This window comes from Hypomesus nipponensis, chromosome 11 (genome assembly GCF_054491055.1).
Source record: "Hypomesus nipponensis isolate SF chromosome 11, ASM5449105v1, whole genome shotgun sequence".
Lineage (NCBI taxonomy): Eukaryota > Metazoa > Chordata > Actinopteri > Osmeriformes > Osmeridae > Hypomesus > Hypomesus nipponensis.
The window spans coordinates 8,653,506-9,230,221 of NC_140371.1; the positions used below are offsets into that span (position 1 = coordinate 8,653,506).

General features: G+C 41.6%; 9 protein-coding genes, 2 long non-coding RNA genes and 3 pseudogenes across 31 annotated transcripts in view; 4 read left to right on the top strand and 10 right to left on the bottom strand.

Moving 5' to 3' along the window:
• Positions 1-379: 379 nt before the first annotated feature.
• On the bottom strand, positions 380-11,278 carry LOC146267972 (CUB and sushi domain-containing protein 1-like). The gene is made up of 7 exons (XM_084709425.1): positions 11,150-11,278; positions 8,188-8,300; positions 7,149-7,226; positions 4,207-4,288; positions 3,286-3,410; positions 1,368-1,489; positions 380-388 (listed from the first exon to the last, which is right to left on the bottom strand). The coding sequence occupies exons 2-7, from the start codon at positions 8,288-8,290 to the stop codon at positions 380-382; spliced, it is 519 nt and encodes a 172-aa protein (XP_084565551.1). The 5' UTR covers positions 8,291-8,300; positions 11,150-11,278.
• Positions 11,146-280,022, bottom strand: LOC146267973 (CUB and sushi domain-containing protein 1-like). Its single transcript, XM_084708968.1, has 5 exons — positions 279,634-280,022; positions 151,614-151,830; positions 111,719-111,831; positions 11,533-11,727; positions 11,146-11,357 (listed from the first exon to the last, which is right to left on the bottom strand). Exons 1-5 carry the CDS (start codon positions 279,698-279,700, stop codon positions 11,146-11,148), a joined length of 804 nt encoding a protein of 267 aa, XP_084565094.1. The 5' UTR covers positions 279,701-280,022.
• Positions 75,784-77,114, bottom strand: LOC146267974 (uncharacterized). Its single transcript, XR_014768800.1, has 2 exons — positions 76,267-77,114; positions 75,784-75,907 (listed from the first exon to the last, which is right to left on the bottom strand). It is a non-coding gene; the product is annotated as an uncharacterized LOC146267974 (long non-coding RNA).
• An 18,685-nt stretch (positions 280,023-298,707) lies between the features above and the next one.
• Positions 298,708-322,139, bottom strand: slc29a3 (solute carrier family 29 member 3). Of its 3 annotated transcripts, none has more exons than XM_084709733.1 (7): positions 321,946-322,139; positions 319,230-319,356; positions 318,666-319,121; positions 318,290-318,372; positions 300,798-301,024; positions 300,515-300,677; positions 298,708-299,934 (listed from the first exon to the last, which is right to left on the bottom strand). In XM_084709733.1, exons 3-7 carry the CDS (start codon positions 318,990-318,992, stop codon positions 299,289-299,291), a joined length of 1,446 nt encoding a protein of 481 aa, XP_084565859.1. In that variant the 5' UTR covers positions 318,993-319,121; positions 319,230-319,356; positions 321,946-322,139; the 3' UTR covers positions 298,708-299,288. The 3 variants fall into 3 exon arrangements, with proteins under 3 accessions (XP_084565859.1, XP_084565860.1, XP_084565861.1); XM_084709734.1 differs by having other exon boundaries at positions 319,226-319,356; XM_084709735.1 differs by having other exon boundaries at positions 319,230-319,382.
• Positions 322,140-335,296: 13,157 nt separating this feature from the next.
• LOC146267976 (non-selective voltage-gated ion channel VDAC2) lies at positions 335,297-367,589 on the top strand. Of its 2 annotated transcripts, none has more exons than XM_084708851.1 (9): positions 335,297-335,454; positions 341,753-341,824; positions 361,931-361,980; positions 363,284-363,436; positions 363,528-363,580; positions 365,245-365,472; positions 365,728-365,878; positions 365,979-366,036; positions 366,631-367,589. In XM_084708851.1, the coding sequence occupies exons 2-9, from the start codon at positions 341,758-341,760 to the stop codon at positions 366,720-366,722; spliced, it is 852 nt and encodes a 283-aa protein (XP_084564977.1). In that variant the 5' UTR covers positions 335,297-335,454; positions 341,753-341,757; the 3' UTR covers positions 366,723-367,589. The 2 variants fall into 2 exon arrangements, with proteins under 2 accessions (XP_084564977.1, XP_084564978.1); XM_084708852.1 differs by lacking the exon at positions 335,297-335,454 and adding an exon at positions 335,539-335,565.
• On the bottom strand, positions 346,605-347,559 carry LOC146267977 (E3 SUMO-protein ligase ZBED1-like; annotated as a pseudogene).
• Positions 367,590-368,075: 486 nt separating the features above from the next.
• LOC146267978 (vimentin-like) lies at positions 368,076-370,571 on the bottom strand (annotated as a pseudogene).
• Positions 370,572-378,786: 8,215 nt separating this feature from the next.
• Positions 378,787-382,295, top strand: nsmce4a (NSE4A component of SMC5/6 complex). Its single transcript, XM_084709793.1, has 11 exons — positions 378,787-378,920; positions 379,271-379,567; positions 379,675-379,755; positions 379,843-379,973; positions 380,261-380,412; positions 380,556-380,655; positions 380,780-380,870; positions 380,944-381,038; positions 381,183-381,231; positions 381,328-381,413; positions 382,102-382,295. The coding sequence occupies exons 2-11, from the start codon at positions 379,363-379,365 to the stop codon at positions 382,165-382,167; spliced, it is 1,056 nt and encodes a 351-aa protein (XP_084565919.1). The 5' UTR covers positions 378,787-378,920; positions 379,271-379,362; the 3' UTR covers positions 382,168-382,295.
• A 9,295-nt stretch (positions 382,296-391,590) lies between these two features.
• Positions 391,591-454,728, top strand: tacc2 (transforming, acidic coiled-coil containing protein 2). Of its 11 annotated transcripts, none has more exons than XM_084710061.1 (23): positions 391,591-391,727; positions 394,064-394,140; positions 413,743-413,999; positions 414,665-414,772; positions 416,689-422,622; positions 423,485-423,634; positions 429,487-430,002; positions 439,243-439,367; positions 440,012-441,437; positions 442,195-442,255; positions 442,339-442,546; positions 443,056-443,105; positions 443,238-443,344; positions 443,509-443,650; positions 444,047-444,187; positions 444,548-444,640; positions 450,370-450,513; positions 450,613-450,689; positions 451,690-451,733; positions 452,981-453,141; positions 453,234-453,340; positions 453,527-453,647; positions 453,795-454,728. In XM_084710061.1, exons 2-23 carry the CDS (start codon positions 394,108-394,110, stop codon positions 453,858-453,860), a joined length of 10,071 nt encoding a protein of 3,356 aa, XP_084566187.1. In that variant the 5' UTR covers positions 391,591-391,727; positions 394,064-394,107; the 3' UTR covers positions 453,861-454,728. The 11 variants fall into 11 exon arrangements, 10 of the variants coding, with proteins under 10 accessions (XP_084566187.1, XP_084566188.1, XP_084566190.1 ...); XM_084710062.1 differs by having other exon boundaries at positions 450,373-450,513; XM_084710064.1 differs by lacking the exon at positions 444,548-444,640.
• Positions 436,804-437,671, bottom strand: LOC146267981 (uncharacterized). The gene is made up of 3 exons (XR_014768896.1): positions 437,557-437,671; positions 437,197-437,270; positions 436,804-436,925 (listed from the first exon to the last, which is right to left on the bottom strand). It is a non-coding gene; the product is annotated as an uncharacterized LOC146267981 (long non-coding RNA).
• Positions 454,729-464,231: 9,503 nt separating the features above from the next.
• Positions 464,232-467,163, top strand: ly6pge (lymphocyte antigen 6 family member pge). Its single transcript, XM_084667277.1, has 3 exons — positions 464,232-464,289; positions 466,533-466,649; positions 466,967-467,163. Exons 1-3 carry the CDS (start codon positions 464,232-464,234, stop codon positions 467,161-467,163), a joined length of 372 nt encoding a protein of 123 aa, XP_084523403.1.
• A 51,228-nt stretch (positions 467,164-518,391) lies between these two features.
• On the bottom strand, positions 518,392-519,105 carry LOC146267983 (uncharacterized). The gene has a single exon (XM_084709427.1). The coding sequence runs from the start codon at positions 518,992-518,994 to the stop codon at positions 518,392-518,394; it is 603 nt and encodes a 200-aa protein (XP_084565553.1). The 5' UTR covers positions 518,995-519,105.
• A 15-nt stretch (positions 519,106-519,120) lies between these two features.
• On the bottom strand, positions 519,121-520,052 carry LOC146267984 (uncharacterized; annotated as a pseudogene).
• A 48,976-nt stretch (positions 520,053-569,028) lies between these two features.
• Positions 569,029-576,716, bottom strand: part of LOC146267985 (uncharacterized) — an 8,320-nt gene continuing 632 nt past the window's right edge. The window contains exons 2-7 of one of the 8 annotated variants that reach the window (XM_084710255.1): positions 570,952-571,181; positions 570,647-570,863; positions 570,402-570,477; positions 569,542-570,021; positions 569,185-569,275; positions 569,029-569,047 (exon numbers count right to left, since the gene is read on the bottom strand). In XM_084710255.1, coding sequence (XP_084566381.1) covers positions 569,672-570,021; positions 570,402-570,477; positions 570,647-570,863; positions 570,952-571,181 — 873 coding nt within the window. In that variant the 3' untranslated portion in view covers positions 569,029-569,047; positions 569,185-569,275; positions 569,542-569,671. Of the gene's footprint in view, positions 569,293-569,541; positions 570,478-570,646; positions 570,864-570,951 lie in introns of all 8 variants that reach the window. The other 7 variants (XM_084710257.1, XM_084710258.1, XR_014768925.1 and 4 more) reach the window with 7 other exon arrangements.

Below are 576,716 nucleotides of genomic sequence, written 5' to 3' on the forward strand. Positions count from 1 at the left end.
CCTACCAAGAGAACATGGGTGTCCCCCTGAGTGACTCTGTGAAGCAGAACATAGAGGAGCACATGTCTGGCCTACAGAAGAACTTTAAGCAATAATTCCCAGACTCACAGGAATCTCAAAACCTTCAGTGGGTGAAGTGTCCCTTCCAAGCTTCCAAGCTGTGCCATCACTAGAGTTGGGTCTAAGTCAGACAGAGTTAGAAGCATTGGTCACACTGCAGGTCAACAATGGCAGTAAGATGCTATTTGAGACAATCACTCTCTCTCAGTTTTGGATTGCTCATCTGAAGCAGTAGGAGTTCTCTTGCTTAGCTAGGAAAGCTGTAAATGTGTTGATTCAGTTTGGTACCACATACTTATGTGAATCTGGGTTTTCTACTCTAGTATAGCTGAAAAACAAATACAGAAACAGACTCAATCCCCAGCATGACCTCAGAATAGCACTTTCACAAACCAAGCCCAGAATAAATCTTCTGGTTGAAAACTTCAACCAGCCACATACTTCTCCTTAAATTTATTTGTGCCTTAGATGACATATCATACCCCTTCTGACATGTCAGGCCAGTAGTATCATTTTAAAAATGTATCTGTTTCTGCCAGTAAAAATTTATCTGAATGTTGCTCATTGTTGGTGTTTAAAGTTGAGGGATGTTGGGAGGGGGAGTTGAGAAAGGGGTGACAAATAGAAAGAGTAGAAAATGTTTGTTCATTTAAAAGTGGTACAACATTGTATGTACATATGAGGTGGAGATATTTTTTTATTGCACTCAAGACATTTGATTATTGCTGTCATGTGCTTTTATGATTAAATAAATACATTTCATATCCATTATAAATTCATAGTTTGTTGTGTTCTGTATCAGTAGTTACAGATGTATAAAAAATGTAGATGTTATGGAAATGTATGTAGTATTTTTATGTTTGGGTCCCAGGGAAACACCATATTTCTCTTTTGGGTCTCGAGCAAAAAATGTTTGGGAACATTCAGCAACTTCACCCGATCCGACTGAACATGTCGAACTCTTCCGACAGTACCCGACAATGACCACTAAACACAAACTGCTGGCCCACACTGACCCAACTGTTGGTGTTTGTTGAAGAATGTTGGCATTTGTCGGGGCAGTGTGCAAGCTGCTTTACACAACGGCATGCTGTAAGATCGCCTATACTCGTGTATTGCTTGGTAGGCTATCATTGTTCCCATATCAAGTGCGGCATATATTCCAGTGCGGTTTATACTCAGATTTACAAACACAAAGCTTCCATTTTGGTGGGGTGCAGTTTAGAGAAAATGTGGCTTATTTTCTGAAAAATACGGTATACAATTCCAAAATCAAGAAAGGGAAATCAAACAAAATGGGTACTCACCTTCCCAGAGTCCAGTGCAGTGATGACCCAGACACAGTGTGCATTGTTCTCATACTGGACTGGGTAGTTAGGAGATGTGATGAATCCCCTTGGTCCCCGTAGGTTAGAACCACAAGTTCTTGCTAAGAAAGAGAACACAAGTGTTTTTGCTAGTGAAGAACACTGACTGGTGAGAACAACACATTGTCACTCGAATACTCCAGAGCCAGGCTCCTCTGTTTACTAAACAGTAAATGAAGCCTTCAGAGCATCTTATTAATCTGTGTTAGTCTTATGTACTAACTGTTGAAATACAGTGAGAGGAATCAATGGTGAGATCAGCAGAGTTGAGCGTGACCCTTTGCCCCAGAGAAATTAGCAAAAATTATGAATTATGAAATCTCTGAAGACTGTACTGCAAGTTTGTTAATTACCAGTCAGAGGGCTCTGATGAACACAGGAGAATCAACCCATCCTTAATTACAGGTTGGAAAAGTTCTATAATTAACTCTACATAATCACCTTGGATAAAAAAAAAAACTATGATCTCAGACCTCTGCACTGGAAGGCTTTTAACTCAACACGCTTCTGCCTGTTTGGAGTCAGCCCTATACACTGCAGTGTGAGTCTTATTGAGTGATACTCGTGTGCGTTTACTAGTGATGCTGAGGCTAGAGGTGTCCAAGACAATCAGGAACTTGTTGAAGTTCTGCTGAAGAATTGTCAAACATGGTTACTGTGGTTCCTCTGCCTTGACAACCCTTGTTCTATCTCCATTTGACTAATGTCATCTGGAGGACAGTGTCCTCTAAAATTTTCTTCAACTTTGCCTCTCTTCTCATCCTTCTCAAACATTTCCTCATCCGTTTCTCACTCTCCTCTACTCCAATTCATCTGGCCTGGCCTCAGAACCCTATTCTTTATTTTCATTTCTCTTCCCTCCCATGTCTGGCCATTACCTCCCATCCCCTCAGGTGTGGATGTAAGCTGGCTTTATCCTCTGTCCCTGCAGTAGAGAGCGTATCTATGCATCCATACCTTTCATCACAGCAAGCTTAATTCCATTTGCCATCAGGGTCACTCCATCATATGCTTTCATTCTGTTCTGTTTGAAATGATCTTTAATTGAGTTTTTTGCAGAACTACTTTGCTCTATGCATCTCTGTTTGGTTCTTTTGTTGGGTTGATCGGTTGTTGTGACAGCTGCAGCGTTCTATCTGTGTGCTACTGGTGTGGACAGGGGTTGGTAGGTAGCTGTTATCCTATATCTGTGATGCTTCTGTTGCATATTGCTCCCAGTAGGCGCTGGCATAAATGTGCAATGCAGAGCTGACAGGTTGGGAGCTCACTCCTCGGGTATTGATCACAGCTATTAACACTTCAAAGCCAACAGCTTGCAGTTACTGCCTCTCACAGATGGCAAACAGGCACAAACAAGACTACACAGAAGAAGAAAAAAAGAAGTACTAATGACTTTAGATCATTAGGTCTGGAGATCTTCAACAGAGCCATGGATGGTCTAGCACTAGCATGCAGGAACTCAGAGGCTTTGATCTGGCAGTTACAACAGATGACAGTAGGCAGCAGTCACAGCAAACCACTGTCTGCCTAATCGCCCAGCTACCCTCCCCAAACTGACTAACCCTACCCCCTCCACAGAGCCCTTCTAAACTCAGAGCCTGTGGCGTGGTCCGTCTGCTGTAACGCGATGTGACAGCATCCCTACAACAACCGTCTGGCTGGGAAACAGGCCTGACTCACACTGACTGGTGCAATAAAGACTGTCTGCTGCTAACTGTTTGTGCTCTGTTACTGACTGTTAATGCTCTGTTACTGATTATTTACATAACTTTATTTACTGACTGTTTAAGATCTCTTACTATTAGTCTATGAGTGAGAACATGTGTACGTGTGTGTTTGTGTGTGCATGTTTACTCACTACGGCAAATGGGTCTATGGTCGCTCCAGGCTGCTAGTGTCTCGGTCACCCTCTGGCAGGTAATGCTCTTAGACCCCTGCAGTACATAACTGTCATCACAGGAGAACTGGATACTGGCTCCAACCCTGCAACACATATACAAATATGTTGTGTAGTGCTATCCTTGCGGGGGGAATTCAGTCACATTCCAAATCCTTAATGTAAACTTAACCTTAACCCTAATCCTCACCTAAACCCAAAAACCTAACCTGAACCTTAAACTAAAGCCTATCCCAAGCTCCTAACCATAAAACTATCCCCAACTCCTAACCCCAACCCTTAATGTAACCCTAACAGTAATTATACCCTACCCTTAAACCTCCTAAAAACCCATAGAAATAGCACCTGAAGTTGTGGGGACAAATGCATACACTCCTTGCTCAGTTTGAATGGACTGATATGGTGAATTTTGAGAGGGGTTTTACTCACAATGCAGGATAACTGCAAGGGCAATCTATTTTACACTTGTCACTCATTCTAGCCATAACCAGTTAATGCATATGAACATAATTGTGTCATACTTTGAACAGGGGCATATAACCCTTTATAAATAAACCTCTGCTCAACTACTTCCCCCCATTTGTAGTTTTGAAGTCGTTTTTCCCCTGTGTCAATTCTATTCAGCTCCGTGGTGTTTAATGGTGATGACAAACTGTGCCTTCTTATCTCTCAGCTAATGACCCAACCACCTTATCCTACACTGTCCGATCACCTAATGAGCAAAAATGTTAGAAGTTATTAATGGGGATGTTGAAGCTGCAGGAGTTGAAGAATCTTCTGCTGGTTCTCCAGAAGAACCCCTACTCCAATCAGTGCACCTGATAGGGCCACTAAACCTTTCAAACGGAAACTGATTGAAGGAAAATACTTTCTGGAACTTACTGGAAGTCGGACCCCATCCTCCTGCCGTTTTCTGGAATCCCCGGGTCAGGACACACATCCCCAGCCAGCCCTGATTGGCTCACTGCAGACAGAGAATGTAGGTTGCCAGCAGGAAAACAACATCCAGGATCCAATGAACAGGGGGGACACATCATCTTGGTGAAAGTATTGACAAAGTACTGCTGATGCTGAACTAGATGGGTTATCAAACTGAAACGGAAGCATCATTAACAATTCTAGTGCTGGCCTGAGGACAAAGTGTATTTGCCTGTAGTGTGTGTATGTGTGTGGTCAGTGCAGTGTGGCAAGGCTGTGTTTGGTTGTTTGATCAGCTGTCATGTCCTTCTGTTTGATCTGCTCTTCAAATGACAGCCCTCTCTTTGGGCATCTCACTGTGAGAAGTTATACCATGTGATCAAAGCATCCATCCAGCCTTCTGAAGCACTTTTTGCCCCATTGTTTTCTTCCCATGTGCTGACCTGCATTGTCCACTGGTCGAAACCAGATCCAAAGAATGACCTTCAAATACTACTTTGCTCCACATCCAGGAATGAACCTATCCCTGACATAAGATGGCAAATGCTGGCACCTCAAGTCTCGTAAATGCCCCTCACACACAAAGTTTAAAAAAATACATTGGTATTAAGTTAAGTCCAGTTAGTATTTGGGCAAGTAAACGTTTTGCACAGAATTACAGCAAATGTAATAACTACAATTATAGCGACATCAAAAAGCTGTGGGTTATATAGGGTGCATTATCTAGTAAGTCGCAAAATGTTTTACCTTAAATGATCCTACTTAGACCTACATTTATTCAATAAATGAACAGGCTCAAATTAGTTTACAAATGTGACTACTTCATTGGCTCACCTACATAAATGGATAGAAAGTTTAAATTCACTGCTTGGTATACCCTTACTGTAGGTCCAGGGGACCATCCACAGGAAACATTTCATTTCCCTGGCTGGATATAACAATTGAAATCTAGTTAACAAACTGGTATGTGGAGGGAGGGGCCCAATTTTAGCCAATTAAATCAAGTTGTTTTTGGTCCTTCACTTTTGCCATATCGAACCAGAAAAAAAGAAAAGAAAGTGAACAGATGTCTAAATGTCTGAGCACGTTACAGTTATGATGGCCAGTAACCAGGGTCTTTATGTCTATAAGTTTATGTTCAGCAGTGTCCAGGGTCCTATAGTCTGTAAGATGCAAGGCCATCATCTACATATCACTGCATCAATATCCACAACTCCCTTTCCACCTAAGGTTTTATAAGATTTACACACTATGTTAAAGCTGGAGTTATGCAACCTTTATGATTCCCCTCGCTACTGCTTCCTTTGCGTCTTCCACATGCCGTGATATTGAAATCAAATTGTTTATTTGACATCAGCGTCACAAAATCATGTACTTATAATTGCCGTTTGTGCATCCATACAGGATTTTCTATCTCCATAAATCACAGGCATAGTTCCATATTAGGCACGGGGCCCTAGTAGGCTACTGCACACTTAGCCACTCTCAGATGCTAATTGCTACTGCAACATGCTTGGTGAAGCATAGCATTGCACAAATTATTAATGCAGTTTAATGTGCTGTTAACCTGTGGATTATTTCCTCATAGCATAATAGATCCCATCAAGGGTTTCCTTTCTGAAAACACATTATGGAAATGCATAGGGTTGCCAACTTTCTCAACCCCAAATGAGGGACAATTTATTCCAGGTGCGCACACACACATGCGCACCAACAGATGACCAACAATAACGGAAATCACGAGCTTTCATTAGCCATAAACCTACTAATTTCAGTGCAATTTTGGCAAACCACTAATAGCTACTTCTTGGATGTATTGTTCATAGTAGGCTGATAAGCTAGGAGGCTTGGTGGTCCCACCGCTCAAGACCGCCCGGTCCCAACACAAGCTCTTCTCCTGCCTGGCCCCCCAGTGGTGGAATCAACTCCCGACCTCCATCAGAGACACAGACTGCCTCTCCACCTTCAAGAGAAGGCTTAAGACGCATTTGTTCTGGGAGTACAACGATACTTAGGAATGGTTTGCTGAACCCATTGCTAGTTTCCTCAAGGATCACAATGACTCTTGCTTAGAGACTTGTTGCTCTTGTTGGTTAGTGGCAACTGATTTAAACTGTTATATTCGCTGCAAAATATTCTATTTTAGTTAATCTTATTTTTATTTTTACTGCTGCTGCTTTTCTACAGGTACACTTGCACTTAGAGATTCATGTTGTTTAAATTGTAACTTGCTTAACTACATGCTCGTATGGTTCTTCCCTTTGGCACTTATTTTTGGGTTGTTCACAATGTGTGCTTCTTGTTTTGGCTACCCACACGATGCTTTGGGGCTATCTTGTTGTTAGTATCAGTGACCTAAGCACTTTGTAAAGCTCTCTCTTGGAAGTCGCTTTGGATAAAAGCGTCTGCTAAATGAATAAATATAAATGTAATGTAAATGTAATAGTCAAGACAATTATTACAAGTTTCTCCTTTTGACACACAATAACGCTCACCTCACCAGTTCACACACACTCTCAACAAGCAACAACCGTGTCCCATAGCAACGTATGCGTGAGTTTTTGCACGTTTACAGTAGCCTATTAGCCTATCATAATAATTGTCCACTGAGGTTGTGATTGGAATACGGGACTGGAGCTGTCCCTGACGGGACAAATCAAAATCACCCATAATTTGGGATGTCCCGGACAATTCAGGACAGTTGGCAACCCTAGAAATGCAGCAAATAGCCAGGCCAACTCTGAAGGCTTACTACAAAGGTAAACAACTGATTGGGCTGTGAGATATTCAGCACACAAGTTAGCGTGTGTATGTTTGCTGGATCCTGTATGCCAGTGTGTGTGTATGTGTCTGTGTGTGTGCAAAATAGTTCTGCCTGGGAACATACAAGTATGTATGCTACTTACACACTGCGTTCTTATGGTTTGTATCTTTGCTTGGAAGCATTTTCACCCCTCTGGACTTGAGCTCGATGGCCTTCTTCACTGCAGCCAAAGAAAGCGGAACACATTAGAATCCATTAATGTAATTAATAAAACAGCCTAAAAGCAAAAGCTAAGAGGATCTGTGTCACACCACACAAACCGCTCCAAGAAGAGCATTTGCAGCAAGAGCACTCGCCATTTTGCTTATTTTTCTCCCTCCCAAGTCATTGAAGCTTGTGGTGCTGGAGGCACTCTAAGTGATACAGAGCATGTCCTCCAGGTCATTACAGAGACACCCCATCCTACACACTGAGGCTGGGGGCAGCAGCCATCACTTAGGATGACATTTTACTCTTGCAATAAATACTGCAATTACCCCTCAACAGTCACAACTCTAGTGGTGGGGCAAGGTGAGAGAGGGGGAGTCTGGAGGTAGAGTGGAATGTGTACATGCGTCAGAGGTGGGTGTAGTAGAGATGTGTATGGTGCATGCGCGTGTGTGTGTGTGGGGGGGGTAGTGGGGATAGGGGGGGTAGGACCGGGCGGGAGGGCGGAGTGCATTGCACTGGTCCCATAGCTTTTGGATAGTGCCAGGGAGAGCCAATTAAAGTAGATATATGACGGAAAATCGAATCTGGTAATTATCTCATGCAGGCAGCCAATTACAGCGTGAGAAAACGGTAATGGGTTCAGCTGCTTAATGGCTTTTCCCAAGAAGTAAGTCCAATCAACAGGTAGTAATACTTGAACAATTAACATAACTTTACATAACAACATAACAGAAAGAGAATTTGAACAAAGAAGCCAGCTATATAAAATTATGCTGGGTGGTTTTCAGGATTTTTGTTATTTTGGTGGCTGTAACAAAAGTACCATAGCATTTCAGATTTTGGGGAAATACTTATAAATAACAGTTTATTGTGCATGTACACTAGATTCTGTAACTCTGGTACTTGAACTATTAGTTTGTACTAGACTATTACCATGGTACCTGACTATTTCCTTGGTACTGGACTATTACCTTGGTATTGGGCGCTGAAGCCTTTCCTGCGGTGGTTGCTGTCTGAGGTGAAGTGCAGCCGTAGCCAGTTCTTACTGCTGATGACAGGGGATGGCAAATTCATGCCTGTCAGCCTGTGGGACACACACATGCAAACACACACACGCACACAGCTGAGTGAGACCACACGTCCATCAAAACAACAATAACAACAAGGTCTTAGCGTTTAGGGATTGGAATATCTGTATTGCTATGTATTTCCTACTTCAGCCAGCACCAAAATCAAATCAAATCAATCGTTCAGTAAACTGTCCCCTGAAACTACACCTATTCTATTCACTTCCTTGTTCTCGTCTGTGGTCCAGTACCCTGCCAACAGAGCAATAGCCCTTTAAATCTGCTGGGTAGGCACAGTGGCTTCAGTCCTGTTGATGACATTTGTGTTACTTAGGTAGAAGCTTGTACAGGAAACTCTGTTCTAGCACCCTCACATGCACACAGACACATGCAAACACACACAGTGCTGCTTCTCTTCCAGTCTGGCCTCTTTGCTTATTTGAGCAGTAATCAAAGAGGAATGAAGAAAAGACCTGTGTGTCTGCTGTGTTAATTACTGTTTACTCCTTTAGTAGGCCTGTTTTCACCTACCTTTGACAGACCACATACCCTACTGCAGCCTGTAGTTAGAACAACACAGACATGTACACCTCCACTGCAGACTGCCTAAGGCCGAATCCCAATACTCTGTCTTACCCCTACCCCTTACCCCTACCCCTTAGCTTACCCCTAGCCCTTGTCCCTCGAAACTGAGGGGTAAGGGCTACATAGCCCTATGAAATGAGACACTCCTTGGTTACAGTTACATATATTGATGTCTCCAAAGCAAGTAGTGTTATGCACTGATATCAAACAAAATTCGCTGCTAATGGAGTTTAGATAAAACTGTAGACATGCATCGAGTTCATTCAAGGCAATTTAACTTTAGTGTAGCAAACTATCGATTTTTTAAAACACTTCAATTAAGAACAAGGTTGCCAATACATATGTACAGGACCTGGTAGAGCACAAAACAAGACGGTCGTAATTTTTTAATCAAATATTTAAGCCGAAAATATTATATTTAGAGTCCCACATTTATGCGACTCTTTGAATGATCTGGCCGCCATTGTTGCAGGTTGCGCAGTACTCACAAACCCCTAGGTTTAAAGTAAGCTCCCGAAAAAACACTTGGTTTTAAGGGGTGTATACCCCTTCGTCTTAGACCTACCCCTCGATCAAAAAGAGTAGTAATCCTGCAAAGACAAGGGGCCTTGCCGCAGCCCATAGCCCTCATCTGCAAGTTATTCAAACACTCATCTCTACCTCATGATCATTGCAGCTATGTTAGCTGCATGTCTAATACATTGTAGGGAGCTGCTTCAGAGATAGCATTATGATGAGGGGACAGTGATATACACATACCCTGCCACATTACTGAATAAATGTATTGGTTGAATGTATACAGTATGACGAGAGAGAGAGAGAGAGAGAGAGAGAGAGAGAGTGAGAGAGAGAGAGAGAGAGAGAGAGAGAGAGAGAGAGAGAGAGAGAGAGAGAGAGAGAGAGAGAGAGAGAGAGAGAGAGACATGTTCCTCCAGGGTGACAGGAGAAACATGACAAGTTGGCAAGTAACGGACTGCAGGGGGACAAGAGGAGGAAATTGCTTTAGGAGAGCCAATCAGGAGGCTCAGTGATAACAGGAAAAGCCTATCACACATCACTGCAGCTGTTTGTCCAGCTGTCAGTTGACAATCTAGCTCTAAAAGCCCTGCAAACTGTACTATCCATCAATTTTTTTTTTCACCCCACCATTAATCTTTCTTTGTCCTGATTATCTTCCTTAAATATATAACAGGCAAAACAAACTGTCATAACATATTGTCAAATGTTGTAATCAACAACATGATTCTGAGTCTATGGATGGAGTAGTTACCTACAGACCAGGTGTGCTTCACCAGAATACCAAATAGGCCGCCTCTATTCCTCTGGGTATATTTATACCTGGATATACTGAGCCACATGCTATAGTGACACACAAACACACACACAATATCTATCTGCAATGCAGAGACACCTTGAACATTATTTTGTCAAGGAGAAGACAAATGAAGCGATACTCAAAGTGTCAGGATCCCACTTAAGGCTCTGAAATGGTTTGTGTCACACTTCTGGTACTGACAAGACTTAAAACAGGCTTATTCCCCTCCATGCTCCCCCCCCCACCCCTTTGCTCCATTCTCTGCACTCTTCTATTCAATTCCCTTCTCTCCTCTGCTTTCCACTCATCTTCTCTCCTACCCTCTTTTCTACTTACCTTATGGAAGGAGTCTTCACAACAATGCAGAATAGGATGTATCATACATAGGGGATTTCAGAGAAGTTGGAATATAATGAGTTGTACCTTTAGGAGGCGATTACAGGAACAGTGCATTATAAAGGCCGAAATATACTTCACGCTATGTATGAGTTTACATATGCTGAATGGTTGCCGAACGTATCCTGAATTTGTTTGGTGTGTACTTTGTGCATGTCTCCCTGGCCCTTAAATGTAAATAAATACGCAAGGTGCAATACCAACAGAAATCGTGGGGCAGTATATCAAAGATCCTCTGACGTGCGGCAAGACAAAAACAGAAAACGAAGTAGTGGTAATACACAAAGGCAGTATATTTTAAAGAGCAGATGTGTAAGCTAGCTTGCAATTAGACATAAATTAACAATATCTCCTCCTATGTCACCAAAATCTGAAGTAGTTGTTGACATATTAGTCATAGTCACAAAATGTTTTGTTGCTGACCTGCCTCCTAGTGGACATCTTTAAAACCTCCATGTTTACATAAAGAACACAGTGGAGTATGTAAACAGTACTGCACACGTAGCTTTTGCGTACGTACATACGTACATGTACGAAACTGAAGTATACCGATGCCTTAATGAGTCTTACCATATGGAGGGGGCTTCAGTTCCACTGATTTCAAGGAAGTCGTATCGGTCTTCGAGCTGGAAGTCTGAAAATACCAGGGCGATGGTGTCTCCGGGTTCCGCCAGGACACTCCAAGTACAGTCAGCATTGTTCTCGTACTCTGCGGGATAGTGGGGGGTGGATATGGTCCCAGTTGTCCCTCTTAGAGTCCCACCACAGGAGCCCTCGGCTTATAGATTAAATCAAAAGTGTTTTAGAAAACACATTGAGTACAGAACACAATGTGTAGGTTGAACAATTTCCACTTGATAACAGCTGAAGTCTACAACATATTTAATTAATCATTCATATATGATTAATCCTGCACTTAAACAACTGCTGAGAGATTGGTATAGTGGTCTTACCTCGACAGAAGGGTGCTGGAAAGTCCCAGGATGCCCCAGTTCCGGGACTGACGAGGCATGTGAGCACAGCGTGGCCCTCGAGCAGGAAGCCCAAGTCACAGCTATAGCGAATCTTGTCCCCAATGTTGTACCTGGATCCCTGGATCACCCCATTAGGGATCAACCCTGGGTTCCCACACATGTGGCTCGGGAGCACTTCCCGTTTGAACACACACACAGACACACACACACACAGAAAAGAAAAAAATCAGGTATTCTCTATCAGAATGGAGTACTTCCAGTACATCCTCCATCAACAAGAGTATCTAACCCCTTCTACCCTTCTCTTAGCCATGCAAAACAGAACAAAACAGAGGGGAAAAGAACAGTCTTCATCCATCTTGTCATCTCCGCTTTTATCTGACAAATGCAGTTGAGTTTTTGTCTTCCTACACAGATGAGAATAGAACAACTACACTGTAATTTTTTTTTTTTTATTAACGCACTTTTTCTGTAAATTGTACATGTTTTTTCTGTATATCTGAATTACAGGAAATACAGATAGAAAAACAATGGCAAACTGTAAATTTATAATTTTACATAAGAATTACAGCCAAATGTTGTTACTTAAAAATACACTAAAAGGTCCGGTTTTTTTTTACAAATATGAATAACATTTTCACCAAAATGTTCTGTTAAAACTATTGCTGTCAAACGATTAAAATATTTGATTGTGAATAATCGCATTAATGTCATAGTTAACTCGCGATTAATCGCACATTTTTATCTATTCTAAATGTCCCTTGATTTCTTTTGGTCCTATTCTTTTTCCAAATTTTAATGCTCTTAACAACATGGAAAAGTGGTTCGGATTGCTTCTGCAAATATTTTTTTATTGAAAACAACATTGCAATCGCCTGGCATTGACGAGGGGGCGGAGAATTTCGCATCAGCTGTGTGCTTGGCCATCAAGTTGTATTTCAGACTGGACGTGCTCAGTTTACAACGCCAAAACACACAGATCACTTTGGTCTTGTCAATGGAACCATTTAGCAACTTTTTAAAACCATTCAGAATCTTATTGGCATCCATTTTGGCGTCTCGCGCTCGCCATCCACTCAAAACGATAACCTACTACCAAAGAATGTCTAATATCCGTAAACGGGCTCTGCTACTACTCTTAAGCCGGCTCGCAAGCCAAACAAGTGTGTGTGGCGTTCCTGTTGTTTTGTTTCCGGTCTAACTAGATCCGGTGTGGTGTTGTAGTTTTTCTAACGTCGGCAGTTGTTGCAACAGCATGTGAACGAAACTACAAAGTTTGCTTGGCCTAAAAGAGCGTTAATCGCACGATAAAAAAATTGACGCTGTTAATTTGGGTTTGCGTTAACGCCGTTAATAACGTGTTAAACTGACAGCACTAGTTAAAACACATAACTTCACTTTATCAAAACTAGCTATTTTATCAGTTATTTTGCAGATATTTACTTTCATCCCACGGACAAATAACTTAATAACATTTTTGGTTTAGACATAGGATCCTTGAATGGTGAACTGAGCTCGGGTAGTCGACGTCATGCAAGCCCAGCATGCACCAGTCAATATCATTAGGTGTGTTCGACATGGACTGCGGCTGCATGGAACGACCGGCGAGAGTAGCCGCTTGCAGTTGGGAGGGAGAAAAACCATAGACATAACTAGAGAGGGTCCAATTTCTGGGGAAATTGTTGGGTGTGCTTGTTTGCGTCGGTTGCAAGTGGGTCTGTTTTCCCTTCTAGTGATATTTTCAAGCATTTAGCCAACTCATATTGCATAATTCATTAAGAACACCCTTTGAAACAAGCAAACAACCATTGAAACAAGCTACTGCAACAACGTCACTGGCAGTATTTCAGATTGAATTGAGATTCATACAGTACCGTCTGCTAACTGAAAATAAGCCCCCCAAAACATAAATAAGTTTGATATTAATTTAGGGGGACATGGCTAAGTCAAAAGCAGTTTGCAAGAGGCAAGCTAGCTGCTGTTGCTAGCCACACTTCACTGATTGTTTGAAAGCGCCGGAAATTAGAACGTTTCTTTTGACATAATAATAGCTGTGGCATTGAAGACAGTACTGTAGCCTACTACTACACACTGCCAGTAGGCGAGCCGAGTCTGTGACTATGAGGCTAACGTCAAAACAAGACGCGGTCTCACTCAAATTCCAAGTTTTACACAAATCACAAAAATATGCTGACCCGCTGGCTGTCTTTGCAATCGCCATATCTTTAAAACACTGCTCTCCATTTTGATTTAGAATTGACCCTGGTACGAAATTAAGAAAATACTCATCAGACGCTGATCGACAACAGCTGCCGCAATCGTCCATGGAGGCTGACGGGGCTCTCACGTAGCAAACAAATCAAAGTTTTTATTGCAACCTACATTAAAATCGCACCATCTGGCTGTCTTCACAATAGTCATATCGTCATAACATTTCCCTCTTTCTGTTTTTTTGTGTAAAATTAAACTCTAAAATTACGAAAATACTACTGTGACGCTTTCTAGCATGGCTGCCGCATAAAAGACTAGGCAGTCTCACAGTCGACACCCACTCGTTCAATTTACAAAGACTTTCACAACCTAAATAAAAAATCAGAGATTGCAGTTCCACTCGAAATCGCTTTCTCAACAAAGGAATTTTTTGGGGTGGTATTTTTCATTCATAATCCAAGCTCCAACTTGCGTGCTAGAACGTCTCTATCACCTTGTATCCATGCGTTGTTGCTAACGTGTGCTGACGTAGTGACGTAGGTTAGTGAGTACCCTTCGTTGACAGAATGCACTTTTTTGCCACAAAAACTTTAACTCCTAAACTGTGCAACGGAACGTAAATCCGAATAGAAGCAACGCAATTGTGACCAAGACGAACCTTTTGACATCGACGTTGTCTATGTAGTCCAAATATTGACTGAGCCTTAGGGGCGCAAAAATAAACAATAATAATAAATATATATGTGAGATAACAATGGTTGTGCCCTTGCCGAAGGCAAAGCACACCTAAATATATGTGTGAGATAATAATGGTTTGTGCTCGCCGAAGGCAAGCACACCCCAATAAAAAGTAGATGCATTGGCTGTTGGGCGTGAGAAATGCGGCCGCCATCTTGGAAAGGTCAAATTCCTAGTTGCGTAAGCAGCAGAAAAAACAAGATGCCACACTACTCTGCAGCATATTCATGCTCTAATCGGCGATCTATCTCAAATAGGGCTCAGGGGATTACTTTTCACAAGTAATATTTAACATTACAGAACTATTTGTTGCATTTTGTGAATACAATCTTACCAGAGTTGAGAAATTAGGAGCAAGAAATTGTAGCTAGCAATCTAGCCTAGCCCTATGTTTACTGCACCGGCCGGTGTACACCCGGCTATGAACTGAGACTTGATAAGTTATACTCCATAACACTGACTTAGATGACACAACTGACACAAGAATGCTATTGTAGAAATAAAACAAATAACTGGTATAACATTGGCCAGCGAATTTTACACAAGTGGCACCGATTGTAGGTATTAGGGCAGTCGATATTTGTACTCTCATTTTATCATCTTATAATTTAATCTGAAACGGATCCGCTTTGTTATCATTTTTAATGCATCACTTAATGATTATATCTGTTGTCTAGAGAGCTGTGTTTGCACTATCCTTTGTTGTATAGAAGTCTAGATATCGCTGTGTAATCGCTCCCCTATGCACACTTTTCTAATTGGCTCTCTAGGTGGCATACCTTCTGGATATAGTTTTTCGTGTTGAAACATTTGCAAAATGTTATAGCTCTTGGCTAGTAGTGTGCATTCCATACATTATGTAATTTGTATATATTTTAAGAATGTGTATGGTTACTAGTAAATTTTGTAATGTTGAGGGAAACTGTGGTCCAAAAGAAAAGAAAAAGGCAATTTGTTGTTCCATTGTTTTTTTCAGGAGCGAAAGAAATGACAAAACCCAATGAGTTGTGCCTGTTCATGCCTTGAACACATCTGTTACATGTGTGTGACGGACAAAAACAAATATAAAAAGCTTCAAGTAGACTCTAATATAATGTTATAATAATGATAATAATCATATATTAACATTTAGTCATTTAGCAGACGCTCTTATCCATAACGATTTACATTAGGTACAGGGACATTCCCAGGGACATTCCCCCCGAGGCAAGTAGGGCCTTGTCCAAGGACACAACGTCATTTTGCACTGCAGGGAATCGATCCAGCAACCTTCTGATTAATAGCCCGATCCCCTAACGGCTTAGCCACCTGACTCCCTATTTTGTTTCTTCAACTTATTAAAATATTTGACTTAACTGCAACTATCTGTTTCTGCTTCTCTATCATGCGTGATTTGCAAATACCTATATTTAGGTATACCTATATTAGGGTAAGGTGACCAGATGTCCCCAGTTTTATGGGACAGTCCCTGTTTTTGGTTGCCTGTCCCTGGCTAAATACAGAAAAAAACTACCTCTGTCCCCGATTTGTTTTTGAAGACACAACATTAGGTTTTTCAATAAGATTGATAGTCAAACTGGAAATGTCTTCATTATCCCCCCCCCTTTCCCCCTCCCCCCTTTTCTGGGATTATGTTCCCAGTTTTGATCTCAGACGCCACTTTATATCATAACCTATATCAGAATATGATATTACTGTTAAGCCCAGTATAAATATTAAAATACGCCGAAACATGTGACCTGTATCATAGCTACATGTATGACCTTTGCAGCAAAAAAAACTTGTGAAAATCAGTTTGGTATTCAGTGCGGTATGATTAATTAAATGCGCTGACAGCTCATTGCCCCAACCAAACAGATTACACCTGAGTGGAGCGAGTGACCTTTCCAAGATGGCGGCCCCACGGCTCATCAGCGCCAATAGGCAGTAGCGTTCGATGAGGCGTCTATTCTTTATTATGTCTATGTTAAAAACGCCTCCTTAAAGTCGGACATTCCTGCTTCTCGTGGTTTGCTGCGTTGACGTCAGTCATGGCCGATCAAGCGCTGTTTGCTTACTTTCCTTTATTTATAATTAAACGTAGTCTTTCCCTTTCTTCAACACATTTTTTATTTAATTAAACAGTTTGGTCCGGATTTGAGCATTGGCGAAATTGAAGGTGTCAGAATAATGAATCAGAATGGGATTTATTTATATTAAATAAATAATAGTGTTTTTACTGAATGTACGTCGTGACTGCCTCCTGACCAAGTAAGTGACTTTAACTTGAAGTTTTTGTGTTGTGTTGTTGCTAATTCTTGTGTCTGGGGAGGGCTGTTAGACAGCAGCTATCCAGGCCGTTAAGTTAAGTAGCTAGCTAGAGATCTGTTCAGGGTACTTGCCGCCGCGTGAGACCCTGACCTTTGTTTACATAATTAGGGTCATTGTCAGCTGCGCCTTGCATATTTAAGGCGGTTAGCACTACAGAGGCAGCCTCGTCGCACGAAGACTCAGTCGAACAAAGACAAACGAGTCCACCTAGGAAGTCCAACGAGGAGGATCACCTCTTCTGATAAGTATCAACCTATTTATATTCATAATTAGATCATATTCTACCTAGAACTTATTCTTAGCTAGCATGTGTTTCTTTAGCATTCCTGTTCATTACACTACCCGTAGACGTAGATATGTCACAAAGTATATACGGTCAACTTCTAACCTTCACTACCTATCCAGATCTTCTCCACCTGCCCTTTCTCTTTCTTTAGGGCTCTGGAACTGCCAGTCTGCTGTGAACAAGGCAGACTTCATCCCGGCGTTTGCATCCCATGCTTCTCTTCATGCCCTTGCGCTGACAGAGACATGGATCCGCCCAGAGAACACTGCAACTCCAGCTGCTCTCTCCGTCAACCACTCCTTCACTCACTCACCCCGCTCAACCGGGGGGGGGGTGGTGGGACAGGTTTGCTTCTTTCCCCTCATATTAAATACACATCCACACCACTCTCCTTTACTGCCAAATCATTTGAACACCATTATGTGATGATAACTAATCCTATCAAAGCATGCTTAATTGTTCTTTATCGCCCACCAGGACCGCTTGCTGACTTTGTGGAGGAGCTGGACATGCTCCTCAGCGTCCACCCGGATGATGGAACCCCCCTGATAGTCCTTGGGGACTTTCCGGCGTAACCTCCGCTCCCTATCCCCCTCCCATTTCTCCTCTGTTGTAACATCCTTCCTCCCTCCCATTGACGAGTTCTCGTCCCACCCCACTAACACTGCCACTGACACCCTGTTAACCACTTTAACTGCATCACTTGACTCTCTGTCCCCTGTCAACCAGGCCTGCGCGATCTTCTCCCTCCTGCCCGTGGCTTACGGATGTTATTCGTGAAGAGCGGTCCACCCTTCGAGCAGCTGAGAGGAGATGGCGCAAGTCCAAAGACGGTCTGGACCTTGATAAGTATCATTCCCTCCTTAAATCCTTCTCTTCTCACATAACTGGTGCTAAATCCCTCTACTTTCTTAACAAAATTAACTCTGCTTCAAACCCCCACAAACTTTTCTCTACCTTCTCCACCCCTTCTTAACCCACCACCCCCACCCCCCCCACCCCCCCACCCCTCCACCCTGACAGCAGACGACTTCTCCTCCTTCTTTGAGGAAAAAGTCTCCAACATTAGCAGTCGGTTCCCTAAACCCACCTTTCTTACCCCCTCACCATTCATGACTGACCCAACTAAATGTCTAAACTCTTTCTCTCCCCTGTCCGAGTCAGAGCTCTCTGACCTAATTCTCTCTCATCGTCCCACCTCCTGCCCCCTTGATCCTGTCCCCTCCCCTCTCTTTCAAACCATCTCCCCCTCTATCATAATTTTTCTGCTCCTTGTCCTAAACTCCTCTCTTACCTCTGGCACCATCCCCTCTGCCTTCAAACAGGCCAGAGTTACCCCTCTACTCAAAAAACCCTCCCTTAACCCTGCTGTCCTCCAGAACTATAGACCGGTATCACTGCTACCATTCTTTTCTAAAACAATTGAACGTGCTGTATCTAACCAACTGTCTAACTTTCTCTCTCAGAACAACCTGCTTGACCCCAACCAATCGGGCTTCAAGACCGGCCACTCCACAGAGACTGCCCTCCTTTCGGTCACCACTGCCCTCCAGTCTGCCAGAGCGGCTTCAAGGTCATCCGTCATCATTCTGCTGGACCTTTCTGCAGCATTTGACACGGTTAACCACCAGATCCTGCTCTACAGACTTTTTTAGATTGGGCATCACTGGCACTGCACTCCAGTGGATCTCATCCTACCTCTCGGGAAGATCCTACCAGGTCTCCTGGGGAGGCAAACTGTCTGACCCTCACCAGCTCTCCACCCACAGGGCTCCGTCCTTGGACCCCTCCTCTTCTCTCTGTACACCACCTCACTTGGACCAATCATCACCTCCCATGGCTTCTCCTACCACTGCTACGCTGACGACATGCAGCTGTACCTGTTGTTCCCCCCGACCGATCCGGGGATTTCAGCTAGGATTGAAGCCTGCCTCGCAGACATCTCCGCCTGGATGACCGAGCACCACCTCCGGCTGAACCTCGCCAAAACTGAACTTCTCATCATCTCGGCTAAACCCTCCATCTCCCGCGATCTGTCAATCACCCTGGGATCTGCGACGGTGACCCCCTCATCCTCTGCCAGGAACCTTGGGGTTACCATGGATGACGAGCTCTCCCTCACGGCCCACATCGCCGCAGTCTCCCGGTCTTGTAGATTTACCCTCTACAACATCCGGAAGATCAGGAGATACCTGTCTGAGCACTCCACCCAGCTGCTAGTCCAACACTGGTCCTCTCCAAGTTGGACTACTGCAACTCGCTGCTCGCTGGTCTCCCAGCATGTGCGACCCACCCTCTTCAGAGGATTCAGAACGCGGCGGCCCGCCTGGTCTACACTCTACCCAGACGCTCCCATGTTACCCCGCTCCTCATCTCTCTCCACTGGCTACCCATCAACGCCCGTATCAGATTCAAGACCCTGGTACTGACCTTCCGAGCAGTGAACGGGACTGCACCCGTCTACATCAAGTCTCTCCTGCAACCTTACACCCCCACCCGTCACCTACGGTCTTCTTCAGACAACCGCCTGGTGGTCCCACCGCTCAAGACTGCCCGGTCCCAACACAAGCTCTTCTCCTGCCTGGCCCCCCAATGGTGGAACCAGCTCCCCACCTCCATCAGGGACACTGACTGTCTCCCCACCTTCAAGAAAAGGCTCAAGACGCACTTTTTCTGGGAGTACAACGGCACTTAAGAATGCTTGGCTGGACTTGTTAGTTAGTTTCCTCCAGGATCACAATGACTCTTATTAAGTGACTCGTTGCTCTTTTAGGTTAGATATAACAAAGCTAAGTCTGAAATATTTTACTGTTGATTGTTCTTCTACAGGTACAGTCCTGCACTTTTGTGGTTCATGTTGTTTTAATTTGTAACTTGTATAACTGCATGCTCTTATGGGGCTTCCCTTTTGGCACTTGTTTAGTTTTTTCACAATGTATGCTTCATGTTTTGGCTACTTGCAATGTTTGGGACTATCTCGTTGTTATGATCAGTGACCTATTCTCTTTTGTAAAGCTCTCTCTTGGAAGTCGCTTTGGATAAAAGCGTCTGCTAAATGAATAAATGTAAATCTATTCGCCATGAAAGTTTGCACAGACAAGGAATTTGCTTTGGCAGGAAGGTGCATACAGTAAACATATAGGAATCTTAAATTTAAATATGTGGTCTAACTATACTAAGGATACATAAACTAGCAATACTAAGTGGAATACAATTAAAATAAAATATACAATAAAGTAGAATAATATAGCTGCAAGCAGCAATGTGGTGGCCAAGCAGGTCAGATGACCCAGAAGAAACTTTCGACATCTAGTGACTGAGGTGCACCTGGCTTCCTTTGCAGTGGCTTACAGTCTCGCTAAACAGAGAATCAGAGACATGACAAGCTTGTCAGCTTTGGCTGGATTCAAACCTCTGACGTTGGCATTGCCAGGACACCAACTAATCCTAGTGAGCTATTCTCAGTGCTGGAAATCACAGATTTCAGTTACTGGGTAAAAATTTGATTTGTCCAAAGTTTAAACAGCTGTAATTCAGTTCTATTTTGACATGTAAAGGTGATTGTGGTCTGAAGATAATCTGTGCCAAATGAGGTGAATATTTGATATTGACCAAAAACAGATCATTCATTTAAAATGGCGGCCACATCAATTCAGCTGGTATCACAATTTAACATCTCAGACACAGGATCGCCCCCTATCAGTTAGATGACACAACCTTTTGTGGACCTCTTTGGAACACGGTCCTGAGTACCTGTACCAAGTTTGATGTCGTTTCAGCAAATATTTCCTGAGATATGATCTCACGTCCTGTTTTGGCGGCTTCATCGCCGAATTTGATCAGCTTTACCGAAATGTGAAAGGGTTTGTGAGGCTTGATCTGAAGATAAATGACAATTTTTTGCTTATTGCAGCGCCACCTAGAGGTGAAATGGCATGACCTATTTGGACCTCTTTAGAACAGTGTCCCTAGTCCCTATACCAAATTTGGTGTCAATGCAGTAAAGAGGTGCTGAGATATGACCTCACTTCTTTTATGGTGGCTTGGTTGACGACTTTGATTGGCTGACGACTTTGATTGGCTGTTCCAGTCAAAAGTGTAGAAAATAAAAAAAACGTGATGTCTTTTGTGAGGCTTGAAGATAAATGGTGCCACATTTTTACTTATTGCAGCGCCACCTAGAGGTGAAATGGCATGAACTATTTTGGACCTCTTTAGAACAGTACAAAACACACGTCAAAGTTGTCGTGTGTGAGTCTGGCCAAACATGAAATAGCTGTGTCGTCATTAGAACCTGTGGAAGAAATTGTGATTTCCTGTGAGCTTACATTAGTCACTAATCAATAGAACTAGTCATTGGATACTAGTTAGTATGTTCTCATGTAAGCTTGCTATGAATAAGAGTAGATTGTGTCTGTGTCAGGGTTAATAGATGTTCGGGATCAGGAGAAAGTACTGGGTAAGCGTTCCTTGTCATGACTACAAGGAGAGCTTCAACTATGAACTCTCTAGCCGGAGAGTGGTCATGTGTTGAGAGCTGCGAATCTCTTTCTCTGAGACTGTTGTAACGTCATTATTGCCTGACTGTCACTATCTATGTTTGCATTCTTGTGCCCTATAAAAGATGGTCCTCCAGCCTTCAGGGCGGAGAGAGACTTGATTGAGACCTAAGCCTGGTGTTGTGTTGTCATTTATTGTCAGAGGTCTGGTTTTCTCTCCCAATCTGCAGATTGATAAATACTTATTAAAATCCAGAACTCAACTGAACTTAGTCACTCCGTTTATGAAGAGACGGACAAAACACTTTCTTCATCAAACCCCTGCAGTTGCTCTTGAGAAAATGCGCTCGGCTACACAGCCGGCAGTTCTCGTATCGATCTCATGGTACTTTGATGGCTACGTCACAGTGACCTAGCCTCGTTGCCATCTCAAGTCAGACAAAAAGTCTAACCAGAATCTACTGTTTCAAGTCAGCCGCCTGCAGCCGGCTGCAGCGCTGCGTGAAGTCAGTCTATGTCGAACGCACCTAAAGACTAAAAAAGCCTGCAAAAGCCTTTTTAAGGCTACCTTGTTGTGTATGATCATTGACCAATGCACTTTTAGTAAACCCTATATTAGAAGTCGCTTTTGATAAAAGCGTCTGCTAAATGAATGAATGTAAAGACGCCAGAGTAGGACAAAGGAAAGTTAATCAGATAGTTGTGTAGCGGCAGCGCTGCTGTTACCTAGAATGGCCTCCATTCTTTACCCCCAAAGAACAGCCTGTAATGTGGTATTACAGATATATCTCATATATTTGGTACTGGGAAATTAAAATTATTTACGGTCAATTCATGTTAATGAAAACATTTTTTTACTGTAATTTAATGGGTGCCAGCTGCCAGATTTTTTTACACTTTTTTTTTTACAATGTATGTAATACATTTGATTAATTGGGGTGTGCTTACCTTCGGCGAGCACAAACCATTGTTATCTCACATATATATATATATATATATTCTTTCTTTTTTTTGCACCCCTAAGGCTCAGTCAATATCTGTACTACACTGACAATGGCTGTCATAGTAGTATTTTCATAAAACATTTTCTATTGTACACATGCAATTTACTTGTGTAATAAACACTGTGTTTAAATGTAACCAATTAAATAACTGTCTTCTGATTTTTTTTGGTGGGGCGTTTAATCGAGGGCAGCGTTTATAACACAATGTTCATTTTTGGTGCAGTGTTTATTCTAGGGCGGAGTTTATTTGAGGATGGCGTTTAATTGAAGAAATATGGTTGCAAAACTAACTGTAACATGTATTGTTACTTTATCATGCTTACGTGGTAAGTTATTACACAAGTAAAACTTGCCATGCGGGAGGGGTGGCTCTCCAGTGGGCAATAATATTGAACTAATATTGATTGTGATAACACAATCTTCAACTTCCCCATTGTGTGTGAAAATGAGTTTACTTATAATAATTAGTTATCATAGTCTAACAAACGGTCACTAGAGTGAGAATCTTTTTTTAGTATGTATGTGTCAATATATCTTAATATACATATTCTATATATATATATTGTATTACAGTATACTCTGGGAGAAATCCAATTGGTGTAAATTGTATAATATTGTTATCTCCATCCTGACAGTTGTGTTTCTATTTACCGTTCTATTTAATTTGCATGTTAATTAGACAAAGCTTTAGCCTTGTGGGAAGTGTCTGTTCCAGAGAACTAGGCCAGAGAAGAAAGCTGTGAACTCATTACTGAAGCTTTTAAACGTCTATAATTTAATCATTCATTTGTTGAATGAGAGAATTCAAATCAACTGAGTGCAAGAACATTTGCATGTAGAAGTGTCTTTTTTATGGGACATACACTAACACATGTCAAACAAAAAGCACTAATTAGGTACAAGTGTGATACAGAGAACTACTTAGACGAAGATGACAAGTACACGTACAATTCTCAACAACCTTAACTTCTTTTCCTTCATTTGTTCTCAGCCTGTGGCAATACTAGCATTCTGTGTTTTGAGTGTGTTCTGAAAATGTCCTAGTTGTGCTGTGAGTTTGGAGCTGCTGTTTGGACCCTCTGTGTTGCTGTTGGGGTGGTTGTATCCAGGTGCAAACCATCCATCCACACTGAGCTAGGATGACACATGTAAATGTGACTGGAGGGCAGCCTGCTAAATGAAGATGCATTAAGTTTCTGTGTGTCTGTGTGTATGTGTTTATTTTTGTGTTTTTGTGTGTCCTGTGTGTGTGTCAGTCATCTCCACTTAGGCAATGGCTCATCAGTTCCTGCCCATCCAGTCCTTCGTAAATAAACTATATTTGGAACCATATATCATGTCTACATCATGTGACTTCCTGTTAAATCTCTGAACTAGAAATCAGTCACAAACAGTATCTTAGACCAGAAAATGATTAGATAATTAGAAGACATTAGGGAGGCGAAACAGTATGTCTGCAAGGCTAAAAAACGATATTATAGTATTCTTTTTCTTAAGAAATGGTACAAATATATTTGCTTGTTGCAAAGAAATCAATTTTTTTATTGCTTGGTCTATATCTAGCAAGCCTGAAATTGTGCTACTATTTATCTTTTGTCTGCTTCTTCTTGGTAGTTAGCTTCCTCTGCTAAAATGTTCGAAAGAGACCTGACCAAAGCCCTTATGGCCCAACACAGCAGTATTCCCACCTACAGCTAAACTATTTATGCCCAAAATGTGTGTGAGTGCATGTGTGTGTTCATGTAGAGGAATGCTACCCCTTTTGTGGTACATGTTTTAGGGAATTGTTGACACATTGGAGTGTTTGGAACAGATTCTGAGGCAGATATTGTGTCTGGCTGTATTCTCAGCATGGAGACATGCTGTTAGCTTAGCCAGCTGGAAAGGCGCTTCTGGGAAAGCTGAAGCATTTCATGCATATATATAGGAGGGAAAGACATCTGCATATAAAATACAAGACCCCTCGTCCCAGGCACAAAGCCTTAGCTTAGCTGCCACCAGCCCACAGCCTCTTCAGCACAATCACATTTGTCTTGTGAAGATTACTGGGCTCTTGAGCAGAGGGCTTATCCAACCAGTGGAGGCATGCATGGCTACGCAACAGACAGCCTTATAGAGCCTGTTTACTCCTACAACAACAGGAGATATTGATCCCCCCCATTTTCATCACCACCCTCCTCCAAATGAGAGTGGGATGAAAGAAATATGTGTGGGACTTACAAGGGCTGTGTTGGTTTTTTGGCCAGCCCATATCGTATTGGGAGAGGGTGCAGGATGCAACCTGTCTTTTGGAGTTCCTCTGGAGTCTGTATAATTACTATTTGAGCAATATAATTACCATTGTCTAACCACATAGCTATCTCATCACCTGTGTAGTACCAACACCAGTCCTTCTCCCTGTGTCACAGGTCCAACATTGTGACTAATATGGAACAAATTCAGGAGGCTTATTTATCCCCATGTGGGCAGAAAAGGATGTGGATATCCTTAGTGGGGATGTTGTAATTAAATGTTCTCTTTGAGCCTGTTTTACCACCTGAAATGCTCCCGTGATTATAGTTAGAGGGGGCAATGCTATGAACCAGTTTGAGCACTAAGGACATATTGGCCTATGCTGCTGTATCATACTGTAGGGATCAAGGAAAAAACGAAACACAGTATCCCAATCAACCCAAGTCCAGGTGTCGGCATGCAAGTCAGAATTGAGGTAGTGAGAAAATGTCTAAATAATAGGCCTACCAATCATATTATTTGAACTCAAACATAATAACAACATTAGTCCAAAGTTTTATATTACATGAAGCTCAAAAAACAGTATTTGCGGTCAAATTTTTGTTGAATAAATTGGCTCGCTCACATTAACTATTGATGTCCCTACCAAAGCTGATATTAAACTTACGTCCCTGAACTATAGTGTTTTTAAACGAGGGAAGTTACTATAGTGCTGTGTTGCACGCTTCTTGAACACAGCAAGCTTGGAATAAGAAAAAAAGTGATATGAGTAATGAGGGGCCTGTGCCCCAGTAGAGCTTTATGTCAAGCAATGCTCCTGCAGCAAATCTGTTGCTGTCTTATGATCAAAAGTTCAGTATTTGACACAGTGATGTGTGGACTTCAGCTTTGGATTCCAAAACAAACCCTAAAATCACTCTGGTGAACTGGCAGACTTAAGTGATGAACTGCTGGGCAGTTTTAATGAACTGGCACGCTGTTTTAAACTGAAAGGCTATTTTAGTGTAATGAAAGGCTGTTTTAAACTGAAAGGCTATTTTAGTGAAGTGAAAGGCTGTTTTAAACCGAAAAGCTATTTTAGTGAACTGAAAGGTTGTTTTAATAAACTAGCATGCTATTTTAGTGAACTGTCAGGCTGTATAAATGAAGTAACAGAATGTTTTAGTGAAATGGGAGGCTGTTTTAATGAACTAGCCATCTCAATTAATGAACTGACAAGCTTCTCTTTTCTAGTGATAGTATTTTCTAAACAAGCTATCTGTTTGGAGAGGCTCATCTGACAAGCTCTGGTACTGTATAAGCCAATGTACAGTAGGAAGAACACTAACTCTCAGATAAATAAACAACAAAAACAACCATATATGCCACCTCTCCAAGTTAATAAACTCTGTTTCAGATGGTGGATAGACTGGTTAAATTTAATTTGATTGATAATGCTCCAAGGTGTTGTTTAATTTTGTTTTCCTTTCACAAGTTACCGATTTAAGTCATCCGTTTAAAAAGAACAATTGTAAAGCCTGAAACTATTTACCCAGTGCAGAACCAATCAGAGCTCACAGCGGGCTAATGCTGTGCCAATCACAGCCTCACTGAGAAAGCTATAGAATGTTTCAAGTCAGAAACAACACTCAAAGCTGTATTTCCCCTTCAATATACACAGACTGATGGTGTGCCTTCCACAAGAATGTGGAGAACACATGAACTCTCAACATTCCGTAGAGTTTACGTGTTTTTCTCGACCAGTATAAGAATATGGATGTAATAATTCAGTGAGGTATTCCTGCCTCTGGCTGTTTTCCCCACACCCTGATAGTTTTAAGAACTTATTTACAGAGAAATCATGAGATGAGAAAAAACTACTCATATGGGGATGTCTAGACTGTGACTACCAGTCAATACTATTGATCTTCTCAGTGGAGGATCCATAGTTTTTTTCTGTTATCGTACCTCTCTAAACTCATCCTGCCCTGAACCCTGATTGGACATTATTCCCTCTGTATAATCTGTTCATTGGCTGGTCTAAGAGTCCGTGAAGATTGGTAGTGCGCATTTTAATATGGCTTGTATTCCGTGCCTTGGTTTATATGCATAGGGCTCACTAGTATGGAAGGCCCAGTGGGCAAGTATTAAGACGCCCTCGTGTGTCGTCTTTTGCAGACTTGAAGGCTATGGAATATGGAAGGCCCAGTGGACAAATATTACGGGTGTCCCCTCGTCTTAACCACATGTAAAAAAAATATATATATATACTGTATATTATTTTGCACGTCACTTGAAAAACACAGACTTGCATGCAAAGTCGCCGTCTTTTGCCTGCTCGGTTTGAACCGTGTCACACGTTGGCAATTACACACGTTATTGTGTGTTTGACTTCATGCAGCGCCAGCGGCGCCGACAGCCGGCTGCAGCTGTCGATGCTGGTTAGACTTTTTGTCCGACTTGAGACGGAGCAGAGGCTAGGTCACTGATATGCAGATTTTCTGTATACACAAGCTTATGTCTCTGTGAGAAAGAGGTTGCTCCAGGTGCCCCTAGAAGGACTTGTATAGATCTAAGAATGCACTTTGTGTAACCTCTGGAGAGCGAGGAAGTAGATAATAGTCTCCAAACTTAGTTAAGACCGCATCACCTGTGTGCCGTTTCCCCTGTGCATCATTTGTGGAATGTGTACTGTTTAAAGGCATGTTTTGGTGGTTACTATATCTGTACTGTCCAGCTAATGTATATAATTGTTATCTGAGAGACATTATTCACTCATGCTAGCCTGTAGTGGATTGGTGGCATGATCCAATGTCGTTGCTAATAAAACTAAGTCAACACTTCTATATTGTTGTGCATCCTTGGCCTGCCTTGACAGACATCTCATCCTTACGGTGCGTTCACACTGCAGACTTTTTTACCGCTCTGCACCGCCGGCCTTCCCACAGTGCATCACGCTTGGGGGCGTGTCAGACAGATTAATTCAGAGCTGTAGTTCTCTTAAATCACTGTTGTAGTTTGTATAATGTCATGGCAAATGTGCAGACAAAATACAACTTTTACACACATTAAGCAAAAATCCAATACGCATTCTGGATCTGACATGATCTTATCTACAGCACACAATAGGTTATCTTTTTCCACACTTTTTTTAGGCCGAGTGAAAGATTAAATGCCAACCGCACTCTATGTACAGTAATGGGTCTTGTTCCGGCTGGAAAAAAAGATGCATCAGACATAAACGTTGACATAACCTTTTATTATATTACCCGAAATCTCTACAAATCAATCGCTAGATTATGACTTGCCACTACACATTCACTGTATGGATAGCGAGTGGCTGCCAGCCAGCATTTCAGCATTGAATGTCAATTGTGTGCCGGGTGAGCTAGCTAGACTATGCAGCTAGCACAGAAGAAAGTTACGTGATGTGAAAAACGGAATTAAAGTACAAAATACAACACACCAGGGACTCCGACAACCTCAGCAACCCTGCGCCAGGCATAATTCTTTTTGTTTACATCTGTATTTTTGTTTACATTTTTGTTTACATCTGTAATTGAACATAGACATATCATACAATACTGGGTATGAAGACACACATACGATAAGTTGATCTTCCATCTTGAAATTGTCAAACCTAGAAATGTTTACCATGACCAACAGTTGCTACATTACAAGAAACGCTCGTTTTCACGCTCCTCATTTACATAAAGTTGAGAAAATCCAACTTTCGCCGCCCCGCTCGCCTTCCCACAATGCCCTACGCGGGCGTCAACGCCTGGTTTCATTGAAAATGAATGGGAAGCCGACGCCCCGCTCTGCCCGCCCCGCTGCAGTGTGAACGCACCGTTACACACACGTTATTGTGTGTTTGACTTCATGCAGCGCCAGCATCGCCGACAGCCGGCTGCAGTTGTCGATGCTGAATAGACTTTTTGTCCGACTTGAGACGGCGCAGAGGCTAGGTCACTGTGACGTATGCCATCAAAGTAGCGTGAGATAGATTCAAGGACTGCCGGCTGGGTAGCCGAGCGCATTTTCTCGAAAGCAACTGCACGGCTTCTAATGACGACACAGCTATTTCATGATTGTCCAGACTCACACGGGACAACTGTGACGCGTGTTTGTTTGTTTTGTTTTTAAATTTGGTGTTAATGTAGTACTACCTATTACTTCCTGCATAACTACTCGTTTACAACAGACTATTATTCTAAAGTGTTACCAGTGTTCCCTTCTCTGGGCATTTGTTGAATTGTCTGTATTTGGAGAGTTCTTGAGTGAGATTGTCTTTGTTAAAGTCGCCTATTCGTTACCTCTTCAATCAGCTCCTACAGACAGAGCAGCATGAAAATTGGCATATAACAAATTGACAACAGGCTCACTGGTAAAAGGTTGATCATTATAACACAATTAATTCAACAGTTATTCCCCCACAGTGTGTTGGTGATTGAATCCAATGTTGTTCAAGACAAGACCTGACCTTTCTGAAATGATTGGCTGTGCTGTGGCCTTTCAGAACCCACGCTCAATTAGACACTTTTAGAAGGAAGGAGTGGTTTAAGAGTTTGTAATTACATTTGCAATATTTACAGTTTGAATACAGCAAGAGTCAACAGGATCTCTCGAATAATGTACTCAAAACATACTTTTATTGTAAACAAACTGGATCTCTTTGATTCACAAAATGCCAAACATACCAAACAAATATAATGTGTGTATACAGTTAGTTCAGGGGCGTTGATAGACAAAAAACTGTACTGGGGCACAGGCCCCTTTTCATATCCCTTTTTATCAAGCTTACTGGGCACAATGCACTACTAGGCTATAGAAACTCCCCTTGCTTAACCCACTATACAACAGTTCAGGGACTCAAGTTTGATATGAGCTTTGGCAGGGACATCAATAGTTAATGCAAGCACGCACATTAATTTCCGCATTCATTTGAGAGCAAATGCAGTTTTTTTGAGCTTCATGTAATATTGTTTTTAGAGTCAAAATAAGATGATCGGTAGGCCTATCATTTAGAAACTTTCTTTAGCTTTGTAATGTTTTCTTCAATTTGAGGGTATTCACATCCAAATTAAAGGGAGGGTTTAGGAATTGCAGCTCTACAATATGTAGCCCCCTTTTTTCAAGGGACCAAAAGTAATTAGACAATTGACTCAAAAGATGTTTTGTGGACATGTGTGGGCTATTTTTCGTTGTTTCTTCATCAATTAAGCAGGTCTGGAGTTGAGTCCAGGGGGTATTCCAAGTAGCGGGTTTAGTGAAAACCTTGAGTTGTTTAACCCTGAAAAGAGGCATACTCAGAGTTCCACGTTCCAGAAAGAGAGGTAACGAAACCTTTTGGTAAGTTTCCATGGTAACTTACTCCTTGAAACTAACCTACTCGCTAGCAGGTTTTCCATGCCTTAGTCTGGTTTCTACAGATCCCCTCCCACTTTCTTAGCCTGATAGCGTTGGCAGACACAGCATATCATTTCCTGGTTCAGTCGAGCGATCTCGAACAACATTTAATTCGCTTAGTTATACGCCGGGAGACGATTTTAAGATTGCGGTTTGATGTAGGGCCTACTTTAATTCCCTGATGAATACCTAAGTTTACGTTACCGTTTCCTGTCACGATCTGTAATTTATTTTAGCAACATTCTCAGCCCCTGGGTCTTCATCGATAGTGTTTCTCGCCGTGGATTTGCACTCAGAATTGACCAAATGCCTTTTGGCACTGAAATAAATACAAATAATTGAAATTGTATTTGGTTTTCTTTATTGCCTACAAATAGAAATCTAACAATGAGTAGCTTATTTCTATCGGCTATCGTTCCTACAATTTACATGGTTCATATAATTCCTACAATTTACATGATGTAGGCTACCGTCCTGTAACTGTTGTTTCAGCAAATCTATTTCAACATTGTTGGGGGTCAATATATTGGCCGAACAACCTAAACGAATTCCCCTATGGTTTGAAGGAAGATGGGAAACTGAACAGTGTATTAACATTAACCAAATAATGCCAATACCAATGGAATTACAGTTATTTGACTCTTTGGGTTAAATCAGAGCAGGAATGGTCAAATTAAGGTTAAATAATATAATCATTTTATCATATTGCAAATGAATGCAATCAATGAAGTTAACTCTTATGCCTACTCTACCATGATTATTGTAAACCAGAGATAGAAAGCATGAGGTGAGGAAGAAGGAGTAGGCTTAGGACAAGCCAGAGCTGAGGAGAAGGTCTCAGGAGATCAAGAATCCACAGAACAATGCTTCACAATTCAAGACCAACTACAATCACACCAGAATCTTGACCCTTACTTATCAACATGTCTAGCAATGCTACAGTAAGTTACAAAGATGTGACAGCCATCAAGTTGAGACTCCATCCAGTAACTCCATATTTTACCATAAGCGAGCTGGGGGCAGGTGGATAGCCTTACAAGATCAGCCTTTATTCTTCTGCCCTATGTACAACATCTCTTGGTCAAAATAGAAATTCAGAAAATTCAACAATTAATATTAATGTAGGTTATTGTTCCTACAATTAACATCACCTGTGACCATGCATCCTCTCGTAACTGGTGTTCCAGTAAATCTTTTTCGAGATTAGCCTTTATTCTTCTACCCTAAGTAGGCCTACACCATCTCTTGGTCAGTTTTTGGCACTTTCTTCACGAGGTGCAGTTTGTACAACTAATTTACTTGTAACATGAGATTACATTAGCTACATTTCACTGTTCCACATGCAAAATGCACCTGCCATTAAATGAACATCTCACTATATACAGCATTCCCTGTTGTCAGAATGTGCAAATCTTTTTTATATTCAATATTCTCTTAATGTCAGTGTAACTGACAAATACAAAAAAAGCCTGTAAATAAAAGTACATGAAGAGCGAACTACCAGTAGGCCCTAGCTACCATACATAGTAATTCTCTGCATCCATTTCTGCGGCAGCAGTCATTAATGTCTCTTCGCCATCTTAATCATCATCATCATCCTTTGATAAAAAGCATTCTGTTGAGGGAAACTGCTACTACAAGTTGAAATAGCCACATAAATTGTTATTTAAACTTTGTATCATGTCGAATATGATTAAACCCATGGTGACGTCGAGGCTACAATCACAAGCGTAGCCTATAAGCAAAATATGCATTACCTGTTCATAGTATCTTTTTATATGTAATATAACATTGAACATGCTATTTTATTAAGTCCACCACTTTTTCTCCTGTAATATTAACGGACAGTGGGGTTAAATGTTCAATGTACGGACTGGCTATTGCATTCAAATAGTAAATGCATTGACTCGGCAGCAATTGTCTCCCACGCCAATTGTAGCTAAAGGCTATACAGCCGTGTTGCTTTTTTCCGGAATATGTGCTCAGATTGATGCATGAGCACAAAATAAAACTTATATCTAAAGTGTGGTGAAGTAGGACAAGTTTTTTGTTGTCGGTTGCCATGGTGAATCCTAGTATCGGAGCTCCATAGATGTTGGCTTTTGGTAGTATTCATGCACGCGCTAAACTCAGAGTTGATGTACTCCGAGTCGAATTAACTAATGCATATCAGGTGTTCTGGAACCGAATTTTCGGAGTTTCCCATGTTAGACTAACTCAACTCTGAATTCAGGGTTAATCTCAGAGTTTGTTGAACCTGCTACCTGGAATATCCCCCAGGTGTGGCATTTGCATTTGGAAGCTGTTGCTGTGAACACATAATATGCGTTTGAAAAAATCCATCCGATAGATAGCAGGAACACTAGCAATGGCCAACAGTTTTGTACCTTCTGAGGAAAAAAGAACGCACTGGTAAGCTTGGCAACACAAAAAGACCTGTGGCCTCATGTATGAAGGATTGCGCAGCTTTCACACCAGAAGATGGCGTACGGCCAAAACTCGAAAAGTACTTATGCACAGAAATATTCACATGTATAAAATCAATCGTACGCCAGGTCCTGCGCACCTTTCCTTTATAAATCACAATCAATGTGAGATTGACCACACGTGAACGAGCCACTGACCCCGCCTTGCTGTAAATGCACTCCTGTGGTCATTTCTTTGTCTGAATTACCGTATTTCTTCAAATAAACGCCGCCCTCAAATAAACGCCTCACCAAAAATGAACGTTAAACTCTGCTGCGTTTATTCAAAGAAATACGGTGACTGTGAGATTGAGGTTCTGACAACTGAGTGTGGAGGCGAGAAAATGTGTCCTGTTTGGCGGCCTGTCATCAGGTATTAGCGACAAAAGAAAGTCGGCGGAGTGGAAAACTGTCACTATTTGCACCCTTTCTTGTTTAACCTGTATCACTTTGAGATTTAGCTAAATGTAAAGTGCATTACAAATAAAATCATTATTATTATTATAGGGCCATAAATGCTGTGGGTTCAGTGAACCGGACCATGGCAGAAATTAAGAAAAAATGGTCCGATGTAAAACTTTATGAAGAAAGGAAGAAATGAGTGGTGGCACATCGTAACAGCATGGCAGCTATAGGGTTAGCGTGACATGCATTTCCTGAGTGATTTTGTTGTTTGTTTGACACCCTCAAGTTTAACAGAAGTTATTAAGTGGTGGCGGATTAAACAGAAGGCTATATAGCATTTCCCGTTTTGAGTTTTGGCAATTTGATGTGATCATCAACATTAATAATCAATCTTTTATTTCTTTGTTTTTTGAATAGTCAATGTCATAACCGTAGTAGTGAAAACTTTATTCTGTAATATTTGGTGAGTTTCGGCACTTTTCAGTTCGAATTTGCCACGTTACAGAGCCAGACAAGACTTTACGGACGGTCCGCACATTCTCACATCTGCTCAAAAGTTTCTGTGACGGCCCGCACATTCTCACGTCAAGTAAATCTTTATACATCACAAAGCGTGCATGAAAGCAGCGTATGCAAGCTTTTTGTGCGTACGCAACGTTTATACATGAGGCCCCGGGACGTCCGAGGAAGACAACAGTGGTGGATGATCGCTGGATCCTTTCCATTGTGAAGAAAAACCCCTTCACAGCATCCAGCCAAGTGAAGAACTCTCAAAGAGTTGAGTTGGCATATCATCATCCAAGTCAACCATAAAGAGAAGACTTCACAAGAACAAATAGAGACGGTTTACCACAAGGTGAAAAACATTCATATGTCTCAAGAAAATAAAGGCCAGATTAAGCTTTTCCAAAAAATTACGAAAGCAACCCAGGAGTATTTTGAAGGCAAAGAAGTGGAATTTTTTGCAATGGCTAAGTCAATCACCTGATCTCAACCTGATCAAGCATGCATTTCACTTGCTGAAGAAAAAACTTAAAGCAGAAAGACCCACGAACAAACAACTACTGAAGACGGCTGCAGTAAAGGCCTGGCAAAGCATCACAAAGGAGTAAACTCAACATTTGGTGATGTCTATGGGTTTTGTGAAAGAGTTGTTGGGCCTATGTACAATGAATGTGTTTTAAGAGAAGTTTACAGTTGGTTAAAAATCTTGATTCAATGAATGTTGATTCAACTCCATTTGGCAGAGAGGCCACCTGTAGTTTTTATGACACCTAACTAGGAGACGTGAAGTCTAGAGATGGGAAGTCTGAGTGACCTGGGAGCAGGGGCGGCGCCAAATAATTTTTAATGCAGGTGCTGAGGGGGTGCCAGATCACAGTTAGGGATGGGCAAACAATGCCTTGTGAAGCTTTGGTGGTTTCTTCCAGATTGTGCCGGCCCCATTTTCTCACAGTAAAAGTTAAAGAATATCTTCCGAGGTTCCTTGCACTGGGGCGCGAACTCGGGTATTCAGACTCGCAATAACAATATGTTGTCAAACAACGCCTTAACCAGCAACACCACCGGAAAGGCTGTAACGTATTGATGCGGGTGGACGGTGTTAATACGATATAGTCTTTATATCAATTAAACTAGATTACACAGATTTTTTCCTATTCTTCACATTTGTGATATGTAGGCCTATGTGAACTGGGGGGACTTTATTTTACTCGTCATTATTACTGTTCCTCAACATTTGTTTTCTGGGCACTGTATAGACCTACCTAGTCCCATGTTATGTTTCATTTAATAAAATAACACAACACTCAAGTGCACAGATTTATAATTATTACAATACGGATTTGGCTAAATAATAATGACTAATGGAAGAAACTCAAGCAATTCCTGGTGCTGCTTCTCTGGCAATGTGTGATTTGTCTTTAACAAGAAGCGGTGGCTTCGTTCCTTCTATGGCTCTGGTTCAGAAGAGCGACAAAACTTCGAACCAGTTTGTGACGTTTGAAGCATTGAACGTCAATCTATCACGTGGTTTCGTAATTTGATACAAGCTCCAAAACATTTTTTCGAAACGTATTGCGTATTGGTTTTGCGACACAAGCATCGATGCGTCAGTGCCATACGTCCCATCCCTAATTACAGCATCCGAATGCTGTGTGTTGGGCACACAAGTTGCTTTGAATGAAATTTCAAATTATAACTTAATTAGGCTTTATTCATTATTTTTATTTATTAAAAATGCAGTTTTTTTACAGAGAAGTTATATATTAATAAAAGTCATGTTTACCGGCAAAGAACAGCCTGTAATGTGATATTACATATATATCTCAAACATTTGGTACTGGGAAATTACAATTACTTTACGGTTAATTGATGTTAATGAAAAATATTTTTTTTACCATCATTTAATGGGTTTAATCTGGCGTCCCAGCCACCAGATTGTTCCTTTTTTTACAGTGTTGATAATATTATTATGTTTACATCATACATCAAATAAACATTAACTCTGTACTTCACCCGACTTCAGCTTAAACGATTCATTCTCAAAAAAAATTGCCACGACAGTTTCAGACGTCAAGCAGTTGTTACCTGCTATGGATTCTCAAAAAAATATTCAAAATTAACATTCTATTTATGTTTATTAGGGCTGTGAAAAAAAAAATTGTAATCAAATTAATCACAGGTTTCTGTGGATGAATCATGATTGATTACATATTACCAATTTTCAGATTTTTTGTCATTAGTGTGCGTCTTTGATTTTGCGGTACCTTGATGCTCAAGTCACCCGTTGCCACTCGCAAAACGTTGGTGAACCCCTCGTCCTCAACAATATCAATCGGTCTACAGTTTTTTTGCAATACATTTGGCAACTGTGCTAGTCACCTTGTCACAGGCAGACTTAGTGAGGGCCCTATATACACTGTTCAGTGAGGGTGGTTTGGCACATTTTACTTGAACTCCCCTCGCCGACCAACGCATGCTTCGCGTTGAGGTGGTATAGGTTACTTTAGGCTGGTATTGCTTCTGTGAAACGATAGCATTCAGTCATTTAGCAGACGCTTGATAACGTCTTCCCGCAGTGTGCATATCACTTTGGTTTTATTGGATGTTCCATCGTAGTTTTTTTGGAACAAAACTTCTCATCCAGAAGTTGCAGATTGGGTGGAATTGTGGGTATATTACATTAAATGTGTTAAACAAAAATAACAAATTAATCCTGTAATTTAATCATAACGCGTTAACGCATTATTTTTCACAGCCCTAATGGTTATGTTAATTTGTCCAATATTTTTGAGTCCCTGAAATAAAGGAACTGTGTATTAAAATGTTTGCAATTCCCAAACGTTTCATTCAATATTTGCATCTCGGTTGTTTCATTTCAAAGCTATGGTGGCGTATAGATAGCCTGGTCCTACCAGACTCTCATACATTTCATTTGCACAGAGAGTCTGGGATTGCTCCATTGACAATCGTTAACTTCCTTGAAGGCGGGTACTCTGTTGAAGTTTAAAACTATTGGATCTGCCGTAACCAATCGCTAGAGTTCGCCTTAGCCAACTCCTTCACCACTAACGGAGCTAGCTGTAAAATCAAACGTATCCCGAACCCTGTGGGGAGGAGGGCCACAACATCATGGCCACCAACAAAAATCAGGAAGGATTGCTCTTGCTCCGGCTTCAACTTCTGGATATTCAGCAGCGTTGCCACAGCTGACCGAATAGCTTTGTTTGCATCTTTCCCCGCTGCCATTACTGAACCACAAATCAAACTAGCGCACAACATCAACGTCATTGTTCTCAGCCACTCCCTCTGTTCGCTGATTGGACCTACAAAAATGTTGTTTCCAAAAACCAAGTAATACACCGAAATGCCAGACCTTGTACAGAAGCAAAATGAAAATTGAGCGGAAGTACGTAGGAGGGCAGAGCCAGGCTAGCATATGGAGCCCAAATCAATTGCCTTAAATTGTGTCACGATCCAAATATTTATGGACCTAACTTATGGACCTGTATACATACAGCATCCACCATGGGTAATATTAGGTACAAATAGGTAATAATATATATTATTACATGGCAACGACGGTACGAGCGTTCTGATTGGCTAATGGGTAGTCATGCCAGCCGCGTATTGCCCTCCTCGCCGGTCAATACGGATCCGTATTGCCCTCTGGCGTCAGCTTCAAAAGGAGCGATATCGACGAGTCAGCTGCTGAGTTTTACTATCCAGATGATGCTGAAAAGATTTGTCATCAAAAGTGAGGATGAAGACTAGACTCTTTGAATCACTTGTGTCATTATTTTGTGTTGAAATTGAAGCCATTTTAGCAGAACCATGTTGTCCGCTTTCTATCAAAAGTAATGAGTTGCTAGGCAACACATAAAACACAGCGTGAGAAGACTTGAGAGCTAGCTACAATTATCCTAGAGGTACCATTTATTTTTGTTTACAAAATGAAAAGAAGCTAAAAATGCCATATAATAAACTACTTACTAACCTCGACCGTTCGGTCATGCTGGGAAATATCAAACCTCGGCTTTGCCGTATCAACCTTGCTATAGCTCGGTCGATACGTTCCAGCCTCAGTTTGATATTTCCCGGCATGACCTCACTCTCGGCTAGTAAGTAGTTAATAAAAAAAGCATGGGTCCAACATGGATGATATTATATTTAACATGGCTTTATCACATGACTTAGACAACCCCATCCCTCCTTTTAAAATTATGGATGTGTTTGTATGGAGTGTGTCTGTCAGACAGACAGACAATTGTATTTAAATAGATGTTATGAACGATGGTGGACCAACACATTATCAGACTAGATTTATTGCAATCTTGCCAGCATTTACATGTAAATACTTGGAGCAGAGAAAGCCATTTCTCCCATCACTGGGTTTGATATTCTTCTGTGCTCCAACTTTTTTACGGATGGATGTGCACCTGCTCAATCTAATCCTGGAGACGCAGCCTGACAAGCCATGCTAAAGGAAATCACAATATCAAGGGGCCATCATTTTTCACTCTGCAAGTTATGTCAACACATGGCCATATCCTATTGGCTAGGATTCCCTCAGTTAGCCTGTGGGTGACAGAAACGGTTTCTTACAATAATTTTACATGATAAATCAGTAGAGTGGTTAGGGTGGGAGGTGACAACAATGTTGTGCTTTCAAATAAATAGTTTTTTTTCTCTCACAATATTCTAAATTCTTGGGCTCTGTTCTTAAACAGTTACCATGGCCTGGTGAGTGTGGCCTGCCAATTGGACTGCTTAGTCAAAATAGGTTATTATACATTTGCTACCAGTGGATGGTGGTCAGCAACATGTACTTTCATCTACAACATTCAGGAGATATGTTGAAACATGAGTTTTCTATGTAAGTTCATGTTTGGCACCCATATACACATTTTAAATACAGATATCACATTATCCTTGTTTAAAAACCCAGTTATAGCAATCAAGCATATTGCCCCCTACTAAATAGATTTTGAATTTTGCTGTATTTACATGATCCTGTCACCAAACAGGGTCTAGGAGGGCAGCACGTTCAATGATGTTCATGATAATTTTGTTTAATTGTAATTTGTTTAACTACATGGTGTTCTGGTTATATTCATTGGAACTTATTTGCTTTTTCACAATTTGTGCGTCATGTTTTGGCTACCCGCAATGTTTGGGGCGATCGTTGTTTACGATCATTGACCTGTGCACTTTTTGTAAAGCTCTCTTTTGGCAGTCGCTTTGGATAAAAACAAAATGAATAATTGTAAATGTAACCAATAAAACCACAGAGAATACACAAGTGCACCCACACATACACACTTACAAGCACACACACGATGCAGTGTTGGACAATGGTAGACATCCTACAATCTGATTGCATCCAGCAAGCTGATCACTGATCACAATCACATGCCATATACAGCGGCAAATAATGAAGGCAAATTAAACAGTCTAACACAAAACTAGAGTTTCTTTGAAGAATATAGATCGATTATAGTAGATTGCATGTGTGTTTGTGTGTGTGCACGTTTGTGCATGCATGTGTACACATCAAAAAAACTATATCCAGATAGATATTTAAATTTGATTTACTGATTATTGACACAACAATAAAAAAAACTCCTGACCAGGGGCCTGTACTACGAATCAAGATTTGGCGTTTGCGAGGTAATTTCAGCTTTAACCCAGGGTTTTCTGTACTTCGACGGTGGATCACTTGTTACCGGGGTAGATCGTCATGGTAACACATGAACGGCTAACCTGGTCGGGAGCAGGTTAAGTTGGAGATCATAGATCAACCGGACCGGTATAAAAACCCTGCCCACTAACTCATTCTTGACGATAATGTCATCACCGTTCATAGAAGAACCTGTGGAGCTTGGTGCGTGGATAGTGAGAGGTGCGCTCAGAAGAGCCAGAACATTTAGAGACAGACAAAACTCTTTCGCATTCCCTCATGAGTATCTTTTTGGAAGATATAGATTCTTAGCAGAGGGAATTACGTATATTGGCAGCTTCTTGAGCTGTATGTTGCCAATGCGACATATTGAAGCTGTGCACTCACAGTCCCACATCCTGTATGCATAGCATTTCGTTATGAGTACTTTGTGTGGGTGATGCGGAGAACCTGAACAAGAACATGGTCTGCTGTGCAATTTGCAACAGATTTTCTTTAATGGCTGTTGCCACCATATTCTGATTAATGGAGTGATGAAAAAGCAGGGCTGCCAACAGGGGTGGTGCGTCCCATTGGGCAAGTCGGGCAGTTGCCCGGGGCCTGGGCCACCAGGGGGGCCTCGTCGTATAGTATTTTTTTTTAATATATATACATTTTTTATAATATTTTATAATTAAAATAAATCACTTGTTATTGCAAACAAATGACAATTCAAATCAAGCATGAAAACACAATTCTTTAATTCTATTCTTTACAGCTACATTTTATCTTAAATCCAGTATGGAACTGATGATTCAGGTCATGATGTTTCTGTCAGGAGAATTTGTCGTGTGGTGGAGTGTGTATGATTGAGCGGATCTATGATTGAACGGTGTTGGGAAAATTGAAGATGTAACACATTTATCCTGTATAAGAATGATTGTGTGTTCAGCATTCCTTGTGTGTAGAGAGAGGCCTACCCCCAAATCTGAACTTTGGGTAACACTAGGCATATGTAAACAAGGAGACCTGGGCTGCCAATTCGCTCTTACTGGAGAGGCCATAAAAGATGTCTGGCTTTATCTGTGTTGGGTGAATCATGTGGTCAACCTTACAGGGGTCAAAAGGCACACACACACTCAAACACGCAAACTAAGGAGCCAATGAAGAAGAGCCATGGAACATTTGCATGCTTTTGTCTTAACCAATGACTGTAAAGAGTGCTTGTGCAATAGTTAACTAGCACAACATGCTAGCAGACAAACTTTGTAGCACAATGGCGTGTGATGTTTTTGTCTCCTTGTGGGCCGGCCGCAAGCAATAAACTTTCTTAAACTTGTTCACTGACTGACTGTGCAATGCTTGATAGATTAATATTTCTGACACAATGGTCCTTCGAGCCAGATTCCAATATCCATTTCACCATCCAGAACCCAAGAATTAAAATTGTGCAGACGTGCATGACAGTGGAGAACCTCGCAGGAAATATGGCTGTTTAAAAAGAGGCCAGTTTATTTTTTTTTGGGGGGGGGGGGGGGGGGTGGAAAGGTGATGGAATTCTTGACTAGCTAAGAGGCATAGCTTTCAATGGACAAGGTAAGAATAAAATTGTATATATATAGTTAATTTTTTTGTTCCAAATTGATTTTATTTTATTTTTTTACTCCAAAGTGTAATCGTTAAAGGTGCACTCTGGTCCCTATCAGCTAAGACTTGGTGGAAACTGTGGAAGAAATTTAGATTTCCTGTGTGCTTACATTATTCACTAATCAAGAGAACTAGTCATTGGATACTAGTTAGTATGTTCTCATGTAAGCTTGCTATTAATAAGAGTAGATTGTGTCTATGTGTCAGGGTTAATAGATGTGTGAGATCAGGAGAAAGTCCTGGCTGAATGGTCCTTGTCATGACTACAAGGAGAGCTCCAACTATGAACTCTTTAGTCTGACTGGTCATGTGTTGGGAGCTGTGAATCTCTTTCTCTGAGACTGGTGTAACGTCATTACTGCCTGACTGTCACTATCTATGTTTACATTCTTGTGCCCTATAAAAGATGGCCCTCCGGCCTTCAGAGCGGAGAGAGACTTGATTGAGACCTAAGCCTGGTGTTGTGTTGTCATTTATTGTCAGACGTCTGGTTTTTCTCTCCCAATCTGCAGATTGATAAATACTTACTAAAATCCAGAACTCAACTGAACTTAGTCACTCCGTTTATGAAGAGATGGACAAAACACTTTCTTCATCAAAACCCAGTGCAGCGAGTAGGGCGTCATATTTACTGAGACCCGTGATCTGTGACGCATTGGGAGCAGAAAGATCGGTGAAGTAAATAGACTATGTTTTGCTAAGAAATGGTGCCGGAGTTTGGTGGTAGTTAAATACCTAACCAAATGGAAAGATTATTGCTGATTTCTGTAGGAATGCCATTGCAGTAAAGCAGAGTTGGATGAAATACTCCGCTGTGAAGTTGTGCACTAAACTCACAATGGATTTTGACCTGTAAATGTATATTGGTTGAAATTGACATAACTGATTGGTATTGCTGATGAATTAGGAATTGTAATTTACACATGTTAAAAAGGTTTGAATGCCATTAGAGGGTAGAGTTCTGCATTTGTGCGTTTATTGTTGCTGAAATGTGTTTGTTTTGATAGATCCGGGTCTGGTGGTAGACACGTGCCTTACAAACATGTGTTATTAAATCCTAGCCAAACGAACAGGGAGATAAGGCCTGGGCGACCAGGACTCAGATATATGTGTGAACATAAGATAGAACTTTTCAGTGTACAATTCAGAATTTGGACTCTCGATTTTTAAGTTAAAGATAAATTACATGTGCAGCTCTATCATTTACATTTGCTTAATTCAGATCCAGTTGTGAGATGGTGCAGGCTAATCACAGGAGCCACGTTTACTAACATATGGCGCCGGGGGTACTGGGAAGCAGCTAGTAACCTATTTTGCTAAGTTCTGTAGAAAGCCATTGAGGTAAATGGGCCGGTTCACAGTCGTTGTGAGAAGACTACAGGATTAAATGACTCCGTGCGCAAGTAAAAGATGGTACTAAATTAGTCGATGAGGACTAATTGTTGTGGTGTTGTTCAATGTTACTCATAATAGTTGATTGACATGTAGGTTTAACCAATAGGGAGCCCTTTGTTGGTAGACTGGGGACCAATAGGATGAGGGAGTGAATGTGGGGTGCGGGGGTCAGTTACAAAGTGAGCAGGGAAATAAACATGCCAAGCACGCATTATTAAGCAAACTTGACATGGTGTCAGAAGTGCTGTGTAGCTAAAGCAGGATATGTAAAAGTTGTGTAACTGTAGGGACAAAGGAAATAGTTCGTTAGAAGTGTTCTGTGAAGTTAGATGAGCGATAACGAGCAAGACCGGGAAGCAGCTAGCATGGCGGCTAACACTCCCAGCGCTACGTTTAACATCCAGCCGCCGGAGCCCTTTGATTTTTCCAAGCCGAACGACTGGACAAAATGGATTCGGAGGTTTGAGAGATTCCGTCGGGCAAGTAACCTGTCTGCAAGCTCCGAAGTCCACCAGTTGAATACCTTGATATACTGCATGGGAGACAACGCAGATGACGTCTTAAGAGGCTTAAAACTAAGTGCTGCAGACCAGCAGATATACGCAGAAGTGAGAGACAGATGAGTCTCTCTTAATTGTTAGAAAGAACATCGTATATGAGCGTGCGCATTTTAACATGCGCAAACAGGAGGCAACTGAAACAGTTGACGTTTTTGTAACTGCCCTACATGCATTAGCAGTGCACTGCAATTATGGGACATTGCATGACAAGCTAATCAGAGATAGGATCGTAGTGGGACTTTCTGATACAAAGTTCTCCGAACGTATGCAAATGGAGAAGGATTTAAACCTGGAAAAATCCATTAACATGGCAAGACAATCAGAGGAGATGAAAAGGCAACAAAACACCCTGAGAGGTGATGCCAGTAGTGTAGTGCAGATGGATGCTGCCACTGTGGACAGTGTTTGAAGGCAGAAGGCAAACAGAGACGCACAAATTCAACAAATACCAAAGTGATGGAGCAAAGCCACAATTCAGCCGCCAGAGTAGACATCCACACAGCTCCCAGTGCTACAAATGTGGTGGCCCACCTCATCCACATGAGTGCCCTGCCAACGATGCCAAGTGTCATTCATGTGGGAAAAAAGGTCATTTTCAGCGTGTCTGTCGTGCAGGCGAACACGTGGACGGTATTGAGACAGAGGAGGATGAAAGTTTCTTCCTGGGTTCTGTGACATGTAATGGAAGAATTCGAGTGTCACTGTGTAGATCTGAATAGTCAAGGGATATGGTTTTAATACAATTTATTTAGACTATACAATTACATATGATTAAACAAAGCTTTGCTGATCAGTCATTAACGAAGGAGGTGCCATCCACACAGGTCGTTCGTAAGAGTGATAGAGAACTATCACACATGCACTGCCTTATATAAACTTTAGATCAAATGGTATTCTATAAGGTCAATCAATCAATGTAGCAAACTCTGTGATTGGCCAACTCAACTTAGTGACAGCTTGAAACAATACATCTCCATACCAAGTGTCCCAAAGTTCTTTGATGTAGCATATCTCCCCAAACCAATAGATAACAAAACCACGGGCGTTGACCAGTCAAATGGTCAACTGTCCTTTGTGTGACCATCTACAAACAATAATTTAATTAACATAAACAATGAAACAGAACCCAGACCTTCTAGCCAAAGTTCAGCACCCATCCCCCGGACCCAACTAAGACCCTCTGGATCTTAGTTAGGCATCTTAAAACAACACCATAAATACCTTAAGACAATCTGAGTGTCCCTTTTACGGAGTAAACCACATCACAGAACCTCAGTTTCTGTCTATAACAAAGGAACTTACTTTTCACCGCTTAAAGAAACAGATATTGTAACTATATCAAAAATTGCCATTACAGACGTCCGACAGAGCTGCATGGACCACTAACATGAGAATAATGAACACCACAATCAGGTTCAAACTCGACACTGGATATATGATATAAACAGCATATTTTCCGATACACAGCAGCCTGTTCTCCAGAAGGCAGAGAGACCCTTGCTCGGTCCGGGACGGATTCCGCTGGATGTGTCAGGGTTCGCCAGACTGCAACTGAGGAGTGGAGGTAAGCAGACCATGCAGAAGGTTTATGTGGTCAAAAATCTGACCACGCCCTTGCTTGGATTTCCAGCCATTACAGCCCTTGGCCTGCTCAAACGTGTTGACAGTGTAGATTTGGACTTTCTCAAGTCGGCATACCCTAGACTATGCAGTGGGCTAGGTGAGGTGAAACGCTTGGAGCTCGACGCTACTGTTCCTGTTGAACTAGCCAACTCAACGCTTTTGACGGATTATCCTGGTTGGCATAAACTATTCACGTAAGTTAACTATAATGTCTCACGACCACTCACTTTGTCCTACATGTGCCATTTTGTTCGATAAGTTGACTCTGTTAGAGAGTTGCGTTCAGTCGCTTGAGGAAGAACGTATGCTAATAGCTTTAGACGCGACTGGCGCAACATCACAGACAGGGAGTCCTAGCGTGAGGGAGAACTCAAGTTTAGCCCCACCGGTTTCACCTTTGCAGCATGGTGGGAGTGGGACTCCTCAGACGTTAGAGATCGGTGGCTCCATCACTCGTAACATTAGATTAGAGCAACCAGCGACAGTTTACTGTGTACCAGGCGCCAGAGCTACCGACATAGAAGCTAATCTTAGGGTGCTGGCTAGCAGTAGGGCTAAGGCAAATGCCCAAGCTAAGGCACATGGCGCACGCACTGATGATAGGTATGAGAATATTGTCATTTCATGTCGGCACCAATGATGTAAGTCTGAGGCAGTCAGAGGTCACGAAGGTTAATATAGCTCGGGCATGTGACCTTGCTCAAAAGATGAGTCAGCATCGAGTAATAGTCTCTGGCCCACTACCTGTTAGGGGGACTGACGAGATCTACAGCAGGCTTGTCTCTCTCAACCGCTGGTTGGCTCGCTTTTGCTCAGAACAGGGTTTAGGATTTGTAGATAATTGGTCTCGTTTCTGGGCTAAACCTGGCTTGTTGAAAAGTGAGGGCTCCATCCTAGCTGGAGAGGTGCTTTTCTTTTGTCTAGGAATATTGAAGCTATTTTAGAGCAGGCCTGACACTCACTAGAACAAGCCGGGCCACAGTCTCTTAGAGAGTCTGATAGGTATGTTGATAGGCATGTTGTGAGCTGTTGGGGGCCCAATAGCTCAGCTTGTAGTGTAGCCAGCGTGGATGCTGATGTTGTTTCTCCCATTGAGACGGTGTTTGTCCCCCGCCATTTTTCCAAATTACGGCCCTCGATTATTAGGAATTATACCAATTTAATATGTATTCAGCCTTGCTCCCCCGTTGCTCTTCCTACTAAGTTTTCTGATAGCAGTGCCACCTTTTCAGAAGGATTACCTACGTCTAAAGCTGCCAAAAACCCATACTGGAATGTTGGGCTCCTAAACAGCAGATCTCTATCCCCAAAGGCCGTTTTGATTAATGATCTGATGTCTGAATGCAGCCTGGACCTGATTGGACTCACCGAAACCTGGTTAAAACCTGAAGAATATTCCTCCTTGAAATGAAGCATCGCCTCCGGATTTTGCGTACTCACACATCCCTCGTGCCTCAAAGAAAGGTGGCGGTGTTGCTATGATATATAAAGCTAGCTTCAACCTTAGCCTAAAATCTGTAAATACCTTTAAATCATTTGAGATAATTTGCATGAAACCACCAACTACTTTAAAAAGGACTAATTCTTCTACTATTGCCCCCCCTCCCTCACTTTGTTTAGTTACTCTATACCGGCCCCCCGGCCCGTATTCCCTCTTCCTAGAGGAATTTGCATATTTTAGTGCTGATCTTGTGACATATACTGATAATATCTTAATTATGGGCGATTTTAACATCCATGTGGATGACCCAAAAGATCCTCTAAGTAAGGCCTTTACTGCTCTAATGGATTCCACAGGTCTCACTCTGGTGGTTTTTCTAAACCTACCCATCTTCACTCGCATACATTGGATTTAGTTCTCACACGGGGAATCAAGATTAGTGACATCATTGTCCACCCCCACAATCCTATATTATCAGACAACTGCCTGGTTACCTTTAAAATGGATCTCTGCCAGATCCCTGGAGGCATCCAGAATATCTCTACTAGCCGCTGCATAACCCCAAACACAGCTATGGAACTGGCCAGTATTCTACCTGCTGCACTTGAAGCACTAGACGTCCCAAATAAATCATTAAATGCTAAAACAAGGGATCTGAATTTGGTTCTTCAGCTATCCCTAGATTCTGTTGCCCCACTCAAACCAAGGAAAAGAAAAGACAAGAAAATGGCTCCATGGTATTCAGAAGAAAGCCGCACTTGAAAATTAGAGCATAAGTGGCGTACCACTAAATTGGAGGTTTTCCGCCTGGCGTGGAAGGACAGCCAAATGGAGTACAGGCAAGTCCTCATCAGGTCCAGATCAGAATATTTCTCTAAATTGATTAGTGAGAACAAACACAACACAAAGTTCCTATTTGATACTGTTGCAAAACTCACAAAGAAAAGTACACTCTGTGTTAGTTAAGATCTCTCTCCCGATGATTTCTTAGATTTCTTCGACCAAAAAATCTATGCAATAAGGGACAAACTACAGACTAGTCCTGTAGGAGTGGCCATCAACACTGAATTTGACTCTATACCCAGCATGCTGCATGTTGAGGCTCTTACTCCCTTTAACCCTATTTCTAGGGAAGCGTTCATCGAGCTGGTAGATTCCTCGAAACCCATCAGCTGCCTTCTTGATCCCCTCCTTGCCAAACTTTGTAGGGAACTTCTCCCTATTATTGGACCACCCATGCTGAGTATTATTAATGAATCTATTGTAACTGGACGTATTATTAATGAATCTATTGTAACTGAACTGAAAGTCCCTGATGATTTCAAACAAGCTATTATTAAGCCCCTTCTTAAAAAACCAAACCTGGATCCAGGTTGTCTTAGCAACTACAGGCCAATTTCAAATTTGCCATTTCTCTCCAAAGTCTTAGAAAAAGCTGTGGCACAACAGCTCACTGAGCACCTCTCCTCAAATCAACTTTATGAACCTCTCCAGTCTGGATTTCGACTTCACCACAGCACTGAAACTGCATTAGCTAAGGTAGTCAATGATCTATTATTAGCCTCTGACGCGGGCTCTATCTCTGTTCTGGTTCTTCTAGACCTTAGTGCAGCATTTGACACTGTGGATCATGAGATTCTCCTGGAGCGTATGGAGAACGATGTTGGGATCTCTGGTACTTCACTTCAGTGGTTTAGATCGTATCTATCTGATAGATCACAATATGTCCACTATGATGGTTGCTCATCCAGGAGCACTACTGTAAAATACGGAGTACCACAGGGTTCAGTTCTAGGCCCTCTGTTATTTTCGCTCTATATGTTGCCTTTAGGAAACATAATTAGAAGCTCTGGGGTAAATTTTTCACTGTTATGCAGATGATACTCAGCTATACATGTCCATAAAGCCTGGAGAATTTCCACATGCTATGGAAAAATGTGTTTCCGGGTTGAGAACTTGGATGACATCAAATTTCCTTCTTCTTAATTCGGATAAAACCGAGGTTAAAATTTTCGGCCCTAAAAAATACAGAAATTATTTATCCAGTCTGACCTTAAACTTAGATGGCGTCAAAGTATCTCAGAGCCAGTTGGTAAAAAATTTAAGAGTCACGTTGGACCCAGACCTTTCGTTTGAGTACCATATTAAACAAATCACCAGAAATGCATTTTTCCATCTACGTAATATTGCCAAAATACAAAAATTCCTCTCAAAGGATGATGCTCAAAAACTAATACATGCTTTTCTTACGTCCCGATTGGACTACTGCAATGTGTTGTTTTCTGGCCTCCCAAGTACCTACTTGAAAAATGTACAGCGGGTACAAAATGCTGCTGCTACACTATTGACAAAAACAAGAAAGTTTGATCATATAACCTCTACTCTTATCTCTTTACACTGGCTCCCTATCCAAGCCAGAGCCGATTTTAAAGTTTTACTACTAACTTACAAATCTCTACATGGATTGGCACCACTGTACCTCTCCGGTCTCCTTGCACCCTATTGCCCCGCAAGGACTTTAAGATCTCAAGATGCCGGCTATCTGGTAATACCCAAAATTAAGAAAAAAACTGAAAACTGAAAACTCTTCTCTGGAACAAATTATCTGTCTCAATTAAGGAGGCTGATACTGTTTCGACATTTAAAACTAGATTAAAAACGTTCTTGTTTAGTCAATTCTATGATTGTTAAAGGTAAGTATGTGTGTACTTTCTATGTAAACCTGGGGTGTGCGTTTGCCTGTGCGTTTGCCTATGTGTGTTCACATGTAACTTTTAAATTGTAATTTTAGCTTATGTTCACACTGCCCATTTAGATGTTACAAATAAAGTAAACCTGTTACTGTATATTGTTACTGCAAAAGTTCCGTTGCTGTATATTGTAATTGTTATAGTTTACTAGTTGGAGACGACGGGGGACTGGTTGTTTTCACCCTTATTCATATAAATATAACCTATTTTAGAGTTGTTTCCCCCGGAATAGATTTCATGTTCCAACCAAGGGGGGCTGTCGCTGTCTTGGTGTGTGGGGCTGCATCAAATACCCTCTTAGCTTTGTTAAATTGCTACACTAGTCCACACTTAACCGGTGGGGATCTCATTCTATTATGACTGTAACTGTTAGCTGCTCATGGCATTCTCTAATCCTTGTTCTCCTCTCTGTCCCCCCCACACATCCCTTGTGGTGTGGGGGGTGTGAGCTGTCAGGACTTGCCTGGGTGTCGGTCTACCAACGCTGGACCAGGTCGTCAACCGGAAACCAGTCTCCATGACGGCCAACAGCGAGTTTCCAGGTCCCATCCAACGTCTATAAAGCCGAACATTGGATTTTGTGTTTCAAAACCCATTGACATTGTATGACTATGTTTAGCTTGTGTTCTGCTCCTCTCTCTTACCAACCGTCTCTGGAGGAGGGGATCCCTCTCTGAAATGCTCCTCCCAAGGTTTCTTCCATTTTTTCTCCCGTTGGGAGTTTTTCTGGGAGTTTTTCCTTGTCTTCCTTGAGGGTTTAGGTTGGTTGAGGGGCAGTTCTATGGGCATCCACGCCTGAGACTGTGTGTGGACTATACTGGCTTAAATGAGTTTGTGTGCCAGGGAAAGTATATTCTGCCGTCTGTGGATCAGTCCCTCAGAATACTTGCCGGAGCAAAAGTGTTCAGTAAATTGGATGCTAACATGGGGTTCTGGCAGATCCCCTTAGCTAAAGAGTCAGCCATGTACACCACATTCATAACACCCTTCTGGCGGTTCCACTATAATCGCCTTCCCTTCGGCATCAACTCTGCACCGGAACACTTTCAGTGCATGATGGCGGAAGTCATAGAGGGGTTGGAGGGTGTGGTCTGCCACATCGATAACTTACTAGTGTGGGGGCGGGACCAAGACGAGCATGACACTCGACTCCATGCTGTGCTGCAAAGAGTGGAGAAAGCAGGCATCACCCTGAATGTGGAAAAGTGTGAACTCTCCAAGAGTGAGATTACCTTTTTGGGCCACATCATCTCAGTCACGGGCATCCGGCCTGATCCGAAGAAGACGGAGGCTATCACGGAGATGACGGAGCCCACAAATGTGACGGATATGAGGAGCTTTCTCGGCATGGTTAACCAGCTGGGAAAATTCATTCCTCAGCTGGCTGAAAAGGACAAAGCACTCCGTGATCTCCTCTCGAAAAAGAACTGCTGGGTGTGGGACACGGACCAGGTAATAGCGTTTAAGGAGCTGAAGGAAGCGCTTGCTTCTCCTCCAGTGCTCGCAATGTATGACCCAAACAGAGACACTTAAGTATCAGCCGATGCATCGCGTCCTGTGGCTTATGCATCACGGTCACTGTCGGTTCCGGGATTTCCTCCTGGGAAAGCATTTCATCCTGGAGACCGACCATAAACCTCTTCTGAGCCTACTGGGAGCCCAAGCACTCAATCTTCTGCCACCAAGAATTCAGCGCTACAGAATGAGGCTCATGCGCTACTCATATACAATCATACATGTGCCAGGGAAGTCACTCTGGACAGCTGACACAGCATGTACCCAGATGAAAACGAACTGATGGAGAGCACAAACATATACGTGGACTGTATCATGGAAAATCGGCCTGCCAGTCCCTCATACATAGAACATCTGAAAGAGCAGCTTAAAGCTGACCGTGTCTGCTCACGGGTCATGATGCTGTGCTGTACACGAGTGCTTGCAGAAAACAACTATTTTGTATTAGCTATATCAACAGTAAGTTTCCTTGCTGTACCAGTTAACAGAAACAACACTATGGTATTCACTTTAAAAGCTGCTACTTTAGCTTATTCAGAAAGCTAGTCAGCAGATGGCGTTTGGTTTGAGGGAGTTTTGTCTGAGAACGATGGCGTTTGGTTTGAGGGCATTTTGTCTGAGAACGATGGCGTTTGGTTTGAGGGCGTTTTGTCTGAGAACGATGGCGTTTGGTTTGAGAGCATTTTGTCTGAGAACGATGGCGTTTGATTTGAGAGCGTTTTGTCTGAGAATGATGGCGTTTGGTTTGAGAGCGTTTGGTCTGAGAATGACAGAGGTTTTTCTGACAGCGTTTAGTTTGAGGACGTTTTGTCTGAGAAGGACAGAGGTTTTTCTGAGACTGAAGCCATTTTGCTTGAGTCTGACAATTGAGTCTGAGATCTGACGATGTCCTAAAATGAACACCGTAGTGCAGTGAAGGATGGCCAAGGATGTCAAACAGGAATCAGTGCTGAAAAACTACTGGCTAGAGCGAGCCACACTCACAGTGGAAGACGGGTTGCTCCTAAAAGACTAACGGCTAGTAATACCTGCAACACTGTTGAACGATGTGCTAGCCAGGCTGCATGCAGGACACCAAGGTGTTGTGAAATGTAAAGCACGTGCACGCCAGTCTGTATGGTGGCCGGGACTTGGTCAGCAGATAAACGACATGGTACTCAAATGCAGAACATGCATACAAGAGAGACACAATCACAATGAGCCGCTCATGCCCTCAGAGCACCCTGATCGACCGTGGCAAAGGTTGGGAGCGGACCTCTTTGAACTGTTAGGTAAGACGTACTTACTTCTTGAGATATATTGAGATTGCACTCTTATCTCACACCAGGTCCACCGACATCATCACTCATCTAAAGTCGATCTTCGCTCGCCATGGCATCCCGGAGGTGATGATGTCAGATAACAGACCTCAGTTTTCTGGACAGGCCTTCGCCTTGTTTGCAGATGCATACGGATTCAGACTTGTCACCAGCAGCCTGAGGTTCCCGCAAAGTAACGGTAAAGCAGAACGGGCGGTCCAGACGGTGAAAAATCTTTTAAAGAAGGCAGATGACCCCTACCTGGCTCTACTCGCATATAGAGCCACTCCTCTTCAGAATGGATACAGCCCGGCTCAGCTTCTCATGGGCCGACGTTTACGCACGACAGTGGCAACTGTTTACTCTCATCTGGACCCTACACTGCCTAACAGCCACGCACTGGCTCAGAAGGAAAAGGAGAAGAGGATGTCAGATGCTGCACACTACAACAGGCGTCACTGTGCAAAAACGCACAGTGTCTTATCACCAGGAGAACCTGTATGGGTCACCGACGCTAAGACGTCTAGAACTGTGATTCAGGACCACCCTACTCCGAGATCTTATTTGGTGGATTTACCTCACGGGGTGGTGAGACGCAACCGCCTACACAAGAGAGGACACCACCACAGCAGCACATGTCAGAGCAGGCTCCCAGGTCATCTGCCTCGACACCTCCAGTCTTACTTGCAGAGACTCCCAATCTCAGAACTAGGTCTGAGAGAGCCATCATTGAGCCCACTCGGCTTAACTTGTGAACTAAATGAAATGAAAGAAATCTCTGAAAAATATGTTGAGTTATTGTTGTGTTATAGTGTCATGGTTATGTGAAACTTAGTTGAAGTTAATAAGGATTTGAATGGTTCGATAAACAACAGTGTACTCTTTGTTATCTTAAAAGGGAAGATGTGGTGTTGTTCAATGTTACTCATAACAGTTTATTGACATGTAGGTTTAACCAATAGGGAGCCCTATGTTGGTAGATTGGGGACCAATAGGATGAGGGAGTGAATGTGGGGGGCAGGGTTCAGTTACGAAGTGAGCAGGGGAATAAACATGCCAAGCTTAGTACACAGTCTATCTCACGCGCATTATTAAGCAAACTTGACAATTGTATAGTTGTTAAAATTGCGGTTTTATTGTGTGTATTACATTTGTGTAATTGTTTTACATGTTGTAAGAGGGTAGAATTGTCCCTAGAAATAAATCAGAAGGCTGATATGATTCTAGGGAATTTGCCAGTCCACAGTCTGTTGAACAAAGTCTTCAGCAAATTGTTAGGATAGCTTTGGGATCTGACAGGAAAAGATCCAGGCTGTGACTTTGTTAGCTAATAGCTAATGGCTAACGGTGAAAAGTGGAGAAAGTGCATTTTGCTGTCCTGAGACCGAGGAGAGTCCAGGAAGTTGAATTTGCAACTATGGCAACGACATTTGTAGCTAACAAACTTATACACGTAGACAGTCTCAACAGCGATGACAACGGGTACAGGCAAGTAAAGGAATTGCAGCTTGACATTTGAGATCCAGGCAAACTAATTCAAATGAGATCTAATGAGAAATTGAGAGATTGAAAAGACGCAAATTTAGAGAAATAATCGAATTTGATATTAATTTGGTTACTTTTGAAAAATGTTAAGTGATGAGTATTTTAAAACATTAGCTGACAAGGTTTTTTGGTTGTTTGAGTACATTTTACATGAGTTTCAGAAATTCAGAGGAAAGGTGGGGGCTAAAAGAGTCCCGTAACGTTGAAGTTTTAAAAAGGTGATCCCAGAGGAAAATTCTGCATAATTGTGCGAGTATTAATGCTGAAAGATGTGTCCGTTTGGATGAATTTGAAGTTTGGTGGTTAACAAATGCGTGATCAACATTTGTTGTAATTCCTAGTCAACAGGGAGGTTTTTTTAAGCCTTTCCGACCAGAACTTGTATTTATAGGCTACATATTTGTGATGTGTGATGGTATTCAATAAAAATGCAGAAATTGAACCCCTGGTTTATAAATTGGTTCTAATACAATCAGAAGAGTTATACTAGAGCAAAATTAAGTGAATAGAAGGTAACCACCTGTGTTGTTCAAAGAGAAAAAAAAAAGTTTTGAGTTTTTGCTTTGTTCCAGAGCGCGCTGTCAGTTTGATTCGAGTTTGAAGCGGGCGCTGATGGAAACAATGTGATAGATTTGAGTTATTCTAGTAAAAACTAGTAATTAAGTAACAAGAGTGTTACATTAAATCATAATACAAACTGCAAAATATTCCAATTAAATATTTTCATTTAGGGTTTTTGGTCCGCAAAATTGAGATTTGAAGAATTGTCCATGCATTACGCATGTTGAGAGCATAAGATCGCCTATGCTCATGCGTTGCTCTTGGTACCCAGAATGCCCTGCGGCAAGCTGAAAAGCTACTAAGTTAAGGGCATTAGTTTAATTAAATAAGCGTTGTTTGGAGTTTTATTGTTGTGTTTTTTCTGTTTTGATATGTGTAGTGCTATGGTCTAAAGTTTAAATAATTGGAGTGTTCACCTTGATTGCAAATGATGTCTAGTTAGATCGGTATCCAAGCTGTCCGCCACGTAAGTGCATCTGTGCAAGTGCAACGGCTTATGGGGGGGCTCAAATTGTTCTTTGCCCAGGGCCTCCAATCAGCTGAAACCGCCCCTGGCCGCCAAGTCTCACGCATTGGCCGTGAGACACACGCATTTCACATGCTCTCACTCCACACCTTTTATATCTCACGCTGAAAAGGCAATGCCAACCAAGTAGCCCTATTAATGTTGTAAACAGGGCCGGGGTGTGTAATCGGGAGAGTTCCCGGTGGGCCACTTCACTTTTGGGCCGGTCAAAGATTTTTTGTTGTTGATTTGTCACGTTAGTATTATCTTACCACTGCTACGCTGACGACACGCAGCTGTACCTGTCGTTCCCCCCGACCGATCCGGGGATCTCAGCTAGGATTGAGGCCTGCCTTGCATGCATCTCCGCCTGGATGACCGAGCACCACCTCCAGCTGAACCTCGCCAAAACAGAACTTCTCATCATCCTGGCCAAACCCTCCATCTCCCACGATCTCTCAATCACCCTGGGATCTGCGACGATGACCCCTTCATCCTCTGCCAGGAACCTTGGGGTTACCATGGATGATGAGCTCTCCCTCACGGCCCACATTGCTGCGGTCTCCCGGTCGTGTAGATTCACCCTCTACAACATCCGGAAAATTAGGAGATACTTGTCTGAGCACTCCACCAAGCTGCTTGTCCAAGCACTTGTCATCTCCAAGTTCGACTACTGCAACTCGCTGCTTGCCGGTCTCCCAGCATGCGCAACCCGCCCTTCTTCAGAGGATTCAGAACGCAGCGGCATACCTGGTCTACAATCTACCTAGACGCTCCCACGTTACCCCGCTCCTCATCTCCCTCCACTGGTTACCCATTACGGCCCGCATCAGATTCAAGACCCTAGTACTGACCTTCCGAGCAGTGAACGGGACTGCACCCAACTACATCCATGGCCGGATGAACCATATGGGCAACTGCCCAGGGGCACCAAGACTCCAGGGGCACCAAGTAAATAAAATCGGTTGTATATATATTTGCTTGGTGCCCCTGGAGTTTTGGTGCCCCTGGGCAGTTGCCCAGTTGCCCAAATGGTTAATCTGGCCATGTGTGCATGTCATTGTTCATAAGCTAATGTGGTCTTATATGTTCTCGTTGTACTGTGAGTTTAGTTTTCACGGTGGATTTGGAGAAGAAGCTTCAAATAAACTTGTAGCAAGAAAGCCACTTATGTCTGCCAGTGCTTTGAGTAAATTATAGTATATACACTTGTGATTTACTTCTGTAATAAATACTGCGTTTTAATTTCACCAATTAAATTACTGTTTTCTGATTTTTTTTGGTGTGGCACCAAAGGACCAACAAGGACGGCGTTTACTACACAATGTTCATTTGTGGTGCAGAGTTTATTTGAGGGTGGCATTTATTTGAGGGCGGCGTTTAATTGAAGAAAAACGGTATGTGTTCTTTATTACCAGGTGTATTGAGGTAGCCTGCCCTTCGTACTTCCACTAAATTTTCATTTTGATGCTGTACTGCGTTTCTGTTTAAACTTTTTACTGGTCCATTCAGCGAACAGAGGTAGTGGCTGAGAACGATGACGTTGATGTTTTGCGCTAATTGTAGTTCCTTAATGGCGGCGGAGAAAGATGTGAGCGAAGCCATTCGGTCCGTTGTGGCAACGCTGCCGAATATCCAGAAGTTAAAGCTGGAGCAAGAACAAACTTTGATCCCCACGGTGTTCGTTTGATTTTCCAGCTAGCTCCGTTAGTGGTGAAGGAGTTGGCTAAGGCGAACGCTAGCGATTGGTCATGCCAGATCCAGAGTGGCTCTGGGTAGATCCTATAGTTTTAAACTTCAACAGAGTACCCGCCTTCAAGGAAGTTAACACTTGTCAATGGATCGATCCCAGACTCTCTGTACAAATGAAATGTACGACAGTCTGGTTAGGACCAGGCCAGTATTGAGGTGCATTGAGTGCTAATCTGTATGTGTGAGTGCGTGACTGACAGTCTCATGTGCAGCAGCTGATTTATGACTGGTCATTCAGGGTTAAGAGTACTGGCTGAATGCTACAGTAGGAGGAACCTAGCGGGATTTGAACCATCAACTTTCAGCTCAGGTCAGACAGACACTGCCACATACGCTCACTCTGAAGAAGCATCATGAGACCTCAGAGACTTGCATAATGCACAACTTGCAATTTCAATTAATATTCTACAAAAATCTCTATGTACCTAAACATATGCTTGTGTATGAATGTCAATTTAATGGGTCTTTGATCGTAGCTTAATGTCAAGATCACTTCTCAATTCATGAATCATGTGACAAAATGTTGTTCTCTCCATAATGAGAAAAACACAGACACTGTCAACTTCTCATTAGATGCCCAATCATCGCAATGCCAACACACTGAAGACAATGGATCACAAAAACAGACATGCACTCACACTGTGATCAGAGGTACTGCAAATGATAAGCATACAAGGTCTCTCCCATTACCTCTCTGTCTAGTTTAATTTACCTGTCACGCTTACAGAATTGCATATTCATTAACTAACTGGAAACAGGTTTCAAAAGTGAAGGGGGGTGGTGGTAATTCAAAATCAGATCAAGGAGGATACCTCGATGTTCTAACAGGTTTCCAGGACCCCACCATTATTATGGAGCTAAAATGTTATTCACTTTGAGTTTAGCACTGGGCGTCCTGCATTCTGGGATGTTAGGAATTTTGACCAAGAAGTCCCTACAATTCACAATGAGAAGAAATTATGAAGCACCAGAATGCTTTCAAGAATGCTGTTTGAAAACATACAACCATGGTTACCTGGGGGGTATTCCAGGTAGTGGGTTTAGTGAAAACTTTGAGTTGGTTAACCCTGAAAAGAGGCATACTCCGGGTTTTCCGTTCCAGAAAGAGAGATAACGAAAAACTTTTGGTCAGTGTCCATGGTAACTTACTCTGTGAACCTAACCTGCTCGATAGCAGGTTTACATGACAAACTCTGCGTTTCTACCTATCCCCTCCCACTTTCTGAGCCTGATAGCGTCGGTAGACATGGGATATCCTTTCCTGGTTCAGCCAACCGATCTCAAACAAAATTGTATTCCCTTATGCTGGGTACACACCACAAGATAATCGGGTGGATTTTGGTTCGATTTACCCTTCCAACAATCCGAGGTAATGTCCCGATTATCTAAAGATATATAACATTTTCCCTTGGTGTGAGGTGTGTTGAGTGACCGAACTTGCTTGGAAGAACGTTGTTCACAAATATTTACGATCAGAAATCCTGATGTGTGGGGGGAACCCCAAGGAAAAACAGCACTCACAATAGTAGAAAAACAGTTAAATCTAGGATTTGTTTGTCCTCATGTTTTTGGTCTCTCACATTTTGAAAATCTTAAAAGATTTTAGTGTGTACCCAGCATTAGTTATATGCCGGGAGAGGATTTTAGGACTATGATTCGATGTGCTTTAATTCCCTGATGAATACCTAACGTTACTGTTTCCTGTCACAATCTGTCATTTATTTTCGCAACATTCTCAACCCTTACATTGCTAACTCACACATCGCACTCAGATCCGGCCAAATGCTTTTTGGCACTAAAATAAAGACAAATAATTGAAATTGTATTTGGTCTTCTTCATTGCCTACAAAAAGAAATCCAACAATTAGTATTTTATCGGCTATTGTTCCTACAATTTACATGATTCTCCTGTGACCATGTACCCCCCTGTAACTGGTGTTCAAGTAAATCTTTTTCAAGATTTACTCAAGCGTTTATTCTTCTACCCTAAGTAGGCCTACACCATCTCTGTCAGTTTTTGGCACTTAGATGCAGTTTTATTTACTTAAGTAATTTACTTAATTCACGATATTACTTAAATTTCACAGTTCTACATGCAGAATTCACTTGCCATTAAATGAACATCTAACTGTATACAGCATCTATGCTCAGTTCAACAGGATCAGAATGTGCAAATCGTTTTTTCATTATTCTCAATGTCAGTGTAACTGACAATTCCACACAAGCCTGTAAATAAAAGTACTTGGAGAGAGAACAACCAGTAGCTACATAATTCTCAGCATCCATTTCAGCGGCAGCAGTCAATGTCTCTTCGTCATCGTAATCATCATCATCATCATTCTGTGATGAAAAGCATTCTGTTGGGGGTAACAGCTACTACAACCTGAAATAGGCTGATATTTACTTTGTATCATGTCGAATATGATTCAAAACAAGGTGACGTAGAGGCTAAAATCACAAGCTTATAGGCCTGTTTGTAGTATGTTTTTGTTTTTATATTTAATATATCATTGAACATGCTATTTTATTAAGTCCAACACTTTCTCCTGTAATATTAACAGACAGTGGGGTTAAATGTTCAATGTATGAACTGGCTATTGCATTCAAATGTATGCGTTGCTTCAGCAGCAATTGTCTCCCATGCCAATTGTATACTGTGATAAATGGGGTCTATCGGCCCAGCAAAGACAATTAAACACTGATTGGCGTACCTGGGGGTGATTTGAGGAGCGTGTATATAAAGAGCGTGAGGAAGGGAGAGAGGGACGGGACTGTGTGGAGGCCAGAGAAAGAGCAGGCTGTGTGTGGCCGAGCGGGGTGACAGTACAGTCAGTATAGTGACAGTCAGAACCAGACACTGATGCGAGCAGGAGCCAGGGCTGCGCGGAGTCGGGGTGACCAGAACCAGACACTGATGCGAGCGGGAGCCAGGGGGGTGCGGAGTCGGAGAATGTGGATCCAGGGACGAATGGTGGCCAACGACGGGACCAGTTTCACCTTACCTCGACGGGCGGAGTGGAATACCGAGTACGGCGTACCCTAGTGCGACGCTACTTGTGCACGCCGCTCTTTCGGACCTTCCTGTTGCTCGCTGCAAGTTAAGTGGTCACCAGTACGCACTACTACTCCATGTTTGGAGCCAGCAACTCTGGGGACTGGGTTCATTGGGCTGTGGACATTATTTTAATACGGGGCTGGGCGCATAGGGCGTCGGATTCTTAGAGGGACAGCGCTAGGCTGCCGGGTTGGTGTTTAATACAATCCTTTATTACTTACAGTAATAAATATATATTTCTTACAAGCCAGTGTGTGCATTGTCCGATTCACCTCTCCCCCATCCTGTACAAAAGTACGGTCCGCTACACTGGTGGCAGCGGTGGGATCGTGGCTGTTGGTAAATTGTTAAAATGCAAGGTGGAAATTTGTTAGAGGCAGGACAAGCAGCCCTTGCCGGTGGCATGGCGTGCCCGGTGTATATGCCTGAGAATTTCTCCGGAGCAGGTAGAGCGTGGGCTGATTAGTCAGAAGTGAGGTCAATGGATGGGATAACGCAATGAAGCTTAAAATGATGTCTCTCTTACTTATTGGGAAAGCCAGGGGCCCGTTCGTCGTAAAGGTTGAAGCTAAGTTAATCATTGTCTCTTTAGCCCGTTAACATTAGCGAGCTAACTTAGAACCGCAAATATCGCTTCGTCGACGGCTGATCCGCATCCAAATCATATGGTTAATTTCAATCAGGATAAACTTATCAGGGCAAGTGCACGAGCACGTCCTACTTCCAAAGGCAGGAAAGGTCGATCACCAAAACCGTGATTTTGTAACGGTATGATGGCGGAAAAGACTAAAGAGAGAGCGGTGATATTCTCGCCATCTGAGCAAACTATTATAATGAGTCTACGAAGACAATAAGCATATTATTATGGCTAAATCATACATCGCCACCGCTGCCAGAGCAAGCTTGGCAAAAAAATTGCAGATAATCTAAATGCGTATTTTGGTAAATGCTCATCTTTAGTGCCTTACCCCGATCAATCAGATCACATTTCTTTACATGTGCCTGCTGGCAGTAGGCTTAATGGAAATTAATCATCGAATGAGATCTTGCTAGCGAAAATAATTATATCAACTCTTTCAGAATAAGTATAAAAACAAGGCCAAAGAGTATCTAATTGAAAAAAATTCATAGACACTTATGAGGATATATGTAGCCCTACTGAAAGCACATGTACTAGGGTGATATCAGGTAAAATGGGCCACTTAAATCGTTTGGGACAATAATAGGCTACACACCATGCCTTTTCCATGTGTTTTTATGATTACTAATGACTGTTTTTTATTTTTATGATGTAATAAAATTATTTAGGCCCTACAGTTCTTGAAACATCAGCTGTGCCAACTTTTTTTGCACAAGCAGTGTCAGGTAAAATGGACCCGCTGTTCAGGTAAAATGGGCGAGTGAAACTGCAAAGGGAAATAGTAATTTACCATCAATTTTAATTTTAAAACACAGTTGCTTATACAGCCACATTACATTTAAACTGCATTAAACAAACATATTCATATGTGCCATAATACATTTTTTTATCCTGAAGCCAAGACTCGTCACAGTTCCATATATATGTGACGATGTGCCCTCAATACCCAGCTTGACCAAAAGGCTCTCATACTGGTTAAACCACTGGCTAACCACCTCTTTGTTGAGTCCAGCAGCCCATGCTGCAGACAGGACCTCTGGCTTGCACATCCCAACCTCTGGGTTGCGCTTTAGAAAGTTCATAAACCAGTAATATCCGGCCCTCCCTGCTGTCTTGGAGAAACCAGATATGTTGTTCTTGGCTGCAAAATCAAAGGCCACTTGCTGGACATCACGTTTTGTGAAGGGAAACCCCCTCTGCGCCAATGTCTTGAGGGTGGCAGCAAGCTCCCTTTCCGCCTCCTGTGGAAGGTAGGGCTTCTGCCCTGACACATGTTCACTGCCAGTCACCTTTCCACTGATGCGTCTTTGCAGTGTGGATCGCGGCACACCCCATGCTCTTGATAAGAGGTGCACACTCACTGTAATTCCTTTCTTCTCTCCCTCCATGTATTCATCTAAGGCCCCCTTCATCATCTCCTCTTTCCACAGATTGTAATTGTTTGGCCTTCCTTTCCATCCCTGTTTTATCTTTGTATCCTTTCCTTTCTGGTCCTTGCTCATCTTCTCTTTTCTCTCTTTCCTTCTCCCTCTCTCCTCTCCTCTCGCTTCCTTCTCGTTCGCCATACTCACTGTACATAAAATATCTACTACCATTATTACTGTTGGGGGGGTCATGGTGTGACACACACACACACACACATACTCCAACACATATGTATGTGTGTTTGTGAGGGACACAGATGATGGCCCATTTTAGCTGAAACCATGTTGCCCATTTTACCTCAGTGGGTTAAGGTAAATTGGGCCACCAAGACAGATATTATGCATTGTTGTTTTATGCGCATGTTAAAAAAAAATAGATTTATCATCCTTATAATAGTTTAGTTAGATTTGGTATGCCAGGCTACTTACCATGCAGCATTCTGGTGCAGTGTTGTTTGAATTATTGGCCCGCCCACCATTGTAACCATAAAGCAATCAAATCCCCTGTTACTTGTCAGGGCTTGGACCCCCAAACCTTAAATGGCCCATTTTACCTGATTGCCCATTTTACCTGATATCACCCTATATATATGTATATGCATGTAGGCCTATGTGTAAATCCGTCTTTGATTTCATTGACTGGGACATGCCAGGGAATACCAAGGAATCAAAATGACGTTTAATTCCCACTCTCCCACAATGAAACATAAAAAGCACAGGCACAACAGATAAGACATTTCTTAAAACATAGCGTTACATATTCACATACAGCAGCATAAGCTCATGCATAGCTTGCTGCGGCGTGTGATATTTGCAATGTACGGCCCGACAAGGTCTTGCAAATAAATGAGTCCTTGTCGGCTGAATCGATATTGCTCAAACAAAAACTCATCCGTGTGAAATAAAGGATCTTGGCGATCGCGAAGAACTCTATTGGTATGGAAAGCTAATCGAACTATATATCTCCTTGGTCAGCTGGGTCTCTAAAAAAGGGAGCTGCCAATTATTTTCCGGGGGGGTGGCAAGCTTATCCAGCTACACTTACGTTAGCCTGCTCTCGAGCAGGTTAGTGCTGATTGATATGTTACTATGGTGATTTATCTAAACGTCCTTCCACTAACCAAAAAGAGGGGCGTGTTTTATCTTAGCCTGAAAATTACCTCGCTAAACTGCTTAGCGAGCTACGACGAATACCCCCCAGGGAGGTGTACTGGGGATTAGCTCCGGAGGCTCGTATCAGCTATGCTAGCCTTAAAGCAGCAATGGGGATTCATCTGGGGCCTGAATCACAAGTTGACTGGAACAGAGCCCTGCTGCAGGATAGGGGTAGGAAAGCTGGAGAAACTGCCAGCAACTGCCAGAAACTGACACAGCCTACCCTACTGTTGACATTGCTACCCGAGATACGTTGGCCAAAGATTAGTATGTTGCTAAAATTGGTAGTGGGGATGTAAGGGTGCAACTGCAGAGTAGTAAACCAGCCAATCTAAAGGCTGCTATTAATTTGGCAGCTGAATTGGAGCATATAAAAGCTTTGGAGAAGAAAGAAACTGTAGTTGCCGTACAGATGCTCTCAGAAGGGTCTGAAGGGAGAGGAGTCACTCATCAGGAGATGCAATTAGAATTGCAAAAGTTACAGAACGAGATTCGTGAACTCAGAGTTCATCAGGATAAACCTGACTTGGGAGCATCTAGTGCTCATATGCCAGGGAGACCTTTACGGTCTGGCTGTTCGGCAAGCAATTCCACTTCTCAGAGAACAGCAGATGCAAGCTCAAGGGCTTGTTGGGAGTGTGGATGTAATAGACACCTCTGCAGGGATTGCCCTTATGTATCGGGAAACGCCAGCGGGTGGTCATGAAGGGCCGGGTGGCCACCCCAGGTGAATCAAGGTCCAAGGTAAAGAGTACTCTTTTGAACGGTGATTCAGGACTGTATTTGGAGGGGAAAATATGTGGATTGTAAACTGTTAGTTGATCCTGGCGCGCAAGTGTCCATCTTAAGTAGATCTCAATGGTAGAGATGAGTCCACATAGCCAACTTAAACCCTACGTCGGTCAGGTGAGAGCGGCTAATGGGGGAGTGCTTACGGTATTAGGTGCATGGACTACCATTTGTGAAGTGGACAATTTGGTCCTGGGGTGTGACTTTCTTGTGGTAGACTCTCCCTCCAGACAAATTATACTAGGTATAGACTTCCTCGGCAGATATGAGGCTGTGGTGGATATTGTTAAGCGTCAATGTCAGTTGATGGGGCAAGAACTCCCTCTCGTACGTTATTGGGGTGAAGAAAGCTTTTGCCAAGTTATGCTGAGAAGAGATTATGTACATCCCCCTCGGTCCGAGATGGTGATGAAGGCTAAACTTCAGGGTCTCTGTGAGGCACCACATTACCGGGCTTTTTGAGCCAGTTGAGACATTTTCGGATAAATACAATCTGTTGATTGTGAAAGTAGTCAGCATCCCCCAGGGGGATCATATCCCTGTGTGTGCGGTGAATGTCTCCTCTGAACCAGTAGTTGTCTATGAAGGGACCAAGATTGGGCACTTTGATTTGAGGGTGGAGGTTGTGGAAGCTGGGCTCCAAAGTAACCCAGCAGGTCGGGTTAAGGAAAGGACAGTAGATAAGCTGATGTCTTCTTTAGGGTTAAGCAATAAAGGGTTGTCGGTAGAACAATGGGCTACAGCTAGGGACATGTTGGGATGCACTCTCCCTGCATTTAGTTTCAGAGAGTTTGACGTTGGTCAAACCCCCCGGGGAAACCACGGCATTGATACTGCAGCCAGCCGTCCTGTTAAGATGCACATACGTAAGGTACCAGTACACTATGAGAAGGAAGTAGGAGACCTCTTGGAGAACATGCAGACTAATGGGATTATTAGACCCTCCCAAGGCCCATGGGCGGCCCCTATAGTTATTGTGAGGAAGAAGGATGGTGGTATCTGATTTGTGTCGATTATAGGAACTTAATGAATTAACTGTAAAGGATGCCTACCCACTCCCAAGAATTGATGACACCCTTGATGAATTGGGAGGGGCAAAATGGTTCTCTACCCTTGACTTGGCCAGTGGATACTTGCAAGTTCTGATAGACCCTCGTCACAGAGAAAAACTGCTTTTGTCACTAAACAGGGACTGTTTAAATTTAATGGGCTTCTGTTTGGCCTGTGTAATGCCCCAAGTACCTTTCAGAGACTTATGGCACTGGTCTTGGCTGATTTACAATGGATAACCTGTCTTGTTTATCTAGATGATCTTATAGTGTTTGGAAGGTCTTTTGAGGAACATGTACAGCGGCTAAGGGTATATTTAAACAGACTGGCAGCTGCACAACTGAAGGTTAAACCATTAAAGTGTGACCTGTTTGCAAAAAGGGTGACCTATTTGGGCCATGTCATTTCAGCTGAGGGTGTTGGCACTGACCCTGGAAAAGTAGAAATGGTAAGGGAGTGGCCCACAACAGTGACGGAAGTGAGGAGCTTTCTGGGGTTAGCTTCATATTACAGGCGATTTGTGGAAGGGTTCAGTTCGGTTGCGCACCCACTTCCCTGTTTCAGTGAGAAAAAGAGACTTTCAGTGGGACGAGGCATGCCAGGTCGCTTTTGACACTCTGAAAAAGAAATTGATTACAGCGCCTATTTTGGGTTTTCCTGACACCACAAAGCAATTTATCCTTGATACCGATGCAAGCGATACGGGTATAGGAGCTGTGCTCTCCCAAGTCCAGGAAGGTGAAGAGAGGGTGGTGGCTTATGCTAGTCGGGCCCTCAATAAAGCAGAGAGTAATTACGCAACCACTCAAAAGGAGCTTCTTGCTGTGGTGGCATTTGCACATTATTTTCGTCACTATCTGTTGGGGCGGGAATTTCTATTGCGGACTGACCACAACTCACTGAAGTGGTTGCATACTTTTAAGGAACCTGAGGGCCAGGTAGCGGGGAGGCTAGAAAAGTTAGCGTCCTTCCAGTATATCATCCAGCATAGACCGGGGAAACAGCATGGTAATGCGGACGCCATATTGCGCCGAATTAAGAGGGTGTCATCACTACATATCAATGAGGGTCAGAGGTTGGAGTGGGACCTAAAGCGAAAACAACAAGAGGACAATGTTCTACGGTAAGTGATCTCACTCAAGTCCCGGGGCCAGGATCAGGCTCCTTCGTTGCCGACTACAGCTGAATCAAGACCATTCTGGCTTGTATGGCAGTCACTATGCTTGCAAGGAGGGGTGCTGGTTTATGTGGATCCAAGGGGTGGAGGGGGCCCACAACAGGTTTTGCCTAGGTCATTGGTACCGCTAGTCCTCCACAGCCTACATAACTGCAAAACAGGGGGGCATTTGGGGGTTGGGAAGTTATCTGATAAAGTGTGCACTCTGTATTTTTGGCCAGGGTGGAGCCAAGATGTTAAAGAGTGGTGTAGAGCATGCCCAAGATTGTGGGCCCAACACCAAGAGCGCCCTTGAGAGGGTGGCGTTAGATATTGTAGGGACCCTTGCCAGTGACTAACCATGGCAACCGATATATACTGGTTCTGGCTGATTACAAAGTGGGCAGAGGCTCTTCCCATGCCAAACCAGGAGGCGGGCACAGTCGCTAATTTACTGGTGAACGAGATTATTTTTAAGTTCAGAGCCCCACGCTCCATTCATACGGATCAAGGGACCAATTTTGAGTCTAAGCTTTTTCGGGAGGTCTGTGAGCTACTTGAAATCCATAAGACACGTAGTACCCTCTACCACCCCCAGTCTGATGGGTTGGTGGAGCGCCCAAACAGGACATTAACCACCATGTTGTCAAGTTTTGTAAATTCTAACCAGACTGACTGGAATGCGTTGTTACCCTTCGTCATGATGGCATATCGTAGTAGTGTGCAGGCCAGTAAGAAGCACACCCCGTATTAGGCAGTGTTTGGTCGGGACATTACATTACCTGTGGACATCCTGCTGAATAGGGGTGATGAAACGTATCCAGATGTAGGGGATTATGTGCACACGTTAAGAGAGCGGTTGCGCTCGGTTGGGGGGGCTATTCAAAGGCATCTAGCGGCAGCAGCCGAGTCTCAGAAAGCTTTTTACGACTTGAAGGTGTCTCATCAGTATTACGAACCAGGGGAAAAGGTTTGGGTAACGGACAAAAGGAGAAGAAGAGGCCAGTGCCCTAAACTGAGACGTCGATATGCCGGGCCATTCCTAATTATTGAAAGAATATCTAATGTGCTTTATGAATTGAAGAGTAATGGGGAGAATGTTGTACATTTTAACCGTCTTAAGCCCTGCTATGGTTGTAATTCTAGATTGGCTCCTGTCCAGCCCTAACCAGAGTTGGCAGTACCCTGTCCCCAGCCTCGACCAGACACAGCCCAATTACCCCTGTTGTGGAGACCGCTGCCTCACCAGCAGGCCCCTGAAGCCATGCCTGGAGCAGCTGATGGAGACCAACCCCTGGGCCAGGCCCTAGAGGGAGAGGCTGTGCTGGAGCCGGCATTCCCGCGTTCATTGAACACGTTCATTTTTATGAGAACGAGGAACTGAACGAAATTTTATGACATATAATAAATTGAACGGTGAACACGTTCATATTGTCAGAGGTCTAGCTAAAACGTTACGGAATGTTTTCCTTCTCCTGAGGAAAGACGCTGTCTAAATCGAATGCTTGCACCATGTCGTTGCTCAGTGCCCGTAATAGTATGAACCTGCACACCTGGAGACCCGGAGAGCTGCAGTTTCAGGACCGCAGTTGCAAGACCAGTTCCAGGACCCTCGTTATGACGTGTCACTATAATCAAATACAATAAAAAATGTAGAATAAGTAATGCTTTTACTGTCCATTCATTGCGGACAAAAAGCGAAAAAAATCCTGTATTCTTCAACATGGACTTCGAAAGGCACAACTCTTCTGTGCCTTTGCACGTTAATATGTTATGCCAGCAATCATCTACGTTACGTATCAAACATGGACCAATTAAAATTGAGATATTACAGGACATTTGCACAGCTAACGTCATTATACTGGCTATGTTGTAAGCGTTGTAAACCCCGCAAAATTCAAGTCAAAATGACAGCAGTGGTGTCTGCCGATATCACAGAGTTGAGGAATTTCTCCAAGCTCGATTTTATTCAAAAAAGGAGTTAATAACAAGAGGGAGGTCTACACCAGACTTAGATGGACTACTGCAGCAAAAGGGACATGTTTTCGATCATTTCAAACAGACTGGTATGAGGAAATTAAAGATTGGCTATGTGGCTGTGCTAACATTCAGCGGCTGTAGGCTACTGTTTGTACTGTTTACTGCGTTTACTGTTTTGACATATTAGCCTAACAATAAATTAAGTAATATGGATTTCATAACTCAGTGCCTAGCCTCTTACTGACGTCACTGACTATGGCAACTAGTGATGTGTCTTTCGTGAACGATTCGTTCAAAATGAAGAGTAACGAGTAGTCTCAGAGAGCAATTCGTTCATTTTCTCATGGCCGAGAAAGAAAAAAATGAACGAATGATGAACAAATCATTGATCCGAAGACCCGGTTGTCAGAAGAACGAAACATTGATCCAAAGACACGGTTGGGAGGTGAACGATTCGTTCATCTGCGGGGTACGAGTCTTTGGATCGTTTTTCACGTGACCTGCATAGGCTTAGTACTGGTAGCTAGCAAAAACAGAAACGATTCGTTCATTTTGACTGGGTCTCCGGATACGGATAATTTTTCACGTGACCTGCATAGGCTCAGATTTATTTAGTTCACTTTCGCGTGACTAGGTTTAGTAACACGTGAATGATATTCGTTCACAAGTAATAATGACAGGTTTTGTTATTGTCACTTTTTTTGTACTTTACTTATAGTTCAGTGCAGGGTAATTGTTTACCGTGATAATTAAATGCTAGTGTGATAATAAATGACCATTTCAAATCTACAAACTGTCATGACTTTTAAAAACGAGATTCAAAGAACCGAATCAATAAAATGATCTGAACTTCCCATCACTAATGGCAACTTAGGCTGCGAAACTAGTGTGGTCAGGGTCAGGCTAACTATCAAGGCCGATATATGCTTCTGTGTTTTTCGAAAAACTGACACATGGGAACGCCCTCCACGAGCTCTCCGTCAGCCCTCGGAGAGCCTCGGAGAGCTTGACGTGCACCTCCTGAATTTTCTATTATCCGTCGTAGCAACGGAGAGCTACAGAGACCCCGTTGGCTGTGATTGGTCAGTATTAAGAACCGCAGCTTGCGTCAGGGGCGGGGTTGCCTTGATGGCAGGACGAACAGAATCATTTGAACGCCATTACTTGTAAAGTTTTTACAATTCATATTTCAGCTAAACAGTACTTGTAAATCAGCATCTGAATTAAAATGTGACGAGAAATGGGAAGTGTAGTTGCTGAAAATGTGCGTATTTTATTGATGAAACGGCTAATTTGTACATTTGCTCCGACTTCTCGGTAACCTAGGTAAATAAACACTCGTACTGACGTCTAAACAACGTTTCGACGTCTAAACAAAAAAACGTTGCGCCACCTACTCTTCTGGCGGTGAATTATTTTCAGTACCCACAGCCTACGGAGAACCATAAATGCAGTCTATCCGTCCGCATCCGTGCGCCCGCCCATCCGTAAACGGAGACGCATAAGCACATTTTGGCCTTCAAGCTTAAGGCCGATTTATAATTCTCCAACTCCGTTACGGACAGACGCACGGAGTCGGACGGATTGGTTGAATTTATACTACTTCGAAGGCTCTGCGTGCTGAAAACAATTCACCACCAGAACAGTAGGTGGCGCTGCACTGCGATGCTAGCTAAGTTATCAAAAAGTCGGAGCAAATGTACAAATTAGCCGTTTCATCAATAAAATAAGCACATTTTCAGCAACTACACTGCTAATTTCTCGTCACATTTCAATTCAGATGCTGATTTACATGTACTGTTTAGCTGAAATATGAATTGTAAAAACTTACAACAATGGCGGTCAAAGGATTCTGTTCTCTTGTTGGTCACTCGCCCCTGCCCTTGACGCAAGCGGTTCTTGATACGGACCCATCACAGCCAAGGGGTATCCGTAAAATGACAGAGGGGCTCGGAGAGGGCACAGAGAGGGTGTTCCTCGTCAGAGAGGGCGTTCCCTGTGTGCGTGTCCGTAGAAATGCAGAAGTATAAATTGACCTTTACGGTGCGTTCAGACAGCAGCGTTTTTTAACGCTCTGCACCGCTGGCCTTCCCACAGTGCACCACAAACGGAGGCATGTTAGATACAGAGTTGTTGTTCTCTAAGGTCACTGTTGTAGTTTGTGTAAAACGGTGTCATGGACAAGTGTGCAGACTTGGGTTCATGTACTTACAATATCGATCATTATTGATATAAATATAGGTGCTCCTGTCTTGATCAAATACATCTTTTACACGGCATGATGCAAGGAATCAGATACGCTGACTAGATGTTGCATGATCTTGTCAACTAGGCTAGTACAGCACTTCATACATTTTTCCAGTAACATTCGCTAGGTTATGGCCACTACACATGGCTAGCGAGTGACTGCCAACCAGCATTTCAACGTTGAATGTCAATCGTGTCCCGAGTGAACTAGACTAACTAGACTACTGTAGTATGCAGCTAGCAAAGACAAAAAGTTAGAGCTACGTAGGTAGCTAATGTGACAAGAGTTTAACAAACCACGACAAACCCTGGTTTACAGCTAAACTCAGAAGGCTGAGGCTGGACAAAGAGGCCGCGTTTAGAAGTGGGGACAGGGACAGTTTCAAGGAGTCGAAGAACAGATTTAGCAAGGCGGTGAGAGAGGCTAAACGACTGTACTCAGAGAGGCTGAAGCGCCAGTTCTCTGCTAACGACTCTGCTTCTGTCTGGAGTGGGCTCAGGCAGATTACCAACTTCAAGCCCAGAGCCAAGTCCACTAACGACTCTTGTCTGGCCAACGACCTGAACGAGTTCTTCTGTCGTTTTGAAAGACAATTGGACAGTCCTGTACAACTCCTTTCCACCCGTGAGGCCTCCCCCCCCCCCCCTACAGTGACGACCCTCTCCATTCAGGAGAGAGAAGTGAACAAACTGTTCAAGAGACAGAACCCCCGCAAAGCAGCTGGGCCGGACTCTGTCTCTCCAGCCACCCTCAAGAACTGTGCTGACCAGCTGTCTCCGGTGTTTACCTACATCTTCAACACCTCCCTGGAGACATGCCACGTGCCAGCCTGTCTCAAGTCCTCCACCATCATCCCTGTGCCCAAAAAGACCCGTCGCCCTGAGGTGCTGGCACACCTCAAAGCCATCACAGACTCTCTACTGGACCCCCTGCAGTTTGCCTATAGAACCAACAGGTCTGTGGACGATGCAGTTAATATGGCCCTCCACTTCACCCTACAGCACCTGGACTCCCCAGCATCCTACGCCAGGATCCTGTTTGTGGACTTCAGCTCTGCCTTTAATACCATCATCCCTGCTCTGCTTCAGGACAAGCTCTCCCAGCTGAACGTGCCTGATTCCACCTGCAGGTGGATCACAGACTTCCTGTCTGACAGGAAGCAGTGCGTTAAGCTGGGAACACAAGTCTCTGATTCCCGGTCCATCAGCACTGGATCTCCCCAGGGCTGCATCCCTTCTCCTCTACTCTTCTCCCTGTACACCAACAGCTGCACCTCCAGTCATCCGTCCGTGAAACTCCTGAAGTTTGCGGACGACACCACCCTCATTGGGCTCATCTCTGGTGGAGATGAGTCTGACTATAGGTGGGAAGCTGACAACCTGGTGACCTGGTGCAGCCAGAACAACCTAGAGCTCAATGCTCTCAAGACAGTGGAGATGGTTGTGGACTTCAGGAAGAACACAGCCCCACTCACCCCCATCAGCCTGTGTGACTCCCCAGTCAACACTGTGGAGTCCTTCCGCTTCCTGGGCACTATCCTCTCCCAGGACCTCAAGTGGGAACTGAACATAAGCTCCCTCACCAAGAAAGCACAACAGAGGATGTACTTCCTGCGGCAGCTGAAGAAATTCAACCTGCCAAAGACAATGATGGTGCACTTCTACACAGCCATCATTGAGTCCATCCTCACCTCCTCCATCACCACCTGGTACGCTGCTGCCACTGCCAAGGACAAGAGCAGGCTGCAGCCTATCATCCGCACTGCAGAGAAGGTGATAGGCTGCAATCTGCCTTCCCTCGAAGACCTGCACACCTCGAGGACCGTGAGACGGGCGAAGAAGATTGTGGCTGACTCCTCCCACCCTGGACATTCCCTGTTTCAGTCCCTCCCCTCTGGCAGAAGGCTGCGGTCCATCAGGACCAAAACCTCACGCCATACAAACAGTTTCTTCCCTTCCGCTGTTGGCCTCCTCAACAAGGCCAAAGCTCACACTGACTGAATGTCCTTAAAAACTTTTTACTTTTTGCACTACACTCAACTCCTGTAATATTTGTATTTTATATTGTATTTTATATTGTAAATTGGCAACTTATATTCTACTTTATTGTATATTTTATTTTAATTGTATTCCACCTAGTATTGCTAGTTTATTTATCCTTAGTATAGTTAGACCACACATTTAAATGTAAGATTCCTATATGTTTACTGTATGCACCTTCCTGCCAAAGCAAATTCCTTGTCTGTGCAAACTTTCATGGCGAATAAATCCCATTCTGATTCTGATTCTGACACCGACAACCTCGGCAACCCTGCGCAAGGTATATATTTTTTGTTAACGTCTCTTAAATCATACAAAGGCGTATAAAACAAGACTGGGTGTGTAGACACATACGATAGGTTTCTCCTACATTTTGAAACCTAGAAAATCTTTACCATTACCTAAGGTCGCTACGTTACAAGTAGTGTTGTTTTTGGTGGCCTGTTTTAATTTTAGTTTTAGTCTAGTCTTTGTGTAAAGCTGTCACTTTAGTTTTTATTAGTTTTAGTCACATTCATACTCTAAAAGTCTAGTCAAGTTTCAGTCGAATAAAAGTCTGAGCATTTTAGTCTTATTTTAGTCAGACTTATCCATGACTATTTTTGTCTAGTCTTAGTCGATGAAAACTGATTAAATTTAGTCTATTCTAAGTCAATGAAAGGCAGTCTAAGCAGTAGTCTCGAGAGGCATGGTAATGCACTCCAGTGGATCTCATCCTACCTGTTGGGAAGATCCTACCAGGTCTCCTGGGGAGGCAAACTGTCAGGCCCTCGCCAGCTCTCCACTGGTGTCCCACAGGGCTCCGTTCTTGGACCCCTCCTCTTCTCTCTGTACACCACCTCACTTGGACCAATCATCACCTCCCATGGCTTCTCCAACCAGCTGCGTGTCATCAGCGTACCTGTCATTCCCCCCGACTGATCCGGGGATCTCAGCTAGGATTGAGGCCTGCCTCACAGACATCTCCGCCTGGATGACCGAGCACCACCTCCAGCTGAACCTCGCCAAAACAGACTTTCTCATCATCCCGGCTAAAGCCTCCATCTCCCACGATCTGTCAATCACCCTGGGATTTGCGACGGTGACCCCTTCATCCTCTGCCAGGAACCTTGGGGTTACCATGGATGACGAGCTCTCCCTCACGGCCCACATTGCTGCAGTCTCCCGGTCGTGTAGATACACCCTCTACAACATCCGGAAAATCAGGAGTTACCTGTATGAGCACTCCACCCAGCTGCTAGTCCAAGCACTGGTCCTCTCCAAGTTGGACTACTGCAACTCGCTGCTCGCTGGTCTCCCAGCATGTGCAACCCGCCCTCTTCAGAGAATACAGAACACAGCGGTCCGCCTGGTCTACAATCTACCCAGACACTTCCATGTTACCCCGTTCCTCATCTCTCTCCACTGGCTACCCATCAACACCCGTATCAGATTCAAGACCCTGGTACTGACCTTCCGAGCAGTAAACGGGACTGCACCCGACTACATCAAGTCTCTCCTGCAGCCTTACACCCCCACCCGTCACCTGCGGTCTTCTTCAGACAACCGCCTGGTGGTCCCACCGCTCAAGACCGCCCGGTCCCAACACAAGCTCTTCTCCTGCCTGGCCCCCCAATGGTGGAACCAGCTCCCCACCTCCATCAGGGACACTGACTGTCTCCCCACCTTCAAGAAAAGGCTCAAGACGCACTTGTTCCGGGAGTACAACGGCACTTAGGAATGCTTGCTTGATTGGACCAGGGGCCGGTATTTCAAAATGATCCCACAGGATTAATCCTCCTGGATTGGATTAAATCCTGATCAGATCCTAAAAACCGGTATTTCAAAGCAAATCTGATCCTGAAGATTCAGATTCAGATTCGGGAATCCAATCCTGCCTTTGATCCGGATAAAAGACTGCTGTTAAGTATTTCAAAATTTTAGTGGGAAATCTGGATCAGTTTGATCCTAAAAATCAGGATTACCTTGATCCCACCTCAGAGGTGAGTTTGAGGGAGATTACATGTAACGGTTTGAACAGCCTGAGTGTAACTTCTCCCAAACGTTCTTTGTTTGATACAGATATAGCTCAGTTTCACTGCTGTTTGATCAATATTTATTGGGGTGTGCTTGCCTTCGGCGAGCACAAACCATTGTTATCTCACATATATATTATTTATTATTTATTGTTTCTTTTCGCCCCCCTAAGGATGCCTCAATATTTGGACTACATAGACAACGGCGATGTCAAAAGGTTTGTCTCGGTAGCGATTGCGTTGGTTGTATTGGGATTTACGTTCAATTGCACGGTTTAAGTAGAAATTACGTTTTTGTGGCGAAAAGTGAAGCTAACGGTGGCTAACTTGCTAGCCACAGTCACTGACGCCACTAACGTCACTAACGTCACAAAACTCGCGTGACTATCTCTAGCAGAACATTAGTTTCGCATCTGTTAACTTGGGGGATACTAGTCTGCAAGGCAGCTGCAGAAACGCCACAAACAAAGAGGCCAGGGTGATATTTAATCATTTTACTTTGTGATGTGAAACATAATTGTGAAATGTAATGTACAATATTAGCTGATATTTATTAAGTAAGTAGGCCCACATCTACTTTCGGAAACGGTAGTCTACTATTTCACTGAAGCATTAGCATCATGACATTAGCCTCTGTTGCTTGGGCAACACATACTACAGTGGTCATGATGCATCTGTTTTTAATCGTTGAAATAAACATTCCTCACAAATACGTTTTTGTTGTAGGATTTATTTTGACATTAATAAACGATTTGTTGGTGAAATGACCATTACCTGTGGTTTCATATCAGTGTGGCGGCTCACTGCAACGCTGTAGCCTACCCGAGACACTAATGAGTAGCTAACAAAAACATCTCCACAGCTGTTTAGGAAGTCAAACGGCGACGGAACATGTTCGGCTTTCCCCTTACTCAAAAGTTTTTCAATAGGTGAAAGTATCTGACTACTAACCTGAACTTTATTGCCACAGCCTAAACTTTGTAAATGTCAAAACTTTGTCTGTTCATGAAAATAATTAATGTCAGCCTGCTTCAGCCTTGCTTTGCTGTAGGATATACATTTCACTAGGTCTTGCAGCGCTGCTTGATTTACTGAAATTATTATGAAATGTTATGTTTTACTAGCCATTTGCCTTCTTAAGCAAATCACAGTATTTCCCACCCCTCATAGTGTAACTGAGACGACCGTAAATAGCCTAAGTCATCTTTCAAGTAATAAGCCCCCCTTTGAAGTGTTGAGCAGGAAATTAGCTGGTCTGTAGAGATCTTGGGTTGGTGGTTTTACTGATGCAGAATTCGCTCAAATAAAATCGATAGACGTAATGAGTGGCACATAACGTGAAGTAGGCCTAACATTGCATTTTATTTTGTTTGAGTTTTAATAACTTGTCCAGTGCATTGGGGCAAGTAGCACTAGCCTAAATTGATCTTCCAGACTTGCCGTACAAAAAAAATCCACTCTTCCCGGACAAGCCTTAGCTACATGGCTAGACTGTTGACACAGATCAGAATCCATCATATCTTGGACACTCAAAATCAGCAAATCTTGCAGCCAAATCAAGTAGCCTATATATATTGGCCTTTATATGGCTACAAACTTCTGGTCGGTTTCTAGCTGGCTACTTGTTACCAAGTTACAACTTTGTTGCAGGGGCATTCTTTGTCCACATTGCGAGCTAACAGTGTCCGGTAATGATGTTGCTATAATCAATGATGTTAAACCGAGACCACTAAGCTCTCAAAGAAAATGTAAGGTCAAAGAAACAAAAGAAAGGTTTGAGGTTACTCTGAAAATTATTAATAAAATAGGCTTCTAATAATAAAACTGCTAAATCCTTCTCTAACTAGGCTCCTCTATCATGCATAATGAAACTTAACGTTTTTTAAGTAATCAATAAGCCTGCGCTGCCCTCATTACTCAAATGATGCCGTTCAGGGCGTTCAAATTACATAATAGGACGATAATAGGAGGATAATAGGACATAATAGGGCAACCAACAAGTTGTTTATATCTGATTACAATTTAATAAGTTATCTAGCGCTGCATCTTCATGAGCTACATTTGGCCTCCTTCTCTTCCAACCAACCAGTATCACCTCTCCTCCATCTGAGTGATGCATGTCATTTTTACAAACTTATTATCAAGGGAACACAATGGTCAGAACTGTAGTCATACACTTAAATGCTTTTTGAAATATGTAAACACCAGGAGAGTATGGGCAGCTGGGGCAGCCGCAAGCACACCCTCACGATTTCCCCAGAACTTGTATGCTCTCTAGTTTTCTTTGCATGTTCCTTTCTTTTTCAGCAAACACCGTGAAAATGAATGCCTTATTTAATTTAACAGTTTTTTGTTCAATTACACCCACTGATAAAGGCCTCCACTGAAAATCAGTCAAATGTATTTATTAACATGCATTCAGTACACACTTAATTTTCATGGCCAAAGCTCAAAAGGTTATGCCATTTGGAGCAGGTCTGTGTTAACTGGCTGTCTTCTCTTTCCACAAACATCTGTAAAGAAAAACAAATATCAAGGTTTTAGGGCTGTCCCTTTTGTTGACAACTGTTTCCTAAAAAGATATGTACAACACATTTTAAAATCTACAAACAATGCCTTGTGAGTAAATGCATTAAAATGTGAACTGTGGACCGCGACCTACCGACGCTAGCCTATTTACTAACTTGTTAGCTCCTTAACACTGAAGTCAATGGAGCAGGGTTAGCTCGCATTAGCGTGAACTCGGCTTTAATTGACTTCGCCGAGCTCTTCTTTCAACTTTGCGATAATTTACGTAATTTGTTAACTCAATATAATGATTGCCTTTCATCTAGTCTTACGACGCATTAACACTGACCAAGATTATACTTACATTTGGAGACAATTACTTATGCCAACTTCACCTTTTTTTTTGTAAAATGTTCGCTCCATTTCCTGTTTCCTATCTGTGATCCAAGGGGCGTGACGGATTTGGACATCCCAATCTGCCGGTATCAGGATCACTCTGATCCAATCCGGCAAAGTTTTGAAATACCGTGATGGATCAGGTTGATCCGTGGTTGACGGCAGGGGGATTTGGTTACAAGTTTTGAAATACTGGCCCCTGATGTTAGTTTCCACCAGGATCACAATGACTCTTACTGAGAGACTTGTTGCTCTTGTAGGTTAGTTATAACGAAGTTAACTCTTGTACTCGCCGTGAAATATTTTACTGTTGATTGTTCTTCTACAGGTACAGTCTTGCACTTTTTGGGGTTCATGTTGTTTTAATTTGTAACTTGTATAACTGCATGCTCTTATGGGTCTTCCCTTTGGCACTTGTTTAGTTTTTCACAATGTATGCTTCATGTTTTGGCTGCTTGAAGTGTTTGGGACTACCTCGTTGTTATGATCAGTGACCTATGCTCTTTTGTAAAGCTCTCTCTTGGAAGTCACTTTGGATAAAAGTGTCTGCTAAAATGCATAAATGTAATACCAAAGCCATTTGTTTAATGTAGGCCTATTCTAGAATAAGGTATTCAAAGTAATGTTGTTGATGCCAAATTCAGTTCAGTGTGAGGTGAATGACAAAACTAGCTACAGTATTTGGCCAACAAGGGATGCTTAGTACACATGCAGTCAGTCATGTAGGAACTAAGAACCCAGTTTACACTCTCTCATACAAACAAATACACACGCACACACACAGTAGCTAAACACACTAGTCATACATGGTAACCCACTTTACACTCTCACAAACAAACACACACACGCTAGTCACACACGTTTGTCTTAGACTCTCAATCGGTTTCAGCTCCAGTGGCTAATGTTTAAAGCTAACGTTAAAATGAGACACATTAAGCACAGCCTCATGAGTTAGCTAACAATAATACGCAATGGACGGGGGGTAGGAACAGTGTTTAGCAGCTGGTCAATGGTGGAGAAAAGAACTCTGGAATTTATGGCATTTTCGTAATAGTGTTGGAGAAATATTCTCTCCTTGCTTGACGGATGGTTTTGTTATAGGTGGTTAGTGTATCTTTGTAGATATTGTAGTGGATAGTGATCTTTGTTTTCCTCCATTTTCTCTGCTGCACGGCATTTTCTTTTCGTTTCACTAACATTTTAATTTCTCAGCCATGGGGAGGTTCTGCTTGTGCACTTCTTTTGGGTTTTCAGTGGTGCAACAGAGTCTAACACAGATAATAGTGCAACATTGAGGTTCTATACCATTTCATTTAGAGAGCAATCATGATTAGTTGGCTCAAATAGAGCAAATTGTTTTTGAAAATGTCATCATAGCTGTATCGTCTAAATATCTTTGTACTAAGAATTCTTTTGTGGTTTTTGTTAGGATGATTTCCACATAAAAAAAGTACACAATGATGGTCTGAGAGGGGTAGATCAGTTATTTAGATATTATTGATATTTAGTCCAGTTGTTATCACTACATCTAGTGTGTTTCCATGCTTGTGTGTTGGGTCTGTTATGTGTTGAGTTAGATTGAAACTGAGACTTAAGAGCTCAGTAGTTCTTGGGTCAGATTTTTTATTTACTTGGATATTTAAGTCTCGGTTTAAAACTACTTTGTCATATCTAGTGACAGACAGTGATAATAGTTCAGAGAATTCTTGTATGAAAATTGTCGAGTGCTTGGGTGGCTGATATATAATAACAAAAAGTTATGATTCGGTTTTGAGCTCTATAGCAAGATATTCATATGATGGGAATTCACCTAGCTCAGTGATTTTAAACAACAGTTTAGAGGAGAAAAAAGCTGCCAGTCCTCCACCTTTTTTTGTTTTCCTAGAAACTTGGTGAAAGCTGTAATCGGGCGGACACTCTTCTATCAAAGTTGCTGTGGCCGTGTCATTGTTTAGCTAGGTTTCTGTTCGACTGATGCAGTCTAAGTGGTTTTCTCTGACCAGATCATTAACTAGAAATGTTTTGTTATTTAGTGATCTAACATTTAGAAGGGCCAGTTTCATCTGTGGGGTATTAACAGATAAAACAGGGGTTGATAAATCTGTTGGAAGAATATGGATAGTTCTGTGACTTCTAACACTAGTTTCAGGTTTGTAACCATGCATTTTACCATGGCATTTTCTGTTTGTGATGATGACCGGTATGTCTAATGAAATAGCATGGTGGCTGTCCTAGCGTAGTTTTTGTTTGGGAAGGTCTATGTCACTGAGCTGTTCCATCACAAGGGAATTCATCAGGGGGGTGCAGATCTGTGCAGGACCCATGTCCTTGCAGGAGGCTGTTTGAATGTTCTGATCCATGGGAGGTTGTTTGGGATGCGTCAGTCAGCTTAGACACAACAGAGATAGGGAGAGAAACTTGATTTGTGGTCAGGAGCACATGACTGATGTTTGCTGTTACTAGTAAAGATCCTCTACGGTTTGGGTGGAGTCCGTCAGCTTGAGAACAGTCTGCACAGTTCCAGGACACATTGAAATTATCGATACATCTCAGTTTGTATGCCAGACAGACAGATGCCAACAATGTGTTGAAAGATAGTAGTCGACTTAAGGCTTATTTTACTCTGCGAAAGCATGCAATTGGTCCACTGGTGAATACATCTTGATACCTTTTGAGTAGGGCTGCATGAATATGGACAAAATGATAATTCTGATTATTTTGATCAATATTGAGATCACGATTAATTATCACGATTATTTGTTGATTTTAACCTAATCAAATTGTATGGTCACAATGCATTGTACCTGCAAAATGGATGTGAATAAAACTCAAAATATAAAAACTAATATTCCATAATGTAACCAAATGAGAACCATGCAGAAAAGACTAGTTTACAGGTTTGTCTGTCAAGAAACAGTAGCCTGTCAACACTTTCTGGCTTGAGGGATGATCAAAGGCAGGTCACAGGTATGTTTTTTTGTTTTCTTTGTTAAGATAGTACCTCACCAACTGCTATTGTGGAATTTTCCTCACGTTACTCTGGCCCCGTCCACACTAGCCCGGGTAAATACAAATACGCGAAATCGAATTGAAAACGATCTCCGTCCACACTAGCGTTTTCATATTGTTTTCCAAATGTTTGCCGTCCACACTAACACATGACAATCGTTGTCATGGTTACGCCACTCCTGCCCCTCCCGCCCGGTGCCCTGTTTACATAGCCTACTCCTCTGGCAATACTATTTGGTGTTTTAAAATGGTCCCACCAGCTAGCTGTTTAGCCAGGTCTCACCCAGAATCGCCGCTCTGTTTGGTTTAAACCGTCTTCTCTGCCTTCCCCCTATCGTTCAGGCACACCGAGTACAACGCTCGCCTTCTGCGTAGGAGTAACGCGTATCTAGCCTATTAAGTGATAATACTTGTACCTGGAGTATACTAACTAAACTGGTAAATAAATTATAGAGGTGAAGCCGCATTTTTCTTTCACCTTCCATGTTCATCTTGAAATTTTAGCTATAGAGCGAAAGCTACCCCCAATGCCATGGCAACTGAACGTCATCGTATCTGAAAAGCTCCGTGGACCCCGTCGCAGAGCCTTTTTCTATGGCTCTGCCCCGTCCACGATACTACGCGAACCTGGCGCTTCCAAATGTCTCCGGCGAAAGGTCATGTTACTTCTCCACACAATCTATTCAGACATTAGTTGGACTGCTTTAGAACTAAAGCTTTGAAGAAGCCATTAAAATTTGTGTTGTGACCAGGGGCCTCATGTGTAAAAGATTGCGCAGCTTTCATATAGAAATATTTACATGCATTAAACTGGTCGTACGCCAGGTCCTGCGAACCTTTCCTTTATAAATCACAATCAACATGAGATTGACCGCACATGATTGAGCCACTGACCCTGCCTTGCCTCCTCCCATAAATGAATATGCAGATGGACTATATCAGTGTTTCTCAAACATTTTCAGACCAAGGACCATTTGGCCAATAAATAATAACTTGCGGACCATCTAACCAAATAGTAGGGTATATCCCCGGAACAACAGGCCTCCAGACCTGGCCCCATACAATTGTTAGCGGCACATGATTTTCTAATGGATAATGTAGGCTATTCCGCAAATTATAATTTCTGCTAAGAAAAAAAAGTTTTGAGACTGCTTAACGATACCAGTGTTAATCAAGCACAGAGCCAGAGGTTGTAAATATTTTAGCACAAACCCTTGGACATATGGGTTTGATGTGATGCAGATAAGGATTTCCACACAAAATGTTTGGCCATTATTTGAACGCCAAATCGTTTTTTTTGTTTATGTAAAATAAACAAAACATTTCAATTGGTAAAACCTTGTCTAGTGATGCCATCACTCCGGCCCTGCTCCCATCCATCCTGCCTGACGCGTAATGATACGGTATCGGAATCGGTAGCCTATCTGAGAAAACGTTTTAGAAAAGACGGGCTATGGACCCAACCAACTCTATTTGGGAGGGGAAAACTCCCTCACATGGTACAACCAGAGAGGCTCTGGTACAACCCATGCAGAGGCTGCGATGTCAGAATGCGGAACGTGTGTAGCCCATTTTAATAGGCTACTACTGACTATGTTTTCTTCGTTCTGAGTTGTATGTTAGAAATGTCGCAATAATTTGCTTGTGGCCGTCGCGGACCTCTACGGGGGCAGTAGCGGACCACCAGTGGTCCGCGGACCACACTTTGAGAACGACTGGACTATATAAATGCGCTCCTGGGGTAATTTCTTTGTCTGAATTACCATATATCTTTGAATAAACTCCGCCGTTGAATAAACACTGCACCAAAAATGAATTTTATTTAATAAACAACAGCATTAATTCTAAGAAATACGGTAACATGGCTAAACACCAGGGGCATAACTATATGGGGTGAAGCAGGTGCGGCTGCACCTGGGCCCGTGGGGTGTCGGGGGCCACACCCGGGCCGAAAGACATACACGTGTCACTCGACGGGTGTATGTCTCCAAGTACTGTCGCTCGATGGACCCTCCCTCAGTGCAGCGCTGTACTCCCTCTCGGATATGCTTATGTTCAAATATGCGCTGTTATTACTCTAACCGGAGTGTCAAATGCTATTGATACACCTAAAAAGGCAAACTTATCTCAGTCATGGTTGTTGTTATTTTTTGGGAAAAAGTAGCAATTTATACCAAAATTATATGCTTATCCTACATGTAATATAGAAACTAATTAGCTACTTACACTATTTAATGAAATGAATAAGTTCTTATTAGGGTTCCCCCAGTAGGAGGACCCTATTGTAATTGTTGGTGTTATTAGGGTTCCTCCGGTAGGAGGGAACCTATTATTAGGGTTCTTCCGTAAGGAGGACCCTATTGTAATTGTTGGTATTATTATTAGGGTTCCTCCGGTAGGAGGGAACCTATTGTTATTTTTGGTATTCTTGTTGTAATTTTTTTTCTCCTTACGCCCTAATAACTCAAAAAGTCCCTGGTCATAAATATTCTAATTTGGCACATTGATACTACACCCAAGTGGTTACACCCACACCAAATATGGGCCACACCGGACCATAGGGGGCGCCACAGGCCACGCCCAAAAGTCAACTTTTCAAAGTGATGGCATTTCCACCCCATTGCTCCAATTCTTCTGAAACTTGGTGTGCATGCCTCATTTTTCATGAGGAACAAAAAAGCCTCAAGGACTCATAAGGTCCGCCATGATGGATTTTCCTGTACAGAGATAATGTTGGAAAACATTCAAAATTCCTCTTCTCTTGAACCAAAGGTCTAATTGACTTGGAATTTGGTACATATATGTATCATTGACGTGTTGAAAAATGTTACTTAAGGCAATTGAATCAAGTACAAAATGGCTGAAAGGGGTGTATTTATGTAAATTTCCACATTAACTCAATATGTTTGTGTCACTAAATCAAATGTCATTTTCAATGATGGTTTTTCAAACCTAATAGGCTTTAAGGTGACATCACTCTGACGTACCGTACACAATTTCACCTTGGTATGTCAAAATATGACTGAATTACGGCTGTTTGAGCTTGGACCAAATCTGACAATGCTCACCATTGGAGAAACAGCTTTTTTTTGTACAGTAACTGAACATGCCAATCATCAACACTGAGAATAGCTCAACGAGCTGCAACGGTGACCTGTAAAGTATAAGGAAGTAGGTTCAAATCCAGCCAAACTGAGTCTGTCTTAAATTTGAATATGTGTTTAGTTAAACAGGATGACATCGTTCTGAAGTACCATGCGCAATTTCACCTTGATATGTCAAAAGATCATTGAATTACAGCTGTTTAAGCTTTGGCCGAATCGAACAAGCCATGCTACAGGAGAAACAGCTTTCTCTTTGCATACAAAAACTGACCACATATCCTCATCCTTGCAGCTCAATGGGTTGAAACAGTGTCCTACAAAGTGCAAGGTCACAAGTTCGAATCCAGGCACAGTCTTCTGGCCTGACATAATTTTGATAACTTGTTTAGTTAAACAGGGAGACATCCTTCTGAAATACCATGCGCAAATACCAGCACAACTGAACATGTAGCAATGCCATTTAAGCATAAGAGTGGAAGCAGAAAAAGGCAAGACAAAAAATACGAAAATGAGAAGGCGGCAAAGCTGCCGAAATTAGATTATTTTTTTAACTAGACCATCAACTAGTTGCCAGCCCACAAAGTCTGCCACGGACCAACCCCCCACAGACGACCTCAACACGGACGTCCCCCCTGCTAGCAGCAGTGCAGCAGTTCAGCTGGGATCAGTATCGCTGCCCTCAGACAGGTAACCTACGGCTATTGTGATAGATATACATTTCAAGCCAAGTTATAGCCTACATACATTATGGTCGGGCAGGATAACTAGGATACAAGTTGAGTAAATAGTGGTCACTACTAGGTGGATAGCAAATTATTATGTTAAGCTAGCCAATAGCCTCGCAGGGTGGCTGGGAGGCTATTCCAAGGAGGGGGAGGGGATCCAAAGTGTTTCCTCATGTATTCCAATGTAAAACATTTTATTTTGTGTTAACTAGGTGGTGGGGGGGGGGCTCATAATATCTTGCACATGGGACCGTCGTTACTACATTACGCCACTGCTAAAAACGCAAAAAAGAAAACATTCACAGACTGAGATCGAGGTTCTGACAACAGAGGTGGAGGCGAGATAATGTGTCCTGTTTGGTGGCCTGTCATCAGGTATTAGCGACAAAAGAAAGTCGGCGGAGTGGAAAACTGTCTGTAAATATAAAGTGCATTACAAATACAATTATTATTATTATATGGCCGTAAATACTGTGGGTTTGGAGAACCGGACCATGGCAGAAATTAAGAAGAAATGGTCAGATGTCAAACTCGAAATTAAGGAACGAGTGGTGGCGCATCATAATAGCATGGCAGCTATAGGGTTAGCGTGACATGCATTTCCTGAGTGATTTTGTCATGCGTTTGACACCCTCAAGTTTAACAGAAGTTATTAAATTGTGGCGGATTAAACAGTAGGCTAGCATTTCCCATTTGGGTTTTGGCATTTTGATGTGATCATCCACATTAATGATCAAACTTGTATTTTTATGTTTTTTGAAGAGTTAACGTCATAGACGTATGACAGTAACTAACTATAGTGCAGTGGCGGCTCCTGAAAAAAATCTCAGGGGGGGCAATTTTTCTGATGATTTAGGTGACCTACACACATTTAAAAAAAGATATGTCCAGCAATAACATGAAGACAGGGGCAGCATATAAGTCAATACCAGAAGCATTTATTGACTGATCTCCAAAGTGTTGGCCTACAAAAGCAAAATAAGTTATCACAGTAAAAATAATTAAGGGTGTTCTTTCCCATTCCTCAACACTGCATAAACAATATGCATTTCCATTAACAAATGAAATATCAGCTGAAAATACAGCATCTTGGTATTTGTTCAGATTGCAGGATCAACAAGAGCTTTTGTTTAAGAGTAAAAGAGAAATCCACACTTACACAATAAATAGTAACAGCATGGCAATAACAAGTAGACAAATTGTTGAGAAGTGGATCTTTAGAACTACATTTTGTGGAATGTAGGATATGACCAAAGTGATACTTAATAAAAGCAAAGTAACGCTGTCCCAAATAGGGGAGTGAACAAGTGAGGCTTGAGCTAGTGTGGTCTGGGCATCTTGGCTTTACATATTGAAGACCAAACCAGAATGATGAGGTGCTGCTAAGTTTAACTAAATAATTCTGATATACACATTACTTGCTTCAAAAAGGCCTCATTGTTGAATTGGAAATATGTGCACTTGAGCATAATTCACAACAAGCAAGCAGGAGCTTTTGATAGAGGCTACTGAAAACATTGATGCAAGTTATTGGTAATAAGAAATGTTTATAGACTCCCATATTCTGCTCTCTTGTATAGATTTGTGAAAATGAACAGTCATAGACATTTTGCCTGAATACAGAATTTGAAAATAATTTCTAGAAAAGGTAAACACAGCTATCTGTATGGCTTTGTAAAAATGAACAACCACATTTTGGCCATTTGTATAAATTTGTAAATATGAACAACCATATTCTGGCCAATTGTATAGATTTGTAAAAATGAACATAAACGTTCAGTCTCTCCAAAAGCACACTGGCGATTGAGACTGAGGTTGATTCCGAGATGGGAAGGAACTCAAAAAAAAAAAAAAAAAAGCGCTCCTGCACTTTGTGGTTGCTATCTATGTACCTCAGCACAAGCACCAGCTGTGTCTGTGTAGAAACGTCAGTGGTCTCGTCAGCTTGGATAGCTACGAAGTTCGCCGACTTCACCTCCTCCACAATATGTTCCCTCATGACCGCTAGCATACACTCCAGTAGCTCGTTTTGAATGGTCTTTGATGTGCCCTTGAAAACTTTAGCATTTTTAAGATGGTCATCAAACACCTCATCTAACTCTGCCACAAAGTTGACAAGTCCCAAAAAAATACCAGGGTTGGTGGAGCCATCAGTTTCATCTTTGCCTCGCAAAGCTAACTCAAACACTCCGCAAAACTTCACACACTGGATTAGCCGGCTGAGGATGTGGCGGTTCTTGCTAACCTCATCGTTGTGGCGGCGGACAGCTAGCCTGTATCCCTCATCCAGTTGAGTGGCAATGTTCACTCTCCCCAAAGCAGACAATCTCAAACAGCTATCCATGTGGGTCTTTGACAGCTCATGTTTCTTAATCTTTTCTGAAAGATGGTGCATGTCCGTTACACCAGTCGCTGTCCAAGCGGTGCTGTCTGCCGTGCCGCCTTCAGGGTGAAAGAGTAAGCAGGGGTAGCAGAAGACTGCATTAGCTACATCGCAGCCTGCTAGCCAGGTTTTTCGTTCCTACCAATTTTTTGAAAATCCTCGGGTGGAAGACTTTCCCCCTTTAGTAGAAACCTGTTGAATTATTAAATTTGGTCTGGGAGGTCCTAATTGTTTCGTTGCCAATTTATCTTGATCTGTTCGCCGACAAAAAGGAACTTCTTTCAAAGAGACAATCGAGTTGCACTGAACGCTAGCCATCTTGACAGTTAGTAAGTGATTGACGCTGCTACCCGCTCTTTTCTTATGTTACGTATGACGAAAGCGCGTAAGTGTAAGCCCTCCCGGAACCCATAGAGATTGTATTGAAAGCTCTGATATTTGAAAAAAAAGATTTTACATGAGAGATTTCTGGGGCGATTTTCAACCTGACTGAAATCGCCCCAAAAGGGGCGGGGCCATTTGAAGCACGACTTTAGCCTGATTGGACATTTAGTGGCAGATCAGACGTCTAGATTAGAACGCTGATAACGACTGTTGCCGTGATATAATTGATTAGAAAAAAATCCCTTCCTTTTCCCTTTTGGCAGTGCGTCGCCCATATCGCCCTAATGAACACACCGCCCCTGCTATAGTGGAAAATTTATTTTGTAATGTTTGGTAAGTTTTGGCACTTTTCAGTTAAAAATGGTCACGTTACAGAGCCAGACAACATTTTGCAGATGGTCCGCACACTCTCAATTAATTAAGTGTGAAGTGATCTTATTCAAATGTCAAGTGTGCAAAAAATAAAAAATAAAAGAAAATGTTTTAGATCGTGCATGAAAGAGTTAATCAATGTGTCTGGATAACAAACCAGGAAGTGAGAATAGCTGCTTTATGAAAACTGGGGAGTCACTAGTGAAGCAGCAGTGAACTGTACTAGAAGTGGTTTGGCAATACCATACACTGGCATGAAGATTATATTTGTACCAAATTCAATTTGTACTAATTACATCAACAAAAAAAGTTTCTTAATGTGTTGCAAGGCTTGATGTATGTCTTGTCAGACGGAAACTGGTGGTCAGTGTCATTGAAGCCAGGTTTCCATAAAGACTTTCTGTAGAGCCTGTCAGATTATGCCCAGTCGAGCTGAACTGCATCAGACTCTATTCTGAGGATAGCCAAACTCAGACAGATTTGACATGACTGGCTGGTTGGTGACAATTTGCAAGAAAGAGAGAGTGTGTGAAAAAGAATGAGAGAAAAGAGAGTGAGAAAAAAGAGTAAAATATACAAAGTTCTCATGACTTAAAAAACCTTTCAGACATGGTTCAGCACCTTATTAGCACGAGAACAGAGCAGTTAGCTCATGAGATGCAGGATGTCACTGACAGAAGGACGTCAGTCAGTCCCAGTCTGTTTCAAGGTGAAGATGAGACGGCTAGCCAAGCTAGCCATGGCCAAGAAGCACCCAGGGCCATCTCAGACATTTACAGTACATAATGGCTATTGAATAATATTCAATAGCCATTCATGCTGAATACATAGAAGTACTTTTAGTTGAACTAATCTCAATGTCTTGAGTTAAATATAACAAATGTCAACTTATAATATACAGTCAAATATATCAGTACAATACAACTCAAAACAATTTAGAATTAAGAAAATATAATATTGTATATGCAAATAGAGCAGTGAAGTCAAAATAAATCATATTACTTTTCTTGTGACATCACAGATATCTAACCTCTACCTTTGATTTAGTCTGGAATATCTGGGAATGTAACAAAAATGACATGGAAGTCCTTGAAACACCAATTAGTAAATGCTGTTAATATGACATAGTAGAGCAGTGTAGCCTGAGGCTAGCTTTGTGGCACACTGCTAAATGTTCCTCAAGCTCTAAAGCAAACTCCTCAATTAGGGCACAATGGAGTGGCTCTTCTGATCATGAATATTGCATCCCCATTCCAGTCCTATTAAGAAATTGGAGGTCACTACAGTAAATATAGTGACAACACATTTTGCTTTTGAAGTGCCTTATCAAGTGAGACTGTCGGTAACATTTATTGACTCCATCTCTTGAGCTGTAGTCCGTGGTTCGTGCTTAGCCCATAGCTGTCATCCTTTCAGCCATTAGTCAGTTGAAAAAAGGAGTCGACAGCTCATCGTTTACCACTGTCCCCCAGCCCCTGTGGCACAGACATATTGTAAAGCTGAATTTAAGAGTCACCAGAGGTTAAAGCTGTGAGCAGTGCACAGACTGCTGTTTGTCCTTCTTAATTAAGCAGATGCTATAATTCTCTGTGTTGACAGGGTAGATTAGATTGGCACAAGTGTGGGCTGCCCTGAACTAGCATGTGATTCTGTCATAAAGTACTGTCACTAAATGGCTGCTGAGCAGAGGCGGAGTATGGACACTGGACTAACTGAGTGGCTGTCTGTTTGCACAGCTACCATTCTGTATTCATCTCACTGTCCAGGGCTCCAGACTAACTTTTTTTACGAGGAGCAATGTAGCTCCTAACTGAAAATGTTAGGGGCACAGGCATAACATTTTGGGGCGCACACATTGAAATCTACCTGAAATGCAATTTTTCCAATTGTAACTGTATTACTGATGCTTTGGTAATAAATAAACTACAATGTGCAGTTTTATTTTTGTCCATAGTAGGGGTGTGCGATATGACCAAAATCTCATATCCCGATATAGATCCTTTCATATCCCGAGAGCCTACATATCATGATATGGAACATTTTCTTTAAATTTGATGAATAAATATTTATATTTTATATCTAGAACCAGAGAGAGCCTTTTTTCCAAGAATACAAAGTGGGAATTCATCTTGACATACTGGGAGTTATTTTATGACTATATGACCAATCAACTCCAAAATAAATTTATTTTTAAAACATATTTTGGTTGTTTACGCATTTCTGTAAAACTTATCTCCACTGTATCTCCACCAGCAGCGTCGCCAGACATTTTGTGGGGCTGCAGCCCTGAACTTTGAGTGTAGCCAATATATCTCAACAAAAAACAACAATGTGTGTGGTGAGTTTTTGCAACATGCTGTAACAGTCTGTCAAAATAAATGCAGTGTCATGTCTCTAGCTTTAACTAACTGTCTGAGGGGGTGTGGGTCTGATGGTCCGTGCTGAGTAACACTAGTCAGTGACAGCAGGAAGAGAGTCAGCGGGAAGAGACGAGAGGAGAAATGGCAGATCTAAGTAATAACAACTGGGTATTTTGGGATTTTCCAAAAGAGGAGTAGGCAAAAAGTAAGAATCTAGCTCAGAAAGAAACTTTTCAAATGTCCTGTTGATTTATGATATAATCGGATTTGACACCTACTGACAGGCAGGATGACAATATGAGTCTGTAATTATATAGAAACAGAAAAGAAAACAGTTTTTCTATCCAATGTTACATAATCAATTAAACGTCATCTTAACTTTAATGCAGATTTTCGATATATATCATATGACCCAGCCCCAAGTCACATTTTAATTACTATGGTTGACTTTTATGGACGATGAGTGTGACACCACAAAAGTGAGACACAAGTGTGTTTGTCAAATTTGCAGGTCGCACATGTGCGAGTAGTTGTAAAAAATACTTGCACGGTTTCAGTCTGGAGCCCTGGTGCCAACGTCTCTCTGCAAAGATGACTGTCTATGCAAAGCTAACCGTCTGTCTCCAGAGCTGGCAGTTAGTCTCCAGAGCCAGTTGTCTGCACAGCGAAGGCCACTCCACAGGTGCTGTCTAGGCCCTCAGGGCAGCAGAGGAGGACAAGTCCTAGAATACGGAGCCTGCTCAGATGGACCTGACCCAAGATATCATCCACGCCTCACTCGCCACTGCTTTCCACATGCTTTTTGCTAAGAGATCTGAAAATAGAACTGTTCCCCCAGGTTCCCTGAGACCAGCCTGTCACAGTGAGAACCACAGTCAGAGTCTCCTATCCTATTCTCCTTTCCTCTCCTCTCTTCTGATTTCACATCTCAACTATACTATGTTCCCATCACTCCTCCGGTTTATTTGGGATACTCACTTTCTAGGTACCTGTTTAGGTTGGCTTAAAAGACAGCTCACAGGCATCAGGAACATCTATCCAGATCTAATTGTATTGATTTAGTGTTTGATTAACATTACAAAATTGAAACGATACAGGACATATAAAGAAATGTTGAAAGTGTTTTTTTGTGTGAAGCAAAATGTATTCACAGATAATTAATTCTGTAATGTACAGGCAAAGTAAATGCAACCCTAGAATTGCTAGATCCTCATATTTGTTTTTGGTTCACCTAATCTGATATTAGGGGTCAGATGGCTGAGCGTTTAGGGTATCGAGCTCTTAATCAGAAGGTTGCCAGTTTGATTTCTGGCCGTGCTAAGATGACGTTGTGTCCTTGGGCAAGGTACTTCACCCTACTTGCCTCAGGGGGAATGTCCCTGTACTTACTGTAAGTCGCTCTGGATAAGAGCATCCGCTAAATGACTACATGCAAATGTGATATTCAGCTTTCTACGTTGCTAAACAACTTGTCTTATCTAATGTACTGTATATGTTACTTCAAACACCTCTCCTCTGCTTTGATCTGAGCAGCAGAGGACTTCCTATCCCCTCTCCCTTCACCAATTTGTCTGTTCGGTTGGGAGTGTGTCAGAAACAACTCCTCTTTTAGTCAAACTGTTGCAAATGAGCTGTGCACATCTAATAAAGAAAGCATAGTTGAGAGTCTCTTATGAGTGAACCTGGGCTCAGATCCTTTTCCAAACCTCCCCTTGGAGAGATAATTCTGTCTGCAGGGAAGCTGTCTCCACATCACCACGGTACACAAAAAGCAAAACTTGTGAGGTGTTGCTCTTTTTCTTACATTCCATGGTCATGACATTGGGCTGTTGAAGCAGATTTTAAGGGAAGCCATATGCTAGGGATGTAGTGGTGCTGGAGTGTATTCTAAATGGAAATGGAAATGATTGGGACAAAGCAGAGCTGTTAAGGTTGGATATAAAGACCCCAGATCCAGATAAATTCAACTCATGTTATTGATTCTTCTTTGAAACAAACACACTTCACTTAAGTTTAAAGTCAATTGGGGCCTCCTAGCAGCCCACTGCTAAGTTTGGAAGAGGGGGAAATGTAAGCACATCACTTACTAAAGCAAAGTTAACGGTCAGGTAGTGGGAGAAATTATGGCAATTGATTAAAGTCGGTCTTGTGTCTTTCTCGCTAATAAGAGACCTTTACCACAACAACAACAGTCATCTGATACAAATTCACCATGCATTTTTTCAAGCATTTCATATGATTCCAAGTGTCAGCTGAATTTTCCAGTGTTGCTTTAATTCAGCAGTCCAAAGTGTGTCTGATAAAGCTTCTAAATTCCATGAAGTGTCTCTTCTATGCACAGACAGGCAGTGATGGGCAAGCTACTTGATATGTGTAGTGAGCTAAGCTACTAGCTACTCAACAATAAATTCAACTTCACTACACAGAAGCTACTACTAATAAAAATGTAGCAAGCTAAATTACAAAAATCCATCAAAAGTAGCTTGATACATTGGTAGCTACTTTAATTTAGAAAAAACTGCATGCCAAGTCAATGCAATTTTAGTGATCAACACAATTGTCAGCCAGATAAAGGCGAAAATATGTTTAGATCAATAGTCTAATCCACAATGCTAATACACAATTGCTGTTATGTAGTCAGACTGGCCGCGCAGGCACTGTGTGAGTGGAGATGAGAGGATCATAGCCCTCACTGTACTCAGCTCTCGTGAGATCAGTTGTAACGTGAACTGCAGAACGGGATATGTGACATGCTTTTTCCGTGCTTTGCTTTTCAGATGTGTCCAGGAGAAATTAGCTTTCAAGGACGCTACTGCGCTACTTGATCAATAAAAGAGCTTAGCTACTGAAAAGTTACTTGGTTTTGTTAATAGCGACGTTACAGCCAAGCTACTGACAAATGTAGTTAAGCTAGTAGCGTCGCTACAAGTAGCGAAGCTACTGCCCATCACTGCAGACAGGAGAGATCTGCACCCAGTGTTTACACATCCCATCAGCATTTACATTGTAGGCCTACCCTAGTATAGCTACAACATGCCTGATCAATAAAGCTTTCCACTTCTCTTGGGTCAGGCTCACAAGAACACATTATTATGGCACAAACACATTACCTCTTTAAATCCAATAGATACAACATAGTGTATGTTGTTATGTCATTCATACTGTCTGTCTGAAGGTTCAGTTCCTGTTTAGAGAAAATTAATGATGGTTGGTGGTGATATTGGGTGGGTGGGATAAAAAAGTGTAGGCTATTATAGGCTACATTCATCAATAGTTCACATTACAAGAAATGCAGAGTTTAATCTGAGATACCAAATTACTAGTACAACAACAGAAAACAAATTCTTAGCTAAACTTACCGTTAGCCAGTCCTTTCTTTCGAACCAACTTACACAAAATTTACGATTTTGCTGTTTGTCTTTTTGTGTAATTTGAACGTTTTGACGTTGTGTCCCAAGTTGCTTTCTCTTTCTTCCAAAGAAAACAGATGAGAAAGTAAATAATCCATCTCATTCAAAATGTTGCTAGCACCAACCATGTCAACAATGATGTTCCCCACAGACTCACACACAGTAGCCACTAGCATCTGACTGTACTGTCTACACATTCAATGTCAAAAAGTCAACAGCCTTTGTGGGCTGAATGAATTAAGTCCAAATGGACAACAAATCAAGAGGGCGTGCAAGACACCTGCCACAGTTTCCACTCTTGTACAGTAGCACACAGCTGTCATTGGTCACAAGTCAGTGGCCTGTGGGCTGAATAAATTTAGCCCAAACTAGCAGGAGGGCGACGAGAGGAGAAATGGCAGATCTAAGCAAGGGGGCATGCCTCAAAGCCTCAAAACCTGTGCCTCAGTGCCTCAAAGCCTGTCACACACAATATGAAGATTAATGGTAGCTGATGTATTTGGGCTGTAGAAAATAAGCCCATTTAGATATTTGTTGTAAAAAAAAAAAAAAGTGAATATTTGGTGTTTCTGCTCTAGTTGCCACCAAAATTTTAAACAATCTGTTGAAAGGTTTATTAACAATAATTTTCTCGACTTTATTGTAAAAGATATTGGGGGCTTCAACACACGTGAATATGAGTAATATAAACTATTTAATTTTATCTGGTGTCAAATACAATTTAGCCGGATGTTGTGAGTGTGCTGTGCAGGGATGTGTATAGCATCTTATGTCAGGAGTATGGGTCTTTTCTTCCTACCAGAAATGTCACCCCCACCCCCCACCCCAAAGACAACGTGCCACAGGCACCAACTGTGGTGTAGACCCATTTCTTTCTCTAACCTGTCCTGATCGCAACTCATCCACTACCATCACTGACCATTGGGACTGCCACCTTCCACATATAATATTGACAATAGTTTAAAGATTCAATCCAAAACCAGATATTTGGTTTGAACAGTTCATTTATAAGAAACATTATGTGGAACCACTTTAACAGCCCCGTAAGGAATATGAATGCAGATAGTCAACAGAAATATACAGTTTGTACGTATGTGAATGTTGAGTATGAGCATTTTAAAATTCATGAGGAGGCAAAGGTGGTGGGTCATCATCATTTATTAAGACATTTGTAAATATCCCTCGTGGAGTCTGGATATTCACTCCCACTCCATACTACTATACAAGTAGAACTGAACAAACTAATATATTGTACTATATGGGTGAAAGTGAAGGCCACATAATATACATCTTCCACACAAGACAAAAGTTTGTAATCGTTGTTTCTAGACCTTATTGCATTCACATTTTTTGTACAGTTAGTATTTTGAACAGGAATATCTTGATAGTATTTATATTGTTTACAATGCCAAGAACATGAACGAGGGTGGGTTTTAGCTTTTGTCATCAATGGCAAATTGTGCCTGCATGTGTGAGCAACAGTCCAATGTAGAGACTTGAAACTTCTCAAAACATTCAATCTCCCCTCATGTGCCTCATCGGGACAATTCAAATATTTGTTGCAGAAACAAAAAAATATATAGCTGCAAGCAGCGATGCGGGTTCCTCCGCAAAATGGCAACTTAATATAAACATTTACACTGCAGAAAATCGAGACTGAAACAACAAGAGCAAAACGACTTCATGTTTGGCCAAAAACAATTCCAGACTCTCAGTCAATGCACAACTAACAAAAGTCATGTGGGCATCTGGGCAAGGGCAGCGTTCATATTCAGCTCCTTGCGAGAATAGCCTGTGATGGTATAGCAGCCGACTCTCTGGTCCTTTTAAACTACACAACATACACAATCAGGGTGACCAACAAGATTATATTAGCTAACCAACAATAACATTACAAACATCTAACTGAACGAAAACAACTGAAATCCCTCGCAAGGCTGTTGTAACCAAACTATTTTCCACAAGTCTTTGCGTTTTTGGACATGCCCACTACATGCTGAGTACCCAAGGGATCTGACGCTGATTATCTAGCAGTGCTCCAACTGCGTGATATGAGTATTAGTTTTTTGTCAGCTTTGGGACAAAGGTTAAGAAACGGTTGACATTTCAAGGTTAAATTGCATGAAATTGTGCATGGTATTTCAGAATGATGTCTGCCAGTTTAACTAAACAAGTAATCAAAATTATGACAGGCCAAAAGACTGTGCCTGAATTTGAACCTGTGACTTTATGCTTTACAGTACAACATTTCAACCCATTGAGCTACCCGCAAGGCTGAGAAATTCTGGTAAGTTTCTGTCAAAACAAAAACAAAGCTGCATATCCTGTAGCAAGGCTTGTTCGATTCGGCCAAAGCTTAAACAGCTGTAATTCAATGATCTTTTGACATATCAAGGTGAAATTGTGCATGGTACTTCAGAACGATGTCATCCTGTTTAACTAAACATATATTCACATTGAAGATAGACTCAGTGTGGCTGGATTCAAACCTACGACCTTATACTTTGCAGGTCACCGTTGCAGCTCGTTGAGCTGTACTCAGTGTTGAATGTTGTCATGTTCAGTTACTGTACAAAAAAGAAAGCTGTTTCTCCTGTGGTAAGCGTCGTTAGATTCAGCCAATGTTTAAACAGCTCTAATTCAGTCATATTTTGACATACCAAGGTAAAATTGTGTACGGTACGTCAGAGTGATGTCACCTTAAAGCCTATTAGGTTTGAAAAACCATCATTGAAAATGACATTTGATTTAGTGACACAAACATATTGAGTTAATGTGGAAAATTAGATAAAAAAACCCTTTCAGCCATTTTGTAGTTGATTCAATTGCCTTAAGTAACATTTTTCAAAACGTCAATGATACATATATGTACCACATTCCAAGTCAATTAGACCTTTGGTTCAAGAGAAGAGGAATTTTGAACGTTTTCCCAAATTATCACTGTACAGGAAAATCCATCATGGCGGACCTTATGGGTCCTTGAGGCTTTTTGTTCCTCATGAAAAATGGGGCATGCACACCAAGTTTCAGAAGAATTGGAGCAATGGGGTGGAAATGCAACCACTCTGAAAAGTGGACATTTGGGCGTCGCTTGTGGCGCCCCCTATGGTCTGATGTGGGCTGGTCTGTGTTTGGGCCGTAGTTGTGGCATGTTGTATCAATATGCCAAATTTCAAAACGTTTTACCAATGTGTTCATGAGATAAATTACAATAATAATAATAATAATACCAACAATTACAATAGGGTCCTCCTGACGGAGGAACCCTAATAATAATAATAATAAAACTAACAAAAACAATAGGTTTCCTCCTTACGGAGGAACCCTAAATATAGCTGCAAGCAGCGATGCGGGTTCCTCCGCAAAATATTATAAACATGTACACTGTTGAAGATCGAGAGTTGGATAACAAAAGAGCAAAACTACTTCATGTTTGGCCAACAACAGGCTGAATGGAGATTTGAACTCATGAGCATAAGGTTACAAGTCAGTCTCTCTATCCTCTCTGCTACACACAAACAGTTGAGATTGTATGAATAGAAAGGAATTGAGTATTAGCTTTGGTCAGTTTTGGGACAAAGGTTAACAAATGGTTGACATTTCAAGGTGAAATTGCATGAAATTGCATGAAATTGCATGAGGGAGTCAGGTGGCTAAGCGGTTAGGGAATAGGGCTAGTAATCTGAAGGTCGCCAGTTTGATTCCCGGCCGAGCCAAATGATGTTGTGTCCTTGGGCAAGGCACTTCACCCTGCTAGCCTCGGGGGAATGTCCCTGTGCTCACTGTAAGTCGCTCTGGATAAGAGTGTCTGCTAAATGTAAATTGTCATGGTATTTCAGATTGATGTCATCCTGTTTAACTAAACAGATAATCAAAATTATGACAGGCCAAAACATAATGGCTGGATTCCGACCTACTACCTTATACTTTACAGGTCACCATCCCAGCCCATTGAGCTATTCTCAGTGTTGAATAGTGTCATGTCAAGTAACGGTATTAAAAAGTAGCTGTTTCTCCTGTGGTAAGCGTTGTTAGATTCAGCCAAAGTTGAAACTGCTTGTACATTTCCTATAAAAATGGGACAACGGGATGACTGGGTTGCTACTGTAAAGAATAACTTACTTATAGTTTTTTTAAAAGGTTGTTTGGAGTGCCATAACTTGTCATGGAAGGGAATTTCAAATCATGCCTAGCATCAGTGGGGATGTGTCCTGGCTTAGGTTACTGAAATGAATTTGTGCAACAGACAAGGGATCCACCTGAACAATCAAATAACTTCATTAGAGATAACCAGTAGCGTTATCTTTACCATGCGTAGACTACAAGTAGCTAGCTACTGTGGTGAACCTGGCTTGTTTTGCAGTGGTTTACACAGGAGGATTTATCGGAAGACTAGAAACCGTTTTGTCAGAATACAAATGTTTAAACTATGTCTCTAACTGGTTTTGAACCTACAACCCTTTGCTTACCAGCACAACATCTCAGCCAATTGAGCCCTTCCCAGGCATGGAATACACAAAATTCTATAACAAAAAAACAGTTTCTCCAATGGTGAGCATTGTCAGATTTGGTCCAAGTTCAAACAGCTGTAATTCAGTCATATTTTGACATACCAAGGTGAAACTGTGCATGGTACTTCAGAAGCATGTCACCTTAAAGCCTATTAGGTTTAAACCATCCTTCAAAAATACATTTGATTTAGTGACACAAACATATTGAGGCAATATGGACATTTAAATAAATACACCCCTTTCAGCCATTTTGTACTTGATTCAATTGCCTTAAGTAACATTTGTAAATATGTCAATGATACATATCTGTACAAAATGTCAAGTTAATTAGACTAGATAGAGGAATTTCAAGGTTTTCCAAAATTATCACTGTACAGGAAAATCAATCATGGCGGACCTTATGGGTTCTTGAGGCTCTTTTGTTCCTCATGAAAAATGAGGCATGCACACCAAGTTTCAGAAGAATTGGAGTAATGGGGTGGAAATGCCATCACTTTGAAAATGGGACTTTTGGGCGTGGCCTGTGGCGCCCCCTATGGTCCGATGTGGCCCATGTTTTGGTGTGGGGGTACCCACTTGGATGTAGTATCAATGTGCCAAATTAGAAAGTTTATGACCGGGGACTTTTTGAGATATTGGGGCGCAAGAAGAAGAAAAATAATAAGAAGAATACCAACAATAACAATAGGTTCCCTCCTACCGGAGGAACCCTAATAATACCAACAATTACAATACAGTTCCTCCTGACGGAGGAATCCTAATAAGCTTCCATCAATGAAGGCATTGAAAGTAATTGGTGCTGCCTGCTGCTCATGATGTTTGAAATTCTATGTTTGTTCCAGAAGTCTGAAGGCTGGATAAATACAAATTTTACTATAACAATAGCTATGCATATTGAGCTTCTTTAGAGTGAGTATGTGTGTGCGCGCATGCACGCTTGTGTATGTGTCTAATAAGGAGCGTCTCCAAAATATTGATCAGGTTACCAATATAGAATTAAGACTGGATATCTCCTCCTAAAGGTTATTACAGGAGTTGTGAAATCAGCATGGTTAAGACAACATTCCCACTCGTGTGCTATTGACATGAGAGAGGAGAGGCCAGGCAGCAGACAGAGACAGCCATGTTCAGACTGCAAATCCCACACTGCTTATCATACATTAGCTCACAGGGGTGACAGGGTGAGAAGGTTCTGCAATTAAACACAAGTTAATGCCTTTCACATCTGGCAACGTGTAGCTTTTGGAGTAGAGACTCCACGCACTGCTTCTCAGAATACTAATACTGATGGTGACTTGCCTGGCATGCTATGCTAGACACACAGAACGTTATTATTGCCTTCCCTGTTACACACTACTACACAGACTGATATATGCCAATAAAAGCTACACACGCTATGCACACCTACTGCGACAGAGGATGAAAAACACCACAAAAAAACACCACTAGTTAGCACTGCTAGCTGCGGTGACATACAAGCAGCAGAGGGCTGATTCATGGAACAACATTGTAAAGGGAAAGGGAGTATATGTTTAGTTTACTTAAGCTACTTTTGGTGACATACACAAACTATTTCAAATTGAATGTATGGGTTGAGAAGGGCTCACTTCAAATGTATCTTGAATTTTACTGATGTTCTTTGTTCAGAAGCATAATAGAAGTCAATGAAGAGTATTTGATGGAGCCATATAATTTTATGGGATATTCGGAGGGGTGCTGTCTGTACAGTTTGTCCTAGAGTGTCAATATAGAGATCTCTCCGCCGTCCACTCCAGCGGTCAACCTCATTGATCTCAGTGGCAATGTCAACCCTCCTGCTTCTAGCTCCTACAATTCATCTGGATTAATGTGTTTGTGTTAACAATGGAATGATTCAGCAAGTTCAAAACCAGATAAAACTACCCAGTATAGGCTCTGTGCACAATCGTACTGACAAACTTCCTCTGTAGCCAAAATTTTGTAAATCAGTTTCCAGTTTACTGGAGACGATCACCTGAGTTTCCAAAATGCTCAGCTTTAGTAGATGTCTTCAAGACCTGCCTAAAATAAGCGTTAGTGACGTCCATCACATCGTAAATGCTTTTTCCCCTGCTCCAACAAGCAAGCGGGACAAGGGATTCAAACTGTACATATCCAGTTATCTGCACAACGATGAGGGTAAGTAGTTTAATGTGGTGTTCCGGTCGGCTAGCGGCTAAAGTTAGCGATGTGTTCATTTTTAGTATAGAAGCTTGTTTTTCTTTTATATTGTATATTACTTTTTTTCCCCCACAAAACATGGTGGACCATCACCACCACCCACCCACTGGGAAGAGGCCCCGGGGAAGACCCAGGACACGCTGGAGGGACTATGTCACTCGGCTGGCCTGGGAACGCCTCGGGGTCCCCCAGGAAGAGGTGGTGGAAGTGGCCGGGGAGAGGGAAGCCTGGGCCTCCCTGCTTAGGTCGTTGCCCCCGCGACCCGATCCCCGGACAAGCGGCAGATGACGAGAGACGAGAGACAAAACATGGTGGACCATCACATTAAAGGGAAATGTCCTTAATTTATTCTGCCATGTTGATTCATAAGCTGAAACATTTTGCTTCATACCTATAGTGAGCGAAAGGCAATTTCCTTTTTGAAATTGGTTGAATGTTGGCTGGCTTGTTGAATGCTGGCTGGTTGTACGCTGGCCAGTTGAGTGGTGGAGCCTCAACAGCTCTCTATAGGAGGCTTTCTCTCTGCTTTGGGAAATTAATTGATTTGTATCTTTGGAGCTGCGCTCTGCTGGAGCTGCCTGTTATCTACAAGCTTTGTCATTTATTTGAATCTTTTCAATAAAGGTTTGCAGATATGTTTAAAGTCAATATTCAAGGACATTTTGTTAAATTAATCATTGTGTGACATGGCAGCTTAATGTCTACAGGAACATCTAAATACCTCAGCTCTTTTTCACTACCAAGGGTCTAAATCTGAAATTCAGTTTTGTCAAAAATACTTCATGTGCTGCAGCCGAAACTTTGACAATGGGTAATCAAACTGGAGGAGATTCATGTGGAATTGAATTGTGGAAGTGTTTTATCTTGTTATTATCAATACTATTCAGCCAGCCAGGGAACAGGGCTGACCTCTTTCTGAGAGCATACAGGGATTTACATATGCTGCTACAGTAGTTTGCACACAACACAGCAGAACACAGAAGACTACATTGATTACAATTGGTCTGTTGTAATGGGAGTAATTTCCCTGCAGAAAAGCCCAGGCTGCTGGGAAAATTTGTACCACAAGGATCTTGATAACATAACAAATTTCCTTGAATGTTGTCAGTCTCATTTCAACAGCATTGAAGCAGTTTCTAAAGACAGATCCTTTTCTGTACAGACAGAGGACAGACCACCGTATTAATGTCACTCTCCTGATGGATGGGCATCCTCAGGTTTGAACACACACACCCACACACAAACTACTGCATCATAGAAGGACAAGTGACATTTAACCAGAATGCAACACAAGACCCATTGCTCTCTTCTGTCAGCAGAGATTCTCAGTAGCAGTTTTCATATTGCATAGTATACAGGCTAACACTCAGTGCCCCCACTAGTGCAAGTTCTGGCAGTTCTTGTTACAGGTAGACCTGTTCCAGACCTCAGACGTTAACCAGTAAATTGAGCGAATAGTGTTTTACTGAATGTGCATCGTGACTGTCTGCTGACTAAGTAAGTGACTTTAAACTTGTAGCTTTTTGTTGTGTTTTTGTTAAATCTTGTAATCTTGTGTCTGGATAGAGCTGAGTGACAGCAGCTATCCAGGCCGTTAAGTAGCTAGCTAGAGATCGACTGTTAGGGTGATCACCGCCGCGTGAGACCCTGGCTTTGTCTGCACAATTAAGGCATGCATATTTAAGGCAGCTGGCACTAAAGAGGCAGCCTTGCCTGGCAGCCTCGGTGCACGAAGACTCGGTCAAACAAAGATAGGGAGTCTACCTGCGGGAGTCTGCCGACGGGGCCGGAACACCTCTTCTGATGAGTATCACCCTATTTATCTATATTGTATTCTACTTAGAACATTTTCATAGCTAGCATGTGTTTCCTGAGCATTCCTGTTCATTACACTATCCGTAGACGTAGATATGTCACAAAGTATATATGGTCAACTTCTAACCTTCACTACCTATCCAGATCTTCTTCTCCACCTGCCCTCTCTCTTTCTTTAGGGCTCTGGAACTGCCAGTCGGCTGTTAACAAGGCAGACTTAATCCCGGAGTTTGCATCTCATGCTTCTCTTCATGCCCTTGCGCTGACAGAGACATGGATCCGGCCAGAGAACACTGCAACTCCAGCTGCTCTCTCCGTCTACCACTCCTTCACTCACTTACCCCGCTCAACCGGGCGGGTTGGTGGGACAGGGTTGCTTCTTTCCCCACATATTAAATACACATCCACACCACTCCTCTCTCCTTAAATCCTTCTCTTCTCACATAACTGGTGCTAAAACCCTCTACTTTCTGAACAAAATTAACTGTTTCAAACCCCCACCTCCCCCACCCCCTCCCTCCACCTTGACAGCAGACGACTTCTCCTCCTTTGAGAAAAAAGTCGCCGACATTAGCAGTCAGTTCCCTAAACCCACCTTTTCTACCCTGAAGACCATGTACCCAAGATCATCAAGTCAAAGTCAATTTTTTGTTTCATAGTCATCATTAAATTATCAGAAAAAATGTTGGACATCATTATGTCATTAGGGTTCCTCCGGTAGTAGGAAACCTAGTGTTTTTGTTAGTATTATTATTATTATTATTAGGGTTCCTCCGGTAGTAGGAAACCTATTGTTTTTGTTAGTATTATTATTATTATTAGGGTTCCTCCGGTTGGAGGAAACCTATTGTTTTTGTTAGTATTATTATTAGGGCTCCTCCGGTAGGAGGGAACCTATTGTTTTTGTTAGTATTATTATTATTATTTTTCTTCTCCGCTAAATGGCTCAGTAGCTCAAAAAGTCCTGGACCAGATTTTTTCCAATTTGGCCCAATGATACAACAGGTCACTCATCAGAATCAGAATCAGAATTGGTGTTTATTCGCCATGAAAGTTTACACAAACAAGGAATTTACTTTGGCAGGAGAGCCTACCTAGGCAGCCATTAGCGGCGCCAATTAGAAAGGTTACAAAGCATAACATGAGGAGAGAGGAGGAGAGAAAAAGGCAGCCCCCAGACAATGCTCCTGCAGGAGTACAGTGTGGGAACAGGCAAAAACCTCAGCACATAAGCCCACAAACATTTACAACATAACATTACAAAACTTGCAATGGGAAAAGGGGGGGGGGGGTAGACCAACAGCATCTGGACCTGCAGCCATGATAGGCGCTGGACACAGACCCGCCAGCCACCCAAGGAAACAAGCAGTTGAAGGCGTTGGATGGGGGTGGGGGGGTGGTGGTATCTGTAGTAGGTGAAAGTTAGTGTGTGAGTAGGTCTGGGTTGGCGCCCTCGACCTAGGCCACAATCAGTCCGAGTCTCCCTATGCAGATTGTGTTGGCAAGGAGACGTCCTTGGGTAGAGACCAAGCCACAGATGATGGTCGGGGAGTGGGAAGGGAAGAGCAAGATAGTCTCGCTTCAGCGCTCTCCAGGGGAGTTGTTTTCCAGCAGCGGCCTTGGCCAAGGCCTGTGCTGGTTACGGGGCCGAAAGTAGATAAGATTGGTGTAGTTGTTTCGACGAGTAGGCGCGACTCAATTTTCACGTCCACCCTTCAGGAAGGCCTCCAACTCCTCGAATCTCGTTTGCTGAGCCGCAAAGTTATCCCTGTTGTAATCCATATTCCGCTGTAAGTTCACAGTCAGTGCTCCAACGGCTCTGCCCACCGTATCAATCAGGTCGGGCAGCCTAAGGGGGCTTTTGATGGCTGCAGCCGTTTCCTTGACTTTTCGATATACAAGCTAACCGCCTATTACAAACAGCAGAAAGCCTGTAATCACGGTTCCGAATATAAAGATGTCTTCAACATCCTCAACGGAAAGTGCCGCTAGACACACGACACGCCAATTGTCCCACGCGTCCATCGTGTAGCCAGCTGCGAACGTCCCGTCAGGACATTTGGGTTCCCCCGAACCCGAGTTTCTCCGAGAAGATGGTGTCAATTGCATTGAGAGACCAGCTAATTAATTCCATGCTTCTAGTTTCGAAGAGTGATGGTGAGAGAGTATCTTGAGACATACAAGACAAGACAAGACAGAGCGAAGCAGGGAAGGTCAGGGAGGGGAGAAAAATGCGACCGCCTTCATTGAGAGCCAAGAGAAGGGAGTAGTCATTACTCCCAGACGGCTAGTGGCCCATGTATGCCCATAGGTGGCGCTATAAAACATGCCCAAAGTCTACGTGATTTCCCCAGCGCCCCATTACTCCAAAATGCCTGAAAATTGGTATGCATGCCTTATTTCTCATGGGGAACAAAAAAGCCTCAAGAACCCATAAGGTCCGCCATGATAGATTTTGCTGTACAGTCCAAACTTGGTACAACCCTCAAAACCCTTCTCTTCATGAACCGTAGATGCAATCGACTTGAAATTTGTTACAGATGTGTAGAATACATGTTTTTATAAATGGTCAAATTGAATAAGAAATGCAATACAAAATGGCTGAAAGGGGTGTATTTATGTAAATGTACACATTGTCTCAATATCTTTGTGTCAATAAATCTAATATAATTTTGACTCATGGTTTTTCAAACCTAATAGGGTTCAAAACGACATCACTCTGAAGTACCATAAATTATTTCACCTTGGTATGTCAATATATGATTAAATTCAATTGAATTGCTCCACAGCACGCGCTCCAAATTCTCACAGGCTCATTCTGCTCCTTGACACTAGGGTGACCACCTGTCCCGCTTTGCGTTGTGTCGCACAGCATTTTCACCCCTTGTCGCATATTAAATATGCTGTGCGATATAGCGCAAAGAGGGACATGTGGTCAACCTACTTGACACACGCGCGAGCTTGGCGAGACGCACACACATCCTGTCTGGAAATGGTGTGCTGACCAAGCCCCACTCTCACCCTCATTTCACTTCCAAACGCAGCTCGCCGTTACGAATATAAAATTTTTCGGCGGCCATTGTTGTTTTCAACTGGAATCGCCTGATAGCCGTGTTGGAGGCAGCCACGTTCGGTAAGTCCTATTTTTACCCATTTTAAGCTCGAATCAATGATTGGGTTTGTTTAAGTACACTACTCTTGAATTATGGTGAAGGTTTGAGCACTTTAAGAACTTTAGATCGTGAGTTTCAAGTGATGGAAAACCGAACTCAAAAAGTAGCTAGCTTTTTCCCTCTGTGTAATTAGTGAATCATGTAGCATCTCGGCGAATTCATCAAAAAGGTAGAGGAGGGCAGCTTTAGGAGAACAAGCGATTCCCCACAGACCTGTCGTCTCAGAATTTTGATTTGGCTCGTGAAAGTCTTTGTAATAAGCCTATGCGCCAGGGAGACCGCATAGGTTTAGGCGGCAGCCATGTTTTGGTCGCGTCATGTTCATAAGTTCACCATTTCACAGTTCGGTCGACACCAAAAATGTCGAAGAGGGCAGCCTTTAGGAGATGTGGGACTGGTGCTTTGAGCCAGATGCTCCGATTCTTTTTGTGATTTGTGGGAAAACTTGCAAGTTGAGTGAGACTGCGTCCCGGGGGTAAATTGTTTTGATTTAGCCTCAGTGACAGACTCGGCTCGCTCACACACTGGCAGTGTGTAAACAATATCGTAATTCACTAAATTCTAGTCCTAAAACGTCAGGGAGTGCTGCTAAATGTAGACAAGAGTCTGCTGAAGACAGCCAGTATATTGGATCTTTCAAAACAAGCCTATTTCATTTCTCATTTTCCTGAGAAAGTGACCTACGTTAGCCAGGCTAGTTTCACTCGGTCAGCCTATTTAAAGGTCTCCGACAGTCAGAATCACTGTTTACAGGCAAAGGTCGAGCTGGTCTTTGGTCAGATGTGTATATATTGACCAGTTTCAAGCTAAATACTCCTGCCAGAGCCTGGAATTGAACCAAATGTTTTGAGTGACTTTGCATGGCCGGGTCTCCATCAGGTCACCACATTTGGATTCAAGTTCAAGTAATGCCACTGCATTTCACAGTCAAAACTGTAGTTTATATCAAGTGTAGATGTAAAAAGCTTCATTTTTCACAACTGACATGGATCCTTTCTTCACTTTTACAGGTCTGGAGGGTCATGCAGAGGCCTGCTAAACAGAGGATGCTGAACTACTTGAACTTGCTGGACTACCCCCCTCTAGCTGGACAGCTTTTCTTCAGCCCTGACCTCTGGACAGCTTCATCCAGCTGGCCTGCCCTGACTGCCTGCATGCCGCCCTGCTTGCCCCCGCCGGCCAACCCTACAGAGACAGACAGTCACCCCACATACACAGTAGCTCTGCAGACTGCTTTTTTGAGGACATTGATGAAAAAGGAAAAACCAGCATTTTTTATTTTGATGAAAGTCTAAATGTTTAATCCTTTCCATGTCCCAGCATGCCAAGCTGCTGAATTTTAGTGTCTTAAGTAATGAAATCAGTTCAAGTTATAGACTTTTGACCTGAATCCAATGATTAGTCATCTGAATAAAAACCACTCAAGAGAAGTACTGCTTCTTGGATGATTTGTGCTCCACATCAGTTCATCTCACACATTTGCCTTTGTTTCCATGGGATTCATGAATTGCTAATTTCTGCTCCACCATTGTGTAATATCATAATTAAGGACAGCAATTCCATTTGTGTTATCCTTTCGCATTCCACACATTTAGTCAATGTTCTTAAACTCAACCGATTGTTATCATTTTACCATACTGTTCATATTGAACAGACATAAGTGTGTGGGAAGATTACAGTATATTTCCACTTTTGATGTGTTTTGTATTTCCATCGTAAATTTGGTCTTTAACGGAAGGGGTATTAAAAGCTCTTAAAAAGTCTTAAATGTAACTTGTTTACATCTGTAGACACCCTGTGAAGCCCCCAGCTCCAGAGACAGTCGGTGACAGAGAGGTGCAGACATTAAGTTAAACATAGTTATGCCTAAAGAGTAGAGTCAAAAATAGAGACTAAATGTGTAAATGAATGTTGAAACTCAGTTCTCTGAGTTGGTGCATGTCAGTTTAGGCAAAGTTTGTCTTTTAAACCTCTAGGTTAAAAAATAATTCAGATTTGATTGGAACTCTCTTTTATACATTTATAGTTGGATTTGACATTTAACAGCCATCTAATTCATTAAGCAAGTTGTTTAACTCAAACAACCATAACACAGTACATATGGTAGACAAAGCTGCAGTCAGATTTGGCAAAATTGTTAGCTTGGTGTTATCTTGACATATACATGGGGTCTTGATGATGATGCGCACGCAGCTTCAAGGCAGAAAGACACGTTCCATTTCAGGAGACTCCGAGACCTTAGCGTGTCACTAGCATCTCGTCATATCACACAGTCGGAGCACAGCTAGATCATCAGCGTCAACGCTCTTGGGTACCCAGCATGCAGTGCGGCATGTCAAAGAATGCCAAGACTTGTGGAAAATACTTTGGTTACAACAGCTATGCAAGGGATTTCAGTTGTTGCGTTCGTTCAGTTAGATGTTTGTAATATTGTTGTTTGTTACTTAAAATATTCTTGTTGGTCACCCTGAGAGTGCATGTTGTGTGGTTTAATGGGAAGTGAGAGTCGGCCATTATACATTAATATTGGCAAGGAGTTGATCATGGGCTGTGCTATAGACCTATTTCCAATGAGGCTATTCTTTATTGTAAATCAACTGTGGTTATGGAAAGCGGTCTTCAAACCATCTTTGAGAAATTCTGGAAACAGTGTTGCGATTAATGTGTTTTGATTGTGGGAGGCAATTTTTGGTCGACATCTAAACCTCATGCGTCCGCTACAGCATTTCTGCTTTGGCGTGACTTGCGCTGGGAGGGAGGTAAACGGCATGGATTGGAATGGGCAGGTGGGTTTTTATATAGGGTGAAATGGAGTGAGAAATGTTATACAAAATGTCTGAAAGGGGTGTATTTATGTAAATGTCCACATTGCCTCAATATCTTTGTGTCAATAAATCAAATATCATTTTGACTGATGGGTTTCAAACCTAATTGGGTTCTAGATTCTGGAAGCAAATCGTGACCAAAATTCAAATGAAAATGCATTTCCAGAAATGCATTTTCATTTTAAGAACGTGGCTGCAAAATCGTGACCACAATTCAAATTCAAATGCATTTCCAGAAATGCACAATGAAGAAAAAAGCATTCTGAGCGGCGCAGCAGAGTGACGTCAGTAGCCGCTCTTCTTCAGCTCCCTGCTGACCGAGCTACCCATCTTGTTCGGCCTACGCCGAACAGCTCCGCTATTTCCTTTATTTTAAAACCATTTAATAAATAGCTTTCAATGGACTCGAACGGGATGTTGATGGTTGGTCGTTTGAGGCTCCACAACCTCAAACTATGACAACCTCATTAAAGTGTAAATCTGTGATGGCAGAGTATGCAGCCAAGCTCTCTATGACTTGTTCTACTCGGTCACGGGCATCAGACTCAGAGCAACAAGACAGGATGCAATAGAGAATTCTGAGGGCAACACAGACCCCTTGCTGGACTACCCCTCTCTACCTGGACAGCTTCTCTTCAGCCCTGCCCCCAAGACAGCTTCATCTAGCTGGCCTACTCTGCCTGCCTGCCCCTGCCTTGATATCCCAGAAGATCCACAGAATTACAGCTGTTTAAACTTCAGCCAAATCTTATAAATCTTGCCACAGAACAAATAGCTTACGTTTCTATACAGTAACTGACCACAATGGTTCTCAACACTGAGAATAGCTCAGTAGGCTAAGACAGTGTACTGCAAGGAGCAAGGTCACAGGTTCAAATCCAGCCGCAGTCTTTTGGCCAGTCATCATTTTGATTATCTGATTAGTTAAACAGGATGACGTCATTCTGATATACCATGTTCAATTTCACCTTGAAATGTCACCCTATACAACTTAACTTTTGTCCCAAAGCTAATACTCAAATCACAGTTGGAGCACAGCTAGATAATCAGCGTCAGCGCCCCTTGGGTACCCAGCATGCAGTGCGGTATGTCAAATAGGCAAGGCTTGTGGTAAATAGTGCGGTTACAACAGCCGTGTGAGGGATTTCAGTTGTTGTGTTTGTTCAGTTAGATGTTTATAATATTATTGTTTATCAGTTAATATAATCTTGTTGGTCACCCTGATTGTGCATGTTGTGTGTTTTAATAGGACCAGAGAGTCGGCTGTTGTACAGCCATAGGCTATTCTCACAAGTAGCTGAGCATGAGCTCTGCCGTAGCCCGGTTGCCCACATGACTATTGTTAATTGTGCATTGACTGATATTCTGGAAAGAGATAGACTCAAGAAGAGTTACAATATCTGCTGTTTTCAGCCATCTTAGGAAAAATGTGTCAATTGTGGGAGGTTAGTTTTTGGACTACCCGTAAATCTCATGTGGCCACCGCAGCATTTCTCCTTTGGCATGACCTGTGCTGTGAGAGAGGGAAACAGCATGGATGGAAGTTCTGTATGGGCAGATGTGTCTTTGTATAGGGTGAAATGGAATATGAAATGCAATACAAAATGGCTGAAAGGGTTGTATTTATATAAATGTCCTCATTGCCTCAATAAAAATAAATACAAAATCATTTTGACTGATGGTTTTTCAAACCTTATTGTACGGTGGCCCTGAAGTGCAAATCACACCCCCTAATATGAGTACATCCCCCAAATGAAAACACTCCCCCCGTATACGAGTTAACTCCGCCCAAATCGGATGACTTGTTCACCTCCCCCCAATTCAAAAACAGCTCCCCCAAATGGAAAACTACATTACATTAACTCTGAACGGAAAGGGTAGGTACTACACTTCAGCACTGATTGGATGCAGTAGACTAACTTACAAGAAATATGAAATTGATTGACAGAAGTGCAAAATGCAATAGCCTGGCAGAGTTACGTGCACCAGAACATTTGTTTGGCTATCGAAGAATGTAGCAAATAGTAGGCTACTTAGGCAAAAGTATTTCGTGTTAAATGTAAAAATCGATAGCCAAACTGTTTGGCTATCGATTTTTACATTTAACACGAAACAGAGTAACGTGACAGAGTAACGTGGACCAGAATATCCTGGTCCACGTTACTCTGTCATTGTGGCATTTCGTTCTTCTGTAGTGGACTATTAGTTTGTTCTTCTGAAAAGTCCTGCCTTCAACTGCGTTTTTAGCGTGCGCATAGGCTACTTATATTGTGAAACGTTAACAGCATATCTGAGATTATTTCATAGGAATTACCCTGATTAAAATAAAGAGTAGTGTCATGACTCTTAATTGTAAACATTAATGTTTCCTCTTTCCTTCCAACCAAAAAGATCAAGTTCATGATAATGACAGAGTTACGTGGACTAGTTGTTTGGCTATGTTTAACACGCAATTTATGCTTTTGCATACGTAGCCTATAATACATGCTTCGATACCCAAATAAATGTCCTAGTTCACGTAACTCTGTCAGGCTATTGCATTTTTTACTTTTGTCTATCAATTTCTTAGCCTACTAGCATCCAATCAGCGCTAAAGTGTAGTACCTACCCTTTCCGTTCAGAGTTATTGTAATGTCGTTTTCCATTTGGGGGAGCGTGTTTTTGTATTGGGGGGAGGTGAACAAGTCATCCGATTTGGGGGGAGTTGACTCGTATTCGGGGGGAGTGTTTTCATTTGGGGGATGTACTCATATTAGGGGGTGTGATTTGCACTTCAGGGCCACCGTATTATTGGCTTTGAGATGACATAATTCTGAAGCAGTACCATGTAGCCTGGCTGCCAGCCCAATTTAGCCCCGCCCACAAAAAAACTTGGTCGGGAAGTTGGGTCTGGAGGGGCTTGTATTGGGGACAAACTATATAAAACCAGGATCTGGGCGGACCAATGAAATTGCCAGGGCGGGCTTTATACGATGATGGACAGATGATCAACAGTAACGTAATCAACAAGGTCACGAAAGAGTGCTTGGGTTGAATTTGTTTTCAACAAACAATATATTACGTTGCTCTGATTGGTTGTAGGTCTATCCAATTGAGCGAAGAGGCATTTGTTTTACGAGTTCGGTTGAAACACGCCTCATAGTCACAGCCCAACGGAGAGTTCAGACTCATATTCTGACTAGAATTATAAGTATGACAATGTCAGGCTAAGTACCATGTGCAATTTCATGCAATTTGACATTTAAATGTAGACAGTTTCTTAAGCTTTGTCCCAAAGCTGACCATAGGCAATACTCTGCACTTTCTATTCATTAAATCTCAACAGTTGGTGTGTAGCAGAGAGGATAGAGAGACTAACTTGTAACCTTTTGCTCATGAGTTCAAATGCCCATTCAGCCTATTGTTGTTGGCCAAACATGAAGTCGTTTTGCTTCCACATTGTACATTTTTTTAATATTTTGCCATTTTGCGGAGGAACCTGCATTGCTGCTTGCAGCTATATTTATTGATTATATTTTAGTTATTCTAAGTGTTGTGTCCCAATTACTCAGTAGCTGATAGGTTAAGCCTTGTCATACAGCATCTGTCCCCATTTGTTTTAAGTTGTGGCAATAAAACGCAGATGCTAAAATCAGCTTTGGGACAGAACATTTATCATTAATAGGGTTAAATTAGAAAGAAATACAAAAAGAGAAAGGTATGGGCAACACTTTAGATTAAGGGGAGGTGTTAAGTGTTAGCAGTAAAGGTTATTCAAAAAAGTGTATGAAGGAACAGTATGGGTGAGGGATAGAAGGGATAAGGGATTAATGAAAAGTGTTGTCAGATGACGTAGCAGCATCATTTTACACTAGTTCTGTATATCAGTGGTTCTCAACCCTGGTCCTCAAGTAACCCCTGTCCTGCACGTTTTAGATGTTTCCCTGCTCCAACACACCTGATTCAAATGAATGGTCGCTAACAGGCTTCTACAAAACTAGATAACGACCCATTCATTTGAATCAGGTGTGTTGGAGCAGGGAAACATCTAAAACGTGGAGGACAGGGGGTACTTAAGGACCAGGGTTGAGAACCACTGCTGTATATCCTAAAGAAGTGTGCATTGGATCTCAAAACGAACATTTGACTCAAACCATTATACTGTCCCTGCATTAATGTTTTTAACTTTTGATAACTGAGATTGAAACGACTGAGTCGTTTGTTTTGCAAATCTACACAAATGTACTTATGCCCATGGACAGTTTGTTTTCTATCAAATGCAATGTACATTTCTCCCTGACAAGCTATTTTTTGGTCTCAGCACATGACAATAGGCCTCAGTATATCATACATGCAGAAGAGTGGCACATCACAACACCATAGCAATGGCTAATCTACTGTATGGTATGTGTCCCTTAAAGAGCGGAGTAAAAACATCAACAAGGCAGTCCTTAGAAAGGTTCAAGTTAAGTGCCATGCTAGTGCATCATTCATGCAGCTGCTTTCCTGAGGGAGATTCTCTCGTCTCAGGTCTATTTCCTAGCAGGTGAAACACCCAAGATATTTACGCCTCATGGTAAATAGATGAGAAGTTCTTTATACTCGGCCAACTCCACCTAAAATGTTCTAAGCAGAGATGCCAATCTGCAACATGACCGTGCATTGACACAGCTACCCTCAAACGCTCACACAAGCGGTACTTTACAGTAGCTACTGAATGACAGCTCAAAATTGTTGCTTATAAGCAAGCTCAACACAACCATAACAAACACGGTGTAAGGTCAAAGTGGTTTGAAGGGTCAACAGACCCAGAATATTATAACTGTAACCATGTGGATCTGCACAAACAACTACTGGAATTTCCTTATGCTGTAACCTTTGGGTCAATGAAAAACAAGCACAATTGAAACAGACATACTTAGATAGAATACTTGTAGTGTCAGTTCATTACATCTTTGGCCACAAAGGGCAATTCATTCAAAAGGTGTGGAAAAGACAACATATTTTTGGGTGAATTATCATATATGTGGTTAGACTTTTGCAGATAACAAAGGTTTGTCAGGAACTGTGTGGCTGGTATCAAAGGGAATATGATAGTAACCACACAAGCTGTTATTGATTCCTTATGGCAACATGCTGGAAAATCAAAAGCAGCTGATGTTCATTCTCACCTTCATAGATGGCTTTGAAGCCCTGGGCGCTCACAGCAAAGTCTGTGGTGAACCAGAGTGCCAGGACAGAGCCTGTACTGACGATGGGAGACGGCAACATGAACCCTGACAACCTGCACAGACGGAGAGAGAGAGAGATTATAATATTATGTGTATTATAATATACATTATCGTGTATATAATGTAACACTACATTACTGTTAAAATCACATTATACATGTCAATGAGGAATAGCATTACCTCAAGCCACACCACTTTGGTCTACTCTCTAGTAAGTATTCAGACATAACTTTGATTAATCATGAATTTTCCCTATTATGTCCAATGACGTTCCCACTAATGTTTGTTCTACATGCCATTTGGTGTTTCTCATTTCAGAATTGAGCAGTGTATGAATCTTTCATTTTGTGTTGGCTGGAGACATGGCAGCCCTGCATCTTTTATACCTTTCATTACACGCACATGCATGCACAAACAGAGCTAGACAAGCACACATACCTGCTAAACCTGCAGAAAATCAAGTGCCTGATCTGCTCCATCTCTAATGGTTTTGGATGTTGGCCATTTTAGCCATGGAGATGTATGGGGCTGTTAACATCAGAACCATGCTCATGGAAAACCACACACAGGGGCTCACTTGTCACCTTGATGGACAGGTAATAGGCTCTAACCCTATGCTACCAAAACACCTACAAGAGCAGGCCACAAAGAGAGCCTGTCCTCAGTAGGATGTGAGACACACAAGGTTGTATTTCAATTTTAGTTTTTTACTCATTCAAAATCCAGTTTTCCCTACCCCTAAACCTAAGCCCTTAACTTGACACTGCAACTATCCCACTTTAACTTAAACCCCAACCCTTAATGTAATTCTAACCCTAACACCTTATAAGAAAAAACCAAGACATAAGACCAAGAAAATGTCCTTGCAGGTATATTTTTCCCTTACTATTCCTGGGTGGAGTTCTGGGGCCTGTACTACGAATCAAGATTTGGCGTTAGCGAGGTAACTTCAGGTTCAACCCAGGGTTTTCTGTACTACGACGGTGGATTACTTGTTACCGGGGTAGATCGCCATGGTAACATATGCTGAACGGCTAACCTGGTCGGGAGCAGGATAAATTGGAGATCAGAGATCAACCGGTATGAAAACCCCGCCCATTAACTAATTCTTGACGATAATGTCGTCACCGTTCATAGTAGATCCTGTGCAGCTTGGTGCGCTGATGCTGTAGTGAGAGGTGCGTTCAGAAGAGCCAGATCATTTTGAGACCGACAAAACCCTTCTGCATTCCCTCATGAGTATCTTTCTGAAAGATATAGATTCTTAGCAGAGGGAACTACGTATATTGCCAGCTTCTTGAGCCGTATGTTGCCAATGCGACGCATTGAAGCTGTGCACTCAGTCCCACAGACTGAATGCATAGCGTTTCGTTATTTCGCTATGGGTAGCTAGTTTTATAGTGTGGGTGATGTGGAGAACCTGAGCAAGAACACGGTCTGCCGCGCAATTTTAAACAGATTTTATGATGACAAATATATATCCAAAGTGCCCTTTGTAAAAACTTTGGACTCCTAATATGTTGGCAAAATGAAAGGAGGTTTTTCACTCAATGTTCTGATTTCTGTTCTGGAAATGTATGCAAAGAATTTCATATTTTACAACGTCATCATTTGCTCATTTAAACATAGGCCTACATTTACAGGGAACTAGTAATGAAAACATTATTTGACCTACTATTAGTTATCAACTTGGGAAGTTTCATGTTGATATGTTATCCCTATTCACTGTGTCTCCCCTTAATCCTTTTGTCCTTGGGTTGCTTTGACCCATTTTCTAATCATTTCCATATCAGAAATTGGGGTTTCTTTCAACCAAAACCTTTCAAACCAAAAAGAACAATGGGTATCTGTACAAAGCTCTTCACAAGTGATACATAAATGATCATTTCACTACTTTCATTGATTTTTGATGTTTCATTCACTTTTATAGCATTTTTCAAAAATAATAAATAGGACATTGAAAGAGAGAAGTAGTGAAAACCCCCACAAAAGATTCAAAAGGCACAACAACAAAGCCACAAAAAGGTATAAAAATATCAAAACGTAGACAAAGGTTTAACAAATACATCCTCATGTGTTCTCCCTCCCCTAGGAACAGGAAAAATATGTCAGTGTAACTAAGTTTAGTGTCGTTCAGTCATGTACGATCTCCTCATATTCCAGTTTTTCTGTCTCCAGCCTTGTTTTTTTAATTAAAAACCTTATAATAGAGCTCCAGGGTTCTTTTATACAGGGCCCTCACACTGTCTGCTCCAGCCTGAAACAAATGAAGAACATTGTCCCTTTGCAAGGCACACTTGGAGAAAGTTGAAGGTGTCCATTTGACTACTGTGGTTTTTTGCTTATACCTTGTGTCTTTGTCTTGGCCTTGAAGTGGAGGCCCTAGGCTCAGGGGGAGGAAGAAGTTCCTCTTCCTGCTGAGTTCAACACCATAGAAATGTAATCAATTGAGTCATATTTGAAATGAGCACTTTAAGGACTTGTGTCTTATGTTGAGACCACCACAATTAGTAAGTCCTTACAGACACTTCAATCACAGTCACACGTTCACACACTCTCACCATCTGTGTTGCAAGTGGTAAATAAAACTCAAAGGTGTACCCCCAAAATGAGCAGGCAGACACAGTTTCCTGATCATCTAGGACCTCCACTTGAGAAAGTAAATGGTATATTTCATCCATATTCAGCAACCACATATGGCATACATACTGGTGTATGACTATTAGTTTCACTGTTACCTCTGTATGGCACAGTGGGACGACAGTGGGTGGTGGCAGCAACACCACTGTATTTCCTGTCACTGCAGAGAACAGTAATACATTTCACTCCTACAATATTCATAAATAATTGTTGAATGAACATGGTCACATAAATTACTTGAAACATACATATGCCTGGGCTTCCAACCTGCTGCCACCAGTTGCCTAATTTTTCTTCCTGTTGGCTGCAGGCAATTTCATTGTTCTATAGGCCTTTTGTAGCTATACAATATCCTACAAAAGGGACTAATTCAGGCAATTCAGCCTTGTACTTGTTGGCCTTAAAATATGTGCAAGTATTGCCTCCTACTACTTACCGTTTTGAATTATGGTTTTATATTTATTTAGCATTTGCTCCAACGATCGTTTGCCACTGCAGGGTTGCAACTAAAAATATAGCTGCAAGCAGCAATGGAGGGGCCAAGCAGTCCAGAGCAGGACAAGGCCTCCATAGCACATGCGCAACAATGAAGTCACAGCAACCTGTTGCACTCATGCAACACACCAAGTTTGGTTGAAATATCTGTTTGCGTTCAAGAGTACTGAGTGTTCAAATTTTTATTTTTTTCTGGTATAACACCACAGGCCTCCTCTGCTCCTCATGGGAACGAAGGAACCGAAGTTTGGTGATGATCAGACACATTTTTGCTGAGTTATGCTCTCACGTGTCTTTTGCAGCTTCGCTGCCGCCTTTGATCAGCTCTAACGAACAAACGGTTTTAAAATGGAAAATCCATGCAACACCTTTGTGAAGCTTGGTCTAAAGATCATCTGTGCCAAATTTAGTCAACATTGGACACAATTTGGGGCGTGCAAAAGGTTTTTACACTTTTCCATGAAATCCATAATGGCGGCCGCGTCAATTCGGTTATTATGAAATATTATCAACGGCCAGGCTTGATATCTCACAAGACATCAAGAGACAAAGAAATTACTTTAATAAGGTAAACACTTCCATAGTTATTAGCCAAAACACGTTTATGCTTCCGGCCACGCCCCCTTTTAGTCACATGACACCATTTTTGGAGGACATCCTTAGAATAAAGTTCAGAGTAGGCCTAACAACTTTGGTGTCACTGCTTCAAAGAACTGCTGAGATATGGCTTCACTTCCTGTTTGGCGGCTTTTCTGCAGAATTTGATTGGCTGTACTGGACAAACGGTTTGGTAAATCAAATATCCTTCGATAACTTTTGTGAGGCTTGGTCTGAAGATCATCTGTGGCAATTTTGAAGAAGATTCGACAAGAATTGTAGGAGAAGTAGGCTTTCAAAGGTTTTTGATAAAACCGGAAATAGCGGAAAATGTGTATACCGGAAATTGACGCCATGGTGTGCATTGAACTCGGCGTGATCCAGGGAATCCAGTGGTACCTCATTTTTGAAAATGGGTCATACGGTTCAAGAGTTGCGTGTGTAAACACAACTCAAACTTTGACCCGTTAGTGGCGCTAGAGTGCCAAAGCATGGGACATGAAACTTTGTGAATTGGACCAGGGGACTGTCCCCAATGAGTGTGCCAAATTTCAAAACTTTTGACCAAGCGCTTATGGGGGCTGCCATAGACACCCATGGCGGAAGAATAATAAATATAACTGCAAGCAGTAATGGCGGATTCCTCCAAACACTGCGAACCATTGAAAAATGTTTATTTTTGACAAATTGTAACTGTATAGAAAAATGTATGCTGCAGAATTACCAATGGCATACCAAATCTGAAATGCAATACCATCAAGATCCACAAGGGCCTTTATTTCAAGCCAGTAAGTGAAGGAAGGGGGCTTGGTGAGCTTATCCATTCCAGAAAGCCTTGTATCTTTATGCATTAAGGCGTGGCCTGTAGCGCCACCTATGGGTAATGGTGGACCATTTGTGGTGTGGTAGTTACTCTTGGCCTATACTATTAATGTTTCAGGATTTTAAAAACTTTTTACCATTGCATATAAAATCGGAAATGCAATACCAACAGGATCCACATGGGCTTTGGGTAAAGTGTGGTAGTTACTCTTGGCCTGTACTGTCAATGTGTCAGGATTTGGAGACCTTTTTACTATTGCATACAAAGTAGGAAATGCAATGACACCAAGGTCCTCAAGGGCCTATGCTGATATTCAAGGAATGAGTGGGGGCTTGGTCAGCCCACACAGTCCTGATATGTTGCGTGTGTGTCTTGCCAAGCCCGCGCGTGTCAAGGGAAGAATGAGTGTCTGAGAATTTGGAGCATGCGCGGGGAGGAGCAGGGGACACATTTCATTGTAAATTTCCCTAGAAATTAGCCAAGCATGCATGTTTCAAAGATTCACCAAAAATCGACCTTTCATCTTAGAGTCAACTTTTTCTCAGATTTGTGTACTAAACATTCTCAAGAGTCTTCATATGAACTTGTTTGACTGGCTTACGTGTAAAGCATTGCGAACCATTGAAAAATGTATATTCTTGACAAATTGTAACTGTATAGAAAAATCAATGCTGCAGAATTTCCAATGGGATACCAAATCTGAAATGCAATAACATCAACATCCACAAGGGCCTTTATTTCAAGCCAAGAAGTGAAGCGCTTTAATCTTCACAAGAAGTGAAGTGCTTTGTGCTTTAGGGCGTGGCCTGTAGCGACACCTATTGGTAATGGTGGGCCATTTGTGGTGTGGTAGTTACTCTTGGCCTATACTATCAATGTTTCAGGATGTTTTTAACTTTTTACCATTGCATACAAAATCGGAAATGCAATACCAACAAGATCCACATGGGCTTTTGTTAAAGTGTTGTTGTTACTCTTGGCCTTTACTATCAATGTTTCAGGATTTGGAGAACTTTTTACCATGGCAAACAAAATCTGAAATGCAATACCATCAAGATCCACATGGCCTTTGCAAAAGACCAAGCAACACTCTCCTGAAATGTTGCGTGTGCGTCTTGCCAAGCCCGCGCGTGTGTCAAGGGAAGACCTATGGGTAATAGTGGGCCATTTGTGGTGTGGTAGTTACTCTTGGTCTATACTATCAATGTTTCAGGATTTTTATAACTTTTTACCATTGTATACAAAATCGGAAAAGCAATACCAACAAGATCCACATGGGCTTTTTGTTAAAGTGTTTCTTTGCCTATACTATCTATGTTTCAGGATTTTGAGACCTTTTTACCATTGCATACAAAATCGGAAATGCAATACCATCAAGAGCCACATGGGCCTTTTTTTCAAGCCAATAAGTGAAGGGAGGGGGCTTGGTGAGCCTATCCATTCCAGAAAGCCTTGTATATTTGTGCTTTTTGGCGTGGCCTGTAGCGCCACCTATGGGTAATGGTGGGCCATTTGTGGTGTGGTAGTTACTCTTGGTCTATACTATCAATGTTTCAGGATTTTTATAACTTTTTACCATTGCATACAAAATCGGAAATGCAATACCAACAAGATCCACATGGGCTTTTGTTAAAGTGTTTCTCGGCCTACACTATCAATGTTTCAGGATTTGAGACCTTTTTACCATTGCATACAAAATCGGAAATGCAATACCATCAAGAGCCACATGGGCCTTTGCTAAAGACCAAGGAATGAGTGGGGGCTTGGTCAGCCCACACTCTCCTGAAATGTTGCGTGTGCGTCTTGGCCGCGCGTGTGTCAAGGGAAGGCTGAGTGTGTGTGAGATTTTGGAGCACGCGCGGGGAGGAGCAAGGGAGACATTCATTGGAAATTTGCCTAGAAATTAGCCAAGCAAGCATGTTTCAAATATTCACCAAAAATCGACCTTTCATCTTACAGTCAACTTTTTCACAGATTTGTGTTATGAACATTCTCAAGAGTTTTCATATGAACTTGTGATTGAATCAGAGTATCAGTTTTTGAATGGCTGATGTGTAAAGCATAATTTTAGCGTTAGCGATAAGTTCAATTTGCTTTATATCAATCATTTTTTGAGATATGAATTTGCCTTTGCACATGGTAACATGTTGTAGTGTCTTCCTCCGATCTACCAAGTTTAGTGTTGATATCTCAAAGATTTGCTGAGACATGACTTCACATCCTGTTTGGCGGCTTTTCTGATGAATTTGATTGGCTGTACCGGACAGACGGTTATGAGGATCAAAATTCCTTTGATAACTTTTGTGAGGCTTGGTCTGAAGATCATCTCTGGTGATTTTGAAGAAGATATGACAAAAATTGTAGGAGGAGTAGGCTTTCAAAGGTTTTTGATAAAACCGGAAATGGCGGGAAATCTATATAACCGGAAATTAACGCCATGGTGTGCGTTGAACTCGGCTTGATCCAGGGAATCCAATGGTACCTCATTTTTGAAAATGAGTCATACGGTTCAAAAGTTGCGTGTGTAAACACAAGTCCAACTTTGACCCATTGGTGGCGCTAGAGTGGTCTAATGGGAGACATGAAACTTGGTGTAGGTATAGAAGAAACTGTCCTTAATGAGTGTGCCAAATTTCACAAAAAGTTGTCGATGGGGTCTAGGGGCTGCCATTGACTCCCATGGTACAAGAATTACAAATAATAAAACCACCAATAACAATAGGTTTCCTCCTTACGGAGGAATCCTAATAATAAATATAACTGCAAGCAGTAATGGCGGATTCCTCCAAACACTGCGAACCATTGAAAAATGTTTATTTTTGACAAATTGTAACTGTATAGAAAAATGTATGCTGCAGAATTACCAATGGCATACCAAATCTGAAATGCAATACCATCAAGATCCACAAGGGCCTTTATTTCAAGCCAGTAAGTGAAGGAAGGGGGCTTGGTGAGCTTATCCATTCCAGAAAGCCTTGTATCTTTATGCATTAAGGCGTGGCCTGTAGCGCCACCTATGGGTAATGGTGGACCATTTGTGGTGTGGTAGTTACTCTTGGCCTATACTATTAATGTTTCAGGATTTTAAAAACTTTTTACCATTGCATATAAAATCGGAAATGCAATACCAACAGGATCCACATGGGCTTTGGGTAAAGTGTGGTAGTTACTCTTGGCCTGTACTGTCAATGTGTCAGGATTTGGAGACCTTTTTACTATTGCATACAAAGTAGGAAATGCAATGACACCAAGGTCCTCAAGGGCCTATGCTGATATTCAAGGAATGAGTGGGGGCTTGGTCAGCCCACACAGTCCTGATATGTTGCGTGTGTGTCTTGCCAAGCCCGCGCGTGTCAAGGGAAGAATGAGTGTCTGAGAATTTGGAGCATGCGCGGGGAGGAGCAGGGGACACATTTCATTGTAAATTTCCCTAGAAATTAGCCAAGCATGCATGTTTCAAAGATTCACCAAAAATCGACCTTTCATCTTAGAGTCAACTTTTTCTCAGATTTGTGTACTAAACATTCTCAAGAGTCTTCATATGAACTTGTTTGACTGGCTTACGTGTAAAGCATTGCGAACCATTGAAAAATGTATATTCTTGACAAATTGTAACTGTATAGAAAAATCAATGCTGCAGAATTTCCAATGGGATACCAAATCTGAAATGCAATAACATCAACATCCACAAGGGCCTTTATTTCAAGCCAAGAAGTGAAGCGCTTTAATCTTCACAAGAAGTGAAGTGCTTTGTGCTTTAGGGCGTGGCCTGTAGCGACACCTATTGGTAATGGTGGGCCATTTGTGGTGTGGTAGTTACTCTTGGCCTATACTATCAATGTTTCAGGATGTTTTTAACTTTTTACCATTGCATACAAAATCGGAAATGCAATACCAACAAGATCCACATGGGCTTTTGTTAAAGTGTTGTTGTTACTCTTGGCCTTTACTATCAATGTTTCAGGATTTGGAGAACTTTTTACCATGGCAAACAAAATCTGAAATGCAATACCATCAAGATCCACATGGCCTTTGCAAAAGACCAAGCAACACTCTCCTGAAATGTTGCGTGTGCGTCTTGCCAAGCCCGCGCGTGTGTCAAGGGAAGACCTATGGGTAATAGTGGGCCATTTGTGGTGTGGTAGTTACTCTTGGTCTATACTATCAATGTTTCAGGATTTTTATAACTTTTTACCATTGTATACAAAATCGGAAAAGCAATACCAACAAGATCCACATGGGCTTTTTGTTAAAGTGTTTCTTTGCCTATACTATCTATGTTTCAGGATTTTGAGACCTTTTTACCATTGCATACAAAATCGGAAATGCAATACCATCAAGAGCCACATGGGCCTTTTTTTCAAGCCAATAAGTGAAGGGAGGGGGCTTGGTGAGCCTATCCATTCCAGAAAGCCTTGTATATTTGTGCTTTTTGGCGTGGCCTGTAGCGCCACCTATGGGTAATGGTGGGCCATTTGTGGTGTGGTAGTTACTCTTGGTCTATACTATCAATGTTTCAGGATTTTTATAACTTTTTACCATTGCATACAAAATCGGAAATGCAATACCAACAAGATCCACATGGGCTTTTGTTAAAGTGTTTCTCGGCCTACACTATCAATGTTTCAGGATTTGAGACCTTTTTACCATTGCATACAAAATCGGAAATGCAATACCATCAAGAGCCACATGGGCCTTTGCTAAAGACCAAGGAATGAGTGGGGGCTTGGTCAGCCCACACTCTCCTGAAATGTTGCGTGTGCGTCTTGGCCGCGCGTGTGTCAAGGGAAGGCTGAGTGTGTGTGAGATTTTGGAGCACGCGCGGGGAGGAGCAAGGGAGACATTCATTGGAAATTTGCCTAGAAATTAGCCAAGCAAGCATGTTTCAAATATTCACCAAAAATCGACCTTTCATCTTACAGTCAACTTTTTCACAGATTTGTGTTATGAACATTCTCAAGAGTTTTCATATGAACTTGTGATTGAATCAGAGTATCAGTTTTTGAATGGCTGATGTGTAAAGCATAATTTTAGCGTTAGCGATAAGTTCAATTTGCTTTATATCAATCATTTTTTGAGATATGAATTTGCCTTTGCACATGGTAACATGTTGTAGTGTCTTCCTCCGATCTACCAAGTTTAGTGTTGATATCTCAAAGATTTGCTGAGACATGACTTCACATCCTGTTTGGCGGCTTTTCTGATGAATTTGATTGGCTGTACCGGACAGACGGTTATGAGGATCAAAATTCCTTTGATAACTTTTGTGAGGCTTGGTCTGAAGATCATCTCTGGTGATTTTGAAGAAGATATGACAAAAATTGTAGGAGGAGTAGGCTTTCAAAGGTTTTTGATAAAACCGGAAATGGCGGGAAATCTATATAACCGGAAATTAACGCCATGGTGTGCGTTGAACTCGGCTTGATCCAGGGAATCCAATGGTACCTCATTTTTGAAAATGAGTCATACGGTTCAAAAGTTGCGTGTGTAAACACAAGTCCAACTTTGACCCATTGGTGGCGCTAGAGTGGTCTAATGGGAGACATGAAACTTGGTGTAGGTATAGAAGAAACTGTCCTTAATGAGTGTGCCAAATTTCACAAAAAGTTGTCGATGGGGTCTAGGGGCTGCCATTGACTCCCATGGTACAAGAATTACAAATAATAAAACCACCAATAACAATAGGTTTCCTCCTTACGGAGGAATCCTAAATATAGCTGCAGGCAGCAATGGCGGGTTCCTCCTTAACATTGCAAACCATTACCAAATTGACATGACACAGACATGTATTTCACACATGTACACAATATTCCAAGACAATTGGATCAGTGGCTGAATTTAAGTCATTTTCACAAATTGTCACTGTAGAGAAATGTCCATGCTGCCGACATTGTGGGTTCTTGATACTCTTTTGTTCCCCATGAGCAATATGAGGCATGCGTACCAACTTTTAGAAATTTTGGACAAACGGGGTTAAAATGCTGTTGTCGTCGTTGTCATCTACCGCTTGTCCGGGGGTCGGGTCGCTGGGGCAGCAACCTAAGCAGGCCCCGACTTCCCTCTCCCCGGCCACTTCCACCAGCTCCCCCTGGGGGACCCCGAGGCGTTCCCAGGCCAGCCAAGAGACAGTCCCTCCAGCGTGTCCTGGGTCTTCCCCGGGGCCCCTTCCCAGTGGGACGTGCCCAAAACACCTCACCAGGGAGGCGTCCAGGAGGCATCCTGATCAGATGCCCGAGCCACCTCAGCTGGCTCCTCTCGACGCAGAGGAGCAGCGGTTCTCCTCTGAGCCCCTCCCGGATGACCGAGCTTCTTACCCTATCTCTAAGGGAAAGCCCGGACACCCTGCGGAGAAAGCTCATTTCGGCCGCTTGTATTCGGTCACCGCCCATAGTTCGTGACCATTGGTGAGGGTAGGAACATAGATCGACTGGTAAATAGCGAGCTTTGCCTTTCGACTCAGCTCCTTCTTCACCACGACGGACCGATGCAGAGCCCGCATCACTGCGAACGCCGCACCGATCCGCCTGTCGATCTTGCGCTGCATTCTTCCCTCGTGAACAAGACCCAGAGATACTTGAAGTCCTCGGCTTGGGTCAATGTGCCTTTCATCAACCCCAAGTTTGCGTGCTACAGGTCTGTTGCTGCTTGTGAGTGCTTTCTGCACAGCTTTCTGTTTGAAAGCTAAAATATAAGAATGTTTTGGCATGCTAATTCAGATTTCAACAAAAAGGAGAGACACGCGCAGCTTCAATTTTACACTCAGCATTTGTTTGACCTCCTTGTCTAGTTGTTTGTCTGCAGCGTTTAATCAAAGAAATATGGTATATGACAGCAATATTTTGTATGTAACTGGCCTTTTTAACATCACAAGTGGCCGCAGCTTTGCCCCTTATGGTCTAGGACTTCCCCTAGCTGCATTGCAAATCAAGAATAGAGCTTTTCATTTGGCCCAGTGGCAGACTGTCTGAGGTTGTCAAATGTCACCACTCATGGAATGCTTCTTGTCCAATAAAATAGACTTACTTGAATGGAACTAATTGTTGTGCACACATTTATATTCCAGTTATAAACAAACATCAACCATATTGTACATGGACAAAGTTGCTTCCTAATTGCATTCACTCTTATTTCATAGTTTTTGTGATGTCAAAGTAGAATAACTACATATGTGTCTTACATAAACATACACACTCAATTTTAAATCAATTGTAGTCAGTGTAGTTAAATGTGGTAATATGTCCATATCATTGTTGTGTTGGAAATGTATGTGAATGCTGGGTGGTTGACTATTTCTTATTGTATGATCTGTTTGAGATGTAAGCAAGGTAAATATTCCGTGAGGTCTTAAGATAGATAGCAGTTTTAGAATAAACAAATACTTTATTAGCAATGAACAAAATTTACAAGTTAAAGGCAAATGAATAAGTAACATGAATATAAGTAAAAGAACGTATGTCGAGCACACTCATGCTGTTTGAGGTTGTCAAATATCACCAGACATGGACTTCTGCCTAAATTGACATGCACCAACTCAGAGCAATGAGTTTCAACAACCATCAGCACAGTTATTCAATTTGTTGACTTTACTCTTAATGCAAGACTATGTTTAAGTTATTGTCTGAAATTCTTTGTCGGCAACTGTTTATGGAAGAACCTTCCCTCACCAAATTGCTTTGGTCATGCTTTCTTAAAAGTCTAGTCTTTAGTTTAGATGTGCCAAAGAAGATGATAACATGACCAAGCTGTGTTTGGTTGATTCAACTGTATAGTTCTGAAGAAGAAGACCTTCTGTTTCTTTTAACAGGAGAAGTAGCTGTGGCCAAACTAATCAGAGAATACCTACAAGTCTAAAATGGCTACTAGACTAAGGAGTAAAGGTGGGAGTTTGGTACTGTTGGGGCCATGTACTGTTATGGTTTTTGATTCAAACAACTTGCTAAATGATTAAATGTCTGTTAAATGTCAAATCCAACTTTAAATGTATAAAAGAGAGAATTAAACCTAGAGGTGTAAAAGGCTACGTTTATTTAAACAAATTACAGACAGGATTTGGGGAAAAAGCTCTAGAAATTAGCCAAGCATACATATTTTAAATATTTACAATTGATCTACTTTTCATCTTACATTGAACTATTTTTCTGATTTGTGGGGGTGCCGTTATAGGTTCTAGAGGTTTTTTGTTCCTTATTAGAAATAAGGCATGTGGTATGAATTTCAGAATTTTGGGACAAATGGGATGCAAATGGCATCACTTTGAAACTTCTTACCATTTACCATCAAGATCCACAAGGCCTTTGCTAGAGACTAAGGAATGAGTGGGGGCTTGGTCAGCCCACACTCTCCTGAAATGTTGCGTGTGCGTCTTGGCCGCGCGTGTGTCAAGGGAAGACTGAGTGTGTGTGAGAATTTGGAGCACGCGCGGGCAGGAGGAGGGGAGAGAGGGTTTTGCAGAATAGCTCTGAAATTAGCCAAGCATGCATGTTTCAAATATTCACCAAAAATATACTTTTCATCTCACAGTCAACTTTTTTTCAGATTTGAATACTAAACATTCTCAAGAGTCTTCATATGAACTAGTGATTGTATCAGAGTATCCGTTTTAGACCGGTGGATGTGTAAAGCATTATTTTAGCGTTAGCGATAAATTTGATTTGATTTATGTCAGTCATTTTTTAAAGTATTAAGTCAATTTTTCACATGGGAACATGTTGTAATGTCTTCCACCGATATACCAAGTTTGGTGTTGATATCTCAAAGATTTGCTGAGATTTGACCCAACTTCCTGTTTGGTTCCTTTGTTGATGATTTTGATTGGCTGTACTGGACAAACAGTTTTGAAAATCAAAAATCCTATTGATAACTTTTGTGAGGCTCAGTCTGGAGATCCTCTCTGGCAACTTTGAAGAAAATTTTAACCAAAAATGTAGGAGGAGTAGCGAAAAAACGTGTTTCCTCAATCTTTATTGTACAGAAAAATCCAATATGGCGGCCGTTATAGGTTCTAGAGGCTTTTTTGTTCCTCATGAGTAATAAGGCATATGTAATAAATTTCAGCATTTTGGGACTTATGGCCTGCAAATGGCATCACTTAAAAAATTGACATTTTGGGGCGTGGCCTGTAGCGCCACCTATTGTCTCACATGGCCCATGTTTGGTATGGTAGTTACTAATGGTCTGCAGTTTCAACATGCCAAATTTCACAACTTTTTACCATTGTGCTCTAGGGGCTGCCATTGACTCCCATGGGTAAAACATAATAATAATAAAACCACCAATAACAATAGGGTTCCCTCCTACCGGAGGAACCCTAATAAATATAACTGCAAGCAGTAATGGCGGATTCCTCCAAACACTGCAAACCATTGAACAATGTTTATTCTTGACAAATTGTAACTGTATAGAAGAATGTATGCTGCAGAATTACCAATGGCATACCAAATCTGAAATGCAATACCATCAAGATCCACAAGGGCCTTTATTTCAAGCCAGTAAGTGAAGGAAGGGGGCTTGGTGAGCTTATCCATTCCAGAAAGCCTTGTATCTTTATGCATTAAGGCGTGGCCTGTAGCGCCACCTATGGGTAATGGTGGGCCATTTGTGGTGTGGTAGTTACTCTTGGCCTATACTATTAATGTTTCAGGATTTTAAAAACTTTTTACCACTGCATATAAAATCGAAAATGCAATACCAACAGGATCCACATGGGCTTTGGGTAAAGTGTGGTAGTTACTCTTGGCCTGTACTGTCAATGTGTCAGGATTTGGAGACCTTTTTACTATTGCATACAAAGTAGGAAATGCAATGACACCAAGGTCCTCAAGGGCCTATGCTGATATTCAAGGAATGAGTTGGGGCTTGGTCAGCCCACACAGTCCTGATATGTTGCGTGTATGTCTTGCCATGCCCGCGCGTGTCAAGGGAAGAATGAGTGTGTGGGAATTTGGAGCATGCGCGGGGAGGAGCAGGGGACACATTTCATTGTAAATTTCCCTAGAAATTAGCCAAGCATGCATGTTTCAAAGATTCACCAAAAATCGACCTTTCATCTTAGAGTCAACTTTTTCTCAGATTTGTGTACTAAACATTCTCAAGAGTCTTCATATGAACTTGTTTGACTGGCTTACATGTAAAGCATTGCGAACCATTGAAAAATGTATATTCTTGACAAATTGTAACTGTATAGAAAAATCAATGCTGCAGAATTTCCAATGGGATACCAAATCTGAAATGCAATAACATCAAGATCCACAAGGGCCTTTATTTCAAGCCAAGAAGTGAAGTGCTTTAATCTTCACAAGAAGTGAAGTGCTTTGTGCTTTAAGGCGTGGCCTGTAGCGACACCTATTGGTAATGGTGGGCCATTTGTGGTGTGGTAGTTACTCTTGGCCTATACTATCAATGTTTCAGGATGTTTTTAACTTTTTACCATTGCATACAAAATCGGAAAAATATACCAACAAGATCCACATGGGCTTTTGTTAAAGTGTTGTTGTTACTGTTGGCCTTTACTATCAATGTTTCAGGATTTGGAGAACTTTTTACCATGGCAAACAAAATCTGAAATGCAATACCATCAAGATCCACAAGGCCTTTGCAAAAGACCAAGGAATGAGTGGGGGCTTGGTAAGCCCACACTCTCCTGAAATGTTGCGTGTGCGTCTTGCCAAGCCCGCGCGTGTGTCAAGGGAAGACCTATGGGTAATAGTGGGCCATTTGTGGTGTGGTAGTTACTCTTGGTCTATACTATCAATGTTTCAGGATTTTTATAACTTTTTACCATTGTATACAAAATCGGAAAAGCAATACCAACAAGATCCACATGGGCTTTTTGTTAAACTGTTTCTTTGCCTATACTATCTATGTTTCAGGATTTTGAGACCTTTTTACCATTGCATACAAAATCGGAAATGCAATACCATCAAGATCCACATGGGCCTTTTTTCAAGCCAATACGTGAAGGGAGGGGGCTTGGTGAACCTATCCATTCCAGAAAGCCTTGTATCTTTGTGCTTTAGGGCGTGGCCTATAGCGCCACCTATGGGTAATGGTGGGCCATTTGAGGTGTGGTATTTACTCTTGGTCTATACTATCAATGTTTCAGGATTTGAGACCTTTTTACCATTGCATACAAAATCGGAAATGCAATACCATCAAGAGCCACATGGGCCTTTGCTAAAGACCAAGGAATGAGTGGGGGCTTGGTCAGCCCACACTCTCCTGAAATGTTGCGTGTGCGTCTTGGCCGCGCGTGTGTCAAGGGAAGGCTGAGTGTGTGTGAGATTTTGGAGCACGCGCGGGGAGGAGCAGGGGAGACATTCATTGGAAATTTGCCTAGAAATTAGCCAAGCAAGCATGTTTCAAATATTCACCAAAAATCGACCTTTCATCTTACAGTCAACTTTTTCACAGATTTGTGTTATGAACATTCTCAAGAGTCTTCATATGAACTTGTGATTGAATCAGAGTATCAGTTTTTGACTGGCTGATGTGCAAAGCATTATTTTAGCGTTAGCGATAAGTTCAATTTGATTTATATCAATCATTTTTAGAGATATGAATTTGCCTTTGCACATGGTAATATGTTGTAGTGTCTTCCTCCGATCGACCAAGTTTAGTGTTGATATCTCAAAGATTTGCTGAGACATGACTTCACATCCTGTTTGGCGGCTTTTCTAATGAATTTGATTGGCTGTACCGGACAGACGGTTATGAGGATCAAAATTCCTTTGATAACTTTTGTGAGGCTTGGTTTGAAGATCATCTCTGGTGATTTTGAAGAATATATGACAAAAATTGTAGGAGGAGTAGGCTTTCAAAGGTTTTTGATAAAACCGGAAATGGCGGGAAATCTATATAACCGGAAATTAACGCCATGGTGTGCGTTGAACTCGGCTTGATCCAGGGAATCCAATGGTACCTCATTTTTGAAAATGAGTCATACGGTTCAAAAGTTGCGTGTGTAAACACAAGTCCAACTTTGACCCATTGGTGGCGCTAGAGTGGTCTAATGGGAGACATGAAACTTGGTGTAGGTATAGAAGAAACTGTCCTTAATGAGTGTGCCAAATTTCACAAAAAGTTGTCGATGGGGTCTAGGGGCTGCCATTGACTCCCATGGTACAAGAATTACAAATAATAAAACCACCAATAACAATAGGTTTCCTCCTTACGGAGGAATCCTAATAAATATAGCTGCAGGCAGCAATGGCGGGTTCCTCCATAGCATTTCAAACCATTACCAAATTGACATGACACAGACATGTATTTCATTCATGTACACAACATTTCAAGACAACTGGATCAATGGCTGATTTTAAGTCATTTTCTGAAATTCTTCACAAATTGTCACTGTAGAGAAATATCCATGCTGCCGACATTATGGGTTATTGACACTCTTTTGTTCCCCATGAGCAATATAAGGCATGCGTACCAACTTTTAGACATTTTGGACAAACAGGGTTAAAATGCCACCCTTTTGAAAGTGACAACTTTGAAGCGTGTTCTGTCAGGCCACCTGTGCTCTGGTCAGGCCCATCATGCAGAGATCCATTCTTTAAAAGCTTTGATTACAATAATAATTTTATGAAAGGGAAGATACACTTTAGTAAAGGACGTGTATGCAATGGTAGGACGACAACTACATTAAGGCCTATAAGTATAGTTATATATATATTATATGTAAAGTAGCCCCATTTTTGTTGGGTGTACAACAAAGGAGTTACCACCAGTTCCAATAGATGCCTCCATATTTAAAATGTAAAAATGACTGGTGGATTAATATTTTCCTTGTTTTATGCTGTTTTTGGGGACTTTCCACTTCAGCACCCATTTCCCAGTGTCATGTTACTGGATCTAGTTAATGGCGTAATGTTATGGGCATGGAGATGAGGCTACTACAAGGGGCCGGGGAGCAGGGCGGTAGGATAAAGCAGGGCGAGACGTTATATACTGGACACACACCACGAATAAAGGGAGACTTCTCAAGTTTTCTAAAACATGGCATGGAGCATTCATTCCGCAAGCAGATGCTTGTACACCCAGTTCCTCTATTCTACGCTACTACATTTTGAGTTGGGATGGTGTTCCACTGTTCTGCTTCTCTTTTTCGCAACTCCTACAAAACATTTCTGGGCATCATTGCTTTTATTAGTGCATGCAATGCTCGGAAGAAAACTATATAACAACAATAATGTTTAATGTAACTGGCCTTTCTAACAGTACAACTAGGCCCAGCTTGGCACCCCATAGTTGCATTGCAAATGAAAACAAGAGCCTTTTCAATAGGCCCAGTGGCAGACTCATGGTGTTTGAGGTTGTCAAATATCACCAGACATGGACTTCTGCCTAAATTGACATGCACCAACGCAGAGCAATGAGTTTCAACAACCATTAGCACAGTTATTCAATTTGTTGACTCTACTCTTAATGCAAGACTATGTTTAAGTCTGAAATTCTTTGTCAGCAACTGTTTATGTAGGAACCCTCCCTCACCCAATTGCTTTGGTCATGCTTTCTTAAAAGTCAAGTCCTTAGTTTAGATGTGCCAAAGAAGATGATAACATGACCAAGCTGTGTTTGGTTGATTCAACTGTATAGTTCTGAAGAAGAAGACCTTCTGTTTCTTTTAACAGTAGAATTAGCTGTGGCCAAACTAACCACACAATGCCTACTAGTCTAAAATGGCTACTAGACTAAGGAGTGAAGGTGGGAGCTTGCTATTGTTATGATTTTTGAGTCAAACAACTTGCTAAATGATTAAATGTCTGTTAAATCTCAAATCCAACTTTAAATTTATAAAAGAGAGAATTAAACCTAGAGGTTTAAAAGGCTACGTTTGTTTAAACAAATTACAGATAGGATTTGGGGAAAAAGCTTTAGAAATTAGCCAAGCATACATATTTTAAATATTCACAATGAATCTACTTTTCATCTTACATTGAACTACTTTTCAGATTTGTGTGGGTGCCGTAGGTTCTAGAGGCTTTTTTGTTCCTCATGAGAAATAAGGCATATGTAATGAATTTCAGAATTTTGGGACAAATGGGATGCAAATGGCAGCACTTTGAAAATGGACAATTGGGGGGTGGCCGTAGCGCCACCTATGGATAATGGTGGGTCATTTGTGGTGTGTTAGTTACTCATGGCCTATACTATCAATGTTTCAGGATTTGGAGAACTTTTTACCATTGTATACAAAATCGGAAATGCAATACCAACAAGATCCACATGGGCTTTTGTTAAAGTGTTTCTTGGCCTATACTGTCTATGTTTCAGGATTTTGAGACCTTTTTAGCATTGCATACAAAATCGGAAATGCAATACCATCAAGATCCATATGGGCCTTTATTTCAAGCCAAGAAGTGAAGGGAGGGGGCTTGGTGAGCCTATCCATTCCAGAAAGTCTTGTATCTTTGTGCTTTAGGGCGTGGCCTGTAGCGCCACCTATGGGTAATGTTGGGCCATTTGTGGTGTGGTAGTTACTTTTGGTCTATATACTATCAATGTTTCAGGATTTATATAACTTTTTACCATTGCATACAAAATCGGAAATGCAATACCACATATAAGATCCACATGGGCCTTTGCTTAAGACCAAGGAATGAGTGGGGGCTTGGTCAGCCCACACTCTCCTGAAATGTTGCGTGTGCGTCTTGGCCGCGCGTGTGTCAAGGGAAGACTGAGTGTGTGTGAGAATTTGGAGCACGCGCGGGCAGGAGGAGGGGAGAGAGGGTTTTGCAGAATAGCTCTGAAATTAGCCAAGCATGCATGTTTCAAATATTCACCAAAAATATACTTTTCATCTCACAGTCAACTTTTTTTCAGATTTGAATACTAAACATTCTCAAGAGTCTTCATATGAACTAGTGATAGTATCAGAGTATCCGTTTTAGACCGGTGGATGTGTAAAGCATTATTTTAGCGTTAGCGATAAATTTGATTTGATTTATGTCAGTCATTTTTTAAGATATTAAGTCAATTTTTCACATGGGAACATGTTGTATTGTCTTCTACCGATATACCAAGTTTGGTGTTGATATCTCAAAGATTTGCTGAGATTTGACCCAACTTCCTGTTTGGTTCCTTTGTTGATGATTTTGATTGGCTGTACTGGACAAACGGTTTAGAAAATCAAAAATCCTATTGATAACTTTTGTGAGGCTCAGTCTGGAGATCCTCTCTGGCAACTTTGAAGAAAATTTTAACCAAAAATGTAGGAGGAGTAGCGAAAAAACGTGTTTCCTCAATCTTTATTGTACAGAAAAATCCAATATGGCGGCCGTTATAGGTTCTAGAGGCTTTTTTGTTCCTCATGAGAAATAAGGCATCTGTAATAAATTTCAGCATTTTGGGACTTATGGCCTGCAAATGGCATCACTTTAAAAATTGACATATTGGGGCGTGGCCTGTAGCGCCACCTGTTGTCTCACATGGCCCATGTTTGGTATGGTAGTTACTAATGGTCTGCAGTTTCAACATGCCAAATTTCACAACTTTTTACAATTGTGCTCTAGGGGCTGCCATTGACTCCCATGGGTAAAACATAATAATAATAAAACCACCAATAACAATAGGGTTCCCTCCTACCGGAGGAACCCTAATAATAAATATAGCTGCAAGCAGCAATGGAGGGGCCAAGCAGTCCAGAGCAGGACATGGCCTCCATAGCACTTGCGCAACAATTAAGTCACAACAACCTGTTGCACTCATGCAACACACCAAGTTTGGTTGAAATATCTGTTTGCGTTCCAAAGTACTAAGTGTTTAAAGTGTTTGTTTCTGGTATAACACCACAGGCCTCCTCTGCTCCTCTTGGGAACGATGGAACCCAAGTTCGGTGACAATCGCTAAAATGGTTGCTGAGTTACGCTCTAACGTGTCTTTTGTGGCTTCGCCGCCGCCTTTGATCGGCTCTACCGAACAAACGGTTTCGAAAATGGAAAATCCATCAGACACCTTTGTGAAGCTTGGTCTGAAGATCATCTGTGCCAAATTTAGTAAACATTGGACAACATTTGGGGCGTGTAAAAGGTTTTTACACTTTTCCATGAAATCCAAAATGGCGGCCGCGTCAATTCGGTTGTTATGAAATATTATCGATGGTCAAGCTTGATATCTCACAAGACATCAACAGACAAAGAAATTACTTTATTAAGGTAAACACTTCAACAGTTATTAGCCAAAACACGTTTATGCTTCCGGCCACGCCCCCTTTTAGTCACATGACACCATTTTTGGAGGACATCCTTAGAATAAAGTTCTGAGTAGGCCTACCAACTTTGGTGTCACTGCCTCAAAGAACTGCTGAGATATGGCTTCACTTCCTGTTTGGCGGCTTTTCTGCAGAATTTGATTGGCTGTACCGGACAAACGGTTTTGAAAATTAAATATCCTTCGATACATTTTGTGAAGCTTGGTCTGAAGATCATGTCTGGGAATTTTGAAGAAGATTTGACAAAATTTGTAGGAGGAGTAGGCTTTTAAAGGTTTTTGATAAAACCGGAAATATCGGAAAATCTATATAACCGGAAATTGACGACATGGTGTGCATTGCACTCGGCTTGATCCAGGGAATCCAATGGTACCTCATTTTTGAAAATGGGACATACGGTTCAAAAGTTGCGTGTGTAAACACAACTCCAACTTTGACCCGTTGGTGGCGCTAGAGTGCCGAAGCATGGGACATGAAACTTTGTGAATTGGACCAGGGGACTGTCCCCAATGAGTGTGCCAAATTTCAAAACTTTCAACCAAGCGCTTATGGGGGCTGCCATAGACACCCATGGCGGAAGAATAATAATAACTAGAGAGCATACAATTTCTGGGGAAATTGTGAGGGTGTGCTTGTGGCTGCCCCAGCTTTCCATACACTCCAGGAGTTACATATTTCAAAAAGCATTTAAGTGTATGACTACAGTTCTGACCATTGTGTTCCCTTGATAATAAGTTTGTAAAAATGACATGCATCACTCAGATGGAGGAGAGGTGATACTGGTTGGTTGGAAGAGAAGGAGGCCAAATGTAGCTCATGAAGATGCAGCGCTAGATAACTTATTAAATTGTAATCAGATATAAACAACTTGTTGGTTGCCCTATTATGTCCTATTATCCTCCTATCATCGCCCTATTATGTAATTTGAACGCCCTGAACGGCATCATTTGAGTAATGAGGGCAAGCGTAGGCTTATTGATTACTTAAAAAACGTTAAGTTTCATTATGCATCATAGAGGAGCCTAGTTAGAGAAGGATTTAGCAGTTTAATATTAGAAGCCTATTTTATTAATAATTTTCAGAGTAACCTCAAACCTTTCTTTTGTTTCTTTGACCTTACATTTTCTTTGAGGGCTTAGTGGTCTCGGTTTAACATCATTATTTATAGCGACATAATTACCGGACACTGTTAGCTCGCAATGTAGACAAAGAATGCCCCTGCAACAAAGTTGTAACTTGGTAACAAGTAGCCAGCTAGAAACCGAGCAGAAGTTTGTAGCCATATAAAGGCCTATAAATATAGGCTACTTGATTTGGCTGCAAGATTCGCTGATTTTGAGTGTCCAAGATATGATGGATTCTGATCTGGATCAACAGTCTAGCCATGTAGCTAAGGCTTGTCCGGGAAGAGTACATTTTTTTTTTACGGCAAGTCAGGAAGATCAATTTAGGCTAGTGCTACTTGCCCCGATGCACTGGACAAGTTATTAAAACTCAAACAAAATAAAATGCAATGTTAGGCCTACTTCACGTTATGTGCCACTCGTTACGTCTATCGATTTTATTTGAGCGAATTCTGCATCAGTAAAACCACCAACCCAAGATCTCTACAGACCAGCTAATTTCCTGCTCAACACTTCAACGGGGGCTTATTACTTGAAAGATGAATTAGGCTATTTACGGTCGTCTCAGTTACACCATGAGGGGTGGGAAATACTGTGATTTGCTTAAGAAGGCAAATGGCTAGTAAAACATAACATTTCATAATAATTTCAATAAATCAAGCAGCGCAGCAAGACCCAGTAAAATGTATATCCTACAGCTAAGCAAGGCTGAAGCAGGCTGACATTAATTATTTTCATGAACAGTTTTGACATTAACAAAGTTTAGGCTGTGGCAATGAAGTTCAGGTTAGTAGTCAGATACTTTCACCTATTGAAAAACTTTTGAGTAAGGGGAAAGCCAAACATGTTCCGTCGCCGTTTGACTTTCTAAACATCTCTAAAGAGATGTTTTTGTTAGCTACTCATTAGTGTCTCGGGTAGGCTACAGCGTTGCAGTGAGCCGCCACACTGATTTGAAACCACAGGTAATGGTCATTTCACCAACAAATCGTTTATTAATGTCAAAATAAATCCTACAACAAAAACGTATTTGTGAGGAATGTTTATTTTAACGATTGAAAACAGATGCATCATGACCACTGTAGTATGTGTTGCCCAAGCAACAGAGGCTAATGTCATGATGCTAATGCTTCAGTGAAATAGTAGACTACCGTTTCCGAAAGTAGATGTGGGCCTACTTACTTAATAATATCAGCTAATATTGTACATTACATTTCACAATTATGTTTCACACCACAAAGTAAAATGATTAAATATCACCCTGGCCTCTTTGCTTGTGGCGTTTCTGCAGCTGCCTTGCAGATTAGTATCCCCCAAGTTAACAGATGGGAAACTAATGTTCTGCTAGATATAGTCACGCGAGTTTTCGTGACGTTAGTGGCGTCAGAGACTGTGGCTAGCAAGTTAGCCACCGTTAGCTTCACTTTTTGCCACAAAAACGTAATTTCTACTTAAACCGTGCAATGGAACATAAATCCCAATACAACCAACGCAATCGCTACCGAGACGAACCTTTTGACATCGCCGTTGTCTATGTAGTCCAAATATTGAGGCATCCTTAGGGGGGCGAAAAGAAACAATAAATAATAAATAATATATATGTGAGATAACAATGGTTTGTGCTCGCCGAAGGCAAGCACACCCCAATAATACTACCAATTACAATAAGTGCCTCGCAGCTTCGCTGCTTGGCCCCTAATAATAATAATAAAACTAACAATAACAATAGGTGCCTCGCAGCTTTGCCCCTAATAATAATAATAATAATAAAACTAACAATAACAATAAGTGCCTCGCAGCTTCGCTGCTTGGCCCCTAATAATACAGCAACAAAAGTTTAACGTTGTGGAATGTACCCGTGTACTTATGGTCACATCTTCAATAAGTCATGGAGCTTACGCATTTACAGCGTATGCTATTTTTTTCCAGCTTGGCAGCAGCGACTTTGTTGAAATTTGCCTGTATTATGTCTGTATTCCTGATATGCTTGTATTACAATATTTCACGCAGGAGGAGTAGACAAAGTTTGTAAGATTGTCTGCTCCTCCTCCGTGAAATATGCGGCTCTTGTTTCGTCCATGTTTGAGATTGGACATACGGTTCAAACCCCGCCCCTTTATGTGAACGCGCACGTCTCTAGATTGGAAAGATCTGGGTTGAGTTAGAGAGTTGATAATAGCCGTTGTAGTACCGCTTATCGTGACTGCAATTGTTAGGCTTCGCGTAGCCGGGTAACTGAAAGTAATTCAGAGCATGTTGATCTTGATTCGTAGTACAGGCCCCAGGTCTAACCTTAACCCTAAAACCTTGCCTGAACCCAAACCACAAATTTTAACCTTAACAAACCCCACCGTTCACAAATTCAATGTTTCCAATGTTTTACTATTAGAGGAGATGAAGTCCACATACATCACTTGCTCAAAGCCAGTCCCCTTCCTCCTGTTGATTTACCACAAACCAATGCACAAGACAGAGTATACAGCAATACACGTATAAACACAAACAGATTTCAGGTTTATTTTTCCTGTTTTTTGGATACTTGCACAGCTAATGCAACATTAGCTTGTTGCAAGTGAGTGGGACCCTCCTACAGGCAGAAGAACTCATAACACACTTATGTTTTGCTTTGTTTTTAATAATTCCAGATTTGAACATTTTTTGTTTTTCCTTTTTAAATCAGAGAGGTGTTCACAATGTTCACTCCAACGTATGGAGGTGCTGCGCCCACTCCTCAATGGGGGTGTTCAACTTCGTGCAGCAATGGCATTCTCAGCTTCAAGGCAGCCGGCTGCAGGCGCGCCGGCGCTGCCTGAAGTCGAATGCACCTAATGACACACTACGCACACACAAGGTTTAGTTCCATGCAATGCCTACAGTGATTTGATGTTTCCATCTTGTTCACCTGGCCACTTTTTTCCATCCTTTTTGGGGTAATATGGTATATGATATCTAAAAAATATTTATGGAAGATAGGGATAGACTTAACATAACTGCATTACCTTACCTTTGTTGTACAGTGAGTTTGCATTAAATTGAAAGACTGATTATTTATATATTTGAACATAATAACCCTGTGTGTTCTCCCTGTTTTATTAAGTGTAAGAGATTAACTGCACCTGTGTCTTGCTAAGTGTCTGTGTTACAAAGAGTACCATGCACCTGTGTCTAGTTTAGTTCTTTAGTATTTATGGTTGCTTCACAGGTGTTAGTGTCTAATCATTTTTTGGTCTGGTCCCATCATGTGAGCAGTCTGCTCCTTATGTTTTATTTGTTTGGGTTGATTTAATAATCCTTGTTCTTTTGATCCTGCTTGCCTGCTCTCCTTTATATGGGTCCACGTTCTCTGCCGCACACACGTGACAGAACAGAAGAAAGTAGAGATAAGTAGCCCACTAGTGTAAAGTAACACAAAACCCTCCTATCCTTCCCAATTTTTTGAGTCACCAGCCGCCACTGATGTAGACACATGTACACATACACTACACTGAAATGCAGTTTACCATATAATATCCGGATGGTGCTCTCCATTAATGGGTTGCTATGCTCTAATATTGGGTGTGGATATACTGTATCTAGTATATACATGAGCAGGCTAGAGAATCATAGTGTTGAACATCTGTGGCATCTGTCATGCTTTAAGGTGAGCATGCTTTGGAGCCTGTATTGCTGTAGTCACAATATATTGGTAGATCCATCACATGGCCCAGCAGGCAAGACTCTCCTTGACTCTCAGCACTACTGCATCAATCACAGGAGTCACACACACACATATACATTCACACTCAACAAAGACCCTGATTCAAATACGTACTCCACACCACCCCTCCACCGAAGTCAAATATCCTACAGACCAGTTTACAATCTCTTTATTTCTCCTTTTCTATCTCTATTACACATACAAACACATTAGTATTTTTCTATCTTACTGTCTATCTCCATCTCTATTTAACTAATTGGCCAAGAACAAGGACCCACAAAGGATCTGGGGTACCAGCTAATGCTCCAGGATACAGCTAAGGCACTGTAACCCTAACCCTACTATAGTCTAATGCTGTAGTAAAGCTAGAAAAAAAAAGGCAGGAGTGTCTAGTACAGTGGTTCTTAACCCTGTCCTCAGTGAACCCCTGTCCTGTATGTTTTAGATGTTTCCCTGCTCCAACACACTTGATTCAAATGCATGTTAGTTACCAGGCTTCTACAGATCTAGATAACGACCCTTTAATTTGAATCAGGTGTGTTGGAGCAGGGAAACATCTAAAACATGCAGGACAGGGGTTCACTGAGGACAGGGTTAAGAACCACTGGTCTAGTACCTCAGGTATGTACACAATATTTCTTATATGGTGAAACATTTGTTGACGTGAAACCGATCTTGATTAAAACCACAAGTAACTATAAAATCTTCAACTGATTAGGTTTATGTAATTTATCCAGCCATCCAGCCATCTCCATCTGCTTATCTGGGTCGGGTCGCGGTGGCAGGCTAAGCAGGGTATTCCAAACGTCCCTCTCCCCAGCAACGTTTTCCAGCTACTCCTGGGTGATTGAGTCGTTCCCAGGCCAGATGAGATATATAATCCCTCCAGGGAGTTCTGTGTCAACCCAGGGATCTCCTCCCAGTTGGAAGTGCACAGAAAACCTAAAAAGGAAGGTGCCCAGGAGACATCTTAGTCAGATAACCGAACCCCCTCAACTGGTTTGTTTCGACAGCAGCGGCTCTACTACAGAACAAGCTGCACTTAAGCTCACATCCACAATGAACAATGTATCTAAATGGCTTGCAGATTCCTGCCTTCATCTGAATGTTAAGAAGACTGTATGTTCTTCAAAAAAAAAGGGCTTTCAAGGTATCACCGGAACCAGATGTTTATGTTGCTGATAAAAGGCTACAGGTAGTATCCGATTTTGAATATTTAGGAATCTTTGATTCTAATCTCTCCTTTAAAAAACTGGTAAAACATGTAACAAATGTCTTAAAATTTAACCTTGTGAATTTTAGATATAAGAAACGGTCTAACAATGCAGGCTACAAAATTCTATTTTAATTAGTGCTGTCAGTTTAACGCGTTAGCGCCGTTAACGCAAACCCAAATTAACGGCGTCAATTTTTTAATCACGCGATTAACGCTCTTTTTGGCCTAGCAAACTGTCGTTTTTTTCACACGCTGTTGCAACAACTGCCGACGTTGGAAAAACAACACCACACCGGATCTAGCTAGACCGGAAACAAAACAACAGGAACGCCACACACGCTTGTTTGGCTTGCGAGCCGGCTAAAGAGTAGTAGCAGAGCCCGTTTACAGATATTAGACATTCTCTGGTAGTAGGCTAATGTTACGTTTTGAGTGGATGGCGAGCGCGAGACGCCAAAATGGATGCCAATAAGATTCTGAATGGAAAGTTTACTTTGGGAAAAAGTTCCCAAATGGTTCCATTGACAAGACCAAAGTGATCTGTGTGTTTTGTTCTTGTAAACTGAGCTATCATCGCAGCACGTCCAGTCTGAAATGCCACTTGATGGCCAAGCACACAGCTGATGCGATTCATGCGAATTCTCCGCCCCCTCGTCAAAGCCAGGCGATTGCAATGTTGTTTTCAATCAAAAAAAATATTTGCATGAAGCAATCCGAACCACTTTTCCATGTTGATAAGAGCATTAAAATTTGAAAAAAGAATGGGACAAAAAAAAATTAAGGGACATTTAGAATAGATAAAAATGTGCGATTAATTGTGATTAATCGCGAGTTAATTATGACATCATTGCGATTAAACATTTTGATCATTTGACAGCACTAATTTTAATGCAATGGTTATCCCCCATCTGACCTACTGTTTAACCAGCTGGGCACAAGCCAGCAGCACAACGTTAAAGTCTATCCATATTCTCCATAAACAAGCTTTAAAAACACTTGATAAAAAAACAATAAGTCACCATCACCATCATATCCTCATCAAACATAATATTTTGAGTTGAGAGAACCTTGTTAAATGTGTTTGGTTTTTAAAAAAAATTACGGTATGGCTCCACTTCCGCTTAGTGATTTTATTAAACAGCGTACTCAGAATGGCAAACACTAGATCTGCTTCAAAAGGTGATTGTATTATTTCACATAGGTCTAGCTCTTTTAGCAAATCAGCATTTTCTGTAATTCAGCACACACTTGGAATGCTCTGTCATCACACATACGCACAAAAGACACATACAAAACATTTAAACATAGCCTAAAGAAATGGCTCATACCAATCAGGCATGAGCACTGATGTACTGTTTGCTTATATGTGTGTTTGCCATGTTGATGTATGTTATGTGCCTCAGTGCTATATATGCGCTTGTACTGCAAGTACACTTTTCTGTTGCTTATATGTGAACTGGGTGTGTCTACGTTACTGTATGTTTATTGACTTATTTCAACCTTAGTATGTTATTTGATATTTTGTAATTTTAGGCTGCCTTTAAACATCTGGCTGGGGACAGCAGATGAAAATTAGCCTCTCTTGCTATCCCACTTGTATCCACAATCAATTTTTTGGTCTTATCTATAGGTGAGGCTTGATTAACGTAGATCAACTGGTAAATCTGACTTTGCCTTTCGGCTCCGCTCCCTCTCCCTTCCGACGGTCTTGTACAATGCCTGCATCACTGTTGACGCTGGATCAATCCACCTGTGAATCTGCCGTTACTTTTTCCCATCATTCGTGAACAAGATTCTGATATACTTAAACTCCTTTTCTTGGGGCATCAGCTCACTCCCAATCCCCACTGTTTTCCGGCAGAGAACCATGACCTTAGACTTCGAGGTGCTGACTGATCCTCATCCCATCCGCTTCACACTCGGCTGCAAACCACTGCATGCTGAAGGTTACGGTCTGATGAAGCCAGCAGAACCACATAAGCTGCAAAATCCAAAGGCTCAATTCTGAGGTTTCAGAACTGGAAATTCTCCTCACCCCTGCTGCACCTTGAGACCCTGTCCATGAATATCACAAACAGGATTGGAGACAAGGGGCAACTTTGTCCAACATACACTGGAGACGTGTTTAGTGTTAGTCATACCGGGATCAGATGGCTCATAGCAATGGCTTAATTGTTTCCGAAGACCCCTGGGCCAACCAAACCCAAAAGGCCTCATTCTTTAGCTTGATATCTTCCTTCATCAGTGGTGTCCACCAGCGGGTTCTTAGGTTGTTTGATGATTTTATGACCACAGATCCTGCCAGCCGCCTCTACAATAGAGTATTTGGACATGGCCCACTTGGAGTCCATGTCCCCAACCTCCCCTGAGGTGCATGCAAGTGAACATTTTGTACTCAAAGTTGATGTGTTAGAAGCAGGAAAAATGGGCAAGGAATTGAGAGACTTTGACAAGGGCCAAATTGTGATGGCTAGATGACTGGGTCAGAGCATCTTGGGCTCTTCTAAAACTGTGATTCTTGCCTTTGTAACATCTCGTCTAGATTATTTCAGTGCTTTTATTTTGGTCTCTCAGTCTTCCCTCTGTTGTATATGTGATAGATTGATTTTGTGGTTGATTTATTTTATTTTGGAAGCTAATCAATAAGTTCAATAGGTATTTAAAACAGTAAAAGGGGCATAAAATGGTAATTCATTTATATATGATGTTAATCTATGATCGACGATGAGCCGTTTGAGAGTTGTGATTGATTAATCATGCCTGCAGAAGCCGGTAGGGGGAGTTGAGCTTTCGGTCACGATGCCTCATTCTCAATGCAGCTGCCAGAAGGGATGCATCGTGTCCAAGAGTCTTCATTGATATCTCCCCTTTTCAGGTACAAAATGTGTATTTGTGCTCTTGAACTTTAGAATATGTTTAAAGGTCACATGACATAAACTTCACTTTAGGAGGTTATTTAACATTAATATGAGTTCCCCTAGCCTGCCTTTGGTCCTGGGTGTTCTTCTCCGCCTTTTGAGAAAATTAAAGCTCAAATGCTCCATTTAAAAATCTGCTCCTTGTGACGTCACAAGGAGCCTCTGCACAACCAGTAGCCTATCTTAATTTTATTTTTGCATGTGTGCGCCAAACATTTCAGCCACCATTGTTTCCTTAACTTGAGCCAATACAAAGTTGGCCTTGCTGACCATCTGAAATTAAATTCTGGATCAGTACTCCTTGGTCCAGCTACTAACCTCGGACAAGTAAGTCAACTAACGCTATATAATTTTGTAGCTTACTATATGGTTACCTAGCTTGCAACCCTTAGAATCTGGCTGTAACATTAGCTCTGCAGCTATCAGCTGAGGTACTGTCGCTAATGTAAAGGTGGAAAGCATCAAGGATGTGTGTGAATACACATTCATTGTTATGTGGATAACGTTCTGCTGTTGGTGTTATGGCGCGCGCGATATCCGCCTTTCCCCACATTGAAATGACTGAGTGTACAGCTCTGCAAACCAGGGTTATCAGATGAGAATGGGCAAATTTGAGGCATCTTACAGCAACGGGTCTATGAGCCATTGCAATACATCCACTGTAAACATTAGCGCATGGTGCCGCCTCTCTCCTCATTTAGCATTTAAAGCTACAGACACAAACAGCACGTTCTGAGGAAAGCTCATTGTGGGACTACTCGTAGTGGCTATAATTTTGCACCAAGGCTGAATTTCGGGAAAGAGACTTCAGATACAGTATTAGGGGACCACTAAGGCCTATATAAAAGCATCCAAAAACAGCATTTCATGTGACCTTTAATAAATTGTTTTTTGTTTGTTTTATTAACATGTCAACCGAATGTTGAGTGTCAATATTTGTATTTGATTGTTAGCTGATACAGTAACGTAACGCACCTAGCTAAACTCTGTACAAAGTGGCATGAGAATAACACGTGGTGTATGCATTTTGATAGCAATGAGCTCACTAAGACGTACGGAGGTTATCAATGTGTATGGTTAATATTGACAATGTTTGTGGTGAATTATGGACTTGTGGTGGTGTTCATTTCTGAGTTAACCATAGTAGGTAACAAGGAATAGAGGAGACAAATGGCTAGTAATGTTTTGCAATATATCTTTAGTTAATGTTTATTTACTTGTAAAAAACTACTGGAAGAAAATAAGAAAATGTGATTAGCAAGTTGACTTTGGAATGTATAGGATATGCTTATTATTGTTTCAAATTGTGTCATGTATCTATTGAGAGAACTTTTGTAACTATGTAAATTATTTTGAAAATAATACAGATTCTCAATGCAGCTGCCAGTAGGGAATTGTGCAATGGGCAGGGTCCCCGGCCACTAGGGAGCCCCAGCACAAAAAACAAAATAACATTTTTGATGCATTTATTTAGTCACGTGTTGTTGCCGGTATCAAAGCATGCAAGACAACAATGGCTTTGCATGAAGGTGATGTAAAACGAGTTTGACCTGCTTAGCCAAATTGACTTCAACAATTTGATTTGTGACTTTGCCTTAAAAAAAAGTAGACGAGTGGACTTAAACTAGTCCCACACTGATTATCTAGCCTATGTTCTTTTCATTAGGTGGCCACAGCCTGATCATTAAATTGTTCAATCGAGTTGTTATATGTGTTTGCTGGGCTGTGTGTGCATGCTAGACTGCAAGTTCCAATGTATTTGGGTGCGTGCTTAGTGGCGATTTCTTTAAGAATGCAGGGTCAGAAGCTTCCCCTAAAATTTCAAAAAAATAATGGTCGAATATTTACTATTGCGTTAACATTTTAAATGCATTAGAACACGTTCATATCGAAGAAGAGTTTTCAGAATCAGCAACATATTAGGGCTGCAACAACGAATCGATTTAAATCGATTATGAAAAGCGTTGGCATGAATTTCATGATCGATTCGTTGTTTCGCGCGATTATTACGCCACACAATACGTCGCGGAGATGATTAGTTGAGCACGGAGCGGAGGTAGAGGAAAGGCCATCAGAGAGACGTTAAGTAAAGTTGTTCTGAAACAATGGGGGAGGCAGAGAAATCAGTATGACTTAAGTCTTCCAAGGTGTGGGAGCATTTCACACTAAATACGTCGAAAAGGTTTGTTGATTGACCGAGGAAAAGTTGGTTTCATATTTGACATTCGTTTCACATTCGGAAGACAATACTTTGCAGCATCGCGTTAGGGACCGGGTGAAAACTACCCATACCATTTCGAAAAATGTAGACTTTTATAATATTTTTATGAATATAAAACCTCAAACAGACACCAGAGTATCTTTATGTCTGGTATACTTCCACAGCCTTTACTTTTTCAATGAAGTTTCAAATAAAATGATAAAAAATCACTCATCTTTGAAAATAGCTTAATCCTGGCAAATGGCAAAATTAACTTTTTTCAAAAAATCTTACATATACACCAAATTATTCTAATAAAGTATGGCCCATTCAACCTTTCAATTTTCACAACTGTTTTAAACAAAACTCAAATAAATTATTCATCTCTGAAAATGGCATTAAATCCACGCTAATTTTAATAACTTTTAACTTTTTTAACTTTTTCAAATTTGAGTACCTGTTTGTGCACATTCTGAAGATTTTTTGCACTGTGAATTTGCAATGTCAGTTCTGTTTTTGAATAAAGGGTTGGAAATTAATGCTTATTGTTTTTTTATCCGATTCATCGATTAATTGAAAAAATAATCGACAGATTAATCGATTACCAAAATAATCGTTAGTTGCAGCCCTAATGGCAAGACGGAAGCTTTTACTTTAAAAGAAAAACATCCAAGCCCGACTGAAGTTTGCAAAAACCAACATAAATTATACCAAAAGCATGTGGGAAAATGTATTATGGTCTGATGAAAATAAGGTTGAACTTTTTGGCCATAATTCCAAAAGGTATGTTTGGTGCAAAAACAACACTGCACATCACCCAAAGAACACCATACCCACAGTGAAGCATGGTGATGGCAGCATCGTGCTTTGGGGCTGTTTTTCTTCACCAGGGCCTTTAAGTCAGAGTAGAGGGAATTGTGAACAGTTCCAAATACCAGGGGTCTCATTTATAAACTGTGCGTAGGATTTTTACTAAAAGTGTACGTACGCCCAAAAGCCTAAAATGGAATACACACACAAAAATTCAGATTTATAAAACCGTGCATACGCACACCTGTACGAAATGTTCCTTTTATAAGTAACAGATTACCCACAAGTGTGCGTATGTGAATCAGCATATTACCCCTCCCTGAACACACCCATTTTTAATGGTCAATGCAAAGCACCTCATGAATGCTAGTCTAGTATCTCATGACCCTGGCATGCGATTGTTCTTCACGGTGAATCATGGTGACCAAAAAAACGAAAAAGCGAAAGTTCTCAGACACCTTGCCTATTGGTGGAGGCCCACATGTGGAAAAACACATTATTTGGTGGCCCGTGGATCATCAATAAAAAAAACCTGCGAGTCGCGTCAACTGTGCCAGACGATACCCGGAGTCGAGATACAATTTGAAAACAAAAGCTTTTTGTTATGAACAGTAGTCTATTTAAGTCTGGACTGATAACGAGGACGTAGAGTGTAGCGATTGCACGGGAGCTTAACGACTGTATTTCCAGTTTTTGTTGTTCATACATCTCGCCTAGGGCGCCGAATTTGCTAGGACAGGCACTGGGACAATCTGATGGTGAGGAAGTGCTGAATTTTTATTTAAAATTTGAGTTGGATTGTTAAAGGTGTTTATGGAACAAGCATCACTCAGTACAAGCACAAATAACACTGCTGGATGTAATCTTCATGATAATCATGAAATTGAATGAAAAAAAAAAACGTGTGAGTAAAACAATATATAAATATTACGAGTAATGTTCTTCCCACATTCAATTTCTGCAGTCTGACTACAGTACGGTCATCTGCGTCGGGAATTCCAACTGTTTCCAAAATGTGCGTAGGCCTACGGGAGGGTCAGAGTTTGCGACGAGGACCGCACATTCTTCCGTCAAGTTTTTTTTTATTTATTTTTTTATAAATTACAACCTTTGCGTGGAAAGTGGCGTACGCACATTTTCAGCCCCGTTTTGTGCATACACAAGCTTTATAAATGAGACCCCAGGACATTTGGCACAAAACCCTCAGGCTTCCATTAGAAAGCTGAAGAGGAGGTTCACTTTTCAGCACGACAACAACCCAATGCATACATCCAAATCCACAAATGCATTCCCTCACCAGAAGAAGATTAACAGGGTGTCTACAGGTATAAACAAGTTACATTTAAGACTTTAAGACCTTTTAATACCACTTCTAAATGAAATTTAAGACCAAACTTACAATGGAAATACAAAAATAAAAGTGGAAATATACAGTAATCTTTCCAAATAAACACTGATGTCTGTTCAAAATGACCAATATAGGAAAATGACAATTGGTTGAATTTAAGAACATTGACTAAATGTGTGTAATTGCACAGAGGTCAGATGTCATTGTTGGCTCTGGATTTCTGGATTGTAAAGGCCAACTTATACTTCTGCATTTTTACGGACACGCACACAGGGAACGCCCTTTCCATCAAGGAACCCCCTCTCCGAACCCCTCGGCGAGCTCTACGTGCACCTCCTGATTTTGCTGACTATCCGTTCGCCATTTTACCGATACCCCTTGGCTGTGTTATAGGCCGTATTAAGAACCTCTTGCATCAGGGGTGGGGGTGGAGTTGCCGTGACCAACAAGAGAACAGAATCCTTTGACCGCCATTGTTGTAAGTTTTTACAATTCATATTTCAGCTAAACAGTACATGTAAATCAGCATCTGAATTAAAATGTAACGAGAAATGGGCAGTGTCGTTGCTGAAAATGTGCTTATTTTATTGATGAAACGGTTCATTTGTAAATTTGCTCCGAAATCTACTGTTCTGGCGGTGAATTGCTTTCAGTACGCAGAGCTAAAGGATCTTGTCTATCACGCAATAAGTGATTAATTCGGGTTCATGTTCAATTCTGCTAATTATCCTTGCACCTTTCGTAACAGGTTGTTGTTGTCAAAACGGACAAGACATGGCTATGACAGACTTCCTGAAGCCTGTTCCAGAAATGCTGCTCAAAAAAGCTGGTCTTTAAATCCCAAACCTGACTTGAATTAACGTAACAAGTCATTTGGGGCTAAAGCAGTTCCATAAAGGCCAATTCTAGTTCACGTAATCCGTCTAATTCAAGTCAGATTCATGAGGTCAAGATAATTGCGCATGCACCCTATTCTTAAAGGGGCAATTGACTGGGTTTTTGGGGTATTTCACACTGTTCCTAATGGGGCCCGAATAGGGTTAACTAACTGTCGTTATTCAACTATGACAAGGTAAAATCGGTTTTGCAGTCAACTGCCCCTTTAAGCAGCCTGAGAGGTAGAACATGGATCATATTGATCCACCACAGCAAAACGCAATGTTCACGGCCACGTGAACAATTGACTGCAAAACCGATTTTACCTTGTCATAGTTGAATAACGACAGTTAGTTAACGACCAGTATGATGTTGTGCTAACAGTTATTAGCAATGCTAACGTTTCCTGTATAATATAGCATACCAGGTAGAATGCTAAATAAGTTTCTACACACATCAAATGACTCTAGCTAGACTAGTTGTAGTCGGCATTAGAAGGGAAGCTTCCGAAAAATAGCCAGAAAACGAACAGCAGTCTGGCTTATTGCTAACGCCTGTCTAGATCATCTATTTGAAAGAACTGGAGAAAGGCAGGTGCTTGATACAGGATACGGTAGCATTGCTAGTAACTGTTACTAGTAACACCTAGACTGTAGGCATGTAAACAAGTTTAGCTTGCTAACGCAAGAGCATAGGTAGAATGTGATAATTTAGCATAGTTTATTGGCAATGGGGCTAACGTTGATTTATGTTCCTGACTGTGTTTCATTCAAATAAATAACCTGTGTAATGTAAATCTACAATTCACGATGCATGTTTGTCCAGATCTTGGTCATGTTATTTTTCAGCAAGTTATTTAGAGCTAGCTAGCTAACTGAAGCCGAGTAGAATCAGGATATGGTTTGGTTGCTAAGCTGTAGCCTAACGTTCTACCCACCCAAGTAAATCCAGTTTGCTTCAACAACAGAAGTGGAAACAAGTAATGTTATCATTTCAAATGATATATAGTAAATCTGTTGAAAACAGTGTTGTGTAGACACAATAGATTTATTTGCGCGTTTTTATTTCAAGTCTCCAACTTCGGTGTTTCAGCGAGTGCTGCTGTTGGCCGTGTTGCGTTTTTGCTCCCCAGCTTCACTCGTTGAAAATCAACCAATCAGCGCGCAGCTCATGTAAATATTAATGAGCATACCATAAAAGGGGAAAAGCTCGTGTTTTTTCCCGGAAACATTTCAGAGGATCTGTCAGTGGGCATAGAACAGCACCCGGGCCATTTTCAACCCAATCAATGTTACATACCCTATTTGGAGACCTTAAGGAACAGTGTAAAATACCCCCAAAAAACAGTCAATTGCCCCTTTTAAGGAGATTTTCTATAAATGTAGCCTACATATTAAACTGAGAGTGAAGAAAGAAAAAAAAAGAGAATGTCCGTGATAAATCATAGTTTTTTCCCTTGGGTCAGTGTTACAGGAATGTCTGGTTAAGCAACAACATGGGCTAAGCCTGACAGTTAGCCTGCCCCCGACCAGGCTAGTTTTGCAGCATACGTTCTTGTTTAAATAACATAAGCCTGCTCCCGAGCAAGTTTAAGCTAACAGACTTGTTGCTGATATCAAGTCCAGGATGAGCGTCAAAGAACCTAACAATGCAAGATCATGACAAATTGTCAATAATCAAATCCAGCTGTGTTAGTGACGCACGACTAACGGACCCCTGGCCTTCTCCTAAATTAGAAATGAAGTATATCTATTTTTCAATGCCCACACCCCGCTACAGTGCCCTAGTTTACTAGACAATTATTGGACAAGCAACATCAGTATATTGCCAGTCAAACTAAACTAGCCCGAGCTTCAGAATACCTCAACTTGAGCACAGCCTTACCTTGGGATATCTGTGGAGTATGTTCCCCTCCTACCACAGCCGTGAGCCTCTCCCTTACGGTAACTTCATTCTAGAAGACAACAGGCCCCAAAGCCTACAGCACTCCCCTGAGATTGCTGGTGGACGTCCTAGAAGCCAGCTTCAGAGAGCATGGCTGAGTATGTTGGATAAAATCTCACTCAAATCAAATCTCTATCACTTCAGGTGTATTCAAGGTACAAGGCTGGATTGTATTAAAGGAGATTCTGATACAGAATATTAAGGGAAGTGAAGCTGTAAAATGGAAATCTGTTGTTACATGTTGCTTGGTACATGTTCATATTTAAGAGTATGGCCTTGTGCAATGTGGCATTCCCATGGACCTCCTCACTGCGATGATGTCTGTGGATTTGCAGTTTGTGCTTATCCTGTACATATAATGTGGCAGAAGCAATTACAAGACTGTCACAAGCTGACAAGCTCACAAGCTCTGGTGTAAATTGTCTGTGCACCAGGCTTCTAACACTGCACTCTACAATGCTATCACACCCAGAACTCACACAGAAATTAAGGGACTTCTGTCTGTATCAAGTCTACATTTAATGGCAGCATTTCCCGGTTTAGATATTCCCTGTTTGCTCATCATTGTAACTGTTTTTCCAGAAAAGTACAGTAAGGGCTTTAATTGGAGCCGTACTATAACTATGCAGCCGCCTTTACAATGTCAATTTTTACTAGTGAACCGTATGGAGTACCACTGTGTTCATTCTCACACTTCTGTTGTGGAAATACTTTTCTTAGAATACTAATACTAGCTTCAATATCAAATGTGGCCCTATTTTATGATCAGTGGGATTAGCTAAAACTGGTCAAAGATTTGAACAATTTATTAAAGAGCTAGTTTAATCATATTTACCACCTATTCCTCTTTAGATGCAGTTTATAGCATAACATTTGTTAGTTATCTTTCTCTCTTCAAATGTTTATATAATAGAAAGCAGCGTATAGAATTATCTGAGCGCAACAATAGGCCCAACAGGGCGGAGACACTTCCCCATCCTACCAAAGGTGACTTAGTGATGCTAGCTTGACTCCCTATCCCCAGCTCTGGATTTGTTCAAGTCATCTTTGCCTGCCCTATTTCCCTCCCTGAATGTAAGCTATTCTGTTCTATATGTATGCTGCATGTAATTATGATAAAGCACAGGAATCTAGGTTTCACTGACACCTGGTGGTCAGATGTGGCCATCCACTCAGTAGAAAGTAGGTGTAAGTATTAATTAGCCATTTGGTAACACACAATAGCTACAGCCCAGAGAACCCAAAACAATGGGTTAGGTTAGTATGAACATGAATCCTGCGTTAGATTAGTATGAACATGAATTCTGGGTTAGGTTAGTGTGGATATGTACCCCTGGTTAGATTAGAATGGATGTGAATCCTGGGTAAAGTATAGAGTCTAGGTTATTACAGTTATTATGAATTGTGTCACACCATAAAATAATCTGTTTGGAATGATGGGAGGATGGATCATGGCTAATCACTTTCTTAAATAGGCTGATAGAGAAAATGACTTAATTACTTGATTAAATTGAGTGATATTTAATATCATAATCCTTATTCATAATGAAGATAACAATTCTTCTTTTGAAGAGGATAAGGGAGCATTTTATTAAGCCCTCTAGCAGGGCTTCCCATAACAATTAATATCTGGACAGGCTTTTAACCAGATAAAACTCTTCAAAGACCAGGGGTCTCATTTATAAAGCTTGCGTACGCACAAAACGGGGCTGAAAATGTGCGTACGCCACTTTCCACGCAAAGGTTGTGATTTATAAAAAACAAACTTGACGGGAGAATGTGCGGTCCTCCACGCAAACTCTGACCCTCCCGTAGGCCTACGCACATTTTGAAAACAGTTGGAATTGGCGACGCAGATGACCGTACTGTAGTCAGACTGCAGAAATTGAATGTGGGAAGAACATTACTCATAATATTTATATTTTATTTTCCTCACACACGTTTTTTTCATTCAATTTCATGATTATCATGAAGATTACATCCAGCAGTGTTATTTGCGCGTGTACTGAGTGATTCTTGTTCCATAAACCCCTTGTACAATCCAACTCAAATTTTAAATAAAAATTCTGCGCTTCCTCACCATCAGATTGTTCACTACGGGAGTTCAGGAGAGGGAGATTCCCCGACTGCATGGAATACAGGATAACATCACATATCCTACCTTTAGATAACTGCAGAACACAGTGTATAACTAAATATATTTATTTAATACTGTGCAAATATCCACATGTCAAAACTGGAAATACAGTCGTCAAGCTCCCGTGCAATCGCTACACTATGTCCTCGTTATCAGTCCAGACTTTAATAGATTACTGTTCATAACAAAACGCTTTTGTTTTCAAATTGTATCTCGACTCGCAGTATCACTGCCACAGTTGACGCCACTCGCACAGTTTGTTTAAATTGGTGATCTACCGGCCACCACATTTTCGGAGTTTTCGGGCTCCACCAATAGGCTAACAGTGTCTGAGAAGAAGCTAGTCATGCGCTATGATTCACCGTAAAGAACAATCGTATGCCAGGGTCATGATGAGATACTAGATTAGCATTCATGAGGTGCTTTGCATTGACTATTTATGGTTAAAAATGGGCGTGTTCAGGGCGGGGTACAATGCTGATTCACGTACGCACACTTGTGGGTAATCTGTGATTTATAAAGGGAACATTGCGTACAGGTGTGCGTACGCACGGTTTTATAAATCTGAATTGTGTGCGTACGCCATTTTAGGCTTTTGGGCGTACGTACACTTTTAGTAAGAATCCTACGCACAGTTTTATAAATGAGACCCCAGACCTTTTTTAAATTGTATTTTCAAAGAAACAGTAGGTTTACGACTAGGTTGTATTTAGTAAACATAGTAGATTATCTAGCATGAAGCACTAGGTAATGAATAAATTGTAGAAATGTAAGCACGAACACAAGTTGCAGTTGCGTACCTCATCTTCAAGTTGCCAGGCAGCGGCTGTCCATCATAGACAGAGACTATGTCAAAGTCTTCCTCCAGTGCAAAGGTGTGGAAGGAGAGCTGTATCCTGTTCCTCTCTCCTGCGATGACCAGCCAGGTGCAGTTAGCATAGTTTGGGTAGCCATGGGGGAAGCCGGGACTCTCAATGGTGCCATTTAAACCTTGAACCACACCACCACAAGTTTGACCTGCACATGAAAACCAGACATGAGGTATACATGTTTGTGAGACTACCATAGATAGATATCCCATAGATATTTGTATTCTTCCATTACACATTTATAGGAGGTAATATACACACTGCTGGTTCTAGGATTAGACCTGTAAACAGAAGTGACACCATCACTATCAGTCACGTTGTAGCATTGCCCTGATGTGAAGAATGTCCCATTGTTCAACCTTTAGTGAGCTGCTATTCCTATTGTCTCTGTAGAGTTTTGCAGGACAGTCAAAGACATGCCTTTCTGTTCACGTGAAGTGTAAAACTGCTCACATCAGCACACTATGAAGGGATAGCACAACTTAATGAGAGGCCTGCTCAAAAACGGACTCATTCATCATACTCAGACATGGTACCCCCATTTCAAAGTTTACTATACTCTGTCACTATGCCATCACAATACCCCCAACCACCGTCAAGAAGTAAAACATCAACATCTCACAATCCATGAAAACATCAAAGCGTACTCTTGCCACCTAAGCCTGAACCTTATCCCATTCATCACCTCATAGAGAGACATGTATGCCTTGACGATTGTTAAGTGAACCTCAGAGGTGAGTGAACAGTGCCTCTGTGGTAGGTCAATATAATTTTTGCTTTCTACAAATCACGGAATCCCAACATTAAAACTAAAACCTTAATATTCACAAATAAACACAGAATTTAGATACTCAAAATGTATTTATATTAAATGACTTTCCAATCAAGTTAGTGATATAATGGTTTATTATATGGCAACGACGGTACAAGCTTTCTGATTGGCTAATGGGTAGTCATGCCAGACGCGTATTGCCCTCCTCAGCGGTCAATACGGCTCCGTATTGCCCTCTGACGTCATCTTCAAAATGAGCGACGAGTCAGCTGCTGAGTTTTACTATCCAGATGATGCTGAAAAGATTTGTCATCGAAAGTGAGGATGAAGACTAGACTCTATAAAGACATTTTAGCAAAACCATGTTGCCTGCTTTTTATCAAAAGTAACGAGTTGCAAGGCAACACATGAAACACAGCGTGAGAAGACTTGAGAGCTAGCTACAATTAGCCTAGAGGTACCATTTATTTTCGTTTACAAAATGAAAAGAAGCTAAAAATGCCATATAATAAACTACTTACTAATCAGTTGCAGTATTAGGAAATCATTTATATTAGGGACACATTAATTAAAAGCACACTTGTGTTGTGCTGTTGTTATTAATGTAATTCTGCACTCTAACAGGTATGTTAATTGTTTTACTTACTGATGCTTTCTAAAAATATCTAATGTACTGTTAATAGCTTATTTACCACTGGTTTGCAACTATTAAAATACTTACTGTACATATGGAAAACAAATAGTCTTATAAATTGCAATATTAAATATAAAAAAAATCATTTTAAACAATATTTTACATGCTTAATGTAGTGTTTGATAATATCTCAGTAATGATTTAATAGGGTATTTTTCATGTTTAAGCAGCAATTTTAAGCAGTTTATTATTAACTAATTCTTTGTTAATACTTTATAGTATTTAGTTATTATAAAGTGTTATATAATAATATAATGAAATAGTAATTTACATTAGTTCTTTGGAGGGTTTGAACTTTTAAGTCTAGACAGTCAAAACATGCCTACTTAGCTTATTGTTCACACACCTCAGTGTAGTTAACCATTTCTGGACAAGAGTGACTGGCACAAAGCCAATGTGTTATTAACTACTTACTAACCGAGAGTGAGGTCATGCCGGGAAATATCAAACCTCGGCTTTGCCGTATCGATACGTTCCAGCCTCAGTTTGATATTTCCCGGCATGACCTCACTCTCGGTTAGTAAGTAGTTAATAACACATTGGCTTTGTGCCAGTCACTCTTGTCCAGAAATGGTTAACTACACTGAGGTGTGTGAACAATAAGCTAAGTAGGCATGTTTTGACTGTCTAGACTTAAAAGTTCAAACCCTCCAAAGAACTAATGTAAATTACTATTTAATGACATTAATGATTCATATATTTAACATGTAATAATCAGTCTCATCTTTAGGAATGAATTTGTGTAGAGCCAATCGTAACATCAGTGAACACTCACGTCAAAATATCTTTACAATGAATTTATTCAAGTAAGGTAAACAGATCTTATGAACAAGTTAGATTATGCGTTTGATATGAGATATTGGTTTCAATGAACAGAATAAAATGGTCTAACTTAACGAAAGACAGAAATTGTATGGATCAGAAATCATAAACATAGCTCACACCTATGCCAGGGCGCGGAGGAAAGAGCGTTAGCCATAGTTACGTTTGATCAGAGGTTGATCAATGAGGTTGAGGGCGGTTTGCGCCAAAGGTCCATTTGAAGAATCGGAAGTGAAAGCGCAGCTGCGCTGCCGAGTCATGTGGCTGAGTCTGCGGGATCTCAGTCAAGTCGCAAAGATAATTGCGTTTTTGGTTCTTCTGTTGAAACGTCCATATAGTGTCGCGATCACTACAAAGTTGAATCTCAGGACAAGCTTGGGGAAGTCCTTTGGAACGCCAATCCCGATGGCATTCATGCCATGGTTGGTTTCGCTGGAGTTTTGAGATTCATGGTCATCTTACAGTTTTATACAGTTCAGAGTTCGAGGGAGGACCTGTCTGGGGTCAGACGTTGATTGAGGGAAGCTGGGTTGTCAACTTCCCCCTCCTTCCTTCACACCTACCAAGGGTGTGATCTGGTCTCTGGCTGGTTCATAAGATTGTTCAAATATTGTTCTGGACAACTTGGTACTGTTACAAAATATAGTTGAATGATTGTTTTATTATGAGAGCTTTGTGTACATACCAAGAATGACGTGGTCATCTTTCAGTAAGAAGGAGTAGTTACTAGAATCAAGATTTCAGTGAACACAACATTAAAACAAAGTAACAAACATGACACAAATATCCCTCTCATAATTCTCCACCTTGTACTCTCATGGTAAAGGGGAAGTCTGAAGAACTTTTCTCAAAAGTTGTATGTTGTTGTATCAAGCAGGCCCTTTGAAGCTTGCAAGCTAGCAGGAGGGCTGAGATTGGGGAGGTCCCCCCCAATTCTATGGTTCCTTTGCATTGGCGTTTGGTGGGTAATCAGCATACTGAGGGTGTCACAAGGGCTGATTAGGTTTGTCTGATGTGATTGAATCACTCTTCAGGTGTGGCAAGATGTTGGCTCTGTGTGGTCTTGCTGACCTCACTACAGTAAGTACAGGTAGGTACATTGGAATTATTTGGTTCAAACCTCAAATATATGAACAAATCCTGCGCTAATAATTCCTGATCTATATGAGCTATTTATTTAACATTTATAAATTATCTGCTACATAAACGGTAGCAATGTCAGAAACTACTATTTCAGTACCCAAAGGATAAAAATACCTTGATCAAAAACACTTGATTATATAACTGATGAACTGAGGCGTTTCACTTGTGCTTAGGTTAATTGCCAGGTATTTATGTCTCTGTGTTACTTGTCTCTGCATTCAAGCTTGAAAGGGTTTCCTGTGCTTTTGTCATGTCTCACGAGCCTGTTAGAATTTGTGTTAGGGGTGCTTTGTTGAGCATCCATACTTTGGCTAATACACAGCAAGCGTGGCATCTGTGGTGTGATGACGCTGACCTTGCAAAGAAAGCAATGTGGTGCCTTGGCGGGAAAAAAAAAAACTTTTGAATCTCTTAGTTTTTTTTTCTAGGACATTTATATAATCTCAGAAAACAGTTTTTTCACGCAACATACTTTTTTCTCTGAATATTACCCCATTCCCCAGCTCCGTATTTAGATATATTTTTTTTTTACAATGAACCCAAATACACCATCATAGAAATCCGATTTTTATTAGTACAGAAAATTTTTGTATTTTTGAAATCCGATTTTCAAAAGAGCAGAAAAGATTTGTATGCTTATGCCTTCCAAAAAAGAAATCACACTTTTAGTTGTGAGATAATCAACAACTGTATTTTATAAGGTACTGGTTACTTATTGAGAGATGTTTCTCCAATAGCAAACATTCAGATTTGGTCCAAGTTTAAACAGCTGTAATTCAGTCATATTTTGACAAATCAAGGTGAAACTTTGCACGGTATTTAAGGGGTCAAGTCATTTGGACCTTTGGTTCAAGAAAATATGAAATTGGAAGGGGTTCGCACAGTCACTGTACAGGAAAATCCATCATGGCGGACTTTATGGGTCCTTAAGGCTGTCTTGTTCCTCATGAAAAATGAGGCATGTACACCAAGTTTCAGAAGAATTTGAGTTATGGGGCAGAAATGCCATCACTTTCAAAATAGGACTTTTGGAAGTGGCCTGTGGAACCCCCTAAAGTCGAATGTGGCCCATATTTGGTGTGGAGGTATCCATTTGCCTGTAGTATCGATGTGCCAAATGTTAACAGTTCTGTTCAAATCATCTTTTGGGCATAAGGTTACAAGTCAGTCTCTCTTTGGTCCGCTTTGTGACACAGGTTAAGAAACGGTTGACATTTCAAGGTGAAATTGAATGAAATTGTGCATATTATTTCAGAATGATGTCATCCTGTTTAACTAAACAGATAATCAAAACTATGACAGGCCAAAAGATTATGGCTGGATTCAAACTTACGGCCTTATACTTTACAGGTCACCATCCCAGCCCTTGAGCTATTCTCAGTGTTGAATATTGTCAGGTTCAGTTAATATTTTAAAAAGTAAGCTGTTTCTCCTGTGGTAAGCATTGTCAGATTCAGCCAACATTGGAACAGCTCTAATTCAATCATATTTTGACATACCAAGGTGAAATTGTTTAGGGTACTTCTGAGTGATGTCATCTTGAACCCTATTAGGTTTGAAGAACCAAAGAAAGTCAAAATTATATTTGATTTATTGACACAAAGAAATTGAGGAAATTCTTTCAGCCATTTTGTATTTGATTACCTGTTACTGTATATTGTTACTGTAATAGTTCCGTTGCTGTATATTGTTATTGTTATAGTTTACTAGTTGGAGACAATGGGGGACTGGTTGTTTTCACCCTTATTCGTATAAATATAACCTATTTTAAAGTTGTTTCCCCCGGAATAGATTTCATGTTCCAACCAAGGGGGGCTGTCGCTGTCTTGGTGTGTGGGGTTGCATCAAATACCCTCTTAGCTTTGTTAAATTGCTGCACTAGTCCACACTTGACCGGTGGGGATCTCATTCTATTATGACTGTAACTGTTAGCATTCTCTAATCCCTGTTCTCCTCTCTTTCCCCCCCACATATCCCTTGTGGTGTGGGGGGTCTGAGCTGTCAGGACCTGCCTGGTCGTCGGTCTACCAACGCTGGACCAGGTCGTCAACCGGAAACCAGTCTCCATGACAGCCAACAGCGAGTTTCCAGGTCCCATCCAACGTCTATAAATCTGAACAATGGATTTTGTGTTTCAAAACCCATTGACATTGTATGACTATGTTTAGCTTGTGTTCTGCTCATTTATCTTACCAACCGTCTCTGGAGGAGGGGATCCCTCTCTGAATTGCTCCTCCCAAGGTTTCTTCAATTTTTTCTCCCGTTGGGAGTTTTTCTGACAGTTTTTCCTTGTCTTCCTTGAGGGTTTAGGTTGGTTGGTTGAGGAGCAGTTCTATGGGCGTATGTGAAGCCCTCTGTGACATGCTTGCGTGTAAAAAGGGCTGTACAAATAAATGTGATTTATTTCTCCCAAGTAACGTAAACATTCTGCCCGCAAACACGTAAATAAGCTTGATATTTATCTAGGGGAAATGGCTAATTCAAAAGAAGTTTGCTGGAAGTGATCATTGTCAGTAAAAAAAAAGCCGACCATTTGGTCTCAGTCTCGAGCCCTGCATGGAGAATCTTTGAGTCAGCTAGCCTAGCTGATGTTGCTAGCCAAACTTCACTGAATGTGCCGGAAATTAAAAACGTTTATTTTGACATAGTTTAGCCTGTGGCATTGAAGACAGCGACGCACCACACAAGCTTGAGTTTAAATACATTACTTAATGTGACATTACTTACTGCACATGCAAGTCTTGAATTGACCGTTCCCGAAACTCCTCCCTAGAACAGCCCTCGTCCAATCGTACCTTAGCAACCGCTACTAAGAGAAGGTCCGTCAAGCTTTGACTCGGAAGCAACATGGTTAAACGGTGTGCCTATGGGACGTGTCGATCTGACACTAGATATCCCAAAAGTTTAGAGGGAGGTGTGGTCTTTTTCCATTTACAAAGAGGGAAGGTGCCGGCGGTGGATAAAACAGTGTGGGAGACTCCACTCCCAACTTAATTTAGAGAACATCACCAAACATATAGCACATGTCTGCTCCAAGGTAACTAGCTAGCGTTAAGCTGCTAGCGAACGATATCTAAGATGTTAGTTGAGAGAACATCCCCAAACAGTTATGGTTCATGTAAACTAGTATTATTACCACTACTAGTGCATAACTAGTGACTCCAACAAATTTGTTAATGTTAAAATCAAAATGTTAATGTTAACGTCTGTAAAATTGCAAGCTGATGGGGGGGGTAAGGACGCTAAAGATTTAATTAAACAGATGGACAGAATCACCAAATTTACATTCAAAGTGTGGTATGACACCACACGTAAATATAAATTAGAGGGTGATCTCAGACTACTTAGGTGGGCAGCCTATGACAAACAATTCATTCCAAACACTCTTGACCAGAGATTCAAACAATGGATACCAAATGGAATAACAGAACTGTGTACAGTAACAAAATATGGTAATTTCATAAGTTTTCAGCAGATGAAAGACAAGTTTGCATTGTATAACCAGGATCACTTCAGATATTTGCAACTAAGGGACTACTTTGAGAGGGAGGTAAAACCAAATACAAACCAGGACAAAAATTGTGTAATTTCAATTGCAATAGGAACATACAACTCAGGGAGGTACAGAATAATATCTGCATTGTATCAGCAATTAATGGAGAGTAAAGGGAATTCAACCCTATATGTCAAGCAGAAATGGGAAAAAGAGTTGGGTGTGAATATTTCTGAGGATGATTGGCTGCATATATGGAGAACCCAGCAATCTACTGCATCATCACGTACATGGAGAGAACACTGTTGCAAGAATATAATAAGATTTTTTATCACTCCCAAACTTAGGAGCAAATTTGTAGCAGTGTCCCAACCATGCTGGAGAGAATGTGGTGGGTAAATGTGAATCATGCTCATGTCTTCTGGCTCTGCCCAGACATTGTTCAGTTTTGGGAAGATGTGCACTTGATTTTGGCCAACATCCTGGGTTACGAAGTACCTAATTCATGTATAGTATTGTATTTTGGTAATATGGCTGGAAATATTGTGGCAAGAACAGACAGATACTTGTTCAAAATCTTGATAGCGGCCTGCAAAAAAGCCATTACAAAAAGATGGTATAAACCAGCTCCCCCAACTCGAGATGAATGGCTGAAAATTGTGAGTGAGATGTATGTGATGGAACAACTAACACACAGATTAAGAGTACAGGCAGAGCAATGTGAAGAGAAATGGGTGAAATGGACTCTATTTAAATGTCAATGACAGGTTGATGTTTGAAAACTGTATATGTCTCAGGATCACTTTGTGGAATCAATGCAATCCAGCATGTTCATGGTTGTTTTTTGTTTTTGTATTATTTTCTGTCAGTCTTGTGTGTTTGTTTACTTTTCTGTTCCTCTGTATCTGTGACAAAACTTTGTAAAAAATAGTGTCAAAAAAAAAAAGCAAGCTGAGCTAGCTAACGAACGCCAGCAAGTTGCCAGGAGCTTTAAAATACTGTATCAATGTTGAACAAAACGTCCCAACATGCCATTATAAACTTATTTTATTTTAATCTTGTAGAATTTTGTGGGTGGGCGATCTATTCCTGAGTATCCCAACCCTGTGCTTGCTGTTCAAGTGCCTGGCCAGACAAGGCTACTTCAGACCTGTATGCTTTGGCTTCGATTTTTGTTGTTTCCCCTTCGTTGCTAACTTTAATATTTTGAATATATCCTTCCACTGCATATTGCAGTCCCTTCTGCCTGGATCTGGGAGATATCGCAGAGGTATTACTCCAAAAATCCTCATTCACACTGACAGCTGTAGCGCTTATCCCCGTACTCACTATGGCTTTTGGGTTGACAGTTCCGGGAATTGTGTCGGAGGTAGCATTAATAACTAAGGGGGCGTGGCCTGGGGAACGGTCAATTGCTATGCTGCTGCCAGTACACCACGGCACGATAGATAGTACTTAAGCTACTAGTACTGTGCAACAATCTATCCCATACAGTGCTGTTTCCATACAGCCTAGCACATATGTAGCCTGGCAAAATCGAACCAGCACAGGACACAAATATATTTTCGAAGTCTTTATTCTGGACTATAAAAATGGTGTTCAGCTAAAAAAATGAAAATAGAACAAAACCAGTAGACCAAGATACTGCAATAGTATTACGACGTGTACACTATGCGTTTCTTTTTACTTAAGACAATAGAGTGCAAAAATAACTACAGTGACTCCTGTATAAACAAAAATAATTCACAATTAACATGTGTACATTGATAAACAGGTAAATAAATGTATAAAGCTTAATACACAACTTTCTAACCTGTACAGATCCGTATCAAAGAAAATAATAGTCCTACGCCATGCGGCTACCTCTGGACAATGTATCTGATAACATCCGATGGAACACTAATATCAGTTTACAATATCTTCGGGATTTGTAGGCATACATTACAATAAATGTTTACACGTTGATATTTTATGCCAACAATCAACAATATATACATATTTACCTTTTAACACAGAACCCAGGCAAATGCGTGTTCAATGACCGTCAACATAGCTTCACGCTTTTCTCCACTTATTTCCCAGAGTTCCTGTGGTAACAAAATTCTGACAGTGCCATCTGGTGGCGTTAATAAGTACATACATTATCCCACCTGGCTACACATATATGCACGTCGTATCTACTGCGTCGTCTCAGTTACACTATCAGCCCAGCTACCAAGGGATGTCCTGGGGACGTTCGGTGACGTTCCAATTTGGTCCCCAAACGGTTATACCAGAGCCTGTTTAAGGAGAGCCTTGCCACTCCCTATTAAGCCCCATTGTACCGAATTTGGCTGCAGTTCCACCAGAAATCCACTGGGGGTGGTCGCGAGCGAGTGCATGTTGAATGGCAGTCTATGGAGCTATTGTCTATTGTCGTTGAGAAATCTCCGATTTGATTGTAGTTTTTGCATGTTTAACCCTTGTGTTCTCTTCGGGTCATTCTGACCCGTCAGTCATTGTGATCCACCGTCGTTTGCAACAACTTTACCGCATACAAAAACAAAGTGAAGCATTTTCTTTTAACCGTTGGGCTGTCTCAGACCCCCTACATTGCGAAGGTTAAAAGAAAATTATTTTTATTTGTTTTTGTATTGGGTAAAATTGGGTAAACACAACGATGGTTCGTTATAAACCTTTTGGTCATGTGACCCGAAGGCAGCACAAGGGTTAACATGGATTATAGGTTGAAAGTTGAATGAACGAGTACTTATGTCCTTTTGATTTCTTACAGGGTGAGTCGTTGTTGCCTATAACATGCTAGCATTCTGCTAATGAATGCTGATTGGTTAGTGAAGGACTGATACGACCAGAGCTCCCGCTTGATGGCATCCGAAGCGGAATCAGATTGTCAGAGCATTAGCAACATTAGCAACAACATTAGCAAGCCAAAACTCTTTCTAGCATGTGTATTGACAGGGAAAGCCTAACCTGACAACTGTGTTGTCGATGCCCTGAGAGAAAAAAGTAAGTGACCAGAGCTTGCCGTAAAGCAGTAGCTCTGGTCGTACGATGTGTATGACGTCAATGACATTTTCAAAAGCTTTTTAGAACAGAAAGGTGACTTTAAAACAATCTAACAGCCAGCAGTGTGTATTTTTTGCCTCCCCTTTCGAATTCAGAATTCAAATTACTTGACAAAAAAATATATCCTGAGAAAAGTGGATTTTGAGGGGTACTGCTCCATAGACCTCCATTCATTCTGCACTCGCTCGTTAGCGCCCTCACATGGAACTTCAACCAGTTCAGAACCCGGAAGTTTCCCGAGAGTGGCAGTTCTCTCTATATTAGACATTCTCTGGTTATACCGTGACGTTATCCTTAGCACGTTATTAAAGTTCCTAAAAGGTCACAATTTAGACATTTATTTTTAAACTTTCAGGGGATGTTCCAGGAACATCCCTGATTGGTTATGATACAACGTTATGTAAAAAAGATTCGGGGACGTTACAGGAACGTCCCAAGAACGTCCCTGGTTGGTTATGATTATGTTTAAAACTTTCGGGGGGTTCCAGAACGTCATTCGTTGGTCATAACGTAACCATCTAAATTCCTAACTGATATTTTCGTTTGTGTGTCATTCTGTGATGTGAATTGCTCGAGCTATAGCCTAGTGTCACTCTTGAAACTGTACAGTATTAAATCAATTGTTTATGTATGGTACCAATAACTTGCATTTGAGTGAAGTAATACATTATAGTCATAAATCATTTGGGGATGTACTGAAACAAAAACATCTAAACTGGATCCAGCCTATCCAAGCACCAGCTGTGTCTCTAGAAATGTTCCATACTAGCCTATTACAGCACATGTTGTTGAGTGAAGAAGTCGTTGAGAGACAGCAAAACTTTTTGATCCCGCATCCTTCATTTATAGCTATAATACCGTTTGATAATCAATTCGTGTAAATATATCTTCAACTTAAGTTTTAGTGTTGATAGTTTAGTTCTTTGTCTTTGTGTTTTTAATAGTGTTTGTTGTGTAGTTGGCTAGTAATTTAGCGCACTCCTGTGAAGGTGGGCCACCCGAAGGACAGAATTTGAGGTAAATATGTTTTAATACAAACTTTAGCTCTAATATCTATGTATTTGTATGTTTATCCAACGTGAAATAGCCATATCGAAGATGAATGTATATTAATTTCTAGCCAATTTGAGTTGGCACTAGTTTTCTAAGTCGGCTAAATTGAGACGTCGTACCATCTTAATTTGCACAGTAGTTAACAATGTTCTCGATAACACTAGCTAACTGCTAGATGGAAATCGGATGCTTACACACTAGTGGTGTCGTCTCTTTAAGGATACAGAAAATACAAAACAGCCAAAGCTACTTGGACAGGTGAAGGCTACAGCTCTAGCAAGTCAAGTAGCGTTAGCTACTACTTTTGGACTGTTATCTCTAGACTAAAGCTACAATAAACCAAGACGTTTTGCAAGAAAAGTAGCATAATGATATGCTACGTTGCTACGTCAGACAAATGTTCACGATGAGTATGAAGGAAAGTTGATTAGCACTAGCTAGATGGTTGTAAATATCTGGATACTGAAGGTCAGGGAAGCTTTCCGTTTCACTTCTTACGGTCCTAAAAATAACTCCAGGAGCATATGGATAAAATACACTTCCACTTAATGTTCTTTGCATTTGAACTGCTGTCTAACTGTAGCTAATTCATGTTGCAGGTGTTGATTCCGGACGAACTGGTGGAGGACGAGGAGTATGGAGAGGATGAGAAGGCGTTGACACAATTAAAATATAAGAAAATTAATTCAGGCTTTTAAAATGCATTTGAATAAAGTGTTTGTTTATACTGTAAATCGTGTTTTTTCTTCTACAAGCATACACATAAGTTACAATACACAATACTTAGCAGCAGTCTGTTATACTTAAAGTTGATTTAAAAAAATGAAGAAGTTAAATTACCTTGTTGAATTTAAGTGAACACATTCAGTTTAGTTTTGCACTATAGGCTAATATGCATTTTATACTTTGTATACAAAAATATCCATTAAATGCATAAATGTGACTATAAATTAAGGTTGAGAAATTGATTCTGCATTTGGTATGCGAAAGTTATCAGGACGCTGCAAGGGAACGTCCCCATGGCGTCGCAGACAAACGTCCCCTGAATGTCTCCTAAATGTTATGAGGAAGTTACATGGACGTCCCGGGGACGTTTGTCTGCGACGTCCCCGGGACTTTCAGGGGACCCTACAAAAAAACGTAATGGGGACGTTCCCTTGCGACATCCTGATAACATTCGGGGACGTTCAGGTAACGTCCTGGGGACGTCATTTTGTTAGCTGGGAGGGCTTGGAAATAATGCGACTTGCTAAACACACAGCTGCAAGACCCAGTGAAATGTTACAGCTAGCAAACTAACGTTAGCTAGCATCGCTAACGACATTGGCTAACTCAACTTCGATAGTAGGGTTGCCAACCGTCCCGATTTGTCCGGGACATCCCGATTTATGGGTGATTTTGATTCGTCCCGTCCGGAACAGCTCCAGTCCCTTTTTCCAATCCCAGCCTCGCCGGCCGGTATTCATATTCAGTGAACTGCGAACAGGTGCGCGTGTCAGAAGGGAGCGCTTGTGCATGGAAATATTAGCCCGAAGGGCCTTGCATCACCAGTGCTGACGACCAACAGAAGCTGACGACGTATCCTCTGCGGTTGCCCAGTTTCCTCCTTCGCTTTCTCCGGGTGATGTTGAGAGGCCACCGGCGAAAGCAATCACGTAAAGGTGGTTTGATGGATTCGTAAGTATCGTTGAAAAAGCAGTCCAACACAGAAGTGTTTTGGTTGGTAAGAGATAAGCAACAGAGCAGAAATCTTGCTTGACTGCCAGCCGAACTTATCCCGCCTCTAAAAAAAATTTGGTCAGGAAGTTCGGTCTGGGGTTGCTCGGTCCGGGAAAAACGAATGCCCGAACAAGAGCTGTTCGGACCAATCCAATTGTCAGGGCGGGATTTATACGATGATGATTAAAGAATGTATGTAAAGTTTAAACTCAAGCTGGTGTGGGGTCACTGGCTTCAGTGCCACAGCCTAAACGTTTTCAAAACAAACATTCTCATTTCCGGCGCTTAAAAACAATCCCCTCACTTAGTGAAGTTTGGTTAGCCACCGCAACTAGCTTGCTCGTAGCAAACTTCTTTTGAATTAGCCATTTCTCCCTAAATATATGTAAAGTCTTATACGTTTTTGAGGGGTATATTTTCAGCTAGCAGATGGTACTGTTTGAATAGCGATTCCATCTGAAATACTGCCGGTGACAAAGTTGTTACAGTAGCTTATACCATGTTCTGGGTAAATACTCGATTCTGATTGGCTGCAGGGGTGTCCATTAACGGGTGATAACGGACACCTACTGCGTCATTGCAGCAAAACTGTCTTTTCACCATTCTAAATTATTCCCGCTGGCAACATAGTATATGATTCTTATAATACGGGTGGATGAATTCAAGCATTCTGATTGGTTGAGAGGAGGTTCCGGGGTGTGCATTATTGAGCGAAAAAGTACTGTACGCCTTTTTACATGTACCTTAGCGTTCCATATTAGTGCGCACTCAAAATAACTAAAAGGTTGCTGAAAAAAAAGACTGTCTACTACTACTGGTGTTCAGCTGTTTATTGGTTAGCAAGCTAGACTAGCAACATTCTGTTAATTTTTGAGCAATAATATTGCACTGTCCCGTGCTATCAGTGCTAACTAGCTGGTCTAACTACTGAAACGTTGGACGGAATCTTAGGTCTAGCCATTAGTTGCTAACTTGATATCCACTAATTTAATTTTAGCTTCGTAGCCACGCAATTACAGTACATGACCTGGTCTTGGCTTCTGAAAACAACTTTTTCCACGGATGCACAATTAATGGAGCTATCCAAATCAACATAAACTAACCTTAACAACAGCCTAATTGTCACGACGTGTGGAGGGGTAGGACCCAAACGCAAGAGAGTCAGCAGGCATGGCCAAACAAAGGTTTAATACGCGAAACGGGAAACAGCCAGGGTACACGCAGGGACGAAGGGTAATGCTAAGACAAAGACTGGACACAAAACAGGAACCTAAATACACAGAAACAAGACACAGGTGAACACAATGAAACTAACGAGACACAGGTGACGACAATGACAGGGAACAACTAGGGCAGGGCAAAAGCAAAAACAATTGGGGGGCACGGCTGTGGCCGTGACAGTACCCCCCTCTAAAGGGACGTCACCCGACGTCCCACAAGGCAGGGCAGGGGGTCGGAGCAGGTCCGGGCGACGGCCCGGAGGCAGGGCAGAGGGTCGGGGCAGGTCCGGGGGGCGGCCCGGAGGCAGGGCAGAGGGTCGGGGCAGGTCCGGGGGGCGGCCCGGAGTCAGGGCACGGGGGTCGGGGCAGGTCCGGGGGGCGGCCCGGAGGCAGGGCACGGGGGTGCCTAGGAGCACGGACGAGGAGGCGCCTGGGAGCGCGGACGAGGAGGGACGCCTGGGAGCGCGGACGAGGAGGCGGCTGGGAGCGCGGACGAGGAGGCGGCTGGGAGCGCGGACGAGGAGGCGGCTGGGAGCGCGGGCACCGGGGCGCATGGAAGCGCGGACGAGGAGGCGCATGGGAGCGCGGACGAGGAGGCGGCTGGGAGCGCGGACGAGGAGGCGGCTGGGAGCGCGGGCACCGGGGCGCATGGAAGCGCGGGCACCGGGGCGCATGGAAGCGCGGACGAGGAGGCGCATGGGAGCGCGGACGAGGAGGCGGCTGGGAGCGCGGACGAGGAGGCGCCTGGGAGCGCGGGCACCGGGGCGCATGGAAGCGCGGACGAGGAGGCGCATGGGAGCGCGGGCACCGGGGCGCATGGGAGCGCGGGCACCGGGGCATATGGGAGCCAGAATGCCTCGGGCGGAGGAGGAGGCGGCCAGGAGTACTCGGGCGGAGGAGGAGGCGGCCAGGAGTCCTCGGGCGGAGGAGGAGGCGGCCAGGAGTCCTCGGGCGGAGGAGGAGGCGGCCAGGAGTCCTCAGGTGGCCTGGCACTGGGCGGCACAACCTCGGGGCGAGGCAGGGGCTCAGGGCAGGAACGAGGCTGGGGCACAGGGCAGGAACGAGGCTGGGGCACAGGGCAGGAACGAGGCTGGGGCACAGGGCAGGAACGAGGCTGGGGCAAAGGGCAGGAACGAGGCTGGGGCAAAGGGCAGGAACGAGGCTGGGGCACAGGGCAGGAACGGGGCTGGGGTACAGGGCAGGAACGGGGCTGGGGTACAGGGCAGGAACGGGGCTGGGGTACAGGGCAGGAACGAGGCTGGGGCACAGGGCAGGAACGAGGCTGGGGCACAGGGCAGGAACGAGGCTGGGGCACAGGGCAGGAACGAGGCTGGGGCAAAGGGCAGGAACGAGGCTGGGGCACAGGGCAGGAACGGGGCTGGGGCACAGGGCAGGAACGGGGCTGGGGTACAGGGCAGGAACGGGGCTGGGGTACAGGGCAGGAACGAGGCTGGGGCACAGGGCAGGAACGAGGCTGGGGCACAGGGCAGGAACGAGGCTGGGGCACAGGGCAAGAACGAGGCTGGGGCAAAGGGCAAGAACGAGGCTGGGGCACAGGGCAGGACCGAGGCAGGGGCACAGGGCAGGACCGAGGCTGGGGCACAGGGCAGGAACGAGGCAGGGGCCCAGGGCAGGACCGAGGCTGGAGGTGGGGTTCCGGCTGGGGCTGGAACCAGGACTTGGGGTGGGCCTTGAGCTGCAGGCTTCGGGGTCCACCAAAAGCCAGGCGGGTCCCTAGGAAAGGGTTCTGCTGGGTCCTTTCTGGGTCTTAGCATTCTGTCACGACGTGTGGAGGGGTAGGACCCAAACGCAGGAGAGTCAGCAGGCATGGCCAAACAAAGGTTTAATACGCGAAACGGGAAACAGCCAGGGTACACGCAGGGACGAAGGGTAATGCTAAGACAAAGACTGGACACAAAACAGGAACCTAAATACACAGAAACAAACAAGACACAGGTGAACACAATGAAACTAACGAGACACAGGTGACGACAATGACAGGGAACAACTAGTGCAGGGCAAAACCAAAAACAATAGGGGGGCACGGCTGTGGCCGTGACACTAATGTTAGTCTATCGAGTCCCAAGTCACTCGTAACTTGTTTACAGCATATGTAGGCTAGCTATCTACCATATACCCATTGCCTACGAAACATTTGATTGATTTAGAATGCTTAGGCCTAATGTTTAAATTAAATATTATTTTATTGAAAGTGTCCCATTGTTGTTGTTATTTTAAAGGCAGCTTTTATAAAATGAGCATTGAATGAATGAGATGGTGCGAGATCTAGCTAGGCTAACAAACGTGAAGTTCACAATGTTGTTTGTACGTTGCATAGCAACAACCACACGTACGGGACTATTTTCTCTCGGCTACTGAAATGCGATACACAACGTTTGTTGGCTATAACTATTTTGTGCAGAAAGACAGCTTAGTATTTATTTACTATTTGTAATTTCGCTGGTAACCGTATTATAAAAGCAATAAGGTACTCGAAGCAGTGCGGAGGGCCGGCAAACCCTGGAACCTGTACATTATTGATGATAAAGTACTGCTTCTCGTACCTTATTGCTTAAGTACAAAGTGTCTGAAATAAGTAACCATAACAACAGTGACGGAGTCAAAGCCTCCAGTTACAACTTTGAAAGACTTTAAGTAAGGGATAATGTATAGAACGCTTTGCGTCGGGGTGCTGTTCGCCCTGTCGGGGATTATTTTCCCGATAATGACCGGCGTTCAATACATTATCCCGCTTATTACACGGCTACTTGCCAACAAAATTACTTAACACAGTGTGTCTTTTTACAATTTATTTGTTACCATTCGTAGTGTTGATCAGCAGAGAAATAGTTTGCCAAAGACGTTGAATTTCATAGACTTTGAACATTCTTTAGGCTGCGTTCACACAACTAATTTTTTCTGAAAAAAGCACTGCCTTCAGCGCCTTTTGAGTGCCTTTTGAACACCTTTTCAGAAAGGCAAAGGGTGACGTCAAGGCCTTATTCTAACGAGAATTTTGTAACCTGAACGGGAATTATATATTCTAGTGATACATTATTATCCATTGGTTACTTATCAACAGCTAGCTACTATGGCCAATAAAATGCCATTACTTGCTTTAGCTTTGGCGTTTGAGGAGCCATAGCCATAGCCTGGTAACTAAGGTAGGTTACTAGGGAAGGTACCCTCGTACCTACTCTCCATGTCCTGATTGGTCAGCTGTCAAAAAGGCGCTTGATGTCACCTAGCCTTTTTCTGAAAAGTTGAGAAAATTGAACTCAAAAAGGCGTCGGGCTCAGCGCTTTTTCAGAAGTTTTTAAAAGGCGGCCGCTTTTTTAAAAAGGCGTCCGCCTTTTTCGTTTTCCCATAGGGTTGCATGTAAAAAGGCGCTGAAGGCAGCGCTTTTTTCTAAAAATAGAAGTCAAGTGTGAACGCAGCCTTAGGCTTCAAATCAGCTGATGTCGCTAAGCAACTGAGTACGCTGGGGTTGAAAAGTTACCGGACTACTTGCGGAGTGCTACGAAAGACTTGAATCAGAAGCAAAAAGGCCAATTTTTAACATCTTTGCATGAAGTTACGTTGGGGATAAGCCTACAACAGACAAAGTCCGCTTTGAGACCATTGAAATCGATTAGAAAAAACACTTGGCTAGTACTAGAGAATGTCTAATGTATGGGCTCTGCTAGTACCATCAAAACGTGGGACATCTAATTGGAAAGGTGTTTACAACATCAGGGAAAATGTTTAATTTGGGATGATCTTGGGGAGATTTTACAGGTGGGACTGGCAAGTTAGCCCATAGCTAGCCCATAGCTAGCATGATGTCTTTTGTAGATCTGGATAGACCCTTACAAAAAATAAGTATATTAAAGTATACATGTATACTAAAATATGGATGGTACACTTTTAGTTCACTTTTGGTATACTTTTAAGTATGCTTTGAAAATAGTTAACTTTTATAAGAAGTATACTTAAATAGTTCACTTTTGATGTACTTTTAAGTATGCTTTGAAAATAGTTAACTTTTGATACACTTATAAGAAGTATGCTTAGAAACAGAAAATGGTATACATTTCTTCTGGAGTAAGATGTACGTTTTCTATTATTATACAGCAAAAACAGTCCAGATAATTTTCAAGTAAATTACAGGTTAAATTTTTTAGATCCATCTCATTCTAATTATTAATGTCTATGAAAATCTATTTTGCATTGCACATTGAATCTTTTTTGGTATTGAAGCTGTAACCTTAATTACTGCCAAAACATTCTGAAGCCCTTTAATCTTATACTAATAATTATCAATTGGAGTATTAATGGAAAAAACAAAAAAAGCTACTTGAGAAAGAAGCAGACAGAAGGGTTGCATCATGCATTTGAAGGCTATACTGTCAAACTGACTGAAGAACGAGATAACAACGTGAAATAATGAAGATAGTGTGGCTCATTGGCTAGTCAATTCCCATGATGCAAGGCGGTAAATAGTGTTAAAATTTGCTGATAAGTTTGCCGTTTGTTCGAAATACAAATGTAACTTCATGAATTTCGTTTTTTAAATGTGTCTGCTAAGAATGTAGTGTTTTGTTGCGTGGTAATTGTCATTGTTGTGCTGGTTAACCATTTTAACCATGAGTTTAATTCACAAGAACAGCTGGATTCTTACAACGTTAATGTTAGCACAGTAAATAGCTTCTTTCAGCTAAGAATCTGCAATGAAATGTTATGAGGGCCCCATTCTTGCTTAGTGATTCAAGATCTGAGGCGTTTTAGGGGCTCCTTAACATTTTAATACATTAGTAAGTAATAGGAAAATTATATTTAGAAGGTTACTTCTTGAAGTACTTACATTAAATGAAAGTATACTTCATGAACTGAAAGTGCACTACACAGGTTACTTTAAAGTATTCCAAGGTATACTTTGAAGTACTTGAGGAAGTATACTTGATGAACTGAAAGTGCACTACACAGGCTACTTTAGAGTATTCCAAAGTATACTTTGAAGTACTTGCGGAAGTATACTTGATGAACTGAAAGTGCACTACACAGACTACTTTGCAGTATTCAAAAGAAAACCTTGAAATACACCATGTGTACTTTAATGTGTACTTAATGACCTAAAAAGTGGGCCAATTCAGTTTACTTAGTACAAAAAAAGTATATCAATAAGTACACTGCTAGTATACTTTAAGTAACATGATAATGGTATACTTTTTATACTAAGTATACTTACAAAATAAACTTTTTTTTTTTAAGTATACCTTTTTTGTAAGGGGAGCTACATTTACCGGTAGTAATATTCTACTTATCTGAACTACAACAACATGATTGTTCGGGACAAGTGGATTTATAGGGTAGGTGGAAGAGAATGTACTTGCCCCACTGGACAAGTAAACTCAAACAAAATAAAATGTCATATTGATTGCACTGGCCAGCTTGCAAATACTGAAGATAGCCTCCTGAAGTTAACCAATGTCGTTAGCGATGCTAGCTAACGTTAGTTTGATAGCTGTACATAACATTTCACTGGGTCTTGCAGCTGTTTGACTGAAATTATAAAACATTTTAGTTCTACTACTAGCCATTTGCCTACTTTAGCAAGTAACAGTATTTCCAAACCCTGATAATGTAACTGAGAAGACGCAGTAAATAGTAAGAAACCCCAGTTCAAGTGTTGAGCATCAAATTAGCTGCATGGTCTGTAGAGATATTGGGACGAAGCTGCAATACAGTACATAACAGAAAGTTCTGTCATTCTGCAGAAATTGTGTAAATGATTAATGTAACAAATTGTTTTTTATAACATTGTTATCATTTGTCATTTATCATTACAGCTCATCTTCGTTGGTCAAAGGCACAATCTTTACCCGCACATGACTTTTGTGCATGGAAAAGTGAAACGTAAATGTAGGCTCGTGCAGTGCCTCAAAAAGTAATGTCAGGCCCTCCCTTACAAAAAAGAAGTACACTTCAAGTTTATTTTGTAAGTATATTTAGTATAAAAAGTATACCATTATCATGTTACTTAAAAGTATACTAGCAGTGTACTTATTTATATACTATTTTTGTAGTAAGTAAACTGAATTGGCCCACTTTTTAGGTCATTTAGTACACTTTAAAGTACACTTATAGTGTACTTGAGGTTTACTTTTGAATATTGTAAAGTAACCTGTGTAGTGCACTTTCAGTTCATAAAGTGTACTTCAAAATGTACTTTGGAATACTCTAAAGTAGCCTGGGCAGGGTTCTAAATTAACACCCGCCAACCCGCCAAATGCGGGTTAAATGAGGGTGTTAATAAAAACGGACAAGCCAGTATGGCCGGTGATACATGAAGCATTACATGAATGATACATAAGGCTCTGTTCTCGGCATGGTTCTCGGTCATTCATCCCCCTGGCAGTACTTCCTGAGTTTCCCATGAACACTGGCTGCGCGCAGTTGAAGTGAAACCGGCGCGAGAAACCGTGGAAACGAACGTAGCGTCCACCAGAAAACACAAGGAAGGAGTCAAACGAAGCATAGCGGATGATAGGAGGTAATAATAGTGATGGGGGAAACAAAGCTTTCCGAAGCAACAAGCTATTTGACGTGGGTGCCCTTTCCTATCTCAGTGGCCTGACAAACTTTGACAGTAGGCTAAGTAAACTTTTCGAAAATGGCCTCAAAAAGACAACAGGAGTCAGGGGCAGAAAAAGAAATAAACTGCGAGATGATGCCCTTGCATCACTTTCAGGTAAGTCCATGTTTAATTATTGTTAAATACGGGAAATGTGCTGCTAACTTATTGTTAGCCTCCTACACCTCGGACTAGCTGATGTTATTGCTAATTTTAGCACACTCAAATATGTTAGGTGCAAACGAAATTTTGATTTTACTGTTAAACATTATGCATTTGAAATAACTGACGCCAGCTAGATGTTACTTTACTGTACATTCTATGATGCTTTTATATTCGATTGATCAAATAGTTTTTAAATGAGTAAGAAAGGTGGAGAGCTCCTTGGCTGCATGCTTTCAGTTTTAAATGTTTATAATTAATTTGGAAAACCATGCTAAGAAACGTAAGGGTGGGGCTGAAAAATTAAGAGACAAAAATACATCACCTTCACTAGATAAGGTTTTACCAATTGAAAAACGGCTGTTTATTTTCCATATTTTGTTTATGCTCCAAAAACTATAATGCACTCAAATAAAGGCCCCAAAATTTTGCTTGCGCTCATTGCGCACTCGCATTAACTCCGTAACCATCAAACACAGAATGTGGATGCATTGACAGAGCAGCTGTGGTGGTGGTGGTGGGGGGGGGGAGCATCATAAAGGAATTATGCGTAGGGCACCAAAATGGCTAGCAGCGGCACTGCATATCTGTATATATCGCTGTCTATATAGCTCTGGCAATCTATCTGTATCTCTGGCTCTGTCAATGAATGTAGCCTATTCTTTAGCGTCCGTAAATAGGCCTATGTCTCCTCTCTATAACCTACGAATATTAGTGATTTCTGATGTCTTTTAAGCGTTTGAATAAAACGCAGTTTGTCTCAGCTGCTCGTTTGTCCGATGCTTCGGACGTCACTTCGACTCTGATCACGTGGTTTTTGCCCGTTTGAAGCCACGCTCGACACGTCTGTATCGGTACCAATTGTTTCGAAAGGTCGATACCGCTTTGTGAGCACGGTATCGAGCGTAACATCACTAGGTAATAAGAGCTAGCTAGAGTAGTAAAGTAAAAAGTTAACTTAATGCGGCGGTGGTTAGGACAAAGTTCTGGGGCCGAGAAGAGGAACGAGGCAGGGGATGAGGATATTGATAGCACAAGAGAAACAAAGAAATGGCTGACGGGTCGGGAATGGCTTGTTTGACAATGAAAATGTTGTCATGTTTTGTAAGGATTGCCGCATGTAACACTAGCTAGTCTACGCATAAGCTTACTGACACAGTCTAGTGTAATGTAAATACACTGTTCTTAATAAAGAGTATATTAGGTCAGTTTAATTAAAGCCTGCTTAGGACAAAACGTTACTGTAAATGCACGGGCAGGAGTCAATCTCATCATGATGCAAATGGACGTTTTAGCCATTTACAATAAATCGTGTCCTTACTTAGTCACGTGTTGGTGATTTCACATACCCTTACACAGGGCCGTACGCAGGGCCCAAAAAATACTGAGGTCATGAGTCAGAAATAGGCGGGTTGGGGGCATGCTCCCCCCGGAATTTTTTAATTACATTTTTTAAAATTACTTTATTTAAATCTGGCCATTTTCTTACGGAGCAACTCTACGATTTAACGTTTTCACTCCTTCGATAGCTAGTGCTAGTTAGCTAGTTGTTTTTGCAACTAGCAAAAAGCATACATTTTAACAAACCTGGAAGGCCACACGTATAGTATTCTACCTGCGCGCGTTGCTGCCTCAGGAATGTCGAACGAGTGAAAACTTTAAATCGTAGAGTATAATAAACTGGGTTAAATAAGCCTAAATACAAAACTTCCTACCTCGTAACCAGTATAGCAACCATGACAGTTTCCTGCTAGCATGCGTAGCTATCTCAGGATTGCTTTCAGAACGGCATTGTGACGTGAGGTAGGACAGTATTTGGCCTGACAGTTGCAATAAAAATATTTCCACATGAAAATTAATTTTCTTCTCACAGTCATCTGCCACTTAAACTTCTATCAACCTACATGTTTAGTTTGATGCGCTCCTCTTCCAGTGACTGTAACTAACTGACTCACTAACGGTACCAGTATGTCTATTGCGGTAACAACATCAGCGTCCGACTTGTGTGTGGTGGTTACCATAGCGACAGTGCGTTTTGTTGATGTCCAAACTCTCGAGCTACTCTTGGCTCTTCAAGTATAAAATCACGTTACGGTTTGTGGGAGACCAAGATCATCGTCCTGCAGTCAGTTTCACGTGTACTTTATTTTGAGTTTATATACCACAATTTAAGCAAAAAAAACAAAACAGAAATAAGAAAAAATACAGAGGACACAACCTCGGTGTCCTCAATGGTAGTTACGGTCATGCCCTTGCATAATTGTTCTTATTTTCACCGGAAATAATTTTGCTCGTGGAAATTCTGAAGATTCTTTAGAAAGTTACCAGCCAAATTGGCTAGTGATCAAAAAAGCCTGAGCCTGGGTAGTGCACTTTCAGTTCATGAAGTATACTTCCTCAAGTGCCTCAAAGTATACTTTGCAATACTTTCAAGTGTACTTTCAATTAATGTAAATACCTCAAGAAGTACATGTAATATATGCCAATTTACTATGATTTACTAATATATTCATTTGTTTAGGGGCCCCTCAAACACCTCTGATCTTGCGAGAACAGGGTCCTCGCCAAGTGACAATGCAGATTATTTGCTGAAAGCAGCTGATTACTGTAAGCCCCCTGCCCCCAGCTCTTCTTATAAAACGTAACAGTAATTTAACTCATGGTTACAATGGTAAACCGGCACAATGACAATTACCACGCAACAAAACACTACATTCTAAGCTGACACATTTAAAAACGAAATTCATGAAGTTAAATTTGTATTTCGAACAAACGGCAAACTTATTAGCAAATTTAACACTATTTACCGCCTTGCATCATGGGAATTGACCAGCCAATGAGCCACGCTATCTTGATTTTTTCAAGTCGTTATTTCGTTCTTTCGTCAGTTTGACAGTATAACCTTCAACTGCATAATGCAACCCTTCTGTCTGCTTCTTTCTCAAGTAGCCTTTTCCATTAATACTCCAATTGATATTTATTAGTATAAGAGTATAGGGATTCAGAAGGTTTTGGCAGTAATTAAGGTTACAGCTGCAGTACCAAAACAGATTCCAATGTGAAATGCATTATTTTCCTAGACTTAAATAATTAGAATGAGATGGATCTAAAAATGTAACAGTTTTTTTGACTGTTTTTGCTGTATAATAATAGAAAACTTACATCCTACTCCAAAAGCAATACCATACCATTTTCAGTTTCTAAGTATATTTCTTAAAAATATATCAAAAGTGAACTATTTTCTAACCATACTTCTTACAAAAGTGAACTATTTTCAAAGTATACTTCTTAAAAGTATATCAAAAGTGAACTAAAAGTGTACTATCCATATTTTAGTATACTAATAGTATACTTTAATATACTTCTTTTTTGTAAGGGCTGATATATGAATGATCACTAGATATAAAGAAAACGTTGACTTCCACTCGGTGCTATTAACTGACAGTAAAAATAAATTGTTTATGTGCACTACTGTTCGTAGACGAGCTTCAGAGGTCGTTGCTGCGTTGCTAAATGATAGCAACTCACCAGGAGGACACTCATCAACTCTCCACTCATTCTACAATGAACAATCCATTTATTTGGCTTTGACGATCATATACATTAGTGGTTCTTGCCACCTCTTCTTCATCCAGGTCAGTCGCCATAGTTCTAGTACTAGACTGAGTCTACTCTCCTCCACAATTCTGTACCCATTAATCGACAATGGTGGTTAACCTGCCATATGGCCTTTAAGGGGACGGATCCACCGACGCAAGCGAACACACCCTACAATTTCCCCAGAAAATGTACCCTCTCTAGTTTGTTATGAAAAATCATCCATAGTGAGCGGGCACTGTGAAGATAAATGAAAGTTAAAAAATTATCACAATAGTTTTATTAGTAGGCTAACACTGCATTGCAAGAGCAGGTTTCTGCTCTTTCATGTTTTTGTGCTGACATTGAGAACTTAAGTTGGACATCTTTGAACAGTGCTAGTTCATGACTATACCATATCAAGCTTGATTGTCTATTCACCTACAATTTAGTTAGCTGACGATTAACAGTGTACAATATTTTGAGTTAACTGGGTTCATAGGAAGATTAGATTGATACTTTATTGCTCCAGAAGTAAATGAAGGAAGTGGCAAGCCACATGATTAGGGATAACAATGTATTTATTCAATAAAAAGTGCTTACAAAGAAATGGTTGTATGTGATGGTGATGGAAATTAGTTGTGTGGAGGAGTAAGGAATGGGTGTGGGATCAGTGCAAGTGTAGAGTAATCACAGCTCCTCTACCTGCCTGCTATCCTGCAACAGAACTAAAGACACAGAAACAGAAGACAGCGAGAGGAGACCCAAACAATGCACATAGAGCCAACAATCTAACATGGTTTATACCATCATCAGAACAGGCATAACCTCCTGATCACTACAAGTCATTCAGGAAATGGTAATGTCCTATTGACTCATAAAGCTGTTAACAGTATCCTTTCTGAAGTAGAACCATGGCTAGTGTTTGCTGATCATGGAAGTGTTTAACAGCGTTCAACTTAAGTTAAATGCAGTAGGCCTACATCTTACACAGCAGAAAGACAAATATTTATTTCAGGTCATCTGCAAGTCCCAGTGTGCCATTACAATCAGCCCTCGGTCCAGCAGCATCTTGGGTAGGCCTGGTTGTACAGTGAAACCCAGCTGCAAGGTTGCTGCCAGAAGGTGACCTGAGAATGATTGGGCCTTTGGGACATCATAGATGATCTGTTAAGTATAAAGACAACAGTGTTGTGAAGGACAGACAAACCTTTATTTCTGTCACCGTGGCTGTGTATTTCACTTTTCTAGGTTTATACATGGAAGATGACCGCTTAACAAATTGCCATCACAATATATTGGCACAAGAACCTATCACTTGATAACTGCTACCTCCAATCACTGTACATGTTGTCCTGTCTCTGAACATACTGTCCTGTCACTGTAGGCTACATATGTTTGCACTGGCACCAATTACTGTTATATGTTGTTTTATATGGCATTTATTTAGGAGGTTTATTATATTATTTGTTAGCTTGTCATCGGTGTAAACTTGTTCTGAGTACTTATATGTCATGATATGCCAGGTTGCTTTGTGTTATATTGTCCTAAGAATTTCAGTGCCCAGTCTGACCCTGTGTTGGTTTGTGCATCTGACAATAAAAGACTTGAACTTGAAACTCTGTTTTGTTTATATTATGTACAACCATATGTAATTGAAAATTACAATAAAATACACTTGTGCATTGCCTCTTACATTAAGAAATGTTGGCAGTGAAACCAAATTGCGCACAATACTGAGGCAACGCAATCGCAGTGCAAGGGAAGTTCACAAAGCTCCGAGCCAGACAGCCAGCCAGCCTGATATTACTTCATTACCTGGTATTACCTTTTTAGTATTGCAATTGTGACCACCAACTTCATACTAATAGCTAACTAGCTAACCAACATTGTATTTGATAGTAGCTCGCACGAGCATCCTTAGACCAACTTTACTTACATTGTTACAATTGTCATAATTTCCCATCGGAGATTCAAGCAAGCGGACTTTAATTTTGGAAAACTAGATGCTGATTGAGCCAAACCAGCGGTTAATTTTGTGTGGTTTGCTACACATGTCTCAAAAATTGAGACAAGATTTACGTGTACGTTTACGTTAAATGGCAACATGTCACGTGACACGTTGAAAGCACGCACGTGACACGGTTCAATTTGAGGCAAAAAAGACGTGTTTTTTACGAGTGGTTGAGACGGGGCTGCGTCAAGCAAGTGCGCAGGGCACCGACTTTGCATGCCAAGTCGGCGTTAATTACGCGTGGTTGTCCACTAGGCCTTCCATATATTACTTGCCTACTAGGCCTGCCATACCAGTGTGTCCAAGGCAGTGGCGGCTCCTGAAAAAAATCTCAGGGGGGGCAATTTTTCTGATGATTTAGGTGACCTACACACATTTAAAAAAAGATATGTCCAGCAATAACATGAAGACAGGGGCAGCATATAAGTCAATACCAGAAGCATTTATTGACTGATCTCCAAAGTGTTGGCTTACAAAAGCAAAATAAGTTATCACAGTATAAATAATCAAGGGTGTTCTTTCCCATTCCTCAACAACTGCATAAACAATATGCATTTCCATAAACAAATGAAATATCAGCTGAAAATACAGCTGATGGTATTTGTTCAGATTGCAGGATCAACAAGAGCTTTTGTTTAAGAGTAAAAGAGAAATCCACACTTACACAATAAATAGCAACTGCATGGCAATAACAAGTAGACAAATTGTTGAGAAGTGGATCTTTAGAACTACATTTTGTGGAATGTAGGATATGACCAAAGTGCTACTTATTAAAAGCAAAGTAACGTTGTCCCAAATAGGGGAGTGAACAAGTGAGGCTTGAGCTAGTGTGGTCTGGGCATCTTGGCTTTACACATTGAAGACCAAACCAGAATGATGAGGTGCTGCTAAGTTTAACTAAATAATTCTGATATACACATTACTTGCTTCAAAAAGGCCTCATTGTTGAATTGGAAATATGTGCACTTGAGCATAATTCACAACAAGCAAGCAGGAGCTTTTGATAGAGGCTACTGAAAACATTGATGCAAGTTATTGGTAATAAGAAATGTTTAAACACTCCCATATTCTGCTCTCTTGTATAGATTTGTGAAAATGAACAGTCATAGACATTTTGCCTGAATACAGAATTTGAAAATAATTTCTAGAAAAGGTAAACACAGCTATCTGTATGGCTTTGTAAAAATGAACAACCACATTTTGGCCATTTGTATAGATTTGTAAATATGAACAACCATATTCTGATCAGACTATATAATTGATTAGAAAAAAATCCCTTCCTTTTCCCGTTTGGCAGTGCGTCGCCCATATCGCCCTAATGAACACACCGACCCTGGTCCCAGGTGTAATGGGGTCGGAATAGTGCCCATGTCCGTAATGCACACTGGTGATTATAATGTCGTAGTTGATTTGGTGCTGAGAGTTTTGTGCACATTTGCAATGTGCAGGCAGTTTTGACATCAGTAGACACATTGATTTATGTAACAAACATTCACTGATCTATACTGAAAGTATCCACTTTTTTTCCAAGTCTCCCTAAAGTGAAGGAACATCATTTTAAAATAATGAATGACATATCCTTATCTAAAGAATTCCTTAAGTTCGATATTGGATAAAACTCTTATCAGTTTTGTGGAATTGATATTGAAACCACAGAACATATTTTCTTTTATTGTGATTTTTGTGAAGTTTTTTTGGTCACACTTGTACAGTAAAAGCTCAAATATCATTACAAATGTGAACCCCCTTCAATACAAACAAATTGAATTTGGTGTATTGAAAAAAGATTGTTTACAACACTTCATGGTCAAGAACCTTTTTGTATTTGCTAAATACTTCATTCATGAATGCAGATTTTTGAAGACCCCTCCATCCTTTCCCTATTTTTTTAATGACCTGAAAGCTTTTGCTATTTCTCGTAGTACCCTCTCAAATGAAAAAAACTGCTACAGTAGCTAATTTCTTCAATGAGATATGTACCCTATAGCTCCTTGCAACCTACTTTGCTATAAATGTTTCTTTTTTTTTGTACCTTGATTTGAGACTTCACTGCTGCTACTATTGTAATTTGCAACTATGTCTGCCTTTTGAGTTGTTAAATGTTAATATTGTTTGAACATTGCATATTTTGTATGTACATTTGTTTATAAAAAAACAAAGGCCAGCCATTGTTCTGCGCAAGACCGGACTCGCCGGAACTAAGAAAACTCGCTGCCCTAAAATCCCATTCACACAGATACTCACACTGATACACACACAAAGATTCCTGGCATTATTATGGTATATTTTATTAATATTTACAGATTTCACTATTAAAGTTAACACAATAACAGTGGTAGAACATTCTAATGACAAAATTGGCAATGATTTTGAGGTCATGCAGGTTAGCTGCTATTGTAATGAGGCCATAACAAGTACTAAAAATAGACTGTGTGTCTACCTCAAACAGTTCTTTTTCTCCACCCCGTGCAAAAATTACGAGGTGTGTGGGTTGAGCAGTGTCAAGCTAATACAGATGAATGCACTAGTCTAAACTGACATACACAAAAGCCACCCTTGCACAGGAACACCTTGTTGTGTGCAACATGAAATACTACCTTAATTGTGCCTCTGATAGCCCTCTCCATTGATTTATTAACGTTATCACTGCAGTTGCCAGCCGAGGGAACACGCTCGATAACTCCCCGCTCTAGGACTCAATAACAACCATGGCAGGGGTCAGATATTGAAATAGATGTCATTGAATAAACAAGTATCAATCCATGCAGGACGAAAGAAAGGGTCCTGTTATGATTAATACCCATTTATTTGTGTCTCCCCAGGGGGCTGTAAAAGCAACAGAAAATTACCTTTTTATTAAAGCCCAGTAAACATGCCATTATTGGTCATATATTAGATTTGGGCCAGTGAGTGATTACAGCATGCTGAGCTAAAGCAGGATTATTCACCTCCACCACTCGTGATACAACGAAATGTTGTCTCTTCAGACACATGACTTAGTCTGTTTTTCTGACAAAAATACATAAATTGTTCAATTTCTCTACCGGCCACAAAGATATGACTTGGTATGCAGTCAATGCCAATCATCACGGGCCGTGCTAAAGTAGACTACATGGCACAGACGCCAATGTAATCTTTGGGGATTGAACCCTAGAATCCAGTTCACCAAATTCACCAATTGTCTACCATTATGGTGACCTTACAGGTCACTGAGGTACAAACAGTATTCATCCATCAGAGCCAGATGCTACTTGTATGAACTGGTTTTGTTGTGACATTAAAAGAGAGGCCTTAGTAACTCTAGGATTCAGCAGCATGATTCATTAGACAACATCAGGGAAAAGTCCATGTTTCAATTAGAGCGGAGGCTCTACTACTTATAGGAAAGATGCCATAATAGGAGAAACAAGAGAGAGTGCAATTTCTGGGGAAATTGTGAGGTGTCTGATATTTCTGTATATTTTAAATAAGTATGCATACTTATTATTTATGAAGATTGCATAGATTAAAAAGTATACATTTATTGCTGCTCATTTACACTTCAAAATACAAAGATTGAAGTGTAGAATGAAACAGGGTTCTCTTGTCATTTCCCTTGGTGCAAGAGGGAATGGTGATAAGCTATATTGCAGCCTCATCAAAATGAAGAAATTGGGCAATCCTGTGAAAGAATTTTCCTAACCAATCTAACAACGTTGTCACTGGCAGTATCTTGGCTGGATTCGTGATTCAAACAATACACTCTGCAAACTAAAATATGCCCTCAAAAATGTAAATAAGCTTCAAATGTATTTATGGAAGACAGGGCCAGATCCAGAGTCTTCCCAAGGAACCAAACACTCGACGGGCTGTGATGTTTGTCTATGAGAAGATCCCTGTGAAGTTCAACCCTAAATTACACATTTGCTCAAACCATTTCACGAGGACAGTTTTAAAAACCTGGGACAACGTAAAGTAGGATTTGCTATGAAGCTGTTGCTGAAAAGAAGTGCCGCAAGCTGTAGTGTGATGTTGTCGCTAACAGTTATTAGCAATGCTAACGTATCCTGCCTGTATCTAGCATCGGTAGAATGTGTGATGACTTAGTTTATTGGCAATGGGGCTAACCTTATTTAATGTTCCTGACTGTGTTTCATTCAAATAAATAACCTGTGTTGTCATGTAAATCTACAATTCAAGATGCATGTTTGTTCAGATCTATTTTTCAACAAGATAGCTAGAGCTAACTGAAGCTGAGTTGAATCACAATAGCTTGTTTGCTAAGCTGTAACGTTACCCACCTAAGGCGATCCTATTTGTTTCGACACCAGAAGGGGAAACAACCAACATAATAATTTCAAATTATATCTAGTCAATCTGTTGAAAACAGTGTTGTGTAGACACAATAGATTAATTTGTAAGTTTTTATTTCAAGTCTCCACCTTCTTGTTTCACTGAGTGCCGTTGGCCTTGTTGCGTCTTTGCTCCGCAGCTTCACTGTTGTAAACCAACCAATCAGCGTGCAACTCAAGTATATATTCAAATCCTAGCTTTTTTTACGGGACAATTTCACAGGAACAGGGTGTCTACAGATATAAACAAGTTACATTTAAGACTTTTTAAGACTTTTAATACCACTTCTAAATGAAATTTAAGACCAAACTTTCAATGGAAATACAAATCAAAAGTGGAAATACACAGTAATCTTACCAAATAAACACACTGATGTCTGTTCAAAATGAACAGTGTAAAATGACAATAATCGGTTGAGTTTAAGAACATTGACTAAATGTGTGTAATTGCTCAGAGGTCAGATGGCATTGTTGGCTCTGGATTTCCTATCATAACATCCAGAGTTGTAGCGTTGACATCGTTGCTAGTAGTGGAAATGGTGGAGCAGAATTGCAATTGCAGGCTGCTGGCGTGCCTTTATGTAATCTCTGTGTTTTTTGCTTTTCACGTGCTTTTCACTCTGATCCCCATTGTCAGTTAAGTTTGAAATTCTTCCGACATGCAGTTTGCATTTCCAAGCACCAATCTTAACCAAGAATACTCGTTCTTCTCAAGCCAATTGTAATTGAACTTTAATTTCCCCATGTTTCCAAGTTGAATGGCTATCAACCATTGCTGTATTACCTGTATTACCGATGCTTTACGTCATCAAATTCTGTGCGGTAGGCTCTGACCTAACCATAGACAAAGATGCCTACAAAAAGAATATTCTACCTGGCAGAACAGATTGCCTGCATTTTCGCGGTGACATGACAAAAAAAAATTTAAGACCCATCCAATCTGAATTTAAGAATATGTAATACTTTTTAAGCCCTTATTTTTAGGAAAAGTGATTTAAGACTCTTTGAGGACCTGTGGCCACCCTGAGGAAGCATCAGGGGACATAGAACAGCACTTGGGCCATATTCAGCCCAACCAATGTTACATACCCTATTCGGAGACCTTAAGGAACAGTGTGAAAGAACCAAAAAACTCAGTCAATGACCCCTGCAAAAAAAAAGATTCCCCAGCAATTGTCTGGCTGATAATGGTCAAGAGTTCGGGAACAGTTTGATTTTCCAGCTACGGCAGCTAGCGATTGGTTATGGCAGATCAGAGTGGCTCTGGGCAGATCCAATAGTTTTAAACTTCAACAGAGTACCCGCCTACAAGGAAACGCTTGTCAATGGAACGAGGCCAGACTCTCTGTACAAATGAAATGTACGAGAGTCTGGTTAGGACCAGGCTACTCCAATGTAGCCTGTTCTGCAAACGTACCTCATGTGTATTTTCAGCCAAGGTCCTCGGGCATTGCTCTCAAACTTGGTTAGAGTACTCAGCCAAGCTAGATGCAGGTTTCTGCTTCCCCTGTCGACAATTTTGAGCCAGAAATGATAAAGACATCACCTTCACTAGACAAGGTTTTACCAATTGGAAAACGGCTATGTTTATTTTACATAACGCTCAAAAAACTATTTTGTGCTCAAATGCATGCCTCAAAATGTTGCGCTCGCATAAACTGTGGAGGTCCCAATCTAGCATCACATAAAACCCAGAATATGTCATAGGTTTGGCTAAGCCCCGAATGTTTATAACGTCTGGCTCCGTGTCTGATCAACTCTCGGATCGTTAAACAGACACAAAAATTGTAATATAATGGTAGTATAAAAAAATAATACGATCCCTTTCCGTAATTATGATACCCCCAGAAATGTTCACTGCACCCTCAGTCAAAGCAGGCTGCATCCGGCCCTGCTGTAAAATAAAAGTTTGGAAAAGTTCTTTCGGTTGATCATTCCTCCCCTTCAATAATACCAATTGGTATTGTATTTTATATCGTTGGAAAGCCTGATTAGTCACCTTTACAACGGGGTACAACTTGTAAGGATCGTGCATTCGTGGAATGAGCAACACAACTAACTGGGTAGCAGTTCCAAAAAATGTGCCAAAATCCCCTGCAATATTCTTCTGTTGGTGTTCACTCTCGTTTGGAGTTGCTTGGTGGATTGGATAATTGCACTCTCCCACAGTAATAAGGAAAAAACAACACATATTGGCTATTTTTACACTTTATTCATTTTACACTGTCAGGGACCTCAGTAGCGTGTGGAAGATCCATACACAGCCACAACAGCTTGGCACCTCCTCATGCTGGTCACCAGCCTGGTCACACACTGCTGTGGGATGGCATCCCATTCCTCAACCAGGATTTGTCAAAAGTCAGCCAACATGTTTGGGTTGGTCACTCTGACACATACAGCATGCCCAAGCTGATCCCACTTGAAGCTCAAAACGAGAGTGAATACCAACAGAAGAATATTGCAAAGGATTTTGGCAAATTATTTTGGGCTGCTACCCACACGGTTAGCTTGGCCGATCAACCGCTGTTTGCTTACTTTACTTTATTTACAATTAAACTTAGTCTTTCCGTTAGTGAAGAGGCAGACTAAAACTCTTCAAAAAAATTTTTTATTCAATTAAACAGTTTGGTCCGGATTTGAGCATTGGCGAAACTGAAGGAATAATTACAAAACATGTGTCAAAGTTGTCGTGTGTGAGGCTGGCCAATCATGAAATAACTGTGTCATCATTACAACCCATGCAGTTGCTCTTGAGAAAATGCGCTTGGCTACACAGCCTGCAGTTCTCGGATAGATCTCATGGTACTTTGATGGCTACGTCACAGTAACCTAGCCTCGGCGCCGTCTCAAGTCGGACAAAAAGTCTAACCAGATTTTACTGTTTCAAGTCAGCCGCCTGCAGCCGGCTGCGGCGCTGCATGAAGTCAGTCCATGTCGAACGCACCTAATAGGACGGCAGCCGGCTGCCTTGATGCTGAGAATGCCACTGGCTGCTTCAAGTCAGCCGGGCTGCAGGCGGCTGCAGGCAACCCGTCGCTGCATGAAGTCGAACACACCTATTGACAATGTCCCTGTCTGAAGATTAGGGGGTCATGTGATGTGACCGGCTGTCCGCGCTGTAAGTAGGGAAAACTGCCTTGCGCTTATCCACTCCAATCGTTCGGATATTGAATAGGGTCACCAGACATCCTCTTTTTCCACAAAAAATCCACCCACCCAATCATCCACTTTTCTCCAGAAAAACTTAGATTATGCCTAAACCGTCAAATACACCGACATTGTCTATGTAGTGCAAAAATTCCAGTTTGTTAAGAGAATTGCGCCTTGATAAAAGCAGGCACACCCAATTACGGAAGAATCTGTTGACAAGGAGAGGACACTGCCATTGTTCTTTTTTAAGTATGATGCAGAAACTTCGCTTTGCTTTTCATTGTGCTGTCCTTTCAGCTGTGGTTATTATTTTCTATCATAAATATCAAGTATGTACAGCAGTGGAGAGATGAAGAGCTGCCAACCTTTATTCTCTTCTCCTCCTGCTCCTATAATATGGATTATTTCAGTTTTTCTCCACATACACATATTCCCGTTGCTATTATTCTACACCCACTCGAACACTATAAATAACAGTATCATAGAAATCAACAATCTGCAGGGAGCATTTCAGCAGTGCATATCATCAGCCAGCACAGGCAGGGGAGCAGCCTAAATGGATTCTGTTTACACTGTGTTTAGACTACAGAGAAACACATCCAGCATTTGTCCAGTGCAGGCTGAGGAGCATTTACAAGGTTTTGGACTTAGGTTGAACTTTCATAATCACAGTAAGCTACCTTGAAAAGAAGCAGGAGCACATATCACAACAAGAGTAGACAAATGCCTGCAAACCCCTGTGAGCTGTGATAGCATCAGACCTCTTCTACAGTGGAACTCAAGGTTCCCCTGCTACAAGGCTCAGAGTAAATCCCTATGACCATTAATAAATAAGATTGGTTTTCACAGTATCAGATTGTAGGGACAGTGTCGTGCTAAGATGAACTACAAAAGTGATCAGGGAAAGGTCAGTTTCTTAGGCAATGGTAGTCTGGAGAAAATCAGGCTCACGATTTTGCTCACCGAAACAGACTAGCCAGAACATTATGAAATGCACTATGCAGCTGTGAGGGGATACTGTACATCCTTTTTTCCATCAAGGATGTCTAAACTATAATGCAAACATGACTATCATGTGAATAACAGTAATTAATTGTGAATACAGCCAATGTGATGACCTCAGTTTCAAATGGCATTCCAAATAGGGTATTCCAAACATGGTAGATTTATGACACACAGGTGGATGGTCTTTGATGTCACAAACAGGTTGTATAACATTGTGAGATAGAGAAAAGTGGAAGTAAAATTATGTCATAGAGAGGTGGCAAATAAATGCTGGCATGGTGAGGATGTAGAGGTGAAGGTGATATGATGTCATAGAGAGGTGGTAGCTCTATAATGGCTTGGTGAGATATAAAGAGGTGGTAGTTCTATGATGCAACATCAAGAGGTGGTAGCTGTCTGTCTAATTGGCTGGTTTGACCGAGGGTTGGAGTGAGTCTGCCTCTGGCCTGATTACTGCCTCTCATCAACGCTGGGAAAGTTCTCTTAGGCACAGCTCTGTAATGAGCACAAATCACAGATGGAATTTAAAGTCACCATTGTTTGTTATACTGAGCAAACTACAAGTTAACAAATTGTCACGAGGTGAATTCTAGTTCAGAGGCATAAAATGGCTTCTGACTATTGTCAGATGTCTTTCATGAAAGTGCATCACTCTCACTGGTCAAATGTTCACAAGATGCTTTAATCAGAGCTTGGTCAATACACAGAAATTGAGTGTTGTTTTTGGCGGCTTGTTTTAATTTTAGTCTAGTCTTTGTGTCAAGCTGTCATTTTAGTTTTTATTAGTTTTAGTCACGTTCATACACTTTTTAGTCTAGTCAAAGTGCCTAGTGCCTCTGGGGAAGGGATGCTGTAGTTTATTGTAAGTTTCAGTCAACAAAAGTCTGAGCATTTTAGTCATATATTAGTCAGACTTATCCATGACTATATTTGTCTAGTTTTAGTCAACGAAAATTGTATTTCAGTCTTTTTTTTTGTCAAAACAGAAGTAGTCTAAGGCAGCAGTAGTCTCGGTAGCCATGTTAATGCCAAAACCATTTGTTTAAATGTATGTATTTGTCCAGAATAAGGTATTCAAAGTCATGTTGTTGATAGTGATGGGAAGTTCGGTTCATTTTACTGATTCGGTTCTTTGACCGAATCCCAATACTCCCCCTTAGCCCTTCCCTCTAGCCCTTAGTTTACCCCTAGCCCTTGGGCCTCAAAACTGAGGGGTAAGGACTACACATCCCTAAGAAATTTGACACCACTTGGTTACAGGTACGTTATCCAGCACGTATCGATATCTCCAAAGCAAGTAGTGTTATGCACTGATATTAAACGAAATTCGCTGCTAATGAAGTTTACTTAAAACTGTAGACATGCTTGTCAAAGAAATGCGGGACTGTTGTGCAATTCAGCACTGTAATATTAGCGTACCAAACTAGCGATTTTTAGAAACGTTTCAATTAGGAAAATGGTTGCAAATATATATGTTCAGGACTGTGTATAACACAAAACAAGACTGTCATAATTTTTTTATCAATTAATTAAGCCGAATATATTAGCCTACATTTATCGGAGTCTCTGGATGATCTGGCCGACATTGTTGCCGGTAGTATTCACATAGCCCTAGGTTTCAAGTAAGCTCCCGATCTTACTTGGTTTTAAGGGGTGTATAACCCTTAATCTTAGCCAGGGGCAGATCTAGAAAAATATTCATGGGGTAGCAAGAGGGTGGTAGGAGATTTTGAGGGGTGGCACCCCCGTGGCAGAAGTATATATGCTGATTTAATCGCAGTCATATTAATCAATGTAGGCTATATTTGGAATCCATTTTTATTTGGAATTCCCCCAAATTAAGACATTTTAACTACATTATTATGGCACATTATTAAAGCCTTAATAAATCAAAGATATTGAGGAAACACTGAACACAAATTTCAAAAGTGTTTTCATTGATTTATTGGCTAATCCATAAAAACGATATCATCAAACCAAACTTGGCTGGCTAGTAGTAGAAGAATGTGCCACAAGTTTGAAGTTTGTATGGTCCATTTTGACAAAAATGTTGAAGAAACACTGAAAATGGTGTGTATTCAAATGGCTGCTAGATTTTTTCGGCATTCAGGCTGTCTACTCTTTTACCCCGGTCACTAAATGTGACACGGAGCCTGAACAGAGGTACAAATATGAATGTCGAATCTCAAATATAAAACTGATTTCACCTCGGTCTCAGTCGGCGCAGTGGGGAGGTTGGTTGGAGTCGTCTAGTGCTGCATTCACTTGCAGTGGGATATTAGCAGGCCCAAAATTCGCGAGCGTATTACGTTTTAAGAAAACCCGTGGAATTTCAAATAGAATGCATTGGTCTGAGGCAAAATTTAAATAAGCTTGTCAACTCATTATGTCTGTATTCTTTTCGAAATGTTTAACCTGTAAACAGAGACCATTTCCACCAGTGTAGGTAGTAGCCTAGGTCTGTGATAGCAATAAAAGGAAGTCTGTCAACCCTAAAACTGATAAAGTAGTTAATGTTCACGTTAGACTATAGCCAATATTAAAACGTTAGTCAAAAATGCTCAGATTCAGCCCCGAAGAATTGACACGGAAACACTTATCAACCAAAATTACAGGAATAGACAGGGGCAGTGAGTGTTCAGGCGATCTTTATGCGGATGGATCAATACTTTTCTGCAGTCTGTCAACATTCACTCGACCATATCCTATTCTGCGTCAAACTGTTGTGGAACATCTTCGGTCGCTCCGACAAAAGAACAGGAAGGCTATCGTAATTCCGCAGTTTTTTAGTCTGAATAACATGTAACATGCAGAACATGTAAAAAAAAATCAGCATCGTCGCTCATTTTGAAGATGACGTCAGAGGGCAATACTGAGCCGTATTGACCGCTGAGGAGGGCAATACGCGTCTGGCATGACTACCCATTAGCCAATCAGAAAGCTTGTACCGTCGTTGCCATATAATAATATGTCTTATTACACGGCTGTTCTTAATGCTGTAGAATGCTCCATTCACTTGAATGGGGCTTCCCAACGTTCTGCGGTAAACATTTTTCTCATATTTGACCGTTGCTATGCATATTTGACCGCTGTCAAGGGAAGCAAACTATTTCTCTGCTGATCAACAATACGAATGGTAACAAATACATTGTAAAAAGACACACTGTGTTAAGTTATTTTTGTTGGCAAAGGCCGTGTAATAAGCGGGATAATGTATAGAACGCCCGTCATTATCGGGGAAATAAGCCCCTTCATGGCGAAACAAAACTGGCAAAAACTCTGCTTTGCGTCGTGCCTAACAACTCCCATTACCTGTTCTAAAATCAGCGCAAACCACGGCCTCTTGGGGCTTATTGCTTAATTATCCCTTACAAAAGAAACGTTCAAATTTCCTGCGCTTTCAAACAATCAGTGGAGTGTGGATAGCAACGGCAGCTAGCTTGCCTCTAGCAAACTGCGTTTGAATTAGCCATGTCCCCCTAAATTAATATTGAACTTATTTACGTTTTGGGGGACTTTTTTTTCCAGTTAGCAGACGGTACTATTTGAACCACAATTCCATCTAAAATGCTGCCAGTGACGCGTGTCCACTACAGGTTTTTTTTTAACGCTCTGCACCGCTTGCCTTCACACAGTGCTCCATGCTTGGGGGCGTGTTAGATACAGAGAAGTTAATACAGAGTTGTAGTTCTCTCAGGTCACTGTTGTAGTTTGTGTAAAATGGTGTCATGGACAAGTGTGCAGACTTGGGTTCATGTACTTACAATATCGATCATTATTGATATAAATATAGGTGCTCCTGTCTCGATCAAAACACAGCTTTTACACTGCATGATGCAAGGAATCAGATATGCTGACTAGATGTTGCATGATCTTGTCAACTAGGCTATGGGTACAGTACTGTACAGAACTTCAGTAACATTCGCTCGGTTATGGCCACTACACATTTACTGTATTGCTAGCGAGTGACTGCCAAGCAGCATTTCAACGTTGAATGTCAATCGTGTGCCGGGTAAACTAGACTACTGTAGCTAGACTAGTACAGTATGCAGCTAGCACAGAAGAAAGTTAGAGCTAGGTTGCGTACTGTAGCTAGCTAAAGTGACAAGACTGAATTTAACACACCAGGGACACCGACAACCTCGGCAACCCTGCGCCAGGTGTACATTTTTTGTTAACGTCTCTTTAATCGTACAGAGGAGTATAAAACAAAACTTAGTGTGTAGACACACATACAATGAGTTGCCCTTCCATCTTCAAATTGTCAAACCTCGAAATGTTTACCATGACAAACAGTTGCTATGTTACAAGAAACAAGAAACCAACCCGATTGGCCAACGCTAGCGTTTTCACGCTCCTCATTTACATAAAGTTGAGAAAATCCAACTTTCGACACCCTTCTCGCCTTCCCACAATACCCTACGTGAGCGTCGACGCCCCGCTCGCCTTCCCACAATGCCCTACACCAGCGTCAACGCCCGGTTTCATTGAAAATGGAACAACGCTCTGCTCCGCTGTAGTGGACACGCACCGTAACAGTAGCTTGTTTCAAAGGGGGTTCCTTGTTTCAAAGGGGGTTCTTAGTGAATTATGCAATATGAGTAGGTTAAATGCTTGTAATATCACTAGAAGTGAAAACTAACACCTGCAACTGAAGCAAGCAAGCACACCCTACAATTTCCCCAGAAATTGTACCCTCTCTAGTTATTCTTTTTGCCCCCCTAAAACTTTGTTAATATTTGGACTACATAGACAACCTAGGTGTCAAACGTTTCGTCTTGGTAGCGATTGAGTTGCTTGTATCGGGATTTACCGTCCATTGCGCGGTTTAATTAGAAATCAAGTTTTTGTGGCGAAAAGTGAAGCTAACAGTGGCTAACTTGCTAGCCACAGTCACTGACGCCACTAACGTCACGAAAACTCACGTGACTATCTCCAACAGAACATTAGTTTACCAGCTCGTTAACTTCTGGGAGATAACTGCTTTACTGCAAGGCAGCTGCAGAAATGCCACAAGCAAAGAGGCCTGGGTGATAACTATTTGCTCATTTTACTTTGTGATATGACACACAACTGTAATGTGTAATGTACAATATAAGCTAATATTATTAAGGAAGTACATCTACTTTCGTAAACAGTAGTCTACTATTTCACTGAAGCATTAGCATCATGACATTAGCCTCTGTTGCCCGGGCAACATATACTACAGCGGTCTATGATGCATCTGTTTTCAATCGTTAAAATTAGCATTCCTCACAAATACATTTTCGTTGTAGGATTTATTATGACATTAGATTACAAGTAAATGATTTGTGGGTGAAATTATCATTACCTGTGGTTTCAAACCAGTGTAGCTCACTGCAACGCTGTAGCCTAGTCTAGTAGCTTACAAAAACATCTCCACAGCTGTTTACAGTACTAGTAGGAAGTCAAACGGCGGCACATGTTCGGCACTACCCTTACTTAAATCAAAAGTCTTTCAATGGGTGAAACTATCTGACTACCAACCTGAACTTCATTGCCACAGCCTAAACTTTGTCAATCTGTTCATGAAAAGAATTCATTTTAGCCTAGACCGTACAACGGAGGTAACGTTAAATCAAATTCAACCAATGCAATCGCTACCAAGACAGTCTAGTAGTAGTAGTAGCCTACAATTTACCGGGGCAGCTTCTCCACACAGCAGGGCTATATCGCATTTTGCCTTGTTACTGACAATGATTGCTACCACTGACATTCTTATGAATGAGTGATTTTCCCCTAAATAAATGTCAAGCTTATTTACGTTTTTGGGGGCATATTTTCAGTTAGCCTAGTACTATTTGAATCGTGATTCCATCTGAGATAGCTACTGCTGGTAACAGGGCCGGCCCAAGCCTTTATGGGGCTTTAAGCAGAATTGCTTTAGGGGCCCCCTGTGATGCAAATACTATTGATTAATTTTAATGCTTGATTATTCGCACACTATTAATCTAATGCACTAATTAGCAATTTTATTAGTTATGTTGCTTACATGATAACATTGATTTATTTCACCCTTATTAGTTTTTAATTTTAACAGAAGCAAACCCAGATTGGTCATATGATGATTTGAACTTTAAGTATTCAAAGTCTTACAGTACTAAGTGGTGTACCTAATGTGGTATACTGAAAAGTAGCTAAATAAACCAGACAATGCATCTATTGTACACAAGTTAACCACTTTAATAGCTTATGGTTTAAACTAGCAATGTGCAAAAGTGCAAAACATTCAACTCCAATTACTTAAAGATATAGTATTTTCTTATTTCTTACAAAACTGATGTACCTACAATATATACTGATCTGGGATTGTTGAAAACGGACCTGCTGTATCATCAACTAGCACTGGCACTTCTGGGCAGGAGGCGTTGGTTGTGGCCCAGCTCCAAAATATTTCAACAGTGCCCCTACGGGAAGATTCATATGAGTACATAGTAGACGGATCAGAATATTCATTTAACAACATAAATGATTTTACACAGCAGCAAGCCATCTGTACACTTGAAAGCACAACTCTTAATCTAGAACTACAGTCATGGCCGAAATTGTTGGCACCCCAGAAATGTTTCCAGAAAATCAAGTATTTCTCACAGAAAAGTATTGCAGTAACACATGTTTTGCTATCCACATGTTTATTCCCTTTGTGTGTATTGGAACAAAACAAAAAAAGGGAGAAAAAAAGCAAATTGGACATAATGTCACACAAAACTCCAAAAATTGGCTGGTCAAAATTCTTGGCACCCTTTCAAAATTGTGGATAAATAAGATTGTTTCAAGCATGTGATGCTCCTTCAAACTCACCTGGGGCAAGTAACAGGTGTGGGCAATATAAAAATCACACCTGGGAGCAGATAAAAAGGAGAGAAGTTCACTTAGCTTTGATTGTGTGTGCCACACTAAGCATGGACAACAGAAAGAGTAGAAGAGAACTGTCTGAGGACTTGAGAACCAAAATTGTGGAAAAATATCAACAATCTCAAGGTTACAAGTCCATCTCCAGAGATCTAGATGTGCCTTTGTCCACAGTGCGCAACATTATCAAGAAGTTTGCAATCCACGGCACTGTAGCTAATCTCCCTGGGCGTGGACGGAAGAGAAAAATTGATGAAAGGTTGCAATGCAGGATAGTCCGGATGGTGGATAAGCAGCCCCAAACAAGTTCCAAAGAAATTCAAGCTGTCCTGCAGGCTCAGGGAGCATTAGTGTCAGCGCGAACTATCCGTCGACATTTAAATGAAATGAAACGCTATGGCAGGAGACCCAGGAGGACCCCACTGCTGACACAGAGACATAAAAAAGCAAGACTACAGTTTGCCAAAATGTACTTGAGTAAGCCAAAATCCTTCTGGGAAAACGTCTTGTGGACAGTTGAGACCAAGATAGAGCTTTTTGGTAAAGCACATCATTCTACTGTTTACCGAAAAAAGAATGAGGCCTACAAAGAAAAGAACACAGTACCTACAGTGAAATTTGGTGGAGGTTCAATTATGTTTTGGGGTTGTTTTGCTGCCTCTGGCACTGGGTGCCTTGAATGTGTGCAAGGCATCATGAAATCTGAGGATTACCAAAGGATTTTGGGTCGCACTGTACAACCCAGTGTCAGAAAGCTGGGTTTGCGTCTGAGATCTTGGGTCTTCCAGCAGGACAATGACCCCAAACATACATCAAAAAGCACCCACAAATTGATAGCAACAAAGCGCTGGAGAGTTCTAAAGTGGCCAGCAATGAGTCCAGATCTAAATCCCATTGAACACCTGTGGAGAGATCTTAAAATTGCTGTTGGGAAAAGGCACCCTTCCAATAAGAGAGACCTGGAGCAGTTTGCAAAGGAAGAGTGGTGCAAAATTCCGGATGAGAGGTGTAAGAAGCTTATTGATGGTTATAGGAAGCGACTGATTTCAGTTATTTTTTCCAAAGGGTGTGCAACTAAATATTAAGTTAAGGGTGCCAAGAATTTTGACCAGCCCATTTTGGGAGTTTTGTGTGACATTATGTCCAATTTGCTTTTTTTCCTCCCTTTTTTTGTTGTTGTTCCAATACACACAAAGGGAATAAACATGTGTATAGCCAAACGTGTTTCTGCAATACTTTTCTGTGAGAAATACTTGATTTTCTGGAAACATTTCTGGGGTGCCAACAATTTCGGCCATGACTGTAGCTAATTGAAGCATAATGATATTGAAATATTATAACAATGACCCCAAAAGGGTAGGATCTATGCAAGCTACTTTAGGCTGGCTTTGTTAGCGAGCTAAACTGTCAACTAGCCAGTTTACGTTAGCTCACAACGTAGCCTAGTTAGCAAACCTACCTTATAGCAAAGTTCAATGGCAATCAACATTGATTTTGAAATGTATTTAGCTAGTATGCATTCGCCTAGGTAACCTAGGCGAATGCGTACTAGCAAAGGAAATACCCATTTTAACGGGGGGATCTATTGTTCTTTTTGTTAGCTAGCTAGTCTAAGTGTTACACTAAAATGATAGCTAGCTAGCTCTAGCTAACGTTGAAGGCTTGTTTGACGCATGTATCTCTAGACAGTAAATGTTCATGGTTAAAAACAAATTAATCATGCAAACATACCTTGATCTTGCTGTTTTTCTCTTCCTCTGTTTTCTTTTTCTCTGCACCAGAGGAATGTCTTTTTTTGTGACAATGCTTTTTGCCGTGTCAGATTGCGATTGCCGACTGATCTTTTCTGTTCTTGAACAATCAACGACATTGTTGCTGTATGAGTGCTGACAAAGGCAGGCCCCCAAGATAATTTATTTAAACAGTAGTAGTAGGCTATTATCTTCCTTGCCAGCCAGTAAACATAATATTGAGTTTATTGCAAATTTGTATAATTAACATAATTTTAAAATTAAGCTGTAACTTAAAGTGCTCTTGGGGGCTCCCTGGTGGTCATGGGGGCCCCAAGCAGCCGCTTACTTTGCTTATGCCTTGGGCCGGCCCTGGCTGGTAACGTTGTTGTTAAAATAAGCTTCATATGGGGTTTTTTTAAATTAATGAATGAATGCAATATGAGTAGGCTAAATGCTTGAAAATATCACAAGAAGGGAAAAACTTACAATGACGTTTAAGTCATAGAGATTAGGTCAATTTTTACACCGGTCTGTCAAATGTATTCGTTTTGATTCAAGATGAGGTTTCTTATCACCATTCCCTTTTGCAGGGGAAATGAGAAGACAACTATTTCATTCTACTCTTCACTCTTAGTATTTTGAGTTGTAAATTAGCAGAAAAACATATGCTTTTAAATATAAAACGCTGTAAAACGCTAGCTTTTCAACAAATCTACCGGTCCTACGTAGGACCGGTGATCGCCCTCTTATTGGCTCTAGTCTGTATCTTTGTCACGCCCCAGAATTTACATCCAGACCAGCCCGAGGTAGCGTCTATCTCCGACACTACTTTAGCTGCGCGCTGCTCTGTGTAAGCTACTTATAAGGAATTACAAAGAAGAACGTTTTGAATTATAACAAGGATATTGAAAATGGACCACGGTCGTAAATGCTGTGTTCCAGGCTGTACAGGGAAGGCTAACACTCACAGTCTTCCCAAGGAGCCAAACATTCAACAGGCATGGCTGCTGTTGTCTTATGAGAAGATCCCGGCGAAGTTCGACATTCAATCATTCATTTGCTCTGAACATTTCACCCAAGACAGTTTTGACAACCTTGGACAATTGCAAGCAGGATTTGCTAGTAAGCTGAACCTGGAAAGAGGTGCAGTTCCGACCGTATGCTCATTGCAACCGCCTATAAGGACAGTATGATGTTGTGCTAACAGTTATTAGCAATGCTAACGTGTCCTGTATAATATAGAATACCAGGTAGAATGCTAAATACGTTTCTACACACATCAAATGACTCTAGCTAGACTAGCTGTAGTCGACATTAGAAGGGAAGCTTCCGAAAAATAGCCAGAAAAGGAACAGCAGTCTATCTTATTGCTAACGCCTGTCTAGATAATCTATTTGTAAGAACTGGAGAAAGGCAGGTGCTTGATACAGGATACGGTAGCATTGCTAGTAACTGTTACTTGTAACACCTAGACTGTAGGCATGTAAACAAGTTTAGCTTGTTTAGCTTGCTAACACAAGAGCATAGTTAGATTGTGTGATAATTTAGCCTAGTTTATTGGCAATGGGGCTAACGTTGATTCATGATCCTGACTGTGTTTCATTCAAATAAATAACCTGTGTAATGTAAATCTACAATTCAAGATGCATGTTTGTCCAGATCTTGGTCAAGTTATTTTTCAGCAAGTTATTTAGAGCTAGCTAGCTAACTGAAGCCGAGTAGAATCAGGATATGGTTTGGTTGCTAAGCTGTAGCCTAACGTTCTACCCACCCAAGTCAATCCAGTTTGCTTCAACAACAGAAGTGGAAACAAGTAATTTTATCATTTCAAATGATATATAGTCAATCTGTTCAAAACAGTGTTGTGTAGACACAATAGGTTTATTTGCATGTTTTTATTTAAAGTCTCCAACTTCGGTGTTTCAGCGAGTGCTGCTGTTGGCCGTGTTGCGTTTTTGCTCCCCAGCTTCACTCGTTGAAAACCAACTAATCAGCGCGCAGCTCATGTAAATATTAATGAGCATACCATAAAAGGAGAAAAGCTAGTGTTTTTTCCCGGGAACATTTCAGAGGTTCTGTCAGTGGGCATAGAACAGCACCCGGGCCATTTTCAACCCAACCAATGTTACATACCCTATTTGGAGACCTAAAGGAACAGTGTGAAATACCCCCAAAAATCAGTCAACTTTAACAAAGAAGGAGCAGTCGTTGTTAGGTAAGTAAATGAAAGTAAAGTAAAATATCAAAACGTTTTGTGATAAGTAGCCTATGCCTACAACAATGTGTAAAGTTACTGTAATGAGCTAGGTTTGAGTGAACGTTATGCTAAAGAGCTAGCGCAAAGGGACCCCAACCATAAGCTAGTTCGACACTGGTCAGACATTTTACAAAAATGTAGCTGCTAACTAAAGCAAAATAAACATACACTATACATGTTATGTCAAAGTGTTGTATTGTACTAAGTAACCTAGGCCTACATACACATAGGCTAATACATTCTGGTTTAATAGTGATGTCGGATTTTTTTCTTCTAATTTTGGCAGTTAGCTACTGTAACCAACCTTGGTCCTAACCAGACCCTTGTACATTTCATTTGTACAGAGGGTCTGGGATCGCCCCATTGACAAGCGTTAACTTCCTTGAAGGCGGGTCCTCTGTTTAAGTTTAAAACTATTGGATCTGTCCAGAGCCACTCTGATCTGCCATAACCAATCGCAAGCGTTCGCCTTAGCCAACTCCTTCACCAATACTGTAACGGAGCTAGCACACGAAGCTGGAAAATCTAACTTTTCCCGAAGCCCGTGGGGAGGAGGGCCACAACATCATGGCCACCAACAAAACTCAGCAAGGAATGTTCTTGCTCCGGCTTTAACTTATGGATATTCGGCAGCAGTGCCACAACCGCAGAATAGCTTCGCTCGCATCTTTCTCCGCCGCCATTACTGATCTACTCAAACTAGTGCACGACATTAACGTCATCGTTCTCAGCCACTCCCTCTGTTCGCTGATTGGACCTACAAAAAATGTGTTTCTGAAAACCGACTTCAAAGTCAAACTCCCAGACCTTGTACAGAAGCAAAATCCAAATTGAGCGGAAGTACGTAGGAGGGCAGAGCCAGGCTAACTGTAACCATGGCAGTCAAGACATTCAGACTGGGCGGCGGAGACCAATGGAAGACGCAGAACCAGTGCCGCCGCTCCCATAACGCGCACTACGCGCTGTGCGTAGGGCACCAAGTCCTGGGGGGGCACCAAAAAATTGCCAACTGAAAAATCATCATAGTTATTATAATTATAATGCCGATATTTGATATTATTACAGTAGGCCTATATAAATATTGCACACCTTTTAGGCATGTATATCACAAAACAGGCAAACCAAGAGATATATTTAATTGCTCAAAAAACGTTACAATGGTGCCCCCCCCCCACCCCACAATAAACAAATACACACTCAACTTTCCAAGCTCGCCGTGGGTGCCCTTTCCTATCTCAGTGGCCTGACGAACTTTGACAGTAGGCTAGGTAAACTTTTCGAAAATAGCCTCAAAAAGACAACAGGAGTCAGTGGCAGAAAAAGAAATAAACTGCAAGATGATGCCCGTGCATCACTTTCAGGTAAGTCCATGTTTAATTATTGTTAAATACGGGAAATGTGCTGCTAACTTATAGTTAGCCTATGCATACACCTCAAACTAGCTGATGTTATTGCTAATTTTAGCACACTCAAATATGTTAGGTGCAAACTAAATTTAGATTTTACTGTTAAACATTATCTATGCATTCGAAATAACTGACGCCAGCTAGATGTTACTTTACTGTACATTCTATGATGCTTTTAAATTCGATTGATCAAATAGTTTTAAAATGAGTAATAAAGGTGGAGAGCTCCTTGGCTGCATGCTTTCAGTTTTAAATGTTCATAATTAATTTGGAAAACCATGCTAAGAAACGTAAGGGTGGCGCTGAAAAATTAAGAGACAAAAATACATCCCCTTCACTAGACTACCAATTGAAAAATGGCTGTTTATTTTACATATTTTATTTATGCTCCAAAAACTAACAAAAACATTCTTAAACGGGCAACTATGCCAGGAAATATAAAGGGTATACCTTGCTCCAAAGCAGTACCTGAATATTATCATCAGTTTTTCAGGTAATCTTGAAACACAAAGAATCTATTAGACTTTTTATTCAATTGTTAAAGTATTTTCATTGTTGTAAGTAGCATATATGTTGACAAGCCTCTATATTACCTCTCCTCTGGCTTCCCCAATATTATAGGTGCAATATATTGTCCCCATGGGTGTATACAGGCCCACTGGAAGCGACCTCAGGGGGTAACTACCTGGTGTCCCCATGGTTGAAAGTGTTTCTAAAATGCCCTCTAGAGCGGCAACAATTAGACCAAGTGCCCTACTGTCTGCCATTCACATTGTGAAATATGCTTGAGTGCATAGGATGCCCCATGCAATAAATGACAGTGTGCCCTCTATAAATGTAAAAACATGTCTCAATGAGTTAAGGCCGATTTATACTTCTGCGTCTCCGTTAGCGGACAGACGCACGCACGAAGTCGGACGGACTGGTTGAATTTATACTACTCCGTTGGCTCTGCGTGTTGAAAACAATTCACCGCAAGAACAGTAGATGACGCTGCACTGCGATGCTAGCTAGGTTATCGAAAGGTCGGAGCAGATGAACAAATTAACCATTTCATCAATAAAATAAGCACATTTTCAGCAACTACACTGCCCATTTCTCGTCACATTTTAATTCAGATGCTGATTTACATGTACTGTTTAGCTGAAATAAGAGTTGTAAAAACTTACAACAATGGCGGTCAAAGGATTCTGTTCTCTTGTTGGTCACGGCAACCCCGCCCCCACCCCTGACGCAAACGGTTCTTAATACGGACCAATCATAGCCAAGGGGTATCCGTAAAAAGACGCACGGACAGACGGACAGTCAGGAAAATCAGAAGGCGCACGCAGAGCTCTGCGAGGGCTCTGCGTGGACACGCAGAGGCCATTTTTTGACGGAGGGGGCGTTCCTCGTGTGCGTGTGCGTAAAAATGCAGAAGTATAAATCGGCCTTTATACAGGGTCCCAAATGTTGCCTTTTCCAATGAAGACAATTAGATGCTGTGCCCAACAGTCTCCCCTAATGTTCCCAGTAGAGCATGCTTTCCCAAAGTGAGAGAGCCACAGTCTGTCACTGTCCAAGCCCCCTCTGAATCTGTGGAGGCAGACTATGTTAATGGTAAATACACGTAATATAATAATGATAGTCATGCTGAGCAATTTTAAATGACGGTTCTGCCAAGCAAAGTGTGCAGTTTGGGTCACCTTCTGATCTAAAAAGTCATTGCTGGATCTGTGCAATACTAGTCATTTCAGTGAATCCCCATTTTAGTCATGGTTATCTTTCCATTTTATCTTAAATAAAATCTCAGCATTTAGCCTCACTTAATCACTTAATAAATGCGTGTGGCAAAGTTATTTTGAAGTAATTTATTGATTTTGTTCAAGATGTGAAGACAAAAACATTATTAGCCCACATCAAGTGCAATTAACCATGGCCTTCTTCAGTGTTTTGAATTTTATCCTACAATTTTCAATTGCTGGCACGTTCTTTTTTGGGATATTATTCTCAATCTCCTGTTGAGAATATCGGTCATAGGCTAGCCTACTGTCAGAACCATGTCTGACAGCTCATCAAATTACACTAATTATAAATAGGCCTAAATGCATATATATATAAAAATGTTAAGTAGATTTGGTAGGTCTACAATTTACGCATTTTAACGGTCGTAATGGTTTGACAAGTTGTCTCCCTTGCCATGTTAATTGCGGCGACATTGCCCTTTTAGGGGACAACTCCAAAATAAATCAAAAAATCAATTCACGCTGCTGAAACAACACCTCCCGGCTGCTTTACGCTTTGCTTTTTGAGACATAACTCCTCTTTTCGACTATCGCCTGATCTGGGCTGCAGAGTCTTACAGTGTGTATCCACTGCAGCGACGCGAGTGACAACATGTTTTCCATTCATTTTCTATGGAGCCAGGCGAATCACTTGTGTGCGAATCGCTTGCTTGGTGCATTGTGGGTAGCGACGCGACAGAGTTGAGATTTTCTAAACTTAATGCAAATGAGGAGCGATTTTCGCTAGCGATGGCCAATCGGAGTGTTTTCTCGTTTCTTGTTATGTAACAACCATGGTAAACATTTCTAGCTTTCTAGGTTTCAAGGTGGAGGAGAAACTAATCGTTTGTGTGGCTGCTTACCCAGTCCTGTACGATACATAACTGTATTTGTACAGAGATGTTAATAATAAAAAAACGACGCAAGGTTGCCAAAGTTGTTGGTGCTTGTACTTTCTAATTCAGTCTAGTGACATTACGTAACTTCGTTCTGAAGTAACTAGCTAGCTAGCTTACCCGGCTGGAACTAACTATCATATCGACAGATTAGCAGAGACTGAGGAATATAGTAAAACGTTTTTTACACATGTCAACGTGTATGTCTATTAAGCAGTTTTGTATTTTGTATACAAGTTGTATTTTGATCGATGTTGCAACTACGTAAACCCAAGTCTGCACACTTGGCCATGACAACAACAACAGTGATGTTTGAGAACTACATTCTACATTCATCCGTTTGAAACGCCCCCGAGCGTGGTGAACTGTGGGAAGGCGAGCAACGGCAAGCGATTTGTGTCGCTGCAGTGGACACGCACTGTAACGGTGCGTTCACACTGCAGCATTTTTTACCGCTCTGCACCGCTGGCCTTCCCACAGTGCAGTGCACCATGCTCGGGGGTGTGTCAGACAGATTAATTCAGAGCTGTAGTTCTCTTAAATCACTGTTGTAGTTTGCATAATGTGATGGCAAATGTGCAGACAAAATAAAACTTTTACACACATTAAGCAAAAATCCGATACGCTTTCTAGATCTGACATGATCTTATCTACAAAAAAGATGCATCAGACATAAACGTTGACATGTGTAACCTTTTATTATATTACTCGAAATCTCTGCAAATCAATCGCTAGATTATGACTTGCCACTACACATTCACTGTATGGATAGCGAGTGGCTGCCAGCCAGCATTTCAACGTTGAATGTCAAACGTGTGCTAGCTAGACTATGCAGCTAGCACAGATGAAAGTTACGTAATGTGACGAAACTGAATTAAAGTACAAAATACACGACAGGGACGCCGACAACCTCAGCAACCCTGCGCCAGGCATCATTTTTGTTTTGTTTACGTCTCTGTAATCGAACATAGACGTATCATACAATACTGGGTATGAAGACACATACGATGAGTTGCTCTTCCATCTTGAAATTGTTGAACCTAGAAATGTTTACCATGACCAACAGTTGCTACATTACAAGAAACAAGAAACCAACCAGATTGGCCAACGCCAGCGTTTTCACGCTCCTCATTTACATAAAGTTGAGAAAATCCAACGTTCGACGCCCAGCTCGCCTTCCCACAATGCCCTACGCCCGCGTTGACGCCCCGCTCGCCTACTCACAATGCCCTACGCGAGCGTCAACGCCTGGTTTCATTGAAAATGAATGGGAAGCCGACGCCCCGCTCTGCCCGCCCCGCTGCAGTGTGAACGCACCGTAAGCTTATTGAGGTCTAGCTTGAATTAGGGTTGCCTGTTAGTCGAACGGAACGTTAGTGGAACGGCTTGAGGCTTAAGTCTAAGTTGGCGTTTACCTAAGTGAGACTTATTCGTGTTAGCGCGACTTGCGTTAGCGACGTTGATGGAACACCCCCCTGGTTGAAACCTCAAAATATTGTAAACAATTTCTGCATATGCAGGTAGCAACATTAGTGCTAAATAAGTATTTGGTCGGCTCCATGACGCCGGGTAAGTAGGGCTCGTGAGACTGCTCACCAAAAGAACGATGGGGAACCCGCTTGTTTAGCAGATGAAGACATGTTCGTAGGTACCTAGCAAAAAGTCACCAACTTTCCCAGACATGTAGCTACGGAAGCCTACTAATGCTAAAGGCTCGCTGACATTGCATACCGTTGTTGCTAGCGTGTGCTGACGTTATGACTGCGTGTGCGTATGGAAGGCCCAGTGGGCAAGTAATAAGACGCCCCCGTGTGTCAACCACAAGTAATTAACGCCGCCTTGGCATGCAAAGTCGGCGTCTTTTGCGCCTTGCTTTACACGGCCCCGTCTCAACCACGCGTAAAAAACGGCAACTACCATACAAAGTCTGCGTCTTTTTCGCCTCGAATTGAACCGTTTCACGTGACACGTTAAATTAAACGCGTGCTTTGAACGTGTCACGTGACACGTTGCCATTTACACACGTAAATAAAATCACACAAAATTAACGCCTGGTTTGGCTCAATCAGCGTCTGGTTTTCCAAAATTAAAGTCTGCTTGCTTGAATCTCCGATGGGAAATTATGACAACAATTGTAACCACTAATACGTAAGTAAAGTAGGTCTAAGGATGCTCTTGCGAGCTACTATCAAATACAATGTTGATTAGCTAGTTAGCTATTAGTATGATGTCAAGTGTATTTTATTGTCATTTAAAATTACATATGGTTGTACGTAATAAAAACAAAACAGAGTTTCCCCAGGACCATGATGCCATATAAAAAAAAACATGACACTAAGGTGCCAGGGTCAACGTGCTACATTGACAGGACAGTATGTACAGTGACAGGGCAGTATGTACAGTGATTGGAGGTTGCAGTTATCAAGTGACAGGTTCTCGTGCCAATATATTGTGATGCCAATTTGTTGAACGGTCATCTTCCTTGTATAGACCTACAAAAGTGATATACACAGCCAAGGTGACATAAAGGTTCATCGGCCGTCCTTCACATTCACACACTGTTTTCTTTATAATTAACAGATCATCTATGACTATGATGTCCCAAAGGCCCAACTCCTTCTCAGGTCACCTTCTGGCAGCAACCTTGCAGGTGGGTTTCACTGTGCAACCAGGCCTACCCAAGCTGCTGCTTGGCCAAGGGCTGATTGTAATGGCACACTGGGACTTGCAGATGACCTGAAATACATTTTTCTTTCTGCTGTTTAAGATGTAGGCCTACTGTTTTTAATTTGAGTTGAACGCTGTTAAACACTGCCATGGTCAGCAAACACAAGCCATGGCTCTACAGAAAGGATACTGTTCACAGCTGTATGAGTCAATAGACATTACCATTACCTGAATGACTTGTAGTGGTCAGGATGTTATGCCTGTTCTGTTGATAGTATAAACCATGTTATATTGTTGGCTCTGTGTATTGTTTGGGTTTCCTCTCGCTGTCTTCTGTTTCTGTGTCTTTGGTTCTGTTGCAGGATGGCAGGCAGGTAGAGGAGCTGTGATCGCTGCAGGGGCACACCTGTGACCTGTGCCTTGGTCTTTAATAAGCTGTGCCCTAACAAGCTGGGTCTCTCCATTACTAGCAGGAACATTATCACTGTTTGCTTTTTAGTTTGTAATGATTCTCTCTACTTGCACTGATCCCACATCCATTCCCTACACTACTAATTTACATGACTGTCACACACAACCGTTTTTTTGAAAGCACTTTCTATTGACTAAATACACTGTTATCCATATTCATGTGGCTTGCCACTTCCTTCATTTACTTCTGGAGCAATAAAGTATCAATCTAATCTTTCTATGAACCCGGTTAACACAAAATATCGTACACTGCTATCGTCAGCTAACTAAATGGTAGGCGAATAGACAATCAAGCTTGATATGGTATAGTCATAAACTAGCACTGTTCAAAGATGTCCAACCCAAGTTCTCAATGTCTGCAGAAAAACACAAAAGAGCAGAAACCTGCTCTCGCAATACAGTGTTAGGCTACTAATAAAATAATGTGATAACTTTAATTTATCTTCATAGTGCCCGCTCACTAGGGATAATTTTCCATAACAAATAACGCAATGCATCCTCTACTTTTATGAGGTGACCTGACGCTCAGGTCATTGACCTTTTAGTGACACCATCTATATGGGTAACACCATTTTCATTATATGGGAAATCATACCCGAATCTTTTGTTACATTTCCTTCTCATGTGATACACTTTCCCCTACATTCAGCCTAATAACATACTCCAAACTAACACAATGTACTATCATTAGGCTACAGTGTCTTGGTAAAGGGGTAAAAAATACTTGATTTTAACTAAACTTCCATTCAGGATTACAACTGCAGATGCATTGATTAAAGAGAAGTTTAAAGAATTATAATGGACACTTTACCGTTGGACACAAGTCCAACGGTAATATCTGTAGGTTGCCACCTACACTCAGAAGCCAATGCTACTAGAATCAGAATCAGAAGGGATTTTATTCGCCATGAATGTTTGCACAAACAAGGAATTTACTTTGGCAGGGAGGTGCATACATTAAACATACAGGAATATTGAAACTTCTGTGAACTATACAAAAGGAGCAAAGTCTAGCTAATACTAAGGGGGGGTCTAGCTAATACTAAGGGGAATAAAAAAATTGAATATAAAATATAAATAGTAGCCATAATTTACAATCTAACCTAAAAAATACAGTGCAAAGAACGAGACAAAACTGAACGCACCTAACAACCACGGCAGCCCTCACCGGCGCCATCTTCACTAAGAAACCCTTTACCAATCAAACACTAAAAATAAGGTTATACAATGTAATTTGATGTCTTTAATTAATTCAATTATGCCTTATGTGTCACGGTGTGTGGTGGGGTAGGACCCAAACGCAGGAGAGTAGCCAGACATTGCCTCAAACAAAGGGCTTATTCTTTTAAACGGGAAACAGCCAGGGTCAGTTATAAACGTAAAGTAGCAAAGACGTTACGTTGTTTATAATACAACAAGATATATGATAACACTTTTGACTCTTGCAAATCGAAACATTTGTAACCTTTATTTATCAAGTTGTCACTGACGATTGTGAGACTGACGTCTCAAGGACTTGACGTCACTTGATTCCTTCCATCGCTCGATACAGTCGCCAGCAGATGTCCTTATGGAGAAGATGTATCGAACGCCTTGAAAAAGCGATACTTTTTCGAGACAATTGTGTCAAATAGCTTGTTGCTTCGGAAAGCTTTGTTTCCCCCCATCACTACTCAGTAGCGGTCCTAGCACATTTGGCGCCCTAGGCAAGATTTTTCACCAGCACCCACTCTTATGCCGCTCTAGGCGGCTGCCTATGTCGCCTATAGGAAAGACCGGCACTGGACAGGGTACTCACGTTAACAAGGGTTAGGACAAGACAAAGACTGGACACAAAACAGGAACCTAAAATACACAGAACCAAACAAGACACAGGTGGACATGATAATACAAACAAGAACTGAAACCACTCAACGAGACACAGGTGAAGACAATGGCAGACACAAGGACGCGGTAGGGCAGGGCAAAACCAAAAACAGGGGGGCACGTTTGTGGCTGTGACATTATGCCTGCCCAAAGGTGGGGGACTGTATTATCCCAGACTTCATGTACTGTTTGAACTGTACATGGGTTGTGTGTATGGGCAGTCTCAGGGTTATGTCACAGGTGTTGGCCTCTGGGAACACCCTTGGTGCTGGGGGAGGACCAGAGGACAGAAAGATATTCAAAATATAGTATTTTCCTTAGAGTAGAGTGCTAGACATGTCCTAAATGGACACAGCTCACTATACAAACATTTAATGTATTCATTCACACAAGGTAGTAAGTAGCCTACACTAAACCTTTCAAAGTGCCAATACACACATCTGTATAATCCCGGCATGAGGTTAGTAGCCAACCAGTGCTTGTTTAATGCTGTCATAACTGGATTCATAGGAAGATTAGATAAGTACTGTACATACGGTCCTGTCACTGAACATATTGTCCTGCTACTTTACATACTGTCTTGTCACTGTACTGTCCTTTCACTGAACATACTGTCCTGTCACTGCATAAAGCCCTGTCACTACATACTGTCCTGTCAGTGTACATACTGCTCTGTCACTGTATATACTGTCCTGTTACTATAGGCTACATATACGTTGACCCTGGCACCTTACTGTCATGTTTTTTAATATGGCATCATGGTCCTGGGGAAACTCTGTTTTGTTTGTACAACCACAAGTAATTGAAAATGACAATAAAATACACTTGACATGAATGGTAACAACAGTTGTATTTTGCCACCAACTGAGTTTGCACATTGCCTCTTACATTAAGGAATGTTGGCAGTGAAACCAAATCGTGCACAATACTGAGGCAATGCAATCGCAGTGCAAGGAAAGTTCACAAAACTTAGGCTACTAATAAAATAATGTGATAACTTTGTGAGACGTCAGTCTCACAAAAGTTCACAAAGCTCCAAGCCAGACAACCAGCCAGCCTGATATTACTGCATTTATTTGTCTCTAGTCTGCACCCCTTTTTAGTATTGCAATTGTGACCACCAACTTCATAACCAACATTGCATTTGATAGTAGCTCGCATGAGCATCCTTTGACCTACTTGACTTATGTATTAGTGGTTACAATTGTTGTCATAATTTCCCATCGGAGATTCAAGCAAGCAGACTTAAATTTTGGAAAACCAGACGCTGATTGAGCCAAACCAGGCGTTAATTTTGTGTGGTTTGATAGGCACGTTTCAAAATATGAGACGAAATGTACGTGTGTAAATGGCAACGTGTCACGTGACAAGTTCAAAGCACGCGTTTATTTAGACGCGTGCTTTGAACTTGTCACGTGACATGGTTCAATTCGAGGCAAAAAAGACGCCGACTTTGTATGGAAGGCGACGGTTTTTACGCGTGGTTGAGACGGGGCCGTGTCAAACAAGGCGCAAAAGACGCCGACTTTGCATGCCAAGTCAGCGTTAATTACGCGTGGTTAACACACGGGGGCGTCTTATTACTTGCCCACTAGGCCTTCCATACACGTGTGTATGTGGGAGACGCGTGAGTGACAGAGGGAGAGCAGGGAAAGGAAATGCTGCTGAACGAATATGCTGCTTGTAAAAATTATGACGAAACGCAATATGTGGCAGCCTGTGTTGATTCTGTGGCGCATCGCCACAAATTACTCTGTGTGGGAAACACTGGGGTCTATGTAACCTGTTCTGAAATGGTTCTATTATAATTTATATATTGTGATATATATCGTTATCGCAAGAGGCTGCAATGTATATCGCAATATGGATTTTAGGCCATATTGCCCATAGTCATTTTCAGCTAAAACGTCTAAAGCTAAAACGTCTAAAGCTAATGTTAAAGTGAGACACATTAACCACAGCCTCATGAGTTGGGTAATAATAATAACGCGACTAAACAAGACAATAACGTTTAACATTTCATCTCGTTTTTATTTTGTAAACCACATTTCATCTCGTTTTTATTCGTCAAAAATATGGCATATTACATTTAATTATAGTCATCGTCACATGACCAGCATTTACGTTGCGTCTCGTTTTCGTCACGTGATGAAGGTTCGTTGATGACGATATTTAGTCATAATTTACTACACAGAAACAAACTATGATACCACAGAGATGTATCTGTGTTGTGTTCTGTTTATGTAGTATACCGCTGCTGGTCTCACAGAAAGGTTACCAAGCTGGAGCACACTTAACATACGTAAAGGGTAAAGGTAAGGATAACATTTAACTTAATTATCTGAAGTAATGGTGATTTGCAGTAGTTTAGATAAAAAATGAACTGCTTCAATTTCTGTATTAGACACACTATAGTCTATAGAACCTATGGTACTTTTGTAGCATTACAGAAAAGGATAGACTAGCAAATGTGGTATTTTGTGGGGTATGAGAACAGTATGGATGTATAGTGTGAAAGGACTGTGTGTAGGGAGAAGTGTTGATACATACATCTGTGTTTGCAGTGCAACTTGGATTCTGCCTCACAAGAACAAAGTTGCAGCACAGGCTGCTTCAATCCTACGTTTCCATGGTTACATCAGCCACTGTTCAGTAAAATTTTGTGTTAAATATTATGCAATGTCATACCACCAGCAACTAAAATAACAGGATTATTAATAACATGCTACACGGGAGGGATTTCAAATGCATGCTTATTACAAAGATATTACATTTTCAAACAACTTCCCACATCATTAAACAAACTAAATGTATAGACCTGTTTACATTATATTTGCATTGCAACTTGGTGAAAAAGCATACAAAGCTGGACAATAGAAATATATTAAACCTTACAAAAGCTAGTAAAATTTTTACTTCCCACTACTTATGAACATGGAACATCATCTCATGACTGATTCAACATTAGGAGTGTGTGAGAAGTGGGATTCTTAACTCCTGTGTGTGGAGTGAGCACATAAACTCATCACTGGAAGAAGGCACAGACTCTTACGGCATTGTAAACATGTTTAGGCTCCACAATATAAAAATTCCTGGCATAATTACATAGAGGAGCTGCACAAATAAACCAGAAATTGTCCACATCTGATTACCTTTAATAGATCCATCTCATACCAATTATAGAAGAATGTTAAATTTTGGTCTCATAGTCTTACTAGTGTCACCCATTGTTTCATGTAACACTTAGTCAAAATATTTTCATGGTAGATTGCCAGCTTGCCACATTGCATTAATATTCTGCAGACTCCTTCACAGAAAATCATTTTTAATGATACTGCCTATTATTTATTTTAAACAGCATTATTATTGAAGTGCTGATCATTACAGATATGTGAGTAATTGTGATATGTTCATGACTAATAAGGTGGCCATGACAGTCTGTCAGAAAGGAATTGCAGACAGATATTCCCTTACCCACATATTAAAGATCCTGTACAGTAAATTCCATGTTTTGCTTTTAAGTACATTACATACGTATGAAATGAGTTCCTGAAAGCATGTGCAAAGCGCTATAACTTTGTTGCACTGAAATGTGGAGTAACACTGAAGAAAAGTTTCTCTTACGTTTTCAGATCAGGTTTTAATGGGCGGAGCCAAAAAATGCCCTATCTACGTCATTTCGCCCCATCTACGTCAGATCACTGAATGGCTCCTCCTGCTGTACTGTTATTGAAGCTTACATTAGCTAGCTAGCTTCAGGATGTCTCCCACCACCCTCAATTGCATCTTCCCTGGATGCAATTGAGGGTAAAAGTGAACGCTGCCTCTTTAAAATCGTTAGCTGTAGTGCAGTTGCACGGCAGACGCGAGTTTTGCTGCATAAGTGCGGGCTCTAGCGGTTTGAAGTGCACGATTTCGGACTCGGCGGAAGCAAGTAGCTCTAGCTGTTTTACCAAATGGAAATATTCCAAGTACTTTACCTTTTTGTCAAAGGTTAACAAGAACATTAATGTCAAGTGCAAGCTATGTCCTGGGGAGAAAAAACGATACGTGGCTGCGGCTAGCAAGTAACCTACTGAAGCACCTCACAAGGCAGCATCAAAGAACAGTTTAGAGTGATCTATGTTCATCAGAATCAGAAAGGGTTTTAATCGCCATGAAATTTGCACAGACTAGAAATATACTTTGGCATCGACAGATAACACCTCAGCAAATTTTTTGAAAGCCATTAGCTTGTGGCAGCCTACTTGGGTGCGCAGAGCTTGCAGCGCATTCAAAAGTTGTTTTAAATCCAAACAATTTGAAAAATTATTCCAGGTATGGCCTGGATGTAGAAGGGTTGGCTGGTCTTCCTGGCTACCAACCTCCTCGCTGGTGCATGGTTGGGACATTTTGCTCGAGTTATCTTGAGTCTCTGCCACGGACATCTTAGGCTACATACGTCTGCTATTTCCTTGCTGGAGTGTGACATGATTTGTGTCATGTGCCGGTGCGATTGATCGCGTACAAACCAATAGGGTGTCAGAATGGTATATAATTATACTTCTCATCCAACCACAATCAAATTCACTCTATCCGGATGGCACGATTTATCCGTATAGGTTATTTTTTACAATGAAAAGCCGGAATAAAAACCAGCCGAACTGAGATTGGAGTAACAAGGCTATTTTTAAAATGTAAGGAGTAGAAAGTACAGATAATTGCGTGGAAATGTAAGGAGTAGAAGTAGAAAGTCGTCTGAAAAATAATTAGGCCTACTTCCGTAAAGTATAGATACCCGAAATGTCTACTTAAGTAAGGTAAGTATTTGTACTTTGTTACTTGACACCTCTGGTAGTGACCACTATTTACCCAACTTGTATCCTGTTATCCTGCCCGACCATAATGTATGTAGGCTATCCTTTACAAAAAAGAAGTATACTTCAAGTTTATTTTGTAAGTATACTTAGTATAAAAAGTATACTATTATCATGTTACTTAAAGTATAATAGCAGTGTACTTATTTATATACTTTTTTTGTAGTAAGTAAACTGAATTGGCCCACTTTTTAGGTCATTTAGTACACTTTAAAGTACACTTGTAGTGTATTTCAAGGTTTACTTTTGAATACTGCAAAGTAGCCTGTGTAGTGCACTTTCAGTTCATCAAGTATACTTCCTCAAGTACTTCTTTACTTGAGGAAGTATACTTGATGAACTGAAAGTGCACTACACAGGCTACTTTAGAGTATTCCAAAGTATACTTTGAAGTACTTGAGGAAGTATACTTGATGAACTGAAAGTGCACTACACAGGCTACTTTAGAGTATTCCAAAGTATACTTTGAAGTACTTGAGGAAGTATACTTGATGAACTGAAAGTGCACTACACAGGCTACTTTAGAGTATTCCAAAGTATACTTTGAAGTACTTGAGGAAGTATACTTGATGAACTGAAAGTGCACTTCACAGGCTACTTTAGAGTATTCCAAAGTATACTTTGAGGTACTTGAGGAAGTATACTTGATGAACTGAAAGTGCACTTCACAGGCTACTTTGCAGTATACAAAAGTAAACTATTTTCAAAGCATACTTAAAAGTATATTAAAAGTAAACTATTTTCTAAGTATACTCCTTAAAAGTATATTAAAAGTGAACTATTTTCTAAGCATACTTCTTAAAAGTATATCAAAAGTGAACTAAAAGTGTACTATCCACATTTTAGTATACTTATAGTATACTTTAATATACTTTTTTGTAAGGGATAACTTGGCTTGAAATGTATATCTATCACAATAGCCGTAGGTTACCTGTCTGAGGGCAGCAATACTGATCCCAGATGGACTGCTGCTAGCAGGGGGGACGTCCGTGTCGGGGTCGTCTGTGGGGGGGTCGTCCGTGGCGGACTTCGTGGAATGGCGACAAGTTGATGGTCTAGTTAAAAAATAATCCAATTTCGGCAGCTTTGCCGCCTTCTCATTTTGTTATTTTTTCTCTTGCCTTTTTCAGCATCCACTCTTAGCTTAAATGGTATTGCTACACGTTCAGTTGTGCTGTGCTCTATGAACTGCGTTGTCATGACATTCGTCGGTGTAACTATAGCGTATTGTATCGTCACATGATCAAATAGAGACTTGACATTGTACAACAACATACATATTACCCAACAATCATCATTGCTAATCACAAAAATACCAAAGAAAATAAGAACTTATTCATTTCATTGAATCGTTTTTTGATAGTTTCTATAGTATATGTAGGATAAGCATATGATTTTGGTATATATTGCTACTTTTCCCCCCAAAATAACAACCATGACGATGAGTTTGCCTTTTTAGGTGTATAAATAGCATTTGACGCTATTGTGACGCGTGTATGTCCCGACACCCCACGGGCGCACCCCCTATAGTTACGCCCATGGCCCCCCCCGGCCGTCGATCCTCCTGTCGCACCTGGACCATCCACCGTCGTCAGCAATTCATCACTCAGTTCTGTGTGCTTGTTGTAATTATACTAGATAACTTTTCCAGAGGTATCTCTGCTACAATTAGTGCAAACCGCTACCTTGATATTAGGCTACTTGGTTTAAAATGATGTTATTTTGGTGAAATGGTAGCTTATGTGCTAGAAGTAGCTGGAGAGCTCACTGTTTGCTGTCTCTGCTGTAAATGTTTACTCCTGTGTTACAGCTCAGGGGAATATTTCATTTATATGCATCTGTATGTTTCACTCATTGAACAAATACATTCTATACTGTTTTGTTCGGCTTGACGTAGCGTCCATTATCTGGGTCGTAGGTAGCTTACTTGAGAGAGGCGCCTTCCAGCGAGGGGGCCGAGCTCCAGCTCCTTCAGGCGACACGCCCCCCCAGTCTCGAACAGAGAAGACTGGTGATTTTCTTACGATTTCAAAGCCTAATTTAACATACTCGTCGGTGGGATTTTTCATTCAAATTTGGATGGGTAGTTAATAACACATTATTGAAACACGTTTTTGATTCCACTTTACAGGATCTTTAAGCACCAATGGGCACATAAACACACATGCTGACAGATACTATAGAGAACCACACATTCAGTTTTTCGGTTAGAGAAGCACATTCACAAACACACATATACACCCCACCCTTTATCTTCAGTCTCTTTAATATAGAATCACCATGTGTAACTATAGAGGAGGGTACATTTGATTTAATCCTGAAGGCACCTACAGTGACTTGAAGGGTGTTAAAGGTGGTCTTAAGAGGTTATCAGACCAGAACAGAGGATGCTATAGCCCTGCTTCCACACTGAGCCCTACAGAATTCCCCTATTGCCGACCATAAAAAACGCTTAAAGACAACAAGACCAACATGCAGCTCGACAGCACACTGTTAATTATGTTGAAATGATGAAGATGACGCTGAAAATGCGAACAATATTGTTTAGATTGAGGAAGTTAGATTAAATCAAAACCACCACTGCCACATGCATACAATATGAAATGTTTATACAGATTACATCTGGAGACAATTCCACGCTAAAAATTGTACTATACACCCCTCTTAGGAGATATTTCCCACCTGCAAGTTTACCTTTCTCAACATGCCTTGCTCTACCCACCCTTCTCAACCCACCTTTTTCTGTCCTCCCTTTTTAAACTGAACACATCAAACATGTCAACATCTTTAAAATACTGAAAGATCCGTATAATGTCATCAATGGTGTGCCTGAACAGCCTTTTACTTTGCCATGCACAAAGGGGAGTCAGAAAGGGCTCTCACTCAAGGTCATTGGTCATTTGACAAACACAAAGTTTTGTAGAAACTGAACCTTTTTTCTACCACTGCTTGCATCAGGCCTTGATCTCGGGTCAGATATTTTTATTGTTGAGTATTGATCAATGGTCCTCAAGCCATCTTGAAGAGAACCTTGTCCTTTTTCCATTCCCTATAGAAAAGAACGTCATCTTCAAGTTGTCCCATTTGAAAGATATCCTTATCCTAAACATGCTTTATAGAAGATAAACTTCTCCTTGTGTCCTCCTCTTATCACTGTTGTATAATCTGTTGATGGGAAGAATGAAGTCTGGAAGTTTCCAGATACTTCAATAGAACCTAGTAGCTGTCATGTAATAAAGAGATAAATATACATCCGTTTCTTTATTACAAACCAGTGTCCGTGTCTTTAATTCAATTTGACGTTATTATTATTTCTGATCATTGAAACTGCAAAGTGAGATGCATGCAGATGATACAGTACTTTGAGTTGATAAGAGACCATTATTAACGGAGGGTTCTACTCTCTGAATATCAACACTCTCTCACTGTTAATGAGGGGCACAATAGACATTTCAGATCACATTGTGTCAATCAGGGGAACTCATAAGCCCTTTAAGGTGACTGAAGTTAATACTCTTACAGTTCCCTCTAATACACTGTCAATTACTGAACCATTAAGCTCTATTATATGGACATGCTCCAATAGCTAGCCAGTCACCATGTTCCCATAGGAAAAATCTAATTCTATCTCCGTCCTCAAGCTGGTCCGTCTCTCACAAGACTATAATCTGAGAGAATATATCTCACACCACCCACGTACAATTTATTCCAATATAGACTGAAGAAGTCTGTCTCCTTTCTAGCCTGTTGACTGATGTAGTCTATTGCACAATTTTAACTTCCCTGCATTTAGACACACACAAGCGCATACAAATGTACGTCCGCACAAACATATTTCATCCCGTCCTGCCAGCTCACATCTGGACAGCAGTATCCAAGCATTAGCTGAAGATAGATGCACTCTGACAAGGTGAGATTGATGATGATGTTCTACTTTCCAAGTTCCTGCCTTATGAACATACAATCAGTGCATAATGAACACTAGGCCAGATGTACACTAAATTTAACAACAGTTGGGCTTGTCAATGTCTTCAAACTGTCACACAGAGAAGCAATGAAAAACAATTTTAGATTAATAAAACATCTAGGTTGTATTCATCAGTGGACCGATTGCATGTTTTCGCAGAGGAAAAGAAGCCTTCAGTCGACTCCTATCTTTCAACACAAGGTTGGCATCAGTCTGTTTGGCACACAAACTGAGATTAGTCGATAATTTCAATGTGTTCTGGAATTGTGCAGACCGTTTTCAAGCTGACGGACTCCACCCAAACCGTAGAAGGTCTCGACTACTTACAGCAAACATCAGTCACGTGCTCCTGACACAAATCAAGTTTCTCTCCCTATCCCTGTTGTGTCTAAGCTGACTGACGCATCCCAAACAACCTTCCATGGAACAGAACAGAACGTTCTAACAGCCTCCTGCAAGGACATGGGCCCTGCACAGATCTTAACCCCCCCGATGAATTTCCTTGTGATGGAACAGTTCAGTGATATAGACTTTCCCAAAGAAAAGCTACACTAGGACAGCCACCATGCTATTTCATTAGACATACCGGTCATCATCACAAACAGCAAATGACATGGTAAAATGCATGGTTACAAACCTGAAACTCGTGTTAGAAGTCTCACAACTGTCCATATTCTTCCAACAGATTTATCAACCCCTGTTTTTATCTGTTCACACAGATGAAACTGGCCTTTCTTAATGTTAGATCACTAAATAACAAAACATTTTATAGTTAATGATCTGGTCAAAGAAAACAACATCTGTGTAACAGAAACCTGGCTAAACAATGACACGGCAACAGCAATTTTGATTGAAGCGTGTCCGCCCGATTACAGCTTTCACCAAGTTTCAAGGAAATAAAAAAAAGTTGGAAGAGTCGCAGCTATTTTCTTATATAAACTGTTGTTCAAAATTACTGAGCATCAATTGAATATTTTGCTATAGAGCTAAAAACCGAATCAATACTTTTTGTTATTATATATCAACCACCCAATCACTCGCCAATATTCATACAAGAATTCAATGAACTATTATCACTATGTGTCACTAGATATGACAACGTAGTTCTAAACGGAGACTTAAATATCCAAGTAAATAAAAAAGCAGACCCAAGAACTAAATCTCCACGACAGTCTCGATCTAACTCAACACATAACAGACCCACCGGCATGGAAAAACACTGGACCTAGTAATAACAACTGGACTAAACATCAATAATATTTCAATAACTGATCTACCCTTTCAGATCATCATTGTATACTTTTTAATGTGGAAATTATCCTAACAAAAAACACAAAATAATTCTTAGTCCAAAGAAGACATCTAGACGATAGAGCTAAGATGAAATTCTGAAATTCTGAACAATTTGCTATAAATGAGCCAACTAATCATGAATGCGCTCTGAATGAAATGGTAGAGAACTGCAATGATGCACTATTACCTGTGTTAGACTCTGTTGCACCACTGAAAACCAAAAAGACAAGCAGAACCTCCCCATGGCTGAGAAAGAAAGATTTTAGTGAAACGAAAAGAAAATGCCATGCAGCAAAGAGAAAATGTAGGAAAACAAAGGTCACTATCCACTACAATATCTACAAGGATACACTAACCACTTATAACAAAACCATCTGTGAAGCAAGGACAGAATATTTCTCCAACATTATTACAGAAAATGACAGAAATTCCAGAGTTCTGTTCTTCACCATTGACCAGCTGCTAAACACTGTCCCTGCCCCCCCTCCATCCTCAGCAGTTAAATGTGAGGAGCTTGCTTTGTTCTTCAAGAACAAAATAACTTTGATCAGAGTAGTAGTATTAATAGTGGGGTTGAAACTGACATCAGTAGATTCAGCAACATAACCATGAGCACATTTACTAAGGGAACTTTCCAAAATCGTCAGCGAATCTAACTACACAACCTCAGATTTTGATCCTATACCTAGGGCTGCACGATTAATCAAATTTTAATCACGATCACGATTTTGGCTTCCCACGATCAAATTCGCGTGATCGAGCGATATTTAAAATGCGTCATTCTGTTCATAGAACGCTCCGTATCAAAGTTTTTTTTTGCAAAGCTAATCTAGCGCTCCGTAAACCAATAGGAGCGTTCGACATCGGCTGTGGCTGCATGAAACGACCAGCGAAAGTTGCCGCTTGCTGTCGGGGAGGAGTTATAAACGGCTTTAAAATTTGTCATTTTATGTATTGGGCTATGGTAAACTCTTTCCCCAATCTGTAGGCTGCAGCCGGCTGTGGCGGTGCGAGGAGTCGAATACACCTAATGTCCGTTCACGTGCCTCCATGAGCCAGTCAGAGTTGTTCCCTGCACCAGTCAATTTAATCAATTTCTAGATGTAGACGGTTACAGACAGAGTAACGTGAGGAAAATTCCGCAACAGATAGAAGTCGGTCATAAGGCTGCTATCTTAACAAAGAAAACAAAAAAACCTACATGTGACTTGCCTTCGTTAATCCCTAAAGAATTATTTTAGATACAGTATAAATTTAGATAGCTTGCAAATACAGAGGATAGCCTACCGAAGTTGAGTTAGCCAATGTCGTTAGCGATGCTAGCTAACGTTTGCTAGCTGCATAACTTTTAACTGGGTCTTGCAGCGCTGCTTGATTTACTGAAATTATTCTGAAATGTTATGTTCTACTAGCCATTAGCCTATTTGAGCTTGGCACAGTTTTCCAAAGCCCTAGTGTAACTGTGTCGACACAGTAAATAATTTATCTTTCAAGTAATAAGCCCCCGTTCAATTGTTGAGCATTAAATTAGCTGCAAGGTCTGTAGAGATCTTGGGACTATGCCACTCGAGCGAACACAGATCTGTGTTTTGCTCATGCAGAATTCGGTTAAATAAAATCTGTAAAATAAACGTAATGAGTGGAACAAAAGATGAAGTAACGTGGCATTTTATTTTGTGTGAGTTGTAACTTGATTTGACTTTGATTAGGTTATAATCAACAAATAATCGTGATAATTAATCGTGATCTCAATATTGATCAAAATAATCGTGATTATCATTTTGGCCTTAATCGTGCAGCCCTACCTATACCCACAACATTCTTTAAGCGAGTGTTTGATAGTGTCTCAGGTCCGGTGCTAGAGATTATAAAAGCATCCCTTAGATCAGGGGTCGGCAACCCAAAATGTTGAAAGAGCCATATTGGACCAAAAAAAACAAAAACAAATCTGTCTGGAGCCGCAAAAAAATGTAAAGCCTTATATAAGCCTTATAATGAAGGCAACACATGCTGTAAGTGTCTATAGTAGCTATATTAGCCTACAATTTTCCATGCTTTATTCAGGGCTGCCAACCTTTGCAAAAACCTTGGAGTGAGATTTGGTATTTGGCCCCACTCGTTATGCGAGCGCGAATAGCGCATCACTCCGGCCCTGCTCCCATCCATCCTCGCTGACGCGTATCGTTACGGTAGGGCCCCCCGGCCCAGCTATCGGTAGCCTATCTGAGAACTTTTTGGAAAAGACGGGCTATGGACCCAACCAACTCTATTTGGGAGGGGAAAACTCCCCTTGAGAGCGTGTGAAATGGTTGAAATGCGTGTCTCACGGCCAATGCGTGAGAGTTGGCAGCCCTGTATTTATTATCTCCCGGTTTGCAACAAAACTAGCAGCAGTAGTGGACTTTGGACATGCAATCCACTTCTTAAATCTATCTTGCGCTCGTGTAATTTCTCCAGAAGTAATGCAATCACACTTTTTCTCTCACTCCCAACTGGGTAGGCTACTCGGCTGCAAATGTAGCATGCATTCCCTGGAAATGTCTTTCCACGTTACTCTTTTTGTTATTTGACAACTTCTCATTACAAAGCAAACATTCAGGCAATCCTTCCGCATTGGCAATGAAAGCAAATGATTCGGTCCAAGAACTGTTGAATCCTCTTTCCTCAGCTATCTTTCTCTTTTTCCCTTTGGGACCCATGGCCCATGACACACCTGCCGGTTTGTTTGCAACAGCCACTGGCACTACGCCGAACTGAAAGAAACGTGTGCCGCGGGCTATGACGTAAATCTTTGTTGGCAGAACGAAGCAGACAGACAAAGCAGACAGAACAATATTAAAACATTTCTGTTTTAATAATTAAAACAAAAAATAAGTTCACACCATTCTTTTTATTATTTTTGAAAAAGCTCCAGGGAGCCACTAGGGCGGCGCTAAAGAGTCGCATGCGGCTCTGGAGCCGCGGGTTGCCGACCCCTGCCTTAGATCAACAACATCCCGAAAGAGCGCTTGGGTTGAATTTGTTTTCAACAAACAACATATTACGTTGCTCTGATTGGTTGTAGGTCTATCCAATTGAGCGAAGAGGCATTTGTTTTATGAGTTTGGTTGAAACACGCTCCATAGTCACAGCCCAACGGAGAGTTATCAGACTCATATTTTGACTAGAAGTATGAGTATGACAAAGTCAGGCTAACAGTATTGTATATCAATGTAGTAGTTGGATGACAGCAGGGCCAGAGTGGGCCCACTTTTCAGCTCGGGAGTTTCAGGCCCAAGACTTGCCCACTTTTTGATCATATAATATTTTAATTAAATGTAATATTTAGCTTTTAGTCCCAAGACCGGACCACTTTTTTGTGTATACCAAAAGGCTAATATTTTAATTAAATTTAATATTTTGCTTGCAAATAGGTTGACAACGCTAAATTGTGTGGCGGTCTGCAAGAACCTGTCGGATGTCACGGCCACTCATTGTTGGCTATAAGCCAAAAAAAAATGAAAATCTTTTCGTTTTCTGTCAAAATTTAGATTTTTTCTGTTCTGTATAGTTAAAATCCTAAACTTTATTGTAATGTACAAAAAGTATATGATTTATTATGAAAAACAGTTAATTTATACGGTTTTTGGACATGTTAGCAAGCAACAGTTTCACGCCATGTCAAATCAAATGCTCAGTTTGCCTGCTCTTTTGAGTGCTGCAGCAGCCCCAAACAACTGATCAATGAAGTCAGGCTGTTAAACTTAAAAATAACTTTCTGAGAAGTTATTAATGTAAACAGATTGACAATCTGTTTGAAACAGTCGAGTTGAGTGTTGGTGTTTCCCTCAAACATCACAATAAAATTAGAATGAAACGGAGTGGAATCTTTGAATGTAGTTTACTCCCTTATCACTTTTTGACACGGGTCAACTTTAAAATGATGTAAATTTAGTTGTGACAAAGATATCTGAGTGAGTAAGTTTGTAGATTCCAAAGATGTATACCACCCAGAAAGTCACATTTTCACCATGTGAAGGGTTTCCCAAGGCCGCCACACAATTGTGTTGCTAATGCTAAGCATTAGGCCTATATCACGCAATACCAGTTGCCACTTGTGTTTGTCCTCTTGAAAATGAATTGGTAAGCTTGGCACATATGGCAGCATCCTCCTCCAATGCCTTTCTTTTTTTCAACCTGGGGCTAATTACCAGAATGAAGCCCCTATATCAACCCGACGCACATCATGACACGCACTCAAACCCATGCCAGGTGCACTGACACATCAGTGCTTTGAAGTCCACAGAGCCACTCCATAAATATGATCAGTTTATACATGTGACCCACCATCACATCAGTGATATGAACAGGTCAGTTTTTGCTCATTCTCAATGCAAACTCATCAATGAGCTCTTCAAAGTCCAGTTGATGCAGTATGTCATGCTCTATTGACTAGGGATGCACCAAATCCAGGATTTGGTTTCGGCCGAATATTGGGCTTTTTGACAGGAGTCGGTTTCAGCCAAACCTTTGAATTTTTTCCCACCGAACCTGAACCCTACGCTTGCACTTAACGCGCTACGCTGGATGAAATAGTGACGCCGCCGTTGTCGAATATTTACTATTGTGTTAACATTTTAAATGCGTTAAGAACACGTTCATCTCGAAGACGAGTTCGTTCAGAATCAGCAGGTCGACTGACTGATTTCCTTCTCATACAGTCCAGTAGCGTCACAGTGCATTTCCCTGTGGAAGCCCAGCTTCAATGGGCTGCTTTGCCCAGTTTTTTACAGTGCTTCGAAACTATACGGTCATTGGATAAAAGCTGGGATTATGTCCCTTCCACGGACGCTCAGCGTCTCTGGGGTGAATGGAGGAGTGGGCTAGCCTGGACGCTGGGCTCCTGCATGATGATTGGAGGGTCTGTCGAAAGACTGCATCTCCTTTTGATTGACAGCCCTTTAGTACTATAAAAAGTGGCCGAAGCTATTCGAGCTCAGTCCTATCTCGGATTTTGGCCCCACTCTCGTGCTTTCTTTGACCGGACATTTTCGCATATTATTTTTGTTTTCACTCTGAATGTTTCTAATGTTACGCGCGGTGCCGTTGACCCACTCGGCATCTGGAAACCTGAGGACCAGGGCTGCAGCCCCTAAAGCACATTGCCTTAATCCGGCCCTGGGTACAACCCAGAGGTGGCGGCACGTTTTTTGTGATGGAGGGGCGTGATTTTTTTTTCCCTGCAAAAAAAATGAAATCTAGACCCTCTGAAACGCTATTTCCTGCATTTTAGGGGGCAGAATTTCATTATCCACTTAGCTACTTTTCTCTTACGATCTCTGGAGAAGGGTGTGTGATTGTCGCGAAAATAAGCTATTTACAACCAGCAATACCAATAAATGTCAGTACGTACTGTACACTGTACAGCAACAATACCATTGCCTCAAACTAATCTTGGTTCAGTCACTAGTTTAAGTAAAGAGTGGGGGTATCCATGGCATTGTCCAATTATGTCCATATTTTACAAGTCTAAAGAAGTCATGTTGCCAAACTGAGACTCAAACAACTTACCTGAGACTCCCTGACTCCCTGTTCCTGCTCTGTCCCCAGCTCTATTATCTATTTGTCACCTGGTGCCTGCTCTGCCTATTGACATCATTATGAAACATTCAATTAGCATTTCAAATCATTTTAAAGAAAATGTTATCAACTAGTCTTTGAGATAGGCCACTAGGGTTCTTACTTTGCGTTTTGGTGTCCTGAAAAATTCTCTTATGTCCATCTTCCTTTTTTCTGCCACACACAAAATGTGCAGGTTATTTACAGTAGGATGGGCTTCTATCATGTATTACCATTATTATAGAATAGGCTTCGATCTACCAGCTAGACAGTCAGCTAGGAAAGGTGAAACAGATTCCTTTGACAGGATTGACAGCTGTATGAGTGTCATTTTAATATAATTCATGTTTTGGTTTTATATTGGCTGGCTTCCCAGAATAGTTTAATTTGCAGAGCTAGCAAGCACCAATTCCGTTGGTGTGGTATTTGCCATCATCTTTGCTATCGCCAGTTTACTCCAGATCATGTGCTTCAGGTCCCTAGGCCTAGACTGACAATTTAGTTTTTGCAACGAAACCATTTACGATAATTATGACAATGGTAGAATATAGTGTAGTTCTGTTCAGTATCGCTAACCATGGCAAAGGCATTTCGAAGAACTACAATATCCATGCTGATCTTGGATTAAACAGACGATAGCAAAATGTTTGACGACGCCACATAAATGGAATAGGTGCTAGTTAATGTTTGCTCTTAGTTCGCTAGCTATGCAAATGCAGCTAGTATTTGTGAACCCTGCCAAGTAAACCCTGCCAATACAAAGTGAAATCGCTATGGTGCGATTAACTGGATTAACCTCACGTTAGCTCCGTCCATTTCAGATGGTAGACACTCAGTCACTTTGCCAGATAAGGAACACTACTACTGCATTCATAGCTTCTTTCACTAACTCTAATTCAAAAAGCAGGTGATGTTACTTAACTAACATGACCAATGCAGGGAAATGTGTGACAGTTATGAATGTTTTATTGTATTGAGTGGTAGAAATAAATTGTCAAAACCAATCCTTTGTTACAATTACTTACTGAACATCAGCCACCAATGACACTAACAGATGTCAGATTATCACACACGCACCTGAATCACTGAGGCGGCTGTGGATCAAACCATTGTGGGACCAAGGGCGGGGTTCGCAATCTTTTTAAAGTTTTACAAAAGCGCCTTTGTGTCCATAATCAGCTAAACGCTTTCATTGCGTATCATTAATGTTATGAAAATTACATAGTTAAGTTTACAGGGATTTATTAGGGGGGACAAATCATACTTTTCCCAGGATTGGGGGGGTCGTGCCCGCCCGGGATTTCCGTCCATGTAGTAATCACGATATCACGGAGATATCTGCTGTAGATTTCCTTTTCGGAGCCATGTTAGCATGATGGGCGTGGCTAAAACTTTCCCGGACAGCGCTGGCCTCTGGGAATTTTTTACTTTTCCCCAGAGTTTCTGAGGGGCTCTGACGGACGCCGACAGATTCAAGTTCCATATTTGGTGCGTTGCCTATCACATGACTCCTCCGCACATCGGGAAGGTCCCGAGGAGTTCACAACACGGAAGTGAACAAGGACACAGTGTTTTCTGCGGCAGTGCCGCACGCTGTGAATTTCTCTCGACATTTGCGGTGGATTTTATTGAGGGGGGCGACGCCCCCCCAACATATTTTTCGGAGGGGCGACCGCTCCCCCTGCGCCTCCGCCACTGGTACAACCCATGCAGAGGCTGCGGTGTCAGAATGCGGAACGTGTGTAGCATCAGAGCCTGTTTAGGGCCTGGCCACTCCCTATTAAGCCCCATTGTACCGAATTTTGTTGCAGTTCCACCAGAGTTCCACTGGGAGTGATTGTGGTCAAATGCAGAATGAATGGGAGTCTATGGAGCTAAACGGCTGAACTGGTCTCTTTCACCTGATTGTCGTTGAGAAATCTCAGATTTTATTGTAGTTTTTGCATGTTCAACATAGCCTGGCTGCCTGCCCAACTTCACCCCGCCCACAAAAAAATGTGGTCGGGAAGTTGGGTCTGGAGGGTCTTGTATTGGGAACAACTATATAAAAGTTTGTTAGCACTCTGCTAACGAATGCTGATTGGTTAGTGAAGGACTGACTACGACCAGAGATCCCGCTTGATGGCATCCGAAGCAGGATCAGAATGTCAAAGCATTAGCAACATTAGCAACAACATTAGCAATTCAAAACTCTTATTAGCAATTGTATGGACAAGGAGAGCCTAACCTGTAAGCTTTGTTGTCGATAGCTCGAGAGAAAAAAGGAGGTGACCAGAGCTTGCCGTAAAACAATATCTCTGGTCGTACGATATGTATGACGTCAATTACATTTTAATAGGCTTTTCAGAACAGAAAGGCGAGTTCCCAAAAATGTTACACCCAGCAGGGGTGTGTATTTTTTTTGCCATCCCTTTCAAATTCCGAATTCAAATTACTAGACAAAATTATATCCTGAGAAAAGTGGATTTTGAGGGGTATAGCTCCATAGACCTTCATTCATTCTGCACTCAACCGTTAGCACCCTCATATGAAACTAGAGTGGAACTGCAACCAGTTCAGATCCCGGAAGTTTCCCGATAGTGGCAGTTCTCTCTATGTTAGACATTCTCTGGTAGCATACTTTTAGAGAAGTGTGATGTCACGAGAGGCAGTGTCCTGGAAGGGTGCTGCTACATTCCCCAGAGATGGCTGCAACCCTAAACAGCTAGGGCTCCCTCTATTGGTCAGTCCGTCATTTTACGGATACCCCTTGGCTGTGATTGGTTCGTACTAAGAACTGCTTGCGTCAGGGGCGGAGGCGGAGTTGCCGTGACCAACAAGACAAAAAGAATCCTTTGACCGCCATTGCTTTAAGTTTACAATTTATATTTCAGCTAAACAGTACATGTAAATCAGCAACTGAATTAAAATGTGACGAGAAATGAGCAGTGTAGTTGCTGAAAATGTGCTTATTTTATTGATGAAACGGCTAATTTGTCAATTTGCTCCGACTTTTTGATAACCTAGCAAGCATTGCAGTGCGGCGCCATCTACTGTTCTGGCGGCAAATTGCTTTCAGCACGCAGAGCCGTCGGAGTAGTATAAATTCAACCAATCCGTCCGACTCCATGCGTGCGTCTGTGCGTAACGGAGTTGGAGAAGTATAAATCGGCCTTTAGGAGGTGTGGAGTTTTGAGAGACAAGCTGCAGGTTGGGTGCTCTACGAAGGACCAGACCGCCACAGTAGGGATTCAACGAGGGATACTGGAACTCCAATTGACGTAAGGTTGAAAAGACTGTTTACTTAACTGGGAGAATCGGGATTATGGTTTCACCGCCAAGAAGAGGCATTGTAGTTACCCTTTTTGAGTTTGGAACACTGTTTTTGTTAATTCTGAAAAACTTTAATAAAACCCTTGTTTATGTTTGAACTTAGTGTCCTCGCACTACTTGAGCTGTCCCGCTGAGGGCTGTGTAGCCTCTCATGACGTCGAAGAAGATAGACTAACGTGACAAATGTCAACAACAAAAAAATCCTTGACCGGCCCAAAAGTGAAGCGGCCCACCGGGAATTCTCTGGATTCTCCCAATTTCCCACTCCGGCCCTGGTTACATTCAACTGTTTGATTCACAGACTACATGTTGCTAAATACTGTGCTATATCTCCTGTAATGTTTGTGGTTCATAACAGCGCTTTGAAAACGCTTTGGTTGCTCTAAATATAAAGGATGATACAAGGAAACGTGCAATGCTCTTGCATTATGCTGGGGATGGTATACAGGACATCTTTGACACACTTCCTGACACCGGAGAAGCAAAATACTATAAATGCGCAAGAGACAAGTGAGTACTTTTCCCCTAAAATCAACATCGCTTATGAGACTTACAAATTCAGGCTAGCTCAACAACTGGCAGGGGAAACACTTGATTCCTACCACGTAAGACTACGGCACTTGTCAGCGACTTGTGATTTTCAAGATGTCGAAAGAGAGATTAAAACGATGATCATCCAAACGTGCACGTACAACAAATTGCGGCGTCAGGCTCTACAGAGACCAGAGATGACGTTGACGGAGCTCCTGTCACTTGGCAGAACCATGACAATTGCAGAGACTCAAGCATCAGGTATGGAACTAAAACGACAAGGTGCAGCACAAGGACATTCTCGGGAAGATGTTATGATTGTTGAAATGGACAGAGGGGCGGGAAAGAAAAGATGCTACAACTGCTCCGGTAATTTCCCCTACCGTGAGGGAATAGTGTGTCCGGCACGGGGTAAAACATGCAATGCTTGTAGAAGACAAGGACATTTTGCCAAATGTTGTCACTCTAAACGGTCACAAAACAGCATCCGAGACAGACATGAAGTGCATTATGTACACACCAGTGGAAGCAGCAGCACTACACCTCAGGCAGCAGAAACAGAGTCTTCTGAAGAATATGGATACACAGTTACCAGACCAAAAACGAATCTCCCACATGCAAAGATAAAGGTCAGTGACTTGTATATTACAGTGATGCTTGTTTCTGGGGCAACTGTAAACATAATTGATGAAGCAACATATCTGAGACTGAGACATAAGCCTTCACTCACTAAATGCACAGTTCCCAACTTTCCCTATGGTTCAAACACCCCCCTGCCTACCCTGGGAAAATTCACCTCCCAGGGTAGGCAGCAACGGCAGGTTTCTTGGCTATGACACTGCCAGTCAATTGGGATTAATCAAAGTGGCTAACACGCTTCACACATCTTCAGAGCAGCCGGTGCAGCCTATGATGACCTCAAACCAAGCGGGGATGAATGCAACGGGTGATCTCCTCACTGAATATGCTGACCTCTTTCATGGGATAGGAAAATTAAAGGACTTTCAAGTCAAGCTGCATATAAAGAAAGACGTTCCTCCGGTCATGCAACCTCACAGAAGAGTACCGTTTCATGTAAGGAAGCAAATTGAAACTGAACTACAACGTTTAGAGGTACTTGACGTCATAGAGAAGGTGGACGGGCCCACTCCACGGGTCACTCCAATGGTTCCTGTTCCGAAGGCAAAAGACCCAGAAGCAGTGTGTATCTGTGTGGATATGAGGATACCTAACCAAGCCATTGAACGAGAAAGACATCTCACACCAACAGTAGATTATATAATACAAGCACTCAATGGAGCCAGGTTCTTCTCAAAACTAGATTTAAACTGTGGATATCATCAACTGGAACTGGAGCCATCATCACGATATATCACAACATTCTCCACTCATGTAGGACTGCGACGCTACAAAAGACTGAGTTTTTGAGTTTCTTCGGCAGCAGAGGTATTTCAAAATACCATTCAGCAAGCCCTAGATGGTATCCCAGGAGTCATTAACCTTAGTGATGACATTCTGGTGTTTGGCCGAACGAAAGCTAGCCATGATCATACTTTAAGGGCAACATTTCAGCGACTTAAGGAGAAGAACCTGACTCTTAACAAGGCCAAATGCTCCTACTCACAAACCACTCTGGACTTTTTCGGTTATACATTCTCAGGCGGTGGTTTCTCTCCTGATCCCAAGAAGGTTCAAGCGCTGCATGATGCTGCTGCCCCTACTAATGCCAGCGAGGTCCGCAGTCTTCTCGGCATGGCGAATTACAGCGCCCGCTTCATCAAAGATTTTGCCAGTATGACTCAACCTTTGAGGGAACTTACAAAAGAAATGTTCACTGGACTTGGACAGAGGAACACCAGACGTCCCTTGACAAAATGAAACAAAGTCTGACAAGTGTTGCTGTCATGACCTACTTTGACCCATGCAAACTCACTGAACTGGTGGTTGATGCAAGTCCTGTGGGTCTTGGGGCCGTGTTGGCACAGAGGTGTGTCCCACATGAACCAGCCAGAGTGATAAGCTATGCAAGCAGAGCCTTGTATCCCATCGAACAAAAATACTTGCAAACAGAACGTGAGGCTCTCGCCATTTTGTGGGGCTGCGAACATTTTCACATGTTTCTTTATGGGGCACCATTTACCCTTATCAGTGACCACAAACCCTTGGAATGGATTTTCAACAACCCCAAATCCAAGCCGCCTGCTCGCATAGAACGCTGGAGTCTACGCCTTCAGCCTTACAACTACACAGTACGTTACAAGGCTGGCAAGGACAACCCAGCGGACTACATGTCACGCCACCCTGCCCATGTTTCACATGTCGTTCAGGAGATTTCAAACATCGAACAACAAGCGGAAGAATATGTGAACATTGTCACTGCAAACGCCGTCCCCAAGGCTATGACACTAACAGACATTCAGAATGCAACCACAGCTGACCCCACTCTCTGCAAAGTCATTCAGTTCCAAAGGAGGCACATGGGGGTCGCTGTCTGAGAAACAGGACTTTGCTGACGGAGTTGATGTTGCTGCGCAAACATCATTCCACAGAATCGAAAATGAGCTGATGGTGACCGCCACTGATGACACTGTACTACGAGGCTCGAAGATTGTCATCGCCCATTCTTTGCAAGTCAGAGCAATATCACTTGCACACGAAGGCCAGCAGGGGCTGGTCAGAACTATGAAACTGATTAGGGAAAAAGTCTGGTTCCCTGGCATTGACAGACAGGTAGAGGCCATGATAGCTGGCTGCATCCCATGTCAGGCTGTTGTGCCCGATCACACGCAAGAACCTCTCCACATGTCTGAGCTGCCATCATCACCATGGGAAAAGGTCGGTGTAGACTTCTGTGGTCCATTCCCCTCTGGTGACTACCTCTTGGTAGTTATCGATGAATACTCCAGATATCCAGATGTGGAGATTCTGCAGTCCACGTCAGCCAGAGCCACAATTCCTAAACTTGACAAAATATTCTCGACACTGGGGATTCCGTTGGATGTCAAAACAGTTAATGGCCCAGCCTTTAAAAGCTCAGAATTTGCAGATTTCGCAACATATCAGAGTTTCAGACACAGGAAGATTACTCCGCTCTGGCCAATGCTGAGGCTGAACGTTTTATGCGCACACTGGCAAAACCTCTACGTGCTGCACATGTTGAAGGGCACCCATGGAAACAGACTCTGTACGCATTCCTCCGCAACTACCGTGCCACGCCTCACTGCTCAACTGGAATGGCTCCTGCTGATGTGCTGTTTGGGAGGCCCCTTCGAATCAAGCTACCTGGATCTCCTCTTTCCTTCCAGTCTCTGACTGATGCGCCACTACGACAGACAGATGCCCTGGCAAAGGACAGGATGAAACAAAATGCTGACAGGATGCGCCTGGCTGCTCCTTTGGCTCTGTTGGCGACATAGTCCTGTGTCATCAAAAGAAGGAAGGGAAGCTCTGCCCTGCCTACAACCCCCACCCATACAAGGTTGTTGCTGTCAAAGGTTCCATGGTGACAGCCAAATGCAACAACCATGTCATCACCAGAAACTCATCCCACTTTAAGACCATACCATCACATGAACATCACCCCTCTCAGTCATGTGATTTGAAAGGCATGAGTAGACAAGAGATCATAAACTGGACTGAAATTCTTCCCGGACAAACCCCAGAACACCTAGTCCCTGACCCCCCTGGGTTACAGTCGCCTGTTCGCAAATACCCAGTCAGGATCAACAGAGGACCCCCATCATACCTCAATTACTTTGAATAATGTGGACAGTAAAGAAAAGAAAAAAGTACATATAAGGAGGGTTGTAATGTTTATGGTTCCTAACATGTGATGTTACAATTGTTATAATATTTCCACATGTGATGTCTCTCAGTTTGTAAAGAGACATTGTTTTATTTTGTCCATAAGGGGGCGCTTTAGTTTTAGGTTCGTGGTGTTGAGACTGCAGAAGAAGCGGGACAACAGAATTAATGGCGGTGTTAGCATGAAACGCAAATTATTGTAACCATTCTGTATAAGTTTACTAAAGGATCTACAAGCAATTTTACTGTGCCCGAGATTTATTAAAACATTACATCTCCCATGCAGTTATCTCCTTCTCAAATAAACAACAAAAATTATCATTGTATTCTTCCTTACATTTACATTCTTTTTATGAGCATGCAACCTTACAGCATGTGTCACAGTCACTCCAATTCAGTCTATCAACTAGTGACATAAAGAAGAGATCTCAATCAAATTAAACACAAAGAAAATAAGGATGGTTTGTGAAAGCATACTGCATTGCATTATTGTTTGGATTGGTGTGTTCCCGACAGACTATACAGGCACAACTGTGGTCAGGATGAAAGAAGATTAAATGGAAATTCTTAACCTTTCATGGTAGGAAAGTGCATCAGAAGGTTGATATTCACAGGTGAATTTCAGTGCTCAGAGTGTTTGTTTGAGCTCAGAGCAGATTACACCTTGACAATGCCAGAGAATCGAGTGCTTTGTCACGCGGTGAATGCTGAGGCAGACACTGACATCCTAATCTTCAACCTGAGACACAATGTTGAGCCACATGAGCACTTGTTTTAACTAATTGTAAACCAAATTTATAAAGAGTGTGGTAAGATTTATTTAGCTGTTATTTCTGTAAATATCATGGGTATCGTAGAACCATCCTCTAAAACAGAGATTGCCAGTATTGAAGGCTCATGCTAAAATAGCTCTGTATCAAATCAGTGCGAGAAAAATTGAGAGAAATTAAAGGGGCTATATGTGTTTTTATGTGCATGCTGCTTTCTGGGTCACAGTGTTTGGAGTAGCTGTGGTGTCAGTCACAGAGGAGCTGTCAGGCCAAAAACCCTAGATATCTATAAACACTAGATGTCTCGTCCGCGTTGCCCGACAACAGAGTTGAACGTCCGCACATGGCGAGAAAGTTGTGGTCATTTAAAAAGTACATGTATCATCAACACAATGTTATGGGTGAGCGAGTTGACTGCAGCAAGATGGCCACCATGTGCGGACGTTCTAGACTCCACCGTAAGACATCTAGTCTTTATATATATCTATGCCAAAAACTGTCCTAGTGCCAAAAACTGTCTTACCTGACGTCACAATGCCGTTCTGAAGCAAGGACGCGTCCGTCGCTATGCCAACCTTAAACTCTTGAGATAGCTACGCGTGCTTGCAGGAAACTGTCCTCGTTGCTACACTGGTTACTAGGTAGCAAGTTTTGTATTAGGCCTATTTAAACCAGTTTATTCTACAATTTAAAGTTTTCACCCGTTCAACATTCCTGAGACAGCAACGCGAGCAGGTAGAATTCTATACGTATTGCCTTCCCGGTCTGTTAAAATTGATGCTGAATAAGTTATTTTTCGACAAAAACAGGTAGCTAGCTAGCACTACCCTTACAAAAAAGAAGCATACTTCAAGTTTATTTTGTAATTATACTTAGTATAAAAAGTATACTATTATCATGTTACTTAAAGTATACTAGAAGTGTACTTACTTATATACTTTTTGTGTACTAAGTAAACTGAATTGGACCACTTTTTAGGTCATTTAGTACACTTTAAAGTACACTTATAGTGTATTTCAAGGTTTTCTTTTGAATACTGCAAAGTATTCTGTGTAGTGCACTTTCAGTTAATCAAGTATACTTCCTCAAGTACTTCAAAGTATACCTTGGAATACTCTAAAGTAACCTGTGTAGTGCACTTTCAGTTCATCAAGTATACTTCCTAAAGAGGCTATACTTGCAAAACTTTCAAGTGCACTTTCATTTAATGTAAGTACTTCAAGAAGTAAACTTCTAAATATAATTTTCCTATTACTTACTAATGTATTAAAATGTTTAGGGGCCCATCAAACGCCTCAGATATTGAGTCACTTGCCGAGAACAGGGCCCTCGCAACATTTCACTGCAGATTCTTAGCTGCTATTCACTGGTAAGCTAGCCTGACGTTGTCATACTCATAATTCTAGTCAGAATATGAGTCTGAAAACTCTCCGTTGGGCTGTGACTACGGGCGTGTTTCAAACAAACTCATAAAACAAATGCCTCTACGCTCAATTGGATAGACCTACAACCAATCAGAGCAACATAATGTGTTATTTGTTGAAAACAAATTCAGCCCAAGGGCTCTTTCGTGACGTTGTTGATTACATTACTGTTGATCATATGTCCATCATTGTATAAAGCCCACCCTGTCAATTTCATTGGTCCGTCCAGATCCTGGTTTTATGTAGTTGTTCCCAATACAAGACCCTCCAGACCAAACTTCCCGACCAAATTTTTTGGTGGCCGGGGAGAAGTTGGGCTGGCAGCCAGACTACTTGGAAGCATTAAAGTTGCAAGAATCCAGCTGTTCTTATCAAATGTAACAGTCATTTAACTCATGGTTACTATGGTAAACCAGCACAACAATGACAATTACCACGCAACAAAACACTACATTCTAAGCAGACACATTCATAAAATGAAATTCATGAAGTTACATTTGCATTTCGAACAAACGGCAAACTTATCAGCAAATTTTAACACTATTTACCGCCTTGCATCATGGGAATTGACTAGCCAATGAGCCACACTATCTTCATTATTTCAAGTCATTATTTCGTTCTTCAGTCAGTTTGACAGTATAACCTTCAACTGCATAATGCAACCCTTCTGTCTGCTTCTTTCTCAAGTAGCTTTTTCGTTTTTTACCATAAATACTCCAATTGATAATTATTAGTATAAGATTATAGGGCTTCAGAATCTTTTGGCAGTAATTAAGGTTACAGCTTCGAAACAAAAAAAGATTCAATGTGCAATGCATAATAGATTTTCATAGACATTAATAATTAGAATGAGATGGATCTAAAAATGTAACCTGTAATGTACTTGAAAATAATTTTGACTGTTTTTGCTGTATAATAATAGAAAACGTACATCCTACTCCAGAAGAGTTTTCTATTTCTGTTTCCAAGCAAACTTCTTAAAAGTATATCAAAAGTGAACTATTTTCAAAGCATACTTAAAAGTACATCAAAAGTGAACTATTTTCTAAGTATACTTCTTACAAAAGTGAACTATTTTTAAAGCATACTTAAAAGTATATCAAAAGTGAACTAAAAGTGTACTATCCATATTTTAATATACTTATAGTATACTTTAATATACTTCTTTTTTGTATAGCTATAGCTATTGAAGGAGTTAAAACTTTAAATCGTAGAGTAGAATAAACTGGTTTAAATAGGCCTAATTACAAAACTTGCTACCTAGTAACCAGTATAGCAACCAGGGCTGCGTTTCCCGAAAGCATCGAAAGCCTTACTGTGCGTTCACACTGCAGCGACGCAGTATGCTTGCCATTGCTCGCCTTCCCACAGTTCGCCACGCTTATCAGGGCGTATCAGATAGATTAATGTAGAAATGTAGTTCTCTCTTAAGTCATTGTTGTAGTTGTCTTGGCCAAGTGATCAGACTTGGGTTTACGTACTCGCAACATCGATCAAAATACAACTTGTATACAAAATACAAAACTGTTTAGTAGACATACACGTTGATTTTTTTTTTTTACATGTGTAAAAATGTCTTATTATATTACTCAAAGTCTCTGCTAATCTGTTGATACGACTACTGTAGGGGGTCCCAGCCAGGCTACTAGCTAGCTATAGTAGTTACCACAGAAAAAAGTTACGTAATGTGACGAGAAACTGAATTTGAAAGTGCAAAAAACCCACCAGGAGCACAGACAACATTGGCAACCCTGCTCCAGGCCTAACTCTTTTTATTAATGTCTTTGTACAAATACAGAGACGCATCGTACAGGACTGGATATGCAGCCACACAGGCGATTTGTTTTTCCTCCATCTTAAAAACTGTAAGCTAGAAATGTTTACCATGGTTGCTACGTTATAAGAATTGGCCATCGCTAGCGAAAGTCGCTCCTCATTTGCATAAAGTTGAGAAAATCTCAACTCAATCGCGTCGCTACCCACAATGCACCACGCAAGCGATTTGCCTGGCTCCATTGAAAATGAATGGAAAGCATGTTGTCGCGTCGCTGCAGTGTGAACGCACTGTAAGTTGATCGTAGAATCCATCGTACGACAAATCTTAGTTTTACGGGCCATTCCCAAAGACATCATAGTTAAAGTGTCTCTTGAAAATGCGTAGTTCTTGAAAGCTCATAGATTAGCCTACTCCTTACAAGCATGTTTGGTAAACGCACGTAACAAATATTGATGGTTTCGTTTTTTGCTCGATAGTTGCTATGATCCATCGTTATTGGGAAACACAGCAAGCACGCGGTAGCTATCTCAGGTATTTAAGGTAGGCATAGGGACGGACGCGTCCTTGCTTCGGAACAGCAATGTGATGTCCGTTAGGACAGTTTTTGGCACTAGGACAGTTTTTGCATTCTCAAAACACATGTTGTCTCATTTCTACAGTTTCAGGAGACAATTTCACATTCATAACAGTTCTCACATTCTTGATCCAACGATGACAGCATCAACTTGACCTGTGGCGGTTAAGTTGCAACATGTGGAAAAAAAATTCTTACCATGTGAGGTCTGGCATCCAAAGAATAATGTAATTTCTTAATCACTGAGACATTATTGGTTTGCTGCCTCGCAACAGAGATGGTGTGCATGTGTGAGGGCATGACACATGCTCTATCAGTCGGTGGCGACTCATCACTACCAAGCCTGCATGGGAATCTTGGATTCAAAAACAACACCACAGTCAAGCCACTTACCTGCTCAGTTCAGCTTTATAATACAGACCATGACCCACACAGCTCAGTCTAGCTTTTTTTCAACTACCTCTGCCTTGTTATTATTCTTAAGACTGACCATCTCAGTCCCTCAAGCTCCATATCACAAAGCTCCTTCTAGGTTGTGTTAATAATTCTAACCACTGGATCTTGCGTTGATATATGTATTGCTGTACAAGTAGATGTAATCACCAGGTCCAGCTTGAGTGAACAGCTTGAGGATTTGTGGTCTCAGTGTTGACAGTGAGAATTCAGATATAGTAAGTGCCAAACCAATGGGGCTTGTTCTGTCCATACACAGTCACTTTAAAAGTTATGTCACATGGGTTCATGCTGGTTACAACATTTCTGAGAGGAGTATCTGTCACTCTTTAAGTGTCTGTTGTTCAGCAAGAGCTTAGATTTTAGACATGCATATTATTCAAGTTTTGATGTGTCCTTCTTTTCTTGTTTTTGAAGTGAAGTTGTGAATTTAGCTGTAATAGTGATAGGAAAAAGTGGTAACCTTTCACATTCTTGTCTGCAATGCATTCTTATTCAAACAAATATAATTTTCTTCCATGGATGTTGATTTTGCCTAACGTCTCAGGAGTGCAGTCAAGCTGACTTAATCAGCCCAACAACAGTTTACTAGACATCATTATTCTTGCCTGGCTTGATGAATTGTCCCCAGTCAGGTGAAGTTATTTTCATGTAATTAACATTTTTTGATACTTCTTATGATGGGTTGGGTTGCTGCCTTGTATTATAGTTAGAGTAATCTTTAGACTTAAATCTGGCAGCTGGTGTGACAATGGAATTAATTTCACATGCTTATGTCTAAATACAGCATCAGGGTGCTTCCTATGGTGTAGAGTATTGTCTTGAAGCTCTTGTTACTGAAGCCAGCCTTTGCAGTGTCGGGAGTTTCACTGTAGGTTACAAGGCAATTGATTTTAAATTCTGATTCTGAATTTGCAGTAACACGTAGTTGTTATCCGCCTGTCACTACATGAGGTTGGGTGTGTGCACTTCCACATCAAAATCCTATGACTCTGCCTGGCTTCAATATTCGTATACATTTACATTTAGCAGACGCTCTTATCCAGAGCGACTTACAGTAAGTACAGGAACATTCCCCCCAAGGCAAGTAGGGTAAAGTGTCTTGCCCAAGGACACAACGTCATTTGGCTCAGCCGGGAATCGAAACGCTCTCAAAACCAAACGCCATCGTTCTCAGACCAAACGCTCTCAAACCGAACGCCATCGTTTATGGCGAGCGGAAAGCGACATGGATAACCTGCCTAAGGAGACTGTCGTTTGACATCTACTTCTGGATAAGTTGCAACGTCGTCAGACCTATTTATGGATTACGTACTTGTGGATAACGTCGTCGCCATACTTTTACCCACATTTTAGAGTCAATTTATAGTTGTAAAGTTTTTGCCAGTTCATCATTTTCGAGCTTTTAACAAGAAGCGAAGGCATTCAGAAGATGACTTTAGTCGTAGCCCGACATTAAAAACATTTTATAGTCGGTTGCCTGATTGCGTTGTTGTACCCAGTCAAAGGAATAAACACACAGGAACATCATGAACATTCAATTGTCTAGCCCAGTTATCCTGGCAAAACATGTAACATAATGTATATTTATTGCCAGGACACGGTCCAAGTAGCCTAGGCATACGTAAAATTGAAAGCTAATTTGTTTGGAATGTCTAGGCTATAGCCTACTCGATGTTCATGTTACATGTTGATGTTCAGCCTATTCAATTTAACAACTTCAGAAGGACAAGACAGGCAGTGGATAACATACTGGTTGAGAATGTCTATTGTGGTGCTATTACTAGAAACATTGGGACTCCAGTTCCAAGAGTGAATGGCGGGAGAAGCCCATATGAATGTAGCAGTCTATTCTATCTATTACTAGATAGGCCTACTAACTAACCTGCCAGATCATTTAGAGTTGGCCTTAAGTTTTCTTCACTTTACATCTATGGACTAAGTAGAATAACTGATTTATAGCCTAGGCCTTATAAGATAGACCTGTATAAACGATTAGGCTAATATTTTGCTAAACATGTAAATTTAACTGTTTGCTTATGCCTGCATAGCCATAAGTTAGTTCTTTGTAAGGTGTGACTATGAAAGGCCTGTGACACTAGTGTAGGTCAGAGGTCACAATAGTACCAGTGTATACTGCCATGCAACTTTGAACGAGGAAAATAGGTGGAGCGTCAAGGCCATTTCTAGGAGCCCTATCTAAAGACCTAAAGAAATGCCATCTAGCATGCAGCGTCCTCTTTCTGTGCTTGCAAAGGCTAATTTGATTATCACCCCCTGACGTTTGTTGTGAGAGTAAAACTCCTCATATTGTGATATTATTTAACTGCCCTGATTCCTGTATTCATGGTCCAGTCTTCTGAGATGCTCAACTTGAGTGTATCAGACACGTGCACTTTATACATCTATAATAAATACGTTGGATTTATCTCGAACTTGTACTTGGTGATTCACTTCATTGACTTGGTACTTTCACAGCAATTGGGTATTATCTAATACATCTTCAGTATTAACCCTGGAAGTTGTGAATTTAATGGTATAGAATCATGTTTAAAGCAATATCAATAGGCTAGTGACAAATAAACTTTGGTATCATGTTACAGTGTGCTAGGTTCTGTTAGTGTAGCGTCCACACAAAAATGAAAACCTTCACTGATTGTCTGAATATGTTTAATTTGCTGTCTTGCACTTCTACACCAGAGCTAAGCAGAAAAGTGTAGTCAGAAGGCAAAATTATCAATTAGCAATAGGCTACATTCATTAGTAACTTATTTGAACCACCAAGTTAGCAAACACATCAAACAAACTCAATACAACTAGACTACACTGTTGCCACATGTTGGGAAATAACCAAATACAAGCAATATAACAAATGTAATGAATGCAAACTTTACAAGCACCAAATACACAGTATTGTGTTCACCTAGACTATTCTAGGTTGTGGTTCAGTGAAAGTACAGCTTCTTTAGTTGGCTATACATGTTAAATACTACTTGAGAAAGCATATGTTCACAGATGTCAATAGGACATCACAATTACCTGAATGACTTGTAGTGATCGGGAGGTTATGCCTGTTCTGATGATGGCATGAACCATGTTAGATTGTTAGCTCTGTGCATTGTTTGGTTCCTTTCTCCCTGTCTGTTTCTGTGTCTTTGTTTCTGTTGCAGGATGGCAGGCAGGTAGAGGAGCTGTGATTGCTGCAAGGGTACACCTGTGATCTGTGCCTCGGTTCTTAATAAGTTGTGCCCTAATATGCTAGGTCTCTCTATTACTAGCAGGAACATCATCACTGTTTGCTTTTTAGTTTGTAATGATTCTCTACACACTCTACACTTGCACTGATCCCACATCCACTCCCTACACTACTAATTTACATGACCCTCACATCCAACTGTTTCTTTGTAAGCCCTTTTTATTGAATAAATACACTGTTATCTTTATTTTCTGTGCCTTGTCACTGCCTGAAGTGCCTACGTATCTATCTATTCTTCCTTCATATATGAACCCAGTTATGACAGCTTTAAACAACACCTCATGCCGGGCTTATACAGATGTGTGTATTGGCACTTTGAAAGGTTTGAATGATTATATCCACATATCAATGTATAATTATTAAATGTCAAAATGTTCAAAATGTGAATAGCCTACAAACAATTTGCATACTACAGGCTAGAGGCGATTCTACGTTTTAAAACATGCTCAAAATGAATACTGGATCTTAAAATGGATAACTAATCATTAGAGTACAACAAACCATGATAGAACTCTGACAGCACTTTAACATGTTCTAAAAACCTTTAATCGTTTGTGTACATTAGTTAGAAAATGTATTTTTTTCATCCCAACAGTAGGGGGTGCAAACCACCCCCTGCACCTGTTGTAAAATCCTCTATGCTACAGGCTGTGCACAGTTGGAGGGTTTTCACGGACGTCACATTCTGGGCAGTAACCCGGATGCGCGGCCATCTTGGAGGCACTCGATGTAAACAACTCAACGGAGTACAGCGAAAATAACGTAAATTCTTCACTCTTTAGTACAACTGTAGCCATGTCTAAATGACCGAAAAGGTCACCAAAACGTGTCCAAGATTATAATAACATGTAGGCTTATTATCTAATCTATCTTATTATCTATAATCTTATGAAACTAACTCAGATAGTGTACAGTGTACATAGCAAACTGGGGGTCTTTGAAATGAAAAGAAAAACACAATTGAGTGTCACTTGGCTACACCTTGAGTATTGCAATGATATCATACAGTTATGGTTAGGTTGATTTAAGACGCTATTGCATTACTTACTTTGGCCTTCACAACACAACGGTCGTTGAGGACTTGGTACTGCATCTCCCTCACCCATCCACACACCATCTGATTGTAGGCCTCCAAACCTTTGTAGGCTTTAAGGTCTTCCGCTGTATATGGGCTCGGCGAGAAAACCAGGTAGTTCACAATATCTGGATGTCCGACTGAAGGCAGAATCACAGGGTCGTCACAGATCCAAGAAGAGGGAGCTAACTGGTAGGGATCTGCACCGCCAATAAATCCAATTTTCTCAACATATCGACGGTTTTCTTGCGGTCCAAGGCCTTCCCTGTATGCCTTTGGATCTTGGACACGTTTTGGTGACCCTTTCGGTCGTTTAGACATGGCTACAATTGTACCAAAGAGTGTAGAATTTACGTTATTTTCGTTGTACTCCGTTGAGTTGTTTACATCGAGTGCCTCCAAGATGGCCGCGCATCCGGGTTACTGCCCAGAATGTGACGTCCGTGAAAACCCTCTATAGTTCTCAATAAAGACATTTTAACGTATGAAACATGTAGCCTAATGCACGACTTGATTTCACTCAATAAGGTTTGAAAAAACAAGTCAATGAAGTTCTCAATAAAGACATTTTAACATATGAACCAAGTAGCCTTATGCACGACTTGATTTCACTCAATAAGGTTTGACAAAACAAGTCAGTGACGGCGGCAACGTAGCTACTTAGTAGGTGTGTTGTTTGGCGACGACGGCTTAGTGACGACGTACTTATCTCAGACGTACTTAGTAGGCGTAAGTATTTTGTATACTTTCGAACATGCGTCACCGCGACGTCGCCGCCGGTAGACGTTCCTTACATGCCGTCGCCGCCAGTCTCTCGTTGGCAGGCCCATTCACTTCCATTCAAAAAATCCACACGGTCTGGCGGCGACGTATGGTTAGGCTGCTCCTTCTCCTTCTCCTGGTAAGCCTAGGAATGTCCCTTTCCGCTGGCCATAATCGTTCTCAGACCAAACGCTCTCAAACCAAACGCCATCGTTCTCAGACCAAACGCTCTCAAACCAAACGCCATTGTTCTCAGACAAAAAGCTCTCAAACTAAACGTTGTCAGATTTTTTGTTATCAAAGTTAGCTAGATGGGGGAGCTGCTGACTAGCTTTCTGAATTAGCTAAAGTAGCAGCTTTTAAAGTGAATACCATGGTGTTGTTTCTGTTAACTGGTACAGCAAGAAAACTTACTTTTGATATAGCTAATACAAAATAGTTGTTTCTGCAAGCTAGTTCACTCGTGTAACGTAAACCCATGTGTAGTCCTCCGGTTGCCATGGATACTGCAAACAAACTTTGGTAAAGAATCATAAACGTCATCAACACGCGGCGCACAATGGTTTTCTGATGCCGTTTGGTTTGACCAGAGCCTGTTTAAGGAGAGCCTTGCCATTCCCTATTAAACCCCATTGTACCGAATTTGGCTGCAGTTCCACCAGAGTTCCACTGGGGGTGATCGCGAGCGAGTGCACGTTGAATGGGAGTCTATGGAGCTAAACGGCGAAATTAGTCTCTTTCGCCTGATTGTTGTTGAAAAATCTCAGATTTGATTGTAGTTTGTGCATGTTCAACATGGATTATAGGTCGAAAATTGAATGAACGAGTACTTATGTCCTTTTGATTTCTTACATGGTGAGTCGTTGTTGCCCATAACACGCTAGCATTCTGCTACTGAATGCTGATTGGTTAGTAAAGGACTGATACGACCAGAGCTCCCGCTTGATGGCATCCGAAGCGGAATCAGAATGTCGGAGCATTAGCAACATTAGCAACAACATTAGCAAGCCAAAACTCTTTCAAGCATTTGTACTGATAGGGAGAGCCTAACCTGTCAGCTGTGTACGACTTACAGTAAGTACAGGGACATTCCCCTAGGCAAGTAGGGTGAAGTGCCTTGCCCAAGGACACGTCATTGGCACGGCCGGGAATCGATCCGGCAACCTTCTGTTTACTAGCCCGATTCCCTAACCGCTTAGCCACCTCACTCCACAAGATAAGACAAGCAGCATCTGGACCTGCAGCCATGGTAGGTGCTGGACACAGACCCGCCAGCCACCCTAGGGAAACAAACAGGCGAAGGCTTTGGATGGGGGTGTGGTGATATCTGTAGTAGGTGAAAGTTAATGTGTGAGTAGGTCTGGGTTGGCGCCCTCAACCTAGGCCACAATCAGTCCGATTCTCCCTATGCAGATTGTGTTGGCAATTGGTCATGACCCGTGCAGAGACCAAACCACAGATGTCGGTGGGGGGGAAGGAAAGAGCAAGATAGTCTCGCTTCAGCGCTCTCCAGGGGAGTTGTTTTGACGAGTAGCCGCGACTCAATTTTCATGGCCAACCTTCAGGAAGGTCTCCCTCTCCTCTATCTTCTTTTGCAGAGCTGCAAACTTATCCCTGTTGAAATCCATACTGTGTTGTAAGTTCACAGTCTGAGCTCCAACAGCTCTGCCCAACGCATCAATCATGTCGGGCAGCCTAACGGGGCTTTTGATGGCCCCAGCCGTTTCCTTGATTTTCCAATATACAAAGCCAGCGCCTATTCCAAACAGCAGAAAGCCTGTAATCATTGGTTCCGAATATGAAGATGTCTTCAATGTCCTCCACGGAAAGCGCCGCTAGACACACGGCACGCCAATTCGCCCATGTGTCCATCGTGTAGCCAGCTGCGAACGTCCCGTCAGGACAGTTGGGTTCCCCCGAACCCGAGCTTCTCTCCGAGAACATGGTGTCAATTGCATTGAGAGACCAGCTAATTCATTCCATGCTTCTAGTTTTGGAGAGTGATGATGAGAGAGTATCTTGAGACAGAAAAGACAAGACGGAGCCAAACAGGGAAGGTCAGGGAGGGGGGGAGAGAAAAATGCAACCGCCTTTGTCGAGAGCCAAAGAAGATCTAGGAAAAGTCAAGAAAGCAGGGTCGAGGGGCCTCATGTATAAAAGATTGCGCAGCTTACATACCAGAAGATGGCGTACAGCCAAAACTTGAAAAGTACCTATGCACAGAAATATTCATGTGTATAAAACCGGTCGTATGCCAGGTCCTGTGCACCATACCCTTTATAAATCACAATCAACGTGAGATTGACCACACATGAACGAGCCACTGACCCCGCCTCCCATAAATTAATATGCAGATGCCCTATCAATGCACCCCTGAAGTCATTTCTTTGTCTGAAATAAAATGGCTAAACATACAAAAAAGAAACATTTCACAGATTCTGAGATTGAGGTTCTAACAACAGAGGTGGAGGCAAGGAAATGTGTCGGATTGATAAACAGCCATTGGACGTCATCTTTAAAGAGCAGGCTCGATGTGTGTACTGTATATAAGTCTATGACTCGTACCCGAAGACGCGGTCGGGAAATAACGGATCCTTTCGATTTCTTCAACCAGTATTGAGCCTATGCAGGTCACGTGAAAAATGATTCAAAGACTTGTACCCGAAGACAATGTTTATATATCCGAAGAACGTTAAGAACGTACTTGCGTTCTTATGAAGAACGTTCTTGCCAAGCGTCTTGCGAGAACGGTCTTGCAAGACCGCGAGGACAGAGAACGATTTGAGATGCGTGTGTTCTTGCAATGACCTCTGGGAAATCAGATGCGTTCTCGCTGACCAAGTCACCATCCGATGCATCCTCGATAAAAGGGGCAGATCATGAACACTTCCGGGTATTTTTGGCGTTCTTGGTGACTTGTGTTCTTTGGATTGGAACCGTACTTGGACAATGAAAAATGACATCAAACGAGTTCGCAAGAACACAATAAAGGGGAAAAACGTGGATTGATAAATTGCCACAGTTGGGAGATGAACAAATCCTTTTCCCGAAGACACGGACGGCAGATGAACGAATCTTTTACCTGAAGACACGGTCGGGAGGTGAATGAATCCTTTCGGCTTCCTCTACTGAGCTAAGCAACAGTCAAGAGAAAAGGGAACCAAAGAGTCGTACCCCAGACACAGTCGAGAACTGAACGAATGTTAACCCTAACCTCCGTTTACAATTTATTGAAAGACTTATGAAGAGAATATACATTTTTGGAACTTAACTAATTCATCAAATTCACAATTCACCTTGTTAGCTTATCTTCTTCAGCCATGCTGCGGCCGACACGACAGTAGGCTACACATGAGCGATCATTTTGTTTGTGAAAATCCTTCTATTGATTTGGGGACAATAACCTGGCTAGATACCTGGCTAGTCTTGTTGTTAAACATCTCTCTAATAATGTCAGGAGTCTGTGTAGAATGGGTTTAGTTTCCCACGATCATGTCAACATTGGGCCCTCTGCAAAGTTCATATTTTGCAAGTGTCCTTCCATGAATCTGTGTCAGTGTGTGTACAGATGTTAGGTAAATCTTTAAAAAGAATGGGACAGAGTCGTCGGGTTCAAAGAAAGTCCAATAGTTTAATTATTGCCAGCAAATAGACAGATAGTTCCCGCCCGCATGCACGTCCCTTGCAGTGGATAGTTACAAAGGTTCTGACTCTTATAGGCTGACCAGCTGGTTTACTTAGTACAGATAAGGCTAAGAATATTTATGACCTCCCTCGTAAGATAATGGTCAGCCTAGGTCAGCTTGTTTACATAAGCCTAGTGTTACCTTAAGTTCGTGTTGGGGGGTTTCCCCTTTCTGCATACATGTAAGGAATCCTGATTCTTTTATACAGAATAAATACAGAATAAAGGTTTACATCCTTACTTTCTCTGACAACAAATTAGAATGGGTCTAGTTTCCCACGATCATCTAAAGAACCTGGCATTGGCAATTTGTTTAAAATAATGTGAAATTACTTTGATGGTGAGCATAAGTCATTAAAATAGATGATGTGGAGGTTGAACCAGTAACATGACAACATTTCAATTGTGAACTGAAATATATAGGTACCAAAGCCACTGGGAATAATAGTCATCACCAGTTGCACGGGCACTGCACTATCGATCTATAATTCCAGAAATCTGTGTGTGGAACCACCATTTTCAGCCACGTTTTCTGCGTACGCCACTTTCCACGCAAAAGTTATGATTTATAAAAAAACAAACTTGACGGTAGAACTCTGACCCATCCGTAGGCCTACGCACATTTTGGAGAAAGTGGGAATTGATGACGCAGATGACTGTACTGTAGTCAGACTGCAGAAAGTAAATGTGGGAAGATCTCCCCCTCCATCATAACTTTTCTGCTCCATGTCCGAAACTCCTCTCTTACTTCTGGCACCTTCCCCTCTACCTTCAAACAGGCCAGAGTTACCCCTCTACTCAAAAACCCCTCCCTTAACCCTGCCGTCCTCCAGAACTACAGACCGGTATCACTGTTACCCTTCTTCTCTAAAACAATTGAACGTGCTGTATCTAACCAACTGTCTAACTTTCTCTCTCAGAACAACCTGCTTGACCCCAACCAATCGGGCTTCAAGACCAGCCACTCCACAGAGACTGCCCTCCTTTCAGTCACCACTGCCCTCCAGTCTGCCAGAGCGGCTTCGAGATCATCCGTCATCATTCTGCTGGACTTTTCTGCAGCGTTTGATATGGTTAACCACCAGATCCAGCTCTACAGACTTTCTGAGATGGGCATCACTGGCACTGCACTCCAGTGGATCTCATCCTACATGTCGGGAAGATCCTACCAGGTCTCCTGGGGAGGCAAACTGTCAGACCCTCGCCAGCTCTCCACTGGTGTCCCACAGGGCTCCGTCCTTGGACCCCTCCTCTTCTCTCTGTACACCACCTCACTTGGACCAATCATCACCTCCCATGGCTTCTCCTACCACTGCTACGCTGACGACATGCAGCTGTACCTGTTGTTCCCCCTGACCGATCCAGGGATTTCAGCTAGGATTGAGGCCTGCCTGGCAGACATCTCCGCCTGGATGATCGAGCACCACCTCCAGCTGAACCTCGCCAAAACAGAACTTCTCATCATCCTGGCCAAACACTCCATCTCCCACAACCTCTCAATCACCCTGGGATCTGCGATGGTGACCCCCTCATCCTCTGCCAGGAACCTTAGGGTTACCATGGATGACAAGCTCTCCCTCACGGCCCATATTGCTGTGGTCTCCCGGTCGTGTAGATTCACCCTCTACAACATCCGGAAGATCAGGAGATACCTGTCTGAGCACTCCACCCAGCTGCTTGTCCAAGCACTTGTCCTCTCCAAGTTGGACTACTGCTGCTCGCCGGTCTCCCAGCATGCGCAACCCGCCCTCTTCAGAGGATTCAGAAAGCAGCGGCCCGCCTGGTCTACAATCTACCCAGACGCTCCCACGTTACCCCGCTCCTCATCTCCCTCCACTGGCTACCCACCACGGCCCGCATCAGATTCAAGACCCTGGTACTGACCTTCCGAGCAGTGAACGGGACTGCACCCGACTACATCAAGTCTCTCCTGCAGCCTTACACCCCCACCCGCCACCTACGGTCTTCTTCAGACAACCGCCTGGTGGTCCCACTGCTCAAGACGGCCCGGTCCCAACCCAAGCTCTTCTCCTGCCTGACCCCCCAGTGGTGGAATCAACTCCCCATCTCCATCAGAGACACAGACTGTCTCTCCACCTTCAAGAGAAGGCTCAAGACTCACTTGTTCTGGGAGTACAATTGTACTTAGGAATGGTCTGCTGAACCCAATGACTCTTGCTTAGAGACTGTTGCTGTTGTTGATTAGTGGTAGCTGATTTAAACAGTTGTATTCTATTTTAGTTAATCTTATTTTTATCTTACTGTTGCTTGCACTTAGAGATTCATGTTGTTTAATTGTAACTTGCTTAACTACATGCTCTTATGGTTTTTCCCTTTGGCACCTTTTGGTTGTTCACAATGTGTGCTTCTTGTGTGGCTATCTTGTTGTTATTATCAGTGACCTATGCATTTTGAAATGCTCTCTCTTGGAAGTCACTTTGGATAAAAGCGTCTGCTAAATGAATAAATGTCATGTAAATGTAAGAACGATTACTCGTAATATTTATATATTTCGTTTTCCTCACACACATTTTTTTCCACTAAATTTCATCATTATCATGAAGATTTAATCCAGCAGTATTATTTGTCCTGAGTGATAATGGTTCCATAAACACCTTGTACAATCCAACTCAAATTTTAAATCAAAATTCAGCACTGTCTCACCATCATATTGTCCACTACCGGAGTGCAGGAGGGGGAAATGCCCGACTGCATGGAATGCAAATAACATCACATATCCTACCTTTAAATAACTGCAGAACACAATGTATAACTAAATATATTTATTTAATACTGTGCATATATCATCATATGTCAAAAACTGGAAACAGAGTCGTTAAGCTCCCGTGCAATCGCTACACTCTACGTCCTCGTTATCAGTCCAGACTTTAATAGATTACTGTTCATAACAAAACGCTTTTGTTATCAATTGTATCTCGACTCGCGGTACACAGTTGACGGCACTCGCACAGTTTTTTAAATTGGTGATCTACCGGCCACCACATTTTCAGAGTTTTCTGGCTCCACCAATAGACTAACAGTGTCTGAGAAGTTGTCATGCTTTATGAATTTTTCTAACAGTGTTCTTAAAAGCAATGTTTTAACTGATGAACCTTCTGTTGTAAGCCGTCCCCCTGTTGATTGCTCTTTTCATTTTGAGCCAGTGTTTATTTCTGAGGTCCATAGTGCGCTAATTTTTTTTTGACAAATCAGCTGGTCCAGATAGTTTGGCTCCATTTATTCTAAAACTGGCTGCTGACTTAATTTCTGAGCCCTTAACTAATATTTTTAATGTTAGCCTCAGCACAAACTACCTAAAATCTGGAAATCAGCGTTTGTCCTCCCACTGCTAAAAGGAGGTAAACCCTCAGTCTTTAATAATTACAGACCTATCTCTAAAGTATGTATTTTGGCAAAAGGATTTGAAAAATTGGTCTGTGATCAATTGAAGGATTTTTTGGAATCTAGGAACATTCTAAATCCCCTTCAGTCAGGTTTTAGAAAGCATCACAGCACTACTACTGCTGCCCTAAATGATATGTCCTCAATGATATGTTTGAGGCATTGGACAAAAAAAAGTTCTGTGTGGCTCTGTTTATTGACCTGTCTAAGGCATTTGACACCGTGGATCACAATCTACTGTTAATCTACTGGTTTGCCGATTAGACTTGCCGATTAGATTTGACGAGTAGAACACGATGTATTCAGATGGCTGGAGTTAGCTCCACCTTTCTTGAGGTCACAAAAGGTGTACCTCAAGGCTCAGTATTATGACCCATTCTATTCACAATCGACATAAATGAATTGTGTGCAAACATGTCAAATGCCTCATACCACCTTTATTGTTGCTCACAATCAATTACTCAGGCATTTCGATTTTTACAGTCTGCCTTTGATTCAATACAGATCCGTCTGGAGAAACTGAAACTGGTTTTGAATGCAGATAAAGCCAAATTAATGTTTTTTTCAAATTAATCTTGTCCTATGGAAAAGATCCTTTTAATCCGAACTGCCTGTGGTGAAACTCTAGAGCTAGTTACCAGCTATAAGTACCTGGGTTTCATTATTGATGAGGAGGTCTCATTTCAGCTACATGTTAAAAACTTGATATCAAAATTAAGGGTAAAGCTTGGTTTTTATTACAGACATAAATATTTTTTTTCTCTGGGACCACGGAAGCTTCTAATATCGGCCACTTTCTTGCCTGTTCTTGATTATGGCGATGATGTTTATATGTCAGCGTCATCCAGCTGCCTTCTTTCCCTGACTCCTTTGTATCACTGTGCTCTGAGGTTCATCACTGGTTGTAGCCGCCTCACCCATCACTGTGAACTATATTTAAAAGCTGGCATGCCTTCCTTGGAAATGAGACGGTACACACACTGGATGACTCTGGAGTATAAGGCTCTTGGTCTTAGTGGGAATTAGGCTGTTAGGCCTTTGGCCTAATTCCCACTTTTTTATGCACTTTCCTTTGGAGTACTGAAAGTCGATATGCATTACACTCAAAAGACATGCTGCATCTTTCTGCTCCTCGAGTCCGAACTGAAACGGGAAAAAAAGCATTCAGTTTCTCTCCCCCGTCTGTTTGGAATGCCCTTCAATCAGAACTTAAAATTGCAAACCTACTTCCTCTTGAAGCATTCCACTCTATTGAAAAAAAGACATTGGAAATCTTTTGAACAGTGCCAAATGCTCTTAAATTGTTACTGTATCGGTAAGTTCTGCACTTTATTTTTCTTATTTTTCTCCTTCTTAAGATTTAATATTGTTGTTTGTCTGTTTTGACCACTATGACGTGCGCTGCTACCTTTCTTGGCCAGGTCACCCTTGTGAAAAAGGTCTTGATCTCAATGGGCTTTTTATCTGGTTAGATAAAGGTTATAAATAAATAAATGATTCACCGTAAAGAACAATCGCATGCCAGGGTCATGATGATATACTAGATTAGCATTCATGAGGTGCTTTGCATTGACCATTTATGGTTAAAAATGGGCGTGTTCAGGACGGGGTACAATGCTGATTCACATACGCACACTTGTGGGTAATATGTGATTTATAAAGGGAACATTGCGTACAGGTGTGCGTACGCATGGTTTTATAAATCTGAACTTTTGTGTGCATATGCCATTTTCGGCTTTTGGGCATACGTACACTTTTAGTAGGAATCCTACGCACAGTTTTATAAATGAGACCCTTGGACTGGTAATCTGGCATACTGGGCAAATGCCCTGTGGGCCGACGCACTTGGGGCCAATATGATATTATATATACATATATATATAATTGTTATTCATTTTAAATGTATTTTTTAATAAACTTAAAATAGGCCAATGACCAGCCCATAAAGCAGGGACAGCGCCCCATTGATTCATTTTATATACTGTCACTGGGCTGGCCAAATCACATCTCTTAACAGGCTCCAGTGGTGTCCGACCGATTGTGGTGTGCCGATCTGAGATAAAATGCTAGTCCCAGTCCAGCCCTGCCTATCTATAATTCCAGTAATCTGTGTGTGTGTGTGTTTGTGTGTGCATCTCTGTGCCACCAATTTTATCACATGTATTTGTGTGTTTCACTGACATTTTAATCACCGACTGCATCACGGGCACTGTGCACTAGTGCTGTCAAATTATATTTATTGTTTGGAGAATGTCAACTTGATGCAATCATCTCACATCCCATTCGCCATTCAACTCGCTGCTTCAGGCCAGGGGCGTCGCCAGACTTTTTTTGGGGGGGGTAGGCCTAGAAAAATATGGATATGCATCCTTTCAGTTTTTTTTACTTATTTTCTTTGCGATGTGTACCCGGTGCATAATTTTTTGGAGATATTTTTGTTTTTGGGGAGGCCATAGAACAAACTGGGTAGGCCTGTGCCTACTCAGGCCTACCTGTGGCTACCCCCCTGCTTCAGGCTGTGGCTGACAGTGGGCCTACATATGGCCACACTGGACCATGCGAAGCAATCATCCGACGCACGTCAAACAGTTCATGCCTCCACATTGTCCATTATTTTATAATAATGTATACCTCGTCGGACATTATCCCTTACCTGACAGCATTCATAATGTTTTGCATCTAGATGTCAGTGTGTACTGTCATCCTCTGCATCAGTCATTGTCAATTAATTTGAAGGAAGTGTTATCAGATCTCCAACTCATGACAAGACTAACAGAACAGGATGTTTCCACTCTGACTATATTTATCTACTGAAAACAGTGAATTCCTCCTGTGTTTGATGCTATGGCAAAAACCGGTCTCCATGGAAACTAATAGCATTTCTTGTAGAGGCTGAGACAAGTGTAAGATAGTTAACTAGTTAGTAGCCTACACTAGGTGCAACTAGAATAAAAAAAAGGGAATAAATTGTTCTGAACATTTTACAAATTAGCAAGTGGTTCATTGTGAAATTGGCACAAATGTGTAAATAGGAATAAAAGCACAAAGTATTAGTTTTATCCCTGACTTTTATCCCAATGGCTGGCCAAAGTTAAGGCACCAACGAATGTCACAGCTTGAAAATTACATGTTGATCAATGTTGATTTCTGGCCCCATGCTTATGAACAAGCTTATGGTTGACAGGCTTGTCTTCTGTTTGTTCCAGGTTAGTCTATCATTGAGACAGAAAGCTTTAAGGCTGCAGATGATGTTCAGCCAGCGAAACTAACCCCTGGGAACAGGAGCACGTGGTGTATGGGTCTCCTCTGATATCTATTCTGAGCCAGATGGTGCCCGGACACAGGCTTTGCCCCCCCTAAACTACGGATATGGACAGCTGAGCTGGAGAAGCACTGACTAAACACTTATGTACACAAACTGATCCAGATTACTCCAATGTAGTTACACCATGATCAGTAGCAGGAGGTCAAACTGAGATGGTTTGGATGGTTGTGTCCAACAAGTTTCCAACCCAGATGCCATGATGTTTTCAAACCTCAGTGACACTACTAGTATCTGCCAAAGTTGTCTCTTTTGGGACCCATAAGCTTATTAGTATTTGAATAAAATAAACTTTCCACTCTGAAAAAAACTGTCCTGATTAAATATGGATAGCCTCATGAGATGGCTTTCATGTACATTTTATAAGTGCTTCAAACTGTGGCAATCCTACATATATTGTCAAGGTTAAACAACCATGGGATATGCCCTAGGGCCCAAGGATCACTTGGTCTAATAATTATTTTAGATTTATAAGTGGGAGACAACAGTTCACAGGAACAGCATTCCCTCTGTTGACACTTTATTCCAGTGTTTATGTCAACATACAGCTCAAATGCATGGGTGTGAATAAAGTAGATGAGCAGCATCCTCTTCATTCAGTTATTAAAAATCAAGGAGGGATACGTTTTTTCAAGCTTTTCTGCTCCTGAAGCATGAGGCTTCTGTTCTTAATGGGTTTAGCTAGATTTTTAAGTACTCTCAATCATTAAAAAAGTGTTTGATGGCAATGTTACTTTCTCTCTGTTGGCAGATGAGATGAAAATGTGTGTCATGCTGTGGATCCATCTCAGCTGAGAACACAAACTGCTTGGCCTTGACGTGTGGGATATCTGTCACAACCTATTTATTTCCTGCTCTGACTCTGACACACCGTATTGTCTGATTACCACAACCACTCCACATGGTTGTAACTCATTAACTCCTGCTGCATTACAGAGCTAAAAGACTGTATCCTTTTAGTTACTCAACCCAACCTCTTGTCTTCCCAACAACTATTATTGTATTATTACAATTACAAAGTATTATTTCACACAATCAGGAGCTGTAAGGGACAGCTCTCTCAATAACACAATAGAACCTTCTTTGATGAAGAGTTTACACCTCAGAATTGTACATAGTCAAGGACAGGCTGCTGATAAGATACTAATAAGATATGTATTCACTTAGATCCAGGATATGCCAAAGAAACACCGTCATTCAAACAAGGTATATAACTATGTTCAAGGTACTTCTTCTGATGTAAGCAAATGAGTTCCAGAAGAATGTGATGACTGGTGCTGGGTGTGTGTGTGAGGGGGGATACTAATTCGTTTTTTTAGCAGACAATAAAAAGAGACTATTGAGAAAGATAATTGGAGAATAACTTGCATCATAAAAATATTTTGACATACTCTCTCTGTATGCCTAGTGTCACCAAGCACACTGTGGTAACCATCTTACCCACACTTCTAAGGTAAATTAATCTGAACATGTTTCAACTGTTTAATGTCGAATTTTACAACATTTAAAATAAATTGTTTGACCTCTAGGTTGTACGTACAATGTAGATGGATGAAGTAGGCTACTTCATCCACACAGTTTGAACTAGAGGAACAGACAATTCCAAATATGGAATGCAAAATGAATTACAGCTATGTAAGATTTTACTTGTAAAATCAATTGTCATGTAAAATATGTAAAAAAGAAACATGTAAAAACTCAGCAATTGTAAAAACTAGAAGATTAGAATTAGTATTGTGGTCTATGAACATGACACTTTACCGGTGTTGTAGTAGCCTACTCCAGACCGGTCTTGGTCTCACATTTTGAAGGTCTCTGTGTCGTCTAGGAGTCGGACAAGGAGGACTTGGGATGTTATTTCAAGACTGGTCAAAACCACAATTGCGGGAATTGAAAATGTGTTTTAAGTTCATCACACCACTGAAGAATGTGTTGTTAACTACCCATCCAAATTCAAATGAAAAAAAAAAACAGACAAGTATGTTAAATTAGCTGCCTGTGATCTGACGTAGATAGGTCGCTGTGGCGTAGATAGGTTGGGGTTTTGCTTACTGCAAAGAGACAATCACTGAGACGGCTGGGACTAGGCTTACATCAAACTTACCGGCATTTAGAAAGAAAACAAACGTGCAAATGGTAAGCTAGGCGTAATTGACGCTAGCAAAGCTAGCTACCTAACATTTGCAATCTGCACTCTGTACCAAAACTCTTCAGAAACCTCTTCCCCCCTTACACAGAGATTTAGCGAGTATTAGCTATGCAACATACTGTATGTTTCAGGGTGGTAGTTTCAGTTACTTGCCAGATTTTGTTTGTGGTAACCAGCCAGGCCAGGCCAGGCCACATAAACCCACATAAAGCTATGTAGCTAATGATGAATATAAAATTATGATACAAGTTAACTCATGTCAGCTTCATACCTCTCCCGACTTAATAATGCCGGCGAAGGCAGCACAAGGGATATTTAAATTGTTGTATTCTTAGATTTTTTAGTTCTTAGAAATAATTAAACTTTTTGCACTTTCACTTAATTTAAGATTCGTATAAAGTGTTTTGCACCTCCCTGCCACAGTAAATTCCGTGTTTGTATTACATACATGGCGTATAAACCAAATTCTGATTCTGATTATTATAGGGCCATAAATGCTGTGGGTTCAGAGAACCGGACCATGGCAGAAATTCAGAAAAAATTGTCTGATATAAAACTTTAAATGAAGAAACGAGTGGTGGCGCATCGTAACAGCATGGCAGGTTTGCGTGACATGCATTTCCTGAGTGATTTTGTCGTTCGTTTGACACCCTCAAGTTTAACAGAAGTTATTAAGTGGTGGCTGATTAAACAGAAGGCTATATAGCATTTCCCATTTTGGGTTATGGCATGTTGATGTGATCATCCAAATTAATGATCAAACTTTTACTTTTATGTTTTTTGAATCGTCAACGTCATAAATGTAGTAGTGGAAACTTTATTTCGTAATGTTTGGTGAGTTTCGGCACTTTTCAGTTAGAATTTGCCATGTTACAGAGCCAGACAAGACTTTGCAGACGGTCCGCACATTCTCACGTCTGCTCAAAACTTTCCGTGACGGCCCGCACATTCTCACGTCAAGTAAATCGTTATACATCACAAAGTGTGCGTGAAAACCAGCATACGCAAGCTTTTTGTGCGTACCCAACGTTTATACATGAGGGATACACACTTGGATATACATTTCAGCATTTATGGTGCCTTTCCAGAGTTATAAGCTGCCCATGCCACACGCACTCATGCAACCCCATACCATCAGAGATGCAAGCTTCTGAACTGAGCGCTAATAACAACTTGGGTTGTCCTTGTCCTCTTTAGTCCGGATGACATGGCGTCCCAGTTTTCCAAAAAGAACTTCAAATTTTGATTCGTCTGACCACAGAACAGTTTTCCACTTTGCCACAGTCCATTTTAAATGAGCCTTGGTCCAGAGAAAACACCTGCGCTTCTCGATCATGTTTAGATATGGCTTATTTTTTTACCTGAGTTTTAGCCGGCAACGGCGAATAGCACGGTGGATTGTGTTCACCGACAATGTTTTCTGGAAGTATTCCTGAGCCCATGATTTGTGATTTCCATTACAGTATCATTCCTGTATGTGATGCAGTGCCGTCTAAGGGCCCGAAGATCACGGGCATCCAGTATGGTTTTCCGGCCTTCAGTGCCGCCGCTCCCATAACGCGCACTACGCGCTGTGCGTAGGGCACCGACTCTTGGGGGGGCACCAAAAAATTGCCAACTGAACAATCATCATAGTTATAATAATTATAATGCCAATATTATTTCAGTATAGAAATATTAGGCACCTTTTAGGCATGTATATCACAAAATAGGCAGAACAAGAGATATATTTAATTGCTCAAAAAAAGTTACGATGGTGCCCCCCCCCCAAAAAAATAAACTTCCCAAGCTCGCCGTGGGTGCCCTTTCCTATCTCAGTGGCCTGACGAACTTTGACAGTAGGCTAGGTCAACTATTCGAAAATTGCCTCAAAAAGACAAGAGGAGTCAGGGACAGAAAAAAGAAAGAGAAAGAAACTGCGAGATGATGCCCATGCATCACTTTCAGGTAAGTCCATGTTTATTCATTGTTAAATGTGGGAAATGTGCTGCTAATTTAATGGTTAGCCTATGCATACACCTCGAACTAGCTGACGTTATTGCTAATGTTAGCACACTCAAATATGTTAGGTGCAAGCTAAATTGAGATTTTACTGTTAAACATTATCTATGCATTTTACAAGTAACTGACGCCAGCTAGCTGTTACTTTACTTTACATTCTATGATGCTTTTATATTAAATGTATCAAATAGTTTTAAAATGAGTAATAAAGGTGGAGAGCTCCTTGGCTGCTTTCAGTTGTAAATGTTTTGGAAAACTAGGCTAAGAAATGTAAGGGTGGGGCTGAAAAATTAATAGACAAAAATACATCAACTTTACTAGACAAGGTTTTACCAATTGAAAAACGGCTGTTTGTTTTACATGAAGCTCAAAAAACTATTTTGCACTGAAATAAAGGCCAACGCTTGCGCGTGTTGTGCGCTCGCAGAGCTTGTTTAAGGAGAGCCTTGCCACTCCCCGTTAAGCCCCATTGTACCGAATTTGGCTGCAGTTCCACCAGAGTTCCACTTGGGGTGATCACGAGCGAGTGCATGTTGAATGGGAGTCTATGGAGCTAAACGGCTAAATTTGGCTCTTTCGCCTGATTGTTGTTGAAAAATCGATTGATACAATTGATTGTAGTTTGTGCATATTCAACATGGATTATATGTCGAAAGTTGAATGAACGAGTACTTATGTCCTTTTGATTTCTTACATGGTGAGTCATTGTTACCCATAACATGCTAGCATTCTGCTAATGAATGCTGATTGGTTAGTGAAGGACTGATACGACCAGAGCTCCCGCTTGATGGCATCCGAAGTGAAATCAGAATGTCGGAGCATTAGCAACATTAGCAACAACATAGCAAGCCAAAACTCTTTCTAGCATGTGTATTGACAGGGAGAGCCTAACCTGTCAGCTGTGTTGTCGATGCCCTGAGAGAAAAAAGTAAGTGACCAGAGCTTGCCGTCAAGCAGTAGCTCTGGTCGTACGATGTGTATGACGTCAATGAAATTTTCAAAAGGTTTTTAGAACAGAAAGGCGACGTTAAAACAATCCAACAGCCAGCAATAAAAAGTTAAACTGGCAAAAACAATCGTTTTTTCGGAGGGTGGGGGGGGGGGGGGGGGGCATCATAAAGGAATTATGCTTAGGGCACCAAAATGGCTAGCAGCGGCACTGCCGTCCTTGACCCTTATGTTCTCTGAATCTTTGGATGATATTATGCACTGTAGATGATGATAACTTCAAACTCTTTGCAATTTTTCACTGAGAAACTCCTAGCATAGGGGGAATTGGTGATTCTCTGCCCATCTTGACTTCTGAGAGACACTGACACTCTGAGAGGCTCATTTTATACTCAATCATGTTGCCAATTGAACTAATAAGTTGCAAATTTAAAGTTTAGCAAAGTTAAAAGTTCCAAGAGTCCGTTGAGTTCAGTTACTTGTTTTGGTGTTTCAAAAGATATTAGTTTTACAGTGTAATGGGAGTGACTGCTGTGTAGAACTTTAACATAAGGTACCTGAGCTTTCTTAATCATGAATGATTAATACATTTTGAATTCAAAAGTTTGCCCAACTTCATGGTAGGTCCAGTCAGTAAGTCTACTTTTTAAAATCCCTTTGCATGTTTCCAATTATTACCTGGTAAAGGTCAAAATGAACTGGGAAATAGCTGAAATTCCACACATCACATTCAAGCCACATATCTCCTAAACTGGTGCTTCTTTTCAGAACCATATTTCAGGGGCCATGTGACTAGATTACGTGAAGCAGACCTCTAGAACTTAATGCATGAGATGCACTTCATTATAACACATTTTTTATGATAAGTTTAACACTTTGCAGCCATACCATTCAAATATGGGAAACCAGTTTCCCATGATTCACGCCTTAATATCTTCGTCGTCCAATCACCGATTTTATTTCTGTAAACTGCCAAATATTCATGCGAAAATAAGCTAAAAGGACATATAATGAGTTAAGCGGTTACTGGGAGGAAATAATAAATGTATTGTCATGATCTTTCTTCGCCATTTATTTGAGCGAAGCCGGTATGGGAAACCTGTTTCCCATGTTTCACGCCTTAATATCTTTGCTGTCCAATCACAATTTTTTTTTCTGTAAACTGATACATATTTATGAGAAAATAATCTAAAATCACATATTATTAGTTAAGGGGTTACTTGGAGTAAATAATAAATGTATCGTCAGCAAAATTAGCCATTTTTTGCCTAAACGGACCAGATCCAGAAACGGACCTGAGAGGATACCATGGGAGATTGCCTACAGACTAGTGTTAGGCTAGATTTACCGCTTCAAATTGAAATCGGAGACAACAGAGTAAAGACAAGTTTCTTAATATGTGTTTTCAATATTGTCAATTAAAAGTCAAAACTTTTTAGTTGAAGCATTTGCATGCGAGTTATTTCAGGAAAGAAATGTGTCTCAGATTTGCCGTTCATGACAGGCAGCTATGAGTAGCCAGGGGGACTTGGGGGGGTTTGACCCCCCTAATTAAGACTTTGACCCCCCCAAAAGAGGTAAAAACAACAGGTTGGGGGGGTCAATACATTTATATATCGTTGTGATTGTAATCATGTAATCGGAAATATTACTTTACGTCCTTGAGAAGAAGTTGACCCCCCCGATAGCACTGTTTAGCCTCGATAATGCAGATTTGTGAAACCTGCAAAAAAAAACATGAACTAGCTAGATTATGTACCCTTTAAGATAAATGTATATACCTTGCTTGGCCAATTTGGTCGATTGTGGAAGAAAGTTCTTTTTTTGTTATGGAGAGCCAGCCATAGCGCTAGCTACTTTTGGGGGGAGGGGAGGGGAATCACATTTTCCACTAATCACTTCTGTTCTACATTGCCCATGGAGTTATGTAAATTGTATTTACTATAAGTTTTCCTCTATCTTGTAATTAAAGTGTTTAAAAAATGAAGTTGTTCGATGAAGAAAAAACTGATAAAAAACGTTGTAAAAAAAATGGCTGCCTGAAATCTCCTTGATAAAAGATAATTGCCTTCAGTAATCACAGAGGCATTGTTAGACATACAACTCTACTGGGGAACAGGCCCCTATTCATGTCCCTTTTTTCTTTCAAGCTTGCTGCGCATAATGCACTACTAGGCTATAGAAACTCCCCTTGCTTAACCCACAGTACAACAGTTCAGGTACGCAAGTTTGATATCAGCTTTGGCAGGGACATCAATACTTAATGCAAGCACGCACATTTTTTTTCTAATTAATTTGAGCACAATAGTCATTTTTTTGTTCTTATCTTCAATATGGTATAAACAGTTAAGGTGGATGGTTTAATATGAAAATTAATATATAAAAAATATGAATATGCATATTAATATAATATTCTAACAGCAAATAGAATGTTCAGAATGTTGGCTCAGGTTGGAAAAAAGTAGCCAGTCTAAACAGATTCTGTTACATCGGTCTGGCAGCCGGTGCTTAGGGTATACTATGCTTGTGAGTTTATGTGTGTGACTGTTTTGTGTGCAAAACAATCTTGAGGAGAGATGCACTGATTGTAAATAAGGACAGAGGACCAATTAATTATTATCCCCACGGTCAGAGGTGAGTCAGCTTAACAACGCTTTACCTCTCATTCAATTAATACAGTTCCGGTTGACACATAAAAGGGTTTAAAGGGTTGGACAAGGACCAGTCAAACGGATCCATCACCCTGGTCAAAAGATGGACTCGACTCTACTAAATACTAAACACACAGACACTGAAATGTGCATTACACAGAATCATAGAATTCCACACAGAATACCACTCACAAAGTCCTTCCCATCGACTTATCACTCTCAACCTGTTGTTCAGTCTCAAAGATGGTGGTGGGATTTGGCTGAAGTGCTCTTACCTCCCATTATGACCCAACACCGTTTACTGAGAGCTACGCCAGGTGGTATCTGCTCAAACACAGTTGGAGTTTTACTCTACCAAAGCAGAGACACTTTCAAGAGTGGCTACTGTGATAACATTGGCATGGCTGCAGTCAGAAGGTAGAGTAAAACCTTGTCACTCAGCAGAGTGCAGTGGACACAACAACCACCCCTCTGGTTCAGCCTTCCTTCTTTCCCCAGCACACATCCATTTACCAGCTCATTCTTACACTTCTCGACTTCTCTTACACCTCACTGTTACTTAAAAACCTACTTTTTCCAAACTCCTCCTAGGCCGTTGCTCCGATTTTCACAAAAATCGAATCTGATTATTGTCAGAGCATGCCGACAAACAGTTATGGAATAATGCTTGTATAATGCGCAAACAAATTTGACAGAGAGCATGCCAAAGTGGACGTGAAGTTGAGACTTGAGTTGAGTTGTTGACTTGAGAGTACTTGCACAGTGTCACCTACTGGTCAGGAAATGCGACAAAAGGCTTTTTGTGCTTATAACTTCTGGGGCCCGTTCGTCGTAGGGGTTGAAGCTAACTTAATCAATTGTCCCTTTAGCCCGTTAACATTAGCGAGCTAACTGAGAACCGCAAATATCGGTTCGTCAACGGCTGATCTGCATCCAAATCATGTGGTTAATTTCAATCAGGCTAAACTTATCAGGGCAAGTGCACAAGCACGTCCTACTTCAAAAGGCAGGAAAGGTCGATCACCAAAACCGTGATTTTGTAATGGTATGATGGCGGAAAAGACGAAAGAGAGAGCGGTGATATTCTCGCCATCTGAGCAAACTATTATAATGAGTCTACGAAGACAATAAGCATATTATTATGGCTAAATCAAACACCGCCACCGCTGCCAGAGCAAGCTTGGCAAAAAATTGCAGATAAACTAATTGCGTATTTTGGTCAAATGTATATGCTCATCTTTAGTGGCTTATTACCCTGATCAATCAGATCACATTTCTTTAAATGTGCCTGCTGGCAGTAGGCTTAATGGAAATTAATCATCGAATGAGATCTTGCTAGCGAAAATTATGATATAAACTCTTTCAGAATAAGTATAAAAACAAGGCCAAAGAGTATCTAATTGAGACAAATTCATAGACACTTATGAGGATATATGTAGGCTTACTGAAAGCGCATGTACTAGGGTGATATCAGGTAAAATGGGCCACTTAAATCGTTTGGGACAATAATAGGCTACAATACCATGCCTTTTCCATGTGTTTTTATGATTACTAATGACTGTTTTTGATAATCTTTTGTTGAAATGATGTAATAATTTCTTGGAGAAACCAGATATGTTGTTCTTGGCTGCAAAATCAAAGGCCACTTGCTGGACATCACATTTTGTAAAGGGAAACCCCCTATGCGCCAATGTGTTGAGGGTGGCAGCAAGCTCCCTTTCCGCCTCCTGTGGAAGGTTGGGCTTCCGCCCTGACACATGTTCACTGCCAGTCACCTTTCCACTGATGCGTCTTTGCAGTGTGGATTGCGGCACACCCCATGCTCTTGATAAGAGGTGCACACTCACTGTAATTCCTTTCTTCTCTCCCTCCACGTATTCATCTAAGGCCCCTTCATCCTCTCCTCTTTCCACAGATTGTAATTGTTTGGCTGATCAGTGATTCCATCCCTCCTTCCTTTCCATCCCTGTTTTATCTTTGTATCTTTTCCTCTCTGGTCCTTGCTCCTCCTCTCTTTTCTCTCCCTTTCCTTCTCCCTCTCTCCTTTTGCTTCCTTCTCGTTCGCCATACTCACTATACATAAAATATCTACTACCATTATTACTGTTGGGGGGGGTCATGGTGTGACACAAAAACACACCCTCACACACACACACTCACACTCCAACACTTGTGTATGTGTGTTTGTGAGGGACACAGATGATGGCTCATTTTACCTCAGTGGGTTAAGGTAAATTGGGCCACCAAGAAAAACATAACTTTTGCAAATAATATGTTAACATACCAAACTAACAACATTATTTCTGATTGATGCCATCAAGACAGATATTATGCATAGTTTTTTTATGTGCATGTTTTTTTTTAAATAGATTTTTCATCCTTATAATTGTTAAGTTAGATTTGGTATGCCAGGCTACTTACCATGCAGCTTTCTGGTGCAGTCTTGTTTGAATTATTGGCCCGCCCACCATAGCAACCATAAAGCAATCAAATCCCCTATTACTTGTCAGGGCTGGGACCCCCAAACCTTAAATGGCCCATTTTACCTGATGGCCCATTTGACCTGATATCATATGTGTATATGCATGTAGGCCTATGTGTAAATCCCTCTTTGATTTCATTGACTGGGACATGGCCAGGGAATATGAATTGATTCCTCAGCTGTTTAAGCGCCAATAGCCTACACTTTTCTTACAGCAACGCATGCTGCGGCTTTGCCAATGTTTTCTGCATTGCCTATACTGTAAAAAAATGTAGTCTCAAGGCTATGCATAGAATCTGAAGCACAGTAAAAGTTTCAAGTAGCTTTATTGTCAATTTCTTCAAGTCAAGACATAAAAAAGAATCGATATGACGTTTCCTATGGAACGCAGAGTTAGTCAAAATTAAATCAATAAATAAATAGGTAAATGAATAGATAAATACATACATAAATAAATACGGCTATGAAATAAACTCTGAAATAAAAAAAAAGATGGTAATAAATATATAAATATAACATTATATAATTATATAGCTGAATCCATTTACCAACATCAATAAATAAATACATGTATTTATTTAAAAATGACGTTTTTGTAAAGACAACATGTATTTAATTCATGGGACTTTTATTTCCACACCACATTTATTTCCACTCCACATTTCAGTGCTGTATTTATTTCACATCTCACATGCAAACGAGAGGGGCGTGGTTATCGTCAGACCAACGGAGCAGATAGCTATGCTACCTGTATGGGGGTGACAGTGGCATCGCACTGCCGAAAAGCATACAATGTAGACAAGCTTTGCCCATAATGTCTGTGTCGTCTCTGCCTTTGTATGGGAGTGATGGCGGTGACTTAGTAGCCTACGTGTGGGGACTTGATCTTTGATAGCTATGAGGTTGCGCTGAAGTTACCTTTATAAACATGGCTTTTGCTCGTGTGACGTGGAACTCGTCTGCAAAGCCAACAATCACTGCCAACACTATGTCTTCCTAGGTGGTATGTTGGCTATCACCGGTCTCGAAGTCGGCAACTGTAGGCCAAGTGGCTGGCTATCCGGCTAGCTAGCTGACAAAATAATAAAAGGACGACATCAGTGTGGCCATTTCAGCTAGAGCTAGCTACTGTAGAGCTAGTAGTGTTGTGCTGTATTGGCACATATGAACAGCCAAACCCGTTTTGTCACTGAATGGTCAAACGAGTCCAGTGGTAGTGGTTTGATTTAATATTGAATAATTCCATAAACCTGTACCTAATATCTGGGTTTGGTTATTGTGTACCGTGTTGAATGGGTCTTGGTCTTGACACGTCTTGGTTAGTTGCAACTTTAAATTGCCAATAATAACAAAGCGTTAAGAAACTTGACTTCAAATTGAAGCAGTAGCCTACTGTAAATCCAAAGGTATGGGTAATGTCTGGAATGGTCTGGCTTCACTTCAAGTCTCGTCTCACTAAATGGTAATGCATGGCATAATGGTGAGGCTAGATCGTTATAATCAGGTGCCTTATCGACCTAGTTATCCACATAATAGCAGAGCGATGTAGCGGTGGTGGCAGTGATTGTCTTCTTTGTTGCTAGCTGTGTTAGCTAACATTACCTGGCACTTATCACCCCCCACTACCTGTAGGCCTACATCTTGCACACGATCAGTGCTTGATAAGTCTCAAACTATTTAAGACTTCAATATCTATGTTCTGTAGAGCACTTATCCGCCCAAGTACCTCTACAAAATCTACTATCTGTGCCAAAATAATATATCCTGACAAGCCATGCCGTTCGGCAGTGCGATTCCACTGTCACCCCCATACAGGTAGCATATCTGCTGCGTTGGTCTGACGATAACCACGCCCCTCTCATTTGCATGTGAGATTTCAAATAAATACAGCACAGAAATAAATGTAGTGTGGAAATAAATGTGCCGTGGAAATAAATGTGGCGTGTAAAAGTCCCATGAAATAAATAAATGTTGTCTTTACAAAAACGTCATTTTGAAATAAATAAATGTATTTATTTATTGATGTCGGTAAATGGATTCAGCTATGTAATTATATAATGCTATATTTATATATTTATTGCCATCTTTTTTTAATTTCAGAATTTATTCCATAGACATATTTATTTATGTATGTATTTATCTATTTATTTACCTATTTATTTATTGATTTAATTTTGACTAACTCGGCGTTCCATAGTTTCCCACTCTCCCACAGTGAAACATAAAAAGGACAGGCACAACAGATAAGACATTTCTTGAAACATAGCGTTACATATTCACATACAGCAGCATAAGCTCATGCATAGCTTGCTGCGGCGTGTGATATTTGCAATGTACGGCCCGACAAGGTTTTGCAAATAAATGAGTCCTTGTCGGCTGAATCGATATCGCTCAAACAAGAACTCATCCGTGTGAAATAAAGGATCTTGGCGATCGCGAAGAACTCCATTGGTATGGAAAGCTAATCGAACTATATATCTCCTTGGTCAGCTGGGTCTCTCAAAAAGGGAGCTGCCAATTATTTTCCGGGGGTGTGGCAAGCTTATCCAGCTACACTTACGTTAGCCTGCTCTCGAGCATGTTAGTACTAATTGATATGTTACTATGGTGATTTATCTAAACTTGCTTCCACGAACCAAAAAGAGGGGCCTTATCTTAGCCTGAAAATTAGCTCGCTAAACTGCTTAGCTACGACGAATACCCCCCTGAACAGTTTGACCAAAAATCACAAGATTGGTCTCTTCTGATTCTGTCACATACCAAGTAGAAAAATATCACATTTTCCGATGTCAGCTATTTTGGGCATCGGCCATTTGAAATTTGGTCGTAAAATTATGTATTTTATGAACGCATTGGCGTATCATTACGAAACTTCGCTTTTGACACACTACCGTGAAGGTAATCAAAATGTTTTGGAGCAGGGCCACCTTATGGACCAAAATTATAATGCAACTTCAAAAAAAGATATTATTGTGTGTTTAGTTCCTAATTTTTTTCTTTGTTGCGCTTGGGCCCTTAATGCTGCTTGCAGCTATGTATTTGGTTGTAGCCTATTTTTTGTCGTGTTGGTGTTGTGTTTTATGTAGCTTCTGTGTTAAATACTATATTTAATTGTGTGGATTGGATTTTACCACACCACAGTGTTGATCTCACGACACATGGTTCTCTTATAGTCTAGACCCTCCTTTCTTGTTGTGAACAAGTGCTGCAAGATGCTAACTTAAGAAAATTTGATTCAGTTCAGCGTAATACATTTAAATGTTATATCTTCACTGCTTTTGGCCAATAATCCAAAGGAGGTCAGCAAATTAATACTAGTGAAGGGAAACAAATTGGTCATTGGTCACACAGGGCCACCCTCCAACCTCCATTACAAATGTCATGTATGTGCTAGGAGCAGAGTATTCACCAAGATATTTAACACATTATTGTGCTAAAGACAACATTTGTTTCACCTTCCCGTTTTACAGCCGAGCAATTGACATGTGTACTGTCTATTTTATGGCTGTGATACTGTCTCTCTTTATTTGTCTGTCTTCACGGCCATTATTTCAAAAGGCAAACTCAGTTCATATGGTGTAGAGTCTACAGGGACTGAATGGAGTTGTTTTAAGGTTTTGCTTAGTTCATGAGACAGATGGTAGATGAAATCAGACCCAGAAGGCATATAGGGGATGGTGGGCCCTTTATCAACGCCCGAACCAACTAGAAGTACCCTCGTAATGGTCATTCCTCCCCTATACAACCCATCAACACCCTCATACCAAACCACCACAGCCAGAACTACACACATACTATCCATAATGATCCCCAAGCCAACCAACCAACTATACTTATGCCATCCAAAATGACCACAACACCAGACAGAACTTCTCCCATACCAATAAAAAAATCCCCCATGCCAACTAAAACTACAATCACACCAGCCAAAATGATACCTTTTACAACCAAAACCTCTGTAACCCCACTGCATATTTCTGATCACTACTTCATCCAATTCTCTGTCTCTCTCCCTCCAACTCCTCCTATCTCCCCTCCCCTTGTAACTTTCCGACGCAACCTCCACTCCCTATCCCCCTCCCATTTCTCCTCTATTGTAACATCCTCCCTCCCTCCCATTGACAAGTTCTCGTCCCACCCCACTAACACTGCCACTGACACCCTGTTAACCACTTTAACTGCATCACTTGACTCTGTCCCCTGTCAACCAGGCCTGCACGATCTTCTCCCTCCTGCCCGTGGCTCACGGATGTTATTTGTGAAAAACGGTCCACCCTTCGAGCAGCTGAGAGGAGATGGCGCAAGTCCAAAGACGGTCTGGACCTTGATAAGTATCACTCCCTCCTTAAATCCTTCTCTTCTCACATAACTGGTGCTAAAACCCTTTACTTTCTTAACAAAATTAACTCTGCTTCAAACCCCTACAAACTTTTCTCTACCTTCTCCACCCTTCTTAATCCACCTCCCCCACCCCCTCCCTCCACCTTGACAGCAGACGACTTCTCCTCCGTCTTTGAGAAGAAAGTCACCGACATTAGCAGTCGGTTCCCTAAACCCACCTTTCCTACCCCCTTACCCTCCATGACTGACCCAAGTAAACGTCTAAACTCTTTCTCTCCCCTGTCCGAGGCAGAGCTCTCTCACCTCATTCTCTCTCATCACCCCACCTCCGGTCCCCTTGATCCTATCCCCTACCCTCTTTTTCAAACCATCTCCCCCTCCATCACAACTTTTCTTCTCAACGTCCTAAACTCCTCTTTTACCTCTGGCACCTTCCCCTCTGGCTCCAGGCCAGAGTTACCCCTCTACTCAAAAAACCCTCCCTTAACCCTGCCGTCCTCCAGAACTGCAGACCGGGATCACTGTTACCCTTCTTCTCTAAAACAATTGAACGTGCTGTATCTAACCAACTAACTTTCTCTCTCAGAACAACCTGCTTGACCCCAACCAATTGGGCTTCAAGACCGCCCACTCCACAGAGACTGCCCTCCTTTCAGTCACCATTGCCCTCCAGTCTGCCAGAGCGGCTTCGAGGTCATCCGTCATCATTCTGTTGGACCTTTCTGCAGCGTTTGATACGGTTAACCACCAGATCCTGCTCTACAGACTTTCTGAGATGGGCATCACTGGCACTGCACTCCAGTGGATCTCATCCTACCTGTCGGGAAGATCCTACCAGGTCTCCTGGGGAGGCAAACTGTCAGACCCTTGCCAGCTCTCCACTGGTGTCCCACAGGGCTCCGTCCTAGGACCACTCCTCTTCTCTCTGTACACCGCCTCACTCGGACCAATCATCACCTCCCATGGCTTCTCCTACCACTGCTACGCTGACGACGCGCAGCTGTACCTGTTGTTGACCGATCAGGGGATCTCAGCTAGGATTGAGGCCTGCCTCGCAGACATCTATGCCTGGATGACCGAGCACCACCTCCAGCTGAACCTCGCCAAAACAGAACTTTTCATCATCCCAGCCAAACCCTCCATCTCCCACGACCTCTCAATCACTCTGGGATCTGCGACGGTGACCCCCTCATCCTCTGCCAGGAACCTTGGGGTTACCATGGATGACGAGCTCTCCCTCACGGCCCACATTGCTGCAGTCTCCCGGTCGTGTAGATTCACCCTCTACAACATCCGGAAGATCAGGAGATACCTGTCTGAGCACTCCACCCAGCTGCTTGTCCAAGTACTTGTCCTCTCCAAGTTGGACTACTGCCACTTGCTGCTCGCCGGTCTCCCAGCATGCGCAACCCGCCTCTTCAGAGGATTCAGAACACAGCGGCACGCCTGGTCTACAACCTACCCAGACGCTCCCACGTTACTCCGCTCCTCATCTCCCTCCACTGGCTACCCATCACGGCCCGCATCAGATTCAAGACCCTGGTACTGACCTTCCGAGCAGTGAAGAGGACTGCACCCGACTACATCAAGTCTCTCCTGCAGCCTTACACCCCCACCCGCCACCTACGGTCTTCTTCAGACAACCGCTTGGTGGTCCCATCGCTCAAGACCGCCCGATCCCAACACAAGCTCTTCTCCTGCCTGGCCCCCCAGTGGTGGAATCAACTCCCCACCTCCATCAGAGACACAGACTGTCTCTCCACCATCAAGAGAAGGCTCAAGACGCACTTGTTCCGGGAGTACAATGGTACTTGGGAATGGTCTGCTGAACCCAATGCTAGTTTCCTCAAGGATCACAATGACTCTTGCTTAGAGACTTGTTGCTCTTGTTGGTTAGTGGCAACTGATTTAAACTGTTGCATTCGCTGCAAAATATTCTACTTTAGTTAATCTTATTTTTATTTTTACTGCTACTGCTTTTTCTACAGGTACACTTGCACTTCAAAGATTCATGTTGTTTAAATTGTAACTTGCTTAACTACATGCTCTTATGGTTCTTCCCTTTGGCACTTATTTTTTGGTTGTTCACAATGTGTGCTTCTTGTTTTGGCTACCCGCAATGCTTTGGGGCTATCTTTTTGTTATTATTAGTGACCTACAGTCATGGCCGAAATTGTTGGCACCCCAGAAATGTTTCCAGAAAATCAAGTATTTCTCACAGAAAAGTATTGCAGTAACACATGTTTTGCTATCCACATGTTTATTCCCTTTGTGTGTATTGGAACAAAACAAAAAAAGGAGAAAAAAAGCAAATTGGACATAATGTCACACAAAACTCCAAAAATTGGCTGGTCAAAATTCTTGGCACCCTTTCAAAATTGTGGATAAATAAGATTGTTTCAAGCATGTGATGCTCCTTCAAACTCACCTGGGGCAAGTAACAGGTGTGGGCAATATAAAAATCACACCTGGGAGCAGATAAAAAGGAGAGAAGTTCACTTAGCTTTGATTGTGTGTGCCACACTAAGCATGGACAACAGAAAGAGTAGAAGAGAACTGTCTGAGGACTTGAGAACCAAAATTGTGGAAAAATATCAACAATCTCAAGGTTACAAGTCCATCTCCAGAGATCTAGATGTGCCTTTGTCCACAGTGCGCAACATTATCAAGAAGTTTGCAATCCACGGCACTGTAGCTAATCTCCCTGGGCGTGGACGGAAGAGAAAAATTGATGAAAGGTTGCAATGCAGGATAGTCCGGATGGTGGATAAGCAGCCCCAAACAAGTTCCAAAGAAATTCAAGCTGTCCTGCAGGCTCAGGGAGCATTAGTGTCAGCGCGAACTATCCGTCGACATTTAAATGAAATGAAACGCTATGGCAGGAGACCCAGGAGGACCCCACTGCTGACACAGAGACATAAAAAAGCAAGACTACAGTTTGCCAAAATGTACTTGAGTAAGCCAAAATCCTTCTGGGAAAACGTCTTGTGGACAGTTGAGACCAAGATAGAGCTTTTTGGTAAAGCACATCATTCTACTGTTTACCGAAAAAAGAATGAGGCCTACAAAGAAAAGAACACAGTACCTACAGTGAAATTTGGTGGAGGTTCAATTATGTTTTGGGGTTGTTTTGCTGCCTCTGGCACTGGGTGCCTTGAATGTGTGCAAGGCATCATGAAATCTGAGGATTACCAAAGGATTTTGGGTCGCACTGTACAACCCAGTGTCAGAAAGCTGGGTTTGCGTCTGAGATCTTGGGTCTTCCAGCAGGACAATGACCCCAAACATACATCAAAAAGCACCCACAAATTGATAGCAACAAAGCGCTGGAGAGTTCTAAAGTGGCCAGCAATGAGTCCAGATCTAAATCCCATTGAACACCTGTGGAGAGATCTTAAAATTGCTGTTGGGAAAAGGCACCCTTCCAATAAGAGAGACCTGGAGCAGTTTGCAAAGGAAGAGTGGTCCAAAATTCCGGATGAGAGGTGTAAGAAGCTTATTGATGGTTATAGGAAGCGACTGATTTCAGTTATTTTTTCCAAAGGGTGTGCAACTAAATATTAAGTTAAGGGTGCCAAGAATTTTGACCAGCCCATTTTGGGAGTTTTGTGTGACATTATGTCCAATTTGCTTTTTTTCCTCCCTTTTTTTTGTTGTTGTTCCAATACACACAAAGGGAATAAACATGTGTATAGCAAAACGTGTTACTGCAATACTTTTCTGTGAGAAATACTTGATTTTCCGGAAACATTTCTGGGGTGCCAACAATTTCGGCCATGACTGTATGTGTGTGTGAGTGTGTGTATATATGTATGTTTTTACATATGAAAGAGAGAGAAACTGTGTGGGAGAGAGAAAAAAGAAGCCAGTCTAATTTGTGCAGATTTCTCTCCAGTGTCTTTATTTCTGTCCCCTCCTCTGCAGTAGAAAACCATATTCTCTCTCACACACACACACATGGATATGAGAACATTGTGTGTGAGTGCATGTGTGATCTGCAGCAGATGCAGAGCCTGTTAACACCAGCAACTCCTAAGAATAGGCTTTCTTCCATGTTCATCTTTACTTGGCCTGACTCATACATCCACGGGTTAAATCTGTCATTCTCTCTCTCTCTCGCGCTCTCTCTCTCTCTCTCTCTCTCTCTCTCTCTCTCTCTCTCCTCTTTTCAGGTGAACTGCCAGAAGATGTGCACAGTTTGCTGGACTATTAGATGGATGAGGAGAGTATAATAGTAAACATGATCTTCTCTTTATACAGCAGCAGAGGGGCTCTAAACAAATTTGACATTATAATTGTGGTTTCACATTCTTGATCTAGGCCAGGGGCGGTTCTACATGGGGGCCTACATAGGCCAGTGCCCCTGTACAATTGTCCCTGGTCCCCCATGTGGCCCCCCTGAGCTGACTGAATTAGTTTTTTTTACAAGTTTTTCTTCTTCTAGTAGTCGTCATGAAATGAGAAGGGGACATTGCAGCCTTTTTTGCCCCAGTAAATAAAAAAGTGAGAGAAACATATCATGGTATTGAGAGAGCTGAGGAGTTGGAAGAACCGGAGGCCAGAGCCGTTTGTATGATTTTAATGTAAAGCGAAATTAATGTATTTAATGTTTAAATATAAATTGTTTCAGTTTTTTTATGTGCCCCGCTGATTAAACACTGGACCCCCCAGTTAAATGTGTCTTGAACCGCCACTGATCTAGGCTCAAAAAACAAGTAGGATTTTTCCGCTGAACTTCAAGCTGAAAAGGATATCTAAACCATCGCACCCAGCACCCGAGCCCCAATGATGTAACTGCTTGCTTGTAGTTCCTTAAAAATTCTCTTTCATTGCTACTCTGCTTTCATGCGATGAGCTTTGTCAGCTTTTGATTCCAAGAGATATTTTCATCTTCTTTCTTTTTTCTGTATGTACTGCAAGGCCTTTGGGTGAGCCCTCTTGTCCCTCAAGTCAGCCTTAGCCCACCTCTTGATAGTCCAGTCTGCCAGATAATTCAGACCTACATCCTGAGTAGATCAAGCTATTAGAGAATTCAGAGTTGAAACGTCCATCCCCTCTCTTTCAGCTAGATTTGAATCAATGTCTGTCATCTTGGTAGCTACATACCCAATAACAACAACACCTAAACAAAAGTTAATTATCATATTACCTGGCCTCTTCAATATTCACTGAACATACAATAGCCTAAAGTTAATCTAAATGTCCAAATTAAGAAAAACCTGTGACATGCTATCTTTAATGAACTATATGTACTTCTGGAAACAGAAGCATTACCTACTACTTGACTAATCATGCGGTGTGTACATAGGACATTGAGAAGAAAGTTGACTTTTGTGATCTAGCTTTACTAGAGCTTACTACAATTATTAAAATGTTGGTCACATTTAACACCATAGTGTCCTGTGTACTACTACTACTACTGTGAATGAAGCAAGTACATAAGTAGAATTGTCAATGTAACAACATGAACAGTGCATACTTAATACAAACGTTACAACATTAAATCACACTCAACAATCATAAATGTTTTTGTACGTTTGATTTGGTATATAGCATAATATATTATTATATTATATTGGTAAATAGCTGTAATATTTGTTACAGTGCCCATTACACAGAACTGTATGAATTTACAATTACTGTATGTATTTACACTGTAAAAATGACTGTAAGGTCAAGTGTTTTGTTTCTTTAACCACTGGGACTGTGACAATCACAACACCAGCAAAGCAGTGGTTTAGGGGTCAAGGTAAACATCAAGGCAACGCATGTCAAATGGTATGTAAGGCTTGGGATCTACAGAAGTGCATCTTGTAAATATCTATAATTTAGACATTCTTCCAGAGAGTATTTGTGTCTCCTAACAGCAGGAGGTGTTGGAACGTCATTAATCACTGGAACATTCCCACCATCCTTTCCAACACACACTGCAACTCTATTCTAAGTCCAAGTGTTGTAATGAGATGCCACTAGGCTCAGCTTCACAACTGCATTCTTCTTCCCATCCTTCTTTTTACCCATTTTCCTGAGATTTCTTGTCGTCTTACCACCCAACTTTATTTCATCTTCTTCTCTCATTTTCCCCTTCCTCAATTCCCTTTCTTTCCACTCCCCCATTCCATTCCTGCCGTCTTCTCTCCCCTCAGATGAGGTTTGATGGTTGGTTATATACAGCAACATTAACTGTTTGATGCCTTTTAAAACATCCTCCCTTTAGCCCTATGTCTTTCCCTATATACTCTTTAAACATTTGTAGTGTCAGGCTCCTGTCATTGATAACCCACAGGTTTAAAATAACAACAAATGGATTAAACTGTGAAATCTCCTAAATAAATACAAGATTTAGCCAAGAGCAATCTCCATCAGCTGTAATCACAGTATCCCATTCTTCCATGTTCCACTTCCAACTATTCTTGGAAATGTAATTAATCAAGGCCTACTCATGTTAAGCAATCAGAGGAAGCCGGGAAACACCTTTTGAGGTAAAACCCTTATGCAAAATCCCAGTAAAGACTCAACTAAATTATGAGTGAAAACTCCAATCTTAAACATGTATCTCCACATCTATCTGTTTTTCTCACTATCAGCAATAGCAACACAATCACGTAGTACACTAGCCACCACATCAGACCCTTTGGTTCAGATTTCCATATCGATCATATCCCAGAACCTGTCACAGAACTTGTGTGCCTCTATGTTCCCAACATTCCCTCTTTCAAGGGTATTATCATTCTGCCATTCATTCCTTTTTTTGTCATCTCTTTCTACGGAAGTGTAGAGGAAACTTGACATGCGCTACTATATGGCTCTCTTCTTCATGCCTATTTTAAAATGACTGTTTGGGATCCATTTCTACAATATAACAGCAGGGAACCGGTTTTCATAACTTATCTTAGTCATAGGTGCTGGCAATGCCAATGATAGATCTACCCAGTAAGAAAGTTCTTCCACACAGCCATCCTCAGGGACACTGTGCTGTCAATGGTTACGTTGTAAACACAAGGAATGTGTGTGATTTGGGGGTGGAGGAAAGCTGATTATTTATTTTGGTGGTATAACACCATCCATTTTGTCATCATTCCAGTCATTGATGTAATCTATTTAACAGAGCAGTTGGTGTGTGGCCATCTACATAATCATGACCATAAATTAAGTGAGCAGTTAGACAGCTGACCACAAGTTAACATCAATCATAACCTCAGTCCTGCCTTCAAATGTTATCATCCCAAACAGCAGCCAAGCTCAGTTTGATGAACCAGTTCTAGCTTTACATTTGATGCAACAATTTACATGCAGCTGTGAATTTAATTTAGAAATAGCCCACACGAACCCATCCATCCTATTCTGACAGGTCATTACAAATAGGGAACACAATCGCTGGTTTAGGTCCAAAACAGAACCTCTTATTGTTTGTTCTGGTAATTTCACACACAATAAACACAAAAGTTCTGTTCCTGTAGTTCCTCACACAATGCAGATATTAACAATGATGAGGTCTGAATCAGACTCATAAAGCAACTGATCACACTGAGAAATAAATAAACTTAAAACATGTGTTGTTTAAAGCTCACAAAAAGCATACTAGCTGTGTCGTAAATTCCACTGAAGTAGGCCTCAAAGCCAACCAGATATTAAAATAATACATCTAAAACAGGAAGAAAAGGTTGTAACTTTCAAAGTCAATTCCGTGACAAAAACAAACAGCTTTTTACAGCTGATGGATCTGGGTACTTCACCACAGGGGGCCTTCAAGCCTGCCCCCTGTTGGCATACCCTTTATGCACCATTACATCTTAGCTACAGCAAATAGAAATGAATTGCTTTTCAAATGACAAAATGATACATGTAGTTATCAAAGACTTTGTCTTTTAATGCATTAAATAGTGCCACTAAAAGACTGAGAGTGGATGGTTTCTTCATGATCTTTAAATCCTGGTCTGGTGGACTCCATGTGTCTGAGAAATATTTCAGCTGGCAAACATGTCAGACTGTTATTACATCGCAACCATGTTATGTTGCCTAAGATAGAGTTGTAAACATTTCCACTAAAGTTTAGAGTTGCCAGTAGTCCAGTAGAAATCACCTTCAGAAGGTAAATGTCAAATACCAAGCAGCTGGAAACTACTATTTCTGGCAACATTTTGCCCTTTAGAGAATTTTTATTAGGTTGCTGGCATTTTCTTGAAGTGTTATGTAAGATGCTCCTGAAGCTCTTCTTTTTGAGATTCTCTCGCCTCAGATCTCTGTCTCCAATTACTGTCAATGCATCTCTGCTGCCAGAACCACAGAAAACAAAACTGGCTCGTCTAAGGCTACAAATGTCCTCTCTTCAGATTGTCCAAAAGCATAGCCATTTCATCACGTCATTGGATCATTTTTAGGAGATTTTGGGGATGAGAAAGAGAGAAGAGATAGAAAAAGAGATGAAGGGAGAAAGGGATAGGTCCAATAGTTTCTGTTGATCATCCAAATCCTATAGCTAATTCATGAATCGAGGGAACAAGTTTGTGAGGAAAATAAACTAAATAATAATTGTCTGTGACCATACATGCATAGATCCCTCTCAAGTATAATATCTAAATAAACTATTGGGTTTAGATGGGAAGATATACAGCATACCATTTTATCTTGGCTCTTAGTTTGCTAAATGTTACATGTCTTATTACCTCTCCTCAAAAACATTTTTTTTACCTAACTGGCCCTGATACGCCGTCGTAATTGGGAGCACCAGTGCCACTAAGTAAAAAAGTTAATTTCAAGCCCTCTGTTGTTACTAAATATTTATGTAAAAGTCTTGCCAAATTGTATGTGTGTTTTGTAGTATCATAAGATATATTTATAATTGTTTCTAGCATATTGTCATGCAGTACCTTATACAGAATTACTGACAAATAACTTGAGCAGCATGATGACAATAGAGGGTTTTCACGACGCGTCATCAGACCGGAAGTCGCCATATTGGAGGAACTCCGCATCACAACAAAGCACACCCACTGAAGTATATAATGTTGTCAAGGAAAATGGTTAATTATGGCCGTGTTTCAGGTTGTACCAATACACAAATCGAGAAAAACTATTGGAATATTATTGACTTCCAAAAATTATAAAAAAACCAGGGAGAGGGATGCCAGAGATTATCAAAGGAAAGGAGGCAATGCTCAACCAAGATCTACGAGGGAAAAAACATGATCCAAGTCCACGGTCCAAGTCCTTCCCTATATGCCTTTGCATATTGGACGCGTTTTGATGAGCTTTTCGGTTGTTTAGACATGGCTACATTCACTTATAGTATTCAAAGCGCACAATTATACTCCATTGTACTCCGTTCCATTTTTTACATCGAGTGCCTCCACAATGGCCACACATCCGGAGTGCCTTATATATGGATTATTTCTGGTTGTGCTTACTGACCTCGAAGCGATTTTGTGTGGTACACAGCGCTCTGTCAAAATGTTTTAGTAGTTACGACTTTTGTAAACTACAAAGCCGCACTGCTTGCAGCACAAGCCCCCACCCCCTCGGCTTGAAGCAACGGCCCCAGTGGATGTAGGTGGTATTGCGTTTTGTGTTTGACTTCCGACTCCGACTTCCGGTCGTTTTTGTTCTATTAACTCCAGTCAACATTTACAAAACTATCTCGCCCAATAATTTTAGTTTGATTTCTCGAACTTGGCTCATACAACTTGCTTTTTCATAGAATAATTTTTCCTGATTTTTGCTAAGTTTGAAACCAATCCGAAATGGAGTCAGAGGGCTAAGCGGTTAGGAAATCGGGCTAGTGATCAGAAGGTCGCTGGTTCGATTCCCGGCTGTGCCAAATGACTTTGTGTCTTTGGGCAAGGCACTTCACCCTACTTTCCTCGGGGGGAATGTCCCTGTACTTACTGGCCCTGGATAAGAGTGTCTGCTAAATGACAAATGTAATGTAAATGTATAAACTAACATCCCATTTATTTGCCTACGTAAATAAAAGTTACCTGCAAATGTGCTCGCGGATACTAACAGGGCACGAGCACAAAAGTTCACAGTGGCCGATAGCCAATTTACATTGAGCTGAATGAGCCATAGACTTATATTGAATGAGCACAAGGAGAAATGGCTTGAGTTGCCTGCCCTGTATCAAGTTTAGCAAATGGTTGTCACACATACTTGAAATGTTGTTAATATAGTTTATTCCCGTTATTTTAAACAGATTTGATTTTTCGTGAAAACATTTGTGACATGATGGCAAATATATTATGTTAAGCGCGAGCATAGATTATTGACATGTCTATCTGAAGCAAAGACGGAGATTAATACTTAAACTGATATACATTTAAATAATATTAGTCTTGCCTTCAGAAGCTTTTGTTAAACACCCCCATTATTCTTTTTTTGATCGTGTCATCAAGCCAGACTGCTTTTGTGGGACAATGAAGGTTCTCAGTGACTATGTTTCACCCCCACTTACATCTGATGGAAACGTCTTGTAGCCGGTATGGTTCTGTGAATATGCCCCTTTCAAAGGCAAATGTTCAATAAAGTATATTTTAGACACAGTTCTCAAGCTTTTATTTATTACATTATTACGTCTTGTTAGATCACGTTATCAGGGCTCTCAAGTTTTGAAGACAGGCAAGAGTGACATTACCCCCCCCCCCCCCCATCAGGGGGTCAAAATTAATGACATTATTTTAAAAGTGACCTGTAACATCAACTATGCAAAACATTTAAATGTATTTAGTGCTAATAAAATTATTACGCCTATTTGGAAAAGAAATGTTTATAATGTGACAATATGTCAGTCATCGTGTGATAACGAAAACATGACTAGGCCTAATATAGGTAACAGATGTGGTATTGCAACCTCTGTCAGAGGTATCGGGCCTATATTAGTGCCACACTGGGTTTGAACCTGTCACCTCTGACATCCCAAGCGCCACCACTACCAACTACGCCAACGAAAAGCTAGCCATCAATTGGCGCGGATGGCTTTTAATTACCTGAGTAGTGAGTTTCACTGATACACACCGACTACATCTATGAACTACTTGTTTTTAGCAGGTGTTGTCAGTGAACAGGCTGTAAAACTGTTGGTTAAGTTACAGACACTTTTTCACCAAAATTGATGCTAATTATCTGGGAAACCTTTTCTAACAGCAGTCAAGTTGTCATTGTTAGTGTCAAACAAGTTGTGAATTTGTTGTAACATTAAAACAGGAGATCATGACTGCTCAAAGTGATACTCGAGCTCCAGTGGTTCGCTCTGTAGGTGAACGAAGCGTCTCCTGCAAAACAGTGCAGGAAATATGTAAGTGCACTGCAAAACAGTACACTTACATATTCAGTGCACTCCGTCGCTGATAAGTGCTGTCTGAAATGGAACACTTACGTTAAACAAGTGACGGACGCAAATCTGCTCGCGACACCCGCGAAACCCTGCCAAAATGAACGCGCTTCTCCACCCAGTGCGCCATCCGGGTACTTTCAGTGCACTGAATTCTGCTGGTTTTGTGAGTGAAGCGCCCTAAGCACTGAAAGTCAGCGCTCGAAGTGCACAAGTGCGCGGTAGTAGACACAGTCGAGGTCTCGGAGCTAGGGAAAAATAGGGCCACTGTTTAAAGCTAGACCGTAAGAGTTGGAAAGATGGCGCGGTCCAGTTTCACGCTCTCGCTTGCCTTACTGCGCCACTGAACACTTTTCATAGAAATGAATGGGGACGCCATCTTGGAAGACAAAAGTAGCTTACTCTCATCCCAACTTGCAGAGACTAATTTCCGGGAGGTGGCTCCCCCCCCCCCCCACCCCGCCCCCCGCCCTTCCCCCGAAACACTGTCATGACGTGCGATATGCACCTATCTCTAACAGAAATGACAATTTCGCAGTCTCTCGCTCGCACGAAATACAAAATCCCCGATTTCCGGGAGATTGTATAGCATTTGCGGGCGTCAGGGAGACGCTATTGAAATGCGGGAGACTCCCGGACCTTCCGGGAGACTTGGGATGTCTGTACTAGTTATATTAACTCTATATTGCAGCATTACGGCTACCGTAGTCAGGGGTGTCGCGGAGTAAAATATACTGTGCTTCACCATACTGTTACATTGTGAATACGCTAACGTTCGATTTTACGGTATCAGACTGTTTTTTTTACGTGTTACAACTGAACAAGGTTGGGAGTTATTGTGAATATGCTCATTAACGTTTGAACAATGTTGAGAGTTATTGTGAACACGTTTAATAAAGTTTGACTGACTGACTTATCTGATTGTTTTGTTTCGCTTAATGCGCCTTATAGTCCGGTGCGCCTTATATATGAAAAATATCGAAAATAGACCATTTATTTACAGTGCGCCTTAAAGTGCGGAAAATACGGTACTGTTTTACTTCTGAACCTGAATTTTTAAATTCATATTAGACACTCCTCTACTTTTTGACCACAGAAAAAGTTAGCAAACAGGCTTGGCCATGTCCTGCCCAGGTTGGTTCACTGCTTTGTTGCATTATTGCATCACATTTACAGTCCTATACTGTATTGCACTAGCTCAAGGAGCTCATACAATTTCCCACCATTTACCACCATGGATTCCCACACTCTTGACAGACCAGTATGGTGACATTGTGTAACGTTTCACAATCCCAGTGGTGTATTCAGAAACCATCTTCTGTTTAAAGGGCATTAAACATGAATGTGATATAAATGCAACCGTAGCTCTTTTTCCCAAGTCACCACAATGGGCATGGCTGTAAGCCCCACTGAACATATGACTGACAGATCCATTCAAACATTCTACTCCTCAGATATGAACATTTTAGTATGGAAACCAATCTAGCTGTCAAATACTGCAAATACCAAACAGCACTAATTGGTGTAGAACAAGTCCGAAATAGCATATCTCCTAACCATGTTGACCTGCCAACTACTTAATATGCACTTCTTCCCCATTTCAAACCATCAAGCCTTTCTTCTGTTTGCCACTCATCTCCATCCCTTTAAAATCACATTCATAGATGAAACAGCAACTTAATTTCTGGTGACTCTGGCAGCTTTGAAATGTTAATGACCTTATTTGTTCTATTCAGAATGGGAGGGGTCTACAATGACCTCCAACATCCAGCCAAGTATCCCAAGTAACTTCTGTTTCTGATTCTTTTGCCGTAATCTCTCTTCATGCATTTGTTGTACCATTGCTTATTCTATGCTTGACCATTCCTCATTACAGCTGGTCTCAACACATGTAAAACAAGTCCCTGGAAACAGTTATGCAGCAGAATTATTATTATTATTCTACATTATTTTTCTCTCCGGCTGCCCAATATGTTGAATCATATTTAAATTCACATTTTGAACAGGAATTAATCTTTTGTGATAACACTTTTTAATGAGGTTGTTCTACCAACCCACAAGGACTGTCTTGTTTCCATAGACAGTGGCCTGCTATGGTTGCAGTCAGTTCCTCCCTCCAAGGTCTAGAATATCACATTTGCATGCAAGCCTTGTACCCTGACTGATTCGCAATGTCTTGTAGTTTGGCAACGGCTCAATGTCATCTAATTGTCAGCACCTATCTATCTGTCTTGGACAATCAAACTTGCATGAGGTCGGCTGTGTTGAGTGGGAAAATGAAGTTACCACCAGTGTTTAACAACCTACCTACAGCTAGCCTCGAAAGAAAGGATGTCTAGTATTTGTTTAACCTTTAAAGCAAACCTCTTTCTTATCTCTGTTCAATTATACAACACTGCCGAATGACCAAAATCCAAAATAAAATCGAAATATTAGTTTAATCTTAATATCACTAATAGTATTCATGTCATGGCCATGTTATTTAAATTTAAGTTATCTGTCCATGTGTCTATCTATGACCTATATGGTAGCTAACCAGTTTTTCTATATACCAAAATGAGGCCTTTGACTTTGTAGAGCCCTAATTAAATCACTATACCAGGGTGACCAGTCTTGAAGCCAGGTCTCAGAAACACAAACTTAAAACCAATCCTCATTGGTGTCCAAGGACAATATGGGCTCTGCTTTATAACCCATTTTAACCCCCCTTTCTCCTCACATAAATCTATTTTATCTGTCAGGCACCAACATGACGCAGACATTGAACCCAGGTATTTCATCGCTGCCAAAATATCTACAATTAGACCAAGATAAATATCCAGTATCCTCATTCTAATTTATACTGTGGACTAATGACAGTCCAATCAAATATTGTCTTTACAGTATAGGCCTACAGGCTTAAACAAAACGTGTACGCACTGCATAGTAAAAAAAAAAAAAAAAAAACTACATTGTGCATGAATTAAATATTAATCTTCAAAACCGCAAACCTGACGTGGGCCGACGTTTTGTTGTGTAAAATATGTATTTAACAACACCTAAAGCCATAGGTGCCTCAAAGTGACCAGTAGCCTAACATGCATGGAGGGTGGTACTGTCTTGTGCAACGGCATTTCAGTCTCCCACGGAAATAAAGGAATGAGACCGACCGTTAGATCTCACAGGCTACTACGTATGAGCCCAAATTAACATAATGTCAATGATCAAGATAATACCAGAACAATACAAAATCATGGCCATGACACAGCAGTGAAGGTGAGCACGTACTGAAAGCATTCGCTCAAACTGAATACATGAATGAATACATTCAAGTTTTTGGAAGTAATTACTGCCAGGTAATCACATCCACTCGACTCGAGCCTATCAAACGAGACATATTAATTAAAAGAGACGTAGGGTTATATTTAGTATAACTAGTCAAACTTACTGTTGGCTGCGGTAATTAGACCTGCGAAAATAAGCAGGATATGCTTAAATTTCCTCATTGCAGTCATGTTCGTTGTTATTCCACACAGCCACCGGTTTCTTAGGTCTTGTTCAACGATCAAAAAAATGCATAGAGATCCAGCTTTGGCAAAACGATGTGACGCCTATGCTGCTGGGTTTCACCTATATTAGCTCTCATATCATCAAAAAAAAAAAATGATACTGCAGAGATATGAAATTGTTGAGCGGGTACCCAAACAGATTTCCTTGATCTGAAGAGAGACAGGATGTGTACTAGGATGCTGTAACAGCGGGAATAGAAGACGCCTGTATCTAACGGAAAGCCGGACTCAACCATCGTATGTGATACAGGGGAACGAACACTCCAAGTGCTTGCTTCTCGGAGAGTGGGTAGACTTGACTACCCACATTAACACAGAGACTGAGAAGTGCAAATAGATGCGCTATTCAAACACAAAACAAAATCAGAAGAACCTGTTCCAATGGGTCTTGCTAAAGAATACGATCGATTTGGCTTTAATAGTTGACTAGTTAAGTACAGTATCACTCGAGTGATCTTTATCTTTTGTTGATTTACCGTAATTGTGTAGCCGAGATGATAAGATGAGCGCAGCTCTTGTACATAGCCTATATGCGTATCATAACATGAAACATACATTTTCTTTCATAGGCTGTTACAGTTGCGATGGTATTTTTGTATATAAAGCTCAGACATATATGTGAACAAGTCAAACTTATAATAATAATAATTATGCCATGTATCCTTTTCTTCGGATATTTGTGTGTGTGTTTGTATTTCAGGGAGATCTTCATAACTAGACAAACTAAACGAAGAAATGTCTAGCCTACAGGACAGCTCTGTGTGCATGTTTCATCTGACTGCAACTTTAAAACTATTTGACCGTCTTGCCATCTAGCGCCAGGCGCCTGCTACTACAACGTCTGCTACTACCAAACAAAAACAAATACAGTTTTTCTTCGAATAAATGCCGCGGCGTTTCTTCGAGGGCGGCGTTTAATTAGTAAGAGAGATTTTGTGAATTGTAGCTGCAGTGCAACCATAGACAACTTCGTTGCTGGCATTGTGACAAATGAATCATGCAGCTAAAACGCAGGTTTCAATTAACTACCGCTGATCTCCTTGGCTATTCTTTGTTTGTGCGACAACTCCCGTTCTCATTGGCAATCAATTAGTGCAGGGGCGGCTCCAGAATATTTTCAGTGAAGGGGCACAGCGGGAGCAGCCGTGAATTGGGGGGGCATAGTAAAGAATCTTTAATTTCACATCTCCTTTTCATTGTTTAATGTTCCCTATAAACCAGCGCGGACCGGTTTCATGTAAGCCATATTTTCACAGACCGGCAGGGAGGAAAGATAGGCCCTGGACTTTGATCCAAACTGGCCCACCAGAACCGGCCCCCGTATAGGCCTACGCCACCACAGCTGCCCTGCTAATGCATGCACATTTTGGGTTTGATGTGATCCTAGTTAACAACTGTCACACGTAATGCGAGCGCGCAGAGCACGCAATAAATGTTTTGCTGATTTGAGCAAAAAATAGTTTTTGGAGCTTTATGTAAAATAAACATAGCCGTTTTTCAATTGGTAAAACCTTGTCTAGTGAATGTGATGTACTTTTGTCTCTTAATTTTTCAACGCCATCTTTATGTTTCTCAGCCTGGTTTTCCGTTGTTATATTGTTACTAGCTAGCTTTTGATCAGTCAGTCCCACTGTGTGTAAACGAGACTAAACTTAGATGACAGTGACACCCGAAGTGCGTTCCTTATATCAAGTTTATTCCGTGATTTAGTTTTATTGCTTTCATGGCTGAAAATCTCGCTTCCCAAAGGGTTTTCAGTGCTTTTGTGGCGATTTCAGGATATTCAGCCTTCAGAGTAGAGTTGTTGTCTCAAACAAGCTTCATTGAGTGGTAACTATCACGTGTCAAGAGGAAGAGACGCGCGTGATAGTTACTGCACGATGAAGCCCACAAATTTGATTAAAAAAATTAGTAAACAAACGTTTTTGCAGAGCTTTTTTGCTCTGGGGAAAAGGCCCACGGAGAAGGTGAGAATTCAGTCATTTTTCAGAATAAAACGTCTTTCAGACTCTGGTAATCAATTAAGGAAATAATGTTATTAATTTTCTTTTGTGCGGCCCGGTACCAAATGACTCACAACCGGTACCGGTCCGCGGGCAGGCGGTTGGGGAAGGTTGCTATAAACCATATAAAGCACACCGTATCATTTTGTTAATTTCCGTGATTTTTTTCCAACAGACTCACTACCTAATGTTTTGTACTTAGATAATGTTAGGTTACATATAACTTAACAACATTTAACACTCAGTTTACGCTGTCCACAGAGTGTAAATTGTTAAGGATTGTGTAGCTGGGTAGTGGAGAATAATACAAGGTTAAATATCAGACCAAGTTATTTGTAGTTTAATGTAAGTAATGATGCAATCACAAGATACACAATGAAAACAACACACCAGAATGTTTGTCGTCTAATACAATTAATCAGTCGATGATGCAACAGCAGTCTCACAGAAACAGAGTTTCAGAATAGAACAAACGAAGGCCTTCGTTGAGAAAGTGGTCGTGACAGAGATCAGAGAGTGACTTTGATAGGTGATTGGTCAGAAGACCATAGGGCGGGGATGTGATAGTCCAATTAAATGTCTCAGGGTGTTGGGGTGGCACAAAGTGGGCAGATGTTCGGCGAGGGAGGGGGCGGAAAAGACCCATAGGTCTGAGGTAATCCAAGGGAGGGGGGCTCCAGGGAAGGGGTGAGGCAGACCAGGCCAGGGTTGATGATGTATGGGGGAAAGTGGGGCAGGGTCTCCAACGGAAAGGGGGCCTCAGAACAGGGTATATCCAAAGGTGGTCAGACCGGCTGGTCTAACCTGTCCTTAAGCAGAGAAGAGTTACATTCCCAGCATTGCCTTATCTCTCAAGTTGACACTCTTACTCCCAAGAGCAGAGAGGCCCTATTGTGCTCGCACCAGTCTCTGAACGTCTCAAGGTTGCCTCCTGTCTGACCTTGGCATGCTTGCACACACACCAGAGTTACATTGACGCACAAACTTGCTGCACAGATACATCTCAGCATGGCCCCACTTGCACAGAAGGCATCCTGTTGCATGATCTCATAGATTCTTTATTAATTCAATTGATCACAATTGGATACATGTTTTAGTACTAAGCATTACGTGACATATGTGTATACATACATATACGAGGTAGTGATTGGTAAAGCAGCATTGATAAGCAGTAGGCCTATGTTATCATTCCTTCACAAATCCTCTAGGAAACGCGGAAATGGCTTCTGTCGTGTTCTGTCCAGGCAGATCGCTAAAGGATTTTAAATAATTTCTTACTGAGATTGACATAATTCAGAGCCAATAAAAATAGGGGGGGCATCTGAGAACCAATCAGATTCCAGGAGGGGCACGTGCCACTCTGTGCCCCTCCATTGGCTCCGCCCCTGATTAGGTGTACATTGGTAGTACAACTGTCTCATGTAGATGTTCTACATTGTGTCGAAATCTGAGGCAGCATGCCAAAACGTTCATACTAGGGATGCACCGAATCCAGGATTCGGTTTCAGCCGAATATTGGGCTTTTAGACGGGGTTCGAATTCGGCCAAATTTTCGAACCCTACGCTTGCACTACGGGCGCTACGCTGGTCGACATAATAGGTGCGTTCGACATGGACTGCGGCTGCATGAAATGACGGGCGAGAGTAGCCGCTTGCAGTCGGGGAGGAGTTAAAAACAGCTCTGTCAAGTCGGACATTTCAGCCTCTTATGGTTTGCTGCGTTGTCAGTCACAGCCGATTAAGCGCTGTTTGCTTACTTAATTTATAATTAAATGTAGTCCTTCCGTTAATGAAGAGGCAGTGTAAAACTTTTTCTTGAACACATTTTTTATTCAATTCAACTGTTTGGTCCGGATTTGAACATTGGCAAAATGGAAGGTGTCATAATAATTACCAAACACAGTGACTTAGTCTCGGCGCCGTTGTTGGACCGAATTCTCACTCCCCCGCAGAATCCCACTCCCATACGCGTGAACGTGCACTGCCTTCTTAGCGTATAGCGTATTGCTAGTTGTAGTTTGACAACCGAGGCGATTTTTACAAGCCTAAATTCCCTCGTCTTAGACTTTGAGGAAACTATCAGTCGGATATTTAATTCATGTTTCATCAAAAAATAGGCTAAGTTTTTGTTGTGCTGCACTTGAGTATGGAACGCCGAGTTAGTCAAAATTAAATCAATAAATAAATAGGTAGGCTCAATTAATAGATAAATACATACATAAATAAATATGGCTATGGAATAAATTATGAAATTAAAAAAAGATGGCAATAAATATATAAATATAGCCTTATTTAATTACATAGCTGAGTCCATTTACCGACATCAATAAATAAATACATTTATTTATTTCAAAATGACGTTTTTGTAAAGACAACATTTATTTATTTCATGGGACTTTTATTTCCTAATGCCACATTTATTAATTTTTTTAGACTTTGACACGCCATATTTATTTCCACATATATTTCCACGCCACATTTATTTCCACACTACATTTATTTCTGTGCTGTATTTATTTCAGATCTCTCATGCAAACGAGAGGGGCGTGGTTATCGTCAGACCAACGCAGCAGATAGCTATGCGGTGACAGTGGAATCGCACTACCGAAAAGCATGGCTTGTCAGGATATATTATTTTGGCACAGATAGTAGATTTTGTACAGGTACTTGGGCGGATAAGTGCTCTACAGAACATAGATATTGAAGTCCTAAATAGTTTGAGACTTATCGAGCACTGTTCGTGTGCAAGATGTAGGCTACCGGTAATGGGGGGTGATAAGTTATCTAGTAAAACTCAGCAGCTGACTCGTCGCTCATTTTGAAAATGACGTCAGAGGGCAAACGGAGCCGTATTGACCGCTGAGGAGGGCAATACGCGTCTGGCATGACTCCCCATTAGCCAATCAGAAAGCTCGTACCGTCGTTGCCATATAATAAGTGCCAGGTAATGTTAGCTAACACTGCTAGCAACAAAGAAGACAATCACTGCCACCACCGCTACATCGCTCTGCTATTATGTGGATAGCTAGGTCGATAAGGCACCTGATGAACTATCTAGCCTCACCATTATGCCATGTATTATTATTTAGTGAGACGAGACCTGAAGTGAAGCCAGACCATTCCAGACAGTACCCATACCTTTGGATTTACAGTAGGCTACTGCTTCCAATTGAAGTCAAGTTTCTTAACGCTTTGTTATTATTGGCAATTTAAAGTTGCAACTAACCTAGACGTGTCAAGACCAAGACCCATTCAACACGGTACACAATAACCAAACCCAGATATTATAATTTATGGAATTATTCAATAGGCTATTAAATCAAACCACTACCACTTGACTCGTTTTAATGACCATTCAGTGACAAAACGGGTTTGGCTGTTCAGGTATGTGCCAATACAGCACAACACTACTATCTCTACAGTAGCTAGCTCTAGCTGAAATGGCCACACTGATGTTGTCCTTTTATTATTTTGTCAGCTAGCTAGCCGGATAGCCAGCCACTTGGCCTAAAGTTGCCGACTTCGAGACCGGTGATAGCCAACATACCACCTAGTAAGACATAGTGTTGGCAGTGATTGTTAGGTTTGCAGACGAGTTACACGTCACACGAGCAATAGCAATGTTTACAAAGGTAACTTCAGCGCTACCTCATTGCAATCAAAGACCAAGTCCCCACACGTAGGCTACTAGCTCACCGCAATAACTCCCATTGGGAACCAATGATAAAAAGGCAGAGACGACACAGACATTATGGGCAAAGCTTGTCTACATTGTATGCTTTTCGGCAGTGCGATGCCACTGTCACCCCATACAGGTAGCATAGCTATCTGCTGCGTTGGTCTGACGATAACCACGCCCCTCTCGTTTGCATGTGAGATCTGAAATAAATACAGCACAGAAATAAATGTGGTGTGTAAAAGTCTCAAAAGGTGTGTAAAAGACGTATTTATTTATGTAATTATCTATTCATTTACCTATTTATTTATTTAATTTTGACTAACTCTGCGTTCCATACTTGAGAGCCGATACGATTTGTATGTCATTCTACTCGTAAAATCCGAATGATTCACTCACGAAAATAGAAAATAGTAATTTGGAGCTGCACTTGAAAACCATGTTGATGTCGATGTTGTGCTACACTGTCCTATTATCGGAATGAGGGTAATATGTAAATTATGTGCGACTGCTGTTATGTCACTGTCTGGTTAAAGCGAGCATTTTTCTTTGTATTCATTACAAATCACTTTTAGTAGAACTATTCACTTCTGATTCTTGATTACGTTGTACTTGCTGTTATAGGCTACTTACTAAATGCACTATGCCAATTGTAATATAATCGTCTGTTACATGAATATAGCTACATTATTTTACAAATGTATATAAAAGGCCCCTGCTCAGGGGTCCCTCATACCAGAATTCAACTCCTATTTCCCTCTCAGTAAACTACTTGCCACACAAGTTGTTTGTTTGTTTACAATCATATCCATTTTATAGATCCTGCTTCCCACAGCCTTGTATCTTCTAACTTGCAATGTACAGTGCTTGGTTCTAGTACCTGATAAGCCAAGCCTGGACCTTCCCTTTGTGAATGACTAGTGGAAAAACATCTAATAAATGATGACATTTTGATTGGTGATTTGATTTCCAAACAAAAAACTATAATGATATATTTAACAAAAGGTAGGAAAAAAAAGACAGAAATAGTGTACATTTAAATAACAGTTTTCACAATTTGAGGCTTGACCATGACAACAGGTCAGGGATATAGGGCAGGCAGCACAGACATATTCCCCTCAGTTGGATTTTAGCCCAACAGTGATGGAACCTTCTGAGGCAGCTGTCACAGCCAACCTGAGATTTTATTTGGGGGAGCCAAATAAAATCTCTGGTTGGCTGTGACAGCTGCCTCAGAAGGTTCCAGGAGGATTTTGGCAGGTATGAAAAACAGTGTCGCCAAAATCCTACTCCCCTTCTAACTTTTACATTTTTGCAACTAGTATCAAAAGCTTTTTATGGCACACTCTACAGGACATGAGGAGCTACCAAAATAATTTGGGGGTGTGTCAGATCTTACCGTCCCAAGAAATGGGGGGGGGAGGATTTTGGCAGGTATGAAAAACAATGTTGCCAAAATCCTACTCCCCTTCTAACTTTTACATTTTAGCAACTAGTATCAAAAGCTTTTTATGGCACACTTTACAGGGGATGAGGAGCCACCAAAATAATTTGGGGGTGTGTCAGATCTTATAGCCCCAATATATGGGGGAGTAGGATTTTGGCAGGTATGATGAACAGTGTTGCCAAAATCCTACTCCCCCAGTTAGTTGACTTGCTGCATCATTAAATAGTTGATACAAGAAGCAGTTGGTTTTTAGGATTGTTAAATTGGTGAGGTAGCGTGTGAGATAAAGAGAACTCATACACAGTAGACTAATGCAATGCATACAAGGTGAAAATAATGGGGCATTAAGTTGTATTAACATCTTGAAAAACATCTGATCGCTGTTCTGCTACAGGGCAAACTGTTAACTCCTTAATGGAGAAAAGTGTTTGTAATTTCACTAACGGAGTTACAAAATTAAGCTGAGTTGTGGGTTTTATAAGAAGCCTTTTATCAATATGCAGATTGGAGAGAATGTTTAGATAACACAACGACTTAAAATGAAGTCTCTGAGGATAGGACGGTGTTGATAGTGAAAAGAGAAAACAAATATTACATGATTTTGTCACGGCTGTACTAAGGACCCAAACACACGACACACAAGGTTCTAGATGTGCGCAGACTTTTATTGAGAGAGAGATGGGAAAGCCAGGAATACAGACATGGGGTCGGTGATTCAACAAACTGGCGAGTAGTGGGTGACAATCCGGGGTTTAAGAGCTGTGGTGTTGATGAGGGAAAGGGCCGCAGGTGAGTTACCGGGAAGGAGTGAAGAAGTGTAATGGATGACTGGACCTGGAAGAACAGACTAAAACCCGGTCTGGCCTAGGCCGGGGACATGACAGATTTACAGTCAAATAGGGTTTGTCAGGAGTCAGACAGCAATCCTCTTTACAGAATCTCTCCAGATCATCCAGGGTCCTACTCTCTTGTGCACTCATCAACTCAGCCCACAGGTTTGTAATAGGGTTGAATGAATATTGCCTTTGTGTGACCTTATCTATATAGGCTACAATATTTTACTATTCAGGCTAGCTAATTTGTAAATTTGCTCTGACTTTTCGATAACCATTGCAGTGCAGTGCAGACAATAGTTGTTGCGTTTTATAATAATCCTATCAAATGAGTGAAATGACAAACACAATGTTATGAACTATTGAGCCTATATTTAACACAAATGTAATACACAAGCACTATACGGCAAAAGTTGATAAAATGTTGCGCTGATAATGCCAGTGTTGTCATACTGCTGCGAGTCCAGGGTATTGCGCAATAGTAGAGCTTGTTTAAGGAGAGCCTTGCCACTCCCCATTAAGCCCTATTGTACAGAAGTTGCAGTTCCACCAGAGTTCCACTGGGGGTGATCACAAGCGAGTGAATGTTGAATGGGAGTCTATGGAGCTAAACGGCTCTTTCGCCTGATTGTCGTTGAGAAATCTCCGGTTTGATTGTAGTTTTTGCATGTTCAACATGGACTATAGGTCAAAAGTTGAATGAACGAGTACTTATGTCCTTTTGATTTCCTACAGGATGAATCGTTGTTGCTCATAACACGCTAGCATTCTGCTAATGAATGCTGATTGGTTAGGGAAGGACCGACTACGACCAGAGCTCCCGCTTGATGGCATCCGAAGCGGAATCAGAATGTCAGAGCATTAGCAACATCATTAGCAAGCCAAAACTCTTTCTAGCATGTGTATTGACAGGGAGAGCCTAACCTGTCAGCTGTAATTAATACCTGTCAGCTGTGTTGTCGATGCCTTGAGAGAAAAAAGGAAGTGACCAGAGCTTGCTGTAAAGCAGTAGCTCTGTTCGGACCATGTGTATGACATCAATGACATTTTCAAAGTATTTTTAGAACAGAAAGGCGACTTTAAAAAAATCTAACAGCCAGCAGTGTGTATTTTTTTTGCCTCCCCTTTCAAATTCAGAATTCAAATTACTAAACAAAAAATTATATCCAGAGAAAAGTGGATTTTGAGGGGTATAGCTCCATAGACCATTCATTCTGCACTCATTCGTTAGCGCCCACACATGGAACTGCAACCAGTTCAGAACCCAGAAGTTTCCCAAGAGTGGCAGTTCTCCCTATATTAGACATTCTCTGGCAATAGAAATGACTGCATTAATTTAGCAAACCCAGTAACAGCTGTCCCTTTAGGCAACTGTTGTGGCCCTTTTCTTGGATGAGATATGAAAGAGCTATTTTCATTCTGGTCAGTCATTCACAGTGCAATCACATACACTTTGCAATTAACACTGAAAGTCTGTAGTAAATAGAAGATCTGTGCCATCACAGGCTCCCAAATTTAAAAAGCATCCAGGATGATGAAATAAGCCATCTTCCTCTCCCTTCTGTTTGCTCAGCCTCCCCTGCTTTATCTAACATTGCCCCAGCATGTTAATGCACTGCACACATCATTTTCTAGTTATCTACCAAAGGTGCAAAACTACAACCTTTCATGATGTAAGTTTGACCAGTTGACTTTTCTAGTCAAACTCTTGCAGACAAAGTGAAAGGGTCAGTTTATGCTGGCACTGATGGCAGCATATTCATAGTCTGTGACAAAGCTTATCATAAATTCAAAGGAAGGACATCCTGTGAGGCATGGAAAAGCTATCAAGTATGGTTATGTCGACTCAACATATGTTAAAATATTAATGAGAGTCCTTATAATTCCATCATCTAAAGCCCATTTACCAACAGAATACCAAACCCTCATTCTCCCTCATTCTCTATATAATAGTAAAACAGTAAGCATAGTATCTGTAGAATTACTATTGTCTGCCAAATCAATTTCTATTCTAGTCTGCTGACCTGATGCACTTTCAATTACTGGAGATAGATTTTTCCTTAGAGGTGGTGATTTGGGGCCACATTGAGTCAGTCATCAGTCTCTCCTTGGGTACCCCCACCAGACTCTGTTCAAACACACTTGCAATAAGTTTCACCAAGGCAAACTATTTTGCCTGTTTAATGATGCAAACAAATAATGAACAAATAAAGAAGCTAAATAGCCCTGACTCTGTAACCAGATTCAGAGCGAAAAGTGTTTTTAATGAATGTACGTCGTGACTGCCTCCTGACCAAGTAAGTGACTTTAACTTGTAGTTTTTGTGTTGTGTTGTTGCTAATTCTTGTGTCTGGGCAGGGCTGTTAGACAGCAGCTATCCAGGCCGTTAAGTTAAGTAGCTAGCTAGAGATCTGTTCAGGGTACTTGCCGCCGCGTGAGACCCTGACCTTTGTTTACATAATTAGGGTCATTGTCAGCTGCGCCTTGCATATTTAAGGCGGTTAGCACTACAGAGGCAGCCTCGTCGCACGAAGACTCAGTCGAACAAAGACAAACGAGTCTACCTGCGGAGTCCACCTGGGAAGTCCGACGAGGAGGATCACCTCTTCTGATAAGTATCAACCTATTTATATTCATAATTAGATCATATTCTACCTAGAACTTATTCTTAGCTAGCATGTGTTTCTTTAGCATTCCTGTTCATTACACTACCCGTAGACGTAGATATGTCACAAAGTATATACGGTCAACTTCTAACCTTCACTACCTATCCAGATCTTCTCCACCTGCCCTCTCTCTTTCTTTAGGGCTCTGAAACTGCCAGTCTGCTGTGAACAAGGTAGACTTCATCCCGGCGTTTGCATCGCATGCTTCTCTTCATGCCCTTGCGCTGACAATGACATGGATCCACCCAGAGAACACTGCAACTCCAGCTGCTCTCTCCGTCAACCACTCCTTCACACGGGTGGTGGGACAGATTTGCTTCTTTCCCCTCATATTAAATACACATCCACACCACTCTCCTTTACTGCCAAATCATTTGAACACCATTATGTGATGATAACTAATCCTATCAAAGCATGCTTAATTGTTCTTTATCGCCCACCAGGACCGCTTGCTGACTTTGTGGAGGAGCTGGACATGCATGCTCCTCAGCGTCCACCCGGATGATGGAACCCCCCCTGATAGTCCTTGGGGACTTCAACATCCACCTCCAGGGAACGCAGGCTGTCGACTTCTTGTCCCTCCTGACCTCCTTTGACTTGATGCTGCTGAGCACACCGGCGACCCACAAGGCAGGCAAACAGCTAGACCTCATCCTGACACGTAACTGTATCACTGACTTAACCTCTAACCCCACTGCACATTTCTGATCACTTCTTTATCAAATTCTCTGTCTCTCTCCCTCCAACCCCTCCTACCTCCCCTCCCCTCGTAACTTTCCGGCGCAACCTCCGCTCCCTATCCCCCGCCCATTTCTCCTCTGTTGTAACATCCTCCCTCCCTCCCATTGACGAGTTCTCGTCCCACCCCACTAACACTGCCAGAGACACCCTGTTAACCACTTTAACTGCATCACTTCACTCTCTCTGTCCCCTGTCAACCAGGCCTGCGCAATCTTCTCCCTCCTGCCTGTGGCTTACGGATGTTATTCCTGAAGAGCGGTCCACCCTTTGTGCAGCTGAGAGGAGATGGCGCAAGTCCAAAGACGGTCTGGACATTGATAAGTATCACTCTCTCTTTAAATCCTTCTCTTCTCATAACTGGTGCTAAATCCCTCTACTTTCTTAACAAAATTAACTCTGCTTCAAACCCCCACAAACTTTTCTCTACCTTCTCCACCCTTCTTAACCCACCTCCCCCACCCCCCCCCCCTCCACCCTGACAGCAGACGACTTCTCCTCCTTCTTTGAGGAAAAAGTCTCCGACATTAGCAGTCGGTTCCCTAAACCCACCTTTCTTACCCCCTCACCACTCACGACTGACCCAACTAAATGTCTAAACTCTTTCTCTCCCCTGTCCGAGTCAGAGCTCTCTGACCTCATTCTCTCTCATCGCCCCACCTCCTGCCCCCTTGATCCTGTCCCCTCCCCTCTCTTTCAAACCATCTCCCCCTTTATCATAACTTTTCTGCTCCATGTCTTAAACTCCTCTCTTACCTCTGGCACCTTCCCCTCTACCTTCAAACAGGCCAGAATTACCCCTCTACTCAAAAAAACCCCCTTAACCCTGCTGTCCTCCAGAACTACAGACCGGTATCACTGCTACCCTTCTTTTCTAAAACAATTGAACGTGCTGTATCTAACCAACTGTCTAACTTTCTCTCTCAGAACAACCTGCTTGACCCCAACCAATCGGGCTTCAAGACCGGCCACTCCAGAGACTGCCCTCCTTTCAGTCACCACTGCCCTCCAGTCTGCCAGAGCAGCTTCGAGGTCATCCGTCATCATTCTGCTGGACCTTTCTGCAGCGTTTGACACGATCCTGCTCTACAGACTTTCTGAGATGGGCATCACTGGCACTGGCACTGCACTCCAGTGGATCTCATCCTACCTCTCGGGAAGATCCTACCAGGTCTCCTGGGGAGGCAAACTGTCTGACCCTCACCAGCTCTCCACCGGTGTCCCACAGGGCTCCGTCCTTGGACCCCTCCGCTTCTCTCTGTACACCACCTCACTTGGACCAATCATCACCTCCCATGGCTTCTCCTACCACTGCTACACCGACGACACCCAGCTGTACCTGTCGTTCCCCCCGACCGATCCGGGGATCTCAGCTAGGATTGAAGCCTGCCTCGCAGACATCTCCGCCTGGATGACCGAGCACCACCTCCAGCTGAACCTCGCCAAAACTGGACTTCTCATCATCCCAGCTAAACCCTCCATCACCCACGATCTGTCAATCACCCTGGGATCTGCGACGGTGACCCCCTCCTCCTCTGCCAGGAACCTTGGGGTTACCATGGATTACGAGCTCTCCCTCACGGCCCACATCGCTGCAGTCTCCCGGTCTTGTAGATTTACCCTCTACAACATCCGGAAGATCAGGAGATACCTGTCTGAGCACTCCACCCAGCTGCTAGTCCAAGCACTGGTCCTCTCCAAGTTGGACTACTGCAACTCGCTGCTCGCTGGTCTCCCAGCATGTGCAACCCGCCCTCTTCAGAGGATTCAGAACGCGGCGGCCCGCCTGGTCTACAATCTACCCAGACGCTCCCATGTTACCCCGCTCCTCATCTCTCTCCACTGGCTACCCATCAACGCCCGTATCAGATTCAAGACCCTGGTACTGACCTTCCGAGCAGTGAACGGGACTGCACCCGTCTACATCAAGTCTCTCCTGCAACCTTACACCCCCACCCGTCACCTATGGTCTTCAGACAACCGCCTGGTGGTCCCACCGCTCAAGACTGCCCGGTCCCAACACAAGGTCTTCTCCTGCCTGGCCCCCCAATGGTGGAACCAGCTCCCCACCTCCATCAGGGACACTGACTGTCTCCCCACCTTCAAGAAAAGGCTCAAGACGCACTTGTTCCGGGAGTACAAGTTTCCGCCAGGATCACAATGACTCTTACTAAGTGACTCATTGCTCTTTTAGGTTAGATATAACGAAGCAAAGTCTTGTACTCGCTGTGAAATATTTTACTGTTGATTGTTCTTCTACAGGTACAGTCCTGCACTTTTGTGGTTCATGTTGTTTTAATTTGTAACTTGTATAACTGCATGCTCTTATGGGTCTTCCCTTTTGGCACTTGTTTATTTTTTTCCACAATGTATGCTTCATGTTTTGGCTACTTGCAATGTTTGGGACAATCTCGTTGTTATGATCAGTGACCTATGCTCTTTTGTAAAGCTCTCTCTTGGAAGTCGCTTTGGATAAAAGCGTCTGCTAAATGAATAAATGTAAATGTAAAATGTAACATTACAGCTGAAAAAAGTGGGAGATGAAGGTATGGTTGTAACAATTATTTGTCAAGGGCACCAGTCGAGGTAATGGTAATGTTATGCCACACAAAATGTTAATACAGTAATTGTGTTATGCGTTACAGCATGCGTGGTAAATGTCTGTGTGTATGTTTGAGAATAAGTGCTGGGTTGGGATTTGGACTGGTATATGACGGTTCTGATATTTCTGTCTGTAAATGTTTTGGATTTCTGGATTGATCGTATTCAAAATTTATAGTGATGTCTTCCATTGGTTAAATACAAAGTCTTTGGGAATTGCCACTGCAGAAGATGATTAATTATCCAAGATGTTTGTTTTAACAACAATATATTGCACAGAAGGTATTCCAAATTATAGTTTTGATCAGATGATCTCAAAGAGTAGAAGTACAGTTACACATTGCAAAGGATTCTGGATAGCCTATGAATGAACTGAACAACTTATACTGAACTGAACTATTTTTATATTTCTTAAAATGTTTGATTGTATAGCCTTGTCGTTAGGTGCATAAAGAGCTTATTTCAATGGGTCCGAATGTTATTTTTTCCTTATGCACTCTTATTTACGCTAACAGCATATTACATCCAAAAAAGGATCATAGTGATGAAATAAAAATATTGGACAACCGTAATTTTGGACTATAAGCCGCGCCTTTTGAGCCTGCGGCTTATACAGTCATGGCCGAAATTGTTGGCACCCCAGAAATGTTTCCAGAAAATCAAGTATTTCTCACAGAAAAGTATTGCAGAAACACGTTTGGCTATACACATGTTTATTCCCTTTGTGTGTATTGGAACAACAACAAAAAAAAGGGAGGAAAAAAAGCAAATTGGACATAATGTCACACAAAACTCCCAAAATGGGCTGGTCAAAATTCTTGGCACCCTTAACTTAATATTTAGTTGCACACCCTTTGGAAAAAATAACTGAAATCAGTCACTTCCTATAACCATCAATAAGCTTCTTACACCTCTCATCCGGAATTTTGGACCACTCTTCCTTTGCAAACTGCTCCAGGTCTCTCTTATTGGAAGGGTGCCTTTTCCCAACAGCAATTTTAAGATCTCTCCACAGGTGTTCAATGGGATTTAGATCTGGACTCATTGCTGGCCACTTTAGAACTCTCCAGCGCTTTGTTGCTATCAATTTGTGGGTGCTTTTTGATGTATGTTTGGGGTCATTGTCCTGCTGGAAGACCCAAGATCTCAGACGCAAACCCAGCTTTCTGACACTGGGTTGTACAGTGCGACCCAAAATCCTTTGGTAATCCTCAGATTTCATGATGCCTTGCACACATTCAAGGCACCCAGTGCCAGAGGCAGCAAAACAACCCCAAAACATAATTGAACCTCCACCAAATTTCACTGTAGGTACTGTGTTCTTTTCTTTGTAGGCCTCATTCTTTTTTCGGTAAACAGTAGAATGATGTGCTTTACCAAAAAGCTCTATCTTGGTCTCAACTGTCCACAAGACGTTTTCCCAGAAGGATTTTGGCTTACTCAAGTACATTTTGGCAAACTGTAGTCTTGCTTTTTTATGTCTCTGTGTCAGCAGTGGGGTCCTCCTGGGTCTCCTGCCATAGCGTTTCATTTCATTTAAATGTCGACGGATAGTTCGCGCTGACACTAATGCTCCCTGAGCCTGCAGGACAGCTTGAATTTCTTTGGAACTTGTTTGGGGCTGCTTATCCACCATCCGGACTATCCTGCATTGCAACCTTTCATCAATTTTTCTCTTCCGTCCACGCCCAGGGAGATTAGCTACAGTGCCGTGGATTGCAAACTTCTTGATAATGTTGCGCACTGTGGACAAAGGCACATCTAGATCTCTGGAGATGGACTTGTAACCTTGAGATTGTTGATATTTTTCCACAATTTTGGTTCTCAAGTCCTCAGACAGTTCTCTTCTACTCTTTCTGTTGTCCATGCTTAGTGTGGCACACACAATCAAAGCTAAGTGAACTTCTCTCCTTTTTATCTGCTCCCAGGTGTGATTTTTATATTGCCCACACCTGTTACTTGCCCCAGGTGAGTTTGAAGGAGCATCACATGCTTGAAACAATCTTATTTATCCATAATTTTGAAAGGGTGCCAAGAATTTTGACCAGCCAATTTTTGGAGTTTTGTGTGACATTATGTCCAATTTGCTTTTTTTCTCCTTTTTTTTGTTTTGTTCCAATACACACAAAGGGAATAAACATGTGGATAGCAAAACATGTGTTACTGCAATACTTTTCTGTGAGAAATACTTGATTTTCTGGAAACATTTCTGGGGTGCCAACAATTTCGGCCATGACTGTATAACGGTGCGGCTTATCTATGGATTTTTACAGCTAACAGCTAATAAATGGGAGCTTCCTCAAGCAGCCATCTCTTTCCTGACAATCCCCTCTGTGCACGAACCCTTACATATGGTGAGTAAACATTAAAACACCTGCGGCTTTTAGTCCAGTGCGGCTTATACAGTATATGTACACATCATTCAATTTCGCTGCTGCAGCTTATACAACGGTGCACCTTATAGTCCGAAAATTATGGTATATAATATATTGTACTGACTAAGAACTTGCTGCAGGCCCTCCAGAACTTTGGGGTCAATTTGATCTTTGTAACAGTCTTGGCTCTGCTGCCTAACTTTGCAGCATTGAGGCTGAATGCAAAGTTGGAGGCCCCAAGGAAATGTTTATAATAAGCAGGTAGGATGATTACATTATGAGATCTATGATGTGCTGGGCTGAAAGTGAGTCCCCTGCTTTCAAACAGGCGAGAGTGGAGAAGAAATTAGGTTATGTCTAAATACCTTGTTTTTATTCACCAGTAACCTTGAAAAGGGGTTGGCCGTTTTCGTAAAGCTATTAACTAATAAGTTCTCCCAATGGGATTTGTCTTTAAGTAGCAGACATTTGTATTGGATTTCAGATACAACAGTCAGGATGGGTCATGTCCTTTGGATTCATTAAGATACTGAACACCCTGCTAAAACCCTGCTGTACAGCTTTGGAAGTCTTCAACTGGTATTTTCCCAAAGCTGAGGACTGTATTCATCAAATCCTTTGATTCAACTTTGTCTACAAGATTGACTTTTGACAAGTTTCACTCATGATAAATTACCTTTTCTCATATGTGGTATGGTGCAAGGCTATCAATTTGTATTCCTTTTAAGAGATCAGAGGTTTGATCATATTTTGACAAAAAAAAGTAAAATAGAATTATAATGTTGTGACAAAGACACCTTTGGTTTAATGTTTGTTGGCAGAGTATTGTTTTGTGCTTTATGCCATGCTGGTTTAATGAGAGACACTAGATATTTCTCTCTATGGAATGTGTGAAGCAGGGGCGTAGCCACGGGTAGGCACAGACCTACCCAATTTGTTCTAAGGCCTACCCAAAAACAAAAATATCTCAGAAGAATTATGCACTGGGTGCACATCACAAAGTAAATAAGTAAAAAAAAAACTGAAAAGATGCCTATCCATATTTTTCTAGGCCTACCCCGCCAACAAATCTGGCTATGCCCCTTGAGTGAAGTCAAGTGCAATTGAGCATTGTGCAAGAGTTGCTGTGCCTACCAGCATGTATTGCCTGAAAAGCCTCAAATGGAATCTTCAACAAATATATTGATTAACAACATAGGTCACACCTAGTTAATTACAGAAAGTACACACAATTTTGGCTCAGATATGCATGCAGCACCCAGGTTAATTTGATTTGTAAGTCACACCACATGATTAACTCTGATAGACTGAATTAGTATATGGTGTGGGGGGTTTTGACTGAGGGGATATCACATGCAACTTAATTCCCTCACAGCATACTTGGAAATTCCTACCATGTAGATGAAAAGGCTGCAGAGAGCAGCAACTTGAGAATGGAGCTCTGGGTTCCTGTTTCTTCATGGCTGGATAAGTAAAGAGAACATGGATATTTCCACCTGATTTCACCTCTGCTACTAGATTCACCCTGCTTTCTTTCATGCTCCTGTTTCTCATTTGTTTTTACATGGATGTAGTAAAGGAGAGGGGTGGGTCTTTCTGCATATGTGATAGATTGATTTTGTGTTTGATTAGTCATGCCTGCAGAGGCCGGTAGGGGGAGTTTTGAGCTTTCGGTCACAATGCCTCATTCTCAATGCAGCTGCCAGAAAGGAAGCATCGTGTCCAAGTGTCCTAATTGATATCTCCCCTTTTCAGGTACAAAAATGTTTATGTGTTTTTGAACTTTTGAATATGTTTAATAAGTTGTTTTGTTTGTGTTTTATTAATATGCCAACCGGATGTCGAGTGTCTAAAAGCACAATATTTGTATTTTCGATTAGCTAAACTCGGTACAAATCGGCATAAAAATGGCACGTGTTGTATGCGTTTTGATGGCGTTTAGCTCAGTGAGACATGCGGAGTGTGAGGTTGTCGATGCGTGTGGTTGATATTGACGGTGTTTATGTGTTTGATTGATGACTATTGTGGTTGTGTGTTCATGTCTGAATTAGTAGGTAACAAGGAAAAGAAGAGATAAATGGCTAGTAATGTTTTGCAATATCTCTTTGGTTGTCCCCAGTACCTGTTTCATAATTTTACTTTGTTTATTGACGAATAGCTCATCTTCATGAATACCATCACATTTGATCTTACCTGTTTAAGAAAATAAGAAAATTTGATTATCAAGTTGACTTTGGAATGTAAAGGATATGCTTATTTTTCTTCCAAATTGTGTCTTGTATAGATGAGATAACTTTTGTAACTATGTAAATCATTTTGAAAACAATACAAATTCTCAATGCAGCTGCCAGAAAGGAAGCATCGTGTCCAAGTGTCTTAATCGATATCTCCCCTTTTCAGAGCTGAACACATACAGGGCATTCAAAGCCAGCTTATGTTTAAAGTGTAAACAATTATTAGGCACTGCATCAAGGTAATGTGTTTATCCATTTGATATTTTCAGTCTAAGTCATTTTTCATAGCAAATACTAAGTTAAATGGAGGTGTTCATTCAGTCCCTATCAGGCCCTATTTAAGTAAAGAAATCTAGACAAAAAGAACACACTCAAAAAGGTGTTGATGGAATAGTTTTATTAAACTGAGTAAAATTCCATGATCAAATCAGGACATGCATAAGACCAGCAGACCAGACCAAACACATCTGTTGAAATGACCAACAGGGTTAAATGTCACCCTTCTGGATATTCATAACTACATTAAAATACACCCATGCATACAACTGCACCATGGAGTGAAATGAGCTGTAGTCACTTCCATGGGTTCTCTGAAGGTACATCTCACATACACATGATACGCACTTGGCTGGTTCACCATGCACTAAGCATTAACCAGAAGAGGGAGCACTTATTCCAGGAACATTGGTACGGTCCTGTCATATTGCACATAACAGCCCTGAAGTGTGTCCTTTAGAGTATGAATTTAGAGTTCATCGTTTCAATGCCTTAATGCCCTCAGAGCCAAGTCAGTCATAACCAATAACAAGGTTTTGTGTTATTGGTGGTAAAATACATTTCCTGTACAGTAGTATTGCTTTTCATAAAGAAGTCCTCCATCACACTTTGTTTTGCCAACTTAGCTTCTGCACAGTTCCATATAAATATTGAGCGGTAAGCATGTTTAATGTTCAGACTAAGTTCAAATGCAGTGGACGATGATCACTGAAAAGGCTGAGCCCAATGCCAATCCTAGAGTAAGAAAGAAGGACATGACCACCCCAGTGGCCTCTGCCAGCTCCTGTGGCACCACCTTGGGCCCATAGATCATAGGCAGGGTGCCAAGGTAGCCATTAGAAATACCCAGAAGGCAGGTGAAGATAACAGGGAAGAGGTCATGGGTAAACAGCACTGTGTGAAGGTGGTCCCTGGGCTGGTAGTTACAGAACATAAGGAGGGGGATCAGGATGGTACGCAACACCACTAGGGTAGGAAGCCACCTGCTGGTCGGACCAGGCACCTGTAGCCAGAAGGTGGCCTGCCGCCCACAGAAGTCTGCCACATTGTAGAGGAAGAAACTAGTGAGTGGCACAAAGTAAGTGTTAGTCCAGGGACTTCCTGTGTCCTTGTGCACTGACTGAATGCCCGAGGAGACAGCAGGGAAGACCATGATGGAGACATAGAACACATAAAAGACACACAGACCCAGTACCCAAGTTTTCCTCAGGATGGGCCGTAGAGGAGGCACTGTGCCTGCAGATGCCCTCAACCCGTCAGTGTCTTCGTGGGGCAAAGTTCCCTCTGAGAGAGCTCCTGGACCGGTACATGAACCTGCCAACATGTAGTACCTAAAGAAAATAAAAATACCCTTTTTACTTACTACCCATCTCTGCAGCATATATCCATTATCAGATCCTCTGTGTCTCCAATTAATTACAATAAGGAGTTCACTGCACACAGTTATACATGTGTTTGCTGTATGATTTTGTCATGTAATACACTGTCCTGGGAACTAAATTGTGTACTTAAGCATTTTCCATGATACTGATGTTATGATACCGATTGAGGTCAAAACAAGGCCACGGGAATGTGTTATATAAATGTCTTTCCATAATGCTGCATATTCGCCAAAAAAAAGGTTAAGAAAAACCCCTGGAGACATAGCCTCGATCAAGCCAGACGCAGGTGCCGCAGTTTCGGGGATGCGTCAAGTTTCCCCCAACTGTGGTTTTGTAGACCTAAACAGGACACGACTCGGCAATCATTATATTCCTGCTTCCTCTTTTCTCTTCCAGTACTCTCTGAAGCTTAGCATAAGTAATAAACCCCCAGCAGCACAACAGCATGAGTCATGTTGTGTGTTTGTATGTACATCTGTGTATGTGTGCGTGAGTATGTGTGCATGCCTGCTGGCTTGTTAATACTGACCGTGAATAAGCCAGCTTAGGCAGAATCAGGTACATGATGATGCAGAGCAGGATGAACATATCAGCAGTCAGGAAGTAAAAAAAGGCACTGTCTGTCACGTCCTTGGCAACAGCCAGGTCCAACACGGATGCTACAGCACTTATGGTGCCCCCCATTGCTTGGCCTGGCAGAAAAGGATCACCAGAAAAGCTATGGCATTGGAAGCAAATTACATTTGAGATTGATAGATTGAGTCAACCCTAAATGGTTTTGATATAAATAGTTGTCAGGGCATTAGGCCTACCTGATATAAGAGCCTGTGATATCCTCATAGGAAAATGTCCACTGATTCCAAACATACTGCCAGAGAAGAGGTTAGAGGCTCCACTGACTAGGGCCACACTGGCCAGAGTCCCAATGAAGAACTGGCTGATGCAGCCCGACACATCCACCTTTACCATCACAGTGGTCACAATGAACACCACCAAGATTACAAACAAGGAGGACAGGATTCGTACATCGGGGGACAGCCTTGAAGAGACAAATGGTAGAGAGCAAGTAAAAAATGTTAAGTTAAAATCAATAAAATAATTAAATTCACCCCTTTGCCTGGAGTAATGCCTTTTTTTGCTGAGTGGTGGAAACCCAGCATAAAGTTGCCCATTTTGTGACTAGGATTGCAAAGGGGAAGAACATTTACAGAAACTTTCCATGGGAAGTTAAGCTGTGGAATTTAAAGGAAGTGAATTGCAAATGTAGCGCAATTTATAATAAATATGAATATAAACATTTGGCTTGCTCATAAGCAGAAATGTTTCAAACTACTACAATATAAAATATTATTTTTAGAATATGTGATCTATGTGCGTCAAACCTTCAACACAATCATAATCTGAGCACCTAAGTAAAACGCAGTAGGCCTACTGCAAACCACATTACCACCCCCGACGTTGCATTATGACGCCTCATACAATATCACTATCTTTTAGGATGAGCTTCAAAAGGCTTATACCAGACCAGGGGCCTCATGTATACAGGATTGCACAGCTTTCATACCAGAAGATGGCGTACGTCCAAAACTAAAAAAAATACTTACGCACCTTTCTATGGAACGCCGAGTTAGTCAAAATTAAATAAATAAATAAATAGGTAAATGAATAGATAAATACATACATAAATAAATACGGCTATGAAATAAACTCTGAAATAAAAAAAAGATGGTAATAAATATATAAATATAACATTATATAATTATAAAGCTGAATAAATTTACCGACATCAATACATAAATACATTTATTTATTTAAAAATGACGTTTTTGTAAAGACAACATGTATTTAATTCATGGGACTTTTATTTCCTAATGCCACATTTATTTATTTTTTGAGACTTTTACGCACCACATTTTATTCCACATGTATTTCCACACCACATTTATTTCCACTCCACATTTATTTCAGTGCTGTATTTATTTCACATCTCACATGCAAATGAGAGGGGCGTGGTTATCGTCAGACCAACGCAGCAGATAGCTATGCTACCTGTATGGGGGTGACAGTGGCATCGCACTGCCGAAAAGCATACAATGTAGACAAGCTTTGCCCATGTCTGTGTCGTCTCTGCCTTTGTATGGGAGTGATGGCGGTGACTTAGTAGCCTACGTGTGGGGACTTGATCTTTGATAGCTATGAGGTTGCGCTGAAGTTACCTTTATAAACATGGCTTTCGCTCGTGTGACGTGGAACTCGTCTGCAAAGCTAACAATCACTGACAACACTGTCTTCCTACTAGTAGGTGGTATGTTGGCTATCACCGGTCTCGAAGTCGGCAACTGTAGGCCAAGTGGCTGGCTATCCGGCTAGCTAGCTGACAAAATAATAAAAGGACGACATCAGTGTGGCCATTTCAGCTAGAGCTAGCTACTGTAGAGCTAGTAGTGTTGTGCTGTATTGGCACAAATGAACAGCCAAACACGTTTTGTCACTGAATGGTCATTAAAACGAGTCCAGTGGTAGTGGTTTGATTTAATATTGAATAATTCCATAAACCTGTACCTAATATCTGGGTTTGGTTATTGTGTACCGTGTTGAATGGGTCTTGGTCTTGACACGTCTTGGTTAGTTGCAACTTTAAATTGCCAATAATAACAAAGCGTTAAGAAACTTGACTTCAATTTGAAGCAGTAGCCTACTGTAAATCCAAAGGTATGGGTAATGTCTGGAATGGTCTGGCTTCACTTCAGGTCTCGTCTCACTAAATGGTAATGCATGGCATAAAGGTGAGGCAGGATCGTTATAATCAGGTGCTTATCGACCTAGTTATCCACATAATAGCAGAGCGATGTAGCGGTGGTGGCAGTGATTGTCTTCTTTGTTGCTAGCTGTGTTAGCTAACATTACCTGGCACTTATCACCCCCCACTACCTGTACATCTTGCACACAAACAGTGCTCGATAAGTCTCAAACTATTCAAGACTTCAATATCTATGTTCTGTAGAGCACTTATCCGCCCAAGTACCTCTACAAAATCTACTATCTGTGCCAAAATAATATATCCTGACAAGCCATGCTGTTCGGCAGTGCGATTCCACTGTCACCCCCATACAGGTAGCATAGCTATCTGCTGCGTTGGTCTGACGATAAGCACGCCCCTCTCGTTTGCATGTGAGATTTGAAATAAATACAGCACAGAAATAAATGTAGTGTGGAAATAAATGTGGCGTGGAAATACATGTGGAAATAAATGTGGCGTGTAAAAGTCCCATGAAATAAATAAATAATAATAATAATGTTACAAAAACGTCATTTTGAAATAAATAAATGTATTTATTTATTGATGTCGGTAAATGGATTCAGCTATGTAATTATATAATGCTATATTTATATATTTATTGCCATCTTTTTTTTATTTCAGAGTTTATTCCATAGCCATATTTATTTATGTATGTATTTATTTATTAACCTATTTATTTATTGATTAAATTTTGACTAACTCGGCGTTCCATACGTAACAGCATGGCAGCTGTAAGGTAAGCGTGACATGCATTTTCTGAGTGATTTTGTCGTTCGTTTGACACCCTCAAGTTGAACAGAAGTTATTAAGTGGTGGCGGATCAAACAGAAGGCTATATAGCATTTCCTATTTTAGGTTTTGATGTGATCATCCACATTAATGATCAAACTTTTATTTACATGTTTTTTGAATAGTCAACATCATAAACGTAGTAATGGAAACTTTATTTTGTAATGTTTGGTGAGTTTCGGCACTTTTCAGTTAGAATTCGCCATGTTACAGAGCCAGACAAGACTTTGCGGACGGCCCGCACATTCTCACGTCAAGTAAATCTTTATACATCACACAGTGTGCGTGAAAACCAGCGTATAGGCTATGAAAGCTTTTTGTGTGTACGCAACATCTTTACATGAGGCCGCTGGCGTCTCCTTCTCCCCATGGGAGGGAGAAGGTCCAGCCAAATGGCCCAACCTTCTAAGCTTCTCCTTACTCTAGAGCACATGTGTCAAACTCCGGTCCTCGAGGGCCGCTGTCCTGCATGTTTTAGATGTTTCCCTGCTCGAACACACCTGATTCAATTAAATGGGTTGTTATAACGACCATTCATTAGAATCAGGTGAGCTGTATAAGGGAAACATCTAAAACATCAAGGATAGCCGCCCTCGAGGACCGGAGTTTGACACCCCTGCTCTAGAGAAACTCTGGATCGAACAAAGGGACTAAAGAAAAAAACTAAGGCGGACATAATAAGAAGTTGACTGATTCAGTGGGCGTGGGCTGATGGTTAATGGTTTGCTAGTTAAATTGCAGACCCGGATCATCACCTGTAAGCTGTCCTTCGCATATCCACCTCAGACATTCAGCCAGATTTCGATGCACTTGTTCAAGCCCACTGGATTCCTCTCACAGAACTAAATTAACTGGGGAAAAAGTATTGCTTTTTGTATAAAGTTGATCAATTGCATATCTTTAACATACTGCAAAACAACTTTTCAGTTTTGTGAAGATTAACAAGTTACAAATAAAATGAAACACTGATGTAATGATTATTTTAGTTTTTACTGTTACTTAGTCTTTTCTTAGTTGACCAACATGTAAAATGTTTAAGTAAATATTTACAGAATATCCTTCTTCTGATAACCAGTAGCAGCTAATCAAATTATATACTTTACTGCTTTTTACAATGGGGGAAAATGAATAGTGAGCAGAATTAAGCTCAAGTTATTGTTGATGCGGCCCTCCAACACATTTCAAGTTTCTCATGTGGCACCTTGTCAACATTGATTGTCCACCCCTGAGTTACGGAGCTGGGCCATGGAACGGTTGGAGCTGGGATTTTGATGCTAGGGAGAGTGTGACAAGCTGGTTTAGCCAATGCCAAAGGGCAAGAAAGCCAAATTACAGGTGTTGGCCTTTTGAAGGGCATGCGACAGCAAGGGGGGACCCGCTATAAGACTTTGAGCCATGAAATGTTAGGTCAGTAGCACTTTCTTTTTTGAAATGTTTTACTTTACTTGCAATGTTTTAGTTTGGCAGCTCAGTAAAGCACTGATCACAAGATTTGTATTTTTATATACAGTTTAATTGTGCTTCAAATAAAACCAATATTTACCTACACCTTTTCCTGGTTTAAGACCATTTACATAATATACAGTCATGGCCGAAATTGTTGGCACCCCAGAAATGTTTCCAGAAAATCAAGTATTTCTCACAGAAAAGTATTGCAGTAACACATGTTTTGCTATCCACATGTTTATTCCCTTTGTGTGTATTGGAACAAAACAAAAAAAAGGAGAAAAAAAGCAAATTGGACATAATGTCACACAAAACTCCAAAAATTGGCTGGTCAAAATTCTTGGCACCCTTTCAAAATTATGGATAAATAAGATTGTTTCAAGCATGTGATGCTCCTTCAAACTCACCTGGGGCAAGTAACAGGTGTGGGCAATATAAAAATCACACCTGGGAGCAGATCAAAAGGAGAGAAGTTCACTTAGCTTTGATTGTGTGTGCCACACTAAGCATGGACAACAGAAAGAGTAGAAGAGAACTGTCTGAGGACTTGAGAACCAAAATTGTGGAAAAATATCAACAATCTCAAGGTTACAAGTCCATCTCCAGAGATCTAGATGTGCCTTTGTCCACAGTGCGCAACATTATCAAGAAGTTTGCAATCCACGGCACTGTAGCTAATCTCCCTGGGCGTGGACGGAAGAGAAAAATTGATGAAAGGTTGCAATGCAGGATAGTCCGGATGGTGGATAAGCAGCCCCAAACAAGTTCCAAAGAAATTCAAGCTGTCCTGCAGGCTCAGGGAGCATTAGTGTCAGCGCGAACTATCCGTCGACATTTAAATGAAATGAAACGCTATGGCAGGAGACCCAGGAGGACCCCACTGCTGACACAGAGACATAAAAAAGCAAGACTACAGTTTGCCAAAATGTACTTGAGTAAGCCAAAATCCTTCTGGGAAAACGTCTTGTGGACAGTTGAGACCAAGATAGAGCTTTTTGGTAAAGCACATCATTCTACTGTTTACCGAAAAAAGAATGAGGCCTACAAAGAAAAGAACACAGTACCTACAGTGAAATTTGGTGGAGGTTCAATTATGTTTTGGGGTTGTTTTGCTGCCTCTGGCACTGGGTGCCTTGAATGTGTGCAAGGCATCATGAAATCTGAGGATTACCAAAGGATTTTGGGTCGCACTGTACAACCCAGTGTCAGAAAGCTGGGTTTGCGTCTGAGATCTTGGGTCTTCCAGCAGGACAATGACCCCAAACATACATCAAAAAGCACCCACAAATTGATAGCAACAAAGCGCTGGAGAGTTCTAAAGTGGCCAGCAATGAGTCCAGATCTAAATCCCATTGAACACCTGTGGAGAGATCTTAAAATTGCTGTTGGGAAAAGGCACCCTTCCAATAAGAGAGACCTGGAGCAGTTTGCAAAGGAAGAGTGGTCCAAAATTCCGGATGAGAGGTGTAAGAAGCTTATTGATGGTTATAGGAAGCGACTGATTTCAGTTATTTTTTCCAAAGGGTGTGCAACTAAATATTAAGTTAAGGGTGCCAAGAATTTTGACCAGCCCATTTTGGGAGTTTTGTGTGACATTATGTCCAATTTGCTTTTTTTCCTCCCTTTTTTTTGTTGTTGTTCCAATACACACAAAGGGAATAAACATGTGTATAGCCAAACGTGTTTCTGCAATACTTTTCTGTGAGAAATACTTGATTTTCTGGAAACATTTCTGGGGTGCCAACAATTTTGGCCATGACTGTATATGAATGTATATGGAGCGTGATAAAAAGCGTGATTGAAATTGTGGCGAAGCAAGGTAAAATTTGGATGCACCTAAATGTTGTGCTGGTGCACCTAAATAAAAAAAGTTAGGCACACCAGTGCAACCAAGGGAAAAAGTTAGTCTGGAGCCCTGAGTAGGCCTAAGCATCATTATTTAAAATATACTGAAATATTAGTTGTAAAATGTAAGTAATAAAACAGACCCATCTGCTATGGATGCAAGCACACCTCACACTTCCAGAAATTGTACCCTCTTTAATTTGTAATACAGTTGCAAATATAACAACAACAAAAAACGTTATCATTATGGGGTATTGTGTGTAGAATTAAGGGGGAAAATGAATGTAATCAATTTGGGAATACGACTGTATCATGTGTAAAAAGGGAAACGCAGTGAATACTTTCCGGATGCACTGTATGGTCATCTACTCACTCATTTAATAAAATGTAGTTTTTGTGGAAAAGCAGACCCAGTAAAAATGTTATGCACTTTAATGAGCCAATTAAATTATTTTTCTAATAAATTATGCTAAGATAATGACCTACAACTAGAACATTGGAATAGCAACAAAGCTCTTACCACAGGCTTAGTCAAAGGGAGAGGTGGCTAACTTTTCTACCGGAAAATTAAGTCAGTCTTAGTATGTATGCAACAGACTAAATTAGACTAGTCTAACCTGACAATTTAAGGCCCAGTTTCCCTAACATGGATTGAGAGTAGTCTAAAGCAGTGGTTCTCAACCGGGGGTATGCATACCCCTGGGGGTACGTGAAGGCAGTCCAGGGGGTACGTTTCATATCATTCTGCAAGTAGTCCGGTCATTTAACGTAACGGAAAGTCATTGAAACTTGAAGTCAGAAGGTGGGTTGCTATGCACAAAGTGTTACCAATTGAAAAACGGCTTTGTTTATTTTACACAAAGCTCAAAAATATGTTGCGCTCAAATAAAGGCAAAAAAACTTGGATTGCGCACTACGCGTGCTCGCATTAATTATTAATTTTCCGAACTAGCATCACATCTAACTCAGGATGTGCATGCATTAGCAGGGCAGCTGTGGTGGAATATACGGTGGGCGGGTCTGGATCAAAGTCCAGGGCCTATTTTTACTCCCACGTATACGTAAACCACCTCCGTGGATGCGGGGGTCGCGAGTCACTGGCACCATTATTTTAGGGGTCGTGGGCCTAAATGTTTGAGAACCCCTGCTCGAAGTGGCACTGTTATCTCCTCTGGATATAGTTTTTCGTGATATTAACATTAATTTGTTCAATGTTTTCTGGTGAAATTTGAATGGCTCTTGGCTAGTAGTGTGCATTGAATATGTGATGTAATGTTGACTGAACATTACATTTTGTATTGCTTTAGGGAAGCTGAGGTGCAAAGAGAGAAAATAAGATGGCAATTTGTTCTTTCATTGTCTTCTGCAGGAGCAAATACATCTAAAAATCCACCCATGAGTTGTGCCTGTTCATGCCCTGAACACATCCGTTACAATGGCATAGAGCAGTGTATTAGGGCCTACATTTTTTTTTCCAATCAAAAAAATCTAAATGACTAAATGTAAAAATGCTCTGCGCTGTTAAGGGGGTACTTGGATAAAAACATATTTCACAAGGGGTACATCACTGAAAAAAGGTTGAGAACCACTGGTCTAAAGATTCTATGAAGATCATTGAAAACGTTTTAGGCTAGGACAAGGCTTAATCCATGACTGGACAACTGGGCGTTAGGGTTAGGACAAGACTAGTCTTAAACTTAGTTTATGCAAATAGAATAGTGCAATTTAGCATGGAGGCATATTTTTACAGTGAGACTGGTTGAATCTAGTCGCTCTCACCTTTTTCATTTAGTTTTTTAAATTCCTCTTCCTCTTTGGTACAAATGTGTGTTCATAAGGCTTGTATGGGATATTTATTTAAGCTGTTAGAGAACTACATGTTAAAAAGGGAACTTGACAAGCGCATTACATGCATTATGCAGTCATTTCTTGATTTGAGAAATACAAATAATCACATGATGAATATTGCATAATGGTTTAATGCCACAGCTTGATTATGTTTATTATATTGTATAAAAACTAGTGCTGTCAGTTTAACACGTTATTAAGGGCTTAACGCAAACCCATTTTAACGGTGTCAATTGTTTTTGTGTGCGATTAACGTTCTTTTTGGCCAAGCAAACTTTGTAGTTTTTTTCACATGCTGTTGCAGCAACTACTGACATTAGGAAAAACTACAAAACCACAGCGGATCTAGCTAGACCGGAAACAAAACAACAGGCACGCCGCACATACTTGTTTGGGCTTGCAAGCCGGCTAAAGAGTAGTAGCAGAGAATGTCTAATATAAGGAGAACTGCCACTCCCAGGCCCTCACCCCTTGCCCCTCGGCGTGAGGCAACAGCCCCGGTGGATGTAGGTGGTATTGCATTTCCGATTTGCTACCCGACTCGTCCGGTCCTTTTTATGCTATTAACTCCAGTCAACATATCTAAAACTATCTCCCCCAATAACTTTTGTTCGATTCTCGAACCTGGCTCATTCTACTAGCTTTTTCATAGAATAATTTTTCCAGATTTTTGCTGAGTTTGAAACCAATCCAAAATGAGTAAACTAGCACCCCATTTATTTGCTTACGTCAAGAAAAGTTGCCTGATTTACCTGAGCTGAATGAGAACAAGGAGAAAGGATTTGATAATCTACAGCTGCCTGCCTTTATTGTAGCACGTTTTACAAATGGTTGCACATACATGGCGGTTGTTTGTAGAGTTAATTTCAGTTATTTTAAAGCAGATGTAACCATTTTGTAATGAAAGTTATTATGCTCATGGCATGGCATACGTAATTATAGCCTAATATAATTAGTTATAATATTGTGGCATGTTACGGCATCATTATATATTGTTGACACGTTATTCTGAGGCAAAGACAAAGATTAATAAATCATGTCTGATAACCTCAATATTGTTATGGTCGTTATATTGTTAGAACTTTGAGTCAGTTAACACCACAACGATGGCATTAACAATAAGCTAGTAATAGTAAACAACACTCATCATCATTATAATAGTAACAAAGATATAGGCTTAATTTAGTATTTACAAATAGTATTGATTTTCGTAAAATTCACATGTAGGCTATCTGCTTCTTGATCGGACTTGTACCACATTCTGACAGTTTTCTGCAATGCCTTAGCTCCAGCTCACAAGTTCGCGACTGGTTGTCGCAAAGTATGACGTATACAGCTAGTTGCAAGCATGCACGAGTTTCGGAGCTAGGAACAAGCTTCTGCGCAAGACCGGACGAGTCGGTCTGGAAAGATGGCGCGGTCCGTTAGGAGCTCTCGCTTGCCTCACTGCGCCACTGAGCACTTTTCATAGAAATGAATGGGGACAGAAGACAGAAGTAGCTGTCTCTAGTTATAGTAACTCTATGGTTGAACCCCATTTTCAGTGTCTCCCAAGCAAGTTAGCTGGTAAATTGATTTCATATTTCAACCACCACATATCAATTGTTATTAGTAGTATTTCATATAGACAGCTTAAGGAAAAAATGTTCGAAAGATTGTTGCTTGTTAGATTCTAAATGCCGTTAGAGCTAGACTGTAAGTCTAGTATTTAACGTACAGCTAAGCAACACTTTTACTGTAACTAGCTACAGAGCACGTGTATCATAACCAGAAGTCCGTTGGTTTATCCACCTTATTCCTAGCTCTCATGATCCATTTCCTGAATTATGGGTGCGACCAGAGCCCGTTTAAGGAGAGCCTTGCCACTCCCTATTAAGCCCCATTGTACCGAATTTGGTTGCAGTTCCACCAGAGTTCCACTGGGAGTGATCGCGAGTGCATGTTGAATGGGAGTCTATGGAGCTTAACGGCTAAATTTGTTTCTTTTGCCTGATTGTCGTTAAGAAATCTCAGATTTGATTGTAGTTTTTGCATGTTCAACATGGATTATAGGTCGAAAGTTGAACGAACGAGTACTTATGTCCTTTTGATTTCTTACAGGGTGAGTCGTTGTTGCCCATAACACGCTAGCATTCTGCTAATGAATGCTGATTGGTTAGTGAAGGACTGATACGACCAGAGCTCCCGCTTGATGGCATCCGAAGCGGAATCAGAATGTCAGAGCATTAACAACATTAGCAACAACATTAGCAAGCCAAAACTCTTTCTAGCATGTGTATTGGCAGGGAGAGCCTAACCTGTCAGCTGTGTTGTAGATGCCCTGAGAGAGAAAAAGTACGTGACCAGAGCTTGCCGTAAAGCAGTAGCTCTGGTCGTAAGATGTGTATGACGTCAGTTACATTTTCAAAAGGTTTTTTAGAACAGAAAGGCGAGTTCACATGGAACTTCAACCAGTTCAGAACCTGGAAGTTCCCCGAGAGTGGCAGTTCTCTCTATATTAGACATTCTCCGGCGCGACTTTGCAGCCCGTGATTGTCATGGTAACGCTCATAAACAGTCATTGCGGTAAGCGAATTCTGATGGGGAACACAGCCTGTTACACCAGAATCTGGACAGTTTGATCATACCTCTGCCTTCTACTATCGAGGGATGGGAGGTCGACCTGAAAAAGTGGCCTCAAATAACGTACAATAGCATATTTAGCTACTTTATTAACTCTGTTGCTACGGACGGTGAAGCGATAAATAACCTGAAAAGCTCTGAGTCTTATCAGTAGCTAGGTACCTCCACAGCAATAAAGTTGGTCGCGTTTTAATAAAGGAGGTGGGACACAACTTTATCTACCTTGAAGCAGACATAGAGCCTAGTCAGAGCCTCAAAGATCACCGGTCCTGGGTTTTAGTTTCATCGTCAGGTGAAATAGAAACGGCTGGGTGCTCATGTGTATGGAGGATTATAGGGGCCAAAACTAAATAAATAAATATTATAACACAAAGCTTAAATAAATGACTAATTATATAATGTAATGCCTAATTGACAGACAAAATATATAAATTACAAATGAAATGAGACACTAAATATATAAATGTTACATGTATTTGTGTGTATATAAATATATTTAAGTTTTAATGTGTTCACATTTATTTATTTATCCTTACATTTATTTATTTATCCTTACATTTATCCATGGTGTAACTTGCTGCAGCAAAATAAATCCGTCGTCCCACGTCACCAAGTCAGGGGGCGGGTTCAAGCCTCTGATTGGTGGTTCAACTTGATTCGACTGTTTTTGACTATTCCAAGATGGCAGCACTTTGTGCGGATTCAATGAATGAAATATTGAATGCTACAGTGGTCGAAATGTTGGCGGTAGCTGAAGAGATGGAGGCACCTGCCAATTCACTTCTTTTTTACATCATATTGAGAGCTTTGCTGAAATTATAGGAATGATATTGGCCCTAACTGACACAGACATCAATGAAAATGTGTTCACGATCCTCAGCGATATGATACAGCATAAGGGTGGGCAAATCGATCTCAAGACTGACAGTGGCAGGGTTGGGAAACCCGGCAACTATCGATACCAACGTTGGTATCAATAGCCTGATTGATAGCGTGATAAGATCGATACTTAAGTTTCATTCCACACTGAGTACACAACTCCCTTTACATCATAGTGGTTGTGCAAACACCGTCTAACTTTGCTCAAACTCACTTTACCCCTCCCCTGCTAGGCTGAGTTGTTGCCGTGTACGTGCAGTAACATGACTCAGCGGCACACATTAACAGTATTTTTGACAAAACTCGTTGTCCGGTGTTTTATTATGATCATAATCATGAACAATTAATTAAAGGAAACATTTTAAATGTGAATTCAAATATTCATATTGATGATGCATTCACTTAATCAATTATGAGGCATTGCTTTCCCCGACAGTAGATAAACTGCTTTTCTAAGCCAAAACTATCGGTATTGGCAATACTGACCGTGTATTTACTCCTTGGTATCGGATCTATACCACATTGTGCAGTGTCGCACACCCCTAGGAGCTGTAGAACGAGGCGATAGAGGATCCCTCTAGATTGAAGAGAGCTTGATCGACTGGTGGAGTCTGCCTGGTGTGTAATACTGTTCATTCACCAATCAGAGGCTTTAACCCACCCCCTGACTTGGTGACGGGGGACGATGGATTTATTTTGCTGCAGAAAGTTACACCGTGGATAAATGTAAGTATAAATAAATACATGTAAGTGTAAGTATAAATAAATAAATGTGAACACATTAAAACGTATATATATATATATATATATACACAAATACATGTAACATTTATATATTTAGTGTCTCATTTAATTTGTAATTTATATATTTTGTCTGTCAATTAGGCATTACATTATATAATTAGTCATTTATTTAAGCTTTGTGTTATAATATTTATTTATTTAGTTTTGGCCCCTATAATCCTCCATACATGTGTAACTGGACCAGCACACTACTAACCCACAAAAATTCCTATATGAACACTTGCATCCCACCTTTACTGACAGTACTGCAACTAAATCTGTGGAGGTCTTTCGTAGCCAAAACACAAAGTAGGATGCGGATTTCCTCTGTCGGCTTTTTGTCCACAAAATGAAATGAGTACACATACGATAGTGTTTTGGGTGGTCTCTTCAAGGCTAGGTTTTTCAGCTACATTGTTTTGTAGTCCCCATCTGTTGGCAGGCGAAGGAAACTGTACCGTTTGTCACAAGAACAATCCCTTTTTGTTGTGGGTGTGTGTTCAACACACTGTCGTTGAAGCTACAGATTTAGATAAATCTGGTTGTTAACTAGTAAAGCTGCGAACAGCGCAACAGGTAGCCTACCAGAGCTCCGCAATGACATTTTATAACAATGATAATAACAATCAAATGACAACAAATGTTTAAAAACAAACCAGTTTTAGTGAAATTACTTTCGGAAGAATCACTGTTGACGGCTGGCTGGGACTAACGTATGGCAAACCGCAACTTCCGCTACTTACCGGAAGTTGCACCCATAATCATTTCTACAGTTGACCCCCTAAGAAAAAGGTGGATAGTCTGTCAATTTAGTTCTAGTTATTGGTGTTCGTTGGCATACAAAGTTAGTCTTCTATTATTAGCCTACTTGGTAAGCGAATGGCAGAATAGGGGGTCCGAAGCAAGTTAGCTAGTAAATTGATGAAAATCCAGATTTTTTTCATATTTCAGACACCACATATTAATTGTTATTAGTAATATTTCATACAGACAGCTGTAGATAAAATGTATAGTAAGATTATAGCTTGTTAGACAATGAATGCAGTTAGCTCTAGACTGTAGGTCTAGTATCTAAAATAGAGCTAAGCAACACTTGTAGCTAGCTAGAGAGCACGTGTATCATAACCATAAGTTAGTAGAAATTAGTTCTAGTTATTGGTGTTCGTTGGCATACAAAGTTTACAGAGTCTGCTCTTATTAGCCTATAGTACATCTGATTAGAGCTAGCAACAACGAATTGCAGATTAAGCCTTGGGTCCCCTATCGTCCAGCAACGCTCGGCAGGAATTTCAGGTCCACTCACTATCTAGTTAGCTCAACTAGATGCATCTACCCCTTGTGTTCTCCTCGGGTCATTCTGACCCATCAGTCATTGTGACCCACCGTCATTTGCGACAACTTTACCGCATACAAAAACAAAGTGAAGCATTTTCTTTTAACCGTTGGGCTGTCTCAGACCCCCCACATTGTGAAGGTTAAAAGAAAAGAAAAAAAATTGCTTTTGTATTGGGTAAACACAACGATGGTTCGTTATGAACCTTTTGGTCATGTGACCCGAAGGCAGCACAAGGGCTACTACTGCGGTCGAGTGACGTGTCGTTCGTGAACGATTCTGACATTTTGAACGAATCCTTGCAAGGACTCGGGAGTCCTCTCAAAGAGTGATTTGTTCATTTTCTCGTGGCCGCGCATCGGGATGTTGCAAAGGCTCGTCCAAGTAAACAAAAATGATTCGTTCATTTCCCGACTCGGTCTTCGGGTACGAGTCTTTGGATAATTTTTCACGTGACCTGCATATGCTCTGTACTGGTAGCTAGAGGAAACGAACGATTCGTTCAATCAGTAAAATGATCCGAACTTCCCATCACTACTGCGGTCTAAGGTTTGTAAAAAGCAGACATTTAGATCACCTGCTCATTACAAACAAAAGGAGTGGAAGAACACTGGAAATATTGTACAATTAAATGTTTTATTGAATGCAATTGGTTGTCTTGTATATTCTGTTCTATTTTTTTCTATTGAACAGTTGCTGGTGATAATGGTTCGATTCAACTTGCATCGAGTACTACAAATATAAGTGTTGTTAATGTGGTAAATTGTAAGTGGACTGATGAATAAAAAAATGTTTAACAAGTCCCATTTACTTCAACAGTCAAAGGTTAAACGTTAAGTGGAACAATATAGTCCTCATTAGGCTACTGTTTGTTATGTACAGTAGAGCTGGGCGATATGGGTAAAAAATTATCGATAGATATTTATATTTACATTTATATTTAAATTCGATATTTTGCTTCAGGTGGTAAAAAAGGTTTCTTTTACACTAGTATTATAATTGGACCAATACGTTGTTCTTATTGGTCGATAGACGTTCTAAGAAATCCGCAAAACCGTTTGCGGACCTAGCAAGCGGTTGCCTTGGAGATGTTGACAACATGGCGTCTGCTCCAGATTCGTCGTGTTTGATTTGGGATTTTCCTACGTGTGGTTGCATTGTATAAAAAAAACAAATATGGACTTTGACAGATCTACAAACACCTTTGTAAGCAGAGATTTGTTAAAACGTTTGTTAACTGAGACCGTAGGTCAAGGTCAACAAGAAGTCCACATTTGCAGTTCGTCGAAGGCTATTACCAGACTTGGTAGCCACCTGTTTGTTTACTAGGGATGGAGATTTGAACTGATTTCACTATTCGAATAGTATCCGAAATTATTTTCGAATATTTGGATAATCTATTTTATTAATGTGGTTCCGTTATGTAATTAGCTTGACGTGACGCAAAGCATACACTAAGTACATGAACCACCACACATTCTGGCAATAATTGGGACTGTTAAACTATTAGATTAAATAAGGGTTGAATAAAGAAAACAAATGAAAGATCAATTTATTAACATGACGAAAAGACAATGAACTTGAAAAAACGCTGCGTCTTCAGACGTAGGCTCTTAATTTGGCGGAAAAGCGATAGCCTATTATTATGTGAAATAAAAAGTAGGCTACATTGGACTAAATTAAACACATTGGGTAGGCTATCCTCCATAAAAACGAAAGACACGGAGAAATATTGCATATTAACTTGGATATTAACTTGGAACCGGAATCCTATAGGATACGGTGCGCCACCACACATTGCGAACATAAACAGCCGATTACGCTAGCTCTACATGGCTACTGGTAAGAAAATAAATAAGCCACAACTGCATTAGCCATACGCATTTTTATTCAGGAGAATTAGCATGTAAACATGCTCAGGGGAGAGGCTAGTACGGAGTCGATTTACGAGCAGGCCGGCGTAGAAAAGACTGCATGAACTGAGGTTGTTGCGTGGTACTGCTTAGCCAGGACACTATGCTTCTTGTAGCGCCAAATGAAATGAAAGGAGACTCGCAGCAGCACGCAGGCGTAGCCTACCTTTTTTGATGGTTTTCATCATTTTCTAACGTCACAACTATTAGAATTCACAACATGACGCGACGGTTTTTCAATACAACCTTTTTTTTTTATCAAACTACGCTCATAAGTATTCGAAAAAAGTATTCGAATACTAACTTACTTTAGGATATCCGGATATTCGATTAACCACGCCCATCCCTATTGTTTACTACACCAATTTGCATCGGACATTGCTCTGCTCTTTGTCGGATTTCAAAAAGCCAAACAACTTCCAAATAACTGAAGAAGACAAACCCTTTTTAACAATAATTTCTTCATTGGAAGTTGCTCCATCGCCATGGCTATCGCTTCCACTGTTTTCGGCAATAAGACTAATTTTCCAAGGTTAACATTAGCTACTCCACTCAAGGTGCTCAGTATATTTTAGTGAGCGTAGGCTACCATTTCTCCGCAAATTCCTGCTGCATCACAGAAATTCAATGGACTGCTGTTCCTAATTATTCTCTATCAACATTATCGATATTATTGAAAATGAATTAATGTTACGGTATCTGTATTGAGGGAAGTCATTACTATATTTATCGCCCAGCCCTAATGTACAGTATGGTACAGTTTGTACAGTATGGTAGCTTGCATAGCCATGTCTAGCTCTGCTTCACAATATTGCGTTATGTATTATAAGTTAACGTAATACATAAATGTTAATAAAGTATCAGACATGATACAACACACCAGTAACCAATTGACATTATGTGTTAATATACTGAAAATATCCATGAATCGAGATGGTGCTGATGTCTGTCCCGCCGAAAATTGAAGATACGAGTCAGCTGAAGATAGCTAGAATATAGGACTGCTTTAACCGAGCCTGTTTCATTCGTCATTTGCTTGAGAAAGCGACTTCTGTTGGCCAGCTTCATTGAAAACCATTTAAACCGGTTGATGGCAGTGGGGATTTTTTGAACTACAGTGAGCTACATGAACCACGTGATCACGTGTCGGCGAGATCAAAGCGTGTCGCAACTCATTTTTTCTATGGCTCTGGTCGTAGTCAGTCCTTCACTAACCAATCAGCATACTTTAGCAGAATGCTAGCGTGTTATGGGCAACAACGACTTGCCCTGTAAGAAATCGAAAGGACATAAGTACTCGTTCATTCAACTTTTGACCTGTAATCCATGTTGAACATGCAAAAACTACAATCAAGTCTGAGATTTCTCAACGACAATCAAAAGAAAGAGACACATTTTGCCGTTTAGCTCCATAGACTCCCATTCATTTTGCACTCGACCGCGATCACTCCCAGTGGAACTTTGGTGGGACTGCAACAAAATTTGGTACAATGGGGCTTAATAGGGAGTGGCAAGGCTCTCCTTTAACAGGCTCTGGTAGTAGGCTAACGTTACGTTTTGAGTGGATGGCGAACGCGAGACGCCGAAATGGATGCCAACAAAATTCTGAATGGAACATTTACTTGTAAAAAGTTGCCAAATGGTTCCATTGACAAGATCAATCTTTGTGTTTTGTCGCTGTGAACCGAGCTATTATCGCAGCACGTCCAGTCTGAAAAACCACTTGATGGCCAAGCACACAGCTGATGCTAATTCTCTGCCCCTTCATCAAAGCCAGGCGATAGCAATGTTGCTTTCAATAAATAAATAAAAACATTTGCACTAAGCAATCCGATCCCCTTTTCCATGTTGATAAGAGCATCAAAATTAGAAAAAAAAGTAATAGGACAAAAAGAACTAAATGGACATTTAGAATAGATAAAAATTTGCAATTAATTGCGATTAATCGCGATTAATCGCGAGTTAACCATGACATTATTGGGATTAAATATTTTAATTGTTTGACAGCACTAATATAAACAGTAACAAAAACAAGAGACAACAGACCTGTTTATCAGCAGATAGTTGAGTATAAGACATAGCACAGATGGCACAGTAGAGGCGATGGCTAGATAACTCTCAAAATAGTCCTGAAAGGAAGAAAAAAGGTAGGTAAAAACGTATATGGCAAACACCCACCTTTATCATAGTATGACATACCAATCAACTTTCTTTGAAGCAGCCTCAGCTCCATTTGCAATAACAGTGAACCTAGAATAATGTCCTCACTTGCTCCTCAATATACTCCCTATAATATAATCACATTCAACTGGACCTGAGTGAGATGTGAAAGGACCTGAACATGGACTGAACATGCACATGCAACAAAGAAAAACAGAGAAAGTTGTGTAAGAGTTACACAAGACTATACGTTCAAACTTACGCTGAGGTCAGAGCGAGGCTCTATGTGTCCAGCAGGGTCAGAGCCATTGCTCAACTTGAACAGCCAGTACTGTTTAGCTGTTATAAAGAAGTTCCACGGCAGTAAGGAGCCAATTCCCATGATGAAGAATATGGCATATACCATGCAGTATGAGTCTTCTGGGCTATGACGGACAGCCAGAGGCCCTGTGGGATGTTTGGGCAAGAGTGGAGCCCTATCTACATCGGGGCCTTGGCCCTCAGCCTCCTCGTCCTCAGACATGTGAGGGTGGAGAGCAACAGGCACGTAAGCAGAATTGACACTGTCCTCCACACCATCCATTACCATGCGCACAGACAGTGAGAAGACAGCACATACAGAGAGACCAAAAGGAAAAGGAGAAAGAGGGGGAGACAGTGTGTGTGTGTGTGTGTGTGTGTGGGGGGGGGGGATCTTAAGGAAATGAGCTGAGGGTAACTGCAACAAAAAAACAAAAACAAATGTTGGTTAAAACATTGGAACAACAAGGGCTATAAAGGCCCAAAATATACTCAAATAAAAGACACAGCACACATACGCACCTACCTATAACTGTGGTGTACTTGTCAGGGATATCAACACTAAGCCACTACCCCTTACTGCAAGTCATAGTGCTGTAGTGCATAGTCCAGAGAGCTGGAATGTGTCCAACTGGCTAAAACACTGTCCCTACCTAGAAAGAATAAAATAAAAGTAATTCTGACACCACAAAGAGAGAGGAGAAAATAAATAAATATATGGAATATGGAAGAACACTGCTTATCATATGAAACACATTGTTGCCTTATGCTCACATGACCCGTTACCTCTCTAACCATTCTTTGATAAAGCAGGGCTTGGAATTGCAACAATTGTTGTCGCAAATGCTCCTGAAATTGTATCTGTGCTCCCTTAAAATATATTTGGGAGTATTTGTGCAAGTGCAAATAATGTTATGATGCGACCGGTTTTAATTTCTGTACAAAACACGCGCTAATTAGACTACTGCACAGTATGTCCCTACTGTGAGCTGATACAGTCACCGGTCTACCATTCTATCCAACTTTACAGTTAAACTTCATCTTCACGTTCTTAACTTTAATGCAGATTTGAGATTGTTTAAAATGAGCCGTCAGTCACTCCTTGACACTGTGCTCCGTTGTCACGTGACAGGAAGCTAACTCACATTCAAAATTTGAAGCGCTGAAAAGAATATTTTTGGTGGGTGCTCCAAACTATTTGCTGGTGCTCCTAACTTCTTTTAGTTGGGAGCACCAGTGCTCCCAACTAAAAACACATTTTTAGAGCCCTATAATGGCTATGGGACATCACCTACAACCTAATTAAAGGTCATGATAAGTCCATCATACACAGCATAAAATAGGATGTCATGGCGAGATGACCCATTTCTGAGAGAAAGAAACAATTTAACAATGGTTTCCTGTGTTTAAGACTCAGTGGAATCTATACATCCCTCAACCTTAACTGTATCCCCATGCCTGTGGGCCTCTTGGCACCGCAACTGTGAAAGTGCTGTGGATGTGTCTTTAATAATGGCATCTAGACTAAAGTTACAGCCACAGTTTGTGACATGTCCTTGTTTTTATCTGTGGTAGAAGGATGGCAAATTCCTTTCAGATTAAATGTGGACTCTTAGTTACAGTGTCTCATGGCAATGTGACTGATTCATTCTCCAATATCCAACATTGGCATTTCAATTACACAGAGAATGTACTCTGCTAATAAATCAGTACACTTGCTGCTAGCTATGTTAATTGACCACTCAAAGCATAGGCCCTCGGAAGCCTTTGTGACACTGGAAATGTCCATAGACTTTGAGTTGCTTTGAAAGTTGAGAGTAGATACACATTGTCTTGATCATGGGGATATTACCTAGAAGCACTCAGCTGTGCATGAGTATACATCATAGTGCATTTCACTTTTGTTGTGCATATGTTACTCCTATCTCAGAGCTAGTGGCGGATTTAGGCATAGGCGACATGGGCATCTTGCCGGGGGTGGCACAGGGCGCCCACACCAAAAAGAAAATCGCCACATCACGTCAATGTCACTGTGTGGGACTGTGGGTCAATTCGCCTGGTCAGAGTGGGCGCCCTGATTCTAATTTGGGAGCTTGGGGGGCGGGGCTCAGGTCTCCCTACTGGAAACCCGAGGAAGGGGGAACAGGGGAATTTATCAAATAGCGCACCTCCACCACTAACTTTGTACAGTAATGCAATAAGTAAAATATGATAGTATGAAATGCTACAAAATAAACCACAATTCATTCATAATACTGTAAATAGGCTTACAGTTGTACAGGAATATTGTTGCTTTTCTTTCTGCTTTGTGTGAAATTGTTAAAAATAATAAACCAGTCTGCACCAGGGGTGTAGACAGACGTTGTTAACATTCAGGGCTTAGCACAAACATAACATTGGGCCTTGACTAGGCTTTATTTGAACTAAATTAGGGATGTGAATCCTCACACGTTATCCACACAAGCCAAATAATTTACATCAGTTTGAGTGGAAAATACAATTTTCTATATTTTTTTGCCTCACATTATCATTCACAATAAAATGTTGAATACACTCAAGACACTTTCTTTTAGTTTGTATCCAATGGATATAAAATCCTGATTAATCGAATAGCATTTGTACTGGTCTGTAATTTCAGGATGATAAGAGAGCTGATTACAAAGGATTGTCATTTGGTGAATTGATCATGTTATTTCATTGATTATTATTTAAATTATTATTTGAAACTGTGTCACAAAACCCTGCCTTTGGAAGACAAACTCCAATACACAAATGGACATGTATGCGATCCATGACTGATTTGTGAAATGGCCACGTGACACCATAACAGTAATGCAAAGTGGCCAAATATACGGTGTATGGTGTCACAGGATCCTTATAGGCCACAGAAACTCAACAGAAAATGCTAGATTTCCTCACGGTTCACCGATAAATGTAATTGTTACACAATATGAGTAACCCAGGTCTTCTGACCAAGTAAAAAAAAGTGAGTTTTAAAGAGCTGATCTAGCGACATGTGCTGTAGCCAAGTGATGGAGGAAACAATTTACAATCAAACCTAACTTAAACCATAATTGGAAAAAAAAGATATGTATATATTAAGTTGATACACAACAGTAAATGCATTTAGTATTACTTTAATCACGGCCATAAAACCATACGTTTTCGGTTGTGTACATTAAGTAGTATTGTACGTATTGTGTTGAAGGAAGTGAAGCGAAGGAAATATCTAGACTACTCACCAATTCAACGCATGTTCTGTAGAAACAAATTATGCATCACACATGATGATTTCTAATTAAAAATCGACACTTTTCAACTATGATCTAAGCACGACTATCCAAGTAGGCTATCCCTTCATTCCTTGTCGTAGCTCATCTTGGAAAATGGTAAACAGAAAAACTTAAAACCACTTCGCTTTAAGACTCGCTAGTCCCTCCCATTACTTACATTCACCCGACTTCCTTACTCAGACCTAAGCAGCACATGTCAGACTAATCGTCGATATATTTTATTTGTTTATTTGTCAGGGACAATGGAGCGCACATTATTACATACATAAATAACGTTGTAGATGTGTTGCATAAAAGGTTTTTAATTTGCAAGCCCAGTCCCTGGTCAGTATGGAAGTTTATTAGACTCTTTATTCAAATGGCAATGCATTTGTCAAATGGCAATTCAATGCGCAAAGTGACAATGCAATCCGCAATTCAAATGGAAAAGCAGTTGTCAAATGGCAATTCAATGTGCAAATGACAATGCAATCCGCAATTCAGTTTGTATTATTTTGAATAAAAATTTGAATGAACGCTTATTGCATTGCATTTCATATTGACAAGGTTTTTCCGACTCTTTATTCAAATGAAAATGCATTTGTCAAAGGCAATTTAATGCGCAAAGTGACAATGCAATCAGCAATTCAAATGGAAAGTAGTGGTCAAATGGCAATTCAATGTGCACATGACAATGCAATCAGCAATTCAGTTTGTATTATTTTAAATACAAATTTGAACGAAGGCTTATTGCATTGCATTTCATATTGACACGGTATTTTCGACTCTTTATTCAAATGGAGATTCAATGTGGTAGCTAAACAGCGCCCCAGCGGCGTAACAATGACTTGGCAGGCCCGAGTGCAGATCTCATCAACGGGCCCCTTAACCGACCTATCGTCAGGCGAAATTATTGAGTGTTGAGCTAAGCGAGGCGCATGGAAATGTACTTATTATCAGTGTTGCGTCTGAACACGTTCATGAACTCGTTCATAATTTTGGTGAACTGAACGTAGCCTACTGTATTACTGCCTGATGAACGATACTGTGCAGTGGACGCATTCATTTTGGTGTCTGTGAATGGCACTTTCACTCTTTTTTAATTTCGTTTAATAAGGTGCCAGATTTCTAGAGACTTTCAGGCTAAAAACACACCGTTAACAGTCTTGTGTCCAGGGTTGCCCAACCTGTCAATCGCTGCGTGTGCTGTCTTTCTTTCTTCTAGCTACTGTCCATGCCTGGCAAGTGTGAGAACGCCGAATTGCGTAGAGTCAGAGACCGGTATTGTATGGAGGATTATAGGGGCCAAAACTACATAAATAAATACTTGGATAAATAAATAATTATATAACACAAAGCTTAAATAAATGACACAAAATATATAAATGTTACATGTATTTGTGTGCATATATATATTACATTTATTTATTTATACTTACATTTATTTATTTATACTTACATTTATTTATTTATCCTTACATTTACATTTATTCACGGCGTAACTTGCACACAGCAAAATAAATCTGTTGTCTCACGTCACCAAGTCAGGGGGCGGGTTAAAGCCTCTGATTGGTGAATGAACAGAATTAAACACCAGGCAGACTCCACCAGTCAATCAAGCTCTCTTCAATCTAGAGGGATCTCTCTACAGCTGCTAGGGGTGTGCGACACTGTATGATGTGGTATAGATCCGATACCAAGGAGTAAATACGGGGCTAGTATTGCCAATAATACTTTTGGCTTAGAAAATCAGTTTATCTACTTACATGTATTTGTGTGTATATATATATGTTTACGTTTTTGTGTGTTTACATGTATTTATTTATACTTACATTTATTTATTTATACTTACATTTATTTATTTATACTTATTTATTTACATTTACATTTATCCACGGCGTAACTTGCACATAGCAAAATAAATCTGTTGTCTCACGTCACCAAGTCAGGGGGCCGGTTAAAGCCTCTGATTGGTGGCTCAACTTGATTCGACTGATTTTGACTAATCCAAGATGGCAGCACCTTGTGCGGATTCAATGAATGAAATACTGAATGCTACAGTGGTCGAGAAGTTGGCGGTAGCTGAAGAGATGGAGGCACCTGCCAATTCACTTCTTTTTTACATCATATTGAGAGCTTTGCTGAAATTATAGCAATAATATTGACCTTAACTGACACAGACATAAATGAAAATGTGTTCACGATCCTCTGCGAGATGATACAGCATAGGGGTGGGCAAATAGATCTCAAGACCGACCAACCAGCGTTGGTATCAATAGCCTGATTGATAGTGTGATAAGATCGATACCTAAGTTTCAATTCCACATTGAGTACACAACTCCCTTTACACCAGAGTGGTTGTGCAAACACCGTCTAACTTCGCTCAAACTCACTTTGCCCCTCCCCTGCTAGGCTGAGTTGTTGCCGTGTACGTGCAGTAACACGACTCAGCGGTACACATTTGTATTTTTGACAAAACTTGTTGTCCTGTGTTTTATTATGATCATAATCATGAACAATTCATTAAAGGAAACATTTTAAATGTTCATTCAAATATTCATATTGATGATGCATTCACTTAATCGATTTTGAGGCATTGCTTTCCCCGACACGAAAGTAGATAAACTGATTTTCTAAGCCAAAAGTATTATTGGCAATACTAGCCCCGTATTTACTCCTTGGTATCGGATCTATACCACATCATACAGTGTCGCACACCCCTAGCAGCTGTAGAGAGATCCCTCTAGATTGAAGAGAGCTTGATTGACTGGTGGAGTCTGCCTGGTGTTTAATTCTGTTCATTCACCAATCAGAGGCTTTAACCCGCCCCCTGACCTGGTGACGTGAGACAACAGATTTATTTTGCTGTGTGCAAGTTACGCCGTGAATAAATGTAAATGTAAGGATAAATAAATAAATGTAAGTATAAATAAATAAATGTAAGTATAAATAAATAAATGTAATATATATATGCACACAAATACATGTAACATTTATATATTTTGTGTCATTTATTTAAGCTTTGTGTTATATAATTATTTATTTATCCAAGTATTTATTTATTTAGTTTTGGCCCCTATAATCCTCCATAGTATTGCAGACGGCAGCCACATTGAAAAAAAGAACTGAACCAACCTAGTTCATTATTTGGAGCTTTGAACGTAGCGTTAGTTCAACATTTTGAATTATGAACTATGAGCTGAACTAGTTCATGTAGAAAGTGAACGTTCCTAACACTGCGTAGGCCTATTACAATAGACACTGTGAATTGATTGGTGAATGTTTAATTTTATTTTTGTTAGCTAGGTATGCTAGCTTAAGTTTAGCCTATCTAACTTTAGCTATTTTCCAACAACATCCTGCACATTGTTTTTAATATCTAACCTGGCTGCTGCCTAATGCCTATACGTCCATTTTATGACGTTTAATAGCCATGTCTAAATGCATTCAATAGGCTATACCAGACAGTAAACGTTAGCCTACCCTGGTGGCTGAGTTTCACTCATTGCTGTTAGGCTGGGGGACAGACGTAGCATCCTCTTGAACACCTCGCCACAAATCCAAATGAAGATAATTTTGTCAGCTTTGCCACCCTTTCATCCTGCTCTTTGCATTCGTGCCCCACTTTTGTGTTTTTGAATGAAGGGCATGATGGGGTAGCCTACTTGCCGCAATTACTCAACACGCAACGCAATGCAACACAACAGGATAGCAAACGATCACAACGTGTGGGTGGGCTATAAGAACAACATTTTACCCAGACAATATTACTTAATAAAAACGAGATTCGTTTCATTCAGCAAAAGGCTAAATGAATTATTTTCTGTTGTTAAGACTGACTATTGTTCAAATGTTTATTGGGCAGGTGAGAATAACTGACACCATAATTGAGAAATGTTTGCGAATTGATAGGACTGGATCATATGTTAACCTTTCTGTGATTTACACGGAGCGAGGGGCCCGGTCAGTTCTTCAGGTAGAGTTCTCACTTGAGATCGAGGACGGGCCCCCTTTCGCCATGGGCCCTAGTGCAGCTGCACTCCCTGCACTGCCTATAGTTACGCCACTGCAGCGCCCCCAGTCTATTGCATTAGCATTTACTTGTCATCACGCTCTTTTTGTTGCAAAATTCAAATGAAAATGCAATCTGTCAGTTCCCCCATCAAGGTGGGTCCCCACCCTTTGAGGGTAAGACCCAACTCTACTCTGCTTCTGAGTGGCTACTATGGTGTGAAATGAGTGCCAGGAGAGCGAGCTCTGTAATGAAGGAATGCCTTGCCATAAAGTGGGCGTTAGAGCCTCTGAAATATTACCTGGTGGAAAGACTTTGTTCAGTGCCGCTGCTAGCCATTTTGGTGCCCTAAGCATAATTCCTTTATGATGCCCCCACCCCCACCCTCCGAAAAAAAACGATAGTTTTTGCCAGTTTAACTTTTTATTACTATACATATACCTCAATACCAATTGCCTAACACAACAGCAGCATCACAATGTAACACCTATTGAGAGGTGGTGGTTCTCTGCTGTGTATCTGTCCATAAACAGCTGGTTGAGGGTGGTTGATCAGGGCTTGGCAGGGACGGACTGGGAGTAAAAATAGGCCCTGGACTTTGATCCAGAACCGGCCCCCCAGAACCGGCCCCGTATACGCCACCACAGCTGCCATGCCAATCAGTGTTGCCAGGTCTGCGGTTTTCCCGCGGAATTGGGCTACTTTTGAAGTGTTGACGCGGGTTGATTTTTTTGTCCGTTGGTTCGGGTAGACATATTTTGCAAATTACATTAATATCTTTAACTACAAATTTATATTTTAAATTAAATAATTTATTTATGCCCAAATCCTACCAAACTGACTCCAGATCAGCACATACACACATGGACATGGGGCACGCACACATGCACACACGCACTGTGCGTGTGCAGACGTGCCTAATGCACTCAGTCTTCTGAGAAAATCTTCTAAAAACTGGTTTAAATGCTGGCATACTAAACATTTGGTGTTACTTTGTAGATATTACAATAGATTTGGCAATGAAAGCAATGCTGTTGGACTTTAAAAGCAGTGTATATGGTTTAGCAGGGGCATATTTTGAGTTCTGATATTGGGCTGGTTTTGATTGGCCATTGGGCTGGTTTTGTCACACAGACCTGGCAACCCTGCTGCCAATGCATCCACATTCTGTGTTTGATAATAGTTACGGAGTTCCCGACTTAATGCGAGCGCGCAACACGCGCAAGCGTTGGCCTTTATTTCAGCGCAAAATAGTTTTTTGAGCTTCATGTAAAATAAACAGCCGATTTTCAATTGGTAAAACCTTGTCTAGTAAAGTTGATGTATTTTTGTCTCTTAATTTTTCAGCCCCACCCTTACATTTCTTAGCCTGTTTTTCCGAAACATTTACAACTGAAAGCAGCCAAGGAGCTCTCCACCTTTATTACTCATTTTAAAACTATTTGATACATTTAATATAAAAGCATCATAGAATTTAAAGTAAAGTAACAGCTAGCTGGCGTCAGTTACTTGTAAAATGTATAGATCATGTTTAACAGTAAAATCTCAATTTAGCTTGCACCTAACATATTTGAGTGTGCTAACATTAGCAATAACGTCAGCTAGTTCGAGGTGTATGCATAGGCTAACCGTTAAATTAGCAGCACATTTCCCATATTTAACAATGAATAAACATGGACTTACCTGAAAGTGATGCATGGGCATCATCTCGCAGTTTCTTTCTCTTTTTTTTTCTGCCCCTGACTCCTCTTGTCTCTTTGAGGCAATTTTTGAATAGTTGACCTAGCCTACTGTCAAAGTTCGTCAGGCCACTGAGATAGGAAAGGGCACCCACGGCGAGCTTGGGAAGTTTATTTTTTTTGGGGGGGCACCAATGTAACTTTTTTTGAGCAATTAAATAGATCTCTTGTTCTGCCTATGTTGTGATATACATGCCTAAAAGGTGCCTAATATTTCTATACTGAAATAATATTGGCATTATAATTATTATAACTATGATGATTGTTCAGTTGGCAATTTTTTGGTGCCCCCCCAAGACTCGGTGCCCTACGCACAGCGTGTAGTGCGCGTTATGGGAGCGGCGGCACTGAATTTGTTCTGGAGACAGACCATCGGGCCCTTCAGTGGCTGGACAAAATGAAGGACACTAACTCCAGAGTGACTAGATGGTATTTGTCATTACAGCCATTTGTCATTACAGCCATTTAGGTTCACAGTGAAGTATAGGGCGGGTTCAGACAACATTGTGGCAGACTACCTTTCGCGAGTGTACGAGGACGGATACTCTTGAGGGGGGCGTAATGTGGCGTCTGCCACGTAAAGCAGTGATTTTATGGCAGTCCAGGATAAGACATAATGTATGTGTGAAATGTGTCATGTCAATATGGTGTTAAATGGGGAAAACCGGGTGAGCATGTTAATTGATCGATTGTTAATTGATTGATTGAGGGTTAATTGATTGTGACGCACGTCAGATGGTATCGCCCAGGTGAATAAAGGTGTGCCGCACAGCTCAGTGAGGAGGCTGGTTGGCAGGAGCACGTGCTATGAGAGGAATTGTTATGCGCAATAAAAGCCTATTTTGTTTATGGAAGTCCTGCGGCGCTTGCGTGCCTTTTTCATCTCTGACCGAAACGACCGCTCGGGCGCACTCTTTTAAAACGCCAAATCGCTGTTTTGCGGGCAGGTTATACTCAAATTCCTCCCATAATTTCTATCAACAGAAAATGCGTCTATCACACGCTTTATCCATTATACGTCATCCTTCAGACTCGGATTTTATGGAGATTCACAATATCGAAGCTTCCAAATGTATTTTTTATACGTTTTTGTGGGGTAATTTTCACCTCAACCACCTTTAAATAACAACCAATAATTATTATTTGCCACCAACACCAAGCAGCATTCTTGTAAATATAAATAAGAAAAAGAGACAGGAAATATAAGATGTAGTCTATACAGGCCAGGTTCTTGCCAGCTATGGAAGGGTGGGCTGTGGAGATTTTAAAAATTGATTTCTGATTTAACTCTTTATAACTCAAGACAACTATCGTCTCAATATTTACCACACACGTAATTAGTGATCTTTGATTTGGAGTATATATGGTACGCAAAATAGATGTGTAAACCCGTGTCATAGATACGCAGAAGTATGAGAGTGGGTTGGCGGAGTGGACACCATGCCGACTGCCGAGTCTTCTGCCTCTTTGTTAGGCTGTCACTCATAATTCCCGCATCTGAGTTGAAGCCACGCCCCCTACGCAAAATTGGGGCCAAAAGTCAAAAAAAAAAAAATGAAGCCGTAAAAAACAAGTTTTGAATCTGAAAACATGAAATGTGAAACTGTGAAAATATGAAAGTGAAAAATTAAAATTAATCACTTATTAAAAATTATTCCAAAATAATAAATACAAACGGCCAACAACCCTGTCCCATGTCTTATTCTGGCCTAAATGCCCTCCCCATGCACTAGCATGTGCTAGCTCCAAAACTATGTACTAGATACAAGATGTCTCCTTTTAGCTTAAACATGGGGCCTGTCGCCTCCCCATGCCCATCTTCAACCAACCCTGCTTAGAATGGTTTCAGGGACATATTTGTTCTTTGAGCTTTAGCTATGTCTGCAGGGATTGCCTTATTCAACTCACTGTCAAGCTCAGGGTTTGGAACCATTGCTACCTGTTTAGTACCCCTAAACTTCTCTCTTCTCTTCTGGCTCCTTGTCTTACATCTCTTTGAGTCAGCGAAAGGTAACATGTCCCATGAACTATCCCTGTCTTGCATTTGCAACTCTGCTCCTGATCTACCAGTGTTAGTAACCCTGGAATATCCTTCCCCAAGACTACTGGGTATGGTAGCTTCTCTGCCACTGCCACTGTTAACAAATAAGAAACATTATCCACCTCCAGGTAAACCTCTGCTGTAGGTTAGGGTACCTCATCCCCATGTACACAACGGATAAAAACCTCCCCATTTAGTGTGTTACGTCTGGCCACCAGGTCTGCCCTTACAATAGTCTGGCTACTTCCTGTATCCACCAGAGCCTGAGTATGTTTCCCATCCACCCGTACATTTATTAGGGACTCCCATTGATCTAGAGAGGCTCCCCCTTACTGGTCTTTGGGATAAACTCAACCTGTGCATCCTTTGGCTTTCTACGAGGACACTCGACTTTCATATGCCCTGCCTGACCACAATAAAAACATACAATGTCTTCTGGACTAACACCGAAATTTCTAGGGTTTTTGTTACTCTGACCACCATCCCGACCACCCTCAGACTTACCTGGCCATGCCGTCTGGCTCTCCTTCCCCCCGGCCATCTGGTAAGGTCTTAAGTCTCTACGTGGAGCGATGAAAGACTCGGCCAGCACCACTGCCTCTTTTGCCGACTTGGGGTTGTGTTCTTTAATCCAGAGCTTTACATCGCTGTTTACCATCCTCAGGAACTGCTCCAAGACCAGCATGTCGCCGATCTCGTCCATTGCATGGGCCTGTGGACGCACCCATTTCTCAAACAGCTCCCGCAGTCTGGTGAAAAGTTCTTTACATGACTCACTCTGTAGTATGTGTGTGGATTGAAATCGCTGCCGGTAGGTCTTTGGATTGATCTTGAACTTCTCCAGAATCTAAGCTCTGGTCACTTACTTTTTTCTCTCAGGGCATCAACAACACAGCTGACAGGTTAGGCTCTTCCTGTCAATACACATGCTAGAAAGAGTTTTGGCTTGCTAATGTTGTTGCTAATGTTGCTAATGCTCTGACATTCTGATTCCGCTTCGGATGCCATCAAGCAAGAGCTCTGGTCGTATCAGTCCTTCACTAACCAATCAGCATTCATTAGCAGAATGCTAGCGTGTTTTCGGCAACAACGACTCACCCTGTAAGAAATCAAAAGGACATAAGTACTCTTTCATTCAACTTTCGACCTATAATCCATGTTGAACATGCAAATACTACAATAAAATCGGAGATTTCTCAACGACAATCAGGCAAAATAGACAAATTTAGCCGTTTAGCTCCATAGACTCCCATTCAACATGCACTCGCTCGCGATCAATCCCAGTGGAACTCTGGTGGAACTACTCTGGTGAACTCTGGTGCAACCAAATTCGGTACAATGGGGCTTAATAGTATGGAAGCAAATCGTGACCAAAATTCAAATGAAAATGCATTTCCAGAAATGCTTTTTCATTTCAAGAATGTGGCTGCATTATTTGACTCATAAATAAAATGAGTAATCAATCATTCTATTTGCATTTTAATTTTCTTCTTTAAGACTGCTCATTCTTTCACTTAATTAAAATGAAAACGAAAAAGACATTTGAAATTTAATTTTCAAAATATGCCCCAGCAAATAGATACCAAAATTCGATTTGAAATGTAAAATTCGAAAATGAAAACGCATTTCCAGAAATGCGTTTTCATTTTAAGAACGTGGCTGCAAAATCGTGACCACAATTCAAATTCAAATGCATTTCCAGAAATGCTTTTTCATTTTCAAGAACATGGCTGCATAATCGTGACCACAATTCAAATTCAAATGTATTTCCAGAAATGCATTTTCGTTTTCGTGTTCTGCCCGCAAAGAACTATGGAGGACCAAACCTGCCATATTTATGAATGAATGAATAAATAAATGTCCACATCCTACATTTAGACAGAAATAAACGAATATATATATTAATTAATGTACAATTGTCAATCAATAGTTACATATATTTTACATTTATGTATTTATTTATTTTGTATTCATTTATGTATTGATTTATTGATTTATTCATTCATTCATTTATTCATTTATTTATTCATTTATTTATTCATTCATTCATTGTTCCCAATATGATAATGAGAGGAGGCCAGTAGGCGTGGAAACTGATGTTCAGACATTGCAATCAATCCAGAGCCATAGATTCAATCTAGCTAACGCCTGGGACACACTGGCTACGAAGCGCCCTGGAGCGCCACAATATACTACGAATGGCGCGATGCTGTTCACACTAGACGTGCATTTCTCCACGCCGGTCACCAAGCCTTTCACCTTCTCTGAGATTTTCTTTTCTACATGTAAAGCTGACATGTACATAAACATGGCATAGGCTACAGGCTATTTAGGCAACTTGTTGCTCCAACAATAACTGTCGCAACGGCATCCCATTCCCAATATAACGTGGCAACGTTTGGCTTTTGTTGCCGTAGTCTTTGTAAAATATGTGCTATGGGGCATACAACTCCATTTAGGACTAAGCTACTTTTCATCTTCGATGATTAACTTTGTGTCGTCAATATTCACAAATTTCTCTTCTGCTTGATTGGGGGCTATATGCCAGATTGTCTATCTCGCTCTTACACACAGGACAAATATGTTGGTTTGACAATCAACAATCAGGATTTTTTATTTTAAAATGTTTACGTTTTTATCGGGGTAAACACATGGTTGGCCGGTCTGCGTAGTGAAGTTGGGTGTTAAGTGATAGCCCACAACTAACGTATTAAAATCTTTATAACATGTTTGTTTATCCAAATATCATATATGGTGAATTAAATATTTGTTTTCAACAAGGTCAGCCAGCCTGTCCATGTAGGCTATGTTGTCCATGACAGCAAGGATGGATGTAAGGCTACATAATCGAATACAAAGCGTGGAAAACGATTAGCCAATGGTGTGTCAAATACCGCCTACCTATTTTGATTGACACATCTCATTAACATATTGAGAAGAAGAAATACAGGAATGAATGAATGAATAAATGAATGAATAAATGAATGAATAAATGAATGAACAAATGAATGAATAAATGAATGAATGAATACATGAATGAATAAATAAATGAATAGATAAATGAATACACAAATAAATACATAAATACATGTAAATTATAAGGTAATATTGATTGACAATTGTGCATTAATTAGTACATGTATTCATTTATTTATGTCTAAATGCATGGATGTGGACATTTATTTATTCATTAATTCATTTTTAAAAATGGCAGGTTTGGTCCTCCATAAAGAACTGCCCATAATTCGAAAACGAAAATGCATTCTGGGCGGCGCAGCAGAGTGACGTCAGTAGCCTCTCTTCTTCAGCTCCCTGCTGACCGAGCTACCCATCTTGTTCGGTAGGGGGCGGTGTGCACATACGCATTGCATTACATGACAACATTTGCCGGGAAATTGACTGAATTGCCGAGTCTTTAGAGGACGCATCACAGATTATGGCGCTCCCTCTAATTGTGCAGATACTTGTAAGGTATTTTCTTGTGTGCTTTTATTGTGACAGGGGTGTGTGTTCTGACGTTGGAAGAAAGTGAGTGGAGTGAAATGCTACGTGTGGGGGAGATACAGTAAAGATGTACAAAGTGTATGGAGCTAAAGCTGACAAAGGTATCTGAATTTGAATATGAAAGTTAAGAAATATTTGTGTGTCGAATTTCATGAAACTGAAATATGTTGCTGTTTAATATATAATATCGGAATTATTTGTATGCCGAATTTAATTAAACGGAATTATTTGATCCAAGAATTCAGATTTTTGAAATTCAGATTCTTGAATTTCAGATTTTGTCTGAAATAGGCCAAAGGTGAAACAGCTTGCTTTCACAGGGAAAAGCAGACGATTTCAGAATGACCGAACTTTACCTCAGAACAAAAGCTCAGTTGCTCATTGGAGGAACAGTATTGAGCAAGTGCTTATGAAACTTGTAAACACTTGTGTCTTCTCCTTTGCCAAAATCGGCAGTTACTGTTACCAAGTGAGTCGAGACAGACTCGGAGGGCGGCGGAGACCGATGGAAGACGTGGAACAACTGGCAAAGCTATAGCCTATATATTTATGTTTCGTTGTTTTATTTTCTGTGTTGGAGTTCTTTTAAGAGCTTGATGCCATCAACATCCAGCCTGATATAAAATCATGAACTTCAATTGTGTCTCTTAATTATAATACCCACACAGAAAATCCAGGTTGAATCAAGTACTGTATTGCTAATAGCCAATTTTGGATGGTCAAGCATATTTTTCATTGTCTCTTTATTCCTATCAAAGTCAATGTTCAGCCTATAGGCTTTGTTCATTTGCTAAGTGACATTTCATATCGGTTATGGTTAGTGAAATATTTGCTTTCTGAGAGATCGGACATAGCCTATTTAACAGCATATAAGGAGTTATCTATCAGAATATATCTGTAGTGCGGCCGGGTGTGATTTAATTCATAGTCCACACATCATCTGGAAGTCAGTTTCGATCTAATACCAACTATCTCCATACTACATCTTGCCGGCGTATTTTATACACATCGGGCCGACGTTGGCAAGAAGTATGTGTGCTATCCCAGATGATCTGGGTCTTCCTCAAGCAACTAGCAACTCAGTTTGTTCTACTCGGTCACGGGCATCAGACTCAGATATATTATTAGTTTCTACCAGCTCAGCTAATTCTATCAGTGTATGCACAATTTGAGGGAGCGCCATGATCCGTGATGCGTCCTCTAAAGACCCGGCAATTCAGTCAATTTCTAGGCAAATTTGGTCATGTAATGCAATGCATGTGCACACCGCCCCCTACCGAACAAGATGGGTAGCTCGGTCAGCAGGGAGCTGGAAGAGAGGCTACTGACGTCACTTTGCTGCGCCGCTCAGAATGCATTTTCGTTTTCGAATTATGGGCAGTTCTTTTCGGGCAGGACACGAAAACGGAAATGCATTTCTGGAAATGCAATTGAATTTGAATTGTGGTCACGATTTTGCAGCCATGTTCTTGAAAATGAAAAAGCATTTCTGGAAATGCATTTGAATTGTGGTCACGATTTTGCAGCCACGTTCTTAAAATGAAAACGCATTTCTGGAAAAGTGAAAGAATGAGCAGTCTTAAAGAAGAAAATTAAAACGCAAATAGAATGATTGATTACTCATTTTATTTATGAGTCAAATAATGCAGCCACATTCTTAAAATGAAAAAGCATTTCTGGAAATGCATTTTCATTTGAATTTTGGTCACGATTTGCTTCCATATAATAGGGAGTGGCAAGGCTCTCCTTAAACAGACTCTGGTATTATCAACCAAAAATGTCACGACCTCCCTGCAGTACCTCTCTGGACCCCCTAGGGGTCGCGGACCCCCTGTTGAAGACCTCTGCATTAGCCAGTAAGATAATTGCAGATATGATCAATTTTATGAATACAATGAAATGAAACGATGGAGATGGTGTATCGCAAACAAACTTTAATAAAATACCGTTGTAAAAGCTGTAACCCCTTTCCAGTTTTACACTTGTTAAAATGTTATTTATATGCAGGCGCGCTGTGATCCTGTGAGGGGTCCTGCATGTCTAGGAAGATAATGATACGTTGGAGTTACATTGCAGTCTCCTTCAATTCGCCCTCCAACTGGTAAAGCTAAAAACGGCACCGTGGTGTCAGAAACACCAGGATAAAAGTCGCTTTAGTTAACCGCAAGACAAATTTCCAACGGGTAAGCAACGCAAATAGTCCTGCTCGCCACTGTTGATCCACTCTTATGAGGAACGATTGTCGCAGTGCATGACCATGCTGGCCGGAAAGCGCTAACTTCAAGCTAAGCTAGGTGCGTCACTGCAGCTAACTGCTACTATACTGTAGAAGCCTACCAACAGTCGTGGCTAGCACGACTTCTACCTAATGCAGATAGAGCAGGGCCTCGAAAGGACAGGCGCACCCGAAGAGAAACACATGTCATATCTGAAATGATTTGTCGATGTGTTCAAAATGACTGACCCCAATGGTATCCCTAATGTTTTTGGGTTTCGGTGCTATCATACGCCAGCATGGCCACCTTGTTCTCAAATACACAGCTTCTTGCGCTACACAGTTTGGCCACAGCTTTTTAAAGGAACACTGGCTGCTGAATTAAATCGAATTCTGTAATATCATTAGACTTGCTTACGCAGTAGCTTGTTTTTCTGGTTAGGGAAACGTCTTTACGTCTACTATCTTTCTCGACACATTTTCTACAGTTTTGAACGAGGCCATTTCAAAATGAAGTTTGCTACTTATTAATGTTAAAATGGCTTCCTGTCCACCTTGCCCACTGCACTGCTTGACATGAAGCGAGCCAGTTGCTCTGCGTCGTCAATAGCTGCAGATGTGGAACATGGACTCCCTAACTATCATACATGCACGTAAACAAAACGTAGCTTATATTAACTAGGGCTGGGCGATATGGGTAAATAATTATCGATATAGATATTTAGGATTCCTCCGTAAGGAGGAAACCTATTGTTATTGTTAGTTTTATTCTTTTTATTTTTTATTCTTGTACCATGGAAGTCAATGGCAGCCCCTAGAACCATATGGTAACTTTTTGTGAAATTTGGCACACTCATTAAGGACAGGCACTTCTACAGTTACACCAAGTTTCATGTCTCCCATTAGACCACTCTAGCGCCACTAACGGGTCAAAGTTGGACTTGTGTTTACACATGTAACTTTTGAACCGTATGACCGATTTTCAAAAATGAGGTACCATTGGATTCCCTGGATCAAGCCAAGTTCAACGCACACCATGGCGTCGATTCCGGTTATATAGATTTTCCGCTATTTCCGGTTTTATAAAAAAAACTTTGAAAGCCTACTCCTACAATTTTATTTCAATCTTCCCCAGAATTGGCATACATCATCTTCGGAGCAACCCTCACTCAGGCATTACTTTTATATTGGATTTTCAAAACCGTTTGTCCGCTACAGCCAATCAAAATCGGTAACAAAGCAACCAAACAGGTAATTGGATCAAATCTCGGCAAATCTTTGAGATGTCAACACCAAACTTGGTATGATGACTCGGAACTCTATTCTGAGGATGTCCGCAAAATTTGGTGTCATGTGATCTCTGGGCGTGGCCGCAGGAAGCAAAAATGTGTTTTGGCCAATAACTGTTGATTTGTTTGCCTTTATTAAGTGATTCCTTTGTCTCATGATATCTTGGGACATCCCGTGTGTGACTCATAATAATTTGTGATAATAGCCAAATTGATGCTGCCGCCATTTTGAATTAATTGATAAATGTTTTTTCTCTACTCCTCCTACAAATGTTGTCCAATCTTCACCAAATTTGGCAGATATTATCTTCAGACCAAGCCTCACAAAAGCTTTTACATGGTGTTTTTATTTTTGAAACCGTTTGCCCCCTACAGGCAATCAAAATGTGCCATTAAGCCAGCAAACAGGAAGTTGGGTCGTATTTCAGCAAATCTTTGATGGATTCACACCAAACTTGCTGCGTGTACTCGATACCCTCTGGTTCGCAATGTTTGGAGGAATCCGCCTTTACTGCTTGCAGTTATATTTAATTGTTGAATTTGCTGAATTTTTATTTTGTTGTACTTTAGGGCAGAAGAATAAAGGCTGATCTTGTAAGGCTATCAACCTGCCCCCACCTCTCATATGGTAAAATATGGAGTTACTGGATGGAGTCTCAACTTGATGGCTCTCACATCTTTGTAACTTACTGTAGCATTGCTAGATATGTTGATAAGTAAGGGTCAAGATTCTGGTGGGATTGTAGTTGTTCTTGGGTATATAAGGAATTGTGAAGCATTGTTCTGTGGATTCTTGATCTCCTGAGACCGTCTCCTCAACTCTGGCTTGTCCTTCTCCTTCTTCCTCACTTCATGCTTTCCATCTCTGGTTTACAATAATCATGGTAGAGTAGGCATAAGAGTTAACTTAATTGATTGCATTCATTTGCAATATGATAAAATGATTATATTATTTAACCTTAATTTGACCATTCCTGCTCTGATTTAACCCAAAGAGTCAAATAACTAATTCCATTGGTATTGGCATTATTTGGTTAATGTTAATACACTGTTCAGTTTCCCATCTTCCATCAAACCATAGGGGAATTAGTTTAGGTTGTTTGGCCAATATATTGACCCCCAACAATGTTGAAATAGATTTGCTGAAACAACAGTTACAGGACGGTAGCCTACATCATGTAAATTGTAGGAATCATATGAATCATGTAAATTGTAGGAACAATAGCCGATAGAAATAAGCTACTCATTGTTAGATTTCTATTTGTAGGCAATAAAGACCAAATAAAATTTCAATTATTTGTTGTTATTTCAGTGCCAAAAGGCATTTGGTAAATTCTGAGTAACACTAGTGATGAAGACCCAAGGGCTGAGAATGTTGCTAAAATAAATTCCAGATTGTGACAGGAAATGGTACCGTTAACTTAAAATCGTCTCCCGGCGTATCCACCTTATTCCTAGCTCCCATGATCCATTTCCTGAATTATGGGTGCGACTTCCTGAGCCGGCGATTGTCATGGTAACACTCATAAACAGTCATTGCGGTAAGCTAATTTTGATGCGAAATAAAACATGTGGGAACACAGCCTGTTACACCTGAAACGGGACAATTTGATCATACCTCTGCCTTCTACTATCGAGGGATGGGAGGACGACCTGAAAAAGTGGCCTCAAATAACGTACACTAGCATATTTAGCTACTTTATTAACTAAGTAGCGATGAATAACCTGAAAGCGAGTCTTATCAGTAACGAGGTACCTCCACAGCAATAAAGTTGGTTGCGTTTTAGTAAAGAAGGTGGCACTAAACCGTGTCTACCTTAATGCAGACATAGAGCCTGGTCAGAGCCTCAAAGTCCCACATCACCGGTCCTGGGTTTTAATTCATCGTCAGATGAAATACAAACGGCTGGGTGCTCATGTGTTGCTGGACCAGGGCACGAATAACCCACAACAATTCTTACCTTTACTGGCAAAACTGTGACTAAATCTGTGGAGGTCTTTTGTAACCCAGTGGAACTTGGAGTATGCCTCTTTTCAGGATTAAACAACTCAAAGTTTTCACTAAACCCGCTACTTGGAATGCCCCCCTGAGAGTTGTTCTGTTCACGAAATAAAGTATTTGTTATTGAAACTCCACAGTTGTTGATATGTTGCCTTGGAGATGCAGTGATGTCACCAGTGCAAGTGCAGCTGATTGCTCTGACAACATAGCGTCTGCTCCAGATTTGACGTGTTTGATTGGGATCTTCCCATGTATTGTTGTAGTATATAAGAAACCAAATGTTTACTTCTCGACAGGTCAGCAAACGCTTTGTCGCCTCGATTTGTTAAAACGATTTGTTTGTACCAGACTTGGTAGCCAACTGTTTGTTTTCTACACTAATTTGCACCGAACATTGCTCTGCTCTTTGTCGGATTTTAAAAAGCCAAACAACTTCCAAATAACTGAAGACGAACCCTTTATCAATAATTTCTTCATTGGAAGTTGCTCCCTCGCCATGGCTATCGCTGCCACTGTTTTCTGCAAAAAGACTAATTTTCCGCAGTTAACATTAGCTACTCCTGGAGGTGCTCAGTATATTTTAGTGTGTTTAGGCTACCATTTCTCCGCAACTTCCTGCTTCATCACAGAAATTAAATGGACCACTGTTCCTATTTATTCTCTATCGATATTATTGATAATTAATTAATGTTATGAAATCTTTTGAGGGAAATAATTACTTCTATAATTTATCGCCCAGCCCTAATATTAACTACTGCCTAACTTTTCTAATCACAAATAGAATGTCTGATACATGTAAGCTCTAGTGTTAGTGGTAGATGTACACTACACTATATTCATTTTGGGAAAGAAAAGTACGCTGTAATGTCTGTTTACCAGCTCTTTTGTGGAAGGGAGCCTGACCTTCTGATCTCAAATAACTACCTCAGCAGGGTTTTTCCTGCATAGAGAAAATGTTGGCGCGCGCCAAAGCCGTTTTCCTGAGCGCCAATGACAAATCCCGAGTGCCAAAGGCAAAAAAAAGTCTGCAATGAAAAGAAAAAAAACGTATGCAATGCATGTCAGCGAATATGTTCTCAACAGCATGTTTCAAGCAGGCTACAGCTGAACCCTCGTTCTGTTTTGATCAATAGTAATCAAGTTGATAAGCGTGTCTTCTTGTCTGAACAATACGCAACTGTGAGGTGCGCGAATGGACAGAGTGGCCACTGAACTGTCATTCCGCTGCGAGGGCCAGCCCGACTTGCGCGAATACACCTGTAGAAATACAAATAAAATGTCCACTCAAAATGCTGACAAAAGTTTGATTTGCGATTTCAAACGCAGCGTCCATGGTATTCTTAACCTGGAATGATAATATATAGTGCAGTGTTTCCTCTATGGCAAAATTTCTGCCACAACAGTAACAGAAATCAGGCTGTACAACATTTTTGGCCGTCTTATCAACAGTGATTGACACACGCTTCACACCGCAATTGAGATTGCGTGTGTGCGTCTTTGAGAACTTGTATAACTAAGTAACTCATAAGTCGTATAACTTATGTTGTCAGTTCATTTGAGCTTGTTATTGTATAGGTCTATAGTTCTTGCAAGTTTAAATCGAGTTAACTGGTGATTTTCGTTGTATGTATTCTTCCCCTGCTAGCTAAATTGCACGTCTGTTGATTCGGTAGCGATTGCTGCCCTTGCTCAGGTTTGTATTTAAGATGCATTATTATGCTGAAGTAGTTTTAATTAATAAAAAGTGGGTTTATTTTTTATGTTTGCTGCAGAATGCTTAGCCTATCAAGATCAAATGAAGCAGGCAGTGTACATGCTTCAGAGTGGCCTACCTTAATCGATAGGCTAGCCTACGGACCATTTACAATAAATTGTTATGTCAATTATTAATTGGCAGCATTTATGCCATTTAGAAAAAAAAGTGTGTATATATATATATATATATATATATATTAGTGCTGTCAAACGATTAAAATATTTAATCGCGATTAATCGCATTAATGTCATAGTTAACTCGCGATTAATCATAATTAATCGCACATTTTAATCTATTCTCAATGTCCCTTGATTTGTTTTTGTCACATTCTTTTTTTCAAATTTTAATGCTCTTATCAACATGGAAAAGTGGTTCGGATTGCTTCGTGCCAATATTTTTTTTATTGAAAACAACATTGCAATCGCCTGGCTTTGACGAGGGGGCGGAGAATTCGCATCAGCTGTGTGCTTGGCCATCAAGTGGTATTTCAGACTGGACGTGCTGCAATGATAGCTCAGTTTACAACGACAAAACACACAGATCACTGGTCTTGTCAATGGAACCATTTGGCAACTTTTTAAAAGTAAACTCTCCATTCAGAATCTTATTGGCATCCATTTCGGCATCTCGCACTCGCCATCCACTCAAAACGTAACGTTAGCCTACTACAAGAGAATGTCTACTATCCGTAAACGGGCTCTGCTACTACTCTTTAGCCGGCTCGCAAGCCAAACAAGTGTTTGTTTCTCTTTAGCCGGCTGTGTTTGTGGCGCGCCTGTTGTTTTGTTTCCGGTCTAGCTAGATCCGGTGTGGTGTTGTAGTTTTTCTAAAGTCGGTAATTGTTGCAACAGCATGTGAAAAAAACTACAAAGTCTGCAAGGCCAAAAAGAGCGTTAATCGCGCGATAAGAAAATTGACGCCGTTAATTTGGGTTTGCGTTAACGCCGTTAATAACGCGTTAAACTGACAGCACTAATATATATATATATTTATTTATTTATTTTTGAGCACCAAAGACCCATTTTGACCCAGGAAAAACCCTGCTCATTAATGATTTCTTCCACCCAACACTGAGTTATTAATGAACAAAGTAGTAAGGGTTCAGTCACACAAACTCAACTGGAAATATTGTCTACTTAAGTTGTGCCTAGGTCAGATGCAGTTATTGTAAAGTATAGGATCATTAGACTGCTTAATAATTCTTTTTTTCACTCTGCAGGAAGAATGGCTGTGCCTCCCTCATATGCTGATCTGGGCAAATCGGCCAAGGACATTTTCAACAAAGGCTATGGTACCTTTATTTTATTCTAAAGTAGGCATAGAAGTGACAATTTAGAAATATAGAGAGCTACAGGATATTTGGGTGTGCTTACCTTCGACAAGATCACAACCTTTGTTCTCGCTCATATATATTTATTATTATTATTTTCCAACCCATAATAGGGCTCCAGGCTAACTTTTTGCCGTGGTTGCACTGCTGCGCCTAACCTTTTCTATTTAGGTGCCCCCAAATTTGTCCTTGCGTCGCCTTTAACGCCAGAATTTCAAGGTCACCATTTTATCACGCTCCATATTAGGGATGGCCATAATCAATCGACGATCGATTAATTGATCATTAAGAATTTCGTCGATTACAGTATTTTTTCATCAATAAAACTAATGCGTGTTCTGTTGCGTACTGTGAGTCTTGAAGGAATGCAATGGATTTCACTATGTGGCAACAATTAAACATTTTACCACACAAAGGCAATGTTTGAAAAATAATGCCACAGGCCTACTCACTTACCGGCGAGTTGCATGTATTTCAAAAGTAAACATGAACAGGTCACGGCGAAGTGTAGTGTGAGACACAGGGCTGCACGATTATGGCCAAAATGATAATTAGATTATTTTGATCAATTTTGAGATCACGATTAATTATCACGATTATTTGTTGATTTTAACCTAATCAAATTGTATTGTCACAATGCATTGTACCTGCAGAATGGATGTGAATAAAACTCAAAATATACAATCAATAAAAAAACGAATATTCCATAACAATGTAACCAAATGAGAACACCGTCCGTTCACACTAGCGTTTTCATATCATTTTCCAAATGTTTGCCGTCCACACTAACCCTTGTAAGTGACAATCATTGTCATGGTTACGCCACTCCTGCCCCTACCTCCCGCCACGATGCCCTGTTTACATATTCCTCTGGCAATACTATTAGGTGTTTTAAAATTGTCCCACCAGCTAGCCGTTCAGTCAGGTCTCACCCAGAATCGCTGCTCTGTTTGGTTTAAACCGTCTTCTCTGCCTTGTCCCCCTATCGTTCAGGCACACCGAGTACAACGCTCGCCTTTTGCGTACAGTAGGAGTAACGTGTATCTATTAAGTGATAATACTTGTACCTGAAGTACACTCACTAAACTGGTAAATAAATTATAGAAATGGAGCAGCATATTTCTTTCACCTTCCATGTTCATCTTGACATTATAGCTATAGAACGAAAGCTACCCCCAATGCCGTTGCAACTTAACGTCATCGTATCTGAAAAGCTCAGTGGACCCCGTCCACACTACTACGCGTACCCAGCTTTTTCAAATGTCTCCGGCTAGGGGAGCGTATTCGAAAAGCTCTGTTTTCAGTATCCGAATACGCCGTATTAGTGTGGATGGGAGGTGCAAACGCAGACGTGTGCGTTTCTAAATGTACTCGGGCTTGGGTGGACGGGGCCTCTGTCCTCTGTAACCGTCTACATCTAGAAACTAAGCTGCGTGGTGCAGGGAGGAACATCTTGTGATCAGACATTAGGTGTATTCGACTCCATGCAGCGCCGCAGCCGGCTGCAGCCTTCAGATTGGAGAACAAGTTTATCATAGCCCAATACATAAAATGACAAATTTTCTGACTTTACAGAGCCATTTATAACTCCTCCCCGACTGCAAGCGTCAACTCTCGCTGGTCGTTTCATGCAGCCGATGTCGAACGCACCTATTGGTTTACGTAGCGCTAGATTGGCTATGAAAAAATTACTTTGAAATGGAACGTTCTATTAACGGAATGACGCATTTTAAATATCGCTCGATCACGTGAATTTGATCGTTGGAAGCCGAAATCGTGATTAGAATTTGATTAATCGTGCAGCCCTAGCGTGAGACCATTTTGACTTAAAAATGACTTTGTTCACTGCCAACACTCTAAAGCTGATTATTAATACAACTCCTGCACGACTCAAATGATGTAGCCTACCACGTGAAGAACGTAGCCTACATCCGACCCTGGTTAATGGCGGTGCATCCTGCTTTCTGTGTTAGCACGGAGGAGCTGCGATGCCCAACGAGCAGAGAAAATTACCCAACGGATCTGCAAGTCCATTGAGATGGATATGCTGTATTGTTGAGGGCAAAGGTTTTTATGAAGCTTTGTTAATTAGCCAGACAAAAACAAGGGTCAGTTGTGTTTGAGCACTGGCTTCTACCTGTCAGCTCCGCTGCTAGGAGTACAGAAAGAGTTGTTCTTCTTGTAATACAGATCTCAACGCGGAAACACGCAGTATTTTCAATTTTCACAGCATTTTAATATAGCCTATAAATAGTGAATTTTTATATACATTTTATGATTAATCGAAAACCGATAATTCTCCCGACAATCGATTAAGACAATTTAATAAAATGCCCATCCCTACTCCATATACATTCATATATATTATGTAAATGATTTTGAACAAGAATAAGTTGTAGGTAAACACTATTTTATTTTATTTGAAGCACAAAAATCTAAAAAAAAGATATATATTTTTTTAAAGTGCTTCACTGAGACAAAGGACCAGTATCTTACCAGGGACTGGGGAGACTATTGGCTGAAGTAGCTCCATGTCTGGGCTGTTGTCAGAGCGTTGACCCTGGAGAGTGTTGGGGGGGGGGGGGGGGGGGACAGGCCTGCCTAATTTTCTTAAAGAAAAAAACTCTGTGGGTCTTTTCATTGTTTGTCGTCTGTTTTTTTTACGTTTATTTTGCTGACGCTGATTGTCGTACCTGATTCTCTGGTGCTCAGGTCGCAATTTCAATCACACAGCACGGACCAGTGTAGGCCTACAGGAATATCAGGACCACAGCCAATCAGAGGCAAAGACCCATCCCGGTCTCTGATTGGTTTAGACCACAATATGATCCAACCATGTTTGAGAGGAGAACAAGCGCTTTGTTTGTGGAGAGGCAGCGGATGCGAGGACGTTTGGTGCACCGGTGCGACCTAGGAACATTTTTTGTCACCCCTTACAAATTTTGGTCGCATATGCGACCAAATTTGTTGCACTCTAAAGCCCTGCTAATGATAAGTAAATATGTGGACTACACAGACAACGTCGGTGTCTAAAGGTTCGTCTTGGTGGCGATTGAGTCGCTTGTATTTTTATTTACATTCCGTTGCACAGTTTAGCTACCGATCCCATTTTCGAGACTGCATAACGATTCAAGTCTTTATCGATACCACTATCGATACTTTTCTATTTGGTGGAAAGAAAGACAAGATCATAAATTATTAACAGAACTGTTAATGCTTCTATTGCAAAAACTGTGAGTCTTTAATTTCCGATTTCAATATAAAGTTTAACTATGAGAACAGTACAATAATATCAGCAGCAAAATGTCCAACATGTTTTTTCCAACAACAAAGAACAGGGTGGCCGCGAGTCCTTAAAAAGTCTTAAATCACTTTTCCTAAAAATAAGGCCTTAAAAATGATTAAATTGTCTTAAATTCAGATTGGATGGGTCTTAAACATTTTTTTGTGTCTTGTCACTGCGAAAATACAGGCAATCTGTTCTGTCAGTTCGATTATTATTTTTTTTGCGCTGCGTTGTCTATGGTTAGGTCAGAGCGTAGCCTACAGCGCAGATTTTGATGACGTAAAGCATCGGCAATCCAGCAATGGTTGATAGCCACTCAACTTAGAAACTTGGGGAAATTAAAGTTCAATTACAAATGGCTTGAAAAGAACGAGTATTCTTGGTTAAGGTTGGTGCCTGGAAATACTTATGAAATGAACTGTGTGTCGGGAACATTTCAAACTTGGTACAATGGGGATCAGAGCGATGGAATGGCACGTGCAGAGCAAAAACACAGACTACGAAGGGCACACCAGAAGCCTGCAAGTGCTAGTTTCTTCTCCAACATTTCCATCGCTAGCAACGATGTCAACGCTACAACGGCGGATGTTACAGTGGGTGGCAACTGCATAGTAGAGGTGCGCAAAACCACTTTCGGCCAATCATGTTTTTCAGTGATAGGGACCCATTTATGGAATAATTTACCAACTGAAATAAAAACACAAACCGAACTGAAAAGATTCAATAGCTGGCTGAAAGAAAACCAAACATGTAGCCACTAAGTCAGGTCCATAAAAGCAGGAGCACACAGTGCGTCTCTGTTGTCCCTGTTGTAATGTATTGTGTTGTTACCACCCTGTTGTAATGTATTGTGTGTTGTGACGTGATGTGCTGTTGTGTGTAATGTGGTCATGAATCTGTGAAATACTAATATATTGCATCTGCTGCATGACTGTCTAACTCACACTATGCAGTAAATTGTATTTAGATCTGACCAGGGACTGGGGTTGCAAATTAGCCTATTGGCTCAAAACCTTTTATGTAACACATCTACAACATTATCTATGTATGTAATAATGTGCGCTGCATTGTCCCTGACAAATAAACAAACAAATAAATACAAATTACGATAAGAAATCCAGAGCCAACAATGCCATCTGACCTCTGAGCAATTACACACATTTAGTCAATGTTCTTAAACTCAACCGATTATTGTCAGTTTACTATACTGTTCATTTTGAACAGACATCAGTGTGTTTATTTGGAAAGATTACAGTATACTTCCACTTTTGATTTGTATTTCCATTGTAAGTTTGGTCTTAAATTTCATTTAGAAGTGGTATTAAAATGTCTTAAGTCTTAAATGTAACTTGTTTATATACCTGTAGACACCCTGAAGAAAATAAATAATATACATAAATAAAATAAATATTATGCTTTACACAACAAAAAGAACAAAATAATTGACAGCTCTTCTTAACAGTAGTTTTTCTGCAAAAATATTAGCATCTCTGCCTTGTCAGGCATGATCCTGGATTGCTCCTGGCTGATGGTGTCCCCAGCAGTGGAGAACACCCTCTCAGAAGGGGTGGAAGAGGCTTGAGCACAAAGTTTGCTGTAAGAAAGTTCAGCTAGCAGGAGCAGGATGTCTCTCTTTCCCCACCACCAGAGGACAGGGTCTTCCGCCATAGGGATCGGAGGCAGGCCTCTGTAGAGCTGGATCTCTTGACGGACTCAAGTACTGGTCAAGTTGTTTGGCTGGATGGTCCATAGCTCTCTGTCTTCCTCAGCAAACAGCTCCTCCAAAGCGGTCTTAGGCTGTAGTGGAGTGACTGTAACTGGAGGATTCTCTTCTTCCTCTGAGATCATTGTGTCATCATTATCATACTCTGCCTCCTCCTGGGTTGTGTCACTGTCCTTGAGGTCTGGGAGTGGGACCGCTTCCGCTTCTGTAGCATTGGCTGCTATAGCTGCCTCCTGCAAACGGTCCCAGGTGGTGTCCCTGTCACTCTTGGCTTTGAACCTGGGGTCCATCGCAGTCACCTCTTCCAGAAACTCCTGTATAGTGTCCTTCTGGTAACGTCCAAAGAGGTCAGCCCAAACCTTCTGTTTAATGCCAGACACAAAAAGAGTCTTCTTCCTGAATTGTGAAGTGGTCTTTCAGTTTCTCGAGTATCGGGAGGATCTGACTGCAGGTGGGGCTTTTCTCGCTCGATACACACAGTGTAGAGGTGTACAGGACCTTCATGACCTTGATGAACTCTTCTGCTTTGGTGAAGTTATCATCTGTGATCCTATCCAGTTTGTCCCTCTCCATTGGCTTTCTCAGGCGTGTATCCAACACTGCAGCTTGGAGAGCCGGATACTGTTCGAGGAATCTCTCAACCATCAGGAAGAGAGAGTTCCACCTGGTTTTGACATCCAGTAGCATGGTGTGCTGAGGAAGTTTGAGGAGGAGCTGCTTCTCTTTCAGCACATTCTTGGACATTGTAGACCGCTTCATCCATATGATGACCACTCTTAATTTTGCTGCCCACCGGGTCACTGTGGCAATGATGTAGACTTTTTGCGCTGCGAAGTTGAGGGTGTGGGCAAAGAATCCAAGTTTGAGGATATTTAGCCTCTTTGCAGCAACATCCATGTTGTACGTATTGTCCACGGTCATCAAAACCACCTTGTGCGCAATGCCAAACTCTTCCAACACCTCCCCAATCTCCACTGCCACTGTTTCCCCCGTCTGTGCCTGGAAGACAGCTTTGGTCCACAAGACCTTTTGGTGAAGTTTGCCTTGGCTGCTGAAATGGGCCGTTACTGTTATGTAGTGGTCCTGCGCTAAGCTAGTCCAGCCATCACTTGTGATGGCTACCTTGCCCACATTTGCCAGCTCTGTTATAACATTCTGCCTCTCCACCTCATACCATGCAGGGATGAGGGTGTTGGACAGAACAGTCCTGCCGGGAGGGGTGTAATGTGGATTGAGGGCCGTAATGTGGATTGAGGGCCTTGGTCATCTCCCTAAACCATAGTGATTCAACTGTTGCAAAGGAATGCAACCCTTTCACTATAAACTTTGCGACAGCCCTATGACACTCCTCCACTTTATCTGATGGCATCCTCCTGGCAGCCAGGGTGAAGGGTGTTTGGTGTACGGGGGGTGGAGCTGTGGACTTGAGCTGACCACCATCTAAATGATTGAATTTGGCAAATGTTATATAAAAATATAGCAGCACACATCCCACGCTACACTTTATGTAAACAAGATTACTGAACAACATTTATAAGAATAACTTAAGTAAAACAGATGTAAAATCGAACAAGGGGAACCAGTTGCTCCCAGGAGGAGGCTGGCTTAAAGGAGCATGTATAGGCACAATGGATCCTGACTCTGGCTAAATCTAAATCTGTCCACTACAGATGTACTATCCACAACCTGGATGAGTAACTACACTGTGATTGGTTGGTTGACTAAAAGTAACATTGTCAAGCTTATCGACTTTATGAAAAGTTGAACACGTTTCAACCAAAGGCACCTGATATAGTTAAATAACCAGCTAACCAAACCAAACCAAAACCTTCCTTATCTTATCCCTGTTTTCTTCTGTTTCTGTTTTTGTTTAACACGATGGCAGAGCCATACTCGCGGTGTTAGTTTTGAAAAATCAGCAGGGAGGGGGGGAGGCTAGTCTTTACTCACACACTGTGCTCCTAAATAAATGCAGTTCGCGCACACATCAAATTTTAGGGGCATATGTGAGTGAAATAGTTGCACTGTTGAGCCCTGAATTGGCTTATTATTATCAACGATGGAGACTTGCTACAAAGTTGGGGTGCGCTCACCAGAGGATTGTCCTGCAACGGCAGCTGTAGTTGGCACCGTTGCGACTCGAAGACAGTCGAAGGTACTGCATTTAATCTTGATCTGATGCACATCATTGAGGTGCTTGTTCATCGCAGTTGTTACCCCCCTTGCAAGAAATCACTTTGGAACATATATTGCACTTTGCTTCTTGTTTGTCTTTGGTTTTAATAAAATGTAGCCAAGCCTTTGACCGTTTGTGCGTTCTGCCATCGTAGCTAGTAACAAAATGAGAAATGAAGCGAAGTAGCGCGTGAGGCAATTAAATTCTTCTTAGTTTAGTTTAAAGGCGGTTGGCAGGCCATTCAATTGAATTTAGTCATTTTAGTCAGACTATGTTTGTGCACCAGTGATTTCATTTAAATGACATTACTTATTTCTCGAGACATAAGTCAACGTTACATTATATTTATTACTTGGTCTCGATAGCGGTATCGATAAGCTCGGACCTTATTGATATTCGGGTTTTGAGAAATTTGGAACCGGGTCCTTACAGAACCGGTTCTCAATACCCATCCCTACACTGAGGCACTGTCCCCGATGTACATGCGATATTGCAGAGTCGTGTCAACCAAGACAGCCCTACAACATCCAAAGCCTTAAGGAACTCCGGGCGGACCTCATCCACCCCAGAGGCCCTGCCACCGCGGAGCTTTTTAACCATCTCGGCGACCTCAGCTCCAGAGATCTCTATTCAGCCCTCCATTCAGTCCCCGCTCCTTTTGTCTTTTCTTTTTTACTTTGTCTTTATTGGAAGCAAGACACATATACATAATATATTCACAGTAACATAAATAAGGTACCAACATACATTGACAAATAGGTGAACAGAAATACATTTAAAAGAAATGTAAGGGCAAACCTGGCCGCTAACAGGAGGAGACTTCACAGGAGCCATATTATGAATATATGAGTCCTTAACAATATAATATAATTCTTAGTACTCGATAATAATGTTCATATTTTCTTTTACTATCCAGTCATGTCTACATATGTTTAATTTTGTATCCATTTTCCCCAGTTCCTAGCAAATAACTCTTTTCAATTTCAGTTTGTATGTTAACTTTTCCATCCCCCGGAATTCCTTGATTATAGATAGCCATTGCTTACATTGTGGCATGTAAAGGTCATCTCTAGCTACATACCCAACCAAATCCCCTAGGTATAAGACTGCACATGTAGAGGGAATTGGATATCCCAGGGTCTGGCATACAACTTCATGCACCTCTCTCCAAAAAGGTTCTATTTTCTTGCAACTCCCAAAAATGTGTATGATTTGGTGACACCTCACCACATCGTCTCCAGCACATTTGCAGAGTTGACGACTGTTAACTTGTAATTAAGAGTGATAAAGTAACGGATCAGATTTTCCCGGATTTTTCCGCTTTTTTCACGTCAGTTTGGGTGACTTGCGTGAATCGTGCAGATCCGAAGAAGTTTTTTTTAAGGGGGGGGGTCTGATTATAATTGCACCAACAGTAATTCTGGATTGCCTCCATCAACCAAATAAATAGGAAATAAGCAAATCACCAGTAGCCTATGCGCGCAAGCGTGAACCACTAGTTTCTTCTTGCTGCGTATCTTTTACTGTCTGCGGTGGGTAGCCCACTCAATAAACGGACTCTGGTCCGGATCTGGACCGCAATACCTAGACGCAATTCATTGGTGCGTGATTTTGTCCTATAGTCAATATTTTTTTCCTAATAGATGTGCTTTGTATCTTACGTGTCCAATCAAAAGCTCCAGTCAGGAGCTATAATAACTGTAATCACCATGACAACTCACTCACTCAACGTTGGCCGCAACAACCTCTGTGGGTGACGCAGGTTGTGTGTGTCATTCGCAACAACGCAGGCTAATCGATTTGCTAACGGTAGCTAGCCTACCTGTTTCTTCCTTAGCAAAAATCATGGCGTGACAAAACCCAGCAAAAAGTTGATTCCGAAAATCACAAATTTCAGACAGAATTGACTGACAAGTACGCATTTGTGTTGCCGGTGGGGAGCACAAAACCGATGTGTTTAATCTGCATTGAGACAGTTGCCCTTGTCAAAAGTGGTAGAGCTAACATAAAATGTCACTATGACACAAAGCATAGACACTTTGAACAAAATTACCCCCAGAACTCTGGTCTATGGGAGGGCACTGTGCCCTCCTAAACCAATTTTGAATGGGAGTCAATGGGAAAGGTAAGGGCCAGAAAAATAAACCATGGTCCGTTCCGGACCCTGAACTGAATGGAAATTTGGTGAGTGGACCTTTTGAGTTTCTAATTGAGTACCCTTGTTTTAGGGGAAACCTAGCTCCCCTTGCAGTCTTAAAGAAATCTCCTACTGTCATGGATTTTATTAGGAAAGTGACCAGGGTATACACAGCTTGTGGCAAGTAGAACAAACTACCTCTTAAAAGTAAGAATCTACAGGCCTTGTACTCCATTGATCTTGTGGTGAGGGGCCATTCCCAGGCTGTTACTCAGCTGAAGGAGTTGACTTGGATCATCAACATTTATTGCCCTTAGAGGTGGCCAGGAAGAAGAGGAAGAAGGAGTAAAACCAGAAGAAGTGCTAGATAATTTAATAAGAGTTTGTCTCGGAATAAAAAATGAAATTTAATATTACAAATTAGTGTTGGTGTATTTTGATCTTCAGAATGTAATTTTACTCTGTGCATATAGGGGTGGGCAAGGGATGTCAGGGAGTTACTGGCAATGTAAGTATGAATATTTGCCACGGGGCGAGGGCGAATTACTTCTCTCTTTTTTGACCATACATGTGTTTGCATCCCTGACTTCAAACATTCTTCCAGTAACATTCGCTAGGTTATGGCCACTACACATTTACTGTATGGCTAGCGAGTGATTGCCAACCAGCATTTCAACGTTGAATGTCAATCGTGTGTCGGGTAAACTAGACTACTGTAGCTAAACTAGTACAGTATGCAGCTAGCACAGAAGAAAGTTAGAGCTAGGTTACGTACTGTAGCTAGCTAAAGTGACAAGACTGAATTTAACACACCAGGGACACCGACAACCTCGGCAACCCTGCGCCAGGTATACAGGTTAATGTCTCTTTAATCGTACAGAGGCGTATAAAACAAAAGTCTTCCATCTTGAAATTGTCAAACCTAGAAATGTTTACCATGACCAACAGTTGCTACGCTACAAGAAACCAACCTGATTGGCCAACGCTAACATTTTCACGCTCCTCATTTACATAAAGTTGAGAAAACGCCCTGCTCGCCTTCCCACAATGCCCTACGCGGGCGTCAATGCCTGGTTTCATTGAAAATGAATGGGAAGACGACGCCCCGCTCTGCCCACCCCGCTGCAGTGTGAACGCACCGTTAGGTAGCTGAAGAGTGGTAAAGCGTATTCAAGGTCGTCTTCCTTCCCATACAAATCTGGATATCAATTTGTCCCATTTTGTGAACTGTTTGGGGCACTTCCACTGGGAGTGATTGAAACAGGTATAATAACCTGCGTTGCATATTCATTTTGACTGCATTTATCCTGTCTGTGAGATCCATGGGATAAGTACGCCATCTGTCTATATCCGTTTTTATCAAATGATTTACTTCTTCATAATTACTATTAGGGCTGTCACGATAACTACTATTTCTTGTGCGATATATCGCACCAAAGCGATTAACGATATTATTGCACACACGTCAATTGTACTTCAGTCCATTTTATGCCACTAATTACATAATGGGTCTTGTATTTTATGGACAGCTCTTTCTACTTGCTGTTTACGCAGTTTCCGTCCCAACAGTTTTGCAGCTTTTGGGCCCACTTCATAGAATGTTTGTTTAAGGTATCTCGTTTTCATTTCAACTTACTGCTACAGCAATATATTTATTGACTTATCTCTTTTAATTGTTGTTTTGTGTTATCTTCTGGACTTAATGTCTATGTTCTGTCATCTTAAGTTCAGTTTGAAGGGATTGATATTGAGCAATATTTGTCTTTTTGAGGCCACTGGTAATTGCTATCAGTTTGCCATGCATGACAGCCTTTAAGGCATCCCACAAAAAGATTGGAGCTGTTTCACCATTATCATTGTCCTCCAGGTAGTTCTGAATTCCGGTTTTGATTTGGTCTGTTACTGATTCATTGTTTAACAGTAAGTAAGTAAGTAAGAATTTATTTATATAGCACATTTCATACAGGAATTGCAGCTCAAGGTGCTTTGCATAAAATCAGCAAAAACAATAATACAAGTGATAAAAGTAATAGATCTAAAACGTATAACAAACCAGACTAGCCACAGTCTATCTGCGGTCTTTCGAATCCGTCTTGGATCCGAGCTGCCTCGTACAGTTTCCACACATAAAACAACCCAGACAAGCCGCACCCTATCTGCGGTCTCTCGAATCTATCTTAGACCCGAGCTGCCACTTGCAGTTTCCACATACATAACAACCCAGACAAGCCGCACTCTATATGCGGTCTCTCGAATCCGTCTTGGATCCGAGCTGCCACTGCAGTTGCAGTTACAGACCTTTATTTAGCCTCCACAGTGTATTTCTCCTTCTGCCCTTTAAGTAAACAGTTATGTATACGGTGCTGTGATCTGATACATCAGTCACGCCTATTTGACAGTCTTTGACTTTATGTCTGTCTTTTTGCATTAAAAAAAGTATATTCTTGAGTATACTGAGTGGGTTGCTGAATAGTGACTGTAGTCCCTTTCTAGCGGGTGCATATCCCTCCATACATCAAAACAGCCCATTTCTTCCAATGTTTTGTTTACTAGTCTTGATTTATTCATCTTACCTCTATTCTTACTAGTTGTATCTAGATTATGGTCCAGCACTACTTTGAAATCCCCCCTGTAGATGCACATGTACCTTCCATTTGTACTGCAATAACATCAAAGAATGATTTATCACTTTCCGGTGGTGCATAAACATTTACCAGAGTGACCATGTTCTGATCAATCGTCCTTTTAATTAGTATATACCGACCTTCTTTATCTATTATTTCAGGCAGGCATTCAAAATTGGTTGAATTTGATATTAGAATTGCTACCCCTCTTTGGTGTGTGAGTTATTGAAGGATTTTCAGAATCCAAACCTTTTTAGTTTCTCATGTTAAATTCGTGAAAGGTGAGTCTCTTGGAGAAAACAGATCTGTGCTTCATCTTTTTTCACTTTACTCATTACCTTTGCTCTTTTAACTGGGTTTCCTAAACCGTTTACATTTAAAGACATAACCTTAATTTCCTTTACATGTCATTATTATTATTTATCCAAATCTTAACTTCACTTCCTTTTAGGCCAACATTTGAACAAACATTAACAATACACAACAAAAAATTATTTAACAAACAAAAAAAATCCTTTCCATTGTAAGACAAAGTTGACTTCCAAGAGATGTCAACTTCAACTTCTCTTATTATACATTGACATCCCTCTCGTTTCGGGGGGAAAGGCCTTTCACGGAGAAGCGGCACCCGGCTAGCGGTGTGAGTCCACCCATGTAGAGTTGCTCTACCCGTACTAGTTGTGGTTAAGGCATACTCTCATTTTCCGAATAAACGTACCGGTACATTTTTTACATGAAAAATCCACCCGGTACATTATTATTTTGGACGGTACGTTTATTTTTGGGGGGATGAAATCAAGACATAATTTTTAAAAATTCCATGCATTTTTTTCAGAAGGGAAGATAAATTTGAAGTCTTTGATGTGAAAACGTTAGCTACCTTAGCTAGCTAGCTACTGGCAAGTAGCTTACATTAGCCAACGACATTAGCTAACAACTGGTTGTCAGTGCAAGCTACTGTAGTAAATGTTAGCCAGAGCCTCGTTATGCTCTAACGTTAGCTCTAGCTACTGTACACTCACATAACGGTTCCCATTCACCACACCAGCATGACAGTCACAACCTATAGACAACGAGCCTCTCATCGTCAAATAGAAATCCCAGGGCATTTACTTTTTTATATTTTGCAAACTCAAGTACAGTAGATACTTTGAAGGTGTAACTAGTACTGGTGCAAGTTCAGGATTGTATGCCGCACAAAACGCAGAATATGAGGTGCTGCAAGATGATGTCATTAGAAAAATCACAGCAGCTGCAATTGTGCTGCGCGGCAGTCGTGTCTACTATAAGTTTGTTGAGGTACCGTATACCAGTAGTCATGGCATGTTTGTTATTTGACAGATTTGTAACCATGTATTTCCAAGCTACAGGCATTGAAGTATTTTCCCAGCAATGCATTATTTGGTAGTGGTTGTCATGTTGACTGTAAGCTGTTTAAGGAAAAGTGATAGTACTAGTACATGTATGTTTGTAACTAGACAGCCTCTTTTTTTACTTTGTAATAACTAAGTATGTCCAGTGGTTTTCATGTTATGTTGCAGTCATGTTGACTAAGTTTGAGGAAAAGTACTACCATATATTTTTAACAGCCTCTTTTTTTTGTTGAAAATTTCTAATAATGATTATGTATTTCCAAACTACAAGTGTTGAAGTTTTTTCCTGGCAATGGTATATTTGCTGTCCATTTCTATTCCTGATTGCAAGTGACAGTAAAAGATGCGCACTTACACTGATAGGAACACATTTTGATCGCATATGGACACAGTTTGCGTGCTGATTTGGCGATTTTCCGCGGGGTACTTTTATTAGATTTTGAGGATTTGTCCGGGGGTACTTATATTCCGGGGGGTACTTTTATTCGGAAGATAAGAGTAGGCTACCCTTCCAGCCAGCATTCCATCAATATTAAAATATAAAAAATAAACCCTTGATATTTCTCATCTAAATAGCCATCATCATTTAACGAATTAATCATTTAACATTTTCATTAGCCAATCATTGACATGTACGTTTCTTTCTACAATTTCTGTATCTAATCGTATAACACCTATCAACCAAAAATATCCTTGCCTAGTCGTTTTCCCCTTGACGCCTCTCGTTGGAGTCGTGTTGAAATCCTCGCAGCCTCTGTCTGGTTCGTCTTCTTGTTTCCGTGATTCCATCCCGTCCAACGCGCTGCCAGGCCACAGCTTTGGATGACAGGAGCCGTTCGAGCTGGGGAGGACCAGTCTGACTTTCCACTTCAATTCCTCTTCGTCGTAGGTCTTCGGTAGCCTCCTCTGCTGTATTGTATGTTTTCTGACTGTTGGCCCAGTGAATACGCATTTTGGTAAATGGTGTCTGGAAGCAAATGCCTTGAGTTTTCAAAACCTTCACATTTGCGTATGCCTTGCGCTTTTGCAGGGCTCGACAATAACGAGGGCCCGGGGCCAGAAAAGAGTAACGTCGGGACAGTTAAACTAGCAACTCACTGGCCCGATCGGGCCACTGCAAATTATTGATCAGAAAAAAAATTGCATTGTAAAAGTTAACATCCTTCTTATGTTTTGCTAAATGCATAAATAACTTTGCAGCTCGTGGGGCGCACAGTTGGCAAATCAAGAGTTGAGGAGTGACGAGCATAGACATAATAAAGAGTAGACACCGCATTGACTGCTACTGCCTACTGGCGCTGACGAGCCGTGGGGTCGCCATCTTGGAAAGGTCAACCGCTCCACTCAGTGTAATCTGTTTGGCTGGGGCCACGAGTTGTCAGCGCATTTAATTGATTATACCGAACTGAATACCGAACTGATTTTCATGGGGTTTGCTTTGCTGCAAAGGTCATACATATAGCTATGATACAGGACATGTGAAAAGCAATCCCTTGAACTCTTGTTTGCGATTGTTCGCCGATTTGAGCAGGAATATTCTGCACATTGCTGGTATCTTGTTTATTCTGATGCTAAGCAACTAGGAATTTTCCCTTTCCAAGATGGCGGCCGCATTTCTCGTGCCCAGCAGCCAATGCGTCGTCTACTCTAATGTCTATGGTGACGAGTGGTTGTCAAATTGTAATTCTCTAATCTCGATACATTTTTTAACAACTGGCGCGAGACAATAAAGTGAAGATGGCAGCAAAATAGAGCTACGAGCTCAAACGGAAGCAACTTTTTTAATGAAACGAAGATGCACTGTGTCGTTTGTCGTATGTTCCCGTGTAAAGTAGACAAAAGTGGATATTTTTACATTTTACAGAGGCACCGACAATTTTCGAAAACAATACCTGACCAGCCATGCTAGCAGTAGCAGACACCACCTGGTTTGCGTGACAGCTAAGCGGATGGTTGACAATCCATCTTCCAGGCCGTTGATTATGCTGGTCAGGAATTTCAATGTAGATGCCCATCGTGTTATTGCACGACTTATAACAATGGCATATAGCGTAATTAAGACGGGCCAGCCGTTCGCCTCGTTCCCCCAAGCTATTGAACTGCAGCGGAAGAATGGTTTCGACTTGGGTACTTAGTATCATACTGATGAAATGCTATGGAAGCTTTTATATATTAGCATTGAGGGACCAGAGGTTTCACAGTTTCTGTCAGACAGAGTTGTGCAGAGATGGCTGTCAGTAGGGAAGAGAGCACGTCACGTTTGAGGTTAAAAGTAATTTGTTTTGCTGACTATTACCATTTTATTAAAACTAGAAATGTGATTTCATTTTTGTTCTTTTTATATCCAGGATGTGTTTAATATATGGTTAAACATGTTAACAGAATAACACAACTTATAAGTCTTTGGTTTTGTTGTAACAATGATAAATTACAACTTTGAGGGGGGGCCAGTAGAAATTGTCTTGGGGCCAGTGGGTTTGAATAAAAAAAAAAATGTTAATGTTGAGCCCTGCGCTTTTGCAACACTCCAGCACTGTTGTCATGGTCGAAATAAATGCCATTGTCTCCCAACGTGATGTTTTTCTTCTTCCATGCTTTGGTAAAAACAAGTTATTTCTCTGTGTATTGGAGAAAGTTGACCACCAGAGATCGTGGAGGCTCCTCCGCTTTCGGTTTTATAGCAAGAGCTCTATGAGCACGATGAATCTGGAGGCCTCTGTCAATGGATAATTCCGTGCGGAGCCACTCTTCCACAAACGACCGCACCGAGGTTGACTCTGTGTCTTCTGGTATGCCGTATATCCGCAGATTATTCCTTCTAGACCTTGATTCCAAGTCATCCAGTTTGTCCTGTTCCGTTCCCGAAGTAGCTCCATGCCTCCACTTCTTCAGTGCGTGTCAGAACAGCATCTATCTTCTCATTTTGTTCTTGGGATTCTTGAGTTGTTATTATTGCCAGTTTCTGGTCCATATCTTCCCTTAAATGTGACAATTCGCTTCTCATATGACTTATTTCTTCCTTGAACTTTAATTCAGCCTTCAGCTTGTTCTGCATGGTAGAAATCTGTTGGCTAATGTCGTCCAAGCCAATCTGAAGTGGGTTGATTGGATCCTGGTTGCTATTCGGATAGCGTGCTTGGAGTGAGACTTGACTTTAATGTTGTCTTTCCTTGGCTTTTCTATGTTTTTCTTAGTTTGTTTCCCCCCCCCCCCCCCTCAGTTGGGGAGTTCACTCCCCCCATCCGTGTTGTCAACAAACATTGTAATTAGGGCTGTGAAATGATAACATTTTTTTATCAAATTAATCACAGGTTTCTGTGGATTAATCATGATTAATCACATATTACTGGTTTTCCGAATTTTGGTCATTAGTGTGCGTCTTTGATTTTGCGGTACCTTGATGTTCGAGTCACCCGTTGCCACTCGCAAAACTTTGGTGAACCCCTCGTCCTCAACAATATAAATCGGTCTACAGCTTTTTGCAATACATTTGGCAACTGTGCTAGTCACCTTGTCACAGACAGACTTAGTGAGGGCCCTACGCTGTTCGGTGGTTTGGCGCATTCTACTTGAACTCCCCTCGCCGACCAACGCATGCTTCGCGTTGAGGTGGTATGGGTTACTTTAGGCTGGTATTGCTTCGGTGAAACGATAACATTCAGTCATTTAGCATTCAGTCATTTAGCATACGCTGTTATCCAGAGCGAAAACGTCTTCCCGCAGAGCAGGGCTCCAGACTGACCTTTTTTACTAAGAGCACAGTAGCCCCTGACTGAAAATTTCAGGAGCGCAAGCAGAAAATTAAGGGGCACACACGTTATATTGACCTGCAATGCATTTATTAATGTAACTGGAGAGGGTACAATTCTGTGTCAATTTTAGATCCTTTTTAGGAGTGCTTAAGCACTCCTAATATTTTTATATTTTCTTAAATATATTGTTTATTATCATTTGATGCTGGTAGTTCATGAAGAAAGGGACATCCTTAGTTTTTTCATTCAATATTTTGCATAATAATACATAAATGTATTAATTGTTATCCAGTAAAATTAGGGATTTATATTAGCAAGGGGGTTTACGTTTAGCACTTTTGCAAGGCACTGTATTCCTGTCACATTCTCATTGGGGGCTGAGCACCCCTATAGGTCTGATCCTAGAATCGCCCCTGCAACGCACCATATAACCTAAGCTCGAGTTTAAATACGTTATTTAATGTGACATTACGTACTGTACATGCAAGTCTTAGCTAAATGACTTAAATGTATGATGCACTTTTCGATCGGTCCTCCGACACCACAACACGATACTTGCCGAGTATAACAGTGCAACAGCTCAAACACAGGCAGGGATACAGTAGCAACGCTAGTGCTAAATAAGTACTTAGCTGCTAGGCTCCATGACACCGGGTAAGAAGGGCTCGTGAAACTGTTCACCAAAAGAACAAATGGGCACCCACTTGTCTGGCAGATTAAGACATGTTCGTTGGAACCTAGCGAAAAATATCCTAAACTTACCAAGACTTTAAGCTAGGTTTATAGGTACCTAGCGAAAAATAGCCTCAACTTTCCTAGACTTTAAGCTACGTTACTAATGCAGAAGGAAAGCTGATATCGCTGTCTTACTAGAACGACGTATCTGCGTTGTTGCTAACGTGTGCTGACATTGTGCACACCCAATTAATTCAACATTTGTAGGATGCACATGCGCGAGTGCTTGTAAAAAATGCTCGCACTGACTCAAAAACTGGTCGCAAAATGCAACCATTTGGTCGCAATCTGGAGCCCTGCCGCAGAGTGTGCATCACTTTGGTTTTATTGGATGTTCCATCTTAGTTTTTTTGGAACACGAACTTCTTATCCAGAAGTTATAGATTGGGTGGAATTGTGGTTATATTACGTTAAATGCGTTAAACAAAAATAACGAATTCATCCTGTAATTTAATCATAACGCGTTATTTTTCACAGCCCTAATTGTAATACAATCAGCACACTGTCACCGCAAATCATATGAAAAACACCACAACAGAAATAATCACTGCAAACAATATAAAATCACAGCCAACAACACATCTCAAATCATAGTCAATCTAAAATAGCAGACGACATGGGCTGGCCAACTGATATCAGTGACAAAACTAATTTCTAACTATCTGACTACTAACCCGAACTTCCTTGCCACAGCCTAAACTGTGTCAATCTGTTCATGAGAACTTAATTTCAGCCTAAACCGTACAACGGAACGTTACATCAAATTCAAGCAACACAATTGCTACCAAGACTAACACAGCAGTAGTCTAGTAGTAGTACAATTTACCGGGGTCAGCTTCTCCACGCAGGGCTCTAATCTGAGACCAAATGGGCGCATTTTGCGTTGTTACTGACTGACCGCTACCGCTTTTTTATTAGTGATTTTCCCTAAATATAAATGTCAAGCTTATTTACGTTTTTAGGGTCTCCGCTGCGCGTCTGGCCTAACAACACCCTTGAACACGTACTTAATTGACGATAAGTACTGCCTCTCGTACCTTATTGCTTTTATAATACGGTTACCAGCGACATTATAAATAGTCAATAAATAGTAAGCTGCCTTTCAGCACAAAATAGTTATAGCCAACAAACGTGTATCGTATTTCAGTAGCCGAGAGAAAATAGGCCCGTACGTATGGCTGTTGCCATGCATTTTGAACTTCACGTTTGTTAGCCTAGCTAGATCTCGCACCATCTCATTCATTCACATTGCTCATTTTATAAAAGTTGCCTTTAAAATAACAACGACAATGGGACAGTTTTAATAAAATAATATTTAATTTAAACATTAGGCCTAAACATTCTAAATCAATCAAATGTTTTGTAGGCACTGGGTATATGCTAGCTAGCTAGTTAGCTAGCTACATATGCTGTAACAATAGTTACGAGTGACTTGGAACTCGATAGACTAACATTAGGCTGTTGTTAAGGATATCTAGTTAGCAACTACTGTAATGGCTAGCATGAGCAGATGTGAACTGGTAGCTAGCTAGACCTGAGATTCTGTGTTACGTTTCAGTAACTAGACCAGCTAGTTAGCACTGATAGCATGACACAGTGCAACATTATTGCAAAAACTCTACGCAATATTGCTAGTCTAGCTTGCTAACCAATAAACTGCTAAACACGAGAAGCTCTACTTGTAGACAGTCTTTCTTTGGCAACCTTGAAGTTATTTTGGGTGCGCACTAATATGGAACGCTCCCCTTTAAGGTAAATGTAAATTGTATGGCTCAATAAAGCACACCCTGTGACTCACTCTAACTGTTACATTTTATACTTCACTCTTAGTATTCTGAGTTGTAAATGAGCAACAACAAATGTATGCTTTTAAATCTATGTAATCTTAAATAATAAGTATGCATTTGTATATAAAACATACAGAAATATCAGTTGTAAAAATTATAGTTCATAAACGGGAGTCAGGTGGCAGGTGGTAATCTGAAGGTCGCCAGATCGATTCCCTGCCGAGCCAAAATGACGTTGTGTCCTTGGGGAAGGCACTTCACCCTACTTGCCTCAGGGGGAATGTCCCTGTACTACAAGTCGCTCTGGATAAGAGCGTCTGCTAAATGACTAAATGTAATTGTAAATAAACGGACCCATCTGCAAGCAAGCACACTCAAGCACTCTCTAGTTTCAATTGGAATAATTGGTTAATTATTCCATAATATAATTAATTAGTTATGTGGTTCATGTAAAGATATCTTCTCTGTTTGAAGGGTTTGGCCTGGTCAAACTTGATGTCAAGACCAAGTCTGCAAGTGGAGTGGTGAGTTTGCATAAGATGTATTAATGTTGTCTAACATTTATTAAAGCACACCAATAGAGTCCAAAACAGTGGAGATTTGTAACATGACTTCTGTTCATGCAGTGTTTCCCCTAGGATTTTTTTGCAGTGGGGGCAGGTCTGTCCGACCCCCCTCCCCCGAAATAAAGTTCTAACCCTATATTTTGGAGTAGGTTAACGTAATAGTCTAATAATAAATGTAATATTGCATATATTTTTGTCCTATTTTACGTAAAGCAATACAGTTAGGCTACTTAAAGTATGTTCTAAATGGCAGAAATATGCTGCCAATTAATAATTGATGTAACCAATTATTGTAAATGGTCAGTAGCCTAGCCTATCGATCAAGGTACTCGAAAGCATGTACACTGTCGGCTTCATTTGATCTTGATAGGCAAAGCATTCTTTAGCAAATAATAACAATATACCCACTATTAATTAAAACTACTTCTTCATGATAATGCACCCAAAATACAAACGTGATCAAGGGTAGCAATCGCTATCGAATCAACAGGCATGCAATTATGCTAGCAGGGGAAGAATACAAACAACGAAAATCACCAGTTAACTTAAATTTGCAATAACTGATGACTAATACAATAACAGGCTTTAATGAACTGAAAACATAAGTTATACGACTTACAGTTCTCAAAGATGGACACACGCAATCTTAACTGTGCTGTGAAGCGCGTGTCCTTGCTATTCTCCGACATGCACTCTAACAATCACTGCTGATAGACGGCCTGTCTTGTACAACCCTATTTCTGATACCGTGGCGGCAGAAATTTAGCCGTGGCGGTCCGCCACGACAAAATCAACATAGGGGAAACACTGTCATGTAAGTACTTGGTGAATAGGAGCTGTCTGAACCAGTTAATTTACCTTTTCAATATACATTTTTGTACCACTAAATGCGAGCTAACCTTTTGAAGAGCAGGTTTATTTGATTATGTAAACAATTAGTGTATGTGTGTGCGTGCGTGCGTGTGTATATACGTGTGTGTGTATATACGTGTGTGTGTGTATATGTACGTACGTGTGTGTGTATATGTACGTACGTGTGTATATACATATGTATGTACATGTAATATACGTGACGGTAGGAATATGCTGTGCACATGTCAGGAGTAGGCCTATGTTGGGTGCATATGGAGTTTGAACTTTGAAACTTATCACAATAGCTATCTGACTCGGTAACATTTAGGTTTGTGTTTTTAAACCGATAATTTATTCTCATCAATGCTTTGTCCATGTTAAATTGTTTGCTGTGTGGTGTCTTCAACAGGAATTCAAAACTGCTGGTTCGTCCAACACTGACACCAGCAAAGTGGTCGGGAGCCTGGAAACCAAATACAAAAGGTCAGAGTATGGCCTGACCTTCACAGAGAAGTGGAACACTGATAATACCTTGGGAACCGAAATCACAGTTGAAGACCAGGTTGGTCACAAGTCTGAAACATGCAAACATCTCATAGTTTAAGATGGACGAAATAAGTCGGTTTAGTTAATATGAGCCTTTTTGCCTCCAGATTGCTAAGGGACTGAAGCTGACATTTGACACAACATTCTCTCCCAACACTGGGTAAGATGAGTTTCTCGATCATCAGATGCATTTATGTCTATGCATATGATTATCTGATTCCTGTAGTTGCTCTGCAATAATATTTCTTCAAGGACTTAATTCATAACCCATACAACACATGATTAGGAGGTCTGTACATGTCTGGGTGAGTGGTGGTCAGTCCTCAAATGGAACTTTAACACTCCGTTGCCAGTCAAGTGTGCATTTACATTTAATTGATTTAATGTTAATTTTTATCCAACAAATAGTGCTGCATCTAGAAAGTCAAGGATCAGAAGTTCTAACGGTAGAGGCAGTTAGTGGTTAGAGTCAGGGCAGTCTGTCATTATCAGCAACAGTGCAAAATAACATCTCGGCAGTGGCGGCTGGTCAATAGAGGGCGCTAGGACGCCGCCCTCCCTGGTGAAGTGTTTGGGATTTTGTTTTTCATGTAATATATTTTCAACAATAACTACTCATTTTAAGCATGACTGTGTTAAAAATACACAGTTGTGTGTGTGTGTGTGTGTGTGTGTGCGCACACACACACACACACAAAAATGTTCGACATCTGGGGCGCTAGAAAAAGCGCCCATCGAAACGCCTACCAACCTGCTGGCGATAGGTGAATTGCTGGCTGTTGCTAACAAGAAACACATATTTAGCCAATCAGCGTCCTCAAAAATGATGCCTAAAGGGCGCTGGAATTAGCGCCCCAAGCAGAGTCAGAGTATAGAAGTGATTTTGCGACTGTAGGGCCGAGTTAACGTTAACTACGTTCTCATTTCTCTAATTCTGTCAGATATCCTCTCCAAAATCCTTTTGAGAGAACTTTAGTGAAAAAAATAAAAATAAAAGAGTTTGGCCCAACCTGACATCAAAATTACACAACAAGCGAGCGAAAAGGGTAGAGGTAAATCATACACAGAGGTTTCTCCCACGATTGGTAAGCTACAACAGAAGAGCCTGGCTAGCTGGATGTAGTCATGTCAATGCCTTATTTTGCTTCCCGTGCTTGCTTTTTATAACATTCGGAACAGATACAGCATGGACTGTTACAGGAGTTAAGGACATTAAACATTTATCTGAGAAAACAAAACAGTTTGCACAAAGGCACACATGGAGAATACAATCAAGCTAGCCATGCTAGGCAAAGACAATCGCTATGCAACTGGACAAAGCAAGTTCTACAGCATTGTAGAATGATTTGACTGAATCCAGTCAAAATATATGTATTTATATTATTGCAAGTTGTAATCTGCTTCCCATGCATAAAGTTTTGTTTCACTGTAATCTAATTTGTTTCCTTTCCTTACTCAAACTGGTTCATCCCAAAATCAAGTATTTGGGCATGTCATTTTAGGTGGGAATTAACATTTAGGCCCTTTTTATGTGTTTGGGGTTGGGGACGGGGTTGTCATGTTGGGACTGCCATGTCCACTTGTCATTCTGTCCTGCATAGCTGATAACTGAGTTATAAACTGTTAGGGCGAGAAGCTCATGCTACTTGTAGTTCAATTCCTTTAGAAAAATAAATTTGTTTTGGATGTAGATCATAAGAAACTGATGGACAGTAGGTTGGATTTGTGTTTTGTAACTGGATGTAATTCATGTCAACATGTCTGGTGTTCTTGTAGGTCCCTGTTGACTATTGCTTAAGATTCTTTTTTTCTTCTTTCCAACAGCAAGAAGAGTGGCAAAGTCAAGACAGCCTACAAGCGCGAGTATGTCAACCTGGGGTGTGATGTTGACTTTGACTTTGCTGGTCCAGCCATACATGGAGCTGCTGTGGTTGGTTACGAGGGCTGGCTTGCTGGCTATCAGATGACCTTTGACACCGCCAAGTCTAAGATGACACAAAACAACTTTGCCATTGGTTACAAAACCGGAGACTTCCAGCTGCACACCAATGTGTATGTGAGATGTGTCAGACTTTTAAACTTGATAGTTATTTTTTGCGCATCAATGTGTACGTACAAAGTGTGTGTGTGTGTGTGTGTGTATATATATATATATACATATCCTATTTTGTTATTTTATCAATGACACTATATGAAATATCTCATGGATGTCAATTTCATGAGTAAATTACTGTGCTTTTGGGGACACGGGTGATGCTAGCACACACTTCATCCTTTTCTATTCTCCTAAATGACACCTTAATATAGAAATGATGGATCAGAATTCGGAGGCTCCATCTACCAGAAGGTGAGCGACAAGCTCGAAACAGCGGTCAACTTGGCTTGGACTGCAGGCAACAACAGCACACGCTTTGGCATTGCCGCCAAGTACCAGATGGACAAGGATGCTGCTATTAGTGTAAGTAATACTGAATACGCGCAATAGTGAATTAGGCTGCTTTTTTCAGTGACGAGCCATGATTATCTTGAAGATTATCCCATTGTTTTTGTCTTTTCAGGCTAAAGTGAACAACACCAGCCTTGTTGGTGTTGGCTACATCCAAACATTGAGACCAGGTAAGCCATCTCATGTGTGATGCCTAATGGCTCTCATAAGCCTGATTTATGTTTACTTAACACAGGATTGTATGCTTCTCATCACTCACTCCAAAGGTAACCTCAGTGTGGAGCATTAGTGTGTGTTACTCGGGTCTGTTTGACCTAAAGCTCTTAACCTGATTCACACTGATGGTAGTAGGTAGTGGTGGTGGTAGTAGGTTATCTATAGAAACCCTCTTCTATGCATGAGTATTACACCCTAGAAGCATAATCCGGCATCAGAGAAGCTTGAAGCATTAGCTTAGTACGTGGCTTGCTAATAAATACGTTTTTGGCCCTGGGGGCAAAATGTTTAGTATGTACAGTATCTTGTTTTCATCAGGGGTGGTCTACATGTGTATTGTTGAATTGTGCTCCATTCTAAAATACCACCTGTGAATACACTGTGGTACATATTTGATATGTTGCCTTATGTTGCCAACTGCTTTCATTACTTTATTTGACTTCAAAGTTAAGTTTGCAAAATGTGTTAACTTGATTAAAAACACAACTTAGCTCCTGCCAAATTATATAGACTTGACTTGATGTTATCCATTCCTGTTTCCTGACCAGGTGTGAAGCTCACCCTGTCTGCCCTTGTAGATGGTAAAAGCATCAACTCTGGAGGCCACAAGCTGGGTCTCGGTTTGGAACTTGAGGCCTAAGCACTCTTTGTGGTAAAGTGGACAAGGGAATCAGAAGAATCTAGCATCAATGTGTTTCCATCTCAAACCAACAATGGGAAGTCTGGGAGGGACAGTTTTAAAGGCTACAACAAACTAATTTTTTGAACACAATTTCATCTAGAGGTGCTCTTGTCATTGAATCTGTTTTGCTTTATAAATGTTTCCATCCAAAGACACTCCAGTGGGTCAACAATGAATACAAATCATCATATAGCATTTCCATGAAAGTGAATTACACGTCTCCATATGGTTGGCTGTGGCTCCTTTGTGTTGATTCCTGAAACGTGTTTTATTTTAGTAAAACGTAAGTAGATGGTTATGATTGGGTTTATACATAACCTTTCTTCTGATTTGATCATCCATGGATCTGATATCCCTTGGCTGTCTTCACATCTCCCATTTGAAACTTTTATTCAGAACATGAGTACTTAAAATTATTATTTTTATTCAATTGGTCCTTTTTTTTCAATGCACACAAGAACAAGCTTAAGCTGTGTTGTACCTTGGTTTGCCCATGTCTCGCCATCAAGATTTGAAATGTTATTTCAAAGATGAACACAGAGCCCTCCCTTAAACTAAACCAAGTAGTTTTGGGGTGGTTAAACTTGGTAGCCTGTATGTTTTGGGGAACCTGTATGCTTGGCCAACCAGGCAGATTTTGTTTTGTTTTCTACTGTTTGCAGGCATGACCTGAGGTGTTATGGTTCACAATAATGCTCAACTGGATCATTTTCCAGATGTGATGTGTGGTCTCTCAGGCAATCTTGTCACAGGGTAACTGACATTCTCACAGGAAACCTTGGAGGTCCTTATATGTTATCTTTTCAATAAAGTCTTTGAACTGCATTTGTTTGTGACTTTAAAGTTGGCTATTTTTGTGTCCTAAGATGAGTTATTTGGAATGTCGGGTAAACCATGGAACCATGAGGTAGTAAAGCGATGTTTGATCAAGCAATCGAAGAATGTTATGTCAGCAGACTTTTAATCTGCATAATAAAGTTGACATGTAGCTGTAAATGGGAACTTGGGTTACAAGGTTGGTGTGCTGACACTTGCTCTATTTGATAAAGACTGAGTGGAAGGTACTGTATAATCATTCTAGAGTAAACCTGCATTCTGGAATATATTAAATATAGTTGGCCACAATTAAAAGCTTTAAAAAGGACTGAACTTTAAGTAGCATTTATTTTTCAGCACATTCAAGATTTCCAACTTGCATTCATGGAGAGAGGAAAATATCCACTAAAAGACAGCCTAACATTAGCTTTGGTTAATATTCCAAAGCCAAGCACATGCAAGCGGTTTTTATATTGTCTCCTGTGCTTGTATTGGTCAGGCAGTTCCACAGGAAACCATCACCTGTCCCTCCCAATGGATATCGTAAACAGAGGTTTTATAATCTACTTCCTGGTCTTCGGCAGTCACAACTTGACCCTTGAATATTTTTGTCAACTCTTTCACTTCCTTCTTTACAATTCCCGCAGCAAAATTGTTTTCCACTGACCACTGTTTCTCTTCTCCTGCACTCCAATTTGCACTGTTTCTCTGCAGGTGTCTTGGATATAGAAACCTCATCATGTTCAGATTCAATTGCTTTCTTTGTGTCTGAAGATGTATCTTTAGGATCTCTCACCTTTTTCAGGTTCTTTGACAATCTAATATTTTTGTAGTTCTGGTGCTGTTTGGCACCACCTTGCTCAAGTCTTTGTTTTCCACAGCTGCAACTACCTGTTTCTCTAACTCTTGAGATTCTATCAGACCTGTTTTAGTTTGACTCACTGCTGATCTTTTCATTCTCATCTGATTTGAGAGATGTCTTTGCTTCCCTTACTGTTCTGTCATCTACTGACAATGCCATCCCCACACTAACAGTCTTTTTTTCTGACTTTCTACTTTCTTGTGGATTTATGTGCTTTCTTATCCTCAGTTGACTCTGTTGTTTCCTTTGTTAGCCGACTCTCAGTGAACTTGCTGTCCTCTTGGAGCATATCTTTGTCGTCATCACACATAAGAACCTGTGGTTGGGTTTCCTTTTTCTTTAGTGGATCTTCATATCCATATTTTTTCTCCCTTCCAGCATCTTCTGTGTCACCTTTCTCCTTTTCCCCGTTGCTCATGATGACCTCCTCTGATCTGACTTCAATTGGATGTTTTACATCTGGGACAATGTTGTCTTTTTGTTCTGGTGTATAAGTGTCTTCCTTGTTTTCCTCTCCCTCACCAGAGCTTTCTGGATTTGCATGTTCCATATCCTGTGATGATATTTCTACCTCCTGAACTTGTCACTATCTCAACTTTCTCTTCTGGAATTTCCTCCTCATCTGCATCCTTCCCCTGCTTCCCCTCACAGCTCATCATCTGCGCTTCGCCACCCTCCCCCTGGTCCCCTGCCTCTCCGCCAATGTTCTCCTCTGACCCAGACTCTTTGAACTCAAGACATCGCAACCTCCCTGGTGATCTCAGTGATGATTTCCTCAACAAATTTGTACTGGGACTCTGCCCTGCGAGTTGTCCCCCCTTGCCTTGAAAGGCATGGCAAGGTGTAGACTGGGGACTGGCGATAGATGTACGGCATAGTGATGTGGGTACCTGACATGGTGGACAGGCGGGTCTCCTCACCCTCCATGAGTTTCGTACATGAGGGGTTGACATGAACAATGTGCATGTGAACAAAACATAACTGCTATAAATTACATTGTGCTTAAACTTGTTCCAGAGTGTTGATGTGGTTTACCTGTAAGACAGGATATCAACATCCAGCGGCATCTTTACATTTAGCAAGTCCTGATATTCTCTAAGGTGGCCAGACATGTCAAACTTGGCATTCATAAGCTCATTTTCCAGCTGTTTAATGGCATCCTGTAAACAAAATATAAATATGATTGATTATGCCTACTTCTGAGGAAATATGCTTGATTTCAGTCTTCAAATCTCCTTTCTCTTTGAGACCTGCCTTATGATGAAAAAAGAAAATAGATGATGTTGTTTCTTCTCTAAAATAAAGTGATTGTTTAATATACAATAATATATTCATGCTGGTTAGAGATGTTTTTAAAATAAAAGTTGACCTGATAATTAATAGTTTATTTGTTGTGGCGCTCCTCCAATTCACAAAGTTGCCTTTCCAAACCTTCCCTTATGCCTTTGGCGCTGTCCCACTCAATGTTCTTTCCCTTCAGGCGTCTTCTGTTCTCCTGGATTTTGAATGTTGTGGCTTTCAGCGCTTATCTGTTGCTCTCAGTCGCCTTGGTCAATTTTGCAAACTGAGCACAGAAACATTCGTCTACCTGCTGGATGTTAGATACGTCATGACCTTACGGATGTCCCGGAGAGCCGCACTAAGGTCTGGTTTTCCAGAGTCGTGCGACTTCACCTTTACTTGAGCCTCGTTGATCTGGGCGACCGTCTCTGAAACCTCAACCTCATGTCTATTGTAATCTCGTCTACTAGAGACTGAACTTTCTTGTCCATCTGAAGTTTAGCCAGGTATGCGTCATTCGCATCCCTTTTTAACACCACATAGCTGTTCTCGGCATCGGATCTTTTACACGCCTCGTCATATTTCTTCTTCAAGATCTGAAAATCTTCCTCCAGATTCTCGTGTTCCATTTCGATCTGACACTTCTGAAGGGTAATGTCTTGAACTAGATTTCTGAGGTCCCTTGGCTCCGCTTCGAATTCTTGTTCCACAGAGAGGGATTGCGCCTTTTGTCTGATGTTCTCGATTTCCCTCTCTCGTAATTGATTCTGGTACTCTAAATTACGCACCTTTTCTATGAACCCAGCAAAGCGGTCGTTCAGCCCATGCAGTTGCTCTTTCTCATTCATTTTTGTTAACGGTAACACACCAGAAAAAGGGTTAGCAAGATCCAGGCTCACCGGTCCCAAATCGAAGTCATCATTCACTGCATTGCCTCTATACAGATTTGAGGGCACGGGTGTCCCTGAAGTTTTCCGCGATGCAGAGTGGATTTCAGATCTTAAATGGTGCTGCAAATAGTTTCTTTGAGTTTTCCTATTCGGAGAGCCCGATTTGTGCTCCATTCTATTGCTCATGCTGCAGCTGGAATCCTGCTATGGGATTGTGCAGAAAGGGTAATACTCGAGCCTTTTATATGCGTCGTTAACCGCTCACAATGCAGAATGACCCTGTCCATGGTGCTGAAAATGTATAGAATCAGCGGTTGGCTTGACTTCCTGCCAGTGCATGCGTCCTCTTCTTTCAAAGCGATTTTTTTTGTCGTAGACAGCATTGACGTAGAGGTGAATACACTCTAATGTCCCTCCAACGTCTGCAATGATAACCTTTACGTTGCAGTCTGCAATGTTTAAGGCTGTGTATCGAGAATGCATTTATTTGGTTGACTGGGTGCATTATTAACACCATGTTATGTTTAGTACATATATTAGAATAGGCTAATGTTGTTCACATTGGGGTTGTAGTAATACAACATAAACCTTATCAGCCAAACATAACTGTCTCTGTAAGGGTGAATTGTTAAGCTTGGCAAACACAGGCAAATAGACAGCTAGAAGGAAAATGCCGAGATGGGCTCCAATGTTGAAGATACTAAAAATATCAGATCAGGGTGCAATCTAGTCTTTATTATAATCCATAGAACATGTGTTTGTTGGGCATAATAAAGGAGATAAAAAATATCTTCCATAAGGTTTTATGGTTAGGGGTAGTACCGTTTATACCAAGTAACAAGGTAACAATAGTACACATTAGGGATGCATCGATACCATTTTTTAAGGACCGAGTACAAGTACCAATATTTCTTTTCTGGTATTTACCGATACCGATACCTATACATTTATTAATTTATTTTTAAAATGTCGCAGTTTTTCCAAGCACAACACAGTAAGACTAACAAATGTTGGACAGCTTCTTTATTATTACTAAAATTAAAAAACTATTATTTTATGTGCTTATCACAAACTTAAAGCACAAATTTCTGTGTCCAATAACCGTCAAAGGGCATAATTACCATTGAAGCATCGGTCTTTGGTATCGGGGGTATTTTTACGAGTACAAGTACATGAGCTTGGTATCGGACCCGATACTGATACTGGTATCAATGAATCCCTAGTACACATAGTACAGTACAAGCCACAGGGTCATCCCAAATAGGTGGAGAGATAGGGACAGAAAATTGTGTTTTAAATCATATTGTGACTTTATTTATATTATTAAGCCTGAGCTTGTCCTGTGGGTCATTCCATGTTTGTGCAGCAAACCACTACGCTGTAGTGTCCACTACACCACGTTTTTTAACGCTCTGCACCCCTTGCCTTCCCACAGTACACCACGCTCGGGGGCGAGTCCGACAGGTTAATACAGAGTTGTAGTTTTCTAAGGTCACTGAGTGTTGTAGTCATGGCCAAGCGTGCAGACTTGGGTTCATGTACTCACAATATCGATAAACATACCACTTTTACTCACATGATACAATAAATAATCCGCTGGCTAGATGTAGCATGATCTTATTTACTACCCACAATAGTTAAGCTTTTTTTGCAGCAGTATTTTAATCAGAGTTAAATGTTAAGCGACCGAACTTGAACGCCACTACAGTGTGTACATGATGCTAGAAATGATCCGCTGGCTAGATGTAGCATGACTTTATATACTATATAATGGTTCTGGCTCTTTTTAGCAATATTTTACAAGTGCAAGATTACAGTACATGTTACGCCACCAGTCACGTATGGAGGACTAAAAGTGCCAAAATTAATTAAATAAATACACCATTGAGTAATTACTTAAATGTTTCATTAATTAATTACTATTTGAATTAAATACATAAATGTGTTATTAAATGTGTCATGAATTCATTAAAATACCAATAAATTGTATGTAAAATACATAAATATTTCACTATTTAATGAATTATTTCATGGTCCTGTGTTACTGTGCGGTGGACAATATTCAAATGCAATACGCTAAACAGCGCCCTCAGTCAATTCCATTTTCATTTTCATGTCACCACGTGTGGCAGTGCTTCATGAATTTATTTTATCTGTCAAACTCGCCCATCAAAGTCAGTGGATGGAGTTAACACAAATATAGTCTGATCCATTACGTTGGTCTGAAGTAGAGTGCCTGGATAGAGACAGAGAATGTCTAATAAGGGGAGAACTGCCACTCAGGAAACTTCCAGCTTCTGAACTGGTTGCAGTTCCATATGAGGGCGCTCACAGGCGAGTGCAGAATGAATGGAAGTCTACCGACCTATACCCCTCAAAATCCACACACTTCTCAGTATATAATTTTTTGTCTAGTAATTTGAATGTTGTATTCCAGTGGTTCTCAAACTTTTTAGACCCCGTACCACCTCAGAAAATATTTGACTCTCCAAGTACCACCATCATGACCAACGTTAATATACAGTAGCGTAGGCTATACCTTATTGGGCTCCAGACAAACTTTTTTTACTAGGATTACAGTAGCCATGGACTGAATTTCTTTGGAGCGCAAGCAGAAAATTTAGGGGTACACCTTATATCGATCTGCAAAGCAATTATTAATGTAGAGAGGGTACAATATCTGGGGAAATTTCTGGGGAAATTGTGGTGTGTGCTTGCGTCGGTTGCATATGGGTACGTTTTTTTACTGACATTTTTACAACTGATATACAGCGACGCACCACACAAACTTGAGTTTAAATACATTATTTAATGTGACATTACGTACTGCACATGCAAGTCTTAGCTAAATAACTTATATGTATGATGCAGCGCTTTTCGAACAGTCCTCCTACACCACGACACGATACTTTCTGATTGTAACAGCACAACAGCGCAAACAGGCAGGGATACAGTAGCTAACAACTAATGCTAAATATGTATTTCGCTGCTCGTCTCCATGAGAAGGGCCTGTGAGACTGCTCACCAAAAGAACGATGGGAAACCCACTAGTTTGGCAGATTACGTAAGACATGTTTGTAGGAACCTAGCAAAAAGTTGCCTAAACTTTTCTCGACTTTGAGCTAGGTTTATATACCTAGTGAAAAATAGCCTAAACTTTCCAAGACTTTTAGCTACGGTAGGCTACTAATGCTGAGGGCTCGCTGATATCGCTGTACAAGGACGTCTTATCTATGCGTTGTTGCTACCGTGTGCTGACGTTGTGCACACCCAATAAATTCCAAATTTGTAGGTCACACGTGTGAGTGCTTGTAAACAATGCTTGCACTTTCTCAAAACTGGTCGCAAAATGCAACCATTTGGTCGCGGTCTGGAGCCCTGCCCTATTGAGCCACACAGTTTGCGCAGCAACTATCTTGGATGTTTGCATGCGCCACTACCCGAGAACTGTCAGGTAGTAGCGCAAGCCAACATTTATTTTTGTTTCGAAACAAAAATATTATAGGGCAGGCAAAACTTTTAAAAATCACATTACAATGATATCATAGTTAAGGTATTTAAATATTTCTGATATTCCTCCGCGTACCACTAGAAGGGGGCACGCGTACCACCAGTGGTACGAGTACCACAGTTTGAGAACCACTGTTGTATTCGAAAGGGCTTTTTGTTCTAAAAAGCCTTTTTAAATGTCAATGACGTCATACAATCAGCAGAATTCTAGCGTGTTATGGGCACAACAACTTACCCTGTAAGTTCCTCCAGTTTCCTCAAGTTGAGGAAACAGTCGTCGCTGAAATGTTTGGCACAGACATACAAAACTTTAGGAAGTTGTGTCGCCGCATTTCCAGAGAAAATAAAATGAAGACACTGGTTCTTCAGAGGCTCGAATGAAGGGAAAAAAAAATACATTGGTTTTAATTTGTACATCCAAACACTGTTATGCTTCATTCGTTTGCAAGCCATGATGTCTCTCAAGGAAAAAACAATATTGCATTTGCACGGTCGTAGCTCAGTTTCTCATGGGCAGGCCAGATTCTCTGAGCGGGCAAAGCAGAGAAAGGGGAGGAAACCTTCCCTCTCGTGACGACATAAAAGGAACATTTTCAAGACCAAGCGTTTGAGCTTTCATATTTTCAAAGGCGGAGAAGAATACTGAGGGCTTGGTTTACACCTATCAAAATTTCTGGGGGACCAAGGAGGCTAGCAGAACTCATTAATCTTAAATAACCTCCTAAAGTGACATTTTCATGTCAGAATCAGAATCAGAATGGGATTTATTCGCCATGAAAGTTTGCACAGACAAGGAATTTGCTTTGGCAGGAAGGTGCATACAGTAAACATATAGGAATCTTAAATTGTAATATGTGGTCTAACTATACTAAGGATACATAAACTAGCAGTACTAAGTGGAATACAATTAAAATAAAATAGAATATACAATAAAGTAGAATATAAGTTGCCAATTTACATTATAAAATACAATATAAAATACAAAAATTACAGGAGTTGAGTGTAGTGCAAAAAGTTTTTTAGGACATTCAGTCAGTGTGAGCTTTGGCCTTGTTGAGGAGGCCAACAGCGGAAGGGAAGAAACGGTTTGTTTGGCGTGAGGTTTTGGTCCTGATGGACCGCAGCCTTCTGCCAGAGGGGAGGGACTGAAACAGGGAATGTCCAGGGTGGGAGGAGTCAGCAACAATCTTCTTCGCCCGTCTCACGGTCCTCGAGGTGTGCAGGTCCTCGAGGGAAGGCAGATTGCAGCCAATCACCTTCTCAGCAGTGCGGATGATACGCTGCAGCCTGCTTTTGTCCTTGGCAGTGGCAGCAGCGTACCAGGTGGTGATGGAGGAGGTGAGGATGGACTCAATGATGGCTGTGTAGAAGTGCACCATCATTGTCTTTGGCAGGTTGAATTTCTTCAGCTGCCGCAGGAAGTACATCCTCTGTTGTGCTTTCTTGGTGAGGGAGCTAATGTTCAGTTCCCACTTGAGGTCCTGGGAGAGGATAGTGCCCAGGAAGCGGAAGGACTCCACAGTGTTGACTGGGGAGTCACACAGGGTGATGGGGGTGAGTGGGGCTGTGTTCTTCCTGAAGTCCACAACCATCTGCACTGTCTTGAGAGCATTGAGCTCTAGGTTGCTCTGGCTGCACCCCTTTAAGTTAAAGATCCCATGTCATGGGATCTTTAACTTAAAGTGTGCTTCTTTAAATGTTTGGTATTTGTATATGTAAATCTGACTTTGGGGGGAACACTTAATCCCAAATCTATATAATGCTAATAATTAATTAAATGTTGTGTGGTAGGACCACTAGCTTTTTTAGGTACACTGTCCCTTTAAGAATTCTCGCAAGTCGAAGTACATTTGGGGTGGTTAGTGGTGTGCTGCGTAAGGCCGTCGTGAGGAGAACCCATGGCACATAGGGAAACTTTATGCAGGTACATGTTTGAACTTTGAAATGAAGATTTTATGTGTCAAAATACGTATCCATGTGTAAATATGTTGATTTATGTACATGGCAACTAATGGAGGATATCACTTGCTCTCCAAATCAAATAAAAATGTATTTGTATAGCCCTTTTTACATGCAATGTCACAGAGGGCTTCACATAAGCCCATAGAACTGCCCCTCAACCAATCTAAACCCTCAAGGAAGACAAAGAAAAATTCCCAGAAAAACTCACGAGAGGATAATTTTTTTTAGAAATCTAATTTCTCAAGAAATTATAATCATAGTAGCCACATAACAATTCAAAATGACTAGTTTCAACAAGCTTCAACAATTTCCTTCTAAAAACGAAGTAAAAACACACTGATATCAGTTAACAGCAGGAGACTATGGGCAAATGGGGCAGCCGCAAGCACTCTTCACAATTTCCCCAGAAATTGTACCCTTTCCAGTTAAAACAGCTTGCCATAGTTTTGACTACTCAGTATGACGTTATAGGCAAGGCAAATGTATTTATATAGCACAATTCATACACCGTGGTAATTCAATGTGCTTCACATAAATACACAACAATGTGCTTCACATACATAAATACACAATGGCAATACAATGTGTAAAACATACATTTAAAATAAATAAATAAAAGCAAATGGTGATCATCAAAACATGATCATAACAACAGTAAATTATAGGAAATAAAAGCACGAGAACATTAAGGCATAAAAACAACAGTAAAAGATAAAATAAAAAGCATAAAAAAGAATAATAAAAATCACTAGTCTACTACAGGTAAGCAATAATGCTTCAAAGGAACTGTTCATAGCCATCATAGTTATATATATATATTGAATACAAATCTGACTAAACACAATGTAAATAGGAGTAGGGCCTAGTCAACAAAAAAACGTTTGTATCTGTAAAGGTTATTCCTGATAGTCAATCTAAGCATGTTAAAACGGCTTGCCGTAGATGGGGGTGTATGCACCTCACAGTTAGATGCGATCCGCCAACCAAAACCCGAAGAAGAATAGGTCTACAACAGAGAATCTGAGCCTTTTTAACTATGGAAGCAATCGTGACCAAAATTCACATTTTAAGAATGTGGCTGCATTATTTAACTCATAAATGAAATTAGTAATCAATCATCCTATTTGCATTTTAATTTTCTTCTTTAAGACTGCTCATTCTTTCCCTTGATTAAAATGAAAACGAAAATGACTTTTGAAATTAAATTTTCAAAATATGCCCCAGCATATAGATACCAAAATTTAATTTGAAATGTAAAATTTGAAAATGAAAATGCATTTCCAGAATTGCATTTTCATTTTAAGAACGTGGCTGCAAAATCGTGACCACAATTCAAATTCAAATGCACTTCCAGAAATGCATTTTCATTTTAAGAATGTGGCTGCATTATTTGACTCATTAATAAAATTAGTAATCAATCATCCTATTTGCATTTTCTTCCTCAAGACTGCACATGTTATGCCATAATCAAAAAGAAAAATGAGCGGACATTGCATTTTCATTTTCGTGTTCTGCCCGCAAAGAACTGCCCATAATTCGAAAACGAGAATGCATTCTGAGCGGCGCAGCAGAGTGACGTCAATAGCCGCTCTTCTTCAGCTCCCTGCTGACCGAGCTACCCATCTTGTTCGGTAGGGGGCGGTGTGCACATACGCATTGCATTACATGGTAAATGTGCCGGGAAATTGATTGAATTGCCGGGTCTTTAGAGGACGCATCACAGATCATGGCGCTCCCTCAAATTGTGCAGACACTGATAGAATTAGCTGAGCTGGTAGAAACTAATAATGGCCGGGTTTCCCAGATTCGTTAAGAAGCTCTTAGCGCTAAGAGCGTCTTAAGAACATTCTAAGGGCGCTCTAGAACGCTCTAGAAGCGGTACCCCTCAAAATCCACTTTTCTCAGGATATAATTTTTTGTCTAGTAATTTGAATTCTGAATTCGAAAGGGGAGGCAAAAATAATACACACTGCTGGCTGTTAAATTGTTTTAAAGCCTTTCTGTTCTAAAAAGCTTTTGAAAATGTCATTGACGTCATACACATCGTACGACCAGAGCTACTGTTTTACAGCAAGCTCTGGTCACTTACTTTTTTCTCTCAGGGCATCGACAACACAGCTGACAGATTAGGCTCTCCCTGTCAATACACATGCTAGAAAGAGTTTTGGCTCGCTAATGTTGTTGCTAATGTTGCTAATGCTCTGACATTCTGATTCCGCTTCGGATGCCATCAAGCAAGAGCTTTGATCGTATCAGTCCTTCACTAACCAATCAGCATTCATTAGCAGAATGCTAGCGTGTTATAGGCAACAACGACTCCCCCTGTAAGAAATCAAAAGGACATAAGTACTCGTTCATTCAACTTTCGACCTATAATCCATGTTGAACATGCAAAAACTACAATCAAATCGGAGATTTCTCAACGACATCAGGCAAAAGAGACTAATTTAGCCGTTTAGCTCCATAGACTCCCATTCAACATGCACTCGCTCGCGATCACCCCCAGTGGAACTCTGGTGGAACTGCAACCAAATTCGGTACAATGGGGCTTAACAGGGAGTGGCAAGGCTCTCCTTAAACAGGCTCTGCCATAGATTTATATATATGTATGTTTATATATATCTATGGTTCTCCTTATATTAGACGTTCTCTGAGAGAATGTCGTCGGTTTGGTGAGACCTTTATTTTGAAAGATAAGTTGGCGCCCACTTTACGGTACTGTCGCCAACACTACCCCACCACAGTGCTAAGGAAGTTTGCACAAAACATGATGGTAACCAACTGCTGAGGGATCAAATAATTGTTTGGAAGTTTTCTTTGAAGGTTGGGGAAAACGTAAGGCGTCAAAGCGTTGAAGTTGTAAAGTAATCTCTATGAAGTTGTAAAGTAATCTCTATGAAAGGATCATGTTAATGTCATTTTGTTCCAACTAGCTAACTAATACTGCTTAGCCAAACAATAGCAGTAAGTTGTGAGTTTTTGAAGTCATGGGATGCAGTAATTTACTCTACGTTATAGCAGAGCCTGTTTAAGATTAACTGTTTTAGATTATGACATTCTCTGGTAATAGCTATAAAGCTATCTTATCTAGCTAGCTATTTATTTTCTGTCGTGTCGGAACAATTAGAGCTACTTGTTTTGAGCGTGTTGAGTTATCCTGAAACCTACACCTATTTATTTTTCAGAACAACTAGCCTGCAGTAAAAAAAAAAGTAAGTAGTCCAAGTAGGGGGCTTTGCTGAATTCAGAGAAGGCTTCAGCAGCAGCGACTCAAAAGATGAGAAGATCCAGTAGAGTAGGTGATGAGTCCACGGTTCGGCAGAACGGTGTAGCTGGGCGAAGCAGAGCCGATCGGGGGGATGCCCCTGATGACGAAGAGGCAGGCGGCAGTCCGGTTGACATACAAGATGATGAAGACAACGACCCAGCTAGAAGAAGGGAGATCCGGAGCAAGTACAGGGATCTCATCAACTCGGTTCAGCGTGAGTCCATTAGCTGTCCACGTGTCTAATATGTTAGCTCAGGTGACACCTAAAACCTTCCAACAAACCGTATGAATGAGGCTGTTGTCGATTGTCTCTATTTTCAGAGAACAGAGAAGACATGCTTAGCCCTACCAACAATAAACTCACAGACGTTTTGGAGGAGGCCAACAAACTGTTTGCAGAAGGTATACAACATTGTTAAATTAAGTAATCCAGTAGTGGTAGACTGGTGGTTTAATCCAATAGTTATGCCGTGTTTGTGTTCCTGGCAGTACGACAAGCCCGAGAGGCAGCTTTAGATGCCCAACTCCTGGTCCTTGCTACAGACCTAGGCAAAGAGAAGGCCAGCCAGCTCCATGCAGAGGGCTCAGCCTTTGACCCATCAGCCTTTGCCGAGCGCCTGGTAAATCAGCAAGCATCTACAGGAAATGTTTATGGTGCATATTCTGCCTAGTTTAGAGTTCCTCAATGAGTGCATCTCAGTTACACAGAATTGAGAAATTGAAAACTGAACTTGGAACTATGTTGAAATAATTTCAGTGGAGAGCAGTGAGTTATTCTATTTCAAACCATTAGATTTGAATTCTAACCATTAGATTACAACATTTGAAATTCAAAATGACAAATGTCTAATTCAATTTGTGCCGGTATTAAAATGTATTTTATATGTATTTTTTTCCCGTTGTTCAGCTGTCCTTCATGGGCCTTAACCGGTTGGAAGATGAGGAGAATGTTGAAGAAGAATCGGCAACGACAAATGGCTACCTGCCCCCGGACGCCTGGCAGAGGGTGGCCAAGAGAGTGGAGTGTTGCTTCAGGACTGCCCCATCATTCCACTACATGTAAGTCAGTGACTTCTGGGCCTGGTTCAAATACTTGAACAATGATTAATAATAATCAAGAGATTATTCCAAGAAGTAACTAGTGATTTAACATTGCCTGTGATGTGTCTGTATCTCCAACCCCTCTGTGTGCTCTCATTTAGGATGGGCTCTTTCCTGGCTGTCCCCCCACCTCCAAGGCAGCGCACTGAGCGCCAGAGGAAGGCGCCCTCAAAGGAGGCCAAGCGTATCATGCCCACTCAGGTCCCTGCACATATCAAATTACATTACACCTGAGCAGGTCACTGGTTACTCCATAGGTCACTCCATAGTTGATGAACAATCTGTTTGTTCTCTTAACAGAAGTTCATTTTATTCTAATTAACAGTTGAAGAAAATGGAGGAATCCCATCAGGAAGCCACAGAGAAAGAGGTAGAGAGGATCTTGAGCTATCTGAGAAGCTACTTTGCAGATGACCGTAAGTATTGGCTCTTTTCATGCGTTGATATTTTAAGGACTGTGTTGTTTCTCACTCAAATACTCTTTTGCAGCCACATCTCCTATCTCCTATTATGAATTTGTGATTGATCCCACCTCTTTCTCACGGACGGTGGAAAACATGTTCCACACATCATTCCTGATCAGGGTGAGTTAAGTACATTATCTGCAGAGGGAAGGAACCAAAAAAAACAGATCACAAACCTTGCGTTATAGAGTAAGTCCTGCGACATAAGCTTACTGTGATTCTGGAGAGGATGAGCAGTAATTAAGTTTATGTTGCATTACACAGGATGGTTTGGCCAGGATGTATTTGGATAGTGACAAGCTGCCTTGTATTGGTGAGGAAGAAGTACATTTTGAATGTCAGACTGTTCTTTTGTGGACATAAACATTTCTTGCAGTAGATTTATCATTTTTGCCCCTCTGTTTTGCAGCCCCTGTGGAGGAAGGAGAGGTGGAGGCTGTTGGGGTGTCCAGTCGACAGCAGTGTGTAATTTCCATCAGCCCCAAAAGCTGGAAGGTATGTACCACACACACACACTTACACCCAGAATCCACCAGCTGTGGAGCGCTGTTAATAGCAGCCATTACCTTTTTGGCACCCATGTTGACCAAAATGGACCTTCTCCACTGGCTGTGAAGCGCCTAAAAGCTCCACGCTCTGCAGCAAAAAAAATATATATGCGGGTGAATTCGGTCACAAGATGATGAAACACAATTTTCGTAAAATGTTTGGATTAACACATTTGTTAAGATTATGTGTATGTTAATTTGAGGTTATACCATTTAAGGTGCAGACCAAACTACACAACCCTGGTAACACACTCTTTGTCTATAGGCTACTGTGGCCATTCAGCGATAACCCTGATAAAATCCAATTACCATAGCCACCCAATAGGTGAACATACATGTACAGCTGTCAGGAATACATTACATTTCAAATCAATGGGGCTATTTTATTTACTTAACCATGATAAAGATCATTTTTCAATGTTATGGCAAAAGTGCAGAGCAGTAGAAACTTGGTGACCGGCACAGAGAAATCTGCTTCTAGGGGAAATGATGCCTTGTACTGCCGGTGGATTCAAGCCTTTTCTCGCCCTTCATATCACCTGTTGTAGTGCCACCCTCAGATTTAGTATTGGAATATTGGAAAATAAATGCTTTAATTTTCTCATGTTTTCTGCTGGTGATTGTTGTTCCATCAGGAGCTCATTGATGCATTCGACATAACAGAGCCATTGATCCAAGCCTCAAACACACAACTGGAGTGAAGCAGGATTAAGTCCTTTTAAAGATATTACATGTTTTATAAACTTCCAGGGATGATGTAAATATATTGTTTTAGAATTTTCCAGTTCGTAAGTGCTTTTGATTTAATAAAAAAGAAAAGAAAACCCAAGTCTGATGGTGTGTTTGTTTTATTGCCTTCTCCCAAAATGCATGTGGGAATCAACAATTCCTATGCATTCTGAAACCATTCTGCAGCTCTGCTGCCCCTGTAGTCAACTGCCCAGCCCAGCCACGAAAGCAGGAATTGGGACAGCCCAGCATAGCCCAGTTCAGAAAAGCAGGGATCAGGACAGTTGAATAGAGTATGTAGTAGCTTCTTGATCAAGTTTCTGAGTATGTGTGTGTATATGAGAGAGGGGAAGAGAGAATAATTTGTTAGTACTACTGTAAGGCATATGGTGCATTTGTAAAAAGGTTGTGTGTTAGTGAGTCTAGAATTTGTGTAGTTATGAGGATTTGAATGTTCAAATTCAGTAGCCTAATTTCTCTGGTGTCCTAGTTTGGCTTACTGCACTTCACTCAATAAAAGAAAGCTATTTTGTTGTATGACTGCTACTTCACAATACAAAGCCCTAGTATTTGCTTTCTGGCTCCAATTACAATGTACTGTACGCCACCAAAATATCAAATTTCTGTGTGAAGAGTTGTTTTGTTCTTTATTACTCTTCTCTCCTCAGTAGCTTTGTTTTCCAGCTTCTACACTGCTCATCATTTATCTTGATATGATGTTGAAGTTATATAACATCTTATACAGTATGAACATGTAAGTCACAGATGAACCCAAGGCAATGCAGTGAGCATTTATTAGTCACTGAGGCTCACATAGACGCACACACATACAAGTACCCTCTCGCACAGACACAGCAAGCAAAGGCACATGCAGTACATGAATATGCTCATTCAGTCGCACACACATAGCAGACACATCTACAGGAAAGAGGCTGGCTTCAGTGTGGTTGCCGGGCTGTGTGATGCAGTGTATGGGTGTGAGCAATGCAGTTTTGCAGGGAGGTGTTCTGCCAGCCTTGTAGCACTTCTGTCATATCGCCACAAGAGGACATGGAATACAAGATGGGGAGCTGCATTGGAATCGTGCGTGGCCAGGTAACAAGGCAGAGCAGCATGCTTGAGGAAGAGATACAGAGATGTAGTGTAGAATGCATCTCATGGATGGGCAAAGAGAAGAACATCAAGAGGGGGTAGTGACAAAGAGAAATCCATGTACAGGATTTCTGTCAGCATGCAGAGTCAATGTAATGGTGATGAAAAATTGTACTATAGTGTGGATGGAGGACTGACGTCAGTTGAGCAGCACAAAAAAGAGAATGGGAGGGAGAGGGAGGAATGGAAGAGAGGGGGGAGGGGGAATCCATCAGATGTGAAGCGCGAGATGGGATAAAGCAGAATTGCCAAGAGGCGAGAGATAAAGATGAAAGAGAAAAACTCAAAGGGGTCTGATAGATTGTCAAGACAGACCAAACTCTTATTGAACGAACCTAAAGTAAATTCAAACACATTAGACATAACTAAAGATTTTTAGGGCTGAGCTAACAAGAAGTAGCCTAGTGAGACACAAGCTATTGTTCATTGAAACTTGCTGTGGATAGAGGACATCAAATATAAATAGAGCTGATTAGTAGTTTGTCGTAGGGGAAATTCACTGCATAGTAATCTATTATCTCTTCTAACACCTGTATGACAGGCTCTATCTTACCAGTATCAGTGGGTACTGGGTTTTAGGAAATGATCAATTTTCATAGATGTGTCAGGCTGAAGACATCTTGTCTCAAGCTTATTTCAATGATCAGAGGGAACATGTACTGTTTAGCTGAAATATGAATTGTAAAAACTTACAACAATGGCGGTCAAAGGATTCTATGGGGCTATTATTGTAGCAAAAGTATTCACAAATGCACAGGAAGATCCACGAATGCACAGCAAGATTCACAAATGCACAGCAGATCCACGAATGCACAGCACGATTCACGAATGCACAGCACGATCCACAAATGTGTACTATCCACAAATGTGTACTATCCACAAATGGTTACCGCGATCCACAAATGCGTACAAGGATCCACAAATGCGCTCTCAGATTTGTGTAGGTGTAAAACCTTGTCCAAATATGTAATAATGTACGACGATATGTGCCTCGGTGGCTGTAAAGCCTCCATACCACCAGCTGGCGGTATAGTGGTCCAGTGATTTTTAAGACAACATGACATTGCTGGGTGGTTCAAGTGGTTAGACTCGTCGTGGCTGCACTTGGGATGCAAGGCAGACACCTCGAGAGCTTTCGGTAAGTATATTTTTATGTTAAGTAGTTGGCCTAGGTGTCATAAGTAGCCTTATATTGCCCAGTAAAATACAATATTATCAGTAACACTAGTTATCTGTGAATAAATAACTTTAGCTCCGCTTATGCGTCACCGAGCAAACATCATTGAGGTGGCACTAGCAAGCTAACGCTAGACCAATTAACCAACCTGAAAATGTCTGGGCCGTATATTATGGAAGCAAATCGTGACCAAAATTCAAATGAAAATGCATTTCTAGAAATGCTTTTTCATTTTAAGAATGTGGCTGCATTATTTGACTCATAAATAAAATGAGTAATCAATCATTCTATTTGCATTTTAATTTTCTTCTTTAAGACTGCTCATTCTTTCACTTAATTAAAATGGAAACGAAAAAGACATTTGAAATTTAATTTTCAAAATATGCCCCAGCAAATAGATACCAAAATTCGATTTGAAATGTAAAATTCGAAAATTTCCAGAAATGCGTTTTCATTTTAAGAACGTGGCTGCAAAATCGTGACCACAATTCAAATGCATTTCCAGAAATGCTTTTTCATTTTCAAGAACATGGCTGCAAAATCGTGACCACAATTCAAATTCAAATGCATTTCCAGAAATGCATTTTTGTTTTCGTGTCCTGCCCGCAAAGAACTGCCCATAATTCGAAAACGAAAATGCATTCTGAGCGGCGCAGAAGAGTGACGTCAGTAGCCTCTCTTCTTCAGCTCCCTGCTGACCGAGCTACCCATCTTGTTCGGTAGGGGGCGGTGTGCACATACGGATTGCATTACATAACCAAATTTGCCTAGAAATTGACTGAATTGCCGGGTCTTTAGAGGACGCATCACAGATCATGGCGCTCCCTCAAATTGTGCATACACTGATAGAATTAGCTGAGCTGGTAGAAACTAATAATATATCTGAGTCTGATGCCCGTGACCGAGTAGAACAAACTGAGTTGCTAGTTGCTTGAGGAAGACCCAGATCATCTGGGATAGCACACATACTTCTTGCCGACGTCGGCCCGATGTGTATAAGATACGTCGGCAAGATGTAGTATGGAGATAGTTGGTATTTGATCGAAACTGACTTCCAGATGATGTGTGGACGATTAATCAAATCACACCCGGCCGCACTACAGATATATTCCGATAGATAACTCCTTATATGCTGTTAAATAGGCTATGTCCGATCTCTCAGAAAGCAAATATTTCACTAACCATAACCGATATGAAATGTCACTTAGCAAATGAACATAGCCTATAGGCTGAACATTGACTTTGATAGGAATAAGGAGACAATGAAAAATATGCTTGACCATCCAAAATTGGCTATTAGCAATACAGTAGCCTACTTTATTCAACCTGGATTTTCTGTGTGGGTATTATAATTAAGAGACACAATTGAAGTTCATGATTTTATATCAGGCTGGATGTTGATTGCATCAAGCTCTTAAAAGAACTCCAACACAGAAAAGAAAACAACGAAACATAAATATATAGGCTATAGCTTTGCCAGTTGTTCCACGTCTTCCATCGGTCTCCGCCGCCCTCCGAGTCTGTCTCGACTCACTTGGTAACAGTAACTGCCGATTTTGGCAAAGGAGAAGACACAAGTGTTTACAAGTTTCATAAGCACTTGCTCAATACGGTTCCTCCAATGAGCAACTGAGCTTTTGTTCTGAGGTTAAGTTCGGTCGTTCTGAAATCGTCTGCTTTTCCCTGTGAAAGCAAGCTGTTTCACCTTTGGCCTATTTCAGACAAAATCTGAATTTCCGCAATCTGAATCTGAATTTCAGCAATCTGAATTTCAAGAATCTGAATTTCAAGAATCTGAATTTCAAGAATCTGAATTTCAAGAATCTGAATTTCAAGAATCTGAATTTCAAGAATCTGAATTTCAAGAATCTGAATTTTTTGATCAAATAATTCCGTTTGATTAAATTCGGCATACAAATAATTCAGATATTATATATTAAACAGCAAAATATTTCAGTTTTATGAAATTCGACACACAAATATTTCTTAACTTTCATATTCAAATTCAGATACCTTTGTCAGCTTTAGCTCCATACACTTTGTACATCTTTACTGTATCTCCCCCACACATAGCATTTCACTCCACTCACTTTCTTCCAACGTCAGAACCACACACCCCTGTCACAATAAAAGCACACAAGAAAATACCTTACAAGTATCTGCACAATTAGAGGGAGCGCCATAATCTGTGATGCGTCCTCTAAAGACTCGGCAATTCAGTCAATTTCCCGGCAAATGTTGTCATGTAATGCAATGCGTATGTGCACACCGCCCCCTACCGAACAAGATGGGTAGCTCGGTCAGCAGGGAGCTGGAAGAGAGGCTACTGACGTCACTTTGCTGCGCCGCTCAGAATGCATTTTCGTTTTCGAATTATGGGCAGTTCTTTGCGGGCAGGACACGAAAACGAAAATGCATTTCTGGAAATGCATTTGAATTTGAATTGTGGTCACGATTTTGCAGCCATGTTCTTGAAAATGAAAAAGCATTTCTGGAAATGCATTTGAATTGTGGTCACGATTTTGCAGCCACGTTCTTAAAATGAAAACGCATTTCTGGAAATTTTCGAATTTAACATTTCAAATCGATTTTTGGTATCTATTTGCTGGGGCATATTTTGAAAATTAAATTTCAAATGTCTTTTTCGTTTTCATTTTAATTAAGTGAAAGAATGAGCAGTCTTAAAGAAGAAAATTAAAATGCAAATAGAATGATTGATTACTCATTTTATTTGAGTCAAATAATGCAGCCACATTCTTAAAATGAAAAAGCATTTCTGGAAATGCATTTTCATTTGAATTTCGGTCACGATTTGCTTCCATAGTATATGGTGTGTAGGTAGCTAGTATTGAGTCACGATCAGGAGTCTATCTAGCTTTAAAACTAGTTTGGTGGAAGTTTGTATTTAAAAAAGGCTAATAATTAAGAGTTGTCTTGAGTGTCATCAGCTAGCAAGCTAGGCATATTCAATCTTTTTTCTCTTTTTAATGCTGTGCACATGTCTGGACTTAAGTTAGTAAGTATATGTATTTAAGTGGCCGAACAACTAAAAGTGCCTCTTAATCCCGCTAGGCTAGCTGTACTGTTAATTCAAGGCTCTCTACAGTAGCTTGCATCCATTTGTCTTAAGTACAGTAACCACTGTTCACGTGCTTCTTACGACAGTATGGTATTGAATGAGTCTGTTTGACATTATACAATAACTTAATAAGATGAACAAATCGATCCTCCACTTAAGGCTCTTAATGTCAGTTAATAAAGTGGGCCATCCTGTCATGATTATGCATGACTTTACAGTCGGATGCAAATCCAAATGTTAACACTTTAAGTTATGTTTCTATAGGAGTTGCACAAACCAGAGATCGACTGGGAGTCCAATGACAATATTGCTGACCAGAGGCCTGGTGTCCATGTACCAGTCCTTGAGAATTGTCTGGATGAACTGGAGATGGATCATCTAAAAATATCAATAGACCCAGTTGCCACCTCTGCTGAAGCTTCGTTTTGGCCGCTGAAGATGTGTGGCAATTGTTATAATTTATATAAGCTTTTGTGTTTGCATTGAAGTACATCTTTAAGCTCCGTCTCCTCCCGTGTAGTGCTCCACGCACCTGAATAGTGTCATATCCGCTTAATGTTAGGCTCTCCAGCCTTGAGATGAAGGGGACCGTAATAGTGAGGATGGCTTATGTACAATTTGTGTGTGTATCTAATAAACTATTACTAGCAAAACTTAGTGAGCTTGAAACTGTTAAGAGAAATTAGATATAACCTTTTATTCTGTATAAAGTGATAGTGTTCAGCATTCCTTGCCTACAGAATGGGGGAACCTTACCAAATGAACTCAGCCAACACCAAGCTTATCTTTACAACATGCCATTTGGTAAGCCTAACAGAGTAGAACTCCAAAGCACACACATACACATGCAAGATCTTTCAGCTAGCTGTTATGCAGAGGAGTTAGCCATGACAGAAGAAACATGGGACAGTAGCATGTCTGTATCATGATTGTGGATGGACCAAAGAACCAGAACTGCAGCAGATTCCTCAGATGCTCTGAAGAGGCTGTTGAAAAGACAGACCTGTGAGATACTTGTTCTATACTCTTCTTTATATTTACACACTTTATAAACAAAAAGCCATTGAAGGAGGGTTAGAGGCAGGAAGGATGGAAGTAAGGGTTAGGGTTAAATAAAAGTTCGGAATTAAGCCATGACCCGAGTGACAACCTCGACAGAGACATCTTCGTCATCAACGTCTGGGTGATGTGTGCAAGAATCATCTGGAAAGACAGAGAATGATAATGAAGACGTAGCCAACTCATACATGGGAATACAAATTGGAGAGTAGGTAATCAAGAAGGGGTCTTTAAAAAAAGATAGGATAATTATCTCAATTATTTAAGTACTAAACCAAATCATGTACCTTGAGTGTGATTTCAGCATCTTTCTCGTAAGGGAAAAGCAGGTTGGTTGACCACATCTTATCTGTTAGAAGTGGCCAAATGCCAGTCACTTTTAATCCCTTTCTCAACTGTTGCATTTGTTTCCTGATCGGCCACTTAAATACATATACTTACTAACTTAAGTCCAGACATGTGCAGAGCATTAAAAAGAGAACAAAGAACAAGTCTAAATGTACATTAGGAAAACATTTTCTGATGATTGAATGTGCCTAGCTTGCTAGCTGATGACACTCAAGACAACTCTTAATTATTAGCCTTTTTTAAATACAAACTTCCACCAAACTAGTTTTAAAGCTAGATAGACTCCTGATCGTGACTCGATCCTAGCTACCTACACACCATATACGGCCCAGACATTTTCAGGTTGGTTAATTGGTCTAGCGTTAGCTTGCTAGTGCCACTTCAATGATGTTTGCTCGGTGACGCATAAGCGGAGCTAAAGTTATTTATCCACAGATAACTAGTGTTACTGATAATATTGTATTTTACTGAGCAATATAAGGCTACTTATGACACCTAGGCCTACTACTAAACATAAAAATATACTTACCGAAAGCTCTCGAGGTGTCTGCCTTGCATCCCAAGTGCAGCCACGACGAGTCTAACCACTTGAACCACCCAGCAATGTCATGTTGCCTTAAAAATCACTGGACCACTATACCGCCAGCTGGTGGTATGGAGGCTTTATAGCTACCGAGGCACATATCGTTGCACATGCACACGCACACGAGTTGTGGATTTGTACCACGGCAGAAGTGTAGCAAAAGTCAAGTGTAAAAAACACAGCCAATTGAGAGGCCAGCCTTTGTGATTACATATTTGGACAAGGTTTTACACATACACAAATCTGAGAGCGCATTTGTGGATCCTTGTACGCATTTGTGGATCGCGGTAACCATTTGTGGATAGTACACATTTGTGGATCGTACACATTTGTGGATCTTGCTGTGCATTTGTGAATCTTGCTGTGCATTCGTGAATCGTGCTGTGCATTCGTGAATCGTGCTGTGCATTTGTGGATCGTGCTGTGCATTCGTGGATCTGCTGTGCATTTGTGAATCTTGCTGTGCATTCGTGGATCGTGCTGTGCATTTGTGAATACTTTTGCTACAATAATAGCCCCATAGATTCTGTTCTCTTGTTCGTCACGGCAACCCCTGACGCAAGCGGTTCTTAATACGGACCAATCACAGCCAAGGGGTATCCGTAAAATGACGGACAGACAGACGGATAGTCAGGAAAATCAGGAGGTGCACGCAGAGCTCTGCGAGGGGCTCGGAGAGGACACGGAGAGGGCGTTTCTTGACGGAGAGGGCGTTCCCCGTGTGCGTAAAAACGCAGAAGTATAAATCGGCCTTTAGTTGGCTACCGTAGCTACAAGTTTAGGGAAGTTGGTGACTTTTCGCTAGGTACCTACGAACATCATCTTCATCTGCTAAACAAGCGGGTTACCCATCGTTCTTTTGGTGAGCAGTCTCACGAGCCCTACTTATGGAGCTGACCAGATACTTATTTAGCACTAGCGTTGCTACCTGCATATATGCAGAAATAGTTTACAATATTTTGAGGTTTCAACCAGTGCTGCTCAAGCAGAAAAACAGGTTCAGGGAGAGAAAGAGATAGATTTGTTAGCCTTTTAAGAAAGAGTAGGAGAGGATGTAATACATATATATTTAATTAAAAAAGTTAGTGTAACGTTCGGGAGGAGCTGTTCGGACCAATGAAATTGTCAGGGCGGGTTTTATACGATGATGGACAGATGATCAACAGTAACGTAATCAACCACGTCACCAAAGAGCGCTTGGCTTGAATTCATTTTCAACAAACAACATACTACGTTGCTCTGATTGGTTGTAGGTATATCCAATTGAGCGAAGAGGCATTTTTTTTACGAGTTCGGTTAAAACACGCCTCATACTCACAGCCCAACGGAGAGTTTTCAGACTCATATTCTGACTAGAATTATGAGTATGACAACGTCAGGCTAGTGTGAGGATGCAATGTATCAGATTTCCCCAGATTTAGTTCAAATGGTGACACATTAGGGCTGGGACACTGGCGGCAAAGCGCATGGACGCGCCGCGAAGCGCCATGATCGGCTACGACTGAGCAAAAGCTGTTCACACCAGACGCGCATTTCTCCGCGCCGGTCACAAGCCTTCGTCACGGAGCTTCGTCTGTTATATATAATAGACCTAGTCATATTTTCGTTATCACACGATGACTGACATATTGTCACATTATAAACATCTCTTTCAAAATAGGCGTAATAATTTTATTAGCACTAAATGCATTTAAGTGTTTTGCATAGTCGATGTTATAGGTCACTTTTAAAATAATGTCTTTCAAAGATGTCAGGTAAAAAGCAATTAATTAATTAATGTTGACCCCCTGGCAGTCACTCTTGCCTGTTTTCAAAACTTGAGAGCCTGTCCTGTGTCATCCATGAGGCTGTCCCTTCCAGCTGACTCCCAGCTTGACACTGGCAAACATGGCTTTACAAGCTCCAGTTCCGTCCTCTCCCTCCCTCCCTCCCTGCTTCTCTTTTGCTCTCCTGTCTTCAACTCACCCCCCACCCCTCCACGAAGACCAGTCAGAGCAGATTTAGCAACAGTGAGAGCAGGGCTCCTCACAGCAAGCCAGTCAACACTGCGCCCTCCACAATATAAATAAACATAGCAGCGCATAGGCAGAGGAAAATCTTGAAGGTAAAAGTTCTCTGCTGCTGTTTGGTCTAGGTGAGTTTGTGTTGCTTGGTTTACTTGTGGTGTCTTTACAATTATCCTATGTTTATACCCCATGCTTTCACTTCCTAGTACTGTATGGTTATTGTGTTATTCTTTGCATTGGAGAAGGAGAGGTACTCCTCCTATAGGTCAGTTTGTAGAAGATAATTTGAATAGATTATCCTAAATCGAGATAAGATCCTTTTGTACAGAAACCATTTGGAAAGCTTCTGATTTTCATAAAACTCAATTGCAAGAATCCTGATTTGATAAATCAGTTTTAGGCAGCAAATCACCCTGGGATTTCAAAGCTAAGGATCTGAGCAAAGTTTTGTCATAGACAGGAGAATCAGGCATTCAGTTTAATATGTATTATACAGGTTATGTATGAACATATTTCTTTCTTTCTAAAGTAGTGTGGCAGTGTAGATTAGCTAATTTTTAATTAAACGTCTGTAATATTGTGAACAATTTTAATTGATTATTATAGAAATAGTATTAGTTGGTTTAAATAAAGCTAAACAAGGTGTGTGTGTGTGCGTGTGTGTGTGTGTGTGTGTGTGCGTGTGTGTGTGTGTGTAGAGGGACATAGTGACCACTAGAGGTGTAAGAGAGGCCCTGTTGTTGAGTGACAAGCATACTGATGATAATGAGGTGCAAGAGGACTTGGCAACAATCATTGATATGATTGATATTGTTTCTTCACTGCCCAAACAAGTGAAAAGACTCTAAACTGTTCAGCTAACACACTTACTCACAAACAAATACAAATATTCACATACACCAGAGAGGTTGAAATTACATCCCATTCCCACAAATAGCCTCAAGCCTCAATAGTGCCCAGACCACAGAATATAACTGAGAACCATCTTAGAATATTAGAGCAGTTATTTGAAAAACTGATGATGACATATAGTACTGTCACCAATAATTACAAGCCAAGCATTTAACAGATAATTCCAAAGTTGATTTGCTACTGACGAGTGGTGGACTTATTTGAAGTATTTAAATTAAATACACAAGACTTGATAGCTTGGAAGTGTGTCATACAGCAGGTGTCCGAATGTTGCAGCAAAGATGACATACACTGATCTATTAATAACGGGCTTCATATTCAGGTTAGTGCCTTCTGACTAATCATACACTACGCTGGCCGTACATCAGTCTTTGATGTCCTCTGAGAGCACAGACGCCTCCTAGAATAAGCGTTTGTGTCTTTAAGCTGTAGCGTAGTCACCATCGTAAAGTTAAAGTACATAATGTTTCTAAGAGAGGTAATTAGTCATTGGATTCAGCATTATAATAGATTGCATGCAATATCTTCTACACAGACACACTAGTACACATTCAGTACAAATACATATGACTGAAGGCACACCATAATGTGTTACATAAGGCTATGTACCCCAAGAGGATTACCTTCTGGCATTGTTCAGCCTCAGGCAATGTCTGCCATAGAAACTAACACATGATCACACACATACATAAACACACGGTTTGCTTTATTTAAAAAAAAAGTTGGTGTTGTCTTATTTGTACAAGATTCCAACAAAGGAGAGGCCTACTTTGCTTGAGAGTAGTTCGTCTGCCACCCCCAGGCACCCTCTCGGTCACACCAGAGGTAACTTTCCCCTTGTTGTAACGCCCATCATACTCGAACTCTTGGTCATAGTCAGGGTCTTTGCTCAGGACTTAATTTAGGTTTGTAATGAGCAGTATAGTTGAGAGCAGACCCTTATGCTTGTAGACCTACATTTGTCTTCCGATTACACCCTTTCAAAAGTAAACAAGGGCAAAAAGCACACAAGGTGAAAGGTCGCTCAGAGATAGGAGGAGCAGCTGTTGGCCAGCCAATTGCGTTTAACTAAGTAGTACTGAATTTAACTGGCAAGTGTTGAATTCATTGTATTTGATAGTGCATCTCTAGCTGTCCCCATTAAGCACTGCTGACACCTTTGTGTCAAAATGCTACCATGATGCAACTTTTTCAGACAACGCTGTAGGCACAGTTCGAAATACAGATGATTAATGATCTGAGAATGTTTAAAAATAGATGAACAACATTGTGAGGATGTTTGGAAATAGATCCTCAACATTTGATAAGGTAGTTCCTGTCCTCCTCCAAGAGAGGGCGTGCCTACACTGGTCAGTGAGGAATTCTGCTTCGCTGGCCTTTAATTTTAACACATGACACACTCACTCTCAGGCTTTATACTCAAAGTATACAAGATCTCTAATCCCATAGAGTAGCAGTGTGTTAATATGACTAGTCAATCTACTGTATTCCCTATGAGTAGTTTTCTTTCTGGGACCTGCAAAGTGCTGATGCTAGTGCTGGTGTCTTGCAGCCAGCTGATCTGACAGGGCTGGGGTTGAGGCTCCCGACCCAGCCATGGGAAATGAGAACAGCTCCGAGGAGCCAACGGTAAGGCCGTCCGGTGCTGAACATGTGTACCAACGACTGGTGCTGCTAGGCTGCTACACTAAACTGCTGAACAGCGCTGACTGACCATACTGATGCTACTGGTATGAGCACTGGATTAATTGTCTTTCGGGTCTTAATGACAGTTTGGTATTGGTGTCTTCTGACTGTCTGTACACTTTGTGTACATTCCTGTGTGTGGGAAAATCTCTGTCTGTCTCTGTCTTGTTAGCAATTAGATAACAGGCATTGGCTATTCTGTGACAGCTGGAGCAGCACACTGTCATGTTTTTGGACGGTTATGGACTCCAGGTGTTTATGGCTTTCAGCGTGGCACTCACGGTGGTCCAGCATGCTGTTGGCTGTGCCGTTCTATTGAAGTGATTGACAATGAATGTCTGCATTAGGGAAAATAAGTGTGAATGGCTCAAATATTTTGTGGTGGTTGATGGAGAAGACCTTGTACTGTAGGTCGCGCAATATTCTACTCAATAGCTTACTGCTTACAGAGTAAATGATGTTCTAGCTAGTAGAAAAGAGTCACATCTACTGGTTGCTGCACAATTTAAACTGTGGAATCCACGGATTATCTTTAATAGGATTAACATAAACATTGAATCCTTTGTCATGCTCTATAGATTATGTGTACAGGACTGTTGTTATTATTGAACTGGTTTTCAACGCTATTGGCTTTCCTCCAAAATCCACAAGTCTATGTTCACATTTTGCAGAGCTTTACCATTTTAGATAGTAATAGCCAAATAGATGTATCTTCTTTACATAGGTGACCATTCCCTGTTTCAACCACAAGAGGATACTATTGAATATGTGGTACTGTTTCCACCTCAGGAGTTCCAAAACAATTTGTGGAGGGTACAGCGGAGAATGTAGCAACCCAGGGGACTTGAAAGCCAGATTCACAATGACAATGGGAGACTCAGAGACAGTTAGCTTTAACATAAAGTGTCCATTAATAACTTATGCCAGGAAAAGGGTAGTGGGACAAACTTTAACTCTGGATTCTTCCCATCTGGGGTCTGTCAGTAGTGATGTTACGCTCAAAGCCGTGCACACAAAGTGGTATCGACCTTTCGAAAGGTACTGAGAGCCATATAAAAAGAGAGTTGCGACACGCTTAATGGTTTTCGAATAGCCTGGCTAACGGAAGTTGCTTTCTCAGGACGAATGAAACGGGCTCGGTTAAAGAAATCCAAGATTCTGGCTATCTTCAGGCTCGTATCTACAAAAAGCAGTCCTCCCTGACGTTTTTTGGTGTAGAATGGAGTGAAATATACAACATTGTGAACACACTCACTACCTGTGAGTGACCCGAGTCTGACTGAGGCTAACTTCAAAACAGTTTAACGGGGGACCAGTGTGCGAAATACCCGTCAACTAGCTGGCTGGCTAGTTGACGGGTCATTGGCCAAAAAAATGGTGAATTAACGTTTTGAATTCTGAGTACTGGACATGGTGATCTTAAAAACATTTTAGTGACCATTAGTGACAATATTTATAAAATAAAATTGAGACCCCCTTCAAATTTTTGCTTTTAAGGCTTTCAGGGGGCTCATGGGTTTATCGGGGGGGGGGAGCCGGACACCCGTATTTCGCACACTGCGGGGGACCAAGACATGGCTGCCGCCAAAGACTATGCGGGCGACGCATTCTCACTCAAATTTCAAGACTTTCGTGACCCAAATCAAAATTCGGATGCGACAGATCAATGGGTAATTGCTTTCTCTCTTAAAGGCTGTCCTCTCCTTGACCTTTTTGCTGCAGAATTCACCGAGATTTAAATCAACTTCACCGAAACAGAGGGAAAAAGCTAGCTAGCTACTTTAAAATCGGTTAAATAGACGTAGCCTAAGAGTGGCACCTAACGTTAAGTAACATGGTATTTTATTTAGTTTGAGGTTTAACTTGTCCAGCGGGACAAGTAGCCTACATTTCTCTTCCACTTTCCCTACAAATGAATCCACTTGTCCTGGAAAAGCCTTAATATTAACCCCTGAAATAGGACTTGTTAAACACGTTTTATTATTCATCAGCACTTACAATTGACTATCTTAACAACATTTACATTTGTAGGCTAGTACTGTACTTGATGCAAGTTGAATCTAATCTAGATAGCAATCACACCAGCCAGCAACTGCTCAATTTAAGACAAGGAGTTTGGTAAATAGAACAGAATATACAAGGCAACCAATTGCATTCAAAACATCATATTTATTATACAATATGTGCAGTGAGAGGGTCAAGTTTGTTTTTAGTGAGTGGACCTGCAATTCCTGCCGAGCGTTGAGAGCTAGCTGGACGATCGGGGGCCCCTTAATCTGCAATTCATTGTTCCTAATAGGCCTGTCGCGATAGTCAATATATTGACTTATCGCATGGTATATGGAAATGAGCGCAATAATTTTTGGTGCCGCGATATATTGCAACTGATCATTTTTATAATAATAAATAATGATTATATTACATTTTACATAAGAACGAATGTCACCAACATTTTAGTCGATCCCGCTGCCTCAGTCATCTTGTCTGCTGTCTGTGTCGAAAGCTTAGGCGGGACTAGCGTCTCCACACACAGAGCAGACCCCGACAGGTGAAGGCGTGAACTCACTGTGTTATAAAGTGTTTTGTTACGTGACATCTACAGCTAGTTAGGGAGAACAAGTAAAAATTGACTTGGTTTCAAAGCCGCAATCTTCAGCTCCGGTGTGGGAACATTTTGTCTTCAAGCCAAATGAGATGAGAGCCAAATGAGCCGGTATGTCAACTTTGTTTAAGTGAAACGAAAAGAGGCAACTGGCTAACCTGACATCTCACCTAGCAATACATAACTTTTTATCTGACCCATTTTTTGAACCTGTGAACAACAACTGCAGCTGGAGCTGGAAAGGGGTCTTCCATACAGTTCTGTTACAGATGCCTTTTCCCGACAGTGCAAATATAAACGTGACAGCGCGAAATGGCGCACACTCACGGATAGCGTAACTCGCTATATAGCCAAAGAGATGCAGCCATTAAACACGGTAAAAAAACAAACAGCATTTACAAATATGCTGCAAACCTTTGACAAACACAGGGCTGCCAACTCTCACGCATTGGCTGTGAGACACAGGCATTTCAACCATTTCACACACTCTCACGCCACACCTTGTATATCTCAAGCTGAAAGGGCAACACCAACCAAGTAGCCCTGTTAACGTTGTAAACAATAAGGGATGATGGAGTGAAGCGACATAGATGCGCAAACAGCCATGAAAGCTCGCCGAGGGGGGGGGGGGGGGGGGGTATTGACGCGTGTGCAATAATATCGTTTATCGCAATTAATTTTTGTGCAATATATCGTACAAGAAAAAGTAGTTATCGTGACAGCCCTAGTTCCTAACTCTAATCAGATGTTATATCCACCTTATTCCTAGCTCCCAAGATCCATTTCCTGAATTATTGGCGCGACTTCCGGAGCAGGCGATTGTCATGGTAACGCTCATAAACAGTCATTGCGGTAAGCTAATTCTGATGCAAAATAAAACATGTGGGAACACAGCCTGTTACACCAGAATCGGGACAGTTTGATCATACCTTTGCCTTCTACTATCGAGGGATGGGAGGCCGACCTGAAAAAGTGGCCTCAAATAACGTACAATAGCATATTTAGCTACTTTATTAACTGTGTTGCAATGGACGGTGAAGCGATAAATAACCTGAAAAGCTCTGAGTCTTATCAGTAGCTAGGTACCTCCACAGCAATAAAGTTGGTCGCGTTTTAATAAAGGAGGTGGGACACAACCTTATCTACCTTAAAGCAGACGCCGAGTCAGAGCCTCAAAAATCACCGGCCCTGGGTTTTAGTTTCATCGTCAGGTGAAATAGAAACGGCTGGGTGCTCATGTGTAGCTGGACCAGCACACTACCAACACACACAAATTCATATATGAATAATTGCATCCCACCTTTCCTGACAGTACTGCAACTAAATCTGTGGAGGTCTTTTGTAGCCTAAACACAAAGTAGGATGCAGATTTTCTCTGTCGGCTTTTTGTCCACAAAATGAAATGAGTACACATACGATAGTGTTTTGGGTGGTCTCTTCGAGGCTAGGTTTTTCAGCTACATTCTTTTGTAGTCCTCATCTGTCGGCAGGCAAAGGAAACTGTACCGTTTGTCACCAGAAATCCCTTTTTGTTGTGGGTGTGTGTTCAACACACTGTCGTTGAAGCCACCGATTTAGCTAAATCTGGTTGTTAGCTAGTAAAGCCGCAAACAGCGCAACAGGTAGCCTACCAGAGCTCCGCAATGAAATTTTATAACAATGATAATAACAATCAAATGACAACAAGTGTTTAAAAACAAACCAGTTTTAGTTAAATTACAGTTGAAATTACTTTCGAAAGAATCACTGTTGACGGCTGGCTGGGACTAACGTATAGCAAACCGCAACTTCTGCTACTCACCGGAAGTTGCACCCATAATCATTTCTACAGTAGACCCCCTGAGAATAAGGCGGATAGCCTGGCTGCCAGCCCAACTTCTCCCCGCCCACAAAAACATTTGGTCGGGAAGTTAGGTCAGGGGGGTGTTCCATCAACGTCGCTAACGCAAGTCGCGCTAACACGAATAAGTCTCACTTGGGTAAACGTCAACTTAGACTTAAGCCTGAAGCCGTTCCACTAACGTTCCGTTCCACTAACAGGCAACGCTAATTAAAGCTAGACCTCAATAAGCTTAGACTCTGCAGCCCAGATCAGGCGATCGTCGAAAAGAGGAGTTGTGTCGCAAAAAGCAAAGCGTGAAGGTGTTGTTTCAGCAGCGTTGAGTTTTTGAGTTTTCTTGGAGTTGTCCCCAAAAAGGGCAATGTTGCCGCAATTAACATGGCAAGGGAGACAACTTTTCAAACAATTACGACCGTTAAAATGCGTATATTGTAGACCTACCAAATCTACTTAACATATATATATATATATATATATGTTTTATTTTATTTAAGAATGACAATTAAATATATCTAGATAAACTATGCTGGGCCTGCTGAACCTATACTTCTTCCACAGATACTGGTCAGGGAAGCATTACTTCTGTCTCTGAAGACCCTTGGGGCTGGTGGGATAAACGCTCTTTGTCTACTCTGAGCACCTTCATCCACCACAGGCTTGTCAAAGAACGGATACGCCATAATTGATTGTAACTTGTCTTGAGACTCTGCTTAGTTTCTAAGGCCTTATTTTATGTCAATTAACCAACAGATAAAGTGACATTATTTATTAACTTGTTAATTTAAATTAATATATTTTTGGGAGATGAAGTAGGCCTAAACACGCGAATCATTCATGTCTGCACTTCAAAAAGTCTGAATTTACGTTCCCGAACACGGACTAAAGTGCTTTGAGGCAGGAATTTACTCGACGGAACTGTCTTTTGATATTCTGTTTCCGCCTGTTTGAAATTATTTGCCACACATTTTAGTTTAGCTTGACTTTTAGCCTGACACGGATCAGGCTAGTCCCGATCCTTGGTTACGTAGCTCGAACTAGAATAATCCACCTTAATGGAACGGAACTCTCGCTAAAGTAAGTGAGACTTGGCGAAATAAGTCTCGCTTGCCCTTAATCGACGTTGATGGTAGGGATGGAGATTTGAACTGATTTCACTATTCGAATAGTATCCGAAATTATTTTCGAATATCCGGATAATCTATTTTTGTTAATGTGGTTCCGTTAATTAGCCTGCCGTGACGCAAAGCATACAGTAAACACATGAACCACCACACATTCTGGCAATAATTGGGACTGTTCAGCTATTAGATTAAATAAGGGTTGAATAAAGAAAACAAATGAAAGATCAATTTATTAACATGATGAAAAGACAATGAACTTGAAAAAACGCTGCGTCTTCAGACGTGAGCTCTTAATTTGGCGGAAAAGCGATAGCCTATTATTATGTGAAATAAAAAGTAGGCTACATTGGACTAAATTAAACACATTGGGAAGGCTATCCTCGATAAAAACGAAAGACACACATGGAGTAATATATTGCATATTAACTTGGATATTAACTTGGAACCGAAATCCTATAGGATATGGTGCGCCACCACACAATGCAAACATAAACAGCGGATTACGCTAGCTCTACATGGCTACTGGTAAGAAAATAAATAAACCACAACTGAATTAGCCATACGCATTTTTATTCAGGAAAATGAGCACGTAAACATGCTCAGGGGAGAGGCCAGTACGGAGTCGATTTACGAGCAGGCTGGCGTAGAAAAAACTGCATGAACTGAGGTTGCTGCGAGGTAGCCTACTGCTTAGCCAGGACACAATGCTTCTTGTAGCGCCAAATGAAATGAAAGGAGACTCGCAGCAGAACGCAGGCGTAGCCTACCTTTTTTGATGGTTTTCATCATTTCTAATGTCACAACTATTAGAATTTACAACACAACGATTTTTAATTAAAAAATTTTTTTTTATTAAACTACGCTCATAAGTATTCGAAAAAAGTATTCGAATACCAACTTACTTTAGGATATCCGGATATTCGATTAACCACGCCCATCCCTAGTTGATGGAACACCCCCCTGGAGGGTCTCGTATTGGGAACAACTACATAAAACCAGGATCGGGACGGACCAATGAAATTACCAGGGCGGGCTTTATACGATGATGGACAGATGATCAACAGTAACGTAATCAACAACTTCACGAAAGATTCCTTGGGTTGGTTGAATTTGTTTTCAACAAACAACATATTACGTTGCTCTGATTGGTTGTAGGTCTATCCAATTGAGCGAAGAGGCATTTGTTTTACGAGTTCGGTTGAAACACGTCCCGTAGTCACAGCCTAACGGAGAGTTTTCAGACTCATATTCTGACTAGAATTATGAGTATGACAACGTCAGGCTAGATGTTCTAGGCATGTGATGGGGGAAACAAAGCCTTAAAAATAGTATACTCTCTGGTGGTTGGATTAGTTCAAAACACTGTGGGGAGTCCGGTCAGAACTTTGTGTGGTCATGCAAGATTCCAGTGATCAGACGTTGTATCCAGAAATGTATTCTTTATTTATCAACTGACAGGATTGGAGCTGGGATAGTAGTTTCTCTCAGAATATTCAGTATGTGGGTGTGTGTGTGTGGTTTCAGAAAATACAAACATAGATATATAAGTAATGCAGAATAAAATATGCACGTTCTAAACCGACACTAAACAGCGCTAAGCTCCGTTAGTAGGCTAGCATTGAACTGTAAACCATACATTCCATACAATTTACTTTACATAGGCTAACACGTTTTGATAAATGGACAACACAGAGACAACTTACATTTGGGTGGACGCACACGATTCAACGTATCCTACTAACTAACTTAAACTTAACAGCTCTAAAATCCTGTCAAACTCTTTCTGACTTATTGCAGTCTCTAGTAAAATAACCGTCACTAATCTAGGTGAACGCTCGCGCAGTCCTTCTTAAAGGCCATGTGGCAGGTTGATTTTTCCAACGAATTTGCGCTATTTGGTTGTTGGTAATAAACATTTAAACTGTTATCCATTGTATTTCATGTTGTTGGGTGTCACAAAACGTAATATAATACAAAAAAGTTGCAACTTTTTGCAATGATTCTTCTTTCCCCCACAATGCATTGCATGACGTCACGTTGGGGAGACAACAGACAAATGTCTGCTTTAAGACCATTGAAATCCATTGGAAATAAACACTACTAGGCTAGTACCAGAGAATGTCTCATATGGGCTCTGCTAGTACCATCAAAACTTGGGACATCTCTGAAATGTGTTTACAACGTTGGGGTAAATATTTAATTAGCGATGATCTTGGGGGGATTTTACAGGTGGGACTGGCAAGTAAAAAAAATAGCTAGCCCATAGCTAGCATGATGTCTTCTGCTGTACTACTAGTACTACTAGAGGTAACTAAGTGGATTTTTTTGTAGGGCAAGTGGAAGAGAAATGTACTTGCCCCACTGGACAAGTAAAAAAGCTATGTTACTTGCACTGGCCAACTTGCAAAGACTGAGGATAGCCTACCGAAGTTGAGTTAGCCAATGTCGTTAGCGATGCTAGCTAACGTTAGTTTGCTAGCAGTGGCAGTATATAACATTTCACTGGTTCTTGCAGCTGTTTGTTTAGCAAGTCACAGTGTTTACAAGCCCTGATAGTGTAACTGAGACAACGCAGTAGATACGACTTTCTTGGATGTGCTAGGCGGGATAGACTGTTGCTCAGTAACAGAGCCTGTTTAAGGAGAGCCTTGCCACTCCCTATTAAACCCCATTGTACCGAATTTGGCTGCAGTTCCACCAGAGTTCCACTGGGGGTGATCGCGAGCGAGTGAATGTTGAATGGGAGTCTATGGAGCTAAACGGCTAAATTTGTCTCTTTCGCCTGATTGTCGTTGAAAAATCTCCGATTTGATTGTAGTTTGTGCATGTTCAACATGGATTATAGGTCGAAAATTTAATGAACGAGTACTTATGTCCTTTTGATTTCTTACATGGTGAGTCGTTGTTGCCCATAACACGCTAGCATTCTGCTACTGAATGCTGATTGGTTAGTAAAGGACTGATACGACCAGAGCTCCCGCTTGATGGCATCCGAAGCGGAATCAGAATGTCGGAGCATTAGCAACATTAGCAACAACATTAGCAAGCCAAAACTCTTTCAAGCATGTGTATCGACAGGGAGACCCTAACCTGTCAGCTGTGTTGTCGATGCCCTGAGAGAAAAAAGTAAGTGAACAGAGCTTGCCGTCAAGCAGTAGCTCGGGTCGTACGATGTGTATGACGTCAATGACATTTTCAAAAGCTTTTTAGAACAGAAAGGCAACTTTCAAAAAATCTAAAACCCGGCAGTGTGTATTTTTTTGGCCTCCCCTTTCGAATTCAGAATTCAAATTTCTGGACAAAAAATTATATCCTGAGAAAAGTGGATTTTGAGGGGTAGCGCTCCATAGACCTCCATTCATTCTGCACTCGCTCGTTAGCGCCCTCACATGGAATTTCAACCAGTTCAGAACCCGGAAGTTTCCCGAGAGTGGCAGTTCTCTCTGTAGAAGTAGTTCTACAATGGTAGTATTGTATCTTGCCTTGTAGTGGCAGCATCATACATTTAAGAAATTCAAGACTTGCATGTACAGTAAGTAATGTCACATTAAATAATGTATTTAAACTCAAGCTAGTGTGGTGTGTCACTGTCTTCAATGCCACAGGCTTTTCTGTCAAAAGAAACGTTTTCATTTCCAGCACATTCAGTGAAGTTTGGCTAGCAACAGCAGCTAGGCTAGCTTGCTCGACTGAGACCGACAGAAATGGTCGCTTTTGGCTTATTTACTGATAATGATCGCTTCCAGCAAACCTCTTTTGAATTTGCCATTTCCCCCTAAATAAATTGTTTGCGGGCATATTTTCAGTTAGTAGTTGGTACACTGTTTGAATCGCGATTCCATCTGAAAAATACTGCCGGTGACAACGTTGTTAGAATAGCTTGTATGTATCAAAGGGGGTTCGGCTTGCTTCATAATAAACTGACCCATTTGCAACCGACGCAAGCAAGCACACACTACAATTTCCCCAGAACTTATACCATCTCTCCTCTTTAGCGATGCTATAGACATTGATTCTAACATTTCACTGGGTCTTGCAGCTGTTTGATTGACTGAAATTATTATAAAATGTTATGTTCTAGCCATTTGCCTACTTTAGCAAGTCACAGTATTTCAAAGCACATATAATGTAACTGAGAAGACGCAGTAAATAATTCTTCTTTCAAGTAATAAGCCCCCGTTCAAGTGTTAGGCATCAAATTAGCTGCACGGTCTGTAGCTAGAGATATTGGGACGAAGATGCAATACAGTACGTAACAGAACGTGTTTATTCTGCAGAAATTGTGTAAATGTTTAATGTAATAAACATGATTTTTATAACACCTCAATTGTTATCATTTGTATATTATAACAGCTCATCTTCGTTGGTCAAAGGTACAATCTTTACCCGGATGTGACCTGTGCATGAAAAAGTGGAACTTATGTAGGCTACTTAGTGTAGTGCCTCAAAAAGTTAATGTCAGGCCCTGAATGATCACTAGATATAAAGAAAACGTTGACTTCCACTCGGTGCTATTCACTGACAGTCAAAATAAATAGTATATGTGCACTGCTGTTCATAGACGAGCTCCAGGTGTCGTTGCTGTGTTGCTAAATGATAGCAACTCACCAGGACACTTTATCAACTCTCCACTCATTCTCCTCGGTACAATGAACAATCCATTTAATTGGCTTTGACGGCCATAAGGTCAACTTGGTTCAAAATTATACGGCTGCGGGCCATCATATACATTAGTCGTTCTTGCCACCTCTTCTTCATCCCAGTAGATCGCCATAGTTCTAGTACTAGACTGAGGCTACTCTCCTCAACGACTCCCCAACGTGACGTAATCGCCAAATTGCGCTAATATGCTAATGCTAACACAAAAAACGTCAAAAATTGGTCTTAAACACCATTTTGAGACACCATTTTGAGATTTCTTGAATAATATACATATCTTGAGTGCTTTAAGTACCCATTAATCAACAGTGGTGGTTAACCTGCCATATGGACTTTAAAGGGGCAGGCACCCTTTTCAACAAAAGCAACAAACTATTTGAAACAATTGTGTTAAAAAAGTATCGCTTTTTTGAAGCGTTTGATACCTCTTCTCCATAGGGACATCTGCTGGTCAGTTCATGGTATGGCGACTGTATTGAGAGATTGAAGAAATCGAGTATGGGCGGCTAGGGAGGGGCTAGCAGGTGATTCAGCACCCCCAAGAAAGACCAAAGCACCCCGATAGCACCCCCAAAAATATTGCTTCTTTATTCATAGTTTTCAGGCCATCGGGAGAATCTGGAGAATTCACAGAGGGCCGCTCTGCCCGCTTATAAAATCACCTGCTTTCTCTTTGTTTTTTTCACACACCAAATAAAAGTATCTGTGTTAAGTTTGTTATGTTACTGTGTGACTGATAAGTAAGCTAATAGGATACACTAGGTTTTAATCTAAATAAGCGCATGATCAGGCCGTGCATTTAAAACTGCCGTTTTCAGTTGTCGCGCATGCTCTCTTTCTCAAACAGAACTGCGTGTACCAAGTGTTTGCCATGGAGACAATAAACCATCATTTATTATTGTGGAGGGAGTTAGCTAGATTAAGCTGATAAGAGAAGAATAAAATGGAAGGGAAAAATATGCCAGGAGGAACTGAAAAGGTAAAAAAAGAAAGATCTGTCACTTCATAATCTCGGTTCCTGCAAGGGTGGGAAAAATGTTTTCCCAAAAGCCCTGAATATTTCAGGTAAACATTTGGATTGTAATTTGCGGAAAATATGAGTCCAACGCAATGTTCATTATAGGCTACATAAAGCTAAAAAAAATATTTTTCACTGAAATGTATGCAAAAAACTTCGCTCGCGCGCCATGAGTCCTTGCATTAATGTGAAGTTCAGATTTCACGTCACATCAAAACCTTGACGAGGTCTTAGGTTTGAGTTAAACCCCAAATATTCAATGTAGCCTATGGCTCGGCCCCTGGTGGGGCTGGGCCGGTTTGAAACTCCCAGGCTTAAAATGGTTCCACTCCGGCCCTGATAGTTTTTATTTAATAAATAAATAAATAAATATGATTTATATATATATTTAATAAATATAAATATATATATATTTAATAAATATAAATATATATATATATAATTGCGCAGCTCCCCTCTCAATTTATCTAGCACCCTCTCAGCACCTGCATTAAACAAATTCTGGCGCCGCCCCTGGAATCGAGTGACGTCAAGTCCTTGAGACGTTAGTCTCACAATTGTCATCAATTTGATAAATAAAGGTTGTGTGACAAACCCTTGTTCATATCTCTTTTTTTTCTTTCAAGCTTGTTGCGCACAATGCACTACTAGGCTATAGAAACTCCCCTTGCTTAACTCACTATACAACAGTTCAGGGACACAAGTTTGATATCAGATTTGGCAAGGACATCAATACCTAATGGAAGGCACTTTTTTTGCATAAATTTGAGAGCAAATACTATTTTTTTGAGCTTCATGTAATATTGTTTTATGCTTTAGTAGATAAGATTATCGGTAGGCCTATCATTTAGAAACTATCTTTAGTTTTATAATGCTTCTTAGCCTACCTCAATTCTGACATGTGCCGAGTCTGAGACCTGGACTTCTGTGTGCGTGCTGCAGTGGCTATTTGGCAAGCTCAGAAGGTGCTCAGAAGGTGCAGATGGAATTTTTGAACTGTGGGGGACCAAGCTGTCAGCAAATGATTCCAACTGTGTGTGTGTGTGTGTGTATATATATATATATATATATATATATATATATACGGGCTCTGCTACTACTCTTTTGCTGGCTCGCAAGCCAAACAAGTGTGTGTGGCGTGCCTGTTGTTTTGTTTCCGGTCTAGCTAGATTCGGTGTTTTTCTAACGTCGGTAGTTGTTGCGACAGCATGTGAAAAAAACTACAAAGTTTGCTTGGCCAAAAAGAGCGTTACTCGCGCGATTAAAAACATTTACGCCGTTAATTTGGGTTTGCGTTAACGCCGTTAATAACGCGTTAAACTGACAGCACTAATATAAATATATATTACATTAGTATGTCAATCACGCACCAAAACTTCATGCCCTCTGCAAATGTTTTATCTAAACATGCTGATCTCAACAGGATGTAAATTATTACAAATATAACAATGTGTATGGTATAAAAACAATAGATTTACATAAATTCAGATAAGTATAGCCTACATAGCATGAAATTTGAAAATACATTTACACTTTAAATTACATATTTGGAATTCCCTCTGCAAGTATGTTTTTTCTTTGTCATTTTCCCCCCAATGATAAACAAAATTGATCTTAAAAAAGAAAAAAAAAAAAGAAAAAGAATTCTGCAGCCAAACAAATTTACCCTATAGAAGCAGACTCAATAGGTCCCCAAAAAATCTCTCCTTTCATTTCCCTGAAGATATTGCTAAGCTGTCTGTCCAGTTTGTCAAGTTTGTCTTGGTGAATATGGTACACAGCAATGCCATTGAGCTTTTTTTGGTTCATGATTGGTCGCAACCAATAGGTTAATGAAAGGGAGCGAGCCAAACATTTCAATTTTAAGCAGCCACACAAACGGGGCTACTAACGTCATCTCCATGACAACCAGGAAGATGCCAAGCCTAAAAGCACAAACGCCAGCTCCAAAAATACTTTAAATAAGCATAATACACTTTTTTTTCTTTCAAAAGTGTTGTAGTACTTTTGTGTGGCCAACGTTACACATGCTAATACATGCTAACATCGCCTTATCAGCTGTGCAGTTATGAACTTGTCGCCTTACGTAGGGAGAGTGGTGGGGACGCAGGCATAGGGTTCAAACAAGTTTATTGAAGCCGAGTTCTCCTTGGAACAGAGCGGGCAATGTATCCAACAAAATTTAATCCAAACAGGAAACCAGAAAAACAAAGGAAAGTTCGTTTCCGGCTACTGTGAATTTCACAGTGCGGAGCAGTCAGTATAGTCCAAATATTCACAACAAAAAGGTATATTCCAAAAAGCTCACAATGAAACAATGATCTCACCAACCTCGGTTCACGTGTTCGCGAAAAACCATGACGGAGTGAATGAGGAGGGCCTTCCTGTCCTTAAATAGGAAGTCAGTGACAGGTGAAAGGTGAAGGGTGTGTCCTAGGATCTACATCGCCCTCTAAAGGAGCAGCGGACATGTACAGACGTCACAGTTGAAGTATCAATTCAAGCTTTTTACTCAAGTAAAAGTATAAAAGTACTGGTTTCAAAACTACTTAAAGTATAAAAGTAAAAGTAGTAATGTACGGAGAAAAAATTCCATTAAGGACAAAGGCTTAGGCACAGGGGTCTATAATGCACGGTCTATAATCCACCTCCCCCCAAACATATTTTTTTCCAAAGGCCATAATGACTTGTTATATTGAAATGTTATTGATGAAAAATGTGGGCTGCACCTGTTTATGCCCATTGAAAATGAACGCATTTTAGTAGCCTACCATTTTTGTGTAGCCTACTACTTAGCATTAACATGTGTTTCACGGAGCGGAAGATATGATGACTAACTAGTTGCCTATAAGTATTGTAATGGTGCAAAAAGTCAAACTTCATAGGCATGTTATCAATAGCCTTTATTCAAATTAGACGGCGAGTTTGTGAAAGCCATTAGCTCGTGGTAGCCTACTTGGGTGCGCAGAGCTCGCAGCGCATTCGAAAGGAGTTGTTTTTGCATACAAATTCTTATAGGTATGGCCAGGGATGTAGAAGCTTTGGCTAATCTTCCTAGCTACCAACCTCCTCGCTGGTGCTTGGTTAGGACATTTTGCTCAAGTTCTCTTGAGTCTCTGCCGCGGACATCTTCATACGCTACATACGTCTGCTATTTCCTTGCTGGAGTTTGACGTGATTTGTGTCATGTGCAGGTGATGCATTAGCCTGGTCCTAACCAGACCCTCGTACATTTCATTTGTACAGAGGGTCTGGGATCGCCCCATTGACAAACGTTAACTTCCTTGAAGGCGGGTCCTCTGTTGAAGTTTAAAACTATTGGATCTGCCCAGAGCCACTCTGTTCTGCCATAACCAATCGCAAGCGTTCGTCTTAGCCAACTCTTTCACCACTACTCTAACGGAGCTAGCTGCCGTAGCTGGAAAATCAAACTTTTCCCGAACCCCGTGGGGAGGAGGGCTACAACATCATGGCCACCTACAAAACTCAGCAAGGAATGTTCTTGCTCCGGCTTTAACTTATGGATATTCGGCAGCATTGCCACAACCGCAGAATAACTTCGCTCACATCTTTCTCCACCGCCATAACTGAACTACTCAAACTAGTGCACGACATTAACGTCATCGTTCTCAGCCACTCCCTCTGTTCGCTGATTGGACCTATAAAAAATGTGTTTCTGAAAACCGACTTCGGAGCCTAGCTCCCAGACCTAGTACTGAAGCAAAATTCAAATTGAGCGGAAGTACGTAGGAGGGCAGAGCCAGGCTAGTGATGCATCACGTATAAACCAATAAGGGTGTCGGAATGGTATGTTTATACTTCTCATCCAACCACAATCAAAGTCACTCTATACGGATGGCGCAATTTTTCTGGATAATTTTTCTTTGTGTGTGTTTTTAAGGACAAGCCGGAATGAAAACAAGCCAAACTGAAATTGGAGTAATTAGGCTATTTTCAAAATGTAAAGAGTAGAAAGTACAGATAATTGCGTGAAAATGTAAGGAGTAGAAGTAGAAAGTCGGCTGAAAAATAATTACTTCAGTAAAGTATAGATTTTCAAAATTTCTACTTAAGTAAGGTAACGAAGTATTTGTACTTCGTTACTTGACACCTCTGGCTGTCAGTGTGGTTAATATCATCAGAACCTAGAAATAAATGTTATGAATGTAAAGTAGCAAAGACGTTACGTTGTTTATAATACAAGATATACGATAATATTTTTGACACTTGCACATCGAAACATTTATCACATAACCTTTATTTATCAAATTGATGATGATTGTTAGACTAACGTCTTGAGGACTTGACGTCACTCAATTCCTTCAATCTCTCGATACAGTCGCCATACCATGAACTGACCAGCAGATGCCCCTATGGAGAAGATGTATCAAACCCTTGAAAAAGCAATACTTTTTTGACAATTGTCTCAAATAGCTTGTCGCTTTGGAAAGCTTCGTTTCCCCCACCACTATCTGTCAGCCTTCATGCGGTGTTGTCCTGTGGGGGGTTTAGAGCAGAGCGAGAGGTCAGTCCTTTTTCCATCTCCTTCCTGAACGAAACTCCTGCAATGCTGCCTCTCTGGTCCTTTGTTCTGCACTCTCCTCCCATGCAGCCTTGGGCTGGCTCCCTTAATGCCTTCCCCTGACCCCCTGATGGGCTCCAGTTGTGACCAGTGCCAGGTGCAAGTGGCTGCAGCACTTGAACAGGCAGATCGACTCCCTCAATCACCTCCCCCAATCTGGGCCTATGGACCCACCCCCTGTGCCAGATTGGCTGGTCTGTTTCCCCTGGTTTGCTACAAGACATACAGCATTTGAGTGTTATTAACAATTTGTGCTTTTGGACTAGTTAGCCCCGTTTACACGGAAGAAAAACGCATATATTTTCATGCGGTTTGGCCTTTCATTTACACGAAAACGGAGGTTTTATCATGGAAAACGATCATTTCAAAAAAACCAAAAAAACTCCGGCCAAAGTTGAGATTTCTGAAAACTCAGTTTTTGTGTTTGCGTGTGCACTAGCTTAAACTGAGTTTTAGGTTCTCAAACGTCACAGTTTGGGACTAAAAAAGCATCACGTCATGTGAGCGTCCTGTTTATAGTAATAGGTGCGTTCGACTTCATGCAGCGCCGGCGTCGCCTGCAGCCGCCTGCAGCCCGGCTGACTTGAAGAAGCCAATGGCATTCTCAGCTTCAACACAGCCGGCTGTCGGCACAACAGTCCAACACAACAAGCGTAATGGGGTCATTTATTTGTGAATTGCGTTACATTTCTGAATCACAAAATTCATTTGTGCATCACATTTGTGAATCATTCAAACAAATGAACCTCGCTCCTGAAAGGTGAAGGAAGTCGATCGTGTTATTCGTAGTTGTTGTTGATTTAGAAAATTCGGATTGGTTTGCATGGCTTTATCCTTAACATTACACTGCCGCCTACAGGTTTGGCATAGTTATGATGGCGCTCGGGGGCGCATATGCGGGCTAATGTAAACAGAAACATTTTTGAAAACGTACTTGTGTGTACGACGTTATTTTTGAAAACGGAGGGGCAGAAATATTCGTTTCTGTAAATACCCTGCTATGTGTAAACGTGGCCTTAACATCTATTTCTAACATTTGTTTCTTGTTCATCTGTGCTCAAATGCTACAAGTGGTTGACATCATTGAATTGTAATGAGTCTGAGGACATTGCTAGTCCCCATTATCATGAGTGGAGGAGGGTTAATGAGGTGTATTAGCTTTTCAGGATGGGCTGTGGAGGGGCTGTAGACTACAGCTCTTGGAAGTCCAGTAGAGGTCAGCATGGGTGTGTGTATCTGTATGTACTTCTGTGTTTGTGTGTGAGTGTGTGTGTTTGTGTGCCAGCTAAGAGCCTCATAGTATGTAACCCGATTAATTATTTTGGGGTCAATGTGTGAATTTGACCCTTGGCCCAATTCCCAGCATTCACCTGCAGTGGCACTGTCAGAGTCCCGCCCTCAATTTCCCAGCAGGAAAACACCACCAAGGAGAGGGAGGGAAAGGGGGAGGAGACAGAGAGTGAGTGTTAAGAAGAAAGAGTTTATGGTGGAGGGACTGGGAGTGTTATACACCACTTCCCTGTAGCAGGCCCCGTGAGAAACATACAGTCAGTCGCAAGTGTGTTTCTCAGCGTCTGTCTCTTCGCAGCCTCTCTGAACTCCACCACACACAGCAGTCTCTGTACAGTGGCCCAGAAGAGACATGGAAACCTCGCAGTGGAGCGGCCAGCAACCAAGGAGAGGAGGAGGTTAGCTGAGGCAGGAATAGAGCAGCAGCAATGTGTGTAGCAAGATGTATGTGCGGTCGGTTAGTCGCAGATCATAACAGGGAGACCTACAAATTCTTCCTTCAGTGAAGTAGAGAAAGGGGAACATAGCTAGATAGATAGAGATAGATAGGTGTACAGAAAGAGACAGAGAGTTAGAGAGCTGACAGAGAAGATTTTTTTCTGGAGAGTGACCTTCAGTGGCTCTGATACAATTCTTGGTAAGTCAGGGAAGAGATGGTACAGTTACATGTCTGTTAGTGTGTGTGTGCATGTGTGTTGGCATGTGTGCTGCATGTATGTGTGCTTATTTCTCTGTGTATTTAGATTCCCTACTTTGTGCAATGTCTTGAAATTTGGCCTTAGTTAGCACATGGCAGAATACAGTAGAAGATGTATGAACTGTTGGTGACTTTTGTAAGCTAGTGTTGCTCCTCGACAACCCTTGCTTGCAGCAAGCTGTTGTGTTCATGTTACTGGGGGGTTTGACTATAACAGCAGACAATGCCTCGTGTTCATGCTCACTTACTGAGTGAGTCAAGGGGGTATGCTTTTCTGGCTGAGCACTTCAAAAGGGTGAAAAGGAGATTCAAGCTGCAACACTTTAAAGTAGTGGTGATGAACAGATTGACCACATTATAGCTATTCCAACAAAACAAACCAGATGTCTTGTCACAAGTTGTTTGAACCAGACCTCAGGTTCAAACTCAAATCTCAGATGTTTTGCTGTGTGTAGCAGGATATGGTTCCATGCTATAAACTTCTGCCTTAACAGGTCTGACAGTGGGTTGGAAAAGTTAAGAGCTGACACAGGAAACCAGAAGTACATACAAGTCTCTCAGACACACGCACACATACACAAACAAACATGCCAAAAGTTTGCATATGACAGAGGTCCAGTGTTGAAAGAGGGAGGACATTTTAATGTGGTCTCAGTGTGAAACTGAGAAATAGGGATCACACTCACCTGAGTGACTAATGGTCCTGTTGTTGTTAGCTTGAGCTTGTTAGCCTGAACTTAGCCTGGTGACACACATCCTATGTATGTTTTGTTGTAGGCTTCCTACAACAAAACATTAAAGACAGAGGAAGATTATCCTACTGTAGTACCCAACTCTTCAAATTAACTGTGGTTTAGCTTTCATTTTTCAGTACATTACATTTACATTAAGTAATTTAGCAGACGCTGTTATCCAGAGCGACTTACAGTAAGTACAGGGACATTCTCCCCGAGGCAAGTGACACAACGTCATTTGGCATGGCTGGGAATCGAACTGGCAACTTTCTGATTAACAGCCCGACTCCCTAACCGCTTAGCCATCTGACCCCCACGGGGCAGTAACTCTGCCCTGGTGGATTTGACTGTGTTTGTACGAGTCCATCGAGTCAGTTTCAGTGATGATTAATATTTTGTTATTGTACTATACTGATTTTATAGTGAGTTAAGATGTGCCATGGACCACCATTGTCTCAATTGCATTAAGACAAACTATACATTGAGATATGATTTTCAGTTTATGGATGTTCCAGTTTGAATGTCTGGAGTGGGACTGGCATTAAGGGGCATATTTCAATCCTCCACCTTCACAAAGTGATCTGGTGTACTTACCTTTGTCTAAATATGTAAAGCTTAACATTTTGATGTTAAAAAGGATGCATGATTTGCTAAGGTTAGGCCTGTATAAATTGACACCATGTACTGGACATCTGCTTTAAGGGCGTGTTGTTTGATATTAGTTGTAGAGTAATTAAAAATGCCAGACTGACAGATAATAAGGATTGCTGGCTCAGTTAAATGATCTACCTCAAAGGTTGTATGACTAGTTCTGCATCACATGGGTGGAGTATTTGTTTAAGTGTTATGAGCAGAGCCAAGTCTCTGACTGATCCCAGCAGAGCATGGTGGGAGGAATTTTGTGTTTTGGTGTGTGTGTGTGTGTTTGTATTTTAGAAGTATATTAACAGTAGCCTGTCATGCAAAGTGTGTTGAAATCCATGTTGGTCTGTTCCTCTCCAGACTGAAGTTCATGCTGAGAGTATAAACCACAATGGAAAGAGGAAGGACAACCAAACAGATAATGGAGCTGTACTGACTGAACCTCCTGCCTCACAGCGGCAGCAACAGCAGGGAGGCCCGCTAGAACGCATCCAGGAGACCTGGGGGGATCCAAACAAGGTTGTGGAGGAAGATAAAGAGGAGCTGGAGTTTCCTCATGACCTGCTGCCCAACTTAGACTTCGGCAGTGAATTTAACATTTGGGAGACCTCACTCGGGTAGGTCTTGTTTATGGAACATTTACTGGAACCCACACAGACACTCACACATATACACTTTCATCCAACTGGCAATAAAAACCCCAAGTGTCTCTATAATGTACAAATACATGCTTAAGACATGTAAGTGATTTGACATACATTTCCAGTGTTATCTATGGAGATTCAAATGTCCCCTGTCTTTTACTGTGCATGTTAATTGTGGTGTACTAAGACATTAATACATGTAGTGTAATTAATGTGTTACTAGTCAGCAATATCATGTTTACTTTAGTACCTCAACAATGAACACACCTAGATAGCCTAGATAGATTTTCAGGTAGCTCTGATTGTGGTAAAGCCAGCTCTGGAGCCTCAGGTAGAGGCCAGGCAGCAAGTTCAGGCCTACCTTCAGTCTGTTTAGGTTTTCTTTGAAATATGGTTTGTAGTCTCACCACACTGTGGTTTATCTTTGAGAATATCTAGGCTTTGCAGGAATTTATGGGAGGATTGTACTTAGCTTATACAACATCAAGGGCTACAGCAAATAATGCTTTGAGGTGGTGTGACAATTAAGAAAGGGAGCTTTTTCAGAAAATATGGAATGATTCTCATTTAAGTGTAATTCTTGTGTGTTTGTTTGCGTGTGTGTGTGTATTTATGTGTGTGTTTGTGTGCGCTGGCAGTCCTCATAGCTCAAATAAGATAAAGGATGATCAGGTAAACCACCTGCTAACTGGACTCCAGCACCACATGGAAGTAAACAGACCACCACTGGTTTCTGTAGACAAGAGGTATCACATTGCAGCATGTTGTGTGTGGTGTTCAGAGTTTGGATGTGTGTAAAGACACTTTAAAGTAAATTATCTGAAGAATGATTCATGGTTTGAAGTGTTGTTTGGGCTGTGGTTGCAACGCTAGGGCTGCCATAATGATGTCACTGCACTGACCTGCAAGTGTTGCCCCAGTGCTGCCCAATGCTTCCCTAATGGAGTCCTTCTACTAACCGCACTTGGAAACAGGGACAAGAAATACAGGATAAGATACATTTTATCAGTACCTTTTCTAGAGGAAGTGTAAGAAACACAGTGACACTCCAGATGTTAATGCGTTCCTAATGGAGTCCTTCTACTAACCGCACTTGGAAACAGGGACAAGAAATACTGGATATGATACATTTTATCAGTACCTTTTCTAGAGGAAGTGTAAGAAAAACAGTGACACTTCAGATGTTGAAATGACAGGAGTAGATCAGATTGTAATGCAGGGAGTGTACTAGGGAGCATCAGGCATGAACAGCAGGCAGCAACATGTCAAAGACACCAGCTATGGTCTCCTTATGCCTTTTAGGGAGGAGCCAGGCTCATATTCATGCAGGGACAGGCTGATCCAGTTTGGGTCTCCCAGGTCGAGAATCTGTGCCTCTATCCTGGGGCCCAGGTTGCGTTGTCAAGGAAATTATTGATTATGCATTATGCAAATTCATTTTTAATTATTTAAGGCAGGTTTTGCTTTCTACTTGCGGATGTGCATAAATTATGGCTTAGACAAAATTAAAGTGAATGACAAGCCTATGTTTTCTTTGCGTTGAAAAAACGGCATAAAACAGCAGTAATTCTGCAGCAAGTACAATTGCTGAGGTGATAATTCTGTGGGGAGCGATATAGCGTGGTTCTCCTGCTGCAGAGAGCCAGTGCCTGATTCCACAGTGACTCAGCAGTATTGCAGTGTAGAGCAGAGTAGTAGTGATGCATTGATGTAGACACAGAATGTGGCTGATGCCCTCTAACATTGTCAGATTATGGAGGGCGTGTATCTGAATGCTAAGTGGCAGCTGTTTCATAATGGATGACTAATGCAGTGCCTGTGATGCCTGTGGCCATGATGCAGTTGATGATTATGTTGGTCAGTTATGCTGTGTGAACTTAATTGGAGTTTGTGCTCAAAGGCAAAACCTTTTCCGAGGTCTTTTAGAGATATTATTGTGTATCCACATGGATTATCAGTAAGAAATAAGAAAATGCACTGATCTATACTGAAAATAATGTATCCACTTTATATTGTCTTACTGTTAGTTTGCCAGCATTTCAGAAAACCCTTTGAAAGAACCTGAGTATAACTTTACTTTTGTGCTGGCATTGGCAGTCAGCCCTGCTCATGTGGCGGTATAGGCGATGTAATGGGAATACAAAGATGATCATGTAAGTGAGAGAATGCCCAAAAAACATATTTGTGAATAGTCAACTGAAATATCCAGCAAGTAAGTCCATTTGGTGATGCCAAGCAAAGCAATGGAAATCAAATCCCTGTACAAAAGGGCTAAACCATAGGGTTCTAAACAAATGGATGGACCATTGTTTGTATTGTTTGTGGACCTGCCCCCTGCCCCCTTTTCAACTTCATACAATTTCCCGTTCTACAGATAATCAAGCCACAAAAACAGAAACACAGACACTCATATATTCCTGGAAATGTTGTGAAATAACAACGTTTTGCTCGCCCCAAACTTCTCAGAGTACAGAAAGGAGGCATGTGTTTGAGATTGTGTCTGGAGGGGGATTAAATCTTTGACTTGTATCTCCCTCTTCGCATGCTACTAGAAATCCTTTGTATTGTGGAGTGAACAATTCTTCCTGGCTATGTCAGACTCTCATCCTGTCTGTCACTCTTCTTCCCTTCCGACAACTGTCACACCCACCCTCGACTCCAGGCCTCCCCCGCAAATCTCTACTACATTCGGGGAAGGTGCTCCACCCCTGCCTTTCTCCACTCTCCTAGACAAGGAGCTCCAAGAGGCCTTTCAGGAATGTGAGGAACAGATGGCCTCACTGGGAAGACTTCCCCTAGCCCACTTTTCCTCTGAACCTCTTGTCCCCATGACCAATAATGCTAGTCCGGCTGAGCACGCCACAGCCACGCCCCTGGCCTTGCCCCGACATAAGGACCAGGAAAACAGAGCTAGGTGTAAAAGGCTGGTTAACAAAGATGATAAGTCATCCCTGCTTCCTCCAATGGTGCTTCAGCCAGGCCTTTATAATGGTAGCCATGGCAATAATAAAACAAACGGAAAGAGCGAGAAGGAAAACATCTCTGTGTTTAGTTTCAGGGACTATATTCTGGGTATTGAAGTTGGAGACACAAGGGCAGAAGGAGAGGGTAAAGAGAGTGAAGAAATCCATGAGGAGGAAAGACTGCACAGACATGAGCCTCTGAATGATACAGAAATACGTGAACAGAAGGACACACCCACACAGAGACAGCCTGAGAAGCCAACTACAGATATACATCATGAAATACAGAAGTACACATATTCAGCTGAACAGAAGGAGCTAAAGATTGAAAAAAAGGAACAGACCAGTCAAGAAATGGACCCAAATACAATACTGTCAAATACATTGACAGAGGAAAATAATATAAAAGAGGTACAAAGTAATTCACAGTCAAAGGCAGCAGTTGATGTCAGTCACACTAAATCAGAAAAACTAACTGAGAAAGACAGAGTGTCTAAGTCAAAGGCAGTAAAGATTAAATCACAGAAACAAAGTAACACGCAGGTAGAGAGTAAGACAGAGAGGCAAGGCAAGAATAAAGACTCCAATTCACAGGAACAGCTGATCCTCTGGGGACATCCCAGTAACAGCCCACAAGTAAATGACCCTATTCTAGCCCCAGCAACAGACTCGTCTTCAGTGAAAGGGGAGGGTCGTCTTACTAGCCTTTTGGGCTGTCGTGTCCCCAGCCCAGACCTTCACTTGGAATCCGTGCCCCAACAGTCAGATGACCCTTGGAGTTTGACCCAAGGGCCTGTATCCCCACACCAGAGCAGTCATGTTAAAAATACACTGGTATCTGTCCAAAGCACAGTAATCAATGTGCTCAATCCAAATGTTGCTTCGGGCAGTGATAAGGGATCAAGTGTAGGAACACAGCACATCACACCCCCTACATGCAGTTACGTAAACACATATCACAACCCAGCCTGGGCAGGAGAAGTGGAGAAGAGTGCCCTTGAAAAAGCTTCAGCAGTTGCTGCTGCCTCTGCGTTGCTACTGACAACACCCACAACGCCAGAAATGATAGAATGTGAGGGAGAGGGGAAAGACGAGCAAATCGACTCATTGGGGAGAGCTGCTCCAGGAATGGCAGCAGAGAACAACTCAGCATTAGAAGATACATGTTTGGGGGGATTAGGCGATTGTGTCAGTTGCTCTGCAGGAGAGGGGAAGGAGACCCCCCCCCCGGCCAACCTCCCCCAGGCCAAACCTGCATTAGTCGGCACAGAGATAATACGCTTACCTGTGTTCTCAGTTTCAGCCCAGGACTTACAAGCTGCGACTGAGCAGAGCTACAGAATAGACATGCCTCACAACTCACTGGGCAGAAAACAGAACGAGAGACTTGGGGAGCTCACCATTACCTCCCCAACTACTAATGCTCTCTCTCCAGCCGGTGACATAGACAAGGAGAGGGAATCACTCCAGGTAGCAGAAAATGTCATCGCTTCTCCCCCTCGACTACCCAGTAAATCTGATTGCCAGGAAAACAAAGCTACTGGATTGGAGAGAGGGGGACAGGGAGGAGGAGGGAGAGGAGGAGTAAGCGGAGGAAAGGAGGAGGGAGGGCAAAGAGGTGGTGGGGTAGCTGGAGAGCAGATTTCATTCAACCAGTTGGCAGGCTCAGTGAGAGGAACGTCATCCCCAGCAAAGACATGTCTGCCCCCGGATGCTGCCGAGTCACCAGTGAATTTGCAGTGCAGGAGTAAGCTCATCTCTAGCGCCAGTACCTCTATTCAGGTGGTCTGTCTGCCTCAGTCCATCCTGGACATAGACAGGGTCCCAGCTCATTCTGGACATGACTCCATCAGCATCCGTACAGAGGGAGACACAACAGAGCTTGATACTTTAAAACAGAGCCTGAGTTCAGAGGAAAAAATAGCAAAAGGAAACGAATCTGGACAAGCCTTCATCAGGACTACAGAGATGAAGCAGGGCCCCACTGGAATTTGTCTGCCTTCTGTTCCTTCTCAAACACTGGGATCTACAGTCCAGAACATAACTGCCGTGGGAAGCTCCAGTGCCCAGGTGTATCCGTTCCAGCCCACTGGCAACACAGTGGACAGACTTGCGGAAACTGAGGCTGGTCTGCTCAGTTTGGCTCAGCCTAGGAACAGCAGCAGCAGTGTGGAGCTCACCATGGCTACAGTTGGAATATTTAAGCTGGCCACTCGGGACAGCAGACGAGTACATTGGACAGAATCCATCAAATATGACGATTCTTCTACCAAGGGCTTTATTTTTCCTTCACCATTGCCAGCTGGGACGAACAGTGCGTCCCTTCCTCCATTATCTGTACATGAGAGCCTCCGGCATCCTGTGACTGAAGCTAGTTTTACCGTCCAAGAGACGCTTAGTTTCAAGAAGCTTGATACCCCTCCACAGACTGCCTTGGCTGGGGAGCAAGCAGCAGAAGCTAGTCTCCCAGACCCCCAGCAGGCCAAAACAGAAGCTGCAGGAGATGAGGATCATGAGAAACTACATGGAGGTCAGTCTGCCATTGATCACAACACCATGCAGAGAATGGTCAATACAGAGAATGTGACACCAGTAAATGTCACAGAATTTTTTTTAGATAAAACAATTGAAAAAGCCCAGTTGAAAAGTCATAGAAGTGGATTCAGTACTACAAGCAGAAACATAATGCTCACAGCTCAAGGTGAAGGAGCTGACATTCCAGAGAAGGGAGACCTAGATGTTGAAAAAGACTTAGAAAGTGTCTGTAAAAGCATTCAGATGGCTGGAGGAAGAAGAGTGTATGAAGGAGGAAAAATGGATGGTATACATAAAGTGGATAGAGAACGGGAAGAGACTAAAGTCTGTGTGTCAGATGGGTCAGATCCTTTACAGATTCCCGGTGGAGATCTTAAAGAATCAGAGGACCCTGACAGACTTCAGGAGACAGCTTCAACCAATAACTTGTCTATTGATCCAGAATCTGAAATGGTTCATTTTCAAGAGCTTCCCTCTTCTGCAGCATCTCTAAACCAGCTTATTACTACTGAGTCTGACAGAGACTCTCAGCATGCATTGCAGAAGGGGCCCATCTCTGACCAGCAACAGTCAAGTCCTGAAAAATTATTGACCATGACCTCCTCGCAAATCTCCCTGCAGACAAAGCTGGATCAGCTCTCTAACCAATTAAATCAATCTGTTATTCATGACAGGCCTATCACAGAGACTATGGAGGGCAAGGAGGAATCTCTTGTTCCTGCTGATGGTCCTGTTGTATCTCAGGCTGCTGTTCAAGAGATTCCAACCCTTGACAATGAATCTACTCTGTGCCTGAGGCTTCCGGGACCCATGTTGATTCATTGGGAATTCATCAATGACCGGGGCGTCTCACATCCTGGACAGAATAGTCATCATGACAGCCATGACACCATCCCACGCTTTGAAGAAGTCAGACCTGAAGGGAGTGGGAAAATGACACAAGCATCCACAACATCAACAAAAGAATCAATATCAACGCAACCTCTGGAGGATAGTGATGTGAGAACCAGACAAGATGTGAATGATAGGACAGTGAGGGATGAAAATATCCTAGAAAAAGAGATGAAGGAAGACAGAGAAAAAACATTGGAACCCTTATCTAAATTGTCTCTTGATTCTGTTATAAATATGAATATCCCCAACCCAGCGTACAACATTACAGCTCCACAGAGTGGGAGAGGACTCCATGATATATTATACCAGTCTCATGAAACTCATGTCACTCATGTCAAACTCATGTCATGTCTCATGTCTGGTTCTGATAATGACATTCAGCCATCTAACATTGGACCAGAGGCCACAGATGTCCAACCTTGTAGGAGTGAGGTGTCCATTAAAGATGAGGTCATCAATGTAACCCCGCCTCTGACGTCTGAGCTGCCCCTTGGCCGGGCTTTTGGTGAAAACACAGAAGATGAACAAGGAGAACTGCAGAAAGAAAAACTTAAAGAAGACATTAAAAACATCACACTCTATGAGATGGGAAAAAATGGTAGTGAGGAAGACCACAAGACAATAAAACTAGACCAAGCCTGTACTCAACTGCATAATGGAACTGAGAAGGAGGCTGGGGAGGAAACAGAGCTACACTTAAAGAAGAAAAAGAAACAAAAGCGAAAACAAAGACAGAAGGATGTACAAAGAGTGGCCATACAGAAGGATGACACAAGCGGATGGAAAACTGTAGAAGATCAGTGTTTGTCCGTATCTGCTCCTGACCTCAGTGGGGTAGGGTTCTGTAAGGACAGAGGGAGGGTTGAAAAGGCGTTTAAGGTTGTGCCTCCCTTTGTGTCAGACCACAGCCTGGCTCTGTACCCATCGGTCCAAGCAACAGCTGAGCCTGACTCTGACATCAACCCTAAACCAGACCGAAGTTTAGCTCACAGCCAATCAAGTTCCACACAGGTTGCTCAGCAACAGAAACATGGACAGGAACAGCATCAACTGGGATTCAGAGACTCCTCAGATGACAACAAAAATCTGTTGCCAGAGGTAACTCAAGTGGCTGAGAGGCCTGATGGGAGTTTGAGTCAGTCAGGAGACATGGATGACAGAAATGACGACAGCTGTATCAAGGATGGAGAGAGAGGTCCGGGAGGAGAGAAGGGGCATAACAAGTTGGAGGTGGAGTTACCAATTACATCATGTGATCAAAGTATTAGCATGTCTTCATATACCCACAGTGATGGAAACAGCTGTGCAGATATGAAGAGAGTCACCTCAGTTAGAGAGACAGAGACAAAGACAGACTGTCCTGAAAAAGATCAAATACAGAGGTTGGATGAAAATCATAGCGTAGGGCCAAGATTGGTCAAACTGGATTTAATGAGTAAAAAACCTCAGACACAAAATGCCTTGATAGCATTGGAGGTTAGAAACGTGGAGGAGTGGGCCAAAGCTCTCAGAACAGGGGTAGCATCAGCTTGTCAAGGTCAAGATGGAGAAAGCGAGGCCCCAGCCAATAACACAAAAGCTCCTATTGTACCTTTATCACACACACAGGAAAGCACAGCACTGAAATGCCTAGTCTGCTTGGATGACCAGATGTCTAGCATCGAGGCCTCACCCAGGCCAGACCAGATCCAGGAATTTCCTGTAAAAATAACCAGCAACACCATTACTCCAATGAATCTGTCTCTGGTAAACAAAGAGCCTATGGCAGAGGAGACCTGTTCTGATGTGGTTTTGGGATCCAGTCGTGGAATCCAGCAGAGAGGTCAGGATGTAGTATGTGACACTCCTGTGCTTCAAAACAACAAGAAAGAAACTGACACACAAAGCCTCACAGCAACAGGAACCCTTAAAAAAAGCCCTTATTCAGAGCTAGACAACATAAAAAAGGAAAAGAAGGAGAATGAGACCAAAGAGGACAAAGAGCAAAAGGAGGAACAAGGGCTACCTCAGAATGCGGAAGTCGGAGAGCCAACAGGGCCAATCTCTGTAAATGCAGGACCTATCCCAATACTTTGCCCTGCTCCTGCCCCACCACAGGCTGAGAAAGACACTGACTGGCTAGTAAAAGCCCTCCGTGATGCAGTTGCCCACTCTCAGACTGAACATCAGAACAGAGAAAAGACTGATAAAATCATGCCAACCAGGTACCCTGCACCATAACATAGTGTGTGTTAATGGTCCTTATTAGGATTTTGTTTTCGTTTGATTACTATCATTTCGCAGTAATACAATTATTTATTTAATATTATTTCTCGTTTTCACAAATTACAACTTAATAACATATTAGGCCTGGAAGCAAACTGTGAAATCATGTAAAAGGCCTGATAATGACCTGTGACAGGCCAATAGTTACGGAAAAGTTCAGAATTGAGCATGACAGAGCAGAAGACAAGGGGCATGCGATTTTAAAAGGCCATACATTGTGAGGGGCATTAACAGTATCTACACACGTGCAAACTACACACACACAAACGTGTGCAAACGCACAGAAACACACACACACAGTGTTTCTGTACTAACCATATTTTCCACGCTTATTAAAAGGTTGGTATTAGAACTATTTTTTATCACATTTAGGTCACTGTATTCTCAGAATTCAAAGTTTTATAGTTTTGGCAGATTCTATGTATTATATGTATCATATTCAGAACAGATTTGTTGTAATGGAAGCTATTGCAAATAGCATTGTGACAATGAATATGAATGAGCTCATAAGCACAGAGCTTGACTTTGTAGTGACTGGTCTTTGGGTCAGATGACACTGGTTGAATTAGAAGGAAGGTCAATGGGAGAACTACAGACTATTATATCCACAGGATGACATCACTGTGACATCAACTCTGACCAAGAATGAGCCTTGTTGTTATTCAGAAATCCCAGCTGTTCACAATAGAAACAAAAAAAAACAGCAATACTTTACACTCACACACACGCATGCATTCTTTCATTCGGTAGATGTGTGTCATCTGTAATGGAATAACAAGGTTTTCTTTCCACCTTCCACAGAGCACTCCAGTTTCTGGAGTCTCCCCAGGCTGTGTACCAAACCCCCACAGAGGAAATTACTACTCCTCTTGGCCAGCAGGATAACATAGCAGAGAGCCCAGCAGAGAGTACATCTAAAGGTCCTACAGTAGACAAGTCAGGGGAGAGTGGGTGAGTTCAATTTACATTTGCATTTACTTTTTTATTTTCAATTAATTTCTTATAGTCAAGATATAAAGGAGTAGAAGACCTGGTAAGGCAAGGGATTTTTTTTTAATATATCACATTTTAAACAAGGCAATACAAAGTGCTTTACATAAAACATAAAAGGTATCAAGACCAAATTTAAAAGCAACATTAAACATACATGTAAATGCTATTAAAAAAGTCAAAAAATGTAGATATTATAGAATTAGATGAAACAGGAGAGTTAAAGTTACAATGTAATATAAGATACTAAACAAAAACCTCAAAAGGTGATTCAATAAAAGCCAGTATCAAACAACACTCATTGATCCCAATATACATGGAATTTCATTTAGAATTCCAGTGATGGGGGGGCACCCTAGTAGTTCGACGGATATGTGTATGTACCATGTAGGCTTAGGCCTTACCACAGTGGCCTGGGTTTTTATCCGGTGTTGGCCTTTTGCTGCATGTCTTCTTCTCTCTCCCTCTGCCTTTCTTGTCACATTTCACTACAAACTATCCAATGAAGCCTTAGAAATTATGCATTAAGCATTTGGAGAATCCCAGTGATGGTAAAGATTTACTGTACTTAAGTTCAAGGCAGATACAACACTTAGAGTACATCTGAAAATACACCAAGAAGGTTAGGATTAGACAGTTTCAAGATTAACTGATGGTACATCACACTTCTCAGTTGATTGAAGTTCAAAGTTGCAGAAAGAACATATTAAGTCTGTGTAGTTGTATTGGCTGATATCATAGCAATGAAGCTTCTGGTAAACCTCCTGAGGTTCATTATACACACACTTCAAACATGTGGAGGACTGTGACCTCTAAGTGTGAGAATCTATTTGGTACTTATAAACATAATAATATATAAACATACAGAATGAAAAATAAACACTTGGATCAAGTTAACTTTCTTGCTGTTCAGGTTTTTGTGCAATATTACTTTTCTATAGCTTCTACTTTTCTTTATCTTTTCTCTCACCTTCTCTCTATTCATTGCTCTCTTTCTCTGTCTGTTGTCTGGTTGTGTGCCTCTGGAGCCATCCCACATGCCACTGCATCACTTGCTGCCTGTCAGTCACAACACTTGTCCTATTGCTGCTGTGGTAACAACAGGGGGAGATACAGTAACACACACAAATACTTCCCTTACAGATAGATTCCCTTTATGTGCCAAGGGTTTATGTGTATAAAAAAGGTAGTGTGTGTCAACAAAGAGTTACTGCATGAATGTGTCAATACCCATGCATGTGTATATATATTTAAATGTGTATGTATGTGTATGTATATGTGCATATGTATATATGCGTATATATATGTTTGTGTGTGTGTCTGTATGTCTCCGCCCCTGGGAGGCTGTCCTGGCTGTCAGCCTCATTTTGGCTCATGTGGGCCATGAGCTGTGCAGTGGGAGGAATTTGGGCTGGCGCTCAGGCACACTGAAGTCACCCACAAAGGCCAGACTGACTGGAACAAAAGCGTTCAGAGTTCAGAGAAACACTTGAGCATGTGCCGGTGCCTGTATGTGTATGGTGGAGTGAGAGAGAGAGAAAAAGCAAAAGAGACAGGGAAGGAGAGACCAAGAGAGGAAGAGAAAAGGAGCGGTTGGGACCAAATCATCTGTGGTATTTGAAGAGCAGCACAGTGAATAACTTAACTTAATGTCCACCTCTATGGCTCTCTGACTGACTCCTCGGCAGTGAGTGGAACATATCTGCTATTGCTCCTGTAGCTTGTTCTTCTCCACAAGTCCTGAGGATTCTGCCATGAGGCCGAAGCAGATGGTTTACAAGGTAACTACTGCTAATTACATTCTGCCGACACTGACCTCACCAGATGGGTGGAGAGATGAAGGGAGTGAAAGAGAAGGAGGGAGGAAGGGAATTAGAGGGAGAGAAAGAGCAGAATGGAACACGATTTTGGAAACACAAGTCAAGGCATGTTCTTTTCCGACACAGGTCTAGAGAGCTCCTCACTCACTATGTGCCTTATCAGACACTTGACTATTTAAAAACAGTTTCTGTTTCTTTGCTTCTTAGGTAGAATTTGTGACACTCAGGCAAATGTAAGATGTTGCTGGTGTTTAGGATTCCATTACAAAAAGTTTTTTAGTTGTCTCAGACTAGGATGTTGTGGCTTCTAAAAGCAGTAATGCTAGAGGTTGGAGTTTAATGTGTGGTATACTGTAAAATGCAATGTATTGTATGCATAAATGTACCTGGTTTTGTATGAAGGAATCTTCTCCAGTCTCTTGGGGTATTGTTTCAGAGATATAGAAGTCCGAAAAGAGAGAGGGTGTGCCCATGTGTCATGTAAAATAGGTTAGTTTCATTGGCAATTTATGATAGTTACATCTACACCTAATAACTATCATTTGTTTAGCTTGACAGGTTCTGGATAGTATTGCTCAATTTAGCTAATTAAAGGAATGCGCTGGTGGATTGATTGCTTTTAGTGTGTGTTTCTCTCTCTGTGTTTGTGTGTGTTTTCCTCCAACTTTTGACGAGCAGTCTTTGACGCTAATGTAAGCATGCTCTTACTGTAACACTTCAGTCAGCAGGATGGTCAGTGCATCTGTGTGTGTGTGAACAGCAGTGTGCTTTTTTCAGCTGGCTTTATTTAGTGATGAATGTTAGTCTTAACACTCTGTCTGGCCCTCTGTCTTCTGCTTCCAGCTGCTTCCAAGATTGACAGTTTGTGTGTATGTGTGTGTGTCAGCTGCGCTCAAGATGTTTTATTTACAATTTTAGGTCAACACCACCTTCTGAGTCTGACAGTGCTGTTTTCATAGTGTTTGTCTAAGCCTCTTCTAGCGAGTAGCATAGGTGTGAGAGTAAACTAGAACGCAATTTGAGAGCTCCAGCTGAGAAACAGCATCAGACCAAATTACATAATCTTCACTGAAAAGCTAGAAAGACCCATGGACTGTGAATACAACTGATTCTTATAAATATAACCTTATTTTTGGCAGTGCCTGTGTGACATCCCACAACTTTTCTCCGGTTTAGGTCTCCTTGCGTTTATAAGCAGAAATCAGAGTGTTATCACCACAAGCTCGGCTCCTGGACACGTGATGTGACTTCTTTTTCAAGGAATGTCAAGTTGACCTAACACTAGTAGACTTAACACTTTTGGGTACAAGAGGAGTATAGATCTCCAAGGAAAGGCTATGGAATCATGTTAAGTGTATCCAGCAAAAAAACGAAGTTAACATTTTTGTTTAAGGCACCAGCAGGAGGCAGAATACAGAAATCTACTCTGTTGAGCTAACAGACACTGCTGGCAGGCAGCAAGGGAGGCACGCAGGCAAAGAGACAGACAGCAGGCAGGAATGCTGGCAAACAGACAGACAGAAATCTACTCTTGAGCTAACAGAGACTGCTGGTAGACAGACAGCAGACAGGCAGGCAGGTCTTTGCTCTGTATAAGACACTGTGCCACCTTGTGTGCTATGTGGTACTGTATGTCTTCCAGTGTGTCCGTTGTGTAGTTGCTGTAAGGCCATTGTGCAGCTGTTTATTTTTAGAGCCTTACAGGCAGGCCCCAGTGATGAACAGCTGCAAGGGCGTCCTCCAAATTGCTGTCAGTTTAGAGCCTTGTGGCCTCTGATAAGAATGGCCTCTTATAACAGAGCCCCTACAGGATAGTTATGTCAAACAGACTCTTCCCAGGAGGATCAAGCCCAACCCACTCAACTAAGAGCACAGCTTGCATGGGATTTTAAGAGGGGGTGAGGGGGTAGCTAGCCCCTCACGCCCCTAGCCTTAGAACTGGAGGTAATGGGTTACCACATTTACATTACAAATAGTCATTTAGCAGACGCACTTATCCAGAGCGATTTACAGTAAGTACAGGGACATTCCCCCGAGACAAGTAGGGTGAAGTGCCTTGCCCAAGGACACAACGTCATTTGATGTCAATCGAACCGTCAACCTTCTGATTACTAGCCCGATTCCCTAACCACTCAGCCACCTGACTCCCTATAGTCCATACCAAGGATCTAAAGCAGGGATGGAAATTAGCACCCGCCACCAGCCTAATACGGGTGATTTTGTGTTGTGGCGGGTAAACTCGCTTCACCTACTGGCCACCGTGGCGGGTGAATACAATTATTACACGGCTGTTCTTAATACTGTAGAATGCCCCATTCACTTGCATGGGGCTTCCCAACGTTCTGCGGTCTATTTCTTTACAATAACAGAGCGTTGCTATGTAAAACTGACCGCTGTCAAGAGAAGTGGCCTTTTTGCCTCGGATTCACTTCTTTCGTAGCACTCCACATGTAGTCCGGTAACTTTTCAACCCCAGCGTACTCAGTTGCTTAGCGACGTCAGCTGATTTGAAGCACGTTCCCACTTGACTTCTTTTTTTTTTGAAAAAAGCGCTGCCTTCAGCGCCTTTTTACATGCAACCCTATGGGAAAACAAAAAAGGCGGACGCCTTTTAAAAATTTCTAAAAAAGCGCTGAGCCCGACGCCTTTTTGAGTTCCATTTTCTCAACTTTTCAGAAAAAAGCTGGGTGACTTCAAGCGCCTTTTTGACAGCTGACCAATCAGGACATGGAGAGTAGGTACGAGTGTACCTTCCCTAGTAACCTACCTTAGTTACCAGGCTATGGCTATGGCTCCTCAATCGCCAAAGCTAAAGCAAGTAATGGCATTTTATCGGCCATAGTAGCTAGCTGTCAATAAGTAACAAACGGAAAATAACGGATAATAATGTATCGCTAGACTAAATGATTCCCGTTCAGGTTACAAAATTCTCGTTAGAAAAAGGCGCTTGACGTCACCCAGCGCTTTTCTGAAAAGGTGTTCAAAAGGCGCTCAAAAGGCAGCAAAGTAAAGTGTGAACGCGGCCTAAAAATTTTTCAACGTCTGTGAAGTTCAACGTCTTTGGTGAACTATTTCTCTGCTGATCAACACTACGAATGATAACATATACATTGTAAAAAGACACACTGTGTTAAGTTATTTTTTTGGCAAGTAGCCGTGTAATAAGCGGGATAATGTATAGAACGCCGTTGTCATTATCGGGAAAATAAGCCCCTTCAGAGTAAAACTACACTGTAGGGTGAATTTGTGTAATCTGGGACATTTTTGGCATATATCTGAGCTTCCTGTTGAACTAGTGCCCTGACCCTTTCTGTGACACACTAACATTGTTTTGTGTTTACTGTCACATAACATCCATGCAAAACCTAGAGTCAAAGTTATGTGGACTAAACATTGTCATAGCAGGGAAGAAAACGTTTTGTAGTTTAGGTGACCCACATTACCCAATGTCCCAGATTACCCGAATTCGCCCTACGCTGTTCGCCTTGTCTTGGAAGAAGAACGCTCACTTCTGAAACTTCAAAATCTGATTCTGATGAGCAGGAGTAAATTGTACTGGGAGTGTGGAGGATGGGTGGAGGAATGTTAGTTTGTTGTTTAATCTGCCCTACTCATTTAATGAAATGTAGATCAGTTTGTGGTTTGTGTATAAGAGAGAAAGAGAAAGTGTCAGTGTTTCATTGAGACTTGAGATTAAATAAACTGCTTAAGTATTATAGATCTTGTAGTATTAATTTTCACATGCAGTTACACATTGTCGGTTAAAAACAAGAAAGTGGCTGGTAAAAACATTGAGTGGCTGGTAGATTTTGAAATCCACCAGCCACAGTGGCCGGTGGACAAAAAATGTAATTTCCATCCCTGATCTAAAGTAGGCTACTCAAATGAATTAGTTTAGGCTCCCCCCTCCCTTTTGTGTATTTCATATGTTCCTCTCTCCCCTCCTCTCCTGTCCTTGCATCTCCTCTCTTCTAATTTCTTCCTCTTCCACAGGTGCTTCTTAACAGAACAAGTGGTTGACCCTGCTCCTTTTCTTAATTCTACTCCTTCTTCTCCGGTTACCTCTGCCCCCACTCCTGGTGGACACAGCTTCCCACCTGCCCTCCCTCCCTACCTCTTTCAAGACACCACAGAGTTCCCCACTCCTCCCCCCACACCCCCAGAGAGGCCTGCTCCTGCATCCTCTCAGACCTCTTCAGTCCCAGACCCTGCCTCAGCCCCGGACCCTTCTCCAGCTCCTGTCTCAGCCCCAGCATCTTCCTCTGGTCCAGACCCTGCCTCAGCCCCGGACTCTTCTCCAGCTCCTGTCTCAGCCCCAGCCCCAGCATCTTCCTCAGGTCCAGACCCTGCCTTAGCCCCTGACCCTTGTTCAGCCCCAACCCCAGGCCTTGCTTCAGTCTTGCATCCTGCCTCAGCCCCGGATCCTTCCTCCCCAACTCCTCCTCCAGTTCCAGCCTCTGGCAATCAGGGGAAGGAACCCTTTTTCACTTCCTGTCCTCCCCTAAACAGGTATGATCCCCTCTGTCAATCCTCCAGATATTTAATGTTTTTTTATTATGGCCTTGAGTCCTTTGTATATTTAATTCCAACTAACTACTTACCTTCTTTCCTGCTTGTGTGGTTCCACTGAAAAGATGTACAGACTATTGTTTTAATTAACACTGATGGTCAGACCGATTATCTTATAAGTCTGCCTTGCTGTTGTTGTAAGACTAGAGATCTGATTGGTCCACTTAGCTTAGCCTACTTGACAAAAAGCAGGAATGCCCTTATCTGCCGGAAGCTGGGCTTAACCATGATGGAGATGGTTGTCTAATATGTGCCATCTGTTGTGCCATCAACCCCATGTTGGTAGTAAGGCTTTATCTGATAGACCAGGGATGGACAGCTTGCTGAACTAGAGGTCCGGTCCAACATCCCATTTTTGTACTTTGGTCAACCTAATTACAAACATGCCATAACATACTGTATTTTTGAGATACTGTACAGAATAATCTTTTTGCTTATCATTGATGAGAAATACTTTGCCATAAAGGGATTTGCTGTGTTAAGACAGTGCTTGCGCATAAGCCTGTCTAATGGCTTTGTTGTATGGAGTTATAACAATGCCCTCAACATTATCATAAACAACATCCATCACAGTCTCACAGATGCAATTTGAGATATTCTAGCTTGTAAGTGTGATATGGCTATCTGGAATTATTATCTAGTATATTAATCTATTACTACATATAAAATGTGACCAACTGTGGACTTAGTTTCATACAGGGTAGTGACTCAGACTCTTTTTTATTTTTTGTCAGTTCAGTTGTAATACAATTTTTTAACAGAAGAGGGAGTCAATGTTATTAAGTATTCACAGCAAGTATGTGTCTGCACCATACTGTCTGAACACTCAGATTAGAACACTACTGTCAGGTGGTGCATACACAAACAGGCAAAATATATATAAATATATAGAATATAACTTGCTCAATTTAATGGGAAATGACTTCCTATAATTCACTATGCATGAGCGTTACCCTGCATACAAAAGATGAATGAAAGAAACTAGAGTAAAGTGGAGCAGCTATAACTATTATTTATGATGCACTTTAAATACCGGCAGAGGCAGACCAGAGAGAGCAACAGAGAAGTCGACAGTGTACATGTTGTACTGTGCAGTTTGCACAGTCAGGCTGAGGATTGAAGTACAGGTTTTGGGATAAGTGCTGGAAAGACAGATAAATAGATGAACAGGCAAAAACACAGCCTGTAAAAGGACTGTAAAAATGTATTAAGAGTTCATGTTAATCAGGCATAAAAGTATAAATACATTATTATTAAATTTCAGAATCTGATTTAGTTCAGTGCAATAAAATACAGCTAGCCAGAATGCGAAATATTTAAAAGGGTGGTTAACTTTAAATCTAAACAACAGCTGCGTATCATATTTCACATGTCACTTGGTAATTACAGTGTGAGTTCATATGAATGCCAGAGGGCTTTGCTGTCATGATATGACAGATTTTGAATGGATGTGCTGACCAAACGATAACTACTACCATTCTTAATGAGATGGATCACAACCCCACACAGCTGATGTTTATATAAATATACAAAGCTCTTCTCAGCCTATCCACCCTGGTTGAATATACTGGGCGTTTGAACCTCCACCAATTTATGAATTTGGATATGGCAACCTACATTGAACATACCGACCTTATAAATCTTTCAGAAAAAGCCTGCCGTATTCCTGACTCGCTTGAAATTCTAATTTCCTCAGTCTGAGGCTGAGGGCTAACACATACTCGTCGCCTTCACTGTTGAACTTTAGATTTGTTTCATCCAAAGAGTTTGTGTGCTCTACACACATTTTTGTTGTTGACCCATGAACCTAATGATAATGGAGCGGCATGTTAGTGACTTGAGAATCAATGTTTCTCCTGTGAACTGAGAGGTCTGAGAGGGTGAGGATAGTAGAGTATGCAGCACTGGTCTCATATGGCCAGAGTTATTGACTGACCCCCCCATGAGTCCTATCAGCACTGGATGTCCGCGGTGCTTTCTGTTGATGGACCATATGTTTTTTTGGTCTATATTTCTGAATATGTACAGTGTGTGTGTGTGTGTTTATATGTACACAGTGTGTGTGTGTTTGTTTATGTGTGTTTGAAACATTTTATGCCTACAATTTTTTTCAGAACTGGGAATCTAGTAATCTCTGTAGTAACACTGACTTGACTACACCAGTCTACAATCACTTCAGCCAGTAAGGGCCAAACTGCTATTGTGTAGACAGACCAAGCCCCGTATTCTTCTTTCACATGACTGTACAATATATTAGTGATCTCATATTTCAGATGGCATAATAGGCTCAGTATAAGCAACCTTCAATGGACATTGGTTTAACCTGTTTAAGCTCCTATTTCTAACCTAGGGTCATTAGCAACCTAATTTCTGCATTTCAGTTTTTTTCTTTAATCTTCACTCAATCTCTTACTCTCTTTATCTCAATTCAGCAACCACAAACACAAGCATGTGCGCACATACAGTATACAGTAGGCACAAAACCATAGTCACCTTTCAGACCAGTATTTATCAGTGAAGTGTCTTGGTGAATGAGAATTCCACTGAATGAGATCACTAGACCTTCCTGGTAGGTAGTCAGCAGAATGACAGTTCTCAAATGGCAATGACTGGGAAGGCATCTGCATTAATGCATTCACAACCCTTTTGGAAATTTTGTAAATATGATGTGCCACCAGACACACAGTGCATAGCACACTCCTTTTCTCTCAAATGCAGAGAGCAGGTTTGTCAAATTGTTTTTGTCATTGCTTTTTGTGTCTGATAAAGCTCTTTCGAGTGTGCTATAGGAATGGTGGGGGGTTGGGTAAAAGGGGGGTGGGGAACAAATGCACATGCTCACACATTCTCAGGGTCTATTGTTTACCTCTTGCATCACTCTGGTTGGCCATGCTGGCTGCTGGAAGCTTCCATTGTGTGAAATGAGACTGGGTCTGACACGCTCCCTATGCCACTAACCAGGCTAGGAGAGAGATCCTGACAGGAGAAGGAAATTAAAAGAAAGGGAGAACGAGATGACAGGGGAAAGTCTCAATGGAAGGTTGGAAGAAAGAATGAGAAAGAGATGAAGAGAGTGATAGAGAGAGCTTTTGTTAATCTGTTGGGTTTGCTGTCTGCTACTGTTTGGCTTTCCTGCACTGATGTTAAAAAGCTGCTGGTCTTTTTACGGGCTACTGGTCTCTGGGGAGAGTGGTGGATTGAGGGGGAGGAGGCAGAGAGTTGCAACACAGCTCAGCTCCACCATCTACCGAACAGAGGGGAAGAAGAAGACACCTCAGTGACGGAACAAGAGGGAGCGGATAGCAATTTCATTTATACCCTTTTGTTTTGATAGTATTTTCTCCATTCATAATGCATTTGAAGAGAATGATGTATCTTGTTATTTTGCTGCATGCTACCTTGACTGCTGCTGTTCTCTCATAGACCTCTATCATTGCTCTGTGATGGAAATGCACAGAGTGATAGATAAACGAAGAGGGTAGCAATGAGACAGAGAAGGAGAGGATCAGAATCATGGAGAATCAGAGGGTAACTGAGGAAGACTGATATTGTGCTGACTGAGTGAGGACCTTCAGATCGCTACTGGCATCAGAAGGAAGAGCTCCACATTTGCACTGCTGCGGCGCAACACACACCGCGGAGCATAACCATTGTGTTTCACACAAACACACACCAGGCAACGGCAGCCTTACCAGGGGAAGAAAGGAGTCCCAGAGTCCAACAGAGAGAGTAGAAGGAGGAGAGTGGATGTGGAGGGGGCTGAGGAGCAGGAGCAGACCAGGGGGGAGGGAGAGGAGAAGGGTAGAGGACCATAGCCGAGGATGGGAGCCACTGAGTCCATGGAAAACGGAGCCCCGCATCCATCTCAGGAGAACCCAGAGACCATGTAAGTTCTACAGCAGGTTGACTGACCGTTATAGCTGTGTGACTGGCTACCTGAATTTTGAACTGGCTTCCTGCCTTGACAGGACTGTGCTGAACTGTACTGACTGGAGCTCTGGGTAGATGAGAGCCGCCATTGCTGCTGCCTTTGTTGTTGGGTTGGCTGTGAGCAGTTCCCTATACAGGCCACCTACCCATGCTGCAAAATGCTCACAAGCTTTTTAAAATCCCTTTTTGCACCATAGATAACTGAGAATGTGTGTAAGCATGTGCCTTGATTGGCCACAGCAGGGATGAAATTAAATATAGAGAGACATGTATTGTGTTTTTGCTCATTGAAAGGATCAATGAGTAGCATGTCTAATGGAACATACAACACATTGCACAGTATGTGTGTCAGACTATTCAGATCAATGCAACAGGAAAATACTACCCAGCAGTGTTCAAGGCAAACAGGCAGGGGGTAGCAGCCCTGGGCTCCAGAAATGGGCTGCTGTGATCAGATCCCAGTGTTTTCTTTCATGGGGCAAGGGAGGACGGCACCTCTGCAGTGATGGGATCATGAGAGGGAGCTGGTGACAAGGCTGAAATATAATGTTGTGGAAGGAGACACTGGGAGGACAGGTGGGATGGTGAGATGAAGGGAGAGAGTGTTCTACTTCCTGTGTTTTATTAATATCCCAAATACTTAGGGAAAGGAAGAGTGTGACAGTGTGCCAGGGAAAGTGACTAAGAGAGGGAGTCTGTGTGCTTGTGTACGTGTGTGTGTATGTGCCACCAGAGAGCTGTGTGGTTATCCGTAAGTAATGTGGCTTTTAGGATGTTCAAGGTTTTGGTTACATAACTGTTTTCAGTGCACTGACACAAGTTAGGTTCACCTGGAAGCTGTCTGTAGCGCTTTATGTTCAAGCACAGAACTCAGAACTGTCAAGAGAGTTGATAAAGTGCTGTTCCATAGTGGAGGACGTAAGGGACTTGCACTGGTTTTTAATTTGGAAAAATAATGATAGGGTCCACAAGTCTGTCTGTCTCTATCTGGTTTATGGCCTGATCTCTCTGCTTACAGTAGATGCTGGTGTTGATGTGAACTTCCAGCTTGTTGATGTCTCAAATTCAGAGCCTTTCTTTTTCATCTAGGCTGACTGACCGGTCTGCGATTAGACTGGTCCTTGTTAGACTTAAAATGTTATAGTCTGAGGGTCTTTACACAGATAATGCCATCTCACCTGCCTCTCTTGTTATTGTTCTCAGAGATTAGTGAAAAATAATAGGAGATTGGAAAAGGGTAAGCGCTGTTCAGCAAAATAAGACCACATGTATAAGCAGATCGAAGTCTCTCTTGTCTTTTGGGCTTGATGGAGATTCAAGTAGTAAACATGTTTTTTGTATCATGGCATATGGATTTAGGTACACATAGGCTACCATAATCAAAACGTATGTTGGTATGTATCATCATTTATCATTGTATAATTTATTGCATGTATTATTTATTTAAGTAGATTTTTTGTAAACATACTTGTACTGATAGTGGTTTAAAAAATGAAATATGGCATCACGCCAGAATGTCTGTGGTAAATCATTGTTTCCCTGTTGGGTCGGTTTTACAGGAACATTTGGTTCAGCAACAACACAGGCTAAGCTTGACAGTTAGCCTTTCCCGGACCAGGTTAGTTTCTCAGCATATCTTGCCAGGGAATAGGTCTCCAGTGACCATGACACAATGATGATCATGACCATGATACAATTGCAGAAACTCTTCTCTGCTATGAATCACTTGTCAGGACAAGAAGCTGCAGATAAATAGATCATCCAGATTCTCTTCACAGATCATTGTCTAATTTCCTTCTGTCTGTGTATGTCTATGGACTGTTCATTCATGTGTGCGTGTACAGTTATATGCCATTATTTGTGTGTATGTGAGTGTTGTGAAAGGAAAGCAGAAAGATAAAATATAAAGTGCAGTGTTGTAAGGTGTGCGTATCCTTTTATATGTACCTGCCTGTCCATGTCTATAATTAACATCACAATAGCGCCCTCTGTTGTTTTCATCATTCACTACCCTTTATTTTCTCTTGCACACCCACTTTATAACCCACACACAGAGAAAGAGCAATACACACACACACACAAGTTGAATTATGAATGCAGGAAAGAGAGTGAAATGGGAGGTGGGAAAAAGCAACTGTGTAGCAGTCACAGTTAAATTTAGTGAGACAACTATTTTGACAGGCAAAGAAAAAGGTTGACAGTATGTTATAATGTGTGTAAGAGGGGGTAGCATTACTAATCGGATGCCTCGCTATTCACACATATTTGAGACAACCACTAACCGTAACTCTCCCTCTCTTCCTCTTTGCCCTTCCATCCACCTTCTTTGACTCTTCATCTTTCTCTCAGAGATGACATCACTACTTTTCACCCACTAATCTTTCCATCAAATCCAGCATTATTTGGATGATCATGACCAAAACACTTATTCCTGTATTTCTAACCCATTATTGTGCTTGACAGACCAACTTGAGCTAACAGAAGAGGCATATAATGTATTCTATGTTGTCCATTCACCCGCCCATCTTGTGGGTAAACAGGTGGTGGGTTCATGCACAGGTGTAAACTGATCTGCCTTCTCCCGAGGGTGGAGGGCTGTTAAGGAGGGGCAAAGCCTGTTGGCAGGAGGAGAGACACAAGTCTGTCTGCCTATCCGCCTACTTATGTGTCTGTCTGCGGACCCACCTACCACCTCTACGTCCTCCTCCTTCTGCTGTGTCTCGTTGTCTCTAGGCAGACATCTATGTTTGTGTATAACCAGAGAGGCATCCTTTTTGTCAGTCCATCGTCGTCTTTTTTTGATTTCCCACCTCCACTGAACCTTTGATTCAAAACCGTTTATATGTCATTCCATGCTCTCTCTCTCTCTCTTGCTGTCTCTGTCTCTCTCTCTCTCTCTCTGAGAAATGCTAACTCACTGCCTCTGTTGGCATCTGCAAAGATATCGGAGCTGTTACTACATTTATAAAAGACAAGTATTAGATAGGCTGGTATGAATGAGTCCCTGGCTGTGGGAGCCAGGCAATTATTGGAAAGAATGTCTCAATTACACAACGGTCACTGTGGAAAAAACTGCTGTGTTTCAAAAGTACTTGAGGGAAGTAGCACCAAAATTAGTAGTGCAAAATTCTTAGCTGGGCGGATTTGTGTGTCCCAGCATGTACATGTGTGTGCAATGTGTGTATTGGCTCAGACTGTGCTTACTGTCAGTCTGGGTTTTGACCACAGTGGAACATATGTCATGTGCAGCCTCCAGTCACCATGGCAACTGTGTGTTTCTGTTGGGAAGCAAAGTGGGTGGGGTTAAACAGGGGCTAGCTGCTTTCAAGTTGAAAGCCATTGAGACTAATAACTTATGGATTTAGTTCTTCATTACATATTACGGATTGTAAATTGTAATAACTTCAAAACTGATGTCTCAAATAACCCCTATTGGTACTGTCTAGATTATGGCCACGCCACTGCTGTCCCCTGTGGTAGTATTGTATGTGGTACAGAGACAGGAAATTACCAGATATTGCCAGATATTACCAGATGTTATTGGAGTAAGGGTTTCATACCAACCTGCTTTACCCACAACTCCTCCCCAATATAAGGAAACGTCCTTCTGTGTTGCTTGTGACTGAGTTTATATTGTTGAAATGGGAACATTAGTCCTCTTGCCTCTGGGTGTTTTTGGCAGTAAAAACAAAATTAATGTCTCTGTTGAAGCAGAGCAGCAGCAAGTCTATAACCTCCAGTGTATTGTCATCCTTAGGGACATCCAAAAAAAAGGAGTGGTTCTGGTGGATGGAGTCTGTTTAGTTGGCAGGTGGGTTCTCTGCCCCTTCACAATATCTCTGCATGTCAATTATCTCATTGGAATTCAGAAGAGAATTTAAGAGACAGATATGAAAGAGAGAAAATGAAGATGCTTTGTCAATTTGTCGGCAATTAATGTTTGTGTGTGTTTGAGTTTATATGTCTATTTGTGTTTAGTAAATATGTCTGATACAATTGTGTATCCTTCTCCTGTTCTCATGAAAGAGAGGGAGAAAACAGGAGAGAGAATATGTAAGGTGGAGGTTCAGAGAGAGACAGACAGTGAATGAGAGTGAGAGAAAGGGAGAGAGAGGGAGAGATTGCCAGAATATCTGCAGATGGGGCGTTTCTGCAGTCAGTCGCATTTGAAAAAAGGCAGCATCCTTTGCGACAAGATAAGAGCGTAAAGGGGTGCTGGCAAAGGCCAGTGCAAGCAGCTACTGACAGAAGTTGGGGATAATAGAGGAGAGGAGAAGATAAGATGAGGAGCATTTGAGGATTCGGTGGGTGTCTACCAGTGTGCCAGCCAGCCAGTTTGTGTGGTGAGCGGAGCAGTCAGCAGCCATGGCGGTGAACGTGTGGCAGGCTCTGTCTCCCCTGCAGTGGGTTCGCTGGAGCTGGGGCTCACTGCTTGGAGGGACTGGAGGAGGGGAAAGCCCAGACCTTACTCTGGGGCTCCTCCAGCGCCTCTCCTGGGGGTCTCGACACAACAGCATGCTGGAGGCAGCCAGGGGGCCTAGAAGACAGAGGTGAGCTGGAAGGAAAATGGAGGAGTGATATGGAAAGATGTGAAGGAGGGGTGAAATTGAGGACTGAGGTGTACTCTAGGAGCAGGTAATGTATTTGCGGTCATGTGTTGGTTTTGTGTGTGTGTTTGTGTGTCTGTATGTGTGTGTGTGGATGATGACAATCTTTTTTGTTACATCAATTAATTCAGTGTACAATGACAGTGTAGTTTCACAGAATTGTATCCTTTTTATTGGATTTGTCAGGTTTGTTAGGTGAACTGCTCAACCAAGTTCGTCAGTAGTTCCCAATGTTGGTGTGTGTGATGGCAGTAGGGGTTTGTGTGAGGGAAGGGGCAGTGTGTGTGTGTGTGTGTGTTTGTGTGAAAAATAAGGGATGTTTAACTAGAAGAGTGTGCGTATGTATGGTATTCTATATCTCATGCAAGGCACACACACACAGGCAAATGCCTGATAAAGGCCTTTGTTTTGCTCAATGTGGGAGTGTATTTGTAAGGAAGAGTCATGGCAGCATGCAGATCATTGGCAGACACGAGAAGGTTATCTGTTCTATTGATGTAACCAGCCATTAAACACCGATGTACAGTATCTCTTTTCTTCCTTCACCCCAGCTGTCTCTGATTGACTCTCTCTTATTCGCTCTCTCATTCTGTCTCTCTCATTAACTCTTTTGTATCAATGTTGTGCTCTCTCCCCCTCATAGGAGCTCAGACTCAGACGGAGCATTTGAGACCCCTGAGTCGACCACCCCAGTGAAGGCTTTGTCGCCCATCCTGCCTCCCTCAGAGACTGAGCCCCGCTCCCTGCAGTTTACTGCAGAGGACACAGGTGAGACAGCAGACTGGAAACACATGCTGAAACTGTGTGCCAAGACCATAGTGGATGGAGCTGACCTTTGAGAAAGCACATGATAAAGGCTAGTAACACTTAACATCAAGAGGGAGAGAGATTCCTAGACCATAGGTCAAACGTCTTATGAGGGAGGGACCTTCAAGGACACATGCTCCTTAGTGCCTCCAGTTGTAGTGCATTGTGCATTTCCTGCATCATTTTATCATTTGGATGGCTACACAGATATACATTGACAAGTACAGCCTTGTGCTGATGGAAGTAGAGAAGATTTTTGTATACTGAAATATGGCTCTAGACAGCCTGTAGTTGTTGCCGTTAGTATTGTACAGTGCTGCACAAATACATTAGCAGGCTTAGCTATGCTTAATATCACCATCCATCCTCCTTGTATTCTTCATGACTTGTCTAATGCCTGATTGGCCAACTGGGGTCCTGCTATTAAATGAATCACTGCACACATATCACTGTAATTAGAGTTCCTAAAACCAGATGGATTCTTTATCTCGCTTAGGAAGTTCTCACACTGGTGTGCAATGCCTACACTCACTCACACACACACACACACACACGCACACACACTCACAAAGTATACTGTATATATATGTATTGTGTTTTCTCAGGTTGCATCTCAGGCACTGGATCAGTAACAGACAGTGATCCAGCCTCAGACCTTCCTCCAGGCCGTCCTCCTAGTCGCTCGCTCTCCATAGTCTTTGATGAGGACAAGCCTATTGCTGCCAGTGGCACCTACAACTTTGAAGTGTCTACTGCTGGGTCCCCCAGCCGTGCCCCTCTAACCCGTTCTATCAGCCTTCAGGCAGGGGAATTTGACGACTCCGGCTCAATAGACAGGTCTGTTACTGGAGGCTTTCTTCCCACTGCAGAGCCCTTCAGTGCAGGCACTGAGAGCGCTCCGGGGACTCTACTCAGAGCCAAGAAAGTCCGTCCTGGATCCTTGAAGAAGAAGCCTCTACTTAGGCAGAACTCCAACCCTGAGAGCCCCCAGCCCACCTCTTCCTCCAGCACACCAGAGGTGAAGAGGCCCAAACCCAGGGCTGCCAGCCCTCTGCAGAGCCAGGAAGGGTCAGACGGATCCAGCCCTGGGGGCACCCTATGCAGGGCTCGCAACAAGCCTCGTGTGGAGACCCCACCCCCTCTCCCTGAGGAGACCAATTACACAAGCCCAGAGAAGGTTCAACCTAACCTCTCCTTACTCCTGTGCCAGGAGGAAGCTCCTCTCTCTGTGTCAGAGCCACCAGTGGCTGAAGAGGAGTCCCCCCTCCCCCCAAGTGGTTCCTACAAATGGGACCCAGAAAACTTTGAGGAGATCAACCCTTTCAACAGCGGTGGGAGCAAGATAGCCAACTCCCCCGTGCTGGGAAGGAAAGGACCAGTGCCTGCCTCTAACTTTTCACCCCCAAAGAGCCCCCCTGTCCCTGCAGAGGAACCAGCCAATTCAGACCTCCCCATTGCTCCCCTTGCAGGCTCAGTCACCAACCCTGAGGAGGTACCCATCCTACCCAAGCGTCAGCCGGTGAGGCTGGAATTTGACTACTCCGAGGAGAACGGTGAGGCACCCCGCCAGGCCTCACCGCCCCCCAAGAAGCTGGGCAAGAAGGCAGGGGCAAAGATGCCCTTGAGGAAGCCCAGACTGGGGCTAAAGAAAGCCCCCCCACCACAGATGGAGCCTCTGGGAAATGCCACCTCATACCCCAATATTGATGATGACATTCCCATCCCCAAAGCCACCTACAACTTTGACCCTAACAAGTGGGAAGACCCAAACTTCAACCCCTTCTCCTCTAAAAGCGGCATTCCAAACTCGCCCAAGTTGTCCCGGCCATCCTACAGCTTCCAAGCAGATTTGTTTGATGACACCATAGACTCTTTCAAGTCCTTAAATAAAATGACCAGTTCCCCACCTAAAGCTGGGTCTGCTTCCTTTGAAGTGACCAATGACAATGATGTTGAAAATGACAACGTTGGAGAGCTGCAGGACCACAACCAGAACAAACCGGCCAAAAAGAAGAAAACGCCCATCAAGTCGTAAGTTCACCAGGTTGTTGTTAGCCAATCATCATTCACTGCCATCATATAGTATGCATTCATACACAGTGTTTAGGTGTATGTCAATGTATAGATGCCATTATTAGGGTGTGACTGCGTGTGTTTGTGCTGCGCCCGTGCGCGGTGTCTGTACCCTCTGTCTGTCTCTCTGTCACCTTTGTGTCTGTGTATTCTCGTATGTCACAGGAAGTCCAAGGGTGTTTCTTCTCTATGTTGTCTGTTGTAAGTACAGGGGCATGAACACAGCCTCCCAACATGCCCACTAAAGTAGATCCACAAATCCCTTCTCTTAACCTTAATGTATTTTCTTCATCACATTACTGTCATCAAACATTGTTGTCGTAAAAAGCCCTTCCTGCTTCAACCCTCCCTTCATTTATTGCCTAAAAATACAGCCTCACTCCTGAAATGTCTTCTCATTTCGTCTCTGACATAATTTACCATAAAACCTACTGGTCATTTCCCCATCAAACTAATTTACTTCAACTAATATTTGTATGTATTCAGCTTTTCTCTGTTTTGAAAAAAACTGGAGCATTCTACAGTGTTAGGTTCTTTTACCATAATCAAAAATATCATGGACATGGAAATGAATTAATGCTCTTCTGAAATGCTCCCCAGAAAATAATACATCTTATCTCTGTACATATTTTGTATTTTTACATAGGGGAGATTGGGGAGAAAAATAGCATTATAATAAAAAACTCTGATCCTAATCAGGTCTCCTTCCTCTCAGTAACACTTTCAGAGTGAAGAGGTCACCGAAAAGATCCCCCATGTCTGATCCATCATCACAGGTAACCCCGTACACACACACACGCACATACACACACACACACACACACACACACACAAGATCTCTAAATACCCTCTTTTCCAGGAGCCCACTCCGGAGGTTGAGCCCCCCTCACCCCCACTCCAGGATGACCATGCCACAGATGAGGAGAAGCTCGCCTCCTCCACCAATCATAAGTGGGCGTCTCTCCATAACATGGAGTCGGAGCTGACCTCCGATACCCAGGACTTCCCTCAGCCGTCTGACCTTACGTCTTTTGTAAACGAAAACAGTTTGCCTCCCCAGACCCACGGTAATTGGAGGGCAATCAGGATTTTTCCTGCATAAAGAAAATTTGGCAACTTTGTGTCTGAATAACAATTAAACAACACCAAGGCAGAGGTGTGTACAGAGGAAACCAAACTGAACAAATGTTGTGACAGTGCGCCTGTTCGTATATGTAACATACAGTAGCCATCAATGCTGCATCAGCAATGATTTGAGCCTTGCGGTGATACCAATATACTGACCCAGTTCTCTACTGGCCCCTGAACCCCCAGAGGCTCTTTCTGCCCTGGATGAACTGAGCCATGGATGGAAAAAGGGCAGCCAGCTAGCAGAGCCTCAGACCTGTCCCACCGGCACAACAATCATTTTGATGTCACTTGCCTGTCTGTCTGTCTCTCAGTCTCTCCTATCTTTCTCTTTATTTCTCGCTTTCTTTATCTAGCTTTCATTTTCATTTATCTCTTGGTGCTCTCTCCCTTATTATTCTATTCTCCTTCGTCTCTAACTGTGTCTCTCTCTTTCTCTCTCTCTCAGTGCCAGACTATGAGATTGAGTACATGGAGAAGATTGGTTCTTCCTCACCTGTGAGTATCTACTGCTACTTGGCCTGAAAAACAAAGTAGCCATGATCTTTTTAGAACTTGAACTTGACACTTAAAGACTTGAGCCTGTGTCACATTTTGTTGAAGTGAGTTTGTGTCTGTGTGTATTTCTAGCCTCTGTCAGTGAAGAAGCCTTCTCTGTACCTGAAGTTGGAGTCTGTATCGGACAACCTGACAAAGACCTGCTCCCATGGTTCTGAGCCCAACTCACCATGCACAGGGTAGCACTAGATTTTTTTTTGTACACAAATTCACATGGAACTAAACGCACAAAATACCCACAGCAATGCTTATTTCACTACTTACAATGCTTGTTTACATACATCAAAGGTGCAGTTCTATGGGCATATGTAACAACCTCTGTGACATCTCTATCTCTCTGCAGGAGTTTTGAGGAGATGGAGGCCCAGATCACAGCAGGGATGAAGACCCCAGTGCTGAACTCCAGACCTTGTCCGGAGGGTTCTGCTGTAGACAAGGGCAGGACGCGGGAGAGCCAGGAGCTGAGTGCTGTCAGGGAAGGAGTGGTAAGTTTCACTCCAGCACTCATACTAACCTTACCAGCCTAAGCCAACTCAAACAGACAGTACACACTGTATGTGACCCATTGTCCTATGTCAGTCGACACATCTGGATGTAACATTTCTTGTGTCTGTCTGTTTTCCATATGACTCTTTATGGTTCACATACCATGCATAAGTGGTTTAGCCACTAGATGGAGACAACATTTCAATCCTCAGACTATCTTGACCTAGTTTAGTTAAATGGCTCTGATACCCAAGCAGAAATGACCAGCAACACACAGTTGTGATCAATTTCAGCGTAACTCCAACACTCTACCGCCGATATGCCCAACACTTGCTTTGCCAATGCTGACCCCTCCACACTCCTCAACCGATCCCCCCATCCTGACACCCCTGTAGCCCCCCTCCCAGGGCTTTGTGGAGCCCTTGGCCCAAGCCGCACCCCTTTTAGACAGGCTGCCAGCGAATGACAACCCCCTACAGTACCTGGAGCCTGACCTGGCAGAGACCAACCCCACAGCCTTCGCCCTCAAACTCCAGGTGTGTAGACACCTCCTGTTCCTTCACACCTGGGCCATCAACCTGCCCCTTGCTAGCTTCATAGTACTCCTTGATTTGTGTGTCCGTCTATGTGTGTTCACTCTGTTCCCACTTATTCCCATCCTGCTTATTCAGGTTAACATCAACTTGGATTGTTCTCATGCCTTTATTGCTGCCATTTCTTTACGCTGATATTCCTGTGTCTGGGTGGGTGTCTGGTTAGATTGTGGGTGGAGAAGAGGGTATGTGTGCTCAACTTTGGTCTCTGTATGTCTCCTATTTGTTTTCTACCCTGGGCCGCACCCCCCCCCCCCCCCCTATAACCCCCATATCCCCCCACACCTACCCTGTGTGGCCCAGGAGGAGCTGGTGCTTGCTGCTCTGAGGATAGAGGCTCTGCAGGTAGCCCAAAACATCTCTCAGTGCCCCTCCCTCTCCACTGTAACCCCCCAGGTACTGTGCTGAGTCAGCCTGCACCTGCAGTGTGTGTGAGAGTGTGCGCGTCTGTCGAATGTCTGGCGGCATGGGCGTGTCTCAGCCTGCCCTTCCCCTGATTCCTATAATCACACAATTCCATGTGTGAACCCATGGCCGTCTACCCCACATGGTGGCTGTGCAACAACAACATATTCAATATCCCCCAGCTTCCTAAACCCCACCATTTAACATTTCTAACATGGCTTTCTGTCTTTAACAACCCCTTACTCCCCAAAATACCACCCCAGCTCTCCCGGACCCCTAATCCCTGCCACTCCACCACCTTCCTCACCCGACGACAGTGCCATGCCTTCTTTCTTTAACTTGCCTCATGCATGTTGCTTGTGCAGGAGAGGCTTGGTAAACATTAACGTGACTTGGGACTTCTTGCGCTTCACTTCTATGCAATTTTTAGGCAATAAATCACAATCTGATAAGAACTACTTTCTTAAAGGTCACATGATATGCTGTTTTTGGATGCTTTTATAGGTCTTAGTGGTTCCCTATTACTGTATCTGAAGTATCTTTTCCGAAATTCAGCCTTGGTGCATAATTACAGCCACTACGAGCTGTCCCTCAATGAGCTTTCCTCAAAACGCGCTGGTTCTGTGTCTGTAGCTTTAAATGCTAATGAAGAGTAGAGGGGTGGCGACATGCGCTAATATTTACAACGGATGTATCACAATGGCTCGGAGCCCCCGTTGCTGTAATATGCCTCGAATTTTGCCATTCTCATCTAATCACCCTGGTTTGCAGAGGTGCACACTCAGTCATTTCAATGAGGAGACAGTCGGATATCGCGAGCCATAACACCAACAGCAGAACGGTTATCCAAATAACTAAGAAGTGTACAACGTTACAGCGTTTTTTATTCACACACACACTTGACTTGATGCCATCTACCTTTACATTAGCGACAGTAACTCAGCTGGCTCGTAGCCCCGTTGCTGTAAGATGCTTCGAATTTGCCCATTCTCATCTGATCACCCTGCTTTGCAGAGGTGCACACTCATAATAATTTCAATGAGGGGAAAGGCGGATATCGCGCGCGCCATAACACCAACAGCATAACAGTTATCCAAATAACAAATAAGTGCACAACACTCGCGTTACAGCGTTTGTATTCACACACACACACTTGATGCCATCTACCTTTACATTAGCAACAGTAACTCAGCTGTTAGCTACAGAGCTAATGTTACAGCCACATTCTAAGGGTAGCAAGCTAGGTAAACATACAGTAAAGCAACAAAATGATATAGCGTTTTAACTTACTTGTCCAAGGTTTGTGGCTTGACCAAGAAGAGTTAGTAATGATCCAGAATTTAATTTCAGCAAGGCCAGCTTTGTGTTGGCTGAAATTGAGGAAACAGTAGAGGCTGAAATGTTTGGCGCAGACGTACAAAACTCTGGGAAGTTGTGTCGGCGCACTGGTTGTGCAGAGGCTTGGATGAAGGAACTACAAAAATATTTTTATTTTGATTTGTACATCCAAACACTGAGCAACTGTTATGCTCCGTTCGTTTGCTAGCCATGTATTTCCAGGAAAAAACGATATAGCACTTGACTTCGCACGATCGTAGCTCAGTTTTTCATGGGCGGGCCAGATTATCAGGGCGGGCAAAGCAGAGAAGAAGGGCGGTAGCCTGGCTCCTTGTGACATCACAAAGAGCAGATTTTCAAACAGAGCGTTTGAGCCTTCATTTTCTCAAAGGCGGAGAAGAACACCCAGGGCTTGGTTTGCATCTAACGAAAATTCTGGTCACTGGGGGACCAAAGGCAGGCTAGGGGAACTCATTAATATTAAATAACCTAAAGTGAAGTTTTCATGTCATGTGACCTTTAATCTAAACTCTGCCATTTTAGATAGTGCTGGATGCTGCTCTCCCTGGGCTTCCTAATCCCTGGTCACATTCTTGTTTTATGATCGGAGTTTCTAAACCAACTAACAGAACTCAAAAAATCAATATAGGTGGTAGTTGTTTTCGGGTTGGTGATCAGAGTTGTAAAACAAGTATTAGGATGAAACCACGTTCTGGACACTGCCGACTGAAGGATCAACTAGCTCATCGACTGAAAAACAAAGTACAATGCAGAATCGCAATCTAGGTTGCCATGTTTTCAAACCAGCCGGTGTGATATAGATACATCTCCCATCTCCCCTATGTTCTCCTACCTCAAGCTCTTGTCTCGCATGCACCACAGTCTCTCCTCAAGAAGCCTAGTTTACGAAGGTGGAATCTCAACAGTATACCCCTAGTCAAAATAAGAGGTGTACAATCCCATAGCCCTATAGATATGACCCTTCCCATCCTGCGCTAATCCAACTACAAGCTACACCAATCCACAAAATGTATGTGGTCTATAGATTGGAGACGTCCTAGTGCCACTTCCCTACTTATTCTCTCACTCTGCATCTCTCGTTTCTAAGACTCCTTTACAGTTGCTGTCCCTCAGTCTCCTGGTGTTCTACTTTCTTATGACATTCCTTACATCTTCCATTGTTGCATTTGATTAGTTTGTTTCATACTGAGCAGAGAGCCCACAACCAGGGTAGGAAATTTACATATTTTTTAGGGGGCCATTTTTGCCCCCACTCACTGAAAACCAGGGGCATTTTTTTAAATTGGGGGCACTTTTTGAAACTTGTGAAACAACATTTAGTAATTTAGCAGACACTCTTATCCAGAGGGAGTCAGGTGGCTGAGCGGTTAGGGATTTAGGTTAGTAATCAGAAGGTTGCCAGTTCAATTTCCAGCAGTGCAAAATGATGTTGTGTCCTTGGGCAAGGCGTTTCACCATACTTGCCTCAGGGGAATGTCCCTGTACTTACTGTAAGTCGCTCTGCATAAGAGCGTCTACTAAATGTAATAATTAGACATTTAACCTTTGTTCAAGATTCTAAATGTACTTATTTATTTATAAATGACTAGTCTACAGATTCAAAGGGTTTTCTTAGATTTCTTTAACAAAAAACAAAAAACAAATCAGACCATCATATTCAATTTGATGTTAATTTGATGTGTCAGTTTGATGTCTGTGGTTATTAATTGTTATTATTACATTCATTTTAAAACTTTTTTTCAACTGCACACTCAACTTAACCCTAATAGAGGATTGGTTTTCAACCACAAGATGACAGTTACTTATGAGGATGGGGTGGAAATCATTCACTGCACTCTGTATAACGTTAGCAAAGTTAGCTAGGCTAACTTACAAGCAAGCCTTTGTAACTAATGCATCGGAGCTAGCTAGCTAACGTTAGCTTACTAACGTTAAACTAGCTAAAGCGAACTAAATAATTTACAAATAATTATTACTAGTTACCATCGCGTGTAGCTTGGTCGCTGGTGACGAAAGGCCACGTATTTCTTAATGTTTTCGCTCAACTACATTCAGCAGAAGAATTCGCCTGTGCCAGATTAACAACAACTTTGGCAACTCGTTGTCCACAAGTTCTAGCCTGGCTGCCAGCCCAACTTCGCCCCGCCCACAAAAAAATGTTGTCGGGAAGTTGGGTCTGAAGGGTCTCGTATTGGGAACAACTATATACAACCAGGATCTGGGCGGACCAATGAAATTGCCAGGACGGGCTTTATACGATGATGGACATATGATCAACAGTAACATAATCAACAACGTCACAAAAGAGCCCTTGGGTTGAATTTGTTTTCAACAAACAACATATTACGTTGCTCTGATTGGTTGTAGGTCTATCCAATTGAGCAAAGTGGCATTTGTTTTACAAGTTCGGTTGAAACACGCACCATAGTCACAGCCCAACGGAGAGTTTTCAGACTCATATTCTGACTAGAATTATGAGTATGACAACGTCAGGCTACACAAGTTCGACATGCTTTGCAAAAAAATTGGATCCACCCCAAGACAATCTAGCTTCCATTTTTCAATGGTCGCTGCGAGTGAATTTTATCTTTGGAACCTGAGATGGTGACGGAGACTGTTTGCTGCTTCCTTAGTTCTCCTCACACTCGCAGTCACTCACAGGTCTGATTAAGAAGCGCTCCATTTTTTTGAACGTTCAGTTCATAAGGCACACGCACATCAGTCAAGGTGAAAATCAAAAGCATTATATAGCAACTGGACCGGGTCATGATTTGACAAGTTATCATTATTATTAGAGGACATTTGGGGGCATTTTTCGCCCCCCTCCTAGTGATATCAGGGGCAACATGATATTTCTTAGGAGCAGTTTTGCCCTTTGCCCTTTGCCCTCGTGTATTTCCGACGCTGCCCGCAACAACACAAAGTTGTTGGAAAGCACATGATATCTTTGTCTCCATGTTCCCTTGGTCTCTTTTACTGCCATAGATTGAGGAAGCATTAACATTTTTGTGTTTTACTGGAAACTGTTGGCAAGTGTGTCCAGACAGAGGCCCATCCCTCAACTGTGCAGTTGGATCCTATTCCATCTGTTTTGGGGGATTGTACTTGAGCTGCTGCACATACGCACATTCATTACTGAAACACCGCTCTTATGTCACACTAAAGATCCACACACACCACACACTGAGCAATGAGAATTTGGGGTAATTCGATTTTTAGGGCATCCCTCAGGGATTGTCTAGAATAGATGAAAACAAAGGGTTTAGTGTGCCTTAGTAGTGACTCTGCCAAGCAGTTTAACCTGGTTTGAGATTAGTCTCTCTCTATTTTCTGGACAAAGCCTCTGTTCCGCAAGGTATGGTCAGTCGGCTGAGTTAATGCCAAAGCCCAGGATCACACGGTAACAGTCCTTTGCTGTGACAAAGAGCCTGCAGTAAAATGAGTGATCAGAATAATGGCATTAGTGGTGATAAATACTGTAGCCAGCCCCAACACCTCTCTGTATGACCCCTGTATTAGAGTTTCATTAGTCTCCTTCACCCCCACCACGCTCAGATTCAATCAAATCATCCCTTAATCCCTCCTCCTTCCTAGGAATTAATAATCTCTACCAGAGACAATTTTAGAGCCTCAAAAAGTAAATCATGCTTTAATAGTAGAACTGAGTGAGGACACAGAAAGTATCTTCAGCCAAATGAACTGTTCACAGCTCAACAAGTACTATAGCTGGGGAGGCTATGGTATTGTTTTGATCCTATTGAAACATATTTTAGCAAAGGAGAACTTTAAGCACATACAGATTTCAATGTATTTTGGTTGCTGTTTATACAATCAACTGTATTGTGTGACGCACCGCCTAACCCAACATTAACACTCCTCAGTCTTTGCTGCCCACCTCCTTTCTCCCTGTCTATACAATGTGATGCAGCATATGTCTGTATAGAAGTCCAACCATTCTTCCCTTCCCCTATGCAATTCTGCCTGGACCCAAATACAGTTAAGATATTCAGACAAGCAGATTTTCTTAGCCAATCACAGGGAAACAACAATAGCACCTTTGTAGGCTCCATCCAATCACACCCTGCTGTATCTTCAGGAACATCCTCCACAGCCTGCCTCATCTGCATACTTGGTTTGCGGTGTGGCGTCTACTCTACCTTACTGACTGTAATGCTGCCTAGTGGTTTGGTTCAGAGTCCTCCAAGAATATGTGTGGCCATGATGGTTTTTGAATTATAGACATGGGTCAAATTCAGAAAAACATTTGGTTTTAAATTTGCTGAAATGTGCAATGTGCAGATTATGGTAGCAGGTCTAACAATTGTGTATTGGTGTGTTTGTGGCCTGGCTCTTTGCAACAGCAGAAGGAGAGAGAGGTAGCATCTCCCAGAGAGAGTTCAGTGTCCGAGGGCTCGCTTTACACCAGCCGGCCAGCCTACACCCAGCAGGAGAGCCCCTACCTGCCCCGAGACCTTGACCAGTCCCTCGGCATTGCACAGGAAGAGGTAAACACACACATATACACACCCACACACACATTTTTACTTTACATTACATGCATTATATGCTGTGCAGTTCCAAACAGTGATTTCTCGTTTTCACAGATTGTGACAAAAGAAAAGGAGGTGTTGGAGTGGCAGAGAAAGTATGACGAGAGTCATCAGGAAGTGGTGGAGATGAGGTGAGATTAAAGAAATCAATCATGTTGCATGTCCTTGACCACCATTGGACCACATATTTAGTGTTTTATGTTTTAGATGTCTCTCATTTGTTTGCTTTTGTATGCATCTTTGTGTACATGTGCTTGTTTGAGCATTTACATGTGTGCGAATGATGGCTTATAATAACCTCAGATGATGCATCACAGTGATCATCATGGAAAGGTCTCCACCCATCAAGTAGCTGGTGAGCTAGGGAATTGGGGAGTGGTGTTGGGAAGAGGAGGAGAGGGAAAGGAAGAGGATGGTAGCAGAGTGGAGGAAAGCAAAGGGGGGTTGAAGGGAGTTAAGGAAGCAGAGGGGAGAGGCTGGGAGAGGAGGAGAGAAGATGATGGACTAAAGGAGTGCAGGCTTGGTGGTCCATCTGGCTACGGCCTAGTTAGTGTGGATAAGATAGAAGCTTACTGCATTAGTCTGATTGGGTACAGGATAAGGAGCCTGTAAGAGGCTAAGGGGAAGGCACTGCTAATCCAGCTGCTTAACTCTATGGTAACCTGCTTTTCCCAAAACAAGTGCTCCCTCCCTCCTGCAGCCCACCGAGCTGGTGACTGTTAGAGGATCTCCTTCCTGTAGGAAGCCACTCACTCAGCTTGGAAAACAAAGCCGGACAGACTTAGTCCCAGCCTAAAGATAGTTATATTATTCACCTTTGGGAGTCAGGTGGCTGAGCGGCTGAACGGTTAGGGAATCGGGCTGGTAATCTGAAGGTTGCCAGTTCGATTCCTGGCCATGCATAATGACGTTGTGTCCTTGGGCAAGGCACTTCACCCTACTTGCCTCGGGGGGAATGTCCCTGTACTTACTGTAAGTCGCTCTGGATAAGAGCGTCTGCTAAATGACTAAATGTAAATGTGTGTGATCACTGTGTGATCTCCTTTGCCAGATAGCATGGTTTATTGCTGCATCTGAAAATAATCTGTTAACCAACATTTTGTTAATATTTATGTGAACTTTGTTTGTTAGGAGAATCGTTGCAGAGTATGAGAAGACTATTGCACAGATGATAGGTGAGTGGTGAGATTCTAAAACATGCTAGAACTTGTTTCCCAGCGTTTCCCAGTCATTATCTCTTACCCCACACCCCTTCTGCCTTTCACAACATGTTGATTGTTTGCAAGTGAAGAAAAGGCATACACCTTGCTTGAGGCTCCTCAGTAGCCCTTATTTGAGAGTTTGTTGTGTCTAATTTATTCTCTTTTATCTGTTTGCCTATTTTGTTCAAATGGTTGGATGGTATTGCATAGTGATGAAATTGAAAATAAATATCCTCATATTCTATTTCTTGTGCCACATATAATTTCGAACCCACATGGCATTATCTTCAGCACATCCTGCTGCCCTCACTCAATGACATGTCTTTCTCTGTCAGTCTCTCCTGTCTCTTTATCTCTTTCTTGCACTCTTTTTCTTTTATTTCTACCTCTATTTCTGTTCCAGAACAAATCATTCTGCCGCTCTCTGGCACCACTCCCTGTTCATATTTTGAATTCTGAGTGCTCCTCTTCAGTCTCTGACTTCTGTCTACCACACAGCTTTGTCACACAAGTCTTCCCAGCTTGATTTAACACAGTCCCTTCTTTTCTGTTCTGCTCTCATTGTTGCCCCTTACTCTTTGACACCCCCTATCAGGCATGCCAGGTAAGTAGCACATACTCTTATGTAATTTGTGTCAGCACACGTGTCACACACTCTGTCCATCAGAGAGAGAGTGAGCGAGAGAGTGAGACACTAACTCCTCTACCTGTTACATATCTGTGACATCTCTGCATTTTTGTCTTTCACTTGTGAGAAACTTGCTTCTGATTTTATCAGCCTTCCCCTTTGGTTCTTAAGTGATAAGTCAGTTAGTAGGTGTTAGAGAGTTAAGCAGAATTCTCTTCCTAAACTGGAATGGAAAATATATCTTAAGGGGGTCGAGGGTCGTAACAGACAATCGCCCTTGATAGTATGTTGACACTTCCGAATAGTATTTTGGTCTCTAGTTTCTCTCATAGTTCTATGTTCTGTCTGCATGCTTCACATGGAAACTTGTGGATCAATAAAACTCTCATGCAGAGGGCAATAGCTATGTCCTCATCTACTCAGTTTAGTGAAGTTGTTTTAAGAGTGTATGTGTACAGTATGTTTTTGTTTGTGATTATTACAGTTGGTGCACACAATAGTCTGTGAGCACATAGTGTGTGTCCTGTATGGGTGCATTAGTGAAGTTCCAGGACTGCAATCTAAACTGTGTGTGTGTGTGTCTTTTCATCAGAAGATGAGCAGAAAGAAAAGTCGTTGTCTCACCACACTATCCAGCAGTTGATCGTGGAGAAGGACCAGGCTTTGGCAGACCTCAACTCAGTGGAGAAGTCACTGGCCGATCTTTTCCGCCGCTACGAGAAGATGAAAGACGTGCTGGAGGGCTTCCGCAAGGTGGGCCATGCCATTCACACACAAGCACACACGCTCATGCACGCACACACACATAGGTACAGTATTTGATCAATGTGTGTGTGTGTTTTCAGAATGAAGAGGTTCTGAAAAAGTGCGCCCAGGAGTACCTGTCACGAGTCCGTAAGGAGGAGCAGCGCTACCAGGCACTCAAGATCCATGCTGAGGAGAAACTTGACAAGTTAGTCCACACTGAGAATAAATGCGCAGTCCAATGACAGTAAATACAACAGTTCCAAGTGTGCAAACTCTTGAGAATCAAACTCAAAATAGCTACCTTCCTATGAGGATGTCTTTTCAAAAACCCTTTCAATCGCCTACTCCGTGAAGGTGATTAGATGTGACTGATAATGTGTGTGTCTTTCAGGGCCAATACAGACATTGCCCAGGTGAGGACTAAAGCCAAGCAAGAGCAGGCAGCCTACCAGGCCAGTCTAAGGAAGGAGCAGATGAAGGTGGACTCCCTAGAACGTACACTGGAGCAGAAGGTCAGACACAATGGAACCTTGCATTAGCAAATCTTGTAGATACACCATATCATCAACATGACTTTGATGCTAAATGCTAACTACAGAAAATATCCTATTGTAGTTAATGATGGATGGTGACTTCCTGATTGTGTCTCTCCTGTCTAGAACAAAGAGATTGAGGAGCTAACGAAGATCTGTGATGAGCTGATCGCCAAGATGGGAAAGAGCTAGCAGCACTGCTGTTTCTGTGTTCTTAGTCATCCTAGGAGAGAAGATGACAGGAGGAAAAGGGGAACGAAAGAAGAGAGAGATTACATGAATGCCTCTTTGGATAGATGGACATCTCTGGCCAGAGCGATCTCTTGACTTTCTCCCTGTATAGTACAGTACCCTACCCACTGGAATAACTTCACTGTTCACCCTGAACATTTTGATGTGTAAATGTGTATACGTTTCCTGTATCAGGGGTCAGTGAAAGGTTTTAGAAACGTATTCCATATCGTAAAAGAGACTGTGTGAGAGAAAGAAAGTGTGAGTGAGTTATTTAAAAACAAATTAAGTAAGAGTTTTATGTTGATGAGGTGATAAGAATTATGTTGCCATGACAGCCACTGAGGGGAACGACCATTTATCCACCTTACTGTATCTTAGAGAAAAGGAAAGACTCAGAGAGAAGGAAAAACAGAGATAGTGTGTACATACAGTATATGGCACATTTAGACTTATCAATGTTTCTTTGCCAAAAGGTAATGTACACCTTATCCCAGAGATAACTGCATGTGGAAGTGGATGGATAGTTCCTTTTGTATATTATGCAGATAAAAAGTACACACCTGCATTTTTTACACAATTTACTGTTAGTTCAAACAGCTTTCCTCATGTAATCTTGTAGATAGTTAATGTGAATTTAATGTCATAGCTTCGTTAAAACCTTGTGGGATTTTATTTTGATATATAACTAAACTAATTGTCAGTTAAGATTGCAGGGTAATTTAGTTTTTGATCAATATGTCATAGTCCCGAGGGTTGAGTCCACAGTGCACAGCTACACTGCACAGCATCTGCTTACAAAGTGCAATAAAAATTGCAATACACATACCGTCGCTACTCATCGTCTTTTTTGCGTTTCTCAACACAACATAAATGAAGCCATCTGATTCGATATCATACCTCACCAATGATATTACACACAGGTTCATAGAAACAAAGGTTGTAGACAGATAATAACAGTAACAGGCATTGCTTGTGTGAGTCAAGACCAGTGTGTGTCAAACCAGTGTACTGTAGATGGTGCCCTGTACCACCATCTTGGATTTAGAAAGAAGGAATGCATGTGTTTAAAGGCAAGGTAGGCAATGTTTTTGAGAAGCACTGTTGGTCTTATTTGCTGAAATAAACTTCACATCCTGTTAGCAATCAATAAATCAAATGCTCTGGCAGTAAAATTCAATGAATCCAATATCTGTGGACTTCACAGGACCGTAATAAACATGACCAATCATTGTGTTCGGACCGAATGCAATGATTGGACGTGCTACTTGCCTGTTTACCTTTTGGAGGGAAGTGACTTTGAAGGGAGGGAGTGGGATATTTTGGGTTGGATACTTTCAAACTCAAGCCAAAAATTTTCGCAAAACTTACCCTGCCCTACCAGTTCTCCAACACACTTCTACCAAACCAGCCCAAAATGGACCAAAAACAAGCTGCGGACACCTGCCATCCTGATCAACTGCAGAAAAGGATAGAGTCCCCCTCCAGGAGTTTGGTTTCAAAACCAGTGGTATGCATAGAGGCGAACCCAGCTATATCTAGTTGGTTCCACTTTCCTGTCCTATGATGAGGCCTTTGAGAGGTAAAAGCATGGGTTAGCATTAAATAGGCCAATCCCAATGGTATAAAACACTAACCTTCAGATATTATGCTTAACAATAAGATATTATAAGCTATTATTATATGGCAACGACGTTACGAGCTTTCTGATTGGCTAATGGGTAGTCATGCCAGACGCGTATTGCCCTCCTCAGCGGTCAATACGGCTCCGTATTGCCCGCTGACGTCATCTGCAAAATGAGCGACGAGTCAGCTGCTGAGTTTTACTATCCAGATGATGCTGAAAAGATTTGTCATCAAAAGTGAGGATGAAGACTAGACTCTTTGAATTACTTGTGTCGTTATTTTGTGTTCAAATTAAAGTCATTTTAGCAGAACCATGTTGTCCGCTTTCTATCAAAAGTAATGAGTTGCTAGGCAACACATGAAACACAGCGTGAGAAGACTTGAGAGCTAGCTAAAATTAGCCTAGAGGTACCATTTATTTTCGTTTACAAAATGAAAAGAAGCTAAAAATGCCATATAATAAACTTCTTAGGCCTACTAACCTCGACCGTTCGGTCATGCCGGGAAATATCAAACCTCGGCTTTGCCGTATCAACCTCGCTATCGCTCGGTCAATAGGCTACGTTCCAGCCTCAGTTTGATATTTCCCGGCATGACCGAACGGTCGAGGTTAGTAAGTAGTTAATAACATCACTACTGCTAATAATAATCTTTAAGAAATTCCATAACGGACTATGCTAATGTCGTCTAAAATTAAATTAGCTCCACCAGCCTACTTAATGTAAAATACAGTTTCAGAGGCTTTTCCACTCTGACCAGAATACAGTTCTCTGAACAACAATGACTAGGCTACATATTGTGGTCAAATTTAAAGATATTGAACATCTAGTGTTCAAATGTAAAATGTAGTAGAACCATGTGCGAAGGGACTGCCAAAACCTTTGATAAGTAAATGGTATGGAAGGCAACTTTTCTCTCAATAGCTTCAACATTAGTTGGTGTGGTAATGCCAGAATTATTACACAGGAGTGTAAATAAATTAAAATCTTAAAAAATTTGTAAAAAAAGTGCAGCTTACTAGCTATCCACTGAAACATCACAATTTCACACGATTCGTGCGTTCACAACAAGACCTGTACAATAAAAACAAGCTGGTGTGTTAACTGCGTTCAGTGGAGACTGACTCCGTAAACGAGTATCAAGCCACATACGGGATGGTACTCATACAGGGATTGGCTCAAATTTGAGTGACAGGTTGGTTTATCAATTGAAAAACTAATCTAGGAATTTTGATTTGAGTAAGGGGAGTGCCGAGATTTTACTGTCGCCGTTTGGCTTCCTAACTAGCGGTAGAATCAGAATTTGGTTTATTCGCCATGTATGTTAAACAAACACAGAATTTACTGTGGCAGGGAGGTGCAAACATGAACATATACAAATCTTAAATTAAGTAAAGGTACAATTTATATTTATTCCTAAGAAACCAAAAATCGAAGAATAAAACGATTTAAATATAAAATAAAACATATAAAAATAAGAATAAGAATGAGCAGCATGAGTGGTAAACATAGTGCAATAGTGCAATCAGATACTGGGTTAAATAATGAATGAATATCAGTGGGAGTCCATGAACTTGTTGAAAAGGCCAGTAGCAGATTGAAAAAAACTGTTCTTATGGCTTGAGGTTTTGGATGAACCGCAGCCTTCTGCCAGAGGGGAGTAGCTGGAACAGGGAGTGGCCAGGGTGGGAGGGGTCGGCCACAATCTTCCTCGCTCGCCTCAGGGTCCTCGAGGTGTGCAGGTCCTCAAGAGTAGGCAGATTGCAGCCGATCAACTTTCCAGCAGTGCGGATGGTACGCTGCAGTCTGCTCTTGTCCTTGGCAGTGGCAGCAGCGTATCAGATGGTGATGGAAGAGTTAAGGATGGACTCAATGATGGCTGTGTAGAAGTGCACCATCATTGTCTTTGGCAGGTTGAATTTCTTCAGCTGCCATAGGAAGTACATCCTCTGTTGTGCTTTCTTGGTGAGGGATCTGATGTTCAGTTCCCACTTGAGGCCCTGCGAGAGGATGGTGCCTAGGAAGCGGAAGGACTCCACAGTGTTGACTGGGGAGTCGCACAGGGTGATGGGGGTGAGTGGGGCTGTATTCTCCCTGAAGTCCACAACCATCTCCACTGTCGTAAGAGCATTGAGCTGTTAAGTTGTTCTGGCTGCACCAGGTCACCAGGTTGTCAGCTTCCCACCTATAATCAGACTTGTCCCCGTCAGAGATGAGCCCAATGAGGGTGGTGTTGTCCGCAAACTTCAGAAGTTTGACAGACGGATGACTGGAGGTGCAGCTGTTGGTGTACAGGGAGAAGAGCAGAGGGGAAAAGATGTAGCCAGGGCCGGCCCTAGCACATTTGGCGCTCTAGGCGAGCTTCACTCTTGGCACCCCCCCCCCAAAAAAATAAATAAAAATAAATCAATTTTTAAAAAATTATACGAAAACAATATTGCAACTTTCAAACGTTATTTTGCCCTGCAAAACTGCATTTCTTTCAAATAAACACAACAACGATCGCAACGATGAAAATCCCTGAGAAAATGTCACGTCCGTACTGAACTACAATACGGCCATGCCCCCCTTTTCAACGGTGCACACACGGTGCACGGTCACATTCACTCCCTCATTGCCTACAAGTTTTTTAAGTCTTCTGTTCTGTTGATGGCTGGCAAACAACAATCTTAGAAGGTCTGGGTCACTTGTGGCACATGTTATTCACTCATTTTGAGCAACCAATCTACCTGAACAGAATTTAGACAAAATAGAAACAGAAAAAAAAAATTGTATCATATATTGGGTGATACAAAAAGGCTAATATTTTAATTACATTTAATATTTAGCCCAAGACCGGACCGCTTTTCTTGCTTTTATTTTGCTTGCGAATAGGTTGACAACGCTACAACAATATTAGCCGAATTGTGTGGCGGATCGAAAATCTGTTTTCTGTCAAAATTTAGATTTTTGATGTTTTGTATAGTTAACACCCTAAACTTAATTGTAATGTAAAAAAGTATATGATTTCTTATGAAAAACAGTTCAACGGTTTTTGGAGATGTTAGCCAGCAAGAGTTTTAGCCATACTCGAGCACAATACCAGCACTCCACCCAGCTGCTTGTCCAAGCACTTGTCCTCTCCAAGTTGGACTACTGCAACTCGCTGCTCGCCGGTCTCCCCCCTCATGCGCAACCCGCCCTCTTCAGAGGATTCAGAACGCAGCGGCATGCCTGGTCTACAACCTACCCAGACGCTCCCACATTACTTCGCTCCTCATCTCCCTCCAATGGCTACCCATCACGGCCCGCATCAGATTCAAGACCCTGGTACTGACCTTCCGAGCAGTGAACGGGACTGCACCCGACTACATCAAGTCTCTCCTGCAGCCTTAAACCCCCACCCACCACCTACGGTCTTCTTCAGACAACCGCTTGGTGGTCTCACCGCTCAAGACCGCCCGGTCCCAACACAAGCTCTTCTCCTGCCTGGCCCCCCAGTGGTGGAATCAACTCCCCACCTCCATCAGAGACACAGCCTGTCTCTCCGCCTTCAAGAGAAGGCTCAAGATGCACTTGTTCTGGGAGTACAACGGTACTTTGGGATGGTTTGCTGAACCCAATGCTAGTTTCTTCAAGGATCACAATGACTCTTGCTTAGAGACTTGTTGCTCTTGTTGGTTAGTGGCAACTGATTTAAACTGTTGTATTCGCTGCAAAATATTCTATTTTAGTTCATCTTATTTTAATTTTTACTGATGCTGCATTTGCACTTAGAGATTCATGTTGTTTAAATTGTAACTTGCTTAACTACATGCTCTTATGGTTCTTCCCTTTGGCACTTATTTTTGGGTTGTTCACAGTGTGTGCTTCTTGTTTTGGCTACCCGCAATGCTTTGGGGCTTGTTGTTATTATCAGTGAACTATGCACTTTGTAAAGCTCTCTCTTGGAAGTCGCTTTGGATAAAAGTGTCTACTAAATGGATAAATGTAAATACTCAATTTGCCTGCTCTTTTCAAACAACCGATCAATGAAGTCGGGCTGTTAAACTTAAATAACTTGCTGAAAAGTTATTACTGTAAACAGATTGACAATCTGTTTACAGATTGTTTGACAACAGTCGAGTTGAGTGTTATTGTTTCCCTTATGCATCACAATAGAATTCGAATGAAACGGAGTGGAATCTTTGAATGCAGTTTTCTCCCTTATCACTTGACAGGTCAGCTTTAAAATGATGCAACTTCAGTTGTGATAAAGATATCTAATTGATTCAAACAGATTTGTATTCATGAAAGTTTGTAGATTCCACAAGATGAATACCACCTAGAAAGTCACATTTTCACCATGCGAAGGGTTTCCCCAGGCCGCCAGACAATTACGTTGCTAATGTTAATCATTAGGCCTATATCTCTCAATACCAGTTGCAACTTGTGTTTGTCCTCTTGAAAATGAATCGGTAAGTTAGAAAATTCAGGAGGTGCATGTCAAGCTCTCCGAGGCTCGGAGAGGGCTCTCGGAGAGCTCGGAGAGGGTGTTCCCCGTAGAGGAGGGCGTTCCCATGTGTACATTTTTGGTAAAACGGAGAAGCATATATCGGCCTTAATTCAGCCTTGACGCAATGACGTATCATTACGGTAGGGCCGCCCGGGCCAGTTATTGGTAGCCTATCTGAGAAAACGTTTTGGAAAAGACGGGCTATGGACTAAACTAATTATTTGGGAGGTGAGAACTCCCTCACACGGTACAACCCATGCAGAGGTTGCAGTGTCAGAGAGCGGAAAGTGTGTGGCATACTTTAAGAAGATAAGAGAAGAGAAGATAGACTAACGTGAAAAATGTCAACAACAAAAACTAGAAAGTGCATTTCCTGCAGAAAATGCGTTGGAATGCTGAAAGCTGAAATTTCTTTTTTTTTATAGCTGAAAATACAGAAATGAGAAAATACCCGCAAGCTGAAATGAATTTCAAAAATGTGTGTCACACAAAAGAGGCAGTGTGGAAACTGAACTGCATCATCTAACAATGCTAAGAGCTGGAATAGTAGTGAAAAGTTGTAGAAGTAGAATATTTGTTTTAGTAGCTGAAATTATAGTGCTCTTAGTCTTTTAATGAGACGAGTTGACTGAATAGCTCTGTCTTGTGACTCAACTGATCAGCTAATACCAATCACAGATAGGGGAGAGTGGGGTAAGTTGTGCCAGTTTTTACTTAAAGTGACTTTAAAGCTAGGCCATGACAGTAATGCTTCCAACTAAAATATGTACATATATTTCAAGACGTGGTGCATCCCTGGGAACAATCACTTTGGATCTGAAATATATTATTTAAGAAATATAGCTTTCTGAAAAAAAGTGGTCTTGTGGCACAACTTGCGAGAGAATACATTGGGGTAAATTATGCCATTGATTATTGAAGTAAAACTGTTTATTTTCATCTCAGAAACTGTAATGCTATATAAAATCTAGACAAATTCAATGCAAAATTACTAATTTAAGGTATTTAAAGTTGTGTTACAACATCAAAGGCCGATTTTCTACAAGCCAATTGCGCCACATGAGCACATTACAGACATCCAACCTGCAGAGACTAATTTCAGGGAGGTGGCTTCTCCCCCCCCCCACCAGCACATCCCCCCCCCCCCACCCGGGACACAATCAGGACGTGTGATATGCACCTGTCTCGACTAGAAATGACCATTGGACCATTGGTCTCCCACTCGCTCTAAATACAAAATCCCCGATTTCCAGGAGATTGTATAGCGTTTTCGGGCGTCAGGGAGCCGCTATTGAAATGCGGGAGACTCCCCAAACTTCCAGGAGACTTAGGATGTCTGACAATCAAAGGTCAATTTTCTTAAACAAGGCCTAGAGCTTCATGAACACATGAGAACAAAGTTGAGTTCAAATGAAAAAAAATAAGCAATTCTATTTAAAGGTAATTTACATTAACACATGTTAAGAACAAAATGAAATTCAAATGAAGACCAAATTGACTGCAATTCTCTTCACAGATCGAGCACAACTTACCCCAGGCCCTTTGGCACAACTTGCCCCAATCCCACGTTTATGGGAAAAATGCATCATCCAGCAGTTTTGAGCTAAAATCATGCCAGCTATATAGACTCATTGTGTAGTTTACCAAAGCACTAAAACATGTGTGAAATGTTTTCAAACGTGTCTATAACTGTTCAGACACAACAATCAAAATACATTGATCATAGAAAATTTACTTTGGAAGGCAAAGTTTTTTTTTACTTAAATGTGTTTACTTCTCATGCAATGAGGCTCTCTTCTTTACAGGATGAGTAAAATGACTGACTCTTCAAAAATGTGTGGTCCCATGACCAATTTCTTCTATGGTTCCCTAGAAACAGGGGGTGGCACAACTTTCCCGCTGGCACAACTTACCCACTCTCCCCTATATATAATATATATGATACCAATCACCTGTGTAAGAGACTGAGTGGTGTGTCTGTGTGGTTGCCACGGTGATGGTGCAGCTATGATTGCTATTGTGCTGAGGGCGAGAGAATAACATAAATTTACCTTGAATCCACACAAACAAGTTAACCTAGACACAAAACTATACGTCCAATCCCAAAAATAATGATATTACCCAAGACTGTGTAGAAACCATAGATATCCTTTATATGTCTGTGCGGTCATAAGAGTGTCACTAGATTTGGGGCGAGAGTTGGACTTTGTCTTGCTTTCGTGGTGCTCTGAACAAATGTGTAAGTCTGTTGGATTCCACAGACAACTGTCTACGACCAACACAAAATTAGCTATCTATTGATACAAAAATGATGCATGAAGAGTGAAAATTGTTGCAATGCTGGTAAACTAGAAATACTTTTTGAAACTGATTTCGAAGCTCCCGTCCACTCTAAGCGTTTCAGTCAGCACTCTAGGCTCTCATATACACACCCATGTAAATCTCAGAAAAGGTTTGAAAACTCATGAAACATAATCAGTGATATTTTAAAAAGTTGAATAGATATCATTCATTTTTTTAAATAGTTTAGGGGTTTGTCAACATTTTAAAGTTTAAATGGTGGCTGTAGCTGAAAGATTGAGGAAGAAGAAGGATTTGAAAGTTGAAGTTTAAGAGGATTGAGAGGATTTGAAAAAAAACTCAATTGGAAAACCATGTAAAAAATATGATGAATATTGATTTATATTCATTCAAGCATAAAAGGTACAAAGCTGAAAAGTTAAGGCACCCTTGGCCTGAAATGGCTGAATTTTTTGGTTTTGATAGCTGAAGATTTGAAGGCGCTGAAAGGTGTCGCGGAAGAAATAAAATAAGTTAAATAAAGATCCAAAGAACAATACTTGGAATGCTGAAGCAACATTCCAACAAATATGAATATGAAGAAGTTGAATAAAGATTCAAAGAACAATACCTGGAATGCTGAAACAGCATTCCAACTATTATGCTCGACCGTCCCAAAAGTGAAGCGGCCCACTGGGAATTCTCCCGATTCTCCCGATTACCCACTCCAAAATGGTGCCCCCCCCCCCGACTACTTGGTTGGCGTTGCCTTCTCAGCGTGAGAAATATAAGGTGTGGCGTGAGAGTGTGTGGACTGGTTGAAATGCGTGTCTCACGGCCAATGTGTGAGAGTTGGCAGCTCTGTAAACCGTGTCGCGTTCAGAGATACAGTGAGCTATATTGGCTAAAGACTACAGGTATATAATGACAATTTTACCCATGAATAGTTTACTAGTAATATAATGTCATAATAAATCCTAAAACGTTCATTTAAATGTTAGGCATGTTTATTATTTTAGCGATTGAAAACGGATGTATCACAGACCGGTGTCGTATATGACGTCCAACGGGCTAATTATGCTAACGCCTCAGTCAAGAAACGAAAATTGTCTGTACTGTTTTGCTGCTACAACTGCATGGGTTCTAATACTGTTTGCGAAAATATGTGTACTAATAATATCTGTGTACATCGTATTGTACCTTAAATCTCACAATTGTCTTTTTTTATCACAATGTTAATTGTTGTTCCAGGTAGACAAAAAGCAACCACAGAGCAGCAAATACATTACATAAGACATTGCAATTCATAAAAGTCCATCAATGTGAGATAGAAACAGTAAGATAAATACAACAAATGCAAGGCTATCATTGGTGGTGACATATTTATGTTGACTTTAGCCAAAGCTTGAAGCTGGTTTTAAAAACGGCAAAGCATCCTGAGTTTCTAATGTTTGTGGGTATGAAATTCCACTTCTGCTCTACTTAAACCAAAAAAGCAGATTGATCCTTTTTCAAAAAGGCTGTCTTTTTGAACATGATCACAATACTAGGAAATTGGACATAAACAGTGCCAGAGATATCCTTAGATCATGTTACAAACTCTAGTTTCATCACTATGATTTCTTTAAGAAAGTACATTTTCAAAGCCCTGTGAAGAGAGAGGGGTGTGACTGGGTGTTATAAGGCATGGCAGGACAAGGCGGAGTCAAGACCGGCAGAGTTCAGGAAAGTAGCTGTAAGATGAGCTGTCAGTACTGTACCTGCCTCTCCATTGATTAGTCTGTTTGGGAAAGCCCTAGTCTGCTGAGGTGCCTCAGAGGAGGAGCAGATCATCTCGGAGTCCCTACATGCAGAGGTATTAACTCTTTGATAGCTTGGATTAAGAAAAAGGGGCTTTAGCAGCAAACAACCTGCTTTTCTCCGTGATCGCCACAAGTACGGACCACCAGCAACATGAGAGCCATCCAGTGCTACCTGCTTCTGGCCTCCCTCATCCTCTTCACTACCTACAGTAAGGACTCTCTCCCTTCTCCCTCACACACTGTCTCCATTTCTCTGACTTTCTATCCTTTATTCACTCGCAAGTATATTACCTTTTGATTGTTTTTATCCATATTTCCTCATTACGTCCTTCATATGTTTTCATTCTTTAGCTTTTTTGAAATGTAATGTACTTAGAGAGCAACCTCTAATTCAGTTTTCTGATCCTTATCCTCCCAAATACTTTTCTATTAATTGCTGACTGTATGCTCCTATCTTAGAACATGCAACGTAGAATAATAACTTTGTTTCTTGATATGAAACATCCATCCAGTTATTGTACAGTATTTTAACAGATTATATTATGTATTACATGATATTTATTAGACCTTAAATAGAAAGTCTCTCTTTTTATTGATTCCTTAAATTGATTACGTTTGTCTTGTTAGTTGAGTTTCAAGATTTAGCAACACCTCAATCTGTCATCTGCTAACGAGCATGCCATCCCATCAGCTAATCTCCTAATAGGCCTGAGGGCTAATTCCAGAAGCATGTGTGGTGAGCTGGGCTGCTGAAGCTGCAGGGATGGATTGGGGTCATCTGGACACGGCAGGGGGCACTTACATGTCAAACCATAGACAAGCTTAGAAACCCAAAATACAGACGATTGCTGCTACCAGGAATTTGTTGATTTTCTTCTGAATTCTGTAGGAATAGAAACAATAAAAATATATACTTTAGAGAACAGGAGATTTGGAATTCTGAAGCCGTACAAAGGGGTTGATGGGTATGCAAACTTGGACCTGGTGCAGCCTTAAGATCAATATCTCTGTGGACTAAACTAAGAAAGGCTTGAGAAAATAGTTTTTTGGTCCAACAAATCAGACAGGTGGGGGTGAGCGTAGTTCACTCTGGTCCCTCTGAGCTGGGTCCTGTTTGATCCCTTCTACAAAAATACAATAAAACTGAGTGGAGAATAAGTGTTTCCACAGGAGTTCTAAGGGAGTTCAGAGAATAAGGTAAGAAGTGCAGTCCCATCTGTCCTAAATGGACACTCTATCTTGTGTATATACAGTTTACATCCACTGTATTTGCTGTATGGTGGGGGTCAGCTTCTATAATGTGAGACAAATGGATGAAAGCAACATTAAAATCATACATCAAAAGAAAGCCGCGGGTTGTTGCCATAGACCATACCAATTACAGTACATTAATGGGATTGACTTCACCTTGTTGCTGAAATTGAAGTAAGGGCCACTATAATATCATAAGACAGTTACAGTAATATCTACTTATCATGCACACTATAAATGTACTAATGGGACCAACACTGTTTTAGAATCAGAATCAGAAGGGATTTTATTCGCCATGAATGTTTGCACAGACAGGGAAATTACTTTGGCAATTTACTTTCAGATCAGAAGCTGGAAGGTAGATGAATTACAGATTTGAACAAAAAAGTGTATTCCAGTGAAAAACTCTTACACCTGTCACAGCACTGTAGCTAAGTTGGTCTACAACCAGCATACATCACAGACACCTTGTTTGTGTAAAAGTCGAGTTTGAGTTGTGGTAGTAATTTGAATTGACTTTCTTTTTAAGATTTTCATAAGACAAACAACCACAAAAAATATTGTTTTGCTTTTTAATCCATCTCAGCACAAGTCAAGCCGTGAGGCTGACTGAGGTTGCAAAAATGTAAGTTTGTTATTTAGAAGCCTTTCTATTACTAACTTTTCTTCAAGGGCGTATAAAGACCAGGGAGACTTATTGAGAACCTGTGTATGGTATTCAGGAGCTCGCTTAGTAGATGTGTAGCAGAGTAAATCAGAAGTCCAGTGGCTAATGCATGTTACCAATGCGGTAATGGATGTTCACCTTGAGTCAGATACAGGACACACTCATCCACCATCACTGAATCATTGGATGTCACTCAATAATCTGGTTTTATCAGGCTTGTTGTTAGCTGTATGACTAGTTTGATTTTGTATTCTTTACCTACTGTAAGTGAGGTGTTGAAATACGTTCTACTGTAAAGATGGATAATGTATGAGATGGTGTTTTTTATCGGATGAATCCTAATGTAACATCAGTCTGACACTAACAACCTCAGCTCCTACAGATTTCCAGTTTGATTGCATTTTTTTATTTTCTTGCTTCTAATCGTAACGTATTCTTTATAAACCATTTGGGTCCTGTTGCATGTTTAAAAATGTAATATATCTACACTATATTGTTTACCGTCTATCAATCCTTCTTACTCTCTGTCTCCAGGTGAAGCTTTACAATGCTACACCTGCATGGGCTCTAATGACGAGGACTGCAACCGCCAGGGCTCCAAAATCTGTCCTAGCTACTCAGACGCATGTGCCGTTGTCCGAGGCCACGGCAGTGAGTCACACAGTGTAGTATACGTCTTAATATCAATACACAGTGTGTGTGTGCGTGTGTGCGTGCGTATATATGTGTGCATGCCTGCATGTGTGTGGGCTTGGGCAAACAGGCTGCTCTGTCTGGCCACAGCTCAGAAACAGCAGGGGACTGACTAGTGGCTTTCTGGGGTAAACAGAAGATTTAATGTTGAGTCATTCAATAATCTTAATTAGCTGTTTTTGATTTAGCAACAATTACGTATTGTACATTTAGGACTATCTAATTAAAAACCATGGTGTGATGGAGGTGTTCTATTTTGCCTCTCTCTGTCCCAGGTGGGGTGATGAAGTCTTGTTCCTACAAGTCCTTCTGCAGCCAGGCCAACAGCCAAGGCTACAGGGCACCCGGGGTCAAGGTTCACTGCTGTTTCTCTGACGACTGCAACTTGACAGGCAATGGCTCCAAGCTGGGTGGAGGGGTCAGCTACCTGATACTTCTGCTACCCTTGCTGCTGCACCTTCTCTCCAATTAACCCTGCCACCATCCTCCCATCCATACCCCTGCCCCCAAAATCATGCCAACGACTCTTATATACGGTCCAAATCTTGGATTTGCCACTTCCCACCATCTGTCAGGCAACATGATGTAGTCAAAATAACATTTAAGTGTTGTCTACTCCTCACTTTGAAATGTAGGAACAACTGTGTTGCCCCTTAAAATTCCATTTAACTCTCAAATTAACCGTATACAGCAGTAACTTGTTTGAGTATGTTGATTGCTGAGAACAATGCACACACGTAGCACACGTATACACGCACACACACATACTGTATGTGCACACACAAACTACTGCAATCTAAAGATATTGTTTTGTCACAGTTAGGTCCTCCAGTGACAGTCTTAAATACCCATGGTAAAAAAGCAGACTGGGGTTCCTTTATGCTACTTACAGGAGTGTACTGTAGCATACCAGATGTAGGCTGATTATGGACAGCTCCAGTGGCAGTTGGTCTGTTAGCCTTTTAACTGGATTCTGACTGTAACTTAATGTGTAGGGTATTTGTGAAATCTGGAAGTGAAGGAACTCACCTTGCGCTTTGTTAAGCTACCTAAGCCTTGTAGATGCTGTGGCCAGGTGCTTGGCTAATCCACTCATCAGCCCCAAGCAGTTTAAATAATTATCAGAATGATCTTTTAAAGAGTGCTCTCACTGTTACTCTTCACACAGTATATGATTGTGAGGACGTTAAGAAAAGTAGAAATAGAGAGAGAGAGAGAGAGAGAGAGAGAGAGAGAGAGAGAGAGAGAGAGAGAGAGAAAGAGAGGGACAGAGACAGACAGTGAGTGAGTGAGTGAGTAAGAACAAGAATAAGGGAGATACAAGGGGAAGATGAAGAGAAGAACTAGTTAACATAAAAAAACTGTCGGAACTCTACAGCTAAAGTAGCCTATTTGTTAAATGCCACACATTAAGTATTTTCTCTCATTCTGCAGTAATGAGCTTTGGAACTCTTAATAAGACATAATGCCATAATCATAGGTTAAGTCAAATGTATCTTGCACCCAACATTTCTAAAAATACTGGATCAAAAGAAACAAGCAACCACTTTCTTTCTCTGTTCTATGATGTAATGAAGTCTGTCTGTATCTAGCAGTGTGCAAGATCGGAGTCATTGTGCTGCATCCCGCTGTATTAGATTTACAGTATGATGCTCGAACAGATTTACTGCAGGTCATTGTTCTACTTCATAGATCATTGTAAATACAACTAATAAAAATGATTTTTCTTTACTCTGTGAGCCTCAACATGTGTGTGTTTTAAATATGTGTTGTGAGCTTTCTGTGATCTAGAGAGTGGGATAAACACTTCCATACAACATGTTCTCACTATGCATACAAGCCTCTGTTTGAGGTTTCTGGGAATAGGATGTTAACCTTCTACAGGGCAGTGATAGAAAGTGTTCTCACCTTTTCAATAACTGTTGGGTATGGCCGTTCAGCAGCAATGAAGACAGCTGGACACAATTGAGCGCTCTGAATAAAAAATTACTGGTTGCAAACTAAGTTTGATCTCTGACATTTATAAACCCTGAATTCTGCACAAAGGGCAGAAGATAATTAAGGACTCTGATCATCAACAGGACAGTTAAAGTAGACAATAAGCTCTCAATCATACACTTCAACAGCAGAAGTTTATATGCAAACTTTAATAGTATCAAAGACTGTCTGAGTCAGTTTAAACAACCATTTAGCATTATTGCTATCTCTGAAACCTGGATCAGCTCTGAGAAGGGGGCTGACTTTGACCTGGAGGGTTATGAGTTCAATTATATCAACAGAGAGGGAAAACCGGTGGAGGAGTAGCTGTGTATGTGGACAGAAACCTAAAGTATAAAATAGTAGAAAACATGACCAGAGTGACTAAAGATGTATTTGAGTGTATATCAGTGGAAATATATATGGGAAAAACTAAAAACATTATTGTTAGTTGTATATACAGAGCTCAGGGTTATAATATGGACATATTTAGAGAAGGGTTTGGGCAAACATATACAGTTTCATCTCAGAAGGTCTTTTTCATTTGTGGTGACTTCAATATAGATCTACTTAACTCAAATAATCATAAACCAACTGAAGAGTTCATTAGTACCATGTACAGTTTGAGCCTTTTTCCCAGAATCACTAGACCCAGCAGGATCACACTTAACAGTGCCACATTAATAGATAATATATTTACAAATATATTATATAACAATACAATAAGTGGATTAATAACTCTTTGTAGTTTGTGACAATTTGTATATGAAAAAAAGGAGAAAATTGAGCAGTGGTTTAAAAGATTAAGAACAGAAGAATCAATCAAATCATTCAAAGATGAAGTATTGAAACATAATTGGGAGTCAGTGGTGCAGGAAGAGGATATTGACAAAGCTTATGAAAATGTTCTGAATATCTTTAAATTATTATATGACAAAAACTGTCCATTAAAAATGTTCTCTGGAAAAAACAAATACTCAGAAGCTCCATGGATCACGATGGGATTGCAAAATGCCTGTAAAAAAAAGAACAAACTATATAGAGATTTCATAAAGCATAGATCATTGGAGGTAGAGAATAAATATAAAAAATATAAGAATAAATTAACTGCTATTTTACGAATAGCTAAGCAGGATTACTACAGTAAATTATTAGATAGAAATAAGAAAAATATGAAAGGGATTTGGAAAGTATTAAATAATATTATCAAGAAAATCTCGATGAACATTTTGAGGACAGTAAAGATGTTCATAATTTCAATAAATATTTTGTAAGTGTGGGACCTAAACTGGCAAAAAAAATCCCTGATCCTACAACAGCTGGAGCTCTGAATTAAACATTAATCAGCAGAAATCCTTATTCAATGTTTCTCACTGCAGTGGGAGAAGGTGAAATTTTGGATATTGTCAGTAAATGTAAAAATAAAAGGACTAAATAAACTGACTGTGATGGCATTGATATGACAATAATTAAGAAAGTAATTGAGGACATTATTCAGCCTCTGACTCACATCTGTAATCTGTCATTTCAAGTGGGTTTTTCCAGATTTCCAGAAAAAATGAAAATAGCAAAAGTCATTCCACTTTATAAATCTGGGGACAGACACCATTTCACAAATTATAGGCCTGTTTCTCTACTTCCACAATTTTCCAAAATTTTGGAAAAATTATTTGTGTGTAGATTGGATACATTCATTAATAAACACAAACTCCTTTCTGATAGTGAATATGGATTTAGATCGCAAAGATCCACAGCAATGGCAGTCCTTGATCTAATAGAAAAAGTCTCTAGCTCCTTAGACAAAAAGAAATCTGCAGTTGGTGTATTTATTGATCTCAAAAAAGCATTTGACACAATAAATCATGAAATCTTAATCAAGAAACTGGAGCGCTATGGTATCAGGGGCGTAGTCTTGCAATGGATGAAAGATTATCGAAGCAACAGGCAACAATTTGTGCAAATGGAAGACTGCCAATCATCTTACTTGGACATCGTCTGTGGTGTCCCCCAGGGGTCAGTGTTGGGACCAAAACTGTTAATTCTGTATATTAATGACATATGTAAAGTTTCTAAGATACTTAATTTTGTTTTGTTTGCAGATGATACCAATATTTTTTGTACAGGTGATAATTTGCAGCAGCTTTTGGCTGAAAGCAACTTAGAGTTATGTAAACTTAAGATATGGTTTGATATTAATAAATTATCATTAAACTTCGATAAGACTAAGTTTATGTTGTTTGGGCACTGCAAAAGCAAAACTGATTTGCAAATCCTAATAGATGATGTATCAGTGGAGAGAGTTAATGTGATTACGTTTTTGGGAGTGATGATAGACCATAAGATTTGCTGGAAACCGCACATTAAATACATTCAGTCTAAAATATCCAGAAGTGCAGCTGTTCTCAGAAATGCTAAACATTTTCTAAATTATGCTGCACTACATACTCTATATTGCTCACTTATCTTGCCTTACTTGAGTTACTGTGTGGAAGTATGGGGCAACAACTATAAGACCTTGTTGAGACCGTTATGCACATTACAAAAAAGAGCCCAAAGAGTGGTTCATAAGGCAGGATTCCATGACCATACCAACTTATTATTTATAGATCCTGCCTCCTCAAACTCCCAGATCTGGTAGAATTTTCAACAGCACAGTTGATGAATAAAGCTAGAAATAAACAACTACCAGATCTCATTCAAAATCTGTTCACTGAGAGAGTGGGGGGCTATGACTATAGGGAAAACCTTAACTTCAGAACCTTAAGGGTTCGAACTACCTTGAAGAGAATGTGCATTTCAGTCAGTGGCGTGAAGGTCTGGAATAAACTTCAAAAAGAGCTGAAGCAAAGTCCAAGCATGAGGGTGTTTAAAAAAAGGCTCAAACTGTTGATTTTCAACAAGTACTGTGATGAAGAGTGGAGGTCAGTGTGTGCTATGTGTCTGTATGTGGTGCATTTGGGGGCGCTTGGCCCACTTCACTTCTCCTGGCCCTCTGTCGTTGCATCCTGAGACTGCAGTTGTTGGTGCCTGGCTTCTCTCGCTGGGGGTTGGGGAGGGTCTCTGTACTCTGTGTGCTGATGTACAAGGGTGTGAATGTGTATTTAGGTATGATCGTCTCACAAGAGCCTGCTGTAGGGTTGTTGTTATATAGGCGGAACACAGTTTGGTACGTGGATATGTATTTACATGGATGTATGTGTGTATATATATATTTTTTTTTTTGGGGGGGGGGGGTTTTGTCTTGTGAATTTTGGATAAAAGCATAGTAATCAAACAGGAAGGTTACTATAAGGGAAATTAGAAGGAGAAGGGGTATGAACAAATACGTTTTGCTTCTTCATACCCCTTTTCAGACAAAATGTATTAATTCATATCTGAAGGTATGTATACTTACAAGTCTATTCAATTAGAAATCTTGTGTATATTATTAGTTTCTATTTATGTTCAAAATGTATGTATGAATATGTAATGCGAGGCTAGGTGGAATATGTATGTTGTTCACTTTTGTGGTAAATTGTCTGAAATAAAGAAATTCATTCATTCATTCATCTTGTCAACTTCCTCTTCACGCCACTCCCCTTCGGGAAAAGGCTTAGAGGCATTGAATGTAAAACCTCTCATTTTCTTAACAATACATACTTTAAGATCATTCAGTTACAGAACAGTTGCTCCTCCATTCATCAGCACCTCATGTCAACTAACATGATATGGGGGGTATTCCAGGTAGCTGTTTTAACAAACTCTGAGCCAGGGGCGGAGCAAGAGTTGTGTCTCAGGGGGGGCGGAAACTGATTGGGGGCCCCCCTGTTATTAACATTTTGCAGTGCAATAAAATATTACAATAAAAAGTAACCAATGGCAACCTCTATTGTGAACAGCACATATTAGCCTATATAATAAATGTGTCCAGTCATCATAGCCAAGCAGGTCACTCATAGGAGTCAGGTGGCTGAACGGTGAGGGAGTCGGGCTAGTAATCCAAAGGTCGCCAGATCAAGACACTTCACCCTACTTGCCTTACAGGAATGTCCCTGTACTTAGTACCCCTGTCCCTGTACTAAGTCGCTCAGGATAAGAGTGTCTGTTCAATGACTAAATGTAAATAGCCTGCACTGCAGTAGGCCTGCACAAATCCATGCATAACATGGGTTTAATGATCTGTCCATTTAGCAAATACACTATATTCAAATTCAAATCAGAGGTCATAAGCCCCCCAAAATTAAGTTAAAGACTGTAGCCTATAATCATCCTAACAGTGACAACTAATAAAAAACAAACAAACAATTCTTTCAGCAACAATTTGGGCAAGCTATATGCGACACCATGCACCATGGGCCCCCATGAAAAAAAAAACAAGTGTGAAACACACACTCGTGATGCGCACTGCAGTTGACCACCTACAGGCATGCTACGATTGAACTAAAATTCTACTAGACTATAATCATTTTCTTTTCCAAACTGACATGTATAGTGCATCTCTCAAAACCGGCAAACTCAATGCCTACACAAAGGTCAAAACACAAACACATTATCAATTTCAGATGGCTGAAAAAGTCCTCTCTGCTTTAAGCACTGCTTATCAGAATTGTCAAGTACCTATATGCAGTGTCGGATCTAGCACATTTTACATGGGGTGGCAAAGGGGGGGCAAGAGGTCTTGGCAGGGTGGTACGTGGGAATCCCTATATGTGAATGGCTTTAACAAAACAAAAACAAGACCAATTTTCAGCACGGGAGTGTAATGGCCCAAACCAGCCAACCCCCACCAGGGGCCGAGCCATATGTTGAACATTCGGGGCTTAACCCGAACCTAGGACCGAGGTGCTGTTGATGTTATTTGAAATCAGAACTTCACAGTAATGCGAGTGACTTTTTTTGCATTCATTTCAGTAATAGTTTTTTTTTGCTTTATGTAATATGAACATTACGTTGAACTCATATAGGCCTACTGATAGTTATATTTCCGGAAAATACAACAAAAATGTTTACCTGAAAGATTCAGGGCTTTTAAGAAAACATTTTTCCCACCCTTGCAGGAACCTAGATTTATGAAGCAACAGATCTTTCTTTTTTTACCTGGCGTTTTCAGTTCCTCCTGGCATCTTTTTCCCGTCCATTTGATTATTTTGAAAACTGCACTTTTTAATGCACGGTCTAATCATGCGTTTATTTAAATTAAAACCTAGTGTAGCTTATTAGCTTACTTATCAGTCACATAATAGTTAACAAACTTAACACATATCGTTTTATTCGGTGTGACAAAAACAAAGAGAAAGCAGGCGATCTGCTGGTCCAATTTATGAGCTGACAGAGCGGCCACTCCAGGCCTGAGCCCAGTGTTCAAACAAAACAAAACTGTGCATCTTTTAATAAGTCACAGTATAAAAAGCAAAATGAAAATTCAAAGTACAATATTTGTGTCCAAGATGCAGTGGACTACAAGTATAAAACAGCAGACAATACTCAAGTAGGCCTACTTATTACATGGCCTCGGGAACTAGGGGTGCTGACAGAAGAAACGTAGGGTGGGGCTGAAAAATTGAGAGAAAGAAATTACCTTCACTAGACAAGGTTTTACCAATTAAAAAACGGTTTTGTTTATTTTACATAAAGCTCAACTATTTTGCGCTCAAATAAAGACCAAAAATGTTGGCTCGCGCGCTATGCGCGCTCGCATTACAGATATAGAAGTCCCAAACTTGCATCACATCGAACACTGAATATGCTTGCATTAACAGGGCAGCTGTGGTGGCGTATATGGGCGCCACTTCTGGTGGGCCGGTCTGGATCAAAGTGCAGGGCCTATTTTTACGTCCCTGCCGCCCCGCAACATTAAGCGCCCCCAGCACCCCCTTGATAAAATATGTTCCTGCGGCTCTGACTTATTATAGCCTAATTAAAAAAGTATCATTACAGTCCACAAAAGACCCATGATCACCCATCTTTTTTATGAAAGATTAAGGCGACGGTTGTTATGCTTTGCAGCTAACATTTCACAAGCATGTTAGAGTAAGTGGATTTTATAGGGCTGCTTAATGATCGATCTCCCAACTGGCACTGTATTATTGTGTGTTGTAACGTAAGGTCGGCAAAACAGCGACCATCAGTAAATGTTATGGATACAAACAAGAGTTTATATTATATATTAAGATGTTCTTGTCTTTACTAAAATCAAAACTAATCAAAGGACAGAGTGCTCTTGCAAATGAAGCGATTGGACTTTTGGCTAACGTGATAGACTTGCTGTTTTTGCTGATGCTGAATCGTCTTTAGCATACATTAAATACATTATCAATATAAATTTAAGTTAAAAGTGTGTTTAAACTTCACCTGGGGAAACTGACTTCAACTTCAGAGGCTCGGGGACAGCAGTTGCTCCAGTCTTTGCCAGGCTGCAGTGCCACCGTACCGCCACCGCATCTCAGCAGACTCGCTGAGCCAGCTCTGCACGTTTGATGCAGGGATGTAGCTAAGAATACGTTTAAAATAAAACATTTAATTGTTCACTTTCGGTAGATGTTTTGTTCAGGTCAATGTTTTGAGAAGCTTGTGGACATATATAGTGGAAGTTTGTTTCAGTTTTTGGATCACCAAAGTTAGGGGGGCAAGGCTCGAAGGTAGGGAATGCAGCTGCCCCCCCCCTGCCCCCCTGTAGATCTGCCCATGCCTACATGCGATTAAGAATGGCAAGGTTGGGGAAAGCACGTCCATGTCGTAGTCAATGACAAATAGTAGGATGCTGGGTGTGTATAGTTTATTATTTTCCATGCTCAGCTCACGGTACATAGTACTAGTGTAACAAATTAATCAACAGCAGTAAGTATAGTTAGCTAGTACGAAAACTACCCACACTGCAAACCTGCTAGCCTTACATCGCAACCCATTCTACAATGGAAACATGTTTTGAAAGTTGTTATTGTAGTAGAGTAACTTTTGCTTGTATTACATCTATCCCTAGCGTCTGCAATCTTTCACCATCAGCTGGTCTTGTTGAAGCCAGAAGGATAATAGCTAAACTACCCAGAACACACATAAATGGACCGTGCTAGTTTAGCCTAGTTCCAGCAGCTAGCAACTCAAAAGTGATATTAACTGGTAATAGGTAGATCCCTTGGACAGCAGGGGATCCCTTGGACAGCGCTGCCAATTTTTCCAAAAACCTTGGCGTGAGATTTGGTAGCACCAACCCCGACCTTTCGCAAGCCCCCCCCCCAGCGTGAGATATACAAGGTGTGGCGTGAGAGCGTGAGAAATGGTTGAAATTCGTGTGTCACACGGCAAAACCGTGAGAGTTGGCAGGTCTGGGATAGTAAAAGGCTATCCTTGTAATCTCGACCAATGTCACCAGTCAACTAAGCATGGTTAGTGTCTGTATAAAATGATTTACTGTGCAGAAAAAAAAGCACCCTGAAGAGCAGGTTGGTGATGAATCAGCATCAGGGATTCAGGTGAGAAGTTGAATTGTCCATTTTGGTAAAAATTGCATTAAATTGACGTTATTAAGTAAGTAAGTAAGTAAGTAAGACTTTATTTATATAGCACATTTCATAGCCTACAGGAATTGCAGCTCAAGGTGCTTTACATAAAATCAATAAAAACAATAATACAAGTGATAAAAGTAATAAATCTAAAACATAACAAACCAGACTAGCCGCACTCTATTTGCGGTCTCTCGAATCCGTCTTGGATCCGAGCTGCCTCGTGCAGTTTCCAAACATATAACAACCCAGACAAGCCGCACTTTATCTGCGGAGTAAAATTATAATAATAATAGAAACAGAATAACAAAATACAATAACTCAACAAAAATTGATAAAATGTAACACATAAGCAATAGTGCAAGTCAAACACAAGCCGCAATCTTTGCGGGAATGCAAAGCAAATCTGTTAAAACAATCTGTTAAAACCCTTCTGAGATAAAAAAATTAGTTAGATGCTTTGGTAAAAAGGTAGGTTTTAATCTGTCTTTTAAAAATGTCAGCGTATTTGCTTCTCTGATATTTATGGGTAATTTATTCCATAGTTTTGGGGCGTAATTGGCAAAGGCAGCATCACCAATCTTCTTATGGCTGCTTCCGGCGACCTCTAATAGGCCTGCATTTGATGATCGCAGTGTTCTAGCTGGTGTGTAGTTTATAAGAGAGTTAGCAATGTAGCTAGGTCCTTGTCCGTATAGAGCTTTGTATGTGAGGAATAGGGCCTTAAAGTCAATTCTGAAGGTAACAGGGAGCCAGTGTAAAGTAGCTAGGACAGGACTAATGTGTTCTCTCCTTTTAGTTTTGGTTAATAATCTAGCTGCAGAATTTTGAATGAGCTGTAGTCTTTCAGTGTTTTTTTTGGGAAGACCAGCGAAAAGTGCGTTACAGTAGTCCAGCCGGCTGGATATAAAAGCGTGAATTAACTTCTCTGCATCATTTTGGTCTATGAATGGTCGTACCTTTGCTATATTCCTCAGGTGAAAGAAAGCAGTTTTGGTCACTTTATTAATGTGGGAGTTGAAATTCAAATCTGAGTCCAGGATTACACCGAGACTTGTCACCTCTGGTTTAAGCCAGGGGGTTAAACTTCCTAGATTCTTAGTAAGCATCTCTCTTTTGGATTTGGGGCCACATAATAGGACTTCAGTTTTGTCTTCATTTAATTTAAGAAAGTTATCATTCATCCATTTGTTTATTGCCAACAGGCAGCTGGTAATGTAATTGATGGCCGTTGCATCATTGGGTTCAGTGGATATATATAGTTGTGTGTCGTCCGCATAGCTATGGAAATTCATGTTATGTTCTCTGATTATGTCACCGAGTGGTAACATATAAAGAGAGAAAAGTAATGGACCTGGGCAGCTTCCTTGAGCAACCCCGTAGCAGTTCTCATGTTTCTTAGACCTATGGTCTCCTAAAAAGCTTTTCCAGTCTATTGATTAGGATGTTGTGATCAATGGTATCAAATGCTGCACTGAGATCTAAAAGGATAAGGATAGAGACTTTATTTGCATCAGAGTTTAGTCTGAGGTCGCTAATTATTTTGGTGAGAGCAGTTTCAGTACTGTGATATTTCCTGAAACCTGACTGCGAGACTTCCAGAATGTTATTTTCTTCAAGAAAAGAATTTAGTTGGACTGAAACTATCTTTTCCAGTACTTTACTAATAAATGGAAGGTTTGATATTGGTCTGTAATTTGCAAGTAGACTGTTATCCAATTTGGTTTTTTTTAATAGGGGCTTTACAACAGCTGTTTTGAAGGCCTCTGGGAAGACGCCAGTTCTAAGGGATGGGTTTATAATCTCTAGCACCGGACCTGAGACACTATCAAACAATCGCTTAAAGAATGTTGTGGGTATAGGATCAATATCTGAGGTCGTGGAGTTAGATTCACTGACAATTTTTGAAAGTTCACAAAGTGTGATACAGGTAAATGTGCTCATAGTTATGTTGCAGAATCTACTGATGTCAGTTTCGACCCCACTATTACTAGTACTAGCTCTGATCAAAGTTATTTTGTTCTTGAAGAACAAAGCAAGCTCTTCACATTTAACTGCTGAGGATGGCGGGGGGGTAGGGACAGTGTTTAGCAGCTGGTCAATGGTGGAGAAAAGAACTCCGGAGTTTCTGGCATTTTCTGTAATAATGTTGGAAAAATATTCTCTCCTCGCTAGACGGATGGTTTTGTTGTAGGTGGTTAGTGTATCTTTATAGATATTGTAGTGGATAGTGATCTTTGTTTTCCTCCATTTTCTCTCTGCTGCACGGAATTTTCTTTTCGTTTCACTAACATTTTTATTTCTCAGCCATGGGGAGGTTCTGCTTGTGGACTTCTTTTTGGTTTTCAGTGGTGCAACAGAGTCTAACACAGATAATAGTGCATCATTGAGGTTCTCTACCATTTCATTCAGAGAGCAATCATGATTAGTTGGTTCATATAGAGCAAATTGTTCAGAAAATTTCATCATAGCCGTATTGTCTAAATATCTTCTTTGGACTAAGAATTCTTTTGTGTTTTTTTTTTAAGGGCTGTTTAGACAATGTTATCCATGAATGTTATCATTCACACTTATACTTGTAGGTCGGCTAGTAAAAGGGTGCTATAAATTGGGATGCCCAAATTTCATTGCTCAGAAGTCCAGTACAGATGATGTAGGCCTAGTACGGCGGGCAGTAGTGTCCCTACCAAAGCTGAGACCAAACCTATGCCCTTGTCAGATAGAGGGTTTGACAAACTCTCCTAACCCTGAACTCTGAGTTGAGTTACTTTGAAATGGGAATTTCAGAAAACTCGGTTCCAGAACAGCTGATGAATTAGTTAATTCAACTCAGTACGCAACTCTGAGTTTAGCGCGTGCATGAATACTACCAAAAGCCAACATCTAATGGAGCTCCGATACTAGGATTCACCATGGCACTCGATGACAAAAATGTGTCCTACTTCACCACACTTTAGGTATAAGTTTTATTTAGTGTTTATGGTTAAAATAAGTATGTTGCCATTAAGCCGTGTGAGGCACACGTGAAATCAAGTTGTGCATTAGGCTACATGTTTCATATGTTATAATGTCTTTATTGAGAACTAAAGTAACTAACTGTGCACAGTCTGTAGCATAGAGGATTTTACCGCAGGTGCAGGGAGTGCTTCTGCACCCTCTACTGTTGGGATGAAAACATTACATTTTCAATTTCATTAATGTAAAAAAACAAATACATGTTTTTAGAACACGTTAGTGATGTCAGTTGTATGTATTATCATGGTTTGTTGTACTTTTATTATTGATTATACATTTTAAGATCTAGTATTCATTTTGAGCATGTTTTTGCTCCCCCAGTTTGAAAACCTAGAATCGCTTCGAGTCTGTAGTTTGCTCATTGTTTGTAGGCTATTTGGTGTTCCTTTATCCTATTGTTGCAGTGGATTGAACAATTATACATTGATGTGTGGATATAATAATTCAAACCTTTCAAAGTGCCAATACACACATCTGTATAAGCCTGGCATGGTGTGTGTAGCCAACCAGTACTGGTTTAAAGCTGTCAACCGGGTTCATAGGAAGATTTGATGGATACTTAAGAACTTCAGGAAGTGACAAGCCGCGGAAATAAGGATAACAGTGTATTTATTCAATAAAAAGTGCTTACAAAGAAACGGTTGGATAAGAGGGTCGTGTAAATCAGTAGTGGATGTGGGATCAGTGCGAGTGTAGAGAATAATTTCCAACTAAAAAGCAAACAGTGATGATGTTCCTGCTAGTAAGGGAGAGACCCAGCTTGTTAGGGCACAGATCACAGGTGTACTCTAGCAGCAATCACAGCTCCTCTACCTGCCTGCCATCCTGCAACAAAAGACACAGAAACAGAAGACAAGGGAGAGGAGACCCAAACATTGCACATAGAGGCAACGATCTACATTACATTGACATGTATTCATTTAGTAGACGCTTTTATCCAAAGCAACTTCCAAGAGAAAGCTTTACAAAAGTGCATAGGTCAATGATCATAAACAACGAGATAGCCCCAAAACATTGTGGGTAGCCAAAACATGAAGCATACTTACATGTGAAAAGGAAATAAGTGCCAATGGGAAGAAACATAAGAGCATGTAGTCCAACAAGTTACAATTAAGCGACATGAACCTCAAAAAGTGCAGGAGTTTACCTGTAGGAAAGCAAGTCACAATAATATAATTCACAGCGAGTACAAGATATTAAATCAGTTTCAACTAACCAACAAGAGCAACAAGTCCTTCAATAACAGTCATTGTGTTCCTGGAGGAAACTAATATCAGGTCCATCTAACATGGTTTATGCCATCATCAGAACAGGCATAACCTCCCGATCACTACAAGTCATTTGGGTAATGGTAATGTCCTTTTGACTCATACAGCTGTGAACAGTATCCTTTCTAAAGTAGGATTTAACAATTATAGCCTACTGAAGAAACTGTGCTTTCACTGAACCACTACCTAGAATAGTCTAGGTGACCACAATACAGTTTGTTTCATGCTTGTAAAGTTTGCATTCATTATATTTTTTATATTGCTTGTATTTGGTTATTTCCCAACATGTGGCAACAGTGTAATGTAATTGTATTGAGTTTATTTGATGTGTACACTTTGGTTATATTGTGACCACTGACCTACAGTAGTGGCATAAGTAAACAGCAAAATGTCAGTTTATCAAGGATACAAGCAACACAATTCATAGATAAGAATATTTCTCTCCTGGACATGACCAAGAGTTATGTTCTCATGAGCTTAATATAGCAGGGTATATATCAAACATTGTTTATTATATTCAGAGTATTCCAAACAGTATCCAAGTAATAAAGTAATGATCTTTATTGTTAACTGATCAGTGGTTAAGGACAGACATCTTCAATACACAGTAGCCTAGGGGTGTAGGGTCAGAAGCTATGCCTCTAAAACAAAATGTAAGGAAGTATCAAAAATGGGAAAAGATCAAAGTTAATAACTTTCAGTCTTAAACAAGCAGTGTTTTGGCTACACAAAGGAAAGAATGAAAGTGACGTAGGCTACAAAAAAGAAAATACAAAAAAATATATGAAGATATTATCCACTGCCTGTCTAGTCCTTCTGAAAGTTGTTAAATGAAATAGGCTGAGCATCAACATGTAACATCTACCTAACCATCAAGTATAGCCTAGAATTTCCAAACGAATTATCTTTCTTTTTTACGTATGCCTACTTGAACCGTGTCCTGACAATAAATAAAGAACATTAGGCTACATGTTTTGCTGGCTAGACCATTGAATGTTTATGTTCCTGTGTGTTTATTCCTTTGACTGAAATCAGTCAACCGACTATGAAATGTTTTTCATGTCAGGCTATGCATTTATAAAACAACTTTTGTCTGATACAACGTGTGTGCCATCCTTTAGCCAAATAATTAGCCTACATTTTACTGAGAGATTGAAGGGCAAGACAACAAATGTTCTAATGAATCACTGATTAACAACACGGAAATGAATGACAGATGGAGAAGGCGAGTCATCTTCTGACATTGTCTTTGCTCCGTGTTAAAAACTCAAATGATGAACTAGCAAAAACGTTATAACTATAAATTTACTCTAAAATGTACTTAAAAGTATGGCGACAACGTTATCCACAAGTAGATGCGACAACGTAGGCAACTTATCCTTGGGGCACTTGTCACCCCCCATAACTGGGCTCGAACGCTCGACCTCCGACTTGCCAAGCGTGAACACTACCAACTACGCCAAAGAAAAGCTAGCTATTTGTTGGTGCGGGTAGCCTGCTACATATATGAGGAGTGAGTTTCACAGGTTAACACCTGTTACATTCACCCCTCTAAAATTCACTCCTGCGGTTAGCAAGTGCTAACCTCGTGAATTCGGGTCACGGCACCAATGTGACGGGTATGTAAGAGCTGTAGCTACGTTATGTCACAACAAGGCTCGTTCGCCACTCACTGGGCTCGAATGCACGACCTCCGACTTGCCAAACGTGACCACTATCAGCTACGCCAAAGAAAAGCTAGCTATTCGTTGTAGTGGGTGGCCTGTTACATACCTGAGGAATGAGTTTTACAAGTTCACACCCATTACATTGGCTACGCTTGTGATAGTAGCCTCGACGTCACCTTGGTTTTAGTAATATTCGATATGATACAAAGTAAATATCAATTGGTGCCTATTTCAACTTGTAGTGGCAGTCAAAATAAACAAAATGCTTTCATCAAAGGATGATGATGATAATGATTAAGATGACAAATAAACATTGACTGCTCCCGCAGAAATGGATGCAAAGAATTATGTATGGTAGCTACTGGTAGATCTCTCCCCATGTCCTTTTATTTACAGGCTTGTGTCGAATTGTCAGTTACACTGACATTATGAGACTAATGAAAATAAAAAACAATTTGCACATTCTGATCCTGTTGAACAGAGCATGGATGCAGTACACAGTGAGATGTTCAATTGACTTTTGTGTAAGGACAAGGAAAAGGTTACTGTACTTGCCTCAAAAAATGTCGAGCCCTGCACACAAAACAAAATTAACTATTGAAATACTGACAGAGACATGGGCATGCAAAATATTACTCAGCGGATATTATTTATTTAAAAAAAAAACATGCCAACAAGAGACTTTGCAAAGGTACTAAAGGAAATAATGTAGCTAGCTACCTGACTGTGTTACAGTGCCTACATTACCCATGTAGCTACACAGCAGTTAGTGCAGCAGGGGCCAGTGCAGTGGGTTCTTTTACCTGTCTGACTAACCGTGCTAACCTGTGTGTAGTCTAGAATCTAGCTATGCTAACATAAATGATAACAATGTTACTGTAGCTAAAGCTAGCTTTGTAACTTTTAAAACACATACCTCTAGACAAATTACAAGTATTTGACGGTGCCTTCTTTTCGCAAGAATATATTGCGATTACCATCTCACTTTAACACTCTATTAAATATTAGTTAGCTTAGATGATGAAATAGCACAAAAATAGAGGGTGCTACCCAGTACAATAGCTATCCAGGCTAACGTGCTATTTACCTTATGATGGTTGTCCATTATTCATCATTGGTAAAACTGGGCAGTTGGGTTCGTTAAGGACATGATGATAGAACATAGCTGTTAGATTGTAGTACAGTACTGTCGAGCATACTACAGTACTTTACTGTAGCTCTACATAAATAGCAGGGAAAATGTTTTATGACCTGATATCATTTAAAATAAAAATCCACTTACTAAACAGAACTTGCCCGACTTCTCCTCAGTGTCCATATTTAGGTGTTGTTCTCCGTTGTCATCCCAAGATTCAAAGTGGTATTTGGCAGGAAAATGTGAAATAATCTAGGCAGGTAGCCTAACACCCATGGCAGCAGACCAACCAAGTAGCAGTGCGGGGTGCAAACTGTGTCTGTGTATGCTCTGTAACAACAGCAACGGACCTATTTTCAAATTTGAGCGGCAAAAGGCGCGCAGTTGTCATTGGGCAGTTTCATGGATGACAGTCAGATAAACCAATCATGTTCAAAGCAACTCAGTGAGACAGCCGATATAAATTATTTTAGTAAGAAGAAACATGTCATAATGTGGTTATGTTGTATTCATACAAGACTTACAAACTCACAGTAGTCATACCGCATATATATTTCCATTAGGGCTGTGAAATGATTAAACATTTTAATCAAATTAATCACAGGTTTATGTGGATTAATCATGATTAATTACATATTACCGATTTTCCGAATTTTTGTCATTAGTACGCGTCTTAGATTTTGCAGTACCTTGATGTTCGAGTCGCCCGTTGCCACTCGCAAAACTTTGGGGAACCCCTCGTCCTCAACAATATCAATCGGTCTACAGCTTTTTGCAATACATTTGGCAACTGTGCTAGTCACCTTGTCACAGGCAGACTAACAGTGCGTGTCCACTGCAGCGACGCGATGCGAGCGACAACAAGTTTTCCATTCATTTTCTATGGAGTCAGGCGAATCGCTTGCGTGGTGCATTGTGGGTAGCGACGCGACGCGATTCAAGCGATTCGAGTTGAGATTTTCTCAACTTTATGCTAATGAGGAGCGATTTTCGCTAGCGATGGCCAATCGGAGTGTTTTCTTGTTTCTCGTAACGTAGAAACCATGGTAAACATTTCTAGCTTTCTAGGTTTCAAACTGGAGGAGAAACTAATTGTTTGTGTGGCTGCTTACCCAGTCCTGTACGATACATATCTGTATTCGTACAGAGATGTTAATACAAAAAAACGATGCATGGCGCAAGGTTTGCCAAAGTTGTGGGTGCTTGTACTTTCAAATTCAGTTTAGTCACATTACGTAACTTCGTTCTGTCCTAACTAGTTAGCTAGCCGGGCTGAAACTCCCTATCGTATCGGCAGATTAGCAGAGATTGAGGAATATAGAGTAAAACGTTTTTTTTACATATGTCAACGTGTATGTCTACAGTATTAAACAGTTTTATATTTTGTAAACAAGTTGTATTTTGATCGATGTTGCAACTACGTAAACCCAAGTCTGCACACTTGGCCATGACAACTACAACAGTGACTTTAGAGAACTACATTCTACATTAATCTGTTTGAAACGCCCCCGAGCGTGGTGAACTGTGGGAAGGCAAGCGATGGCAAGCGATTCGCGTCGCTGCAGTGGACACGCACTGTTAGTGAGGGCCCTACGCTGTTCAGTGAGGGTGGTTTGGCGCATTTTACTTGAACTCCCCTCGCCGACCAACGCATGCTTTGCGTTGAGGTGGTATAGGTTACTTTAGGCTGGTATTGCTTCGGTGAAACGATAACATTCAGTCATTTAGCATTCAGTCATTTAGCAAACGCTCTTATCCAGAGCGATAACGTCTTCCCGCAGAGTGTGCATCACTTTGGTTTTATTGGATGTTCCATCTTAGTTTTTTTGGAACACAAACTTCTCATCCAGAAGTTGCAGATTGGGTGGAATTGTGGTTATATTACTTTAAATGCATTAAACAAAAATAACGAATTAATCCTGTAATTTAATCATAAGCCTCTACCCACAGCAGTTCCAACATTTGACTTCAGACTAATATGGAGTGAGTCAGTCCATTGCAAAGCTCAGGGCTCGACATTAAGGCTTGTCCGCTTGTCCGGGACAAGTGGATTTTTTGTAGGGCAAGTGGAAGAGAACTTGTCAAGTTAAAACTCAAATTAAATGCTATGTTACTTCACGTTATGTTCCAATTATTGGGGTGTGCTTGCCTTCGGCGAGCACAAACCATTGTTATCTCACATATATATTTATTTATTTTTTATTATTGTTTATTTTCGCGCCCCTAAGGCTCAGTCAATATTTGGACTACATAGACAACGTCAATGTCAAAAGGTTTGTCTTGGTCTCGATTGTGTTGCTTCTATTTGGATTTACGTTCCGTTGCACAGTTTGGGAGGTTACAACGTTTTTGTGAGGACAAAGTGCCTTTTGTTGACGAAGGGTAACCTGTGCTAGCTACGTCACCACGTCAACAACGACGCATGGATACAATGTGATAGAGACTTTCTAGCTCGCAAACTGGAGCTTGGAATACGAGTGAAAAATACCACCCCCCAAAAATCACAACCATTTGGCTTTGTAGAGAAAGCGATTGAGTGGAATTGCAATCTCGCATTTTTGATTTAGGTCGTGACAGTCTTTGATTTTTTGAGCGAGTGCAGGTCGTCCGTGAGACCGCCTCGTCGTTTAGGCGGCAGCCATGCTAGAAAGCGTCATAGTAGTATTTTTTGTAGCTAATTTTATAGTTCAATTTTACACGAAAAAACTGAGAGGGAAATGTTATATGACTATTGTGAAAACAGCCAGGTGGTGAGATTTTAATATAGATTGCTGTAAAAATGTAGATTTGTTTGCTACGTGAGAGCCTGTCAGCCTCCTTTGACGATTGCGGCAGCGACAACAGTGTTGTCAACAGTGTTGACACTCAGTCAACTGTCGATCTGCGTCTGGTGAGTATTTTCTTAATTTCGTACCAGGGTCAATTCTACATGTAAGTGGACATCAGTGTTTTAAAGATATGGCGATTGCGAAGACAGCCAGCGGGTCAGCATAGTTTGTTATTTGTGTAAAACTTGGAATTTGAGTGAGACTGCGTCTTGTTTTGACGTTAGCCACAGAGTCTCAGACTCGGCTCGCCCACTGGCAGTGTAGTAGGCTAGAGTACTGTCTTCAATGCCACAGCTATGGCTAAACCTTAGTATGTCTTACACGGCTGTTCTTAATGCTGTAGAATGCTCCATTCACTTGAATGGGGCTTCCCAACGTTCTGCCAGAGCATGTCTAATATAGAGAGAACTGCCACTCTCGGGAAACTTCCGGGTTCTGAACTGGTTGAAGTTCCATATGAGGGCGCTAACGAGTGAGTGCAGAATGAATGGAGGTCTATGGAGCTATACCCCTCAAAATCCACTTTTCTCAGGATATAATTTTTTGTCTAGTAATCTGAATTCTGAATTCGAAAAGGGAGGCAACATTTTTTTTTTTATAGTCGCCTTTCTGTTCTAAAAAGCTTTCGAAAATGTAATTGACGTCATACACATTGTACGACCAGAGCTACTGCTTTACGGCAAGCTCTGGTCACTTACTTTTTTCTCTCAGGGCATCGACAACACAGCTGACAGGTTAGGCTCTTCCTTTCAATACACATGCTAGAAAGAGTTTTGGCTTACTAATGTTGTTGCTAATGTTGCTAATGCTCTGACATTCTGATTCCACTTCGGATGCCATCAAGCAAGAGCTCTGGTCGTATCAGTCCTTCACTAACCAATCAGCATTCATTAGCAGAATGCTAGCGTGTTATAGGCAACAACGACTCACCCTGTAAGAACGTGTTGAACATGCACAAACTACAAATCGGAGATTTCTCAACGACAATCAGGCAAAAGAGACCAATTTAGCCGTTTAGCTCCATAGACTTCCATTCAACATGCACTCGCTCGCGATCACTCCCAGTGGAACTCTGGTGGAACTGCAACCAAATTCGGTACAATGGGGCTTAATAGGGAGTGGCAAGGCTCTCCTTAAACAGGCTCTGGTTCTGCGGTGAACAATGTTCTCATATTTGACCGTTGCTATGCATATTTGACCGCTGTCAAGGGAAGTGGCCTTTTTGCCTCGGATTCACGTCTTACATAGCACTCCGCAAAGTCCGGTAGTCCGGTAACTTTTCAACCCCAGCGTACTCTGTTGCTTAGCGACGTCAGCTGATTTGAAGCCTAAATAATGCTCAAAGTCTATTAAGTTCAACGTCTTTGGCGAACTATTTCTCTGCTGATCAACAATACGAATGGAAACAAATACATTGTAAAAAGACACACTGTGTTAAGTTATTTTTGTTGGCAAGCAGCCGTGTAATAAGTGGGATAATTTATAGAACGCCGGTCATTATCGGGGAAATATGCTCCTTCAGGGTGAAACAAAACCCCTCCGCTTCGTGCTGTTCGCCCTGTCGGATCTACATTATCCCTTACAAAAGAAACGTTCTAATTTCCTGCGCTTTCAAACAATCAGTGGTGTGGTTAGCAACGGCAGCTAGCTTGCCTCTAGCAAACTGCTTTTGAATTAGCCATATGACATAAGTCCCCCTAAATTAATATCAAACTTATTTACGTTTTGGGGGGCTTATTTTCAGTTAGCAGACGGTACTATTTGAATCGCAATTCCATCTGAAATACTGCCAGCGACAACGTTGTTACAGTAGCTTGTTTCAAAGGGGGTTCCTTGTTTCAAAGGCTGTTCTTAATGAATTATGCAATATGAGTACTAAATATGAGTAGGCTATGCTTGAAAATATCACTAGAAGGGAAAACGGACCCACCTGCAACTGAAGCAAGCAAGCACACCCTACAATTTCCCCAGAAATTGTACCCTCTCTAGTTAAGTCTATTTTACAGAATTTATTTAACCGAATCCTGCATTAGCAAAACACAAAATGAGTGGCTTCGTCCCAAGATCTCTACTCGTACAGACCGTGCAGCTAATTTAATGCTAAACACTTGAACGGGGGATTATTACTTGAAAGAGGAATTATTTACTGTGTCCTCGCAATTACACCATCAGGGCTTAACAAAACTTTGACTTGCTCAAGTAGGCAAATGGCTAGTAGAACATTTCATAATAAATTCAGTAAATCAAGCAACGCTGTAAGACCCAGTGAAATGTTATACAGCTAGCAAACTAACGTTAGCTAGCATCGCTACGACATTGGCTAACTCTACTTTGGTAGGCTATCCTCAGTATTTGCAAGCTATCTAAATTTCTACTGTATCTAAAATATGAGAAATGGCCATGAGACAAGCTTTCGTAGGTGTTCGCGTGTCTATGTTGCTTCACGTGGGCACCTCGTCCATTACTGTTTACAACGTTGGCAGGACTATTTGGTTTGCGTTACCTTCTCAGTGTGAGAAGTACAAGGTTTGGTGTGAGTGTCTGAGCAGGGGCTATTCTAGGATCAGACCTCTAGGGGTGCTCAGCCCCCAATTAGAATGTGACATGAATACTTTGCCTTGCAAAGGTGCTAAACCCCCTTGCTAATATAAATCCCTAATTTCACTTGATAACAATTAATAGATTTATGTATTATTTTGCCAAATATTGAATGAATGAAAAAACGAAGGATGTCCCTTTCTTCATGAACTACCAGCATCAAATGATAATAAAGAATAATATATGTGCTTGAGCACCCCTAAAAAAAGTTAATTATGTTGTGCAAAGAGACAGATTTTAAATCCTTCGGTCTGGACACAGTGTTTTCTAGAATGTTGTCAGACCTGAGACAGCTTGAAGACAATGGACTTGTAACCTCTGCTGGTCATGCGGTTCGGGCAACAATAATAACTATTGTAGGTGACAATTTGGGGTCACATTGCATTGGTGGCTACACACCAGGGTAGGAAATTTACATATTTTTTAGGGGGCAATTTTTGCCCCCACTGACTGAAATCCAGGGGCATTTTTTTTTTAAATTGGGGGCACTTTTTGAATCAACATTTAGTCATTTAGCAGACGCTCTTATCCAGAGGGAGTCAGGTGGCTGAGCGGTTAGGGAATCGGGTTAGTAATCGGAAGGTTGACAGTTCAATTCCCAGCCGTGCAAAATGATTTGGTGTCCTTGGGCAAGGCGTTTCACCATACTTGCCTCAGGGGAATGTCCCTGTACTTACTGTAAGTCGCTCTGGATAAGAGTGTCTACTAAATGTAATAATAAGACATTTTACCTTTGTTCAAGATTATAAATGTGCTTATTTAGGCTTACAGTATGAGCAATTTTCATCAAATGGCAATAATAAGACTATTAAGTAGTAGTCTACAGATTCAAATTGTTGTCTTAGATTTATTTTAACAGAAAACATAAATCAGACCATCATATTCAATGTTATCTTATTTCTCTGTGGTTATTAATTGTTATTATTACATTCATTTTTTTTACTTTTTTTCAACTGCACACAACTTTCCCCAAATATAGGATTGGTTGTCAACCACAAGATGACAGTTACGAGGATGGGGGGAAAATCATTCACTGACTGCACTCTGTCTAACGTTAGCCAAGCTAGCTAGCAAGCAAGCAAGCCTTTGTGACTAACGCACTATCAGAGCTAGCTAACGTTAGCTTACTTACGTTAAACTAGCTAAAGCGAACTAAATAATTAACAAATTATTATTATTACTAGTTATCACCGTAGGCGATGGCGTGTTGCTTGGTCGCTGGTGACGAAAGGCCACGTATTTCTTAATGTTTTCGCTCAACTAGATTCAGCAGAAGAATTCGCCTGTGCCGGATTGACAACAACTTTTGCAACTCGTTGTCCACAAGTTCGACATGCTTTGCAAAAAATCGTGTCCACCCAAAAGACAATCTAGCTTCCATTGTTCGATGGTCACTGCGAGTGAATTTCATCTTTGGAACCTGAGATTGTGACGGAGATTGTGTTTACTGCTTCCTCAGTTCTCCTCACACTCGCAGTCACTCATAGGTCTGATTAAGAAGCGCTCCATTTTTTTGAACGTTCGGTTCTTTACGCACACGCACATCAGTCAAGGTGAAAATCAAAAGCATTATAGCAACTGGTCCAGGTCACGATGTTTTTGACAAGTTAATTAAATTATCATTATTATTAGAGGAAATTTTGGGGGCATTTTTTGCCCCTCTCCTAGTGATATCAGGGGCAAAATGATATTTCTTAGGGGCAGTTTTGCCCTTTGCCCTCGTGTATTTCCGACGCTGCTACACACTGAATTTCAGCACTTCCAAGTACTTTTGCAGGTATTGTGAGGTACAAAGAGACCAACTTGAAAATGTGGGTCTGAGCTTTCCTGTACAAACAGTTGATACCTACAAAGAAGCAATGCAATTATTGCAGGAGAGTGATGTCGATAATATCAAAGGCATATATTGTGACTCAGTCTTCAACTCTCTGAAATATTTACATGTAGGTCAGTTAGGCCTTCCTCCATGCATAGGCCATTACTTGTTTGAGGGAGTTGTAGCTTATGACTTAGCCATTTACCTGCGCTACTTTATAAAGGTCAACCATTCCTTCGCATACACTCAGCTGAACAGAAGAATCAAACAATTTGCCTACAAGGACTTAGATTCCAGCTCAGCTCCCTGTCAGGTGAGCGAAAAGGCTAAAACGATAGGTGGCCAAGCAGCTGAGAACTGGTGTCTGCTTAGACTCCTGCCTGTCATTATTGGTGACAAAGTTGATCCTCATGACCCAGCATGGCAACTATTGATCACTTTAAAATCACTTGTAGAACTAGTGTGTGCACCCACAATCACCACTGCCCGGGTTGCTTACCTCAACGTTGTTGTGGTTGAATATCTGGAAACAAGGAAAGCAGTGTGTGCTTCTGAACATCTAAAACCCAAGCACCACTATCTTCTCCATTATGCAGCATTGATACTCAAACTGGGCCCCCTAATACGACTATGGACAATGACATTTGAGAGTAAGCACTCCTACTTTAAGAGGTGTATAAGGAGGACACAAAACTTCAAGAATGTATGCCAGTCTTTTGCAAACCAGCACCAGCTCCTCCAAACAACCCTTAGCGCAAGCTCCTTTTTTGCACCTGTGCTGACATCCAAAAACTCAACTCCATATCACGCTCATCTATACAGTGATGCAGTGCGTAATGCAGTTGAAGGACACATGTTTACAGAATCAGAGTCTGTGTCCACTGACGCTGTCTTTAAGGGAACACTTTACAAAAAGGGATATTTTCTCTGCCTAAAACAGGAGTCTGATGAGTCAATGAAGTTGGACAGATTGAGCTTATTTTGGTGAAAGATGACGAAGAGCTGTGTTTTCTGGTGTCACCACACACTTCATTGTATTTGTCACAATGACCCGAAGGCTCACAACGACCCAACAACTTACAATACAAAAACAAATAAAAAGCATTTTCTTTTAACCTTCGCGCTGTGGGGGTTGTGAGACAACCCAACGGTTGAAAGAAAATGCTTCATTTTTTGTCACAACACCTGGGGGGGTCACAATGACTGATGGTTCACAATGACCCAAAGATTCTCTCAAAGTTGAGTTGTTCCATAGTCTGGAAACTGACGTAATACAAGACCCAATCATTTGAACGCATTTTTGTTTGCGTATGTACAGCATATTTACCTATGTGTTGAGTGTATGTGTATACATGTGTATTTTTTGAGAGTGTAAGTGTGTATGCACACCAAAAGTGTTGAATTACTCAAAGAGCACTGACATTATTGTGATGATGATGGTAGGATGCTGGCAGGATTGCTTTTGCTGAACTACATGAATTTGCCACAATGAGGCAATATAGGCACATGTTTAACCCTTATCAACCTGACACAGTATACATTATGTGGATACTTTCATTTTATACACCAACTGGAACTGACATTCTAATAAGAAATAATTTAAAGTGTATCACGCTCAATCATCAGTTTCAAATACATTTCAAGTGAAATCTACATCCAACAGTTTTTCCATTTGTAAAAGGATGTATACTATATTTCCAGGAATCTGTGTCGGTGTGTGTGTACATTTTACACAAATGTTTTTTTCAAACACTTACCGTCACTGTGTCCAATCCCGACCGCTGTAAACTACTATTGTCCAAACCCGAACGGGGTTTGGACACCCAGTTTCCGGTCTTTTTGCCACCATTTTATTTCGCAATCGCTAGCAAAGTGTAAGTAATATTATTTTAGGCATACCAAACAATCTACGTGTCAAATTTCATAAACTTATATGGACGTTTACATGTCTAAATAATTTAAGAAAAGTTACATTGATGAGAGAAAGCCGAAAGACCGCTCGGGCGACGCTCGGGCGACGCTCGACAACAAATTTTGCTCGCATTACTGTGAAGTTCTGATTTCAAATAACTTTCAAATAATAATAATAAATAGCTGGTTTGGGCAATTACACTCCTGTGCTGAAAATTGGTCTTGTTTTCCTTTTGTTAAAGCCATTCACATATAGGGATTCCCACGTACCGTTTACCCATGCCACCCTGCCACGTAAACATTAATTTACGTGTATACGGGTTATCTCCAAAGAAGGTATTAATTTAAATAAACAAGTTTAAAAATAAATGAAAAGTGCTCAGATTATACAAAGAGCAATTACCCCACCAGCTCTAAAGGGTTTACAGAGACAGAAGTAATCCACTGTGCTGCCCTGACCGGGAGGTGTAGCAGGGCTCTCTAGTCTTATCAAAAGTTTGGCGGGATTGGCACTTTCATCCAAAGGATTGTTTAAACTTGTTTATTTAAATTAATACCTTCTTTGGAGATAACCCGTATACACGTAAATTAATTCAGACATAACAATAACTATATTTGCGTCCACACCATAGATTGTAAAAGATGGATGTAGTTATCGTGACGTCAACCATTGGTCTGTGAAAGCCTGTTTTGAACATAAACCTAAATAACTAGACCAAGCTACGGAGGTCTTTAAGATGGCATCCCCATTCATTTCTATGGAAAGTGCTCAGTGAGCAGTGGCGAATCTAGAACATTTTACATGGGGTGGCAAAGGGGGGGCAAGAGGTCTTGGCAGGGTGGCATGGGTAAACGGTACGTGGGAATCCCTATATGTGAATGGCTTTAACAAAAGGAAAACAAGACCAATTTTTAGCACGGGAGTGTAATGGCCTAAACCAGCTATTTATTATTATTATTTGAAAGTTATTTGAAATCAGAACTTCACAGTAATGCGAGCAAATTTTTTTGTATTCATTTCAGTGCAACATTTTTTTTTTTCGCTTTATGTATTATGAACATTACGTTGGACTCGTATAGCTAGTTATATTTCCTGAAACTATAACAAAAGTGTTTACCTGAAAGATTCGGGGCTTTTGAGAACAATATTTTACCCACCCTTGCAGGAACCTAGATTTATGAAGTGACAGATCTTTCTTTTTTTACGTGGCGTTTTCAGTTCCTCCTGGCATCTTCTTCCCGTCCATTTGATTATTTTTGCATCATCTTCATCTTGCTAACTCCCTTCCTCAACAATAAATGACAGTTTAGGGTTGTCTCCATGGCAACAACCTTGGTACACGCACTTGTGTGACTTGACAACTGAAAACAGCACTTTTTAATGCATGATCTGATCGTGCGTTTATTTAAATTAAAACCTAGTGTAGCTTGTTAGCTTACTCATCAGTCACATAGTAGTTAACAAACTTAACACAAATTGTTTTATTCGGTGTGTGACAAAAACAAAGAGAAAGCAGGCGATCTGCTGGTCCCATTTATGAGCTGACAGAGTGGCCCATCGGGAATTCCCCCGAATCTCCCGATGGCCACTCCGGGCCTGAGCCCAGTGTTCAAACAAAACAAAACTGTGCATCTTTTAAAAAGTCAAAGTATAAAAAGCAAAATGAAAATTCTAAGTACAATATTTGTGTCCAAGATGCAGTGGACTACAAGTATAAAACAGTAGACAATACTCAAGTAGGCCTACTTATTAAAGCCTAATTAAAAAAGTATCATTACAGTCCACAAATAACCCATGATCACCCATCTTTTTAAGGAAAGCTTAAAGGGGCAATTGACTGGGTTTTTGGGGTATTTCACACTGTTCCTCAAAGTCTCCGAATAGGGTATGTAACATTGGTTGGGTTGAAAATGGCCCGGGGGCTCTTCTATGCCCCCTGATAGATCTTCTGAAATGTTCCCGGGAAAAAACACTAGCTTTTTTCGTTTTAAGTTATGCTCATTAATATTTAGATAAGCTGCGCGCTGATTGGTTGGTTTTCAACGAGTGAAGCTGGGGAGCAAAAACGTGACACGGCCAACAGCAGCACTCACTGAAACACCAAAGGTGGAGACTTGAAATAAAAATGTGCAAATAAATCTATTATGTCTACACAACACTGTTTTCAACAGATTGACTACATATCATTTGAAATGATAACATTACTTGTTTCCACTTCTGTTGTTGAAGCAAACTGGATTGACTTGGGTGGGTAGAACGTTAGGCTTAGCAACCAAACCATATTGTGATTCAACTCGGCTTCAGTTAGCTAGCTCTAGATAACTAACTGAAAAATAACCTGATTAAGATCTGGACAAACATGCATCGTTAATTGTAGATTTACATGACACGGGTTATTTATTTGAATGAAACACAGTCAGGAACATGAAACAACGTTAGCCCCATTGCCAATAAACTTGGCTAAATTATCACACATTCTACCTATGCTCTTGCGTTAGCAAACTAAACTAGTTTACATGCCTACTACAGTCTCGGTGTTACTAGTAACAGTTACTAGCAATGCTAACGTATCTTGTATCTAGCACCTGCCTTTCTCCAATTCTTTCAAATAGATTATCTAGACAGGCGGTAGCAATAAACCAGACTGCTGTTTGTTTTTTGAGCTTCGGCTATTTTTTTGGAAGCTTCCTTTCTAATGCCGACTACAGCTAGTCTAGCTAGAGTCATTTGATGTGTGTACTGTACAAACGTATACAGGACACGTTAGCTTTGCTAATAACTGTTAGCGCAACATCATACTACAGCTTGCGGTTGCAATGAGCATACGCTTCCTAGCAAATCCTACTTGAAATTGTCCAAGGTTGTCAAAACTGTCTTGGGTGAAATGTTCAGAGCAAATTAATGATTGAGTGCCGAACTTTGCCGGGATCTTCTCATAGACAGCCATGCCTGTTGAATGTTTGGTCCTTGGGAAGACTGTGAGTGTTAGCTTTCCCTGTACAGCCTGGAACACAGCATTTACGACCGTGGTCCATTTTCAATATCCCTGTTATAATTCAAAACGTTCTTCTTTGTAATTCCTTATAAGTAACCTACACAGAGCAGCGCGCAGCTAAACTAGTATCAGAGATAGACGCTACCTCGGGCTGGTCTGGATGTACATTTTGGGGCGTGACAAAGATACAGACCAGAGCCAAAAAGGGCGGTCCCCGGTCCTACGTCACACCGGTGGCTTTGTTGAAAAGCTAGCGTTTTACAGCCACATTTTTTCTTTTTGAGATTTGCTTAGGAAAGAGGTGTCAATGGACTTTGATATTCACTGTATTTTCATTTTTCCTACCGAACTGTCGTTATTCAACTATGACAAGGTCGAATCGGTTTTGCAATCAATCGCCCCTTTAAGGTGACAGTTGTTATGCTTTGCAGCTAACAGTTCACAAGCATGTTAGAGTAAGTGGATTTCATAGGGCTGCTTAATCATATAAATGATCAATCTCCCAACTGGCACTGTATTATTGTGTGTTGTAACCAGGGCCGGACTTACCATTGGGCTTGACTGGGCTACAGCCCATGGGCCCCGTCCTGTAGGTATTGATGCCCTCTCTGTTGCTGGCTAATCCCAGGCCTTCCGCAGCATGCCATAATATCATTCAGAGGGCATCGGTCCTCCAGCATCACAGGTTATCACATAGATACATGAGGACGTCGGTCCTCTATAGCTATAGCTAACGCATGCTTCACATCCTACATTGGGGCGTCGGTCCCATGGCCTTTACTGGCTATTGCACTTCAGGACAGCGTCCTCTAGCCTAGGCTGGGTATAGCTGGGTATAACAGCCAACAAAGGCTCCTATGCACTCCAGCCGGCAAAGGCTGCTCACACACGCAAGGGCGTCGGCCCGCTATAGCCTACATAGGTAAAAGTACGCGGGGACGTCGGTCCTCCAGCCGGCACAGGTTGTTCACATAGTCGAGGGCGTCGGCCCTCTTGCCTACATAGGCCATGTACGCGGGGACGTCGGTCCTCCAGCCATCTGCACTGGCTGTCACATAGTCTCAAGGGCGTCGGCCCTATAGCCTACATAGGTCATGTACGCGGGGACGTGGGTCCTCCAGCCGGCACAGGCTGTTCACATAGTCTCAAGGGCGTCGGCCCTCTAGCCTACATAGGTCATGTACGCGGGGACGTCGGTCCTCCAGCCCGCACAGGCTGTTCACAGTCTCAAGGGCACTGGCCCTCTAGCCGACAAGCCAGCAAAGGCTATCACCTGCATACTCGAGGGCGTCGGGCCTCAGCCGGCGCAGGCTATCTCCGACAGTATGAGGGTGTCGGCCCTCCGCTCATATAGATCATGTACGTGGGACGTTGGTCCTCAGCCATCTGCACAGGCTGTCACATAGTCTCAAGGGCGTCGGCCCTCTAGCCTACATAGGTCATGTACGCGGAGACTTCGGTCCTCCAGCCGGCACAAGCTGTTCACATAGACTCAAGGGCGTTGGTCCTCTAGCCAACCAAAGCCGCCAAAGGCCAAACGCCAAATACCTGAGGCCGTCGGGCCTCAGCCATCTAAGGCAAACGCCAACATCACAAGGGGGCCGGCCCTCTAGCTCATAACTCATTCATGCACTAGGGCGTCGGCCTCTGGCCGGCAGGCTACAGCCTACTATCTCTTGCTTTTATGTCGGCTGGCTTCGTTGGTATAGGACAGTTCTACGGATCTGTCCATGCCTTGCCATCTCCTGCTGGATCCGGCCCGGGTATGTATGCTATTAGGTCATTTTGTCATACGCTCGTATTTATCGTGGTCGCACCGATCGGTGCTGAGCACCTATGTCTGTTTTTTTTCGTTGTTGTGTTTGTGTCGCTTATTCCCCAGCGTTTCATGGTTCCTTCTGTTGATGAGTATGTTTTACGTTCTGTAACTTCCTACCACTCTTACTTTTGGGGATTCTTCTTCAGATGTTGGGCAGGCGCCCGTTCTATAATTCCCTGGGGTCTAAGCTCGAAACACTGTAGTACATTTATCATTCTGTAAATAAACATGTTTCACTCATCCCATGTCTCTCCCGATTGAAATGAAGCATAGCGCAAGTTCAGTTCGATCCCTGCACTCGGGCATACTCGATAATGTCCACTACTCACTCCTCCCGCTAAGAGCGCTCTACTTCCTCTGTTCCTATGTCGGGCTTTCATTCGGGTTCATTTCGAGTTGCCTCCCGTCTATCAATTAACGCTGTCACATGATCCCGTGCCTTTTAAATACGAGTTTCTCCCTGTGTAGTTTGTCCATGCTATCATGCGCGCGACCCTCCACCTCCCCATCGCCACCCGGTTCCTCGTCTGCTCTTCGACTCGTTGGTCGTCGGCTGCCGCCACCGCCACCAGTGTCTGGACTCCATGGGGATTCTTCTTCGGATGTTGGGCAGGCGCCCGTTGATCTATAATTCCCTGGGTTCTAAGCTCCAAACACTGTAGTACATTTATCATTCTGTAAATAAACATCTTTCACTCATCCCAGGTCTCTCCTGATTGAAATAGCCTACCATGTAGCCTCTTCAGGTGACTACCCAAATTAGCCGTGCGCTATCTCTGTGTACTTAATAGCAGTACGATATATCTTGCCAATTGCATGGGTCTTGTCAAATTGCCCATCGTTCTTTTATAATCCGAAGTGTTGCCAAACCTTGGATTTATTGCAATTTGTAGGAACGTGTAACTCTTCCTCCGCCAATACGCATCCAACTCGCACAAAACTTTGCGGAGAGACATCACGAAAATTGGCCACTGACAGCAGCTGCTTAACAAACTATCTAAATATAAAATCATTGGTCACAAATCATTGGTCAAATTTCTAAATACTAAAGGTATTCGCATACACAATTCTATATAAATACATCGGATTATACCGATGCAAAGATGTTAGAAACAATGCATCGCGATTTCATCCCACATTGTATCCGGTGCACACTTTTTTGATCCGTGCCATCGCATAGTGAGCATTTTAGCCGATGCACTGATGCAAATCGGTGAATCTTCCCATCCCTATTGTGTATAATTTTGTTCTTTTCAAAGTCATGTAAGCCTATAGTTGGTATAGGGCCCGAAAGCGCAGGGGCCCCCACCGCCCTAAACCTGGCCCTGGTTGTAACATAAGGTCGGCAAAACAGCGACCATCAGTAAACGTTATGGATACAAACGAGTTTATATTTATATATTAAGCTGTTCTTGTCTCAAAATCAAAACTAATCAAAGGACAGTGCTTTTGCAAATGAAGCGATTTGACTTTTGGCTATCGTAATAGACTCGCTGTTTTTGCTGATGTTGAATCGTCTTTAGCATACTTTACATTCATTACCAAAGTAAATTTAAGTTGAACGTGTGTTTAAACTTCACCTGGGGAAACTGACTTCAACTTCAGAGGCTCGGGGACAGCTCAGTTGCTCCAGTCTTTGCCGGGCTGCAGTGCCACCGCACCGTAGCAGACTCGCTGAGCCAGCTCTGCACGTTTGATGCAGGGACGTAGCTATTGGAGGGGCAAGGGGCCTAGAATACGTTTAAAATAAAACATTTAATTGTTAACTTTCGGTAAATGTATTGTTCAGTTCAATGTTTTAAGAAGCTTGTGGACATAGTGGTAGTTTGTTTTTAAAAGTACAGTTTTTGGATCACCAAAGTTAGGGGGGCAGCTGGGAGGGGCAAGGCTCTAGAGTGGGAGGGCAGCTGCCCCCCTGCCCCTGTAGATCAGCTACTGACTCCCAGCCCATCTCTCCTCCCACGTTGCCCCCCCCCCCCCCCACACACACACACACACACACAAACACACATACATACACACTGCCCATACCTCCCGATGAGGCCCAGTGGGCCTTGTCTTTGACAGGCAGGTGTGGGAGTGTGAACGAGCTGCCCTGGAGGATGCTAGACACTGACCCCAAACTGTGAGGCTCCGGAGTGGTTCACCCGGACCACTGCTCTGGGTGCTCCTGTCTGCATACAGCCCACAGGCTGGCCCTGTGTCAGCCCTCATCAGCTTTACCAGGAAGGCTTTTCTTCACCTTAATTAGGGTGGTGGGAGGGGTGCGGGTGCTTCAGATTAGATGGGTTAAGGGCTGGAGGTTAGCTAGGTAGGGTTAGTTGGAAGCTTGGTTGTAGGAATTGTGCCCACAGCGTGACATTTAGACTTTAACTTGTGTTGGTCTTCACAGTTAAAATCATCCCGTGCCACTGTCATGCTTTTTCCACAGTGAGAGATATCCTCCTGGATATGGAACTTGTTCCTGATTGATGGGCATTATTTTCAACAGTTTATTGGGTTTATATGGGAATTTTAATGCTCAATCAAGCCAAATGTCAGAAGGAATCAAAGCTTCTCTGGACCATATGACCAACTGTGAATGCCACACATCATGTACGTCATCTGAGTTGAGTGAAGGTCATCTCTATGGTAACATTGCTGTTTAAAATTGGAATAAGTTTAATCCCAATCCTTTGGAACCTGAAGACATTATCACAGCAAATCCCTTGGTGGTCCTTCAAAGCCTGCAGATTGGTGCCCTTTCCAAGGGCCGGGAGGAAGACAGGGAAGAGGACAGCTACAGCTTAACTGGGACATCTCTCTTAGAGGCTTGCTCTTATCCATAAATCCACATGACCCAGCACAACAAAACAGGAGACAGATCGTTTAGACGTTCACATTTTCACACCATGACAGCCGCTCTATATAAACAGCTAAAACAGTTTTAGCTTTATTTAACTTTATAAATCAGAATGTTATTTCAGAATCAGAATGGGATTCATTCGCCATGAAAGTTTGCACAGACAAGGAATTTACTTTGGCAGGAAGTACATTTCAGAATGACTGTTGTCTGGTATCCATCATAAGAGACTAGAGGAAAGATACTAGCCAGCATATGAAGTGTCAGTCATTCAGTTTATTTACAGTTCTGTAATATCATAATGCAAACGCTTTTACGTTGATGCCCTCATTGTTAAACTGAAAATCGAGCAGGCCCGAGTGACAGGGGACAGGCCTGGCCAACCTGCAGTCATCTAGGCCACTCCATTATCTACAGAATGAGAACATTGAGTGAGACTAGGTAGGGTCAAGCCCTCTCTCAAACACTGACCTTGTTCCGGGCAAACCGTGCATGCAATCAGGGACCGCTGGATGTTACAATGACAGGGGAGGTGCAGGGCAGCTTCCCAAGATGAGACAACCCCGACTCCTATTTAATGAGATGTCGGCAAAAGCTGGAGTCTACCTTTACACCATCAATTGCTGCTCTTATCTTGTAGACAGCCAATATAGTATCTGGATAGACGAGAGTGATGGGAAAAACAAACAAACATGACTCCCTAAAACATCAGATGCTAGTGCCATTGTGAAGAAGGGATCAAAGGGGGCCCGAGAGGAATGGGAGCGTGTGAGACCATTGCTGTGTTTATAGGCGAGCAGGCCCTGGCTGGTCCATGCGGGTTCAATCAACGGTCACCAGTTCTGGGGTCTCCGGGTCCTGGGTCTTTTTGAAAAAGATCTGTGAAGCAGAATTAAAGTGATCTACCTCCGGACTCAGGACTGAAGACCTAGGGCCTTTGAAAGGGGAAAGAGGGAGAAAGAGAGGAAGGGGGGGGGAGGGTTGAGAGAGTTAGAGATCCAGAGAAAGAAAGAGAGAGTAAGTGTGAGGGGGAGAGAGATGGAGAGATTGAAAGGGAGAGAGGGATACAGGGAGAAAAGAAAAGGGAAAGAAAGGGATGGGGTGCAAAGGGGGAGCAGGAGTGAACTGTAGAAAGGAGGTGGACAATTATGTGTAATGAATGAGCTCTGCAGCCTCAGCCACTTGAAATGTGATTAAATGGCCTGTCCTTCTGTGAGGCTTGTTGCAGTGTAAGACCACATTGACACCCTACAGGAAGTGTCATATGTATTACTGTGTAGAAAAACAGTACAGTGTTTCAATACAGAATCCATCTGCCTTATGTATTTAGACTAGGTTGAGGTTGAGATGTATACTATTTCAACCTTCATTGACATGTGAATAATGGTTGTTGACATCAAACAACAGATTACACATTTGCTATAACATTGGGATGTGCGGCTAAGATGCTTCGCTAACACAATTCGACTTAGATAAGTAGTTATACTGAGCCACCAGTATACACTACTAAAAACAAAGATATGAGAAGAAGAAGAAGAAGAAGGGGCTAGATTTGGACTGACTTTGTTTAGTTTGTTGAAAGAAGAGGGTAGATGAGGTAGAGGAGGGAAAGGAGGGACTTGGACAGAAGGGGGGGAGTTGAGTAGATCTTGGAGCCAAAATTCAATCACATCAGTAACCGCTGTGCCCCAGGGCCAGGGCAGGCTCAGTCAGCCGTGCCATGCAACTGGGATAATTAGTTTTGGAAACGAATATCAACTGATATAATTGAGCATTCTCCTCTAATGAAGATCCTCCATGTTGTCACTGGCGAGGCGCTAATTGAAGGGAGAGGAAGGACAAGAGGAGTGGGGTGGGAGGGTGGGTGGGGGGTGCACCAGGGGGGTGGGTAGGAGGCCTGGAAGGGTTTGTACTGGATATGATGGTGTTGCCCAAGCCAACAACCAATCAGAATCTTAGCTCCTTTTAATTTACTATTTTTTTGCACCAAGAAAAATAGTTTGTCGTGAATGACAATATAAATGTTAGTCACACTATGTGTGTGTGTGTGTGTGTGTGTGTGTGTGAGCGTGCATTTGTGTATGTACTTGTGCATGTGTCTGTGTGTGTATGCTAATGCAAGAGAGTATGGAGTATGTTTCTTTTTGTTTTGATTTGTGTGCTTTAAAGTGAGCAAAGATGAAAGCTGAAACACGATGATTTGGGATGTGATATATAAAGAGAAAGGGAAAGAAAGTGTGAGAGAAAGTGTGTTAAATAGAAAGAGTATGAATGGGGAGTTTAAAATCTGGCCAATACAGCTTTGGTGAGGGGGTAGGGAGGGTGAGTTGGAGTAGGAAGTGTGGGTTGGGGTTGCACAGGCCGTGTTCGGGGCTTGGATTGAGAAAAGTAGAGGGTCTTGGATTTGTGGAGGGAACTTGTGGGGAGGGGTCCTGGTGAAATCAGTTGTGGGGCATAATAAGAAAGCAAATTGGTTTTGACAAGTTAGGGGAGCTGGAAGTAATGCAGTCCTTTTAAAGAGGGGAAGAGGGAAAATACTGCACAACCGTGAGATAATCAGGGGGTGCATTCGGTGGTGGTGTGTGTGTGTGTGTGTATGTAAAGGGGAGGCAGCCATAACACTGGGCCACATCTCTCAAATCAGTGCACTTTCTCAGATTGGTGGACTGGATCAGCAGAGCCAGTACCCCAGGACCATCCACAGGGGGCGTCAGAACAAAGGTGTCAGAAGAATAGGTGAATATAAAGCTTCAATGCAGGACAGGGAGAGACAGAAAAATAAAGTGAAAAAGAGATGGAGACAGCCTTAAAGGTTATAGGAGGAAACAGTGATGGGGACAAACCGCTATAAATGTTTGCAAACAGAGAATCAATGAAGCCCTCCCCATCCCACGGTCAGTGCTGGTAAATAAAACACCACATAGGTATTTTCTCCTCTCCAAGACAGCGGCCCAAATGGAGCTGGAGTAATAGGAAGCTGCAGCAGTTGTTACCGAGCCATTTCACATTATTTTCAGATTAATGGAGGGGGGGTAATGGAGCCCTGGTTCATCTTATTGCCGTCAAGCTTACCAAGGCTCGCTTACTATGGAGAATTAAGGGGTAAAATATGATGCAGTTTTTCTAGGCTTTCTAATTCGCGATTTAATTCCTGTTTGCCTGCAGCAAGAGGAAGTTTTTGTTGGTTTATTGCATTGGAGGATTGTTAGTGTATTTTATCGAGTTCTACATGCTTTCAGTTGTACACAGCCACTCTTGTGGCCTTCAACAATCACGTTCACACAGACACATGCACGCACACATTGACACGTCTGGACACAGAGAGGGCAATTAGGCCTGTAGCCCTACAGTATGTAACCCCTTGTAATATCCTCCATCACTCCTTAAAAACACAAACATTCTCTTACTCTCTTTTTCTCTCTTACACACACATGCACGTACACAAACTCTTACACACTCGCACACACTCATACACATATACTGTACATGGTTTGTTAACACTTTCATTAAGTATCTTGGAAATGTTTGTCCATCTCCCCAATCTGTTGCCTCCCTGCCCTGTCTACCTCTATCTCTGCAGACATGCAGCTTATTATTTTTCAAGCATAGGTCCTACATCTGTTTGTGTATATTTGAAATAAGTTACCAACAATACCCTGATATACTGAATTTACAATTTAACTACAATAATGACACCATATGTAACTTCACTTAGATTCTACATACTAATGTGTTAAGGGCCTTTCCTCTATTCTCCTTTCTGTTTGGCTTTCTTCTGTCCTCCTCTGTTCTGTTCCCTTCCCTTTTGTTTTCTGCTCCCTTCTCCCCCTCTTTCACCTAGAGTACTCCTCCCCCTCTGGATTTTCCATGCGTCCTCATCCATGTGCATTGGTGCACTCTGCTCCAAAGTAGCTGAAAGAATCAGTGAGCGGTCAACTGTAGCAGGGAAGAAGAGAGGGGAAGGAGAAAATATTTAAGGGTTTGCTCCCTCCATCAGCTTTCACCTCTCCCCCCCCCCCCCCCTTGTTCTTGTTTTCTCAGTCTCTAATCCATGCAGGTCTGACGCGAGGTCTGTCACAGGTTTTGACAGCACACTGTAATGACCTAAGCTGTTCTCTGTGGGAGGGAAGAGTGGTCTGGGGAGCTGAGAGGGGCGAGATTGGGAGAAGGGGGTAACGGGAGGTGAGGGAAAGGGAGGTAATGGAAGGGGGGAGGCAGTATGGGAGGGTTCTCAAAAGAGGGAAAATTCAGCCTAAAATCTAAGCAGATCCAAACTCAGGTACGTTGATGTAATCTTGTCCACTAGGGGCAGTGTGATGCCACAAACTGAATGGAATTTAGAAGCTTAAAGCTTGGTATAATGTTTTTTAGATGTCTTACTGTTGTTTTCTCTGTTTTCTCTTTTGTATTACACATCTTATAAGCAGCAATTATGGGTTAGTTGGGACATGGTTAAGTATTCAGAAAGTAAGCAATCCAATTCAGTTCTCCACCAAGTTTAAAACATACTTTATGATCTACAAATGTTTAAATATTTGATCTGAAAAAATCTAACATGCCAGCCTTCTTTAAAATAACTTGACAATCAAATGGTTTGGTCCCAGCAGATAGCAAGTCACAATTATTTCTGTTTTCTGATCTGTCCCCTTCTCTTAGTGAGTTGACAAAGATAATGTGGGTTTCCTAGGTGACAGTGTGGGTGCACTGTTAATAACAGTTGGAAATTAATGATAAATTGTTCTGTAGGAATTATTTCTAGACATTGCAAGCTCACATGTAGACACTTCTATAACATGATTTTTCATCTATTCAACAAATTGTTTGCCTCACTCATCATCCTCCTTTGTTCATTATTATGATGATAAAGATACTGTATGCTTCTCTGGGACTATACTCATCATTATTATCCTTCCCATCAGAATTATTAGACAATATAGGAGAACCAATCTCCTTTATGCAGTTTCCCTCCCTTTCAAAAGATATCAGACTCCTCATAAATAACCAGTCTCTGGGGAGACTGTCCTGGTCCCATGATGTGATAGGGGACCCTAACACCAATCCTAAACCTCTCACACACCAATCAATTCGACAAATAAAGGTTTAATTAGAAAATTTAGATTTTACTCTCTGGGGTTTGGGAAGGTCAAGGGTTGCGGGTTGGTGGAGGAGGGAGAGGAGTTGTGCAGTTTGGGGGGTAAAGGAAAATAGTGGAAATACAGTCCATCCATGAGAGTCAGTCATACACAAAGTTAATTAATAAGACAACTATCTTCTCTTAGGCCTGCAGCAGCAAAACACCACAACAATGCTGAATGTTCATATTGGAAAAAACAATTATGAACAGAGCCCATTTATAGTTTTGTAATTACATAAATACATAAAATAATCAATTTTATGACACTCAGTTTTATAATTTTTCACAATGTGCAAATATATCTCAAAGTTGATGCCTTTGAATTAATTGAAGTTGAAATGATCATGCTGAAGAATATCCCTTGATAAACAACACTGTATTGGTCTACATAGGAGGAGTCTAAAACATCTAACCATGGATGTCCATATTTGTCTCTATAGAGTGTCTCAAACACACCACTCTTTTTACTTATTTCTATTTATTGGAATGCTAAAATGGCTATGTATTGGAATGCTAAAATAGCTCTCATGTTACATTAAAAAAGATTTGCAGTAATTAGAGCCCCAAACGTCCAGCTTCAAAATATGAACATTTCTTAGAAATCACAATTCTGTACAATCGCACGCAGCCCTCCACCATATTTGGCAGCAGGTTGGAGTGAAAGCAAAGCTCAGAAATGCTTGTATGCATAATACTGTTGTAATATTGAAAACAACATCTAGTAGGACACCTCATAATGTTAACACAATGGCTGATAAATAGTGCACATTGTGATCCCAGCTGCCTGTCAGTCTCCTGACACCAGAAGAAAGCTGTCAGAAAACTGCTTAATGTGTTCTGTGCTCTAAGAGAACCATACTGTATTATCCTCTGGGACCAGACCCCAGAGGCCTGTTCCATAAAGTTTACCAAATAAGCCAGACTTATGTCAGTTAGTCTGACTCATTTCTAGTTCATTCGGTTCCATAAAGCTAGCTCAATGTAGTTTGAACTCAGTTACTTTGGTAACTAATGCTTCGGAACTAGCCTGGTCCGGGTCAGGTTAATTGTCAGGCTTAGACCGTGTTCTTGCTTAACCAGACGTTCCTGTAACACTGACCCAACAGGAAAACAAAGACATTCTCATTTTCTTATTCTCATTAGTTCAATATGTAGGCTACATTTATAAAAAGTAAACTTAAATAGAATAGGCTACAACATTTAGCCTAATGTAATAAACAATGATGAACAATGATTTGATACACACCATAGACGTGATTTCAAATGTTAAGGCATCAGGCATAGGCCTATATCTCAATCTAAATTACCTGAGCATAATTATCACAACTATATAATTGTTAACAGTAGCCTAAAATTGCAAAATGAACCTAAATCCATACATCTATTCTCCATTTTCCTGACACAAAAACCATGTTAAAAGTTAGGCTACTGGATAATGTATTGAATAATAGTAGGCTATTTATTTTAAACAATGTAAAAAAAGTCAATTTAGATGTGTTGTGTGTGTTGTGATATGTCTGTTTTTTAATCAACGAAGTAAAAGTCTAAAAAAGGACCTCGACCTACGTAGCCTATCGTTCACGTCAATCATGGTGTGTCATTTTATTTTGATGAAGCGGTGGATGAGGGAGCTGTCATAGTACACGGCTTAAAGGGAACGTTCTTTCTGTAAGAAGTCACATGACCGTGTGCATTGCTCTTGCCATGGTGGATTGTATGATCCATGTTTTACCTCTCGGGCTGCTTAAGAATAGGGTGCACACGCAATTAGCTTGACTACTTAAATCTGACTTGAATTAGTAGGAGTGCATGAGCTGAAATTGGCCTTTATGGAACCGCTTTAGCCACGCTTGACTAATTAATCTAATTCAAGTTAGGTTTGGGACTTTAAGTCCAACTTTTTTGAGCAGCCTTTATGGAACAGGCCTCAGGTGCAACAATGTCCTGTAGTTATGAAGGCAACTTCTCCTTCAAAAATTGAATGTTATAGGAGGGAGTGTGCTAGCTGCAAGCAATGTTTATTTGACTGTTCTGGGCTGCATTGTAAGGCCATTCAAGAGGTGATAAACAGAGGCTGAGTTGAGATACTGGAGTTTCCTTTGCACTGTCTGCCAGTGCAGTGTTGTGTGTTGGCCTTCTTCATTTAGTTGACAGCTCCACACTGCCTTCAAGTCTCGGAAGAGTCTTTGGAGGCAGTCAGGTTTTAGGTGAAAATCTGTTTTCCTTGGAACAATCACACGTCTGGAGGTTTGCTCACATGTTCCCATGGGGAGCTGTCCTGTGCGTGATAGTTTTGTATTGTGTATCCTGTTATTGACAAATTCACTCACAGTGAGTTCTGGAGGTGAGGGTATGGTACATTTCAACCAAACAGGACTGCAAATTACACCTCTCTCAAACCGTCTTGTTGTAGTCTGTTTCTCTCTCTCTTTTTCACACTCATGCACAAATAGACTTGGTTGCCAACAGCGAGAGTGGTGGACCCCCAGTGTAGTCAGATTTCACATCTGAATGTCACCCAGTTTATGGCCTAGCTTGTGTCTAAGTGGGCCTTTAAGAGGTACTGAGCCATTAGGGGCACTTTACCATAAAAACTGCAACATTTACAGTGCTGAAACATTGTTTTGGAACCTTAAAAGATTGAGGTTATTACTGGATATAATAGTAGGTCTGTGTGTGTGTCTGTGCATACATGTATCTACGGAAGTCTGAGGAATTATGAGGACAGGACTGGGTGGGATGGGTTGCCCAGATAGAAAAGAAAGAGAGAGACGGAGAGAGTGTGGCCTGACTGGCCTTAGCCTGCGGTGGCTGTGAGCCTCCACGTGTGGTAAAGCAGTATGAAGGCCTGCATGTCTCAGAGTTGTCTCCATCATGGGCCCTGGAGACAGTGTCCTCTTGACTCCCTCTGTATTCCTCCAGTCATCATCCCTTCACGGCCTCGCCACGCAGCACTGGCCTGCCGCGGGCCACAGCTGACTTTTCTCTGCAGTGTCTGCAGTCTGCTCCAAATGCAGGGTGCAGGAGAAAGCACCCTGTCTCTTTCTCTCTTTTGCTCCAACTGCTTTGCTGCCAAGGCTGACCGACTTAACAGCTGCTGGGTAATGCACTTAGAAAGTAATTTGTTAAAATCAAATTGATCTCTCTATTTCCACCTCCACACTCCCAGGCTGCTTCTGGGTGAGCACCACTGAACATCAGAAGATGCTGGCAGTCCAAGAGAGAAACAGAATTCAGAGACTGAATCACAGAGTGAGAGAAAGAGACAGAGAAAGAGACAGAGAGTGGTGCCACAGGCATGTGGGTAAGGTATGGCAGCAGTGTAAACAACATATTAAGGCTAGCACACACAACCTGGGTCTGGTCAGGCAAGTCTCTTTCAACAAGTCAAGCCTGCTGAAGCAAAGAGCAGCGGCAATGCCTGTTTTTCACACTTGATATAAAAAATATAGAAAGCTTTATTTAAATTATTGATACATTTTTTGTGGACGTGTGCTTCGGGTCCGTCAAAAAGTCTAACTTTTGTTCCAATGGTCTGCTTTTATTTTGAAAGGTTTGTAGCCTCACACGGTGCCGCCTGCATTCTAGAACACTATTAGGTTTGTTCATCTTCATGCAGCACTGGTGGCACTGATAGGCGGCTGACTTGACGCAATGCATGCTGGTTAGAATTTTTGTCCGACCTGAGACGGCGGCGACTCCACGTCACTGTGTTGTATGCCATCAAAGTACCACAAGTGCCATTCGAGAGTGGACGGCTGGCTCAGCCCAGAGCCATAGAGAGAAAGAGTTGCATCAACTTAAACTCAGAATGCTAGGTGGTCATGTGGTTCATCTGTCTCAGAAAAGTTCCAAAAAAAGCAGAGCGGGAGATTAAATAGAATAGAAAAACTTGCCAAAGCCATCACAGAGGTAAAAATGTGGACTGACCTGTGGGGATGTCTGTTATATTTATAGATTACGGTAAACTAACTAAATTGGTCAGAAAATAGACTCTTAGCTAATGCCCTAGCTAGACTACGTATCCTGTTATTGATTATTACTAGTGCTGTCAAACGATTAAAATATTTAATCGCGATTAATCGCATTAATGTCATAGTTAACTCGCGATTAATCACAATTAATCGCACATTTTTATCTATTCTAAATGTCCCTGATTTATTTTTGTCCCGAACTTTTTTCAAATTTTAATGCTCTTATCAACAAAGAAAAGTGGTTCGGATTGCTTTGTGCAAATATTTTTTTTATTGAAAACAACATTGCAATCGCCTGGCTTTGACGAGGGGGCAGAGAATTCGCATCAGCTGTGTGCTTGGCCATCAAGTGGTATTTCAGACTGGACGTGCTGCGATGATAGCTCAGTTTACAACAACAAAACACACAGATCACTGGTCTTGTCAATAGAACCATTTGGCAACTTTTTAAAAGCAAACTTTCCATTCAGAATCTTATTGGCATCCATTTCGGCATCTCGCGCTCGTCATCCACTCAAAACGTAACGTTAGCCTACTACCAGAGAATGTATAATATCCGTAAACGGGCTCTGCTACTACTCTTTAGCCAGCTCGCAAGCCAAACGAGTGTTTGGCGTGCCTGTTGTTTTGTTTCCGGTCTAGCTAGATCCGGTGTGGTGTTGTAGTTTTTCTAACGTCGGTAGTTGTTGCAACAGCATGTGAAAAAAACTACAAAGTTTGCTAGGCCAAAAAGAGCGTTAATCGCGCGATAAAATAATTGACGCCGTTAATTTGGGTTTGCGTTAACGCCGTTAATAACGCGTTAAACTGACAGCACTAATTATTACATGACGGACGGTATGTTATAATAGTCTCTAACTCAAAGTTTGCTTAGTAAACATTCATGTTACGAATAGATAAACTATGTTGTTGGTTAAGCACCACTCTGGTGTTTGATGGTTCCTTTGACATTGTGTTTAGTGTCGCAACCCTGGAGCTCGGGGTCAGGTGATCCAGGGGAAGTATCACAGACTCCCCAGGACCACTGTTGCACCTTGTCAGCCAATCAGGGAGAACCGCTGCATATAAGCTGGCCAGTACAGGGAAGCAGGGGAGAGAGCAACCACAGTGAGAGCTGCATTGGAAGAAGAACACCTTGTTTTCTTCTTTCATCAGGCCTAGAGAGCCACCAGTTAGACAAGTCCTGGCAGTGGATTTTTCCTCCACTGGGAAGTATTTTGTTTTTTTTACTTTGATTTTGTGTTTTTGAATAAATACCCTACCTGGGTTGATCTTTCCTCGGTTGTGCTGTTTACAAGGTCAAAGCCTGAGTGAGCTCACTGGTTGCCACAATAACTTAATCTCATCCAATTTCTAGAGCTAACCAACTCCAAGATTATTTGTGCAAAGTGATCAGTAATATTACGTTTCTTCATAACAGCTCATAACTCACTTTGTAGCACATTGTTGAACTGATTTACAGTAACCTTTTACGCATTCCTTTTTAACTACACGCTAAATTAACTACACTTTTGCACAGAGCCCCTGATGCTCTTGGTGATTAAGGTGTCAGTGAAACACACAAATACAGACTACTAAGAACTATAGATGTGATACAATTGGTGGCACACACACATACATTTAAAATTAATTTCACTGCACTCCGTTGGATTATAAAAAGGAAACCTGCGAAGTACCCCATTCTCCAGATAATCGTGGGAAAGTAACATAGGACACACAAACAAACACACATATTCCTGGCATTATTATTTGAGAGATTGCTAGCTAGCATCAAATGTTTCTGTACTTTAAGATAATGTTATATATACTAGATGGCTACCACCATTCAACTGTGATGAGATTATTTTTTTTTAAGATTAAAGATGGTGTATTTTTAACTTCTTACTTTCTTACCTTCAGCGTACCGACAGCTGTTTCTTAATGATGCTGCCGCTTTGTTTGGAACTTTTATGCTCTCCATGAATGGCCATATTTGGAAAACAACTGTGTCATTGAAGGCAAAGGAGCATACACTGCTCTTTCTCTCTATGGCTCTGGGTCAGCCAGCGCAGCTTCTCCAGAGCAACTGCACAAGCTCTGATAATGACACAGCTATTTAATGATTGGCCAAACTCACACACATCAACCATTACATGTTTTTGTATTTATTCTGACACCTGCAGCTCCGCTAATGCTCAAATAGCCTACGGACTAAACAGTACAATTTAATAACATATGGTGCAATTTTTATTTGATTTCTATCATGTCCAGTTTGACAGTGAGAAAATAATGCTTGATTCATCATGATGACTGACATAAACGCAGCTAACCACGGGAAGCAAAAAACGTCAACTTGATGCTTCCGTTTTCAACTCCTCCCCCGACTGCAGGCCGCAACTCTCGCCGATCCATCCATCCAGCCACAGCCGATGTCAAACACACCTATTGATTAGTGCCCAAATGTTTTTGATACATGATAAGGCGGGCGTGAAATAATGCTTGATTAATTTTTATTACTGTATTTTATAGACAGAATGGAGAAATTATGTAATCAGTCAGTAGACAAAAATCACAGGGCCTGCGACAAAACATTTGTGGGTGCCCCTCCATTGAGTCGTGGGCTGCCAAGAGCACTCCCTAGATCCAGGCCCCGTGAGAACATTCCAGGTTGTCTGTTCTGTGGACAAGTCTGGATGTAATAGCTACAGTAGATCAGAAGATCATTTGTACAAGAGGGACAAAGCAAAATTCTTATTCATGTTATTGTAATATCTATCTTATGTTCTGTTGACAACTTTTAAGTTAAAAGTTATCAACAGAACTTAAAAGTTTTAACGTAGGTTGAATGATGTCTATTCATCCACAACACATGCAAAAGCTGACACGAGCTCTACATCACATATTAATGTGAGTTATTACAATTCAAAGCAAGGAGCAGGAGCTACAAGCTTGTCTAGTTTTCCTCCAATTATTCCCTTGCAATGAAAATACAATATTCCTACAATGTAGAGATTCTAGAAAATCGAATGGAATGAAGCATTTAGCATATCTTAAAGGGGTGATTGACTGGGTTTTTGGGGTATTTCACACTGTTCCTTAAGGTCTCGAAAAGGGCATGTAACATTGGTTGGGCCGAAAATGGCCCGGGTGCTGTTCTACGCCCCCTGATGCTTCCTGTGAATTTGTCCCAGGAAAAAACGTTTCTCTGTTTTCAACAGATTGACTAGATCATTTCAAATGATGACGTACCACTTCTCAGCTCAGCTTCAGTTAGCTCTAGCTATCTTGCTGAAAAATAGATCTGGACAAACATGCATCTTGAATTGTAGATTTACATGCTAACTGAGTTATTTATTTGAATGAAACACAGTCAGGAACATGAATTAACGTTAGCCCCATATTAAATCATCACACATTCTACCGATGGTACGTTAGCATTGCTAATAACTGTTAGCGAAAACATCATACTTCAGCTTGCGGTTGTGATGAACATAAGTTCGGAACATCACCTCTTTTCAGCAACAGCTTCATAGCAAATCCTGCTTTACAATGTCCCAGGTTTTCAAAACTGTCCTCAGTGAAATGGTTCGAGCAAATGTGTAATCGAGGGTCAAACTGCATAGGGATCTTCTCATCGTCGAGTGTTTGGTTCCTTAGTAAGACTCTGAAAAGTGTCAGCATTCCCTGTATAGCCTGGAACACTGAATTTACCACCGTAGTCCATCATCAATATGCTATGTACAGATCAGAGCCAAAAAAGGTGGATTTTCCAAACCGACCGTTTTACAGCTACATTTTTTTATTGTGAGATTTGCATAGGAAAGAAGTGTCAATGGACTTAGATTCAATTGTATATAACTACATAGTCATCTTTGATTATTAAGAACCCACACTCTGGAATGGTGTGCCCCATCACTTGAATGTCGAACTCTACGTGGCCTAAGTAGGGTAGCGGTAATTTGTTGGCTGCTGTTATTCTTAGCCACTTAGCTGTACAGTGCATGTCCTCATCTTCCCCATGAAGATGGTATCTGAAAAATCTTTCTGTCAAAGTGCTTACATTACTTACTGTGTCTAGTAGGCACCTAAAAGAAATGCCACCTACAGTGTTTCCCCTAGGATTTTTTAGCAGTGGGGGCAGGTCTGTCCGCCCCCCCCCCCCCCCCATATTTTGGAGTAGATTAATGTAGTAGTCTAATAACAAATGTAATACTGCATATTTTGTCCTATTTTCCGTAAAGCAATACAGTTAGGCTACTTAAAGTATGTTCTAAATGGCAGAAATATGCTGCCAATTAATAATTGACAACTTATTGTAAACAACTTATTGTAAATGGTCAGTAGCCTAGCCTATTGATCAAGGTACTCGAAAGTGTCACGACCCCACCCCCCTGAGCTTGTTTCCCTTACACACCTGCTCCTGATCATCGTTATCACTCTACTTAACCTGTGGCCTGACATCCAGTCCCTGCCGGATCGTTAGACCAGTACGTTGCGCTTTAGTGCATGGATTTGCAGTATATCTCTAGTAATCCTGTTCGCTTTGCAAATTGTTTCTTTATTTCTGAGTGTCCAGGAGAGTGTCCATGGTGATTGAGGGAATAAAAAATAAAAATGTAAGTAGCCATAATTTACAATTTAACCTAAAAATACCAAAAAATACAGATAGTGCAAACGATACAATAGTGCAAATAGCAATGTGCAGGGTGTCATTGTGCAGAATGTGATTTCAAGTCAGTGTGAGTCCTTGGCCTTGTTAAAGTGGCCAACGGCGGATGGGAAGAAACTGTTCTTGTGGCGTGAGGTTTTGGTCTTGATGGACCGCAGCCTTCTGCCGGAGGGGAGTAGCTGGAACAGGGAGTGTCCAGGGAGGGAGGGGTCGGCCACAATCTTCCTCGCTCGCCTCAGGGACCTCGAGGTGTGCAGATCCTCGAGGGAAGGCAGATGGCAGCCAATCACCTTCTCAGCAGTGCGGATGATACGCTGCAGTCTGCTCTTGTCGTTGGCAGTGGCAGCAGCGTACCAGATGGCGATGGAAGAAGTGAGGATGGACTCAATGATGGCTGTGTAGAAGTGAACCATCATTGTCTTTGGCAGCTGATGTTCAGTTCCCACTTTAGGTCCTGGGAAAGGATGGTGTCCAGGAAGCGGAAGGACTCCACAGTGTTGACTGGGGAGTCACTCAGGGTGATGGGGGTGAGTGGGGCTGTGTTCTTCCTGAAGTCCACAACCATCTCCACTGTCTTAAGAGCATTGAGCTCTAAGTTGTTCTGGCTACACCAGGTCACCAGGTTGTCAGGTTTCCACCTGTAGTCAGATTTGTTGACCTGATGAACTGACCTGTTGGCTCTGTAGGCAAACTGCAGTGGGTCCAGAAAGGGGTCTGTGATGGATTTGAGCTGTGCCAGCACAAGGTGCTCAAAATACTTCATTACCACAGAGGTCAGGGCGATGGGTCTGTAGTCATTAAGTCCTGTTGGCCTTGGCTTTTTGGGCACAGGGATGATTTACATTTATTCATTTAGCAGACGCATTTATCCAAAGCGACTTCCAAGAGAGAGCATTACAAAGTGCACATAGGTCACTGATAATAACAACAAGATAACCCCAAAGCATTACGGGTAGCCAAAACAAGAAGTACACATTGTGAACAACCAAAAAACAAGTGCTAAAGGGAGGAAACCATAAGAGCATGTAGTTAAACAAGTTACAATTAAACAACATGAAACTGTAAGTGCAAGTGTACCTGTAGGAAAGCAATAAAAATAGGATTAACTAAAATAGAAAACGGCTACCACTAACAAACAAGAGCAACAGTCTAAGCAAGAGTCATTGTGATCCTTGAGGAAACCAGCGTTGGGTTCAGCAAACCATTCCTAAGTACCATTGTACTCCCGGAACAAATGCGTCTTGAGCCTTCTCTTGAAGGTGGAGAGACAGTCTGTGTCTCTGATGGAAGTGGGGAGTTGATTCCACCACTGGGGGGCCAAGCAGGAGAAGAGCTTGTGTTGGGATCGGGCGGTCTTGAGCGGTGGGACCACCAGGCGGTTGTCTGAAGAAGACCGTAGGTGGCGGGTGGGGGTGTAAGGCTGCAGGAGAGACTTGATGTAGTCCGGTGCAGTCCCGTTCACTGCTCGGAAGGTCAGTACCAGGGTCTTGAATCTGATGCGGGCCGTTATGGGTAGCCAGTGGAGGGAGATGAGGAGCGGGGTAACGTGGGAGCGTCTGGGTAGATTGTAGACCAGGCTGGCCGCCGCGTTCTGAATCCTCTGAAGAGGGCGGGTTGCGCATGCTGGGAGACCGGCGAGCAGCAAGTTGCAGTAGTCCAACTTGGAGAGGACAAGTGCTTGGACAAGCAGCTGGGTGGAGTGCTCAGACAGGTATCTCCTGATCTTCCGGATGTTGTAGAGGGTGAATCTACACGACTGGGAGACCGCAGCAATGTGGGCCGTGAGGGAGAGCTCGTCATCCATGGTAACCCCAAGGTTCCTGGCAGAGGATGAGGGGGTCACCGTCGCAGATCCCAGGGTGATTGAGAGGTCGTGGGATATGGAGGGTTTGGCCGGGATGATGAGAAGTTCTGTTTTGGCGAGGTTCAGCTGGAGGTGGTGCTCGGTCATCCAGGCGGAGATGTCTGCGAGGCAGGCCTCAATCCTAGCTGAGATCCCCGGATCGGTCGGGGGGAACGACAGGTACAGCTGCGTGTCGTCAGCGTAGCAGTGGTAGGAGAAGCCATGGGAGGTGATGATTGGTCCAAGTGAGGTGGTGTACAGAGAGAAGACGAGGGGTCCAAGGACGGAGCCCTGTGGGACACCAGTGGAGAGCTGGTGAGGGTCTGACAGTTTGCCTCCCCAGGAGACCTGGTAGGATCTTCCCGACAGGTAGGATGAGGTCCACTGGAGTGCAGTGCCAGTGATGCACATCTCAGAAAGTCTGGAGAGCAGGATCTGATGGTTAAACGTATCAAACGCTGCAGAAAGGTCCAGCAGAATGATGACGGATGACCTCGAAGCCGCTCTGGCAGACTGGAGGGCAGTGGTGACTGAAAGGAGGGCAGTCTCTGTGGAGTGGCCGGTCTTGAAGCCCGATTGATTGGGGTCAAGCAGGTTGTTCTGAGAAAGAAAGTTAGACAGTTGGTTAGATACAGCACGTTCAATTGTTTTAGAGAAGAAGGGTAACAGTGATACCGGTCTGTAGTTCTAGAGGATGGCAGGGTTAAGGGAGGGTTTTTTGAGTAGAGGGGCAACTCTGGCCTGTTTGAAGGCAGAGGGGAAGGTGCCAGAGGTAAGAGAGGAGCTTAGAACATGGAGCAGAAAAGTTATGATAGAGGGGGAGATGGTTTGAAAGAGAGGGGAGGGGACAGGGTCAAGGGGACAGGAGGTGGGGCGATGAGAGAGAATGAGGTCTGAGAGCGCTGCCTCGGACAGGGGACAGAAAGAGTTTAGACATTTAGTTGGGTCAGTCATGGAGGGTGAGGGGGTAGGAAAGGTGGGTTTAGGGGAACCGACTGCTAATGTCTGCGACTTTTTTCTCAAAGAAGGAGGAGAAGTCGTCTGCTGTCAGGGTGGAGGGAGGGGATGGGGGAGGTGGGTTAAGAAGGGTGGAGAAGGTAGAGAAAAGTTTGTGGGGGTTAGAAGCAGAATTAATTTTGTTAAGAAAGTAGAGGGTTTTAGCACTAGTTATGTGAGAAGAGAAGGATTTGAGGAGGGAGTGATACTTATCAAGGTCCAGACTGTCTTTGGACTTGCGCCATCTCCTCTCAGCTGCTCGAAGGGTGGACCGTTCTTCACGAATAACATCCGTAAGCCACGGGCAGGAGGGAGAAGATTGTGCAGGCCTGGTTGACAGGGGACAGAGAGAGTCAAGTGATGCAGTTAAAGTGGTTAACAAGGTGTCAGTGGAAGTGTTAGTGGGGTGGGACGAGAACTCGTCAATAGAAGGGAGGGAAGATGTTACAATAGAGGAGAAATGGGAGGGGGATAGGGAGCGGAGGTTGCGCCGGAAAGTTACGAGGGGAGGGGAGGTGGGACGGGTTGGAGGGAGAGAGACAGAGAATTGGATAAAGTAGTGATCAAAAATGTGTAGTGGGGTTACAGAGGTTAAGTCAGTGATACAGTTACGTGTCAGGACGAGATCTAGCTGTTTGCCTGCCTTGTGGGTCGCCGGTGTGCTCAGCAGCGTCAGGTCGAAGGAGGTCAGGAGAGACAAGAAGTCGACAGCCTGCGTTCCTTGGAGGTGGATGTTGAAGTCCCCAAGGACTATCAGGGGGGTTCCATCATCTGGGAGGACGCTGAGGAGCATGTCCAGCTCCTCCACAAAGTCAGCTAGCGGTCCTGGTGGGCGATAAAGAACAATTAAGCATGCTTTGATAGGATCAGTTAGCATAACATTATCATGTTCAAATGATTTGGCAGTAACAGAGAGTGGTGTGGATGTGTAGTTAATATGTGAGGAAAGAAGCACATGCACTCTGCCTTGTTCACAGCAGACTGGCAGTTCCAGAGCCCTAAAGAAAGAGAAAGGTCACGTTGAGAAGAACTGGATAGGTAGTGAAGGTTAGAAGTTGACCGAATATACTCTGTGACATATCTACGTCTACGGGTAGTGTAATGAACAGGAATGCTAAGGAAACACATGCTAGCTATGAATACATTCTAGGTAGAATATGATCTAATTATGAATAGGTTGATACTTATCAGAAGAGGTGATCCGCCTCTTCGGCCTTCCTCGGTGGACTCCGCAGGTAGACTCCTTTGTCTTTGTTCGACTGAGTCTTCGTGGGCCGAGGCTGGCAGACGAGGCTGCCTCTGTAGTGCTAACCGCCTTAAATATGCTAATGTGCAGATACAACGCCCCCAATTACTGTCAAACAAAAGAATACCCTGAGTACCCTGAAACCGAAACTGACTCACTGGCTAGTTACTCCTTGACCAGTTTGAACTGGTTATCTAACTGCTGACCGTTTAGCTCTACCCAAAAGACTACGTTTTAGCTAAACTCAATAATATACTACAGCCTTGATCACTCGCAGTCAATGCAGCGCTCTCGGAGTTCACTCCAGTAGGACGCTATATGTTCTCGTATAGCGGATGATGGTGGAGGACTTGAGACAGGCTGGCACATGGCATGTCTCCAGGGAGGTGTTAAATATGTTTGTAAACACGGGAGACAGCTGGTCAGCGCAGTGCTTGAGAGTGGCAGGAGAGACAGAGCCCGGCCCAGCTGCTTTGCGGGGGTTCTGCCTCTTGAACAGTCTGTTAACTTCACCCTCCTGAATGGAGAGAGTCGTCACAGTGGGGGGGGGGGGGTAGTTCAGGACTGTCCAATTGTCTTTCAAATCTGCAGTAGAACTTGTTCAGGTCGTTGGCCAGGCGGTAGTCGTTGCTGGAGTGGGGGGCTCTGGGCTTGTAGTTGGTGATTTGCCTTAGCCCTCTCCAGACAGAAGCAGAGTCGTTAGCAGAGAATTGACGCTTCAGTTTCTCAGAGTACAGTCGTTTAGCCACTCTCACCGCCTTGCTAAACCTGTTCCTCGACTCCTTGAATCTGTCTCTATCCCCACTCCTAAAAGCTTTCTCCTTCTCTGACCTCAACCTTCTCAGCTCTGCTGAGAACCAGGGCTTGTCGTTCTTGAAGCTCCAACTGGTGCGTGTTGGTATACAGCAGTCCTCACAGAAGCTAATGTATGATGTAACAGCCTCAGTGAGTTCATCCAGACTATTGGTAGCAGACGTGAACATATCCCGGTCAGTACAGTCCAAGCACGCCCGCAGATCCTCCATAGCCTCACTGGTCCACTGTTTTGATGTCCTCACAACAGGTTTACAGAGCTTTATTTTCTGCCTGTATGCAGGAATCAGATGGACCATGGTATGGTCAGAGTGGCCCAGTGCTGCGCGAGGGACGGCGTGGTAGGCTCTACTGACTGTAGTGTAGCAGTGATCCAGAGTGTTCTCTTCTCTGGTTGGGCATTTGATGAATTGTCTGTATTTAGAGAGTTCGTGGCTGAGATTACCTTTGTTAAAGTCGCAGAGTCCAATAACAAGGGAATCCGGGTTTGCTCGCTCCACACTCAGAATCTGGTCGGCGAGCGTGTGTTGAGCATCTTTAACCCGTGGACCCGGCGCCATGTAAACTCCGACCAAAATGAGTGACGCGAATTCTCGTGGCGAGTAAAAAGGTTTACAGATTATAAAAAATGATTCCAGATCCGGAGAACAATGTTGCAGAATCACTGTCACATCTACACACCAGCCACTGTTGATGTAGAAACAAATACCACCGCCTTTGGTTTTGCCAGAGAGTGCAGTGTCCCGATCAGCTCTCACGAGTTGAAAGCCTGCCAGATGTAAGGCGGTGTCCGGGATCAAATTGCACAGCCATGTCTCTGTGAAGCACAAAACTGAAGATGAAAGAAATTCTCTGTTTTTCACCATCAGCAGCTGAAGTTCGTCCATTTTAGTGCACAGTGAATGTACGTTGGAGAGGAAAAAACTTGGAAGCACTGTTCGGATTCCACGTCTGCATAGTCAAACTAGCGCTCCCGCTCGCTTTCCCCTTCTACGGCGTTTCACTGCATGAGCAAAGCCTAGCGCGGCACTGGCTAGAATTCCCACTAAATCTGCCGCTGGAAGCAGAAAAGTGGGAAATAGGTCCACAGGAGTTGTGGTCCTTCTGTTCAGAAGTACTTCTCTTGTTAGAGAACCCTGGAAAATTAGAGAACCCCGGAAAGAACCCCAGACCAAGGCTGAACATTACTCAGATTAGCAATACTTGACATTACTGCATCATGTTTGCTACTTAGATCCAAAATCTGTGACTGCAGTTGTACCAAAGTGTTAACTCCACCCTTGAACAAAGAAGCCGATGGGTCATCTCCATCATGGCTCGTTCCTGCCCTAGGACCAGCCGCATCCTCTTCTGACATTCTGAAGTGTCTCTTACTGTATCTTTATTATAAGAGAATAGTGCAGTCCGCAATGTCTCTGTCCAACAGCTCTAGAAGACTGAAATCAGGCAGTCCCCTCCTCCAAAGGTCCACGGCAAAGATGCAGACACCCCTCTGGTCCTGGAACACCAGCCACAACTCACAAGCAGCCACTCCAGCACACCTCACGGCAGTTGTCGCACTTGATGCTGCCAGGACTGGACCCTTCTTCACCACTACTGTTGCTTATACTCTGTCTCTATCCAACTACAACCTCAAAACTAATTAAGGGATCCCACCACTGCACTTATTAAGAACAGTGTTAATCTTTAACCTTTGAGGAGCTTTCAGAAAAAAAATACTTATTTCCTAACTTAGCTACATGTATAAAATAGATACAAAATAGGCAACAGTATAAGAAACAGTAGTGGCTCTTCTGAATAATGAAAGAAAATAAAAAAAAATACAATGGTTGAGCCACACATTAGAGAACATTGGTAAATTAAAATATTTTGCTGACAATTAACCATTGATCATGACATTTCTTTATATAGACTCACTTTCTACTGGTGTACAGTCTGCGCGCCAAACCCCACATGGACCCGAAACACAACCAACAATATATCCCCTCTGGAGCAGGCAAGGACATACCAATTAACACAATTTATTAGTATACACAGATAATGCAATATTGAATAGTTGTGTGAAATGTGTGTTTAATCGCTTGCGCTATTCCGCTGTTTCAGCTCACACGCAGTCACTATACCATGGTATTGGAGGCTTGCTCTTCCAGTGTTTTACCCGCGCTAACTTTATGACGTGAAACATGATTTCACCACCCTCACGAGCTAACCGTGAACTGCTCTTAAGGTGACAGTGTAACCCCAAGAAAGAAAGAAGAAAGAGGTGTCAATGGACTTTGAGGTTCACTGTATGTCCATTATACCCACTGAACTGTCGTTGTTCAGCTGTGACAATGTAAATTTGTTTCTGCAATCAATGACCCCTTTAAATATCTTACATCTATTTGGTCATTTTATAAGATATTGTGTTGAGGATCCACTGAGAAGAGTTGATCCTAAAGTTTCCCTATTCTGACTGTCCAAGCTCATACAGAAAGGATAACACTACAATTTGCCAGGCCCTAAAGGCCGATTTATACTTCTGTGTTTTTACGCACACGCACACGGGGAACGCCCTCTCCTTCAAGAAACGCCCTCTGCGTGTCTTCGCAGAGCCCTCACAGAGCTCTGCGTGCGCCTCTTGATTTTCCTGACTATCCGTCTGTCCGTGCGTCTTTTTACGGATACCCCTTGGCTATGATTGGCCCGTATTGCGTCAGGGTTGGGGGGCGGGGTTGCCGTGACCAACAAGAGAACAAAATCCTTTGTCCGCCATTGTTGTACGTTTTTACAACTCTTATTTCAGCTAAAAAGTACATGTAAATCAGCATCTGAATTAAAATGTGACAAGAAAAGGACAGTGTAGTTGCTGAAAATGTGCTTATTTTATTGATGAAATAGTTATTTTGTAAATTTGCTCCGACTTTTCGATAACCTAGCTAGCATCGCAGTGCAGCGTCATCTACTGTTCTGGCTGTGAATTGCTTTCAGCACGCAGAGCCGTCGGAGTAGTATAAATTTAACCAGTCCGTCCGACTCCGTGCGTGCGTCTGTCCGTTAACGGAGACGCAGAAGTATAAATCGGCCTTAACAGTCTCTGGCACAATCATGGAAACCATAAGTTAATCGGGTAGACCTAAATTTTAGTAGGCCTGTTGCAGTGGTCTTAGACCATGAAACCGTAGATGTTCCAGGCATGCAGTCAATTTTCTTATTTACTCCATACAAAGTGTACTTTGCTGCCACAAACAATCACAGCAGTTTTGACAGTGTGTTGGCAGCAGTGCACCAGTATGGGCTACCATTACGTGTGAGATCAGACACATTTTGAGAAAATATCCAGGTGGCCCAGTTCATGATCCACGAAAGGGAACAGACTGCCATTCCAATATATATTCCAATCTATATCTATTGCAAATACATAATTTAAATAGTTTTGAAGGGTTAGGTTTTATTTAGAAATTGTGATGTGTTCTATCATGATTGCCCAAAATGGCTATCCCATACTTGCAAACTTCTTTCTTGTAGAATTGTGAATATTATTTGCTGCTCTGTTAGTTGGTAATAAAACAAGGTATTGGCTACAGAAAGGGGTGACAGCTTGTTGAATATGGACATTTTTGCACTTTCTATTCAAATGGAAATGAATTTTGCAATTGGCATTTCAATGTGCAAATTGGTCATGCAAAGCATTAATGCATTCCGCAATTCAAAATTAAAATGAAAGCTCAGTCAAATGCATTACATATTGCCAAGGTTTTTTAGATTTCATTTTCAAATGTCAATGGATTGTGGCAGCAGAACGGCACCCCCGGTCTACACTTTAACATTTTCTTGTACTACTATGCTCTTTTGCTCTCAAAATTCAAATAAAAAATACAATCTGTCAGTCCACTCATTAAGGCAAGTCTTTAGTTTGGATGTCACTTCCTCATTCAGTGACTTGAGTAAAACTTTAACAATCAGCACTTTGCTTCGGCCACGCCAATTCTATTATTCTTAATTGATCATTTGTTTTCTACCTCAGATAATGACCATATGTTCAACCTTGAGTTAGGGTATTAATGTTATTACAGTTGGGTGTAGTTGAGTGTAGTGTGGTTAAAACAGTAAATGTGGTGGGTGTAACATAAGAAATGTACATAGAAAACTGTATGTAATTAAATGAAATTGGATTGTCAGATTTGAGGTAAAGTAAGTCATTACAATATTTGTTAGATTTTTACAGTCCGATTCCTCACAAGATAACCTTTTATTGACTTTTGTTACTTTTGGGATTGCACACTCCCTGTTTTATTTTCACTTCATAAGCACCATTACACCCTTTCATTTGAACACAATACCTGGAAAGAGAAACAGCAGCTGTGCTCTCACCTTCTGCACCTGACACACCACCCACCCCTTCACCTCAGGGCTGCTACTAGCACCTACACCCACACCTCCACACTGCAGCCCAGAATTGCTAGCAGGAGGTTGGTGGAAGCAAGAAAAGACGGAGCCAGAGAGGGAGGCAAAGGACTGGTTTTAGTCTGTAGACCCCAGAGGCACTTAAAACGCAATCATTTCATATAAAAGCAATCAGGCCACAGCCACAGGCATGATTCCGACCTGCAGAGCCTAGAGACTAGTTGATATACCCCCCACCCCTCCCTAACTCCTCACACCTCCTTCTGGCCTGTCACTGCACCCCTTGAAACAACCTTCTTACTCACATACTAACACACACAGCACATACACACACGCACATAAACACTGGCAGGCCCATTCCGGAGCATGGGAACTACAGTACATACATCCATACACAAAAATATTGTCTCTTTTATATTCTGTTCAACAACACCACAGAGAAAGTGGCTAATTATAAAGCTACTATGATTGATTCTGCCTGCGCTGCATTTCTACATGTGTAGGAGAGGGCAGAAATTAGGCTGTCAGCCCAGCCACACGTAGCCATGACGGGTGCGAATGAGGCAAAGCTCTAGGTACCCTGGGCACTCCTGCGAGAGATGAAGGTGGGGCTTGAGGGGTATGTACATTTACTGATGACTTTGATTGCGCAGGCAAGAGCCAAAATGGGTCAATAGGTCACAAAAAAGTCTTAAATCCCCTGGCCAAGGCAACACAGTGTGATGGCCAGACAGCCTGGTGACACAAAGGTTTTAGAGACACGAAAACACCACACGTTAGCCTCTTTCTGGCACATTTATGTTCAGTCTATTCTCTTCTCTTGTGATATTGGTTTCCCAGCTGAATAGCATACACACATCCAGCACAGAGCCCCCCTCAATGTCTGAGCTTGCCTCAACTTTGATGAAGTCTAAAATCCAAAAGCCAGCTCTCTTTGAATCTTTCCAGCTTAAATTTTCCTAAGTACCTCAGAAAATGTTATATTAAATGTTACCTTTTCTTTGTTTGCTTCTTAGTTACCTTTTTTCTTATGGGGTTTCATTAACCCTACAAGTTACAAATTCATTGGGTGATTGACGGTTCTGGTTGTCTTACCCTGGTCTGCATATGCCGTCATGGCTTTCCAACAGTCCCAGAGTCTCCAGAACAAGCCCACGCCTGTCTGCTAATCAGAGTTGTGGCTGGGGGTGAGGGCGGGGGGTGTGGGGGGGGTCTCAAATGACATCCATAACAGCCTACAGGAGGTGAAGATGAAAGTGTGACATCCCACCGTCTAACTGCGAGTAAAGGAAGAGTGCTGATTGACAGTGACAGCCCCCTGCCTACCTCAGAGCACAGCTACCCCAATTAAAAGTCTTCCATGTTTTCTGTTGTTATCTGCACATTAACTACTATGCAACTGTAGCATTGTAATACATTTATATCTAAATTTGTATTATTATGTATAATTATTACAATATTGTAATACCATTGTAGGTACATGCAATTACATGGTTTAAAGTGTTAGCAATATTGTTTATTACACACATTTAAGAAGGTACAGCATGAGGGAGTGTAAGGGGTTATGAAAGTTGCAAAAGGGCAGTTGAAGGTTGTGTGACCAAAACAAGATCAATAACATTGCCTTCCCCTGGAGAGCCCCTCCTCCACTTCCTGTGTGTCTTTGCCTTCTAGTGTTCCCTGTGGTCTACCTATGTCTATGGTGTGGGCCTGTGTGTCTCTCTCAGCCCCGGTCCCACCGATGATGTCTCTCTTCGAGTCCTTTGTTCAGCAGGCGCAGCTTCCAAGATACCAGCCCAAGCAGCAGCTCCAGGTTCCTGCAGCTTTGTCTCCCGTGTCCCTCCTCAATCTTCAATTTGTGAGCTACAGCAATCACTGTCTACTATTTCCTGGGCTTCTTCAGCTCCCCCACCGGACTCCCAGCTAACACTGTCTACTCCTGTTCGCTTGCCTTCAGTTCAAGTTTCCCACTGCCTAGCACCCAGAAGCCACCGCTTCCCAGCGTTCAGAAGCCAGCATCAGCTCAGTATCCCAGAGTCCCGCTGCCCAGTGCACAGAACCCAGGCGTCACCTTCCTGTATTTTTCCTTGATTTTTCGAACTTTATAATACTTCTGTAGTATAGTTAAGGAAACGCGAACTACGGAAGCCGGACAGTTAGACGGCGTATGAATAGATAGAGAGCACATTTATGGGAGATGTACCGAGTTGACAATAAAATAAGTTAATGACAACCAGATTCTTTATTGGACAATACAACATTTATGGCGACGAGGATTGTTTAAAAGGACTCAAGATTCGTCCAAATGCACTGAAGAACGACACAGAATCAACTTTCAAAGAAAACGACAGTAAAGTCTGCTAATTGAACGCATTAGCTAGGCTAGCGATCGAGATGGAGGATGGCAGAGCACCTGCTGTTGTTCAAGTCGGATATGCTATGGCATAAATATCACCTCCAACCCCGTTGAACAGGGGAGCTTCAGACTTGTACACGGAATATACACTTTGGATGGAGTCTTATTACATTTTTGAGATAGCCAGTGGGTCCGTACGCAATCCAGATGAGGTGAGAAGAGCTACCTTGCTACACTGTAAAGGCACACCAGTGCACAGGGATGCAAACACATGCATGGTCAAAAAAGAGAGAAGTCATTTCAGCCCTCGCCCCACAGCAAATATCAATATACTTACATTGCCACCAACCCCCTGACATTGCTGGCCCACCCCTATATGCACATAGAGTAAAATGACATTCTGAAGATCAAAATACGCCAACACTTATTAATTTCATTTTTTATTCCGATACATAAACTCTTATTAAACTATCTAGCACTTCTAGTTTTACTCCTTCCTCTTCTTCCTGGCCACCTCTAAGGGCACTAAATGTTGATGATCCTAGCCAACTCCTTTAGCTGAGTAACAGCCTGGGAATGGCCCCTCACCATAGGATCAATGGAGGACAAGACCTGTAGGGTCTTACTTTTGAGAGGTAGTTTGTTCTACTTGCCACAAGCTGTGTATTGTCACCTTCCCAATAAAATCCATGACAGTAGGCGATCTCTTTAAGACTGCAAGGGAAGTTCGGCTTCCCCAAAAATGTCAAAAAAGTGTATGGTCAAATATTTACAATTGTGTTAACATTTTGAATGTGTTAGAACACGTTCATCTCGAAAACGAGTTCGTTCAGAATCAGAAACATTATAGTAGCAGGTCGACTGACTCGATTTCCTTCTCATACTTTCCCATAGCGTCACAGTGCATTTCTCTGTTGAAGCCCAGCGTCCAGGGTAATTGAATGGGGCTGCTTTAAACAGGTTTTTTTTTGTGCTTCGAAACTATATGGTCATTGGATAAATGCTGCGATTATGTCCCTCCCACGGACATTCAGCGTAACGCACGCTGCTTGCTTTGCGTCTAGGTCCGGATCCGCCCATTGAGTCACCTCGCCATAGACAGTAAAAGATACGCAGCAAGAAGACACACAAGTAGGCTAGTTCACGCTTGCGCGCATAGGCTACTTCTGAATTGCTTATTTCCTATTTAATTGTTTGGTGGAGGCAATCCAGAATTACTGTTGGTGCAATTATAATCAGACACCCCCCCCCCCCCCTTAAAAAACTCTTCAGATCTGCACGATTCACAAGTCACCTAAATTGACGTTAAAAAAGCGGGAGGCGCCTTAAGGCCGATTTATACTTCTGCGTCTCAGTTAACGGACAGACGCACGCACGGAGTCGGACGGAGTCGGACGGACTGGTTGAATTTATACTACTCCGACGGCTCTGCGTGCTGAAAGCAATTCACAGCCAGAACAGTAGATGACGCTGCACTGCGATGCTAGCTAGGTTATCGAAAAGTCGGAGCAAATTTACAAATGAACCATTTCATCAATAAAATAAGCACATTTTCAGCAACTACACTGTCCTTTTCTCGTCACATTTTAATTCAGATGCTGATTTACATGTACTGTTTAGGTCAAAAAAGAGTTGTAAAAACGTACAACAATGGCGGTCAAAGGATTCTGTTCTCTTGTTGGTCACGGCAACCCCGCCCCCCACCCCTGACGCAATACGGACCAATCATAGCCAAGGGGTATCCGTACAAAGACGCACGGACAGACGGATAGTCAGGAAAATCAGCAGGCGCTTTGCGAAGACACGCAGAGGGCGTTTCTTGAAGGAAAGGGCGTTCCCCGTGTGCGTAAAAACGCAGAAGTATAAATCGGCCTTAAAAGCGCGCCGTTTGCATCCCTGCGTGTGTAGCCGGTATGTGGTGAAACTCACTCCTCAAGTACGTAACAGGCCACACGCGTCAGAAAATTGCTATCTTTTCGTTGATCTAGTTGGCAGTGGAGGCGCTTGAGAAGTCAGGGGTGGTGAGTTCGACTCCCGGTGGGAGCGGACGGCTACCTGTATACCCATGACGGAGCTTGCAAGATCACGTCTGTTACACGTGTAACACATTTTTGCTGATCTGCCTGGTCTGAAAGTAACTTTTGAGGAGGCTAAGACTCTGACCTACTTTACACCTCAGAGAAATGTGGTTCTCGAAAGGCATAAATTCAATTCAATATCATCGAACTGAGAAATTTCTCAAAGCTCGATTTAATGTAAAAAATGTGTTATTAGCAAGTAGGGCTGCAACAACGAATCTATGAAATCGATTAAAATCTATTATTAAAAGCGTTGGCAACGAATTTCGTTATCGTTTCGTTGTGTCGCGCGATTATTACACCACTCTTAAAGTCGCGGAGATGTTTGAGTATAAAAAAAAAAGTTTAGTTGAGCGTGGAGCAGAGTGGAGGTAGAGAAAAGACCATCGGAGAGACGTTGTTGAGTAACGTTGTTCTGAAACACATGGCGGAGAAATCAGTACGACTTAAGTTATCCAAGGTGTGCAGCATTCCACACTAAATACGTCGAAATGGTGTGTTTATTGACCGAGGTGAAGTTCGTTTCATATTCGACATTCGTCTCACATTCTGAAGACGGTACTTTGCAGCGTCGCGTTAGGGACCGGGTGAAAACTACCCACACCATTTTGAAAAATGTGGACTTTTATAATATTTGTATGAATATAAAACCTCAAACAGACACCAGAGTATCTTAAAAAATGTCTGGTATACTTCCACAGCCTTTACCTTTTCAATTAAGTTTAAAATAAAATGATAGAAAATCACTAATCTTTGAAAATAGCTTAATCCTCGCAATTCTTCTGAGGGAGTCAGATGGCTGAGCAGTGAGGGAGTCGGGCTCGTAATCAGAAGGTTGCTGGATCGATTTCCTGCAATGCCGTTGTGTCCTTGGGCAAGGCATTTCACCCTACTTCCCTCGGGGGAATGTCCTGGTTGCAGCCCTACTAGCAAGAGTGAGGCCTACGCCAACCTTAGATGCACTGCTGCAGCAAAAGGGACCAAAAGCTGTCAGACTGTTTCAAACGGACTGGTATAGACAAGTTCATAAGCCGTTTCTGCTCAACTTCCAGAACTGCTCCCCTATATGCAATCCACTTCCATTCTGGCGGGCTGGGTTTGTTTTACTAGCTAGCTCCGTTGTGCCAACAAAGCACTGATATTGCAGTGACAAAGAGGATATAACATTTACAACATGAAGAAAAGTGGTTCGGGAACGACGTGTGCGGTAGTTGGTTGCAAACACTCGAGAAAGCACCTGAACGAGTGGTTAGATAGAGAGTGCTATGACCAGTATTAAAACCTAGTATCGCCTCTAGAACCCCCTCTAGCCTGTTACAGTTATACTACAGTAGTATGCTTATTGTTTGTAGGCTATTCACATTTTGTTGGTGTTCCTTTGTCCTATTGTTGCAGTGGATTGAATAATTATACATTGATATGTGGATCTAATAATTGAAACCTTTCAAAGTGCCAATACACACATCTGTATAAGCCCGGCATGAGGTGTGTAGCCAACCGGTACTTTACGTTTAAAGCAGGGGTTTTCAAAGTGTGGGGCATGCCTCCCCTGGGGGGCGCCAAAGAGTTTCAGGGGAGGCTGGAAAAACTTTTTTTTTTATTTATTTTTGAGAAAAATATATATATGCTTCCTGGAAAATAATAATTTGGTAGATGAATGGAATATACATATTTTAATGTCATTTAATCACTCTCTGTCCGGACAGCATGTGAAGTATACTTGACACAAAACATCTTTAGCTAGCAGTGACAGCAACTTTCCCGATAGAAAATGTCTGAACCCAGCAGAAAGCGCAGAAAATATGACTAGGTAAATATAAAGTTGGGATCTTCTTGGATAGGGCCATCCGATGTTCAAAAGCCACAATGTGTGGTCTTCAAAGAGGCAAACCCTAACTGAGGCATCATATCTCATTGCATTATGTGGGCCTATTGCAAAGTCGAGTAAGCCCCACAGCATCGGCGAAACGGGCAGCGCTAGGGAGGGGCTAGCAGGTGCTTCAGCACCCCCAAGAAAGACCAAAGCACCCTGATAGCACCCCCCAAAATATTGCTTGTTTATTAATAGTTTTCAGGCCATCGGGAGACTTCACAGTGGGCCGCTCTGCCGCTTATAAAATCGCCTACTTTCTCTTTGTTTTTTTTCACATACCGAATGAAAGGATATGTGTTAAATTTGTTAAGTTACTGTGTGACTGATAAGTAAGCTAATGGGCTACACTAGGTTTTAATCTAAATAAGCACATTATCACACCGTGCATTAAAATGTGCCGTTTTCAGTCATGCATGCTCTCTTTCTCAAACAGTGCCTGTAGTCTACCAAGTGTTTGCCATGGAGACAATAAACCATCATTTATTGTTGTGGAGGGAGTTAGCTAGATTAAGCTGATAAGAGAATAATAAAATAAAAGGGAAAAAGATGCCAGGAGGAACTGAAAAAGCCAGGTAAAAAAAGAAAGATCTGTCACTTCATAAATATTAGGTTCCTGCAAGGGTGGGAAGCCCTGAATCTTTCAGTTAAACATTTGGGTTGTAATTTCCGTAATATGAGTCCAACTTAATGTTCATATTAGGCTAGGCTACATAAAGCTAAAAAAAACTATTTTGCACTGAAATTAATGCAAAAAAGTTTGCTCGCTCGCCATGCGCGCTCGCATTAATGTGAAGTTCCGATTTCACCTCACATCAAAACCTTGACTAGGTCTTAGGTTCAGGTGTGCCCTTCTCATCACCTCTGCTCCTGCACGCTGAAGTCCGCTGGTTGTCCCGGGGCAAAGTCCTCACCCGCCTGTGTGACTTGTGTGAGGAAGTCACCCCAAAAAATAGGGAGGCTCACTGTCTTACACTATGAAAACCCTTGCCATAAAAGATCGAAAATCGTTTTCTGTCAAAATTAGATTTTTGATGTTTTCTCTAGTTAACACCCTAAACTTCATTGTGATGTACAATACGCATATAATTACTTGTGAAAAACTGTTAATTTCAACAGTTTGTCAGCTAGCAAGATTTCCAAGCCATTTCAAATCAAATGCTCAGTTTGCCTGCTCTTTTGAGTGCTGCAGCAGGCCCAAACAACTGATCAATGAAGTCAGGCTGTTAAACTTAAAAGGATTTCCTTTCCATATTCGCCACAGAATGAGTGGAAACGGAGTGGAATCTTTGAATGCAATTTTCTCCCTTGTCACTTTTTGACACTGTTCAACTTTATTTCAAAATGATGTAACTTCATTTGTGATTAAGATATCTGAGTGATTTAAAACAGATTTATATTCAAGAGAGTTTGTAGTTTCCAAATATGTATAATACCCAGAAATACCCAAATGTTAACGATGTGAAGAGTTTCCGCAGGCCGCCACACATTGTTCAAAACCAAAGACAGCGCTAGCCTTCTCATAGTTCAGCACTAAGGATAGCATCGCCACTATGAAATAACACACAATCAATGGAGGAAAGGAAAACATTTATTCTTGCCAATAGGAATGCTAAGCAAGTATATTTATTGTTGGTTGCTGGTGAAGACGTGCTGCTGCTAGCTACCTGCGGCTGTGGTAGTGTTTCGTCTGTGGAGATGTTGATTATAGCTTCCTCTTTGGCTGGTCTAAATCGGTTTCTGTGAATGGCGTTTTCAATAGGCATAATGGCGCAAAAGGCACGTAAGATACGCAAAAGCCATTGTTGCCAGATTCAGGGATTTTTAGCCTATTTAGCCCATGCAAGTGGATGAAGATCTGTTACATTGCCTACATTACGGAATTCTTTTACCCTGAGGTTGAAACTTGGTGCTCTCAATGAGCGCCCTCAAATTGTTTCATTGTTTTTATATATTTTTTATATAGGCCTAGTCTGTTCTTTTGCTATGCAGGGCGGGGGCCCTCTAAGCAAGAGTCATTGTGATCCTTGAGGAAACCTTAAAGTGCGTCTTGAGCCTTCTTTTAAAGGGGGAGAGACAGTCAGTGTCTCTGATGGAGGTGGGGAGTTGTTGCGACAGAGCCATGAACAAATTGGATATGAATAACATGCTTTCTCGCCTCTGTAGAACATACTGGAATATCAAAGCCAATTCCACTGCAAGAAAGATCATTACAGACTGTGTAGTGTGTCAACGACAGAGAGGAATGGTTGGAGAACAGAAAATGGCAGACTTGCCACTGGAGAGAATTTTGCCAGACAAGCCTCTATTTACGGATGTAGGAGTAGACTACTTCGGTCCTATAGAGATCAAGAGTGGACTTAGTCTTGTAAAAAGATATGGTGTAATCTTCACTTGCATGGCAAGCAGGGCAGTACATCTTGAAGTTGCATATACTTGATACAGACTCCTGCATTAATGCATTGCGAAGATTTATCTGTTGACAAGGTCAGGTTTCACAACCGTAAGATCAGACAAGGGCACAAATTTCATTGGAACAGAAAGAGAATTGAGAGAAGTACTCAAGAGGCCTGAAAAAATCAGGAATGCTATGCTTCAGCGAGGGATAAAGTGGTGCTTTAATCCCTCAACAGGATCCCAACAGGCGGCGTTTGGGAACGATTGATTCGCATGGTCCAAAATGTGCTGCACTCTGTTCTCGTCCAACAAGTTCTAGATAATGAAGGATTGCAAACTGCTATTTCTGAGGTCGAAGCCATTTTAAAGGATCGACCCATTACCAAGATGTCTGATGATCCAATGGCCCTGGAACCACCAAACCATCTTCTTCTGTTGAAACTCAAGCCAATACTACATTTTTACATGAACATTTTAGTCATTTAGCAGACGCTCTTATCCAGAGTGACTTACAATAAGTACAGGGACATTCTCCCCTAGGCAAGTAGGGTGAAGTGCCTAGCCCAAGGACACAATGTAATTTGGCACAGCCGGGAATCGAACTAGCCCACGATTACTAGCCCAATTCCCTAACCGCTCTGCCACCTGACTCTTACTACCACCTTGACCTCTCCAATAAATGAAGACTTGTACGTCAAGGGCAGATGGAGACAAGAGCAATACATGGCGGACCAGTTTTGGAAACGCTGGACACAGGAATACTTGCCTCTAATCCAAGAACGACAACGATGGTCAAAGGTAAAAATAAGTTTTGCTTCAGGTGACATTGTTTTGGTGGTGGATTCCACTGCACCACGAGAATCCTGGTTAATGGGCAGAATACTGGAGACCAAACCAGACGCACAAGGTCTTGTGCGCATAGTCTGACTACAAACTAAGAGCAACATCCTGTAAAGACCAATAACGAAGAGATGTTTGCTCCAGGAAGCTGAAACCTAGGAACAGCACGACTGCCCCTAACAGGGAAGAAGATAAGAGGATTGAAGATTCCCTAAAGAAGTGTCCTGTTAAATGGGCCCAAAAACGCCTTAACGGCATACCCAAAGTAAATGGACAGCTGTTCTTGAACCATTTGGAGTACATGCATGTAAATGGACTCTTTTGAAAACTGACACTCTGAAGTCAAGCACAGACCTAGTTGGCTTTAGAGGGCTGTCACCGGGGCATGGAAGCTCTTATTGGGTCAAACAAGGTGTCAATCGAAAGGGCAGAGTGTAGCGGCCATTTTAAGACTATCCCCGCGTTTGTACTCGACCCACATCTCCTATGAGCGATAGTGCGTGAGAGACTGAAATAAAAATAACTGGCGATGGATGAATGAAGCAACAAAATCGTGGCAGTGTGTGGATATAAGTCACTGTTTGGACAACTACTCGACATGGTTAGATACTTTGGACCTTTGGGAATTATGCAGATGAGGTTTTGATGGGTTGTGTGCATACCTGGAACATTCCGAAGTAATGGTAGGTAAGTAAAACTTTTTTCTCTGGCATTGTTGAAGGAAATGTCACCGGACAAAGACGTTGACGGTACTTACTGTTGCAAGTTGAGCTTGAATTGGTTTATTTCAATGGAAGCACAAGAATCGTAGCTTTCCAACGATGTATCATATGAGATACACATATGATACAGCATTTCTGTTCCGTGGGCGCCTCAGGACCGAAAACAGGTTAAATCAAATCAAATCAAATTTATTTGTATAGCCCTTTTTACACGCAAGCATGTCACAGAGGGCTTCACATACGCCCATAGAACTGCCCCTCAACCAACCTAAACCCTCAAGGAAGACAAGGAAAAACTCCCAACGGGAGAAAAAAATGGAAGAAACCTTGGGAGGAGCAATTCAGAGAGGGATCCCCTCCTCCAGAGACGGTTGGCAAGAGAGAGGAGCAGAACACAAGCTAAACATAGTCATACAGTGTCAATGGGTTTTGAAACACCAAAAATCCATTGTTCGGCTTTATAGACGTTGGATGGGACCTGGAAACTCGCTGTTGGCCGTCATGGAGGCTGGTTTCCGGTTGACGACCTGGTCCAGCGTTGGTAGACCGACGACCAGGCAGGTCCTGACAGCTCAGACCCGCCACACCACAAGGGATGTGTGGGGGGGGACAGAGAGGAGAACAGAGATTAGAGAATGCCAGGAGCAGCTAACAGTTTCAGTCGTAATAGAATGAGATCCCCACCGGTCAAGTGTGGACTAGTGCAGCAATTTAACAAAGCTAAGAGTGTATTTATGCAGCCCCACACACCAAGACAGCGACAGCCCCCCTTGGTTGGAACATGAAATCTGTTCCAGGGGAACAACTCTAAAATAGGTTATATTTATACGAATAAGGATGAAAACAACCAGCCCCCCGTTGTCTCCAACTAGTAAACTATAACAATTAAAACATACAGTTAAATGCCCAACTTGGCACCGCCCACAAAAACATTTGGTTGGGAAGTTGGGTCTGGAGGGGCTCGTATTGGGGGAAAATTTGTCTTCCATGAAACTGGTCCATGGCGCAAAAAAGTTGTGGACCGCTGGTTTAAAATACATAGCTCCTTTTCTGATAAATGTCATTGTTTTGTTATATACGTAAAACAATTAGGGGCCGGGGTGTAGGAGCCATTAGTGTTATTGGCATCTCATATTATTTTGGTTAGATAATAGTTAGATTGAACTGTCCGTATATATTTTGGACACTGGGTGGCAGTCATTGGAGTTCTGTATTTAGGGGGGCACAAGTGACAGGAAGGCACAGGTAGAAGGAAGGCACACAGTTCTCACCAGACCAGTGTTAGGAGACCAGACCAGAGAACAAACCACAGCACAAACCACCAACGACATTGGGAAACCTGGTATATAAATCTCAACTCCATAGTAAAGAATAAACTACATTGCAAAAAGGACTGGAAAATCTGCTACATTGTTTCTGCGTAAGATCACTTCTAAAACTACCTGTGTATAATGGCAAGGAAAAAACGCATTGGAGAAATTGGAAAGTTGCCATTACATGCAGCAACAGCAAATGTAAATTTTTTAATCTATGTAATCTTCATAAATTATAAATATGCATACTTACGTAAATTACCGAAATATGACTTTTGCAAATGACACTAGCACACCCCACAATTTCCCCAGAAATTGTACCCTCTCCAGTTTGATTGTATTTCATCGATACATTTCTGATTTTGCTCAATGATTCTGCTGTCTGTAGTATTCTCTCTTAGTCCATTTATGGTGATGTAGTATCTTATGAAACATGTATCACATATTTTGTAATACAATATTTAATGATTGTACAAACAACTACATAGTGAAACTATGGGTATCTTGTGTGTGGATGATCTAAGTGAATGTTCCTATGGTATTTAATGATACATTTGTTACTTGAACTAATGATTCTGCATGCGCAAGGTGTCTTTAAAGATATGAAAATACAATGCTATGCTTTGAACATGTGAAAGTCTGTGTTACAAGTAATGACTGTTTCGAGTTTTGTATCCAGAGTTTTGAAAAAGAATCTAGGATCAAGGTTCTTAAATTTTTGTCAAATTGATTGTAAAAAACTGTAATAGTAATTCAATGAAAGACTCATTTCCATTGACAGTAAAATTGACCAATCATATATTCCCTCTAAATAGGTGGGCTTTGTTATCGCTGACTTTATGATGAAAGTTCTGCCTGCTGTGGGGAACGTGAAGAGTAACGTTCCCGCTAGTGAGGAGGACATTGTTTCACATTTGTTATATTCGCCGTTTTCAAGGTTAACTTTCAAAGAGAAGTTTGAGTTAATCGGCAAACAAGACCAACACCAAAACTTAATTTTGTGCAGAAAAACAACATTTTGAGAGGCTTTTCAACTCCAGCAGTTGAAATGCAGCAATGCTGTGTGCGCGCTGTATCGTGTTTTTTTCCGACGAGTAATTGGGGTCAGAGGGCCAAGGTTCAAGAGTCACGGTTCGCTACTGATCGAGATATAATTCCAGACATCTGTGCATACCACCAATTTTATCACGGCACTATCTATAGTTTAAGTAATCTGTGTTTGTGTGTTTCACTGACATCTTAAGCACCAACTGCATCACAGGCACTATGCACTTGTCCAAATAAATTACAGGTCACACCTGCATATTAAGAGTTCTCTAGACATTGCCTTCAAACTGGTATTTTTGACAGCTTTATTCTTGTGTCATGATTTAGGCAAGTGTTTTTCATCATTTCTACTGTATCCTAATGGTCTGTCTATTGGACGTTTTACCAACATACCTAAAAACATGTTTATACTATTGAAACACATCCCAACCAGTCACTGTACCCTAATATATTTTGTAGACTGGACTGCATTAAATATCCCAAAAAGCTAAAACAAGAAATAACAGAAGTCAAAATGTATTGATCATAACATCTGAAAAACTGTGAAGAAAAAACCTTCTAAAATAACATACCTTTTCACAATCTCCCACACACAGTATGCCTACACAAAAACCCTCATATTGATGCACTTCCTTACCTTATTGCTCTGACACAGTGTGGCTGCCAGTCTGGACTCTCCAATATGGCCCCAGACAGCTCTGTGCGTAATCCCCCTGATCAAAGGCTCTTAATGTAATATGAGAGCTTCTTAAAGGTCAGTGACAGATCTGTCATTTCCTTCTCACACTACTGTTCTGCCAGCCTACCTGTCTATGGACAGCCAGGAAAGGTCACTGCTTCCCACTCCCAAACTGATCACAATAAGAGGGCAAAGAGCTTTACATGGAGGTGGCCATGCTTAATCCAACAGGGGACATGGCAGAGCCTTATTATTAATGTATGTTTCTCACCCCTGTCTTATAAAGTGGCTTTAAATATATTGAGCAGTGTGGCCTGTGCTATTCTCACAGAGAATCTTAATGGTGGTGTTGTTTTTGCTACCCCCTGACAGTGGTTGAGATGACTTTAACTGGAAAATTAATAGCTGGTAAAGTTGTTTGAAGCCTTCTTTGAAGTCATTCCTGAAGTGTAAGCTTGCTAACCTGAAAACTACTCACAGTGTACTATCCAGTGTCTTGTCAACTATTTCACATGCTGCAGGTCAGACCTCTTTTGTCCTTGTCTTAATCTTTTTGCTGAAATTGGTGAAAAGGTTTTTTCATGCTTTTTTGAAATAGTGTTAATTAACAGCACATTCTGTAGACAAAATGAAAACTCGCAAATTGCACTGCTCACACTTTCAATTTTTTTCAATTATTTTGTCAGAGACACCCCATAGCAGATTTGGAGCAAAGAGCTGGAGCAAAGAGTGTACTGTAAAAATAATAACATTATAAACATTATATTTAGCTCATTAGACTTGGGATAGACTTGGAAAAGTTAGGGTTTCATGGTTTCCTTTGTGCAAGTTCTCTTTTGCTACCCTTGTCCAAAGAAAATGAATTCGCTATAAGATGCATAAATTGTTGTATGTCATTAGTAAGTGCTTATCATTCATCTCAGTATGGATTATGTTGATTAATTTCCTGTACTTTGCTTCTCTGAAGTTTTCATAAAAGATTCTATAAAAAGAACACAGTTGAAATAACTGATATTGATATCATTCCTCTGGGGCCAGAAAGTGTGTTTGTGCATGTACATTTATGTGAGTATTTGTGTGTGTGTTCATTTTTCTGTGTCTCCAGAACTCTGTAACTAGATGCCAAAGATGGTCACACACAGCCTCTCATTGATCAACCCCTTTTTTCCACTAATGCACCAAGGGACCTTGGCGCTAAGACCACATTCAAATAAACATACACGCATGAACGCACAAATGCGTGGACGCATGTAAGTACATTTCTAAAGACAATGTTCCCCCAAGAAGAACAATGTATTTGATGTCCAAAATAATGCAAATTGCTAAAAGATCCAGTTGATGAAGATCAAGAAGCAAGAAATCTAATAACAAATTATCGAGGAACTCATATTTAGTGTTGGGAAAGAGGGCAGATTGCTAAAGATTAAAGTATCATGGTTAGTCTTTCAAGCGTTGCTCCTTTGTATAGCGGGTACTACTGTAAACTGCTGTATAAGTAGCATACATAGCATGTGAAGTTTCCAGCACAGACCCATTTAGTAGAGCTAAATACGTAGTACTGTTGGAGTGTAGCTGGCTAGTAATCTGTTGTCATGGTTTACCTATAGCTATGTTAGATGTGAGATACAATTCGCAAAACTGGATTTTTAATCTTCGCTTACTAGTATGATTAACTACTGCTAATATCTGTCAATCACCCTGGGATCTGCGACGGTGAACCCTTCATCCTCTGCCAGGAACCTTGGGGTTACCATGGATGACGAGCTCTCCCTCACGGCCCACATTGCTGCAGTCTCCCGGTCGTGTAGATACACCCTCTACAACATCCGGAAAATCAAGAGATACTTGTCTGAGCATTCCACCCAGCTGCTAGTCCAAGCACTGGTCCTCTCCAAGTTGGACTACTGCAACTCGCTGCTCGCTGCTCTCCTAGCATGTGCAACCCGCCCTCTTCAGAGGATTCAGAACGCAGCAGCCCGCCTGGTCAACAATCTACCCAGACGCTCCCATGTTACCCCGCTCCTCATCTCCCTCCACTGGCTACCCATCAATGCCTGTATCAGATTCAAGACCCTGGTACTGACCTTTCGAGCAGTGAACGGGACTGCACCGACTACATCAAGTCTCTCCTGCAATCTTACACCCCCACCCGTCACCTACGGTCTTCTTCAGACAACTGCCTGGTGGTCCCACTGCTCAAGACCGCCCGGTCCAAACACAAGCTCTTCTCCTGCCTGGGCCCCAAATGGTGGAACCAGCTCCCCACCTCCATCAGGGTCACTGACTGTCTCCCCACCTTCAAGAAAAGGCTCTAGACACACTTGTTCCGGGAGTACAACGGCACTTATGAATTCTTGGCTGGACCTGATGTAAGTTTCCTCCAGGATCACAATGACTCTCATTGAGTGACTTGTTGCTCTTGTAGGTTAGTTATAACGAAGTTAACTCTTGTTCTCGCTGTGAAATATTTTATGTTGATTGTTCTTCTACAGGTACAGTCTTGCACTTTTTGTGGTTCGTGTTGTTTTGATTTGTAACTTGTATAACTGCATGCTCTTATGGGTCTCCCCTTTGGCACTTGTTTATGACATGTGCACCAGTAGATACTATTTCAAAAGAAATTCCTGCATTAAAATAATGAATCATGACAGTTTGTATGTTGTATGATTTGGTCATTTATTATCACACTAGCATTTAATTATCACCGCAAACAATTACACTGCACTAAACTGTAAGTGTAAATGTAAAGTGAAAATAACAAAGTCAGTATGATGACTTGAGCGAATATCATTCACGTCCCACTAAAACAGTGGCCAAGCAAAAGGGAATGAGGAAAATGTTTCCTCCACTAAAAAATACAATGTGGGTCACGTGAAAAAGGATCCAAAGACTCGTAGAAAGACCGAGTCGGAAAATGAACGAATTGTTTGTTTCCTCTAAATACAGAGCCTATGCAGGTCACGTGAAAAATGATCCAAAGACTCGTACCCGAAGACCGAGTCGGGAAATGAACGAATCGTTCGTTTCCTCTAGCTACCAGTACATAGCCTATGCAGGTCACGTGAAAAATGATCCAAACACTCGTAGAAAGACCGAGTCAGGAAATGAACGGATAGTTTGTTTCCTCTAGCTACAAGTACAGAGCCTATGCAGGTCACGTGAAAAATGATCCAAAGACTCGTACCCGAAGACCGAGTCGGGAAATGAACGAATCATTTCTGTTTATTTGGACGAGCCTATGCAACAGTCCCGATGAGCGGCCACGAGAAAATGAACGAATCACTCTTTGAGAGGACTCGTTACTCCCGAGTCCTTGTAAGGATTCGTTCAAAATGAATTGGAACTGGAATTGTCGGAAACATTGGACAGTTCGATGAGGGTGTAGAGCAGTGGCGCTCATACACGGACAGATTTGACTATTTTGTTCTTGCAAATGGCATTCCTGATGATAAACTGGTTTTGAGTGTTATGGGGGCAAAGACTTTCAATTTATTATGCAGCCTGTTACAGTCAGGGAGGCCGTGTGCTAAGACCTATAGACATAGTGGATACATGGGCAGGACATTCATCACCAAAACCCCTAGTCATAGTTGAGAGGTTTATGTTCCACCGATGGAATTAGAAGGAAAGAGAAACAGTGACAGTGTTTGTTTCTGTACTGAGACAATTAGCGGAGCACTGTGAATTTAATGATGTGCTAAATTATACTATTCAAGACCGATTAGTGTGTGGCCTACGTAGTGAAGCTACGTAAAAGAGACTATTGAAACCAACTTAACTTTGAAAAAGGCTATTGAAGTTAGTGTATTGATGGAGTTGGCAACAAAAGAGGCTCACAACTTGAGCTCATCAGGGAAAGTGCATAGTGTTTCCACTGAAAATCAGAGACAGGCTAATGGGCAAGGCAACTGCTTCTGCTGTGGCAGAGTGGAACATCAGGCCTCCGCATGCTGGTGTAAGGACATGGATTGCCGCAGCTGTGGTAAAAAGGGGCACATTGAGCGTGCATGCAGAAACTAAAAGAGCACAGGGAAATTGTCAAAGTCAGAGAACAGGAAAGAGACCTTCAACCATTTTAAAAAGAGACATGTTCACTCTCTGGATCAGGAAAGAACAGAGGTGAGTGACTCATCAGATGAGGAAGTTACACTACACATATTGATGGTTGCTGGAGGTCCACATGGCTATTGGGTCTATCCCCCTCCCAGCCTTTGCGCATGGAGATTGACATAGGGGCAACTGTATCCCCCGTGTCAGACAAAGCATACAAAAATACATTGAAACACCTTCCACTTTAGCTTGCCAACGTGGTGTTAAAGACACACTGGATAATCTGTTGCTATGAAAGGAATCACTGAGGTAACAGTTCAATTAAATGGACAGACTTCAAAACTGCCACTCTATGTAGTGAAAGGTGACTACCCTTCTCTACTGGGATGGAGAGTATCAAACTGGACTGGCCGTCAGTACACATGATGACCCATGGAGACTCAGCTCTACCCTCCATTTTAAAGTGGAACTGAACTGATTTATGAAGTACGGCTCATATCATTATTAAAATAAAATCACAAAACTTTATCTGACAACTAAAAGAGCAAAATGTTCCATTTGTTAATAAAAACGTTTTAAACTTTACTATTTAACTAATGGGCGCAGCCATCTTTGAATCGTCATGTCTGTGACGTCACGAGAATGGTTAGGTACTGTGACTGCCGTCTGCTAGCAGTCATCAAGATAGACATTGATAGATTTTCAGGGAGAACAGAGGTATAAATTGCTTTAAACGAACCAGCTAAACCAAGGTGTTAAGTAGGATCTTACTGGTTGGTTGTACAAACACATTTTACAAGACATAAGGCATTCACTATCAAGCAGCAACCGGTTTTACGAAAATGGCTTATATCTAAAGCGCCAAATCCCGCCAGCTGCCCCTGGATAACGTTAATACACACACTGACGTTTTTGACATAGCTACGCTATCTAGCTCTAGCTCCTAAATTTACTTCTGATTGTACAGTAGTCAAAGCTAGCTCCGTTACGTAACGTTTCCTACATTGTAGTTTGTTTAACCTAGCAGCGAACAAGTTAATATCAACTCAACCAGTGAGCATGTGGGGCTACTAGTAACTGAAACTTAGGCTACCAGCTATGTGTAGGGGCGCTCAAAACTTATTGTCAGATGCACAGAAACAACACAGGGTCAGAGTCAGACCGAGCATAGGTTACACAGATGATAAGCTAACATACAAGGTCTTTCTCCTCACACAGCATGGGGAAGAGCCTGTGCTCAACGATGAACGATCATTTTGGTGGACCACCAAACACCCAGGTTATGCAGGTCTTTGATCAGATCAATTCTGTCGGTTGGCATTGTCTGCAGTTAAGACAAGTAGCTAGCTACTGTACGAGTACATCACCACTCGGTGTTGTTCAACTTGTGAGTGTTAACTATATTTACATCTTTACATCCGACAAAAACACATTCTGCATCATATGGGACAACTACTGTCCTGCGGGAACATAATAACGTATTGGTTCGAAAGCATATGCCATAGGATGAACAGGGATGGGTATGATGGTTCGACTTTCTTCAATTTTTAATGCAGTTTGACCGGTTGAAATTGAGAGCAACCATTCTTGTGACGTCAGATGTGTACGTCATGGCGGCGTCCTGTTCTTTTTAAGTACATAATTTACACACAAGAAATGTCGATTATTTATAGAATATGGCATAGAGTTGTATGTTATATACTTTTTTAATTCATTAAATCTATATACTATTATAATATCACTGTGTCTAATCGCAGTTCAGTTCCACTTTGAAGAGACATTACGATGTTTTTAAAAGTGAGCTAAGTAGCATGAAAGCAGTGACGTGCGGTCAGGCAGTGCCTCCCCTGTGTCATCATGAAATAAAAAAACGAATAATATAAAATAATAATATTTGTCCACTGATCTGTGATAGCAATATAATTATTGGATGATTCCAGTGATTTTTTATAGCCAATATCGCTGAATTTGTGTATTTTCCTTTCCAAATACCGGGAAAGAAGCGGAAGAAGGCAGCAACTAGTTGTACATCCTCTCGGATTGCGCAATCCCACACAAACTGGGCTGAGCTGCTAATATTTTTGACCAATTTGAGTATGTGCAATTTGATCTCTCTGTATGTCACCAATGTAATGTTTGTACAAATTTGTATTATGTCCTCACATTTCGTAGTCTTGGTCATGTATTTTACGTATTTGTATAACATTAGTTTTGCTGATCGTACATAACGCCACAGTGAAAAAACAGGAGGGGAGGGCAGCCAGTAGCTCTGCCTCACTGTGTGAGCACACGGGCTTGTTCTGCGGGTTTTCACGACGCGTCATCGGACCGGAAGTCGCCATCTTGGAGGCACTCCGCATTACAACAAAACACTGGCACTGAAGTATATCCCGAACGTCGTCAAAGAAAATGCTGAATTATTGTCTTGTTTCAGGTTGTACCATATGGAGGACCAAACCTGCCATATTTACAAATGAATGAATGAATAAATAAATGTCCACATCCATGCATTTAGACAGAAATAAACGAATATATATATTAATTAATGCACAATTGTCAATCAATAGTTACATATATTTTACATTTATGTATTTATTTATTTTGTATTCATTTATGTATTGATTTATTGATTTATTTATTCATTTATTTATTCATTCATTCATTCATTCATTCATTGTTCCCAATATGATAATGAGAGGAGGCCAGTAGGCGTGGAAACTGATGTTCAGACATTGCAATCAATCCAGAGCCATAGATTCAATCTAGCTAACGCCTGGGACACACTGGCTGCGAAGCGCCCTGGAGCGCCACAATATACTATGAATGGCGCGATGCTGTTCACACTAGACGCGCATTTCTCCACGCCGGTCACCAAGCCTTTCACCTTCTCTGAGATTTTCTTTTCTACATGTAAAGCTGACATGTACATAAACATGGCATAGGCTACAGGCTATTTAGGCAACTTGTTGCTCCAACAATAACCGTCGCAACGGCATCCCATTCCCAACATAACGTGGCAACGTTTGGCTTTTGTTGCCGTAGTCTTTGTAAAATATGTGCTATGGGGCATACAACTCCATTTAGGACTAAGCTACTTTTCATCTTCGATGATTAACTTTGTGTCGTCAATCTTCACAAATTTCTCTTCTGCTTGATTGGGGGCTATATGCCAGATTGTCTATCTCGCTCTTACACACAGGACAAATATGTTGGTTTGACAATCAACAATCAGGATTTTTTATTTTAAAATGTTTACGTTTTTATCGGGGTAAACACATGGTTGGCCGGTCAGCGTAGTGAAGTTGGGTGTTAAGTGATAGCCCACAACTAACGTAGTAAAATCTTTATAACATGTTTGTTTATCCAAATATCATATATGGTGAATTAAATATTTGTTTTCAACAAGGTCGGCCAGCCTGTCCATGTAGGCTATGTTGTCCATGACAGCAAGGATGGATGTAAGGCTACATAATCGAATACAAAGCGTGGAAAACGATTAGCCAATGGTGTGTCAAATACCGCCTACCTATTTTGATTGACACATCTCATTAACATATTGAGAAGAAGAAATACAGGAATGAATGAATAAATGAATGAATAAATGAATGAATAAATGAATGAACACATGAATGAATAAATGAATGAATACATGAATGAATAAATAAATGAATACACAAATAAATACATAAATACATGTAAATTATAAGGTAATATTGATTGACAATTGTGCATTAATTAGTACATGTATTCATTTATTTATGTCTAAATGCATGGATGTGGACATTTATTTATTCATTCATTTTTAAATATGGCAGGTTTGGTCCTCCATAGTACCAAGAGGACAGATCGAGAAAGACATTTGGTATAGTATCGACTTCCAAAGGTTATTAAAAACTAGGGATGGAGATTTGAACTGATTTCACTATTCGAATAGTATCCGAAATTATTTTCGAATATCCGGATAATCTATTTTGTTAATGTGGTTCCGTTATGTAATTAGCCTGACGTGACGCAAAGCACACAGTAAACACATGAACCACCACACATTCTGGCAATAATTGGGACTGTTAAACTATTAGATTAAATAAGGGTTGAATAAAGAAAACAAATGAAAGATCAATTTATTACTAGACGAAAAGACAATGAACTTGAAAAAACGCTGCGTCTTCAGACTTAGGCTCTTAATTTGGCGGTAAAGCGATTAGCCTATTATTATGTGAACATTGGACTAAATTAAACACATTGGGTAGGCTATCCACCATAAAAACGAAAGACACACGGAGAAATATTGCATATTAACTTGGATATTAACTTGGAAACGGAATCCTATAGGATACGGTGCGCCACCACACAATGCAAACATAAACAGCCGATTACGCTAGCTCTACATGGCTACTGGTAAGAAAATAAATAAGCCACAACTGCATTAGCCATACACATTTTTATTCAGGAGAATTAACATGTAAACATGCTCAGGGGAGAGGCGAGTACGGAGTCGATTTACGAGCAGGCCGGCGTAGAAAAGACTGCAGGAACTGAGGTTGCTGCGAGGTACTGCTTAGCCAGGACACTATGCTTCTTGTAGCGCCAAATGAAATGAAAGGAGTCTCGCAGCAGAACACAGGCGTAGCCTACCTTTTTTGATGGTTTTCATCATTTTCTAACGTCACAACTATTAGAATTCACAACACGACGCGACGGTTTTTCAATAAAACATTTTTTTAAATCAAACTACGCTCATAAGTATTCGAAAAAAGTATTCGAATACTAACTTACTTTAGGATATCCGGATATTTGATTAACCACGCCCATCCCTATTAAAAACCAGGGAGAGGAATACCAGAAATTATCTGAGTAAAGGAGGCGCTTGTGGTTGGCAAAGCTCAACCAAGATCTACAAGGGAAAAATCTTGACAACATCCGTATTTGTTCGGCACATTTCTTGTCAGGTATTGTGAAATGTTTATTTCAGCGGCTCATAACAAATGTTTTACTGTAATGATAATATTGTTAATAGTAAATTGTAAAAATAATAACTGCTTTTATTGTTTTTACTGTGCTTATTTTACTGTAAAGCTGACAGTAACATAATATAATTCATATCAAACTACTGCATGTGTATGTGTTCGGCAAGAAAACCAGGTAGTTAACAATATCGGGATATCCAACTGAAGGCAGAATCACCGGGTCGTCACGGATCCAAGGAAAGGGAGCTAGGTTAACTGGTAGGGATCTGCACCGCCAATAAATCCAAATTTCTCAAAATATATAAAATAGACCCTTTTCTTGTGGTCCAAGTCCTTCCCTATATGCCTTTGAATCTTGGAAGCGTTTTGATGACCATTTCGGTCGTTTAGACACAAACACAGTTGTACCAAAGAGTATAGAATATACGTTCTTTGGTTGTACTCCGTTCAGTTGTTTACACCGAGTGCCTCTGTCAGGCCAAATAGTGTCCTAGGGCCAAATAGTGTCCTACCTGACGTCACAATGCCGTTCAGAAGCAATGTCGCTATGCCGACCTTAAATTCCTGAGATATCTAATCGTGCAAGCAGGAAACTGTCATGGTTGCTATACTGGTTACTAGGTAGGAAGTTTTGTATTTAGGCTTATTTAAACCAGTTCATTCTACTCTACTATTTAAAGTTTTCACTCGTTCGATAGCTGGTGCTAGCTAGCCAGTTGTTTTCGTCAACAAAATTACTTATTTAGCGTCAATTTTAACAGACCGGGAAGGCAACACGTATAATATTCTACCTGCGCGCATTGCTGTCTCGGGAATGTTGAACGAGTGAAAACTTTAAATAGTAGAGTAGAATGAACTGGTTTAAATAAGCCTAAATACAAAACTTCCTACCTAGTAACCAGTATAGCAACCATGACAGTTTCCTGCTAGCACGATTAGATATCTCAGGAATTTAAGGTCGGCATAGCGACGGACGCGTCCTTGCTACGGAACGGCATTGTGACGTCAGGTAGGACACTATTTGGCCCTAGGACACTTTATTTGGCCTGACACCTCCAATAGCCGCGCATCCGGGTTATTGCCCAGAACGTGACGTCGGTGAAAACCCTCTATTGTTCTTCTTCATGTATTACAGACAAATGCCATTGTATGGTTGTTGCTCGCTTAAAAATAGAAAAAGTACACCCTATCATTAAATTTTTTTTGCCCTGACTGATAATAAGGTTATATGTTATATGGAATCTTGCATTTTCATAATCTTGCATATATATAAGCTTAACATTTCTCAAAACTGGACTTTCAATCAAAACTGGAAGTGATGATCGATGCCCGGAGCTAAAAGATTTGCTTCAAACGACAGGAAAGAAGATAACTCGGAAAGGGATTTATTCGCCATGAAAGTTTGCACAGACAAGAAATTTACTTTGGCAGGAAGGTGCATACAATAAACATATAGGATCCTAAAATTAAAATGTGGACTATCTATACTAAGTGGAATTAGAATTAATTAAAATGTACAGTAAAATCAAATATAAGTTGCCAGAAATAAAATATAAGTTGCTAAATTACAATATGAAAATACAAATATTACAAAAGAAAACAAATGTACAAGGAAGAATTGCGTAGATGTAATGTGTTTTTAGCAGGAAGTCATTTAGAGACAGTGTGGACTCTTGGCCTTGTTGAAGAGGCCAACAGCAGAACGGAAAAAACTGTTTTTGTGGCGTGAAGTACTGGTCCTGATGGACCGCAGCCTTCTGCCGGAGGGGAGTGACTGAAACAGGGAGTGGCCAGGGTGGGAGAAGTCGGCCACAATCTTCCTCGCTCTCCTCAGGGACCTCGAGGTGTGCAGGTCCTCAAGGGAAGGCAGATTGCAGCCAATCACCTTCTCAGCAGTGCGAATGATACGCTGCAGCCTGCTGTTGCCCTTGCAGTGGCAGCAGCGTACCAGACGGTAATGGAGGAAGTGAGGATGGACTCAGTGATGGCTAAGTACAAGTGCACCATCATTGTCTTTGGCAGGTTGTTTTGATGTCCTCACAGCAGGCTTACAGCGCTTAAGCTTCTGCCTGTATGCAGGAATCAGGTGGACCATGGCGTGGTCTGAGGGACCCAGTGCTGCTCGGGGAACTGCATGGTATGCTTTACTGATAGTAGAGTAGCAGTGATCCAAAGTGTTCTCTTCTCTGGTAGGGCATAGAAAATCAGATGAGAAAAATTGAGTTATTTTAAAGGGGCAATTGACAGTTTTTTTTGAGTACTTCACACTGTTCCTTAAGGTCTCCAAATAGGGTATGTAACATTGGTTGGGTTGAAAATGGCCCGGGTGCTGTTCTATGCCCACTGACAGATCCTCTGAAATGTTCCCGGGAAAAAACACTAGCTTTTCTCCTTTTATGGTATGCTCATTAATATTTAGATGAGCTGCGCGCTGATTGGTTGGTTTTCAACGAGTGAAACTGGGGAGCAGAAACGCAACACGGCCAACAGCAGCACTCGCTGAAACACCGAAGTTGGAGACTTGAAATAAAAACGTGCAAATAAGTCTTTTGTGTCTACCTAACACTGTTTTCAACAGATTGACTATATATAATTTGAAATGATAACATTACTTGTTTCCACTTCTGTTGTTGAAGCAAACTGGATTGACTTGGGTGGGTAGAACGTTACGGTGCGTTCACACTGCAGACTTTTTTACCGCTCTGCACCGCTGGCATTCCCACAGTGCTCCACGCTCGGGGGCGTGTTAAAAAAGTTAATACAGAGTTGTAGTTCTCTAGTAAGGTCACTGTTGTAGTTTGTGTAAAACGGTGTCATGGACAAGTGCGCAGACTTGGGTTCATGTATCTACAATAGCGATCATTATTGATATATAGGTGCTCCTGTCTTGATCAAAATACAGCTTTTACACGACATGATGCAAGGAATCAGATACGCTGACGAGATGTTGCATGATCGTGTCAACTAGGCTATAGGCTACAGTACTGTACAGAAATTCAAACATTTTTTCCAGTAACATTCGCTCGGTTATGGCCACTACACATTTACTGTATGGCTAGCGAGTGACTGCCAACCAGCATTTCAACGTTGAATGTCAATTGTGTGCCGGGTAAACTAGACTACTGTAGCTAGACTAGTAGTATGCGGCTAGCACAGAAGAAAGCTAAGTTACGTACTGTAGCTAGCTAAAGTGACGAGACTGAATTTAACACACCAGGGACATCGACAACCTCGGCAACCCTGTGCCAGTTATACATGTTTTGTTAATGTCTCTTTAATCGTACAGAGGCGTATAAAACAAGACTGAGTGCGTAGACACACATACGATGGGTTGCTCTTCCATCTTGAACTTGTCAAACCTAGAAATGTTTACCATGACAAACAGTTGCTACGTTACAAGAAACAAGAAACCAACCCAATTGGCCAACGCTAGCGATTTTCACGCTCCTCATTTACATAAAGTTGAGAAAATCCAACTTTCGCCGCCTCGCTCGCCTTCCCACAATACCCTACGCGAGTGGCAACGCACCGCTCGCCTTCCCACAATGCCCTACGTGGGCGTCAACGCCTGGTTTCATTGAAAATGAATGGGAAGCCGCCCTGCCCGCCCTGCTGCAGTGTGAACGCACCGTTTGGCTACAGCTTAGCAACCAAACCATATATGATTCTACTCGGCTTCAGTTAGCTAGATAGCTCTAAATAACTTGCTGAAAAATAACATGACCAAGATCTGGACAAACATGCATCTTGAATTGTAGATTTACATTACACAGGTTATTTATTTGAATGAAACACAGTCAGGAACATGAATCAACGTTAGCCCCATTGCCAATAAACTAGGCTAAATTATCACACATTCTACCTATGCTCCTGCGTTAGCAAACTAAACTTGTTTACATGCCTACAGTCTAGATGTTACTAGTAACAATTACTAGAATGCTACCGTATCCTGAATCAAGCACCTGCCTTTCTCCAGTTCTTTCAAATAGATTATCTAGACAGGCGTTAGCAATAAGCCAGACTGCTGTTTGTATTCTGGCTATTTTTTCGGAAGTTTCCCTTCTAATGCCGACTACAGCTAGTCTAGCTATAGTCATTTGATGTGTGTAGAAACTTATTTAGCATTCTACCTGGTATGCTATATTATACAGGAAACGTTAGCATTGCTAATAACTGTTAGCACAACATCATACTGTCCTTATAGGCGGTTGCAATGAGCATACGGTCGGAACAGCACCTCTTTCCAGGTTCAGCTTCCTAGCAAATTCTGCTTGCAATTGTCCAAGGTTGTCAAAACTGTCTTGGGTGAAAAGTTCAGAGAAAATGAATGATTGAGTGTTGAACTTCGCCGAGATCTTCTCGTAAGACAACAGTAGCCATGCCTGTTGAATGTTTGGCTACTTCAGAAGACTGTAAGTGTTAGCCTTCCCTGTAGGCTACAGCCTGGAACACAGCATTTACGAGCGTGGTCCATTTTCAATATCCTTGTTATAATTCAAAACGTTCTTCTTTGTAATTCCTTATAAGTAGTTTACACAGAGCAGCGCGCAGCTAAACTAGTATCGTTGATAGACGCTACCTTGGGCTGGTCTGGATGTAAATTCTGGGGCATGACAAAGATACAGACCAGAGCCAATAAGAGGGCGATCACCGGTCCTACGTAGGACCGGTAGCTTTGTTGAAAAGCTAGCGATTTACAGCCAATTTTTTTCTTTTTGAGATTTGAATAGGAAAGAGGTGTCAATGGACTTTGATATTCATGGTATGTTCATTTTACAACAACTTTGTCTTTTTGTTATGGACTGTATATACTTTCATTTCTATTGAATGAGTATGAATTGTGGAATAATGATGGCAAATTAAGAACACAGAGGATGCGGAGCAAATGCGCTCTCTCTGAGCCGCTATAAATATAACGCTTTTCTTTGGCCAAATATGTGTGTGTAAAGAATGCTGATATGGGATATGAAACATAGCCATAATGCCCAAGCAGAAAAGCAAATGAAGGTTTTTTCAGTCATCGTTCGCAAGTTTCACTATTATCTGTTCGGGAGGAAGTTTACTCTTCTGACAGATCACCGTCCACTGATGAGTTTCTTCGGGCCATACAGGGGGATTCCATCACTTGCAGTGGGCAGAATGCAAAGGTGGGCTTTGTTGTTGTCTGCGCACACCTACGACATCAAATATTGTAAGTGTTTTTGTTCGTCAATACAAACTTGGTCAAAAAAAAGCCTTTTCTTTTTATTTCATTTGACATATAGGCTTACTTGACTCAACAAGTGACATATTGGGCCCGATCTTGCACCCAGCGCAATTGATTTTGTCAACGATCTAAGTATCATTCCTAGTTTGCACTCGACGCAAAGCGGACTTTTCCCTCTAGTGCAATGAGAAAACTGCTCTGCCTTTCCCATACAATGTCACTTCTCTATCTGTTATGGCCCTGACTAGAACGTCGGTCTCCTCGGCTGTGAACCGCTCCTGGCGTGTGCGCCTGGCAAATCCACCGTTATAATAGCAATCCGCCATGGAACAAGCGCTGCTGTTAAAGGAAATGTGAGATGACGCTCTGATTGGTTTATTGCACGTTACGCCCAAACCACACCCATTAGTAATGTAGATACTTCGGCAAGGGCGTAGGTTTGCATAAGGCCAATGGGGACTAATCACGACCAAGTTTGGGAAAGACACAATTGTCCCCACCAATATTTGTTAATTTTCGATAACAATATTTTGCACAATATATTGGCAAAACTCATTCGTATTATTATCAATACTATGTTCGTCGCCCGAAAAGTGAAAAATACATTTCCAAGTTAACCAATGAGCCTGCAAGACAATATGATGTCATTTAATTGGCTGAAACTTTGTGAATTGTGACTTGCAGAAAGAGGGCAGTAGTCTGACACGGTAAGCTATTGAATACGCCAGGAAATAATAAAGCCTCATATTAGTATTTTGTTTGGTCTCAGCATATAAGAAGTTTTTTCCCCACCCAGAGAGTAAGTAGCTAGCGTTAGCTATCAAGAAGGTCGTTGTTAACTGCTAGCCTTACATCGCCACCCATTCTAAAATGGAAACATGTTTTGAAAGTTGTTAGTGTAGTAGAGCAGCATGTAACTTTTGCTTGTATTAAATCTATCCGTAGCTTCTGCAATCTTTCGACCAGTGTGTTAGCAGCAGCTGGTCTTGTTGAAGTCAGAAGGGTAAAGCTAACCTACCCACATAATGGGACCGTGCTAGTTTAGCCTAGTACCAGCAGGCTAGCAACTCCATATTATTCGATATTAACTGGTAATAAGTAGGTCTATATGATCCCTTGGATAGTAATATGGCTATCCCTGTAATTCCACCAATGTTGGCAGTCAACTAAGCATGGTTGGTTAGTGTTTGTATTACATTGATGAATTACTCTGCAGGAAAAACAGCACCCTGAAGCTACAGATGTAGATAGAGCAGGTTGGTGATGTGTCAGCATCAGGGGTTCAGGTGAGAAGTTGAATTGTCCATTTTGGTAAAGATTCCATTAAATTGCTGTTTTTAAGGGATGTTTAGACAATGTTACCCATGAATGTTGCCATTCACACTTATACTTGTAGGTAGTCAAAAGGTGCTATAAATTTGGAATGCCCAAATATGGTTCATTATTTCATATATTTGCTCAGAAGTCCAGTACAGATGATGTAGGCTCCATAATTTGTTGTATTTATTGGTTGCGGGGGGGGGGGGGGGGGGGGCAGTGTCCCTACCAAAGCTGAGACCAAACCTACGCCCTTGTACTTAAGACCTACCCATTTTAGATTTGCGCCAGGCGTAAAGTCATTTATCCCGCCGGCAAAATAGCAACAGAGCCGGAGTCCCGCCCACAAAGTTACTTGCAGTTTGCTTTTTGATATTTGTGTTTCAGATTGTTAAAATAGGGCCTATTAGAGCATATGCATTCATCAGATATTTTACAGGTTTTAATTTGAAAGGGGCGATTGATTGCAAAACCGGATTTACCTTGTCATAGTTGAAAAAATTTGGGTGTGTAAAATAGACATACAGTGAACCTCAAAGTCCATTGACGCCTCTTTCCTATGCAAATCTCAGAATTTGTAACTGCTGCTGTCAAATGATAGGTTTAAAAAAAATACCCCGCTGTGACCTTTTTTGGCTCTTTGTCACGCCCCAACATTTACCCACAGACCAGCCCACCGGTATTCTGGCACAGGAACATAAATGGGGGTCGCGTAGATCTCAGACACTAGTTCATCTGCGCGCTGCTCTGTGTAGCCTACTTCCACGGGAATTGAAAGAAGAACGTTTTTCTAAGGATATTGAAAATGGACCACGGTCGTAAATGCAGTGTTCCAGGCTGTACATGGAATGCTGACATAGTTGTCACGGCTCATGCACAGATGTAGACCTAAATGCAGACTCAAACACAGTAGGTAACTTCCAACAACAATAGAGTTTATTTAAGCAGAGTAGTTGGGGACAGGCAGGTGATCGGTGCACAGGCAGGCGGCGAAGGTACAATCCGGTATCAGGTAGAGTAGTCATGGACAGTCCAATCGAGGTCTAAGCACGGGAAATCTGAGCACAAGGCAGGAACAGAACAGGTAACGGGTACGCGGGAATGCTCGGTAGAAACACACAAGATGAACTGGCACAAGACAAATATAACCCAATGGACTAAATACCCCACAAACGAGCAGACAAGACAAAAAACACCTGGAGGGGGCAGGCCAAACAAAACGGGAACACACACACAGACGTGACAATAGTCTTCCCACGGAACCAAACACTCGACGGGCATGGCTGACGTTTGTCTATGAGAACATCCCTGTGAAGGGATCATTTCACCAAAGACAGTTTTGAATGAAAACCTTGGACAATTTAAAGAAGGATTTGCTAAGCCGCTGTTGCTGAAAAGAGGTGCTGTTCCAACCGTATGCTCATCACAAACGCATGATTTTGTCGCTAACAGTTAGCAATGCTAACGTCTCCTGTATCTACCATAGGTAGAATGCTGTTTCTAAACACATTAACATACCTTACTTAACAAATTACTCTAGCTAGACTAGCTGTAGTCGGCATTAGAAAGATACAGCCAGAAAACGAATAGCAGTCTACCCTATTGCTACCGCCTGTCCAGATGATCTATTTGAAAGAACTGGAGAAAGGCAGGTGCTAAATACAGGATACGTTAGCTAATAACTGTTACAAACAAAATCATACTACAGCTTGCGGTTGTGATGAACATAAGGTCGGAATGCACCTCTTTTCAGCAACAGCTTCATAGCAAATCTTGCTTTACATTGTCCCAGGTTTTCAAACCCGTCCTTGGTGAAATGGTTCGCGCAAATGTGTCAAGGGTCAAACTGCACAGGGATCTTCTACGCTACGATATAGACAGACTACGATATCAGCCATGCCCATCTAGTCAATGGTACCCAGACTCTAGCTCATTTGCTTTATATTAACGCTGATTTGCAAGGAATGCTCGATAGCGAAAACATCTAGACTGTAGGCATGTAAACTAGTTTAGAGAAGAAGGTAGAATGAAGAAGGTAGAATGTGTGATGATTTAGCCTACTTCATTGGCAATGGGGCGAATGTTATTTCATGTTCCTGACTGTGTTTCATTCAAATAAATAACCCGTGTTGTCATATCAATCTACAATTCAAGATGCATGTTTGTCCAAATCTATTTTTCAGCAAGATAGCCAGAGCTAACTGAAGCTGAGTTGAATCACGATAGTTTGTTTGCTAAGCTGTAATGCTAACGTTACCCACCTAAGGCGATCCTGTTTGCTTCAACAACAGAAGTGGAAACAACTAACATAATAATTTGAAATTATATCTAGTTAATCTGTTGAAAACGGAAAGAAAAATATTTATTTGTACGTTTCAAGTCTCCACCTTCCTTGTTTCAGTGAGTGCTGTGGCCGTGTTGCGTCTTTGCTCCGCAGCTTCACTTGTTTTAAACCAACCAATCAGCGCGCAGCTGATATATATTCATGAGCATACCTTAAAAAGAAAATAAATAGCGTTTTTTCCCAGGAAAATTTCTCCTGAATGTATAAGAGCTCAACCAATGTTACATACCCTATTCAGAGACCTTAAAGAACAGTGTGAAATACCCCAAAACCCCAGTCAATCACCCCTTTAAAATGATTTGGTAGCAGAGGGCCCCGTGAAGAAGCTCCGCCCCCAGTGTACTGAGAGTCTAACTCTGCCCCTGGTGGCTTGGTTTGGATGGAAACATAGAGGAAAAGGCAAAGACATGCCTCGCATGCCAGAGGGTTCGAAACCAACACGAACCTGCTCCTTTGCATCCGTGGGATTGGCCGGAGGAGGCATGGCAATGCCTACATGTCGACTTCGCTGGTCCATTCGAAGAGAGAATGTTTCTGATAGAGGTAGATGCCCATAGCAAGTGGCTAGAAGTTGTGGTTATGAGGTCTACTACTGCTGAGAAGACCATCGAAAAGTTGGGTGAAATGTTTGTTTTGGTTCCCCAGAACACCTTGTGAGTGACAATGGACCACAATTAACGTCGCAGGAACTGGCTTCATTCCTCCAGGTAAATGGTGTACAGCACATCAGATTTGCACCTTACCACTTATCGACCAACAGGCTGGCCAAGAGGTTTGTACAGACCATGAAGCATGCCAAGCATCAACGCCTGAACAGCTTTCTGTTAGCTTACAGAAGCACGCCACACGCAACCACGAAAGCGTCACCAGCATCTCTTCTTTTGAAAAGACTGTTACGCACCAACTTTGACCTTCTCAGACCACCAAAGGAAAAGGAAGTTGTGAGACCTCAACAGGAGATCCAAGTCGAGAGAAGAGCTCAAAGAGCAAAGGACAGAGCCTTCAATCCGGAAGAGCATGTACTGGCACGGAACTATCTCCACTGAAATGGGTTCCTACCACAGTCATCGCACAGACTGGTCCTGTATCGTACGCAGTCAAAACTGCAGACAATCTTATCTGAAGGACACATACAAACCAGTTGTTGTTGGGAAAGGAAACTCCTGTGGAACCAAGAGCTGCTGGTCCAGAACTGTTCCGTGATGACTCCCTGAGCCAGCAGCCAAGGGGCTCACCTCAGGAAGCTACTGTTTCAGCCCTGCCCACACAAGAGTATAAAGAGACTGTGACACAGTGTCTGAGACTGTGATCTGCCTACATCCATGTCACTGCCACCATCAGTAGTGTTGACCGCCGGTATCCTACCCGAGAACGGCGGGCACCAAGTCGCTTGGATTTATAGGGATGTACCCTTTTATCTGAGGCAGAATAATCCCCATGGGTACGGTCAGGGGTTGAGGCAGTCTACCCTCATCCCCTCCTTTTTGTTGTTCTATATAAAACAATATATATGGAATTGGTGATCTCATTGAAATCTTGTTTTATGCATAGTTGTTTTAAGAAAAGGTCATCTAAACACAAGAGATACATTCTATTTTTTTCCAAAGGGGCAATGAGGGATGATGTTGTATCGGATGTTGTATCGGATTTGTAGCTATGTTCTGTATGGCATTTTGAGCCTTAACGAGCGAAAGCTTGAAGGAGCTTCTTCAAAAAGTGACGGGTAGCTAAGGTAGGATTGGTCAAAGCCATTTTGGGGCGTGGCTTTCGCGGTAGGTCAAATTGACCTTCTCCACGTTATCTTATGACAATAGGTTTGTGCTGTAGTAGTGGTCAGCAAGGCTGGTTTGGTGCTGGATTTAGTATTTTACAAATGTATACCCCAGGGCAGAAACTTACACTATGGTTTACACTACTAGGTTTGATGAAGAGCAACAGCAGATCTGAGCAGATCTGACCATTTTACCAAGCTCATTAAAGTGAAAACCAACCTGATAGACAGAGTGAAAGTGAGCAAGGGACAGAGAGATGGGTCAGCCAGGAGGTAGGTGGCTGGGGGTCAGAAAGAGAGGAGAGATCGAGAGAAAAATAAAGATACAGAAAAAGAACCACAATGAGTGAAAGAATGAGAGAAACAAAGATGAAGAAAAAATGAAAGACAAAAAGAACGTCAATGAGAGAAAGAACGAGAGAGCAAGAGAGAGAGAGCCCCCTCCCAAGGTCATACCCTCTCCATCTATCATGTATGCTGTGGCAGCGGCCTCCATGTCCTAACACTCCATGGTCATGGAAACACATCACTCCCTCACTCCATCCCTGAAACAAATTACTTGGCTGGATCCCCCCTGCCCACACACATACACACACAAATACACACCAAGCAGGAGCCAGCTTGATCATTTTTCTCTTCCCAACTCCGGTTGACAGCAAGATGGTTATTTTGCCCAAACAAAAGCCAGGAAACAATGCTGTAACTTAAAAATCACTCATGTATTGTTAGCTGACACGTACTCCCATGACTATTGATCAGGGATTAGCCAAATCAGTTGAATCTCCAAAAAGGAGATGTGGAGAGAAAGTGGAGCCATGACTTTGTGAGTGAGAGACAGAGAGTGAGAGTTACAGTGATATAAGACTAGTCATATGGAGATGTTAAAGACAGGGTCGATAAGTTGAGAAGCACTTTTTGTCATATTCGCTGAAAAATACTTAACATCCTGATAGCAACCAATACATCTTAAGGTTTGACAGTAACATTTTATAAATCCAATATCTGTAGGCATAATGTGACTGTTATAAACATGACAAATCATTTAGTTCTGACTGAACTTAATGATTGTGCAAGCTACTCGTTTGTCTGTCTGTCTACCTCCTGGCAGTAGTCAAGCAGCGAGTTAATGTGTTATAGGGGAGTGGCTTTGAAGGAAGGGAGTAGGATATTTTGGTTTGAATCCCTTTGAACTAAAGCCAAAATTGCTTGGATTGCAACATTTACCGATCCTGCCTTTAATAAATCAAAGAAAAACAATAATTTTTCTAAATGAAGTTAGGGAAAATCTGCCTTGTTCAGAGTCTTCTGTGCAGCACCAAGGTGGAGCAGAGAGAGAGAGAGAGAGCTGCTTTAGCTTTCTATGGCTCCTACTGGTCTCTTCACTGAATTTACATGAGATTGCTTTTTTTCTGCTCGTTGGCTGACTTCTGTTTCATGAATTACCTTAGAAATAGGCTCTGCCCTCTTGTGTAAGCCAATATCTCATCATTGTAGTTTTGAACTGTATTGCTGCATTCCAACAGTGTTGACATTTCAAGCCCTTATTATAATAATAGCGCAAAGGCTCCTTCAACAGAGTGTCTGTGCGCCCCAGGTGTTCTCTGATCAATATTTGCTAGGAGGTCACAAGGACAGACTGACGTTTCTGGCTTTTTTGTTTACCGGAAAATGTCCATTGTCTAGCACTTCCCGGCATCTACCACAGTGGAGGACAGCAAGTATGTGTGTGAGAGAGAGATCGGTCTTCGGTTTCTGGGGGAGTGACTTTGTGGCGTCGTTGTCTTGATGATGAGGTGAGTAGCACCACAAACAGGAGGCGGAGACCACAGGAAACCAAAGATTTCATGTGTGCATATAACACATGCACACTCACTTTCATTCTTACACATACACACACACACACACACACCCACACAAATATCGACATGGCCAGGACTGCATGCACAAAGGGAGACAAGAACATACAGATTTACAGACACAGGCCCACACTCAAAGCCTTAAGGTGCCAGTATGGTACTCCGACTCCGTTACGGATGGGCGGGCCGCCGGATAGGACGGATTAATTAGCATTTCGGTTGCCTTTATGGTTCTCCGAAGGCTGGGGGTGCTGAAAACAATTCACCGCCAGAACAGTAGGTGGAGAAGTGTTTTTTGTCGAAAACACGTTGCTTTGTTGCGTCTTTGTAAGTTAGAAATCGTTGTTGTTTATCTCCCACCTCTCATCACACGTGTGACACTCTTACCAGCTGTCACTAGTCAGACGATGAGTGCAGCAGGTGCAGTCACATAATATTATATTAAAGACAAACTTAAGGCCCGCCGCGTCAATTTATGTGGCCCGCGGAAGATTAATGGGCTATTGAAATAAGTCTACGCTGCTTTACAGCGTGCATTGACCATAAACGACATCTCTCACCATGCATTTCAATTGTGTTACGGCAAAGTGACGACATCCCGCCTCTAGAAAGCAGTGTATGCACATCAGTGTTAAACGCAAAGTTTAACTGGGTGAAGGCGAGCATGGTTTGAATGACAGCACTCCAATGCAGCCGGTTCTGCGAACGTACCCCATGTGCATTTTCAGCCAAGGTCCTCGGGCATTCAACCCAAGTTGGTATAGCTCTCGAACTTGGTTAGAGTACTCAGCCAAGCTAGCATGTTTCTGCTTCCCTTATCGACAATTTGGAGCCAGCAATGATGAAGACATCACCTTCATTAGACAAGGTTTTACCTAGGCTATTGGAAAACGGCAATGTTTATTTTACATAAAGCTCAAAAAGCTATTCTGCGTTCAGATGAAGGGCAAAACTAGTTTTGCTCTTGCGCTATGCGCGCTTGCATTTTGTCACCAAACACTGAGAAAAATTTGCAAATGTATCCTCCAAGAAAAACAGCTGATTGTCCAAGAATTAAAAGGCGGACTTAAATTGCAGCATAATATGCCCTATGTTCACAAAAGCTACAACAAAAACACCATGTTTTGACATTGTTACTGACGTAACATCGTAGTTACAACTGGCCCTTTGACGGCAACCATGCTGATGTGGCCCTCGGTGAAAATGGGTTTGACACCCCTGCGATATAGACAAGGCTCTGGTTTTGTGAATTCATTTCTCCACCAAGTGTATAATCCAATGTAAAAAATGATAAACAAAATGACTGATATAATTGGAAACAAAAAGTTCCATACAAACTGTATGTAGGCTACAGTCAAAACTACAATGTACTACTCTAGGTCACTAAACTGTGGCAGTCAGTGCACAGACAACAAACTCACGTTTCTGAATTCGCTAGAGTAGAGCATAAACTAGCTCACAATAAAATTTCTCTCCAAGAACTTCTCATCACAGACGTCTTTCAAAAAGACGACCTTAGAGAAAACGCCTTTCTGTCGATGTCGGAAATGATGTCGTTTGGAAATGATGTCGTAGCGGACCAATCACGGCCAAGGGGTATCCGTCACGTACAGCACGGCACGACGGATCGACAGGAATTTAAATGGTGCACGGGAAAGGGAGGGCGTTTCAGGGCGTTCCAACTATGCGTAGGCCCTTCCCATGTGTCCGTAATCGTATAGTACGGAGTAGCATTTAACGGCCTTTACAGGCACACGGACCAAATCCCCGCTAACCTAAGAAGCATTTTTGTTAATTTATATAAAGGGTCGGCTCATATATACTGTATATTTACATATTATTGTATATAAGATATTAATTATCAATATATATTTACATTAACATAATTAACTAATAAAAAACTAAACAAACTAAATAAAATACACTTGGCCTAAACGCTCAAGCACATTCGTTCTGACTGTTGTCTCAGAGTGACAGCCTCACTTTTTGTTTCTGTCAATCCGACTTGCAGTTGACCAATAGCCAAAACCAAAGATACGTGAGGGAGGGCCGAGTGAATTCTCCAATTCACACTCACTTGCTGCAGCCGAGTAGCCTGGTCCTAACCAGACCCTCGTACTTTTCATTTGTACAAAGGGTCTGGGATTCCCCCGTTGACAAGCGTTAACTTCCTTGAAGGTGGGTCCTCTGTTGAAGTTTAAAACTATTGGATCTGCCCAGAGCCACTCTGATCTGCCATAACCAATCGCAAGCATTTTTCTTTGCCAACTCCTTCACCACTACTGTAACGGAGCTAGCTGCCGTAGCTGGAAAATCAAACTTCCCGAACCCCGTGTGGAGGAGGGCTACAACATCATGGCCACCTACAAAACTCAGCAAGGAAAGTTCTTGCTCCGGCTTTAACTTATGGATATTCGGCAGCATTGTCACAACTGCAGAATAACTTCGCTCGCATCTTTCTCCGCCGCCATTACTGAACTAAAACTAGTGCACGATATTAACGTCATCGTTGTCAGCCACTCCCCCTGTTCGCTAATTGGACCTACAATTTTTTTTTTTCTGAAAACCGACTTCAAAGTCAAACTCCCAGACCTAGTACAGAAGCAAAATCCAAATTGAGCGGAAGTACGTAGGAGGGCAGAGCCAGGCGAGCAGCCGAGTGCTATTATTACCGAACAGTAATGTTACATGCACTTTCTACTTTTTAAAATACATGGAAAAATTATACTTTAAATGCAAATGTTTCATAGCATTCTTTTATATTACAAATCAATGAATTTGTCATACATTGTGGTTGAGGTAGAGTATGATTTAAAATATTTAAGTTATAACAAAAATATAAAATAACTGAAAAAAGCTGGATTGCCCATCATTAACGCCTGGGACACTGAAGCACCGCGAAGCGACACAATCGGCTACGAATGGCTCGATGCTGTTCACACTAGACGCGCAGTTCTCCACGCCGGTCACCAAGCCTTTCACCTTCTCTGAGCTTTCATTTTTCACATGTAAAGCTGACATGGTACATACACATGGCATAGGCTATATTTCGGCAACTTGTTTCTCCTACCGTCGCAACAGCATCCCAGCATTGATTCTTACTTGATTCTTAACATATTTAAATTTTCCAGTCAAATTCCTTCCACTGTTGACTGTTAATTCCCTTATGGCACCTATAACAGAGTTTCTTATGTACTAGTGTAATAATTGGACCAATACACTGTTCCTATTGGTCCAGAAGACGTTCTCAAAAATGTATAATAACTACTTACTAATCGAGACTGAGGTCATGCCGGGAAATATCAAACTGAGGCTGGAACGTATTGACCGAGCGATAGCGAGGTTGATACGGCAAAGCCGAGGTCATTCCAGTGTTGTCATTCCAGTGTTGTCCTTTTACCTTCAAATTTGTTCAACCCAGACTTCAGCAACTGTTTTTCTGCTACATTTTCACATTTTCCTGCAGCTCATCTTTCTGAATTTTTCCCTTTTGTTTTGCATTTTTCTTCTCTTTTCTGCCTTCATCTTGCTCCAGGTCCTTTCAAAAATACCTTTCACAGCAGTACCTTCCAACTGCCAGTACTTTTGCATTTTTCTTCTCTTTTCTGTAATTGTTCTGCCTTCATCTCGCTGCAGGTCCTTTCTAACATACATTTCAGGCCTTTTAAAACTCCAGCAAATTTTCTGCTAAATTTTCACATTTTTATGCATTGTTTCTCTTCTTTCTGATTTTGTGACTTTTTGTTTTGCATTTTTTTCTCTTTTCTGTAGTTTCATGCCTTCGTCCACCTCCAGCCCCTATTTAAAATACCTTTCGGTCGCTTTGAAGCTTCAGCTTATAACTTTCTGAAATTTTTCACAATTTTCAGCTTTTTTAGCATTGGTCAGCTATCCCCATTCAGGTTTTCAGCATTCTCACTGCTGTTTCGCAGGAACAGCCTTTTCTAGTTGGGTGCCTTCGGCAAAGGCACAACCATTGTTATCTCTCCTATATATTATTATTGTGAGAATGCTGCATTCTCACTATTGTTTTTCAACTTCTCAATTCTTCCGCCGTTTTTTGGCCTTTAACTAGTCCTGCATACTTTCACCGATTCCTACAATTTTTGTATCAAAACGTTCAGCTCCTTCAGGAGATGATGGCTATGACTTCTGGTATTTCTCACTTTTATACTTTAAAAAAATTAAGGTTTTTGTGCAAATAAAAAATTTAGCTCCTTGATTTTTATGGTTGAGCAGCCAGCAGTGGCACACTCTGCTGGCTGCTCTTTTTCTGATATTCAACTAAATTGACAAACAAATTCCTCTGCCGTTCATATAGTTTAACTTACAGAAACAAGTTATACCTTGAAATGTAGGAAAACTTTGAGCCTTGAAGCGAGAGCAGCCTTTCAAATTATCTCACCAACTTCAATGGAGAGGTGGGTAAAATTTGTCAGAGAATTTTGAAAGTAGACGTGTTTTTAAACTGCTGGTAGAGTCGTATTTCTGACCGCACAAACATATAAAGGACATGTTTGGTTTCGGGAGAGTCTTGGGTCTCGGAAAATATCCTCATTTTTTGGATCGGACGTATAGTTTTGCGTCTAGGTTAACTTGTTTGAGGTGTGGATGCTAGGTAAATGTTGGTTATTCTCTGCCCTCAGCGTGTTAGCAATCATAGCTACACCATCACCGTGGCAACCAAACAAACAAACAAGCACCATGAAATCAGAATTGGGTAACGCTTTGGAAACTGCAGGTAGAGTCGTATTTCTGACCGCAGAGACATATAATGGACATCTCCGGTTTCATTTTTTGGATTGGACGTATAGGTTTGCGTCTAGGTTAACTTGTTTGAGGTGTGGATGCTAGCTAAATGTGTCATTCTCTCTGCCCAGCGCGTTAGCGAGTACAGCTGCTCCATTGCAGTGGCAACCAAACCGACACGCACCATGAAAGCAGAATTGGGTAACCGCACAGACACATAAAGGATATCAATGATTTCGGCAGAGTCTTTGGGTCTCGGACCAGTGGCGTAACTATAGGGAGTGCAGGGAGTGCAGCTGCACTAGGGCCCGTAGCGAAAGAGGGCCCGTCCTCTATCTCATCGTAAAAGTGAGACAACCTGACCGGGCCCCTTGAGGCAACTTGACCGGGCCCCTTGCTCCGCTCCATCACCACAAGTTTTAAACTGGCATGATCCAGTCCCATCAATTCGCAAACATTTCTCAATTATGGTGTCAGTTATTCATAATTATGAGCTATCACCTGCCCAATAAACATTTTAAAAACAGTCAGTCTTAACAACAGCAAATAATTCATTTTTCCTCATTTGCCTTTTGCTGAATGAAACAAATTTCGTTTTTATTAAGTAATATTGCCCTCGAAAAATAGCAAGGATGTCTGGGTAATATTGTTGTCAAAGATTCCCGACCACCCACACACGATTGTTCCCATCCAGTTGTTGGAATACCACAGACAGTTGTTGTTGGGATACTACAGTTGTGTTGCATTAGCGTTTTGAGGCGAATTAGGCTACCCCATGCCATGCCCTTTAAACATAAAAGTGTCTTCAGAAAGCGGCAGGAACGAAAAGAGCAAGATGTAAGGGTGGCAAAGCTGTCTATCCTCATTTGGATTTATGGCGAAGCGTGTTGAAGAGGACGCTACGTCTGACCCCCAGCCCGGCAACAGCAATGAGTGTGAAACTCAGCCACCAGGGTAGGCTAATAATTACTTATTACACGGCTGTTATTAATGCTGTAGAATGCCCCATTCACTTGAATGTTCACGTTCTGCGGTCAATTATTTTTTGATAACAGACCGTTGCTATGAATAATTGCTAAGCTCAACACTCAAAAATTTCGCCTGACGATAGGTCGGTAAGGGGCCCGTTGGTGAGATCTGCACTCGGGCCCGCCAAGTCATTGTTACGCCGCTGTCTCGGACAATATCTTTATTTTTTGGATTGGACGTGTAGTTTTACGTCTAGGTTAACTTGTTTGAGGTATGGATGCTAGGCAAATTGCTGTTATTCTCGACGAACCAATAAAGTTCATCATTCATCAAACCCGATTACTAGCAATTGTCAGTTTATGCCAATAATAAAATTACTCCGTTTACATGTGTAATTAGTTATGCTATTACTCAATAAACACGTCTACATGATTCTTTTTTATTAATTGATGTATGCTTCACGACGAAACTTGTGCAGCCGGTGTGTGGTGAAACTCACTCCTCAAGTATGTATCAATGGTATTGCTATAATTTCAGCTGTTAAAACGATAATATTCTTGTTACGACTAGCTAGCCTACTTCTTCTCCTGTTTAACAGTTCAGCTTTCAGCTTCTCCCGCATTGTAGGCTATTTTAGCTCTTAGCTTTGTTAGATCATGCAGTTCAGCTTCCACACTGCCTCTTTTGTGTGACTCACACATTTTTGAAATTCATTTCAGCTTTCAGCTTGCGGGTATTTTCTCATTTCTGTATTTTCATCAATAAAAATATAAAAATATTTCAAAAAAAACTTTCAGCTCCTTTAGGGGCTGTGTGCTATGTGTTTTGGTATTTAAAAGTAATGGTAAATCCTTTCAAATCATTAAAAAAGCTTCCTCCTCTTTCAAACTTAACTACTTCAGCATACTTTCAATCCTCCTCTTTGAAAGTTAACTAATTCAGCATATTTTCAGTTAGAGACACCATTCAAACTTTAAAATGTTAACAAGACATTCAGCTTATAACTTTCTACTATATGTTCACTGTATTTTCAGCTTTTTTAGCATGGTCAGCTATCCCCATTCAGGTTTTCAGCATTCTCACTGCTGTTTCGCAGGAACAGCCTTTTCTTGTTTATTTATTTTCCCACCCCTAAAACGTTGTCAATATTTGGACTACATAGACAACCAAGGTGTCAAAAGTTTCGTCTTGGTAGCGATTGAGTTGCTTGTATTTGGATTTCCGTTCGTTGCACGGTTTTGTAGAAATTAAGTTTTTGTGGCGAAAAGTGAAGCTAACGGTGGCTAACTTGCTAGCCACAGTCACTGACGCCGCTAACGTCACTAAAGTCACGAAAACTCGCGTGACTATCTCTAGCAGAACATTAGTTTAGCAGCTCGTTAACTTCTGGGAGATAGCTAGGCTAACTTCTTTACAGCAAGGCAGCTGCAGAAACGCCACAAGCAAAGAGGCCTGAGTGATAACTATTTGCTCATTTTACTTCGTGATATGACACACAATTGTGATGTGTAATGTATAATATAAGGTAATATTATTAAGGAAGTGCATCTACTTTCGGAAACAGTAGTCTACTATTTCACTGAAGCATTAGCATCATGACATTAGCTTCTGTTGAACGGGCAACACATACTACAGCGGTCTATGATGCATCTGTTTTCAATTGTTAAAATAAACATTCCTCACAAATACTTTTCGTTACCGGATTTATTATGACATTAGATTACAAGTAAACAATTTGTTGGTGAAATTCTCAGTACCTGTGGCTTCAAACCAGTGTAGCTCACTGCAACGTTGTACTGTACTGTAGCCTAGAGTAGCTAACAAAAACATCTCCACAGCTGTTTACAGTTCGTAGGATGTCAAATGGCGGCACATGTTCGGCACCTCCCCTACTTCAATCAAAAGTCTTTCAATAGGTGAAACTATCTGACTAGTGACTACTAACCTGAACTCCATTGCCACAGCCTAAACTTTGTCAATCTGTTCATGAAAATAATTCATTTCAGCCTAGACCACAACGGAATTAATGTTAAATCGAATTCAACCAACGCAATCGCTACCAAGACAATCTAGTAGTAGTAGTAGTTTACAATTTACCGGGGCAGCTTCTCCACATAGCAGGGCTATATCGCATTTTGCCTTGTTACTGACAATGATCGCTACCACTGACATTTTTATGAATGAGTGATTTTCCACTAAATAAATGTCAAGCTTATTTATGTTTTTGGGGGCATATTTTCAGTTAGCAGATGGTACTATTTGAATCGCGATTCCATCTGAGATAGCTACTGCTAGTCACGTCGTTGTTAAAATAAGCTTCAAAGGGGTTCTTTATTAATGAATGAATGCAATATGAGTAGGCTAAATGCCTGAAAATATCACGAGAAGGGAAAAATGTACAATGACATTTAAGTCATAGAGATTAGGTCAATTTCTACACGGTCTGCCAAATGTTTTCGTTTTGATTCAACTATGAGGTTGCTGATTGCCTTTCCCTCTTGCAGGGGAAATGAGAAGATAACTATTTCATTCCACTCTTCACTCTTTGTATTTTGAGTTGCAGGGGCGAATCTACGTTCCCACTTTTGGGGGGGCTAAGACCCTAGATCAGTGGTTCTCAAACTGTGGTACGCGTACCACTGGTAGTACGCGTGCCCCCTTCTAGTGGTACGCGGAGAAATATTTAAATACCTTAACTATGATATCATTGAAATGTGATTTAAAAAAATTCTGCCTTCCCTATAATATTTTTGTTTCGAAACAAAAATAAATGTTGGCTCGCGCTACTACCTGACGGTTCTTGGGTAGTGGCGCATGCAAACATCCACGATAGTTGCTGCGCGAACTGTGTAGCTCAATAGGGCAGGGCTTCAGACTGCAACCAAATGGTTGCATTTTACGACCAATTTTGAGACAGTGCAAGCATTGTTTACAAGCACTCACGCATGTTTGACCTACAAATTTGGAGTGTATTGGGTGTGCACAACGTCGGCACACGGTAGCAACACCGCATAGATAAGACGTCCTTGTAGGGCCTACAGCGATATCAGCGAGCCCTCAGCATTAGTAGCTTACCGTAAAAGCTAAAAGTCTTGGAAAGTTTAAGCTATTTTTCACTAGGTACCTATAAACCTAGCTCAAAGTCGAGGAAAGTTTAGGCTACTTTTCGCTAGGTTCCTACGAACATGTCTTACGTGATCTGCCAAACTAGTGGGTTTCCCTTCGTTCTTTTGGTGAGCAGTCTCACGAGCCCTTCTCATGGAACCGAGCAGCTAAATACTTATTTAGCATTAGCGTTGTTAGCTACTGTATCCCTGCCTGTATTTGCGTTGTTGTGCTGTTATAATCAGCAAGTATCGTGTCGTGGTATAGGAGGACTGTTCGAAAAGCGCTGCATCGTACATTTAAATTATTTAGCTAAGACTTGCATGTACAGTACGTAATGTCACATTAAATAATGTATTTAAACTCAAGTTTGTGTGGTGCATCGCTGTAAGCTATATCAGTTGTAAAAATGTCAGTAAAAAAACTGACCCATATGCAACCGACGCAAGCACACACCACAATTTCCCCAGAAATTGTACCCTCTCTACATTAATAATTGCATTGCAGATCGATATAAGGTGTACCCCAAAATGTTCTGCTTGCGCTCCAAAAAAATGAGTCAGGGGCTACTGTAATCCTAGTGAAAAAAGGTTTGTCGGGAGCCCAATAAGGTATACGCTACTGTATATTAACGGTGGTCATAATGGTGGTACTTGGAGAGTCAAACATTTTCTGAGGTGGTACGGGGTCTAAAAAGTTTGAGAACTACTGCCCTAGATAAAACCTATTATTTTTCCTGTGTCCCAGCAAAACTAGGGCCCCCAGAAGACATTTTTGAAAATATCATTTTAAATAGTGTCCTCTAGTGGGTTTTAGGAAATTAGAAGAAATGAACACATTTAGATGAAATGTTTTTTATAAAGTTTTTTATTTTTATATATATAACATTTGGGGGGGCTAATGAAAGTTTTTGGGGGGGCTCAAGCCAGTAACTTAAATACTGACCCCTGCAACCAACACAAGCAAGCACACCCTACAATTTCCCCAGAAATTGTACCCTCTCTAGTTAAAATAGTTAGACCAAATCCTCGCCCTATAAGGTTACATAAGCAACAATCTAACTCATAAGAGTCTCTCCCCACTTGTAAATGTATACTGTATCTTCATAGACAAACAAAGTGCAAAATGCAAACACATTAAATATCCATACCCACACAGACACAAATACACAACTACACACATACGTACACACATACACCAGATGTGACAATTCCCATTGGACAAAGCATTTATTACAGATGTAATTTTTGACAGCCCTCGGTAACATGGTAATTAAAGCAGATGGGGAGATTTTTACATTAATGTGATCCAAATATGCTGACGGGTCAGTGGGTTTCCACAGCATGAGGTAAGACGGCCATGAACAGATTAAGGCAGCAATCCTTTATGCTTTATCTCTGAGACGCATGCAGACATGGGAGGTGGACTAGGCTGCCGTTAAATCACAGAGTCAATTACTTTGTCCATATGGGATGGGCCTGATTGGGATATTAAAGACGGGTCGAGTTGAGAGTGAAGGTTCATATCAAAGAAATATTCTCTCTCTCAACCGTACCTCCATTAACCTTCACCCTTCCCCTGGTTCCAAGGGCCACACTTATGGTTATATTTACCTGACTATGCTTGGGTCTGAGGGGCAGAAGAGAATATTCAGGGTGGTGCTTCATCCTTTTCAACAGTCAATTCTTGGATCCCTCTGGATCATTATGCACTTAAATCCAACCCCTGCTGCATCTGATACCTCTGATCATAGACTGTAAAAAGAATGGACGACGCGTCTCTGCATCCTCCGACAGTACAAAAATGAAGCCAAAATATCCTTGATACGGGTGCTGCCATCTTGCGCTGGCGATGTCATTTGGAGCAAAAGGCTGCGCAGTAATGATGTGTGGTGGAGCCGTGGTATTGAGATCCCACCCATATAGGGGGGTCAGATGGCTGAGCGGTTAGGGAATCGGGATTCCCTTGCCGGTTCATTTCTGGCCGTGCAAAATGACGTTGTGTCCTTGGGCAAGGCACTTCACCCTACTTGCCTCGGGGGGAATGTCCCTGTACTTAACTGTAAGTCGCTCTTGATAAGAGTGTCTGCTAAATTACTAAATGTAATGTAAATGTAATACACTTGCCCAAAACCACCTTTGTTTGTTTTTTATTTTTTGGCCCATGTCCTATCTCCTAACATGGATGGGGCGGGACTTTGGACAAATACTGCAGCCAGCCACCAGGGGCGATCAATATGTTTAACGCCTAGGACACACTGGCTGCGAAGCGCCTGGAACCACTCGGAAGCGTCACGATCGGCTACGACTGGCTCAAAGATTTTTGTGACGCTGATTAAGAAATCTAAAATCAATAAATATTACAGGAAGCTTCCTGCCTTTTACTTTTGCCTGGTTGATGTGCAACTTTGAATGCTTAAAACCTCACAACCCACAACTAAAAAAGAATGTATCTTTATGTGCTACACCTTTAATCAAGCATTATAGGCAGATGTAGGGCTCATCCTCTTCATACTCCATTGGTTTCTCCACGGAACAGATAATGCAATCAAGGATTGTCTGATGTAAAAAAAAAACTAAACATGTTGAACCATTCCAAATGTTAGTCACTTTCATTATACACATCTGCACATGATTACACTAAAAGGTGTTAAGAGGAAGAGGACTGAATAGACTAAATAGGTGCAAGTCCATTGTGACTTCTGCTTTAAATAAATGTATATTCAGAATCATTACAGATTCAACACCAACAAAGTATATATTGGTACATTATATATAGTACATTACCAACACATAAATGACTTACTGACACACAACAACCTTACCTCAGGGCTGATGGCCACATCGGCCATGAGGGGAAACATCAATCTGGCTGTTGCTCTTTTGGTGGATAGCAAAGGCCACACTCCAGTTTGTTTGATGCCTTTTCTTAATTGTACTGTTTGTTGTGCAGTTCTACCAAGGACCTAAAAAACAGTAAAACATAAGTAATATGATCATAACAGCGAAGGCAAGACAAATATCAACGTGAGAGGCTAGTGTGGTCTGGTGACCATCCTTAAGTCTAGTACAATAGAAACTAACTTTTGTGAAGAACTTGATATTAAATTGACAGCACTGTATCTTAATATCTGTACATATTTTTGGGATAGAAAGATAAACTCTGCCTCTGTTGAAATCTGACAGGATATGTAGAGTACCGCATGCTGTAGAAGGCGGTGGAACAGTCAGTGGCGGGTCTCCTCTGTGAGGAACTGTCTCCCTATTTCCCAGCTCTCCACCAACTCCTTTAAAGCGCCCTCCAGCTTCAAACAACCAAGTCACCTAATTACCGCTCAATGTGCAGTTTAAATGTGTTCTTTATGCATAGGATGAATACACAGCTATAACATTATGACCATCATGTGACGTGAATAACACTGATTTCATTGTCATGGACCCTGTCAGTGGGTGAGATAATTGGTCCGATCCAACAGACAGAATCTTTTTTTTTTTTTTTTACAGTTAACCTGTACCATAAACTAACTAAACACTGTTTGTTATCACTGTTATACATACAGATGCAATAGTCTTCCGCATGTCCATAGCGTCAGCGTCTGGCTTGTCTCCCAAGAGCACACACACCACGGCTGGACATAGTCCAGCCAACACAGGCTTTCTTTGCCTACATATCGTTACATTTTACCTGCCGCTTTATAGAACAGCCATCCCCCCGATAACAGCTTTAGTTTTGGATATTTGTCTTCAAGAAGGCCGACAATCTGAACACATTCAATCAAAAATAAATATTTTAACCATGATGGCAAACCATCACATTTTCACAAAGTCCCCACATCACGTTAACAGTTAATACCGGTAGCCATCACATCCCTACACACAACATTCTACAACAATGATTTCCAACATAACAAAAGATACATTTTACAATACCTGTTCATATTCAACTCCCTCCGGCATACTAATGGTCCTCCTCCCAAGGCCCGCCTCGAGAAGTTGGGTATTCTGTTTTGTTTTTGGAGTCTTGTCCATGACCTCCGCCATCAGTAAGAACTGCAACCTGATGTATTTGACTGGTTGAATCTTATTTGATGGTGGCGGCCTCCTTCCAGGCACCCCCTTCCTCCGCTTTCCATAGTATAGAAAGGATCTGAGGATTAAAACAATTTCAAGAATTGTCTACAGTCTACATGGAGACAACACATGAAGATAAACAATGCTGTTCAATCTATTATAACCTCTCAATCTCCTCCAGTACTGATGGATGGCCACGGCCACCAGCTGGGACTAGTTGGCGAGTAGGTGGCGGCTGGTGTACTAGATGCAGGCTCGGGCTCGCACTACGGCCACCACTAAGGGCCAGGTAGAGATTGGGAGGGGGTGTCCAGCAGGGATGCGGTTGGGCTGCTGGTATGTCTGGCCAGCAGAGACAACAGGTTTTGAGCTTGATTTGGTTCTGTAGCTCATCCTGAAAAAGATGATAATTATGTTGATGTGGCTAACACTAACACTAGTAGAGTTTATTAATGAAAACATTGGTTAAGCTATATAACAACACTTAGCTAACATTCAGCTAGGCCACTAGTTAGCTAACCAAAATATTGGTAATAGTTCAATAACACCATGGCAATGGTGGTTGTATAAAGTTGTGAATGCCAAGTATGAATGCTTACCGGCTGCAATGTTGGTGTATTCACCATGCTAACTAGCTAAACATGAGCTGGGCAAACATATCCTGGCTCGATCCCAAATGTTGGCCGGGAAAATTAAGCACAGGCAATAAATTAAAATTTCACTTTGGCAGTAAATAATACATTCTGAATGAAAACCACTACATTGCGTGATTTCGCGCCAGTTCACTGCCATTTAGCTGCATTGTCCAGCTAATGCTAGGTTTAATGACTGGTTGTCTAATTAAATATCCGTATACATATTTACATTCAAAAACTATTCAACTTTTTAGAACAAACATTAATTGAGATGGGCTTTAGTGACTGCTGTACAAGAATCCCAAATCAAATATTAGAGTTAACCGACATTGCTCTGACTTTTTTGATATAGAGGCGTGAGACAGGGTGATTCTCTCTCACCCATTTCTTTGCTCTCAATATCGAGCCTCTAGCGGAGGCTATAAGACAGGATGTCCAGATTGAAGGGGTTGAGGATGGTGGGGGTATAGCTCATAAAATTTCCCTTTTTGCTGACGATATCCTGCTCTTTATAAAACATCTCCTTACCTCAATACCTAAACTAATGGAATGCCTAAAAGATTACGGAGATATTTCTGGATATAAAATTAATCAGGGTAAGTCAGAAGCAATGATGATATCGGGAATATGGCCTAAACAACTAAATGAGATGGTGCCATTTCACTGGTCTAAACAAGGATTTAGGTACTTGGGGATTATTATCACTTCTGGAACTACATTAATTTTTGAGGCAAACTATACTAAATTAATTAATCAAATAAGGAGTGTGATCTAGTTTGTTGGGAAGTTCTTTCTTTATCTTTGTTTGGAAGAGTTGAGACCGTAAGGGTGAACCTGCTCCCACGTCTCCAATTTTTATTCCAGTCGTTGCCCATAACAGTTCCAATTTCCACTTTTAATATGTTAAACTAATTTCTCAATTTATATGGCAACACGAAAGACCCAGAATTAAACTTAAAACACTTTATCTGGCTAAAAATAAAGAGGTTTGGCTTTGCCAACTATAACATTTTATTACTGGGAAGCTAAACTAGCGGCAATTGGGACTTGGATTAGTGGAGAAGAGGAAGCAAAGTGGACTCAAATAAAGCAAGGAGAAGTTAAGGTTGCACAATTGTCTGTCCTACCCTTTATGGATTTAAAACATGTCAATAAAATGAAAATTGAAAATTAATGGATAAAACATACAATGAACGTATGGGCACAAGTAAAGAAAATACTTAAGGATTAATTTTTCGAGCTATGCCCATAGTGGGTAATGTAGATTTCCACCTTCAATGTGGGACCATGGTTTTGGAGATGGGCAGCTGAAGGCATCTTTATTTTTAATCAGCTCTTTGAAGAAACACACAAAGTCATTCACACAACTTCGATCTTCCCTCAAGCGATTTTTATAGATATTTGCTAATTAGGAATTACATCACAAATAATAAGGAAAAAGAAAGAATTGGCAAAATCCCAAATGATATAGAACAATATTTTATCGCAATTTCAGAAAAACGCCTCTCTGTTGGTTAACATATTTCTCATCTTTATAAAAGATTGATAACAGACATGGCTGGAAAATCTTACAATATTAAGGAAAAGTGGGAATTAGAAGCTAATACAGTAATAAAGGATAAGTTATGGGATAAATAACAAATGTTTACTCCTCGACAGGTGTGCAAATGCCTTTTTTTGTAAACCGATATTTGTTAAAACGTTTGTTAACCGAGACCGTAAGTCGAGGGATTTGCACTGGTGTCGGCACTACATCTCCAAGGCAACATATAAACAACTGAACAGAACAACTCTGTGGTTGGTTAGAAACGTTTATTTACCTCTGCGAATATTCTGGAGGTCCACTGACTAGAGGGTACAATTTCTGGGGGAATTGTAGGGTGTGCTTGCTTGCGTTGGTTGCAGGGGTCAGTATTTAAGTTACGGGCTTGAGCCCCCCCCCAAAACTTTCATTAGCCCCCCCAAATTTTTTATATAAAAAATAAAAAACGTTATACATTTTTAGTTTTTCTTTCATATTTTAAATCTAAATGTGTTCATTTCTTCTCATTTCCTAAAACCCACTAGAGGACACTATTTAAAATGATATTTTCAAAAATGTCTTCTGGGTGCCCTAGTTTTGCTGGGACACAGGAAAAATAATAGGTTTTATCCAGGAGCTTAGCCCCCCCAAAAGTGGGAACGTAGATTCGCCCCTGCAACTCAAAATACAAAGAGTGAAGAGTGGAATGAAATAGTTATCTTCTCATTTCCCCTGCAAGAGGGAAAGGCAATCAGCAACCTCATAGTTGAATCAAAACGAAAACATTTGGCAGACCGTGTAGAAATTGACCTAATCTCTATGACTTAAATGTAATTGTACATTTTTCCCTTCTCGTGATATTTTCAGGCATTTAGCCTACTCATATTGCATTCATTCATTAATAAAGAACCCCTTTGAAGCTTATTTTAACAACGACGTGACTAGCAGTAGCTATCTCAGATGGAATCGCGATTCAAATAGTACCATCTGCTAACTGAAAATATGCCCCCAAAAACATAAATAAGCTTGACATTTATTTAGTGGAAAATCACTCATTCATAAAAATGTCAGTGGTAGAGATCATTGTCAGTAACAAGGCAAAATGCGATATAGCCCTGCTGTGTGGAGAAGCTGCCCCGGTAAATTGTAAGCTACTACTACTACTAGATTGTCTTGGTAGCGATTGCGTTGGTTGAATTCGATTTAACGTTATTTCCGTTGTGGTCTAGGCTGAAATGAATTATTTTCATGAACAGATTGACAAAGTTTAGGCTGTGGCAATGGAGTTCAGGTTAGTAGTCACTAGTCAGATAGTTTCACCTATTGAAAGACTTTTGATTGAAGTAGGGGAGGTGCCGAACATGTGCCGCCATTTGACATCCTACGAACTGTAAACAGCTGTGGAGATGTTTTTGTTAGCTAAACTAGGCTTAAGTACAGTACAACGTTGCAGTGAGCTACACTGGTTTGAAACCAGAGGTACTGAGAATTTCACCAACAAATTGTTTACTTGTAATCTAATGTCATAATAAATCCGGCAACGAAAAGTATTTGTGAAGAATGTTTATTTTAATGATTGAAAACAGATGCATCATAGACCACTAGTATGTGTTGCCCGTTCAACAGAGGCTAATGTCATGATGCTAATGCTTCAGTGAAATAGTAGACTACTGTTTCCGAAAGTAGATGCACTTTCTTAATAATATTACCTTATATTGTACATTACACATCACAATTGTGTGTCATATCACGAAGTAAAATGAGCGAATAGTTATCACTCAGGCCTCTTTGCTTGTGGCGTTTCTGCAGCTCCCTTGCTGTAAAGAAGTTAGCCTAGCCATCTCCCAGAAGTTAACGAGCTGCTAAACTAATGTTCTGCTAGAGATAGTCACGCGAGTTTTCGTGACTTTAGTGACGTTAGCGGCGTCAGTGACTGTGGCTAGCAAGTTAGCCACCGTTAGCTTCACTTTTCGCCACAAAAACTTAATTTCTACAAAACCGTGCAACGAAACGTAAATCCAAATACAAGCAACTCAATCGCTACCAAGACTAAACTTTTGACACCTAGGTTGTCTATGTAGTCCAAATATTGACAAAGTTTTAGGGGTTGGAAAATAAATAAATAACTAGAAAAGGTTGTTCCTGCGAAACAGCAGTGAGAATGCTGAAAACCTGAATGGGGATAGCTGACCATGCTAAAAAAGCTGAAAATTGTGAACATTTTCAGAAAGTTATAAGCTGAAGCTTCAAAGCCACCGAAAGGTATTTTAAATAGGGGCTGGAGCCGGACGAAGGCATAAAACTACAGAAAAGAGAAGAAAAATGCTAAACAAAAGTGAAAAAAATCTGAAAGAATAGAAACAATGCATAAAAATGTGAACATTTAGCAACCAAAAAAATTGCTGGAGTTTCAAAAGGCCTGAAATGTATGTTAGAAAGGACCTGCAGCAAGATGAAGGCAGAAAAGTATAGAAAAGAGGGAAAAAATGCAAGTACTGGCAGTTGGAAGATACTGCTGTGAAATGTATTTTTAAAGGACCTGGTGCAAGATGAAGGCAGAAAACGGAAGAAAAGAAGAAGAAAAATGCAAAACAAAAAGGGGAACATTTGAGAAAGATGAGCTGCAGGAAAATGTGAAAATTGAGCAGAAAACCAGTTGCTCAAGTCTGGGTTGAACGAATTTGAAGGTAAAAGGACAACACTGGAATGACTAGAACTTGCAGGAAAAACGTAGCAACCGTTGGTCATTGGCAACAAATGTTATGGAAGAATTTCAGTGGCACTGTGTAGATCTGAATAGTCAAGGGATATGGTTACAATACAATTTATTTAGACTATACAATACATATGTTTTAAACAAAGTACTTTGTGATCAGTCATTAACGAAGGAGGTGCCGTTCACACAGATCGTTCGTAAGAGTGATAGCCAACTATCACACATGCTCAACCTTATATAAACTTTAGATCGATGGCATTCTGTAAGATCAATCAATCAATATAGCAAACTCTGTGATTGGCTAACTCAACTTAGTGACAGCTTGAAACAATACATCTCCACCAAGAGTCCCAAAGTTCTTTGTTGTCTGGCTCTCTCCAGAGCAGTAGATCCACAGGGGTTGACCAGTCAAATGGTCGACTGTCCTTTGTGTGACCATCTTCAAACAAGAATTAGACTTCCTGTCTCCTAGACTTCATGTCTCCTAGTTAGGTGTTATAAAACTACAGGTGGCATGTCTACCAAATGAAGTCGAATCAACATACATTGTATCAAGCTTCTTATCCAACTGGAAACTTTTCCTAAACACATACATTGTACATAGGCCCAACATTTCTACAACACAAACTGGCAACATTTTTAAATAGAATCTAGGTTTCAGGTTCAAGATGGAGGAGAAACTTATAATGCGTGCCTGCACACCCAGTCCTGTTCAGACACTTAATTTAATATGACATCAAAATAATAATCCATAGTGCAGGGTTGCCAATGTTGTCGTTGTCCCTGGTGAGTTTTTTTAATAAATAACAAGACCATGTTACTCTCTCTAACCGCCGGATCATTTCTTGCAAGTGTGTCAAAGTGGTATGTAGATCTACTACTTCAAATTGAAAACAGAGAAGATATTTAGAGTAAAGACAAGTTACTTTACATCTGTGTTCAATATCGTCAATTAAAAGTAAAAACTTTCCAGTTACGATGCGTTTGTTCGTAGGATTAACGCCAGCTGCAGCAAACACTTACCCCAGCCCTGGTTTGGCTGTTCGTGACGGTTAG

Coding starts and splice junctions, on each gene's coding strand:
- LOC146267973 (XM_084708968.1), bottom strand. CDS start 279,700: ATGACTGCAATGAGGAAATTTAAGCATATCCTGCTTATTTTCGCAGGT. Junction 111,832..151,613: donor CCTGGCAACTTGAAGATGAG/GTACGCAACTGC, acceptor CCGTCTGTGCAG/GTTGTCAGGGTTCATGTTGC. Junction 11,358..11,532: donor TCCAGCACCCTTCTGTCGAG/GTAAGACCACTA, acceptor TTAATCTATAAG/CCGAGGGCTCCTGTGGTGGG.
- LOC146267983 (XM_084709427.1), bottom strand. CDS start 518,994: ATGGTCCATCTGATTCCTGCATACAGGCAGAAAATAAAGCTCTGTAAA.
- tacc2 (XM_084710061.1), top strand. CDS start 394,108: ATGGGAAATGAGAACAGCTCCGAGGAGCCAACG. Junction 394,141..413,742: donor ACAGCTCCGAGGAGCCAACG/GTAAGGCCGTCC, acceptor GTTCCTCTCCAG/ACTGAAGTTCATGCTGAGAG. Junction 414,000..414,664: donor ATTTGGGAGACCTCACTCGG/GTAGGTCTTGTT, acceptor GTGCGCTGGCAG/TCCTCATAGCTCAAATAAGA.
- ly6pge (XM_084667277.1), top strand. CDS start 464,232: ATGAGAGCCATCCAGTGCTACCTGCTTCTGGCCTCCCTCATCCTCTTC. Junction 464,290..466,532: donor CATCCTCTTCACTACCTACA/GTAAGGACTCTC, acceptor CTCTGTCTCCAG/GTGAAGCTTTACAATGCTAC. Junction 466,650..466,966: donor CGTTGTCCGAGGCCACGGCA/GTGAGTCACACA, acceptor TCTCTGTCCCAG/GTGGGGTGATGAAGTCTTGT.
- LOC146267976 (XM_084708851.1), top strand. CDS start 341,758: ATGGCTGTGCCTCCCTCATATGCTGATCTGGGCAAATCGGCCAAGGAC. Junction 363,437..363,527: donor AAATCACAGTTGAAGACCAG/GTTGGTCACAAG, acceptor TTTTGCCTCCAG/ATTGCTAAGGGACTGAAGCT. Junction 363,581..365,244: donor ACATTCTCTCCCAACACTGG/GTAAGATGAGTT, acceptor TCTTTCCAACAG/CAAGAAGAGTGGCAAAGTCA.
- LOC146267972 (XM_084709425.1), bottom strand. CDS start 8,290: ATGAATTTGCCATCCCCTGTCATCAGCAGTAAGAACTGGCTACGGCTG. Junction 7,227..8,187: donor CTTCAGCGCCCAATACCAAG/GTAATAGTCCAG, acceptor CTTTGGCTGCAG/TGAAGAAGGCCATCGAGCTC. Junction 1,490..3,285: donor CCATAGACCCATTTGCCGTA/GTGAGTAAACAT, acceptor TCTCTTTCTTAG/CAAGAACTTGTGGTTCTAAC.
- slc29a3 (XM_084709733.1), bottom strand. CDS start 318,992: ATGGTAATGGATGGTGTGGAGGACAGTGTCAATTCTGCTTACGTGCCT. Junction 318,373..318,665: donor AGCCTCGCTCTGACCTCAGC/GTAAGTTTGAAC, acceptor TCTTCCTTTCAG/GACTATTTTGAGAGTTATCT. Junction 301,025..318,289: donor AACTATCTGCTGATAAACAG/GTCTGTTGTCTC, acceptor TGTCTCTTCAAG/GCTGTCCCCCGATGTACGAA.
- nsmce4a (XM_084709793.1), top strand. CDS start 379,363: ATGAGAAGATCCAGTAGAGTAGGTGATGAGTCCACGGTTCGGCAGAAC. Junction 380,656..380,779: donor AGCGTATCATGCCCACTCAG/GTCCCTGCACAT, acceptor TCTAATTAACAG/TTGAAGAAAATGGAGGAATC. Junction 381,414..382,101: donor TCAGCCCCAAAAGCTGGAAG/GTATGTACCACA, acceptor TTGTTCCATCAG/GAGCTCATTGATGCATTCGA.